The sequence below is a fragment of the Tursiops truncatus genome, chromosome 2 (genome assembly GCF_011762595.2).
Source record: "Tursiops truncatus isolate mTurTru1 chromosome 2, mTurTru1.mat.Y, whole genome shotgun sequence".
In the NCBI taxonomy this organism is placed as follows: domain Eukaryota; kingdom Metazoa; phylum Chordata; class Mammalia; order Artiodactyla; family Delphinidae; genus Tursiops; species Tursiops truncatus.
Window position 1 is genome coordinate 162,662,975 of NC_047035.1, and position 576,716 is coordinate 163,239,690.

Consider the following 576,716-nt stretch of genomic DNA (forward strand, 5'->3'; position numbering starts at 1 on the left):
TCTTACACTTCTAGATTTGCATTACTGTAGCCATCTCACTTCGCTTTTAGAATGTTTGAATATATTTGCTGATATATGCTTGCATTGTAGTATATCTATTATAATTCTTAAATAGATTTCTAGCAATTAATTTGCAATAGAAAAAGCAGCCATGCCACCAATTTTTTTTTTCTTTATGAGAACACTTGGAATGCTTTTAGAACTTAAACCATTATCTTTTGGTGACTGACTAGGAGAACTTGGGTTCCTTCATCTTTTAGCATTTTATATAACTGCATTTCCCAGATCCCCACATTATATTGCTAATTCCTGATAAACAGTCATTTTGTACCTGTAAGGTATTTATCGAAGTCATGAATTCGCCTTATAACTATGCTTGTCATTTAAACAATCTATCTATATTCCTATTTCATGCTAAACTTTTTTGGCCTAAAATCAATATTGGACTAAAAAGGATACATAGGGGGTAGGGCAACAGCGGAAGATTTCACAGCTCAAAACTGCTCAATATCCAGCTAATTATTCAGATAGGCCTGATCCATTTTCTATTTGTATGTGAGTGAGCTCCCATCTTCCTGCCACTTAAGTGGCCTTAATAAAAAATTGACAAATTTTCAAGAGTAAATTTGGAGTACAGAGCCAGATCAGAGAAATCCTCAATTGAAAGGACTCCACTGTCACATGGTGTTAGAGATCATTTGGTGCCTGACTAGAACTTGGGTTCCCTCAAACTGCGATTTCCTGATCCTCACATTATATTGCTAATTCCTGATTAACAACCGTTTGTACTCCTACACAGCAAGTTGCGGGTAGCATAGGTGTTCCCTCTTCGAATACAACCCAACCTAGGCTTTTGACCCTGTCTGTGATGCACTTTCAGTTGTCACTGGGCCCAGTGTGGTGTGTAAACGGGCAGCCGACTTGGTGGCACTTCCACTGGGTGAACTTTGGGTAGAGTCCAGGATGTGAACTTAATGGGTGTAAAGGCTTCGGCACTACAGTGAAGTTCGCGCGGCCAACTGCAGGAAGCCATGCTTCATTGCACCCTTCATGGAAGTTGGCCGACTTGCCCAACCCTTGTTACCCACGGGCCAGTTGTTGAGGAAAAGGCCTGCAGGTAGGTTCTCAGATGCCCGCTGGGAGTCCCCTCCACCTACTCAGACAAAACTCGTCCTCCCTGCCGGTCCTCGGAATCCTCCCTTCCCACCCTCCCTCCCGCCGAGGCCTCTTCGCGACGTGCACACACAGCCCGCGCGGCCGGCACTGCAGAAGACGGCCGCAACGTCCCCGCCCCCGCGTGCGCGCCCCCGCGCCCTCCAGTTGGCTTGTTCCGGCCTCGGCGCGCCACGGGCTCCCCTCGCCCCCTCCCCCTCAGCACACCTCGGCGGCTGCGAGCGGCGCGGGGGAGGGGAAGGGGCCGGGAGGCAGGCCCGGGCTGCGGGCCGGACGCGGCGACGCGCACGCAGGCCTCGCCTCTCCCGGGCCTTTTCCCTCACGCCGGTCGCCGGGCGGGCGCGCACGCCGAGTGACGCTCGGAGGAGGAAGCGCAACCCCCTTCCCCTCCCTCGCTGCCCCTGGCCCAGCGGGAGCCCCCCCAGTGCGCCTGTGCGGAGGCCTACTTGATTATGTGTGCCCTCTCCGGGCTCCAGCGTTAGCCGCCGGGTGGAGGTGGGGAGGGAAGAAGACGAGGAGGAGGAGGCGGAGGAGGCGGTGGAGGGGAGGTGGGGGGAGTCAGCAAGGACATGGCTCCTGACTCCTGTGCGGAACGTGAGTGACTGAGCGGCAAAGCCCGAGTGAGCGAGCGGCCGAGCGGCGGGCGGGGGCCGGGGCGCCGGGAAGGGAGCGGGGGCGCGGGGGACTGGGCGGGGGGAAGCACTCATTGGCTTGCATGTGTTTTTTAATGGTCCCCCCCAACTCCCTCTTAGATGGTCTCTAGCGACCGGCCCGTGTCACTGGAGGACGAGGTCTCCCATAGTATGAAGGAGATGATTGGAGGCTGTTGCGTTTGCTCAGACGAGAGAGGCTGGGCCGAGAACCCGCTGGTTTATTGCGACGGGCACGGCTGCAGCGTCGCGGTGCATCAAGGTAAACACCCAACCGCCCTCCGGGCCGAACCCGGCCTCTCCCAACCGTCACCACTTCCCCCACCTTGGCAGCAACTGCCAGTTCCCCTCCCGCCCCTCCCCCCGCCCCGCCCCCGCCCCCGCCCCCGCCCCGTTCTGCGGCCGGGGATTGACTCGGAGGGTCGGCGGCGGGGCGGAAGGGGTGTGGGCTGCGCATGTGGGAGAAAGTGTGTGTGGCCTGGACTGTCATGTGATGCTGCGTTCACTCTCAAGTGTCATTCGGCCGCCGCCTGCGCCCGGAGCCGCGGGTCTGCGGACTCTCGGAGGCGGGGGTCGGCGGCGAGGGGGTGTCGGGGCCCGGGCGCGCGCCCCTCGGCCGTGGCCCCGCGGCTGTGGGTTCGGGTTGGGGAGTGGGGAGCCCCCTCCCCCTCCCGCCGTGCCGTCTGCCGCAGTGTCTGGAGACTTCCTGTACCATGGAGTCGGGCTCGGGAGCGCGGCGCGCGGCGCCGGGGCGGATCCGGAGCTCGGGGGTCTGCCCTGCCGCTTTAGATTTGGGGGGGGGGAGGGCGCCGGCTGCCGCACCCCAAGCTTTCTGGCCGAGACCTTGCTGCCGCTCCTGCGGACTGGAGCTTCCCGCGGAGAAGAGGCGGAAGGCCGTCGCCGCAGTCGCGCCGCCGCGGGCGCGGCTGGGCTGAGCTGCTCGGGGTGGTGGATGAGGCTGTTGAGTGGCCTCATCGGGCCCCTTCCTCAGCTTCAGTGACTGGACAGAAGAGGAGGTGGTGGCGCCGCCAGTGACTCGGGGAGCATCTTAGTTTGTGTCTGGGTGTTTCCATTGGGTGAGTTTTGGGGATATACAGAAAAGCCGAGGACACTAGTTAAGGTAGTTTTCTGGCCGTTTGAAGGTTCTGACTTTTTCCATTTCACGTGGTAAGGAATTGAGGCTGAAAATTTGGGGGCCGAAAAACAGGTCACTTTTTTTGGTGGCTGTTGTACTCCCCTTGTTGTGCACCAACCCGGCCCCCCTTCCCGTTTCTAAATCTGGCGTTGAGTGAGGCAGAGATTCAGTAGTGTATCGGGCGCTACTAAACGAGAGAAAGCCTGAGCGTAAGGGACTAAACTGTATTCTTTATAGAACGGAATCTCAGAACTGGGAAGGCGGACTTAGGAGATAGTGAGTAACCGAACTTGAGCATGCATGTATCCCCAGTTCTTTTAAAGAAGGGCGGAGTTGCACACCTTACTCTTCTAAGGAGTGAAAACCATGTGTATTAAAACTAGGTACTGATTGTAAGGTCTCAGAACTGGTATAGTGTATTTCCGTTATAGTGTTCATTGGCACTTGTAGAGAGGTATTTCTTATGAATTGGATGATAAATGATGCTAAGTAGTCTCATCTCCCAATTTAGAAGGTGTTCATTTAACTGTTAAAATTTCTTTTTTAGAAGTATTTCTGAATTAAAATATAAGTTTTTGGGCTGTGATGCTGTATTTCTTGGCTGATAGAATATTTTTACTCCGATACATTTTAAAAGGGATTAGAAGTTTAGCTTTTGGAGTTTTAAAAATTTGTGCTGATTTTATATTCTTTAAGTGCTTTCCAATATTTGATATATTTTCAAGTTACCTCTGAGCAAGCTCATTCAAGAGAATGTCAGTTGGATATTAGTGTTTTAAGGTTTTTGGAAAATGTTAAGTTTTGAGTTAGGTAAATGTTAATATAAAAACAGTTTTGTACGCAACTAGACTGTGATTTGGATGTGTGATATACAGATCACTTGTTGGAACATTATATGTTAGAAATAAACGTGTAGTTTACTTTTTTTTTCTGACGGGTTTATTGAGATGTAACTCACATGCCATACAATTAACCCACTTAAAGTGTACAATTCACTGGTTTTTAGTATATTCACAGTTTTGGATTTGTTACTACAGTCAATTTTAGAACATTTTCATCACCCTAATAAGAAACCTTGAACCTGTTAACAGTTATTCTCCATTTCTTCCTAACTCCCCCAGTCCTAGACAACCAGTAATGTACCTTCTGTCTCTATAGACAGATAGACAAATGTCTATTCTGGACATTTCATTTAAATAGAAGCATTTTACTTTTAACATTACATTTCATTTTCTTTCCTGCAATGTCTTGTTTGTTTTGAAAGGTGATTTGGAAATAATTTTCACTTTCATGTATCTAAAATGCTTGCTATTTAAATTTCAGGATATAGGAATGAATTAATTAATTTGAGTTATTCTATGTAAAGAAAAATGTTAAATTTTATCTAATATTTTTTCTGTTATAAGAATAAAATTTGTGTTTATACTTTTTAATTGAAATAGAATAGAAAAAGATTATTTTTCTAGTATTTAGTTAAAATGTCACAATTTTAACTAGGTGATAAATTATAAACATAAATATATCATGTTTAAGTTCTTTACAAAGCAGGTGGTTTATGTGAATAGTTTCAGAGGTAATTACTTTAATAGGGCTTTGAAAGGGTATTTGATTTTACATAATTATTCAAATCTTAACTTACTTTAAAACATTTATTTCCCAACAGCTTGCTATGGCATTGTTCAAGTACCCACTGGACCATGGTTTTGCAGGAAATGTGAATCTCAGGAGAGAGCAGCCAGAGTGGTAAGGACTGTTTATCAAAAACATTAAAATACTTCAGTGAGTAGCTTAGGATGCTACACACTCATGTTTCAGTTTGAAGGGTTTTCAGTCTTTTGTTCAAATATTGAATTTGGGCCAAATATTGACTTACAGTTTTAAACTGGTTTTATAAGATCTGAAAAACAAATTGAATCACATAAGTATATACTGATGGATATTTAGAACAGGTAAAATATAAAGTTGTATTTGGGCTTTCTTAGCCGTGCCTACTGGTTTGAGGGTTAAATTGGCTAATCATAGTTGGAATATAATGGCAGTAGGACATAAGTAAGTTATATTGAGATAATTTTGCTAGGTTCTGTTTACTGAGTTAAAAAAAGTGTTTAATGATTCATATTTCTTTTTACTATGTCTATACAGGTAAAGTCTAACTTTGCTCAGTATTTTCAGACATTCAGTCCCTTTGGCAAAGCAACATAAAAATCTTCCTTTTTTTGACTTGGCTGGCTAACCTTCCTTCTGAACACTTCTGTAAACCTTCTGTAAGAATGAGGGAGGAATGTTTATTCTTTGTGGCCAAAATCATTTTTCCAGTTGAACTTCTGGAAATATGAGGGAGAAAAAGATTTAATCTTCATTAATCACATGAAAGTATTACCATTTGCAGTGTGATAGTTTCTTCCTTTTGTTGTTGACTAGAGTATGTGACAGAAGGTAGAAAACAAATATTTCAACTTCTTTACCTACATGGATAGTATGAACAGAAGCTTTTATTTTTGTCTGGGCAATTTTTGATCAGAAATAATGGCTGAGTAGCTTATATAGGATTGTGAAACTCAGAACAATATTCTGTTGATGTGTTTTCTTTGTGTGTGGGAATGCACTGTACCAGAGTTTCAGCTATTCTAGTGTTACAGAAATGGGAACTGGCAAGTGGAGGATGAAATTAATAATGAAAATTTTAGGACTTAATGTATGTATAGGTTTACTCTGTCTTTTTTCCTCTTTGTAGCATGTTATGGTTTGGGGTTGATGGGTCACCAAGCAAAAGAAGTTATGCTTTAATTTGTTAGTAAACACTGACAGTAAGGTGAGGCTCTTCCAGGGGATGTCACAGTAGATACATGGCCAGAGAAAGATTAGAAAATAGGAAAGTGGGTATCAAGAGAGGGAGGATAAAGAGTTGAATGGGGAGTGGTAAAATGGCAGCATTATTTGCCTCAAATGCCACTTGTTGCCTGTTTCTATTTCTTTTTCCTCTCTGAGGTCATGGTCAGGATATTTAGGTGAATAAAGTATTTATCTTAAAAGATATATAAAGATATATTGGAGGACCCATTTTATTTTAGCTTTATTTGGTAGGATGGTGGGGGTCGTTAATGAAAGAAGAGGCACAGAGTCTTCTAAATTCCTGTAGTGTACAATTATACAAGGTAGGATTGTTTGTAAAAAACAAAAACTCATTCCAAGCTTAAATAAGGAAAGAAAGGGCATTTTGTTATAAGGGTATAGTAGCCAAGAAACCTAACCTGAAAATGTACCCATGAATTAGAACGGGAATGGAATTAGTTTTAATATTATTTCTGCTTTTCTCTGTGTGTCTGCTTCATTCTTTTCTTTTCTGCAGATTTTCTCTGCTACTTACTCCAAAAATCAATAGTTAACTTTTTTGATTGTTTACCATTTGTCAGATACTGTGCTGAATGTTCTATACCAATTATTTTCTTTACCTATCAAATATATGAGGTAGATATTCTGTTACTTTCATTTCATAGATAAAGATATCGTACTTTTAAGAGAAATACATATCTAGTTGGAGTCTGGGCTGTGATGAAGCTCTCAACCAAGGTGTTGTATATTGCCTCCTGTGGTGAAAGATGGCCATACTTCAGCTCTTAATATTTTCTGTCTCCTGTCTCAAGAGGCTAAATCGCAGTGTGAATCTCATGTTCCTCTTGGGGGAAAAAAAACTGTCTTGGCTTGTCTAGTCTGGACCAGTTAGCTAGCCATGGCTAGACAATAGGGTTGAGTTGCTCAGACACAGGGAGATCTCTGTGGGTTTGGGATAGCTCACTTTTCAGAAGAGGGGGAATTATGAACTGGTGGTACCTTGACAGATACTGAGGAGTAAAAATCCAGAACAAATAAAGTATTTTTAGACAAGTTTGGTTGTATATAGAATGGCTTTGAAAGGGGAGGTTAGAAACTGAAAGTCTTAGGATGCTGTTACTATAAAAATGTGAGAGTAGAAAGGGAGGGAGTAGAAAGAAAGAGGGAGCGTTTTGAAGGAGGAAATGACAAATGGATGTGGGGTGAAGGAAAGGGAATAATCAGAGATGATTCTGAGATGTCAAGGTTGAGCACTCTGGAATGGTGATACCATTAACAGTAGCAAAGGAAGGAGAGCAAATTTGAAGAGTAAGGAAAGTTGTTTTGGGCATGTTGGTTTTGATGCCGCTAGGATTTTTCATTGGAAATTTAGGGTTAAAGTAATGAGGACAAGTTAGAGTTGGAGCTGCATAGAAGGAAGATTGGGAAACAAGTGACATTTTTTGTTAGAGAAAAGAAGAGTGAAGACAGAACTACGGTGAATGTTCACATTTAGGAGAGTAAGAACGAGTTTCCAAGGATGGATAATGAACTGTCAGGAAAGGAGAACCTGCAGGGTCCAGTAGCAACAAAGACAGTTTTTTTTGTTTTTTTTTTTTAATATTAACATTGTATACCCATTTTATTTTTTATTTTATTTTTATTTTTATTTTTTTTGCGGTACATGGGCCTCTCACTGTTGTGGCCTCTCCCGTTGCGGAGCACAGGCTCCGGACGCGCAGGCTCAGCAGCCATGGCTCACGGGCCCAGCCGCTCCGTGGCATGTGGGATCTTCCTGGACCGGGGCACGAACCCGCGTCCCCCGCATCGGCAGGCGGCCTCTCAACCACTGTGACACCAGGGAAGACCCCCATTTTATTTTTAATTTGTTTTTTAAATTAATTTATTTTTGACTGTGTTGAGTCTTCGTTGCTGCGCACGGGCTTTCTCTAGTTGTGGCGAGCAGGGGCTACTCTTTGTTGTGGTGCGGGGACTTCTCATTCTGGTGGCTTTTCTTGTTGCGGAGCACAGGCTCCAGGTGCGCGGGCTTCAGTAGTCATGGCGCGCAGGCTGTAGAGCGCAGGCTCAGCAGTTGTACACGGGCTTAGTTACTCCGTGGCACGTGGGATCTTCCCGGACCAGGGCTCGAACCTGTGTTGCCTGCATTGGCAGGTGGATTCTTAGCTGCTGCGCCACCAGGGAGGTCCACAATTATTTTTTTTAAGAAAGAGTTTTTGATAGTGACATTGCTGCCAAGGATGCTGAAGGACTAAGATAAGTACTTGAGACAGCAATTGTAGTTCTCTGGTTTGGGCAGAACCCTCATGATAGGGCATCGAAAAGAGTAAGGATTGCAGGGTTAGATTGAATGTTGAAAATAAGGAAAGAGGAAAATAAAAATAGATGGGGAATTGAGGGAAAGTTTGGTTGGTTTTTAAGGGAAGCTCTTTGTTAGGCATTCATTGTTCGGAAAAAACACTCGAATTGCTTTATTCACCTCAAGTGAATAAGAGTTTTTTTTTAAAATTAATTTATTTTTGGCTGCATTGGGTCTTGGTTCCTGTGCGCAGGCTTTCTCTAGTTGCAGCAAGTGGGGGCTACTGTTCGTTGTGGTGCAAAGGCTTCTCATTGGGTGGCTTCTCTTGTTGTGGAGCACGGGCTCTAGGGTGCGCAGGCTTCAGTAGTTGTGGCGCGTGGGCTCTAGAGCACAGGCTTAGTAGTTGTGGCACACGGGTTTAGTTGCTGCACGGCATGTGGGATCTTCCCGGACCAGGGATCGAACCCGTGTCCCCTGCATTGGAAGGTGGATTCCCAACCACTGTGCCACCAGGGAAGCCCAAGAATTTTTATTGAAATATTTTCATTAGACTTCATTGTTTACTAACTGCTGTCACAGTGTTTAGAGGTTTTGTTTTTAAAAATAAATTTATTTATTTTTGTCCGCATTGGGTCTTCGTTGCTGAGCGTGGGCTTTCCCCTAGTTGCGGTGAGCGGGGGCTGCTCTTCCTTGTGGTCCGCAGGCTTCTCATTGCGGTGGCTTCTCTTGTTGCGGAGCACGGGCTCTAGGCATGCGGGCTGCAGTAGTTGTGGCTCGTGGGCTCTAGAGCACAGGCTCAGTAGTTGTGGTGCACAGGATTAGTTGCTCTGCGGCATGTGGGATCTTCCTGGACCAGGGCTCGAACCCTCGTCCCCTGCATTGGCTGACGGATTCTTAACCACTGCAACACCAGGTCAGTCCCAAGGTTAGAGGTTAAAACACTCATTGATGACTGTTTTTTTTTTTTTCCTTTAATAAATTTATTTATTTATTTTTGGCTGCATTGGGTCTTTGTTGCTGTGCGTGGGTTTTCTCTAGTGCGGTTTTCTCTAGTTGCGGGCTTCATACTCTTTGTTGCTATGCGCAGGCTTCTTATTGCGGTGGCTTCTCTTGTTGGGGAGCGTGGATTCTAGGCGTGCAGGCTTCAGTAGTTGTGGTGCGCGGGCTCTGTAGTTGTGGCTCGCTGGCTCTAGAGCGCCGACTCAGTAGTTGTGGCGCATGGGCTTAGTTGTTCCGTGGCATGTGGGATCTTCCTGGGTCAGGGATCAAACCCATGTCCCCTGCATTGGCAGGTGGATTCTTAACCACTGTGCCACCAGGGAAGTTCTGATGACTGTTTTTGTATTTAATGTGTATGTGTTCTTTTTTTTTTAAATTAACATTTTTAAAAAGTAAATTTATTTTATTTATTTTTGGCTGTGATGGGTCTTCATTGATGCGCATGGGCTTTCTCTAGTTGCGGGGGGGGGCTACTCTTCATTGCGTCACGTGGGCGTCTCATTGCAGTGGATTCTCTTGTTACAGAGCACGGGCTCTAGGCACGCAGGCTTCAGTAGTTGTGGCACATGGGCGTAGTTGCTCCACGGCATGTGGGATCTTCCTGGATTAGGGATCAAACCCATGTCTCCTGCATTGGCAGGTGGATTCTTAACCACTGTGATACCAGGGAAATTCTGATGACTGTTTTTGTGTTTACTGTGTATCTGTTCGTAACTACCACAGGCTGAAGAGATTTATTAGAAATTTTACCTACTTATACAATTTTAATGAGATACAGAGAGAGGATATTTTATTTAATTAATTAATTAATTTATTTTTGCGGTACGTGGGCCTCTCACTGTTGCGGCCTCTCCCGCTGCGGATCACAGGCTCCAGATGCGCAGACTCAGCGGCCATGGCTCATGGGCCTAGCCGCTCCATGGCATGTGGGATATTCCTGGACCGGGGCGCGAACCCTTGTCCTCTGCATTGGCAGGCGGACTCTCAACCACTGCGCCACCAGGGAAGCCCGAGAGAGGATATTTTAGATATTTAATTATTCTGCTTGGAAAATGTGTTGACAGTGCATTGTGTAATAAATAAAATGGCCAAAAGCTCATTAAGTATTTGCATTGTTTAGGTCTTGCTCTTCTTGCTCTAAATGAAAGATGATTCCTTTGCTCCAGGAGGTGAGCTGTAACTTTCTTCTATTGCTCTGCCTCTCTTTATTTCAGTTCTTCCTGGCTTTTTACATTGTTCGGGAGGAACCACTGGATGGACTCAAAACCAGGGCTTTAGGGATTGATCTAGGGATGCACTATTTTATTTTTAAATTTTTTTCTTATTGAGATACATAATGCAAATAAATTACTATAAATCTGTAAAACCATATGAAATACACTTAATCACAGTAAGTATATTTAGATTTAATTCTACAAATTAAAATTATATTAATATGCATTTGATTATCACGAGTAGTTCTGAGCAGTATAAAGCATAAAATGACCATCTGTGTGTTCCCTACCCAGAATGAACAAATGTCCATTCTTCATATTTGCTTCAAATCTTCCCTTCTGCTTAAAAAGAACAATAAATTAAAAAATTAAGTTGAAGTACTATTTGTATTCTCCCCAGTCTGGGTCAGCCATTACCCTTTTAATGTCTGTGGGGCCAGTCTCTCTCTATGTTTTTCTTGCCAGTTTTATTGAGCTATAATTGATATGTAACACCAGAATGTTTAAGGTGTACAACGTAATGATTTGATATACGTATGTATTGCAAAATGATTACCACAGAGGGTTTAGTTAACATCCATCACCTCACCTAGTTGCAAATTGTTTTTTCTTTTGATGAGAACTTTTAAGATTTATTCTTAGCAGCTTTCAAATACACAATACAGTGTTGTTAACTACAGTCACCATGCTGTACATTACATCCCCAGTGCTCCCTTATCTTATAACCGGAAGTTTGTGCCTTTTGACCACGTTCACCCATTTCCCCCAACCCACTACCCACTGCATCTGGCAACCACCAATCTGTTCTCTGTTTCTGAGTTTGGCTTTTTTAGGTTCCATATATAAGTGAGATCATATAGTATTTGTTTTTTCTGTCTGACTTGTTTCATTTAGCATAATGCCTTCAGGGTCCATCTATGTTGTCACAGATGGCAGAATTTCCTTGTTTTTAAGACTGAGTAATAGTCCGTTGTATATATATATCACCATCTATGTTTTACTCCTTCTTATTACACGCATATATCCATACACACCACCAACTAGTGTATTATTTTACAGGAATGGTAAATTCTATATGTGTTCTGTGATTTGTGACATAGCTACTTGTGACATCACTACACTGATATATATTGATCTAGTTCGTTCTTTTTATCTGCTTTTTAGTATTCTGTCACAGAATGTACTGTAATTTATTTAATTCCTTTATTGATTGTCATTTAGGTTTCCAGTTTTTCATAACCACAAATAGTGCTGCAGTGAACATCCTTGTAAATATAGTGAAGCTTGGTTTTTTAAAAAAATGTAGTCTAAGAATCTGTATTAACATGGTCTACAGATTATTTGTTTACATTTATAGTAATGACTGATACATTTGGGCTTCTTAAATTTTTATTTTGTGTTATCTATTTTGTGTTACCTATTTTTGTGTTATCTATTTACCATGCTTATTTTTTTTCCTCTTTATTTTCTTCAGTTGGAGTGATTATTCTTTATTCTTCTTTTAAAAAATCTGGTCTGATTTGGAGGTTATATGTTCCATTTCTTTTCTTTTAGTGATTGCCCTTAATATTTTAATGTGCATACTTTATATTTTTTCTGTGAGTCTAAGATTAATCTTTTTCTTAAAAAATTAATTAATTAATTTTGGCTGCACTGGGTCTTTGTTTCTGTGCACGGGGCTTTCTTTAGTTGCAGTGAGCGGGGGCTACTCTTAGTTGCGTTGCGCGGGCTTCTCGTTGCAGTGACTTCTCTTGTTGCGTGCAGAGCACAGGCTCTAGGTGCACGGGCTTCAGTAGTTGTGGTGCACGGGCTTAGTTGCTCCGAGGCACATGAGATCTTCCTGGGTCAGGGCTCGAACCTGTGTCCCGTGCATTGGCAGGCGGATTCTTAACCACTGTGCCACCAGGGAAGCCCTAAGATTAATCTTTGTACTCCTTTTGAACAAAACCAAGGACCTTAGGACACCTTATGTTCACTCTCTTTATCTTGCAAAATCAGTGTTATTGTTGTTTACATTTTAATTCCACCTTATTTTTTTTTAAAGAATCAATTTTATTTAGTTATTTATTTTTGGTTGCTTTGGGTCTTTGTTGTTACACGTGGGTTTTCTGCAGTTGTGGCGAGCGGGGGCTACTCTTTGTTGCGATGCATGGGCCTCTCATTGTGGTGGCTTCTTGTTGCAGAGCATGGGTTCTAGGAGCACGGACTTCAGTAGTTGTGGCACGTGGGCTCAGTAGTTGTGGCTCATGGCCTCTAGAGTGCAGTCTCAGTAGTTATGGTGCACAAGCTTAGTTGCTCCACGGCATGTGGGATCTTCCCAGACCAGGGATCCAACGCATGTCCCCTGCATTGGCAGGTGTATTTTTAACCACTGCGCCACCAGGGAAGTCCCTATTATAGTCTTAAGGAGTATATTTATTTATTTGAATATTTAAAACATAACTTATTTTGGCCTCTTGCCTTCTGAGACAGCCCACGCTCTGTCTATGGAGTGGGTTTCTGCCTGAATAAAACCTTCTTTCACCTTAAAAAAAAAAAACTTTATTAAGAAAGAAGTATTCATTATTTATTTATTTTGGCTGTGCCAAGTCTTAGTTGTGGCATGCGGGATCTTCAGTGTGGCATGCGGGCTTCTTAGTCATGGCCAAAACGTACTTTTTATAAAAATAAATTTATTTATTTATTTATTTATGGCTGCGTTGGGTCTTCATTGCTGCGCGTGGACTCTCTCTAGTTGAGGCGAGTGGGGGCTTCTCTTTGCTGTGGTGCACGTGCTTCTCATTGCAGTGGCTTCTCTTGTTGCAGAGCATGGGCTCTAGGCATATGGGCTTCAGTAGTTGCGGCACGTGGGCTCAGTAGTTGTGGCTCGTGGGCTCCAGAGTGCAGGCTTAGTAGTTGCGGCGTCTGGGCTTAGTTCATCTGCAGCATGTGGGATCTTCCCGGACCAGGGCTCAAACCCGTGTCCCCTGCATTGGCAGGCAGATTCTTAACCACTGCACCACCAGGGAAGTCCCCAAAACATACTTACTTTAAAATTTCTCAGAGATTCTGGAATTCTTTCATGTTTTTTGTTTTTTAACTGTGGTGGTAGATGTCTTCACATACTTTGTAATTTTTGACTGTGAGCTAATCGTTGTTTTCTTTCTTGGGATTCCTGGTCCTCTAACCTGGGTTTGTGGAGGTGTCACTGAGGGAAGTTTTTGCATTTGCTCTGTAACTGTTAAGAATTGCTTTTGGCTGCTAGTAACAAAGACCAGATTACAGATTAATCTGGCTTCTACAGATTAGCAATTTACAAATTTACTGATTTCTTATTTGAAAGGAGTTGAGAAACTCCTTTGAAGCTTTTATGATAGCTCTGTGAGGTCTTTATTTATTTAGTCTGCACCACATGGCATGCGGGATCTTAGTTCCCTGACCAGGGATTGAACCTGTTCCCCCTGTAGTGGAAGCACGGAGTCCTAACCACTGGACCACCAGGGAAGTCCCTCTGTGAAATCTTTAGGGATCAGACTTTCTTTCTTTCTACTATACCAACCTTAGCAGATAGTTTTCATTTTCAGCATTGTTCTACAGTCACAGCATGACAGTCATTGTGACTGCAGAGAGGTGTTCCAGACAGAAAGAAGGGAGGGCAAGGTTGAAAGTGGTTCTCCTCCCAGCTGAGTTATCCTCTTGAATGAATTTTCTCTAGTCTTAGTGGTCCAGTCCATGTTTTTTCGAGATAGATTCCCCTTCGGTAGGATTGGCCTTTTCCATTTCCTGTCCTTACACAGCACATCTAGGGTCTGTGCTGGCGTCATAGTCAATCCCAGCCTCTAAGGTATATATTAGATCAGGTATCTTCATTGACTGCCTCAGCTTGAACTAATGTTGATTCTTTTAGCTTTTAAGTTCTTTTTTATTTGTACCACAAGAAGATTTACCTTTATCTACATAATTAAAAATTTGTTTTCCAATTTATTTATCTTATATACCTCTGACTTAAGAGTACAAGAAGCCAGGATGGGGCGTCTTCAGTGGCAGTCTAAAAAAGGTATTGTGGGGCTTCCCTGGTGGCACAGTGGTTGAGAGTCAGTCTGCTGATTCAGGGGACATGGGTTCATGCCCCGGTCCGGGAGGATCCCACATGCTGCGGAGTGGCTGGGCCCGTGGGCCATGGCCGCTGAGCCTGCGTGTCTGGAGCCTGTGCTCCGCGCAGGTATTGTAGGGGCTTCCTACAGGTATTGTAGGGGCTTCCCTCGTGGTGCAGTGGTTAACGTAGGGACATGGGTTTGAGTCCTGGCCCTGGAAGATCCCACATGCCGAGGAGCAACTAAGCCTGTGTACCACAACTACTGAGCCTGCACTCTAGAGCCTGCGAGCCACAAATACTGAGCCCGTGTGCCACAACTACTGAAGCCCGTGCGCCTAGAGCCCGTGCTCTGCAACAAGAGAAGCCACTGTGATGAGAAGCCTGCACACCACAGTGAAGAGTAGCCCCTGCTTGCTGCAACAAGAGAAAAGCCTGCGTGCAGCAACGAAGACCCAATACAGCCAAAAATTAAAAAAAAAAAATTATATATAACTTTTTTCGTTTTATTCCTGTACGAGCTTTTTAGCCTGTATGCTTTATTTATTTAAAATTTTGTTTTTGATGTGGACCACTTTTAAAGTCTTTATTGAATTTGTTACAGTATTGCTTCAGTTCTATGTTTTGGTTTTCTGGTCATGAGGCATGTGGGATCTTATCTCCCTGACCAGGAATCGAACCTGCACCCCCTTGCATTGTAAGGCGAAGTCTTAACCACTGGACTGCCAGGGAAGTCCCAGCCTATATACTTTAAATAGAATGCTTTCAAAGTTTAACATTTGCTAACGTTTTTTTCACTTACTGATGATTCATGTCTACTCTTTGCTTTTAAATTCAGTGTAGCATCCTGAGTTCCTATAGCTTTGAAAGAGGTGATTTTAAAAAGTTAACAGATTTAGTGCTTACCACCATACATAAAATAGCAAATAGCCAATTTCCGTTGTCTCACTTCTTGAATTCCTTTCTTTTACTGTGAGAAAAACTTAGCATAACAGCTGACATGAAGTAGGTGTTTAGTACTTGCTTGTATCCTTTTCTAACCTGCCTACATAACTAGTAAGAGAAATGAAAACATTGGGTACATTGATACATTGCCCATTGTACCTATTTATTCCATTTTTTGTTTAGATTTAACTTTTATGTTTATCAAAGTGAAAAATGCACAGTCAGTAGTACCAAAAGATTCTTTTGCACACACAGTAAAACAGTACCTTGCTGCTTGACTCTTGACCTTGCTGCTTGACTACTCTTGATGTAGAAGCAGCTATTCTTTTTTTTTTAAAATAAATTTATTTATTTATTTTTATTTATTTATTTTTGGTGGCACTGGGTCTTCATTGCTGTGCGTGGGCTTTCTCTAGTTGTGGCGAGCAGGGACCAATCTTTGTTGTGATGTGCGGGCTTCTCATCGCGGTGTCTTGTTGTGGAGCACAGGCTCTAGGCACGTGGGCTTCAGTAGTTACAGCACGCAGGCTTAGTAGTTGTGGTGCATGGGCTTAGTTGCTCTGTGGCATGTGGGATCTTCCGGGACCAGGGCTTGAACCCGTGTCCCCTGCATTGGCAGGTGGATTCTTAATCGCCGTGCCATGAGGGAAGCCTGAAGCAGCTATTTTTGACATATCAGTTTTAGATGTTGTCTTTCAGTATATCACAAATTTTGGTTAAGTCAGGAGTATTAAACAGAAAATTTTACGTTATTATGACTATTTAAGTATTTTGTTCATTTCTGAGCCAAAAGCATACTAAGATTGTTTTCTTTTTAAATTTTTTTTCCCTGGGATTAATAATTGTCTTGTATTTTCATTTTTCTTGTGTTCTTTATTTAAGGCTAAATCTTTGCATACTTTCTAGTCACTTCATGTAATTTTCCACTTGTTTAATGAATCAGGTAGTCTATAAATTCAATTTTCTATACATTATAAAATTCCAAAAAGGAAAAAAGTTTTACCATCTTACTTGATGGATAGTTTGCCTGAGTATGGAATTCTTTCTTGGTTGGAAATAAGTTTCCTTCAAAATTTTGAAGGTATTTCTCCATTACTTTTTAGCTGTCAGTGTTTCTTTTAAGAAGACCAGTGAAGTTCTGATTTCTAATCCTTTATATGTGATTGTTCTCTCTGGATTTGGTGTGTTTTCTGTGGCCAGTTTACCAGCTATTTCTCATGGTAGTTAGTGTACTGTCCCTCACTCATTGTACTGGGCATTGTACAGTGGCCCTTTCAATTTGGTAAATCGTGTTAGGGAACATGAGTTGAGTTAAGGGAGAATTTTTTGGAATTATTTTTGACAGTTCCTCAGTTCTATGATCATTGTTTGCTTTTTCTGTATTTTTCTTTATTTGGATGTTGGACCTTTTGAACTGATCTTGCATTTAAGTTAATCTATTTCTTTCTGTTTTGCTTTCTGAGGCAGTTTCTTACTTTATTTTCCATTCTTTCACTTAAATTTCTAAATTCTATTATACTTTTAATTTCCAGAGGCTCTTTTATGCTTTCTGAATGTTTATTTTTTATCCTCTGCTTTTGTTTCTTAAGTGCAATATTTTCTCTTAATTCTCTGAGGATGTTAACCAGATGGTTGTTTTTGTTTTGTTTCAGTGTTCTGAAGTTTTCTTCTGCTCCTGGGACTCTTTTCCTCAGAGTTCCTTTGTACCATTTGTTTTGGCCTGTCTTGTTACGGACTTTGCTTACAAATCTAGTGACTGGTAGCCGTACATTTGAATTTAAGACAAGCTCCTAATGAGGTGACTGGAAGTTCTGTGTGTGTGGCAGAAATTGTTGGCAGATTGGCTTCATTATAGGTGTCTAGCTGGGTTCTTTTATTGGGATGCCACCAACTGGTTAGTTTATTCAGAGAAAAATCCTCCAGTCAGCTGTTTGGGATTCACAACCTGGTTACCAGTATTCCTTGAGGCATTGGTTGCTGGAATTTCACGATCTAGAACTAGATTTTTCAGTATGCCTTTGCTCAGATGTCTCCAGGTCCAGATTTCCTTTTGCTTACCCTTTGTGCAGTTTTCTCGGCTGTGGGAGAGAGAGTTACCTGGTAGTGTGTAGAGAAGGGATTGTGTGGGGGGGGTGTTGATTATCTTTCCGGTTTTATCTTATCCCTCGTCGTGTTTTGAGCCCTACTTGAACCCGTCCCTCTCAGGGGCATGCACCACCACTGTGATGTGGCGCCTGAGGTCCCTCAGCTGGGGCGCCGTGTGGCCCGAGACGTGTTGCTTTTGGACTTGCCTTACTGCAGCAGCCTTTTCTCATCTGCTAAGTCATTTGCTACTCTTTTCCTTTTAGCTTCCAAAGTTTTAGAACTGTTGTCTTTCTTTATGTTTGCTTCCCTTTTGTGATTTGTGATTTTGCCCTTTTTATGTCATTCAGTGGAAGGAGAGGAGTTAGTTTTCAAGTGGAATTAACTGCCTGTTCTCATGATGTAGTCTTTTCCCACTTCTTCCAGGGTCTTGTTTTTCCTTTTAGTCTGTCCTTTTTACTTGATTTTTTCCCACGCAGCTCACAGTCGTTTTTCAATCTTCCCATGGATTTTACTTTCCCTTTACATTTTTCACCTTTTACTTGCAGGCTTCCTGGAAGAATAAAACCATTAGTTGTTATCTCTGCTTCTTCAACTGCCTACTGTGGTCTAGCCTTCCAGTTGTGCTTAATGATTAAGGTGTAACTTAATCGTATTGTTTTTTTTTTTTTTTGGTCGCACTGCGTGGCATGCAGGATCTTAGTTCCCTGACCAGGCATTGAACCCGTGCCCCCTGCAGTGGAAGCAAGGAGTCTTAACAACCACTGGGCTGCTAGAGAAGTTCCTTAATTGTCATTTTAAGCAGTAGCATATGAAATCAGCATTTGCTGTAACATTCTCATTATGGACACTGTCCGTTTTGTCTTTCAGTGACCCTTATATGAAAATCCATGTACAAGAGATTCTTTTAATAATTTAGCATAAGGAAAAGTGTCTCCCATTAGAATCTGGTATATTTCCTCCTTTTTGACAGCTCTATGATACGTATTCTGTTTTTCTTTTTGTTCTGGCTATCAGGCAGCCCAGAACCAAATCTGGTCTTTAGTTACATCAGCTATGTTAATCTGATTATTGATATATTTGTTTTCTCCTCCTCGTCCTGTGGGATTTAGGACTTCACCTCTTATCTCTGTTTCTCTGCGTGTTGATTTCATTCTCTCATACTACAGACTCTCTACTTCATGAGGCTGGAACCATGACTGCTGGCAGCTCTTGGCTCTCATCTTCCTAGCCCCTTCTACCAGAAGAAGGGGCTGTCTTGAAGAATCCTGGGAAGGACTCTGATTGGCCTGTCTTGGATCATGTACCCACCATCCCTGTGGCTGGAGTGGGGAGGGTGCTATGAATGACAACCCTCACTAGAACTACATAGTTGGAGTCAGGGGTAAGAGCAGTTTCCCTAAATCAGGGGATGTCCCTCATACTGGCTTTCACTGTTCATTTTTCTGTTTTTTTTATTGTTATAATACAGGTCCTTTATTTGTAGTCTGCCTCAAATCCTTTTCTGAAAAAAATTTTAGGTATAAATAAGTAAATAAAATATCACAAATTGCTGTTCATTCATTCTTCACATTGTTACATTTGACTCTTAAGTCTCCCACTCTATTGATTTTGCTATTAACTTCACATGGCCAAATTCAAAAATTTTTTTTCACTTTTCATTATACTCGATCTACTTTCAGCATTTAAAACTATGATCACTCATCTTTCTTGCAACTCTCTTTACTCATAACTTCTGATAAACTGTTTTCTACTTGTACCTCTTTAAACATTGCCTTTTGGATTCCTATTTGGCATTACTTATTTACTTGTTTAAAATTTATGTTAGATGATTACTTTTCTGGCCGTTTATTTGATTACCTCACACTAGGTAAACTTAGGCATGCTGATGGTTGCCTCGAGGCATCACTATCACCTGAACAATTTTCTAGTCTTTAGATCCATTGCAGTTGGCTTTTGGATATCTCTGTTTAGATATCCTAGGCATCTTAAATTTAATTTCTCTACTTCTGTAGTCACTGACATAATCTTGATTATTTTTTTGTCTAGATTATTTCAACAGCTTAAATTATGTAACTTTTGGTTAGATAATATATTGACATGGCTCAAAAAATATAAAAAGATACACAGTGAAAATTCTTCCTAAACCTGCCTCTTATTTGCCCAGTTTAGCTTTCCATCTTTCTCTGTTGTTACTAGTTTTTAATTCATTTTTCTAGTTTATTCATGTATGTATATATTTCTACATATATAGACTCTTGTTTTTCTTCCTTTTCTACAAAAAGGTAGCATATTACACACTTTTAGAGTGAACTTTTCTCCCTTGTCTTTTTACCTCTCTCCTTTCAGTACTGTCCCCCTCCCCAACATTTCAAGATTATCTCCTATAAAGCAAATATGATTGTTATTTCCCAATCTCCTATAGTGTTACTTAACTGTTGGTGCAGTGAAAATTCTTTTGTCAGGTCCACAGTATTTCCACTCTCACACATGTGCACAGGGTATGGCTGGGTAACCTCCCCCACCGCCCCCCCGGCCCCAACAATAAAAAATTTAGTTCTGTAGTTACATAGTAGGGTCAGAAATTTATGGTGGTATTGCTCTAGAGACAAGTAGAAATTATAGCTGCCCTAACATCATGTAAATTTTTCTTTTTCCATCTGTCTTGTCCCTACCCCTCCTATTTTCACTTTCTGCACTGTATCCTCCACATAGCCATGAATAGACAGATAACCCCAAGAGATTACTTCAGCATTTTATTTTCAGATGCTACAAGTGCTTTTCTGTTCTCTGACTCCCAAAGCGCAGAGTATTTGTTATCTTCTAAAAAAAATTTTGCTCTGATTTTAGTATAGTGCAGGCCTACTCATTTTTGATAATTAGGGAAAGAAAGAAAGATAACTGGGAAAAAAAAAATCCATAATCCAGGGCTTCCCTGGTGACGCAGTGGTTGAGAGTCTGCCTGCCGATGCAGGGGACGCGGGTTCGTGCCCCGGTCCGGGAGGATCCCAGGTTCCGCGGAGCGGCTGGGCCCGTGGGCCGTGGCCGCTGAGTCTGCGCGTCCCGAGCCTGTGCTCCGCGGCGGGAGAGGCCACAGCAGTGAGAGGCCCACGTACCGCAAAAAAAAAAAAAAAATCCATAATCTCATGCAGAGATATCCAAGTGGTATGGTAGTAGTGTTAAGATCATGGGCTTTGGAGTCAGACGGACTAGATTTATGCCTGTGCAGTTTTATCTCGTAAGCCTCAGTTTCCTCATGTGCAAAATGTCATGGAGCTCTAATAACGTGCCAAGTAGTGTCAGGTGCTTAATACAGAGAAATACATCACTTCACCCTCTCAACAGGACAATGAAATTAGAGGTACTATTTTAATCTCAATTTTTTTAATGAGGAGGCAACTTGAGGCAAAGAGGTTTAATGATTTGTTCAGGGTCACATAAAAATGGGTAAGCCAGGTTTTGAACCCTGGGCTCTCCAGAGATGATGTTATTTATTTATGGGCTCTCCAGAGATGATGTTATTTATTTATTTATTTAGCTGCATCGGGTCTTAGTTGCGGCATGCAGGATCTTCATTGCGGCATGTGGGATCTTTCGATGCGGTGTGTGGGCTTCTCTGGTTGTGGCATGTGGGCTTCTCTCTAGTTGTGACACGTGGGCTCCAGAGTGCACAGACTCAGTAGTTGTGGCGCACAGGCTTAGTTGCTCCGCGGCATGTGGAATCTTCCCGGATCAGGGCTTGAACCCCTGTCCCATGCATTGGCAGGCAGATTCTTAACCACTGTGCCACCAAGGAAGTCCTTGGTGTTATTTTAGGATAGGAGAAAGTGAAATAACATCAATATGGTAGGATTAGGAAGTATATTATCAATAATAAGGACACTATTCCCTCATGTTTGGATCATTTCTGAGGTTCATTAGTTTCTGCTATTGTATGTGTACGTTTTAACCCCCGTAGTTCCTAGCTGATTCCTTTTGTCTTTAAAATTAGGATAGCGTGGACTTCCCTGGTGGTCCAGTGGTTAAGACTCCACGCTTCCACTGCAAGGGGCACAGGGTTTGATTCCTGGTTGGGGAAGTTCCGCCGTGCTGTGTGGCCAAAAAAAAACAAATTAGGATGGGGTAGTTTAGATGAGCTGTATCTCTGTACATGAAAGTTTCATTTCACTTAAGACTTTCCAGGGCTTCCCTGGTGGTGCGGTGGTTAAGAATCTGCCTGCCAACGCAGGGGACACGGGTTCGAGCCCTGGTCCGGGAAGATCCCACATGCCATGGAGCAGCTAAGCCCGTGTGCCACAACTACTTGAGCCCATGTGCCACAATGACTGAAGCCCGCACATCTAGAGCCCGTGCTCCGCAAGATGAGAAGCCACCGCAGTGAGAAGCCCGCTCACCACAGTAAAGGGTAGCTCCAGCTCGCCGCAACTAGAGAAAGCTCGTGTGCAGCAACGAAGACCCAATGCAGGCAAAAATAAATAAATAAATTAAAAAAAAAATAAAAAGGACTTTCCAGAAGCTTTTTTTATCTTCACTTCTTTGGCAACATATGATTAATATTTATGGACGTTTGAGTGCTTTTGGCGACTGACTTTTGGGGGGAAGTGCTAGTTTTCTCAGCCAAACACACTCCATCCTTTGTGTTTCTTTGATATATGGATAATGTATGTCAAAATATATTTCTTTTGTCCTTTGCACAAATAGTTGTGCATTATAAACCGCAAGAGTATTGATATTTTACTCATATTCAAACAAAGACTCCTAATTTCTTTGGACCAACCCTGTGCATTTTAATTTACTTTTCTCACTTGTGTGTGTTTATGTGTAGAATTTTCATCACCTATTATTATTTTTAAAAGATTATTTTTGGCTGTGTTGGGTCTTCGTTGCTGTGCGCGGGCTTTCTCTAGTTGCGGCAAGCGGGGGCTACTCTTCGTTGCGGTGTACAGGCTTCTCATTGTGGTGGCTTCTCTTGTTGCGGAGCATGGGATCTAGGCGCATGGGCTTTATTAGTTGTGGCTCGCAGGCTGTAGAGCGCAGGCTCAGTAGTTGTGGCGTCCAGGCTTAGTTGCTCCATGGCATGTGGGATCTTCCCGGACCAGGACTCAAACCAGTGTCCCGTGCATTGCAGGTGGATTCTTAACCACTGTGCCACCAGGGAAGCCCCTCATCACTTATTTTATTTTATTTTTTTTACTTATTTTTAATTGTAAGATCTGTGATGCAAAGAAAAGAGGGTGTACCCAGTATATGGACACTTAAAATAATAAAGTCAGTATTCATATATTTAGCGACCAAGCTTAATAAAGAGAGCATTTTGCCCATACCTTTGACTCTTGTGTGCCTCCCTTTGAGCACATTCCTCTCTTCACCTGAAGGAGAAACTGCTGAATTTTGTGTTAATTGTTCTTCCTTTACTTCTAAACAGTATTTTATTTAGTTGTGGCTGTTTTGAACTTCATGTGAATGGAGTAATGCTGTATTGATTTTTTTGATTTACATTTTGTTTTTGAGATTCATCTATTTGATGCATATAGCTGTAGTTTATTAATTTCTTTTGTTCCATGATTTCAGCATTTGAATTACACCAGTGTCCATTCTCCTGTTGATGGCCATGTAGATTTTTGTCTGTGTTTTGCAATTTATGAACACTTTTGTGAATATTCTTGTACATTTGCAGGAATTCAGCTCACTACTAATCAAACTGCTGGGGTTGCTCCAAAAAGGGTCATAAAATCAATTTAGTGGGGAGCAACCAGCATTAAAAAATGAACTAGAGCAGAAAAAAATTGACAGTGCAGTTTTAGTATTCTGTGTAGTGGGGTTGCAGTATAAAACATATTTCTTAGAGTGGTTCGTGGTCAAAAAAGCTTGAGAAATGTTACTCTAGGATATGTACGAAGAGGTGGAGTTGCTGGGTTGCCAGGGAGGCCACTCCTTTTTTAGAAGTGGTTATTTCACTTTACTTTCCCACCAGTGAATGGCTTTTTTGCTCTACATCCTTACCCAGTGCTTAGTATGTCAGTCTTTTTAAGTTTAGTCATTTTGGTAGTCTCACTGTGGTTTTTACTTTGCAATTCCATGATTACTAATGATGGTGAAACCCTTTTTGTATATTTATAGTCCATTAAGATTTTCTTACTTGTGACTTGCAGATGGCTTCTCTGTGTCAGTGGTTCATTTTTTTATCCTTTTAATGCAAAGTTCTCAATTTCACTGTAGTCAAAATTTTCAGGTGGGTTTTTTTTGTTCTCAGGGTTTTTTTTTTTGGTGCTTAGTGTTTTTTGCAACCTGTTAAATCTTTTACTAACTTGAGGGCATGAAATGATTTTCCTATAAAAGAATTATTTTTTTTAACTGCTTTTTACATTTAGGTCTGTAACCAACTCATCTGGATTTGATTTTATGTATAGAATGAAATGGGGGAAAAACGTATTTATTTTACGTACATTATATATTTATATGTTTTATACATATTGTACACATAATATATATTACATATTATGTTAAAGAGGAACATCCAGTTACTTTAACACCATTCTTTCCACTTTTGCTGTACTGTGCCACTGTGTCATGAATTAGCAGTTCATATATGTGTATATTTGTTTCTGGACTTGCTGTTCTGTTCTTTATGCCGATACCAGTTTTAAAATTACTCTAGCTTCTACTTTTCTTTTTTACTCTAGCTTTTTAAAGTCTGGACATATGTCAGATAAAATTAGTATTTCCCTCTTGTCTTTTTCTTCTTTTTAATATTTCGCCTCTTGCTCTTTGCATTTGATAACCATTTAGAATCTTATTGTTCCATGAAAAATCCATTTAGTGTTTTGATTAGCTTTGCATTGATTCTGTAAATCAATTTGAGACATCTATTTACAGTTTTGAATCTTTCAATCTATGAACATAGTAATGTCTAGTTGTTAGGTTTTCTTTTTTAATTCTGATAAAATGTATACAACAAAAAATTTACCATTTTAACTATTTTTGAGTATGCAATTCAGTTCAGTGGCATTAAGTACATTCATAATGTTTTACAACCATCACCAGTATCTATTTCTGGAACTTTTTCATCATCCCAAACAGACACTCTGTACCCATTAAAGAAATCCCCCTACCACCCTCTCCCCAGCCCCTGGTAACTTCTAGTATTCTAGTTTCTATTTTATGAAATTTGTCTGCTATAGATGCCTCATTTAAGTGGGATCATGCAATATTTGTCCTTTATTTCACTTAGTTATTAAAGCATTTAATGTTCATCCATGTTGTAGATGCGTCAGAGTTTACTTTTTATGGCTGAATAATAGTCCATTTTATGTATGTACCACATTTTATTTATCCATTCATGCTTTGATGGACTTTGGATTGTTTCTACCTTTTGACTATTGTGAATAATGCTACTATGAACATTGGTGTACAGGTATCTACTTGAGTCCCTCTTTTCAGTTTTTTTGGGATATATACTAGGAGTGAAATTGCTGGATCATATGGTAATTCTATGTTCAACTTTCTGAGGAACTGCCAAAATGTTTTTCACCATGGCTGCACTGTTTTACGTTCCTATTGGCAATGCATGAGGGTTCCAATTTCTCCACATCCCCTCCAGCTCATTTTTTTGATAATAACCATGTTAATGGTATGAAGTGGTATTACCTCCTTATGGTTTTGATTTGTATCTCCCTAATGGTTAGTGATGCTGAATGTCTTTTCATGTGCTTTTTGGCCATTTGTAAGTCTTTGGAGAAATGCCTATTCAATTCTTTGCCCATTTTGTATTTGGGTTGTTTGTCTTTTTGTTGTTGAATTGTAAGAATTCTTTATCTAGTTTTGGATCTAGACCCTTATCAGATATACGATTTACAAATATTTTCTCCTATTCTGTGGGTTTTTTCATTCTTAGGCTGATGTTCTTTGATGCACAAAAGTTTTAATTTTAATGATGTTCAGTTTATCTATTTTTGTTTTTTGATGCCTGTGCTTTTGGTGTCATGTCCAAGAAATCATTGCCATATCCAGTGTCATGAAGATTTCCCTTACATTTTCTTTCTCTCTCTCTCTTTTTTTTTTTTTTTTAACATTTTCTCTTTTAAGTGTTTTTTAAGTTTTAGCCCTTAACATTTATTTAGGTCTTTGATCCGTTTTGGGTTAATTTTTGTATATGGTGTAAGGTAAGAGTCCAACTTTATTGTTTTGCATGTGAATATCCAGTTTTCCTAGCATCATTTATTGAAAAGGTGATTTTCCCCCATTGAATGGTTTGGCGTCCTTATCAAAAGTCATTTGACCGTAGTACATGCAAGGATTTATTTCTGGGCTCTCTATTCTCTTTGATATGTCTGCCTTTATGCCTGTACAGACCACTTTGGTTACTGTAGCTTTGCAGTAAGTTTTGAAATCAGGAAGTGTGAGTCCTCTGACTTTGTTCTTCATTTTCATGATTTTAGTGTCTATTCAGGGTTCCTTGAGATTCCAAACGAATTTTAGGAATAATTTTTCTATTTCTGCGTAAAATGTTCTTGGGATTTTGGTATCAATTGCATTGAATCTGTAGATCACTTTGGATAGTGATGACATATTAACATTCTTCCAGTCTGTGAACTTATATTTATTTGTGTCACTTTTAATTTTTTTCAGCAACATTATGTAGTTTTCAGTGTATAAGTTTTTTGCCTCTGGATAAGTTTATTCCCAAGATTTTCTTTCTTTCTTTTTTGATGGTCTTATAAATGCAGTTAATTGTTTTCTTAATTTTCTTTTCGGATTGTTCGTTTATAATTATATTTTATTTATTTATTTTATTTATTATTTTTTGGCTGCATTGGGTCCTAGTTGTGGTATGCGGGATCTTCGTTGAGGCGTGTGGGCTTCTCTCTAGTTGTGGTGTGTTTTCTCTTTCTAGTTGTGGTGCACGGGCTCCAGAGCGTGTGGGCTCTGTAGCGTGCAGTGTGCAGCCTCTCTAGTTGAGGTGTGAGGGCTTGGTAGTTGCGGTGTGCGGGCTTAGTTGTCCCGTGGCATGTGGGATCTTAGTTCCCTGACCAGGGATTGAACCCACGTCCCCTGCATTGGAAGGCGGATTCTTTAACACTGGACCAGCAGGGAAGTCCCTACAATTTTTTTTTTTTAATCAATATTTTTTTTAAAAAAACTTTTTATTTATTTATTTATTTTATTTTTGGCTGCATTGGGTCTTCGTTGCTGTGTGGGGTTTCTCTAGTTGTGGCGAGCGGGGGCTACTCTTTATTGCAGTGCGCAGGCTTCTCATTGTGGTGGCTTTTGTTACGGAGCATGGGCTCTAGGCGTGTGGGCTTCAGTAGTTGCAGCATGCAGGCTCAGTAGTTGTGGCTCATGGGCTCTAGAGTGCAGGCTCAGTAATTGTAGTGCATGGGCTTAGTTGCTCCGCGGCATGTGGGGTCTTCCTGGACCAGGGCTCGAACCCGTGTCCCCTGCATTGGCAGGCGGATTCTTAACCACTGTGCCAACAGGGAAGTCCCCTACAATTATTATTATTATATTTTTAAATAAATTTATTTATTTATTTATGGCTGCATTGGGTCTTCGTTGCTGCGTGTGCGTTTTCTCTGGTTGCGTCAAGCAGAGGCTACTCTTTGTTGTGCTTCACGGGCTTCTTATTGCAGTGGCTTATTTTGTTGCCGAGGATGGGCTCTAGGCATGCAGGCTTCAGTACTTGCAGCACGCACACTCAGTAGTTGTGGCTCACGGGCTCTAGAGCACAGGCTCAGTCGTTGTGGTGCACGGGCTTAGTTGCTCTGCAGCATGTGGGATCTTCCCGGACCAGGGCTTGAACCCGTGTCCCATGCATTGGCAGGTGGATTCTTAAGCACTGCGCCAGCAGGGACGTCCCTACAATTATTTTTAAATTAAACCTTTTGTGTCAAATGTAGAGTCACATACAGGTGTAAGAAATAATATAATTACTATATACCCAGTTTCCATTTATCCATTTTCCCCAATGCTAATAACATCTTGAAGAACTGTAGGATGGTATCCCCACCAGGATATTGAAATTGATGCAGTTAACAAACAGAATATATCCATTACCACAAGGATCCCTCATGGTACTCTTTTTACAGCTACACCTGTTTCCTTTCTGCCCCCAGGCTTAGTCCCTTGTAACTACTTATATATATATTTTTTTAATTATTGTTTTTTGTTGAGGTATAGTTGATATATAATATTATGTGAGTTACAGGTGTATAACATAGTGATTCACAGTTTTTAAAGGTTATACTTCATTTATAGTTATTATAAAATATTGGCTATATTTTCTGTGTTGTGCAATTATATCCTTGTAGCTTATTTATTTTATACATAGTAGTTTGTAGCTCTTAATTCCCTACCCCTGTCTTGCCCTTCCCCACTGGTAACCGCTAGTTTTTCCTCTGCATCTGAGTCTGTTCTGTTTTGTTATATTCATTAATTTGTTTTGTTTTTTAGGTTCCACATATAAGTGAAAGCATACAGTATTTGTCTTTCTCTCTCTGACTTGTTTCACATAGCACAATACCCTCCAGGTCCATCCATGTTGTTGCAAATGGCAAAATTTCATTCTTTTTTATGGCCAAGTAGTGTTGCATGGTATATATATATATATACATGTATATGTGTGTGTGTGTAATGTATGTGTCACATCTTCTTTATCCATTCATCTGTTGATAGACACTTAGGTTGTTTCTGTATCTTGGCAATTGTAAATAATGCTGCTGTGAACATTGGGGTGCAAATATCTTTTCAAATTAGTGTTCTTATTTTCTTCAGGTGTATATCTAGGAGTAGAATTGCTGGGTCATATGGTAGTTCTATTTTTAGTTTTTTTAAAAACCGCCATACTGTTTACCACAGTGGCTGCACCAATGTACCTTCCCACTAACGATGCATAAGGGTTCCATTTTCTCCACATCCTCACCAACATTTGTTGTTTGTGTTCTTTTCTTTTTCTTTTTTTTAAATTTTTAAATTTATTTTTGGCTGCGTTGAGGCATCGTTGCTGTGCGCAAGCTTCCTCTAGTTGTGGCGAGCGGGGGCTGTTCTTTTGTTGCTGTGTGCGGGTTTCTCATTGCAGTGGCTTCTCTTGTTGTGGAGCATGGGCTCTAGGCGTTTGGGCTTCAGTAGTTGCAGTGCGTGGGCTCAGTAGCTGCTGCTCATGGGCTCTAGGGTGTGTGGGCTTCAGTAGTTGTTGTGCTTGGGCTCTAGAGTGCAGGCTCAGTAGTTGTGGCGCACGGGCTTAGTTGCTACATGGCATGTGGGATCTTCCTGGACCAGGGATCGAAACCGTGTTCGATCCCTGCAGTGGCAGGCGGAATCTTAACCACTGCGCCACCAGGGAAGTCCTTATTTATTTTTAATTTTATTTTTGGCTGCGTTAGGTCCTCACTGCCACGCGTGGGCCCCCTCCAGCTGCGGTGAACGGGGGCCACTTCCCGCCGTGGTGCGCGGGCCTTTTACTGCGGTGGCCTCCCTGGCCACGGACCATGGGCTCCAGGCACGCAGGCCTCAGCAGCTGCAGCATGCGAGCCCAGTAGCCGTGGCACGCGGGCTCCAGAGTGCAGGCCCAGCAGCTGTGGCGCAGGGGCTCAGCCGCTCCGCAGCACGTGGCGTCCTCCTGGACCAGGGCCGAAACCTGTGTCTCCTGCATTGGCAGGCGGACCCCCAACCACTGCGCCACCAGGGAAGTCCGCATTGTTGGTTTTTACAAATACGTATAGGAACTTCCCTGGTGGCGCAGTGGTTAAAAATCCGCCTGCCAATGCAGGGGACATAGATTCGAGCCCTGGTCCAGGAAGATCCCACGTGCTGCGGAGCAACTAAGCCCGTGTGCCACAACTGTTGAGCCCGCTAGCCTGCGCGCCTAGAGCCCGTGCTCCGCAACAAGAGAAGCCACCGCAACAAAGAGTAGTCCCTGCTTGCTGCAACTAGAGGAGGCCTGCACGCAGCAATGAAGACCCAAAGCAGCCAAAAAAAAAAAAAAAAAAGTATATTTTAGAATAACCTGTCTTTATCTGTCCAAAAATCTTGCTAGAATTTTGATAGGATACCATTAAACTGAATATCAATTTGTGGAGAACTGACATCTTTACTCTGTTGAGTGTTCTAATCCATGAACGTTCTGTGTTTTTCCATTTATTTAGGTCTTCCTTGTTTTTTTTTTTTGGTTGTTGTTTTTCAGTTTGGCATAGTTTTCAGTCTATAAGTCCTGTGCATGTTTTGTGGATTTATAAGTATTTAATTTTGTGGGAAGCAATTGTATATAATGTTGTATGTTTAATTTTGGTGTCCACGCATTTATTGGTAGTGTTTCGAAATAACAACTGATTTTTATATGTACCTTGCATCCTATGACCTTGTTGAATTTACTTATTCTGGGAGTTTTATTTTCTGATTATTGTGTCATCTGCAAATAGGGTTATTTTTATTTCTTCCTTCTCAATTTATATGCCCTTTTATGCTTCCCTAATTGTTTTGACTAGAAATTTCAGCACCATGTTCATTAAGATTGTTGAGGGTGGACATACTTTTTTCTGACCTTAGGGGGAAGGCATTCACTCAGTGATGCAGATCACTAAGTAGGATGTCACTAAGTAGGTTTTTTTGTAGATGTTCTATATGCAGTTGAGGAAATTTACCTATTTTCCTATTATTCTCAGCTTTTTGAAAGTCATGTATGGGTGCTGAATTTTGTTAATTATTCTGCATCAATTGATGCATGTAATCTTTTTCCTTTAGCCTGTTAATATGGTAGATTACATTCACTGATTTTGCATTTTTTTTTCTTTTCTGCGATATGCGGGCCTCTCACTCTTGTGGCCTCTCCCGTAGCAGAGCACAGGCTCTGGTCACGCAGGCTCAGCAGCCATAGCTCACGGGCCCAGCCGCTCCACGCCATGTGGGATCTTCCCGGACTGGGGCATGAACCCGTGTCCCCTGCATCGGCAGGCGGACTCTCAACCACTGCGCCACCAGGGAAGCCCCCAGAGAGCTCTTTCTTACTGTACTTTTCAGTTCTAAAATTTCCATTTTGTTCTTCTGTATATCTTCAATTTTTTGCTAAAGTTTTCTAGTTTTCATTTTTATGTTCATAATTGTGTGTTGAATAATTTTTATCAGGGCTGCTTTAAAATCTTCATTAGATGATTCTAACATCCATGTCAGATGTTAAAATTACAAACATCTTGGAATCCCCTGGCAGTCCAGTGGTTAGGACTTTGTGCTTTCACTGCCAAGGGTGCGGGTTCAATCCCTGGTCGGGGAACTACGATCCCACAAGCCCCACTGCACAGCCAAAACCCAAAAAACACAAACAAAAAGATTACAAACATCTCAATGTTGATTTTTCATTGAAACTTGAACATTTTTGTATTATGGGACTTTGCATCTTTTATAAACCTGTTTTACCTGGCTTTCTTTCTCTGACATTTGTCTGACGGGAAGAGTGAGGACACCTTCTCCTTATAGCAGGTAGGGGTGAAGTTCAGGTTTCCTACTTGGCCTCTGTTGACATTTGAGGGAAACTGCTTATTAATGCCAAGCAGAGTTCGGAGTTATGGCTCCATACTTGATCTCCACAGTGGATGTGGCCTCATTTAACACTGTGTTTTGGTGAAAGGCCTGATTCTGTGCTTGACTTTTACTGATACCATACCAGTGAGGACAGGGTGGGTTCCCTCATTACTGCCAGATGGGGGTGGAAGTCCAGGCTTCCCGTGTTGTCTTCATCGATAGTATGGGGAAAGGTGCTCATTACCTGTTAGTGAGGATGAAAGTTCTGATTCCTTACTTGACCTGCTCTTACACTACTCCAGTGGGAGTCTTCAGCTGATTTATAGAATCACAAAGGTGGATGTCTAGGTTTGTTCCCCACTTGACCATTGCAGGAGTGGGTAGCGTCAGTTTTTCCTGTGATGAGCAGCTACTGTCTAACAGTTTTCTTTCTACCTATTATGCCCTCTTCCTGGTCCTTTGTCTAGAGAGAGAAGCCTTTCATTGGGACTTTTTTTTTGGGCTCTGCTTGGTGGTGCTTTTGGGTTGCTGAATTCTTCCATACCAAGAGTGAGATATATTAGGCAAAAAGAAAGTCCAGGGAGCTCACTGCCACGTTGTTTCTTGGGTCCTGTGGTCTCTAGTTAATTTGCCTTCTCACCACCTTTCAGAATATATTTATTTTATTTTTAGTGTTCACAGTTTTTGCTTGTACTTAGTAGGAGGAATAGGAAAAAGTACTTCTTTCTATTCCATCCTCCCAGAAATGGATGAAGTATAGCCTTTGATTTCATCGTTCACTGTATTGTTTTTTTGCGGCATGCGGGGTCTTACTTCCCTGACCAGGGATTGAACTACGCCCCCTGCAGTGGAATGGCAGAGTCAGGGAAGTCCTTTGTCTTTTCTGTTTTATATTACATTGATTTCTGTTCTGATCTTTATTCTTTGCTTATCTAGGTTTGTAAGGTGCAAGGTGAAGTTATTGATTTGAGTTGTTTCTTTTCTAGAAAACAGGCATTTAGTGCTATAAATTTCCCTCTCATTTATTGCTTTTAACTGCCTTCCACAAAGTTCAGTAAATTTTTTTTTTCATTTTCATTTATTTAAAAATACTGTATATTTTCTTTTTGGATTTCTTCTTTGACCCATTGGTTATTTAGAGGTATATTTGGATTCCAAATATTGAGATTTTTCCATCATTTATTTCTAAATTAATTACATTATGGTCAGAGAAAATTCTTTTTATGACTTAAAATCTTTTAAATATAAGAGATGTTTCATGGTCCGAATATGATTGGTCTTGGTAAATGTTCCCTATGTCCTTGAACAGAATATTGTGCTAGTTTGTATTAGTGTTCTATAAATGTCACTTAACATCAGTTTGGTTGATGCTATTTTTCTGGTTGATAGTATTGTTCAAGACTTCTGTATCGTTACTGATTTTATGTTTATTGGTTCTATCAATTATTGAGAGAAGTTTGTTGAAATCTCCAAATATAATTGTGGAACTTTTCTTCTTATAGTTCTGTTATTTTTACTTTATGTTTTTTGAAGCTGTTATTAGGTGAATAAATGTTTTGGATTTTTCATATCTTCTTAATGAGTTATACCCTTTATCTTTGAGAAATGATCCTCTTTTTTTGGTGATAATATTATTGATTTTAAATTTAAAAGTTTTATTTTGTTTAATTTTTGGCTGCATTGGGTCTTCATTGCTATGTGCAGGCTTTCTCTAGTTGCGGCGAGTGGGGGCTACTCTTTGTTGTGGTGCGCGGGCTTCTCATTGTGGTGGCTTCTCTTGTTGTGGAGTGCAGGCTCTAGGTACCCAGGCTTCAGTAGTTGTGGCACATGCTCAGTAGTTGTGGCTCGCAGGCTCTAGAGAGCAGGCTCAGTAGTTGTGGCGCACTGGCCCACTTGCTCCGCGGCATGTGGGATCTTCCTGGTCCAGGGCTCAAACCTGTGTCCTCTGCACAGGCAGGCGGATTCTTAACCACTGTGCCCCCAGGGAAGTCCCAATACTGTTGATTTTTATTAATTCTACTTTATATGAAATTAATATAACCATTTCAATTTTCTTTGATTCTGCAGTATGTAATGTAATATGTCCTTTTTCTCTGGCTGCTTTAAAGATCTTTATTTCTGGTTGTAGGCGATTTGATCATAATATGTTTTGGTTTACATTTCTTCATGTTTTTATTGCTTGGTGTTTATTTAAAGAGTGCTTTGTCTTAGCTGTTAAGTTTTCATCAAATTTGGAAAATGGTTGATGTTATTTCTTCAAGTATATTTTTCTGTATTATCTCCTTTGTGGCTTACGGGCCTAGCCGCTCCGCAGCCTGTGGGATCTTCCCGGACCGGGGCACGAACCCGTGTCCCCTGCATCGGCAGGCAGACTCTCAACCACTGCGCCACCAGGGAAGCCCCTCTATTCATTTTTTAAAAGTACTTTTTTCTGTTTCATTTTGGTTAGTAACTGTTACTTGGTTTCATGTGCTGTAAATCTCATACAGTATGTTTTTCCTCTTAGACCTTAATGATTTTCATCTTTAGAAGTTCACTTTTTTTAATTTGATGTTTCTACTTAACAAGTTTAATATTTCCTCTGTCTCCTTGAACATATGAACTGTATTCATAATAATTGTTTGAAAGGACTTGTATACTAATTCTTCTCTTTTCAAGATTGACATTTCAAGGTTTGAATGGTTTTTGTTTTATTATGGCGTATAATTTCCTGCTTCTGTATATGTCTTTTTTTTTTTTTTTTCTTTTAGTTGTTGTGAATTTTATCTTTTTTTTTTTCTTTTGGAGCAGAGAAAAATTTATTTCAGGGCCATGCAAAGAGAACAGGCAGCTCATGCTCAAAAGACCCAAAGTCCCCAATGGCTTTCAGGGGAGCAGTTTTAAAGGCAACATTTGGGGGTGAAGGCTGTAGGATTCATGACTTTCTTCTCATTGATATGTTGTGAAGTAACAGTGTGGTGTTTTAGGAATCTTAACCATCAACTTTGTGGTCCGAACAGTCTGGGGTCTAGTGCTTGTGCTCAGCAGGTAGTCGCCACCCTCCACCTGAGTGTGGGGGTCTCAGTTCCTGTAGAATGACTGGTTTCAGGACTTAATGAAGCTCAGGTTCTTGATGTCTCATCGCAGAAAGAATTCAGTGAGAGACAAAGTGATAGGTAAAAAGTGGATTTATTTAGAGAGAAACACACTTCACAGGCGGAGTGTGGGCCATCTCAGAAGGTGAGAAAGGCCGTGAATTTTATCTTGTTAGATTCTCTGTTTTATAAAGTATGCCTAAAAATATTTTTGGACTTTGTTCTATGACATGGTTAAGTTACTGGAAAACAGTTTGTTGCTTTTGGGTCTTGCTTTTATGTTTTGTTTGAATGGACCAGAGCTAGGTTTAGTCTAGGTTAATTTTTCCCCTCCTTCTGAGGCATTATGCTTCTTAGTACTCTAATGCAGTATGAATTAGTTGGTTTTCTATTCTGGCTCTCGAGAACAGCCATTATTTGTATCCTTGTGTGAGGTGTGGGTGCTGTCACTTCTAAATATTTGGTGGTTCTTTCCCTGGCCTTGAATAGTTCTCTCACACCCAAGTGCTGATTAGTTACTCAACATATTGTAGGGTGAGCCTCTGTAGATCTCTTCATTTTTCTCTCTCTCTCCAGCTTTCTACTCAGTGCTGGTCTCCCTTGTGAGCTCTAGCCACCTTGGCTTCCTTGGACTCCCAGCTCCATTTCCTCAACTTGGGGAGCCCACAGGTTCTGCCTGGGTTCCTTCCACGGCCTGGAGACTCTCAAGGCAGTAAGCTGGGCAAATGTATGCTTGTGTTATTTGTTTCTTGTCTCCCAGGGATCACTGTCTTTTGTTACATGTCTAAAATCCTCAGTATTATTGTTTCATACATTTTGTTAGGTTTTTATTATTTCATGCAGAAGGCTAAATCTGGTCTCTTTCATTCCATCTTGACTGGAAGTGGTATTATTGTGGTTTTATTTTGTGTTTTCATATTGACCAGTGATATTGAACACATTTTAATTTGCTTATTGACCATTCATGTGTTTCTCTTGGGAAGAGTTTGTTTAAAGCTTTAGCCTTTTTCCTTCTTTCTCTCCTTATTTTTTCTTTGTTTTTTCTTTCTTTTTTTTTTTTGCATTGCAGAAGGTCCTTATATGTCTTGGATACCAGTCCTCTGTTAGATAAGTGTTTTGTAAGTACTTTCTCCAAGTCTGTTTTTTCCTATTTATTTTCTTAACTGTGCCTTTTGATGAGCAGAGATGTCTAAGTCTGATGAAGTCTAATTTATCAGTTTTTTCTTTTATAGTTATTGCTTACTGTGAGCTAAGACACTTTTGCCTAACCCTGAAGTCATGAAGGTAATTTCCTTTGTTTCCTCTAAAACTTTTTGGTTTTGCTAATTTATATTTAGGTCTGTGATGCATCTCAAATTAAGTTTTATAGGTTTTTTGCATAATTGTTTCTGCACCATTTTATGAAAATGTAACTTAAAAAAATATTTTTTGGCTGCATTGGGTCTTCGTTGCTGCACGTGGGCTTTTCTCTAGTTGCGACGAGTGAGGGCTTCTCTTGTTGCAGAGCACGGGCTCTGGGTGCGCAGGCTTCAGTAGTTGTGGCATGTGGGCTCAGTAGTTGTGGCTCACGGGCTCTAGAGTGCAGGCTCAGTAGTTGTGGTGCATGGGCTTAGTTGCTCTGTGGCAACTAAGAGAAGATATGAACTGTATTCATAATAATTGTTTGAAAGGACTTGTATACTAATTCTTCTTGTCATTTCAAGATTGACCTTTCAAGGTTTGGTTTTTGTTTTATTATGGGGTATAATTTCCTGCTTCTGTATATGTCTTTTTTTCTTTTAGTTGTTGTGAATTTTATCTTTTTTTTTTTTAAAGGGATCCCACCAGTTGTGGTATCTTCCCGGACCAGGGCTTGAACCCATGACTCCTGCATTGGCAGGCAGATTCTTAACTACTGTGCCACTGGGGAAGCCCTGCACTATTTTATTGAGAAGAGTTTCCTTTCCTCACTGGGTTGCTTTGGTGAAACATTACATGGCTGCAGAAGTGGGTTCGATTTCAGAAATCTTTATTCTGTTACACTGATCTGTTTGTCCTTATATCATTACCAAACTTTTGATTATTTGTCACTTTATAGAAAGTCTTGAAATCAGATTTGCAAGTCTCAGTCTTTTTCATCTTTTTCAAGATTGCTTTGCTAAGTCCTTAGCACTTCCATAAAAAGTTTGATATTTGCTTTTGCATTTCTCTGAAAGGCTGATGGGATTATGATTGCAATTGCTTTGAATCTGTAGATCAATTTGAGGAGAATTGACATGTTGACAATGTTAGATATTCCTGTTCATTAGTATGGCATATCTCTCCATTTATTTAGGTCATCTTTGTGTTTTCCTGAGCAGTGTTTTGTAGTTTTCAGCCTTTGGTTTTGCATGTCTTTTGTTTTTAAAGTTATTTTTATTTAGAAATATTTCATGTTATTTGATATTATTGGACGGAGTATTTTAAAGAATTCAATTTTTAGTTATTCTTAGTATATGGAAATAGAATTGACTTATGTTTATTGATTTGTGTCTTAACAACCTTAACTCATGTTGGTTCTATGAGTTTTTTTGGTAGACAATTTAATTCGATTTTTCTAATAGTGATCACGTTATAAAGCTTTTTACCTCTTTCCAATTTGTATTTTTATTTTCTTCCCTTATCACATGCACTTACGTCTTGGTCCCATTCTTTGGGGGAAAGCATTCAGTTTTATGCCATTAATTATGTGAGCTGTAGACTTTTATTGATGATCATTATCAGGTTGTTTTAAAATACAGGTTTTATTATTGCTTAAGTATGGCAGGGAAGGCTAACAGATCAGGAGATGATTGCCATTGAAAAGATAATTTGTTACACTCACAGATTCCCCAGAGGAGGGCGGGTATACCACAGCCTAGGAAGACACATGGGGAAGCACCCTAATTAGGATGCAGCAGGTGTGAACGGGGTGGGGGTGGGGGGAAAGTAAAGGCAAGAGCCTTTATTTTGGTTTCTGTGGGAAGAAATAGTGAAGAACTTGTAATCAGGTTTAGGATTGTCTAGTTTGAATAATATCAAGGGCTTTGGGGTATGGGGCCTGCCCCTAGTTGTCTGGTACCTGGCCCTGGGGTGATTAGGGCAGGGGAATATAGTAGCCAGTGTAAAATAGATAGAGATGGTTGGGGGTATGAGCTTTGAGTTGGTTGGTTTGCATATGAAAGCAAGCTGGGGAGTTGTTTGCTATCTCCAGGAATTAGCTAGCCTTGGGAGGGACAGCCCTCCAGGGTCAGCAAGGCCTCCAAGTATCAAAAATACAGAATGAAAAGGTATGATTAACAGGTTGAGTAGGATGTCTTCTCTTCCTAGTTTTGTGACAGTTTATGACATGAGTGGATGTTGTTTTGTCAAATGCCTTTTCTGCATCTTTCGAGATGATTATGTGATGTTTTTGCAGAATTAATATTTTCATATGTTATATCAACCTTGTATTCCTGGGATAAACTCTGCTTGGTCATGGTGTATTATTCTTTTTTTGTATTGCAGTATTTACATTGCTAGTATTATTATTAAATATTTTTGCATCTGTGTACTTCAGAGATGTTAGTCTGTAATTTTTTTTGTAGTTTCTTTTTAGGTTTTGGTAGTATTGGTATATTCATTAGTATTTTTTGTGCTGAACTTAGAAAATGATTTCAGAAGTAGTCTATTTTCTAGAAGTGTTTGTGTGAGATTGATTCTGTTTTCTCCTTGGTGTTTGATGGAATTTACCAGTGAAAAAATCTGAGCCTAGAGTTGTATTTTGGGGAAGGATTTTTTTTTTTTTTTTTTTTTTGCGGTACACGGGCCTCTCACTGCCGCGGCCTCTCCCGTTGCCGAGCACAGGCTCCGGACGTGCAGGCCCAGCGGCCATGGCTCACAGGCCCAGTCGCTCTGTAGCATGTGGGATCCTCCCAGACCGGGGCATGAACCCGTGTCCCCTGCATCGGCAGGCGAACTCTCAACCACTGCGCCACCAGGGAAGCCCTTGAGGAAGGATTTTGATGATGGATTCAACTTAAGGGCTCTTCAAATTTTGTTTCATCTTGTCAATTTTGGTAAATTGTATTTTTCAAGGCATTTTTCCATTTCATCTAAGTTGTTGAATTGGTTAGTGTAAAGTTAATAATCTTTGGTTTTTTAGTATCTGTGGGTTCTATAGTGATAATTCCTCCTTTATTCCTGATATTGGTAATTTTTGTGTATGTTTTAAATTAGTTTAGCTAGAAGTTTATCAACTTTATTTTTCCAAAGGACAGTCTTTGATTTAAAATTTTCTTTAGTGTTTCTATCTCATCTTTTTCTGCTCTTTACTATTTACTTTCTTCTTCTCACTTTGGGTTTAGTTTGCACCTTTGTAGATTCTTTAGGTGAAATCTTAGGTTATTAATTAATTTTATAGCTTTTTCCCCTAGCATGGTCAGGGAACATACTTTGTAAGATTTCTTTCTTTCCTTATTTTTTTAATTTTATTTTTGGCTGCGTTGGTCTTGGCTGCTGCTCGTGGGCTTTGTTGAGGTGCACGGGCTTCTCATTGCAGTGGCTTCTCCTGTTGTGGAGCACAGGCTCTAGGCCCGTGGGTTTCAGTAGTTGCAGCATGCGAGCTCAGTATTTGTGGCTTGTCTCTAGAGCGCATGCTCAGTAGTTGTGGCGCACGGGCTCAGTTGCTGCATGGCATGTGGGATCTTCCCAGACTAGGGCTGGAACCCGTGGCCCCTGTGTTGCAGGCGGATTCTTAACCACTGCACCACCAGGGAAGTTGCCTTCGTATGATTTCATTCCTTTTAATTCATTGTGTCTTATTTTGTGGTGAATGTACCATAGTCACTTGAAAGGAATGGACATTTCATATAGATGGAGTCATACACTGTGTGGTGACTTTGTGTGAGCGGCTTTTTGCTTTTAGCAAAATGTTTTTAAGGTTCACTCGTGTTTTAGCATGTATTAGAACTTTATTCCTTTTTTTTGTTGAATAACATTCCATTGTCCGGATCTGGCACATTTTATTTGTTCACTCAGTTGATCGGCATTTAGATTTTATCTATATTTTAGCTATTCTGAATAAGGCTGTTTTGAACATTTCCATACATGTTTTTTGTGTAAATGTATGGTTTCATTTCTTTTGGGTGTGGAATTTTTGACCCATGTGGTAACTGTGTTTAACTTTTTGAGGAACTGCCGAAGCAGCCACACCATTTTAAACTCCCATCAGCGATATATGAGGGTTCTGATTTCTCCACAGTCTTGCTAACAGGATTTGTTTATCTTTTGATTTTAGCCATCCTCGTGGTATCTCATTGTGGTGTTGATTTGTATTTCCTTTTTTTCTTTTTTATAAATTTATTTATTTTAATTATTTCCTTTTGGCTGCATTGGGTCTTCGTTGCTGCGCATGGGCTTTCTCTAGTTGTGGCGAGTGGGGGCTACTCTTTGTTGCGGTGCACGGGCTTCTCATCACAGTGGCTTCTCTTGTTGTGGAGCACGGGCTCTAGGCACGCGGGCTTCAGTAGTTGTGGCATGTGGGCTCAGTAATTGTGGTGCATAGGCTCTAGAGTGCAGGCTCAGCAGTTGTGGCGCACGGGCCTAGTTGCTCTGCAGCATGTGGGATCTTCCTGGACCAGGGCTCGAACCTGTGTCTCCTGCATTGGCAGGAGGATTCTTAACCACTGCACCACCAGGGAAGCCTGATTTGTATTTCTTTAATGAATGTTAGACATCTTTTCACAGGCTTGTTTTGGTTATTTATGTGTTTTCTTTGGAGAAATGGCTATTCAGATCCTTGCCCCAGTTTTTAATTAGGATATTTATCTTTTTTTTTTTTTTAAGATTTTATTTATTTTTTTAGGCCATGCCTTGCAGCATGTGGGATCTTAGTTCCCCAACCAGGGATCAAACTCGAGCCCCCTGCAGTGGAAGCACGGGGTCTTAACCACTGAACCACCAGGGAAGTCCCTATATATCTTTTTATTATTGAGTTATAGAGCTCTTTATATTTTCTGGGTATAAGTCCCTTATCAGATATATATCTTGTAAGTATTTTATTCTATGGGGTTTTTTACTTGATGGTATCATTTGCAGAACAAAAGGTTTTAGGTTTGGAAAATTCCAATTTATCTATTATTTCTCTTGTTGCCTCTGTTTTTGGTGTTGTATCTAAGAAACCATTATCCAGCCCTGAGTCATGAAGAATTTACTCCAGTTTCATTCTAAGAGTTTTATAGTGTTAGCTCTTACATTTAAGTATATGATCCATTTTGAGTTACTTTTATATATCATATGCATAAGGGGTCCAACTTAATTTTTTGCATGTAGAGAATTTTTAATGTACCAGTTTTATAGAGCTATTTCTGTTTGCATTAGTTTCTTAGTGTTTCTCTAGCAATTTCAGTATATTTCCTTACCTTTTTTACAGTCTATTTAGCGTACCCACTTATAGTTAATATTGTATCACTTCTTGTAAAGTGTAGAAATCTTGTAACTGTAGAGATTCTTTTACATCACATCACCTCTGTCCATTGTTACTTATGCTATTGTCTATTGTCATATATATTAGAGCTACATATATTATAAACCCCAGAAGACAGTATTACAATTTTTGTTTTCAGTAATCATATGTATTTTTAAGAATTTAAGAACTAAAAGTCTTTTATATTGGGTTGGCCAAAAAGTTTGTTCGGATTTTTCCATAAGCTCTTACGAAAAAACCCAAACGAACTTTTTGGCCAACGCAATATTTACCCAGATATTTACCATTTATGGTGTTCTTCTTTGCCTCCTGAAGATTTGTGTTTTTCATCTAGTACCATTTCCCTTTATTCCGAAGAATTTCTTGTAGCCTTTATTGTAGTCTGTATCACCTGGTGATGAATTCTGTTTGCTCTTTCTTACCTAAAAACGTCTGTTTCACCTTCATTTTGAAGGATATATTAGATACAGAATTCTGGATTGACAGTTCTTTTTCTTCAAGCACTTTGGAGATGTTTGTTTTACTGTTTTGACTTCCATAGTTTATGATGAGAGATCAGCTATTAATTCAATCACTGTTTCCCTGTCTTTGGTGTGTCCTTTTCTTTTGGCTGCCTCTTGAAGACTTTTGTTTGCTTTTCATGAAGCGGTTTTGCTTGTTTGGGATTCACTGTGCTTCTGGAATCCATAAATTTGTCTTCAAATAGAGGAAATTTTCATCCATTGTTTTTTCAAAATTTTCTTTACTGCCATATTCTCATATTCATATTCTCTCCCTCACCTCCTCCTCCTCTTCCAGGCCTTCAATTATACATGGTGGCTTCTTGATACTGTTCAATAGGTCCCTGAAGCTCTGTTCATTTTTTTTACCATTTTCTCTTTTTCAGATAGATCCTATCTATTGATGTAGCTTCAAGCTCACTGACTCTTTCCTTTGTCATCTTGATTCTGTTGTTAAGCCCATCCAATGAATTTTTCACTTCATGTATTATATTTTTAAGTTTAAGAATTTTTATTTAGTTCTTTTTTGTTTTTAAAGATTTATTTTCTTTATTTTTGGCTGCATCGGGTCTTATTTGCAGCACGCAGGATCTTTGTTGAGGCATGTGGGATCTTTTGTTGCAGCGCGTGGGCTTCTCTCTAGTTGTGGCCTGTGGGTTTTCTCTTCTCTAGTTGTGTCACGCAGGCTCCAGGGCATGGGGGCTCTGTAGTTGTCATGAGTGGGTTCCAGAGCACATGGGCTCTGTAGTTTGCGGCACGCGGACTCTAGTTGAGGCGTGCGAGCTCAGTGATTGTGGTGCTCAGGCTAAGTTGCCCCGTGGCATGTGGGATCTTAGTTCCCCGACCAGGGATCGAACCCGCATCCGCTGTATTGGAAGGTGGATTCTTTAACACTGGACCATCAGGGAATTCCCTGTTTAGTTCTTTCCTTTTCTTTTTGTTTTAATATTTATTGACTGATTGATTGCTGCGTTGGGTCTTTGTTGCTGCGCATGGGCTTTCTCTAGTTGCGGCAAGCGGGGGCTGCTCTTCGTTGTGGTGCGCAGGCTTCTCATCACGGTGGCTTCTCTTGTTGCAGAGCACGGGCTCTAGGCGCATGGGCTTCAGTAGCTGTGGCACACAGGCTCGGTAGTTGTGGCTCATGGGCTCTAGAGCGCAGGCTCAGTAGTTGCGGCGCACTGGCCCAGTTGCTCCGCAGCATGTGGGATCTTCCCAGCCCAGGGCTCAAACCCATGTCCCCTGCATTGGCAGGTGGATTCTTAACCACTGTGCCACCAGGGTAGTCCACTCAGCAATTTTTGAAGTAGAAATTCATTTTATGATGGATTTAAAAATATTTGGTAGTTTTCAGTTTATTGCAGTTTTTATCTCTGTTAGCATTAGATGATTTCATCTTTGGCCATCAGGAGCCTCTTTAGGTTGGACCATAGGTCCTTTTCATATGACTAAAGCAGTCTTTTATAGCTTCCTTGCTATTTGATAGAATGAGGTATTCAGGGCATACTTGACCTAGACCTGGAATCATCCACTTCTTTCAGCAGTTCTGGTTCCTTTGGGAAATGCTGTTTGGAGGCCCCAGCCTGGGTGCTCTGGGTGCTTATTTCTACTCTGGTAGTCACGAGTCTTTCTAAAACACAAGAAAAAATAGGTTAATTAATATGTATTTTTATCTTTTGCCTAAAAGAAGAAGTAATGATGGTAAATGTTTTATCCTACACATACTTTTTTTTTTTTAAAGAAGATGTTGGGAGTAGGAGTTTATTAATTAATTAATTAATTTTTGCTGTGTTGGGTCTTCGTTTCTGTGAGAGGGCTTTCTCTAGTTGTGGCAAGCGGGGGCCACTCTTCATCCTGGTGCACGGGCCTCTCACTGTCGCGGCCTCTCTTGTTGCGGAGCACAAGCTCCAGACGTGCAGGCTCAGTAGTTGTGGCTCACGGGCCTAGTTGCTCCACGACATGTGGGATCCTTCCAGACCAGGGCTCGAACCCGTGTCCCCTGCATTAGCAGGCAGATTCTCAATCACTGCACCACCAGGGAAGCCCCTCCCTACACATACTTTTTTAATGCCACAATTACATCTTTTATATAATATGAGGAAGATCAAACTTAAAGCTTGAATTTATTCTTCTTATTTAGCCTATACTGTTTATAAAAAAATAATTATTATCTTGTTGCTTTCTGTAATACAATGGTGTTCGAAGTCTGAGTAAACCAGTATAGCTGAATGGCTTTTTTTTGTTGTTGTTGTTTGTTTTTTTGTTTTTTTTTGCGGTACGCAGGCTCAGCGGCCATGGCTCACGGGCCCAGCCGCTCCACGGCCTGTGGGATCTTCCCGGACCAGGGCACGAACCCGTGTCCCCTGCATCGGCAGGCGGACTCTCAACCACTGCGCCACCAGGGAAGCCCTGAATGGCTTGTTAATAGCCACAGCCTCCTAAAAGTCATTATTTTGGGTGAACTTGATTTAGTGAAGTATACTGAGTTTTATATTTTGGAAAATAATCTAAAGTAAAGTAGGAAAAGTATTTGGAAATTGATGCCTGTGTTATAAAGATGGAAAGTAGTTGCATGCTTTCTTAGTATACTACGTGATGTAAAAAAGAAGGAACCACCTTATATAACTTCCGCTTGTTTGGACCGTTTCAATTAAAACGTTTTTCCCCCCCTTTGTTAAAATGTGAGATCTTGGAATCCAAAAAATAAAACAAATGAATGTATATAACAAAACAGAGGGACTTTCCTGGTAGTCCAGTGGCTAAGACTCCGCACTCCCAGTGCACGGGGCCTGGTTTGATCCCTAGTCAGGGAATTAGAAGTCACATGCCACAACTAAAGATCCCGCATGCCTCAGTGAAGATCCTGCTACCTGATGCAGCCAAATAAATAGTAAAATAATATAGAAACAAACAAAACAGAAACAGACTCACAGATACCAAGAACAAGCAAGTGTTTACCAGTGGGGAAGGAAGGAGCAGGGGAGGGGCAAGGCAGGGGATTAAGAGATATAAACTACTATGTATAAAATAGAAAAAAAAAAAGTAAGATCTTCAATGTGTGTGTTTTTTTTTTTTTTTTTTGGTCTCCTTATAATCTGTGTACTCTCTTACAGGATTTACTTGTGCATTTAAACAGTACCTCTCACTTATTAAATAAGAATGCATCTGTGGAACTTTAATAGTAACATGTACAGCTGCAGCCTGCCCTGTGAAACTTTTCAGGTTGGATTAGTTTACTGTAGGGTCTGGAATCTCTATTGTCCAGAACCTGATACTTTTTTCCTGAGCTTAGGGTATAGCCTCTAATTATAACTTAACCTTCTTTGTCTGTAGTTATTTCTTTCTCTCAAGTCTTCTATATATCTATTTTTACCTTTAGTAGAAGACTAAAGGTAAAGACATAGTAATAGTATTTTACTTATTAGCATGTAGTTCTCTTTTAGAATTTTCTTCTCTGCATTTTATAACTCATTTAAAATATTTGTGAATATAGCATTAGTTCCCTCATTGTTATACAGTTGGACTTATAATAAAAACTTTATAGTCATAAACAGTGATATAAAATATTTCTGTACACATGTCTTTTCATATCTTGAAATTAAAGTGTGTAAGTGATATGAAGATGACACAGTACTTAATAATTGCCATTTCTATCATATTTCCTTTGGCTCTGTAGAAGTGAAGTAATTGAATCAGTATTTTTCTTTTTTTATAATGAATGATACTATTGTCTTTATTGTAAATTTCATATAGTACATTGATTCTCACAGAATGCTTTCATTGATTTAAAAAATATTTTTAAAAATTTATTTATTTGGCTGCATTGGGACTTAGTTGTGGCACGCGAGATCTTTGTTGCGGTGCGCGGGCTTCTCTCTAGTTGTGGCGTGCAGGCTTCTTTCTAGTTGTGGTGTGTAAGCTCCAGAGTGCGTGGGCTCAGTAGTTGTGGCGCATGGGCTTAGTTGCCCCGTGGCATGTGGGATCTTAGTTCCTTGACCAGGGATCGAACCCGTGTCCTCTGCATTGGACGGCGGATTCTTAACCACTGGACCATCAGGGAACTCCTATTTGTAGACTTTAATGATGGCCATTCTGACCAGTGTGAGGTGATACCTCATTGTAGTTTTGATTTGCATTTCTCTAATAATTAGCGATATTGAACATCTTTTCATGTGCCTGTTGGCCATCTGCATTTCCTCTTTGGAAAAATGTTCAGTTCTTCTGCCCCCCTTTTTTTAAAAAAAATTAATTCACTTATTTTTGGCTGCATTGGGTCTTTGTTGCTGTGCGTGAGCTTTTTCTAGTTGTGGCGAGCGGGAGCGACTCTTCATTGCGGTGTGCGGGCTTCTCAGTGTGGTGGCTTCTCTTGTTGCGGAACACAGGCTGTAGGCGTGTGGGCTTCAGTAGTTGTGGCATGCGGGCTTGGTAGTTGTGGTTCGTGGGCTCTAGAGCGCAGGCCCAGTAGTTGTGGCGCACGGGCTTAGTTGCTCCGCGGCATGTGGGGTCTTCCGGGACCAGGGCTCGAACCCGTGTCCGCTGCATTGGCAGGCAGATTCCTATCCACTGTGCCACCAGGGAGGTCCCCTTCTGCCCATTTTTCAATTGGGCGGTTTTTTGATGTTGAGTTGCATGAGCTGTTTATATATGTTGGGTATTAACCCCTTATCAGTCACATCTTTGCAAAAATTTCTCCCATTCATTCAACCTCCCATTCAGCAGGTTGTCTTTTGTTTTGTCTATGGTTTCCTTTGATGTGCAAAAGCTTTTAAGTTAATTAGGTCTTATTTGTTTATTTTTGCTTGTGTTTCCTTTGATTTAGGACACAGATTAAAAAAAAACTGGTGTGATTTATGTCAAAGAATGTTCTGCCTGTTTTACTCTAGGAATTTTATAGTATCTTGCCTTAAATTTAGGTCTTTAATCCATTTTGAGTTTATTTTTGTATATGGTGTTAGAGAATGTTCTAATTTTATTCTTTTATATGTAGCTGTCCCGCGTTACCACCACCTTTTGTTGAAGAGACTGTCTTTTCTCCATTGTGTATTCTTGCCTCCTTTGTCATAGATTGACTATAGGTATGTGGGTTTATTTCTGGGCTCTCTATTCTGTTCCATTGACCTATGTGTCTTTTTTTTTTTGCCAGTACCATACTGTTTTGTAGCTTTGTAGTACAGTCTGAAGTCAGGGAGTGGGATTCCTCCAGCTCTGTTCTTCTTTCTCAAGATTGTTTTGTCTATTCGGGGTCTTTTATGTTTCCATAGAAATTAAAAAATCGTCTGTTCTAGTTCTGTGAAAAATGCCGTTACTCATTTGGTAGGGATTTCATTGAGCCTGGAGATTGCCTTGGGTAGTATGGTCATTTTAACAATATTAATTCTTCAATCCAAGAACATCTTTCCATCTGATTGGATCATCTTCAGTTTCTTTCATCAGTGTCTTATAGTTTTCTGAGTACAGGTCTTTTACCTCCTAGGTATTTTATTCTTTTTGATGCAGTGGTAAATGGGATTGTTTCCTTAATTTCTCTTTTTGATAGTTTGTTGTTAGTGTATAGAAATGTAACAGATTTCTGTATATTAGTTTATTTTTGGCTGCATTGGGTCTTTATTGCTGTGCGTGGGCTTTCTCTAGTTAGGGCTAGTGGGGGCTACTCTTTGTTGTGGTGAGCAGGCTTCTCATTGCGGTGGCTTCTCTTGTTGCAGAGCACAGGCTCTAGGTGCGCAGGCTTCAGTAGTCGTGGCATGCGAGCTCAGTAGTTGTGTCACGGGCTCTAGGGCGCAGGCTCAGTAGTTGTGGCATACAGGCTCAGTAGTTGTGGCACATGGGCTTAGTTGCTCCGTGGCATGTGGGATCTTCCCGGACCGGGACTCGAACCCTTGTCGCCTGCATCGGCAAGTGGATTCTTAACCACTACGCCACCAGGGAAGTCCTGTATATTAGTTTTGTTCCCTGCAACTTTACTGAATTTCATTGATGGGCTCTAGTAGTTTTTTTTTTTTTTTTTCCTAGTAGTTTTCTGGTAACGTCTTCAGGATTTTCTATGTGGAGTATCATGCCATCTTCAAACAGTGGCATTTTTACTTTTTCTTTTCTAATTTGCATTCCTTTTCTTTCTTTTTTTTGTTTTTTTCTTTGATTGCTGTGGTTAGAACTTAGAAAACAATGTTGAATAATGAAATTGGGCATCCTTATTTTATTCCTGATCTTAGAGGAAATGTTTTCAGCTTTTAATCATTGAGTATGATGTTAGCTGTGGGTTTTTCATATATGGCCTTTATTATGTTGAGGTAGGTTTCCTCTCTGCTCATTTTCTGGGGAGCATAAATGGACGTTGAACTTTATCAAAAGCTTTTTCTCCATATATTGAGATGATTGTATGATTTTTATTCTTCAATTTGTTAATGTGTTATATGACACATTGATTAATTTGCAGACATTGAAAAACCCTTGCATCCCTTGGATAAATCCCACTTGATCATGGTGTATAATTCTTTTAATGTATTGTTGGATATGGTTTGCTACTATTTTGTTGAGGATTTTTGTATCTATGTTCATCAGTGATAATGGCCTGCAATTTTTTTTTTTTTGGTGATGTCTTTGTGTGGTTTTGGTATCAGGGTGATGGTGGCCTCATAGAATGACTTTGGAAGTGTTCCTTCCTCTGCTGTTTTTTGGAATAGTTTAAGAAGGATAGGTGTTAACTCTTCTTTAAATATTCGAATGTTTGGTAGAATTCATCTGTGAAGCCATCTGGTCCTAGACTTTTGTTTGTTGGGAGCTTTTATTTTTTATGTATTTTAACTTTTTTGTTTTGGCTGCACTGCATAGCTTGCGGGATCTTAGTTCCCTGACCAGAGATTGAACCCGGGCCCTCAGCAGTGAAAGTGCAGAGTCCTAACCACTGGACTGCCAGGGAATTTCCTGTTGGGAGTTTTTAAGTTACTGATTCAATTTCAGTACTTGATCTGTTCATATTTTCTACTTCTTCCTGCTTCAGTCTTGGGAGACTGTACCTTTCTAAGAATTTGTCCATCTCTTCTAGATTTTCCATTTTAGTTGTGTATAGTTGCTAGTAGTAGTAGTAGTTTATGATGCTTTGTATTTCTGTCCTGTCAGTTGTAACTTCTTTTTCATTTCTCATTTTATTGATTTGAGCCCTCTCCCTTTTTTCTTTTTAATTTTTTTTGGCCACACGCCACAGCATGTGGAAATTCCCTGAACAGGGATTGAACCTCTGCCCCCTGCAGTGGAGGTCTTAACCACTGGACCACCAGGGAAGTCCTCCCTTTTTTTCTTGATGAGTTTGGCTAAAGGTTTATCACTTGTTTATCTTTTCAAAGAACCAGCTTAGTTTTATTGATCTTTTCTGTTGTTTTTTCCATTTCTGTTTCATTTATTTTTGCTCTGATCCTTATGATTTCTTTCTTTCTACTAATGTTGGGTTTTGTTTGTTCTTCTTTCTCTAGTTGCTTTAGATGTAAAGTTAGGTTGTTTATTTGAGATTTTTTTGTTTCCTGAGGTACAAGCTTGTATTGCTGTAAACTTCCCTTTTTTTGCAACTGCTTTTGCTGCATCCCATACGTTTTGTATCATCCTGTGTTTTTTTTTTCTTTTTTGACCACATCACGTGGCTTGCGGGATCTCAGTTCCTTGTCCATGGATTGAACCTGGGCCATGACAATGAAAGCCCGGAATCCTAACCACTAGGCCACCAGGGAACTCGCTGGATCATCATGTTTTTGTTTTCATTTGTCTCTTGGTATTCTTTGATTTTCTCTTTTGATTTCGCTAGTGATCCATTGGTTGTTTAGTGGCGTATTGTTTAGCCTCCACGTGTTTGTGTTTTTCATAGTTTTTTTCTTGTAGCTGATTTCCAATTTCTTGTAGCTGATTTTTCTTGTAGCTGATTTCCAATCATAGTGTTGTAGAAGATGCTTGATATGATTTCAGTTTTCTTAAAATTTACTGAGGCTTGTTTTGTGGCCTAGTATGTACGCGATCTATCCTGGAGAATGTTGCATGTGCGCTTGAAAAGAATGTGTATTCTGCTTCTTTCGGATGGAGTGCTCATATATATAGATATACATATCTATATATATCAATTAAGTGCATCTGCTTTAATGTGTCATTTTAGGCCAGTGTTTACTTAGTGCTTTTCTGTCTGGATGATCTGGCCATTGATGTAAGTGGGGAATTACAGTCCCTTACCATTATTGTATTCCTGTCAATTTCTCATTTTATGTTCATTAGTATTTGCCTTGTATATTTAGGTGTTTGTATGTTGGGTACGTATACTTTTACAATTGTTATATCCTCTTTTTGGACTGATCCCATGGTCATTATGTAGTGTTCTTTGTCTCTCATAACAGTCTTTATTTTAAAGTCTGTTTTGTTTGATACCGGTATTGCTGCTCCAGCTTTCTTTTCATTTTTCCATTTGCATGGAATACCTTTTCTATCCCCTCACTTTGAGTATTTGTGTGTCTCTAGATCTGAAGTGAGTCTGTTGTAGGCAGCATATATGTGGGTCTTGTTTCTGTATCCATTCAGCCAGCCCATGTCTTTTGGTTGGAGCATTTAGTCCATTTACATTTAAGGTAATTATCGATATGTATGTTCTTATTGCCATTTTGTTGTTTTGGATTTGTTTTTGTAGGTCTTTTTTTCCCATTCTTCTTCTTCTGTTGTTTTCTTCTCATGATTTGATGACTATCTTTTGGGTTATGGTTGGATTTCTTTTCCTTTTTGATGTGTATATCTATCATAGATTTCTGGCTTGCAGTTACCATGAGGATTTGGTATAGCAGTCTATTTATATATACGGGATTGTTTTAAGTTGCTGATCTCTTAATTTCAAATGCATTCAAAAAACCCTGCATCTGTATTCTCCTCCCTTCATGATTACTGTTTTTTTTTTTTTTTAAATTAAATAATTGTTGGCTGCATTGGGTCTTCATTGCTGCACGCAGGCTTTCTCTCTAGTTGTGGCGAGTGGGGGCTACTCTTCGTTGCAGTGTGCGGGCTTCTCATTGCGGTGGCTCCTCTTGTTGCAGAGCATGGGCTCTAGGCATGCGGGCTTCAGTAGTTGTGGCTTGCAGGCTCTAGAGTGCAGGGTCAGTAGTTGTGGCACACGGGCTTAGTTGCTCTGCGGCATGTGGGATCTTCCCGGACCAGGGCTTGAACCCGTATCCCCTGCATTGGCGGATGGATGCTTATCCACTGCACCACCAGGGAAGCCCATGATTACTGTTTCTGATATCATAGTTTACATCTAATTGTTTTGTGTATCCCTTAACTGCTTATTGTGGATATAGATGATTTTTAGTACTTTTGTCTTTTAACCCCCCTACCAGCTTATTGCGTGCTTGTTCACTATTTTATTTTAATTTCTTGCTCATATTTTACTGTGTAACTCATTTATATTACTATATTATATGCTTCAAACCTCTTTGGAGAGTAAGATAGGGTACAAATAATAAGTATCATATATGATTTCTAGGAATGTAGTCTTCACAGTAAGGCAGTGCCACTGAAACTCTTTATTATTTTTACAATTATTTCAGTCCTCTTGTCAGTAGTGAAAAGAAATGGCAATACTGGCTTGGTGTTTATTTCTGGTTTTACATTGTGGGAGTGGTAGAGAGGGATCCATAATAATTCTGAGTATCATTGGGCTGTGAATAAAAAGAGTAACTAGAATAATTAGAGCAGTTCTTTTCTTCCAAAGGCAGGTAAGCACATGTGAGATCATGCCTTCCTACTTGAATCAAAATTCTGAATTTGAGTTTGGCTCTTTATTTCAGGAGAAACCAGATCCAACTGAGTATGTAATAATCCTGGTTGATTCTACTCAGAAAGCAAAGGAGTAGAGGCACAGGTTAAAAACTGTGCCCCAATCCTATGTTGAGAGAATCTTTTTATTTTTATTAATATAACATTAGAAAAAAAATTGTGGCAGGAATTTAAATGTTAAGTAAAATTACTTTTTAAAAGTTGTTGTCTGGTACTCTGAGGAAGACCAAATGTCAAGGAGAATTACTTTGTGAGGATCTTTCTGATACACTCTTGGTGGCAACTAGTACAAATGCCACTACCATATTTTTAATAGTTTTCAAGTTACAGGGAAGATGTTATACTTTGGTAATCTGAAAAATCTCTTTGTTTCCCCCCCCCTTTTAATAGAGATGTGAACTGTGTCCTCATAAGGATGGAGCTTTAAAAAGAACAGATAATGGCGGTAAGTGCAGAGAATTCTGAGAAAAATTTTCTTGAACACTGGAGTGCAGATGTATTTTAAAATATCTGGTAATTCATATTATATCAAACTGTTTGCTGCTCAAATATTTTTAACAGTACTGGATGTAATTTTTAATTTTTAAAAATTGAAACAGCTTTTCTACTTTCTGGACAAACTTAAGTTTTGTTTTGTTTTGGTGCAGAATGATCCAGATACTTCTAATTAAAATCTTGATTTTTTTTTTTTTAAATGGATACAGTTTCTTATATTACTGTTGGGAAAATAAGCCACTCTTTTTTTTTTCTTCGTTAGAGATAAAAATCTGTTTTATATTCTTTTCCTCCTGTTTTGCGTATTGCTAGACAGATGATGTTTCTAATGCATGTTAATTTTAACACCCTGTGGATCCTTGTTGCTTGAATATAAACAAATTCTGACTTTTCTTAAATTTTGGTGTGCTTTCATAAGACCCCTTTTGTATTTCTAATTTTTATTTCCATTTTTATTTTATTATTATTTTTTAAATTTATTTATTTATTTATTTATTTATTTATTTATTTATTTATTTATGGCTGTGTTGGGTCTTTGTTTCTGTGCGAGGGCTTTCTCTAGTGGCAAGCGGGGGCCACTCTTCATCGCGGTGCGCGGGCCTCTCACTGTCGCGGCCTCTCTTGTTGCGGAGCACAGGCTCCAGACGTGCAGGCTCAGTAGTTGTGGCTCACGGGCCCAGTTGCTCCGCGGCATGTGGGATCTTCCCAGACCAGGGCTTGAACCCGTGTCCCCTGCATTGGCAGGCAGATTCTCAAGCACTGCGCCACCAGGGAAGCCCCATTTCCGTTTTTAGTTACCTTTCTTAGAGAAATCCATGTTTCTTTATAGCTCAGTACCATTCTTAAATGTGTAGACTTCAATTTATTAAACTGTGGCATTTTATGAAAATTAAGTAACTGATGGAGAAACTCAAAATAGTAGAGATAAAACTAGTACTATTAGTATATACTTCCATTTTGGGAAGCCAGCTCTAAAGTATTTTTGGCATAGAATAGTTTCATGGCATGAGTAAATGGGGAAAATACAACGTTTTTGACTAGCACTATATACATATATATAAATATTTAAATCTGATGTTTAGACTATAAGTCACATTATCCAAAATTTTAAATATTAAAAATCCTCGCTCCTACCCCTGTACACCATTATCTGCACAGTTTCTCAGTACAGTTTCTGCCACCAACATAGTTGCTGTTACTACTTTTTTGGATACACAAATAAATATGAGGAAACAAAAATTTTCTGCAATTTTATACAAATGGATGAATATTATATATACTCTCTTGCATCTTAAGTTTTCCTGAACAGTTTATCTATTATTAGTATAGAGCTTTCTTTATTATCATATGTTATATAATCAGCTGCCTGTTTCTAATCTTTTGCTTTTATGACTAATGCTTGTATATATATATGTCATTTTGCTTCTGTGCAAAGACATCTGTAGGTTTTTATTAATTCCCAACAGTTGAACTGTTGGGTCAGAGAGATTTTACAATTAATTTTGGTAGATATTCCCAAATTATTCTCTTTAGTGGTGGTACCAATTTGTGTTCCCAGCAGCACACATCTTTTGTAATCCAGTAGATGAAAGTTGGTGTCTCAAACCATGCATTTTGCATTTCTCTTATTATGAGTGAATCTGAGCATCTTTTCATGTTTTTAAGAGCAATTCAACTGGTATTGTCCCATATGTGATCTGTTCTTTTTCTGTTTGGTTGTTGATTTTTTCCTTTTTGATTTGTTGGAGCTTTCATAGGAGTACTTCATATATTAGGCTTTTGTGATGAGTTGGACTAGTTTTGGCCCTGTTGTTGATCTTGCTCATGTGGCTTTTTCTCATGCAGAAAATTTTGATTTTTATTTAGTTGAATTTCTTAATCTTGTCTTTCTTGGTTTCTGTGTTTTGAACCATTAGTTAAGGCTTTCCCTACTTCAAAGTTATAAAGGAATTCTTTCATGTTTTTCCTTAAGCTTTTTTTTTTTCTTGGCCACAACGCATGGCATATTGGATTGTTCGCTGACCAGCGAGTGAACCTGTGCCCCCTGCAGTGGAAATGCAGAGTCGTAACCACTGGATCACCAGGGAACTCCCTCTTCTTATATATATATATATATATATATATATATATTTTTTTTTTTTTTTAGTAAATTTATTTTATTTATTTTTGGCTACGTTGGGTCTTTGTTGTGTGTGGGCTTTCTCTAGTTGTGGCGAGCAGGGGCTACTCTTCATTGCGGTGCGTGTGCTTCTCGTGGTGGCTTCTCTTGTTGTGGAGCAGGGACTCTAGGAGCGCGGGCTTCAGTAGTTGTGGCACAGAGGCTCAGTAGTTGTGGCTCGCAGGCTCTAGAGTGCAGCCTCAGTAGTTGTGGCGCACGGGCTTAGTTGCTCTGCGGCATGTGGGATCTTCTTGGACCAGGGCTCGAATCTGTGTCCCCCTGCATTGGCAGGCGGATTCTTAACCACTGCACCACCAGGGAAGCCCCTCCCTCCTTTAGTATTTTTATAGTTTCTTTCTTTCTTTTCTTTTTTTTTAACAGTTAATCTTTGATACATTTGGAATGTATGCAGCAAATACAATGTGAGGTATGGTTCCAACTTAATTTTTTCCTAGATGCTAAAATGCTACCATTTGTCCCATCACCATTTATTGAACAGTTCATTTTTTTCATATTGATTTGCAATGCCATCTTTGTTATAGTCTAAATTTGATGTGTATTTAAAAAATTCTGACTAAATTGTGTTCCAAAATTATTTTGGAGCCTGGAATGCATTTTATTTTAGAAATGCCAATTGTATTTCCAGACTGGTTAGCGAAACCTCACAATGTACCTGATGTATATAGTATCAGTGATGCTGTTCTTTAATATCTAATACCCATTTTTCATACCAGAAAATATGTTCCAAATTTTAGTTTTGTTTTTCTGGTGATCAGGATTAGGAATTTTTCAATTTAACTGTTACTTTTCTTCAGTGTTAATCACTCCATAGTTCTCAGTTGTTGAAGGTAAGTGTTTTAACATAGATCGGTGTGTGAAAAGTGGGTTATTATAGGCAAAGGGAGAAGTAAATGACAAAAGACACAGGTATATCAGGGATTTGCATTGTAGAGTTTGAATAGTAGGCCTTCTGAGAGGTGGAGCTGATGGTATAGGCAAGATTTTCTTTCTTTTCCCTTTCCCCTGCTCATCCTTTTCCTTCCTTCCTCCCCTCGCCTTGGCTTGCCTTCCCTCCCTCCTTCCCCACCTTCCCCCTCCCTCTTTCTTCCGGCCCCTGCTCCACCCTTTCATACTAAGGACTTGATCCTGTTGATTATGGGGAGCCACTGAAACTGAGGAATAACGTATGAGTTTTCTGTTTTAGAAAGATCACTCTGACAGCGTTGTGGTAAATGGACTGGAAGGACGTGAGACCAGACCAACTATAAAAAAGAAAGGCAGAGCTGGATCATAAGTGCATTTAACATGCTTAAAACCAGCTATATGGCCTAGCGGGTGGGGGGAGATAGAAAAAAAATAAATTATGGAGGTAATTCAGTCTGCCGTTTTACTCACTGAGCTCTAGGCAAACCTATATGGAAATCCCTTGTGAATTACTGTAAAGCTTTCCCAACCATCGCTGACAAAGACATGAAGTATACTATTATTGAGGGGGCCAGGCAAGAGGTGGTGTCGGCTTACTTATATTCTTGAAGAGGAAGTTTTAAAGTGAGTTGAGGATCGTTGATAGATACTATCTGACAGCGCAGTTAGAAGAACTTGAATAAAGCAGTGTTGTGTATTCAAAATGACGTACAGTGTCATGCACTTTCTCTATTGGGATTTTAAGGGGTTTTTCAAGGATAGTTTTGATTATACATACTGTTTTGGGTTTTGTACTCTGATGTTAGAATCTACGCTCCACAGAGGTAAGACTCTGCTTTATTGTATTAAGTCCAAGGGAGAGATACTGAGGAACTGTTTGAGTCAGAAGTAGGAGGAGGGATAAAAATGAGGGAATGGACATCAGAGATACTAAAGTGGTAAATTTTTACAGGTATATTAAAAAAAAATACTTTTATTATTGAAAAAATGCTTTTATTATTGAAAAATTTCAAAAATACTTTTATTATTGAAAAATTTCAAAATATTATTGAAAAATACAAATAGAGATAATCCCCACCTTGGTACCTAGCTTTAACAGTGACCAAGTCATGGCCAGCTGTTTCTTCTATACCCTTCCCTACCCCAGTCTTCTGATTATTTTGAATTCTGTGAGCATTTCTAGTTTACGTGTATATTTTAAAAATGCACAATATATTATCACACCTAAAATAATTGACAGGGATTTCTTAAACCCATCAAATATCTAGTCAGTGTTCAGAATTTCCTGACTGTCTCCTGTTTTCTTTTATAGTTGTTGAATCAGGATCCCGTAAGGTCCATAAGCTGGATCCAAATAAGGTGCATACATTGCAGTAGCTTGGTATGTCTCTTAGGTCTCTCTGTAATCTCCTTTGTCTTCTTTCCCCCATTTGTCAGTTTACTTATGGAAAAAATCTAGGTCATTTGTCCTGTAGAGTTTGTACACAGCAGACTTTGTTGATTAATCTTAGATGGGGTGTGTGTGTGTGTGTGTGTGTGTGTGTTAACATGTCACTTTGTTCCATGTATTTTCTGTACATTAGTAGTTAGATATATTCAGAGACTTGATCATAATCAGTTTATTGTGGGGACAGTCAAGAATACTTCATAGATAGTGTTGTATATTTCCTTCAGGAGGCATATGATATTTGTTTTGTGTGTGTGTGTGTGTGTGTGTGTGTGTGTGTGTGTTAACAACTGTTCATCAGTGTCTAGATGCATTTTCAGATTCAGCAACGTTGCAGTCTGTATTAGTACTTCATTCCTCTTTATGGCTGATTGATACCCCATTGTATATATACAGGCCACATTTTATCTGTCCTTTCATTCGTTGAAAGACATTTGGGTTGTATCCATCTCTTTGCTGTTGTGAATAGTGCTGCTGTGAACACTGGTATAGATGTTAGAACATTGGTATTTTGGGGGGTATATACTAGTGGCATTGATGGGTCATATGATGCTTCTGTATTTAACTTTTCAAGGAACCACCAAACTGGTTTTCATAGTGGCTACACCATTTTTACATTCCCACAAGCAGTGTATGAGGGATCCATTTCCTTCTCATTATCACCAACACTTAATATTTTCTGAATTTTTAGATTATAGCTATCTTAGTGGATATGAAGTGGTACCTCATTGTGTTTTTTTTTTTTTTTTTTTTTTTGTGGTACGCAGGCCGCTCACTGCCGTGGCCTCTCCCGTTGCGGAGCACAGGCTCCGGACGCACAGGCTCAGCGGCCATGGCTCACGGGCCCAGCTGCTCCGCGGCATGTGGGATCTTCCCGGACCGGGGCACGAACCCGTGTCCCCTGCATTGGCAGGGGGACTCTCAACCACTGTGCCACCAGGGAAGCCCTCATTGTGGTTTTGATTTGCATTTCTCTAATCATGAATGATGAGTGCTTGTTGGCCATTTGTAAATCTTCTTTGGAAAAATACCTGTTCGTATTCTTTTTTTTTGGCTGTGTCGGGCGTTCCCCGACCAGGGATCGAACCCATGCCCTCCTGCAGTGGAAGTGTGGAGTCTTAACCACTGGACTGCCAGGGAAGTCCCCCTGTTCATATTCTTCGTCCATTTTGTAATTGGGTTGTTTGTCTTTTTTTTTGTTGAGCTATAAGAGTTCCTTTACATCTTCTGGATTCTAGACACCTATCAGAGATGCATGATTTACAAATCTTTTCTCCCACTCTGTGGGTTGTTTTTTCATTTTCTTTATATTGTCCGTTGATTCACTATAGTTTTTAATTTGATGAAGTCCAATTTATCTAATTTTTCTTTTGTTGCTTATGCTTTTAGTGTCCTAAGAATCCATTACTACCCGAAGTTATAAAGATTTTACACCCATTTCCTTCCTTAGAGTTTTATGTTTTTAGCTCTTTTTAGGTTGTTGATCCATTAAAAAAATTTTTTTTTCTTTATTTTAACAGACAAGGAAGTTGACACACTTCATGGTTGAAGTCCTAATCCCCAGCTGCTCAGAATGTGACTACATTCAGAGATAGGATCTTTTTTTCTTTTTTCTTTTGGCTGTGCTGTGCAGCATGCAGGATCCTAGTTCCCCAACCAGAGATCGAACCTGTGTCCCCTGCAGTGGAAGCACAGAGTCCTAACCACTGGACTGCTAGGGAATTCCCCTGTTGATCTGCTTTGAGTTTTTGTTTTGTTTTGTTCTTTTGGCTGCTTTGGGTCTTTGTTGCTGCGTGCGGGCTTTCTCTAGTTGTGGTGAGCAGGGGCTACTCTTCGTTGCAGTGCACGGGCTTTTCTCATTGCAGTGGCTTCTCTTGTTGTGGAGCATGGGCTCTAGAGTGCAGGCTCAGCAGTTGTGGCGCATGGGCTTAGTTGTTCCATGACATGTAGGATCTTCCTGGACCAGGGATCGAACCTGTGTCCCCTGCATTGGCAGGCGGATTCTTAACCACTGTGCCACCAGTGAAGACCATTTTGAGTTAATTTTTGTATATGATGTGAGTTAGGGGTCCAACTTCATTTTTTTTTCTTGTGGGTATCCAGATGTCCCAGCACCATTTGTTGAAGAGACTGTTCTTTCCCCCATTGAATGGTCTTGGTATCCTTGTTAAAAATCAGTTGGCTATATATGCATGGGTTTATTCCTGGACTCTATTATATCCTATTGCTCTTTTTATGTATTCTTATGCCAGTGCACACTGTTGTGATGACTGTAGCTTTGGTAATAAGTTTTGAAATTGGGAAGTTTGTTCCAATTTTACTCTTTTTTTTTCAATATTGCTTTGGCTCCTTGTGTTCTATGGAAATTCCATATGAATTCAAGGATTGTGAAAAAGGCCATTGGAATTTTGATAAGGGGTTGCATTGCATCTGTAGATTGCTTTGGATAGTATTGCTGTCTTAACAATATTAAGTCTTCCATAATATGAACACAGGATGTCTTTCCATTTATTTATGTCTTTAAGTTCTTTCAGCAATGTTTTGTAGTTTTCAGTGTAAAAATCTTGAATGAGATCATCCTGGCCTGTTGTAGACACTCAATCCAATGACAGATGTCCTTGTGAAAGTATGTGGAGACACAGAGATGGGGAGATGGCCATGTGAAGACTAAGGTTAAAAAAACAAAAGAGTAAGGTGGACATTGGAGTAATGTAGCTATAAACCAAGAAATGTCAAGGATTGTGAGAGCCACGAGGAGGTAGGAGAGAAGCATGTTGATTTTGGACTTAGAGCTTCCAGAACTGTGAGAGAATGTATTTCTGTTTTCTTAAGCTACCAAATTTGTTGACATTTTTTATGGCTGTTCTAGGACACTGATACACTTGTTTTGAGAATATTTGCATTTATATTCATAAGGGGTATTGGGCTGTTATTTTGTTTTCTTATGTTTGTCTGACCTTGGGGGCATTTGCTATCATACTGGCCTCATAGAATGAGCTCGGAAGTGTTCCCTCTTCAAGATTTTTGGAAGAGTTTGAGAAGAATTTTTGTTAATATTTCTTTAAATGTTTGGTAGAATTCACTTATGAAGGCATCTGGTCCAGGGCTTTTCTTTGTGGGGAGGTTTTTGCTTGTTGGTTGATTCAATCTCTTGTTATAGGTCTGTTCAGATTTTCTCTTCCTTTTTTTTTGCGGTACGCGGGCCTCTCACTGCTGTGGCCTCTCCCGTTGCGGAGCACAGGCTCCGGACGCGTAGGCTCAGCGGCCATGGCTCACGGGCCCAGCCGCTCTGCGGCATGTGGGATCTTTCAGGACTGGGGCTTGAACCCGTGTCCCTTGCATCGGCAGGTGGACTCTCAACCACGGCGCCACCAGGGAAGCCCTGATTTTCTCTTTCTTGAGTCAGCTTTGTTAGTTTGTGTTTCTAGGAATTTGTCCATTTCCTATAGGTTATCTAATTTGTTGGTCTGTATTTGCTCATGGTGTTCTCTTATAATTCTCTTTCTTTTTGTTAAGGTCAGTAATAATGTTTGCACTCTTATTTCTGAATTTAGCAATTTGAGTCCTTTTTTTTCTTAGTCAATCTAAAAGCTTGTCAATTTTGTTGATCTTTTCAAAGAACTTTTGGTTTTGTTGATTGTCCCTGTTATTTTTCTATTCTCATTTTATCTCTGATTTTTACACCTTTCTTCCTTCTGCTGGCTTTGGGTTTAGTTTGCTCTTTTTCTAGCTCCTTAGCATAGGTATATAATTAGTTTATGAATTTGAGATCATCTTTTTTTTTTTTTTAATTAATTAATTAATTTTTGCTGTGTTGGGTCTTCGTTTCTATGCGAGGGCTTTCTCAAGTTGTGGTAAGCGGGGGCCACTCTTCATCACGGTGCGTGGGCCTCTCACTATCGTGGCCTCTCTTTTTGTGGAGCACAAGCTCCAGACGCGCAGGCTCAGTAGTTGTGGCTCACGGGCCTAGTTGCTCCGCGACATGTGGGATCCTCCCAGACCAGGGCTCGAACCTGTGTCCCCTGCATTAGCAGGCAGATTCTCAAACCACTGCACCACCAGGGAAGCCCCATTTTTGCTTTGTTTTAAACAGCTTTATTAGGAGATGGTTTATGTCATGTGTTTCACTCATTTGAAGTGTGCAACAGTTTTTTTTTTTTTAAGTATTTACAGTTATGTGCAGCACACCACAGTCAATTTTAGAACATTTTCATCACTTCAAAAAGAAACCCTGTTTGTTTGTTTGTTTTTGTATAGGACAGGGAACTGTATAAATATCTTGTAATAAACTATAATGGAAAAGAATCTGAAAAACAATATATATGTATATAAAACTGAATCATTTTGCTGTACACCAGACACTAAGACAAAATTGTAAATCAGCGATACTTCAATTAAAAAAACAAAAGAAACCCTGTATTTTTAAACTATCACTCCCTTATCTGTCCACCCTACCCCATTTCACCCCCTCAAGCATCTTCTTTCCAACATAGATATTTACAGGTATGAATTTAACTCTGAGTGCTGCTTCCTATGTATCACATGAGGTTTTGTATATTGTGTTTTTCATTTGTCTTAGGGTATTTTCTAGTTTCCATTGTGGTTTCTTCTTTGACTCATTGGTTATTTAAGAGAATATTGTTTAATTTCCATGTATTTGTGAATTTTCCAGTTTTCCTTCTGTTGTGGATTTGTATTTTCATTCCACTGTGGATTGATAAGATCTGATTTCAGATCTTTTCAAATTTATTGACACTAGTTTTGTGACCTGAATTAATTGTGATCTTGGAGAATGTTCATGGGTATTTGAGAAGAATGTGTATTTTGCTGTTTTTATTTCAGTGTTCTATATATATATATATTGGGCCTAGATGTATTGTAGTGTTATTCAATTCTTCGATTTATTTACTGATTTTCTGATAAGTTCTATCCATTATTGAAACTTGGGTACTGAAATTTCCAGCTATTACTAAAGAATGGTCTGTTTCTCCCTTCAGTTTTGTTCATTTTTGTTTCATGTATTTTGGAGCTCTGATGTTTGGTGCATATATGTTTATCATTGTTTTATCTTGGCGTTTTTAAAAAAATTTTTGACTGCTTTGGGTACTCATTGCTGTGCACGGGCTTTCTTTAGTTGCGGTGAGCGGGGGCTGCTCTTCGTTGTGGTGCATGGGCTTCTCATTGTGGTGGCTTCTCGTTGTGGAGCACAGGCACAATAGTTATGGCTCGCAGGCTCTAGAGTGCAGGCTCAGTAGTTGTGGCGCACGGGCTTAGTTGCTCCACGGCATGTGGGATCTTCCCCGACCAGGGCTCGAACCCATGTCCCCTGCATTGGCAGGAGGATTTTTAACCACTGCACCACTAGGGAAGCCCCTTGGTGTTTTTTAAAAAATAAATTTATTTATTTATTTTTGGCTGTGTTGGGTCTTCATTGCTGCACGTGGGCTTTCTCTAGTTGTGGCAAGTGGGGGCTACTCTTCTTTGCGGTGTGCGGGCTTCTCATTGCGGTGGCTTCTCTTGTTGCGGAGCACGGGCTCTAGGCGTGCAGGCTTCAGTAGTTGCAGCACGTGGGCTCAGTAGCTGTGGCCCACAGGCTTAGTTGCTCCGTGGCATGTGGGATCTTCCTGGACCAGGGATCGAACCTGTGTCCCCTGCATTGGCAGGTGGATTCTTAACCCTTGTGCCACCAGGGAAGTCCCTCTTCTTGGTGTTTTGACCTGTTTTTCAATATATAATGTTCTTCTCTGTTCCTTGTAACAGGTTTTAATTCTTATTTCATTTTCCATATATATATTTCTAGTAGCTATCCTGGGGATTGCAATTAACTTCTTAAACTTATAACACCCTGAGAAACACCCAGGTTAGGGGATACAAAGGCAAATGCCTTGAGTCAGTCCTTTGGGTTCTTTCTGTCCCCCTCCCACAGTTAGGTCAAAACTTAAAATCACAGTTCTTTGAGAACAAGCTCTGCTCAACCTCTTTTGGAACCAGGGACCAGAGTTTGGCACTAGGAACGTGGGGTGCTGTCTTCAAGACCATTGTCAAGCCAATGAGGGGTAGAGCCAGGGCAAGTAAAAATGACACAAAACTCTTACTGTTTTTAAGTTGCCTCTTTCTTTCTTTTTTTTTTTTGTTTGGTTTTGGCCACGCAGTGTGGCATGTGGGATCTTAGTTCCCCAACCAGGGATTGAAGCCATGCCCTCTGCAGTGGAAGTGCAGAGTCTGGACCACTAGGGAAGTCCCAGGTTGCCTCTTTCTTTATTTTTTACTTGGGTGCATAAACTTTTGACTATCTTCCAGAGTTCTGACAAAGTTGATTGTGACATTTTATTCTCCATTTTCTGGTGTTTCTGTGACAGCACAGGCTCTTGGAGATGCCATAGGTCCAAATGCTTCATTTTTAACTCTTCTTTACCAGTTTTCAAGAGACAGGTATATTATTTGGTTGCCAGTAACAGACATAGATTCTGGATAACTGAAGCAAAAATAATATATGAAAAGATATAACTCACAGACTTCAGGAAAAATTGAGTGCTCGAGTGTTTGCATTTTGGAGTGACTGGAACCAGAAATGAATAGAATCTCCTGAAGCGTGGTATTCTAACAAGAGGAGGAAATGGATACTGAATAAGCTTTTTTTTAAAAAAATTTATTTATTAAATTTATTTATTTTTGGCTGCGTTGGGTCTTCGTTGCTGCGCCCGGCTTTCTCTAGTTGCAGTGAGCGGGGGCTCCTCTTATTTGCGGTGTGCGGGCCTCTCATTGCGGTGGCCTCTCTTGTTACGGAGCACGGGCTCTAGGCACACGGGCTTCAGTAGTTGTGGTTCATGGGCTCTAGAGCGCAGGCTCAGTAGTTGTGGTGCACAGGCTTAGTTGCTCCGCGGCATGTGGGATCGTCCTGGACCAGGGCTCGAACCCATGTCCCCTGCATTGGCAGGCGGATTCTTAACCACTGTGCCACCACAGAAGCCCGTGAATAAGCTTAAATCATGGCTATCTACAGTAGTATCATATGACTTAATGGATGTGGGTTGAGATGAGGGAAGGGAGCTGCTCAGATTTCTCTGTGGACAGCTGAATGTTGATGGTCTTAACTGAGGTAGAGAGTGTTGGGCAGAGGGTTGTTTTGGGAGTAAAGATCAATGTTGAGATATACTTTTCATGTCTTGAGTTTAAGGTGATGGTGAGATTGCTGAAAAATGTATATGTCAGTAGGAAATTGGATATAATTACCAGCTTTTAGCTCTTACTGTTCCTGCTTCCTTACCATGTAGTTTCCTTCCTGGGGAGGTTACTGCATTCTTGATATCTGTCCGGAGCTATTTTCTGCATACATAAACATTTTTTACACAAATGTAGGATATAGTGTTTTATGAATTGCTTCTTCATTTAATAATATACCTTGGAGATCATTGCACATAAGTAATAAAAAACTCTCATATACATCTGCAAGATACTTAATTGTAAAAATGAACCGTAATTTATTTAACCATTCTCTTGATGAACATTTAGTTATTATTATTATTTTTAAACAGTACTGCAGTGAATAACCATGTACAATGTAATCATGGATAAGTGGGTGATTAGCTATAGGCAAAAATTCCTAGAAGTGGGATTGCTGGGTCAGAGGGTATGTGCATCTGAAATTTCAGTGGATTTTGCCTAATTCCCCGCTATTGAGATGTACTAATTCACAGTATATTCACAATACATGCAAAGAGCCTGTTTTCATCATATTTTCCTCAGCACAGTTGCATGACCACCCGAGTCAGTTTCAGTTCTGGATTGTTGATCAGACTCACAAGTCACAATCGGCTTTTCCAGCACCAAATATACTATAAAGGAAAAGCATACTCTGTTGAGATACAGAGGCCTCCAAACTCTGAGGCAGGTTTTGATGTTTCCAGCATTTTGATTGTAAGGTTGACAAGAAGCTAATGCGAGTGCAGGTCCCATTAGCAGAGGGAAGCCTCCAGGTTTGGGGACCCTCAGTTTAAATATGCCTACTTGCCATATAGCCTCTGTATCTGTAAGTGGCTATAGCTCTTTTATTTTAATGTAGTATAGACTATAAATTATAAGTTATACAATATACATTCCTGACAGCCAAGTACAGCAGGCTAAAGAGCATTCTTGGATACATTATTAGTACATGGCAGACACTATAGGACTCTCGTCTATCTTCAGGGTTGATCTTGCAAGAACTGTGAAGATATTTTCTTCAGGGGCCTGAAAGAGAGATTCAAAATACAGCTTTTAACTCTTTCCATCTGTCAGTATTAAGAATCTTTTTATATTTGCCATTCTGGTAGGTAAGAATTATGTAAAGCTAGCCTTAATCTGTATTTCTCTTATTATGAGAGAAGTTGAGCAACTTTTCATATGCTTAAAAGCTATTTGTATTTTCTTTATGTGAAGTATTCATTCATATTGTTAGCTCATTTTCCTCTTGGTACATTCCTCATGGCACTTTTTTTTTTTTTTAATATTTATTTATTTATTTTGGCTGTGCCAGGTCTTAGGTGCAATATGTGGGATCTTTTAGTTGCAGCATGTGGACTTCTTAGTTGTGGCACACGGACTCTTAGTTGCGGCATGTGGGCTTCTTAGTTGCGGCATGTGGGCTTCTTAGTTGTGGCATGCGGACTCTTAGTTGTGGCATGCATGTGGGATCTAGGTCCCCCACCAGGAATCGAACCTAGGCCCCCTGCCTTGGGACCGCAGAGTCTTACCCACTGGACCACCAGGGAAGTCCTGGCAGATTTGTTGATTGTTGTGTAAGAACTCTTAATGTATTATGGAAATTAGTCCTTTGTCTGGGGTATTGCAGAATTTTTTCCTCCTAGATGGTGGTTTGTGTTTGATTTTGCTTTTGGCCATACAGAAATTTAAGTTTATAATCATGCTTATTATTATTATTAACAAATATTTTCCTAATTTTGTAGCACACTAGAAGGACTGTTTTCTACACCAAGATTATTTTAAACTTTTTGTACATTTTTTTCTAGTAGGTGGTTAAAAAAAAAATTTAGATTGTTGATCCATCCAGAATTTATTGTAATGTAAGCTGTGAGGTATGGAGCTATTTATTTTTCACCTAGATGACTATCCATTTGTTCCAAATACCTATTTTGAATAATCTGTTTTCCCTTGTTGATTCCAAACGACACTTTTTTAAATACAAAGTTCACATGTGATTTAACTTTATTTCTGGACTTTCATTGTATTCAGTGATGTGTCTTTTTATGGGCCAGCACCACACTGTTTTAATTGTTTTAGTTTTATATCTTGCAGATATAGCCCTTCCTTATTACTGTCTTCCTCCTCCTCCCTTCTTTTTTCTTCTCTCCCACATTTTCTTGTCTTTAAAATTTTTTTTAATTTAAAAAAACTACTAATGGTGTTTTTGGCTCTACTCGTTTAATTTTCCTTTAGGAAACTTTTTAATCAGTTTGTTTAATTTGTTTTAATTAATTTTTTTGTTTTGGAATAATTAAAAAAATTAAAAAAACAGATTTAATTAATTAATTAATTAATATTTTGCCTGCGTTGGGTCTTTCGTTGCTGTGTGCGGGCTTTCTCTAGTTGTGGCGTGTGGGCTTCTCTCTAGTTGTGGTGCATGGGCTTCTCTCTAGTTGTGGCACTTGGGCTACAGAGCGTGTGGGCTCTGTAGTTGTGGCACGCGGGCTCCATAGTTGCGGTGCATGGGCTTAGTGGCCCTGCGGCAGGTGAGATCTTAGGTCCCCAACCAGGGATTGAACCTGCATCCCCTGCATTGGAAGGCGGATTCTTAACCGTTGGACTACCAGGGAAGTTCCAGTTCCTGTATACCCTTTACCCAGTTTCTCCCATTATTAACTTTTTACATTACTGTGGTATATCTGTGAAAACTAAGAAACTGACAATGATATATTACTATTAACTGAATGCTACACTTTAAAACAGTTTTCATCAATTTTTGTCATTAATGTCCTTTTGCATTTAGTTGCCATGTCTCCTGATCTCCTCTGGTCTATAGCAATTTCTCAGTCTTTTCTTGTTTTTCATGACCTTGACAGTCTTGAGGAATACTGGCAGGTACCTGTTGAATGTCCCCAATCTCCATTTGTCTGATGTTTTTCTCATGATTAGATTGGATTTATGGGTTTGGGGAAAGAATACCACAAAAGTTAAGTCCTTGTCTCATCATATCTTATCCAGGGTACAGATATCCATATGAAATCACTGATATGAAAAAAATACTCAACATTACCACAGTGAGATGACAGGACACCCATTAGAATGGCTACTATTTAAAAAAAAAAAAAAGCAAACCCAGTGTTAGTGAGGCTGTGGAGAAATTGGAACCCTTGTACACTCTTGGTGGAATTGTAAAATGTTGTAACCGCTGTGGAAAACAGTATGGAGTTCCTTCAAAAAATTTAAAAAGGACTACCATAAAAAAAAATGATCCAGCAATTCCACTTCCAAGTATATATCTGAAAGCAGAGTCTCTTAAGAGGTTTGTGTGCTCATGTTCATAGCAGCACTATTTGCAGTAGCCAAGAAGTATAAGCAACTCAAATGTCTATCAGTGGATTAATGGATAAGCAAAATGTGGTATATACATAAAATGGGATATTATTCAGTCTTAAAAAGGAGGGGAATTCTGCAGTGTGCCACAACATGGTTGAACCTTAAGATCATTATTGTTAAGTGAAATAAGCCAGTCACAAAGGACAAATACTGTATGATTCCACAATATAAGGTGCTTAGTTAAATTCATAGAGACAGAAAGTGTAATGGTGGTTACTAGGGTTTGGAGGGAGGGGTAGAAAGGGAATGGGTGTTTATTGGATATTGATTTGCAAGATAAAAAAGTTCTGGAGATCTGTCTCACAACAACGTGAATATACTTAACATTACTGAACTGTACACTTAAAGCATGAATTTGGTTATGTGCTTTAAAAAATTACAGTAAAAGTAAATCTTTACATCTTATTTATTTATTTTTTGCCTTAATACTTTGGCCAGGACTTACAACACAACATTGAATAGAAGTGGTGATAGCAAGCATTCTTTTTCTCCATTTCAAAGACATTGTGTTGAGCATTTCACCATTAATTATGCTGATATGTGTATATTTTATTAAAAATTTTTTTTGTTGTTGTTGTTTTTTGGCCACACCACGGAGCTTGCAGGATCTTAGTTCCCTGACCAGGGATTGGGCCATGGCAGTGAATGCGCTGAGTCCGAACTACTGGACCACTAGGGAATTCCCTGTTTTGGTTTTTTCTTGGCTTTTGTTTAGTTTTTGGGTAACTATTTCTACCCTGATACGAGTTTTTTTTTTTTTTTTTAATCAAGAATAGATACACACTACTATATATAAAACAGATAAACAAGGACCTATTGTATAACACAGGGAACTATATTCAATATCTTGTAATAACAGATGATGGAAAAGAATCTGAAAAAAGAATATTATATATATATATAAAATACGTCTGAATCACTTTGCTGTACACCTGAAACTAACACTAACATTGTAAATCAATTGTACTTCAATTAAAAAAAAAGAGAGGAGATATTTTTGTGTCTACTGAGATGATATAATTGTTCTACCTTATTCTGTTAGGAATTGATTCAGTTTTGAATGTTAAATATACCTTGTTTTCCTAGAGTAAGCTCAAATTGTTATTCTGGGATTCAGTTGGCTATTTATAATTTTGGCACCCGTGTTTACGAGGGACATTAGTATGTAATTTTTTTTTCTTATTATGGCCTTGTCAGATTTTGATTTCAACGTTACGAGGATGTCATAACAGGTTAGGAAGTATTCTCTCTTTTTTTATTTTCTGGAAGCATTTGTATAAGGTTGGCACATTTTATCCCTGGTGTTTGATAGGATTCTCTGGCGAACCTGTCTGTGTCTTGAGTTTTCCAAAATTATAATTATGTATTTATTTTCTTTAGTGATTAAAGAACTTTAAAATTTCTTTCTTTCTTTTTTTTTTTGCGGTACGCGGGCCTCTCACTGCCGTGGCCTCTCTATTTGCGGAGCACAGGCTCCGGATGCGCAGGCTCAGCGGCCATGGCTCACGGGCCCAGCCGCTCCGCGGCATGTGGGATCCTCTCGGACCGGGGCACGAACCCATGTCGCCTGCATCGGCAGGCGGACTCTCAACCACTGCACCACCAGGGAAGCCCCTAAAATTTCTATTTTTTATTGTGGTTAGTTTTGATAAGTTATACTTTTGGGGAATCCATCAGTTTCACATCTAAATTTTAAAATTACTGGCAAAAGTTCTTCATTACCTTCTTACTATCTGCAGAGTTAAAATGTCCTTGGTTATTAGTGCCATCTCTTTTTTCCTAAGTTAGTCTAGTGATGGGTTTACCCATATGTCTTTATTTACAAGAAGCTGTTAATACTTGCAAATATTTTTATTTTCTTCTACTTTTTTGGGGTTTATTTAGCTATTTTTAAAAATTTTAAGATGCAAATTTATTTAGCTCATTAATTTCCAGTCTTTCTAATACTGCTTTAAAAACCTTATTTCTAGGGAGAAATTTAGTTTAACCTGCAACTTAGATATTATTTTTATCATAAGTTAAAACTTTTATAATTTCCTTTCTAATTACTACTTTGACCTATTGATAATTAAGATGTTTATTTCTTAATTTCCAAATACATGAGTATTTTTATCTTTATTATCGATTTCTAGTTTAATTTCACCATTGTCAGAAAACATACTCTTTGATTTTAATCCTATGGAATGTTATCAGACTTGGTTTATGGATAGGATATGGTCAGTTTTTAAAGAAGTTCTCTGTGTGCTTTTAAAAAGTTCTGTGGTTTTGGAATGTAGTATTTTATATAAATCTGCATTTACATAAAATTTGATATTTGGCTTGTTGGATTTGATATTTGGGTTGTTAACAGTTTCCGTATCCTTTCTGATTTGTTGAATGTGTTCTATTTGAATGTGTTAGATTTGTCTCTTGTTAACAGCAAATAGTCGCCTTTTTCCCTAGTCAAACAGTTTTTGTATTTTAAGTAAATTTTAGTTTGTTTACGTTTAATGTATGCACGTGGGTTTTTGTGTGTTCGTGTGCATGTGTGTGTATTTGTATTTGAATTTACACTTTCCATTTTACTAAATGTTTTCTATTTGTTTTTCTTGTTTTATGTTCGTTTTCATTCTTGTCTTTTTTTGAATTACATGTTTAAAAAATAGACTTTATTTTTTAGAGGAGTTGAATGTTCCCAACAGTATTGAACAGAAGGTACAGAGATTTCCCATATGTCCTTTGTCCCCACAGATGCATAGCCTCTCTCATTATCAACATCCCCCACCAGATTGGGACATTTGTTACTATTGATGAACCTATAATGACACATAATTATCATCCAAAGTTTGTTATTTACAGTAGGGGTCTCTCTTGGTGGTGTACATTCTCTGGGTCTGGACAAATTTATAATGACATATGTCATTATAATATAATATAATATTATATTATTATAATATCACACAGAGTATTTTCATGGCCCTGAATAACCCTTTGTGCTCTGCCTATTCATCCCTCACTACCTCCTAAACCCTGAAAACCACTGATCTTTTTACGGTTTTCATAGTTTTGTGTTTTCTAGAATGTAATATACTTGTAATCATATAGTTATGTAGCCTTTACAGATTGACTTCTTTCACTTAGTAATATGCTTTTAAGTTTCCTCCATGTCTCTTCATGGCTTGACAGCTCACTTATTGTTAATGCGGATTTATTGTTTGTCTGGAGGTACCTCATTTTATCCATTCACCTGTGGAAGGACCTCTTGGTTGCCTGTTAAGTTTTGGAAATTATGAATAAAGCTGCTGTAAACATCCATGTGCAAGATTTTGTGTGTACATGAGTTTTCAACTATTTTTGTAAATACTAAGGAGCATAAGCTTGATTGTATGGGAAGGGTATGTTTCATTTTTTTAATAAATAGCCGAAGTGTTTTCCAAAGTATTGTACTCTTTTGCATTCTCACTATCAGGGAATGAGAGCTCCTGTTACCCTTCACCCTTGCCAATAGTTCGTGTTGTCAGTGTTCTGAATTTTGGCCATGTTAATAGGTGTGCAGACGTTCCTATTGGATTACTTCTTATTCTGTTCTACCCCTTCTGTTAGCTTGATAAAATTTAATATTTATATTTGCTTTTACGCTCTTTCTGAACCCTATGAATTTGAAATTCATTTATTAAACTCCTGACATAAATCTTATTGTTGTTATGTACTTTAATTCTCCATTTCTTCAAAAATTGTAATATTTTTGTCAGATTTTTTATGCAAGGGCTATAATAGTCCTTTGAAATGAAAAGGTTTGTGTAATAGGTGTTACTTTCTACTTGAATGGTTTGGCAGAATTTACCAGCTAAACCTTTTAGTGGTAGAGTGAAACTTTTCTCGGGAAGATTTTTTGATAAAAAAATTATTTTTGAAGAGTAAGTATATATAGTATTTTTTTATTAGCCTGTTAATGTTTGTTGGATCAGTAGTGTGTCAGTAGTCATAACCCTATTTTTATTCTTAATATTGGTAATTTGTGGTCTCAGCTTTTTGTTTTGCTTTATTTTGTTTTTGTTGTTTTCTTGGTTTGGGTTTTGGAGTTTGGTGTTTGGTTTTTCTTTAACCTGTGTACCTAGAATTTGTCAGTTTTGTTAACCTTTTTAAAGAAATAGTGTTTGGCTTTAATTTTTAAAGTCATCTGCCTGTTTTCTGTTTTACTGATTAATCTTTATGATTTCCTTCTTTCTACTTACTTTGTATGTATTTAGCTCTAATTTTTAAATTTCTTCATGGGGCACTTTAGGTCTTTGATTTCAGATCTTCTTTTCTAGTAAAAGTATTTAAAGCTGCAAGTTTCCCTCCTAACACTTTTGCTGCATTTCATAAGATTTGATATGTTGTGTATTTGTTGCCATTCATTTCAAAATGTTTTCCAAATTTGCCTTGTGATTTTTCTCTTTGATCCATAAATTATTTAGAAGTCTATTATTTATTTGCCATATATTAGTGGTTTTGCTAGATAGCTAATTGTTGTTGGTTGCTAATTTAATTTCATTGTGGTTAGTGATTACACTCTAGATGATTTTAGTCCTTTAAAATTCACTAAGACTTATTTTAGGGCCCAGCATATGGTCTGCGTTGGTGAATGTACCATATGTATTTGAAAAGGCATCTGTATTCTACTGTTTTTTAAAAAAATATTTGTTTATTTATTTATTTATTTTTGGCTGTGTTGGGTCTTCATTGCTGCACTAGGGCTTTCTCTAGTTGAGGCGAGCGGGGGCTACTGTTTGTTGTGGTGCTCGGGCTTCTCATTGCAGTGGATTCTCTTGTGGAGCACGGGCTCTAGGTGCGCAGGCTTCAGTAGTTGTGGCATGCAGGCTCAGTAGTTGTGGCTTGTGGTCTCTAGAGCGCAGGCTCAGTAGTTGTGGCACATCGCTTAGTTGCTCCACGGCATGTGGGAGCTTCCCAGACCAGGGCTCGAACCCCTGTCTTCTGCATTGGCAGGCGGATTCTTAACCACTGCGCCACCAGGGAAGTCCCTCTACTGTTGAATATAGTGTTCTAATTAGTTAGATCAAGATGCTTGTTATAGGTAAGCTCTTTTATGTATTTATTGATTTTTTTCATTCTTTTTTTTTTAAATAAATTTATTTATTTTTGGCTGTGTTGGGTCTTCGTTGCTGCGCGCAGGCTTTCTCTAGTTGCAGTGAGTGGAGGCTACTCTTGGTTGCAGTGCGCAGGCTTCTCATTGCAGTGGCTTCTCTTGTTGCGGAGCATAGACTCTAGGTGTGCGGGCTTCAATGGTTGTGGCTCGTGGGCTCTAGAGCACAGGCTCAGTAGTTGTGGCACATGGGCTTAGTTGCTCTGCAACATGTGGGATCTTCCCGGACCAGGGCTCAAACCTGTGTCCCCTGTGTTGGCAGGCAGGTTCTTAACTACTGGACCACCAGGGAAGCCCGATTTTTTTCTTTTTTTGGTCTAGTACACCTGTCATTTGCTGAAAATGGTGTGTTAAAAATCTGTTATGATTGGAACGTTGTCAGTTTCTTCCTTTAATCCTGTCAAGTGTTGCTTCATGTATTTTAAGGCTTTATTATTAGGTTCATACACTTTTCTAATTGTTATGTCTTTCTATTAAATTATTCCTTTATTGTTATGAAATGTCCCTTTCTATAGAGTGTTTTATAGTGTATATTTGATTTCAAAATAGTCACTCCAGGCTTTATATTCTTACTGTTAGCAGGGTATTTAATTTCCCATCCATTTGCTTTATTTTCTTTAAACTTATCAGAGTCTTTGTTTATTAAAAGTGTTTCTCTTATAGGCAGCATATCATTTGGTCATTAAAAAAAAAAATCTACTCTGTCCTTTTCAGTCTGTCTTTAATCTTACCTTGTCCCATCAACTGTTGTGTATAAATGATATAACATTTAATGTAAATTAAAATTTGGATTGAGATCTATTTTAAGATTTTTCTTTTAAAAACAGGTTTATTCAGATATGATTGACTTTCAGTATACGACATATATTTAAAGTGAACAATTTGAAAAGTTCTGACTAATGTATGTACATGAAACCATCCACCCAATCAAGTCAGTGAACATATCCATCATTCCTAAAACTTTACTCTGATTTCTTTTACTATATCTGAACCACCTGTTCCTCCTTTCAGCCTTGTCGCAGGTAACCAGTGTTCTGTTTTCTGTTACCATAGATTAATTTGCATTTTCTAGAGTTTCATATAAATGGAATCTACACGTGTGTTTGTGTGTCTAGACACACAAATATATAATAGACACATACTCTATGGGTAAATAGGAATGAAATGGCTAGTTTATAGTAAGTGCATGCTTAATTGTTTAAGGAACTGACAAACTCTTTTCTAAAGTGGTTGTAACATTTTACATTCCTATCAGGAGCATGTGAGAGTTCCACTTGCTCTGCATCCTGTTCAACACTCAGTATATAGTCAGGCTTTTTTTTTTTTTTAAAGTTGCCATTAAAGAAGTGTACAGTTGGTATCCTTGTGGGTTTTTTTTTCCAGGTATGTGTATATGTACATCTTTGAGATGATTTTCTGTCATCGGTTATTACAAGATATTAAATATAGCTTCCTGTGTTATACAGTAAATCATTTTTGCTTATCTGTTTTATGTAGTAGTGGGTATCAATCCCATACTTTCATTTATCTCCCCCCCTCCCCCTTTGGTAACCATAAGTTTGTTTTCTATGTCTGTGGTATCTTTGTAGTTTTAATTTGAATTTCCTTAATGAGTAAATAAGTTTGAGCTCCTTTTCATGTGCTTGCCATTCTCACATCTCTTTGGTGATGTGTATGTTCAAATCTTTTGCCCTTTTAAAAAAAATCAGTTCTCTATTGTTGATTTTTAAAATATAACAGCTTTATTCATCTATTATACAATCAACTGAACCATTTAAAGCATGTAATTCAATGTTTTTTTACAGTATTCAAAGACTTGTGCAACCATCATCACAATTAATACTTTCATCCAGCCAAAAATATACACTAATCATTAGCATTCACTTCTCACTTGCCTTCAACACCTCCAACCTAGGCAGCTATTAGCTCAGTCTCTGTCCATTTGCCTATTCTGGACATATCGTATAAATGGAATCTACAGTATGTGGTCCTTTGTGACTGGTTTCCTATTTTTGACTTTTATTCATGTTGTAGCATGTATCAGTACTTCATTTGTTTTAATTGCCGAGTGATATTCCAGTGTATGGCTATGCCAGATTTTGTTTATCCATTCAACAGTGGAGGGATATTTGGGGTTGTTTCCACTTTTTTTTTTTTGGTGTATGTGTAAATATGTTTTAATTTCCCTTCAGGTTATTCTTAGGAGTGGAATTCCTGGGTCATATGTTAAAACTCATACCCTTTTGAAAAATTGCCAGTCTATTTCCCAAAGTTGGTGTACCATTTTACATTCCTGCTACTGGTGTGTTAGATGTCCTATTTCTCCAGATCCTTGTCAACGCTTTTTAATGTTTGTCTTTTTTATTTTAGCCATCCTGATAGATGTGAAGTGGTATTTCATTTTTTGATTTGTATTTATTGAATGAGTGATGATGTTGAACATGTTTTCATGTGCTTATTGACCACTTATTTACGTGTGTTCTGACAATCTGTGCCTTTTAATTGGAGTGTTTAGTGCATTTACTTTTAGTGTGATTAATGATGTGGTTAGATTTAAATCTATCATCTAGATACTTGTTTTCATTTGCTCCAACTGTCTTTTGCTCTCTTGTATTCTTTTTTGGCTTTTGATTTTTATGATTCTATTTTATCTTCTTTGTTGTGTTACTAGCTATATATTTTGTTTTGTTGTGTTACTCATTGCCTTAGGGTTTAAAGTATAATAAATCTTTTCCTCAGTACAGTCTACCATCAAGTGATGTTATTATTCTATGTCACCTATAGTATAAGACCCTCAAAATAATACAGTTCCATTTCTCTTTTTTTGGCCTTTATGCAATTGTTGTCATGTATTTATCTTTGTTATAAACCCCACAATGAATTATTAATTTTGTTTAAATAATTATTTGTTAGACTCTTCCATGACTCTACTTAACTTTTTAAATATATGGAGTAAAGTTATAGTAACTGTTTTATTGCTTTTTCTGTTAATTTTATCATTTATATCAGTTCTTGATTGATTATTCTCATTGTGGGTTGTGTTTTCCTGCTTCTTTGCATGCATGGTAATCTTTGAATGGATTCCAGACATTGTGGATTATACTATTTTGGGTGCTGGCTTGGTGTGTGTATGCAATTTTAAAAACAGATAACATTAACATAACAAAATTAACTATTTTAAAGTGAACTATTCATTGGCATTTAGAACATTCATGACGTTGTACAACCACCACCTCTACGTAATTGTAAAATGTTTTTATCACCTCAAAAGGGAACCCTCTACCCTTTAAACATTTGCTTCCTATTACCCTCATTTCTTGTCTAACTCACTGGTTGTTTAAGACTGTGTTATTTAATTTCTAAATATTTCTAATTTTTTCATTTCCCTCTTTTAATGATTTCTAGCTTCATTCCACTGGAGTTGGAGAAGATACATTGTATGCTTTAATTCTTTTTAAATTTATTGAGATTTATGTTCTAACATAGAGTCTGTCTTGGAGAATGTTTCATGTGCAATTGAGAAGAATGTGTATTCTGCTGTTGTTGGGTTGATTGTTCTTTTAGGTTTAGCTGGTTTATAGTGTTGTTCACGTCTTCTGTTTCCTGGTTTATCTTCAGTCTAGATGTTATATCCATTATTGAAGGTGGGGTGTTGAAGTCTCTAAGTATTAGAACTGTCTATCAGTTCTGTCCATTTTTGCCTCGTAATTTGGGGCTCTGTTGTTTGGTGTGTGTGTTTTTAAACTTTTAACACTATAATTTTAACACTGATGAATTGACTTTTAAATTAACATATAATGTCCTTGTTAGTCTCCCTCCCTCCTCTCTTTCCCTCCCTCCCTTCCTCTCTCTCTCTCTCTCTCTCAACAGCTTTTGACTTAAGGTCTTTTTGTGTGGTATTACTGTAGCCATCAAGGTCTGGTTTGGTTACTATTTGCATGGAATATCTTTTTCCATCCCTTTACTTTTAATGTTTGTGCCTCTGTATCCAAATTAAGTTTCTTGTAGACAGTATTCAGGCAAAGCTTGGAGATACTTTGATTTTGGTTCCAATCACTGCAGTAAAGTGAATCACATGAATTTTTTGGTTTCCTTCTGCATATAAAAGTTACATCTATACTATACTTTATTAAGCGTACAATAGCATTATGGCTTAAAAAAAAACAATGTACATGTCTTAATTAAAAAATACTTTATTGCCAGAAAATGATAGCTATCATCTGAGGCTTTTTTTTTTTAACTTTGTAACACAGGCTTTTTTGAAACATAATACTAATACAGAAAAGTCTGCAAATTATAAATGTATAAGTCAATAAATGTTCACAGAGTGAGCACATTTATATAGTCAGCACTAGATCAAGAAACAGACCATTACCCCAGAAACCCTCATGCCCCCCTTTTAATCAAGGGTAACCAGTATCCTGACTTCTTACAGCATCATAGGTGAGTTCTGTGTATCTTTGAAATTTAGTAATTGGACTCATTTAGTAAATACTTTTTGTGTGTCTGGCTTCTTTTGCTCAGCATTATATTTGTGAGATGAATTCAGTGAAAGTATGTAATTTAAGTTTTTTTTGAATTTAATTAATTTTTTTATACAGCAGTATAGTCATCAATTTTATTAGTCTTCTTATTAGTCATCAATTTTATACACATCACTGTATACATGTCAGTCCCAATCTCCCAATTCATCACCCCCCCCCCCCCACCCCTCGCCGCTTTCCCCCCTTGGTGACCATATGTTTGTTCTCTACATCTGTGTCTCAATTTCTGTCCTGCAGACTGGTTCATCTGTACCATATTTCTAGGTTCCACATATATGCGTTAATATACGATATTTGTTTTTCTCTTTCTGACTTACTTCACTCTGTATGACAGTCTCTAGATCCATCCATGTCTCTACAAATGACCCAATTTCGTTCCTTTTTATGGCTGAGTAATATTCCACTGTATATATGTGCCACATCTTCTTTATCCATTCATCTGTCGATGGGCATTTAGGTTGCTTCCATGACCTGGCTATTGTAAATAGTGCTACAGTGAACATTGGGGTGCATGTGTCTTTTTGAATTATGGTTTTCTCTGGGTATATGCCCAGTAGTGGAATTGCTAGGTCATATGGTAATTCTATTTTTAGTTTTTTAAGGAACCTCCATGCTATTCTCCATAGCGGCTGTGTCAATTTACCTTCCCACCAGCAGTGCAAGAGGGTTCCCTTTTCTCCACACCCTCTCCAGCATTTGTTACTTGTAAATTTTCTGATGATGCCCATTCTAACTGGTGTGAGGTGATACCTCATTGTAGTTTTGATCTGCATTTCTCTAATACTTAGTGATATTGAGCAGCTTTTCATGTGCTTCTTGGCCATCTGTATATCTTGTTTGGAGAAGTGTCTGTTTAGGTCTTCTGCCCATTTTTGGATTGGGTTGTTTGTTTCTTTAATATCGAGCTGCATGAGCTGTTTGTATATTTTGGAGATTACTCCTTTGTCCGTTGATTCGTTTGCAAATATTTTCTCCCATTCTGAGGGTTGTCTTTTTGTCTTGATTATGGTTTCCTTTGCTGTGCAAAAGCTTTTAAATTGCATTAGGTCCCATTTGTTTATTTTTGTTTTTATTTCCATTACTCTAGGAGGTGGATCAAAAAAGATCTTGCTGTGATTTATGTCAAAGAGTGTTCTTCCTATGTTTTCCTCTAAGAGTTTTATAGTGTCTGGTCTTACATTTAGGTTTCTAATCCATTTTGAGTTTATTTTTGTGTATGGTGTTAGGGAGTGTTCTAATTTCATTCTTTCACATGTAGCTGTCCATTTTTCCCAGCACCACTTATTGAAGAGGCTGTCTTTTCTCCATTGTATATCCTTGCCTCCTTTGTCACAGATTAGTTGACCATAGGTGCGTGGGTTTATCTCTGGGCTTTCTATCTTGTTCCATTGATCTATGTTTCTGTTTTTGTGCCAGTACCATATTGTCTTGATTACTGTAGCTTTGTAGTATAGTCTGAAGTCAGGGAGTCTGATTCCTCCAGCTCTGTTTTTTTCCCTGAAGACTGCTTTGGCTATTTGGGGTCTTTTGTGTATCCATACAGATTTTGAGATTTTTTTTTTGTTCTTGTTCCGTAAAAAATGCCATTGGTAATTGGATACGGATTGCATTGAATCTGTAGATTGCTTTGGGTAGTATAGTCATTTTCACAATATTGATTCTTCCTATCCAAGAACATGGTATATCTCTCCTTCTGTTGGTATCATCTTTAGTTTCTTTCATCAGTGTCTTATAATTATCTTCATACAGGTCTTTTGTCCCCCTAGGTAGGTTTATTCCTAGGTATTTTATTCTTTTGTTGCAATGGTAAATGGGAGTGTTTTTAATTTCTCTTTCAGATTTTTCATCATTAGTGTATAGGAATGCAGGAGATTTCTGTGCATTAATTTTGTATCCTGCAACTTTACTGAATTCATTGATTAGCTCTAGTAGTTTCTGGTGGCATCTTTCGGATTCTCTATGTATAGTATCATGTCATCTGCAAAGGGTGACAGTTTTACTTCTTCTTTTCCAATTTGTATTCCTTTTATTTCTTTTTCTTCTCTGATTGCCATGGCTAGGACTTCCAAAACTATGTTGAATGATAGTGGTGAGAGTGGACATCCTTGTCTTGTTCCTGATCTTAGAGGAAATGCTTTCAGTTTTTCACCATTGAGAATGATGTTTGCTGTGGGTTTGTCATATATGGCCTTTCTTATGTTGAGGTGGGTTCCCTCTGTGCCCACTTTCTGGAGATTTTTTTATCATAAATGGGTGCTGAATTTTGTCAAAAGCTTTTTCTGCATCTATTGAGATGATCATGTGGTTTTTATTCTTAAATTTGTTAATATGATGTATCACATTGATTGATTTGCATATATTGAAGAATCCTTGCATCCCTGGGATAAATCCCACATGATCATGGTGTATGATCCTTTTAATGTGTTGTTGGATTCTGTTTGCTAGTATTTTGTTGAGGATTTTTGCATCTATATTCATCAGTGATATTTGTCTGTAATTTTCTTTTCTTGTAGTATCTTTGTCTGGTTTTGGTATCAGGGTGATGGTGGCCTCATAAAATGAGTTTGGGAGTGTTCCTTCCTCTGCAATTTTTTGGAAGAGTTTGAGAAGGATGGGTGTTAGCTCTTCTCTAAATGTTTGATAGAATTCACCTGTGAAGCCATCTGGTCCTGGACTTTTGTTTGTTGGAAGATTTTAAATCACAGTTTCAATTTCATTCCTTGTGATTGGTCTGTTCATATTTTCTATTTCTTCCTGTTTCAGTCATGGGAGGTTACACCTTTCTAAGAATTTGTCCATTTCTTCCAGGTTGTCCATTTTATTGGCATAGAGTTGCTTGTAGTTGTCTCTTAGGATGCTTTGTATTTCTGCGGTGTCTGTTGTAACTTCTTTTTCATTTCTAATTTTATTGATTTCAGTCCTCTCCCTCTTTTTCTTGATGAGTTTGGCTAATGTTTTATCAATTTTGTTTATCTTCTCAAAGAACCAGCTTTTGGTTTTATTGATCTTTGCTATTGTTTTCTTTGTTTCTGTTTCATTTATTTCTGCTCTGATCTTTATGATTTCTTTCCTTCTGCTAGCTTTGGGTTTTGTTTGTTCTTCTTTCTCTAGTTGCTTAGGTGTAAGGTTAGGTTGTTTATTTGAGATATTTCTTGTTTCTTGAGGTAGGATTTTATTGCTATAAACTTCTCTCTTAGAACTTCTTTTGCTGCATCCCATAGGTTTTGGATCGTCGTGTTTTCATTGTCATTTGTCTCTAGGTGTTTTTTGATTTCCTCTTTGATTTCTTCAGTGATCGCTTGGTTATTCAGTAACGTATTGTTTAGCTTCCATGTGTTTGTGTTTTTTACCTTTTTTCCCGTGTAATTGATTTCTAATCTCATAGCGTTGTGGTTAGAAAAGATGCTTGATATGATTTCAGTTTTCTTAAATTTACTGAGACTTGATTTGTGACCTAAGATGTGATCTATCCTGGAGAATGTTCCCATGCACAGTTGAGAAGAAAGTGTTATATGCTGTTTTTGGATGGAATGTCCTATAAATATCAATTAAATCTATCTTGTCTATTGTGTCATTTAAAGCTTGTGTTTCCTTATTAATTTTCTGTCTGGATGATCTGTCCATTGGTGTAAGTGAGGTGTTAAAGTCTCCCACTATTATTGTGTCACTGTCGGTTTCCTCTTTTATAGCTGTTAGCAGTTGCCTTATGTATTGAGGTGCTCCTATGTTGGGTGCATATATATTTATAATTGTTATATCTTCTTCTTGGGTTGATCCCTTGATCATTATGTAGTGTACTTCCTTGTCTCTTGTAGCATTCTTTGTGTTAAAGTCTATTTTATCTGATATGAGTGTTGCTACTCCAGCTTTCTTTTGATTTCCATGTGCATGGAATATCTTTTTCCATCACCTCACTTTCAGTCTGTGTGTTTTCCTAGGTCTGAAGTGGGTGTCTTGTAGACAGCATATATATGGGTCTTGTTTTTGTATCCATTCAGCAAGCCTGTGTCTTTTGGTTGGAGCATTTAATCCATTCACGCTTAAGGTAATTATCAATATGTATGTTCCTATGACCATTTTCTTAATCGTTTTGCGTTTATTTTTGTAGGTGCTTTTTTTCTCTTGTGTTTCCCACTTAGAGAAGTTCCTTTAGCATTTGTTGTAGAGCTCGTTTGGTGGTGCTGAATTCTCTTAGCTTTTGCTTGTCTGTAAGAAAGAGACAATCTGAATGAGATCTTGAATGAGATCCTCGACGGGTAGAGTAATCTTGGTTGTAGGTTCTTCCCTTTCATCACTGTAAGTGTATCATGCCACTCCCTTCTGGCTTATAGAGTTTCTGCTGTGAAATCAGATCCCGCAAGTCGTGCTGGCCGGGTGGGGGGGAAAAAGTAAGGATAACAATAACAAAGTGAAAAATAAAATTAGACTAGGGAACTAACACCTATGTTAAAAAAATACAAAAATAAAGATATAGGTGAAAGAACAACCAAAAGGTAAAAGAGAACCACGATAGTAAAAAAGAGGAGGGAAAAAAAAAAAGTAAGAAAGGTGGAAAAGGCCTTGGCTTTGGAGGGCGGGGCCGAAGCAGAGGTGAGGTTTGGGTGGTGGGCGGGGTGTATGCTTAGTACCCCCAGGGGTGGAAAAGGCCCGGGGTGTGTGTGTGTGTGGGGGGGCGGCTTAGGCTCAACAGAATAGAAGGGGCCCAGGCATGCCTCCTGCCTCTGGTCTCAGAGGCTGGGGGACCCCACCTGGGAGCCCAGAAGGCTTTCTGGCTTGAGTGGATGGGGTAGACGCCTTCCTCTCCTGCTCCTACAGTCATGGAGGGCCCCTTGCGCCTGCCTCTCCACATCTCCCCAGCCTTCCTCCTATGCCCCCAGGGCCAACCCAGCCCAGCGGGGACCTTTGAGAGCATAGGACCCGGCCTAGCCCGAGACGGGCAAACATCCCCGGCTAATTGGGCAGGGGAAATGCTGGGCCTGTTGCCCCCTGATCTGAGCCCCTGAGGGTCCCTCCAGGCGTGGATACCCTTCCCCCCCCAGCCACCCCTCAGGGGTGCCGGTCCTGTCCGGCCTCCACTTCTCCTCCCCCCTCAGTGCCCCCACATCCTACCGGTTTTCTTGGGGGTTCTTCCCGTCTCCTTGGGCATCAGGGTCCCCCACTGGTGTCTGGCAAGTGCCCCAGTTGTGGGGAGATGCGCGCTCTGCATCTTCCCACACTGTCATCTTGACTCCTCTCTCTAACCTTACAAAATTTACTTCTTAATTTTTAAAACTTTGAAATTATTGTTTGATCCATAGGCTGCAGAATGGAAAATATGTCAACAGGCCTGAAAGCAACATAAAACTCATTGTACATCTCCATTAGCGTTCTTGGGTGATGAGGTACATTGTCATTGAGCAGTATTATATTGGAAGGAATCTTTTTTCTGAGCAGTAGATCTCAGCTGTGGGCTTAAAATATTCAGTAACCCATGTTGTAAACAGATGTACAGTCGTCCAGGATTTGTTGTTCCATTTTTAGAGCATAGACAGAGTAGATTTAGCATAATTCTTAAGGATTCTAGGAGTTTTGAAGTACTAAATGAGCATTGGCTTCAACTTTAAGTCACCAGCTGCAGTAGTGCCTAGTAAGATAGTCGGGGGTGTTGTCAGGGCCCTTGAAACATTGAAGCCAGACATTGGCTTCTCTAGCTATGAAACTCCTAGATGTCATCTTCCAATTGAAGGCTGTTTCATCTACATTGAAAATCTGTTGTTTAGTGTAGCAACCTTCATTAATTATCTTCGCTAGCTCTTCTGGATAACTTGCTGTAGCTTCTGTATCAGCACTTGCTGCTTCACCTTGCACTTTGATGTTATGGAGGCAGCTTCATTCCTTAAACCTCATGAAACAAACTCTGCTAGCTTTATACATTTCTTCTGCAGCTTCCTCATCTCTCTCAGTCTTCTTAGAATTGAAGAGAATTAAGGCCTTGCTCTGCATTTGGCTTTGTTGTGGCTGGCTTGATCTTCTATCCAGACTCCTGAAACTTTCTCCATATCAACAATAAGGGTGTTTTGTTTTCTTATCATTTGTGTGTTCACAATAGTGTCACTTTTAATTTTCTTTAGGAATTTTTCCTTTGCATTCACAACATAGCTGGCTCTTTGGTACAAGAGGCCTAGCTTTCAGCCTCCCTTGGCTTTTGACATGCCTTCCTCACTGAGCTTAATCATTTTTAGCTTTTGATTTAAAGTGAGAGATGTGCAATTCTTCCTTTCGCTTAAACACTACTTGAATTGAACACAATTTCAGTATTGTTGTGTCTTGGAATAGGGAGGTCTGAGGAGAGGGAGAGAGATAGGGGAACAGCTGGTCAATGGAACAGTCAGAACATACAACATTTGTTGAATTAAATTTGCTGTTGTGCATGGGTGTGGCACCCCAAAACAATTAAATAGTAACGTCAAACATCACTGATCATGGATACTATGACAAATATAATAATGAAAAAGCTGAGATATTGCGAAAAGTACAAAATGTGACGAAGAGGCATGAAGCAAGCAAATGTTGGAAAAATGGTGCCAGTAGACTTGCTTGATGCAGAATTGCCACAGACCTTCAATTTATAAAAAATGCAACATCTGTGAAGAGCAGTAAAATGAGGTATGCCTGTATAGTTGGAGCATTGTGGTTTTTTTTTGTTTTTTTTTTGTGGTGCGCGGGCCTCTCACCGTTGTGGCCTCTCCCGTTGTGGCTTCTCCCGTTGTGGAGCACAGGCTCTGGACACGCAGGCTCAGCAGCCATGGCTCATGGGCCCAGCCGCTCCACGGCATGTGGGATCCTCCCGGACTGGGGCACGAACCCATGTCCCCTGCATCGGCAGGCGGACTCTCAACCACTGCGCCACCAGGGAAGCCCTGGAGCGTATTCTTAATTCACTTAGCCAATCTCTCTCTCTTGTTTTTGACGGGATAGTTTAACCCGTTTCCATTTAAAGTAGGTACTGATAATTTATGCCATTTTACTATTTTTCCTGTACGTTTTATGCCCCCCTTTGTTCTTCTATTTCTCCAATACTGCCTTTTTTCTTAAATTAATTTTTTTGGCTTTGTGCCCTTTTGATTGCCTTCCTTTTTTTTTTTCTTTTATTTTCATTTCTTTCTTTCTTTCTTTTTTTCGTTTCCTCCCCCAGCATGCGGGATCTTAGTTCCCTGACCAGGGATTGAACCCGTGCCCCCTGAAGTGGAAGTGTGGAGTCTTAACCACTGGACCACCAGGGAAGTCCTGCCTTCCTTTTTTTTTTTTTTTTTTATTTTAAGATTTATTTTAGGCTGCGTTGGGTCTTAGTTGTAGCATGTGGGATCTTTGTTGAGGCACATGGGATCTTTCGTTGCGGCGTGAGGGCTCTTTGTTGTGGTGCGCGGGCTTCTCTCTAGTTGTGGTGTGCGGGTTTTCTCTTCTCTAGTTGGGGCTCGCAGGCTCCAGGGCGTGTAGGCTCTGTCGTTGTGTTGTGCAGGTTCCAGAGCACATAGGCTCTGTAGTTTGTGGCACGTGGGCTGTAAGTTGAGACGTGCAAGCTCAGTAGCTGTGGCGTGTGGGCTTAGTTGCCCCACATTATGTGGGATCTTAGTTCCCTGACCAGGGATTGAACCCATGTCCCCTGCATTGCAAGGTGGATTCTTTACCACTGAACCACCAGGGAAGTCCCCCGCCTTCCTTTTCTTTTGTGTATATTTTTAAGGCACAGTTGACCTTTGAACAACATGGGAGATAGGGGCACTGGCCCACTGTGTAGTCAAAAATCCAAGTATAATGTATAGTTGGCCCTCTATATATATGTGATTCCTCCATATCCAAGGTTCCACGTCCACGGATTCAACAAACTCTGGATTGTGTAGTACTGTAGTATTTACTATGGACAAATTGCATGTAAGTGGACCTGCACAGTTCAAACCTGTGTTTTACAAGGGCCAACTTCATTTTCTTGCTGGTTTCTATGAGGATTACAATTAACATCCTGAATTTGTAATAACTTTGAATTTTTTTAAAAAAATTATTTTTGGCTGCGTTGGGTCTTCGTTGCTGTGCGTGGCCTTTCTCTAGTTGTGGTGATTGGGGGCTACTCTTCGTTGCATTGCACGGGCTTCTCATTGTGGTGGCTTCTCGTTGCGGAGCACGGGCTCTAGGCGTATAGGCTTCAGTAGTTGCAGCATGTGGGCTTCAGTAGTTGTGGCATGCAGGCCTTAGAGCGCATGGACTTCAGTAGTTGTGATGCATGGGCTCTAGGGCATGCAGGCTTCAATAGTTGTGGTGTGTGGGCTCACTAGTTGTGGGTTGTGGGCTCTAGAGCACAGGCTCAGTAGTTGTGGCGTACGGGCTTAGTTGCTCCGTGACACGCAGGATCTTCCCGGACCAGGGTTTGAACCCGTGCCCCCTGCATTGGCAGCTGGATTCTTAACCACTGCGCCACCAGGGAAGTCCCACTTTGAATTGATACCAACTTAGCTTCAGTAGCATACAAAAAATTCTGCTCACATTCCCCCACCTTTCTACTGTTTTTTCAAAATTTGTGTCTTTATACATATCATGTGCCCATTAACATAGACATATAGTTATTTTTTTCATGCATTTGTCTTTTAAACCATGCAGGAAATATAAAGAAGAGTTACAAATCAAAACTATCATAATGCTGGCTTTAATTTTTACCTATATTTAACTTTTACTGGCGTTAAAAATTTTTTTTTGGTACGGCTTTTAGTTACTGTCTAGTGTTCTTTCGTTTAGCCAGAAGGACCCCCTTTCCAATTTCTTGTAGGGCAGGTCTCTTAGCAACAGATTCCCTCACCTTCTGTTTCGTTGGGAATGTCTGTCTTTTTCCATATTTGAAGGATAGCTTTGCTTGATTTAGAATTCTTGGGTGACAGGTTTTTTTCTTTCAGAAATTTAAAAATGTCATTGTACACACCCTAATGGCCCCTGTTGAATTCGGTGAGAAATTTGTTGTTTAATCTTACTGAGCGTTCTTTGTATGTGACAAGTTGCTTTTCTGTTAATCTTTTAAAGATTCTCTTTTTTCTTGGCTTTTAGCAGTGATTATTATTTTATCTCAGTGCAGATCTCTTTGTGTTTATTCTTCTCGTGGTTTCTTGAGCCTCTTGAATGTGTAGATTCACGTAATTATCTAATTCGGAAGTTTTTGGCCAGTATTTCTTAAAATATTTTCTCTGTTCCTCTTTTTCCTTTTCTTCTGGGATTCCCATTGTTTGTATGTTAGTAGGCATGATTGTGTCCTACAGGTTTCGTAGGAACTCCTCTGCTCCCCTTTTTTAAATGATCCTGAAACTGGATAATTTCAATTGGTCTACCTTTAAGTTTACTGAGTTTTTTTCTTTACCTACTCACATCTGTTGTTGAGACCCTCTAGTGTAGTTTTCATTCTGGTTATTACAATTTTCAATGTCAGTGTCTCTGTTTGGTTCCTTTTTGAAATGACTGTTGATTCTCTGTTGAGACATCATTGTCCTGGTGTCCTTTAGCTCCTTGACCTTGCTCTCCTTTATCTTTGAGCAGATCTAAGACAGTTGATTTAAAGTCTGCACTAAATGTCTGTGCTTCTACAGAGACAGATTCTCTTCAGTTCTCCTGTGAATGGGCTGTACTTTCTTTTTCTTTGCATGCTTTGTAACTCTCTTGAAAACTGGATGTACTGAATATTATGATATGGTAACTCTGGAAAGTGGGTTCTTTACTCACGGTTTAATTATGTTGCTTGCTGTATGCTGCAGTTATTTGCCTTTTTAGTGGTCTTCTATGTAATTTTTAAAAAAGTGTACATTCTTTGTCACTTTGTTCTCTAAAGTCTGTTTCTGTAGTTTGTGTTCAACTAGTTTTTTGACAGAGTTTTGCTTGAATACCAGGTGCCAAAATAGCGAGAGAGAGAGGGAGAATCAAAAAGAAAAAAAAAAAAAAAGAAAAGGAAAAAAGCAACACGTCTTCCAGTCTTTGCAGATTGGCTCTGTGCTAGGACTGTTCCTTCAGTGGCTAGCCAGTCTTCTTACCACTCTCCCTTACTTAGCCTTCACTCCCTACTTGCCCTGTACCAGGAGATAGACCAGAGATGAAAGGTTAGTGTCTCATCAGGTCTTTTAGGAATATGCATCCTGCCCTGGGCATGTGGTGCTGTCTAAATTCCCTAGAATGAACAGACACTTTCCAGTGCCCCAATTTCCAAGAGAAACTTTGTCCCCAGCTTTTCCTCTTAGGCTCTTGGCACTAGGTTATTTGCTTGAACCATGATCTTTCGCCCCAGGGACCTGTGGGTATTTTGTCTGCCTTACAGTGATTTGAGGATACCCACCACTTTTCTGCCCTGAGTGAGTTCTGAGCTTGTCAAAAGAATAAGCATGTTGTGTCAGTTCTTCAGTAGCCAACAGACACTTTCGAGAAACACAATTCTTTGCAAATAAAGTCTGCTCTGCTCCTTCTGAAACCAGAAGCTGGGGTTCTTCACTGGGAATACAAGATGCTATCTATCTTCAAGACCTCTGCTGAATCCATGGGTCAAGGGAAAGTAAAAATTCCCAAAGCTTTCCTGCCTTTTTTTTTGGGGGGGGGGTGCGCTGCGTGGATTGCGGGATCTTAGTTCCCTGACCAAGGACTGAACTTGGGCCCATGGCAGTGAGAGCACTTGAGTCCTAACCGCTGGACCTCAAGGGAACTCCCCACTTTCCTGCCATTTTTTTTTTTTTTTTTGCTGTACGCGGGCCTCTCACTGTTGTGACCTCTCCCGTTGTGGAGCACAGGCTCCGGACGCGCAGCCTCAGCGGCCATGGCTCACGGGCCCAGCCGCTCCACAGCATGTGGGATCTTCCCAGACCGAGGCACGAACTCGTGTCCCCTGCATCGGCAGGCGGACTCTCAACCACTGCACCACCGGGGAAGCCCTTTCCTGCCATTTTTAAGTTGCTTTTTTCTGACTGAGCGTTTGCTTGGTTGCTGCAAACCTTTCACTTTCTTTCCCAGAGTCCTGACAAAATTGGTTCTGATAGTTTCTGCTTGACTTCTTGATGTTTCTGTGGTGGAATGTGCCCTTGGAGCTGCCTTCTCCCCCATTTTTGCTAACATAAATCTGGACATTTTTGCATCCCTGTAAGTCTCCTTGAGTTTTGTTCTGAAATACAGTTATGTTCCTTGGAAACAGTTTGATCTTTTCAGGTCCTGCTCTTATGATTTATTCAGTGGGTCCAGAGCAGTGCTCAGTCTAGGGGTACTTATTCCCACTACTGAGGCAAGACCTTTATGAGTCTTTTACCCAGTGAAAGCCCTGTGAGTTGGGAGTTTTTCCAGTCTGGCTCAGGGAACAGGCACTGTTCCTAGACCTTTGTGCCAGCTGGATACTGTTCGCTCTAATCTTTTTGGCTGGTTCTTTTTCCAGCCTCAGGTAATTTCTCTACTCACATGTTCTCTGTTTAATACTCATGTAGTGCTGTTTCTCTTTCTCTGTCTTTGAGTGTTCTCTCTCTGAAGGGCTTTCATTTCTGGTACTTGGCTTTGCCAATTTTAGCTTTCTTGGTCTCACCCATCTCCTATACTTTGAGGGTGTCCTGGGCTTGGCCTCAGTTTCTCTCCCTGAGTCTTGGCCTGGAAGAACTCTCAAGACATTAAGAGGGGGCAAACAGAGGGCTCACCTCATTTGTCTCTTACCTCTTTGAGATTGTTGTCTTTCTGTAGCTGATACACAGGTATCTTGAGAACCACTGTCTAAATTATTTTGTCCTTTTTTTTTTGACTGTGTGGGGTCTGCATTGTTTCATGCAGGAGGATAAATTTGGTCCTTGTTATTCCATCTCGACCAATCTCCTACTATTTCTCCTTAGCCTTGATTTTTTTCTCTTATTTTATTATTCTTCTGTTCCCTCTTTTCTTCCTTATTTGTGATTATAATGAATATTTTTAACATTGCATTTTAATCAGTTTAATAATGCGGTTATTTAATATTGCATTTAAATGTAATTGTAAATTAAATTACCTTTTGGGCCATATCGCTTTCTATATATACAAGTATTAATATCTGTGTAGTGGTTGCTCCAGGGATTACAAATTTCATACAAATAAGTTCAGTCTACTATGTGTACCACTTCACACAAAATGTAGAAACCTTGAAACTGTATAGATCTCTTTTACCTGCTCCTTCCCCAATCTTTGTTATAGTTTTACACACATTGAAAACTTTACAAGACAGCATTTTAACTTTTGATGTAAGCAGTCATATGTATTTTAAGTGAAAGGAGGTATTATGATTGTTTTATCAGCCAATAATCTATCAAAACTACCTGCATGTTTATCATGCTTCATTTTCCCCTTCATCTTGGAGCTTACTTCTTGGGTCATTGTTTTCTGCCCGAGGAAAATTGTTTGGTATTCCCTTTAATGGAAATTTGTTTAGAGATATTTTTTGGCTTTGTTATTTATCCAGTTCTTTTAGTGATAACTTCCCTTTGGGTTATATTAAGATTTTTATTTCTCTTTTTGGTTTTCTGTAGTTTTATTAATGTGCCTATGTGTGGATTTATATTTATTTACCCTGGGATTTATTGTGGTTCTTCAGTCTATGACTTGCCATCTTTCTTCTGTTTTAGAAAGTTTTCAGTTATTATCATTTTTTAAAAGATTTATTATTTATTTATCTATCTATATCTATTTATGTGTTTATTTTTGGCTGCATTGGGTCTTAGTTGTGGCATGCGGGATCTTCATTGAGGCATGCAGGATCTTTGTTGAAGCATGCGGGATCTTTCGTGGCGTTGCTTGGACTCTTTGTTGTGGCGTGTGGGCTTCTCTCTAGTTGTGGCACACAGGCTCCAGGGCGTGTGAGCTCTGTAGTTGTGATGCACGGGCTCCAGAGCGTGTGGGCTCTGTAGTTTGCAGCACACGGGCTTTCTAGTTGAGGCGCATGAACTCAGTAGTTGTGGCACGTGGGCTTAGTTGCCCCACGGCATGTGGGATCTTAGTTCCTTGACCAGGGATTGAACCCGCGTCCCCTGCACTGTAAGGCGGATTCTTTACCACTGGACCACCAGGGACGCCCCAGTTATTATCATTTTAAATATTGCTTTTGTACCATTTTTTTCCCTCTCATATTTCTCTGGGACTCTAATTACATGTGTGTTAGGCCTGCCCATCATGTTGTTTTCGTTTCCTGTCTTTTTGTATTTTTCATTTTTTTTTTTTTTTTTTTGTGGTACGCGGGCCTCTCACTGTTGTGGCCTCTCCCGTTGTGGAGCACAGGCTCCGGACGCGCAGGCTCAGCGGCCATGGCTCACGGGTCCAGCAGCTCCGTGGCATATGGGATCTTCCCAGACCGGGGCACGAACCCGCGTCCCCTGCATCGGCAGGCGGACTCTCAACCACTGTGCCACCAGGGAAGCCCTATTCTTCATACTTCTGTGCTAATGTTCTGAATATTTTCTTCTGACCTATTTTGTTGTTGTTCTAATTCTGTTTTCAGCTAATGGCTGTTTTCAGCCGTTGTTAATCCCATTTATTGATTTTATAATTTTTGTTTTTACTTCTGTAATTTTTTGATTTAGAGTTTTCAGTTCTTTGAAGAAATTTTAAATTTTGTGTTGTGTGTATTTGAACATAATAAACATACTTTTTATAAATGTCTGTATCTGAAACTCCAAAATACAAATATGTTTTGATCTTCATGTTTCTACTGGTTTTCATTCATGTTGTCTTGACTCTCATGTGTTTAGTATTTTTCATTGTGCTGAAAATGGTAATGAACTAGTATTAGAAATTATTTGTAGCCAAAATGACATTGTTTTTCTCTAAAGAGGATGTATATTAGCTTCTGTCTGGTGTCTGGGGGCACTTGTAATTTAGGGTTATGTGAGTCAAATTTCAGAGTTTGAGATGATCAAAGCCCAGCTGCAGTCTCTGGGTGGGCCTATGTACTTTTAGTTTATTGTCATTCCTGGCTTGCAGCCCCTCAGTGTTGCCACTGAAAGAGGGAAGGGATTTACTAGTGTTCTTCTTTTCCCTTAGTTGTCTATGGATGTAGATCCCTGTACTTTCAGCCTTCTGAGTTTGTCAGAAGTACCTTTCACTCTCTCAGCTGCTTTCTTTGAAATAGGCAAATGTCCCCTGGGTGACAAAATGGTCAAAAGTTGTACTGAACTCCCTTGACTTCCATCCTTTTCAAGTTTTGGCCCAGTAATTCCTTACTATGACATCAGCTCTTTGATACCTTTAGTCACAGTTTGAAAATTAAAAGAAACAGCATTTAATATTAATATTTAAATTGATAAATTGTTAATATATTTTAAGTGAAATCTTAAAATAGTAGAACAATGATCGTTAGTATAAGTGTTTAAAATGTCAACATTTGTATAACAGTTAAAAATTTAATACTGACATTTAAGATTTAAAGTATTAAAATTTTTATTATAGGTTTTCAGCTATAAAACTTCATACTTTTAAAATTAATTAATCAATTAATTAATTTTTGGATGAGTTGGATCTTTGTTGCTGTGCGCCGGCTTTCTCTAGTTGCAGCCAGCAGGGGCTACTCTTTGTTGCTGTGTGTGAGCTTCTCATTGCAGTGGCTTCTCTTGTTGCGGAGCAGGGGTCTACGCACCGGGCTTCAGTAGTTGTGGCACACGGGCTCAGTAGTTGTGGCACACAGGCTCAGTAGTTGTGGCTTGTGGGCTCTAGAGCACAGGCTCAGTAGTTGTGGCACGTGGGCTTAGTTGCTCCGCAGCATATGGGATCCTCCCTGACCAGGGCTCGAACCCATGTCCCCTGCATTGGCAGGTGGATTGTTAACCACTGCACCACCAGGGAAGTCCCAAAACTTCATACTTTTATAGTGGTTCTCAGAGGAATTATTGATCTGAATTATTCAGTTTACTCTTATAAAAAGTGTCAGTGCCAGCATCTGAATTAAAAATTTCCCTTGGGGGGCTTCCCTGGTGGCACAGTGATTGAGGTTCTACCTGCCATTGCAGGGGACATGGGTTCGAGCCCTGGTCTGGGAGGATCCCACATGCCGCGGAGCAGCTAGGCCCGTGAGCTACAACTACTGAGCCTGCACATCTGGAGCTTGTGCTCCGCAACAAGAGAGGCCGCGACAGTGAGTACCCGCTCACCGTGATGAAGAGTGGCCCCCTCTCGCCGCAACAAGAGAAAGCCCTCACACAGAAACGATGGCTCAACACAGCCAAAAAAGAAAAAAAAATTTTCCCTTGGGGAGTTCCCTGGTGGTCCAGTGGTTAGGATTCTGGGCTTTCACTGCTGTGGCCCGGGTTCGGTCCCTGGTCGGGGAACTGAGATCCATCCAGCAAGCCTTGTGGCACAGCCAAAAAAACCCCCAAAGTTTCTTTTTATTTGTGTTACTGTGTGTATTAACTGGAGAAATGACTAAGAGTCTTATCAGTAGTGGTTTGATGATCAGTCAGTAGTGATAATTTGTTAATGTTTTTGTTGTGCATTTCCTAAAATGGACATTTAAGGGACCTGTTCATAAAGTTAATAATTTAATTTATCTTTGAAAAAGCTTTATTGAAAAATGACATTATTTTTGTTTATTTTTAGGTTGGGCTCATGTGGTTTGTGCCCTGTATATTCCAGAGGTACAGTTTGCCAATGTTTCAACAATGGAACCAATTGTTTTACAGTCTGTGCCACATGATCGTTATAATAAGGTATAGTAGATATTATTTTATTGATGTTTGAATATAATTTTTTTGTTTTAAAACTGGGAAGTATAAAGGAATTTTTAAATTTTGTTTTATTACAGCCCTTCATTAAAAAATTTAAATTAAATGCCTCCGTTGATTTGGAAAAAGTGTAATTACTGTGGTAAACTACAAGTATTAAAATATGTTATTAAGGTCACAGGAGTACAAAACAAACACACACAAACAAAACTATATTACCTTTTACATTAACCTAAGTATTTAAGCTTCTAGCATTTTAATCTGTATAGATTTGTTCTTTTTTTTAAAAAAATATTTATTTATTATTTTGGCTGCACCAGGTCTTAGTTGTGGCACTTGGGATCTTCGTTGCAGCATGCAGGATCTTTAGTTACAGTATGTGGAATCTTATAGTTGCGGCATGTGGACTTCTTAGTTGCGGCATGCAGACTTCTTTGTTGTGGCATGTGAACTCTTAGTCGCAGCATGCATATATGCCTGGTTCCCTGACCAGGGATCGAACCCAAGCCCCCTGCATTGGGAGCGCAGAGTCTTACCCATTGGACCACCAGGGAAGTCCTTAGATTTGTTCTTTAAGAATTACTAACTTTTATGTTCTTTCAGACATTGAGGATCTGTTAAATTTGAATTAATCATTATTTGGTATAATATTTGTTATGATGCTACACATCCTGTCTTATCACAGAATATTATTTGCTCATCTCTCCTCTCCACATTATTTCGTTCCCCCGAGATAGGATTTTTATTGTTGCCTTTTTTTTTTTTTTTTTTTTTTGGCGGTACGTGGGCCTCTCACTGCTGTGGCCTCTCCCGTTGCGGAGCACAGGCTCCGGATGCGCAGGCTCAGCGGCCATGGTTCACGGGCCCAGCCGCTCCGCGGCACATGGGATCCTCCTGCATGCCCTGCATCGGCAGGCGGACTCTCAACCACTGCGCCACCAGGGAAGCCCTATTGTTGCCTTTTTTAAAAACCTTAGTTAATGTTCACTTTTTTCCTGTATCTTTTTATTAATTTAGTACATTTATATTATTGTTTCATTCTCTTGCATATTATTGGATGATTTTTTTCTATTAACCACTGTGTCTTTAAATATAGTGTTACCATTTTTAACTAAAGGTACCTGTTGATTTATTCCATTGGTGAAGAAAGTGTCACTGCAGCCAGTTCTAAGGTTTCAAAATACTAAACATTTTGTAATGTAGATCGTTAGTATTTATTAAAAAAAAATGGAAAATATGGATAAAAAAATAGGAAAATGCGAGACAGAAATCATCTAAAATCTTTTTTGTGTGCATTTTTACATATACTATATAACTGTAAAAAGTTTGGATCATAGTGCTCATACTGTTCTGTTTTTGAAACCTAATAACCCTGAACATCATTTTTTGTTAATAAATTATATTTTGCCATTATTTCTAGTGGATATTTAGCATCTAATACAAACTATTATTAGTTTTGATAAAATATAATTTATTAGGAACGCCTTAGGAACACCTTCTTGTTGAAGAGCCTCACTTGGTGTTTGGCATGTACATACCAGCCAAATCTCTGTGTAAACGAGTATGAACATTTTGGAGGCTTCAGTAAATATATTGTGTGAAGTTGTTCTAGAATGTAGTTTCTCATTTATTAATCACACTAGTTATATGTGAGAGTGCACATAATCTTATATCCTGTTAAGTGCACTGTATATTACCATTAAAACAGGCTTTGGTATTCTTTTTAGTGAAAAATATTAGTGTTTGAATGATTTTCTTTGAATATTGGTAAGGTTAGATATTTTAAAGTTTTTTAAAAAGGTTATTCATGTTTGTTAATTGATCTTGAATAGCTCTTCGTTCAGTTTAATATTGTAATGTTTTAATTTTTTCTTACAAAATGTTTTTTATATTGGAGATGTTATTTTTTATTCTTATATACTTGCTGTGGATGCTTTTGCCCATAACTTAACATTTTCTGTTTATTTTTCATTAAGTCTTGATGGTTTTTATTGTTGTCGGTATTCTAGCAGGTTAATTTCTTCTAGTTTGAAGTTTAAAATTTTTATGTAATTTACACAACTACTCTTTATTGTTTCTGCCTTTGTTGCCATGCAAAGAAAATCTTTCTCTACACTAATGTCTATTTTTTTAGTACTTTCAAAATTCATTTCTAAAAATACTTGTTTTTTTCCTTTCAATTTTGAAATAATTTCAAACTTAAATTAAGGTTGCATTAATAGTACAAAGACTTCTTCCTCTCCTAAACCATCTGAGAGTGATTTATCATATAACACCGACACCTCTGAATGCTTTAGTTTGTATTTCCTATAAAGAAGGACTTTCTTCTGCATGACCAGAATACAACCAAAATCAGGAAATTAACATTTATGCATTATTACTGTCTAATCCAGAGACCCCATCATTATTTGCCTAATTTTCATTCATGTTTTCTTTTTTCCCTTTCATAGCAAAAAGATCACAGATTGCTTTTTGTCTCTTAGGTCTCCTGAATAGTAACTCAGTCTTTCTCTGACTCTCATAACTTTGATACTTCTGAATGGTATAGGCCAGTTATTTGTAGAATGGATTTTTATAATGTTTCCACATGATTAAATTCAGATTATGTGTTTTTGGCAGGAATATCACAGACACGATGCTATGTTCTTCTCATTGCATCCTGTCAGGTGGTACATGATTTCAGCTTTTCCCATTACTGGTGATTTTACCTTGATCACTTGGTTAAGGCAGTGTCTACAAGATTTCTTCGCTGGGAGGTTAATCTTTATTCCCTTTATAATCAGTAAGCATTTTGTGGGGAAGTACTTTCTTTTTTTTTGTGGTACGCAGGCCTCTCACTGCTGTGGCCTCTCCCGTTGCGGAGCACAGGCTCCGGACGTGCAGGCTCAGCGGCCATGGCTCACGGGCCCAGCCCTCCGCGGCCTGTGGGACCTTCCTGGACCGGGGCACGAACCTGTGTCCCCTGCATCGGCAGGCGGACTCTCAACCACTGCGCCACCAGGGAAGCCCCGGGAAGTACTTTTTATGTAAATATCTTGTTCCTTGTGCCTTTTACTCACTAATTTTAGCATTCATTGTTGTTTCTTTGCTTAATTAGTCTATTAGATTGATGGCAAGTGGTGGTTTCCTAATTCCATCTTTTACATTCATCAGGTGGCATTCCATTTTAAGGAAAAGCTTTCTCCACTCTGCAATTATTTATATTAGTATGGACTAATATTGACTTACATGTTAATATTTTATTTTAATGGGTCATTCCCCATTACTGTCACTTATTGTGATGTTCATATTGTCTCAGGTTTGGCCAGTGGTACCTCTTCATGTGGGTTCCTGTGTCTTTTGACATGGTTCTGTCATTGTTTGAGCACTTCTTTACTTCTGACATGACAGTATGTTCTAGGCACATCTTCAACCATTCCTTGTCTTAGCCCTAGAATAACATTTCTCCAGGGAGCCTTGATTTGTTTTAGGTGAGAATGGTATTTAGAAACCAAAGTGGACACTAGGTGTGCTCATTGCTATTAGGATGTTGCTACTTCCAGACCCTCTCAGTGTGTATAGATGCAGAGATAAACGCACATTCACATCTATATCTTCTTTATATTTTGAAGTTGGTGAGGTCACATAGATACTTCTGATTTAGTATATGGATTTATGTATTAAACACAAACATATCTATATGTATTTCTGTATCTGTCTGTCTTTGTATCTATTTATTTATCGAACCATAAACTCCTAGGAATTTCCTAGTAATTTCCCTAAACCTAATCCAACAGCACAGGGTTCATTCTAATGTTTTTTTGTTTTTGTGTTATGACTCTCATGCCAGACAATGAGAAACGTGACTCCCATTATTCTCAATATATTTGATCATTCTCTCTTATATTGACAAATCTTCTGTTGCTGCCATCCCATAATACAGAGGCCAGCCTAACCATTTTCAGGCTCAGACCTCACTCTGGGTTGCTGCTGCTTCCCTGCATGTCTGTCTTTATTTTTTAAAACCATTTTGGGGGTTTGACACCCAGCTTCAGTCCAGAACTACCCCTTCTCCCCTCACTTTGCTCACTTTGCTCAGGTTCTTACAACTCACTTGGACACTACCTCCACCCCAGCCCCCAACACTCTCATGAGCGCCAACACTACTGGGGCTCTGATAGTTGAGTTGGCCTGCCCCTTCCTTCCCAGGATAGATGCTAGCATGCTTGGCCCCACCTCATGGCTTTAAGACTAAAGTACTCAAGAAGTAAGGGAGGGAGTATAGAGGCAGAATGAATTAATTTAGGTATAAATCTTCTATCCACTTAGAGTTAATTTTAGAATATGGTGAGATGTGTGTGTAATTTTTCCCCTCCCATGTGGTTTAGTCAACCTTTTCAACACTATTATTGAATAATCTATGTTTTGCACAGTGATTTGAAATACTGTTTGAATCATTATTAAATTCTTGGCTATTCTTGACATTTTTTCTGTTCCATTGATGTGTCTTTCTATTCTTAGTCTACTACCACACTGTTTTAAATTATTATGGCTTTAAATACATCTTGGTACATGGTAGAACAAATATTGTCATGTATTTCTTTTTTTAGATGAACCTTAAGAGTAACAATACAATTTTAATTTTACTGGTGCTACAGTGAAATACTATTTTGGGGAAAAATTGATCTTCTTGGAATATTGCATCTCCCCTTCCAGAAGCATGGTGTATCTCTCTGTCAAATTTTTTCCTTATATGTTTCTTGGATTCTTATGGTTGTTGGTCTGTATAGTTAACCTTAAAAAGAATAATATTCTGTTCGTGAATATTCAGTATGGTTAATAGGGGACATGGAATTCTGAAATGATAGGAACAATGGGAAAATGGATTGTTGCATTTTGGAAGACATCAATCTTTTTTTTCTCTTTGGGGGACGTGTGGGGGCGTTCCCTGACCAGGGATTGAACCTGGACCATGGCAGTGAAAACGCCAAGTCCTAACCACTGGACTGCCAGGGAGCTCCCCTGGAATACATCAGTCCTTAATGAGTGGTAGTAAAGGATAATGTGGAGATTATTAATAAATGTATTGGGCACTTAAAATGGACCTGCTTTGCATTGTGCTAGACGCTAAGAGTTCAGAGTTTCATAAAATACAGGGTTTATCTCCATGTGACACTTAGACAGTCAAGTAAATATATAACTACGATGTATGAAAATAATAAGAAATTATAAATAATAAAAAATCTGAATAGAGTATTATGGAACATAATGAAAGGAGGGATTATTTTTGTCTAAGGAATTGAATAAGGCACACAAAGATATTATATAACGGCTGTGCATGATAATAAGAAATTTGACCTGTGGAAGAAAGAATCAAATAATAATTCTAGACAGAGAAAGTAGCATAAATTAGGGTAATAGGTACAAAGGGGAGGTGCTAGGCAGTTCAGAGAATAATAAATCCTGTGTGGCTGGAACACTGTAAGATTTAGAAGAAAAAAAGGAAAATTTCTAGACTATTTGTATAGTATATCCAGTTGCAGAGAACTCACTGTGTTGACTTATTTTGTTAAAATTTCCACATCATTATATATATAGTGGCCAGTTTCTGTACCATTTGTCATCAGATTCTTGTTTTTATTTTTTGACCTCTCATATTTTCTTGTATCAATTCCTTATTTCACTAACATATACATTTTGTTAATAAATTTGAGTGGCATATGTTACCTTTAATTACGTTTCAATAATTTTTAAGAAATGGGAAGATTGGGGCAACATAGATATTTGGGAACTTTTTTGGGTGGTCTTGTGTTCTTTAGAGTCAAGGAAGCATTTAGTTTAGAAAGCTGCAATTTCCATAGAAAGTAGTTGGCAGATGATGGGTATATCCTGGATTTATCCTTTTGAATAGCTTTTATTTACTGAATGGCCATGAAGGAATGAGTGTTTATAAGTATAGGAAGGATCATAACAGACCAACCAAACAAACCAAAAATACTATAAAACATGGTGTCATTGAACTATAAGAGGATAATGGTAGAGGAAAACTTAGAAATTGCTAGCCCAACTTCCCTTTATCTTTTTTCTAAAGGAATAGATGTGGAAAGCTATTAAGAATTTTTTTTTCTTGACGTATAGTTGATTTACAAAGTTGTGTTGGTTTCAGGTGTATAGTAAAGTGATTCAGTTATATCTATGTCTGTATACACATACATACATATATATGCTTTTTCAGATTCTTCTCTGTTATAGGTTATTACAAGATATTGAATATAGTTCCCTGTGCTATACAGTAGGTCCTTGTTGTTTACCTATTTTATATATAGTAGTGTGTATATGTTAATCCCCAATTCCAAATTTATCCCCCACGTGGGGTGTGTGTGTGTCACATGTTCTTTATCCATTTATATGTCGATGGTGGACATTTATGTTGCTTCCATGTCTTGGCTATTGTAAATAGTGCTGCTTGGCTATTGTAAATACGAACAGTGGGGTGCATGTGTCTTTTTGAGTTATAGTTTTCTCTGGATATATGCCCAGGAGTGGGATTGCTGGATCATATGTTAACTCTATTTTTAGTTTTTTAAGGAACCTCCATACTGTCTTCCATAGTGGCTGCACCAGTTTACATTCGTACCAAAAGTAAATGCCTCATCTCTTGTATCTAGGCTGCTCTGTAACTTGTTTTGGCTAATAAAGTGCGGTGGAAGTAACATTGTGTGACCTCTCTCTGTGGCTTGATGATCTGTTTTCTGAGTCCATTGGGGTGGCCCTGCCCCTTCATCCTCCTCTAATGATACCTTATGTTTAGGTTGAGGGCTGGAATATTGGGTGATTTGGTGCCACAGAGGTTGGTTTCTTTCTGTGCTCTTCCTTTTACCACACTTTTGTCCCACCTGTTAGTGCTAGACTGCTGTCGTTTATTATTTGATGTTTTGGGCTTTTGATTTCTTGGTGGTTTTGGTCCAGCCTCAGTCCTTGGTGGGCTCTGTATATCTGGGCCTCAGGGTTTCACCAATTCATTGCCTCCTGCCTTTGGCAGACTTTACATCTGTGGAAGGACTTGGGAGGGAGACAGCTTCCTGTCTCTCCCCAAGTGTTAGAAGATCTCCGATAACAGATCCTGGGGTCAGGAATTTTTCCTGCCCCTTGTTTAGGGGAAAAAGATTTTCCCCTTTGTCCTCCTAGCCATCATGGGTCTTTACTTATGCCCTGGGTGTGACAGGATTTGCTGCCAATCCCCCAGACGCTCAAGGCTTTTGAGAGTAGTGTCTGGGCAAGAGATGGGATTTCATATCTTTGCCTCAGTGGCACCTGATCCTCTCCTTCATGCCTGCACCACCAAGGGAGATTCTTTCTGGTTGTTTTGTCTCCTTCCAGTCTTCCCCAAGAGCTCCTTGTAAATCTTCATGGAGTAGAGCCTGTGAGTGAGTGTGAACTCCTGTCTGTGGTTCCAGTGGTTCTGTACTACTGCAGTAGCCCACAATCAGCCTTGAGCAATTTGTTAAAATTTTAGCTGGTTTCTTATCTGCATGTCTTCCTCCACATTTTCTTCCCTTGCTCTGTCGTTAGTGGATAGTCTGAGTGTCTTGTGGTTTTTAGGCAGCTGAAGGAGAGTGTGTCTGCCCTTGGATTTCAAACTATTTGGTTGCCTTTGCAGGTGCAAATCTTTCATAGTTTCAAGAAAAGTTGTGGGTTTTATAGATTAAATGGCTTTTTCTTGATAGGTTTAGAGTCATGTTCTTTCAGCTCTCTACTTTTTAGGTAGAGGTGGAATTTGGCCCCTGAATCCTTTTGATATGAACACTGTTTCTTTTATTCAAAATATTAGGTCAAACTATGACTTTTTCCCCCCTTAAAATGAAAGTTTTCAGGCTATAAGTTTGCCTCTGAGTATAGCTTTATTCACATACTTGACATTTTATTTAGATGCGATTTTGTTGTTTGGGATCATTTTCTAAATAATCCTCAAGTTAGTTTATAATTTTTCTTCTCGATCCAATAGCTATTTAATTGCGAAATTTAAAATTTGCAAATCACTTTTTTCCTCCTTTGATTCATGTGTCTTGGAAGCTCTTGTTGGTTGCATGTATATATGCTTATAATTGTTATATCTGTTTTATTATTATAAAATCTCTCTCAACAGTCTATTTTTCTTTTTTTTAAAATAAATTTATTTATTTATAGTAGTGGACATGGGCTTAGTTGCTCCATAGCATGTGGGGTCTTCCTGGACCATAGATCGAACCGGTGTCCCCTGCATTGACAGGCAGATTCTTAACCCCTGCGCCACCAGGGGAGTCCCTCAACCGTCTATTTTTTTGTCTGATAATAAACCACTTGTATTTGCTTGCCTTTTGCATGGTATATCTATTTTCATCCTTTTACTTTGAACTTACTTGTGTCTTCAAATCTAAAGTATGCATTGCCTTGTGTTTGCTTGCCTTTTGCATGGTATATCTTTTTTCATCGTTTTACTTTTAACTTACTTGTGTCTTCAGATCTAAAGTATGCATCCTATAGATGGCATATGGAACTTTTTTTTTTTTTTTTTTGCGGTATGCGGGCCTCTCACTGTTGTGGGCTCTCCCGTTGCGGAGCACAGGCTCCAGACGAGCAGGCTCAGCAGCCATGGCTCACGGGCCCAGCCACTCCGCGGCATGTGGGATCTTCCCGGACCGGGGCACGAACCCGTGTCCCCTGCATCGGCAGGCGGACTCTCAACCACTGTGCCACCAGGGAAGCCTGGAACTTTTTTTTTTAATTCAGTTAATCAGTCTCTGCCTTTTGATTGGATTATTTTCATATTCAGTGCTATTAATGTGGTTGGGTTTACATCTGCCGTTTTACTTTGTTTTCTTTTTTACTTTTTTTTTATTAACAGCAATGTTTTGTTTTTTTGGCTGTGCTGGGTCTTCGTTGTTGTCTGTGGGCTTTCTATAGTTGAGGCCAGTAGGGGCTACTGTTTGTTATGGTGTGTGAGTTTCTCATTGCAGTGGCTTCTCGTTGCAGAGCGCAGGCTATAGGTGCATGAGCTTCAGTAGTTGTGGCTCACGGGCTTTAGAGTGCAGGCTCAGTAGTTGTGGCGCACAGGCTTAGTTGCTCTGTGACATGTGGGATCTTCCCAGACCAGGGATTGAACCTGTGTCCTCTGCATTGGCAGTCAGATTCTCAACCACTGCGCCACCAGGGAAGTCCCTTAATTTGTTTTCTTTGTCTTGTGACTACTTTGTTTTTTCTCTTTGTACACTACCTTCTTTAATGTTTATAAGTGGATGTTTTCTGGTGTACCGTTTTCATTCCTTTCATGATTTTTAAATTATATTTTCTTCGGTTATATTCTTAGTGGTTGCTCTAGGGCTTACAATATTCATCTTAACTTACCAGAATCTACTTAACTCCAGTAAGATATAAAAAATTTATAGCATTCATTTTATTTCTTTCCTCTCCACCTTTGTGCTATTAGTATTATAGATATCATGTCTCTATATATACTACAAGCCCCAAAGTAGTTAAAATTATTGCTTTATATAATCTTACATTTTTTTAAAGAAGCTAAGAGATGAAGACCACAGATATATTTATAGAGTGTGTGTTTTCCTGTTTACCATTTTTATTTCTCTTCATTTCTTCCTATGGGTTCCAGTTACCATCTCGTGTTATTTCCTTACTCCAAAATAACTTATTCCCACTCTCTTTCATTGTGTCGTCATTGTCACATATATTACATTTCTATATGTTATAGTCCCAACAATACAATTTATGGACATTGTTTTATGTGATTGTTTTTTAAATTAAGAGAATGAGAAAGAAATATCTCATCATACTATCTTTTATCATTTCGTATGTAATTACCTTTGTCAGAACTCTTTGTTTTTTAATTGGTCTATATATTTATTTATTTACTTATTTTTTTTTGCGGTACGCGGGCCTCTCACTGTTGTGGCCTCTCCCGTTGCGGAGCACAGGCTCTGGATGTGCAGGCTCAGTGGCCATGGCTCACGGGCCCAGCCGCTCCCCGGCACGTGGGATCTTCCCGGACTGGGGCATGAACTCGTGTCCCCTGCATCGGCAGGCGGACTCTCAACCACTGAGCCACCAGGGAAGCCCTATATATTTATTTTTTAAAATTTCAGCTTTATTGAGGAACTCTTTGTTTTTTTGTGTGGATTGCAATTACTGTCTAGTGTCACTTAATTTTAGCCTAAGGAATTTCTTTTTGTAGTTCTTGTTAGTGAGGTTTGGAGCAACAAAGTATCTCAGTTTTTTTGGGCCTGAGAATGTTATTTTGCCATTATTTCTGCAATATAGCTCTTCTGGATATAGGATTCTTGGCTGATAGTTTTGTTCTTTCAGCATTTTGAATGTTATTCCACTGCTTTCTGTCCCCTATTTTATTCCTAATGAAACCTCAGGTTTACTTGTATTTGATGATCCATTTCCCTCATTTCGCTTTCGAGATTTTCTCTTTATTTTGCCTTTCAGCATTTTGAGTGTCCATCTGTTTGTATTTATCCTGTATGGAGTTTGGTGAGCTTTTTGGATGTGTACGTTATTGTTTTTCATCACATTTGGGAAGTTTTCGACCATTATTTCTTCAGGTACAGTTTCTATCCTTTTCTTTCCTCTCCTGATTTTCTCATTACACATCTGTTAATGCAGTTAATGGCATACCACGTTTCTCTGAAACTGTTCTTTAGGTAATATAATCTAAAAAATCTGTTCCTTAGATTGTAAATTCTCTATTGATCTATTTTTAAAGTTGATTCTTTCCCTACTGCCAACTCAAATCTACCATTGAGCCCTTTTAGTGTGGGTTTTTTTTTTTTTTTTTTTTTTGCTGTACGCGGGCCTCTCACTGTTGTGGCCTCTCCTGTTGTGGAGCACAGGCTCCGGACGCGCAGGCTCAGCGGCCATGGCTCGCGGGCCCAGCCGCTCCGCGGCATGTGGGATCTTCCCGGACCAGGACGCGAACCCGTGTCCCCTGCATCGGCAGGCGGACTCTCAACCACTGCGCCACCAGGGAAGCCCCCCTTTTAGTGAATTTTAAAATCGAGAATTTCTGTTTGGTTGGTTTTGGTCTCCTAAGTCCAACATCTTGGTTCCCCGCAAAGACAGTTATCGATGCCTGCTTTTTTTTTTTTCTTATGAATGGGTCATACTTTTCTCTTTCTTTGCATGTCTTATAATTTTTTGTTGAAAATTAGACATTTTATTTTATTTATTTTTTTGGCTGCGTCGGGTCTTAGTTGTGGCACACGGGATCTTTGTGGAGGCACGTGGGATCTTTTTCATTAAGGCACGTGGTCTGCTCAGGTTTCTCACTAGTTGCGGCGCGCAGGCTTGTCTTTAATTGTGGCGTGCTGGTTTTATTTATTTTTTCTTTCTCTCTATCTAGTGATGCGTGTGCTCTGTAGTTTGCGGCACGTGGGCTCTCTCGTTGAGGCATGTGAGCTCAATAGCTGTGGCATGTGGGCTTAATTGCCCTGCAACGTGTGGGGTCTTAGTTCTTCTACCAGGGATCGAACCCACGTCCCCTGCATTGGAAGGCAGTTTCTTTACCACTGGACCACCAGAGAAGTCCCTAAAAATTAGACATTTTAGATAGTAGCCCCTCTAGAGAATGAGTCTTCCTTCTCCTTGCAGAGACAGAACCTCTGCACTAGTGCTCTGGAGCTGGGGATGGTGACAGCACTTTGCTTCTCCTGAAGAGGCACGTGTACTCTGACAGGGTGCTGGAAGGAGGGAAGGGTATAGTAGCCCAGCTTATCCCTCCTAGCATGGAACTTCCATTCTGCTAGCAAGCTGGGGAAGGAATGATAGGGCCCCAGGAAACTTGGCCTGTTTTTAGGGTGGGAGGCTATGAATGGGAGCTACCAGGATGAGTAGTAGTATGAGAGTCACTGGAGACCTGGCCCTCCTCGGGTAAAATTGTAGCCTTAGACTAGGATCTGTGGAGAGAGGGAGCCCTCATCTTCTTGACAGCGCCACCCAGAAAGGAACTTCCATCACAGGAAGCAGTATGTGGGGGTGGTGGTGGTGATGGGGGTAGATCATGGCTCAAATGCCACCGGCTCTCACTGTTCTTATTGAGATTTAGTAGATTGTCTTGGGTAAAATCTTCTGCTTTCTGCATGTCTTCAGGACAATTTTCAGAGACTTTATTATTTTTCTTTATTGAAGTGTAATTGATATACAGTACCATGTAAGTTACAGATTTTCAATATAGTAACTCATTTTTTTTGTAACTCATAATTCTTAAAGGTTATACTCCATTTATAGTTATTATAAAATATTGGCTATATTCCCTGTGTTGTACCATATATCCTTGTAGCTTATTCTATACAGAGACTTTAAATGGTTCTTTTTCACCTATGAAATGGTTAATTTACTGAGGAGAGGATCCGTGGACCTCTTCACTCTGGTATTTCAGAAGTCTGGAAGGCCTAACTTCTTTAAAAAAAAAAATATGTCATAATTTTAGTTTTATTGAGTGGTCAAATGATGGTGTCTTTTCACTGTCAGCTCTGTTGGAAGTTACTGAGATATTCTTTGAGGCCTATTTGCATATTTTCCCTGAATTTTGCCATTTAAAATGTTACTGTTTCGGGACTTCTGTGGGGGTGCAGTGGTTGGGAGTCTGCCTGCCAATGCAGGGGACACGGGTTCGAGCCCTGGTCCGGGAAGATCCCACATGCCGTGGAGCAGCTAAGCCCATGTGCCACAAGTGCTGAGCCTGCACTCTAGAGCCCATGAGCCACAACTGCTGAGCCTGTGTGCCACAACTGCTGAAGCCCATGCGCCTAGAGCCTGTGCTCCTCAACAAGAGAAGCAACTGCAATGAGAAGCCTGTGCACCACAATGAAGGGTAACCCCCGCTCACTGCAACTAGAGAAAATCTTCACGCAGCACCGAAGACCCAATGCAGCTAAAAATAAATAAATAAAATAAATTAATTAAAAAAAAGTTACTGTTTCAATCTGCTCTGTACTTTTCTTTTTAAAATTTTATTGATCATTTATAGGCTAAAAGATGTATGTTAAATGTTTCCATTGTAATTGTTTGATATTGCCTTCTGGTAATTTGAACAGTTAGAGATGCTCTTTTTAAAAATTAATTAATTAATGAATTAATTTGGCTGCATCAGGTCTAAGTTGTGGCATGTGGGATCTTTTGTTGCGGTGAGTGGGCTTCTCTCTAGCGTGGCACGTGGACTCTAGAGTGCATGGGCTCAGTAGTTGCAGCATGTGGGCTTAGTTTTGTTGCAGCGAGCGGGCTCTTCGTGGCGGTGTTTGGGCTTCTCTCTAGTTATGGTGCAGGCTGTAGAGCGTGCAGGCTCAGTAGCTGTGGCACGTGTGCTTCGTTGCCCCATGGCACATGGGATCTTAGTTCCCCAAGCAGGGATCGAACTCACGTCGCCTGCATTGGAAGGTAGATTCTCAGCCACTGGACCACCAGGGAGGTCTCTAGAGATGCTCTTATTCAGTGTGTCTAGGTTAGTTTTGTTGTAACTAAGGATTTTACTTTTTAGAGATATAAGATAATTTTTGTAATTCAGTTCAGTCTGAATCCATGTCTTTCAGCAGAGGAGTTGAAATTCATTTACCTGACTTTACTATATATTACTCTTTTTTTGAAACTGTGTTCTTATCAATATTGTTGAACGGTGTTATTTGGCACCACAGTGCATAGTGGGGGAAACTTCTCCAAATTTAAAAATACATGTGGTCCTGTTGAAGTTTGCTAGGTTATACCTTGTTACTGTTGAGAAATTGGTTTCTTTTTAGAATTGTATCATCTGAGTATATGTAGTTAGGCATTAATTTTTGTATACTCAACTTACAGTCAGTTGATAATTTTATTCATTATACACTTGTAGATTGCCATTTTTATAATTTAGTCTTTCATGAATATGTGGTGTGGTCTATCAGCTATTTTCAACTGGGAGAAGGACCAGATAGATGTCAAAGTTGCTGGGAGTGTTCATTGGCCAATACCTCTTGGGGACATCTCTGATCTCCTAAAGTGTCTTCCTCCCAGGCCTGTTTTGTCAGGTTGGCAGGGCTGAATGATAGGTCATGTGGGATTTTGTGGACAGTTGGAATGACCTAAACCTTGCGCACTCATTTAGGACTGTCCTTCACCTCTAAGTCCCAACTCCCTGTATCAACCTCCTTTATTTATGCTTACTTCCAGCAGAAAAGAAAGCAAACCTCTTTTTACACCTTTGTTACAGGAATCAGTTAAATATTGGTGAGAAGGAGTATATTAATACTGAGGTGGGGTAGGCTGTGTCCTGCCCCCTGGCCTCAGTTCCTGCGAAGATTCTTCTTATCTTGTGGGGTTTTTGAGTCTAAGGAAACACTGCCTTGTGAAATCGTACTAGGACCGTTTATGTCTGTATTGATGTTTTCATGTTTGGAAAAATTAGATTACAGTCAGAAAAAAAATGAATTCATGATTTGGAGTAGGTTAGATAGTAAACCTGATCTTGACTTCTGAAGATAACTATAAAATCCTTATTTGTGTGAAGCACTCGTAAAGTTTTTGTTTTCTTTTCAATTTGTTTTGTTTCTTTACCCTAAGACTTGCTACATTTGTGATGAACAAGGAAGAGAAAGCAAAGCAGCCACTGGTGCTTGCATGACATGTAATAAACATGGATGTCGACAGGCTTTCCATGTGACATGGTAAGTATGTTTCTGTCATTGTACAGAAGTGAAATTGGGAATACCTTGTAAGTTAAAAACTTAGGTACCCAAATATTATTAAAGTAAATTTTGTTAGGATAGTGTCTATGTTTATATTTACTGTAATAAAGATAATTCTAATAATTGAGTGTATTTACCAGAGTCCAGTAGGTGGACCCTGGTTCTAGTGCCTTATTCAGTTACATTTTGTTTAAAATACTTCTGTTGGTTACCTACCCTTGGATTTGTCATTAGGATTAAAAGAGCTGATGTAGATAAATTTAGTGCAGTACCTGAAATACTAGTAAGGATTTAATGAATGATAGCATTTTTTCACTGTGTTTCAAGAGGGGAAAAAAAAGCAATCGCCATGATTCTCAGTATTATAGTGGCTGTTCCTTAAAAAGTTACTTAAATGTTTTTTTAAATAACATTCTAGTTTTATTTTGTTCATGTTTCTTTTCAGTTTTTATCCATGTACCTATTTGTTGCATAATTTGTTAAAATCACAGTTTAAATGTAACATTGTTTTTTGATAATTTTTTCACCAAAAATTTTGGTAAGATGATATAGTCCACTAGCAACATGGAAATGGCTGCATTATATCCTATCAAATGTTAGTATTTTATTTAATGTTTCACCAATTTGAGACACATTGTTTCCAAATTGTTTTATAATATGTGGTGCTGTAAAGAACATTTTGTGCATTCAACAAACATAAATGTAATTTCCTTAGAATAGTAACTAATGATAATTAATAGCTATTATGTATTGAGTATTTACTATGAAGTGGGCACAGTTCCATGGAGTCGGATTTCAGGGCAAAAATTGTGAACATTATTATTGTTCTTAACACGTGTTACTAAATTTTTGGAGGCAGTGTAAATTGATACTAAAACTTGTACTTATAGGTTTTTTTGAGCATAAAATTTCAAAAGCACAAATTATCCTAAAACAAAACATTCAACATAATAGACAACAATTAAAACTAAAAGTTTGGCGAGACTTCCCTGGTAGTCCAGTGGTTAGGACTCCACGCTTCCACTGCAAGGGGCACGGATTCGATCCCTGGTTGGGGAATTAAGATCCCACATGCTGTGCGGCCAAAAAAGTATAAATAAAATAAAAAATAAAAGTTTGGGTGTAACTCATATAGTTATTAATTTTAAAAATCAGTCTATATTTATCAGCCAGTATAGGAACAGGCTTTATTTCCTGAGCTTTTAGTATGTGGATTTATGAAGTCCATTTTAGATTACTTTTGGGGAATGGAAAATATATATATTTTAATATTCTTTTGGCTGCGCTGTGTCTTAGTTGCGGTATGCGGGATCTTCATTGCAGCCTGCTGGATCTTTAGTTGCGGCATGCGGGATCTTTTAGTTGTGGTGTGTGGGATGTAAATCCCTGACCAGGGATTGAACCTGGGCCCCCTGCGGCATGGGCCCCCTGTGGCATGGAGTCTTAGCCACTGGACCACCAGAGAAGTCCCATGGAAAAGATTTTTGTTTCTTTTAAATTCTCTTAATTGAAAAATGGACAGAAGACCTAAAGAGACATTTCTTCAAAGAAGAAATACAGGTGGCCACTAAGTACATGAAAAGATGCTCAAATCACTAATTATTAGAGAAATGCAAATCAAAACTACAGTGAGGTACCACCTCACACCAGTCAGAATGGCCATCATTAAAAAGTCTACAAATAACAAATGCTGGAGGGGGTGTAGAGAAAAGGGAACCCTCCTACACTGTTGGTGGGAATGTAAGTTGGTACAGCCACTGTGGAAAACAGTATAGAGGTTCCTCAGAAAACTAAAACTAGAATTACCATATGATCCAGCATTCCCACTCCTGAGAATATATCCAGACAAAACTGTATAATTCAAAAATATACATGCACCCCTACGTTCATAGCAGCACTAGTCACAATAGCCAAGACATGGAAACACCCTAAATGTCCATCGACAGATGAATGGATAAAGAAGATGTGGTGTATACACACACACACACACACACACACACACACACAGAGTGGAATACTACTCAGCCATAAAAAAGAATGAAAGAATGCCATTTGTAGCAACATGGATGCAACTAGAGATTATCATACTAAGCAAAGTAATTCAAAAAGAAAAAGACAAATACCATATGATATCACTTATATGTAGAATCTAAAACATGACACAAATGAACCTATCAATGAAACAGAAACAGAATCAGGGACACAGATAATAGACTGGTGGTTTCCAAGGGGGAGGGGGATGGATTGGGAGTTTGGGATTAGCAGGTGCAAGCTGGTATATATGGAATGGATAAACAACAGGGTCTTACTGTATAGCACAGGGAACTATATTCAGTATCCTGTGATAAACCATAGTGGAAAAGAATGTACATATGTGTATAACTGAGTCACTTTGCTGTAGTACCTCAGTAATTAACACAACATTGTAATTCAGCTATACCTCAATAAAAAATAAAAAGAATTCTCTTAATATTGTATTTAAATTTCCAAAGATGAAAGACCTTTTTTGGGTATGAGATACATACTAGTACTTTAATTTTGGAATGTTAAAAGTGGGAGGTCAAATTGACAAGATAATGATTCTAAACTTTAGCACTTCGTGTTTTTTAAAAATATGAATATCATAGCTTTAGGTTTCAGTTCCATTTCTTCCATTGTTTTTAACTAGAAAAACACAGTTTACGTTTCTCTTACCTACTGTACTATGGTATGACTTGAAGCATTTTCCTTCTAACAGTATGTAATCTGCATCATATGTCATGTCAGCCCTTTAGACGCCTGGCCTTTCCAGTTGTACCTGTGATAGAGATTGAAAAAGTAAAATGAAGTGTTAAGTTTGGGGTGTGGAGATATCTTAAAAGAAATTTAATGTCTGCTTGGTGACATAAAACGTGAATAAATCTTCATCCTTGTTAGAGATGGATAAAAAGTTTATTTTAAACCATGTATATAACTTTAAAAATATATCAGTCATAGGATGGGATGAAATGTTCTTGGTCTCAGCTAGAGTAAAGCCTTTTATTTTCCCTTTTTCTCTTAGGAGATGTAAGGTTTTCTTATAAACCCTACATGCTTGGAAGTGAATTTTAAGTTTTATATATATCTCTATATATAATATATAGAGATATATATACACACACCATGGTTTGAAATTTTGTTGATATACTTGGCTTTCTTTTTCAGTGCTCAGTTTGCAGGACTACTTTGTGAAGAAGAAGGTAATGGTGCAGATAACGTCCAATACTGTGGCTACTGTAAATACCATTTCAGTAAGCTGGTAAGAGTTTGTCTTGAATTTAATTTTAAAATGATAATAATTAGTTTTGACAATAGAGTTGAGTCTTTTATAGAAAAGGCATAATAGCCATTACTTTTTTTGGTTGTTTATGCTTCAGATTAAGTTTGCTTAGCGTGTTCTTTGTTGGGAATTAAAAGCTCTAGTAATTTTAAAAGATTTTGCTTTGCTTGGGTTCATTTATGAAGGTGAATATTCTACTTTAGAATATATATTAATAGTTAATAGTAAATGTTGGTATACATTTAGTAGAAAATACAAATGTGTAAAGAACTCTTTGTAATTTACCACCGTTTTCAGTTAATTTAATTTTTGATGTTTGATTATGTATTTTGTGATTATCACTTGTTTCTCATCTTTTTGCTTTATTACTATTACCCATTTTATTATTTATTTTCATTTTTATTTACTTGGAGATAGTAAACCTGAAACAAGGCTCTTTTGTAACTTCTTGGTTAAAGATCTTGAGAAAAATATATTTAAATACAACTTTGGAAATATTTTAGATTTGATCACTCTTTACTGTCACATAGTAGCATGGATGAGTTAGTATTATTTGATTAACCATTACGTATTTTGTGTCCATGTTCCTTTGACAGATCAATATTTCCTTAATGCCCCATTGTCTATTTCTCAGTCTTTAGTGGTATCAGATTTGTATACTGAAAATATAAGGCTTCTTTGTTTTTCTTTAGTGTCTCATTGTTACTTTTTATTGTTACCTCTCCCCTGTGAATAGGGCTATTTCTTTCTTTTTTAAAAATAAATAATATCATTAGGGGCCCCTTTCTTAAGAAATGAGCAGCTCATGACTCCAGTATTCTGGTTTGTGCATATAAAATATTTAAGATTGTACATATATATTGTTTAATATTGAAGACTTTGATTTATTTTAATGACTGTCAAAGAACATTGAAGTGTTCTAAGAGAAATCTTGAGATAGTAAAATTGAAAATTTGCTTTAAAACCACATTGGAATGTTCATTTTCTAAATCAGAGATGATATAGATAAAATATAGAAATAATGAAAGTGGATTTTGACCTTTGCGTAAATAGAATTTTTTCATTGTTACTTATTAATATGCTGTTATCCCATTTGGTGGTTGGGGGAAAAAGTCTGTTTAATAATTTAATAAGATTGTATAAGATCTATGTTTGCATGGAATTTGATCATCTTTTATAGTCACTTTTATCTAGTTTAATTAGTTATGGTACCACCAAATTTTAACACCTCCAGTAACTCTGTCATACTTTATTATGAATCTGTGTAAGTATTTTAAATAGAAATGTGTAATAGTTTTAGTAATGCTTTGAAAAATGCATGGGTCTAATGCTGACATTTCCTTTCATTTTTTTTTTTTCTATATGAACTGCAGAGACAAATTTTTAGAAAATCGTATGCCTTAATACTGAACGTATGAGATTAAAAGGCTTCTTGCTTTTCCTAGTGGCATAAAGTAACTCTTCAGATATTTTCTTTTCTTTTCTTCTAGTGTTGGCATCCTTTTTCAATATGGCATTCTCTATTTTTGGTTGAAACATCTTTAGTTTTTTAAACCAGATGTTGAAAACTATAGTTGATCTCTTTAATGAGGTGGTTTTGTAATAAAATGACAAATAAGCTACTGCTTGTTTGAAAGTATAGTCTGTTTTCACACTTTTTAATAAACATACAAAAACATGGCATTAATCTTAGATTTAGGGTTAGATTTTCCTTTATAATGCAATATATAATATATGGATGGTGTCTGGAGTATATAGTTTGAAATAGACTTTTTTTTTCCTTCAGTAGACATTTTATAGTACTTCACACTTGAATTGGTTTAAACCTAACAAAAGATTTCAAATTTTATATACATATACCTATATGTATACATATTTTCTTTTTTAGAAAAAGAGCAAACGGGGATGTAATAGGTCATATGATCAAAGTTTAAGTGATTCTTCCTCTCACTCTCAGGATAAACATCATGAGAAAGAGAAAAAAGTAAGTGGATTTGTTGTTGCTAAATATGTAGCACATCTACTTAATAGATTTTTTTCCCGTTTTTAGATAAAATTAAGTTTCTTGATAGCTGAATGAAAACATTGAAATACTGAAAAATTTTGGCTAATACAGAGTATTAAGTCAAAGAGTAGGTTTAAAATAATACGCCATATTTGTGAATATGGTTGTACCCATTTCAACTGAAAATTTGAAATATTGAAAACTTTATTGAAGGCATGTGAGGGATTTCTTGCATGTGTTACTCTGGTCATCTTTTGAAATCTTTGGGTAACTTTAGCAATAATGGTTTGTTGCTAGATATTATTAACTGATTATTTCACATGTAAGTAAAAATCTCATCAGCCTTTTCCCTTTATAATATAGAACAATTTTGAAGTTCTGTATATTCTTGACTGTTATTTTTTCCCCAGTGGTACTAATGGATTATTATTTTTTTTAATGACCAAATGTCATACCATTTGTTTGAGAATATTCTGTCTTTTAATTAAAACACTAAAAGCTTGCCTAATACTAATCTGTCTTCTTCTGACTTACCTGTTTTCTGCTTACATTTTTACTTATTGTAAAGGATATGAGTAATTTTTAGTGAACTAATGATAAGTACTGTAGAGTCATTCATAGGACATATTGCCCACATAAGAAAAGGATACTGCTATGGATTGTTTTCAACAAAGTGAAGATACAGAGGACTTCTTCAATTAGGAAAGAATATTACTTTTAAACAGTTGGTATAAACTAGTTTGGAAGATATTTCTACAGATTGTGTGAAAAACTAAATCACTTAACATTTTCATGTTTGTAAATACTTAGGAATTTGGTTAGAATTTGTTTCTTTTTTCAAGGTAAACATTTTGAAAGCTTAAATTTTTTGTTTTGAGATTAATTTTCCAATTATTAGTGAATAATAATTATAACTTTATATTCTCCTTCCGAACATTTGTTAGGTTTATATATTTTTGGTAGATCTTAGGCAACAAGTACACATATTCATTTTGAGTTCTTTAACGAGGTGGTTTTGTGATAGTGACAATAGTAGGGTTTGATTTTGCTGTTTATTGTTGCTTGTGTTGCTCATGGAAAAATGGCAGATTTGGTTTAATTAGCAGTTTTTGTAACAAGCATTGTGAGATTCTATTTAAACTTTTTAATCATGATTGAGGAAGTCTTAGGTAGGGCTTATTATAAATTGTGAAAAGGGAAGTCATACCAATGATGTTCTTATATTCTGCCATTTCATGAGGATTATCTGTTTAAAGAAGTATTTGCTGTATGACCATATTTATCTTAATCTATGCCCTGTCATGTTATTTTTAATGGACAATTATTAAATGTAGTACAGTATTTAATAAATACGGTACTGGTGACTATTTATTTATTAATCTTTTTTTCCTTCTAGGAATGAATTAAAGTTTTCATTTTATGAGTTTTTGCAGTCGTTGAATACTGTATTAAAAAACAATGTATTAAGTTAGTCAAACTTGTTTAACTTTAAATTCTAGCTGTTGGTATTTTCATTAGTATATAAATACTATTTGAATTTTACTTTTAGCACGTATAAGTTTAGTACAACTTGATTTTGTTGTCAGACTTAAAATCAGTTTGTGCATTTTATTTTCTAATAATTAAGATTTTCTGATAATCTATAAAGGCTGTGAGATAAACATACTATAAATTTATTATTATTGTTAGACTTGTTTGCTTGCCTTAGGAATATTCGGGGAGGGACTTTTTTATTATGGTATGATGTTAAGTGATGACGTAGCTGTAAAGATAGGGTGTTACAGACTGTCTTTCTCTTCATCCCTCCTTACCTCTTTTAAGACTTTAACATCTAATAGGGTTGTCTTGAAAATATGCATATCGTGTTATAAAATGTTTTGACAAGTAGTACTTATAATCTATTTGGATTTTACTAATTTAAAATACTATATATTATGAACTAAAATTTGGTGATATTGTTCATAAGATATGTTAGAATCATGTTCCCTGTGAATTCTTTTATCCATGTTCATTCTGTCACATGTTTATTAAGTTATAAATAAGTGATGATAAAGAATATTTAATACTAAATATTGTATTATCCAACTCACTTATTTTTAAATCAAATCAATTTATAAGTTAACTTTTTATATATAACTATAAGAAAATTAAAAAAATATTGGGCTGGCCAAAAAGTTCGTTCGGGATTTCCATAAGCTACAAAAACCAGAACGAACTTTTTGGCCAACCCAATATTTAGCCTTCGCTTTTGAGAGAATTTCTGTGTGGCCTAAGATATATTATTACTGGTTAGATATTAACTGTGAAATGCCAGCAAGGAGAGAGGAAAAGCTAATGGTGAGATATACCTTTGAATTAGAGACAGTTTCTCTAAATATTGGCTTATATATTTTTAAAAGAATCAAAGTACATGTTTGAAATGAATGAAAAGCTATGCATATTATAGGAGGGTCTTAATTCAATCATGAAATAGTTTGGATCATGATCATTACTATTTAAGAAGAATATCTTCTAAGACTATTAATGTCAATTAATGCTCATTGTAAAATAGAATTTTTTTTTTAAGCCTAGTGTTTTTGTGTTTACAGAAGCACTGCCATAGAGTGAGATGTGGGCAAAAGTTAGGAAATGGAGATGCATATCAGACTTGGAGACATGCCATTGTTTTGCGAGGCTCCGAGCTTCAGAAAGGATATTTTTTCTAAAGGCTATGTTGGAGGTCATCATTTAGAAATCAGTGCTTATTTTTTGCATTGAGATAATCTGTACCAGTTCATTTGATCCTCACTTTATGCTCTTCCCACTCATCAATGTTAATTTATATTGTATCAGTAGTACAGTATTATGCTAGACTAGACTTACAATACTTTACAGCCACATTAACATTAGTGGCAGTGTATCTATGGAAATTTACTCAGTTCCAAATAGGTATGACAGAAATCCAGCTGTCCCCTACTACAATTAGAGGGATTTATCTCCCATCCTGTACTCCACCCCCTTACTTGCCCTTGGTTCCATTATGTTATTAATAACTGGCAACAAATGAAGGAGTTATTGCTAGTATAAATACTGTTAGGGTGCTTTGGGAGGTTGGGGGAGATAGGCTTTTTGGTTAGTGTTTTGTGAACCTCAGGGAATTGACTGGACTTCCCTTTTGTTTAGGACTGTTCATCTCTTCGAAGAGAACTGGGCTACTTCTTTGGTCCTTGGAGGAATAAAACTCAATCACAGAGCTGTCATTCTCTGTATTTTTGTTTTTTTTTTAAGTTTTCAGTTTGAGAGTCACCCTTTACACACACACACACACACACACACACACACGCACACACACACCCTTTTTGTACTTCCCTTTGGAAATCTTCCACTCAGGTTAAAGCTTTAAGCTTCTATGTGTGCAAAGAGTTAAGAGGGGGGAGAGGGCAGGGCTTTGCAGGAACAGTAATTTAGAATGTTTGGAGTGTGTGGTGGGGCCGAAGAGTGACAGGAGATGAGACTATTTAATTAAGAAGGTCATTTCCACAGAAGTAGAGAACAAACGTATGGACACCGCAGGGGGAAAGGGGGTGGGTGGGATGAACTGGGAGGTTGGGATTGACATATATACACTAATATGTATAAAATAGATAACTAACGAAAACCTGCTGTATAGCACAGGGAACTACACTTTGCTGTACAGTAGAAACTAACACAACACTGTAAAACAACTATACCCCAATTAAAAAGGTGTCATTTCATGAATAGTTTCAATAGTTTCAACATCCTGGGGTGTTGGGCAGCCAGCCAGAAGGATTAACATCTTTTTTTTTTTTTTAAACTTTTGATTTTGCAGTAATTTTAGACTTGTGGGAAAAGTTGCAAAAATACTACACATTATTTCTCTGCACCATTCACCCAGACTCCCAAGATGTTAGCATTTCATCCTGTTAGCTTTATCATGTCCTCCCTTCCTCTCCCGCCTTTGCCCTCTTTCGCTCACTTTTCTATGTATAATCTTTTTTCTGAACTTGAGACAGTAAATTATAATGCCCTGTTAGCCTAAGTCCTTTAATGTGTAGTTTTAATAAAAGGGGAAATTTCCTACATGATTACAGTACAATGATCAAAGGCAGTAAATTAACATTGTTGCAGAACTATTAGATCTATAGATCCTATTTGAATTCCACCCACTAATGTCCTCCATACTAACTAAAAGAGGGAGACTTTTTTAGTTCTGGTTCAGAATCCAATCCAGGATGACACGTTGCAGTCAGTTGTCCTGTCTCTTAGTTTTTCCCAGTCTGGAATATTTCCTCATTCTTTCTTTGTCTTTCCTGACCCTGACACCTGACATTGTTTCAGGTTCTCTGAGGCTCACTAAATCTTAACAGTGGATTTTACAGTCATACCCTTGCTTTGCTCTCATATAGTGGTTTTCTGACAGTAGCCTAGATTTTATGTTTTTCTGGAAGCTAGTCCTTACTTTAGCATTGTTTGCTGTCTGGAAAGACTGGCAACTTATAAAACCAGCAGGTCTTGGTTCCTTTTTTGTCAGTGGTTTTCCTAGTTTATCTCTATACTGCTTTTTACTATAAATAGCAAAAAGACTGCACTTTCAACATAGTACCTAGAAAATCTCCTTGTTAAATCATACAACACATTGAGTACACTTTCTCTTTTCTATGTTACCATGGGCATAATGTTGCTAAATGTTGTTACTACATAACAAGAACCCCCTTTCCTCTAATTTTCAAGTACATTTTGTTCTCTTTTAAGCCCTCCTTAGCAGCCTCCTGAAAGGCTAGGAATAGTCTCTTCCATGCTCGTTAGGCTTTCACGCATCATCTCCTAAAAATTCTTCCAGCTCCTGCCCACTGAGAAATAGGGTAATACCTGGAGGAATATGTAAGATTAAGGTATGGTAATGGACAAAGAAGAGTATTGTCTTGCCCTGTTTGGGGGGTGGTGGGAGGGGTGGAAGAAAAGAGGTGGCGTGTATGTGAGTAACTTCGCTACCTGAAAACTGGGTTCGCCTCTTGGTGGGTGTTGAGCCAAAAGACACAACCAAGCCAAAGACTGGGAAGGGGGAAAGATTTATTATTTACAGCAAGTAAGGAGAACACCAGGGATCTCTCCCAAAGTGGTATCTCTTCAAACAGCAGAAGTGGGGAAGTTTTAAGCCAAGGGTACATGCATATTCATGAAGGGGCTTGAGCAGAGGAGAATTCAGCATAGAATTGGGGCAGAAGTTGAGAGTCCAAGCTTTAGTTGATTAAAGTCAGGAGGGGTCAGAAAAGATCGACATCATCTGTTTCATCCTCCACCTTGGGTGGGGGGCCTTAATTCCTGCAGAACTCAAGACAGGTATCAGATTGTTACGTATATCCCTTGAGGAGGAACTAGGACCCTGTTTTATTGCTGAACTATTTGTTTCTTTTTTAAAAAATTAATTTATGGCTGTGTTGGGTCTTTGTTGCTGCACGTGGGCTTTCTCTAGTTGTGGTGAGCAGGGGCTACTCTTCCTTGTGGTGCGTGGGCTTCTCATTACGGTGGCTTCTCTTGTTGCAGAGCACAGGCTCTAGGCGCACAGGCTTCATAGTTGTGGCATATGGGCTCAGTCGTTGTGGCTCGCGGGCTCTAGAGCACAGGCTCAGTAGTTGTGGTACACGGGCTTAGTTGCTCCGCGGCATGTGGGATCTTCCCTGACCAGGGCTCGAACCCGTGTCCCCTGCATTGGCAGGCAGATTCTTAACCACTGCGCCACCAGGGAAGTCTTGAATTATTGGTTCTTGACTGCATTTCTGTTACCAAGTCCAAGCTCGCTCTACTTGCATCAAGACAGGCCAGTGAAGCGCAGACGAGGTGTTGAGGCAAGGAATACAACTTTACTCGGAAAGTTGGCAGACCAAGAAGGTGGCAGACTGGTGTCTCCGTAAAACCATATTATATATGGGGTTTGGATGCCAGTTTCTTTTATAGCACAGAGAGGGGGAGATGAGGAAGTAAAGTAAAAAGGCTGTAAGTTTTGCAAATATCCCCTGGAATGGCCAGCCTCTGTGAGGGAGTGTGTTAATTTCTTCTTTCTTGCAGCCATCCACAGGCGGGCAGGGTCAGATTGTCTCCCTGTGAGCTGAACAGAGGCACTTTAGTTTAACATTCAGGCAGAGGGGCAGGGTTCCCTGAGGCAGGCCATTATATATGATTAAAATAACAAAAGCAACAAAAAGCAAAGGTTAAAATCAAACAGATCGAACTTGCAGTCTGATTTAGCTCTTCCCTGTTAATTTTCCTTTGTTCCTGCATTTCCCTCATTTCCTGTAAGATCAATAATTATGGAGACCTGTTCCATTGCGGCCAGGCTTAGATCACAAAATGGCTTAGGCCAGAAATGGCTTCTCTTATGTCAAGAAAGCCATGCCTGGTTCTCTTTCTCCGAGACCCCCTACCCGATGTGCTTACAACTTCGGGTCACCTGGATAGTGGAGCAGAGAAAGTAGACGAGGGCAGAATCCTAGGGGAGATATTGCTAAGCAGGTTGGGTATTAGGATAAGGAGACAAGTTATTTTCAAAAGTGTTTAAAGTGAAACTAGGGAATGGGGCATATACCCCATTTGGAGGAAGTGTTGGAGCAAGGGCCTGGAAGAACTCAGTGAGGTCCCAAGAACAAGTTAAGAGAGTGAGTTAACTTCAAGGTTGTGAAGAAAGAATAGATCATAGTGGTTGAATATTTCATTGGTCTGTTTTGGCATCAGTTGTTGGGAGACAGTTCTCCATGGGACTCTGACATTTGTACACGTCTTGTGAGCAGAGACTTCAACTGCCTTTGTTTATCTTTTCGAAGTTTTTATATAATAAATAGCCTTGGAAAATGGAGGCACCATCCAGAGCAAGGGCAGAGTTGCATATAGTCTTGGGAGATACAGAGATAATACCTCTTTCTGGGGTAATTGGCAGGCATGCTTACTGTTCAGAATTGGGTTCCCTAAGCCCAAGATTGCTCTCCTTAAATGCAACCCCCTCTGTGTGCAAGTGTCATCTGGCCTCCTTCAGGTTATCCTATCAGAATTGGGGGTTGGGGAATGATGCAAATGCTGACAGTCTGGCTACTGCTATTGCTATGAGTAATAGAGCCCTCTGTGTCCAACCCAGGAGTCTTGTGTCTTCTTCCAGCACTCATGAAACTGGTGGGCTAATTGTTAGCTTGTAAGTACGGTAAGATCTTAGACCTTTCAAGTTTTGGGGCACAAGATGTGATTATAGGCATACCAAAGGAGAATCTTAAGTGAAAGCCATTGGAACTGAGAATGTTTGGGGACCCTGAGGGTTGTCCACATAGGATTGGCCTTACCTGTTTAACACACCCACTCTTGTGGTCCGGAGTATTGGGTTACTGTGGTTGAAGATCTTAGCAAGGTCACAAGGAGTAGGGAAGAGTTACCTAAAGAAAAATAATGGGCAGACAAAAACAGGAGATATCTGTTAATAAATGATGGAGCAAGGATTTAAGACCAGGCATGCCTGACTCCAAAGTCTGTGGATCTTTTTTTCACAAGTCTTTCTGCCTTTTACGTGGAGGTTTAATAATCACATTTCTTTAAAAGTTAGATAAATCAGATGTATTACAAGTTGAACTTTTTTTGGTCTTAGTACAAATGGTGCAGTTTTCACGTGTTCTAAAAAGAATTCTAATACAAAGAATCTCTCGTGAATCCTCTGCTTTGTTCCAGGAAGTTCTTACTTAGACTAGCGTTTGGGAGAAGAGATTTATAAAGAGCTTGTAACTTAGGAGGGAAAGATTCCTTGTCAAAAGAGGATTAACAGCCAAGTTACAAGTAGATGTGAACAGCCTTTTTGAAATTTTGCTTGAATTTAGATATTAAAGATAAACATTAATACAGTTTGCATCAATTAAATACCATGCCCATGAAATGGAATTTTGTGACTAATTGAATTGGCTGAGGGACTAATTTCTTTATTCAGTAGAGTTACTATCTTTTATAAAGTTGAGATTACACATAATGTGAAGACTTAATTCATTTAGGTGTTTAGAGTTGAATTCCAACTGTCTAAAATCTTAGAATTATGGTGACTGTAACAAATATTTTCCATTAATAGTAAAAATTTGTTAATATACTTATTTCCTATGTTACACTATCTAGTTTAATTTCCTTTTCCATAGATGAAGAATAGGGACATTAATGTTTAATTGAATTTAATAAATGTTTATGTAGCATCTACTTTATATAGTCCATATCCAAATATTTCCTGTTGTCCCAATAATGTTCTTTGTAGCTGCCTTAAGAGAAATTGATCCAGGATTCAGTTAAGTGTCAAACATTGCATTTAGTTACATCTCTTTAGTCCTCAAGCTTTTCTACCTTTTGCAATGTTGACATTTTTGAAGGTTCTATACTAGTTGTTTTGCAGCATGTCCCTCAACTGGGATTTGTCTTTTTCATTTCCTTTTGATTAGATTTATGTTAAGCATACTTGGTAGAAATACCACATAAGTGGTGTATTGTTCACAGTGCCTCATAACCTTTTTTTTTTTTTTTTTTTGCTATCATTGTATCATATTCTTTCAGTGGGGATGGTATTTAGAAACCATTTTTCTTTGGAGTAAGTCCCTGTCCTAGAATGGACCCTTACCTGGAAGGTTAATTGAGACCCTACTTCAGCCCTTCTTACATGAGGCTGCTTGCATTTATCTGGTATTGGCCATTGCAAAACCCTTTCTTGTTTCAGCTGCTGTCCTCAAATTAGCACTTAGTGCTTTGCAGTGGATACCGTTGGTGATTTTGTGGTTTTCTTGTGGTTTCCTTCTCCCCTCACAAATGCTGTTACCATGCAGATCTTGTAGTTCTTTGTTCCACTCTGTTTGTATTTTGGGGTTGATGGAAATACTTTGACACTTGGTTTTGTTGTAAAATGTTATTCCATGGATTTTTGGTTTTCCTAAATTGTCTGTTTTTATATGGGGATTCAGAGAGATTGAGAAACTACTCTGTTGCCACCATCTTTCCTTTGTTAATTTCTTTCTTGTTCTTTTATTATTTGTTTATTTTATTTATTTTATTTTTGGCTGAGTTGGGTCTTTGTTGCTGCACGTGGGCTTTTCTCTGGTTGTGGTGAGCTGGGGCTACTCATTGTTGCGGTGCGTGGGCTTCTCATTGTGGTGGCTTCTCGTTGCGGAGTATGGGCTCTAGGCTCATGGGCTTCAGTAGTTGTGGCACGTGGGCTCAGTAGTTGTGGCTCATGGGCTCTAGGGTTCAGACTCAGTAGTTGTGGCACATGGGCTTAGCTGCTCTGTGGCATCTGGGATCTTCCCGGATCAGGTCTCGAACCTGTGTCCCCTGCATTGGCAGGTGGATTCTTAACTACTGTGCCACCAGGGAAGCCTTTTCTTGTTACTTTAAAAGGGGGTTCACTATTCTTGTATCTTCTTTTATTGTCTGTTTATAAAGACTATTGACTTTCATATGTTAATCGTATATCAGTTATCTTATTGTCTGAGGTAGTAGTAGTACAAAGTACTTTTACAGTACTGTTGTACCAAATACTTTGTGACATAACAGTTGTATTTTAAAAGCAAGTGATTTTGTTTTGTTTGGTTTGTTTCTGCTATTCCCTATTTTTTTTAAAATAAATTTATTCATTTTATTTATTTATTTTTGGCTGCATTGGGTCTTTGTTGCTGTGCGCAGGCTTTCTCTAGTTGTGGCGAGCGGGGGCTACTCTCCCTTGTGTGGGCTTCTCATTGCCGTGGCTTCTCTTATTGCGGAGCACAGGCTCTAGGCGTGCAGGCTTCAGTAGTTGTGGCACGCGGGCTCAGTTGTGGCACACGAGCTTAGTTGCTCCGCGGCATGTGGGATCTTCCCGGACCAGGGCTCGAACCCGTGTCTCCTGCATTGGCAGGCGGATTCTTAACCACTGTGCCACCGGGGAAGCCCCTGCTATTCCCTATTTTTAAACTGAAAAAATAATCTCAGTTGTAGCATTTCAATTAAGTGGGGGAATGGATGAAGAAAAAGTAAACAGTGTATAGACAGAATGTATTATATAAACAGTTTGGGGCAGCTCTCCAACTGCTTAAACTTCTCTGTGTGAGCTTGTTTCAATTCTTTAATGATAGTGATAATGACAAGGGCCCTAGGTTTCTCTCTGTCTGTAGTAGTTATCACTCCTAATTTTTAAAGTTGTAGAATATACATAAGATCTACTGTTTAAACCATTTTAAAATGTGCAGTTCAGAGGCATTAAATACATTTATATTGCTGTGCACCCATCACCACCATCCATCTGCAAAACTCTTTTCATCTTGCAGAACGGAAACTCTGCAACCAGTAAGCAGTAACTCCCCCTCCCCCCAACTCCCCCCTCAAGCCCCTGGCAGCCACTATTCTACTTTGTGCTTTTAGTAATTTGACTACTCTAGATTCCTCTTATAAGTGGAATATTCTGTTATATGTACATGCCACATTTTGCTTATTCATTTATTTGTTGATGGAGACTTGGGTTGCTTCCACATTCTAGCTGTTGCGAATGAATAATGCTGCTGTGAACATGGGTGGGTATACAATAACTCTTCAAGCCTCTGCTTTCAACTCTTTTGGGTATATATCCAGAAGTGGAATTGCTGACCACATGGTGATTCTGTGTTTAATTTTTTGAGGAGCCGCTATACTATTTTCCATAGCAGCTGTACCATTTTACATTTCTACCAACAGGGTTTCCAGTTTCTCCACATCCTTGCCAACACTTATTTTTTGTTTTTGCTTTTCTCAGTGGTAGTTTTGTTCCTTCATTATGATAAGTTATTTGGTCTTCAGCTCTTTGTTTATTTTCTTGGGGCTGATTATTGTTAAATAAACTTTGTCTCATAGTTACATTAGAGGAAAAGTGAGAGGAGTACATTCAAATGTAAATTTTTATTGATATATTGTGAAGTTCTAGACTAGACCACAGTTAAGTAAGTTAAATAGCCACATGTGGCAAGTAGATACCATATTGGAAGCATGGCTTTAGAAGATAGTGAGAGCCTGGTTCATGTTTACGGTTTCTGGATAAATATTAGTGTTACTTTGTTTAAATTATGAAGTGTTTTTATTCAGTTTTTTGTTTTGTTTACTTCATCATGAAGTAAATGTGGGAATCACGTGGGCACTAAAAAGCTTTAGGTTCAACCACTAATAGGTAAGGAATTACTTTGTACTAAGTCTTCCAGGTAACCAGTAGACTGGAAAGTTTTTGTGATAAAAAAATAACGGGCATAATAATAATTTATTCTTTTTTAAAATATTTATTTATTTGGCTGTGTTGGATTTTAGTTGCGGCACATGGGCTCTAGAGGGCATGGACTCAGTAGTTGCATCGCCTGGGCTTAGCTGCCCTGGGGCATGTGGGATCTTAGTTCCCCGACCAGGGATCCAACCTGCATCCTCTGCATTGGAAGGCAGATTCTTAACCACTGGACCACCGAGGAAGTCCCCAATAATAATTTATTCTTAATTGATGAATTATTAGGTGACTCTGCTTGGAGGATAGTTACCTATTATGATTCTGTGTGGTAAAATCAATCACTCAATAACGTTTTTACTGAATAAATTGTTGTGTAGGCCTATTTTTTTTCAAACCTTAATTGTCATATGTAAACACAGCTGAATTTTTTTAAAAGAAATGTGAAGTGGTAGTGGTTTCTGAAATTGAGTACTGCTAGCTTAGGTTAGGCTGAATGGTTAAAATAAATATACACGTGAGTCAGAGTGAGATTGGTCCAGTGAGAAGAAAATAAAGTCCTTGTGGAAATTTGGCAGAAGTTTCCTGTGAGGCAGTAGGAAATGCTAAATGAAAGCAGTGTTATTTTAGAAACGTTTTGAATGTTGTCATTGATTTTTCTTAAGGAGATATGAGAGGACAGTGTTCTCAATTACATGAACAATATCTTCAGAGTACAAAAGCTAGAAACTTCATAGTATTTTGAACATGGAGAAGGTTCAGTTTGTTGAAAACATGGGGTAGGGGAATAAGAATGATAAGCGTGAAAATATAGGTTGGGGCCATTTATGACAATTTCAGTAAGAGGAGTTTGCATTTAATAGTGGTATGAGGAAGATTGTTCACCCAGTTTTGTATGAGGGGACAGAATTTGTGAACTACTATGATGACTGATAGTTCTGTTTATAACATTTATCTAAGTTTTATGTATTTGTCTTCCCCATTGAAACAATGGAATTTCACCATAAATTTTTGTCCTGTTTACATTTGTATTATCAGCATTTGTGTACTGAATAAATAAATAATTTTACTTAATAAGTAATTGAAATAAGGAGACCAGTTTGTAGAATGATGATGATGACAACTACAATGACAACCAAGCAGCGATAATTAACATTTACTGTATGTTAGACCTTGTTCTAGGTACTTTACATGTATTATTAACTCATAGAATCCCCAACAACAAACTTGTGCGATAAGTACAATTATTATTATTTTTTACAGATATGAAAACTATGCCATAGAAGTTTAACAGCGTGCACAAGCTAATAGTGAATAAGATAGAGCCAGATGTGAACCCACATAGTCAGGCTCCTGAGTCCATGCTCTTTAACCACTATATTATGTTGCTTAAGCACGTTATCCTGAATCAGATTAAAAGTAATGAAGTCTAAACTGAGTTTATATGAATGGAAAGATACAGGAAATGATATTCAAGGCACTGAAGCAATAAAATCTATAAGGCCCGGGATCTGATTGGTAGTAGTGGGGCAAGGGGAAGAGTGCATTGTAAGTGATAGATGGTTATAGGGGACATGCTACCACCATAAATACAAGTAGGGCCTTGAGGAAAAAATAAACATTGTAATTACTCATTATAATGAGTAAACATTATAAAAAGGAGGAACTGATAATTCTGATTTTAGTCACATTAGGTCTGGTGGAATGGGAAACATTTTAAAGGCAGTTAGAAGTGTGAGACTGGAGTTTGAGATGGGTTAGGCTAGATGTATATTTGATTCAAATAAGTGAAATTATTATTATTTTAAGAGTTGTAAATTATGATTAATATTGTAAAATAAGGAGATTGATTTGATAGTAAAAACGAAGCGTTGTCAGAAAGACTTAAGTGATGAGGCTTTGCTTGGACTGAGGTATTGGCACATTACACGTAACAGAAGGGAAAAACAATTTGTTTGAATCATATTCTACCCATTGCCTCCAAACAAGCTTTGGTTTTTTTTTTTTTTAAACATTATTCTATGTGCTCCAGTTATTCTTTTTTTGTCAAATAATGATGCTCTTCAGTTTTCATCTTCTTCTTTTCTTTCTTCCATCTCAGTTCAAGCCCAGCACTTAGTTCTGTCTTTCTCATGAAGCTAGACTTTGTCTTGTGTGACTCACGCTGTATCTCTTGCTTTGGATATCCTTTACACAATTTTCTTATGTTTTCATTTCACTTTTTTACTACTAGTTGTCATTAGTATATGTCTAACTGCCAGGCTATATTGTGTTTTGTTTTGTTTTTTGTTTTTGGCCGTGCTGTGTGGCATTTGGGGGATAGTTCCCTGACCAGGGATCAAGCCCATGCCCCTTGCAGTGGAAGCTCGGAGTCCTAACCACTGGACCACCAGGGAATTCCCTACATTGTGTTTCAAAACTGATCTGTATCTTTTGTACTTTACTGTTTTTTCCACAGTGCCTAAAAATATGGTTTCTTGAACACAGTGAAACCATGTGAAATGCTTGCTTTTTAAACAAACCCAGAGTTTTAAGTATAGGAGTAATGAAATAAAGGTAGTATTATTGACAACTTTTGAGTAATTAAGAACTGATTTGGGAGGATTTATAGTTTTAGTTGCATTGACTATACTGTAGTAGTTACATATACATTTATAGGAATATGAAACTGGAGCACAGGATGTTAATGGAGTAAGAGGGGTCTGCTTAGGTCATGAAAAGGGATAATCTCTGATGAGACGTTGAGAAGGGATGGACTTTTATCCATGGAAGAAGAAAATGATTTAGTATTTAATGTTGCAAAATGGATATACTTGTTAAGCAGGCAGAGAGAAGTTGAAGTGAGCATTAAATCATTTATTATTCATTCCTTTGTGTGATTACATAGTTTGTTTCCTTAACTTTTTCAGCCTCTAGAGTATGCCCACATCCCTTGCTTCATGGCCCACTTCGTCTCTTTAAAGCCAGCAACGTTGCAGCTCTCTGATCAGTCTTCTGTAGTCATATATCTTCCATTGACTCTCTTCTTTTGCCTCCTTTTTTCACTTTAAGGATCCCTGTGATTGCATTGGGCCTGCTGGATAATCCAGGATAAGTAAATATACTTATATATGCAAAGTGCCTTTTGCCATGTAAGGTAACATATTTACAGATTCTGAGGGTTAGGGTTTAGACGTCTTTCAGTACCATTATTTTACCTTCCACAGAAGTGTTGTCTGGTGCTGTGAGAATGGCTTGAATTCTGCCTCCTAGTGCAGTGATGACATGTATTTTTGGATCAGTTTAGCAGGTACTGAGGCTGAATAGCTGCTGCAACCCAGTGCATACCACATACCATTTGGTTTCGGTTTAGTTGAACTAGTCAGTGAACCAAGCTCAGTGTTGAAGGGAAGCTCTATGAATTGAGGTCCACATTAAGCCAACAGCTTTGCATCAGGTGACAGAACAGAGGTAGCTGTCACATTTTAAATACAAAGCTGAGATGCTGATGGGACCAGGGCAGTTGTGTTCTTGAATATACCATTTCCATTTGGCAAGTGAGGAATTTGGGGCCCTTGCCACATTGTTAGTCATTAAGTCTGACTTAATATTAGACATCATAGGCTGGAGAGTCACATTGTTCTGTGGGTCTAGTTTTGACAAGAGCCCACTGGCAAGCTAATAGCTACTTTTCAAAAAGGGGTGCCCCTGATAGCTGTGTCAGGGAGGCAACAAATCTAGAATCCCAATGGGAGCCTCTGGGTAGAGGCTTTTTGCCAGAGTCTCAAATGAGCAAAATCATCAGTCACAAAACTTGTAGCTCAAGTGCATAATGAGGATTGTGGGGTGCTGAAGGTAGAAAGTATTAGCTTCCTTCTTCCCACTGTGAATCTTTCCACTGATGCTGGTGCCTTTTTCTGCCATAGGTCCCGGTAAGATAGTAATCTGGGTAACTCTGTGTGACAGAACCATAAAAATTTGTGTCTCTGCTGTCTCCAAATTCTCCAGCATACTTGGATGGGCGCCTGTGGCCATTACTTGATTTCTCTTTGGGGACTGGGAAGTCTTATCCTCATCTCTAATCATTTTTCTTATTAAAGCAACTGTGATCACCTTAAAGGCTGAGGAGGTTGAGGAAGAGTGAGAGACTCGGGGGGTAGAGATGGCTCCACACTGTTAAATTCACCTTTGGGTTTAGTTTCAATTTCCAAGGGCATGACGGCTGCTGGTGGGTTAACCAAACAAATTTCCCGTGTTTTCAGCATTCACAGTGCTCCATATTGTGACATCCTCATGGGTGACACCATTTATTTCAGCCCAGGGGACCCCGTGATTCAGCAGCCACTTTGCACTCTCTGGTCAACTTGATTTTGGCTCACACAGTAGGAACCCGTTTTGGAGAGCTCTCCTCAGTCCAGGGTATCTGCCACCCAATACAAAGTTAAACTCTCAGGTTTTCACCTAGTTTCAATAAGGTGCTAGTTTCATAAAGACTGGGAGAGTTTTTCAGGGTGGCAGTGGTGATTGGAAGAATTTTTCTAGATTTCTCATTCTCCAGTGGGTCATCTTTATTATACTGTAAATGCTTTATTAATATTGTAAATCCAACCTGGGGCATCAAGAGCCTGAATACTACTCTTCTAAGTCTCAACTGTAATTTCTTATGGGTGTTGGTCTGCCTCTGGGAAATCTCCCTGAGATTTCCTGACCAAAGCTGCCTTATAGCAACCAGGATCCACTGCAAAAATATCTGAAGTCTTTTATTGTCATCTCTAATTGAATTTGAAGTTGGCTCGATAGATCGCAGGTGGTATTGAGCTGTGAGGCAACCCAGCTATTGCCATTCTTCCTTAACATACATTAAGGCCCCTCTACCTGCATTTTTCAAGTGAACCAGGGTTCCTATGATTCACCTTGTTTCTGCCCATAGTGATTGCTTGCCAGTTTCCCTCCTTTCATGCCCAGTATAGGTGAGTGGCTCTGTTACTGTTGTCTGAAAAGGGTTAGAACTTTCTGTTCATTAGTTACTATTACGGTAGGATGGAACTGAAGCCAACTGCCAGATTGGTGAGGAAATCATCCTACCTGAAGGTTTTTTTTTTTTTTCAATTGAAGTATAGTTGATGTACAAAATTATATATGTTGCAGGTGTACATATAGTGATTTACAGTTTTTAAAGTTTATACTCTATAGTTATAAAATATTGGCTATATTCACTGTGTTGTACAATATATCCTTGTAACCTGGAGGAGGTTTTAACAGCCACCTCCTCAGTTCTTCCTCATTATCAGGCAGTAAAATGAAGGACTATTTACTACTTGATTGACCATATGATTTGCTCAATGTTTGTTAGTCATTCCCACAGACTTCCCTCAAATCCCATTAATTGGCCCTTGAGGCCCTTATTCTTCCTCTTCCAGAAAGCCATGTCTCTAACAGCATCACATTCCTATTACCAAACTGTCAAGAACTTTGAAAGACGTCTGTGATTTTACTCTACTTATAAGGTAACTAGTTAGAAGACAAGAAAATTCTGAGTCAGAGATGAAGTATAGTTTATTACTTAAAGCAGTAGAAGTAGCCAGAGTATCAGTGTTTCTGCACTGCTCCCCCAAGATCCAGTTTCCATAGGGCAGTGCAAAGAGGACCAGATGACATCTGCTCATGCAGTCTTTTGCATTGCAGTAGAGGTGATCTTAGGGCACCTGAATCTTTTGTAATAGCCAGTAAGTGTGGCTGCCCTTTGCTCCTAAGGTACACATTCTGTTTTCTAAGTCTGATCATTATATGAACAACCTTGAAAAGATAGTTCAGAATGACGGGCAAGTCATTGCCTCATTCTGAAGACATACAGGAACAGTAGAGACTCATGTAAGAACTTTCTCCTAACACATGACAATCTTCAGATTATGAGGATTAATACAATGTTTATTTTTCATTCACAGCTAAGTCCAGAATGGATGTTGCAGACAGCTTTCTTTCTTATAAGGCATGAATCAGGAATTTAAGTTCCTTCCACCTTGTGACTCGGCCTTCCTTCTTTTCATTGTTCCTTCGTGGCTGCCGTGTTCACTTGCATTAATCTCTGGAAGAGGAAGGAGCATGGACACTCAATACTTGGGGCTATGAAGGACCAGGCCTAGAGGCAGCACACGTCGTTTTTCATTCAGATTGCGTTTGACTTCAACCCAGTTGAGTGACACATTGAACTGCAAAAGGAAACTGGGAAATATCTAGTTATACTCTGAATAAGAAAAGGAAATGGGTTCGGTGAATAGCTAGCTGTCTCTACCTCATTTTAGCCCATTCTTTTTGTTAAGCCATATGTAATTATTAAAAAAAATTCAGGGCTTCCCTGGTGGCGCAGTGGTTGAGAGTCCGCCTGTTGATGCAGGGGACACAGGTTCGTGCCCTGGTCTGGGAAGATCCCACATGCCGCGGAGCGGCTGGGCCCGTGAGCCATGGCCGCTGAGCCTGTGTGTCCGGAGCCTGTGCTCCGCAACAGGAGAGGCCACAACAGTGAGAGGCCCGCGTACAGCAAAAAAAAAAAAAAATTCAAACAAGACAAAGCATTTAAAAAAATGCAAGTTAATTAAAAAAAAAAAAAAAAGACCCACTCCAGAATCCACCATCCAGAAATAGCCATTATTACTACTAAGTAAATTTTTATATATAGATAGCTATATAATCCAGATTTTTATATATAGATGGAAAATAGATTTTAAAAAGGGTAGTTAGAGCAATAAAAAATATTAAAATGATATAATACCTTAATTTTTAAAATATTAGTTAGATTTATTTGGCTATATAGAAGAAAAAGAAAGTGAAGCAAAATAGATAATGTTGAACTTCATATAAAATTTCCTTACCACAAGGGATATTATTTCCTTAAATTTATACCTTGAAGCTTAATAATAGAGATTACAAAAACAAACAAAACATTGAGAGGTAAGATTGTCTTTCCAGTTCAGATGCTTTTAGCTGTAACAGAATATTGCTAAAGCAGTAGGAAATTTATTGTTTTGCATAAGATGTTCAGAGGCTTTTCTAAGATTAGTTAATTTAACAATAGCCAGTTCAACAGTAGCAGGGCATTGTTGTCTTTCTTTTGGTTCTCTTGGCTTTTCTAGGCATAGTTGTAAGGTCATTACAGTTGTTCCAAGGGTCATGGCCTAACACTTGAGCATCTGAAGGCAGGAAGGGAGTACGTTTTTAAGAGAGAGAACATTCCCAGCCATCTCACAGAAAATTTACCCTTCTGTTTTATTATCCTGACCTAAATCTATCCTGGACCTAAGGCAGTCAGTGGGTAGGGAGGGTAGATTTATCTAAATTGACTTAGATATACCATGTTCACCTCTGGGCTGGAGTTTGAGGATGTGAGAGGGTGATTAGCCAAAGAAAACCAGACTTTGTCTACAAGGAGAGGATTTATGTGTAATTACTATTTGGTGGCAAACTATTTTGTTTTAACTACATGCTTCAAAATCTGTATTGAGCTCCTGCCTTGAAAGGCTAACAGCATCCCCATACTCTTCTCATTTCCTGTGCCCTCCAGTTTGTTTGTTTTTCAAAGATCTTTATGTTATATTTTTCAGGTCTGGGGCATTCTCTTCTGTAAACACAATCCTCAGAGTTGTTTTAGGGATTTGTTCTGTATTTTTAAAAAATATTTATTTATTTATTTGGCTGTGGCGGGTCTTCTTTTTTTTTTTTTCCCTGCGTTGGGTCTTAGTTGCGGTGCGCAGCGTCATTAGTTGTGGCATGCGGGCTCAGTATTTGCAGTGTGTGGGCTTAGTTGCCCCATGGCATGTGGGATCTTAGTTCCCCGACCAGGGATTGAACTGGTGTACCCCACTTTGCAAGATGGATTCTTAACCACTGGACCGCCAGGGAAGTCTCGCTCTGACGGGTCTTAGTTGTAGCACATGGGCTTCTTAGTTGTGGCGCATGGGATCTTTTTTTTTTAGTTGTGGCATGTGGGCTCTTAGTTGTGGCATACAGACTCTTAGTTGTGGCATGCAAACTCTTAGTTGTGCATGTGTGTGGAATCTAGTTCCCCAACCAGGGATGGAACCCGGGCCCCTGCATTGGGAGCATGGAGTCTTACCCACTGGACCACCAGAGAAGTCCCATTTGTTCTGTATTTAATTTAAATTTGTAGGATGGTCACTACCAGTCCTTTCACCACAGCTTCTCCAGTGAGTTCTTTATATCATGTCTTAAATTGGCAGAACTTTATTGTTCAGTATCTTTTTTCAAGAATAAGTTCTGCAGACCTGTATTCTGAGTTTGTTCATAATGGAAAGTATTTCCTTATTGTCCTAATTTTTGAATTGTATCTTGGCTATATATAATATCATTAGGTCACACTTTCTTTCCTTTTAAGAATTCAAGCAGTGGACCTGGAGAGTATTGCTGTGGGGAGGACCAGGGACAGTCCCACCCCCCTGACCCCCTTGCAGTCAACTGAGTTTAACTACAGTAAGTCTTGCCGTTGAACATTCTGTAACTGAATTTTTCAGAATGCGTTTTTTCCAATTTTTATTTTGTGGGCTTTTATGTTTGAATACATCTTCTGTTCTCCATTCATTGGATTTTCTACTTTAGGGACACAGGTTATACTTATGTTTGATTATCTTGTTTTATGTAGCTCTTAGTTCCTCTCTAACCCCCCACCCCCCTTTTATTCTTGGCCACGCTCCTAGGCTTGTGGAATCTTAGTTCCCTGACCAGGAATCGAACCCGGGCCTCAGCAGTGAAAGTGCCCAGTCCTAACCATTGGACCCTCAGAGAATTCCTTTTAACCACTTTCTTTTTTTTTTAAAATTTTTATTGGAGTATGGTTGCTTTACAATGTTGTGTTAGCCTCCACTACACAACAACATGAATTAGCCATCCACATACAGATATCCCTTCCCTTTTGGACATAACCACTTTAATATCTGCTGATTTTTCACTTGCATTAATAGGATTGTTTCATGCCCCTTTTTAAGCAGTATTTTTATTCTCAAGAATGTATATTTTTTTCCTTGCTGATTCTATGTTATTTACTAATTCTGTTTTAGTTTTTAAATTACTTTGGTTGTATAATCCCTATCTTTGACCTTTTTTTGTTTCATTATCTCATTTTTGTGCTTTGTTCGAAGTTTTATTTAGCGTGAAGCAGTTTTGAGAAATATCTTCAAATTGCATTTTTTTAAAAAAATTGTATTTATTTATTTATGGCTGTGTTGGGTCTTTGTTGCTGCGCGCGGGCTTCCTCTAGTTGTGGCGAGCGGGGGCTACTCTTCGTTGCAGTGCATGGGCTTCTCATTGCGGTGCCTTCTCTTGTTGCGCAGCATGGGCTCTAGGCGCGCGGGCTTCAGTAGTTGCGGCTTGTGAGCTCTAGAGCGTAGGCTCAGTAGTTGTGGCACACGGGCTTAGTTGCTCTGCGGCATGTGGGATCTTCCCGGACCAGGGCTCGAACCCATGACCCCTGCATTGGCAGGCGGATTCTTAACCACTGCGCCGCCAGAGAATTCTGAGAAATATCTTTATGCTGAGTTATATTTATTTGTAGGGTAAGATTTTTGGTTCTCTTATGCACGTTGTGTTCTTTATATTGTTTCGTTTTTGGCTGTGATTTCTTTGCCATGCAACTTTTTTCCCTCTTGCTCATTTTTGTGAGGCTCTTGTAGATATTTGCTCCACTATAGTTTAGGTAATTTCTTGAATCTCTTCTCACCATTTTTGAGACTAGGGTTTGAGGGCTAAGTATTTTGCCTTTTTCTGACGCCAGCGGGAATGGCAAGGATGCAGTGTAGAAGCTCAGCTGGGGCAGTATAGTTTTTGGTAAAACCTCAGGCTCAGCTTTCTTTTCTAATTTTTGATTAAATGTCTTATACTAGACTTTAATCTCTTAACTGTGTGGGAGTATCTCATACAGTTAAGAATACCCTCTGATTTTATATAATTCACTCCTAGCCTAGATCCTTTACTTCCAAAGAGTAAGTACTCTCTCTTCCTCTAGTTTTTCCTGTTTCTGCCCTGAAGCTTGCACTACTCTTTAGGCAGAGAACAAATTAAGTAGGCAGGAAAACAAAACGAAAAGATTGCTTCTCTGCAGAATGAGGGGTTTTTGTGATATTCTCAGAATTTTAACTAATTTTGGAAGCAGGATTATTAATAGCTGAATTCTATAGTTCAGTCCAGGGCATTTTCTCCTCTATTTCTGAAGTCTTCTATTTCACTGCTTGCTTGCCAGTTTTTGTTTAATGCATTATTATCTGCCTCTGCCAATCCCCCAGTTTTGGTTGCTGTTTGGTTTGTTGTTTTCACTGGTTTTTGTTTGTTAGATTTTGAATCGTTAACATTGGAAAAATTTGATGTGATTTCAGATCACCATTTTTTAAGCGTTAGGAGTTATTAAATCTAGACACACTCTCCTTACTAGAAATTTAATTTCTAATATTGGGCTTCCTGATGAACTCTTCTTTGCACTTAGTGATGATGAAATTCTTTCCTACATATGAGCAAATCTTTGTTGATAATTTAGAATTTTTCTGGGGAAGTAATAACCTCAAGCCAAATATTGCATTCCTTTTAGAATTCACTTTCTGATTTACCCCCAATATTTCTACCAGTTGTTCAGTGATTGCACGTGTACTTTTCAAACTCTGAGATATCTGATTTCTCTGTGTCTGAAGACATGAACTTATTTCAGGTGTTATCTCTACTGTATTGTACTTTAGTTTTCCTTTAACAGTTAATTTCTTTACCCATTCCAGTTTGAACACTGGAAACATTGGATGTCTCTTAGTTGTTTATCTTGCTCTAAACTTAGGTTAAAAACTCCTGTATCGTCCCTAACTTCTACATGGAAAGTAGTTCATTCTGGAGCTAAAGCTACTTTAAAATGGAAACATTTTCTCTCCCTTCTTTTATATCTTTTCTTCTTTTCCCTACTCTTTCAAATTTCCTTTTTTTTTGTTTTTTGGCTGTGTTGGGTCTTCGTTGCTGCACGTGGGCTTTCTCTAGTTGCGGTGAGCAGGGGCTACTCTTCGTTGTGGTGCATGGGCTTCTCATTGTGGTGGCTTCTCTTGTTGCGGAACACGGGCTCTAGGTGCGCGGGCTTCATTAGTTGTGGTGTGTGGGCTCAGTAGTTGTGGCACATGGGCTTAGTTGCTCCACAGCATGTGGGATCTTCCCAGACCAGGGATTGAACCCGTGTCCCCTGCGTTGGCAGGTGGATTCTTAACCACTGCGCCACCAGGGAAGTCCAAATTTCCATTTTATAATTCGTCATCATGGGTAACTTACCTATATTTTTATTTAAATTAAAAAAAATATATATATTTTTAAAGGTTTCAGTTAACTTTCTTGGGAGGTGTAGGTTAAAGTCTATTTTGTGCTTGTTTAAGCCATTCCTTTGTGATCTGTAAAAACAGATCCTTACAGGGCTGTTTTAAAGATTAAATGAGATAATATATATATTTGTAAATTACAAATTGCTACAATTCTGATTATTTTTATTGTTAATTATACACACTAATATATTTAGGAGTGACACTGGTTGTCCTTACCTATGGTTTTACATAGAAATATTCAGTATTTGTTTATTTCCTTCTGGTTGGTACTCTCTTTTAGCATAAAATTTTATTCACTTATTTATTAAATTTATTTTTTATGGAAATAATACAGTTGATGTAAAGTATATTAGTTTTAGGTGTACTATGTAGTGACTTGATATTTACATACATTATGAAATGATCGCCATAGTAAGTCTAGTAACTATCTGTCCCTGTACAAATTTCTTAACAATGTTATTGACCATATTCTTTATGGTGTGTATTATAGCCCCTTTGCTCACTTATTTTATAGCTGGAAGTTTTCTCCCCCACCCCGCTCAGTTTGTTCTCTGCATCTGAGTCTGTTTTTGTTCGGTTTGTTTGTTTTGTTTTTTAGATTCCACATAAAAGGAAGGTCATATGGTACTTGTCTTTCTTAGTCTGACTTATTTAACTTAGTGTAATACTGTCTAAATCCATTCATGTAAAATGGCAAAATTTTATTTTTTTAATGGCTGAGTAATATGACACGCACACTGTCTTCTTTATCCATTTATCTACTGATGGCCGCTTAGATTGCTTCCATATCTTGGCTATTGCAAATAATGCTACAATGGACATTGTGCATATGTCTTTTTGAATTAGTGTTTTTGTTTTCTTTGGGTAAATACCCAGAAATGGAATTGCTGGATCATATGGCAGTTCTATTTTTAATTTTTTGAGGAATCTTCACATTGTTTTCCATAGTGGCTGCACTAATTTCCAATACCACCGACAGTTCACAAGGGTTCTCTTTTCTCTGCATCCTTGCCAACACTTATAATTTGTTGTCTTTTTGATGATAGCCATTGTGACAGGTGTGACGTGGTATCTCATCGTGGTTCTGATTTACATTTCCCTGATGATTAGTGATATTGAGCATCTTCTCATGTGTCTGTTGGCCATCTGTATGTCTTTTTTGGAAAAATGTCTATTCAGGTCCTCTGCTTATTTATTTTGTTTTATTTTGCGGTACGCGGGCCTCTCACTGTTGTGGCCTCTCCCGTTGCGGAGCACAGGCTCCGGACGCGCAGGCTCAGCGGCCATGGCTCACGGGCCCAGCCGCTCCGCAGCATGTGGGATCTTCCCGGACCGGGGCACGAACCCGTGTTCCCTGCATCAGCAGGTGGACTCTCAACCACTGCACCACCAGGGAAGCCCCCTCTGCTTATTTTTTAATTGGGTTGTTGGTTTTTGGATGTTGATTTGTATGAGTTCTTTGTGTATTTTGGATATTAATCCCTTATCAGATATGTTGTTTGCAAGTATCTTGTCCCATTCAGTAGGTGGCCTTTTCATTTTGTTGCTGGTTTCCTTCACTGTGCAAAAACTTTTCATTCTCAGTTTGATGTCCCTTTTGTTTATTTTTGCTTTTGCTTCCCTTGCCTCAGGAGACATATCTGGAAAGATTCTGCTAAGACCAGTTTCGAAAAGCATGCTGCCCATGTTTTCTTCTGGTTTTATGGTTTCAGGTCTTCTTTTTAAGTCATTTTGAGTTTATTTTTGTATATGGTGTAAGAAAGTAGTCTAGTTTTACTCTTTTGTATGTAGCTGTCCAGTTTTCACAACATCATTTATTGAAGAGGCTGTCTTTTCCTCATTGCATATTCTGGCCTCCTTTGTTACAGATTAACTGACCATGTAAGCATGGGTTTATTTCTGGACTCTCTGTTCTGTCCCGTTGATCTGTGTGTCTGTTTTTGTGCTAGTACCATAGTATTTTGATTACCATAGTTTTGCAGTATAGTTTGAAATCAGGGTCTGTGATACCTCCAGCTTTGTTCTTCTTTCTCAGATTTCTTTGGCTCCTTGCATAAAATTTTAAAGCAGAATTCATATCATATTAACCATTTCCCCAAATCTTTAAATATTCCTTTAGAACATGCTTTTTAAGTGGCCATTACATGGTTGTATAATAATTTTTCAACCACATCTGTGTCACTGGACATTCAGATTGTTTTCAGGTTTTTTATCATTGCAAATAGTAGCATAATAAACTGTATTTAATCCTTTGTTCACTTCCTAGAGGTGAAATTACTAGATCATATAAAGCATTCATGGTTTCTAACTCTTACCTTTAAAATGGTCCTTTGCATTTTTACATTCTCTCAAGTAATGTATGCAGGTACTCATTTCACTGTAACTTGGGCAACATTGGGTTTTATTATAAACAAAAACCCAACAATTTTGATCACTGGGTAATAGAAAAATATTACCATTAAGTTCTCTAGTAGTTGGGTTGCACATTCTTTGTTATTGTTGTTTAGTGACTCAGTTTCTTTTATAAATTGCCCTTTGTACATTGTTTTATGGCATATATATTTTTTCTTACTGATTTATAAAAAATTTAAACAGCACTGAAATACGGAACATATTAACTCACTTCTCAGTTTGTTTTTAGCTTTTTAATGGTTTTTAAATTGATGTAGAAGTATTTTGAATTTGAATAGCTAAAACTGCCTTTTCCATTTCTGATTTTGTTTTTAATCTTATTGGAGTATAGTTGCTTTACAATGTTGTGTTAGTTTCTGCTGTACAACAAAGTGAATCAGCTGTATGTATGCATATATCCCCATATCCCCTCCCTCTTGAGCCTCCCTCCCACCCTCTGTATCCCACCCCTCTAGGTGGTCACAAAGCGCTGAGCTGATCTCCCTGTGCTATGCAGCAGCTTCCCACTAGCTAGCTATTTTACATTTGGTAGTGTATATATGTCAACGCTACTCTCGCACTTCGCCAGCTTCCCCTTCCCCCGCTGCGTCCTCAAGTCTGTTCTCTATGTCTGTGTCTTTATTTCTGCTCCACCACTAGGTTCATCAGTACCATTTTTTTAGATTCCTTATATGTGAGTTAGCATACGGTATCCATTTCTGATTTTTTAGTGAGTTTTTTACTCTTAGAAAAAGTCTTTCTTTAAAGTTTTAAAAAATATTTTCTTAAATCTCTTAGATTATTTTAATTTTTATTTAACTATTTAAAGTAATCCATTTGGATTTTGTCTTACTTTGTATGATACTTTCCCCTAAATTATTAACCAGTTATTGTAGTACCATTACTAAATAATTTCAGTCTTTCCTTGCTGATTTGGAATCCCATCTTTGTCATATGCTAAATATTTATATTAATTGAATATTTTCCTGGAATTTCCTTTTGTTCTATTGTTCTATTAAAATCAGCCTATCTTTTTAGTGTGAAAGTCATTAGACTGTGTTGATTCATATCTTACCGGCCAATATTATGAATATAATCTATCGATAGCCTCTTCCACTGAGCATTTGAAATCCTCATCTCAGGATGTATTTCTTGGCGTATTACAAAGGACCAAAGTTCTGTGTTATTTCATGATGAGTTCCATACATTCACATTTTCATAGATTTACACATGCATACTTTACTTTTTACTCTCGTGTGTTTTCCAAGATTGTAGAGATTGTTTATCTTGTTCTTATTCAGACTCTTTACATGATGACTGGGATCTAAGGGGGCAAAGGTGAAAGACGTAGAAGACTTCTCAAGGCTCTTCTTAGCTCCAGAACTTGTACATGACATCCTATTACAAAGAATTGGAGGCATGAGTCCTTATGATCTGTCACAGTTAAAATATCTTCATAGTAAGAAAGTTTCCTAAAAAAATCTGAATAAAAACTATTATTGTGTTATTTTACATTTTCTTTTACTAAAGTATTAACATTGCAGTCAAGAGGTATCTAATGTACTTATTAAATCAGGAGTTAAAAGCAAAGAGTGGCAGTACTCTTGGGTATTACAGTAAAACATCTATCCTTAATTTTTATGCTTTTTGTTTTGCTGGTGTGTATTCTCTTTTAGGGCAGAGCCAGTGATATTACTCTTTCATGCCTTGAATAGATTAAGTTCTCCGAATGTTTAAATTTATGAACTATTGCAAATAAGTTGAATTAACTAAATAGTAGTAAACTTCACACCCAATACTGACTGACTCTTACCTACTGATTCAAACATCTGAGAGTGATTTCGTTAAAAGTTTTTGGTGTTAAATAAGGTTGGGCTCCTAATATTTAATTAATTTCTTATTAATTGAATTCCTTTGTTATATTTCAATTCATCAGTTTTAGCAGAGATAACTAATTCATCTATTTTTGGAGTAAACCTCAGAAAGAATTTTTTGCCTGAGTTTCTATGCTCTGTTTTGTAGTTTGTGGGCCATAGAATTTAATGCATGGTGTTGGAGAATCCGACATCATTATGATGTGATAGTGCATGTCAAAGTGCTATGTAAATTTTAAAGTGCTATTTATGAAATGTACGCAACAGTATTTGGTGTTTTTAACAGAAGAAAAAGTTTGTCAGATATAAAAGTAGCAAATAATTGTAGACTTTAGTTGTTTATATATTGTTCTACGTTGGTCAGGGATAAGGGAACTGAAGTCACCTTAAAATAAGTTATACTAGTATTACTATATATTTTAATATATAGTAATATATATAGTAATGCCATAAGTATATTACTAGTATTGTTTATATATAAAATAATATGATCATGGTTAGAAGTGATTGTTATTTTTGACAAATATTTGTTAACATTGTAAATTACTTAAACACAATTATATAGAAATCTCATCTTTATTATGTATATGTGGGTTATGATTTAAATTTAAATTGGATTTTACTTCTATTCACTTTTAGAAATATAAAGAAAAGGACAAACACAAACAAAAACACAAGAAGCAACCAGAACCATCACCTGCATTGGTTCCTTCCTTGACTGTTACTACAGAAAAAGTAAGTTTTAAGTGTCATATTTTGTTCTACATAATAACTAGTTATGTGCTGACTTTTACCGTTTAACTAGTTATGTGCTGAATTTTGAAAATACTTGAGGAAGTGTCCTGGTTCCTTCTAAGCATTTCCACCTCTCTAACCCTACATCAAGTGCTTTAGGTTTTCTATTCTTAGTCCTTTATTCTATCTTCTGTTTATTCTATGCTGATTTCTGAAGAATGTTAAGTGAGGATAACAAGTGGGGGGCATCATTGAGATGTAAACTTTGGGCTGTGCAGTGGGCTTTGTCCACCTGTGCTTTTGAATTTTGGCTTCATCACTTACAGACCAAGCTCTTAGGTTAATTAACCTCTTTGTAACTCAATTTCATCATTCGTTAAAGTGGGGGAGATAATTGTTGGAATTGAATGAGGTAATGCATATGAAGCAGTTAGAACAATGTCTAGTTCATAGTAAGTATTACTTAGTAAATGTTAAATATTATTAAGATTATAATCATGTGGGTAACAGGAAAACAAGTGGGGATGGTGCTGGGCAGCTGGGACAGAGTAAGAAAGGGAGGTGGGAGGGGTGCAGTAGAAGAGGCCAGGATGAGAGACCAATCACATAAGGCTGTATAAGCCAGTGGAAGGACGTAGTTTTTAGTCTGAGTGTAAAGATAGCCATTAGAGCAGCGGTCCCCAACCTTTTTGGCACCAGGGACTGTTTTTTTTTTTTTTAATTAAGTTATTTATTTATATTTTAATTTTTGGCTGTGTAGGGTCTTCATTTCTGTGGGAGGGCTTTCTCTAGTTGCGGCAAGTGGGGGCCACTCTTCATCGTGGTGTGTGGGCCTCTCACTGTCGCGGCCTCTCTTGTTGTGGAGCACAGGCTCCAGATGCGCAGGCTCAGTAGTTGTGGCTCACGGGCCTGGTTGCTCCGCGGCATGTGGGATCTTCCCAGACCAGGGCACAAACCCGTGTCCCCTGCATTGGCAGGCAGATTCTCAACCACTGCACCACCAGGGAAGCCCCAGGGACTGGTCTTGTGGAAGATAATTTTTCCACAGATGGGGGGTGGTGGGGTGATGGTTTCAGCATGATTGAAGCGCATTGTTTATTGTGCACTTTATTACTGTTATTATTACATTGTAATATATAGTGAAGTAATTATACAACTCACCATAATGCAGAATCAGTGCGAGCCCTGAGCTAGTTTTCACTTGCCACTGACTGATAGGGTTTTGATAGGAGTCTGCAAGCGATTGATTTATTATGGTCTCTGCAGTCAAACCTCTCTGATAATGATAATCTGTATTTGCAGCCCGCTCCCCAGTGCTAGCATCACCACCTCATCTCCCCCTCAGATCATCAGGCATTAGATTCTCATAAGGAGCACGCAAGCTAGATCCCTCGCGTGTGCAGTTCACCGTAGGGTTTGCGCTCCTATGAGAATCTAATGCCGCTGCTGATCACAGGAGGCGGAGCTCAGGCAGTAACGTGAGCAGTGGAGAGCGGCTGTAAATATAGATGAAGCATCGCTTGCTCGCCTGCCACTCACCTCCTGCTGTGCAGCCCGGTTCCTAACAGGCCACGGACTGGTACCAGCCCGGGGATTGGGGACCCCTCCGTTAAAGAGTTCTGATCTGAGATGTAACATGGTGTTACTTAAGTTTTGTAAGAACCTGTGGCTGCTTTGTTGTAAATGGACTATAGAGAGTCAAGAATGAAAGGAGGGAGGCCATTAGGAGGTTATTGCAATAATCCAGAAAGGGATGGTTGTGACATGGGGGGTGGTGAAAGGTGATCAGGTTATGAATACATTCAAAAGTAGAACCCACGTAACTTTCTTATAGATAAAAAGTATAAGAGAAAGAGGATCCAAAGATGATTCCAAAGATGTTAGCCCACATAACTAGAAGGAATGGAACTGCTGTTGACAAAGATGTGAAAGACTGTGGGTGTGGTAGGTTTAGGGGAAGAAGAGGAATTCAGTTTTGGGTATGGTATTTGTTCTTTTTAAAATTTTTTAAAATTGAAGTATAGTTGATTTACAGTGTTGTGTTAATTTTTTCTGTATAGCAGAGTGACACAGCCATACATATATACATATTTTTTTTCATATTCTTTTCCATTATGGCTTATCACAGGATACTGAATATAGTTCCTTGTGCTGTACAGTAGGACCTTGTTATTTATCCATCCTATATATAATGGGTTGTATCTACTAATCTCCAAACTTCCAATTCTTTCCTCCTCCACATCCCTGCCCCATGGCAACCACAAGTCTGTTCTCTATGTCTGTGAGTCTCTTTCTGTTTCATAGATATGTTCATTTGTGTCGTATTTTAGATTCCACATATAAGTGATATCATCTGATATTTGTCTTTCTCTTTCTGACTTTTTTCGCTTAGTATGATAATCTCTAGGTCCATCTATGCTGCTGCAAATGGCATTATTTCATTCTTTTTAATGGCTGGGCAATATTCCTGTGTGTGTGTGTGTGTGTGTGTGTGTGTGTGTGTGTGTGTGTGTGTGTGTGTGTGTGTGTGTTTGTGTTTAGGGTTGTCCAAAAAGTTCGTTGGGGTTTTCCTGTAAAATCTTACAGAAAAACCGGAACAAACTTTTTGGCCAACCCAGTATATACCACGTTTTTTTATCCATTTGTCTGTTGATGGACATTTAGGTTGCTTCCATGTCTTGGCTATTGTAAATAGTGCTGCTATAAACATAACGGTGCATGTAGCTTTTCGAATTATAGTTTTGTCTGGGTATATGCCCAGGAGTGGGATTGCTGGATCATACGGCAACTCTAGTTTTTGAGGAACCTCCATACTGTTTTCCATAGTGGCTGCACCAATTTACATTCCCACCAACAGTATAAGAGTGTTCCCTTTTCTCCACACCCTCTCCAGCATTTGTTGTTTGTAGACTTTTTAATGGTGGCCCCTCTGACTGGTGTGAAGTGGTACCTCATTGTAGTTTTGAGTTGCATTTCTCTAATAATTAGCGATGAGTATCTTGCAAAAGTGGTTCTAGAGGGAACATATCTTAACATAATAAAAGCTATTTACAACAGAGCCACAGCGAATGTAATACTCAGCGTTGAAAAGCTGAAAGCATTCCTGCCCAAAACAAGACAAGGATACCCACTCTCACCACTTCTCTTCAGCATACTATTGGAAGTTTTAGCCACAACAATGAGACAAGAAAAAGAAATAAAGGATTCAAACTGGTAGGGAAGAGGTAAAGTTGTCATATACACAAATGATATGATGCTATATGTAGAAAACCCTGAAGACTCCACACAAAAACTGATGAACGAATTTAGCAAGGTAACAGTATACAAGATTAACATACAGGAATCAGTTGCATTCCTTTACAGTAACAGTGAAATAACAGAACAGGAATGCAAGCAAACAATCCCTTTTAAAATTGCTTCAAAAAAAAAAAAGAAACTTAGGAGTGAACCTTACCAAGGAGGTAAAAGACTTATATGCTGAGAACTACAAAACCTTAATAAAGGAAACTGAAGATGATTCAAAGTAATGGAAAGATATCCCCTGCTCTTGGATTGGAAGAATTAATATTGTTAAAATGGCCGTACTACCCAAAGCTATCTATAGATTTAATGTGATCCCTATCAAATTACCCATGACATTTTTCACAGAAGTAGAACAAATAATCAGAAAATTTATATGGAAACTTTATAAAAGACCCAGAATTGCCAAAACAATCCTGAGGAAAGAGGACAAGGCAGGAGTTATGACTCTCCCAGACTTCAGACAATACTACAAAGCTACAGTAATCAAAACAGTATGGTATTGATACAAAAACAGACAGGTCAGTGGAACAGAATAAAGAGCCCAGAAATAAACCCACACACCTATCTATGGGCAGCCTTCGACAAAGGACGCAAGAATATACAATGGTAAAAGACAGTCCCTTCAGCAAGTGTGTTGGGAAAGTTGGACAGCTGTATGTCAGTCAGTGAAGTTAGAACACACCCTTACACCATACACAAAAGTAAACTCAAAATGCTTAAAGACTTAAATATAAGACAGGACACCATAAAACTCCTAGAAGAGGACACAGGCAAAACATTCTCTGAAATAAATCGTAGCAGTGTTTTTTTAGGTCAGTCTCCCCAGGCGATAAAAATAAAAGCAAAAATAAACAAATGGGACCTAAATAAACTTATAAGCTTTTGCACAGCAAAGGAGACCATAAACAAAACAAAAAGACAACCTACGGACTTGGAGAAAATACTTGCAAATGATGCGACCAACAAGGGCTTAATTTCCAAAATATACGAACAGCTCATACAATTCAACAGCAACAAAAAAAGCCTGGGATTTCCCTGTTGGTCCAGTGGTTAAGACTCCATGCTGCCAATGCAGGGGCCCTGGCTCTGATTCCTGGTCAGGGAACTGTATCCTGCATGCTGCAACTAAAGATCCCACACACTGCAATGAAGATTCCGCACTCGGCAGCAAAGATCCTGTGTGCCTCAAATAAGACCCAAGATACAACTAAGCTTATACTTTTCCAAATTCTGCTCTAAGAGATTGATAATAACTGTAACAGTGAGACCTAGTGAGTGATAAGGTCTGATGTTTTGAGGTTTTATACCTGGAGGGCTTTAGAGAGAGAGAGGGGTTTAGAATCAGCATGGAAGAGCAAGAGAACCCAGCCCACCTGCATAGCCAGTGAAACCAGAGTAGAGTAGCTGGAGTAGAGTATCCATTACTTGAAGTAGCTGTGAGGTAAACAGGGTGTTCAGGGTGACCCCTGATTTTCTTAGAGCAAGAATCTGCAGGGAATATTCTGAGAAAAGGTTGAGCTTATTTATTTTTTAATATTTATTTATTTATTTGGCTGTGCCATGTCTTAGTTGTGGCATGTGGGAATCTAGTTCTCTGACCAGGGATCGAACCTGGGCCCCCAGCATTGGGAGTGTGGAGTCTTAACCACTGGACCGCCATGGCAGTCCCAAGGTTGAGTTTAATATAGCAGCTTTTCTTGATCATTCTGAGTTCCAGAGAGAACAGTGGAAGGGTTTCAGCTGTTGAAGAGGGAGCAGCGGGGGTGTGTGGACAAAATGTTCATGGCTGAGTGGGAAAGACGGAGGAGAGGATTAAACTGGATTCTGGGCTTTCTGTTAGTGAGTGGCAAAGAGGCAGGTGAGGATTCACCTGGAGTCTGTCTTTTGGTAAAGTCGTAATCAGATTAACCCTTGGAGATTGAAGGAAAATAATCTGGTGAGGCCTTGAGTATGTATGTATGTATGTATGTATGTATGTATATATGGCTGTGTTCAGTCTTCGTTGCGGTGTGCGGGCTTCTCATTGTGGTGGCTTCTCTTGTTGCGGGGCACGGGCTCTAGGCACATGGGCTTCAGTAGTTGCAGCCCATGGGCTCAGTAGTTGTGGCTCACGGGCTTAGTTGCTCCGCGGCATGTGGAATCTTCCCGGACCAGGGATCGAACCCGTGTCCCCTGCATTGGCAGGCGGATTCTTAACCACTGCACCGCCAGGGAAGCCCAGGCCTTGAGTATTTGAAAGGGGCAGGTAGTGTGGGCTCCTTCTTGACCTGGTGGATGGATGGTAGAGGATTTGAGCCATAGATTCCTTTTAGGAGGAGAGTGTTCCTTTACTGTTGGTGCACCACACTTTTTATTACCTTCTATTGATGGAAACATAGGACTATATCAAGGAATGTAAGGCTGAGTTTTATTTTGATCTTCAAGGCTCCTTTTAGATCCCATGGTTAAAATTTGTAGAGCACATTTGGGCTTCCCTGGTGGCACAGAGGTTGAGAGTCCGCCTGCCGATGCAGGGGACGCGGGTTCGTGCCCCGGTCCGGGAAGATCCCACATGCCGTGGAGCCACTGGGCCCGTGAGCCATGGCCGCTGAGCCTGTGCGTCCGGAGCCTGTGCTCCGCAACCGGGGAGGCCACAACAGTGAGAGGCCCGCGTACCGCAAAAAAAAAAAAAAAATAAATAAAATTGTAGAGCATATTTAAATTGAGTCACTGGGAAGTTTAATTTACTATTGCAGTTTTTAAATACCTGTACTATATAGCCAGTTTTTTGTTTGTTTGTTTGTTTGTTTGTTTTTTGCGGTACGCGGGCCTCTCACTGTTGTGGCCTCTCCCGTTGCAGAGCACAGGCTCCGGATGCGCAGGCTCAGCGGCCATGGCTCACGGGCCCAGCCGCTCCGTGGCATGTGGGATCTTCCCAGACTGGGGCACGAACCCGCGTCCCCTGCATCGGCAGGCGGACTCTCAACCACTGCGCCACCAGGGAAGCCCTATAGCCAGTTTTGATTGTACATTTTTGAACCTTGCATTTGTCATTTCTTACACCTTAAGGCAAAATTCCATTTTGTTTATTTCTTTATTAACTTAGAATCGACTCTGCTGGTCTTAGAATTTTTAATTGTACTTTATGTATAATTTTTAACCCTTTTTTGACTCTAAACATTTTTCAGGCTAGGAATTAGCAGCAGGTAAATGCCTCGATGTCATGTCAGTGTGATGTCACTGTAATCCTTTAAATACTGCAACGTTAATTTATCAATATAATATTTTCACATAAATCCTTGATAACCATGGTAGTGTACTACTGGTGATACATAGATATATAAAAGTCACTAGGAATAGAGTAGGATTTTCATATTAATCATTAAGATTGTATATATAAGTGTCCTTCCTGGAAAACATAGCTTGTTGTTTCTGTCATTGGGAGGTTTAGGTTTTTAGGTATAAGGGGATTAGATGGAACAGATGGGATTAGATTCTGCAGAGACTTGAATTAAGGGAATCCTTTAATATAATACATCAAGTTGAGAAAGCAGAAAAGGAGGCTCACCTTGTGTTTGTAGGACAGCATGTTCGCTTCCCCTGATTTCCTCAGTTTGGTCTTTCTGAGCACTTCAAATCTGTTTCCTTCTTTCCATAGTGTTAGTAGAAGGGTGTATTGTCAAGGAAGGATAAGAGAAGAAAGTCTTAGCTCTTTACCTTGTGCCGATTTGTTTGGTGTCCGTGTTATTTTTCTGAAAAAAATATTTGAATGAGGGAAAGCCATAGTTAAGTTCTGTTTTCTTGTATCTCTTGGCCTTTCAGTAAGTATAACTTTTAAATAAAACTGTTACAGTTTATACTGTTTTTCTAAGATTTTTTGATAGTAGGACAAACATTTTTCTGTAAAGTAGGTTAATTGATTTCTTAATGTTTAAAAACTTCTAATATGCTTCTTTAAAGATTAACTTTTAAAGAAATCTGTAGAAGTTTTAACTTACTAAGAAATCCAGGTGTAGATTTATCCACTATGTTTTTAGTATATGTCAATCTCTGTTCTTTTCTTGTGTTATTCAGCAACACAACACCCTTGAATGCTAATCATGCTTAAACAAATTTCTTTGGAGACTTAATTTTTAAGGAAATACACACACATACACAATAATCTTATGATAATAAAAGTATTCAAAATTTTATTGTATCAAATACATTGGACCTTCTGTTAGCTTTCTTGAGGTAAAATTGACATACAATAAATTGCACATATTTGAAGTGGAAAATTCCATAAATTTGTGAATTGATTTGCTAAATGATTAGCAAAAGTTTCCTTGTGATTTAGTGTAATGCCCTTCTTGCCTTCACACGACTACCCTTGCCCTGGCAACTATTGTGTTTTCTGTCACTGTAAATTAGTTTGAATTTTCTAGAATTTTAAAAATGGAAACATATAGTATGTACACTTCTTTATCTGACTTCTTTCACTCAGCATAATTATTTTGAGACTCATCCATATTGTGTGTATGAAGAGTTCATTCCCTTTTATTCCTGACTAGTATTCTGTTGTATGGGCTTACCATAATTTGTTAATCCATTTAACAATTGATGGACATTCAGGTTGTTTCCAGTTTTGGGCTATTAAAAATAAAGCTGCTAGGAACATTGTACAATATTTGTATGGGCATGCACTTTAATTTTTCTTGCATAAATACCAAGGAGCAGAATAGCTGGGTCACATGGTAGGTATGTCCTTAATTATTTAAGATAGTGTCAGACTATCTTCCAAAGTGGTTATACCATTTAACAATTCTACCATCAGTGTACGAGAGTTCTTGTTCCTCTATGTTCTCTGCAACACTTGGTATAATCAGTTGTTTTAATTTTAGCCATTCTAGTTAGGTACGTATCAGTTTCTCATTGTGGTTTTGATTTGCATTTCCTTAATGACCTAAATTATGTTAAACATCTTTTCATGTGAATAGTTGCCATTTATTTATTTTTTCCTTTTTATTGGTTTGTTTGTTTTCTTATTACTGAGTTTTGTGAGACATTATATGTTCCGATGCAAATCCTTTATCAGATATGTTATATGTTTTCTTTTAGAAGTTTTATATTTTTATGTTTTACATTTAGGTCGATGATCCTTTTTGAGTTAATTTTTGCATATGATGTGAGTTACACATCAAAATCCACTTATTTGAATACTGATATTCAGTTTTTCCTGAGCCATTTGTGGAACAGACTGCCCTTTCTCCACTGAATTACCTTTACTCCCATTTGTATAAAAACAGTTGACCATATATGTATTGGTCTATTTCTGGACTCTGTTCTGTTCCATACCACACAATCTTGATTACTGTGGCTTTATAATGACTCTTGAGGTCAGATAGGGTCCACTTCCAACTTTGTTCTCTTTCAGTTGTTTGATCTGTTCTAGGTTCTCTGCATTTTTATATGAATTTTAGAATTGTCAATTTATAGAAATAAAACTACTGGTATTTTGACTTGAACTGTAATGAATCTTCAAATTGTTTTGGGGGATAATTGATCCCTCAATAACATTGAGTCTTCTAACCTGTGAACGTGTGTGTGTGTGTGTGTGTGTGTACCCAACATCTTCTTTATCCATTGATCTGCCAGTGCACATTTAGGTTGTTTCCATGTCTTGGCTATTGTAAACAGTGCTGCAGTGAACATTGGCGTGCATGTATACTTTCGAACCAAGTTTTTCTCCAGATATATGCCCCGAAGTGGGATTGCTGGATCATATGGTAGCTCTATTTTTAGTTTTTTAAGGAATCTCCGTACTGTTTTCGGTAGTGGTTGCACCAAGTTACATTCCCACTGACAGTGTAGGAGGGTTCCCTTTTCTCCACGCCCTCTCCAGCATTTATTATTTGTAGACTCTTTGATAGCCATTCTGACTGGTGTGAGGTGATACTTTGTTGTGGTTTTCATTTGCATTTCTCTAATAATTAGCAGTGTTGAGCATCTTTTCATGTGCCTTTGGGCCGTCTGTATGTCTTCTTTGGAGAAATGTCTGTTTAGGTCTTCTGCCCATTTTTTGATTATGTTGTTGTTTTTCTGACATTGAGTTGTATGAACTGTTTGTATATTTTGGAAATTAAGCCCTTGTTGGTTGCATCATTTGCAAACATTTTCTCCCAGTCTGTAGGTTTTTTTTGGTTTTGTTGATGGTTTCCTTCACTGTGCAAAAGCTTTTAAGTTTGATTAGGCCCCATTTGTTTATTTTTGCTTTTATTTCTTTTGCCTTGGGAGACTGATCTAAGAAAATATTGTTATGATTTATATCACAGAATGTTTTGCCTATGTTTTCTGGGAGTTTTATAGTGTTATGTCTTACATTTAGATCTTAAAGCCATTTTGAGTTTATTTTTGTATATGGTGTCAGAGTGTTCTGATTTCATTAATTGACATGAGGGTTTCCCAGCACCCCTTGCTGAAGAGACTGTTTATATATTTTTAATAGATATATTGATTGATTTTTTTCCTTTTTAATCTGTTAATATGATGAAGTACGTTGATTTTCCGAGGGTTGATTTTCCAGTGTTGAAAAACCTTGCATTCCTGGGGAAATCCCACTTGGTCTTGATGTATTACCATTTTTATGTACTGTTTGATTCTACTTTTAGAAATTTTACAGGAATTTTTGCCTCTGTATTCATGAGGGATATATATATATATTTGTTTGTTTGTTTGTTTTTGTTTTTGTTTTTGCGGTACATGGGCCTCTCACTGCTGTGGCCTCTCCCGTCGCGGAGCACAGGCTCTGGACGCGCATGCCCAGCGGCCACGGCCCACGGGCCCAGCCGCTCCGTGGCATTGTGGGATCCTCCCGGACCGGGGCACGAACCTGCGTCCCCCGCATCGGCAGGCGGACTCTCAACCTCTGCGCCACCAGGAAAGCCCCATGAGGGATATTGACCCATGTTTTCTTACAATGTCTTTGGTTTTTTTTTTTTTTTTGCGGTACGCGGGCCTCTCACTGTTGTGGCCTCTCCCATTGCGGAGCACAGGCTCCGGACGTGCAGGCACAGCGGCCGTGGCTCACGGGCCCAGCCGCTCCGTGGCATGTGGGATCTTCCCGGACCGGGGCACGAACCCACATCCCCTGCGTTGGCATGCAGACTCTCAACCACTGCGCCACCAGGGAAGCCCCAATGTCTTTGGTTTTGGTGTTAAAAGGAATGCTGGCCTTATAGAATGCATTGCAGGTATTCACTCTTGTTTTCTGGAAGAGTTTATGTAAATTTGGTAATATTTCTTAATGTTTAATATTATTCACTTTTTTTTTTTTTTTTCTTTTTGCTGCACTGCACAGCTTGTAGGATCTTAGTTCCCTGACAGGGACTGAACCTGGGTCCTTGGCAGTAAGAGTGCAGAGTCCTGACCACTGGACCACCAGGGAACTCCTGCTAGTATTCTCTTTTAAGGCCATCTGGGCCTAGAGTTTTCTGTAGGGGAACGTTTTCAACTGTAATTTCATTAAAAGAAAATAGATACAGGGCTATATTCAGGTTATCTATTTCTTCTTGAGTGAGCTTTGACAGTCTTTTCTCTTTTTTGTAACCAGGCTGGCTATGAATTTTTATGATCTTAAATTATTACCTTTGGGTTCCAGTGATTTTTCTCTGTTGTTATTATGTTTTATATTTTAGTGATTTCTGTTCTAATTTTATGTTTTCCTTTTAACTGCTTGCTTTGGGTTTCTTTTCCTCTTCATTTTCTAATTTATTAAGGTGTAATATGAATTTATTCAAGACCTTTCTTTTCTCTAAAATAGGCAGCTTAAAAAAAACTTTATTTTTTAGAGTGGTTTTAGATTCAGAGAAAAATTGGAAAGTAAAGAGATTTCCTATATAACTCCTGACACCTTCCCCCACTGTCAGCATCCCACACCAGAGTGATACATTTGTTACAATCTGTGAACTTCCACTGACGCATCATTAAGGCTTAAAATCCACAGTTGGCATTAGGGTTCAGTTTTTTTTTTTTTTAAACATCTTTATTGGGGTATAATTGCTTTACAATGGTGTGTTAGTTTCTGCTTTATAACAAAGTGAATCAGTTATACATATACATATGTTCCCATATCTCTTACCTCTTGCATCTCCTTCCCTCCCATTTCTCTAGGAGGTGGGTCAAAAAGGATCTTGCTGTGATTTATGTCATAGAGTGTTCTGCCTATGTTTTCCTCTAAGAGTTTGATAGTGTCTGGCCTTACATTTAGGTCTTTAATCCATTTTAAGCTTATTTTTGTGTATGGTATTAGGGAGTGACCTAATCTCATACTTTTACATGTACCTGTCCAGTTTTCTCAGCACCACTTATTGAAGAGGCTGTCCTTTCTCCACTGTACATTTCTGCCTCCTTTATCAAAGATAAGGTGACCGTATGTGGTGGGTTTATCTCTGGGCTTTCTATCCTGTTCCATTGATCTATCTCTCTGTTTTTGTGCCAGTACCATACTGTCTTGATTACTGTAGCTTTGTAGTATAGTCCGAAGTCAGGAAGCCTGATTCCTCCAGCTCCGTTTTTTGTTCTCAAGATTGCTTTGGCTATTCGGGGTGTTTTGTGTTTGCATACAAATTGTGAAATTTTTTGTCCTAGTTCTGTGAAAAATGCCATTGGTAGTTTGATAGGGATTGCATTGAATCTGTAGATTGCTTTGGGTAGTAGAGTCATTTTCACAATGTTGATTCTTCCAATCCAAGAACATGGTACATCTCTCCACCTATTTGTATCATCTTTAATTTCTTTCATCAGTGTCTTATAATTTTCTGCATACAGGTCTTTTGTCTCCTTAGGTAGGTTTATTCCTAGATATTTTATTCTTTTTGTTGAAATGGTAAACGGGAGTGTTTTCTTGATTTCACTTTCAGATTTTTTCATCATTAGTGTATAGGAATGCCAGAGATTTCTGTGCATTAATTTTGTATCCCACTACTTTACCAAATTCATTGATTAGCTCTAGTAGTTTTCTGGTAGCATCCTTAGGATTCTCTATGTATAGTATCATGTCATCTGCAAACAGTGACAGTTTTACTTCTTCTTTTCCGATTTGGATTCCTTTTATTTCCTTTTCTTCTCTGATTGCTGTGGCTAAAACTTCCAAAACTATGTTGAATAAGAGTGGTGAGAGTGGGCAACCTTGTCTTGTTCCTGATCTTAGTGGAAATGCTTTCAGTTTTTCACCATTGAGGATGATATTGGCTGTGGGTTTGTCATATGTGGCCTTTATTGTGTTGAGGAAAGTTCCCTCTATGCCTACTTTCTGCAGGGTTTTTATCATAAATGGGTGTTGAATTTTGTCGAAAGCTTTCTCTGCATCTATTGAGATGACCATATGGTTTTTCTCCTTCAATTTGTTAATGTGGTGTATCACATTGATTGATCTGCGTATATTGAAGAATCCTTGCATTCCTGGAATAAACCCCACTTGATCATGGTGTATGATCCTTTTAATGTGCTGTTGGATCTGTTTGCTAGTATTTTGTGGAGGATTTTTGCATCTATGTTCATCAGTGATATTGGCCTGTAGTTTTCTTTCTTTGTGACATCCTTGTCTGATTTTGGTATCAGGGTGATAGTGGCCTCGTAGAATGAGTTTGGGAGTGTTCCTCCCTCTGCTATATTTTGGAAGAGTTTGAGAAGGATAGGTGTTAGCTCTTCTCTAAATGTTTGAAAGAATTCACCTGTGAAGCCATCTGGTCCTGGGCTTTTGTTTGTTGGAGGATTTTTAATCACAGTTTCAATTTCAGTGCTTGTGATTGGTCTGTTCATATTTTCTATTTCTTCCTGATTCAGTCTTGGCAGGTTGTGTATTTCTAAGAATTTGTCCATTTCTTCCAGGTTGTCCATTTTATTAGCCTAGAGCTTTTGTAGTAATCTCTCATGATCCTTTGTATTTCTGCAGTGTCAGTTGTTACTTCTCCTTTTTCATTTCTAATTCTGTTGATTTGAGTCTTCTCCCTTCTTTTCTTGATGAGTCTGGCTAATGGTTTATCAATTTTGTTTATCTTCTCGAAGAACCAGCTTTTAGTTTTATTGATCTTTGCTACCATTTCCTTCACTTCCTTTTCATTTATTTCTGATCTGATCTTTATGATTTCTTTCCTTCTGCTAACTTTGGGTTTTTTTTTTGTTCTTCTTTCTTTAATTGCTTTAGGTGTAAGGTTAGGTTGTTTATTTGAGATGTTTCTTGTTTCCTGAGGTAGGATTTTATTGCTATAAACTTCCCTCTTAGAACTGCTTTTGCCACATCCCATAGGTTTTGGGTCGTTGTGTTTTCATTGTCATTTGTTTCTAGGTATTTTTTGATTTCCTCTTTGATTTCTTCAGTGATCTCCTGGTTATTTAGTAGTATATTGTTTAGCCTCCATGTGTTTTTATTTTTTACAGATTTTTTTTCTGTAATTGATATCTAGTCTCATAGCGTTGTGGTCGCAATAGATATTTGATACGATTTCAATTTTCTTAAATTTACCAAGGGTTGATTTGTGATCCAAGATATGATCTAGCCTGCAGAATGCTCCATGAGCTCTTGAGAAGAAACTGTATTCTGTTGTTTTTAGATGGAGTGTCCTATAAATATCGATTAAGTCCATCCTGTGTAACGTATCATTTAAAGCTTGTGTTTGTTTATTTTCATTTTGGATTATCTGTCCATTGGTGAAAGTGGGGTGTTAAATTCCCCTCTTTTTATCCTGTTACTGTCAATTTCCCCTTTTATGGCTGTTAGCATTTGCCTTATGTATTGAGGTGCTCCTATGTTGGGTGCATAAATATTTACAATTGTTACGTTTTCTTCTTGGATTGATCCCTTGATCATTATGTAGTGTCCTTCTTTTTCGCTTGTAGTAGTCTTTATTTTAGTCTATTTAGCCTGATACGAGAATCGCTACTCCAGCTTTCTTTTGATTTCCATTTGCACAGAATATCTTTTTCCACCCCCTCACTTTCAGTCTGTACGTGTCCCTAGGTCTGAAGTGGGTCTCATGTAGACAGCATATGTACAGGTCTTGTTTTTGTATCCATTCAGCCAGTCTGTGTCTTTTTGTTGGAGCATTTAATCCATTTACATTTAAGGTAGTTATGGGTATGTATGTTCCTATGACCATTTTCTTAATTGTTTTGGGTTTGTTTTTGTAGGTCTTTTCCTTCTCTTGTGTTTTCTGTCTAGAGAAGTTCCTTTTGCATTTGTTGTAAAGCTGGTTTTGTGGTGCTGAATTCTCTTAGCTTTTGCTTGTCTGTAAAGGTTTTAATTTCTCCGTCACATCTGAACGAGATCTTTGCTGGGTAGAGTAATCTTGGTTGTAGATTTTTCCCTTTCATCACTTTAAATATGTCTGCCACTCCCTTCTGGCTTGCAGAGTTTCTGCTGAAAGATCAGCTGTTAACCTTATGGGGATTCCCTTGTATGTTATTTTTTTCCCTTACTGCTTTTAATGTTTTTTCTTTGTATTTATTTTTGATAGTTTGATTAATATGTGTCTTGGAATGTTTTTCCTTGGATTTATCCTGTATAGGAGTCTCTGTGCTACCTGGACTTGATTGACTGTTAGCTTTCCCATATTAGGGAAATTTTCAACTATAATCTCTTCAAATATTTTCTCAGTCTCTTTCTTTTTCTCTTCTTCTGGGACCCCTGTAATTAGAATGTTGGTGTGTTTAATGTTGTCCCAGAGGTGTCTCAGACTGCCCTCAATTCTGTTCATTATTTTTTCTTTGTTCGGCTCTGTGGTAGTTATTTCCACTATTTTATCTTCCAGGTCACGTATCCGTTCTTCTACCTCAGTTATTCCGCTGTTGATTCCTTCTAGAGAATTTTTAATTTCATTTATGGTGTTGTTCATCATTGTTTTTTGCTCTTTTGTTCTTCTGGGTCCTTGTTAAAGTTTTCTTGTATTTTCTCCATTCTATTTCCAAGATTGGATGATCTTTACTTTCATTACTCTTAATTCTTTTTCAGGTAGACTGCCTATTTCCTCTTCATTTCTTTGGTCTGGTGGGTTTTACCTTGCTCCTTCATCTGCTGTGTGTTTCTCTTTTGGGTCTCCTTTTCACAGGCTGCAGGTTCGTAATTCCCGTTGTTTTTGGTGTCTGCCCCCAGTGTGTAAGGTTGGTTCAGTGGGTTATGTAGGCTTCCTCATGGAGGGGACTGGTGCCTGTGTTATGGTGGATGTGGCTGGATCTTGTCTTTGTGGTTGGCAGGACCGCATCAGGTGGTGTGTTTTGGGTTGTCTGTGACCTTATTATGATTTTAGGCAGCCTCTCTGCTAATGGGTGGGGCTATGTTCCTGTCTTGCTAGTTGTTTGGCATACGGTGTCTAGCACTGTAGCTTGCTGGTCGCTGAGTGGAGCTGGGTCTTAGCGTTGAGATGGAGGTCTCTGGGAGAGCTTTCACTGTTTGATATTATGTGGAGCTGGGAGGTCTTTGATGGAGCAATGTCCTGAACTTGGCTCTCCCACCTCAGAGGCATCGGCCTGACACCTGTCGAGATCATGAAGACCCTTTCAGCCACACGCTCAGAAGAAAAGGGAGGAAAAAAAAAGAAAGAAAAAAATAATAGTTATTAAAATAAAAAAATTATTAAAAATAAAAAAAATTAAAAAAAGAAAGAAGAGAGCAACCAAACCAATAAACAAATCCACCAATGATAACAAGCACTAAAAAGTATACTTAAAAAAAAAAGAAAAACAGACAGAACCCTAGGACAAATGGTAAAAGCAAAGCTATACAGACAGAATCACACAAAGAAGCATACACATACACTCTCACTAAAAGTGAAAAATGAAAAAAATATATATCTGTATATAAAAAAAAAGGAAGAGAGCAACCAAGTCAGTAAACAAATCTACCAGTGATAAGAAAGTCTGAATATTAAACTCTAAATATTAAACTAAGATAAACATAAAATCATAAAGGAATTAGATGCAGAAAGCAAAGTCCAAGTCTACAGTTGCTCCCAAAGTCCACCGCCTCCATTTGGGATGATTCTTTGTCTATTCAGGTATTCCACAGATGCAGGTACCTTAAGTTGATTGTGGAGATTTATTCAGCTGCTCCTGAGGCTGGTGGGAGAAATTTCCCTTTCTCTTCTTCGTAGCTCCCAGGGTTCAGCTTTGGACTTGGCCCCGCCTCTGCGTGTAGGTCGCCTGAGGGCATCTGTTCCCCATCCAGACAGGACAGGGTTAATGGAGCAGCTGATTAGGGGGCTCTGGCTCACTCAGGCTTGGGGGAGGGAGGGGTGCGGATGCGGGGAGAGCCTGAGGCGGCAGAGGCCAGCGTGACGTTGCACTAGCCTGAGGCGCGCCGTGCATTCTCCCGGGGAAGTTGTCCCTGGATCACGGGACCCTGGCAGTGGCGGGCTGCACAGGCTCCAGGAGGGGAGGTGTGGATAGTGACATGTGCTTGCACACAGGCTTCTTGGTGCCTGCACCAGCAGCCTTAGCATCTCACGCCCATCTCTGGTGTCCGTGCTGATAGCGGTGGCTTGCGCCCATCCCTGGAGCTTGTTTAGGCGGTGCTCTGAATCCCCTCTCCTCGCGCACCCCGAAACAATGGTCTCTTGCCTCTTAGGCAGATCCAGACTTTTCCCCGGACTCCCTCCCGTCTAGCCGTGGTGCACTAATCCCCTGCAGGCTGTGTTCACGCTGCCAACCCCAGTCCTCCCGCTCCCAGCGCTCCGACCGACCGAAGCCCAAGCCTCAACTCCCAGCCCCGCCCGCCCCGGCGGGTAAGCAGACAAGCCTCTCGGGCTGGTGAGTTCCGGTCCGCACCAATCCTCTGTGTGGCAGCCTCTCCACTTTGCCCTCTGCACCCCTGTTGCTGTGTTCTCGTCTTTGGCTCTGAAGCTTCGACCCCAGCAGCCCCTGTCACCACCAGTGAAGGACCTTCCTAGTGTGTGGAAACTTTTCCTCCTTCACAGCTCTGTCCCAGTGGTGCAGATCCCACCCCTATTCTTTTGTCTCTGTTTTTCGTTGTTTTCTTTTCCCTACCCTGGTACATGGGGCGTTTCTTGCCTTTTGGGAGGTCTGAGGTCTTCTGCCAGCGTTCAGTAGGTGTTCTGTAGTTGTTCCACGTGTAGACGTATTTCTGATGTATTTGTCGGGAGGAAGGTGATCTCCACATCTTACTCCTCCGCCATCTTGCAAGTCTCTATAATTCTTTTTATACATTTTTGGGTTTGATTTGCCAATACTTTGTAGAGAATTTTTGCATCTATTTCATGAGTGATATTATTCTGTGTTTTCTTTCTTATAATGTCTTTATCTGTTTTGATATAGTATTGCTGTCCTCATAGAGAGAGTTAGGAATTATTTCTTCTGCTTCTGTTTTCTGGAAGAGGTTGTAGAGAACTGGTATAATTTTTTTCCTTAAGAATTTTGTAGAATTTAACAGTGAACCCATCTGGTCCTGGTGCTTTGTGTGTTTTGGTGGGATGCTTAATTATTAATTAAATTTCTTTAATAGATATAGGTCTGTTCAGATTGTCTGTTTCTTTTTGTGTGTAAAATTCCTTGATTATCCCTTAATGTCCATGAGATCTGTAGTTAATGTTCCATCTTTCATTTCTGAACTACTGTGCCACCAGGGAAGTCCCTGCCTCATGTATTTAATGTTTTGTTTTTAGGCATATACACATGAAGGATTGTTGTGTCATCTTGTAGTCTTCATTCCTTTGTTGTTGTATAATGTCACTGTTTATCCCTGTTAACTTTCCTTGCTGTGAAGTCTACTCTGTCTGAAATACAGCTGTTCTTACCTTGTTTAGATTAGTGATAGCATGTTATACCTTTTTCCATCCATTGATTTTTTTTTAAATCATGATGTGTCTCTATATTTACTGTACCTGAGTCTTGCTTTTTGATCCACTCTGACAATTTCTGTTTTTTAATTGGCATATTTAGACCATTTGTGTTTAGGATGATTTTTGATACAGTTAGGTTAGTATCTACAAAACTTGTTACTGTTTTTTATTTGTTCTTGGTCTTTGTTCCTGTTTTTGTCTTCCACATGTTTTCTAACTTTTGTGGTTTTAACTGAGCATCTTATACGATTCCATTTTCTTTTCATTTCTTAATATATCAGTTATACTTGTTTTCCTTCATGGTTGCCCTCATGCTCGCAATATATCTTTACGGCATATCTAAGGCGTCTTTCAGTAACACTATACTGCTTCATGGTAGCACAAGTACCTTATAATAACAAAATATTCCTAATTTCTCCCTCCCATCTTTTCTGTCAATGCTGTCATTCATTTCACTTATACATGAACATACATAAGCATATGAATGCATAAAACTATATAATCAAATACATCATTGAGCAAGCTGTTAAGGTCAATTAAGAATTAAAAAAATCAAAGTTTAATTTTACCTTCACTGATTCATTCTCTAATGGTATTTTTTATGGAAATCCACGTTTCTGACCTGTTTCATTTTCCTTCTCTCCAAAGAACTTTTCACATTTCTTGCAAGGCAGTCCTACTGGCAACAAATTCCCTCAATTTTTGTTTGTCTGAGAAAGTCTTTGTCTTTCACTCTTACAGGATAATTTTGCAGTGTGCAGAATTCTAGGTTGTTTTTTTTCTCTCAACACTTTAAATATTTCACATCACTCCGTAGTTTGCATTGTTTCTGAAGAGAAGTCAGATGTAATTCTTATCTTTGCTCTTTTGTAGTTAAGGCTTTCCCCCCTTCTGGCTTCTTTGAGTGTTTTTTCTTTTATCTTTGATTTTCTGCATTTTGAATATGATATGCCTAGGTGTTGTTTTTGTTTGCTTGCTTGCTTTTTGGCATTTATCTTGCTTGGTATTCTCAGAGCTTCCTAGATCTGTCATTTGGTTTCTGACATTAATTTGGTTAAATTCTTAGTCATTATTGCTTCAGATATTGCCTCAGTTCCTTTGTTTTCCTTCTGGTATTCCCATTACACCTATGTTACACCTTTTGTAGTTGTCCTGTGGTTCTTGGATATTGTTCTCTGTTTCATAGTTTCTTTTTCTCTTTGCTTTCTATTTTTGGAAGTTTCTATTTTCATATCCTCACTCTCTGAGATGCTTTCCATAGCCATGCCCAGTCTACTAATGAGCGCATCAAAGGAATTCTTCATTTTTGTTATGGGTTTTTTTTTATCTCAAAGAGTCCTTTTAAATTTTTTTTAGAATTTCTTTCTGCTTACAATATCCATCTGTTGTTGCATGCTGTCTATTTTTTACATTAAAACCCTTAGCATACTAATCATAGTTTAAAAAATTTCTGGGTTGGTAATTCCCACAGTCGTGCCATCTCTGTCTTTGGTTCTGATGTTTGTTCGTTCTCTTCACACGGTCTATTTGCCTCTTAGTGCACCTTGTAGTTTTTTGTTAAAAGATGTATATGATTTACTGGATAAAAGGAAGTGTGGTAAATAGGCCTTTAATAATGTGATGGTAAGAGGGACAGGAAGCATTCTATAGTCCTATGGTTAGTTCTCAGTCTTTTGGTGAGCCTGTGCCCCTGGACTGTAAACCTCACAAGTGATTCTCACCCCCTACCCTGCTTTGCTGGGACAGGATACTGTTGGGGGTTGTAGTTGGGTATTTCCCTTCCTTCACATACTTGAGGCTCTGATACAACCTCAGCAGGTTATGCTCTGGTAAAATATATTCTCCTGATAACAGGCCTTATTAAGAAGAACAGAATACCTTGGCATATTAGAATAGTTCCTTTCTGCCTCCCCTGCTGGAAGCATGAGTGTATATTTTTCTTCTGGTATTCACTGTCAAGACTTGGTAGAGCTCCTGGAGGTAAAACTTGAAAAGTGTGAGGAGTTCTTTTTTTTGGGGTTTTTTTTTTTTTTTTTTAATGAGACCTATCTCTGCCTTACCTTTATCTTTTTTAAAAAATAAATTTATATATTTTATTTATTTATTTTTGGCTGTGTTGGGTCTGTTGCTGTGCACATGTTTTCTCTAGTTGTGGTCAGCGAGGGCTACTCTTCGTTGCGGTGCGTGAGTGTCTCATTGCAGTGGCTTCTCTTGTTGTGGAGCATGGGCTCTAGGCGCGCGGGCTTCAGTAGTTGTGGCACACAGGCTCAGTAGTTGTGACTCCCAGGCTCTAGAGCTCGGGCTCAGTAGTTGTGGCGCACAGGCTTAGTTGCTCCGCAGCATGGGGGATCTTCCCTGATCAGGGCTCGAACCCATGTCCCTTGCATTGGCAGGCAGATTCTTAACCTTTGCACCAACAGGGAAGCCCCTCCTGGAGTTTTTAATCTCTCAGACTTGTCCACACTGAGCCTTCAACAATTTGTCAATTATACTTGAGGTTTTCCTACCCTGATACTGGTTGCCATAGAGATTTCTGTTTGGGTACGCTCTGATTCTCTGTATCTGTCTGTCTGTCTCTCTAATTTTGGTGGCAGTGGTTTGCTCTGTGACCTCGCTTCTCTGATGGATCTAAGAAGAGTTATTGACTTTTCAGTTTGTTAGGCTTTTTACTTGTTAGGATGGAATGAAGACTTCAAAGTTCCTTATTACATGCTGACCAGAAAGTGCTAATATGGACATTTAATGCTAAAAACTTTGTTCTAAGCTCCACTTGCAAATTATATGTTGTATTTTCATTTTTACTTAGTTGAACAAATACCTTAAGGTTTCTTTTTGATTTCTTCTTTGACCATAGGTTACTTAGAAGCATTTTATTTACTTTTGAAATATTTAGGGGTTTTTCACATATCTTCTTGTTGATTTCTCATTTAATGTCTTTGTGTTATAATTTATTTTAAATTTTTTTGAGATTTTCTTAATGACACAGAACATGGATTATTTTGTTTTTCTGTGTGCTTTTCAAAAGGATGTGTATTCATTCTGCTCTTATTGTACGAAGTTTTTCTATAAATATCAGTTAGGTCAAGTTGACTTATATTGTTTAAGTTTCTTTATATCCTCATTTTTTTTGGTCTATTTGTTCAGTCAGTTATTGAGAAAAAGAATGAACCTCTCTTACTATAACTATACATTTTGCTGTTTCTTTGTTTTCTCTATTCAGTTTTTGCTTCATTTATTTTGAAGGTCTCATAATTTGCAGAAACATTTAGGATTTTTATATCCTCTTGATTAATAGACCTCTTTATCCTGGTAATATTTCTTGTTCTGAAGTGTACTTTGTCTGATATTAATGTTGTGAATTCAGCTTTCTTTGGATTAGTGTTAGATTGATATGTGTTCCCCATACTTTTAATATCTTTCTGTATTTATGTTTTAAATGGGTGTCTTGTAGACAACATAAAGTCTTGAGTTTCTTTTTTCACTGTTACAATCTCTGTCTTTCAGTGGGGATGTTTAGGTAATTTACATATAATGTGATTATTGATATGGTTGTATTTAAATCTATCCTTTGTTAGTCCTTTTTAATTTGCCCATTATTTCTCATCTTCCTATTTTCTTTTTTTTCTCATTGAATATTTTGTATGATTGCATTTTGGCTGATTAGTAATAATTGTATTTTTTTATTAGTTGCTTTAGGGTTTATATATCTTTAGCTTGTCACAGTCTGCCTTCAAGTGATATTATACCATTTCACATATTATATAAGAACCTTACAACTGTGTACTTCCATTGCTACCCTTTTGGCTTTGGGCCTATTTTTGTCATGTTTTAAAGTTTTTACATATTTTATAAACCTCACAATTCATTGTTATTATTTTTGCTCTAGATCATCAGTTACCTTATAAAGAGACTTAAATAATTAAAAAATCTTCTGTATTTATCCATGTAATTACTGTTTCTAGTGCTCTTAATTACTTTGTGTACATCCACATTTCCTTTGTTGTTTTCCTCCTGCCTGAAAGACAACCTTTAGCATTTACTATAGTGTTAACCGCTGGTGATTAGTTCTTTCAGCTTTTTTATCTGAAAAACAATTATTTTGCCTGTGTTTTTGAAAGGTATTTTAGCTCGGTATAGAATTCTAGGTTAATGATAGTTTGTTTCTTTTAGTACATTGAAGATTTTACTCTTCTCTTTTCTAGCTAGCATCTTTTTCATGAGAAATCTGTTTTCATCCTTATTTCTTAGCACATAGGCATATTTAACCGCCCCCCCAGCTGCTTTTATCATTTTCTGTTTATTGTTGGTTTTTAGCGAGAAGCCATATGATTATGATGTGCATTCATGGCATTTTCTTTATGTTTCTCATACTTGGGGTTAGTTGATCTGTAGGTTTATAGTTTTCATCAAATTTCATAGTTTTTCTATTATTTCTTTATTTTTTTTCTTTTTTCCCCCTGCTATTATTATTTTTAAGTCCCTCCCCCCTGCTTTTTTTTGGGTACTGCAATAGCATGTACATTAGGTTTCTTAATGTTGTCCCACAGCTTACTGGCACCCCTCCCCTCTTAAAAAGTTTTCATTCTTTTTGTGCTTCATGTTTGATAGTTTCTGTGCTGTATTCTAAGAATTGGGCTAGTGAAAAATGTGACTTTTATGGGAGACTTGAATAGTATATAATTAAAAAAAAATTTTTAACAAGCATTATTCTGTTTTACCATGTTGGTGAAAGGCAAAGCTATTGGTTGTTTTCCTTCCCTCTGCCTCCTTCTTCCAAACATGGATTACAGAGCCTTGTAGAATAAAACCTAAGGCAACCATACCTTTAAAATATAATAACTGCTATTTCTTTGGTTACCTCTGATAGCCTTTGATTAATTATGAGTCTAAAAATTTCTATTTGAAGTTAGAAATATTTTTTTGTTCCTAATTAATGCTATTTAGTAGGTATATAGGGTTTGCATCTCATCTGAGGACTAATAATTTTAGTTGGCCATGAAAGAAAAATCAAACACATTGTAGATGTCTATTTTGAAAGATTCATTAAGTTGCCTGTAAATCACAAAGTGTTTATGCACTTCTCTAAAGACTATCAATATAGCCAGATATCCAATATTCTCTCTAGTGGAAAATAAAAAAAAGGAAGGCTATATTTTACTTAGTTGAGTACCAATTGATGTAGTTAGTTTGTATTTTATGATCAATTTACATGAATATGTATTTTTAAGCACTATAGTGGCTCTCAGAGCAATGGCATGCTAATGCTATGAGAGTTACTTAGGTTGTGAAACTGACTGAGGAAACAGGTTTGTGATGTTGGGGGCATGTATAAAATTTTTTTTAACTGTTAGAATCTTCAGCTAAAGTTATTTTTGTTATGTTTTTTTTTTTCTTACTAAGAAACCTGTGGTATCTTTTTAAAAAAATTTATGTATATTTTATTTATTTACTTACGGCTGCGTTGGGTCTTTGTTGCTGCACGCGGGCTTTCTCTAGTTGCAGTGAGTGAGGGCTACTCTTCGCTGTGGTGTGTGGGCTTCTCATTGTGGTGGCTTCTCTTGTTGTGGAGCATGAGCTCTAGGCAGGCGAGCTTCAGTAGTTGTGGCGTGCGGGCTCTAGAGCGCAGGCTCAGTAGTTGTGGTACACAGGCTTAGTTGCTCTGTGGAATGTGGGATCTTCCGGGACCAGGGCTTGAACCCGTGTCCTCTGCATTGGCAGATGGATTCTTAACCACTTGTGGCACCAGGGAAGTCCCTGTAGTACTTTTTTTTTTTTTTTTTTTAAACTTACAAGGTGTTGAGGTTTGTAAAAAATAAAATGTTATGGTTTTATTTAATATGACTTTGGTCACTGAAATTTGTGTAATTTTCATTAAATGCTTTCTTTGTAATACCTTCTCTTCCAAATATCATGTTTTCATTGGATTTATGGACATATTTATACTTCAGGGGTAAGCCAGTATATTCTACTAAATGACTGGGAAAATTGACCAACCCTAATTTAGGTTGTTATGTGGAAACAGCATATTTCTGTTGTTGGTATTCTACCCAGTTTTCTCTCCTTTTCCTTATTTGACACATAGAGGACTTGAATGAAGAACACCGTTGTGGTTTTTTTAGATGACTTTTAAACTTTACTAGGGTCAAATGAGTGGGTTGGAAAATCTCAGGATCAACTTAAAATATTGGAAAAGTGAAGTGTCAGGTGATTTTGAAAGTGACCTGTCTGGCTGGGAAAGGTAGTCATCCATGAAGTTTAATCAGCTTAAATATGATTGTTTTGTTAAATGGGAGTGTGTTTCCTCCTGAAATTTAGTTTGAAAACCTTTTTCTTATTTGTGGATTATAGTTTATTACAATAGTGATTAGTTTTTTATGAGATCATAATGTCTCTTGTACTTGATGGTGAAAATCTGTTCTTGGCAGTGAGATGCTGTGGGGTGCAGCAGCAACACTGGGCAAGTAGCAGAAGAGTAGTAGTAAAGATTTGGTTTTCAAAACAGTTGAAGTTTCCTCTTACTCCTTTTTTCTGAACACTGATTTGCTAACAAACCTGATTTTTATTGTCACTTTTTCATTTTTAAAATTTTTCTGATGTTTTGTACTGAGTGGTTGTTAATATGTGGCAGATTTCAGTTTTGCATATTTTCAGATTTTTCTCTTGTGTTACATTGGAGATATCAGATAGAAGTATTAGAAAATTATTTATTTATTCAACAGAAATTTAGGGCTAGTTATAGTTCAGACACCAGTTTAACAATGGCAACAAAAATCCCTGACCCTTTGGACCATATAAATCTTTTTTTAAAAATTAATCAATTTATTTTTGGGTGTGTTGGGTCTTTGTTTCTGTGCGAGGGCTTTCTCTAGTTGCAGTGAGTGAGGGCTACTCTTCATTGTGGTGCATGGGCCTCTCACTGTCGCGGTCTCTCTTGTTGTGGAGCACAGGCTCTAGACACGCAGGCTCAGTAGTTGTGGCTCACGGGCCTAGTTGCTCCGCGGCATGTGGGATCTTCCCAGACCAGGGCTTGAACCCGTGTCCCCTGCATTCGCAGGCAGATTCTCAACCACTGCGCCACCAGGGAAGCCCCCATATAAATCTTTAATTTCAAAGCATGTTGATTAATTTACATCTGGCATCACACTTTAATAGTCATTTAATTTGTCATTATTTGCATGCACCTTATATTAAAATGATTATTAAAAACTGGAAACTGTTTAAGTTTGTCTTTATCTTGCTTTGTTTCCCTACCATAACTAATTATAGGGGGTGATTGTGAATCAATTTTATGGTATAATTGTACTTTTAATTTTTTTAGAAATCTTAACTGCAAAATGTAACTGTTTCCTCAACTTAATACTGGGAAGAAATCTTTTCTGTTTCAAGGTTTTAAATATTTCTCTTTTGAAAAGCAGCCTTCATCTGAATTTAAAAAATTCTTGCTCTGACCTATGCTAGATCTGTATAATATCAAGGATATAGTCCAGTAGTGAAATTGTAGTACCTTACTTCTCTCTAGTTGTTGCCTTTCAGTGATGAACACTAAAGCTGATTTTAATTTCATGTCTAAGAAGTAGATTGTTCTTGTTGAAAATTATGTTGCTTGAGAAACAAGTATCTTCTGTATTACTTACTGTGTGTCACTTAATAAAAACAACTAATATGTACTTTTACTAATCGCTGCAATTTGATGCTCAGTCATATTATAAATTATCTACATTTTTAAAAGAAATATTTGTACCAGACTCTAAATTGTTCTTACATGATTTTCTTAGAGTGACATGTTTTTATAACTGAAACTTTCATATGTTTATCTTTCAAGTCCAATAATTATTTATTATTAATGTGCCATCTTTTTTTCCCCCTGTAGCCAAATTGTAATCAGTTCTTTTTCCTTTTACTTCCTTTCTCAATCAAAATGTTAGACTTATACAAGCACTAGCAGCAACTCTATATCTGGATCATTGAAGCGCTTGGAAGATACTGCAGCACGATTTACAAATGCAAATTTCCAGGAAGTCTCTGCGCACACTACTAGTGCAAAAGATGTTTCAGAGGCTAGAGGGTCAGAGGGCAAAGGGAAGAAATCTTCAGCTCACAGCTCAGGTCAAAGGGGAAGAAAGCCTGGTGGAAGAAATCCAGGAACGACTGTATCAGCAGCTAGTCCTTTCCAGCAAGGTATTAATTATGATATTTTAGTTGAAATACTTGTTCTTGTGATGATCAATAGTAGTTAAGTTTTATAAAAGAATTTACCTTTTACTTATAACTATTGGATAATTAGAGATTATTTTATGATTAGTTGCTATAGTAAGATTACTTTAAAGACTAGTATTCCTTCTTCAAATGTTTCTGGGAACTTTGCTTTCTTTTTGTGTTATGACCTGTGCTGCTAAAGTTGAACTGTAATTTTTTTTAATGTTTAAATAGATGTGGAATAAAGTTTAAGTCTGAGGAGAAAAACAATAAAAGCTGGAGTTTTCCTTTCCTTTCTGCTCAACAGAAAAGTCATTCTAATTTATAAATTGTTATTATTTGTCTTTTCCCGTTGAACACTAAAACGGTTAAGGTATACATTTTCAATAAGTGAATAAGTACTCAGTAATTTTTAGGGGAGCTAAATAGTTCTCGGTAAATAATACTTGCTGATTATTAATGCATTTATTATAAAGCTTGAAGATGAAAGTAGAATTCTGCTCAGCCTACATATCTTTTGGTAATTATGGCTGCTGTATGTACAGGATGCCCAGCTAGTTTTGAGTTTTAGTTAAACAACAAATTATTTTTTTCAGTGTGTGTCCCATGCATTTATTTGGGACATACTTATACTGAAAAATAATTTGTTGTTTAACTGATATTCAGAATTAACTAGGCATTTTGTGTTTTATATGACAAGTCTGTTTTATGGAGAACAAAATAACTCAGCTAAACCTTAGAATACATTAGCCCAATGTTCTAGGTTTTTATTTTGAAATAAATATGTTGAGAAATGTAAGTGCTAAAACTGTTCGAGACAAATACATTTAGTAAAATAAAGGCCTCCTCTCCCTCGCCCCCACCCCAGCCCTTTGTCCCCTAGGAGTAAATGAGGGAAAAAGTTGTCCTTTTCTTTACCCTGTTAAAGCTTTTGCTGACAATAAAAATTATGCCCATAATCTACCAGGACATAATTTGAATATGTAGAGAGATGCTGTCTGCTGACCTCTTCATTAAAAAGTATATTCATATATTTTTAAACTAAGTTATTTTGTGCTTCAAGATTTTCAAGTCCTAGATTTTTTTTTTCTTTTTGCCTCATATAACAAAAAGACAAGTAGAAAAGAAATGAAATGCTAAATTTGCTGTTTTATGTTTAATAAATTTACTGTATATTATTTTTATGATACTTTGGAAAACAAATAGTAAAACTGTAGTTTTTGGTTTTTTTGTTTGTTTGTTTTTGCCACCTGGGTTTCGGGATCTTAGTTCCCTGACCAGGGATCAAACCTGGGCCACGGCAGTGAAAGTGCCAAGTCCTAACCACTGGACCACCAGGGAATTCCTGTAAAACAAAGTTTTAATGTAACTTCATTCACGTTTTGAATGTGATTAGCAGAATTCAGTCATCTCTTCTCTATAACTAAGACCTTATTTTGTACTTGTAAAATTGCATTGAGTTTTTAATGTTATCTTTGAAGTACTAATTCATTTAGAAAAGCGAGCTCTCATTTTCTTAAATTTCACAATATTGGAGAGTCTTTCCCTGCTTCTGTTAAGATATGGTAGAGAACGTGTTATGTTTTTATATCTGAAGTAATATCCTGAAAAGTTTTAAAAGTTGAAATTTAAAGGTAGGGCATTTAAGGTAATTTTTTTTTTTAAATTGCAGGTAGTATGTGAATTTTAGAAAATACACATTTAAAATATTGTGTATACTAAGTGTTTTAAAGTATTTGCTATGCTGTCGTGAGCTTTTAACACCAGCTGTAAAAACAAAAATGTGCAGAAAAAAAAACAGATGGTGACAGATCAGAATGGATAATAAAGAACTTCTTTATAGCTGTTAATTAAGTGGCAAATTGCAGTTATCCTTAAATGATTGATGTAATGTAAATGGCTTCTTAATATGTATATATTTTTTTTACACAGAAATGGCCTGAAAATGGTCACATCAGTACAAGTAATTTTGTAGATTAATAAGGCAGATATTCTCTTGAAGGAGTTAAATTTTAGAACTATTAATTTTTTTTAATGAGCCATTTTAGAAGAGCTTAAAATTTAAAAACCAAAACCTTGAGACTTTAGTTAAAAAAATTATTTCTTATGTGTAGGGAAAAAATATCTTTGTAAATATTTAGGCAGATTTATGTGTGATTACTTACGAATGTTCTCTACAGTAAAATTTAACACTTAGCTTGGAATTTCCTTTCCACTGCCAACAGAACACTTTATTTTGAGCTTTCGTTTCTTGAAGACATTAGGTAAAACATGACATAGTTTAGTTTTATGAAACACAATAGATGTTGGTCAAAACTGAGTCTAAACACTTGTTACTTCATTTGGCAAGCGTGGCGAGAGTGTTTGATGAAGTGGGATGGTGGATCGAATTTGTTTCAGCCCAGCCATTAGTTTTAACCTGGTAAATAAGAACCTTGAGGTTTTTATATCTCATAATGGCACGGTGGGCTTACTAATATTCTTTAAAGAGTGGGGAAAAAATAAGCAGTTGTGAGAGATTCATGAGAGGTGCCCCTCCTATGATTTTACTTTCATAAAAGCAATAGCAGAATATAAGTGGCTGGTTTCTTTTCTTTATGCATCTCCGTGGGAGGTGGACTGGGAGAATGTGAGTTATATAGATTAGGTTCCATATGATGATGATTATATCAGATCCGTGTTTTGGTGGGGTAGATATAACTGAAAGATAACATTCGCCAACATTATCTTGAAGTTAAAACTCAGAACTTACGACCTGAGCAACATCTTTTGGATCTTATTGTATGTTGGGAACATTTATAATCATACCTTCAATAATTGCAAGAAAGGAAGTTCCCAAAGCCATGCAGAGTTCAATCATAGTCATTTCAGAGTCTCCTTGAGACTTCGCTTTTCTTTGGTCCTTCCTCAAGCATACACAAGGCATTTGGGGGAGAGTAGAGGAATGCTGCCATGGTAAAAGGTAGGTTAAATACAGCACATCTTATATCTTGGTAATTGTACAAGTAATAGCATATAATTCAAGAGTTAATATTCAGTTTAATAACTATAAAAAGTATTTTTAAAACATAATTTTATAGATAAACTTGATTTCAGTAATAATCCTTAAAAAATCTAGCTTTGTTACATACTGATGTCCTAAGTTTTATAATTTTTTTCATCCTCTCTTTTTGATGATTGTGTCATTTCTACTGCTCATGGGAACTTTTGCATCCAATTTTTTCTTTTCCTACCCCATTTTTTTTTTTCCCCCACTACAGGCAGTTTTTCAGGAACTCCAGGCAGTGTAAAATCATCTTCGGGAAGTTCAGTACAGTCTCCCCAGGATTTCTTGAGCTTTACAGACTCAGATCTGCGTAATGACAGTTACACTCACTCCCAACAGTCATCATCAACCAAAGATGTACATAAAGGAGAGTCTGGAAGCCAGGAAGGGGGGGTAAATAGTTTTAGTTCCATAATTGGTCTCCCTTCAACCTCAGCTGTTATTCCGCAGCCTAAAAACTTTGAAAATTCACCTGGAGATTTGGGTAATTCCAGTCTTCCTACAGCAGGATATAAGCGGGCTCAAACTTCTGGCATAGAAGAAGAAACTGTAAAGGAAAAGAAAAGAAAAGGAAATAAACAAAGTAAGCATGGGCCTGGTAGACCCAAAGGAAACAAAAGTCAAGAGAATGTTTCTCATCTCTCAGTTTCTTCTGCTTCACCAACGTCATCTGTAGCGTCAGCTGCAGGAAGTGTAACCAGCTCTAGTCTCCAGAAATCCCCCACGCCGCTCAGGAATGGGAGTGTGCAGAGTCTTAGTGTGGGCTCCTCTCCACTTGGTTCAGGTAGGCTTGGCCCCTTGTTTTCTCCCTCCCTCCCTCTCTCCCTCCCTCCCTCTCACCCACCCACCCACCGCCACTGCCACTGCCACTGCCACCACCACCAAGCAAATTTATTTAATTTTATTTTTTTAAAATTTTATTTATTTTTGGCTGCATTGGGTCTGTTGCTGCGCACGGGCTTTCTCTAGTTTTGGCGAGCTGGGGCTACTCTTCGTTGCAGTGTGCAGGCTTCTCGTTGCAGTGGCTTCTCTTGTTGCGGAGCACGGGCTCTAGGCACGTGGGCTTCAACGGGGTTAGTTGCTCCACGGCATGTGGGATCTTCCTGGACCAGGGCTCGAGCCTGTGTCCCCTGCATTGGCAGGTGGATTCCTAACCACTGTACCACCAGGGAAGTCCCCACAAATTCATTTTAAACTATCATTATGATAATACTGTGAGTTGCTAAGTGACGTTTAATTATCTTAATGAAAAGTGTTACGATCTTAGGAGGACAGTTTGGTCTTTGGAAAAGACATTTGGCACTAATCCAGTTTTACTTAATATAGGCTAAATAGTTAAAAGATAAATTCTTAAAAGATTTTCCTAGCTGTTATTGATTTAGGGAAATTTTGTGTGTGGGAAATCATGTTTTTTACTGATTACTGATTACTTTGTGAGGGCAGTGTCTGTGGTACATCTGTGGCAGAAAAATATGAATTTGTATCCCTTTTACCTCACCAGTAGGTAGACAGAAATTTAGGGAGAAATTCCCATAAATATTATTTCACCAAAATAAATGACTTAAATTTAGACTTGTCAAGTTTTTTTTTTTTTTTTTTGTGGTACGCGGGCCTCTCACTGTTGTGGCCTCTCCCGTTGCGGAGCACAGGCTCCGGACGCGCAGGCTCAGCGGCCATGGCTCATGGGCCCAGCCGCTCCGCGGCATGTGGGATCTTCCCAAACCGGGGCACGAACCCGCGTCCCCTGCATCGGCAGGCAGACTCTCAACCACTGTGCCACCAGGGAAGCCCTAGGATTTTTTTTTTTTCTTAAACTTGAGTTTTAAAATCACTCTGAAGAGTGTATGTATCTTGTTAAAGCCATACTTAGGAAATAAGATTAGTTGTTGAAAACTATTTGAGGTAATATATTATTTAATCTTACACATTTTAATAAAAGTTTTATGACTAGATCAGAGCACTCTCTCACTGATAAGCTTAGTACTAAAAAGTCTATGCTTATCTAGAAGAAGCTGGCTAAATGCCATGAGTATTTAGGAATTACGCCTTCTTACCATAAGTTAAGAATTGCTAACTGCTGTTGAAACTTAGCATGTGCTGCACACTGTCTTAAGCACTTGACAAGCATCAAGTATTATCGCTCATTATATAGAAGAGGAAACAGACAGAATTCTCACAGCTCTAAGTGGTGGAGCTATGCATTTTCCTTGATTCCAGAGACACTTAATTATAAAATTCAAGGGATGTTTGCTGATGAGGGTGTAAAACCTTGCTAGTATACTGTCAGTCATGCTTTAAGCAATGGGATCAACAAGAGAGTTTGAGCCAATAATTTAACTTGCAACAATAGTACCTCCTACTAGTATCAAAATGTTAATTTTTCCTTTGGCCTAATTTTAGATTGAGAAAGCACTTAGTAATTGTAAGAGCAGAAAACTCGCTCCTGTATAAATAAGTCAGAAGGAGAAAATGTGTACCGTGTTATCAAGAATTGTTTTCCATGATGCCCTTTTAAAGATTCATGTGCAAGTAACAATGCAGGTGACCTTGTAAACACCTGTTAATTATAAGGTTAGACTGTAACAAGCACTATAATCCTAGCTCCAGGAGGTTAGGGGCTGTGTTTGTCATGTTCATTACTGTCTCCCCACTGCCAGCACAGTGCTTTGACCATAATAAATGCTAAACATTAAAAAACAAAAAAAAGAATGAATACTATTAGTAATCACTGAGAATGTTATCATGTGTTTGGTAGTATCCTGTGTGATTTTGTACTTGTCTTTCAAATGTTTTTGCCAGGTTGCAAGTGAAATTATTTATTGTAAAGCTTTTCACGTATCAATAGTATTACAGACCAGTTTTAGGATATATAATTAGTTGGAAAAGACCATGGACAAGATGAAATTTGAATTGTACTTTGGAGTAGGCAGAAAAAGAAGGCCAACATTATTATCAGAAAAGATAGTAAAGGTATATTTGAAGGGTAAACTTCATAGAAACAAGAAGCTTGTGTTTGTGGGATAGTTAGAAGTAATGTTGATTAAATAGAGCAGGATGAGTTTATGGAGAGTTGAATGCCAGGCTGAAGAAATCAGACTTTGAGGCTAGTGGTCTTTCTCCTAGAATTAGCATTCTGGACTTAATTCTGGCAACTTACTATTAAAAGAATTTTAGAGTAATCAGAATTCTCTCATGACATGTTCAAATTATAGTAGAGCATATGTAGCAAGATATTTATTCTAGGAGGCCTAGATCCAGTCAGAATAGAAACCCAGAAAACACCTCTAAACTTGTCTGATCAAGGGTTTGTATTGTAAGATTTTTATTAAATCACAGTACATCCTGATAAATGACCTACTGTTTTATACTGACTTGTACAAAATGTTTTAAATGGCTACTAAAGGTTGTAAGTTTTGGCTTACAAATTATATTAAACTTTTGATTGAATTCTTTCCTACGTATGTTCTTTTGAGCTCTTAATAGGTACCTGGTCTTTTGAAACATTGAAAATTAAGATGTTGAAAACATTGAATATTTTGGAAGAGTTGACGTGCTGTATTTGTCCTTTTCTGTTTTCCTTTTATTTATTTATTTATTTGTTTGTTTGTTTTTGGCTGCGTTGGGTCTTCGTTGCTATGCACGGCCTTTCTCTAGTTGCTGCAAGCGGGGGCTACTCTTCGTTGTGGTGTGCAGGCTCTAGGTGCACGGGCTTCTGTAGTTGTGGCTCTCTGTCTCTAGAGCGTAGACGCAGTAGTCGTGGCGCATGGGCTTAGTTGCTCCACGGCATGTGGGATCTTCCTGTACCAGGGCTCAAACCCGTGTCCCCTGCATTGGCGGGCGGATTCTTAACCACTGCACCACCAGGGAAGTCCTTGTTTTCCTTTTTATCTCAACCACATTAGGAGAGTTTATGATTTAGTAAAGTGAAGGTTAGCATTTTTCCTTCACAAAAATCATCATCTTATTTTCTCTGAGAAAAGTTTGGTATTCGTTAAATGATGGTGGTTTAACATTAATTTCTTTTCTTTGGGCACGCTCTGTCCTTTCAAAGTATAGGGTTCCCTGTTTTTTGTTTTTTAAACTCAGTCTCTAATTCTTTAATAGAATGCCTCTATACCTTTCTCAGTTAAGATACCTGAAATCTATTTCAGTGATAGAATTCTTTAGTGGTGATACATGCTATAAAAGGAGATTCTGGAAAGGCAGTCCTTTGGTTGTGAGACTATGTACTTAATCTTAAATTGTTCCTGATTTCACAAAGACAAGTTATTACTATGAGTAGATCGCCTCAATAGAAGTTTCTTCTGGCTTCTCCTGAAATATGAAGGTTATGAAAGTTTAACTTGAGCCTGTGTAACTATGAAAGGGAACTTGTTAAATGTATCCCTGTTTATGTCATATCTACTTCTGTTGGTAAAGTGAAACTGAGGAGTCTTTTTTTGATAAAATATTTTAATTAGAAATAGACTGATTCTGTAAACAGGTAAGGGAATCATATAGCTAAAATATTAATCTAATAAACTCATGAGAGTAGAGTTACTAACACAGTATTGTAGATGAAGGATTAGTTACAGTTAGTGAACATAATTCACATCTAAATGACTCAGGTTCATGATTTTATATACATTGATTATATTGGGTTATAAATGAAAATCATAAAGGATATTGGATGCTGCTAAGACCAGGATATACCTTGGAATTTGCTTTCTTAGAAAATCCCCTGATTTTGTTTTGGCTTTTGATGATCTGAAAATTTGCTGGCCCTATGTCATGGCTGTCTTTCTATAAAAGTACTAGATCAAAGGCCAGAATAGCCATATTCCAGTTTTTTGTCCCCACTGAGAAAATCCTTCTGCATGAGTGTCCTTTGATTATTTTTTAGGACCATTCCAAACAACTACCATTTCTCTATAATGTAACATGTCTATCTCTTTAATAACCTTTTAAAATCTCACTTGTATTGCATTTGTTACTGAAGCATTAAGGTGGCAAATTCTCCCACCATGACTCATTTTCGAGGGTCATCTGGAAAGGACTTACACTAAACTGGCCTAAGTGTTTGATTTTTTAACAGTATCTAATGTCAAGTTCTTTTAACATTACAGTGATTGCAAGTGAGTGCTGGCTTCCTCTACCTTGCTTTGTCTTTCTTCTTAATCTCAAGTTATTCAGAGTGGGCCAATGATTAGACTTGAGTTCTGAGGTAGATGTGTGAGTGATGGTTGCCTGGAAGGCTCTGCTGTGCACATGGTTCCTAGAAGTCATGTTTTTGGTTAAGTAATAGCCAGAGAATTCCTGCGGCTTCCTGCGGCGGCTTGCGGGATCTTAGTTCCCCAGCCAGGGATCGAACCCTTGCCTCCTGCAGTGGAAGTGCAGAATCTTAACCACTGGGCCGCCTGGGAGTTCCCAGGCCAGGAATTTTGAGTCAAAGCCTTAGCACTGGTTTTATCGATTACTTTTCCTTTGGAGTGTCATATGGAAATTTATTTCCCATTTCTGAGCAGATTTTGCTTTTAGCAGTGTTTTGTTGCTTCATGTCACCCTCTGCTCGTTCTCCTCATTTGGGTGGAGTAAAAGAATAAGAGTAATGGCTTTTCATTCATTATCATCATCAAAAATGAAAGGTAGAAGAAAGTAAGCAGACTGTAGTTTAATGAGTTTTTTATTGTTATGTAAGTCATAATGGATTTCTGCTCAGATATAAACTAAATAATTTTCATACTTAAATCGTAATTGCTAATTGAACATAGCATTCAAATGTGTTTGATACACTGTTCTCATCTAATGAATTACATAAAGCACATTAGTTTATCTCATTGCCTAACTCTACTTCCTCATAGAAGTGAATCCATTTATTCTTAAATGCTTGTTATACAGATTCATTTGTAAGCCCTTCTGTCTTTTCCTCATTCGTTGCACACATATACATGCACACACATTTCTACACTGTCCTGTTAAGATTTGTGAGAATGCCATCATGTTTGGTCCTCCTACCCCTTATGTCCCAATTACTGGCTCATAATTTCTGTTCTTGCATTTCTGTTTGCCCTGCTCAGCTAGACTTTTAGGTGAATGTTTTCCTGTTTTTCTGGCCTGTTTCTTTTCTGCCCTTAACTCACTGGCAACTTCTTTGCTGATTTCCTTTCTCCTCCCTCCCAACAGAAATTTCCATGCAGTATCGGCATGATGGAGCTTGTCCAACAACTAGTAAGTTGTATAACTGGGTTGGTAACCCAGACTTTTTGACTCCTACTCTAGTGCTTTTTCTAGTATATTATGCCACTTCTGAACCTTTAAATTTTAATTTTCTCAGATGCAGTTGGTTCTTAATTGAATAGATTTCTTTCTCCTACAAAGGTAGCTTAACTTGCTGCTTTGTCCTGTGTTCAGGATCCATATTAGAGTCAAATTGTGACCAAATTTTGTTGATTGCTGACCTTTTAATATGGTGCTTCCATTGTAGAATTGTGACTTCTGTTCCCCAATGAAGTAATATTTCCAATTTTTTTGTTTTTCACTAATCTTAATGTTAATATTTGTATATTGTCTTTAGATATCTTTTTTTGCTTAGGCCTCTGCATATCTTGAGCCTATTATACTAAAGTCTAGGAATTGAGAATGTTTGATCAGGTTAGATGATAAAATGAGGTTTTTCGTTATAATAAATACTATTAAGTGTGACCAAAGGTGGATTTACCTGTATAGAATTGCATCTTATAGATACTGACTTTCAGCCAGAAAGACATTACATAGTTAGACTACTAAATGTCTTTTTAAAAGTAGCTTTATTTATTACTAAGGAGATTTGTCATCATTATGACAGTATATCTGACATGTTATTTAAATTTAGTAGGTACTATATTGGCAAGTGAAATGCAGTATCTAGAAATTTATACCATGTGAAGACTGAGCCAAGCTTGTAGTTTTAATGATTTAAGCAATGATCCAAGGTAGATTTACTGAGATTTTATTATACTGATGCAGCCTATGCCTATGTATTTCTTTTGTGTGTTTGAGAATGATCTTAACCTGAAGTCCTTTTTTCCTTACTTAAAAGCTTTCTCAGAGTTGCTGAATGCAATACACAATGGTAAGTTTTATTAGAATCTTCTCTGGTGGTTCATTTATTACAAAGGTTGCCTTTTGTAGAGATTCCCAATTGAAAGCTTGCATGTTCCATTGATGAAGTGAAACCTAGCTCTGAATCAATTGTTCAGCACCTTAGTGAAAACTTTTTGTGGATTGCCTACAGGAGGATTATAGGTCAACTTAGTTCATCAGTTTGCCTTCTGTTGTCTCTTTGTAAGGCAAAATGGTGATAGTGTTGTTCTACCTTTATGAAAGTCATTTTTCTATTTTTGCAGATAGTTTTTTCTAGTTCTTATGAGCTCTGGCTTGCCAGTGCAGTTGGTGATTGGTACCTACATCAGGAATTTGCTGCTTCTTCCACAACTGGGAATGTGAATTTTATTTTTAGGATTAAAATAATAATAATAGTTTTATTATTCTATTTCTCTATTCCATTTAGTGAATAAACATAAGATAACCTTCTACATTATGTCTAATTTGAGGCCAGGTTTTTACAGGGACTTGCATCTTTTGCAGGATTGGGTTCTGAAATCAGAATATAAGGCAAATGCTATCATTTTTTTTAACTTTTAAGATATAATTATAATGGAGTTTATTTTTGCAAAAGTGGTAGGGAGTTTCTGCAGTTCCAAGAACCTTCCTTAATTATTTGCTGTTTAAAGAAAATTCTTGAATCTAGTATCATCTTTGTTGATTATCTTTTTTAGTCATTAGCTGACATACCTCTTATTTGTTCAAGACTGTTTAAATGATTCCAAGCAGTTTTCCCAACACATTTTCATTAACTTTCTGAAATTTTGCATATTTTGCTAATGTAATTTAATTTGCACGTCGTTTTGCATTGCATTTGGATTAAATTGTCAGGTGTTTACAAATCTATAGCCAGCAAGAGACTAATGGCACGATGAACAGGCATAGACACTGTGTTGATTTGAGGGCTAGTGTGGTTGGGATGGGAAACCCATAATGAGCATTTTATTAATGGGTACATTTTTAAAATAACTCTTGCTTCCCTGTGTAACCTGGAACTGCAGACTCTTAGAATAAATATTCCAGATAAAAAGGAACTCTTGAATATTGGGTATCTAGAGGAAAGGGATTAGAAGCATTCTTAAGAATAAACCAAATATGTTACCATTCTTTGATAGGAAAGTATAAAACATCATTTTCAGTTTGCATAGGTAAATTTAGACTTGCTCTTTAATTTTGGAATATTAGAATTTGGAGGCATGCTGAAAGTTTGAAAAGAGTATATTTGGGGTAAAAAAGGAAGTAGATACTGTTGGGAGCCACCTAAATCCTTTGTCGTTATTAACTGACATAGTACTGGGTTGTATTAATTTAACAGGCAAATTGTCATGTTTCTTTGCATTGGTGAATGAAGTTAATGTCATGAGATTAATATAATGAACACAGGTTTTCTTTAAAATCTTGGGTTATTTTGTAACTGGAAATTTGACCCCCATCACCCATTCCATCCCATCCATTGATGGACATTTAGGTTGTTTCCGTGTCTTGGCTATTGTAAATAGTGCTGTAGCGAACATGGGGGTACATAGATCTTTTTGAATTAGTGCTTTTGTCTTCTTCAAATAAATACCCAGAAGTGGATCCATATGGTAGGACATTTTTGTTTTTTAAAGGAACCTCCAAACAGTTTCCCAGTAGTGGCTGCACCAATTTACATTCTCACCAACAAGGGTTCCCTTTTCTCCACATTCTCACCAATACTTATTTCTTGTATTTTTGATAATAGCCATTCTAACAGATGTGAGGCGATATCTCGTGACTCTCATTTGCATTTCCCTGATGATTAGCGATGTTAAGCATCTTTTCATATGTCTGTTGGCCATCTGTGTGTCTTCTTTGAAAAAATGTCTCTTCAGATCCTCTGCTCAGTTTTTAATCGGATTTTGTTTCCCTCTTGAATTATAGGAGTTCTTTATATATTTTGGATATCAACCCCTTATCAGATACAATTGACCCTTCAACAGTTGAAACAACTAGGGGTTGGGGTGCTGACCCCTGAGCAGTTGAAAATCAAGTACTGCTATCTCTGCCTCAGAAACAAAGGAAATGACAAATGACTCACCCAAAGCAGGAAGCAGAAACAGTTTAGATAGAATCAAAACTTAAACCCTGGTTCATTTGATTCCACGTATTATGATTTAGAAGCACACACAAACTTTCCCCCACACTTAAAGATTTGTAAAATGAAAATACAGGTACTATGTTTTTTGTGTTTTTTTTTTGCGGTATGCGGGCCTCTCACTGTTGTGGCCTCTCCCGTTGCGGAGCACAGGCTCTGGACACGCAGGCTCAGCGGCCATGGCTCACGGGCCCAGCCGCTCCGCGGCATGTGGGATCCTCCTGGACCGGGGCGCGAACCCGTATCCCCTGCATCGGCAGGCGGACTCTCAACCACTGCGCCACCAGGGAAGCCCCAGGTACTATGTTTATTGAAAAAAAACAAAACATTAAGTGTACTTGCACAGTTCAAACCCATATTCAGGGGTCAGCTGTGTATGATTTGCAGATATTTTCTCCCTTTTGGTAGGTTGCCTTTTCATTTTGTTGATGGTTTCCTTGGCTTTGTGGTAGCTTTTTGCCACTTGTTTATTTTTGATGTATTACCACTTGTTTATTTTTGTTTTTGGTATCAAGTCCAAAAAATCATCACCAAGAGCAATGTCAAGGAGCTGACTGCCTATGTTTTCTTATAGGAGTTTTATGGTTTCAGGTCTTACATTCAAGTCTTTAATCCATTTTGTCTCTTTTGCCACAAATTGACCGTATACGCTTGGGTGTATTTCTGGGCTCCCTGTTCTGTTCCGTTGATCTATGTGTCTGCTTTTATGCCAGTACCATACTGTTCTGACTAGTGTAGCTTTGTAATATAGTTGAAATCAGGGAGCATGATGCCTCCAGGTTTGTTGTTTCTCACAATTGCTTTGTCTATTTGGGGCCTTTTGTGGTTCCATACAAATTTTGGGATTGTTTTTTCTATTTCTCGGAAAAGTGCCATTGGAATCTTCATATGGATTACACTGAATCTATGGCTTCCTTTGGGTAGTGTGGACATTTTAACAATATTAATTCTTCCATCCCATGACTACAGAATATCTTTCCATTGTTTGTGCCTTCAATTTCTTTCATTAATGTCATTTAGTTTTCAGTGTAGAGATCTTTCACCTCCTTGGTTAAATTAATTCCTATGTATTATTCTTTATGATGCAGTTGTTAGTGGGATTGTTTTATTAATTTCTCTTTCTGATAGTTTGTTATTAGTGTATAGAAATGCAACTGATTTTGTATATTGATTTTATATTCTGCAACTTTACTGAATTTGTTTATTTGTTTAACGTTTTCTTTTGTGGAGTCTGTAGGGTTTTCTATATATAGTATCATGTCATCTGCAAATAGTGACGGTTTTACGTCTTCGCTTCCAATTCGATGTCTTTTATTTTGTTTTCTTGCCTAATTGCTCTGGACTTATATTTTTAATTACAAAGACAAGTGTAGAATTGGCACCTAGTGAAGTAATATTTAGCCTGTGGAGGATTGAAGGAGAGTTGCTTGGACTTAGTTGGAAAAATCCATATGTTTGTGTTTTCTCCTTTTTCAAATGTATTCCATTTTTTTGGTTTTAATTGTGGTAAAATACACATAATATAAAATTTGTCATTTTAACCATTTTTAAGTGTACAGTTAAGTAGTGTTTAATATATTCACATTGTTGTACACCCAATCTCCAGAATTTTTTAATTTTACAAAAACTGAAACTATAGTCATTAAACAACAGCTCCCCATTTCCCCTTCCCCCCAGCCCCTGACAACCAGCATTTTACTTTGTTTGTATGAATTCAACTACTCTAGATACCTCATGTGAGTTAGAATCATGTAGTATTTGTCTTTTTGTGACTGACTTACTTCACTTAGCATAATGTCCTCAAGGTGCATCCATGTTATAGGATGTGTCAGAATTTCCTTCCTTTTTAAGTCTGAATAATACTAATACTGCATTGTATTATATACCACATCTTACCATTTATCTGTTAAGGGACACTTGGGTTGCATTCACCTTTTGGCTGTTGTAAATAAGCTGCTTTGAACATGGATGTTCAGATATCTTTTCGAATCTCCATTTTACCCAGAAGTGCAATTGCTGGATCATATGGTAGTTATATTTAAAAATTTTTTTAATTGAGGTATAGTTGATTTACAATATTATATTAGTTTCAGGTGTACAACATAGTGATTCAAAATGTTTATAGATTATACTCCATTTAAAGTTATTATACATTATTGGCTATTATACATCCCTGTGCTGTACAGTAGATCTTTGTCGCATATTTATTTTATACAGTTATATATATATACATACATATATATATATATATATATATATATTTTTTTTTTTTTTTTTTTGTGGTACGCGGGCCTCTCACTGTTGTGGCCTCTCCCGTTGCGGAGCACAGGCTACGGATGCGCAGGCTCAGCGGCCGTGGCTCACAGGCCCAGCTGCTCCGTGGCACGTGGGATCTTTTCCGGACCAGGGCACGAACCCGTGTCCCCTGCATCGGCAGGCGGACTCTCAACCACTGTGCCACCAGGGAAGCCCAATATACACTTATATTTTTAATTTTCAAAATCTGTTTCCAAAGTGACTGCACCATTTTAAAAATTCCCACCAACAGTGTACAAGGATTCCAATTTTTCAATATCCTTGCCAGGTGACTGCACCATTTTAAAAATTCCCACCAACAGTGTACAAGGATTCCAATTTTTCAATATCCTTGCCAACACTTAATTGTTTTTGCTTTTTTTTTTTTTTGATAGTAACCATCCTAATGGGTGTGAGGTGTCAAATGTTAGCTTAAAATTTTTTTTCTTCTTCATTATATTGAGTATCAAGCAATAAAAACTGTGAGACTTGTCTCTGGGGGGAGGAAAGAAAAAGAAGAATTTACATTCCATTTTATTCTTCTGTATTTGTTTTTTATGGTTGCTCTAACAACTTATCACAAACTTAAAGCAGAACAAATTTATTACAGTTCTGTAGAAGTCTGACATGGACCTCACTGGGTTAAAATTAAGGTGTTGGCAGGCTTTGAACCTTTTCAAAATTTCTAGAGGAGGATCTCTTTCCTTATATTTTCCAGTTTTGGGAGGCTGCCTGCTCTCCTTGCCTTGTGGCCCCCATCCTCCATCTTCAGAGCCATCAATTATGGGGAAGTCCCTCTAATGCTTCAGTCCGTCTGGTTCTCAGATACACTTTATGAGAACTCTTATGATTAGGTTGGGCCCACCCAGACAATTCAGGATAAGCTCTGCATCTCTGGGTCCTTAACTTAGATAAATTTGTGTAGTCCCTTTTGCTATTTAAGGTAACGTATTCACGGGTTCTGGACATTAAGGCATGGACACCTTGGGGACAGGTGGGGGGGCATTATTCTGTATACCATGTCTGCTCACAATTATTCTAACTGCCATACTTTAAGAAGATGTTACTAAAATCATTTCCAGGGTTAGGATTTATTAGTACATGTATTTTTTGAATAGTTTTGGTTTTAGCACCTTTTTTGTTAGCTTTTTTCCGATAAATTACTAGTGACCAGTTCTGGTTGCCAATTCCCGGAGACAGGTTTTTATCTTACTTGATTTCATTTCAGAGAAATTGTTGGCCATTCTCTTTTTTTTTTTTTGTGGTACGCGGGCCTCTCACTGTTGTGGCCTCTCCCTTTGCGGAGCACAGGCTCTGGATGCGCAGGCTCAGCGGCCATGGCTCCCGGGCCCAGCCGCTCCACGGCATGTGGGATCTTCCCAGACCGGGGCACGAACCCGCGTTCCCTGCATCGGCAGGTGGACTCTCAACCACTGTGCCACCAGGGAAGCCCGGCCATTCTCTTTTGAAGCTTTCTGTATTCCATTATAGCATTCTCCTCTATCTTTTTTATAAATTATAAAATACTTCAAATTTATAGAAAAGTACAGAGATTATGAATTTATTAGAAATATAACACCTGTTAATATTTTGCCATATTTTCATACATCCTTTTTCAGCTTTTATTCTGAAATGTTTGATACATTGAAAGCAATATGTATAAGTTATGTGGCCACACTAATAAAATGAGCACTCAGGAATCTACCACCAATTTAAGAAATAGAATGTTACCAGCACTGTTGAATATAGTGCATGCTTTTCACCATTGCATTCCCCAAGGTTAATGACTATCCTGAATTTTGTTTATCATTCCTTTGATTTAATTAATTGTTTTGCATGTACGTATAAAATTACACCCCTTATTTCTTTTTCTTTTTTCATACTTCTCTCATCCTTTTTCAGAGTAAATGGTTCTTGTTCTACTTCTCCAGTATCTTATCTTTTCCCCCCAAAATTTTTAATGAAGTAAAATTTATGTAATATAAAAGTTACAGTTTTAACCATTTAAAAGTATATAATTCAAAGGTTTTTGGTACACAGTTGGCCCTTGAATAACTCAGGGGTTAGGGGCCCTGACGCTCCTCACATGTAGAAAAATTTGGATAAAATTTATAGTTGGCTCTTTGTATACAGCTTCCATCCCTATTGTCAGTTTTGCATCCATGGATTCAACCAACCGAGGATCATGTAGTAATGCAGTACTTACTGTTGAAAAAAATTCACATGTAAGTGGACCCATGCAGTTCAAATCCATATTGGTAAATGGTCAACTGTATTCATAATGTGGTGCAACTGTAACCACTATCTAATGCCAGAACATTTTTTAAAAATTTTATTTTATTCATTTATTTAATTTTTGGCTGCATTGGGTCATCACTGCTGCACGGGGGTTTTCTCTAGTTGCTGAGAGCGGGGCTACTCTTTGTTGCAGTGTGTGGGCTTCTCTTGTTGTGGAGCACGGGCTCTAGGCGCATGGGCTTCAGTAGTTGTGGCACACGGGCTTCAGTAATTGTGGCTCGCGGGCTCTAGAGCGCAGGCTCAGTAGTTGTGGCACACGGACTTAGTTGCTCCGCGGTATGTGGGATCTTCCCAGAGCAGGGCTCGAACTCGTGTCCCCTGCATTGGCCGGCGGATTCTTAACCAGTGCGCCACCAGGGAAGCCTAATGCTAGAACATTTTTATCAATCCGGAAATAAATCACATACATCCCAATATATTCCCCTCCCCCTCTATACCCTGGCAATCAGTAATATACTTTCTGTCTCTGTGCATTTGCCTTTTGTTGAGTTGACACTATATGTAGAGGGAGTTCGTGTCTGGTTCCTTTTACTTGGCATAATGTTTTCCATATTTAAGCATAAGTTTTGTCTATGTTGTAGCACATATCAGCACTTCATTCTTTTTTCTATGGCTTGATGATACAAATTATATGAATATACGTCACATTTGGTTTATCCAGTCATCAGTTGATGGACATTTGGGTTGTTTCCACTTCTTGACTGGTATGAAACCGCTGTGAACTTTCACACAGGTTTTTGTGTGAACATATTTTTTAAATTTGTCTTGTGTATATACTTAGGATAGAATTGCTGGGTCATTATGGTAACTCCTGTTTAACTTTTTGAGGAACTGCCAAACTATTTCCCACAGCAGCTGTACTACTTTACTTTTCCATTAGTAGTATATGAGGGTTCTAACTTCACCACATCCTCACCAAGACTTGTTATTTTCTATTTTTTTCCCCTAGCCATCCAAGTGAGTGTGAAATGGTATCTTATTGTGGTTTCAATTTGCATTTACCTTATGACTAATGAATTAGCATCTTTTCATGTTCTTTTTGGCCATTTGTATATTTTCTTTTGAGAAAAATCTATTTATATCTTCTTGTATCAATTTTTTTAGTTTGGATGTTTCTAAGAATTTGCCCATTTCATCTAGATTTTTAAATTTGTTGGCATACAGTTATTCATAGTATTCTCTTCATAATCCTTTAAAAATTTTTTTGGTAATATGGGTAGTAATATCCCCTTTTATTCCTGATTATAGTATATTTGAGTCCTTTTTCCTTTTTCCTTTGTCATTTAAGCTGAAGTTTAGCAGTTTTGTTCTTTTCTTTTAATTGGAGTATAATTGCTTTATATGCCATTTTGTTCTTTTAAACCAACTTGTGATTTCATTCTTTTTTTAAAAATAGTTTTCCTGTTCTTTATTGTATTTCTGCTATTTATTTTTTTTCTTCCTTCTGCTTGCTCTGAGTTTTATTTGCTCTTCTTTTTCTGATTCCTTAAGATAGGAGGTTAGATTAATTATTTCAGATCTTTTTTTGAAAGTAGGTCTTTATAGCAATGTCTTCCTGAGAGTATTGACAGTATCTTTTACGATTTCTTTGTGTACCTCTTGTTTTATTCCCAGTATCCTCTCCTCTACTTATTCACTTCTCATTCTATGCCTATTCTGTTGGAAGATATCTTATTCATACCTACAGATTGAGCAGTCATCTATATTCGTTAGATTGCCAAATCTCTGCCTTCAGTGTAGAATTTTATCTTGATTTTCAGACTCATTCCCAACAACGTAATAAACCTCAGTTCTTCTTACATTCCCACTCTAAGCCTGCTTCTTCTCTGGTGTTCCTTATCTGTATATGATAGATTAAAAGAATTAGAAGTTCTAAACCAGAGTTATGCTAGGGACTTAAAGAAATGAGAGGGAAGAGTTTAGTTTGTCACCATTTGTTTTTTTAAAGGTTTTTCCTGTTATTCATCACTTTAACTTGTCTTTTCCTTTATGTTTCCACTGCTCCTGCTTTGGCAATTCTGCGTAATTTGTTATATGAACTCTTTCAGCAACCTCTTAACCTTTATTCTGTTATCCAGCTCATTCTCTAGGTGTTACCAGAATCTATTAGGGTCTATGTAAAGATGCAGATCAGGGACTTCCCTGGTGGTCCAGTGGGTAAGACTTCAGGCTCCCAATGCAGGGGGCCCAGGTTCCATCCCTGGTAAGGGAACTAGATCCCACGTGCATGCTGCAACTAAGAGGTCTGCATGCCACAACTAAAGATACCACATGCCGCAACTAAGACCTGGTGCAGCCAAAATAAATTAATGTATGAATAAATAAATATTAAAATTTTTTTTTAACAAATAAAGATGCAGATCAGACCATGTCACTGTCTTACTTAAATCCTTTAAGGATTTTCTGGTATTAATGGGATAAATTTATATTGTTTAGGAAGGCATAAGGAGTTTTTCTGGCACTGACCTGCCTCTCCAGTCTCATTTCTTCTCTCCCACTTCTTGCTGCATCAGTATAATCTACTCATAGTTTCCCGATAGACTGTTCTCTGCAAAATCTATGATATAGACTTTGGTTGTGTCTGCTGCTGGTATGGCCTTCCTCCTTTCCTTACTAATGAAAGTAGAATTTAAAACTAAGCATAGATTTATCTCCTACAGAGTTTTTTCCAAAGTCTTTTGATAGAATTATTAACTAAAAAACAAAAACAAAGAAAACACTTCTGGGTTCTTGTACATAGTGATCTAATATTTTCTTCATTCTATTTCTACTGCTCCTCCGGACAGTTGTTTTTGTTTCTGTGATCTATATCTTAGTCATATTTGTCGCACATTTGTGAAACTTAAAAAAAAAAAGACAAACCCATAAACTCTTCCGTTAGAAAGTTGAAATTCTGAAAAGTTGAAGACTGGATTACTTTCATTATTTACTCTCTAGTATCTGATACATCTCAAAATGTTTTATTATATAGAACTTTATAAAATTAAAATTTAGTATTTCACTGAGACTTGTTTTGGAAACTATAAGAACCAAGGAAATATTGTATGTTTAATAGTCATAGATGTTGAATTTTAAGCATCTATCTTGACTTGGTGTTTCTCATAGAGGATCTTAGGACTTAATGGTGGCGGGTTTTTTGAATGTGTGTAAAATATTCCATAAACTTTTTTTAATGCATATAAATTTTTCCCTTTATTGTGTGTATTTTTATTTTTTTTATTGGAGTATAGTTGCTTTACAATGTTGTGTTAGTTTCTGTTGTATAGCAACATGAATCAGCTGTATGTTGAAATTCGTGTTTCTCAATAAGGAAATAAGAATATCATCAATACAAAGCAAAATACTTTCAGGAAAACACTTCACCAGTATATTTGTAAAAAATAGGCCCAGTGGGTTGAATTTTATGTCATCAGAGAAATTTAGGAAACTTAAGAGTTGAAGAAATAAAATTATTGTACTAACAGAGGAAAAAGAAAACTGAACAGATAGGAGAAAGATATAATGTAAAAATCTTTTAGTAAATGTTTGAAACTTTTAAGGCAATTTGGAAAGGCAAAATAGTCATTTGACTATTTTAGAAAACAATGTATGGGGGCTGTAAACTTTGAATAGATGTCCATGAAGTGAAGTGCCTTGTATTTCATAACATTTTGCTTTATGGTGGTACCTTGGAACTAGCCAGCTTGAGTAAGAGAATTTAGATTTCACAATATTATTAAACTCTAAGTTTAATTTCTGTTTCATTTGGTAGGTGTATTTAAAATTCTTATAATAATGATGAAACAAGTACTATGTATATAGGGATTACAGTTTAGTTTCATAGTCCAGTTAAAAACTAGCACATCATCAGCCTGGTTTTCATCATCCTATTTCAGGTATGATTTTGCTCTAGTGCTTTCTAGGTGGTTTAATAATTTATTTATTTGTTCATAGTTTTTCTTCCTCGCTGGAGTATAAAGCTGTTTAGCATAGGAATTGAGTTTTTTCTTTATTTCATTGGTATTTAGTTCATCATCTAATAGACTCTCCATTAATGTTAAATGAATAAATTGTCGTCAGTTACTACACAGCCCTTGAATAGGTTTTATATATTCTTTGTAATGTGTTTATTTTCTTCAGGAATTAAACTTTGCCTTAGGCAGTCTTGTTTCTGTCAGAGTAGGAACTTGGTTCTTTGCTGCAGTAATGGAGTTGCTTCATTTGTTTGTCTTGGCAGTTCTCACTTTTAATATAACTTTGAAATAGAAGATAAAAGTAGCTAGAGAGCTTGGATCTGTTTTCACCACAGTAACATTGCTAATTGATTTCTGTGCCCGCTTCCTACGCTGCTGAATGCTCTTTAATTATGGCGCCCGGAATTTGTCACAGCCACGCTCATCAAACACATCTCACTTGATGGAGGCGGCAAAGTAATGCCAACCAGTTATTCATAGATTTCTCCTATAGGATTGAGAGTAATAGGGATGCTAATTGATTTTGGGGGTGAACATTCTCCCTCAAATATGGGATCCTATCCAGGTTTTTTCAGAATAGTTTGTAGGAAACTAGATTTTTATTCTTCATATGTGTCCCCTTTTCGTTTCAGGGAAGCATTGAGATGTAGGGATTTAAGAACAAAGATGAGTAGTTATCAGACAGAACAGTTCTGTAGTACATCTGTGAATCATTTGAGAGTCACTGTGTGGGGGCTTCCCTGGCGGTGCAGTGGTTAGGACTCCAAGCTTCCAGTGCTGGGGACGTGGGTTCCATCCCTAGTTGGGGAACTAAGATCTCACATGCTGCTCGGTGCTGCCAAAAAAAAAAAAAAAGATTCACTATGTGTAATGAGGCATTACTGATGGCAGAAGCTGTCTCTGTGAACAGTGTGGAGATTGAGAACAGTGGATCTAGATTATTCTAGATCTAATTTCTTTTTAATCACAATAGACTTGTTTTTCCTTCTTACCCAATTAGTTGGTGTGTTATTTTTATACAATAAATTGTTAACATCCCAGGATACAGCAAATGCTGCTGTTTGTTTCAATGTTTGTTCCTGTGTAGGAAGGAATTTGACTGATTACTGTATAGCCTTGCTAAGTAGTATAAGACATATACTATAGATAAGACAGTAAGACTTTTTCTATTTCAAAGCATCCAAGCTACTTTGTCTCTTGGATCTCTTTAAGTTCCTGAAAGGTAGCCTTCAGAGACTCTTAAGTGATAAACAGAGAAGGATATTAACATTTGGATGGTGAATCAGCCACTAGGGAGATAAAGTCATTTTCAGTATGCATGTACTTATAAAGTGAAATGAATTTATAAGCATCTCATTGAAACTCCAAGAGAAGAAGACCCTGAAAAGTTCTTATTGAGTGAAGGAATTAGTGTAAATGGAAATGAATTTATAAGAATTACTTTTTTTTAAAAGAACATTGCATTTATTAATTTGAAAAGTCGACCCAAATACTCACTGTCCATTTTTAAATGCCAAGGCTATTACATTTCCACTAAGATATATAAATTTGTTTGAAAAAATCACCTTTCAAATGTCAAAAATGTCTAATCAAATACCTTTTTTCAGGGTAGATTCCTTGGCTGTTGAAATGAGAAGCTATTAGCACACATGATTTGTGTTTAGTATATTATAGGTGTGTCCTTGATCATTTATATCCCCTCAGTACTCCGGCAGCTCCCCTTAAACTCTAGTTTCTGATCATGTCTGTCCATTTATCCTCTCATCCAAAACAAACCCAAATAAAATCTCAGTAGGCCAAATCCCTCTCCATACATGCAGCAGACACTATCCCCAACCCTTCTTCTACCCTGCTGGAAATGGTAAGAAGTTGCTCTTTTTTTTTTAACATCTTTATTGGAGTATAATTGTTTTACAATGGTGTGTTAGTTTCAGCTTAATAACAAAGTGAATCAGTTATACATATACATACGTTCCCATATCTCTTCCCTCTTGCGTCTCCCTCCCTCCCACCCTCCCTATCCCACCTCTCTAGGTGGTCACAAAGCACCGAGCTTTAAATTAATTAAATGGTACTGCCATTGATAATATCTTTATTTAGGGTGCTACCTTTTTATTTTAGTGAAAAATAAATTTATAATGATTGAAAATTCCCCTTCCCCCCTTTTTGACTTTAACCCTACTGAGTTTTCCTCCTCATAATGTCTTAAGTTCCTCAACTTGTCTATCATGGTAGTTTTTAGGAACTGGTTATTAAAAATTCAAAATTAAAGTGTGTCCTTTCTTTAGACAGAGATGACAATTCTACACTAACAAAGCAGGAACTTAAATTCATAGGTATATAGCAAACTCAAGCATGATTCTAAAGGTAATAGTGTTAAATTAATCCTAATGTACCTTGGAAGACTTCACATATAAAGCAGTATTAGAGATCTGTAGTCACAGAAATGATAGCTGAAAGGAATTCTCCATAATTTTGGATGGTTGGTGGGATGAAGAATTTTATGATGTTCTTATTGTTGTACTTGTTTGGATTTGTTATATTAAGACATGGTACGGTGGGTTTTAGGATTCCTTAAACTATTTACCTGTCAGGGTCTAGACACCTTAAGTCTTTGATTTTTTTTTTCCTTCCTTTCTTTTTTTTTTTTTTTTTTTGCTGTGCGCGGGCCTCTCACTGCTGTGGCCTCTCCCGCTGTGGAGCAGAGGCCCCGGACGCGCAGGCTCAGCAGCCATGGCCCACGAGCCCAGCCGCTCTGCGGCACGCGGGATCCTCCTGGACCGGGGCACGAACCCGCGTCCCCTGCATCGGCAGGCGGACTCTCAAACACTGCGCCACCAGGGAAGCCCCAAGTCTTTGATTTTTTAAGAACACTTTCTACAACTGTGACCCTTCTCTCTCACTGAGTGAAAGAAGAATCTGAACCATATTCTATGATTTATAATAATTATCTAATTCTGTAATGTGTCTCTAATACTTCTGGAATAGTTTGAGAGTGAGCGTGTGTATTCTGAATCCACTACTCTAACCAATTAATGTACGCATCTACTCCACCCCTTTCTCTCTCCTTAAACCCTTAGTTTCACATATTAATAAAAGGAATCTTGCAGGCTGTATCTGCAATACGATGCATTCCTTCTAAAGAGTGTCGAAACTATTTTTCATTTGACAAGTACGTATTAAGTTCTTTCTATATCTAAGATCCTGGTTAGTTGCTTTGGCAGAAATAAGTATATACTGTAAATGGATCCTGCCTTTAGGAAAGATAAAATCTAAAAGGAAAAGAAATGTGTATATAAATAATTTCAAGATACGTAGTTTTAACTTCTTTAATGATCTACAGTATAATAAGAGTTCAGGGTGAGAGGAAATTACTTTCAACTGAGGGAAGGAGATGTCCAGAGAATGTAACATTTTACCTGATGCTTAAAGAGCATGTAGAATTTAGCTATATGGAGAATAGGGATCGGGGCCAGACTCCTAATCTCAGGAATACAAACCAGCACAAGCAGTGGCACATAAATGAGAATACACAGGGGCTTCCCTGGTGGCACAGTGGTTGAGAGTCCGCCTGCCGATGCAGGGGACACGGGTTCGTGCCCCGGTCCGGGAAGATCCCACATGCCGCGGAGCGGCTGGGCCCGTGAGCCATGGCCGCTGAGCCTGCGCATCCGGAACCTGTGCTCCGCAACGGGAGAGGCCACGGCAGTGAGAGGTCCGCGTACCGCAAAAAAAAAAAAGAATAAGCAGGCTGTGTAAAGTGATGGTGATACTGCTACTTGATATGAATTAAGAAAAATAACACCCTTAGATACTAGGCCAAAGGGTTGAGAGTAGTTAGTGTTTGAGCTGGGAAAAAAAGATAAAACCTGTTGTTTAGGAAGGTTCATCTGGCTGTAGCATATAAAAAGATTAAAAGGAGCTAATGCTGGAACAGAGAAACCAATTAGATTTTTAATATAACGTAGCCAAATGTATTGAGTGCCTGAATGAGAATAATGAAGTCAGACTGATGGGACATATATTACCCAGGAAGAAACTGGTAGTAATTGTCAATGAACTGAATGGCAGGAGCTTGGGAAGGATGGGTATTCATTTACTAACAAGGTATTTAGGTAGAGACGTTTAGCATGCAAATGGATAGATGAGATTAGAGTTTGCGCATGAAGGAGTATTGATAGTAGTCCTCCACATAGGGGTAAATAACTAAAACTCCAAGATTGGTCAAGGCTGAGAAATATTGATAGAGAAGAAGAAGAAAGGTTGGATCAGGTTTATTTTAAGATAGGAAAGTCAGGGTGGAAAGGAAGACTCTAGAAAGATCAAGGATCAAGACATAAGAGAAGAATATTTGATGGACCAAAGAATGTGGACAGATGGGAAGAGATCAAGTGAACAAGTAGAAAACAAGTAGAAACATTCAATGTAAAAAACCCCACAGTATTCATAATTTTGGATTAATGCATGTTTAAATTAGTAGAAATTTTAAAAGTAGCCTTTTCCCTCCAAAAGAAATGATTGTTACTTTCAGGTATGTGTAGTAACTTGAATGTGTTTACTACAAAAGTGGTATCCTTTTAGTGTACTTCAGAATAATGTTTTAATGATTATATGAGTAACAAATAATGATACCTATATATGTAAAGATTATGGTTCTGAGCTACAGTATTTTCTTTTGTAATACTGTCTCCTGAGAAGTTACCTCCTCTCCTTTTGTCAAAAATGTGTCTGTCTGTCTCTCATTGTATTCTCTGCCTTCGCCTAACTGAATCAGTCACCAAGTGGTACCCTTCTAAATATTTTTTCTAATTAATTAACTTGAAGCTTCCTAGATATGACTTTTATATGTGATTTCTTTATTATTTTCAGACTCCATCTTCTTCTTCATGGCCATGGGTTGGTTCAGATCCTTACTTAACCTCTTTCACAGATTATTGTGATATACTAGACTCCTTTTGGTTTTGTCAGTATACCTAGAGTTGGTCAGGTGGGCTGACCCAAGACACTATCTCAGAAATGAAGGTAGGAAAGAATGTTATTTAATCATTAATGATAAAAGCATAAACTGTCAAGAATGCCAAATGTTGCTTGTCTTATTCTTCCTTAAAATAATCTTGGGAAACACATCATAATTGGGAAGTTACTTGCTTAGTGAATCTGCTACCAGAATAAGGAGTTAGTTTATGTTTAAAGACTGTCACCATCTTGATAACATTCTTTTTTCTCTCTTTATAATGCAGTTCATTGCTTTGCAGCTTCCTTTTACATTAATGTCAGGTCATGTGTTTTCTGAAGATCTGTCCCAATCACCTTGATTAAACCTGGAGTTATAGACCATGTCTTATGGTGAGCTGTTTCCATAGATGGCCGATATTACTTGTTTCACATTCATAGGGTCATTTTATTTCAGGATATCTAGATTTATGTATATACCTATTTCTGACAGAATAGTATATTTATGTAATAACAACTCAGTATTTGGAATCATGTTTCTCAGATTTCTCTCCAGGATGCTTGTAATATTAGGTGCAACTAATATTTTTATTCAAAAGTGTATTAGGAAACTTATATTGAAAGTTGTTCTGCGTGTGTCAAGATTTAGGAGACTAAAAATCTGATCTACCCAGAGCAGTCCTTAAAGCAACTTTGGAGAGGAAACAAATCAGTGTAATAAACATATAAAGCCGTAAGGGAAAATAATTTGAAACAAAGAAAATATTATAAACGGAAAGAAGTAGAAATTTTAGGTATGGAAGACTATTTTAATGGTTGAAGTAAAGAATGCAATATATGGGATAAATACAGCCAAGGAAGAAAATAATTAATGGAAAGTTCAGATTAAGGAAATCCCTAGAAAGGCAGAGAGGATCTGTATATAAAAAATGAAAACAATATCATATGGAGGATAGAAGTAGAATCCAGGTAACAGGAGCCCCAGAAAGATGGAGAGAGAAGGATGGAGAAGAGGAAAATAACCTGAAGAAATAATGGAGGTAAACTTCCTTAAAAAAAAAAAAAAAATGAGGTCTTAGATTGAAACAGCCCATGAAGTGTCAAAGAAAAGAGTGAAGGAGGGCTTCCCTGGTGGCACAGTGGTTAAGAAACCGCCTGCCAATGCAGGGGACACAGGTTCGAGCCCTTATCCGGGAAGATCCCACATGCCACGGAGCACCTAAGCCCAGTGTGCCACAACTACTGAGCCTGCGCTCTAGAGCCCGCGAGCCACAACTACTGAGTCCGTGTGCCACAACTACTGAGTCTGCGCGCCTAGAGCCTGTGCTCCGCAACAAGAGAAGCCACCTCAATGAGAAGCCTGAACACCGCAACTAGAGAAAGCCTGTGCACAGCAACGAAGACCCAATGCAGTCATAAACAAACAAACAATCTTCATCTGGACACATTATTGGGAAATTTAGACATATCAAAGAAATACATGGGGGCTTCCCTGGTGGCGCAGTGGTTGAGAGTCTGCCTGCCGATGCAGGGGACACAAGTTCGTGCCCCGGTCCGGGAAGATCCCACGTGCCGTGGAGCGGCTGAGCCCATGAGCCATGGCCGCTGAGCCTGCGCTTCTGGAGCCGTGCTCCGCAACGGGAGAGGCCACGGCAGTGAGAGGCCCGCGTACCGCAAAAAAAAAAAAAAAAAAAAAAGAAATACATGGACTATTGTGAAGTGCTTCTTGGGGAGATTTAAAAGGTCTAAATAGAAGTGATTACTATTCTAAGGAAATGGTACAACATATGAAAAAGCTAGACTTACAGGTAGATTTATCATGACAAAAAAAGTGGAAGGACTGGGAATGTGAAAATTATACTCCTATTTCTTGTAGTATCTCCTGGATTTGATTATCAAGTTTTATTTAGGAAGTTTACCTAAGTAACTTGAAAATATATCCAGGATATATTTTCCCAGACACCAAACCCAGGACAACAAATTGTATATTATTATGCATAAATAATAATTACATGGTAAAGGACTGTTGATTCCTTATAATATGATGCTTGTTTTCTTGGTGCTCAGATTCTAGTTGGAAGAGTCAGAAATGTAAATGAGTAATTACAGAATAAAATGTTAGACAAAATTATCATAGTGGATATGTTAAAGATTTATGTTATAGATTTGAGAGTAGTTTTTTCCTTGTCTTCATTTCCTAAAATTGAATATGGTCATTATATTCATTCATTCCATGCCGGGTCGTAGTTGCTGCATGTGGGGTCTTCATTGCAGCATGCGGACTTCTTAGTTGCGGCGTGTGGACTTTAGTTGCTGCACGCGAACTCTTTACTTGCAGCATGCATGCGGGATCTAGTTCCCCGACCAGAGATCGAATCCGGGCCCCCTGCATTTGGAGCACAGAGTCTTACCGATTGGACCACCAGGGAAGTCCTTATGTTTTCAATTAAATCACAAAACATTTTAATGAAGAATGGCAAATTGTTTTAATAGCTGCCACACCTAATAAGATTATGTTCTTCATTTTAATTGACAATTTTTCTTTTCCTATTAAACCTTCCTTTTAACTTCCTTAAGCTAAAGAAACAGAACAAAAAAATCACTGTGTAATGAACTTCATGTTTCTCATCTAGGATTATGATTGATACTAATTTATGTGTGTCTTATCTCTTCTTAGTGAAGTACTCTCTTCATTAAACTGACCATATATATATATATATATATATATATATATTTTTTTTTTTTAATGGATGACCACAAGAAAAGCAACAATGACAGCAATTAACAAACACGAAACACACTCATACTATGTCATAATATTGACATTCATTCCAGTAATCCTCCTCTGTAACAGCTCCTTTACTTTGCAGTGAGAATTGATTTGTATAGTTTTTGCCTCTGAATCCTTGTGGGATTTTTTTTTTATTCAAACAGAAAGTCAAAAAAATTATAATCATCCTCATCAGTTCACTCAGTCCCATGTAATTAATTTTTTTTCATCTTGATCTTTTGTTAGCACTTTTATGAATTCATCAGTTTTCCATTAGAGTTGTGAAAATGCTTATTCATTCAGTTCAGCATTATAGTCAGTTACCAGAAACCTGTACTTGTCAGTCTTTTCCGTGAATTCCTTGAAGATGAAACCCTTTTATAGGAACATATTTGCAAAAGCATCAGAGTACACCCATAACTGTCTGTAAATGACAAAAGACTTAAAGATGACCATGGTTAAAGATTTGATGAAAGTTCATAATAATGCAGTTGACAAGGAAATTTAGTTATTTCTGAGATATACATTTTAAAGTAATAGCTAGAATTATGACTTACAACATTATACCAGAACGTATAAGATTTTTAGAAATTTCATGTAATGTCTGAAACATTTATATTAACATATTTCCATACAAATACTTGAAAGAAAGTTTAATATTAGTTGTTTTTTTCTGTTTGTTTTTATATACTGCAGGTTCCTATTAGTTATCAGTTTTATACACATCAGTGTATACATGTCAATCCTAGTGGCCCTATTCATCACACCACCATCCCCACCCACCGTGGCTTTCCCCCCTTGGTGTCCATACATTTGTTCTCTACATCTGTGTCTCAATTTCTGCCCCACAAACCGGTTCATCTGTACCATTTTTCTAGGTTCCGTATATATGCATTAATATGCGATAGTTGTTTTTCTAACTTAATTTCACTCTGTATGACAGTCTCTAGATCCATCCACATCTCAACAAATGACTCAATTTCGTTTCTTTTTATGGCTGAGTAATATTCCATTGTATATATGTACCACTTCTTCTTTATCCATTCCTCTGTCGATGGGCATTTAGGTTGCTTCCATGACCTGGCTATTGTAAACAGTGCTGCAGTGAACATTGGGGTGCATGTATGTGTCTTTGAATTATGGTTTTCTCTGGGTATATGCCCAGTAGTGGGATTGCTGGATCATATGGTAATTCTATTTTTAGTTTTTTAAAGGAACCTCCATACTGTGCTCCATAGTGGCTGTATCAGTTTACATTCCCACCAACAGTGCAAGAGGGTTCCCTTTTCTCCACACCCTCTCCAGCATTTGTTGTTGGTAGATTTGCTGATGATGCCCATTCTAAGTGGTGTGAGGTGATACCTCATAGTTTTGATTTGCATTTCTCTAATAATTAGTGATGTTGAGCAGCTTTTCATGTGCTTCTTGGCCATCTGTATGTCTTCTTTGGAGAAATGTCTATTGAGGTCTTCTGCCTATTTTTTTTTTTCTGCCTATTTTTTGATTGGGTTGTTTGTTTCTTTAATATTGAGCTGCATGAGCTGTTTATATATTCTGGAGATTAATCCTTTGTCTGTTGATTCATTTGCAACTATTTTTTCCCATTCTGAGGGTTGTCTTTTCGTCTTGTCTGTGGTTTCCTTTGCTGTGCAAAAGCTTTTAAGTTTCATTAGATCCTATTTGTTTATTTTTGTTTTTATTTCCATTACTGTAGGAGGTGGATCAAAAAAGATCTTGCTGTGATTTATGTCAAAGAGTGTTCTTCCTATGTTTTCCTCTAAGAGTTTTATAGTGTCCAGTCTTACATTTAGGTCTCTAATCCATTTTGAGTTTATTTTTGTGTATGGTGTTAGGGAGTGTTCTAATTTCATTCTTTTACATGTAGCTGTCTAGTTTTCCCAGCACCACTTATTGAAGAGACAGTCTTTTCTCCACTGTATGTCTTTGCCTCCTTTGTCATAGATTAGTTGACCCTATGTGTATGGGTTTATCTCTGGGCTTTCTATCTTGTTCCATTGATCTATGTTTCTGTTTTTGTGCCAGTACCATATTGTCTTGATTACTGTAGCTTTGTAGTATAGTCTGAAGCCAGGGAGTCTGATTCCTCCAGCTCTGTTTTTTTCCCTCAAGACTGCTTTGGCTATTCGGGGACTTTTGTGTCTCCATACAAATTTTGAGATGATTTGTTCTAGTTCTGTAAAAAATGGCATTGGTAATTTGACAGGGATTGCATTGAATCTGTAGATTGCTTTGGGTAGTGTAGTCATTTTCACAATATTGATCTTCCTATCCAAGAACATGGTATATCTCTCCATCTGTTGGTATCATTTTTAATTTCTTTCATCAGTGTCTTATAGTTTTCTGCATACAGGTCTTTTGTCTCCCTAGGTAGGTTTATTCCTAGGTATTTTATTCTTTTTGTTGCAATGGTAAATGGGAGTGTTTCCATAAATTCTCTTCCAGATTTTTCATCATTAGTATATAGGAATGCAAGTGATTTCTGTGCATTAATGTTGTATCCTACAACTTTACCAAATACATTGATTAGCTCTAGTAGTTTTCTGGTGGCATTTTAGGATTCTCTATGTATACTATCATGGCAGCTGCAAACAGTGACAGTTTTATTTCTTCTTTTCCAATTTGTATTCCTTTTATTTCTTTTTCTTCTCTGATTGCTGCGGCTAGGACTTCCAAAACAATGTTGAATGATAGTGGTGAGAGTGGACATCCTTGTCTCATTCCTGATCTTAGAGGAAATGCTTTCAGTTTTTCACCATTGAGAATGATGTTTGCTGTTTGTCATATATGGCCTTTATTATGTTGAGGTAGGTTCCCTCTATGCCCACTTTCTGGAGAGTTTTTTTTTTTTGCAGTACACAGGCCTCTCACTGTTGTGGCCTCTCCCGTTGTGGAGCACAAGCTCCGGACGTGCAGGCTCAGCGGCCATGGCTCATGGGCCTAGCTGCTCCGCGGCATGTGGGATCTTCCCGGACCGGGGCAGGAACCCGTGTCCCCTGCATCGGCAGGCAGACTCTCAACCACTGCACCACCAGGGAAGCCCTCTGGAGAGTTTTTATCATAAATGGGTGTTGCATTTTGTCAGAAGCTTTTTCTGCATCTATTGAGATGGTCATATGGTTTTTCTTCTTCAATTAGTTATCATGGTGTATCACGATTGATTTGCATATATTGAAGAATCTTTGCATCCCTGGGATAAATCCCACTTGATCATGGTGTATGATCCTTTTAATGTGTCGTTGGATTCTGTTTGCTAGTATTTTGTTCAGGATTTTTGCATCTATATGCATCAGTGATATTGGCCTGTAATTTTTTTTTGTAGTATGTTTGTCTGGTTTTGGTATCAGGGTGATGGTGGCCTCATAGAATGAGTTTGAGAGTGTTCCTTCCTCTGCAATTTTTTGGAAGAGTTTGAGAAGGATGGGTGTTAGCTCTTCTCTGAATGTTTGACAGAATTCACCTGTGAAGCCATCTGGTCCTGGACTTTTGTTTGTTGGAAGACTTGTAATCACAGTTTCAATTTCATTACTTGTGATAGGTCTGTTCATATTTTCTGTTTCTTCCTGGTTCAGTCTTAGAAGGTTACACCTTTCTAAGAATTTGTCCATTTCTTCCAGGTTGTCCATTTTATTGGCATAGAGTTGCTTGTAGTAGTCTCTTAGGATGCTTTGTATTTCTGCAGTGTCTATTGTAACTTCTTCTTTGTCATTTCTAATTTTTTTGATTTGAGTCCTCTCCCTCTTTTTCTTGATGAGTCTGGCTAATGGTTTATGAATTTTGTTTATCTTCTCAAAGCACCAGCTTTTAGTATTATTGATATTTGCTATTGTTTTTTGTTTCTATTTCATTTATTTCTGCTCTGGTCTTTATGATTTCTTTCCTTCTGCTAACTTTGGGTTTTATTTGTTCTTCTTTCTCTAGTTCCTTTAGTTGTAAGGTTAGATTGTTTATTTGAGATGTTTCTTGAGGTAGACTTGTATAGCTATAAACTTCCCTCTTAGAACTGCTGTTGCTGCATCCCATAGGTTTTGAATCACTGTGTTTTCATTGTCATTTGTCTCTAGGTTGAGTGCTTCAGTGATCTCTTGGTTATTTAGTAACATATTGTTTAGCCTCCATGTGTTTGTGTTTTTTACTTTTTTTCCCCTGTAATTCATTTCTAATCTCATAGGGTTGTGGTCAGAAAAGATGCTTGATATGATTTCAGTTTTATTAAATTTACTGAGGCTTGATTTGTGACCCAAGATGTGATCTATTCTGGAGAATGTTCCATGCCCACTTGAGAAGAAAGTGTAATCTGCTGTTTTTGGATGGAATGTCCTATAATTATCAATTAAATCTATCTGGTCTGTTGTGTCATTTAAAGCTTGTGTTTCCTTATTTATTTTCATTTTGGATGATCTGTCCATTGGTGTAAGTGAGGTGTTAAAGTCCCCCACTATTATTGTGTTACTGTCGATTTCCTCTTTTATAGCTGTTAGCAGTTGCCTTATGTATTGACGTGCTCCTATGTTGGGTGCATATATATTTATCATTGTTATATCTTCTTCTTGGTTTGATCCCTTGATCATTATGTAGTGTCCTTCCTTGTCTCTTGTAACATTCTTTATTTTAAAGTCTATATTACCTGATTTGAGTATTGCTACTCCAGCTTTCTTTTGATTTCCATTTGCATGGAATATCTTTTTCCATCCCCTCACTTTCAGTCTGTATGTGTCCCTAGGTCTGAAGTGGGTCTCTTGTAGGCAGCATATATATGGGTCTTGTTTTTGTATCCATTCAGCAAGCCTGTGTCTTTTGGTTGGGGCATTTAATCCGTTCACATTTAAGGCAATTATCAATATGTATGTTCCTGTGACCATTTTCTTAATAGTTTTGGGTTTGTTTTTGTAGGTCCTTTTCTTCTCTGTGTTTCCCACTTAGAGAAGTTCCTTTAGCATTTGTTGTAGAGTTGGTTTGGTGGTGCTGCATTCTCTTAGCTTTTGCTTGTCTGTAAAGCTTTTGATTTCTCCATCGAATCTGAATGAGATCCTTGACGGGTAGAGTAATCTTGGTTGTAGGTTCTTCCTTTTCATCACTTTAAGTATATCATGCCACTGTCTTCTGGCTTGTAGCGTTTCTGCTGAGAAATCAGCTGTTAACCTTATGGGGGCTCCCTTGTATGTTATTTTCGTTTTTCCCTTGCATGTTATTTTTCGTTTTTCCCTTGCTGATTTCAATAATTTTTCTTTGTCTTTAGTTTTTGCCAATTTGATTACTATGTGTCTCAGCCTGTTTCTCCTTGGGTTTATCCTGTATGGGACTCGCTGTGCTTCCCGGTGGCTATTTCCTTTCCCATGTTAGGGAAGTTTTCGACTATAATCTCTTCATATATTTTCTTTGGTCCTTTCTCTCTCTATTCTTCTGGGACCTCTATAATGCTAATATTGTTGCATTTAATGTTGTCCCAGAGGTCTCTTAGGCTGTCTTCATTTCTTTTCATTCTTTTTTCTTTATTCTGTTCCACAGCAGTGAATTCCACCATTCTGTTTTCCAGATCACTTATCCGTTCTTCTGCCTCAGTTATTCTGCTATTGATTCCTTCTAGTGTAGTTTACATTTCAGTTATTCTATTGTTTATCTCTGTTTGTTCTTTAATTCTTCTAGGTCTTTGTTAAACATTTCTTGCATCTTCTCGATCTTTGCCTCCATTCTTTTTCCTAGGTCCTGGATCATCCTCACTATTATAATTCTGAATTCTTTTTCTGGAAGGTTGCGTATCTCCGCTTTATTTAGTTGTTTTTCTGAGGTTTTATCTTTTTCCTTCATCTGGTACATAGCCCTCTGCCTTTTAATCTTGTCTATGTTTCTGTGAGTGTGGTTTTTCTTCCACAGGCTGCAGAACTGTAGTTCTTTTTTCTGCTGTCTGCTCTCTGGTGGATGAGGCTATCTAAGAGGCTTGATGGGAGGGACTGGTGGCAGGTAGAGCTTACTGTTGCTCTGGTGGGCTGAGCTCAGTAAAACTTTAATCCAGTTGACTGTTGATGGGAGTGGCTGGGTTCCCTCCCTGTTGGTTGTTTGGCCTGAGTCCACCCAACACTGGAGCCTACCTGGGCTCTTTGGTGGGGCTAATGGTAGACTCTGGAAGGGCTCACGCCAATGAGTACTTCCCAGAACTTCTTCTGCTAGTGTCCTTGTCCCCACGGCGAGCCACAGCCCCACCTCCCGCCCAGTCCTGCCAAAGTCCTGCTATCAGTTCCCACTTGGCTTCAAAATCTGATTCTCTAGGAATTCCTCCTCCCGTTTCTGGACCCCCAGTTTTGGAAGCCTGACGTGAGGCTCAGAACCTTCACTCCACTGGGTTGACTTCTGTGGTATAAGTGTTCACCAGTCTGTGAGTCACCCACCCACCAGTTATGGGATTTGATTTTACTGTGATTGCACCCCTCCTACCATCTCATTGTGGCTTCTCCTATGTCTTTGGATGTCGGGTATCTTTTTTGGTGAGATCCAGTGTCTTCCTGTCGATGATTGTCCAGCAGCTAGTTGTGATTCTGTGTTCTCGCAAGAGGGAGTAAGAGCATGTCCTTCTACTCTGCCATCTTCGTCCCTCCTCCCATATATATATATATATATATATATATATATATATTTTTTTTTTTTTTTTTTGCCGAGCGTGCGCCTCTCACTGTTGTGGCCTCTCCCGTTGCGGAGCACAGGCTCCGGACGCAGAGGCTCAGTGGCCATGGCTTACGGACCCAGCCGCTCCGCGGCATGTGGGATCTTCCCAGACCAGGGCACAAACCTGTGTTCCCTGCATCGGCAGGCGGACTCTTAACCACTGTGCCACCAGGGAAGCCCTCCCACCTATATTTTTATACTTCGTCTTAGCTAAGTGTTTCTGTAGACAAAATCACACCATGTACGAATTCCTGCCATTGTAGATTCATGATATTACCCTTGAGTGATATTTAAATTGCTTCACAGTGTTAGTACACATCTCTAGGAAGCTCTTAATTTTTGCCATGATTGTTCTTTTTTTTTTTAACATCTTTATTGGAGTATAATTGCTTTACAATGGTTTGTTAGTTTCTACTTTACAACAGAATGAATCAGTTATATATATACATATGTTCCCATATCTCTTCCCTCTTGCGTCTCCCTCCCTGCCACCCTCCCTATCCCACCCCTCCAGGCGGTCACAGAGCACCGAGCTGATCTCCCTGTGCTATGCAGCTGCTTTGCACTAGCTGTCTACCTTACGTTTGGTAGTGTATATATGTCCATTCCTCTCTCTCGCTTTGTCACAGCTTACCCTTCCCCCTCCCCATATCCTCAAGTCCATTCTCTAGTAGGTCTGTGTCTTTATTCCTGTCTTACCCCTAGGTTTTTCATGAGTTTTTTTTTCTTAAATTCCATATATATGTGTTAGCATACGGTATTTGTCTCTCTCTTTCTGACTTACTTCACTCTGTATGACAGACATTAGGTCTATCCACCTCAATACAAATAGCTCAGTTTCGTTTCTTTTTATGGCTGAGTAATATTCCATTGTGTATATGTGCCACATCTTCTTTATCCATTCATCTGATGATGGACACTTAGGTTGTTTCCTTCTCCGGGCTATTGTAAATAGAGCTGCAATGAACATTTTGGTACATGACTATTTTTGTATTATGGTTTTCTCAGGGTATATGCCCAGTAGTGGGATTGCTGGGTTATATGGTAGTGCTATGTGTAGTTTTTTAAGGAACCTCCATACTGTTCTCCACAGCAGCTGTATCCATTTACATTCCCACCAGCAGTGCAAGAGGGTTCCCTTTTCTCCACATCCTCTCCAGCATTTATTGTTTGTAGATATTTTGATGATGGCCATTCTGACTGGTGTGAGATGATATCTCATGGTAGTTTTGATTTGCATTTCTCTAATGATGAGTAATGTTGAGCATTCTTTCATGTGTTTGTTGGCAGTCTGTATTTCTTCTTTGGAGAAATGTCTGCTTAGGTCTTCTGCCCATTTTTGGATTGGGCTGTTTGTTTTTTGTTACTAAGCTCCATGAGCTGCTTATAAATTTTGGAGATTAATCCTTTGTCAGTTGCTTCATTTGCAAATATTTTCTCCCATTCTGAGGGTTGTCTTTTGGTCTTGTTTATGGTTTCCTTTGCTGTGCAAAAGCTTTGAAGTTTCATTAGGTCCCATTTGTTTATTTTTGTTTTTATTTCCATTTCTCTAGGACGTGGGTAAAAAAGGATCTTGCTGTGATTTATATGTCATAGCGTGTCCCGCCTATGTTTTCCTCTAAGAGTTTGATAGTTTCTGGCCTTACATTTAGGTCTTTAATCCATTTTGAGCTTATATTTGTGTATGGCGTTAGGGAGTGATCTAATCTCATACTTTTACATGTACCTGTCCAGTTTTCCCAGCACCACTTATTGAAGAGGCTGTCCTTTCTCCACTGTACATTCCTGCCTCCTTTATCAAAGATAAGGTGACCATATGTGCATGGGTTTATCTCTGGGATTTTTATCCTGTTCCATTGATCTATATTTCTGTTTTTGTGCCAGTACCATACTGTCTTGCTCACTGTAGCTTTGTAGTATAGTCTGAAGTCAGGGAGCCTGATTCTTCCAGCTCCGTGTTTCATTCTCAAGATTTCTTTGGCTATTCGGGGTGTTTTGTGTTTGCATACAAATTGTGAAATTTTTTGTTCTAGTTCTGTGAAAAATGCCAGTGGTAGTTTGTTAGGGATTGCATTGAATCTGTAGATTGCTTTAGGTAGTAGACTCATTTTCACAATGTTGATTCTTCCAATCCAAGCACATGGTATATCTCTCCATCTATTTGTATCATCTTTAATTTGTTTCATCAGTGTCTTATAATTATCTGCATACAGGTCTTTTGTCTCCTTAGGTAGGTTTATTCCTAGATGTTTTATGCTTTCTGTTGCAGTGGTAAATGGGAGTGTTTTCTTGATTTCACTTTCAGATTTTTCATCATTAGTGTATAGGAATGCCAGAGATTTCTGTGCATTAATTTTGTATCCCGCTACTTTACCAAATTCATTGATTAGCTCTAGTAGTTTTCTGGTAGCATCTTTAGGATTCTCTATGTATAGTATCATGTCATCTGCAAACAGTGACAGCTTTACTTCTTCTTTTCCGATTTGGATTCCTTTTCTTCTCTGATTGCTGTGGCTAAAACTTCCAAAACTATGTTGAATAAGAGTGGTGAGAGTGGGCAACCTTGTCTTGTTCCTGATCTTAGTGGAAATGCTTTCAGCTTTTCACCATTGAGGACGATGTTGGCTGTGGGTTTGTCATATATGGCCTTTATTATGTTGAGGAAAGTTCCCTCTATTCCTACTTTCTGCAGAGTTTTTATCATAAATGGGTGTTGAATTTTGTCGAAAGCTTTCTCTGCATCTCTTGAGATGATCATATGGTTTTTCTCCTTCAATTTGTTAATATGGTGTATCACGTTGATTGATTTGCATATATTGAAGAATCCTTGCATTCCTGGAATAAACCCCACTTGATCATGGTGTATGTTCCGTTTAATGAACTGTTGGCTTCTGTTTGCTAGTATTTTGTTGAGGATTTTTGCATCTATGTTCATCAGTGATATTGGCCTGTAGTTTTCTTTCTTTGTGACATCCTTGTCTGGTTTTGGTATCAGGGTGATGGTGGCCTCGTAGAATGAGTTTGGGAGTGTTCCTCCCTCTGCTATATTTTGGAAGAGTTTGAGAAGGATAGGTGTTAGCTCTTCTCTAAATGTTTGATAGCATTTGCCTGTGAAGGCATCTGGTCCTGGGCTTCTGTTTGTTGGAAGATTTTTAATCACAGTTTTAATTTCAGTGCTTGTGATTGGTCTGTTCATATTTTCTATTTTTTCCTGATTCAGTCTTGGCAGGTTGTGCATTTCTAAGAATTTGTCCATTTCTTCCAGGTTGTCCATTTTATTGGCATAGAGTTGCTTGTAGTAATCTCTCATGATCTTTTGTATTTCTGCAGTGTCAGTTGTTACTTCTCCTTTTTCATTTCTAATTCTATTGATTTGAGTCTTCTCCCTTTTTTTCTTGATGAGTCTGGCTAATGGTTTATGAATTTTGTTTATCTTCTCAAAGAAGAAGCTTTTAGTTTTATTGATCTTTGCTATCGTTTCCTTCATTTCTTTTTCATTTATTTCTGATCTGATTTTTATGATTTGTTTCCTTCTGCTAACTTTGGGGGTTTTTTGTTTTTTGTTTTTTGTTTTGGTACGTGGGCCTCTCACTGTTGTGGCCTCTCCTGTTGCGGAGCACAGGCTCTGGATGCGCAGGCTCAGCGGCCATGGCTCACCGGCCCAGCTACTCTGCGGCATGTGGGATCTTCCCGGACCGGGGCACGAACCCGTGTCCGCTGCATCGGTGGGCGGACTCTCAACCACTGCGCCACCAGGGAAGCCCACTTTGGGGTTTTTTTGTTCTTCTTTCTCTAATTGCTTTAGGTGCAAGGTTAGTTGTTTATTCAAGATGTTTCCTGTTTCTTTTCTTAAGGTAGGATTGTATTGCTATAAACTTCCCTCTTAGACCTGCTTTTGCTGCATCCCGTAGATTTTGGGTTGTCGTGTCTTCATTGTCTTTTGCTTCTAGGTATTTTTTAATTTCCTCTTTGATTTCTTCAGTGATCACTTCGTTATTAATTAGTGTATGGTTTAGCCACCATGTGTTTGTGTTTTTTACAGATCTTTTCCCTTAATTGATATCTAGTCATAGCGTTGTGATCGGAAAAGATACTTGATAAAATTTCAGTTTTCTTAAATTTACCAAGGCTTGATTTGTGACCCAAGATATGATCTATCCTGGAGAATGTTCCATGAGCACTTGAGAAAAATGTGTATTCTGTTTTTTTTGGATGGAGTGTCCTATAAATATCAGTTAAGTCCATCTTGTTTAATGTATCATTTAAAGCTTGTGTTTCCTTATTTATTTTCATTTTGGGTGATGTGTCCATTGGTGATAGTGGGGTGTTAAAGTCCCCTACTATGAATGTGTTACCGTCGATTTCCCCTTTTATGCCTGTTAGTATTTGCCTTATGTATTGAGGTGCTCCTATGTTAGGTGCATTAATATTTACAATTGTTATATCTTCTTCTTGGATCGATCCCTTGATCATCATGTAGTGTCCTTCTTTGTCTCTTCTAATAGTCTTTATTTTAAAGTCTATTTTGTCTGATATGAGAATTGCTACTCCAGCTTTCTTTTGGTTTCCATTTGCATGAAATATCTTTTTCCATCCCCTTACTTTCAGTCTGTATGTGTCTCTAGGTCTGAAGTGGGTCTCTTGTAGACAGAAAATATATGGGTCTTGTTTTTGTACCCATTCAGCCAATCTGTGTCTTTTGGTGGGAGCATTTAGTCCATTTACATTTAAGGTAATTATCGATATGTATGTTCCTATTTCCATTTTCTTAATTGTTTTGGGTTCATTATTGTAGGTCTTTTCCTTCTCTTGTGTTTCTTGCCTAGAGAAGTTCCTTCAGCAGTTGTTGTAGAGCTGGTTTGGTGGTCCTGAACTATCTCAGCTTTTGCTTGTCTGTAAAGGTTTTAATTTCTCCATCAAATCTGAATGAGATCCTTGCTGGGTAGAGTAATCTTGGTTGCAGGTTTTTCTCCTTCATCACTTTAAATATGTCCTGCCACTCCCTTCTGGCTTGTAGAGTTTCTGCTGAAAGATCAGCTGTTAACCTTATGGGGATTCCCTTGTGTGTTGTTGTTTTTCCCTTGCTACTTTTAATATGTTTTCTTTGTCTTTAAGTTTTGACAGTTTGATTAATATGTCTCTTGGTGTATTTCTCCTTGGATTTATCCTGCATGGGGCTCTTTGTGCTTCCTGGAGTTGGTTAACTATTTCCTTTCCCATATTAGGGAAGTTTTCAACTATAATCTCTTCAAATATTTTCTCTGTCCCTTTCTTTTTCTCTTTTTCTTCTGGAACTCGTATAATTCGAATGTTGGTGCATTTAATGTTGTCCCAGAGGTCTCTGAGACTGTCCTCAGTTCTTTTCATTCTCTTTTCTTTATTCTGCTCTGCAGTAGTTATTTCCACCATTTTGTCTTCTAGGTCACTTATCCGTTCTTCTGCCTCAGTTATTTTGCTATTGATCCCATCTAGAGTATTTTTCATTTCATTTATGTGTTGTTCATCGTTGTTTTTTTCATCTTTAGTTCTTCTGGGTCCTTGTTAAATGTTTCTTGCATTTTCTCTATTCTATTTCCAAGATTTTGGATCATCTTTACTATCATTATTCTGAATTCTTTTTCAGGTAGACTGCCTATTTCCTCCTCATTTGTTAGGTCTGGCGGGTTTTTATCTTGCTCCTTCATCTGCTGTGTGTTTTTCTGTCTTCTCATGTTGCTTATCTTACTGTGTTTGGTGTCCACTTTTTGCAGGCTGCAGGTTCGTAGTTCCCATTGTTTTTGGTGTGTGTCCCCAGTGGCTAAGGTTGGTTCAGTGGGTTGTGTAGGCTTCCTGGTGGAGGGTACTAGTGCCTGTGTTCTGGTGGATGAGGCTGGATCTTGTCTCTCTGGTGGGCAGGTCCACGTCTGGTGGTGTGTTTTGGGGTGTCTGTGGACTTATTATGATTTTAGGCAGCCTCTCTGCTATTGGGTGGGCTTGTGTTCCTGTCTTGCTAGTTGTTTGGCATAGGATGTCCAGCACTGTAGCTTGCTGGTCGTTGAGTGAAGCTGGGTGCTGGTGTTGAGATGGAGATCTCTGGGCGATTTTCTCCGTTTGATATTATGTGGAGCTGGGAGGTCTCTTGTGGACCAGTGTCCGGAAGTTGGCTCTCCCACCTTAGAAGTACAGCACTGACTACTGGCTCCAGCACCAAGAGCCTTTCATCCACACAGCTCAGAATAAAAGGGAGAAAAAGTAGAAAGAAAGAATCAGAAGTAGAACGAAAGAAAGTAAGAACGGAGGGAGGGAGGACAGAAGGAAGGAGGGAAGGAGTGAAAAAAAGAAAGGAAATAAAGTAAAATAAAATCGAGTAAGATAAAATATAATAAAGTTATTAAAATAAAAAAATGATTATTAAGAGAAAAAAACCCGACGGATAGAACCCTAGGACAAATGGTGGAAGCAAAGCTATACAGACAAAATCTCACACAGAAGCATACACATACACACTCACAAAAAGAGGAAACGGGGAAAAAATCATAAATCTTTCTCTCAAAGTCCACCTCCTCAATTTGGGATGATTCGTTGTCTATTCAGGTATTCCACAGATGCAGGTACATCAAATTGATTGTGGAGCTTTAATCCGCTGCTCCTGAGGCTGCTGGGAGAGATTTCCCTTTCTCTTCTTTGTTCGCACAGCTCCCGGGGCTCAGCTTTGGATTTGGCCCCGCCTCTGCTCGTAGGTCGCTGGAGGGCGTCTGTTCTTCGCTCAGACAGGAAGGGGTTAAAGGAGCGGCTGATTCCGGGTCTCTGGCTCACTCAGGCCCTCAGGCCGGGGGGGGGGGGTGGGGGGAAGGAGGGGGGGTGGGGGGAAGGAGGGGGGTGGGGGGAAGGAGGGTGGGGCCTGTGGCTGCAGAGGCCAGCGTGACGTTGCACCAGCCTGAGGCGCGCTGTGCGTTCTCTCCCAGAGGAGTTGTCCCTGGATCCCCGGACCCTGTCAGTTGTGGGCTGCACAGGCTCCCCGGAAGTGGGGTGTGGATAGTGACCTGTGCTCGCACACAGGCTTCTTGGTGGCGGCAACAGCAGCCTTTGCATTTCATGCCGGTCTCTGGGGTCCGCGCTGTTAGCCACAGCTCGCGCCTGTCTCTGGAGCTCCTTTAAGCAGCGCTCTTAATCCCCTCTCTTCGCGCACTGGGAAACAAAGAGGGAAGAAAAAGTCTCTTGCCTCTTCGGCAGCTCCAGACTTTTTCCCGGACTCCCTCTCGGCTCGCTGTGGCGCACTAGCCCCCTTTAGGCTGTGTTCACGCCGCCAACCCCAGACTTCTCCCTGCGCTCTGACAGAAGCCCGAGCCTCAGCTCCCAGCCCCGCCCGCCCCGGCGGGTGAGCACACAAGCCTCTCGGGCTGGTGAGTGCCGATCGGCACTGATCCTCTGTTCGGGAATCTCGCCGCCTTGCCCTCCGCACCCCTGTGGGTGCGCTCTCCTCCGCGGCTCTGAAGCTTCTTCCCCCCTCCGCCACCCGCAGTCTCCGCCTGCGAAGGGGCTTCCTAGTGTGTGGAAACCTCTCCTCCTTCACAGCTCCCTCCCACTGGTGCAGGTCCCGTCCCCATCCTTTTGTGTCTGTTTATTCTTTTTTCTTTTGCCCTACCCAGGTACGTGGGGGGTTTCTTGCCTTTTGGGAGGTCTGAGGTCTTCTGCCATTGTTCAGTAGGTGTTCTGTAGGAGTTTTTCCACGTGTAGATGTATTTCTGGTGTATCTGTGGGGACGAAGGTGATCTCCGCGTCTTACTCTTCTGCAATCTTCCCGGAAGCCCCTGATTGTTCTTTTTTTTTAAAACTTTTCCTCCCCTTTCCCCATCCCCAGTGTATTAGATGTCTTTGCCTCTTACTCCCAGAAAAACCTTGATCTTCTCATAACTCAGTTCTGCAACCTACTTGATTTGTGTCCATCTTCTTTTCCTTCTCTCTAGTCCTGCCTACACTCAAAGGCTAATCATTACTTATGGTCTGGATCTCATCCATCCTTTTTTGCCCTCTCAGAGACCTTGCCATTTTAGTTTCCTTACTGTCTCTTTCACTATCACTTATCTTTGCCCATCTACATCTAAACATGCTCTAGTCTTTTCCTCTTGGAAAAAACACCAAAAAACCCAAACTGTCTTTTTTCTTTTTTTTTTTGCGGTACGCGGGCCTCTCACTACTGTGGCCTCTCCCGTTGCGGAGCACAGGCTCCAGACGCGCAGGCCCAGCGGCCATGGCTTACGGGCCCAGCCGCTCCGTGACACGTGGGATCCTCCTGGACCAGGGCACAAACCCGCGTCCCCTGCATCAGCAGGCAGACTCCCAACCACTGCGCCACCAGGGAAGCCCCCAAACTGTCTTTAATCCCACATTCCTATTTGTGTGCCTAAACCTCACATTGTTTTCCCCACACTCCCTTGTTTAAGATCTTCTTGTACTTCCTCATTGAGGGAATTCATGTCTGTTATCAATTCTGAACACAGTTGTAGCCATTATATCTTAAATTATTACTCTTCTTATTCTTTCTATTCTTGAGCAGTTTTTTTTAGATTTTCATCTGTGTTTCATGTCCCTTACCCTCTCGTTTATAATTTCCACTTCTTAATCTCTCTGTGCTGTATCTGTGTAATTTCTTTAACTCGTTTTTGTTCACTCATCATTTCTTTAGCTCTATTAATTAATTGTTTCTATTTAGTGAATGTGGTTTTAAATTTTAGGAATTCTTTGTTGTTGTTTTTTTTAATGGACCTGGTCTGGTTTTGTTTTTCTTTCTTGTTTTTTAAGAGTGTTTAGCTCTTTCCTCACATCTAAAAATATTTTTATTTTGAAACAGTGTCAGACTTATGGAAAAATTGCAAATATAGAGAACTTTATTTTCCTCAACCATTTGAGAGTAAGTTACACTCATAGTGCCCCATCAGCCCTTAATACCTAAGTATTTCTTACAAACAAGGATATTCTCCTCCAAAATCATGGTACAGCTATCAAGAACAGGAAATTAATATCGCCTTATTAGTAGCATCTAGTCTTTAGACACCATCTGAGTTTTGACAGCTGCCTAAATTTTTGAGGATTATAGGCCAGTTGTTTTGGATTTTTTTTAAGTTACTAGGTTCAGGCTATTTGTTTTATCTTATTTATTTTTTTTGTTGGCCGCACCACATGGCACGCAGGGATCTTAGTTCCCGACGAGGGATCCAACCCGTGCCCCCTGTGGTGGAAGTGTGGATTCTTAACCACTGGACCGCCAGGGAAGTCCCAGGGTTATATATTTTAGAAGTGATCTTTCCATTGCATTTTGTCACATGGCATATAATGAGACTTTTCCAATGAAAAGGTTTTCTTTCCCCCTTATAATTAGTATTTTGTGGAATAAACTGTGAGACTATGTAAATATTCCATTCCTCATCAAACTTTCAGTTTATTTCAGTATGGACTTACGGATTTGTATGGGTTATAATCCATTTGTTGTGATGCTTAGATTGTTCACAATTAGGCATTGGGAGCCCTGTAAGCTGACTCCATGTCCTTTTGATATGTCCCCTCTATTCTTTTAATGCTTCTTTACTTTCTGACACTGCAAGTATATTAGTTTTCTCTTGCTGCTCTACCAAATTACCACAAATATTAGCAGCTTAAAACCAGACAAATTTCTTAGTGTACAGTCAGAAGTCTGGGTTGGGTAAGTTGGTTTCTCTGCTTAGATTCTCACAAGGCTGATGTCACAGTGTTGGCCAGCTCTTATTGTCAGGAGGCTCTGGGAACAACCCACTTCCAAGCTCATTCAGGTTGTTGGTGGAATCTAGTTCTTTCCTTGGAGTGGTAGAACCAAGGTCACCATTTCCGGTCAGTTAAGGGCCTCCCTTAGCTCTTAGAGCCTTCTCTCCCAGCCTTGCACATGTGTCTCTATATCTTAGAGCCAGAAAAGGTGATGATTTGAATCCTTTTCATACCTAGAGTCTCTCTTGACATCCCCTTCTGCCACATTTCCCTTGCTTTTCTCTGCTGCATCTCCCACTGACTCTTCTGCCCTTCTTTGGTTTTTAAGGGCTCATTCAATTACACTGGGCCCACCCTCATATTCAGAATAATCCACCTATTTTAAGGTCAGCTGATGAGTACCTTAATTCAATCTGCCAAGTGCCTTCAGAGCAGTACCTAGATTAGTGTTTGATTGAATAACCAGGAGATGGGAAACTTGGGGAATTCTGCTTACCACAGAAGGATATCCCAGGTTCTTCTTTTTTATATAGAATGTTGTTCCTTTCTCATATTTTTGATTTCTTCTCTTAGGTTCTTAATCATTTAAAATCTTTATCTCATAATCTTTATTTGCTGTTTTCTGTTTTCTAAGGTTTTTAGAAGATAGTCAAATCTTAATGTCCGCTAACTTGTGATCAAGGGGATTGTTCTTTCCATGTTTTCTAATTTTGGATTGCAAACTCATTTTCTAGCCTGGGTTGAGGATATATCCCTTCAAAGAGGTTTTGCGTTTGCTTCTGCTAATATATTCAAGTGACGGTACTGCCTGACCCCTTATATTGATTCAGCATTTGGGATTTACCAGACCAGGCAGATGGTGTAAGTTCAGACCCAAAACCTATTTGAAGACAAGGCTGTGGCTGTAAATTCTCAAGGCAGATCTTCTGTCCTCTATCCAAAGCTCAGATCAAATTGGACAAACTTCCTTATTTTATTTTTCTCCCTGTGTATGCCGTGATTTGGGGGTTTTGTGTTTTGTGGGGGTCTTTGGGTGTGGAGTGGAGAAGGGATGGGTTAGTTTTCCCCTGAAACTGTAGCCATGGGAAAGTCTAAACTATATAATCAGGGTCTCATCAATTTCAGCTTTCCCTCCATCGGAGACCCAAGGTTTGATCTCTTTTCCTTGTGGTGGGCATTAAAGCCAAAGGTCCTAGGCTCCTGACATAGGCTGGCTGCTTTAGGGCAGCTGTTAAAGCCTTTCCTTTTTATTTGGACCCCTTAATTTTTTTTTGTGTGGGTTTAACTATTCACATTTAGGTACTTTTAATTAGGAAGGTTTTTAGGTTGTCGAGTCTGCCTTGTTGCCAGAAACAGAAATTCCCCCATTGATTGATTGACTGATTTTTTAAAACCACTTCATATTGGCTTCTGCAACTACTACTCCACTCGGGTCAGGAATAGCTTTCACACTGTCAAGTCCAAGTGAGTATTTTTCAGTTTTCTTCTTACATGATCATCTTACATCACTTCCCCTTCTCTTCTTTTTCCACTTTCCCTAACTTGGTTGTCCTACTGTTTTGACCATTTCTTTTTAGTTTTTTGTGACTTCTCCTTTATCCTGATTTGGTGTTGAAATTCCTTGGGACTCACTCCTGAGCCTCTGCTTTGGTCACTCCATAATTCTCACCAAATTTAAGTTACTTAAAATCTTTTGTGTAGGGCTTCCCCGGTGGTGCAGTGGTTGAGAATCTGCCTACCAATGCAGGGGACACGGGTTCGATCCCTGGCCTGGGAAGATCCCACATGCCGTGGAGCAACTAAGCTCATGTGCCACAAGTACTGAGCCTGTGCTCTAGAGCCCGTGAGCCACAGCTACTGAGCCCATGTGCCACAGCTACTGAAGCCCACGTGCCTAGAGCCCATGCTCCACAATGAGAGAAGCCACTGCAATGAGAAGCCCGCGCACTGCAACGAAGAGTAGCCCCCACTCGCTGCAACTAGAGAAAGCCTGTGTGCAGCAACGAAAACCCAACACAGCCAAAAATAAATAAATAAATAAATGAAACTTAAAAAATCTTTTGTGTAAAGTATTGCGGTAACGACCTAATTTATCTCCCTGATTCTACTCTTCTGTTTTCTTTTAAGGCATTGTTCACTTTGTATTCAAAGTGATCTCTTAAAAATACTATTATGATCATGTCACTCTTGGTTAAGACGCTTTAATGGCTTTCCATTACTACAAAATTGGGAAGTCCTTTATGGCCTGCAAGGTTTTACCTGAGCTGACTCCTGGGCTGGATTCTAGCTTCTTTTGTTTTTTTAGTTCTCCAAGCAGGGATCAAACCTACACCTCCTGCACTGGAAGCTTGGAATGGGTCCTAATCCCCCTTCAGCGGTCCTAACCACTGGACCACTGGGGGAAGTCCCTAGCTTCATTTTGAGTATCTTGTTTCTTTGTTTATTATACCACAGTGGCTGTGTCTGTTAGGGTCCATTGTATGTAAGCCACAGAAGTAGGTTCTGTCGAATGTAAGCAAAAAGTAATTTATTGGATATATACAGTTATTTTAGAGAATTAGTAGAAAGACCTTACTCTAAAACTTTTGGAGGAGAGAAATAAGGGTAGTTTAAAGGGCAAGGTGAACAAGAACTAATAGACTCCTAATATTATTACCATTAGACTAACTTAGGTCTGATCATTCTCTGCCCTTATGAGCATACATTCAAGGTGTAAGTTCCCAGCAGAGACGGTTCGCCTCAGATTGGATTACATGTTCATCCCTGGGCCAGGAGTGCATGAAGTGGAGGACGGGTACTTCCCTAATAGAAAATAGGGTGCTATTTGGAAAAGAAATGGGAAAGAGGTCTAGGCAAGTAAAATTAGAACTTCCCCTAAGGACTTCCTTTTAGTTTATGTGTCACTTTACAAAGGCCTACCCTTTACTGCGAATTTTTCTTTTCTTTTTTTGTTTTTTTGTTTTTGGTACTGCTAATCTTAAGTTACCCCTCGTATTCTGTCATAGCACATTCTACTTTTTCATCATAGCACTAATATTTGTGTGATTATTTAACGTATGACTCCTTTACTTTAAGCTCCACGAGTGCAAGGATGGTATCTGTTTTCTTCTTTGTAGCATCTTTAGCAGGAAGTATTGTATCTGGGCATATTAGGTGCATAAATATTTGTAGAATATTGTACAATCAGGTCAACTCTGCAGTATTCAATTGATATCAAAATGATATTCAAAACATTTAAAAATATTTTAAAATGAAATCAGAAAATATGTATGGTAAGTGTAAGAGGATTAAAAATTCTATGTCCAGTATATAGGCAACTATATAGAGCAAAACCGTAAACTCTGCACCAAAAAGTTTGAAAATATATAAAAATATTAACAGTCTTTGTGGTTGATTTTTTTTTCCTACTTTCCCATCTACTTAAAAATTTTAATAATGAGTATGTGTTGTCTTTATGGGTAAATTCAAAAGAAACAACACATAATGAACGAAATTGGGATTGATGCAAAATACTTTACACTGTCTACCAAGTATAGCTTATCAAGTTCAGGTGATTTTAACTTGTAGATGCACTTCAGACACATCTTTCTCCATGGTCAGTTCCACTACCATTTTTAGAGGATCATAATCTTTCATCTAGTTTATGTAATAGCCTCTTAAATGATCTTTCTGTTTCCACTCTTCCTCCTTTCTATTCATTTGCTACACAGCAGTTAGAGGGATGATATTTTAAAAATCCAGTTCTCACTATTCGTCTTTATTGTCTTCCCATTGATCTTTTTAAAAAATATTTATTTATTTATTTTTGGCTGCATTGGGTCTTTGTTGCTGCGCACAGGCTTTTCTGTAGTTGCAGAGAGCGGGGACTACTCTTCGTTGTGGTGTGTGGGCTTCTCATTGTGGTGGTTTCTCCTGTTGCGGAGCATGGGCTGTAGGCACGCAGGCTTCAGTAGTTGTGGCTTGTGGCTCTAGAGTGCAGGCTCAGTAGTTGTGGCACACAGGCTTAGTTGCTCTGCAGCATGTGGGATCTTCCTGGACCAGGGCTTGAACCCGTGTCCCCTGCATTGGCAGGTGGATTCTTAACCACTGTGCCACCAGAGAAGTCCCCTTCGTATTGATCTTAAATTCTAAACACCTCTACATGGCTTACAGGGTCCTGTGAGATCTACTTCCCCTCTCTAACCTTGTCTTCTACCACTCTCTCCACTATACTTTAGCCATATTACCTTTTTTTTTAACTTGTCTTTTTTTTTTTTTTTTTTTGCGGTATGTGGGCCTCTCACTGTTGCGGCCTCTCCCGCCGCGGAGCACAGGCTCTGGTCGCGCAGGCCTAGCGGCCATGGCTCACGGGCCCAGCCACTCTGCAGCATGTGGGATCTTTCCGGACTGGGGCACGAACCTGCATCCCCTGCATCGGCAGGCGGACTCTCAACCACTGCGCCACCAGGGAAGCCCTTAACTTGTTTTTTGAACGAGCTTTTCTGCTTCATTCTTTGTTCAGTTAACAACTACATACCTAACCTTTAGGTCTTATTATATCATTTCTTCAGACAGATCTTTTCTGCTTCTTAATTTTTCACCCTCATTATACCCTTTCTCTTCCATCATATAGTGTTTGCAACAATTTATAGTCGTGTTTGTTTTTTTTAATATTTTATTTTTTTACTTATTTATTTGGTTACTCTGGGTCTTAGCTGCTGCCAGCAGGCTCCTTAGTTGCAGCTCACGGGCTCCTTAGTTGTGGCATGCGAACTCTTAGTTGCAGCATGCATGTGGGATCTAGTTCCCGACCAGGGATCAAACCCGGGCCCCCTGCATTGGGAGCATGGAGTCTTGACCAGGGAAGTCCCATGTGTTTGTTTTGATGTTTGCCTCCCTAATTGTATATTCCTGGAGAACAGAGATCTTTTCTGTCTTGTTCCCTACTTTATTCTCTGCTCTTAGCACAGTGCCTGTCTTTTAGTACATATGAAGTAAATATTTCTTGGGTGGATGGATAAATGAATCAGTATGTTACTGCCACTCTCTGTATCATTCTGCATCTTTGTTTCTTTTTTGTTCGTTTTTCATTTCATCCTTTAAAAAATTTTTTTGTTGAAATATAGTTGATTTACAGTGTCTTTATTATAAAACATCCCATTGTCATGAGTAAAAAATGGGGACTGTTTGTGCTGATAACTCCAGTTCTTAAAAGTACCTGTGAAGGTGGCCTAGTTTGTTCACAGCATGATAAATTTGCTAGATCGTATGTGTGCACACACACACATTTGCACACACATGCACACTTGCCTCAAATGAGCAGCCTAGAAACAGAAAAGATAAATCAAGACTCCTAGTCTACACAGCTTATGAAACATAACAATAGCCTCTAAGTGTCTAGTGTGTGCTAGGCATTTAATCCTTACAACCCAATAAAGGACAAGGTGTTCTTACGAACCTCACTTCACCTCGTTTTTTTGTTTTTTAAAATAGATTTATGTATGTATGTATGTATGTATGTATGGCTGCATTGGGTCTTCGCTGCTGCATGTGGGCTTTCTCTACCGGCAGCAAGCAGGGGCTACTCTTCACTGTGCTGCGTGGGTCTCTCATTGCTGTGGCTCCTCTTGTTGCGGATCACGGGCTCTAGGCATGCGGGCTTCAGTAGTTGTGGCATGCAGGCTTAAATAGTTGTGGCACGCAGGCTTCAGTAATTGTGGCTTGCGGACTCTAGAGTGCAGGCTCAGTAGTTGTGACATACGGGCCTAGTTGCTCCCTGGCATGTGGGATCCTCCCAGACCAGGGCTCGAATCCGTGTCCCCTGCATTGGCAGGCAGATTCTTAACCACTGTGCCACCAGGGAAGCCCCCCACTTCACCTTTAAGGAAAGAAGCTTAGGGAAGTTAAGTTGCTTGTCCAAAGTCACGCAGCTGATCTGAGGTCCAAATGAGCCCCATCCTGCAAGTTTAATTACTAAGCTATACTGCCTTGCCAAATAGAATTTACTCATTCAGTACTGAATGATAATGATAAACATGTATTGCAAATCTAGTATGCCTGACACTGCTCTAAGTACAATACTGGGAATAAGGCAGTGAACAAAGCAGACTCCCATCCTCATGGAGAGTACATTCCAGAGGGACATGGGAAAGACAGTGAACAAAAGGAATAAGGAAAACATGCAGAATGATAAATGTGATAATGAGTATGGAGAAAAATAAAGCAGGGGAGTAGATGGAGGCAGTGAGGGGGTTGCAGTACTCAATAGGGTGGTCAAGGAAGTCCTCTCTGAGAAGGTGCCATTTGAGCTGAGACCTGAAGGGTGCAAAGACATCTGTGAGGAACCCAAGGAAACTTCGGACAGAGGAGGAGACGCAAGCACGGTCTGTCTGGCACGCGCTGACCCTAAGAACCTCAGAGGGGAGCCTTTTTTGGGACAGCTGCACGTTATACCTGCGCTGCTTCTCTCCCTCGGGCGCCCATGGGTGGGTGAGCAGGTCTCCGTCCTCACTGCCACTGTCACATGCGACGGCTGACCCGGGCTGGTCCTAAGTCCGGGCCTCCTCTCTCTCCAGTTCCATTCGCCAAAATTCATTCCACACGAGGAGCGCTCCTCCTGACAGTGCTCATTCCACACGTCCTCCCACGCCTGGTTACACACAGGTAAAAGTGTGGTAGTGCACCTTTGTTTGCCCATTGGATTAACAAAGATCTAAGGACTAGATAAAATTGAGTGTGAGGTGGAAAAGAGGCACTTGGTCTCTGTTGGTGGAAAGTGTAAACCGGTACAACTGCCCTGAACGGCAGGTGCACAGTATTGTATCCAGAACAGGTGAATTTGAGGGTATTTTCCTTGAGCTTGTGCATTGCAGGATTCAGTTCTATTTAATTAGATGAATGTCACCTTGATTTAGATTAAAATAGCATATAACTTGTAAAAGATGAAAATAGAGTGAAGTTAAATAGAAAGCAGGTCCAGAACAATCTAAGGAGGATTATTTGCCTTGTGAAAAAGGATCTAGAGGTCTTAGTGAACGGTTAATGCTGTACCATCGTACCCGGGGTATGAGGGAGTTGAGGTGAGCCAGTGATCTGCATTTTCAGAAAAAGATTTAGAATTCCATGCTTTCCTGACTTGATAGGAAAGGAAAATTTTGATTTGTTCTATTTTATTACAGTAACCTGAGTACCAGTTTCAAAGTGTGATTGCTGCGTTTTTAGCTGTGCAGTTTCCCATTTAAGATCAAGCTAATGCAGTTAGAAAACAGACTTAAGTTTAGAGATTGAAGATCCTCAAACACACCACAGTTTTGCTTCTCAGTATTATACTTTCATGATATATTATTGCATGTGGTAATGGTATTTGCAGTTTTCAAAGTGTAGTACGGACAGTAGAGGACCTGACAATTAAAATACTATACTTCCCTGACTTAAAGATAAATTTTTAACTAGAGCGCTAACTCTAAAATAGCTATAGCTACCATTTATGGCAACTTACTGTGTATTAGGCACTGTTAGAGCCTTTACATGAGTATTCCCAAAAACCTTTAAGGTAGCTATTATCTTGGTTCTTAGAAAAGAACAGTATGGAGGCTCACAAAGTTTAAGATCACAAGGTTGGGAGAGCCAGGACGTTTGTCTCAATCAAAAACTTGTCCTGTTGTGATTTCAGCCTACTGCCTCCAGCTCGCTTTTGTCTTTTGGTTTTGGGAATTGGAGATTCCGCGTATAGTATGCTTTTCGACATTAAAAAAAAATCAGCACTCTACCTTTTAAGGTACTTTGAAAAAGCTGAGTTCAAGTACTTCTCTCTGGAACTCTTCCACCCCAGTCTCTTCCTCTGAACTTAAGTCGTTTTTTGTATCATATGTCCTTATGGTATTTAGCATTTCCCTCCTGTATCATAGTAGCTTGGGAGTACTTATTAGCTGTGCTGTGAGACTATAAGTTCTTTGAAGGATGAATTCCTTTCTGTTCTTTGCCATCTTCATTGCCTTTTTAAAAATTATTATTAGAACCTCAATAAGTATTTGTTGAAAGAACTATGGGGTAAACAACTTAAAACAATTTTTTTCTTCACCCACGGGCCTGTCCTTTGGAATGTAGGTTTATAAATATTCACTGCATTTATGTGCTCTTTTCTGTCCTCCACAGCCAAACTTCTTAAAAGAGTTATCTTGCCAAAATTTCTTGTTACTTTTCATGACTTCTTTTTCTGGCCTTACCTTAAATGATCAATAGAATCATTTGACCTTTTCCTTTGAAATTCTCTTAGGTGGTTTCTAAGATTCTCTCTGTTTCCTTATTTTGTCCTTTGTGGTCCATCTTTCTTTCTTTCTTTTTTTTTTTTTTGCGGTATGCGGGCCTCTCACTGTTGTGGCCTCTCCCGTTGTGAGCACAGGTTCCGGACGCGCAGGCTCAGCGGCCATGGCTCACAGGCCCAGCTGCTCCACGGCATGTGGGATCTTCCCAGACCTGGGCACGAACCTGTGTCCCCTGCATCGGCAGGTGGACTGTCAACCACTGTGCCACCAGGAAGCCCTAACATTTTAACTTTTAATGTTCTTCTTGATTTGGTTCCTGCTTATTTTTTAGCCTCATTTCTTGCTTAAGCTACACGGATGGCACTTATAAGTTCTTAGAATCTACCTGGCTCTGTGGCGCATGTTTCTTCCTCAGAATGCCCTTCACCTCTGTCCTCCAGCTCCTTTAGAAATTAGCTTTAAAGGCACCCATCTCTTCCAGTTCGCTTTTTGACCTCATCCTTTCTCACTCCAGGTCTGGGTTAGATAACCCTCTTTATGCACTCACAGCCTCCTGAGGATATCTCTATCATAATACTCTTCACGGTCTTTTGTAATTGTCTCTTTTTTCCACTAAGCTTCTTGAAGGCGGAGACCACATATCTCGAATGGCTTTGTATCTCTAGGGCTTAGAATAATGTCTGGCAAACAGTGAGCTCTCAGATGTTTGTGGAATGAATGTATTTGTTAAGTGGACAAATTATCATTATTCTGGAGAAATTGTAGATATAAAAAGGATCTTAGGAGCCTCAATTATAGTTGTAAGGCCTTTAAAAATGTCCCAATTTTTGTATTCCCCTTGTTTGAAGATTATAGGTACTTCTATTTATTATCAATCAATAATATTTATATTCTTTAGAACAAAGTAAATTTTACTGTTGATATAACCACTGTGTTTTCTCAAAAAAATTTTTTTGACTATGGCATACTTAGGTTCTTTTTTTCTGCTTTCCTCTTGTTTATAGTGTCAAGTTCTTGAGGTCTTATTCCCTCCCACCCTCCCAAAAGCCCTGGTTTATTATAAGATTTCTCAGCCTCCATTGCTATTAACTCTATGGGCCAGATAATTCTTAGTTGTGAGGAGCTGGCTTGTGCATTGTACAATGTTTAGCAGCATCCCTGGCCATTACCTACTAGATGCCAGTAGTACCTCCTAGTTTTGACAACCAAAAATGTGTCCAGACATTGTCATATGTCTCCTGTGAAGCAGAATCACCCCTGGTTCAGAACCCCACTGGTTTATAGAGATTCCTGTCTCTTAACCTTTATCCTCAAAGAGCCTTTCCTTCTCTGTGGACTTTTTGTTATCAGCATAAGAGCATGATCACCCATCTTGGGGGGAAAAAAACCCCCCAAAAAACCCACAAAACACTTTTTAAAGTAACTCCTAGTTTCTTCTTAACTTTTGCTCATTTTCTCTTTCTGTCCTCTGTCCATCCACTTTTCTAGAGTGAATTGCTTCTACTCTTTCTTTCTGGCTTTTTAACCCTGTGGTGCTACTGAAAATACTTTCAAATCTCTTTCCTCTTTTCCTGTGTTCTCTGAAGTGAATGCTACCACCACCTAGCTTTCCACGTCACCATCATCTCTTAATGCTCTGTTCCCTGGCCACCCCGACTGCTACTTTAGATACCTCATTCGGTCAGTCATAAAGTCCTGTTTATTCTACCTCCTGAATATCTATAGAATCCACCTGTATTCTTTATTCTCACTGCTGTGTCCCACCAGTGGCATCAGGCTCTTTGTTGTTCTCGGAATATCAAGTCTAGTCCTGTTCCATTTTCTTTTCTGCTCTGTAATGTGGATGACCTTTCAAAAACAGAGTCTCTTCCCATTTCATACCTTCTCAATCATGAGTGCTGGGGCTCTAGTATCTGCATTTTTGAAAGGCTTACCAAGTGATTTTTATACAACTCTAATTTCTTCATTCTCCTATTTCAGAAACATGTCACTGCTCTTCGGAATTCCTAAAACCCTTATTATTATTCTTACAAAGCACTTCCTGATGTGATCTCTGTCTCTTAACAAATCATCTTTGACGTATAAAAAAAGTCTTAGTTTCTTTAAGACAAGTACTTTATGAAAAGTCAGTATTTATACATTTAGTTACTGGGTTTTTTTTGTTTTTTGTTTTGCGGTACGCGGGCCTCTCACCGTTGTAGCCTCTCCCGTCGCGGAGCACAGGCTCGGGACGCGCAGGCAGGCTCAGCTGCCATGGCTCACGGGCCCAGCCGCTCCGCGGCATGTGGGATCTTCCCGGACCGTGTTTTTTTTTTTTTGACATCAATAAAATTTATCATTGTGGGAGGGATCAGGAGGAAATGTGGGTATTCTAACATCGATTAATGTTGGTGTCTGTGACCAATTTGACTGCTAAATTATAAAATATTTAAATAAGATTTTTTTCTTGTAGGTATTTATAGCAGCAGTGATGTAGCAGTATCATTTCCAAATGTAGCATCTGGCTCAGGATCCAGTACTCCTGTCTCCAGTTCTCATTTACCTCAGCAACCTTCTGGGCATTTACAGCAAGTGGGAGCGCTCTCCCCGTCTGCTGGGTCGTCTGCACCCTCTGCTGTTGCTACAACTCAGGTAAATTATTACAGTGTTACAAAGTAACATGTACATCCATTTGTCTTTTTTTTTTTTCTAAACATCTTTATTGGAGTATAATTGCTTTACAGTGGTGTGTTAGTTTCTGCTGTATAACAAAGTGAATCAGCTATACATATTCATGTATCCCCATATCTCCTCCCTCTTGTGTCTCCCTCTCACCCTCCCTATCCCACCCCGCTAGGTGGTCACAGAGCTCGGAGCTGATCTCCCTGTGCTATGTGGCTGCTTCCCACTAGCTATCTGTTTACATTTTGTAGTGTATATATGTCCATGCCACTCTCACTTTGTCCCAGCTTACCCTTCCCCCTCCCCGTGTCCTCAAGTCCATTCTCTACGTCTTCGTCTTTATTCATCCTGCCCCTAGGTTCTTCAGAACCTTTTTTTTTTTTTTTAGAGTCCATATATATGTGCTAGCATATGGTATTTGTTTTTCTCTTTCTGACTTACTTCACTCTGTATGACAGACTCTATCTAGGTCCATCCACCTCACTACAAATAACTCAGTTTCGTTTCTTTTTATGGCTGAGTAATATTCCATTGTATATATGTGCCACATCTTCTTTATCCATTCATCTGTTGATGGACACTTAGGTAGCTTCCATGTCCTGGCTATTGTAAATAGAGCTGTGATGAACATTGTGGTACATGACTCTTTTTGTATTATGGTTTTCTCAGGGTATATGCCCAGTAGTGGAATTGCTGGGTCGTATGGTAGTTCTATTTTTAGTTTTTTAAGGAACCTCTATACTGTTCTCCATAGTGGCTGTATCAATTTACATTCCCACCAACAGTGCAAGAGGGTTCCCTTTTCTCCACACCCTCTCCGGCATTTATTGTTTGTAGATTTTTTTAATGATGGTCATTCTGACCGGTGTGAGGTGATACCTCATTGTAGTTTTGATTTGCATTTCTCTGATGATTAGTGATGTTGAGCATCCTTTCATGTGTTTGCTGGCAATCTGTGTCTTCTTTGGGGAAATGTCTATTTAGGTCTTCTGCCCATTTTTGGATTGGGTAGTTTGTTTTGTTGATATTGAGCTGCATGAGCTGCTTGTATATTTTGGAGATTAATCCTTTGTCAGTTTCTTCATTTGCAAATGAAAGTAAGTTAGATTATAGGGGAGATAAATGAAATAGGGCTTCCTATAGGAATTTATAAAATATCTCAATCTGTATTGACGCCGAGTGGAAATGATACACACGTTTACATGATATTCATGGGAGAGCACAAAAGAATATGTTGGCACCAACTGATTCTTTTCAATTTCTGAGTTCCTGATTTTGTCCTAATGATGTAAAATAGTAATTTGGGAGGAGCTCTTATTCCCTCTTTTAAAAGTAGGACTTACAAAGTATGAACCACTTTTGGACTTCTGTGGTTTTAAAAATTCCTTTCATAATTTTAAAATCGCAGAAATAATATATGAATATCTGTGGTGTAAATTTTTAAAAACCAGTGAAGGAGAGTATAGGATTAAGAGTGAATGATTGTTTTAAGTACTTATAGGGTGTTCTTTCTTGTGAGAAAGAAGGGATATTTATAATATTATAAATAATGGTGACTATGTTGGTGGTTTTGCATTTATTTATCCTTTTCCTTCATTTTAGATCTGGAACTTGATGGGTGACCTAGTCTACAGGAATGCTCTAAGAGCCAGAGTCAAACCAGAGAAATCATAATTATATAAATAGAATAGTAAATGGCCACAGCTGCGCACGTGCGTGCACACACACACACACACACACACACACACACATGCGCACACACACTCACACACAAGCACGCACACTCACTCCCCATCCCCAACCCCCATGTTTCCTCAAAGGTAATAATTTAAAATTCCTAAAGTATATATATTTTTTCTTTATTTGGAATTCTTTATAATTTTATTATTTTCATTTTACCCAATGCCTCTAATAGTCTCAGAGTTTTAAGAAAATTATGACAAAGACAAATGTCTAGTTATAAACAACTAGTTAAGTAGTTAGTTGTTTGTAAGTTGCTGTAAACTTCTGCTTTATGTATGTGTTCATAGTTTCTATTGTACGGGCCTTAGAATATATGTACACTTTTCCAGCATTTTCTGTAAGTTGTACATCAGAGCACAGCATTAAGTTATTTTTAAAGTATGTAGTGGTGCAGTGCAAACGATCACCATTATAATTAGATCAAGAATTAGAATAAACAACAGTTCAGCACAGAAAAACAATGGCATGGTTAGTGGTATTGTCTTTGAAAATGAAAGTTAACAATTTGGTGAACTTCTCAACCTGAAGAAGGGAAGTTTGACTAGTTTAGGAGAGTTTTTCTCTAGCTCATTTCACTAGCCTTGGTGAGGTATAGGCATAATGATAGGGGTTTGGGGTTAGAGAGGGTGAAAGGATAAATGAGAAAATGGCTCTTATTAATAGTTTTATCTCTTTTAATTAAGTGTAACCATATGCTGTTGATAGCTTTATATCCTTGGAAAGAGTCTCACATGAACATTTTCAATGTGCATTTTCCTTTCCTTTCTTTCTAAAAGTCTGTTTTAATTACCCTCTGGTTAATTCCAGGCTGAATTAAGCAAAAATCTCATTTCTTCCCATTCATTATGTTTGTGGTTTTGGGGGTTGACTTTAGGGAGGTGGGTGGGGGAAGTGGTAGTGAAGAGAAATTTATAGCTAGAGGGAAAATTCCACTTAACATATGACTCAGCTGAAGAACAAAGAAATCATAGTTTCAAGTAATCCAGGATTCAGTCCAATTAAAATCTTCACTGTTTATCCTCCTCCCTGTTTCAGTAAGGTGGGTCTCTTATAAATATGATCATCCAGTGAGACTCCCATGCTGCATGCCGAGACAGCTGCATCTGTGTTTCTGTCCAGCAGTAAACACTTTCTGCCTTGAAGCCGGAGCTTATTTAGCCTGGCTTATCTGGTGCTGCTGTAGCAACCATCAGTCTCCAGGCAACTGAGGCAGGTTGACCTCTGAGTTGAACTGAGTGCAGAACTACTTCAGTTTAGCTGCCTTAGACAATAGTATTGGTGTTGAATGTGCAAAGTGTGAATTTTCTAGGCAATGTGCAAAGGAAGGGATACAGAAATATTTAGAATAAATCGAATGTTTAGATAGAACTCCTAAAATTGTGATGCACTTGGTAATTTAATCTTCTTTCCAAATGACAGAAGTTTATTTCTGTTTAACTTTTGTATAGGCCTTGTATGTTTTCAGATCATGCAATTCACTGTGGTTAGATAATCACACCCTAGCCTTTTATTTAGAGTTTCTTTATAGGTAGTTGATTTAAAAATGAAGAGAGTAGTGCTATAAGTGTGTAAATTAAAACTATCAATGTTTAAAATATAATTATAGAAGCCTTGTTACAATTATTGAGAAAACCATCACACCAGCAAGCAAATGTTTTAAAAAATATAAATCAGAGAATAGAAGTGTTAAATTTGAACGATGTTTTGACTTTCCTCCTTTCCCTCCCAAAACCTTAATGAAAGCAGTAATTTTTAGTGATGGGCTTGGTGCCAGAAGGATAAAAATCCGTAGGTCATTCTTGATCTTTCTGGCCTTGGTTTTAAGTAAGATAGACAGGCCTCTTCTTTGGTTTATTTGCTGTCTTAAGGATTGTTCCCAGGCAAGTGGTCAGGGAAGTAAGATCAGGAAGAGCTAATAGAAATTAAAAACTGAAACTACATTTGTGCCTTTAATGGGGCAAAAAGGAGACACTTGTAAAAATGTGGGGAGACAAAGTCTGATGCTTAGCAGCCCTAATTTGAAAAAAACCTTTAAAAATGTTTGATAACCTAGTTTTATATTGTTTGATGTCAAATCCTTTTGTTTTATTTGATAAACTTGTTTTTAGGGTAATTATTCCTTCACAGATATCAGCAGTATAGTTACAATTATAGTTCCTTAACATTATTGGAAGATAGAACTGCTGTCCTTGTGATGTTTTAATGATGGGTGCTCTGCTCTTGTATCATGGGTAGAGGTATAAATTAGTTTCTATAGGTGTGCCATTAATATTTCATTTTGCCTTTCAAATTCCACTGTTTCTTAGTTCTGCATTCATTCTGTTTTGTCTTTGGAAGAATCCTGGTGCTTTTGTTTGAAGGATGATTGCTTTAATAGAGTTTAAGACAGAATGTAATGAAAATAATTGTATTCTAATATGTCTTGCATTCTGAGTTTTGCTTTTGGATACAGTCTTCATGTAGATAATCATGGTTCCTTGTTTACTCTGTGTTACTATTATAAAAATGATACGGGTTTAAAAGTAATTGAAGGAACTTCTAAGGTTTATTTATGTGATATTTACTAAATGCAGATAAATTTAAGTATTTTAAGGGTATAATTTAGTGACTAATGTTTTGCAGATTTCTGTGAGACTTTTACTTCAAGTATCTTAACTTTGGTGTGTGTGTTGGGGAGCTGTCTTAGATATAATCCTGATTTCCTTTCAGATGATGGCTGATAGGGCACTTTAATTCTGTTTGGGAAAATGGTTCAGTTTCCCAGGCCGATTCATCTATCTTTGGAGGAGCTCTGACTTGATTGGTCAGAACGAAAGTTTCATCTATTTTATTTTATTTTACTTTACTTTATTGTTGTATCCTGCTTTTTAATTAATTAATTTATTTATTTATTTTGGGGGTTGCATTGGGTCTTGCTGCACACAGGCTTTCTCTAGTTGCGGCGAGCGGGGGCTACTCTTCGTTGCGGTGCGCGGGCTTCTCATTGCGGTGGCTTCTCTCGTTGTGGAGCATGGGCTCTAGGCACGTGGGCTTCAATAGTTGTGGTACGCGGGCTCAGTAGTTGTGCCTTGCGGGCTCTAGAGCGCAGGCTCAGTAGTTGTGGCACAAGGGCTTAGTTGCTCTGCAGCATGTGAGATCTTCCCGGACCAGGGCTTGAACCTGTGTCCTCTGCATTGGCAGACAGATTCTTAACCTCTGCATCACCAGGGAAGTCCCTGTTTTAAATAATTGCATAATGACTTGTAATTTTAAGGAAGTCCACATTCTGAGCAGAATAAGTTTTTATAAGTGCTTTCTAATGTTACTTACTTTTGGATGATGAAGAGGTTAAGTGACATAGATTGTGAGCCTCTGTGTTAAGGGGTATCTCTTTGAAAAAGCATTCTTAGGAATTTTACTGTGTCTGTTTGTGTGGCACAATGCAAAATAGCAGAAACTGGGGTCCGAAATCCTAGATTCCTGGAGCGTTGCTGCTCACTAGTGTGTCTGTGGGTAGGTCTTTTACATTTGTGGATGTTGATTTTTTTTTCATATGTGAAATGGAATACTTTAAATACCTGTTCTACCTGCAGTACAGGTATATTCTGAAGTTCAAGCGAGAATAAGTACTTTGCAGACCATGAAGTACTTTGGAATTAATGGTTATTACACCCATTTAGTCATTTCACATACAGCTGTTGACTAAGGTCTTTTCATTCTTAAATTATTTCAATAGCCTCTTTAGTCCTAGGGACTTAATTTCCACCCCAAAAGGTAGGTGATATATTGATTAGATATTGGCCAATTAAGAAACCTGCTTAGAATTGGTGGTTCTTCTGCACAGTCCTGTTGCTCAATCATCAGTGTTCATTGATGGTTTTAACTACAATTTAATCCCTCCCACTACTTTATAAACTCAATTGTGGGGCATTTCAGCATTAGCCTAAACAATGGTTTTGAATACGTTAAGCTCCTAACAATTAGGGAGCAGTTTGGGGCATTGAATAAAGTGGAATGATGCAATTGAACCTGACAGCTTTAACAGTCAGCCTGCTCATGGGACCTGAAAGTTGTTCACACATGGTTTCTTCTCTCATCACATGCTGAGTATTAAAGCCCGATGGTGGTAGCTGACACAGAAATGGGTCTGTTATCAGGATACATTTTAGAGTACAAAGTTAGGATTGAGTTGGAGAATATATGAAACTTTCTACTGTTCTCCAGTTTTTCCTGGAAACTTTTCTAGTCAAACAAACTGTGCATAAATTATCATTAAAATATTTGAATCCTTACATTATATTTGCTGTATTGCTATGTTATTATAGAATATATAGATTAAGATATCATTGCATAATGAGACAGTACTATCTAATTTTTCTTAGGGAAATGTTTTACTCTGAAATATAGCCATGTTAATATCAGAATATAATGGGCAAATTATGTTCTCTAATGAAGTTAATGGAAAAGATGGAAACCATAATAGTTTATGAAAAGAAGTTTTAAATAACAAGGTAAAGTTTGAGTGCTTGCCATCTGCCACGCATTCTTCTCAGCCCTTACGTGCAGTAACTCAAGTCTCACAGTATTCTATGATGAAGGTACTATTTCTATCTCCATTTTTACAGATGGAAATTGAGGACAGAGAGCTTTAGTCCCTCACCCAAGGTGAGATAGTTTGTCTTATGGCCGATACAGTGATAACAAAGAGTTTTTTCTTGTAAGAGTATGGACGAAGTAGGAATTTTTAAAAATAATACTGTTTAGTGAGCTGACAGTATTTCAGAAGAACGCATTTTTAAATCATGTGTCAGTGTTGGAAAGTTTGAAGAAGAAGCTGCTGTGTTTTAGAGCTTGTTTGAATCATTTGACTTTAATGTTTATTGACAGGTTAATTGTGCATTTAAAAAATGCTTGCTATGACCTCTTCCTATATGATTGAAGCATGAAGTTTCATACTCACCTCTAGATGATGCATTGCTATGATACTTTCCAAAGGTGAAATTTTGATAGGTACTGTTCTTTCAAACCTAATTTTTCTTCTTCATACTTTATTTTTCTGCCTTTACCAACATTAGGGAGGAAAAAAAAAATCTACCAAAACAATACCCACTTTTAAGTCTGATACTCAGATAATTGAGTAGATTTAGCCTGATTTTTTCCCTCTCTACTACTAACTCCTTTAGAATGAGCCAAGTGCCTAGGAATTTGGTAGACTTACTTCACTCTACAACTAGAACTCTTTCAAAACTTCTCTGTGGTCCTAAGGGGACATTTGAAATGTAAGAGGTGAACTTCAAGCTGAAATATAATTTTAATCTTGTTAATATTTTAATAGGGTATGTCAGTCTACTTAGGAAGCACTAAATTTCTATGATTTATTTTGAGTTTCACTACTGCCTTGGTCTAGGGACTTGCATATCTTTCTAGATGCTTAACATAGTATGTTATTCTAAATTTGCTAAGGGTATTCTTTGACTCAGGTACTAAGCATATTTTGCTTCACCGTGACTTAGATTTACCTCAGTAATTATTCAGTTTATTTTTACTTTACTTGGCTCTGGGTCCATCTTGTAAAATAATTGTTACACTTAGTGAGACTTTTACTAAGGTATTAGAATAGATATAACATCTTGTGTGAAGTGGTTCCTTCAGTTATTAGTCTTGGGGAGGGAAAAAAGAACCTGTCTAAGGTATCATATATTTGGAAGTGAAAGCAGAAGTTTATTAAGGCAATATGAACTTAAAATTTCATAAAATATTTTTATCTTGATCTAAAACCGGTTTTTACATTTTGAGTAGATGACTTCATTTCATCAGGACACTATTAAGCCAAGTGACCAGTTTTTTGGCGGTCATATTCTTTTTTTTTTTTTAAACATCTTTATTGGAGTATAATTGCTTTACAGTGGTGTGTTAGTTTCTGCTGTATAACAAAGTGAATCAGCTATATGCATACATATACCCTATATCCCCTCCCTCTTGTGTCTCCCTCCCACCCTCCCTATCCCACCCCTCTAGGTGGTCACAAAGCACCGAGCTGATCTCCCTGTGCTATGCGGCTGCTTCCCACTAGCTGTCTATTTTTACATTTGGTAGTGTATATATGTCAATGCTACTCTTACTTCGTCCCAGCTTACCCTTCCCCCTCCCCGTGTCCTCAAGTCCATTCTCTACGTCTGTGTCTTTACACCTGTCCTGCCCCTAGGTTCATCAGAACCATTTTTTTTTTTAGATTCCATATATATGTGTGAGCATATGGTATTTGTTTTTCTCCTTCTGATCCACTTCACTCTGTATGACAGGTCCATCCACCTCACTACAAATAATTTCATTTCTTTTTATGGCTGAGTAATATTCCACTACATATATGTGCCACATCTTCTTTATCCATTCATCTGTCGATGGACACTTACATATTCTTTTTTGTTTTAGCTTCTTATTTTGAAATAATTTTGGGGTGTATAGAAAAGTTGCAAAACCAGTACAGAGTTTATGTGTCTTGTGGATACCTTCACTCAGCACCCCAGTGTTTAACAACTCATACTCTTTATAGTGCCAATAGGCCTGAGAACATATTTGCCCACAGTAGACACTCTCTTTCCCAGGGCAAGATAGAATTGAAATAAGGTATGTACTTCCTTCCAGACACAATTGCCAGTTTTTTGGTTTTTTTTCATTGAAGTCTAGTTGATTTACAATGTTGTGTTAATTTCAGGTGTACAGCAAAGTGATTCAGTTATACATACATATATTTCTTTTTTTTTTCAGATTCTTTTCCCTTATAGGTTATTACAAAATACTGAGTATAGTTCCCTGTGCCATACAGTATATCCTTGTTGGTTATCTATTTTATATATAGTTATGTGTATATGTTAATCCCAAACTCCTAAGTTATCCCTCTGCCCCTTCCCCTTTCCTCTTTGGTAACCATAAGCTTGTTTTCCATGTCTGTGGATATGTTTCTGTTTTGTGTATAAGTTCATCTGTATCTCTCTCTCTTTTTTTTTTTTTTTAAATTCCTTATGTGAGCTTTATGATATGATATTTGTCTTTGTCTGGCTTACTTCACTTAGTATGATAATCTCTAGGTGCATCCAGGTTGCTGCAAATGGCATTATTTCACTCTTTTTATGGCTGAGTAGTAGTCCATTGTATATATGTACCACATCTCCTTTATCCATTCATCTGTCAGTGGATATTTAGGTTGTTTCCATGTCTTGCCTGTTGTAAATAGTGCTGCTATGAACATTGCGGTGCATGTATCTTTTTGAATTATGGTTTTCTCTGGATATATGCCCAGGAGTGGGATTGCTGGATCATGTGGTAGCTCTGTTTTTAGTTTTTTAATGATCCTCCATACTGTTCTCCATAGTGGCTGCATCAATTTACATTCCCACCAGCAGTGTAGGAGGGCTCCTTTATCTCCACACCGTCTCCAGCAATGGCAACTGCCAGTTTTTATACCAGGTCTTCTGAAGCAGACCTGTGGTACATTACTAATTTGCTTTCGGTGCACTTTAAAAATCCATGTTCAAAGTGTGCTTTGGAGAACTGTGTATATATTGTTTCCCTTATTCCTTGTTCCAGATTCCTTTTATATAAAAGCTTTCAGTGCCCTTTATGCTTCATAACTAGCTTCTTTAGGTTCTCATGGACTTCCATGAATCTTAATGCTTTCACTTATTAATAACGAAGGTTTTTTTGAGTCTACAAAATGCCAGTCATTGTATGTGTAGTGTCCTCATAAGTTGTGTGTCTCTTCCCTGCTCACTCACTTATCCTTCTTTATTGCTACTAAGTTGAAGAATGTTTTTACTAAAATGTTGGGAGTTTCTTGGTCCTAAGGTGCCTACAGAGTTATCAAGAGTTTCCAGCAGTAACCGTTGTAAATACCATTTCAGAAGTGTTGGCCAAGCAGTGTCAGACATTTGTGGAATCTTTGGTAGCTCATGTTCCCTGCTTAAAATGATGGTAATGACTTGAATTTTAATGTGGAGTGCTTTAGATGTTTTCATATACCACAGAATCCTACATGGTAAAATTAGTCATTTATTTTGTCTCTCTTGGAAATTTCTTGTTTAGATAAGTACAATAATTTTTAAAAGACAAAACTACCAGATAATTTTTAAACATTCAGAAAATTTGGGAAATTTATCATTCAGGATAATGAAGAATGTATTTCTAATTTATTTTATTATTTTATTATTAATTTTTCCTTTTCCTGCCATCCTTATAAAATACATGTTTCCTGCTTTGGAATCATGCTAACGATGATTGATTCTCTTCCTGTTGATAGTCATTATGGAAATCAGTTATGGTGTGCTGCTTTGCGTTTTGATCTGTTAGTGTAGTGGGCGTAGTGTGTGATTCGGAAAGTAAGATGATTTGGAGACTACATCAAGAAATTTGAAGCTAACGAGGATAAATATAAAGCTCTTGACAGAAGGAACCCTTCCTGAAAGAGAATAGGATCTTTGATTCTTGTCAAGAGACTAAGGCAGCTCATAAAACTGATAATTGGAACTAGAAAAGCAGTTCAACTGGTATGATAATAGTTTTGATTCAGCCAGTGGATGAGTGCACAAACACGAGAGTCAAAGGATAGGGTGCAGGTGCAGAGGCCCCTCCTGTCCATGTACTCAGAGCACAGCCCCACCAGCAGTCGGGAATGCACTCATTCTTGCTGGTATTTTTCTCTCTCCTCTCTTGCTGTCAGCTGTTACTTCTTGCTGCCAACAAAATGTCTCAAGATATTACTTTTTCTTCGTCTTTCTAATGAATTTTCCACTTCTAATCTGTTATATGCTTAGTTGATCTTTTTAGAATTGTGTCTAGAGTAAGTAAGTTCGCTCTGCAAAGAGCATTTTTAAGTGTGAGGTGCCCAAGATTTTAAACTGGGTTACTGGTAACATCTGATCTTTCTGCGTGTCTCTTTGGATTTTTCTTGTTCTAAGTTATTTTATAAGTATCCAAGATTCCCAAGTAGTTAAATTCTGGAGAGGTTAAAAAAAAAAGTCTTCCTGTGTTTCCATTTTTGACTCATATTTTATATATTCTATACATGGTAAGTGTCTAGTGTGATCTTTAGGTTAAAGTGCCGACTTAGCTTTTGCCAAGGGCTAATTGATTGTTAAACAGTACTATATAATCCAAACTACTGACTTCGTATACGTATCTTTAATAAGAGGAAAAATGAAGCCCAGAAATTGACCAGTTGAACTTAGACATTACAGTATGAACTATGAAATATACCCTTTGAAACAATGGAAAGCAAGGACAGGATTCTACATCACGGGGACTATTACTATGAATTGTAAAGGCCAACTTTTATGCTTAGGAAGTTGGCTAGAGGCCGAATATTAATGTCAGGGTCTGAGTCTTTCCAGAAACACAGTTTATTCTCTTGTTTATATTTTGCTTGTTGTCACTATTATGTCGTCTTGTTCTCTTTTGTGCAGTTAAACATGTCAAAATGTCCCACATCTTTTGTTCTGCTGTTATTCAGCTGCTTTATATTAAAAATGCCTCAGTTCTTTTAAATTGTTTTCCAGAATTTTGTTTTGCAATAACTACACAATGATTTTGTTTTTATGAAAGGTTAAGTTTGATTTCATTCATGAAAAAGAAAAAGAAATCTACTTTGAGATTCGTGGTTCTGTTAAGTCTGAAAAGTATTTCAGGCTAGTAATAGCCTTCTTCTGTGAGTTAGCAGTGTTTTGTGTACAAGAGATTTGCTTCTAAAATGCCACATTTTTAAGGTTATAATATTCTTGGAAAGTGGGAGAAAGTATTCACATCAAAGAAGGCATTTTTATTACTTTGGATTACGCAAGACTTTGGCCAGCCTCCTTAGCTTCATCTGTTTAAGGGTTCATTTTCGCTTGTTTGGCACAAGTCCCAGTGGAGGCCTTCAGAATTGTGGTTAGCAACATGAATGAATCACAAACTGTGGACTAGCTCTTCAGTTCGTAGAGCTGGCTTACTGCCAAAAAGACAGTGCCTTATATGGGGTCAGGGCAAAGCTGTGATTCGTTGAGCCCTGCATTGTATAGAAAACATACTTGTGATGCCTGTTTGCTTTCTTTTAAAATAAAACAAAACAAAACAGAAAAAGCAGCAGGCTTCCAAGTCTATCAGAATAGGAAGTAACAAAATAGTGTGCAGGTTTTACTAATGACAGAGTTAAGCAATAGAAATATGGCTCTGTATAGTTAAAATACTAAAGGTAGAAGTTGGACCTTTTGACCTCCTCAGCCAGCCTGTGAGGTAAGAGATTGAAACATTTGTTAGACATCTGTTGTCTCCCTGCCCTTATTTTGTAAATGGTTTAATAAGATTAAATAACTAGTCATATGTTCACATGGTTACCATGCCACTGGTTTTGGTATCAAATAGGTACTTTGAAATTAAAGCATGAATAGTTAACTTTGTGCCAATCCTTTTTCTTTCTCTCTCTCACTTTTTTATTTTTTTAAATTTAGAGTTATGTAACTTTCCAGAAACTGGAATATTGGAACGGTGAAACAAGAATGAAATTTGCTCTTCAGAAAGTCAGAAATTTTTCTTATATTCTTAGGTTGGAGAAAGTAGTTGTTACTAGTTCTATTAGGAGGAAGAGTATTAAGATATTTTTAAGTATAATTCATTTGTCTTTGTAATTCTTTTCATTTAGGCAAATACTCTAGCTGGATCTTCTCTTAGTCAGGCATCATCTCATATATATGGCAATAGAATAAATCCAAATTCATCAATGGCAGCTCTTATAGCTCAGTCTGAAAATAATCAAACAGGTAAGATTTCAAGAATTTTTAAACTCTAAAATTCTGTTCCCTTCCCCCAATGTAATTTTTACCCCCTTCAGGTCATTTGATTTGAAAGATCTAAAGGTGTGGTTGATAAGTAAAATCTAAAGGGTGGGTGGGGGGTGCCCCTCCCTTTTTAAATCAAAAGAATCACAGTTGGAAGTAAATAGTATGCTGTGCTGCAAAATAGTGATGTGCTTTTTTACTGTCTGAAATGTAAATGTTTAAGCAGAGCCATCAGCAGGCAGGAATGCTAGTGTCTCCTGTGACTTTTGTGATTGATGTGTTCAGTGCTCAGTTCTGTGCAATGAAAGTAACATAACACTGGGCTTTTCTGTGAATAGCCTCAATCTTTATTTGCATAATTCATGAAATTGCATTACACAAACTTGGTAAAAAAAATCCTGTTAGAGAATTTCTACAGTGTTTAGTAATCCTGTGAATTTTTACCAGTTGACATTTTGTAGCGTTTGCCTCTTGTACTGTTTTAATGAGCCACTGGATTTGCTTTGTCTCATTCCATCCTTAAGGATTTGTTGACATGTCCAAGTAGTCATGCCTGTTTGGGGGAAGGGAATGGGTTTAGCAGTTCACCAAGAATGGATCAGTCATGTCTTTACACTTTAAGGGTCAGAGGTTACCTGACTCAGAGTAAGGGGAGGACAACCTTAAAGAGGCCAGATAGGATGATTTTATAAGGAACTAACTGTAGGGGAAATACAAGTTATTTTTCAAGCAGAGATATTCGGTGTTACCTAAGGAATATTTTGAAGAAATTAATTTCTTTTTCCTTTTAAATACAGAATTCTGTATTCCTACTTGTTATTGTCCATTTGGATATTTAGTGTTATGTGAAATGATCCATATAATAGATACACTTTTAGTGTGTAGCTCTAGGTAATACATATGTATTTTATGACTTGTCTTGGAATGCAAAGTGTTAAAATATACAAAGCATAAGGATTTGCTGTGATAAGCATACAGATTAGCTGTCCACAGCTGTGATTCATTACTTTAACCGTAGAAATTAAAAGTGGCTGAGGGGAGGGTACTGCAAATGGAAACCACGCTTCTGTGCTGTAAAATTGAAAGGAATGAAAGAACGAACATAATCCATGGCCTTCTCCACCCACAAAAAACGTGTAGGGACAACGCCTTACATGCCACAGTTCAGCAATTCTAAACTAGCAACATACTAGATCTTCTACTTTCATAGGAACTGCAAAGATAGTGGTAAAGGTTTTATGTATGTTTTAGAAAAAATCAGGGCCAGAGCTTAAAACCTGTTATCTAGTGAGAGTCACTTTATCAGCTGTGAAATATTTACACTGCAGATCAAGAACTCGGAGACAATAGCCGCAGCCTTGGTGGCAGAGGAAGCTCACCCAGAGGGAGTCTCTCACCAAGGTAAGCGTTATTTGCACTGCAAAGTATCGGCAAAGGAAACATTTTGCGATTTGGAAACTTCTTTAACTCATATCAGCAGAGCATACATTTGTGAGGCTATAAAAGCATTCTATAGATAAGAAGCATGTCTGGACAGTCAAGAAAAATGATTCTAAATTGACTTGAATATTAATTTAAACACATGGTTAGATTTGTAAGCTTTGTAAAAGATATACCTTTTCTTGGATTTCTAATGAATTTCAGCTCTCTTGTATATTTAGCTCCTGGTACTATTAATGTATTAATTTGGGTAATTCTTTTTGGTTAGAAAATAGTCTTAAAAGTCTCTTAGGGCTTCCCTGGTGGTGCAGTGGTTAAGAATCTGCCTGCCAATGCAGGGGGGACACGGGTTTGATCCTTGGCCCGGGAAGATCCCACATGCTGCGGAGCAACTGAGTCCGTGTGCCACAACTACTGAAACCCCTGCGCCTAGAGCCCATGCTCTGCAACAAGAGAAGCCACTGCAATGAGCAGCCCGTGCACCGCAAAGAAGAGTAGACCCCGCTCGCCACAACTAGAGAAAGCCCCCACGCAGCAACAAAGACCCGACACAGCCAAAAATAAAAACAAAACAAACAAAAACAAACAAAAAAAGTCTCTTAAAGCTGCAGACTCCAGGCTTTCAACTTTGGGTTCCAGTTTTAGCTCTGTTGTGGGCAATGCACTTAACCCTTTAGTCTCTAGTTCCTAATTCAGTAAATGAAGTTCTTGTGGCTCATCTCTGAAATCCCTCTAGTTCTTAAAATTGTCTGAAGCAAAGTATAGCAAATATGTTACATTGTTCTGTGAAATTATCTTAGATATTATATGAAAGAGTTCAGGTACCATTTATTAATATATAATATATAAGGTTATTCCTGCGAATAGCACATAGGCTATCGTTTTATTAACTTTATTCCACTCTCAACTCCTATACCTTTTTCTAGTTTGTTTTCTCTCTGTTCTCTAATTTTGTAAACTGCCTCAAGCATAGTATTAGATTGGGTGAGAATGGAGCAGAAGGAGGAAGAAGCCCATTCAAGAATCTTTTTCAACTGTGGAAATTTTAAAATTCTATTAAAAATAAAATTTTTTCTGCCATGGCTACCGTAAATATCACTGTTGTTATGTTGCTAATATATATGGGAATGTCTGTTAAGGAACATCTTTAACGTTAGAGAGATTAGTCCAATAACCTCTAATTTTGCTATTTTCTAGTGCTGCATCAGTAGTGCCTTTTTTCTAATCCCTGAGTGAACTAAAGGTAGTATTGTTTTTCCTAATTGAACTCTGCAGAAAATTAAATAGTATTCTTTTGAAACTAGGAGTTTGAAGTACAATTATAACATCATCTGACCAATTTATAATTTATGCTGTGTTACTTCTGTACTGTTTTATTCTTTTTTTTTCAAAGAAGAAAGTTAATGGATTTTTTTTGCTCATATGTTTAGTGGAGGAAGCGTCTCTGTGTTCTCCTTTTTCTTTTTTTAAATTTATTTTTGGCTGCATTGGGTCTTCGTTGCTGCGCTTGGGCTTTCTCTAGTTGTGGTAAGCGGGGGCTTCTCTTCTTTGCAGTGCATGGGCTTCTCATTGCGGCGGCTTCTCTTGTTGTGGAGCACGGGCTCTAGGCGCGCGGGATTCAGTAGTTGCAGCGCACGGGCTCAGTTGCTCTGTGGTATGTGGGATCTTCCCGGACCAGGGCTCAAACCCGTATCCCCTGCATTTGGCAGGCGAATTCTTAACCACTGCGCCACCAGAGAAGTCCCCGTGATCTCCTTTTTTTTTTTTTTTTTTTTTTGCCGTACGCGGGCCTCTAACTGTTGTGGCCTCTCCCGTTGCAGAGCACAGGCTCAGTAGTTGTGGCTCACGGGCCCACCCGCTTCACAGCATACGGGATCTTCCCGGACCGGGGCACGAACCCGCGTCCCCTGCATCGGCAGGTGGACTCTCAGCCACTGTGCCACCAGGGAAGCCCCCCTGTGTTCTCCTTTTAAACTTAAAATATCATGCAAGCTACCTAGAAATTATTCAGGATTCCTTACTGCAATTTTGCATTGTGCAGTTCTTCGTGTTTCATTAGCTAAATGGTATTTAACACAAAAAAATGGCACTAAATTACTTTAGCACATATTTCCAACTGTATATTATTCTTTAAAAATCAGCCTGAAATATAATGGCCTAAATTATCCTGGCAATAATATACTATTTGGAAAGGGATGGGCAGCTGTATGTAGCATGTGATGTTTACATGTGGAATAAAAAGCCTCATTTGTTTAACTTCTAATTTAAAGAGATTTTTGGAGAGATGCATATCAGGGATGCGGCAGAGCACTCTCAGGCTGTTGGAAGACCTGAGCTGTAGCCCAGCTCTGTCACTTACTAGCGGCGTATCTTTGGACAAGTCACTAAAGCCCCATCTTGTTTCCTCAGATAGAAATGGAGCCAGTAAGGCAGGTTTTGACTTCTCACTAGGTTGTTGTGAAGTTAACTGGGTGGAAACACTTCAGAAACTCTAAAGCCCTTTACTAATTTATTATATTTTTATGGAGGCTGGAGAACAGAAATGGCCACATTTACTTATTTAAAACAAAAAGTGGATGAGAGAACATAACATGTTCATCTTAATATAAGTGATACTTGTTTTGGAAGAGGTTTAAGTTGTTATCATTTGAAGTACAGATGTAAGACATTTTAGAAAAAATTTGTATAAAGGGCTCAAAAATTGCTTTGGTCTGGATAATGTTCCCTAATTCTAAAAATACTTGAAACTAAGTATTTTTGAATTTATAACAAAATACTCCTTCAAAATTGTTTAAAAATTCTTTTTACTGATATTTGAGATTTTGTGGTTATGAATTAAAATGCTCTCTACTTTATTATAATTGTACAGTGTCTTTCTAGTCCTGTCTTTCTCCCTTTTGTCTTATAAAGTTGCATCAAGTTCTTTTACAGCCTATTTCAGAGATTATTAGTGGTGTGTTTATATATTTTCTAGTGGTTTTTAATTATTGAGCATGGCCAGCTATTCCCTTGATTTTTACCATTTGGGGAGGAAGGATGGTAATTACTAAATTTTAGGGTAGATTATGGTTTTATTGTTCTAACATAGGCAGCCCGGTGTTAGAAAACTTGTACAGGAGAAGGCTCAGCGTAAGGTGAGAAATGTGAATGTGCTTCCTTCAAAGGGTCCTTCTTCTGTTTAACCTGAGGATTAATGTTTCCAACAGGTCCCCTGTAAGTAGCTTACAGATCCGCTACGATCAACCAGGCAACAGCAGTTTGGAAAACCTGCCCCCAGTAGCAGCCAGCATAGAGCAGCTTCTGGAGAGGCAGTGGAGTGAAGGACAGCAGTTTTTATTAGAACAGGGCACTCCTAGTGACAGTAAGTATTCTCTTCTTGTCTTTAAAGAAAGATCAATAGATGGATGGATGGATGGATGAACAGATAGGTGGATAGATGTTGAAGTCACACTTCATCAACAATAGCATTGAAATTATGATATGTCTTACATAATATGGTGAGAAAGTGTAATGTAGTGGCTCAGTAGAACAAATGCTACAGGTTTACTGCTTGGACTTGAATTTTGTTTTTACCTGTTACTAACAGTGTGATCTTAGGCAAGTTTCTTAATGTCATTGTGCTTTTAGATTTCCATTTGTAGGATGGGAATAATTACCTATATCATAGTATTGTTTTGAGGGTTAAATGACATAGAATATATAAAGAACGTTGCCTGGCTCATGGAATTCACTGGTTTTTGTTACTTTTTATAATTATTAAAATATTGGTACATTGTTTCTCCATTGTACTTTGTTCTAATCAATTTTTAAAAGTTTTACTAAAATATGAGTTATAGCTTCTTTTAGCTTAGTTGTTTGAATCAAACTTGCTCATCTTTGGAGAATTTGTTTTAAAAAATGTGTATAGTCAAGTATGGCCAACTCTCTTGATTTTACAATTTGGGTGAGAAAGGAGAATAATTACTAAATTATATATATAACTTATATATATTATCTATATCATTTACTTGCTAAATTATGTAATATATATTACATATACATATTTAGTATCTTTACAGTTTTAAGTATTAAGGAGAGCCATGGGTGAAAAATGCCAAACACAAAAACTGTTACTACAGATACTGTTAACTAGAGAAGTGGCCTAATGTTAAGGATATATATATATCTGGGGGAAGGAAATAATAGGTGTTTTGGTTTGGTTTTTAATCATTTTGGGGGTGGGAGGTATAAGCTTTTGCTGCTTTAATTTTTTAAAACAAAACAAAATATTTTGCTTATTGTTACACAGGTGCCACAAATTGGTATTTTTATGAATGGTGCTCTGACAAAAAATGATAATTGTGAGGAAATTCATGCCGGGATAATCCTTTGAACATGATAGCTGGAGGACAGGTTTAGCTTAGTCTTACTGCATCTCATTTGGGTATACTAAGGGTTTATTTGTGGGATCTTGAAGAGGAGGGATAAAAGTTAAATCCTTGGGAAATGACCGTATGTGTCTGTACCAGTAGAATTGTGTGTTTTCAAGGCCCTGAGGGCATGTTAAACAACTACAACTTTTTAATACATAGAACTTTTAAAGTGTCATTCACTGCAGCATCACACAGGCCTCTCTCTCTGCTGTGTCGAGAGGTCTGAGAGCTGTGGCAGGAACGGGAACGGTATTTGAGGTGGTAAGGCAGGACAGAAGCTGAGCCTGTATGCAGATGACGTGCCTTCCCATGGAGCCGGGAGAGGGACTGCGGTGCACACACACTGCTCTCTGCTGGGCGAGTGTGGATCCACAGGCCTAGCGGCTGGGCTTCCTAGTCCTGTGTCAGGTGGCTTGCTTAACTCAACCAAGCAACAAACAAATACTTGTGCTCTTTATTTGTGACAAAGGATATTGGTGTGATTCTTTGCCCTTTGAAATATGATTTTAATGAAAAATCATGGCGAGCACCTTGAATTTTTAATTAGGTTTTCATTTTGATGAAAATAAAGTGTTCTCATGATTTTTCTTTGAGAATGGAAATTACCTGAACTAGGTTGGGTTTTTTTGGTATGTGGCAACAAAGTTTCCACATGGTATATCTAGGAACAGTATCTCTCTATGCTTACATAGGTACAAATATATTATGGTATATTTATATCTACATATAAATTTAGGAATAGAACCTAGTCACTTAGAAATGCTTTATAGAATTTCTACTTTTCTATTTTAATTTATTTCTAAAGTTATTGACACTTAAGTCCATAAAATACCTAGTCCTGTGTATGAAATTCTTTATTAAAAACCATTCAAATGTCTGCTAGTTTTAGGAATGCTGAAGTCATTACACCAACTTCAAGTAGAAAATCGAAGATTAGAGGAACAGATTAAAAACTTGACTGCCAAAAAGGAACGCCTTCAATTATTGAATGCACAGCTCTCAGTGCCTTTTCCAACAATAACAACAAATCCCAGCCCATCTCATCAAATGCATGCATTTTCAGCACAGAATGGTAAGTATGAATTTATTGTGGATCTAAAGAAAGTAGGATGGACTTCCATTATCTTTTTCATAATAACTGAATAATAACTGGTCACCAGTTATATGCAGATGTAGAAAAGGAATGATAAATTATTTTCTATGAGCATAAAGAATCCTGTTCATGTAGAGAACAAACGTATGGACACCAAGGGGGAAAGTGGTGGTGGGGGGATGAATTGGGAGATTGGGATTGACGTATATACACTAATATGTATAAAATAGATAACTAATAAGAAACTGCTGTATAAAAAAATAAAATTCAAAAATTCAAAAAAAAAGAATCCTGTTCAGTGTTCAATTTGAATTTGCTCTAACTTCTTTAGTACAGAATTTAATGGTAAAATTTAAATATGTAATGATCTCTTTATTGATTTAAAGCCATGATATTCAGTATAGATAAAGATTTTTTTCATTCAAATTGGTCTTAAGAATAACAAGGCTTAATATTTAAGTGTTTTTAATGCGGGCTTCAGGGTAAGCTTTTTTAGACAAGCCTTTAATCTTACACATAATGTACTTTAACAGGTAAATAGGTTTCTTTTTCTTCGTCTTTTTTAATCTAGCTCCTACTACTGATTCCTTGAACAGCAGTAAGAGCCCTCATCTAGGAAACAGCTTTCTACCTGATAATTCTCTTCCTGTATTAAATCAGGTAATTTGGGTGTGGTTAGTTTCATTTGTGTGTTTCACTTATGAACAGTAGTATATCACATTAGATGGTTTAAAATTATTTTAAACAGTTTTGCTGTGTTGTTTACAACTTAGTTTCTATTCTTTCTTACGTTAGGACTTAACCTCCAGTGGACAAAGCACCAGCAGCTCATCGGCTCTTTCTACTCCACCTCCTGCTGGGCAGAGTCCAGCTCAGCAGGGCTCAGGCCTTAGTGGAGTTCAGCAGGTCAATGGTGTGACAGTGGGGGCACTGGCTAGTGGAATGCAGACTGTAACATCCACCATTCCTGCCGTGCCTGGAGTGGGTGGAATAATTGGAGCTTTGCCAGGTAACCAACTGGCAATTAATGGCATTGTAGGAGCTTTAAATGGGGTTATTCAGACCCCTGTCACAATATCCCAGAACCCTACCCCCCTCACCCACACAACTGTACCACCTAATGCAGCACATCCAATGCCAACTACACTGACTAACAGGTAAGAAACTTACTTAAATACCTTTTGGGTTTTTTAGTGCAACATGGTACCAGTGCTGTCCATACTTTAGATTGGGATTTTTAAATGTGCTCCTTGTTAGATGTACTCTAAGAAATTAAAACCCACCAAACTTAATATATTATACCAAGAGCCATTTATTTTTGACACTTAAGTAATTCAGGTTAAAACAAAATTAAATCACCTTTCGTAACAAAGCATTAGGTATATTCTATACTGAAAATTTCAGTTTTGATCTGTGATGTGTGTTTTAAATGCTAATTTTTCTTATCCCCGTGTATATTGCCTTCATGTGTCATAAATCCTGAAGAAAAGTAATATTATAATGAAGATCACATAGGAATGTTGGTTTCTTAAAATTCAGCTGTGTAATTTTGTTAGCTTTGTTGTCAAAGATTTTGATATAATATGAAGGTCAAATATTTATCTTGAATTTCCAGGGAGTGAGACTCACTGTTTCACTGTAGTGGAATTTCATTTGAATGGCAAAACCATGTTGTTATTGCACATACTTTTGAGGAATAAGTCATTTTAAATGGATTTGCAATGGATAGTAGTAAACTGTTTCTTCTGGCTCTCTTTTCATTGGTGCTTAATTTTACCGACCATTGGGAATGTAAAAAAAGTTTAGGTCAAATCAATTAGTAGTATGTTTGGATTCTTTCTTTGTTTTAAATATGTGTCACTTAGTGTGGGTTAAATTATCCTTGAATGATTAAAAATAAAGTATTACATGTTCATGTTATAAACACATGTAAATTTTTATTCCATAAAACAACTGAGTGCCTGCTTGGTTTACAGTATAAAGGGAAACAAAACATTTACTGACAATGTGAATTCTTGTTTACCTGTATATGTGCAGAGAGAGAGAGAAAGAGAGATAAAAGAAATTTGTGCATCATTGTTTTCAAAAAGTGTTATGGTTAGAAAGTTGTTAAGTTATTAAACGTCAAATTGAAACAATTGTTCATTTTACATTAAAAAAAAAAACATTAAAAGGTGTACGGTAGAAAGTAAGAATTTTCATCGTTTTTCAGTGCCTCAGGACTCGGATTACTTTCTGACCAGCAAAGACAAATATTTCTTCATCAACAGCAATTCCAGCAGTTGTTAAATTCTCAACAGCTCACACCAGTAAGTTCTTCCTTTTGATAATACTTGATCTTTATTAGGAGCAAGTGATCCAAGCTATAATAACTATTCAGCATAGGTATCGATTGCCCACTTTGTGAAATGACATTGTGCTGTAGTCTGTGATACCTGCAGTTACGTTATATTGATTCATCGACAAATACTAGAACGTGGTCTGTGCAGCTCTGGTAGACTCTGTATTTTCATGGAGCTTCATTCTGATAGGGGCGATGGACGATAAATACATACACACCTTTTGGTAGTGATGAGTACTGGGAAGGAAAATGCAGCAGGATAAGGTGGTAGATAACAGTCGGGTGAGAGCTATCTTAGATAGGATGGTCCAGCCTCTGAGTAGGTGACTTTTGAGCACACACCTGAATAAAAGTTGAAGGAGCATGACTTTCTGACATGGGGGTGTGTGGAAGAGAACATGCACTCAAGGTGGAGGGACCAGGGCCTGTGTGCTGTGTGACTGGGCTGGTGTGGAGGAGAGCAGTCAGACAGGTGAGCGTGGGCTGCAAGGTTGTGGGCTGCCTTGTTTGGCTCTCCATGGCATGGAATTTAGATTTACCTTAAGTGTGATGGAAAGCCATTGGTGATTTTTTTTTAAAAAACCTTTCTTTGTGGAAATAAACATTCAGGTGTATAAGAAGTAGAGAGTATGGTATACTGATTGCCTAGCTTTAATAATTATCCCAGTTAAAAAACTCTTTTTTCGTATATCCTCATTTTTCCTTTCAGAATTTTAAAGAATTAATTGTAGGGCTTTTGTTTGTTTGTTATTTTGGCCGCGTAGCATGGCATGCAGGATCTTAGTTCCCTGACCAGGGATCGAACCCGCGCCCCCCGCAGTGGAAGCTCGAAGTCTTAACCACTGGACTGCCAAGGAAGTCCTGTAATTGCAGGGCTTTGAACACAATAGTGACATGACATACAGTGACGTTTAGATTCGCGGGATTCTCTGAAGTCAGTAGGGAATGAAATCTAATGTCTCAGGACTGAGCCCTGGGCACCCTGGAGGAGAAGAGTAATCTAGTCAAGGGTCTAGGGAAAAAGTGGCCAGTGAGTTAGCACAGAGAGTGGTGGCCTAGTTCCGTGTGAAGAAACATTTCAAGAAAGGGAGGACTCAGCTGCGTAGAATGCTTCTGGTGAGACAAGTAAGAACTGCCCATTGGATTTGGGTGTCCGGAGCTTTTTGAGAACGTGGTTTTGCTGAGAAGTGAAAAGCTTCACTGAGTAGTTGGGAAGAAAATAGGAGAGGAAGCGAAGATGGGGTACAGGCAACTCAAGATATTTTACCGTAAAGAGCAGAGAAATGAATCGGCAGCTAGCATTAGAAAGACGTGGTCTAAGGGGGGTAGTTTCTAATCATTTTGAAAATGACAGCGTATGTGTATGTTGATGGGGAATTTTCTGGTGCAGAGAGAGGAGGGATAACGCCAGGGCAGCAGAGCTCTTCAGCAGAGAGCAGCTTCCCCTGTGATAAGAGGGAGGCAGAGAGGCTGTCGGTGGGTTTTATGACAGGAGGTTGAGGAAACCCACTTCTAATGTTTGTAGTTTTTAAATGGGAATTATAAGTAAAGTCATCAGCTGAGGGGGATAGGGATATTGTAGTTAGAGGAGAGAAGGAAGGTGTGGAACATATCTTGGAGGTGGGGAGAGAACTAAGGCAGATGTGGGAGGGTGTGTCTAGCACACCTCACTGCTAGGAGAACACCCATTTAATTAACTTTGGGGTTTCAGCCTTTGTTTGTAACTTCTTTCTAAAATACATCTACCTACTTTCTTGCTTTAGTCAAAAATGTATTGAAAATGTCTGTTTTACAATTCTGGATCATTGTCACTGTCACTGTTCTTAACAGTGGTATAAGGATAGAGTCTATATAAATTCTTAAACGCTTACACTAAAATGTAATCTTGTTTTCTTATCTCTTGCCTCATCTTAATATGAAGTTCTGGAATTCAGTGTATTTGGGGTTCTTCCTGTTAATCAAGATTTTACTCTAAGAACAGCACATACAGGTGTCTCGTTTCTGGAACGTGGTTGATCAAGGAATTTTTAGCACAAATTATTACCCAGAGACCAGGAAGACTGAGTGGATTAGACTTGACGTTTCCTTTGCAGCCAAGGTTGTGGCATGAGGTTTGTTAATTTACAAGCATCAAACTTCACATAGTCAGGAGTGGTGCTGTGAGGCACCTCCCTCCTCCCACCTTAAGGAAAACTCTTGCTCGACCTCCTCCTGACCCTCCTCCCCACCAGCTGCTGCCCCATGCTCAGCCCTGTCCATTTCTGCCTGGCCTCTTTCCTGACCTGGTAACGGCTTCTGCCCACTGGAAACATTTTCTTCCCTTAGCTCCCAAGATACCACATTATCTTGGTTTTCTTCCTACCTAACTGGTTCTTCCTTTTTAGCTTCCTTTTCTGGGTCCTCCTCTTCTCCTCAGCCCCACTCATTTCAGAGCATCCTAGAATTCAGGATCTCCTCCAGCCGCAAAGCTTTAAATACTGTCTGTGCTGATACCAACGTCTCCAGCCCGGGCCGCTCTCTGGAATTTCAAGCTCCCATATCCACTGCTTGCTTAGTTGCCACCACTTGGCTCTCTTAATAGATGGTGCAGGCATAATTAATGTGTCCACACAGAACTGCTGACCTTCCACATGGCTGCCCCACCTCAGCTGATGCACCTCCATCCTTCCAGCTGCTCAAGCAGTTATTCCTTCACCCCTCTCTTTTTCTGACACCTCACATTGAATCCATCAAGAATCCTGGGTCAGGTTGTGTCGCTCCTCTGTTCAAAACCTTCCTTTGCCTTCCCGCATTACTTTGAGAAAAACCAGAGCTCTCTCGGCCAACACTCCAGGCCCTCATCCTTCTCTGGCCTCCTTCCTGCTCACTGCACTCCGGCCCGGTCTCCTTGCTCCTCCTGGGTCATGCTGGGTGTGCCACAGGGCCCCTCGGCACTGGCTAGCACTCTCTCTGCCTGGAACCCACCCACCCCTGCCCCCCCATATCCACATAGAGAATTCCCTCATCTCCTCGTGTCTGTGTCCAAGTGAGAACCACCCTGACCCCCGCCCCTGCTGTCCTCTCTCTTACACTCCTGTTCCCCCCGACCCTGGGCAGTACTCATTTCCTAACATTTCTTCACCCCAGAACAGTGCCTGGCACATCATAGTACGCGCTCAGGGGTGCTCACTGGAAGGCATGGTCTCATAACCGCATCAAGAAAGCACTCTTTCTGTTGGCATGAATGAGAACTTTAAAAGTTATTTTAAGTACCCAGAATTATGGGAGGGATTTCACCATGCAGTGCATTTTAAAGCCAAATGCAGGTCACATGGCTGCTCTAAGTTGCCATTCTCCTTGATTATCATGGGCAACCGCATATGAATAGGGGTCTCCTACGTTTGTTTGCCCCATTTTGAAAATAAGGCCATTCCCTGATGATATTGACATTTTACAGTAGATGGTTATTATCTAGTGCAGTGTGTTCTTCCAGATGAGACTCTTGTTGTCTTTCTTAGTAGTATGACTTTGCTGTCATTTAAATACCTAACATCAGAGCAAAGAAGAGAGAAAGCAGGCTGTCCTGACGGCCGGGTCTGCACTGGGACTCACCCTCTCCTGCATGTTCTTACCTAAGGAGCAGCACCAGGCCCTTCTGTATCAGCTGGTGCAGCAGCACCACCAGCCTGATCTCCAGCAGCTGCAGATCCCGGCACCCACGCAGATGCCCATCAACAACCTGCTCGCAGGCACGCAGGCGCCTCCGCTTCATCCAGCCACCACCAACCCGTTCCTCACCATCCATGGCGATAATGCAAGTCAGAAGGTAACAGTAAGTGTCTGTGCTTTGTTACAGCTAGTGAAATTCCAAAACGAATTTTATTGATTAATCAGAGATGACTGTCCAGCCCCTCTCTTCCTCCCCACCCCCCTTAAAATATATTATCCCCCTGATAATTTCTTCTTAAAACCAGTTGTTTCAGCACCTGGATATTGTAAACACAAAGGACCTAAGCCAATTTATATATCCTCTAAGTATATCAGTTTGAATTTGCATGTAAGGTTGGAAGACTGTTTTATAATTTCAAAATGAAAATGTGTTTTAGTATGGTATGGTAAGTGGTATTGGACAGTCCAATCAGAAGATAGTAGTTGGTGTTTTGAGAATCTTTGTTTAACTAATTTGTTTAATTATAGAAATAGTCTAGATAATTTAGGAATATTTTTATTATTTTGCTCAGACATGCTAAAATTGAATTATATTTATAATAAAATTAATATATAAACTTTAGGGCAATCCAGTTATTCTACCTGATAGAAAGTAAATCATCACATTTGTAATGAAATTTAAATTCTTTATTAATCTCATGTAAGTGATAGCATCTTACCCTTTCAATGTACAAGTTAAGATAAATAAAAATGGGTGCAGGAACAGTATACTATACATATAGTAGCACACATTTTAAGGCTGTTTCTTTCTATTAATTCTCCCCTTCAATCAGGTCTACTTTACTGGAGTATAAATGTTTCCCCTAAATTCCAGTTCAGGGCAGAACCCTGTTAGAGGAAGGATATTGGGATATAGAATGGAGACTGGACATCAGGAAAAGGAAGAAGGGAAAGAATGAGGTGGGAGACTTGGCAAAAAATGGTGTTAAAAGTCACAATGTTTGCTCTTTCCCATTACTTTGAAAGTTTGCTCTTTACTGTGCTTTTAGTTTTCAGAAACTTTAGTTTGTATTTAGTAACAAGAATTGGCTCAAAATATAGAATTATTGGTTTTCATTAACTCTTCAATGCTTTTTGTTTGCCCCACTGTTCCTCTGACTTCCTGACTGTGAATACTGTCATTATCACAAACCTAGTTTTGCAGACATGGAAAATTTCATTGATTCTGTATTAATTTAGAATTTTTTTTAACCGTTTTTTCCTAAGTTTTTTCTTGTGTTAAAAAAATTATACAGTATGAAATGTATTTTTAATGGAAAATCACAATAGTAAATAAACACTATAAAATAAACAATATTAATTAATGTAGAAAAGCAAGGCTGGGAAATAATATTTATGAGTATCCTGCTATGTGGCAGGCATCTTTGTTAGATACAATAGTGTACGTGGTTCCAATCTTTAAAATATTAATAGGCTGTAACCCCATTTTTTAAATAGGGAGATTCAAAGAGGTTAAAGCTCAAAGGACACATAGCACATGTGGGATCAGAACCCAAGACTTTGTTAGTTGGTTTTCCACACTACTGTGTTACTGCTTCTGTGGAAAAGTCAGTCTGGGGGGATGGTTTCTACATTCATTCCTTATGAATCCTCCCTCAGAGGGGCACTTCTGTCTTTGTATACTGCTGAATTTAGTATAAAGCAACTGAATGTTTAGCAGTAAATTCATGTCTTTATGTTATGCTGAAAAGTAGCCATGCTGACTTTTAGAAAAAAAGGAATAACCGTATATATGACCTTTTATCTCAGTTAAAATTTCAAGTAAGAGGATATTATCTTAAGTGGGGGCCAAAAATTCATTTAGCTAATGCATCTTATTTTGTTTGTTTTAACTGCAGAGACTTAGTGATAAAACTGGGCCTGTTGCTCAAGAAAAAAGTTGACACTTGAGAAACATCTAGAAATGGACTATCCTGCTATTCTAGCACTTCATCTGGCTGCTGTTGCAGTCCGCTTACTACACCTATGAAGAAATGCAACAAGAAACCAGCTGCACGACAAAGGATTAATTGCCCCAAGAGCATTCTTGTAAGGCTTTGATTGATTTTCTTGTTGCTTTGTTGCACTGAAATGGAATTCCCATATCCCCCACCCCTCACCCACATTTTTTGAATTTTGAAAGAAAATTTAATAGCTAACTTTTGTCATTGAAGTAATTTACATGCAATGAATTTATCAGCCTAAGAGGAATTTAATATAGTTGGTGTACAACTAATTTTGTTATGAATTGGCGAGATGAATAGCAAAACTAAAGACTTGTTCCATTTTTAAACCATTTGATTTTAATGTAAAAGTTGGAACGTGAAATATGATCTTTTGTTTGGGTTACAGTATGCTTGCTCTGTGAGTCAAAACAAATTTCAAGGAACTGTCTAATTTCTTCTATTGGAGTTTTATTGGTTAAATATTACAAATAAATAGGTCATCCACTTGGAGTTGGCAATCTTTATTATGAAAATTTCCTTTCTAATGGGATTTGGCCAATTTTGGTAATCAAGTTAGAATGGTAAATGTCTGCTTCTGCTAAAGGTAATTTTCTTTTGCTAAATGCTTTTTCTTTAGTGTTAAGACCTACTCATATTTTAAAGAAAGCTTGAGTTCAGTGATTTCTAAGGCTGCTGAGGGAACCAGCTCCATTCAAAGTGAAAGAGGGGCCACTCTGAAACTGCTGGTAGGGTTTGGCCTGAATCAAGTGCCTGTTAGGACCTGCCTTGTGCTGAAGTGGCTCTGGACAGCTGAGCCTGCGCTTTCAGTCCTTGGGAGTAGTAGGGACAGTCGGCGTTGCACCAGCAGCCTTCCCCATGGTTCTGCCTTTATTAAGAACTTTCTATGCCACTGTAGCTAGCTCAGGCAAAACTATTACCTGGGTATTTATCCACTAATGAGTCACAAGAAAAATGAGTGGATTTGGTAAGAATTTTCTTTTTTTCTTAAGTTAGACAACTTCCCATTATTGACAATGATTTGAAACAAACAAAACAAGACAAAAAACCCACCACTGCAGTTCCTGAAGCAGGTGAAATCTGTATTACAGCCCTTCCATGTTGGGTATCCCCACTCCTGGTATGACAGTGTAGCAGAGTATAAATCAAACAATTGGGGATGTAATCATTGAACTATTCTTAAGTGTGTGAATTATTAGTGGAAAAGACCCAGCTGTAATTAGACCTCCACTGTGTACTTAGCTGGAAGAACATGTTAATTCTGCAATATGTCTCTTGGTTAATAAACATTGCACAGTTCTTACCTCATTTCTGTAAATAAGGTTTTGTGAATCTGTTTTGTATTGTGAAAAATTCATAAGATAACATTGATATTTTGATTTGTAATATTTCTAATTGGTAGATTTAATTGAAAAGTAAAATTAATTTATTTTTATATGTTCAGGGGAATTTTAAAGAAAGTCAAATCTTTTGTAGATAATTTAAAAAAATCGGTGTGGTTTATTTTACTTATTTAACCCACTGGTTGTTATTCTGTAACAATTTGTATAAATGGTAAATTTTGAACGTGTTGTTATTTTACTTAGATGTAAAATTCCACATGTATTAAAATGTACAAAGTTTTTGTTAATAAAATTTAATAATGTTTATAACTCTGCTTTTTTTCCAGTTTTATTAAGATATACTTGACATACAGCACAGTATAAGTTTAAGGTGGATAGCATAATAATTTGACTTACATATATTGTGAAATGATTACCACAATAAGTGTAGTTAACATCCATCATCTCATACAGATACTAAAAAAAGAGAATGACAAAAAGAGTGTTTTCCTTGTGATGAGAACTCTTAGAATTTACTCTCTTTAACCACTTTCCTGTATATCATGTACAGCAGACTTCACGACAGTAATCGTGTTGTACTTTTACAGTCCTAGTACTTACTTATAACTGGAAATCTGAACTGTTTGACCACCTTTGTCCAGTTCCCTCTCCCTCAACCCCCACCTCTTTTCTATGAGTTAAATTTTGTTCTTTTAATAAGATTCTACATATGAGATCATACAGTATTTGTCTTTCTCTGTTTGACTTAATTCACTTAGCACAGTGCCTTCAAGGTCCATCCATGTTGTCACAATAGCAGGGTTTCCTTCCTTTTTTATGGCTGAATAATATTCCATCATACATCATATGTATGTATGTATATGTGTGTGTGTATTGACACATACATATATATACACACACAAATACGTACAGACTCATATACCACAACTTCATCCATCAGTGGACATTTAGGTTATTTCCATATCTTGGCTATTGTGAGTAATGCTGCTATGAACATATAGGGGTATAGATATCTCTTCAACATAAGTGGTTTTGTTTCCTTTGGATATGTTCCCAGAAGTGAGGTTGCTGGATCAGATGGTAGTTTGATAATAGCCATTCTAACAGGCATGAGGTGATATCTCATTGTGGTTTTGATATGCATTTCCCTGATGATTAGTGATGTTGAACTTTTCAAGGGACTTTTCATGTATCTGTTGGCCATCTGTATGTCTTCTTTGGAAAATGTCTGTTGAGGTCCTTTGCCCATTTTAAAATTGGATTATTTGGTTTATTTTTTTCTGTTGAGTTGTCGGAGTTCTTTATGTATTTTGGATATTAATCCCTTATCAGATACATGATTTGCAAATATTTTTTCCCATTCTATAGGTTGTCTTTTTCAGTTTGTTGTTATATCTTCTTGATGGTTTGACCCCTTTATCATTATATAATGACCTTCTTTGTCTCTTTTTATCATTTTTAGTTTACAATCTATTTTGTCTGATATATGTAAGTATAGCTACCTCTCCCTGCTTCTTTTTGGTTAGTTTTGCTTGAGATGTCTTTTTCTGTCACTTCACTCTCAGTTAATTGGCTTAAAGGCTAAAGCAAGTCTCTTGTAGGCAGCAGCATGTTGTTGGATCTTGTGTTTTTATCCATTCCGTCATTCTTTTTATTTTTATTGGAGAATTTAATCTATTTTTGTTTAAAGCAATTATTGACAGGTATGGACTTGCTGTTGCCATTTTGTTCATTGTTTTCTGGCTGTTTTGTAGACCCATTGTTCCTTGTTCCTTATCCTGCTGTCTTTCTGTGTTTTGATGTCTTTGGGTACCAGTATGCTTTGACTTCTCTATCATGTTCTTTTTGTGTAATTACTACAGATTTTCCCCATGTGGTTACATGAGTCTTACATAAAATACCTTAAAATTATAACACACCCTATTTTAAAATGACAACAACTTAACTTAGATAGCTGTCCTAAGCTTCATACTTTTACTTCTCTTCCCCTCACATTTTATGTTACTGATATTACAGTTTACATATTTTTCATATTGTGTATCCAATAACAGATTTTTATAGTTATGATTCCTTTTACTGTTTGTTTTTTAACTTTTAGAGTTGTAAGTGAATTATGCACCACCATTACCATATTACAGAATCTAATTTTGAATGTATATTTACCATTATCATTGAATTTTATGGTACCTTCTTATATTGTATAATGTTAATTAGCATCCTTTTACTTCCACTCAACTCCCTTTAGGATTTCTTGTAAAGCAGGTCTCCTGGTGATGAGCTCCCTCAGCTTCTGCTTGTTCAGGAAAATCTTTATCCCTCCTTCATTTCTGAAGGACAGTTTTGCCTGATACAGGCTTCTTGGTTGACAGTTTTTTACTTTCAATATTTTGAATGTATCATCCCATCTCTCCTGGCCTGAAGTTTCTTTTGAGAAATCTGCTGATAGTCTTATGGGGTTTCCCTTGTATGTAACTTCTCTCTTGTCTCTTGTTGCTTTCAAAATTATTTGTCTTTGACTTTTGATATTTTTAATGTGTTTCAGTGTAGCCCTATTTAGGCTCAACCTGTTTGGGGTCTACTGGGCCTCATGGATCTGTTATTTTCTCTCCCCAAGTTTGGGAAGCTTTTCCACATTATTGCTTTGAACATACTTTCTGTCCCTTTCCCTTTCTCTTCTCCTGAAATTCCCATAATGCAGATATTGGTTCTTTTGATTGTGCCCCATAAGGCTTTCTTCACTTTTTTTTTCCTTTTGCTCCTCTGACTGGGTAATTTCACATGTCCTGTCTTCTAGGTCATTGATTGTTTCTCCTGCATGGTCGTCTGATTTTGAAGCTCTCTGTTGAATGCTTCAGTTCAGTCATTGTATTTTTCAGCTCTAGGATTTTTGTTTGCTTTTAATGGTTTCTGTTTCTTTGTTCAACTTCTCATTTTGTTCACATATTGTTTTCCTAATTTCGTTTAGCTGTGTGTCCTTGTAGTTCACTAAAGTTCAAGAGGATTATTCTGAATTCTTTGTCTGATAGTTCATAGATCTCCATTTCTTTAGCATCAGTTACTAGTCTACTTTGGTGGTGTCATGCTTACCTGAATTTTTGTGATCCTTGATTCCTTATGTTGGTATCTGAGCATTTGAGTAAGTGGGCTCCTCTTTCAGATTTTACAGGTTCATTTTGGCAGAGACAGTTTATCACCAGTCAGCCCTGTTGGGGTTTCTGGATGTGTCTGCTGGTAATGTTTGTGGGCTGGGGGGGGGGGGTGCTGCTATATCAGGGTCTACTTTGGGGCAAGGCCACTGCCCAGAACCCTGAGGTGGGGGGCAGGGGTGGTGGTGCTGCTGAGAGCACTTGGATAGGAAAGCTGGCTTGTTTCCCTGCCCTAGTAAGGCTGTAGGATGGGCTTTGCTGTTGCCTGGGGTCTCTGGTCAGGCTCATCAGACTGTCGGGACGGGGTACTCTACCCAGTATTAAGCAGGGCTCTGAGTTAGCTTCCCTCCCTGGCCGGGCAGCATTGTTCGGGGACCCTAATTAGGCTAAACTATGCGCTGAATTCCCTGGTCAGACAGGGCCGCCGGTGTTGCTCTGCGGACAGGGAAGCACAGGCTGTGCACTGTTTAAGTGCCACTGTAAGCACGGCTCTCGGATGGGCTACACAGCTTGCTGTGTGCTCTGGTCAGGCTTCCTGGGTGAGAGGGCGGGCAGCTGTATTCAGCAGTGGGTGGGGCTACAAATTAGTTCCCCTGCCCAGGTGGAGTGGGAGAACTGGCTCCAAGACAGGTAAGGCGCTTCGTGGTCTCGACTCAAGCCGACCGGTGTCTCAAGTTTCCTGGCTGAACAGGGCCGCTGGATCTGCTCGTCAGAGCTCTGCCCCTGCTGGGACTCGGCTCCAGGGCTCCAGCAGGGGTGGGCGGTGCGGCTCTGCCGGCGTTGCGGCCGCCTTCCTGGGCAGGGGGCCCGCAGAGCTCCACTCGGCGGTGGGCGGGGCTGTGAGAGCGGCCGTTCGGCGCCCTCGGCGCCCTCGTGCCCGCGTCCCAGCTGCCTCTCCGGTGGGCGGGGCTCCGAGTAAACTGCGGCCCGTGAGGGGGCAAAAGCCGGCTCCGGGCCCACAGGCCCACACCCTGCGCCCTGCCGGGCTACCTGGTCGGACGTGCTGCCGCAGCCGGGCAGAGCCGCTGGCAGGAACCGCCGCCTGGGCTTAGCAGGTAGGAGCTCGGTCGGCCGAGTGCCGGTTGTCGGAAGCCCCACGGTCTTCTCCACCACAGATGCCCAGGGGTCGAGCCGCGCAGCTCCCCCGGTGACGCGGCGGGGTGGCTGCAGTAGGGGCTCCCGTGAAGCAGCCCACAGTGCTGGGGCGAGGGCGCTAGATGTCCGTCGGAGGAGCGGTGGGCTCAGGGGCCCTGCTGGGCGGTGCTGGGCGGGCTTGGGGCGGCTCCTCTGACTCTGCCAGGTGAGGTGCGTCGTGGTCTCTGTGGTGCCGGCGGTGCTCCAGCCTCACGCCCGTAGTCTAGGATTTTCTGAGGGGTGTGTTGTCCATGAACAGTTGTTCGTTGTTCTTGTGAGGGCAGTGAGGTCAGGAAGGACCTGTATCTATCACCAGCTTGGTGACATCCGTTCTTGTTTGGAGAAGATGACGCTCCTGAGGCCGTTGGTGCCTCGCGACGATTCGCTCCAGGAGCCTCTGGGCGCTTTGTGCTTCGGCAGCAGGGTGGTTCCATCTTGAGGTGGTTTAAGCTCGCTCGGGAGTAGACGCTGCGCAGCGGCCGAACACACCACCTTGTGTCCGACTCTTAGACATCATTAGGTGAGACAGAGAGAGCCCTGCAAACTGCCGCAGCGGAAAGAGGAAGGAAATAATCGCAGTGAAGATGAAAGGAAGGTAAATTCCCGATGAGAATTACAGCACATCAGTAAAGCTGTATTCATACTTGGTAAAGAGTAAATTCTTGTTTTACACAGTTAGCTTTAACCAGACGCATTTAAATCAAAGAGAAACCCAGGTGGTTCCCGGCTCTCAGTGTGCATCAGGATCACCTGTGGGCCTTGCAAAGGTTCAGACTTAATTGAACCAGAATATACCTCATCTGTGTAACTGGGTCCTCTTAATTAAGAGCTGAATAAACAAGGAAAACTGGTTTAGGCTTTTAACTTTACTAAGGAGCGCATTTTAGGTTCCTGGGAAGACTTCCTTTTTGATACACGAATAGAAAAATGATGATCTGATTCTGCAGAGTCTTGTCTCCCGCAGGTCTGAGGACTCGCCCTCCTCCAGAGGGCCGGTGCCTCGTCCCTGTTAGCCGCCGCCCCAGTCTTCACTCTCCCAGCCCTCCACAGAACGTTAGCCGGCCGTGCGCCTTTTCAGTTCTTAACCACGTGACACTCGTCTGGGCTCTTGGCTTGTGCCTGTGTCTTGGTGTGGCTCCACAGGCTTAAGCCGCTGTTGGAACTCGCCCGAGGTGCTGGGCAGCCCCGTCCCCCCACCGCATGAAATGCACCTGGGCTGCTGCTTCCTGCTTCCCTGTTGGGTTTTGCTCAGAGACGTTTCTGAGCAGGTACTGCTCGTTGCCCAGCACAGAGCCTCGGGCAGGGGTGCTCAGCATGTGACTCGGGATGCCATGGGCTGGTTCCCGTCTGGACTTCTTTGCAGAAGTGCTGTGGGAGTGTGCTGGGTCATAGGGTCAAGAGCAGGTGCCGGGCGGGAGGGCTGAGAACGCAGGTCGCCAGGTGGCTTTCTTAAGCACTCCATCAACCAAGCAGAGGACAGAATGACCACTGCCCCTGGACACTCCCCAAGACAGACAGCAGAGGCCCTGGCATTGTAGGCAAAAGGTGCCTCACGACAGAATGTAGCTTTGCTTTTAAAAGTAGGGGATGGGGCTTCCCTGGTGGCGCAGTGGTTGAGAGTCCGCCTGCCGATGCAGGGGACACGGGTTCGTGCCCTGGTCTGGGAAGATCCCACATGCCGCCGAGCGGCTGGGCCCGTGAGCCATGGCCGCTGAGCCTGCGCGCTCGGAGCCTGCGCGTCCGGAGCCTGCGCGTCCGGAGCCTGTGCTCCGCAATGGGAGGGGCCACAACAGTGAGAGGCCTGCGTACCCCAAAAAAAAAAAAAAAAAAAAAAAAAAGGAAGGGGATGGACTTTTGTTTCGAATTTGACAACTCTCAGTGAGATACATACCATTAATCTTAAACTTCACTTACTGGAAACAAAACACACACTGATGAAAACCACTTTTGGTATACATCACAGTAGGCCTTTCCAAATGAAATAGTTGTGAACTTTTGTAAACATTGGGAAGGAAGCCTTTAGATTTTTTCAGATAATTTTACCTTGTGAAGAATTCACGCCAACTGTTGTTCCACTTACAGTCCCACCCCTCACCTTGGTATTGGCAACAAAGGAAATGTCTCTTTCATACCCATCACTGAATGTTTACAATCCCGTAAATTCAGTAAAGACTTCAGTGAACTGTGAGCTGCCTTTGGTCACAGTTCAGGCTTGGTGAGTCTGTCCTCAGGGGCAGAGCCCGGGTGGTGCTGTGACATCCTTGCAGCTGTGGCCACTCTGACCCCCAGACCTCTGGCTGCTTTGGGCACACATGCAGAAGTGGGGAACAGACAAACTGAACTGAACTGGTTTGAAGGTTCAGATGAGATCAAATGGAGGGTGGGGAAGACAGGCATGTTTGGGTCCCGTGGGGGAAGTGACCCCCAAGTAGGATCCGGAAACTGCAGCGGTGTTTCGACCAAGCTAAGGCCTTTAGGGGCAAGGAATGCACAGACTCCATTGCTGGCTTTGGGCTGGAGATGCGTTGTCTTGCTTCTCGGTTCTGTGGGAGGGCTTCTAACCTCTGCTTCCCAGGGAGGGGGCCCAGAGGGGCAGACTTCCCAGCCTTGCTGCGGTACTGGACGTGAGGGAGGCCCCAGGCTTCCTCAGCAGAGGGGATGATGGTTGGCTCGGGCACGGGGAGGCTGGTCCCCATCAGGCCAGTGCAGGCGGTACAGGCAACAGCCGCGAGGAGGGTATGCTGGAGGCTGGCCCTTGGGAACCCTGAGGTTTAGAAGGCAGGTGGGAGATAAAGCGCCTGTACAGGGATCTGAGGACGGGCTGGGAGGGCTCCCCGTTTTCTTGAATTACACGCACTTCATTCCCGAAAAACTTGAGGCTGCAGAAAGTTGAAAGGTGACACCGCCCGCTGAAAACGCCTCCTGGATCCAGTGCTTAGAAAGTGACGTGACCAGGAGCGGTTTGGGTGGCGTGAGCTGCAGGGGTCAGGGAGGATGGGCTGCACAGCCAGGCCAAGCGGGGACCTCGCGATTGGCGGCTGTGAGTGCACAGCGTTCCGGCTGTGCTGGTCCTTCTGAAGTTTGAAGCAAGACGTTCACTTTTTTGCTGATGGAGTTAATTTGGTTTCCCTCAGATTCTGATTGATGCATCTGCTGTTTTTCACTTGGCTCACTGAACAAGCAGACGGATTAATTAGGAGATTTTACATTTTTGGCATCGCCGCTGCTCCTGCCGCAGCGATCTCGCTGGTTCTCCCCCTCCTCCCGGAGCAAGGATGGACAGGTGTTTCCGCAGCTGAACCCTTCGTGTGCGGGCAGTCTGTGAACAAAATAAGGTGCAGAGTTTCTTTGCAAACTCTTGGCCTGGTGCAGTGGTTCTCCTCCCTCCAGCCGCCTGTGAAGGCGGAGTGTGGACTGGGGTCCTGCCCTGGGTGTCTGGGGGCTCCGGTGAGAAACTGCTGGGCCGTCAGGCTGCTTTCCCTGCCCTTCCCAGGCCCTCTGCCCCACCCCACTCCTGACGCCCCCCGTCCTTCCCAGGCTCTGGGCGAAGCCTCGCAGCTGCCCATCGTGGGCCTTGCGGCTATTTCAAGAACTGGCCTGTCCCAGCTGCGGATCAGGTGGCCTTGTTGTTCACCCCGATGTGAGCCTTTGACACTTCAACCGCAGGCGTCAGTGCTCGGTCTTGGGTTTTACTGGGGGCCCAGGGTAGCTCTGTGGCCTTCAGCATCGCAGTGGGCAGGCCCGTGACCTTGTAAACGTCGGCCCTCCCTGCCCGCAGCTCTCACAGCTTCGGGCTTCTCAGGTCCTTGGAAGCTTCTTTACTTTCTTCTGATTTACGACCCATGTTTAACTCCTCCCTCAGAACAGTCTTTCTCCATGACTGCAGCCCTCGTTCTGGTTTGGAGTTAATGTCCAAGCCAAGACCCGGAAGGAGGTACCAAGTGGCCCGGCCTCACCCCAGGCTTTGCTCCGGGAGGAAGTGGCCCCTCTGGCCACTCAGCTGGCTGCAAACAGCTGCTTTTGTTGCTGCCAGGAGCTGGTGCTGAGCGGCGGCGGGGGTGGGGGGTGGGGGGGGTTGGGGGGGGTGGGGGGTGGGGGGGGGAGAGGTATTTGGAGCCGACTGGTCCCAGGATTAAAGCAAGTTTGGGTTCAAGTTTGGGTTCGTCGTCACCCACCCCAGGCCAGAGTCGGCCTCTCTCCTGTTATGGAAACACAGCCCCAGGCAAAAACGTCCACATCCAATGCTTTGGTTCCAGTTTTAACATAACAGGATAGATCTTAGTTTAGCCAGAGGAGAGTTCCAAGGGAGTTTCCTATGCCAGGCCTCTTAAAAACAGGAGACCAGCTTGGGTCAGACGTCTGGAGGCATCTAGTTGTCACTGCAGGAACATTGTCCTTTGTGAGACAGATTGGAACCAAGATAATTTGGGATAAACAATTTGATATTTTATCTTAAATTTTACAAAATATTTCTTTTTGAGTTACAACAGAAAAGCAAGCATGGCAGAGATTGTTCGTGTTCCTTTGTAACTTAGGACATACAAAATTAAAAAACGACTCAGACTAGAAAACAAACTTCTGGTTACCAAAGGGGAAAGGGGGTGGGGAGGGATAAATTAGGAGTTTGGGATTAACAGTTACTAACGACTGTATATAAAGTAGATAACAAGGTCCTACTGTATAGGATAGGAACTGTATTCAATATCCTGTAATAAACCATAATGGAAAAAAATATGAAAAAGAATATATATATATGTGTGTATGTATAACTGAATCACTTTGCTGTGCTTCAGAAACTAACACAGCATTGTAAGTCAGGTATACATCATTAAAAAAGACGAATCCCTCATTGCCGCTCAAATCTTTGTCCATTTCATTTTGTAAAAGTAGGATTTCATTTTAAACTGTACTAACCAAAGATGGGCTTAATTGAGTTGAACTCCTGTAATAATCCAGGGGATACTGACCCTCAGGCTCCTGGCTTATGACAGGTGGTGAAGGCAAGAGGTGAACAGGCAACTTTCCCTACAGAAGAATCCGGTGTCTTTTTGTTCGTTCGTGTAGCAGTTCCTGAAGTGGGAGGGCACGGAGGGCGTGAGGAAGGGAGCTGGACCCGCGGGTCCCTGCTGAGGCTGGAGGGTCCCAGAGCAGCCAGGCCAGGTGCTCAGTGGGGGCAGCGGGAGGAGGGGCTGCCCTGCCCCCCCCCCCCCCCCACCAGGGCAGGTGGCGGCCCCGGGGCTGGCCCCTGGCTCTCTCTGGACACACTGGTAGCTTCCCCCTGGGGATACGATTGCGAACGTGGTTTCCCTTTTTCTGTCCTACATGAAGCCATTCTTTTTCTCCCCAGACCAGAGGGGAAAATAATTGCAGCCGTTCAGTTTTACAGCGTGTTAATTTAGCTCTCTGGTGAATCAAGTCGAAGGCTGAGGGCCAAGCAGTTTATTCAAACAGGAGGCTGGGACTCCTGCCAAGACAGTGGGGTGGCTTCCAGGCCAGCCCCGCCGTGATCCCAGCTACAGGTGGAGCGGCGGGGGCGGCGGGAGGGGAGGCTGTGCGGCAAACCGCTAAAGGGGGCCACGGCCCGGGCAGCTGCGGGAGCGCAGGGGGAGCCTGCCTGACGCTGGCAGGAGCCCCCCGGTCGGGATGGGCCCGACTCAGGCGGGTCCCTGTGCCCCTGGGGGCACCAGGGCTCAGGGTCAGCACAGTCGCTGCGTCCTTGTGCTTTCTCAGCCACAGGCGAGCAAAACGAACGCGGACGCCTCAGAGCCATCTGGGATGGGGGTGTGGTTCAGAGTCCGTCCCCCCCACCCCCCAGGGACCTCTGGGACCAGCCATCCTCCAGCAGCCCCTCACAGACGGGTGACCATGTAACGTGCAGTCCAGACTGAGTGCACGGAGACAGGTATAAACTGGGACTGTCCTGGGCCACTTGGGACCGTGGTCACCGTGTGTGTATAGAACATCACAACTTAAACTGTGCCGTTTAAGTGTTAGGAAAAAAACCTAACAACTACAACAACTACCCTACAGGTGGAAGTAAGGCTGAGGTAGTTGGTATTTTAAAGGGATGAGTTCTCTACTTTCAAAAGGGGTGGGTGGACTTGGTGTGAGGGCAGGGCTGGCACATAACCAAGAGGCAAGAGGCCTTTTTAAGGCATCCGGAACATGGACTGGGGAAAGCTGCTTATGATTTATTCTAAAACTGAGATAGGAACCCAGGAGAAGACTCGGCCCACGGGGGCAATATTCCAGTCAAAACGGATCCCGTCTTGTGGGGTGGAACGTCTGCCAAGCACACATGGGTCAATCAGGGAGATAAGAGCGCAAGACTTCTAGGTGGTTCCTAAGCAAATGTCACAGAAGCACCAGGTCGTCCACTGGGAACCTCAGTTCTTAGTAACAAAGCATCGTGAGGCACAGGCCTGCCAGCCCCACCGGGCCCTGGGCAGCGGGTGACAGCACCTGGCCTCGAAGCAGCGCTGGCTGCTGGCGGGAACCTGCTAGAACAGTCAGGGGCTGCGTGAGGACACAGGAGGGAACGTGTGAATGGGCTTAAAAGCTGGTGCCGTCGGTGGTGTGAAGAACTGAGCTGTAAGCTTTTGCCCCAGTGGAGAAAGTAAGTGTCAATTACTACAGGACAAAGGGCCCAGTTCTCCGGGGAGATGGGGGCAGACACCCCAAGCCGTGTGGGGCCAGGGGGCGCAGGTGGGCGGCGTGTGCTGGGGCCAGGCCAGCGCTTTCCAAGCCCCGCACGAAGAGACACCTCCTGCCGTTCCCTCTGCCAGGGTCTGAGTGGGGTGGCGACTCTGAGGTTGAATTCTGGGCCTCTTTGTCAGAGGCCAAGTCTGAGGATCGTCCTTGTACCACGTGGGCCCTTGGTGGGCTGCAGTCAGTGTAAACACTTGAGCAGAGGCCTGAGTTAACCTTTTTGGGTAAGGAACCTTTGGGGCAACTGGTGAAAGATGTGTACCCTCTCTCCAGAAAACCACACGTCCAAAAGAATAAAGACTTTGCATACCTTTGGCAGGGCTCCCAGACCACCGGGGCCTGTACAGTGCCCAGGACTCCTGGGGCCCAGGCTAGGGATTCCCGCCCGCGAGGGACCAAATGAGCGTGGCTGGTGGCCTGTCAGCCCTGCTACCTGCGTCTGCAGCTGCTGAAAATGATGGTAACAGGAAGCCTGGATGGTCAGATAGAAAAAGAACATTTATTGTGTTCAACAAGCCAGATTATCATCGTAACAACCTATGCAGCAGCCACCGTTATTCCCTATTTTTCCAGATAGGGAATCGAGACAAAGAGGTAAGACAAGGCACTGATGTCACACAGCTCGGAGCTGTGAACAGATAGATAAGGTCACAAGGCGGGGCTGAGGGGTGGGTTTAGAGAGCACTTCCCTGGGGCGTCAGGAAGGAGAGGGGGGCCTTGCCTGGTCCCCATGAGACCTGTGTCGGGAACCCCTTTTGGAGGTGCCATTGCTTTCCCGACCGTGACCTCACTCAAGCTGAACCCCACGGATCTCCTGTGTGCAGCTGAGCTCCTGAGCCCTGCCCCACCCGGCCCACTGGTCCTACTTCAACAAAACTCAGCAGCTCCAGGTCCCCCAAATAGGGGAGGCCGCGCAGAAAGGGGCTGGTGGCAGGGATAGTAGAAAACCATGCTAGAAGACTCCTCCTTAGTGAGTGTGCAAAAGATGAGGTTGGTAGGCAAATTAGGGCATTTCATCCTAAATTGTACCTCTTAAGGCATCTTTGGACCCCTGTGGGTCTCTCCCCACACTGGAAGCCCAGAAATCTGGTCATGGGATTTGGGGGTGCATGCAACAGAAACCCAATTCAAAGTACCATAAGTGAAAAGGGTGATTTCATGGAAGGATGCTCACAGAATGTCACAGGCTGGACAACCAAGCTGTGTGACAAGCCTGACCCTGGACTCGGAGACAGGATGGACCCAAGGCCTGGAAAGCAGCCAGAACAGTCCCTTCCTGATTCCCTCCACGCACCAGCTTCTTCCTCTGAGACGTCCCACACCAATGGGGAGTGGGCCTTGGCCCGAAGCGAATGCACAGTAATAACCTCATGGCCCCATTGGCTCCAGGAGAAAGTTCTGGGGCAGAAGCTGTTGGCTCTGGTGCCGCCTGTGACCGGCTCCTGTTTGTTCTTAGAAAGAGGCCTCCTGACATGCAGGCCAGGCAGCCTCTCCCTCCCCGGCTGCCTCCCCTTCCCGACCAGGATGAGGCTCAGGGGAGCTGCTGCCCGAGGACTCAGTTCATGAAAACAATGACTTGGAACAGTTTCTCCACTGCTCTTTTTGACGACGCAGAGGTGGCAGGTCGTCCACAGCATCAGAGGCGGGCCTACCTGGAGCCACGTGTGTCCTGCTCAGGCTGAAAGGTTACAGAGCCAGTGTGGCTGCTGCCACCCAAACCTTCTCCGGGAATCTAACCTCATTTCAATCCTTAGAGAAAAATGACGTCTTTATAGCATTTTATCAAATCACCTCCCTGAAATGTGTTCTGGTGATCTTTTTTTTTTAAAATTTATTTATTTTTGGCTGCGTTGGGTCTTCGTTGCTGCGCAGCAGGCTTTCTCTAGTTGCAGCGAGCGGGGTCTACTCTTCGTTGCGGTGTGCGGGCTTCTCATTGCAGTGGCTTCTCTTGTTGTGGAGCACGGGCTCTAGGTGCGCGGGCTTCAGTAGTTGTGGCTCGCAGGCTCAGTAGTTGTGGCTCATGGGCTTAATCGCTCTGCAGCACCTGATCTTCCCGGACGAGGGCTTGAACCCGTGCCCCCTGCATTGGCAGGCGGATTCTCAACCACTGCGGCACCAGGGAAGCACTGTTCTGGTGATCTTAATGGTTTTCAAGTTTAGGCAATCTGTACTTCAGCAAACCGCTCTCAGCCCTGAGCAAATGACAGATTTAAAAAGGAGCACTCAGCTGATGGTGATGGTTCAGTCAAAAGTAACAGCACAAAATAGTGATTTTTAACTCAGGTATTGAAAAGTGGGACCCAGTGTCATCAGATCCGAAAAACCTTGCCTACGTGTTGTCTGGAAATTCTATCCGTTGGGTATGCACTTCTACCAAACCATCCAAACTTAAGAGTTTATTATGTCCTTGTGCATTTAGACTTATTTTTTTCTACATACATGTAACATATGCATATACATACAGTTAAGATAACCCCACACTACTCCCAGCCAGCTAGCTCAATACAAAGCTGGTTTGTTCCCCCAAATGCTGGCATCCTGCTACTCATTAGCTGGTGTGATCTTTGGTCAAAGAAACACATTAAGTCTTCATTCTTACACATTAGTTCACTCATATGTTCCTTCAAAATCATCCATTTTCCTCACTGTTAGCACTATTCAGTTTGTTCCCCAGGAAATTAAACTTTGCAGTGATGAGAGAGAAAATAATCTATAAAATACCCAAATCTGATTTTTTCTCCTTTAACACAGTATTTGTTTAAACAATGTAGCACAACATTTATTTTACATTTTTAATTTTTTTTTACTAAGGCACATGACGTATAGAAATAGTGAGGTACAAAATGCAAATTTCTGCATAAGATTTTTAAAATAATCCTTTTGGAAAATAAGGTAAACATCATCTTCCAGAGGATTCAGCTTTTAGCTTGCTTTTTCTTTTGGACCAGTTCAACCAGCAGCTTGTATCTAGCGATACAGTCTTCCTGGAGAGAGAGAGAGAGAGACAGAGAGTTGACAGTTACAATCAGAGTGACCCTCGTGGGGTGAGCCTGCCGTGCCCAGCGCTGACCAAGGGCTGTCCTGTCCACCTGGAATTCCCTGGGTGCCCGGGCGGGAGATGTGATGTGCACCCTGGGGGAGGGGCTGGTGGCTGCTGTCTGTGGGATGGAGACTTTGGTTACTGTGATGGTGACTTTCGACTCACCAGTGGTACTTAACATTTTAACATTTCACCGTTTCATCACAACACATTACTTCAGAGAAACGAAAAGCCTTGAGGCCAGGCATCCACAACGTCATTCTCATTATGCTTTGCCTCTCCCTGGGGGCCCCTGGGACCTTCCTGCGGTAGGGCCACGTCGGCCCAGCCCCACAGGCTACTACGGGGAGTGTGCCCCGCTCTTCCTCCGGCTCGTACCAGCCCCGCCGAGGTCTCCCAGCCTTCCAGTCAGGCTACAGAACTAGTAGCTTCAGACGCCAGCTGCCTGTCGCTGTCACCCCTTGGGATGAGGACCCCTAATGAAGCAGGGGAAGGGCCTCATTGCTCTCTTGTTTATCACAAGGTACCTTCCAGAATCCATTTCTGTTTCTGTTCAAAAACACCCCAAAGGCACTGTAAGCCTTCACTAACTTACGGTCACACATGAACTGGTTTGTGCTCCACAGCAGACGACTTTATCAGAGGCCCTGGACAGAGAACGGGTGTTCGTTCTCTTCCTGGAGTTTTGGCCTAGTAGTGTTCTGAGAGAATCTTCTAATAAGTGCCTCTTCCGCACCCCCAAGGGCCACCTGCCTAAAGTGTCACCCTTTCCCTAACAGCCAAGCTGCCCGGCCGGCCCAGTGCTCTGTGGGGGGATGCGGGGACCCTGGGCTCTGAGCAGCAGGCCTGCCAGGGTGGGCGGCCCAGCCCAGCCCCGTGTGGGCCTCAGGCAGAGGCTCCTCCTTCAGGCCCAGGGCTCCCAGCGGCTTGCAGGCCACTTCCAGGGAGTCGCCCTGTAGCGGGCGAGCCAGCAGGCAACCTCCCCTGGACCTGGTTCTGACGTGGAGGCGTAAGGGGAACACCTGCAGGATAATAAACCATGCTGCTCATTCCTCCCTGAACCAGGAAGGTTTCCAGCCCCCAAGGCAATGAGTTTCTGAGTGTGCTGTCCGCAGGAATCCACGGTTCCAGCTCTTTCATTTTAAGCCAGTGTCAATTCATCACACATGTAAATGCCTGTGTCCCGACAGATGCTAAAGAAATTCAGGGAAAATAATTACTTCTGGCAAACCAGTTGGAGGGGCTGGGAGGATCTGTGTTTCTCAAATAGATCAACTGCTAATGGTTTATTTTTCTCCCCGGGAATTCTCAACTTCCTCATTTTAAAGTAGGTGATAGATAACTAGACTTGTACGCACGGGGACATCCATGGCCACGAGCTAGATTTTCCGACATCGAATTTCAATTAAAAAAAAAAAGGAATGTAAATGAACATCAGTGTGCCCACAGGCTACTGAGTGATGGGCAGAGAAGGCAAAGGAGACCGGCTCTTTTGATTTCTCGGTGTTCCTGGTGCCTCAGACGAAGGGTATGGCTACGAGGAAAGACGCCCAGGAGGCTGTATCAGGAAAGGCTTGGGTTGAAAACATCACACCGGAGGCTCTGCAGCTCCCAACTGTCGGAGCAGAAGACAGAGGCCGGACAGGGCCTGACTTCCCACAGGGGCTGCCCCCTTCCCTCCTATCTGAGTTGGCATTTGGGAACTCTCTGCAGATGTGTTTAAACAGACACTAAAAGCTGTACACTGGGAGGAAAGGGCTACAGAGGACAAGCTGGATCCTGATCCTGAGGGCAACCTCTCCCTGACCCCGCCCCCAACACCACTTCCAGCCTTTGGTCCACAGATGCCACCGCTGAGACTAGACAAGTTACACGGCAGAACTGGTGACCATGGCGACGCCGGCCGCCACACGTGTTCCCCGGGTTAAAGAGCTGTGAAGCGCTGGAGGGGCTCGTGATTCTGTGGGAAACCTTCTCCTTGCTGGCCGAAGGGAGCCTCCGCCTGCGAGGGAGGCCTGGCCCTGCGCGGCCCTCGCAGCGACAAGGATGCTGCCCGGCCGTCCCCGCCCCGCCCCCGCCGAGCGAACGCTCCAGAAGGTTGGCGGGATTGCTGTGGGGGCAGGTTATGATCTATGCGTGGGGTTTTCGCTGAGAAAACATAACTGGTCTGTATAACGATTCAGCTTGGAATCTTGACCTCATTTACACTAAGCAGTCGAGTGCAGATTCACAGGCTCTCGGGAGACATCTAGTGGAAGGTAACTGGCAGGTAAGAGATGAGGCAGATAGAAAGACGCGTAGGAGGAGGGAAAGCCGGTGGACCCGCTGCGGCCGCGTCCGTGTGATCTAGACCCGCTCGGAGGCCTTCCTTCCCGGCGTCACCCACCTTACTCTTGGACGGGACACACTTGGCGATTTTGTCCCAGCGGTCAGAGGATCCCTTTGGGTACTGCTGTAATGCTAACTCCAGAAGCTTCTGTTGGCTCTGAGTCCAGGGCTCCTCCGTGGCTCGCGCTCGCTCTCTCTTCTGGCTCTCATCGTCGCTGGACTCGTGCGGTTCCGACATGTCGAAGTCCTTCTGCCTCTTTCCCCGGACCTTCTCCTCCGGCTCGGGCGGCCGGGCTGGCCTCCGCCTCCGAGGCCAGCTCTCCTCCGCGGCCTCCGGATCGGCCTCCTCCTCGCCGTCCTCCTCCTCCAGCTCCCCAGCCTGCTTGGCCTCCTCCCGCTGAGTGATGATGTCGTCCGGCAAGGTGGTGGCAGCCTTGGGGGGCCGGGAGTTCTGGGCTGTGGATCTGAGTTCGGAGAGTCTGACCATCCCTGTGAGAAAGGACACACGGAGGGGAAGGGCAAGGTCAGTTCCGGTGACAAGAGTCAGGACAGCTGCCTTCACCACAGCAGACAGTGCGCTGGGCATTTTGCATGTATTGTATACTTAATGTTCACACTATTCTATAAAGACAGCCATCGTGACCCCAACTGCACAGAGGAGGGAAGTCAGTCTCAGAAGCAGCAGAGGTGGGATCTGAACCCACTTCTGTCTGATTCCAAGCCTTTGTCCTTCCACCGCTCTGAGGACTTCGGGGGCCTCCCAGGGCCAGGTTGCGATCAGAGGATGAGAAGGTCTCTTAGAGAGGGGATAAGCGGCTACTCTCGAGGTATGGAAAGATGTTCTTCAGAATCAAGGGTTGTTATTAGTTCCGCGAGCGCAAGTACAGTGAATCCGTCAGACCTCCCGCTGGGCTAACCCTGCACGGGGGACCGCCCCCCACCGCCCCCCCCAGCCAAGCTGCTTCCTGTGCCACCGCGATGCCTCGCTTGACAGAAAAGCACACTCCTCGTGCCACCCACGGGTGTGTTCAGCCACGCCTTTCCCGCCCTGCTCACACACTCCCGACCCCTCCTGTGCTCTAGGAAGATCTGTCTGTGCCCCACCGCCTTTTCAGGAGCAGGTTTCTGGAGACTGTGTCGGAGGGGAGCGTCTTTCACAGAAGCACGTTGCGCGCTTGGGCCTCCACACAGACCAACAGCCGCGCTGGTAGGAGAGCAGTCTGGAAATGCCCTCCTCGCTGGAGACCGCAGAACCGCACGCCCCGTCCTCTCCAGGGGAGACGTTTCCAGATCTCAGGGTTTGCTGGTCCCTAGTAGGTTACATCGAGTGCAGGGACCTGTATTTAAGTGGAGTTGGAAGGTTTAGGAGGTATTTTCTTCTTGGTTCCGAGCAAAAAGTATGGGGACTTGAACAAAATTCCACGTAGTCTTGGAGGAAATGGATTTTTTTTTAAAAAAAAATTATTTTTGGCTGCGTTGGGACTTCGTTGCTGCGCCGGCTTTCTCTAGTTGTGGAGAGGAGGGGCTGCTCTTCGTTGTGGTGCGCGGGCTTCTCACTGTGGTGGCTTCTCGTTGCGGAGAACGGGGCTTCAGTAGCTATGGTATGTGGGCTCAGTAGTTGTGGTGCACGGGCTTAGTTGCTCCGTGGCACGTGGGATCTTCCCACACCAGGGCTTGAACTCGTGTAACTGCTGCACCACCAGGGAAGTCCCTGGAGGAAATGGATTTTGAGAAACATAGATTCTTGGAGAAGCTGCTTGGCCTGTCCCAAAGGACGCTTTGTGTGTGTGGTGGCAATGGTGCACAGTGTGGGGAAATGGCGCAGACTGGCTTTCCCCTGCATGCCCCCCTCCCCCCAATACTAGAGAAGAACAAGGTTTTTACAGTTCTTCAAACTTATTAAGTACATCTTAGCACCACTGTGTGTGCAGGGCTGCATTGGCTTGTGGGTGCTTGTAATTCGATCCCTTTCACAGAGATGACCAGTAGAGTCCATTGGGCAAAACAAGTTATTATAAAAAGGGATTTATTTTGAAGGCACGGCTTTAGATTAATGGGATGGAGTGGGTGCTGACTCACCTGGGGAGCAGGTAACTGAATCCTTCAGTTGCTTGGCTTTGGTTGTCACCTGTTTCAAAATATAAAAGCAGAAAAAATCTGACTTTCCATACGTCTACTGTAGGTCAAGTGACCTCTTTCATAGAAGGTCCGTGTGAAGGAACAGAGTTTACTGAATCTTAGGCCTGGATGGACCCTCAGTCATCAGTTCAGTCCATTTTCTTAACCAACATGGAAACTGAAGCCCAGAGAGATTAAATGAATTACTCCAAAATATCCATCTAATCAAGTGGCAGAGTCAGAACAAGAATTCAGATCACCTGATTACAGCCCCATTATACAAGGCTGCCTGTGAAGATGTACTAGTTTCCAGAATCACTATACAAACACGTCGTGTTTTTTAGTTAGAATTTCCTGAAAGAGTATCTTTCTTCACTGGAGAATATTATACCATAGGGGTATTATGAACAATGGGGAAATTTACTCTTAAGCTAACGATGTTATAATACAAAAGTCTTTTCTTCGTATCCCAGAAAGAAACCCTAAGAGCACCAAGACTGACACTAGCAGAAGGACCTCTTGGTGGAGTAGTAGATGGACCCAAGACCCATGAGACATTTACATACACAAGTGTGGATCCACAGAAATAATGTTTTCTTTCTTCTGTATAAATGGTATTATATTGTACGTCTCACCCTTTAGCTTGCTTTTTTTAATTTAATGATGTATTGGAGGTCTAGATAGATTTCCCTTTTTAAAACTGAGATAAAATTTACATAGAGTGGAATGTACAGATTTTTAAATGTACATTTCAATGAGTTTTGACCAAAAAACCCCCATGCAACCTACATTCTAATCAAATTACAGAAAATTCCTGTTATCCTAGAAAGTTCCCTGTTCCCCTAAATCCATCTCTACCCTGCCATAGACAACCACTGTTCTGATTTCTATTATATATAAACAGGAGATCAAAATTAATTTAAAAAAATTAAAGTTGGATAGTTAACTGCCCCAATGCACTTATTAAACAAGCCATCCCTTCTCCATTTAAAAGGTTAACTTTATTAAAATTATATTAAAATTACATTTCATTGTATACATGGAATACATACTTTGTATTCTATCCCCTTAATCCGTGTAAATTCTTGAACAAACATTTTGCTGCTTTAATGAAATTTGAAAGGAAAACCTCAGAAAGCATGCTCTAACATCCTCAGAGCTCGGAGTTAGAGCTCATATTCAGTTTTGGTTCCACCTCTGATTAGCTGGGTAACCTTGAGCTATTTCCAATCCTCTCTCTCTCTCTCTCATGTATTACCCTCTGTAATATGTGGATAAAACTGCTAATACCTTTTGTCTGGTAGGGATGTTTTAAGTTTGAAATAAGCTCTTAGCATGATACCTAGCAAATGTTAAAGGCTTATAATTACCTATTATAATTGATGTGGATCATTTGTTTTCCATTCATGCAAAAGGGCAGAATTAGAGAAAATATTTAAAGCTGCTTAGAAACACTCTTCAATTTTATTCCCTCTCTGTAGATGACCTTGCTTTGTATTTTATGGGAAAAAACTTGAAGTTATCCAACATGAGCTTCCCTGACTTCCAACTTTCCCAACTCAAATTTCTGATTGCACCGCCATATATCTTTCCCACATTTTATATAACCTACACATATGCTCTTGTACATTTTGAATCACCTCTGCATTACTTACAATACCTGATACAATCTAAATGCTATGTAAATAGTTGCCACTGTGAGGCAAATACGTGTTTTGCTTTTTACAACTTTCTGGATTCCCCCCCACCCCCCAAATATTTTCCATCCGAGGTTGGTTGAATTTGCAGGTGTGGTGCCGACCATACCGTGGGGCTTCCCTCTGTAACTGCCGTTAAGTGTCTTATTTAGACGTCTCCTAGCTCCTGAAACTAAACAACTCCCAACCTAAACTCATCAACTTCTCTGCTTTCCCCCCTTCCTTTTCCTAACAGTACTATCATCCCAGTCACGTAGGGGCAAAACCAAAGAACCAATTTTTGGACTTTTTTCTCCCTCCCCAACCAGCTGCCACGTTTTTCACAATACTGACCCCATGTGTTCCCATCTCTCTCAGATCTCCACCACCTGTATTAGTCCTTCATTCTCTGACTGAATTAATATAACAGCCTTCTAACTGGTCTACAACTTATTTATTAGCAGTTCCCATGGAATAATATCCCCAAGGCAGAGTTCTGATCAGATACCTTTCATGGCTCATCACTGACCATACAACAAAGTGTTCAATTCTTAACCTGACACACAAGGAAATCCACAGTCTGATCTATTTTCTTTCCTGTGTGCATCCTTCCTTTCAGCGAACTAAACAATTAATGCTCTCCAGATGGTCAGAAATTCTCTGCTCTGTACTCTTGGCCATTGTTAACATTTGTCTTAAATGATTTTCTTTTCTTCATCAAACCTCTCCTTAAATATCTATCCGTCCGGAGCCAAGTCATCCTTCGAAATACTTGCAAGTGTGACTTTCTTCTTGAAGACTTCCCAGATGCCCACCACCAGGACTACCAAGTCTGGTGACAATACCTCTCCTCTCTCAATTTCTACTGTATTTTTAAAGATTCTATATTTTTACATCATAATACAATAAAATTACCTTTTCCTCTTCTGTTGCACAGTTCTATGAGTTTTAACACATTTATAGATTCATGTAACTATAGGATACACAACCTACATATAGGATATGGAATAATTCTTTTTTTTCTCCTGCATCTTGTTATTTAACAAAATATTTTGGAGATTATTCCAGAATAGTACACAAAGACCTCCCTTGTTCTGTTTCTTAAGAAACAGCTTAACTGAGATACAATTCATATACTATACAATTCATCCACTTAAAGTGTATAATTCAGTGGTTTTTACTAAATTCAGATATGTGCAGCCATCATTGTGGCCAACTTGAGAACATTTTCATCACTTTGAAAAGAACCCCCATATCCTTTAGCTATCATTCTCCATCCTCCTTATCCCACCCCATCCCTCATCAAGCAATAAGCAACTACAAATCCCTGTCTCTACAGATTTCTCTGTTCTGGACTTCCATATGAATGGAATCATACAATATGTGGATTTTTGTGGCTGGCTTCTTTCACTTAGGGTAACGTTTTCCAGGTTCATCCAAGTTGTAGCATATATCAGTACTTTATTCCTTTTTATTGCAGAACAGTATTCCATTGTATGGATATACCACATTTTGTTTATCCATTTATCAGGTGATAAACATTCGTATTGCTTCCATCTTTTGGCTATTATAAATAATGCTGCTATAAACATTCGTGTATAAGTTTTTGTGTGGGCATATGTTTTCGTTTCTCTTGGGTATATACCTAGGAGTGGAACTGAGGAGTTATATGGTAGCCGTGTTTAACTTTTTGAGGAACTGTCGTACTGTTTTCCAATATGGCTGCAACATTTTACATTCACATCAGCAGTATATGAGTCTTCTGATTTCTTTACATCTTTCCTAAAACTTGTTATTACCCAACTTTTTGTATTATCCCACATCCTAGTGGATGTGAAGTGGTATCTTGTGGTTTTAATTTGCATTTCCCAAATGACTAGTGATACTGAACATTTTTTTTCATGTTTATTGGCTATTTGTATATCTTCTTTGGATAAATGTGTATTCAGATCCTTTGCTCATTTTTTATTTGGGTGATTTGTCTTTACCATTGAGTTGTAAGGGCTCTTTATATATTCTGGATACAAGTCCTTCATCAAATAAATGATTTGCAAATATTTTCTCCCATTCTGTGGGTTGTCTTTTCCCGCTTAGTGGTGTCCTGTGAAGCACAAAAGTTTTAAATTTTGATGACATACACATTTTTTTTCTTTCTTTCTTTTTTTTTTTTTAGTTGCTTGGACTTTTGGTGTCCTATCTAAGAATCCTTTTGCCAAATTCAAGGTCATGAAGATTTACCCTTCTGTTTTCTTCTAAGAGTTTTATAGTTTTAGCTCTTACATTTAGGGGAATATTGCAATCTTAACAATGTTAAATCTTCTGATCCATGAACAGGAGATATTTTTCCACTTATTTTGATCTTCTTCAATTTCTTTCAACAATGTTTTGTAGTTTTTAAAGTTTGTATTTTTTGTTAAATTTATTCCCAAGTATTTTATTCTTTTTGATGCTATTGTGAGTGCAATTATTTTCTTTATTTCATTTTCAGGTTGTTCATTGTAGGTATATAAAACTAAAACATTTTTGTATATTTATGTTTACTGCAATCTTGATGTACTAATTCCAATAGTTTTTTAGTTAATTACTTAGTATTTTGTATACATAAAATCATGTCATTAGCAAATAGGGACAGTTTACTTCTTCCTTTTCAATCTTATTTCTTTTTCTCAGCTAACAGCCCTGGCTAGAACCTCATATAATGTTGAATAGAAGTGGTGAGAGCAGACATTATTGTCTTGTTCTTTATCTTAGCAGGAAAACATCCCCTCTTTCACCAATAAGCATGATATTAACTGTGGGATTTTAGTAGATGTTCTTTATCAGGTTGAGGCACTTCCCTCTTATTCCTAATTTGTTGAGTGTTTCTATCATGGAAGGATGTTGGATTTGTTAAAGGCTCCTATTGAGATGATCTTGTTTTTTAACTCTATTGATATGATTAATTTACATTAATTGATTTGCAGATATTGAATCAACTTTGCATTCTTGGGATAAAACCCACTTGATTAGGGTATATAATTATTTTTATAAGTTACTGGATTTGGTTCGCTGTATTTTGTTGAGAATTTTTGCATCCATATTCATATGAACTATTAGTATGTAGTTTTCTTCTCATGTCTTTGGTTTGGTATTAGAGTAATACTGGCTTCACAAAATGTGTTGGGAAGTATTCATCCTTTTCTATTTTGGGGAAGATTTGTGAAGTTTTGGTATTCATTCTTCTTTAAATGTTTGGTAGAGTTCAGCAATGAAGCCATCTGAGCCTGGGCTTTTCTTTTTCCTTTTTTTTTTTTTTTTTTTTGCAGTACACGGGCCTCTCACTGTTGTGGCCTCTCCCGTTGCGTAGCACAGGCTCCGGACGCGCAGGCTCAGCGGCCATGGCTCACGGGCCCAGCCGCTCCGCGGCATGTGGGATCTTCCCAGACCGGGGCACGAACCCGCATCCCCTGCATCGGCAGGTGAACTCTCAACTACTGCGCCACCAGGGAAGCCCTGGGCTTTTCTTTTTGAATAGTTTTTTTTTTTTTTAATTACTAGTTCGATCTCTTCACTTGTTATAGGCCTATTTCGATTGTCTATTTCTTCTAAACTTGATTCAGTTTTAGTAGTTTATGTCTTTCTAGGAATTTGTTCATTTCATTTATATCTATTAGAAAAACAGGTATCTAACTTCTTGGCATACATTTGTTCACAGTATTCCTTTACAGTCCTTTTTATTTCTGTAAGGCTGGTAGTGATCTCCTTTTTCATTTCTGACTGTATTGAGTCCTTTTTCTTTTTGGTCAGCCTAGTTAAATGTCTGTCAATTTTATTGATATTTTCAAAGAATCAGCTTTTGGATTCATTGACTTTTCTCTATTTCTTTTCTAGTCTTATTTCATTCATTTCTGCTCTACTTTTTTATTTCCTTTCTTCTCCTTCCTTTAAGTTTAGGTTGTCATTTTCCCATTGTCTTAATGTGGAAGATTGAATTATTGGTTTGAGGCCTTCTTTCTTAATAAAGGCATTTACAGCTATAAATTTCCCTCTACGAATTACATTAGCTGAATTTCTTAAATTTTGGTGTGTTGTGTCTTCATTTTTCATTTGTCTTTAAGAATTTTTATTCCCCTTGGAATTTCTTCTTTGATTCATTTGTTGTTTAGGAGTCTGCGGTTTAATTTAGACATATTTGTTGATTTTCCCAATTTCTTCCCTGACACTGATTTCTAATCTCATTCCTTTGGGATCAGAGAATATACTTGTATTATTTCTATCCTTTTAAACTTATTGAGGTTGTTTGATGGCCTAGCACATGGTCTATCTTGGAATATATTTCAGTTTACTTGAAGAATGTATATTCTGTTTTTGTTGGATGAGGTGTTATAGAGATGTCTGTTAGGTCTAGCTGGTTTATTATCATTCCATTTTTCCTTGTTAATCTTCTGTCTAGTTGTTTTATCCATTATTGAAAAGTGGAGGCATTGAGGTTTCCAACTCTTATTGTTGAATCATCTGTTTCTCTTTTCATCCATCTCAATTTTTGCTAAAAGTATTCTGGTGCTCTGTTATTAGATGCACATGATTTTCACTGTTATATTTTCCTGGACTGGCCTTTTAATTATTATAAAATGTTCCTCTTTATCTCTAGTAATTTTTTTGTTTTAAAGTCTACTTAATCTAATATTCGTATAGCCACTCCAGCTTTCTTACAATTGCTATTTGCATGATTATCTTTTTTCTATCCTTTTACTTTCATTTTATTTCTATTTGTGAATCTAAAGTGTGTCTCCCATAGACCACATAGAGATGAATCATGATTTTTTTTATCGTGTCGGATAATCTCTCTTTTGATTGGATTGTTTAATCCATTCACATTTAGTGTTGTTGATATAGTTGAATTTGATTTCTTTTAACTTTTAATGTCTTTTTTGTTCCTCTATTCCTCTATTATTGTTTTCTTTTGCATAAGTGAGTATTTTCTAATGTAGCATTTTAATTAATGATTTTGTTTTTTGTTTTTTTTTACTATATTGAGTTTTGTTTTTTTTAAGAGGTTGCTCTAGGGTTTACCATATACATGACAGTCAGCTTCAGATTTATACTACCTTAATTCCAGTGATATACAGAAATGTTACTTCAGTATAGCTCTATCCCTTGGCCCCCGACCCCAGCCCCAACCCCAACCATTTTTTGGCCATGCTGCGTGTCTTGTGGGATCTTAGGTCCCTGACCAGGGATTGAACCCAGGCCCTCGGAAGTGAAAGCATGGAGTCCTAACCACTGGACTGCCAGGGAATTCCCTAGCGCTATTCCCTTTACCCCCATACTGTAGTACGGCCATTATACATATTGTATCTATTCATGTTACAAACTCAGTAATATTCTTATAATTACTACTTTACCATCTGTAATGGTTTACTCAGCCCCATACAGCTTTGCTCCCACTCACCTCCTTTGTGCTGTTATTGGCAAATATATTAGACAAATACTACCTTTCTATATATTACAGGTCTGACAGTAACATATATCTATTATTTGATACAACTGCTTTCTAAATCAGTTAAGAAGAAAACATTTATTAATACTGTCTTTCATAATTACCTTATTATCTTCACTGGTGTTCTTTTTCATGTGGATTCAAATTACAATCTGGGGTCACTTGTTTTCAGATTGAAGAACTTCAGTTTTTGTTATCTTGAAAATGTTTTATTTTGCATTCATTTTGATAAATAGCTTTGCTGGATGTAGGATTTCTGGTTGGCAAGTTTTTCTTTGAGTACTCTGAATATGTTATTCCACTGTCCTGGCCTACGTGGTTTATGCTGAGAAGTAAGCTGTTAATCGTATTGGTGTGTGTGTGTGTGGGGGGGTTCCCTGTTAGTCACAAGTCACTTCTCGCTGCCTTCAAGGTTTTCTCCTTATTTTTTACTTTCAGCATTTTTATTATGATGCATCCTTTGTGGATATCTTTGAGCTTATCCGACTCAGAATTCAGCATGTTTCCTGATGTATATAGGTTAGCTTTTTTCAATGTATTTGGGAAATTTTCACCCACCATTCTTTGGATTTTTTTTCCCCTCCTTTCTCTCTCTCCTCTCCTAACTCCCATTATGTGTATGTTGGTGTGCTTAATGGTGTCTCATTTTTCTCTGAGGCTCTGTTCACTTCCTCTTTTGTTTTTCTCTCTGTTCTTCAGCTTGAATACTCTCTGTGGAGCATCTCTAGTGAATTTATTTATTTATCTCTGGCCGTGTTGGGTCTTTGTTGCTGTGTGCGGGCTTTCTCTGGCTGTGGTGAGCAGGGGCTACTCTTCATTGTGGTGTGCAGGCTTCTCTCGTTGCAGAGCACAGGCTCTAGGCACGCGGGCTTCAGTAGTTGTGGCACGCGGGATGTAGACCGCAGGCTCAGTAGTTGTGGCACACGGGCTTAGTTGCTCTGCGTCATGTGGGATCTTCCCGGACCAGGGCTTGAACCCTGCATTGTCCCCTGCATTGGCAGGCAGACTCTTAACCACTGTGCCACCAGGGAAGTCCTTTAGTGAATTTTTTTTTTTTTTTTTTTTTTTTTGCGGTAAGTGGGCCTCTCACTGTTGTGGCCTCTCCCGTTGTGGAGCACAGGCTCCGGACGCGCAGGCTCAGCGGCCATGGCTCACGGGCCCAGCCGCTCCACGGCATGTGGGATCTTCCCGGATCGGGGCACGAACCCGCGTCCCCTGCATCGGCAGGCGGAGTCTCAACCACTGCGCCACCAGGGAAGCCCGAATTTTTAAAATTTCAATTATTGTACTTTTTAACTCCAGAATTTCCACTTGGTTCTTTTCTTTCTTTTAAAATAATTTCTATCTCTTTATTGATATTATTTGTCTGATGCAACACTGTCATTATATCTTCCCTTGTTTCTTTCATCATCCTTTCCTTCAGTTCTGTGAACATATTTACAAGGGTTACTTTGAAGTCTTTTTCTGTGAAATCTGACATTTGGTCACTCTTATACGGCAGCTTCTGTTGCCTTCTGTTTTTCTAATGTACGGGTCATATTTTCCTGTTTCTTTTCATGGCTCATTATTTTTGTTCAAAACTGAACATTTAGATAATATATTGCAGCAATTCTGGTTAGTGATTTTTCTCTCGCCACACCCTTCCCCAAGTTAGGGTCTGTCATTGTTATTTGCATGCTTGTTTAATGGATGGCTGGATTTAGCGAAGCCTATGCCCCTCTGCCCCCTACAGCATTAAGCCTCTGATGTCGCTCCTCAGGTACTGCAGGTATGGGTATCCCCAGTCATCTTGGGATGCTAGTGGTATCTGTAGGACTCTCTTCCTCTCTTTACCTAACCACACCCATTAATAAACTACATTAACTGCTGGCTGACGCTTTATTGTTTACAAAATGCCCCAGGGTATAAACTGCTCTACAATCACATCAAATCAAATTGGGGCTTCTTTGAAGGAATGGTTTCTGAAGGCAATGTGTAATATTTATTCTGACTCCTGGAGGACTCCTCCTAGAGAAGGAGTTATTATCCATGAGTTGGTTTGAGAATCCATGGTTAGTTATTCCTTGTACTGACAGAGGATTCTGAATACAGTACATGTCTTCCTTAGCTTATGATGGAGTTACAGCCCAATAAAGTTTCAACAAGTTTCAGTGAGTTGAAAATGCTTACAATACACCTAGCCTACTGAACATCATAGCTTTTAGCCTAGCCTGCCTTAAACATGCTCAGAACACTTACATTAGCCTAAAACTTGACAAAGTCATATAACACAAAGCCTATTTTATAATAAAGTATTGAATATCTCACATAACTTACTGAATACTGTACAGAAAGTGGAAAAAAGGATGGTTGTAAGTGTGTCAGTTGTTCACCCTCATAATCGCTTGGCTGAGTGGGAGCTGCAGCTGCTGCCGCTGCCCAGCATCACGAGGAGTATGTACTGCATACGACTAACCCAGGAAAAGACCAAAATTCAGAATTCAAAGTATGGTTTCTACTGAAGGTGTATTGCTTTCGCACCATCATAAAGTTGAAAAATAGTTAAGTTGAACCACTGTAAGTAGGGGACCATCTGCATATGTCACAATCTGGCCTATCCATACCACACAAAACAAATAGCTGCTATAATCTGAGTCTTTCAGATTCTCAGTTCTAAATAATAAAACGAATGGGATGTCACTATAGTCACCTTTGAGCCAAACTTTTCTCTCACTTAAAAAGGCAACTTAGAACCTATAAGAAAGAAGCAAAAAGCACAACTGGTCAACTTTCCAATTCTATGTAGTCCAAGATTTATTTTAATGTTCTATCCTCTTTGCCAAGTCCATATCTCCTGGTGCCATGAGATGGTTGTATAACAATGATAACTCTAAGTGATCCTTTTTTTCTTGAGAATTTCTCTTCTTTTCATTAGTTTCCATCTCAGGAGAAGGCATGTATATGGCAAAATAGTTCTGTTTTGGGGGCAAATTTGGCATCCTCAGCAGATCATTTATTATTCTAGGCAGATTAAGAAGTTTCCAAATAAGTGACAGTCTAATAATAAAGCTCACTGTCCAGGGTGTCTCTGAGTATGGCAGTATGCCACTTCAGGAAAGGAAAGTCATCCTTCAGTGAGCATTGGTCACCACCAATTCTATTTCTTTCCTATAGATCTAGATAACTTCAATTACATGGGTGTCAGTTTGCTTTTTTTTTTTAAAGGTATAATTGACAAATAAGATTGTAAGATATTTAAAGCGAACAACATGATGATATATGTATACATTTAAAAGGATTCCCCCTATTAAGTTAATTAACATATCGATCACCTCATATATTCACTTTTGTTGTTGAGAACATTTCAGTTCTCTCTTAGCAAACTTCAATTCTATAATACAGTGTTGTCAACTGTAGTCACTATGTTATACATTAGATCCTCAAACCTTATTCAACTTATAACTGAAAGTTTGTACCTTTTTACCAACCTCTCCCTATCTCCCCCATCTCCTAGTCCTGGCAACCACTTTTCTACAATTTTTCTATGAAGCTTTACTTTTTTTTTGGCTGAATAATACTCCATTTTGTGTGTGTGTGTGTGTGTGTGTGTGTATAAACACATTTTCTGTATACATCCAGCAGTTGATGGACACTTAAGTTGTTTCCATACACTGGCTGTGGTGAATATTGTTGCTATGAAATTGGGAGTGCAGATATCTCTTGGAGATAATGATTTTGTTGCCTTTGGATATATACCCAGAAGTGGGATTACTGGATCATATAGTAGTACTATTTTTAATTTCTTGAGGAACCTTCATACTGTTTTCCATCGTGGCTGTACAAGTTTACGTTCCCACCAAAAGTCTACAAGGGTTTTCTTTTCTCCACATCCTCACCAGCATGTTATCTCGTCTTTTTCATAACAGATATCCTAACAGGTTTGAGGTGATATCTCATTGTGGTTTTGATTTGCATTTCCTTGATGATTACTGATGTTGAACATCTTTTCATATACTTGGCCATTTATAGGTCTTCTTTGGAAAAAACGTCTATTTAGCTCTTTTGCCCATTTTAAAATTGAATTTTTTTTTTTTGGTATTGTGTTGTGTGAGATCCTTATATATTTTGGATATTAACCCCTTATTGGATGTGTCCTTTGCAAGTGTTTTCTCCCATTCCATAGGTTTTCATTTTGTTGATGGTTCCCTCGCTGTGCGGAAGCTTTTTAGTTTGATGTAGTCCCACTTATTTTTGCTTTTGTTACCTTTGCTTTTGGTGTCAAATCCAAAAAAATCAACACCAAGACTAATGTCAAGGGGCTTACTCCCTATATTTTCTGCTAGTTTTATGGTTTCAGGTCTCAGGTTCAAGTCTTTAATCCATTTTGAGTTAGTTTTTGCGTACAGTACAAGATAGAAGCCTGGTTTTATTCTTTTACGTGTGGCTGTCCAGTTTTCCCAACACCATTTATTGAAGAGACTATCCTTTTCTCATTGTATATTCTTGGCTTTGTCAAAAATTAGTTGCCTGTACTAGTAAAATAAACCAGTGGATTTATTTCTGGTCTCTCTATTCTGTTTTTAATGCCAGTACCATACTGTTTTGATTACTATCACTTTAAAAGTTGAAATCAGAAATGTGATCCCTCCAGGTTGTTCTTCCTTCTCAAGATTGCTTTGGCTATTTGGGATCTTTTGTGGTTCCATACACATTTTCAGACTGTTTATTTCAGTGAAAAATGCCATTCGAATTTTGAGAGCGTTTACACTGGATCTGTAGATTGCTTTGGGTGGTATGGACATTCTAACAATATTAAATTCTTCCAGTCATGAACACAAAATATCTTTCCATTTATTTGTGTCTCATTCAATTTCTTTCGTGAGTGTCTTGAGAGTTTTCAGTGTATAGATCATTCATCCTCTTGGTTAAATGTAAAACTAGCACTTTATTCTTTCTGATGCTATTGTAAATGGAATTAATTTCTCTTTTTGACAGTTTGTTGTTGGTGTACAGAGTTACAACTGATTTCTGTATACTGATCTTGTAGCTTACGATTTTACTGAAATAGTTCATTAATTCTAACAGTTTCGGTGGAGTCTTTAGGGTTCTCTATATGTAATATCATGTCATCTGCAAATAGAGATGACATTGGAGGTGACATATTCATCACCAAATTTATTTCTCTCTGATAGATCTAGATGACTTGGATAACATGGGTGCCAATTTAGTCATGAATGTTTAGTATTACTTCTCACCTATTCTATAATGAATTTTTCAGTTACTCATTCTGCTTTTATATCATGTGCAATTGTAGAAGGTATGGGCTCTGTCTGGCTTAATGGAGATTTATGACTTTTTTCTAGCCTCCTTTTGGGAGAAGACCTATAGGTCCATATAGACAAGACTTCTCTTCTTCCTCAGTATGTGAACAAATAATATTGTGGGCTACTGGCTTAGGTGGGCTTTTGGATAACACTACCCACATGTGTATTAATAGTTACACGGATTGTAGAATTGTAGGGAAATTTGTTTCATCATGTTCTGATTCCAAGCAGAAAATACTTTTATAATTCTTCTTCTTAATGTAGTTATACCTAAAGCTATCTTTAAAATTCTTATGAAATGGGGGCTCTATGAGCAAATCTGGGATATATAGGTTAGGGTGGAGTGAATGAAAGAAACCTAAAATAGGTTTCATTCCTTCCAGTGAAAACACTGATGAAAGTAACAGAAAATTAATTAACAAAATGAAAACTGTATTCCATAGGGTGCAGTTAGGGTCGGTGGACAGTTACATAGTGGCACATTTCTACTCAACATACAGAAGAGTTTTCCATTTTTCTGAGCTATATAAAGTGTATACTCATATTCCTGGCATCCTCAGATAACTCAGAAAATAAATGTTGGCTATTAGTGATAACCTCAAGTCATATTTTTCAAATTCTGGCTGACTTAATGATATTTTAAGTATTCTAATAATAAAAATTATGTAACTGTGAAGTTCATTACAGTTGGACCCTGAGTAACACAGGTTTGAACTGAGCAGATCCACTTACGTGTTTTTTTTTTTCAATAAATATGTACTAAACTACTACACAATCCACTGCTGGTTGGATCTGAGGAGGCAGAACTATGGATACACAGTTGACTGTAAAGTTATATGTGGATTTTCAACTGTGCGGGGGACTGGTGCCCCTAACTGTCATGTTGTTCAGGGATCAACTGTATTTTCATTCAGTTGTATTTAATTTTGGCCAACTTTCTGTTGAATCTAGCACTCGTTATAACCAGGAGCTACTGTAGTTTTCAAATAAAAACGGCACTCTGTTACCTGAACATTAAATAAACCACCTGAAAAATGTTTCCAGCTGGTAGAGAGCAGTGCTGTTCATTCTTATTATTTCTCCAATGTCTTTAAATTTTTCTCTGGATCCTCTGTCTGGATAGAAAATACAAGAAATAATAATAGTGTACATCTTAATCATTGACAAAGAGGGCCTTCCATTAACTTCCTGATCACCTCTGTAAGTAATGTAGATGGCCAATTACTGGGAGAAAATACTTATGCCAACAGACAATAGTGTAGTTTTGCAGATATTTTTAGTCTATCAGCAAGATATTGCAACAAGCCAACATACATTCACCCACTTTCCTCTTTTTTAAATGGGTTACCCAAATTTTTAGCACAAGGAAGCAATTTTACATTGCATTAGCACATTAGCATCTGCTCAAGGGTCACCATCTATTGACTCGCTGCATCTCTAAGCTATACATAAGACAGAGTTAAGCAAATAATTCAGGGTAATAAAAGAAATCCCACCATAAAGTACGATGCTATCCCCAGACCACAGATTATACTGTGAGAAACCAGTTCCTTCATGAATAAAACATCCATGGTATTCAAAGTGAATATCACTGTAACTAGTAAATTAGATCTAGACTTTAAAGTGGATACTGTCCTCTTGGTAAGATACAGGGTTCTGATGAGTGAGTACAAATTACAAACTCAATATATTAGTAATATAGGACACTAAATAAGATCCAGGAGAAAACATATAAGAATGGTAAATGGGAGATATATATAGAAAAATTTTCATGCAATCTGCAAGTATGCTTTGCTTGAATGAATCACTGAGGAAATGAACAAGTGTTCAGTTAGAGCTTAACGAAATGCTGAATATTTCTGTGGTTCAAATATTCAAAGGAAAGCAACTGCTTTTGGAGCTCTCTGGAGTTCCAGCCCCATGGACTGGCCAGTGTCTTGGGACATGAAATACCTTGCTCTCAAATTTATCCTCCTTTGGCCCAGAACCTCAGAAAACCAAGAGATTTCACTTTGAAGATGATATTTGATCTAGGGCATGGCTGACAAAGAATAGTGCTGTCCTACACACAGGGTTAAGGTGTAAAAATCAAGTCTTTGCTGAACTAAGAGGACAGTGTGGCTTAAATAAGAGTCAAACAATCTGGGTTCTAGTTCCAGGCTGCCATTAACTAGCTCTGTGGCCTTGAACTTTTTTTTTTTTTTTTTTTTTTTGCGGTACGCGGGCCTCTCACTGTTGTGGCCTCTCCCGTTGCGGAGCACAGGCTCTGGATGCGCAGGCTCAGCGGCCATGGCTCACGGGCCCAGCCACTCCACGGCATGTGGGATCTTCCCGGACCGGGGCACGAATCCGTGTCCCCTGCATCAGCAGGTGGACTCTCAACCACTGCGCCACCAGGGAAGCCCATGGCCTTGAACTTCTATTTCTTTCTAGAACGCACATCTGTAATAAGTGATTATTATAGTGATTTACAGTTGTGTAATGGTTCATAATAACAAAGTATTTTCATGACGCTATCACATTTCACCTGCCAGATACCCCGTGAAATTCATATCACAGGCGAAGAAACTGAAGCTCAGAGTGACATGGGGACCTACAAAATCACACAGCCCATAAAATGGTAGCATAGGACACCAAAGCCAGGTTTTCTTTTAAATTCTGTTCTCTTTCCACTTTACTTCTTTATCCGTAAAACAAAAGATTGCATTAATGGTTTCTTTTTAAATCAAATATTCTGTGATTCACTAGATGTGACATTATTTTAGTATTATTATTTTTTTGGCTGCACCACGTGGCACGTGGAATCTTATTTCCCCAACCAGGGACTGAACCCGGGCCCTCTGCAGTGAGAGTGCGGAGTCCTAACCACTGGACTGCCAGGGAATTCCCTAGATGTGGTATTATTAATGAACTATCTTTCAATTTAGGTGAATTACCAAAGATTTATTAAGTATTGACTTAGCATATCACAATACTGAGAACAGTGGTGTATGTATAAGACCTAGTCTTATCCACCTCAAGGAGCTTCCAACGTGGTTATTCCCTTGCATACTCATTCAACAGATTTCCAATTAATTAGGACTGTGCTTATAAGAAAGAAAATCATTGTTTACTGCTTTAAAAGTTTTTTACTTCTAAATCAATGTTGGCTAAAGTAAGGAAAGAGCAATCCAAAACAGGCTTGTGTACTGACAGTTTGGGAGTCTGGCCTCACCTCTCATGAAGGCCAATTCTGTACTACTTTACCCGAGTTACTGCCAATCACCAACTAGGTGAATTCAGTAAAGATTCAAGCCCTTTGTACTTTGATTTCCCCAGTGTGTGTCACAGAGATCTGTTGGTGATACCTGTCACCCTATTGATGTATAAACAGGCTGGGTGGATATCTTGTTTCTCTCTCTCCACTATTCTGTTTGCCCCTCCTTAAGCTGTGTCCTCTGTGGAAGAAGACAACTGAACCAGATAAAAGAAGGACATTCTCTGGACAAGGGTCTGCAAGTAGTTGTTATTACTTTGCTAGAACATTCAAATTAGCCCTCAAGGCCCTTTGATGGGGGAATATAGACAAGCAAAAATATTAATAGATGGCTCTAGAATTCTACTAGTAAAGCTGTTTTCGGTGAGGGGATGGTCTGGCAAGTGTTTCAGTAGAGGCTGAATGTTCCTACTGCCCTCCCGGCCTAGCTGTCGGCTGTCAAGTACCTTACTGTTTTGATTACCATAGCTTAATAACATATTTTGAAAACAGGACATGTGATGCCTCCAAGCTTTGTTCTCTATCCAGATTGTTCTGGCTATTTGGGGGTCCATTGTGGTTCCATACAAATTTTAGGATTTTTTTTCTATTTCTGTAAATCAGTAAAGCTTTTATAATAAAAAAAAAATTAAAAAGAACGAGGTAGGCCTATATATACTGACATGGAAAGATACAAAATATTTTTTCTTTAGATTTTTAAAAGTAGTTTTAAAAATCAAGGTAATACATGCACACAGCTTTAAAAAAAAGAAAGTCAGTTTACAACCAGGGCTTCTGATGAAAAGCCATGTACCCTACACCCAGAACATGCATTTCTGTTCACAGTCTTTTTTTGAAATTTTAAAATATTTTTTCTGAGCATTGTTTTTTTAACCATTAAAAAAAATTGAAGTATAAATTTACAATGTTGTGTTGGTTTCGGGTGTACAGCAAAGTGACCTGGTTACACACACACACACACACACACACACACACTTTTCAGATTCTTTTCCATTATAGGTTATTACAGGATATTGAATATAGTTCCCTGTGCTATACAGTAGGTCCTTGTTGGTTATTTTATATATAGTAGTGTGTATATGTTAATCCCAAGCTCCTAATTTATCTCCCCCCTGCCATTTCCTTTGGTAACCATGAGTTTGTTATCTATGTCTGTGAGTCTGTTTCTGTTTTGTAAATAACTTCATTTATACAATTTTTTAAGATTCCACATATAAGTGATATATGATATTTGTCTTTCTCTGACTTACTTCACTAGTATGATAATCTTTAGGCTCATCCATGTTGCTGCAGATGGCATTATTTCATTCTTTTTCATGGCTGGTAACATTCCATTGTGTTCATATACCACATCTTTATCTATTCATCTGTCAATGGACACTTAGGTTGCTTCCATGTCTTGGCTATTGTAAACAGTGCTGCTATGAACACTGGGGTGCATGTATCTTTTCGAATTAGAGTTTTTGTCAGTTCTGGATATATGCCCAGGAGTGGGACTGCTGGATCGTATGGTAGCTCTATTTTTAGTTTTTTAAGGAACCTCCATACTGTTCTCCATAGTGGCTGCACCAATTTACATTCCCACCAGCAGTGTAGGAGGGTTCCCTTTTCTCCACACTCTCTCCAGCATTTTTATTATTTGTAGAGTTTTTAATGATGGCCATTCTGACCAGTGTGAGGTGATACCTCATTGTAGTTTTGATTTGCATTTCTCTAATAATTAGTGATACTGAGTGTCTTTTCATGTGCCTGTTGGCCATCTGTATGTTCACAGTTCTTCTGATGCTTACAAGTACACATAATTAACTAACAGGCTTTTGGTATATTATATCCTGAATTCAGCCTCTTTTTCCCACCTCTACCAATAAGCCCTGGTCCAAACCACCACTGTCTTTTGCAGGGACAACTGAAATAGCCTCTTACTTGGCCTGCCTTCCTGCTCCCACACTTGCCCTGCCACAGCATCTTCTCCACAGAGAAGTCAGAATGACCCTTTTAGATCTTGCACTCCTTTGCTCAAAATCTGGTGCTTTCCTGTCTCACTCAGAGTAAAATCCAAAATCTTTACCTTGACCAAGGAGGTCCTAGGTGTTCTGGTCCTCCACTATCTCTTGGCCTCATCTTCTGTAATCCCCCCTGCTCACTCCTCGTCAGCCGTATTGACCTCTTTGCTGGACTCTGCACACCCAAAGCAGGCTCTTGCCTCAAAGCCTTTGCAACTGCTGTTCTCTCCACCTGGAACGCTTTCTCAGACAACCTCGCTCCCTCAGTTGCTTTGTGCCTCTGCTCAAATGTTACCTCTTCGAGAGGACTTTCCTCAGAATCCCACTTGAAATTGCACTCCCTAGGTTAGGTCTCTAACCTCTTACTCTGCTTTATTTTTCTTCATGGAGCTTGTCACTGTTTACAATTTTTATTTTACTCCGTATGTTCGTGTTCTTTCCATTGTGCTTCCCTGCCATTCTTTAGGGCAACTGTCTTTGCCTGCATGGTCGCAGCTGAGCGGCAGGCAAATTGGTACTCCAGTTCAGTGGGAGGGAAGAGTGAGCAAGAGCTCCTAGAGACACACATTACTTCAGTTATGTCCCTCTGAGAAGAAATTAGTAACCTAGCCATAGCAGAGCTTGGAGGGCTTGGAAGTGCAGTGTTGCTGGGCAAATGTGTGCCTGCCTTCTCTATTACTAGAAAAGGGGATAACGTATTTTGATGGACAACTTGCCATAGTCTTCCACAATCTGTTGATTTTAAAAATTGAAAAACCATCTGAAAGTATATAAAATGTTTAAAATATAGCCATTATGTAAGATCTTACATAACTGTGATATGGTAAACATTACTCACTGTAGAGGTAAGTACTGCACTGTGATCGCACTTCTTGTGTCACTTAAAGGAGAATGTTCTCAGTGTCAGAATCTTTTGCTGTTTCTATCGTTCCACTTTTTTACTGCACAGGCAGATTGCAGTTTCTATAAGTTGAAGGTTTGTGGCAACTCTGTTGACAAAGTCTGTGGGCACCATTCTCCCAGTAGCATCTGCTCATTTTGTGTCTCTGTGTCACATTTTGGTAATTCTCACAATATTTCACACTTTTTCATTATTATTATATTTGTTATGGCGATCTGTGGTCTTTGATGTTACTACTGCAAAAAGATTATGACTCCCTGAAGGCTCAGATGATGGTTAGCATTTTTTTTAGCAATAAACTATCTTTAATTAAGGTATGTATATTTTTTGGACATAATGCTATTGCACACTTAACAGACTACAATATAGTGTAAACCAAAAAATTCATGTAGGTCACTTTATTGTGATATTTGCTTTATTTCGGTGGTCTGGAACTGAAACTGAGGTATGGCTGAACTTAAATTTGGACTATGCCTTTTTTGTATGGTTTTCTGTTGGTGGAGTTTCTAGTTGCCTTTTGTTCACGTGGTTGCTCTCTCACAGTCTTTTGTTCTCCTGCTCCAGCGTGGACTTTCTGCACTCTTCGCCTGCTGTATTGCCGTGGGGTCTCAGGATTTCCATTCACTGGGCTCAGTCCACTATTCCGAGGATTCTGTGTCTTCCTCTTTGGTGACTTATCCCTCATTTGCTGGAGTGTGCAGTCTCAGGAAACTGTCTTAAGAATGAGAGGTCAATACGTGAGGACCCCACGTATTGACCATCATAGCTGGTTGGTCTGTTCTAGATTCAGAACCCTTCTGCCTTGAACTGTGAGGGCAATGTTCTCTTGTCTCCCGGAATCTAGTGCTGCCAAGCAATCTGCTCTCACTCTGACCTGCCTTACTTTGGAGGCTTCTTCTCCTTAGAAGCTTTAAAGATCTTCTGTGTAGTCTCAGTGTTCATGCGTTGTTGGTCTCAGGTGTTTCTTCATCCTGGAAAACTTCATTGTATCATTTATTGAAAAATGCTCTCATGTCTGTTTTCTCTAACTGGAACTCCTTTTAATCAGATTTTGACCTTTTGGACTGATTCCCTGTATTTCTTGTCTTTTTGTTCTACTCTCTAGGAGATTTTCCAGATGATAATTTTCAACCATTCTACTTCATTTATTTGGATACTTATTTTTGTTCTGATTTTTTTCCATAGCACACTTTTTTGTTTTATGAATTCAGTATTTTCTTGACTCTCTAGATCAGGGGTCCCCAACCCCTGATTAGGACCAGCCACACTGCAGGAGGTGAGCAGCGGGCAAGTGAGTGAGGCATCTCACTTCTTCTGACGCTCCCCACCGCTCCCCATTGCTCACATTACTGCCTGAACCATCCCCCCAGCCCCATGTGTGGAAAAACTGTCTTCCACGAAACGGGTCCCTGGTGCCAAAAAGGTTGGGGACCGCTGCTCTAGATGTTAGAAGGTAGGTATAATGAACTAATTCTAGAAGGCTGGTATAACCCTACCTAAAGATATCCAATTAACAAAACACCAAGAATTCTAGAATATTTTTACTTTAAGATATATAAATGCAAGAATCCTAAATAAATTAACAAATCAAATCCAGCTGTTTATTGAAAGAATAATATTATATGACCAAGTAAACTTTATCTTAGAAATACAAAGGGGGACCTTAGTAATATATTCATCCTTATTAGGTCATATGATCATGTCAAGGGATGTTGAAGAAACCACTGTTAAAATTTCACATCTATAAATTAGAATTGGAAAAATTAAAGTGAAGAAAATTTCCCTAGCATAATAATGGATTTCTCATATCAATGACTAATATTAAAATTAATGACCAAACATTAGGTTTTCTTATTAAAATGTTGAGCAAAAAGTCTACATGAATCACTCTTACTATAATATATCTCTGGAATTGTTCGCTAATACACTCAATATAACAGAAGAAAATGGCAAAGTATTATTTGCAGAAGGTAGGACTTCCCTGGTGGCACAGTGGTTAAGAATATGCTTGCCAATGCAGGGGACATAGGTTCGAGCCCTGGTCCAGGAAGATCCCACATGCTGCAGAGCAGCTAAGCCCATGTGCTGCAACTACTGAGCCTGCGCTCTAGAGCCCATGAGCCACAACTACTGAAGCCTGTGCGCCTAGAGCCCATGCTCTGCAACGAGAGAAGCCACCTCACGGAGAAGCCCGTGCACTGCAACAAAGACCCAACAACACAGCCAAAAAAACAACAACAAAAAACGGTAGGACTATCTATCCTCGAATTATAATGAATTAACACAAACTCTATTCGAAATAAGACCAGTAAGTAAGGAGGCAAGTTATAAAAATCAGTGCCATTGCACGTTTCACTTACTTGGTGAGCAATGATGGAAAGAAAACAAACGTTCTGTGTTTATGAGACTATGAGGAAGTGTCCTCTCATACCACCAGGGGCACTGTATAATATTATCACCTCTCTGGAGGCCAATTTTAGAGTCACCAAAGGTTCTAAAAACATCCATAGTCTTGAATCAAGCTTCTCTACTCCTAGGCATACAAGCTAAGGAAACAGATATAAATGGAAAGATGAATGAAGAAAAAAAGGGAAGCAATTTAAGTGACAATCACCTGGGTGCTCCTTAATTATATCCAGACAACATGGAGTATTGTACAGGTGTTTAGAAAGATGACGTGGATCTTTGTTGTGGAAAGAAGCTTATAGCAAAGTGAAAAGGGCAGGATACAGATTAATACTGTTAAAATTATGTAGTCATATGCCTATATAAGAAGACTAAAGTCTGGAATGACATACAACAAAGTGTGTGTGCGTGAGAGAGAGATTTGATAACACATTATTATCATCTATTAATGTCAGATTGAAAACTGATTATTAGATTTTAGTGACTCATCTAGCAAGCAGAATGGTATAAAGGACCCCTTCCTTTTTAAAAATTTAAGTACCCTTGAAGGTCGTGGGGTTGAGCAGGTGGGGGAGCGAGAGGAGCGGAGATGAGGCTGCTCTGGAGAACCGCTGTGGCAGGGAGCCCGATGCAGGGGGTGGCGACAGTTCTTGTCCCCTTTACAGCCTGTGTAGGACTAGTCTGACTCTAAATAAAAGTAATAGCAATGATACATTTGCCCAAATATATACGAGTTAAATTGCTGAATTCTACTCTGGATAAACACAAGGAATGTTATTAGCTTTGTTAAAAAATGAATGCAAAGTCTATTTTAACTGAGATATACCTAAACTGTAACAACTACTTTACTACTGATGAAGTATTTTAAATGTTAATATATGCCTTTCAGCATTATATATACTATATGTTTAGTTCACTGACAAAAGTTTATTTTCTATTGAATAATCTGCTTACATTTTTTGAAACAACTGCCATAATAACATATAAATATTCCCCCAACAGGTATCTCCTCTCTAGTTGTGGCTATATAAAATAAAATTGGGAATTTTATTATTCTCCCTCCTTTTCACCTGCATATGAAATGCTTCTCTAACTACACATCTCACGGTGGCATTAAGCTAATTACAAAAGTCTGTTTGTTTAAATCTATCCACCTATTTTTTGTTTTGCTACCTACCTGGGCCTTTTCCAAGCAGGCAGAACATCTCCAATCAGTCTGTTATCACAACTAGGATGCAGGAGATTAGTGACTATGGAGAGGGGCAGAATCAGTTTACATCCTTACAGGCAAGAGAATGATATTACTGCACAAGCAAGAAATGTGAGGCTTCCTGACCTTAATTTAGAAAACCTGCAGTTAATAATCACACTAAAGTTGGTTTTACATGCCAGACAGGTTTTGTTTCCTGTTTTTAAAATTTGAGTGTTCTTTGTGGTTACCAAAATTATTTGCTAAAAGGCATATATTAACATTTAAAATATCGCATCTATAATAAAGTAAGTCTTACGGTTTAGGTATATCTGAGTTAAAATATACTTTGCTTTTGCATTGATTTTTTTTTACAAAGCTAATAACAAATTCTTTGTATTTATCCGGAGTAGTATTTAGCAATTTAACTAGTGAATTATGACAATTAATACACTGAAAACTCCTTTCTTAATTGAGGAACAAAATGGGTTTTTCACTGTAATCTGTCAACCCAAATAAGGAACATATAGATTCCACCACGGCACACTGTCACCCCTCCCAAAAAGGTCAATTGTTTCTCGAAGGAAAGAGAACTCAGCCTGAAGCTACACATTTAGCAAGGAAAACGGGTCAAAGAACAGATGGTGCAGAGCTGGGGTGAATTGGTACAGGTGATCCGGTCGGTATGTAGAGGTTCCAATAACAGCAAACTCAACTTGGTTTCTTTTTCATAGTGGAACACTTAATGAAAACAAATCTAATTAACACCATACGCCAAAAAAGAAGTATAAGTGATCTTCTAAAGTGTGGTTAGCTTTCACTTAACATTCTACTAAAGGAACTGTATTAGCCAAACCCATCTTAGCTGCTTCAGTGTAACTCACTGTGTGTTCGGTAAAATGAGTTTTGTCTTCAGACACTTGTTCTCTTTTAGAGAGAGAGTGCTTTACAGTTTGTGTTTGTGTGTATGGTACTGAAATGTAGTTACTGAAATGAAACGTACAGTCTAGCTATGGAGATGATGCTCACAGAATGAAAATACAGTGTGAGTCTATATATGTATATACTGATATAGAAGAAAAGTTACAGTGGCACTTTTGGTGCCCAAAATTTTAGGTTTACTAAGTATTTCCAAGGTACTTTTGGTATTATGAAAATAGAACTAATACTTGGAGGGGGAAAAAATATCTCAAAAAGTCATGTTTGGGGGCTTCCCTGGTGGTGCAGTGGTTGAGAGTCTGCCTGCCGATGCAGGGGACACAGGTTCATGCCCCGGTCCGGGAAGATCCCACATGCCGCGGAGCGGCTGGGCCCGTGAGCCATGGCCGCTGAGCCTGCGCGTCCGGAGCCTGTGCTCCGCAACGGGAGAGGCCACAACAGTGAGAGGCCCGCGTACCGCAAAAAAAAAAAAATCATGTTTGCTACTTCCATGATAAAAGGAAAAAATATCTATTACATGGAATCAGTCTTCCTTGGGTAAGTACAGAAGAAGAAGAAGAAAAAAACTATGGGATGAATTTGCAAAAGTGTGAAAAGATGCCTTTACCTACACCAAGGCTGCACTAAGACTGCTCTTGTAAGTTACGTCAATTTTCAAGATCTATGATACTAAACAGCCATCCCAAGGCTCTGTTGGTTACATCACGTATATTAGCATTTAAACTTTCATCTCGCTCCTCTTAAAAATATAGATTAAAAATTTAACCAGATTTTAATGACAACAACAAAGTAAAATATTGCTCTATTCAATTTCTTATCTGCCTTTGGAATTATTAACTATAATGTCTCATAGAAATATTATTTAAAAAGTTAAAGGCAGTGTTGGGACTTCCCTGGTGATGCAGTAGTTAAGAATCCGCCTGCCAATGCGGGGGACATGGGTTCGAGCCCTGGTCCGGGGAGATCTCGTATGCCGCGGAGCAACTGAGCCCGTGCACCACAACTACTGAAGCCTGCGCACCTAGAGCCCGTGCTCTGCAACAAGAGAAGCCACCGCAATGAGAAGCCCGCGCACCGCAACGAAGAGTACCCCCGCTTGCCGCAAACTAGAAAAAGCCTGCATGCAGCAACGAAGACTCAATGTAGCCATAAATAAATAAAAAGTTAAAGGCAGTGCTATCTTCAACAGAGACACTAAGTTAGTTAGTGAACTATTCTCTCTCATCAACCAACTGAACTACAAGTTTTGAGGCCCTTTTAAACCAATGCCTGTTTTGTAACTTTCTAAAAAGTATTTCAGTCATTTTTGTTAATCACTATATTAACAGTAATTATACATTTAGAGGATCATAGTACTTAAAACATCAGTAACCATGAAACATCTTTAACCTGGTCAGATATTTACTGATAAGGCATTATTAGATCTTTTACAACCTTGCAACAAGATAAAATGCACATCCCAGTAACATTCTTAGCAGAGGAAAAGGTATCCTTATGGTTTTCCTCCAGTAACCTAAGATAACGGGTCTCATCATGAAATAGCCAAAAAAACAGTTACAAGATACAAGGGCTAACTTTCCACATGATCAGACTAACCCTTAAGTCGAAATCATGTAAAACATCTTACAAAAATTTGTGTCTTTAAAATGTGATTTTAAAAAGTCCTACCATATGGTAGTAAAAACATTCCTATATAATTTAAAATTCTCAAAGCAGCTCCTATCTGAAACAGAAAAAAAAAAAAAAGAAAAAAAACCCAAGAAAAAAAATTGACAGTAATACGTATTATTTGTTTCTAAATTAAAAGGTTATTTTTTTGGTGGTTGTGCTTATTAATCATTTTGCAGGGTTTTTAAATTGTTCATTATCAAAAAAGGCCCAAAGTATACTAATACAATTGAAGAGAACATAAGAAATCTGAATCTTTGCTTTCAGTATCCTTAGATATTTTAGAGCTATAGGATTTATTTTAAAGTAAATTCAGTAAATATTTACTATCATTTATGAAAATGAGGATCATATTGATGAAAATAAAGACCTCCATTTCAAGTAAACATTTACTGAATATTTAGTATATATCAGGTGCTCTAGTAGGTGCTTTTATAAGATTCTCTGCCCTATATTTCTAAAGTGTTAAATCGAAAACTTTCCCGGTAAACACTGTCTTTTAAATGGTAGGTATTACTGGTCACATATAATCATATATAAATTAAATATATATTGTTTATAGTATATATATAAATCTATAGTTATACACTTCTAATGTACATTATATATAATTATAAAGCTATATGCATAGAACAATTTTTTGGTTAAACAACTTGTCAAAATGAATCGTAGGTATCATCCTTGAAATAAAAACATTATAGGACTATTGCTCATTTAATTAATGCAAACCACCTGTCAACTACCTATAGCAATCTGTACTTCAGTGTTAAAAAGATCCAGCTGAAATGTAACTTCTCTAATTCTGATCAGAGAACTATTTTTTTCCCCCACAGCTAAAGGGGTCACTCGAAACAAAAACTAGCATTGTTTTTCTGTGATTAGGTTACAGTAGCTTAAGTCTCTAAACACCAGAATGCCTCACACAGCTGTTAATTGTAGACCAGGGGACTAGCTGACATCTGCTTCTTGCTTATTTTGTTAACGGTTCACTTGCAGGTCCTTAAAAAGATTGTAGGCTTTCTCCAAAGATAATGTTGGACGCATCTATGTCTGCCTTCTACATAGTTGGCTTATTCTGGTTTGTCACTCTCCATACAGTGCAAATCTGAGTGAACTCACATCTGTCACCGATCGACCCAATTCGTGGGCAATCTTTTCCCATCGACCTGGGGTTCCTCCTGGGAACTTAACCATACTTCTTGTCAGCTGGCTGAGGTCCTCTTCTGTCCATTCAGGTGCCTGCAAAACATTAAAGAAAAAAAATAATTCAGAGAATGTTCGCTAAAACATTTAATAAACCTGTGAAACCAAGTATTGGCATTATGCTTTCTGCAAAAATAACAATGTTAAAACGTATCTACTAGTTTAGGTGAAGGTCTGAGTTGCATAGTTAACATTAGAATGCAAAGCTCCCGCAGCCTTTTAAATGCTCCAACGTACACCAAATAATAAAGAAGAAGTACTGTGAACCCAGGCTCTTAAAGACATTAAAAAAAGAAAGACAGTTGTTTTGAAGTGCATTGTGTCACTAATGCTCACAAATGCCTCATGTGAGCTTACCACAGAAGGTCTTGAAGTTTTTAAGAAAAATGATTAAAAAAGCAAAAAAACTTTATAAGTGTAAATGAAAATGTGAACAAGTAAATGGACTGATTCAGAATCAGAACCGAGACAAAGATATATTTTTTGTTCATTCTACGTAACGATATTTAATTCTAAAAAGCATGTATTTTCAAGAAGTTAATTTATCAAGTGCTAGCATTTTGTAAAACCTGAGAATAGAAATTAGAAAATCCTGCAGCCAAGACTTAAACCACCCAGTCCATGCAAAGCAACACTTCCTTTTTGAGAAGGTAAATAGCTTCTAAAAGTTGATCAGATTATTAAATTGAATAATAAAATACCTTAAAGATGATAAAAATCTGTTTTTGCAAAAGCCAAAATTCTCAGAGCAAGCATATTCTCTGCATTTTATTCAGCATTACCACTTGGTGAAACCCAAAGTTGAGCAAAGCAAAAGAAACCATCATCAAAGAACAGATAGCCACGTTACAATTATTTTACATTACAGCACTAAACCGTTTCCTACCAGAGGCAGTAGCCACAATGGTACAACACAAGACTCTAGGAGTCAGCAGAGAGATGGAGGAAGCCACCTTATTTTCCTTTAATTAAAAAGAAAGAAAAAAGAAAGAAGGAAGGAAACCTCTGAGACAAATACCTTTTCTAATCACTGTTTCCGATAATGAACAGGCATACATCAGGCCGTATGCATTACAGGACCATCAGCACAGACAACAGCCAGAGGTGAGTGACCCCAGGGACTATCTCCACAGCTACAGCAAAGCTTCTCCCTGACACTAATCCTCCCTGTCATTCTCCCACTGTGCTCTAACCACACTGACATCCGCCTGCCTCACCGCAAGCTTAAGGGGGCCCTTCCTGACTTTTTACTGTCTCCCCCAATCAATGGTTCAAGCGTGCTCTTTTCACCATGTCCAAATGGCAGCTTCACTCATAATCAAAGTGCACTGCCCCTGTTAAAGGGCTTTCCGAAAGGCTCTCCCATTTGCATTCATTTGCAAAGCAAACTACTTTTATTCACTTTGTTCTGCTATCAAGAATGTTCCCTGAAGCAGATAAATTGGCATAAATACAACCTGCCACTTAAGAGTCAGTAAATAATAGCCAATAGTAGGGAGGATTTTATCAATCATTCTATTTTGTATCCACTAAAAGCTGAAAGCCTCAAACATATTCATCAGTACAACCCTTACGAAACATGCATAAATTCCCTTCTATAAAAAGGTAGCCTACACTGAGTATGGTCGGAATTTCCTTGATATTTAATGAATATCAGAAATCTAGTTCTCCATATCAGATAAATTAAAAATTTACACCGAAGGTTTTTTACTTTTTGCTTGTTTGTTTTTACTTAGGGGAAAAAGCATTATTCAGATATTATTTAGACAGGCATAATTGGATTTTCTAGGAAATCACTTTTGCTAAAAAGCTGAAACTTGAATAACTATACCAATTGGCTTCAAAATGCAAAAGTTACGAAGCATTTAAATATATATAAGCTTATAGTACAAGGTCATACATAAACAGCATTAAGTTGACGCTGCACAGAGATAGAGTATTCCAACCATATAGTGTATCAATGCAATTTCACGCTAAATCAGATCTTATTTCTGCATTAATTATAACAAACACATTTTTGTAGGAAACAAAATTGTCTAAAATGTCAATAATATAAGCCATTCTTTCACAGAGTAAACTAATTCTTTAATCTATTTTTAATAGATTGGCCTTCCAAATATGCTGCATGTATCAACAATGGGCATTAAGAATCAATCTAATTTTAATTCCTTGTGAATGAGTCTAAAAGGATAGTGCCACTTTTTTTCTGGAAAGGAAAAGATTTAAATCAAATATTTGGATGAATATCCTGAAAAATCATCTACTTCCTTGAAAATCCTTCCTTTTAGTTTCACTGTTATTTCACAGCCATGATTTTATTATTAATATTAAAAAACTAGATCAATAATAACTAGGACCATAATCTGAAATCTTTGAAAGAATCCTTTTAGCAGTTCATTATTCTCTCTCTTCCAGCTGTACGGCACTTTGGTGAATGTGTAATTCCTCAGCAATAGTTGGTTGTGTCTTTAGAAGCAACAGAGCCTACTGTGATCCAGCTACTGCAGCAGCCATGAGGGTGGCCTTGGTGTGAATGTATTCTCCTTGTTCTAATCTGGAGCCAACTGTAGCTCTGAAAGTCAAATGAATGCATACGCATACCGCTTTGCCACTTAAAACCACGTGTGTCCAATACTACTGAGACACTGGGCCAAAAATTCATCTCTACTGTAAAGTAATGGAAGACACCCCATGGGGTGGGGACAGCTGTTCTGACTACACAAGCATTCCAATTTTGCATCAGAAAAGCCCCGCTCTGGGAATAAATCTCCATACTGAATAAAAAATAAAAAGTTTTCAAATTATTTAATATATTTATGTAATGACCCCAAAATATATCTGCTAAAGTAAGAGCTGATATAACATTTAAATTGTATTCTCTCTACCCCTTTGGGATAGATTTTTGTCATAAAACCAGCTAATGTTCAAAGATTCTGCCTTTGAAAATCCTTAATATTCTTGGGGGATAGGAGTTGGAGGCTGTAGGGGAAAAGCACACTGTACCTTTAAAGTAACCTATACATACCTTTCCCCTCACAGAGTTAGACGGTAAAATGTTAATTACAAACTGTCATGCAATTTATTTGGTACTGAAAACTTATGATCCAATTAAAAGAAAAATTTTAAATGTACTTATTTACTGCATTTTCATACTTTATTGAAACTGCCTAATGAAGAATATTTCTGTTGAAATGACTTAATGTAATTTATGTAATTACAGACCTTACAATTTTGGATTCAACAACTTTTAATAGATTCAGCTCAATTCATGCATTCTCAAATTTTACCTAAGAAATAATATCCTTACTTAGTATCACCCAGTTAAAATATCACATATGCATCTAATAATGTGGATGGTATATCTAATGATCGAATAACCTGCTACCCTCTCATTCTACATTCTGTACCGACATTTTGTTTTAGAATGTGCATTTGGCTTTCAGCTATACAATTTTCATTTCCAATTTGAAAATTGAGCAGTTAATTGACCTTGACTATATATGTGGATAAATGGTATATTAAAAAACGCAAACAACAAAATTAAAAACAAATCACCTCGGGGCTTCCCTGGTGGCTCAGTGGTTGAGAGTCCGCCTGCCGATGCAGGGGACACGGGTTTGTGCCCCGGTCCGGGAGGATCCCACATGCCGCAGAGCGGCTGGGCCCGTGAGCCATGGCCGCTGAGCCTGCGCGTCGGGAGCCTGTGCTCCGCAACGGGAGAGGCCACAACAGTGAGAGGCCCGCATACCGAAAACAAACAAACAAAACAAATCACCTCTAATGTCTTTTCACTCTTAGGAGGAGAAACTCTTCTTTGAAGAAAACTTGCAACTCATCCTAACCTATTATTATAGTGTTGTGATCCTTTAGCAGCAGTCGTTGTGACCAGAAAGGTCTTCCCATCTATGATTTAGCTGCCTTGCCAAAAGAGAGATCCCCTCTGGACCAGTGATCCTAAAGTGTGGTCTGGCGCGAACCGGCAAACGAGTTTGTTACCCACCTGTGACGAAGTTCCGACACTTACAGCAGTTGACCGCTGCCACCACAACCAAGAGCAATCAGCAGGCTCTTCCTTTAGAGACTAGAAGCCAGTTGGGTTAGTTGTCAAGCTAGCATGTGCGTTCCATGAAGTGCGAGCTGCAATCTCGTTCGGCACAGCAGGACTACAGCCTGGTCAGCAGTAGCCGGAAATAATTTTTAAAACCTGGTCCTTCACTATAGATCATTTGAGAAACACTGCTCAAGACAATGCAGATAGTTCAAATTCCTTCTTACCTCCTTTTTTTTTTTTTAGGAGCAACAGTAAATACTTGGAGCTCTTGAGAAATGGAAACAAAGATGTTTGATCCATTCCTTTGCAAAATATTTTATGCCACTAAGTGTTGGGGGGGCACTTGGCACGTAGTAGAAGATTACACCAGGTACAGGGAACAGCAAATTGCAGAGGCCTTGAAGTGGGAGCACGTCTAGGATGTCTGAGGAACAGCAAGATGGCCAGGGTGGCCAGAACAAAGCAAGCCGAGGTGGCAGGGGGAGGAGGTGAGGTCAGAGGGGCAAGGAGGTAAAATCACAGCAGGGCTCAGAGGCCACAAGGACTCTGACTCATTTACTCTGCCTGACACACAGCTATTGGAGACGTTCTTCTCCCTTCAGTTGGTGGAGAGCTTATTTACAAAAGGGGCTATTTACAAAGGTGTGAGTGGAGGGGAGCCACAGGAGCTCGTGCACTGACAGTCCTGACAGCTCAAACCCGCAAGAGAAGACACCCAGAGTCAGCCTGCTTACGAAGTGAGAGTGAAATCAGGTGCAGGGCAGCAACTGGCCTGAGATGACCACATCCAGAACCACGGCTAATTAGGTCTGTGATGAGTTACTGCACAGGCCCCACAGTTGATGAGAAGGAACAATATCAGGGTGTGATAAGAATCTCTGAGGTCTTTAATGACAGTACTAATCTCTGCCTTTTTTATTCCTTTACTCTCCTGTGGGGATTCAGAAAGGAGTAATCATAAATGTGATCAAGGGGATATATTTACCCAGAAGAATATGATTTTACCTGAAAGATTTGTGAAGTCTTATTTAAAACTATGATATACATTATTCAAATTCTAACCTAAAGAGTACGTACTAGAATCATCTATTCATGGTAATTTAATATTGAAATAAAGAGCTGACACCATCGAAGATGTTTGACTGCCGATAGCTTTGAAGCCTCCCCTCTCCCGTCCCCCTTGTGCCCCACATCTGGGTTAAAGCCTGAAGGAAGCCTGGGAGGCTGAAACCTCGCACGTCCCTCCGTCCCTCCATCCCTCCGTCCCTCCATCCCTCCGTCCCTCCGTGTGTGTGAGAACCCTCATCCCAGCCCCACCCCAACCAAAAAATCCCAAACCAGCCTCCTTTCCTTTCTCAGGTAATTTTTGGGCCAACATGGAAAGCCTGCCCTGTTTTCCCCAGAAAGCCTCGTTACATAACCTTTTTGTATTATCTTGGGGGGGGGGGAGGGGGGTTTTGTGTGTGTGTGTGTGTGTGTGTGTGTGTGTGTGTGACATTATCAGTCCTGACACTGGAACCAAATTTTGGGTATGGAGGTGGTAATGCTGTCCCTGCAAGGTGGCCACAGCAGTTGACACTAGGAGCAGGATGTCTAGAGGGGGGCGACCACCACCCGGGGTTATCTTCTCTTGCTTTGGTTTGCTGACTGGATCTGCTGCCTGGTGCTGCATTTGCTGAGTCCTACCAAGCCTCTGTCATAGATTTAACCCACCTAAGTTGGAAGCGTCAGTGATTGGTGTTCACAGAGAAGAGTATGGGATCAAGGAGCTCCTTTAAGTAGCCTTGGGTTGTGTGTCTCAGTCCAGACTCATCTGTGTCTTAGACTGAGTTGTGTGTCTTGATTGATGGACTCAGGAGAAAGACTCTTAACTTGTGAGATACTGCTTGTGTGTCTCAAGCAGGTGGTGTTGGCCCTGTTCTAAAGAGGGCTCAGGGGGAAAGAGCTTGGTTAGGCCCACTGGGTAGTCACCTGTATGGAGGAACAGCAGTCCCTATTTGAAGAGCAGTTGAATTACTGAGATTCATGCTCCTAAAGGCAGATGGCTCACTAGGACCCTATAAGATACGTTTGCTTCTGCTGCTTATGTCTCTGTTGCAAAAAAAGACCTTGATCCTCAGGGTTACAGAGAAGAACACCCCTGGCATCCCTGTGGCACAGCCAAGTTGTAAATTCAACTGCTGTCACGGCGAAGGATGCTAACCCTGACAATACTGATTGGAGGCTTTCTGGAGGAAGAAATTTATAATTATGAGCAGTGCAGAGAAGACCTCCCTGAAGGATACCCAGTAACTACCACCACCAAAAAACCCCAAACCAAAACAAAAAAAACCTACAGGGTGAGCACAGCGGTCTGCTAGGGCTGCCGCAACTGAGTTGCTTAAACAACAGAAGTCTATCTCTTCACAGTTCTGGAGATCAGAAGTAGGAGATCAAGGTGTCATCAGGGTTGATTTCTGATGAGACCTCTCTTTCTGGCTTGCACATGGCCTTTGCTCTGTGTGTGCCCACGCAAAGCGAGGGAAGATCCCTGGCCTCTCTTCCTCTTCTGATAAGGACCCCAGTCCTATCAGATTAGGGCCCTGCCCGTATGACCTCACTTAACCTTAATTAATCACCTCCTTAAAGGCCCCATCTCCAAGTACAGTCATGTGAGGGTTAGAACTTCCGCATATGAAGTTGGGACACAATTCAGTCAGTAACAAGGAGGAAACAAACAAAAACCGAAATGGAAGTCTGTAATTTGGCCCAATTGGTAACTGAAATTTTACTAAAAGAATTTCTACAACAAAAAGATTAAAAGGGCAGATTGGCTTTTGTACCTCTATAACACTAGTTCTGAATTAGTTTAACGTTTGCTGAAACACAGCAGTTGGATAACCTTCATGGCCTTAATCAGTAACGGGGCTCAAATTACAGTTACACTGGGCATCCCACTAAATTTAAATAAGGTACCCCCTATAATCATCGGGCAGTCACTAAAGGTGATAAAGAGGACAAACAGGTATGCCTTACCTTAACCACAGGAACTACTGTCTTGCCTAAATTTCTCGTGATCACAGTACCCATTGTCCTAAAATGTGCCAGTGCTCATGGACTCTCTGACTCAACGAGTAATAAATATTTGTCACAAATTATCTTGATAAAATGGAACCCCATGAACCTCTTCTTTCCCCATTAAAATAGTTAATGTGGCCCAGTGTAAATTAAAACAAAGTCTTTCATGGTTGAAACCCTTTAGACAAGATGTATTTAGAGAAGTGGTGAGTATCCCCACTGCTCTGCCATTTAAGAGCCCAGTTCACCCTGCTCTTAAACTTGGGAAGAATGAATGTGCCTCACAGTGGATTACCCATGAGCCTGGATTGCTGTGGGCCGCGTTAAGGTCCCTGTAGCCAGTACTACTGAATTGACCAAATTCATCCAATCAGCGAATGGTAAATATTTTTCTATTATAGAATTTGCTGCATATCTTTTGTTCGGTGCCTATTTCAACAGCCTCTTGACTGAAGTTTGCCTTCCCCTCCAAAGGGCTAGGACATACTTTACCCAGCTCCCAGGGCGGGTAGCTCACAGCCCTGTCATTGCACGCAGTCTCTGAGGGCAAGACCTTAACTACATCCTTCTTTCTCTAGGGACACAGGTATGACATTACCCTGATGATTTCCTCTTTGACACACTCGTTTGGGACATACAAATAATACAAGGTGCTCACAAAAAGAGGATGGGCCACTGCCTCACACACAGGGTAAGGCCCCCCTGCCACCTCGATGAGATTCCTGAAAATTATTGGGGAAACTGAAGGCTGCTCTCTCTGTGACACTGTCAAGAAACAGCTGTTGACTCTCAGCACCCACAACGTCTTTTAGGCTTTTTTGTGTGTTCCGAAGGAAACATATTTCTCATTTACAACTTGTACACAAGCCCATTTATGCTGTTACTTGCAAATTAGCTCACTTTGAATGGGGCCCCCTCTAACAAAGGGCTCTAGAATCTGTCCCAACTGCAAAATAACAGACACTCCTGTTAGTGCCCCCCAGAGACTCCTTCACTGTAGAGGTTTTGGCAACCTTCTCTCTGAGTTAGAATACCAGTTGTGTACAGCTAATTACTTTAAAATGTTAAAACCGTAAGTATTTGGACTGCTAAAATTAAATTTTTGGTCTTTTAAAGAAACTGCTTAAAAAATGAAAAAGAAAGCCACAAACCAGGAGCAAATATTCACAGCACATATCAGAAAACAAGATTTGTATCGCAATTTGTTCATCTATTCTCCTACTGATAAACACCTGGGTAGCTGCCGGCTCTGGGTTACAATGTATTATGAATACAGACGCTATGGATATTTGTGTATAACTCTCTTAGTGGTCATGTGTCTTAATTTCTCTTGGATAAATACCTACTGGTGGAATCGCTAGGTCATAGAGAAAGTACACATGTCACTTTACAAGAAACTAGGTAAGTATTTTTCCCAAGTATTGCTTTGCACTCTAACCAGCGATAACTGAGGGTTCTTGTTGCTCCAGATCCTCACCCACACTCGATATCACCAGTTATTTTATTTATTTATTTATTTTAAAAGAATAATCAGGAATTTAGTTATTAATTTAATTTTATTTAATTTTACTTTTTGGCCATGCCATGCAGCATGCGGGATCTTAGTTCCCCAACCAGGGATCGAACCGGTGCCCCCTGCATTGGAAGGACAGAGTCTTAACCACTGGGCCTCCAGGGAAGTCTCCAGTTATTTTGACTGTTCTGGTGGGAATGAAATGTATCTTATTGTGGTGACGATTTGCATTTCCCAGATAACAAATGATCTTGAGTATCTTTACATGTGTTTAAAGACCAACTGAATATCTACTTTTGTGAAGTATGTGTTCATTTGTTAACTGGGTTGTCTTTTATCAGTCAGTTGTAAGAATTCTTTATATTTTGTGGACACAAGATCTTTGTCAGATATATGTTTTGTGAATATTTTCTTCCAGTCTGTAACTTACATTTTCATTTAAAATTCTTCAACTTCTGAAGACCTACCTAATTCCCATATACTCTTTATCTAGCTAACTACAATGCTAATAGCTTATGTAATTACTGTGGTTACAGGCCTCCAAGATGGTCCTCAGTGATGTCTACCTCCTTGTTCAGTCCCCTTCCACAGTGCCTAGAGCTGACCTGTGTAACTAACAAGATATTGTAGAAATGGCAGTGTGTGACTTCCAAGGCTAGTTTATAAAAGACACTGCAGCTTCTGCCTTGCTGTCTTTGGGATCACTTGGCTCTGAAGGCCAACTGCCCAGTTGTGAGGGCATTCAAGCAGCCCAATAGACAGGCAGTGATAGGAAGAGACAGTGTCTCCCTCAAGATCAAGGGGCAAGCATTCTTACTGTCTGGTGTAGTGAAGATAATTGCCTCCCTCTGGAGAAAAGGACAGCCATGCTTATTGCCTGTTATAAAAGATTTGGGTTCCTTAAGCTCAGGATTCCTCTTCTGCACCACAACCCATTGGCTGCAGAGGGGGTCATCTGTCCCTCTGCATTGCTCTGGGGGAACTGGGCTCAGGGAACCAGCAGAAAAAATGCTGATACTCTAGCTACTGCTATTGCTGTGAGTGACAAACTGTCCTTTACCTCTGATCGACGAGTCTCATGTCTGCTACCAGCATCCATGAAACTGTGGCAGGCTAACTTATGTTCTTGCAAGTGGGGTAGAATCTCCAATGCCTTACAGTTTGGGTGACAAGGATAGGATTCTGACTGAGACACGACTTTCTGAAAGAGGAAGGATGAGAGCCTTGCAGAGACTTGAGGGAAGGCCTTGGGAATCTGCAGTAAACACGTTGACCAAATCATACAGTCAGTTATGGAAGCAAATGGCCCTTCCTTTCGCTGCCTATTACTGAGGGTGAACTGCGGAGGTGGCTGCAGGCTGAACACCAGGAAACAGGTGTCCTCACTGCTGCTAAATCTCTTCTGGGCTGGGGCACTTCCTTACCATCCTGTTAATCAGCCTCAGGTGTGTCCCACAGTAACAACCAGGAGATTCATTTCAGTACTGTTCCCTTTCAGGCAAAAGGTTCTGCTCTCTTTCAGACAATTACAGAGACACATATCTATAATGACCATGAAAGGAGAGAAATTCATGGGCATAAATCAGGCCAGTCCATTAGAACAATGTCTGGTTTACTTGGGAGTTGAGGGGGCGGGGTGTGTAATGGTCTTAAGGACAAATGGTATCAGCTGGGCTGTCTTTCCTACAGTCTGTCTTGTCCACCTCAAGTCTATTTGGAAATGACAGTAAAAGGTCTCAGAGGTTTTGGAAGTGGGTCATGGCTGCTTTTATCCTTTCAGGAGGTCTCCCAGAGACAGATAAACTCTTGTAGGAAACCAAGAATGAGGCCTTGCTTAGTATTCAGGTTCTTATTACCTCAGATTGGATTTAGAATGCTGATATAAGTGACCAACTAGAGAATGAGAAATTAACCCAGAGAAACTTAGGTAAATTTTTGTGGTCAGCCTACCACCCTGGAAAACTCCCCTAGCCCTTATGTAGAAACTGAGTGAGAATTAAGAGATGTTAGTGATGGGAGAGCAACTGCTCTGGATCAAGATGGACTCGGCAAAGAAGGTCACCACTGTGCAAGCCTGAGCCAGCCAGTGGCAACCCCATGACCTCAGCTAGAAAGCCCTGTGGCTACGGTACTGAGTCAGAGAGTTCTCAAAGCTGAAATAGATGGTATCCGCCATGAGGACCTCACCACCTGATCGCAGGTGGTGTGATCACGGGTCGCCCAAAACAGTGGAGTTGCACTTGGTTTGTGCAGCTCAGAATTAGAAGCACCTTATCCAAATCTCTGAGTACTGGAGATAGTATGTGTCTCATTTCAGCACTCTACCTGGTACTTTATACGGACTAAACTACTTATCACAGTACTTTGAAGGGACTCAGACCAGCAGGCTGCATTTGCACCTGTCCAGCAAGCTGCTGACATGCTGTCTGCTTTTGAAGTCCCACATCTTCATGACTCTTTTGGGAGGTAAGTCTCTATGACTAATGACCCTGTGACCTGGAGCCTATGACAAAGGAAAACAGCCTTGACCTGGAGGCATCTCTTGGGTTTTGGACTTGCTGCCTCCCTGACACAGCTATCAGGTAGGCACACCACCCCCTTTTTTGGGGGCCTCATTGCACAGCATGTGGGGTTTCAGTTCCCTGACCAGGGATCAAACCCGTGCCCCCTGCAGTGGAAGCGCAGAGTCCTAAACACTGGGCCACCAGGGAATTCTGAGGTGCACCCTTTTTGAAAAGCAACTACTAGCTTGCTGTTGAACTATTTTCAAAAGGAATGCCTGGTTTAAGGAAGCCTTGTGACTCTCCAGTCTGATATTCCCATTTTGGGGTGAGTCAATGCAGATTCAATGACTCATAAGTTGAGGGGGCCTAACAAGCCTTGCTTGTTAAATGGAAACGGTAAGTTCAAGAACACAGCTGGCCTCGGCCCACTGGCATCTGGTCTCTACATGAAAAAGTGGCAGCTTTCCCTTTGGGAGAAACTTTTACTCTATTCCACCATCTGAAGCAAAGCTGCTGGCTCAGTGGGGCCCTCAATTCACAAAGGTTCCATTAAATGCCTGGGCCTTGTTCACTGATGGTTGGGCTAATGAGAAACCTGACGGTATCCAACCTCAGTTAGCAGCTATGAAAAAACAAAACAGATGTCGCTGTGTAGAGAGAGTGGAGCTGGGGGTGGGAGGCGGAGCGCTTCCCCACCACCGACACTTTTCCAGGTTACTGAGCTGCCATTCCCATCCGATCAGCCACGTCATTATGGCTCTCGAAGGTGGTCTTTGCCATTTTTTCAGCTTTCCAGACCATTCACGGTCTGTCCGCAGTTACACCTTTTATTGCAAAAGCCACTCAACAGCCACTCAAGAGTTACCGTATCTGATGAAACTCAAAAATTGATTCAAAAATGTTTGACTCTATCTCCCTCACCTCCTCCAGGTCTTTACACCTTATAATAAAGCAGTTTGGTCACTAAATGTCACTTTCTCTAGGAAGGAATCTTATCTTCTTAGCTACTTCCTGGGTAATGAGTAATGATTAGGATGAAAGGAGATGCGGGTTATAGAGACGTATTTAGAAAATTTGGGATTCCCACCTGATTCTGGCATGATGCTTCTTTCCCTTATGACAATCCCAGCCCAGTCTGGCTGGTATACCTTCTGGGTGGCAGTCCAGCCAAAAGGGGGAATAGGCGTTTCAACCTCGATTCTGGTTCAGCTACCTGGATTCTCTTGTTAGAGTCACATGGTCCTAGGTCATGATCACTTAGGTGAATAGACTTGTCACCAATACAGTGCAAAGTGGGGGGATCTAATGGAACTCTATAAGATGTATAAAAATGACTTTTTCCTCTCGTACTTGACCCTTCTGGGGAAAAGATCTTGGTACAAGGTCAGGGGTGAATGGGGGAAAAAAAGGTGAAGCTACAGCTTCTGGAATGAGATACCCCAATTTTGTGGCAATGGAGGGAGAACAACAATCTCAAAATCTGGAAAGGGAACAGCTTAGATCCTGAGAGATATGGGGAAGGGAGGAGTGTTAATAATTTTGTCTTTCAGAATAGGCCCTGGAACCTTCCTCATGAAGGAAAACACCCTGGTGCTACTCTCTCAAACTGTTCCAAGTGCCCTAAATTTAGCTGGCTGTACCACAATTTGATTATTATTGCCTTAAATATTTCTGACAATGCCATTAAAAATAGCAGATGGCCCAGATCCTGTATATCCCATGCTAAACGTACATCAGCACCTTTGGGTGTCATCTCTATCCTCATCCCCATGGCCATCACACTCAATCATTCTGTGGGGAAGAAAAATGTGACTGGTGGCACTGACCAACATGACAGGTTGGGCTGACGACTTCAGGTAGTTGCTCAACAAAACAAGGACTAGACTCCATTATTAAAAGTGAACTGGCCCAGCTGACAGGTGTGTAGGAAGCAGGGTCGACTTGTTCCTCCCCCCGACTCATAAAAGTCTCATATGTAATATACTACCACTGCCCTAATAATTGTAAATAAACTCTCTTTACAGGGTCATCATGTGCCTGCACCCTAGGACTACACTTTGGTGCAGAAGCAAGCCATCTTTTTTTCCTTTATTCCTGAAAATACAATGACTTGCGCCCTGGGAGTAGTCGTAAGAGACATTCAAGTGTTTAAGGAAACACCACCAGCAGGTTATGTAGCCCTCAGATGACTGAGAAGATCCCTCCGAAATGAGGGATAACTGACTTGTAGTTCATGTGCTCATTGAGGAAGGTATCCCTACGATGGGAATCATCTAATTTTAAAAGGTGGTATGAAATTTGTTCCTGACTATTTGAATTGACCAATTACACTACCTACCATGGTGGTGGAAGACACTCAGATCAGCCTCAACTTTCTGGCCAGGGTTGTTACTGGTGACCCCACTGCCACAGATTCCTCCTGTGGGCCAGGGCGGAAGCTTGCTAAAGCATCCTGCTATACCAGAGGCTTGGGGAACTGGCTTAAAAATGCTGATATTCTGACTACTGCTGTTGCTGTAATAAACTGTCCTTTATCTCTGACCAGGAGTCTTATTCTTCTATCACCATTCATGAAACTGTGGCAGGCTAACTTGTTAGTCTGCAAACAGTGTGAAATTGTAGACCCTTCACAGTTGTTGACAGTATGTACCTTTTCATTTTCTTAATGGTACCTCTTGAATGACAGAAGTTTTTAATTTTCATGAAGTCCAATTTATCAGTGTTTTCTTTTATGGTTAGTGACTTGAGTGCCCTGTCTCTAAAGGCTTTATCAATCTCAAGGGTAAGGTAGGGGTCAAGGTTCATTTCCTATTTCACAGCTGCTCCAATACCATTTGTTGAAAAGACTACATTCTTTCTCCTTCTGAATTGCCTTGATATCACTGTCAAAAATCAGTTGATAGACTGTAGAGAACAAATGTATGGATACCAAGGGGGAAAGGGGTGGTGGGAGGGATTGGGAGACGGGGATTGCCACTATACATTATCGATACTATGTAGACAACTGATGGGAACATACTGTATAGCACAGGGAACTCTACCTAATGCACTGTGGTGACCTAAATGGGAGGGAAGTCCAAAAGGGAGGGGATATCTGTATGTGTATGGCTGATTTATTATGTTGTGCAGTGCAGGCAAACACAACAGTGTAAAGCAACCACACTCTAATAAAAATTAAAAAAAAAAAAGACAAAGAAGAGAAACAAAGAGAAGTCAAGAAGAAAAGGAATGTAATCACTAAAGGCAAATATAAACATTTTAAATTCTTAAAAAAAATCAACTGTCTGTCTGTATGTGTCTACTTCAGGGCTCTTTTAATGTTACATTGATCTATTTATCTATTGGATGCCATATAATTTCCATTATAAGATAAGAAAATTGTAGTGTTGTGCTGCTAATTTTTTTAAAGATGTAGCACATCACAACTTTTTTTTTTTGGGGGGGAATGAAAATTATTTTAAATTACAAATAAATATTCCATCTATTTAAATCTTTATCCCTGCTTGTGGAATAATGCTATATAGTCTGCAAAAGGACCTAAATCAGGACCTGGGGTCTTTGTTGTCTTTTTTAGCTACACCTTTCTAATGCTCTACAAAACTTATATCCTGTCTTACTCTTCCTGAAATAAGAACACTATCATCACCTATAAGGTTAGGGAATTGGCAAAAAGATGTAATAATTTTCTTAAGGCCACCTAGAAAGTCAATACAAGAAGCCAAAGATTCAAAGTTCTTAAAGAAAAAAAAAAGTATTCTGGATAAAATTATAAATGATTAAGACCCAACATTTACTATATTATTTACTAAGATTATATAAAAGATATGTGTGAGTGTGCATTTACTATATTATTCAAAAGAAAGACTCTTTGAAAATGAGCATTGGTAAATTTATGTTAGAAAATCTTTGTGCCGTCATTATTACTTGTTCTCTATTGTTTTTTTTTCAATGTTGAAAAGTAGGAAAAGCTTTATAAAGAATTACATTACTATTTACTGCCTAAAACTTTTTTTTGAGAAAAATGAATAGTAAAGCGTAGAAAACCAAAGTTAGATATATATACTGTTAGACTACCTAGGATAAAGTTATATCATATTTAAGATTAACATAATGTTAACAGAAAAACTTTAGAACATGACACTGGCTTTGATTTAAGACCTCATGAAAAAGCAGTACAAATTAGTTTTTTTTAGTTTTGGAGGACATGCATTAGCCCACCAGCTTGTCAGTCACGCTTTGAAATTCAAGCTTAAAAAATGTATTGGGGACTTCCCTGGTGGCACAGCAGTTAAGAATCTGCCTGCCAATGCAGGGGACATGGGTTCAATCTCTGGTCTGGGAGGATCCCACATGCCACGGAGCAACTAAGCCCGTGCGCCACAACTACTGAGCGTGCGCTCTACAGCCCGCGAGCCACAACTACAGAGCCCGTGCTCCGCAACAAGAGAAGCCACCACAAAGAGAAGCCTGCGCACCACAACAAAGAGTAGCCCCCACTCGCCGCAACTAGAGAAAGCCCGTGAGCAGCAACGAAGACCCAACGCAGCCAAAAATAAAATAAAATTAAATCTTTAGGGAAAAAAAGTATTGATTTACCACTGACATAATTAAAATTATATCCTCTTGTTGGATTGACCCCTTTATCGTTATGTAATACTCCTTCTCTGTCTCTTATGATAATCTTTGTTTTAAAGTTTACTTTGTCTGATATAAGTATAGTTACCCCAGCTTTCTTTTGGTTTCCATTTGTATAGAGTATCTTTTCCCATCCCTTCACTTTCAGTTTATGTGTGTCCTTATATCTGAAGTCAGTCTCTTGTAGTCAGTGTATTGATGGGCTAATGCATGTCCTCCAAAACTATAAAGAATTATAGTGGACCCTTGTACAACATGGGTTTGAACTGCATGGGTCCACTTACATGCAGATTTTTTTCAATAAATATGTACTATAGTACTACACGAAACACAGTTGGTTGAATCCACAGATGTGGAACTGGGGATACGGAGGCCTGACTATAAAGTTACATGCAAATTTTTCACTGTGTGAAGGGTTGGTGCCCCTAATCCCCATGTTGTTCAAGGGTCAACTGTAATACCAATCCTTCTCTAACTCTTCCAAAAAATAGAGAACACTTTCAAACTCATTTTACAAGGCCAGCATTACCCTGATACCAAAACCAGACAAGGAAGCCATAAGGAGAGAAAATTACAGGCCAAAATCCCAGGTGAACACAGATGCATTTTAAAATCCTCAAGAAAATATTAGCAAACCAAATTCATTAATACAGTAAAAGTATCATACACCACGGTCACGTGGAATTTATTCCAGGGATGCAACAATGGTTCAACATGTGCAAATCAATGTGATACACCAACATTAACAACATTGGTTTGTTAACAACATTAACAAAATGAAGGATAAAAATCATATAATCATCTCAGTAGATGCAGAAAAGGAATTTGACAGAATCCATAAATATCCATTTATGATAAAAACTCGCAAGAAAGTGAGTACAGAGGGAATGTACTTCAACATAATAAAGGTCATATATGACAAGCCCATAGCTAACATTATACTCAATGGTGGAAAGCTGAAAGCTTTTTCTTTAAGATCAAGAACAAGACAGGGATGCCAAGTCTTACCACTTTTATTCAACATAGTATGGAAAGTCCTAGCCAAAGCAAGTAGACAAGAAATAAAATGCATGCAAACTGGAAAATGCATGCAAACATGTAAAACTGTCACTTTTTGCAGATGATATATGATATAATATATAGAAAACCCTAAAGCCTCCACCAAAAGACTGTTAGCACTAGTAAATTCAGTAAAGTTTCAGGAAACAAAATCAATCAAAACAATCTGTTGTGTGGTTTTTTTTTTTTTTTTTTTTTGCAGTACGCGGGCCTCTCACTGTTGCAGCCTCTCCCGTTGCGGAGCACAGACTCCGGACGAGCAGGCTCAGCAGCCATGGCTCACGGGCCCAGCCGCTCTGCGGCATGTGGGATCTTCCCGGACAGGGGCACGAACCCGTGTCCCCTGCATCGGCAGGCAGACTCTCAACCACTGTGCCACCAGGGAAGCCCTGTTGTGTTTTTATGCACTAGTAATGAACTCTCACAAAAAGAAATTAAGAAAACAATCCCATTTACAAAAAAATAAAATACCTAGGAATAAATTTAACCAAGGAGGTGAAAGATCTGTATACTGAAAACCGTAAGACATTAATGAAAGAAACTGAAGAAGACACAAAAAAATGGAGAGACAGTCTGTGCTCATGGATTGGAAGAATATGTTAAAATGTCCATACTACCCAAAGCAATCTACAGATTCAATACAGTTCAATGGTATTTTTCACAGAAATAGAAAAACAATCCTAAAATTAGAGTGGAACCACTAAGGACCCCCAATAGCCAAAGCAATCTTGAGAAAGAAGTACAAAACTGGAGCAAAGTACAAAACTGCTCCCTGATTTCAAATTATATTACACACCTACAGTAATCAAAACAGTATAGTATGAGACAACCTACTGAATGGGAGAAAATATTTGCAAATGATATTACTGATAAGAGATTAATATCCAATACATATAAATAGCTCATAAAACTCAACATCAAGAAAACAACCCAAGGGCTTCCCTGGTGGCACAGTGGTTAAGAGTCTGCCTGCCGATGCAGGGGACATGGGTTCGTGCCCCGGTCCGGGAGGATCCCACATGCTGCGGAGCGGCTGAGCTCGTGAGCCATGGCCGCTGAGCCTGCACGTCCGGAGCCTGTGCTCCGCAACGGGAGAGGCCACAGCAGTGAGAGGCCCGTGTACCGCAAAAACAAAACCAAAAACAAACAACCCGATTAAAAAATGGGGCAGAAGAACTGAACAGACATTTTTCCAGAGGAAATGCAGATTTTTCATATGCAGGCCAAGAGGCATATGAAAAGATGATCAACATAACTAATCATCAGGGAAATGCAAATGAAAACCACAATGAGATATCACCTAACACCTGTCAGAATGGCTATCATCAAAAAGAACACAAATAACAAATGTTGGTGAGTGTGTGGAGAAAAGGGAACCCACATACAGTGCTGGTGGGAATGTAAACTGATGCAGCCACTGTGGAAAGCAGTATGGGGGGTTTTCAAAAAATTAAAAATAGAACTACCATATGACCCAGCAATTCCACTCCTGGGTACACATCTGAAAAAGACAAAAACACTAATTCGAAAGCTACATGCACCTCAATGTTCAGAGCAGCATTATTTACAATTGCCAAGATATGGAAACAAACTAAGTGCCCGTCAACAGATGAATAAAGATGTGGTATATCTATACCATCAAATACTACTCAGCTATAAAAAAAGAATGAAATTTTGCCATTTGCAGCAACATGGATGGATTTGAAGGATATTATGCTAAATGAACTAAGTCAAAGACAAATACTATATGATATCACTTATATGTGGAATCTAAAAGACACACCAAACTAGTGAATAAAACAAAAAAGAAGCAGACTCGCAGATATGGAGAATAAACTAGTGGTTACCAGTGGGGGAGTGGGCGGGCGGCAATAAAAGGGTGGGGGAGAGGGAGGCACACACTCCTGGGGGCAAGACAGGCTCGAGGATGTACTGCACAACGTAAGGAACCCAGCCAATATTGTGTAGTAACCGTAAATGGAAAAAACGAATGAAAAATTGTATGAAAAATAAAAAATAAATGGCCACCCCACCACCACCAAACAGTATGATACTGGCATAAAGTCAGATTATATGATCAATGGAAGAGAATAGAGATCACAGAAATAAACTCATTCATATACGGTCAATTGATTTATGACAAAGGAGCCAAGAATATACAATGGGGAAAGGACAGTCTCTTCAATAAATGGTGCTGAGAAAACTGGACAGGCATACGCAAAAGAATGAAACTGGACCACTATCTTACACCATACATAAAACTTAACCCAAAACAGATTAAAGACTTGAATGTAAGACCTGAAACCATAAAACTCCTGGAAGACAACATAGGCAGTAAGCTCCTTGACATCCCAGATTTGATCCACTGTTAAAAATCCACCAATTTTTCTCATTTCCTTTAGGAAGAAATCCAAGTTCCTATGCAAGGCATTTAAAGACTGGGTATCTGGCCCCTGCCTACCTCTCCACTTTTATTTCATCTTAATCTCTGCCTCCTATCCTAATGCTTCAGACATCTGAAACTACTGGCTGAACATGGAGGATGTTTCATATCACTGTGCCTTTTTGAATATTTTCCCTATGCTTAGAATACACTATTCTGCATTTTCTATCTAATAACTACTCCTACATTAAGAATAAGTTTCCTCTGTGAAGCCTTTCTAACTCCCAAGACACTGAAGTACTCCCTCTGCTATGCTTCCTCCATAACTATATACACTTTTATAAAAATTATTGCATTATATTGTGATGGCCTCTTTATATAACTGTTTCTTTGTATGGATTATAATCTCCTAAGGCTTAGGGACTATGCCTTTCCTGCATATATTCTCAATGCCTGGAGCACATTATTAAGTCAGTGAATAATTACTGAGTGAGTATTTTGGGAAAAAGTTGAAAAACCCAAAGGAAAAATAGAGGCGAAGCATACCAGGCCCCTTTGGAGGTAGGACAATAAATTCTATATGTATTATTAGAAGTGGATAACGCATACATGAGTGGAAAATGACAATAATTACGTATTTCTCTAGGATTGGTGATACTCAAAATGTAGATCTCTTGCTTAGTAAAGTTAGAATTCCACCAGAGACATTTTCATGTCTTAAGGGACATTTTAATTTATAGATTTATAGCTATTAACATTAAATGTGACCTCAAGGACCAACTGTTCTGTCTACAGGCAGAAATTTTTCTGCATTATCCTATTTGAGAAAAAATAACTGAAACAAAAGAAACCGAAGGGATTTTTAAAAAATCAGGACGTATGATAAAAGGATGTATTGGTAAATAGTACGGGGGAAGCTGGAAATTTGTAGTACTCTTTCCATGTTGTTCAACTATAATGCATCCAGTATTTGTCAAAGGTCATATTATTCAACAGAATGACACCTGATTCTTAGTTTAGCAACTGGAATCATGTATATACACTGGAATCTAACTAGCTTTCTTAAAGGGTAACACTTTTAGTAGTTACATTCCCTTAAAACAGCCTCATTTCAATGGTTTATCTATATGCTGTAATATTTAATAATATTTTAGAATTACAAGGGGTCACAGAGACAACCTAGCCCAACACCCTCTTTTTAAGATAGAAGAAACTGAAGCCTACAGAAGCCGAAAAGGCTTCTTCAGGTTCACTGGGCAATCAGCAATGGAGTTGGGATAAGATCTCAGGTTTCCCAATTTTAGCCCAGTAATCCATTCTGAGTTTTTAAAATTACAAATAAAAGTGTTAAGTTATCGCTGACAGTGAGCATATATATTGTATCATGCAATATCATAAAAACATATTTAGCCAAACTGCTGAAAGTGGGATACCTTTTAAATATTTCTACAAAATTAAGGTAGGATCATAATTTTAGACAGCATCACAGTCAGGACAATACTTGCAAATTCTTTTAATTAGTATAAATGTCATAATTTCCTTTCCAGTTTTATGTCATCTGATAGCAAAGTCCTAGTGTGAAAGGAAAATAAAAATAGAGTCAGTATGGCTCAGATAGCTCTCTTAAATGGAGCTGGGAGGCCATTAAGGAAGTATGACTTATGCAAGTCTCAGCCTGGATGGAATCTGACCTTTGGACCTGATGAAGTCATCCGGAACACCTGCCAGAAACTCAAGATACTTATAGGACCCTTACCCTAAAATAACTTGTGACAGTCTATCTACTTATCAGACCCCTACCCTAAAACAACTTGTGATCCCGGGACTTCCCTGGTGGTGCAGTGGTTAAGAATCTCCCTGTCAATGCAGGGGACCCGGGTTCGATCCCTGGTCCAGGAAGATCCCACATGCTGCAGAGCAACTAAGCCCATGCACCACAACTACTGAGCCCTCGTGCCACAACTACTGAAGCTCACACTCCTAGAGCCCATGCTCTGCAACAAGAGAAGCCACCGCAATGACAAGCCCATGCACTGCAAGTAAGAGTAGCCCCTGCTTGCCGCAACTAGAGAAAGCCCGGGCGCAGCAATGAAGACCCAACAACGCAGCCAAAAAAATAAAATAATATAAAAAAATAAATAAAAACAAACTTGTGATCTCTTAAGGACAAATACTGTCTGACTCAGGTCAGAGTCAATCATAATTCTCACCAGGCAACTTTCAACACCCTCTGGCTTTTTGTTTTAATAAGCCCCTGACTCTTTTCCTCGGAACATTCTTTCAGAGTTACCAGAATCTGTGTCTCTTGATTTGTGATCCTTAAGACCCCAAATAAACACTTTTCTTATTTGCAGCCTCCTGCATTATTTTTTGGTTGACACTAGACACATACTAAGTACTCAGAAAACACTTGTTAAATTGACTGAAAGAATACCATAGGATAGTCTCGAGTATTAACCACTAACAAGGGAAGGCCTACGTAATTTGCGGAAGAGGGATACAGACAAGAATACAGCTAGGAAAAATAGGAATAGTTTATAAAATCATAGTAAGTTTTAAAAATATGTGTTATTTAGGTCTTTACTCATCTCTGCAAATTCAAGGAGACTTGAACTGACATCTAGAAAACCACAAACAAACCTATTAGAGCTTTTTAAGTGAAAATAAGAACTTAGATGAAGTGTGCACTGAAGAGCTGCTTCTTTGTGAAGCCTTTAAATTTTCGTGTTTTATCCAGATTTCCTTATGACCAGTGGTATATGTCTGTAAGGTGGTTCCCAGGATAAGGGAAATGGATGTGAAAAGTATAAAAACCAATCTCACACCAGGATCAAGTCATAAATGATACCTTCATACCCATACGTGTGCCACCATATATTTAAGTGCACTTTTAGATGGGGTAGTTTTAATTAGAATTTTTTATTGAAGTATCATTGATCTACAATGTTGTGTTAGTTTCAGGTACAGAGCACAGTGATTCAGTTATATATATACACATACATATATATGCACGTATGTACATATATATTCTTTTTAGATTCTTTTCCCATTTTTTCTTAACAGTTGTGATTTTTCTCTCACTGATGTGTATTTTCCTTACTCTCAAGAGAAAGCTATTCAACTGTCATATTTTCTTCATTCCTTATTCAGTCTTAAAAATTTATGGCTTCTGATATGCTTTCCACTTACATATAGACAATACCAGTCAATAGTATTTTTAGTTTGAACAATAATAATACATCAAGTACTCTGTCCTTCCTTCATGTGTTTCCATACTTGAGAATAAAAATTAGACATAATAAATGTACCAGCAAATGAAAAGGTATGGAAAACTCCTTGATTACCTGAGCATACCTACCACTGTGCCTGACACATAGCAGGCTTATAATAATTATGTGGAATGAATGGCTGACTGACTAGCTGAGTGAATGGTGGAAATAAAGATTCCGGCCATTTTGACAGTGGCTGGAATTTGGCACTCAACAGTTCTTGCACGTAACCAAGCAGACTAGACTCGCTTTGCTAAGGGAGGGAAGAGTCAAGCTTCCGTTCAAAAGACAGGAATACTAAGAGCCGTTGGTACAGCCTTACACCAAAAACTAGGCTGGGGAGAAGAGAATGGGAGGAGCAACAGCTGGACAAGGGCTTTGGAGGCTTTCTTCTCACTGCTCGGTGCAGCTAAGTGTTCCAGTTCCACAGACATTATAGGTCCATAACACTACCTGAGTAAGAGATTATTCAAATCTTTCGGGAAAGATCTGGCACCACACGATGGTAAATCAGATAAAGTTACCATCATTTGAAGTGAGGCTGTAAGTTAAGGACATATATTAAGGCCAATAATATTTAATAAATGTTAGCCGTGGGTTACTGAATTTCCAAACAGCCCTCCAGAGGGAGGTGAGGGTGAGGGAAGTCTGCTGTCTGCTTCCTACCAGCCTGGGCCACCATGCTGCTCCCCTCCAGCTTCCGCTTCCCACCCAGCTCCCAGGAGTGTCACAAACCTGCCCTTACTCATGGTTTCTATTGTGGTAAAATATACATAACATACGTTATGTCCCTATGGATTTGCTTACTTTGGATATTTTATATAAATGGAATCATACAATATGTGACCTTTAGTTTCTGGCTCATTTACTTATAATGTTTCAGTATTCATCCACACTGTGACATGTGTCAGTCCTTTTTATGGCTGAGTAATATTCCATTGTACATTTAGACCACATTTGTTTATCCATTAATTGATGGACATTTGGGCTGTTTCCACCTTTTGGCTATTGTGAATGGTGCTGCTATGAACATGCACATGCATGTATTTATTTGAGCTCTTGGTTTCAACTCCCTTGAGTATATACCTATGAATGGAAGGGCCGGATCATACCGTAACTCTATGCTTAACTTTTTGAGGACCCACCAACCTGTTTTGCACAGCAGCTGAACCATTTTACATACTTTCCAGTAATTTATGAGGATTTCATTTTCTCCATATCCTTGCCAACATCTGTTATTTTCATTTTCCCCTCTTTTTCATACGGCCATGCTTACAGGGTGTGAGTGGTATCTCACTGTGATTTTGATTTGCATTTCCCTAATGATTAATGATGTTGAGCATCGTTTCACATGCTTATGGGCCATCAGTATATCTCCTCTGCCCATCTTTGAATTGGGCTGTTTTTTGTTGTTGCTGAGTTTTAGGAGTCCTTTATATATTCTGTGTATTAATCTCTTATCAGATATATGATTTGCAAATATTTTCTCCCATTCTGTTCCACCTTCACTCTTGATAGTGTCCTTTGATATACAGAAGTTTCTAATTTTGATAAGTCCAATTTATCTGTATTTTCTTTTGTTGTTGTGCTTTTGGTGTCACATCCAAGAAATCTTGCCAAATTCAATACCATAAAGCTTTCCCCATGTTTTCTTCTAAGAGTTTCATAGTTTTAGCTCTTGCATTTATGTCTTTGATCCATTTTGAGTTGGTTTTTCTATATGGTGTAAAACAAACGTCCAACTTCATTCTTTTCAATATGGATATCCAGTTTTCCCAACACCATTTGTGGAAAGACTGTCCTTTCTCCATTGGACAGTCCTGGCACTCTTGTTGAAAATCATTTGACATATATGCGAGGGATATTTTTTTACTCTATTCTATTCCATTGATATATATGTCTGTCTTTATGGCAGTCCCACACTGTTTTTTGTTTTTTTTTATGCTGTACGCGGGCCTCTCACTGTTGTGGCCTCCCCCGCTGTGGAGCACAGGCTCCGGACGCGCAGGCTCAGCGGCCATGGCTCACGGGCCCAGCCGCTCCGCGGCACGTGGGATCTTCCCGGACCGGGGCACAAACCCGTGTCCCCTGCATCGGCAGGCGGGCTCTCAACCACTGCGCCACCAGGGAAGCCCCCCACACTGTTTTGATTACTATAGTTTTGAAATCAGGAAATATGAGTCCTCCAATTTAGTTATTTTCGAGATTGTTACGGCTATTTGGAGTCCCTTGAGATTCCATTCTGATGGGGATGCACTGAACCTGTAGATTGCTTTGAGTAGTATTCACGTCTAACAGTAGCAAGCCTTCCAATCCATGAACACAAGATGCCTCTCAATTTATTTTTCTTTAGTTTCTTTCACCAATGATTTGTAGTTTTCAGTGTACTTCATTCATCTTTAAAATGAAGCTCAAAGCCACTTTGTCCAGTCAGTACCACTTGCTTACTGGAGGTCACAGTCTCCTCCCTCCCCCACCGTCTGCCTTGGGTTTACATAAATTGTAATGAGATATGCTTTTTCCCATTTGACACTAAGTTTTCAAGATTTACCCGTATTGATACATACAGTTCTAGTTCATTTGTTTAAACTGCTATGTAGTATTAGTTCCTAGGGCTGCCATAAAACATTACACTACAAGCTGGGTGGCTTAAACATTTATTCCCTCATAGTTCAGGAGGCTAGCAGTCCAAAGTCAAGGTGTTGGTAAGGTTGGTTCTTTCTGGAGGCTCTGTGGGAGAATCCGTTCCACACCTCTCTCCAGCTTCTGGTGGTCGCCAGTAATCTCGGTGTTCCTTGGCTCGTACCTGTATCACTCCAATCTCTCCTGTGTGTTTCTGTGTATCTTCACCTTTTATAAGGACAGCAGTTATTGGATTCAGGGCCTGTCTTAATCCAGTACGACCTCATATTAACTAAGACCCTCTTCCTGAATAAGATCATATCCTGAAGTTCTGGGTAGACATGAATAGTGCCCTTTTTGGGAGGGCACTATTCACTATACATTAAATGACTATAATATGTAATTCATTTATCTATTCATTCCCCTTGTTGATGGACATTTAGGTTGTTTCCAATTCTTCACTATTAGAATGCTGCAATGAATATCTTTTTTTCTTTCAAAATTGAGATTTTATTGGTTGCTTTGAGGATCAGTACACAGACATTTCAATTTGTACACAATTCTCAACATACGTACCAAAAATCTAAAAAATCATGTAGTTGTGATTCTTTTCTGAACAGTTATTCCAGTGACTTTCCAGCTTAAAATTTGGAGGCAAATTTTCCTTCACAGGATATCAAGTACCAATATCTTCAAATATTGATATGCTGTTACATCGTAAGTGCCACTAATTCGCAATTTAATATCATATACACTACATACTCAAATTGTCAATCGTTCACAGCGCATTAACAGTTACTAGAAGAACTGGACTACCACGACCAAAGATGTTAACAGAGTGCACAAAATTCTGCCCAGGAGAGCCAAGATCAAGGGGTGAGTGGTTTGCTTTAGGTAACAATTCTACCAAAAACAACGTGGGAAGAGTAGTAATTTAAAGTGTTTAAGACATTAAATGCACAACTGACTATGCTTTGTATTATAGGATATAAAAGCTACCCCACCATCTGTGGAATGTTAAGCTCACACCCAAGACAATCAAAGCCTCCCATATTCAATATCCCACTATTTTCTGGTTGTACCAAAAAATAAACAACCAGCAAGTGATATCACCTCTTAAAAAAAAGCATTTACACTTAAAAAATGGGATGAGGTGGGATTCCCTCCTTTTTAAAAATGTTTCTAGAACTACTAAAAAACTTGCATTTACAAAATAGTTGACAAAAATATTCCTCTGGATTGTACAAGAAGGGAGACAGGGACCAGTGATAGGACCAGGTGCGTGGTATTAATCAGACTTGGCTTCTTTCTCTCCTGCTTCATCAGAGGCTGGGCTCTCCTGGTTTTTAGTTTCTCCATTTTCTGCAGGTAAGTCTTCTTTAGTCTCTTGGTTAGCCACTTCAGCCTGTTTTCCCTTTGCTCCCCTTTTCCCTTTTATCTGCACTTTTTTGTCTGAAGATTTATCCTTTCCTGCCGCCTTTTTTGGCTTCGTTTCCACTTTTGCAGGAGTCGGTGTAGCTGACAACCTCACCCATCTCCTCTTGGGCTCCTCCTTCGCTGCCCCCTCCTTGGAGCTGACCTTCCTCTTGGGCATCGTGGCGGCGGGGCTGGCGCCTGCCGGGTACCTATGGGCCGCGGCACGCCAAGAGCCTTCGCAAAGCTGGGCTGCCTGGCCGCTGCTGCTCCTCCCGCCAATGAATATCCTTTAAATGACTCTTTACCTACTTGTGTGTTTACTGATTCCTGACAATAGGATGTGGGTATCTTCAAATTTGCAATTAGGTATCACTAAACTTTTCTCCAAAGTAATTGTATTAATTCACTTTCCCATCAAAAGCAATGGAGATTTGGGACTTCCCTGGTGGTCCAGTGGTAGAGAATCCACCTTCCAACGCAGGGGACACGGGTTCAATCCCCAGTCAGGGAACTAAGATCCCACATGCTGACGGGCAACTAAGCCCACGCGCCACAACTACTGAGCTCGCGCCCAACAACTAGAGAACCCACATGCCACAAACTACAGATCCCACGCGCCCTGGAACCTGCGCACCACAACTAGAGAGAGAAAACCCGCACGCCACAACTAGAGAGAAACCCCAGCGCCAAAATGAAGAGACCGTGCGCCACAACAAAAGATCCCGAATGCCTCAATGAAGATCCAATGTGCCGCAATTAAGACCCAACGCAGCCAAGAAGCAAATAAAAAAAATATTTTTTAAAAAGCAATGGAAATTTCCCATGTTTCCTCCACATAGTTGGCAACATCTAAATTTTTTTTTTTTTTTTTTTGCAGTACGCAGGCCTCTCACTGCTGTGGCCTCTCCCATTGCAGAGCACAGGCTCCGGACGTGCAGGCTCAGCAGCCATGGCTCACGGGCCCAGCCGCTCCGCGGCATGTGGGATCTTCCCAGACCGGGGCACGAACCCGTGTCCCCTTTATCAGCAGGCGGACTCTCATCCACTGTGCCACCAGGGAAGCCCAGCAACATCTAAATTTTAACTTTGCCAGATGTATTAGCTTGTTATTACAAAACAAACAACTGAAAATCTCAGTATATAAAACAACAGGCATTTATTTATCACATGAGTCTGTGGGACACTCAGAGATGGCTGATCTAGGCTGGGCTAGCCCCGGCGGATTGCCTATATTACATGTTTCCAAGTTGGTATTACTATCATACTCATTTAACAGAGCAGAAACTTTTAAAGCAAACCTCAGGGATTAGAAAATGACTTTTTAAAACTCAATACCTAACATTTTTAGGAAATTTTTGTATCTACGTTCATATGTAACAGTGATCTCTTCCTTTTCATAATACATATTTAATTTTGAAATTAAGATTTACATTAGCCTCATAAAAGAACTTGGAGAGATTTTCCTCTACAAATATTAGAATACCTATATAAGACAGAGGTTATCTGGTCCTTGAAGGTGTGGTATTTGTGCATTTTTTTGCCATGTAAATTTAGGTTATGTTGTTAGATGCATAAAGATTATAAGGGTCAGAGTTCTGAATTTTTCTTTCTCTTTACTTGCCATCTTTCAGTGACACTGTGTTTTAGATGTTTCTCTAATAACACGTGGCCACATTTTGTATTAGTTTTTCAATCTGAGAATACTACTTTCATGTATTGTGATTACTGAAATATTTGGATTTATTCTTTATCTTATGCTTTTGTATCTTCTTTTATGTATCTTTTATTCTCTCTTTTCCTATATTCTATTTTTCTTACTGTGTTTTTCTCCACCTATTGGTTTGAAAATTGTACATACTATAGTTTTACCCCTATATTTAAAAAATAATCATTGACAAAGTCTAATTAGTATCTCTATCCTCCTCCCACTCAATACAAGGACGCTAAGGATGCTAAAATGTTTCTGATTTCCTTCTCCCATCTTCTAAGTTTTGCTGTCATACTGTTTTTAAACCCCTCCAAATTAGTCATCATCATTACAATAACTTCTTTTACAGTCAGTGCTTAAGATTTATCAACATGCTTACTTTTTTCTGAGTTACAACTTTTTCTTGCTGCCCTCTCCTTCCTCCTGTATTCAATTTTCTTCTTGCTGAGGTATACCCTTTATTTGCCTTCAAAGTGAGGGTCTGTCAATGGCAAATTGATAAGTCTTAATTTTCCTGAAAATATCTTTATTTTATTCTCAACTAATACTTTAACAAGGTATAAAATGCTACATTGACAATTATTTTCTCTCAGCAATTTGAAGATATTTTTCTATCTTTTTCTGATACCTTTTGTTTCAGATGGGAAGGTAATTGTTAGTATAACTGGTGTTCTTTAATTTTTGCTCTACAATTGGTTTAAAATTATCTATTTGCTTTAATGCTGAACAGTTTCTCTATGGTTTGTTTAAATGTGGATTGTTTTTATTTATCCTGTTCAGGATACTGTGCACTTCTTAAATATGAGGACTTGCCTTTCTTGCCAATTCTGGAAAATCTCAACCATTATTTTATGGTAATATTGCATCTCCCATTCGCTTCTTCTAAACTGTCATTAGACAGATATATGCTGTACTTTCTCATTCTATCTCCCATGTCTCCTAAGCATTCTCATATTTTCTTTCCTTATCTCTTGGTTCTGTATTCTGGGTGATTTGACCAGATCATCTTCCAATTCACTAATTCTCATTTCAGTAGTTTAATCCAACCATTAAAGAAAAAAAAATCAATGAACATTTCATTTATAGTTCTTTTTTTTTCTCTTATCCTGTCATGTTCTTTCATTAAGGTTTTATTCCTTCTTTTCTCTCTTTAATTGTTTATTTTAAAATGATTATTTTTATGGCATCTTTCAGATTAGGTTTCTTATCTCCTGTTCTTAGAAGGACAATTTTCCTCTTTGTTGCATCTGTTGACTATCCTCACAGTTTATATTTATATTGTGAGCACATCTTCACTGAGGTTTTTGATTTTTTAAAAAATACTTCCTTAACAGGAGCTCCCAAAGCCCTAAGTTTTGTGGTAGAGAACAGTTTTTGCATTGGCTTCTGTCAGGGTCCTAAGGGTTTTAATAGCTCTGGACCACTGAATTTTTCTCATTCTTTCACAAAACAGTAGCCCTTTGAGACTAGGCTTTATGCAGGGGGCCCAATTCCAGCTGCCTGTGGACCCAAAGGCACAATTTTTGCTTCAAGTAAGTATTAAAACCCCAGGCACCAAGGCTTATATTCTGTGGTGTCATTTCCTGCTTTTGACTATGGTTTTGAGCTGTTGCTGGCCTTAAAACAAAACTGGATTTCCCTTTTATTCCTTTAATCAAGGCTATGATTATTTTTTTTGTTCGTAACACTTAATCTTATATTGGAAGGGCAGGGCTCATTCATACCAGCTCCATCTTTTATGCTGCTAGAAATCTGCCAAGGGAGCCTTACTGAGGGCTAATCTATATTTACTCTTAAGTTAATAACCTAATATTCACTTTATCCATGTCTATATAACATGTGTAGATACCACAGTTAGTCTATGATTTCTGAGTGCTCTGAGGAAATCTAGAATTCACTTGTAAGATATAACAACTAGAAAATAATTTGAAGTAGAGCAGCCAATTATAGAAGCAAAGAAAAACAAAGGTCTAAGGGAAAAACAATACGAAATAGCATGTATAAGCACAAAAGCTCATGTTCGCACAACCTAGATTTCATAAATGCTTTTTATGAAATCTGCCACGTGTGTTTTACCTCTCTGAAACATTCCACTCTCTCACTTCCGATTTTAATCCACCGTAATCTTCTGGCTCTCCTTACCCTGGGAATATTCCTTTGGTGGTCCTGATTTTTCCATATGTCCCCTAGATGTTTTTCCTCTACATGCTTCCCTGGATTTAGGTATCAAATGTACACCAAGGTCTCTAATAGTTACACCTCTAATTTTCACCTCTTAAATTCTACATTATTGGACTTCTCGGGTGATCCAGTGGTAAAGAATCCGCCTTACAATGCAGGGGACTTGGGTTCAATCCCTGGTCGGGAAACTAAGATCCCACGTGCTGCGGGGCAACTAAGCCCGCATGCGACAACTACTGAGCTTGCGCGCCTCAACGAGAGAGCCCGCGTGCCGCAAACTTCAGAGCCCACGCACTCTGGAGCCTGCATGCCACAACCAGAGAGAGAAAACTCGCACGCCACAACTAGAGAGAAACCCGCGAGCCACAACTAGAGAGGAGCCCGAGCGCCGCAACGAAGAGACCACGCGCCACAAAGAGGCCGCGCGCAGCAACGAAAAGGCCATGTGCCGCAACTAAGACCCAATGCAGCCAAAAAAAAACCCAACAATCTACATTATCGCTGAATGTTTCCTTCCACTGGCATCATAAACTTGGCATGTCTCAAACTGATTATATATCTTCCTTTCTCCCAAACTGTCATGTCCTAACTGTGCTCTTTGTTATCTCTGTTAATGGCATCTGCCTCTTCCAACCACCCACTAGGCATTTTTAGTCTCCCAGCACCACCCTTGCTGTATAGCCAATCAATCAGTTGATAAATCTTGAAGATTCAGGAAGATTCACACAGTCTCTCCTCCAGTCTCTACTTTCCCTGCTAGCTACCTAATTCAGGGCTTCATTATCTCTTACTTAGCCTACGGCAATAACTTTCCAGTTAGTCCTTCTCCTCTCTTTGACCTTTTGCATAATTACAGTCAAACATTTCTATGACACAGACTTTAAAATATCACTGCACTACTTACAAAATATGACTTAAACATCTTAATCTCACATTCAAGAACTATGACTTGGCTGCAACCCACTTTTATAAACTTATTTCCCTTTACCATTTCACGCATCCTTTGCAGTTAAACTACATTACTCACTGTGCCTGGTAATATGTTCTGAAGAGTCTCCTCGCAAGAGTGCTTTATATCACGCAAGTTCCTGTCTGTGGAATGTTTCTCCCTACCCCACTTCCAAATCCTTCATAATGCCTTTGTTTTTGTCCTAGGTGGAAGTAATCTTGCCATCTGCTGGACTGTAAAAGTTCTTTAACCTTCTCACAAAGCTGTTACAGTAAACCTCAAACTATGCTTATTTAGGTCTCTGTCTTACCTTTTCAACTGGATAATATAGTGGTAGTGGCTAACAGCATGGATTCTCAAGCTGGTGAAGTAGGTTTGAATCATGGTTTTGTCACTTATTAGCTAACTAATTTGGAAAAAGTTATTTTACCTCTCTGTACCTCAGTTTTCTCCTGTGTAAAATGAAGAAAATAGTGTAGACCACATGGTGTTGCTGTGAGGACTGAGTTATATATAAAGTTCATAGAACAGTATTAGACACATGGTAGCCACTTAATAAATGCTATCTAATATTAAGGACAAAATTGGGCACGTCTTATTTATCATTGTATCACCCATTCACATTATTTCCCACATAGCAGGCAGTCAGCAAGTTTTTTTTTTTAATTGGAAAAAATTATAACCAATAGAATACTAGGTAGTTCAAGGCACTATACACTCAAATATAAGATTAAGTGGTACAGAAATAGTGCTATAAGAACTCAGATAAGGGAAGTAAGATGAGTAAGAAAATACTCTAGGAAAGAGTGACTCCCCAGTGAAACTGTATTTTAAAAGTTCTAATCAGAGAGAAGCAAACAGGATGAACTGATAGGATAATAGTTAAGAAACTGTTAGCAGTCATGAGGCCATGAGATACTGGACTAGGATGGTTAGCACTGAGGGATTTCAAAGGGAGGGATAGAAACAGAGAGAGAAAACAAAGCCAGAATAAACTGGGTTTATAAAAGCAGGAAGAAGTAAAAACAAATAAAAAACCCAAAAAACTCAGTTGCATTTTTATACACTAATAATGAACAATCTGAAAAGGAAATTACGAAACAATCCTTTTATAATAGCATCAAAAAGGATAAAATACTTAGGAATTAACCAAAGAGGTGAAAGACATGTACAATAAAAGCTACAAAACATTGCTGAAAGGAATTAAAGACATAAATAAATAGAAAGACATCCCATGTTCATGGACTAAAAGACAATATCGTTAGATATGAGTTCTACCCAAAGCAATCTACAGATTCAAAAAAATCTCCACCAAGGGCTTTCCTGGTGGCTCAGTGGTTAAGAATCTACCTCCTGGGATTCCCTGGTGGCGCAGTGGTTGAGAGTCCGCCTGCCGATGCAGGGGACACGGGTTCGTGCCCCGGTCCGGGAGGATCCCACATGCCGTGGAGTGGCTGGGCCCGTGAGCCATGGCTGCTGAGCCTGCGCGTCCGGAGCCTGTGCTCCGCAACGGGAGAGGCCACAACAGTGAGAGGCCCGCATGCCGCAAAAAAAAAAAGAAAAAAAAAAAAAAAAAGAATCCACCTCCCAATGCAGGAGACACGGGTTCAAGCCCTGGTCCGGGAAGATCCCACATGCCATGGAGCAACTAAGCCCGTGCACCACAACTACTGAGCCTGCGCTCTGGAGCCCACAAGCCACAACTACTGAGCCCGCATGCCACAACTACTGAAGCCCATGTGCCTAGAGCCCGTGCTCTGCAACAGGACGAGAAACCACAATGAGAAGCCCGCACACCGCAATGAAAAGTAGCCCTCGCTGGCTGCAACTAGAGAGAGCCTGCGCGCAGCAACGAAGACCCAACACAGCCAAAAATAAAAATAAATAAAAAATAAATAAATTTAGAAAGAAAGAAAGAAAGATATATTCAAAATAGGTAAATCCACAAAATGGATTGGAGACAAAATGAAGATGACTGGTTGCTATAGGCTGGTGGGGACAGCGGTAGGGAATAGGGAGCAACTGCCTAATGGGTACAGAGTTTCCTTTTGGGGTGATGAAGTGTTTTGGTGCTAAACAGAGGTGGTTGTACAACAATGTGAATGTAAATGCTACTGAAGAGTTCACTTTTAAAAGGTTAACTTTATGTTATATGAATTTCTCCTCAATTAAAAAAAATTGTTTAAAAAACCCACATTGGTATACCACCCACTAGAAGAGCTAAAATGAAAAAAAGACATAAATACCAACTGTGGGCAGGGATATGGAACAACAGGAACTCTCATAAATTGGTGTGTATGCATACATTGGTTGTAATTACTTCAGAAAACTGGCAGTAATCTACTAGAGCTGAATCATATGCACACCCTAGCACAATGCCTAGTAGGTGCTCAATAAATGTTTATTGATTGAACTAATGAAGTTCCCACTGTTTTTTTAGGCACTGTGCTAAGACCCTGGGACATAAAAATGAAAAGTCATGGTTCTCTCTCCTAATAAACAGACATTTAAATAATTATAATAACAGTATACAGTTGGCTCTCTGTATCTGTGGGCTTCACATCTGCAGATTCAATCAACTCCGGATTGAAAATAATCAGAAAAAAAATTCTAGAAAGTTCCAAAAGGACAAAACTTGAATTTGCTGCATGCTAGCAACTGTTTACACAGCATTTACATTGTATTTACAACTATTTACATAGCAGTTACATTGTATTAGGTATTATAAGTAATCCAGAGATTAAAGTATACAGAAGGATGTACATAGGTTATATGCAAATACTACACAAATAAAGGGACTTGAGCATCTGTGGATTTGTGTGTCCTGGGGTTGGGAGCGGTGTCCTGGAACCAGTCCCCTCGGAATACTGAGGGGTGACCACATTTACACTGTAGGGGAGCACAGTAGGTGGTTTTAGAGTCAGACAGACCATTTAAGCCCTGGCTCCACTACTGACTAGTTAGCTATGATTACAGGCAAATCTGAACTTTATTTCCGTATCATTTCTGGAATTTCTTTTCTTTCTACTCTCACTCTACGGTTTCAGTCTACTGCTGCTAGAGTCGTCTTTCTAAAACAGAACACATTGGGAATTCCCTGGCAGTCCAGTGGTTAGGACTTGGAGCTTTCACTGCCGGGCCCTGGTTCAATCCCTGGTTGGGGAACTAAGATCCCACAGGCCGCATGGCATGCCAGAAAAAATAAAAAGAAAAATCAGAGCACATCACCACCTCACTCCTTCCAGCTCAAAATCCAAAGATTCCCTACTACCTAAAATATAAACTTCTTAGTCTGGCATTCAAAAACTTGTGTATTTTGTTACCTACCTGTCCTTCCAGCCTTAGGTCACAGTCTACTCCCACTGTGTTCTGGAAGCCAGACACAATGTTCTGCCATCTCATCTTGAACATGTTTTGAAATGTCTTACCTTTGTGTCTTTGCTCAACATGTCTTTCTTCCAAGAATTCACTCTCCTCTCTACTTTGAGTATCTCTGAGTCATGAGAAAGTGATTTTCATGGTATATTGATAAAGGGTCTTCTACATGTAATTTAGCTTAACCTACAGATTAAGCATGGGAGAGAATAAACTGATCACATTTATGGGAGCAGACTGATCCACACAACAGATGAATAAATTAGCCATCGGGAACACACTCTGGCCTTGTGGGCATTTTACTCAGGCAGAGGAAGTTATTATTTTCTCAATACTAACCATATTGTTGTATCAGAGTTATCTCTTCTTAAAAGAACGACACTGGAAAACTGCTCTTCTGGTCCAGAAAGTTGAATCTAATCCAGTATCAAAATAAATTGGCCCTATCCCTGTGACTCCTAGTGGCAAATATAGTGAGATACTCCCAGGAACTTTAATCTCATGGAAGTAAGGTTATCTTTTGAAAGATAAACACACAAAGGATAAGAACATGTAATGGTATTGAGTGATGGAGTGAAATAAATTAGTGGGATCAGTTTAATTCAACAAGTGAATTCAATTAATATTTACCCTATAGACACTACAGGGGATATAAAATTACAAGGGTATGAGCACAACCATCAGGTGGTTTATAGTGGAGGAGAGGAACAATATAAGTGCCCAGGTAATTATAATATAAGAATTATATCTCAGCTTATTCCTAAAAATACGTACTTATATTATTAATAAGACTGGATGCAAGGGAAACAATACAAAGCACAAAAACTAAATTCTATACTACAGTATACAGAAAAAACCCCTTACATTATAAAAGGAAGATGAGAAACAAATGTGGATTTTTAAAAACTCTCTCTCCATAGGTATACCTAATTATATTTTAATTATTATCAAAATTTTCCTTTTAGAAAGCATTTAGTATACTATGATTCACCTTCTCTATGATCTCCTTCCCTCTGCCAAAAAAAAAAAATCTAATTTAAGTGTTTTTTCTATAACATCATAATCCTAAGACAAAAGTGGTTTATTTAGAGATACAGGGAAAGAAAACCAGGAAATAGTATTCAGCTAATCAGTAATATGATGTCGGACTAAAACTAGTAGCATATTAGTTGTCAGGAAGTGGAAAGGATTCTCAGATTTCAAAGCAACATCGATGTGATAAGACTCAAGGCAGAAGAGAGCAGGTGGTGTGGTAGCAGTCATTAATTATAAGGTAGCTGGGCTTAACAAAAGACACACTTTAAAGACTTATCAATTATCTTAGCATTCTTCAAATTGACTGTAAACTGTTGCCACTGTAGAAAGTTTCTAAGAAGAAAACAAATTTATAAATAAAAGTTAAAGTCAAATAGCCATCACAAAATAAATGACCGTTTAAAAAAAAGTTTCTCAGCTATCTAGGAAAAAGTCTTAAGACATTATGAAACTAAAGACAGTGTTAGAGAATATTGGTAGAATAACACATGCTGGTAATCACCCACCTGAACCATAAAACCACTAATTCTTTTAGAAAATTATCTAATTAAGATTAATTTTATTGAAGGGCTATGATGTGTCTGCCACTTTTACATGTTTCATTTAATTCTCATAGTATTCTTTGTTGTCTACTCATGTATGTACTTGAATATATGCATGAATGTGATATACACAAACAGATATATAAATCTGGTGTACATATTTCAGTCCACACAAAAGTAGTTTCTTATGGTGTGCTTTCATTTTATCTTAGTCTGTAAAACTGAAGACTGTGCTATTCATTCTTTTTTCCCACTCAGAGAAAACTTCTATAACAAAATGAGTTACTAAGAATTTAATACAGCAGGATCTAAAAACCTGCTGTATTGTTTACTTTTTACTGCTTAAAAGAAACGTGTCCTAGTTCAGGACTATCCAGTGCATACCGAAGCCATTAGGCTCCAATTGTGTGTGAAGAGATGAGGGTGGAAAAGAAAATCTGAGTGCAAATGGAAGCGTTGAAGAAAAGGGCAAGACAACTGGGGGGACAGAAGAGTCCCTAAAATTGGTAACAGGATATGATGACATACTTGCACTTGGAGGCAAGCTTGAGAGCGGTGGCGAGGCCCCTGGTTAGCTTGGCATGAGGAGAGCAGTTGCCAGTGGGCCTCTTGCTGTATCAGAGACTACAGACACCACACTGGCCAAACCAGGAGGACAAGCAAAGGGGGCTCACTTCAGAAGAAATTAGAGGGCATTCTCAGATAATCAACAAAGCAGTAATCTCAGACCGAGTGACTTCTTTTTGGAGAGACAACTGGGAAAGGGGCCAGGGCCCAAAGAATGACTAACAGTGGGCTTCTCACAGACCCTGATGGGGGAGGGCTTAAAGTCAGAAATTTCTTTGGAAAAACTGAGAGATTTGACATCTTTTGTACTCTAGTGTTATCAAACAAGTTACCTCTAAAAGAATCTTATAAAATATAGGTGTTTAATATTTGTTGAAAGTGATTTTAGTAGACTTAAAACAGGATTTTAATAAAATAAGACTACCAGACACATAAATATCTCAGTTTTTCGTGCTCTCAAATATACTGGCCATTTTCTGTCTTGATGATCAAGAAAACCATGAAATGCACTTTTAACAGCACCATATAGTAAATCATTCATTGGGATGTCTTTTCTGCTATCCAGTCTATAATAGTCAGAGACAATGTTTAAAAAGAGTTTTCCTTTTCTTCCTGAAGCTTTACTTAAGTGAGAAACAGCTTTAATACAAAGGGCTAATTCAGCAAAATATAAGATTTTCTAACATGCAAAGTTCAAATTTATCTTTTGGAAAAGGCAGATATTCTAGATCTAATATGGCCATGGCCAAATTATTTTGAAAATATAATACACTTTAGAAAATGTATGTAAAACAATTTTATTAAAGGGTAAACTAATGAATGATGAAAATATTCAGTGGCAAGCTGCTATTATCAACGATGAACACAAACAGTTAACTGCTGGGTAACAGACTGGGACCTTTCACCGGAGACTTCAGCTGTTATCAAACTAATTACATTAAAAAGCTTTTAAAATGAAAACCTTGTTCTTACAAATAAAACAGATCTCTCTAGGCAGTTTTAGGTAGGTGACGGTCTAGCAACAAAAAAATCTCACCAATACTCCAATGTACTTAGGGATCGCTTCTTTTGGTTCTGTTGTTAAGACATGGGAAAGATAATAATTTTGAATGGTTTAAAGTCATCTTGCTAGGCAAGTAACAGGAAGGTAAGATATTAAATGACTTCAGGATAATATAGTAGGTGCCTTAATAATAGAGACAAACTGATAAAAAGAAGAAAGAAAACAGGCTGATATTTATATCCTCTATGTATCCCCTAAATACCAATAGTCAAATAATTTGCATAACTGTAGTGAATCTTGGAAACAGATGACGGATGGCTGAATCAAACATACAGTAAAAGGTAAAGAAATGGAGTTTTCCCAAGGACAGTGGTGTGCTGGAGCCCACTTACACCAGCTCATGAGAGCCAATTGCCAAAGTTTCAGGAACTGTGTGAGCCAGTTATTAAACGTACCCATTATTAAAAATTAGATTATATAAACTTTTAATTAAATTATACTAAAAAAGGTAATAGTCAAAATTCATTGCTTCCTCTTTTACATTTTATTATTATGTATCCTTTGAGGATATTCACATCTAGTGTATCTACATGATGGAAATATTACAGAATGGTAAACTACTGCTCCACATCTTTTCCCAACTCCACTTTCAGTGACTTCATGTTGATAATTTCAAATCAGCCATGATGAGAGTAAATTACCAGTAAAATTGGCAAATGCTACAAATTGAGGCTTCTTTTTTCCCTCCAAAGAATCAATTTTAAAAAATTCACCTACCTACCAGTACCATGGGGTATTCTAAAAATATGTATAAGGATGGCTGGTTTAAAAGCAGTAACACTGTGAAATACTTAAAAAACTACTTCCTGAAAAATCATTGATGACAAATAGGGAATATTCTCTTAAATGCTACTAAAATATAAATTAGATCAATCCTGGAATACTCCAGAATATAAATAAATGATTTTTTATTTTATAGAAAAATATGACTGCTATGACTTTGGGGGTTTAATTTTGGTTTGGAGTCATTCTAAACGGAAATGAAGAGGATGTGGCATAAGGGCAGAATAAGAAACCACCAAGAGTCATTGATGAATACTTCACAGGCCCATGCTCACAGCTCTAAGTGTTACCATCAACATTTTTAAATAGGAACAGCATTCTGGAAGTTGTTTTCCTGATGAAGATACATGCCCTTTTCCACTTAAATAACTTTCTCTTGTTTACATTCACACACCTACTCAAGTATCTCTTTTCTGACAATAATCTGATTTTGTTTCTGTTGTTTTTGTTTACTCACTTTTCTGTACTCACCATAACTCTTTCAAAGCATTAAGTTTTTGTGTATATGGAATAGTGTGAAACTGAGGAGGGCAGCCATGTTTCTTGGAACTTCAGGGTTTTTCCAAGATGCCTTGCCTCATGGGGTGAGGAAGAGGCCATACGGATGGGACCCTAGCCTCCCTCATTCTGACATTAACCAGAGAAGCTCAGCCATTTGTAGCTGTCTTTCATATATTGGGGTTATGTGTAAAATGTCACTAGGAAGGGAGGGAGGGAGGGAGGGAGGGAGGGAGGTGGAAAGAGAAAAGAAAAGAAAACCAGTGTGTTAGAGAACTTAGGTACGCCAATGTTTGAGTGTGTGTGTGCATATGCATGCATGTGTACCACCTGTAATTATGCAAGGTGTGTTTGTGTGTGTTTTGGGAGGAACAGGTATAGGTAGATTGGGTCTATTCATCGTTAAAACACAAGTGCATTTTTAACTGAATTATACGCATTATATTTTATATATACACCTACACAAAGATCTAACTGATTTAAATTACTGATATTCGAGGTTTTTTTAAATTAAAATTTAAAGTTACAGAGTATGTAGATAATCTAAGTTTTAAAGGGAACAAGAAAACAATTCTAAGTTTTGAATCTTCACATAATTACATTATATGTTTTAAAAAATAAGTTCATGTGTTGTATATTTTTTATAAAACAAGGGCAACACTATCTCTCAAAACAAACAGAAACAAAGAACACTTTACAGAGATAAATAAAATGAGAAGTCCCTGAGATAGTAAATTTTTAGACAATAAAACACATTGCTGGTTGGAATACTGTCTTTTCAAGAATATATCCAAACACCTTTCAAACTAAATAGTCTTTCAAGTTTGAAAAGGGAAAATAAATAAATTCATTGATTTAAATTACTAGAAATGCATTTACTTTAAAGACCTTTTCTTTTCTTTTTTCCTACAGCAAGTAAATCAATCAAAGAGTAAAGTGCAATAATGACTGCAAGACAAGGGTTCAAGGAAGATGAAATACTGGCTGTATGGAAGATGTGTGTTCCACAGACTTTGTTCTGAGGTCTTCCATCCCAATACTAATCAGGCCCCATCTAGCTTAGTTTATGAAATCTGACATGGGTACAGCCTATGGCAATAAGGATGCAGGATAGTGATTTTATTTCTTATTTTATTCATTGCAGCCCCAGGGAGAGAGATAACGAGAACAGGAATGAAATCCAAGTCTCCTACATAAAACACTGCAGAACATTACCACTAGGTCACAGGAGGGAAAAAGAAGAAACTATTTTATTTTAGAAGAGTTTATTTGTTATAGTATTTATGGTGGAAAATTATTTTGTTTGACTTACCAATGACTCATTAAAACCTCACTTTTATTAATCATATACATGGATTGTTTTCGCACAAAAAATGTTTGACATCTGCTCATTGGACTTAAAATACTTAACTACATTGTTTCAAAAATGAAAAAAAAAATTACTATCACCAACTTAACTTATAATGTTGGGCAATTATAATCAGAAATAACTTTTCGTATTTCACTTTTTATCTAATATTCCTACTATTTGGATATTTGCCATCTTTTACTTATTGCTTTAAAGTGCTACAGGCACTGCCACTAATGAAAGCTGTGGCAAATTCTGGGAGAAATCACCTGGGTTTGACCCTTTCAAGAGCTTAAGAAATTCCATAGATGGATTCATGCCTAATATACTTACACTGGTTGAGCCATGTAAAATTCCTGATATTTGAATGTTTTTACCCTAAATAACAACAATTGCATACGAATGAACTAAATATTGCACAGTGCCCCTGATAATCAAACACCCCTTGCAAAATGGAAAAAATGTTACCAGGGTTGTGAGAGTTAAATGAGCAACTCAATGTTCAGTAGGACATAGGACAATATCTGACACAAGATGTCAAGAATGATGATGATAATGATAAAAATTTGTATTTCCCCTATTTGACATGGAATTATCAGTAAAGTCAACAGCTAGCTTTCTGCTATGGTATTTTCCTTATGCAATTTGTCTATATGAGCTATACAGAGGTATAGCCTCTGTCTACGGTCATTTGCCACCATGTCATATGCCCAGGGTAACCATTCCTAGAAGTTCATCTCTCCATTACATCATTTTACAGCAATATTTTGTGAGAGCTTACAAACATGGTACTTAAAACCTTTCCAAATATATACTGGACAAAACAAAAACGAGTTAGGGAGATTATTGGAGAAGCTCTTGAACAAAGTCAACTTCTTAATACAAACAACAGAGAGGTCAACTGGGACATATATTTCTCTTCATTTGGTTTCTACTAATAAAAGGACAAAAGAAAAATTTTAATGTAGATGAAAACTTTGAAAATGACAGGAAGATCCCAAAGAAGTCTAGAATAAAAGGAACATTTTGGTTTAGGGTTTCTCAGTTTACAAAATGTTTTAACATATATACTTTTATCTCTAAGGTAGAAAGATCAGATAATTTCACACTCTTTGTATGGTGTTAAGTAATAAGAAAACAAAAACCCGGATCATATAGGTAATAAACAGTGATGCTAAAACTAGAACTTAGGTCTTCAAATCTTAAGAATCCAGTATTTTGTCTCCCACTCCCCCCATTATTATGGTCTCTCAGCAGAAGTCACCATGATAAATTACTCTGGACACTTGATCAATTTAACAAATATCTACTGAGAGTATAAGGTGTGCACATTTCTACGGTCAGTTCAACCAAAGAAACCATAGGCAAAAATTCTAATGAGAAAAGAATACAGGCTTTGAAACAAAGGAATCCAGGAAATGAAATGCTGTATCATCACACAGTTCTACACACAAAAAACTCCTGTATGACTTCATTTTAACTACTTACATATGCAATGACCTTATTTACAAATGTCACTTTCTCAGGTACTGGGAGTTAGGGCTTTAACATATAAATTTTAGGGGGACACAGCTCAACAAATAACACACAAAATACACCACAAAATAGATGAAGTAAAGGGTCAAAGGTCATTTTATTGTCTGGGGAGTAGCAACAGAAACTCATGCAAGACTATAATAAGAGGCATATTGAATACTACATATTATCCACAAAAGGAAGACTAAAAGAGTGTATAATGACATCAAGTTTATAGAAGGGAGAAATGGAAATTTAAAATTAATCCAAAAGAAAGCAAGAGAGGAAACAGATAAAGAGGGACAAATAGAAAGCAAATACTAAGATGATAAATTTGAACCCCAAAATATCACTAATTATACTAAATATAGATGAATTAAATGCTCATCCCAAAAACCTAAAATGGTAAACTTAAATAATAAAAAAACTATATGCAACAGAAGGCAGTAACAGAAAGATATCTGGAAATACCTATCTTTTAGGAAAATAAACATGAGTTGAAGAGGAAATCACAAGGAAAATTAGACTGTTTCAAACTGAATGAAAATGAATACATAATATCAAAATTTGTGGGATACAGCTAAAATACAAATGTATAAATATTAAAAATACCAAATATAAAGCTCTACATTTAAATAATTCAGTGTTCAGAAAAAACTTACAGCATTAATACTTAGAAAAGAAGGAAGTTCTCAAATCAATGACCTAAACATCCACCTTAAGAAACTAGAAAAAGAGCAAATTAAACCCCAAATAAGTAGGAGACAGGAAAAAATTAATAGCGTAAATCAATGAACACAAGACTAAAAAACAACAGAGGAAAATCAATGAAACCAAAAGCTGATTTCTAAAGAAAATCAGTAAAACGGATGTATTTCTAGAGACCCTGACCAAAAATAAAACAGAATCTGACACGGGGCTTGCCTGGTGGCACAGTGGTTGAGTCTGCCTGCCAATGCAAGGGACACGGGTTCGAGCCCTGGTCTGGGAAGATCCCACATGCCGCAGAGCAGCCAGGCCCGTGAGCCACAACTACTGAGCCTGCGCGCCTGGAGCTTGTGCTCTGCAACAAGAGGCCGCAACAGTGAGAGGCCCGCGCACCGCGATGAAGAGTGGCCCCCACTCGTCGCAACTAGAGAAAGCCCACGCACAAAAACAAAGACCCAAAAATAAATAAATAAATAAAAATTTTAAAAAACTGCAGTCCCCAACACCCTGTATTTCCTTCTTCCCCCTCCTCGTTCTCTTTAAAAAAAAAAAATGAAAAGAAGACACAAATTACCAATATCAGAAATGAAAGAGACATCACTACAGATATTAAAATGATAATAAGGGAATATTATAAACAACTTATTCCAGTATATTCAACAACCTGGATAAAACAGTCAAATCCCTTCAAAAAGAAAAACAGCCAAAGCTACCTTAAGAAAAAAATAGATGGAATTCCACACAAATGCTGGTAGAAAAGAGAAGAGGAAGGAACACTTCCAATGCATTCTATGAGGCCAGTATTACCTGATATGAAGAGGACACAAAAACATTGAAATATAACAAAATTGTAGACCTATCCTTCACGAAAGCTACTAGGACTAATAAGTGAGCATAGCAAAGTTACAGGATAAAAGGCTAATATACAAAAATTAATTGTATTTCAATATACTCATATCAGAAACTGAAATTAAAAATACAATTCAGAATAGTATAAAATATGAAATATTTAGATATAAATTTGACAAAATATGTTCCTAAGAGAAATTAAAGAAGACTTAAATAAAATAAGAGATATACATGTTAATGGATCAATACTGGGACAAAAAGACTCAATACTGGGACTTCCCTGGTGGCACAGTGGTTAAGAATCCGCCTGCCAATGCAGGGTACATGGGTTTGAGCCTTGGTCCAGGAATATCCCACATGCTGTGGAGCAACTAAGCCTGTGTGCCACAACTACTGAGCCTGCGCTCTGGAGCCTGTGTTCTGCAACAAGAGAAGCCACCTCAACGAGAAGCCCACGCACTGCAACAAAGAGTAGCCTCCGCTCGCCGCAACTAGAGAAAGCCCGTGTGCAGCAACAAAGACCCAAGACAGCCAAAAAAAAAAAAGACTCAGTATTGTTACGATGCGAAACCTCCCCAAATTTATCTACAGATCAATTCAACTGCAATAAAAATTCCAGCAGAATCTTTTGTACAAATTGACAACTTGATTTTAAATTTTATAAAGAAATGTAAAGAACTAGAATAGCCAATACAATTTTGAAAAGAAGATAACAGTTGGAGGATTTATACTATCTGATTTCAAGGCTTATTATCAAGACAAATTGTACTGGTGTAAATATAGACATACAGATTAAAAAAACAGAACAGAGAGCCCAGTAATAAACCAACACATATACAGTCAATTATTTTCAACAAAGGTCCCATGCCAACTGAATAGGAAAAGTATAACTTTTTTAACAAATGGGGCTATTGGATATCTAAATGTCAAGCAAACAAACAAAAAGCACCTCAATGCTTACCTCCCACTATATACAAAAATTAACTTGAAATCTCACAGACCTAAATTTAAGAGCTAAAATTGTAAAACTTCTAAATGGAAACATGGGAGAAACTCTCAGTAACTTTGGGTTTGGTAAAAACTTCTTAATTAGGACAGGAAAAGGACTTAGTATAAAAGAAAATATTTAATAAACTGAACATCTGAATTTAAAACTTTTGCTCTTCAAAAGACACTATTACTAAAATAAAAAGCAAGTTAGGGTGCTTCCCTGGTGGCGCAGTGGTTAAGAATCTGCCTGCCAATGCAGGGGACACAGGTTCGATCCCTGGTCCAGGAAGATCCCACATGCCATGGAGCAACTAAGCCCATGCGCCACAAATATTGAGCCCATGTGCCACAACTAGTGAAGCCCATGCACCTAGAGCCCATGCTCCGCAGAAAGAAAAGCCACCACAATGAGAAGCCCACGCACCGCAACGAAGAGTAGTACCCATTCGCCACAACTAGAGAAAGCCCACACGCAGCATCGAAGACCCAACGCAGCCAAAAATAAATAAATAAATAATTTATATATTTAAAAAAGCAAGTTATAAACAAGGAGAAGATATCTGCAAAACATACAGGTGACAAAAGTGTTCAAAATATGTAGAGAATTTAAAAAAAAATGTAGAGAATTTTAAACTCAATAATAAGACAAGCATGGGCCACAGATTTGAAGAGAGACTTCATAAAAAAGATACTCTAATGAAAAACAGATAAAAAGATGCTCAGCATTATTAATCATTAGAGAACTGCAAATGAGAATCACAATGAGATAGTCCTACACATCCACTAGAATGGTAAAAAGAGTGTTAACAGCAAAGGTTGGCCAAGATGTGGAGCAACTGCAACTCTTACACATTGCTGGTGGGAATGTAAAATTAATAGCCACTCTGGAAAACACTTTGGCAACTTTTAAAATATTTTAGATATACACACATCACACCTTCCAGTCATTTTACTGCATGGTATTTACCCAAGAGAAATGAAGGCATAAGTCCATACAAAGACATGTACAATGAATCTTCATAGAAGACTCATTTATAATGGCCAGAAACTAGAAACAAATCAAATGTCTATCAACTAATAAACTTAAAAAACTGTAGTGTATCCATACAATAGAATATTACTCAGCACTAAAAAGGGAAAACTATAGAAACATGAATAAATCTCACAACAGAGTATGCACTGTATGCTCCTATATACATAACATGTTAGATCATGCAAACTAACCCACTATGGATTATTATTCAGTGATAAAAAGAAACAAACTACTGATACACTCAAACACTTGGAGGTATCTTAAGGGCATAATGTGAGTAAAAAAAAAAAAGTGAATCTGAGCACCTAAATCTATAAAGCAAATATTAACAGAATAAAGGGAGAAATAGACAGCAATACAATAATAGTAGGAAACATTAATACTCCACTTGTATCAATGGGTAGATCATCCAGACAGAAAATCAATAAAGAAGACTAGCCTTAAATGACATGTTAGACCAGACTGAATTAATGACATATACAGGACATTCCATCCTAAAGCAACAGAATACACATTCTTCTCAAGTACACATGGATCTCCAGGATAGATCAGATGTTAATTAGCCCACAAAACAAGTCCTAAATTTAAGAAGATTGAAATCATATCAAGCACCTTTTCCTACCACAATGGTATTGACATTAGAAATCAATTACAACAAGAAAGCAAAACTCACAGATGTATGGTGATTAAGCATATGATCATCTGAATAGATGCATTTGACAAAACTGGGCAAAAACATTCATTTATGGTAAAAACTCTCAACAAAGTGTGTATAGAGGGAATGCACCACAACATAGTAAAGGCCGTATGTGACAAGCCCAAAGCTAACATCATACTGAACACATGAAAAGACGCTCAGCATCACTAATCAACAGGGAAATGCAAATCAAAACCAAAATGAGATATCATCTCACACTTGTTAGAATGGCAATTATCAAAAAGACAAGAAATAACAAGTGGTGGCGGGGATATGGAGAAAAGGGAACTCTTGTGCACTGTTGGTGGGAATGTATATTGGTCCAACCACTATGGAAATCAGTACAGAGATTCCTCAAAGTATTAAAAATAGAACTACCATATGATCTAGAAGTTCCACTTCTGGGTATTTATCCAAAGAAAGTGAAAACACTAATTTGAAAAGATATATGCACCCCAATGTTTGTTGCAGACTATTTACAATAGCCAAGGTATGTAAAGGACTTCAGTGTCCTTTGATGGATGAATTGATATAGAAAATGTGACACACAGATCCACAGACACACACAGGAATATTATTCAACCATAAAAAGAAGGAAATCTTACCATTTGTGACAACGTGGATGGACCTTGAGGGCATTATGCTAAGTAAAATAAATCAGGTAGAGAAAGACAAATACCAGATGATCTCACTTTTTTAGAGGAATCTTAACAAAAACAAACAAAAACCAAGAAAACTAAGCTCAAAAAAAAAGAGAACAGACTGTTTTTTTTTTCTTTTTTTTTATAACTTATTTATTTGTTTTTAGTTTTGGCTGTGTAGGGTCTTCGTTGCTGTGCGCAGGCTTTCTCTAGTTGCAGTGAGCAGGGGTTACTCTTTGTTGCGGTGCACGGGCTTCTCATTGCGGTGGCTTCTCTTGTTGCAGAGCACGGGGTCTAGGCGTGCGGGCTTCCATAGTTGTGGCTCATGGGCTCAGTAGTTGTGGCTCACGGGCTCTAGAGCACAGGCTCAGTAGTTGTGGCGCATGGGCTTAGTTGCTTCATGGCATGTGGGATCTTCCTGGACCAGGGCTGGAATCCGTGTACCCTGAATTGGCAGGTGGATTCCTAACCATTGCACCACCAGGGAAGGCCCAGACTGGTTTTTATAAGAGGTGTGGCTGTGGCAGTGAGGGATGGATGAAATGGGTGAAAGGGTACGAATAAATAAGTCATGGGGATGTCATGTACAGCATGGTGACTATACTTAATAACACTGTACTGCATATTTGAAAGGTGCTAGGAGAGTAGATCTTAAAAGTTCTCATCACAAAACAAATTTTTGTAACTATGTGTGGTGATGGGTGTTAACTATACTTACTGTGGTGATTCCTTTGCAATCCATACAAAGTTGAGGGACTTCCCTGGTGGCGCAGTGGTTAAGAATCCGCCTGCCAACTCAGGGGACATGGGTTCGAGCCCTGGTCCCACGTGCCGCAGAGCAACTAAGCCCATGTGCCACAACTACTGAGCCTGCACTCTAGAGCCTGCGTACCACAACTACTGAGCCCGTGTGCCACAACTACTGAAGCCCGCGTGCCTAGAGCCCATGCTCCGTTAACAAGAGAAGCCACTGCAATGAGAACCCTGCGTACTGCAACAAAGAGTAGCCCACTCTCCCCACAACTAGAGAAAGCCCGCGCACAGCAACAAGGACCCAACACAGCCAAAAATAAATAAATAAAAAATACAGACAAAGTCGAATCATTATGTTGTAAATATGAAACTATTATGTTATATGCCAATTACATCTCACTAAAAAAAAAGAAAGGAATAAAAATGAAAAGGCATTAAAAAATGTCTACCTCAAGAGGTCACACAATGAATGATTCCGTCTATATAACGTTCTCAAAATGACAAAACTCCTGAGAAAGAATAAATTAATGGTTGTCAGAGGTTAAGGATGGTGGGAAGGTGATGGGTGTGAATATAAAGAAGCATGAGTGACGTATTTGTGTTCTGTATCTTGACTAGTTCTATATCTTTATTGCAGTGGTTGTTACATTAATCTACACGTGTGATAAAATGGCATACAACTATACACAGCCATTGTACTTAATGTCAATTTCTTGGTTTTGAAATTGTATTGTAGTTATATAAGATATAACTATCAGGGAAAAACTGGGTTAAAGGTACACTAGAATTCTGTGTACTATCAAATCATATCAAATCAAATGGGTTTAAGAAAGCAAGGTGGTTTAATGTTAGAAAAACAATCTATATAATTCATCTCATTAACAAAATAAAGGTTAAAAAGCTATAATCATCATAACGGACACAAAAATATTTGATAACATTTTATAACATTCATTTTTAATAAATAAAAATTCTTAGCAAATCTAGGAAGAAATTTTGATTTTTAAAATTCACAGTGTGACGTTAACAAAAATGGCAGAGTAAGGAACTTACTCTCTGTATAAAAGCAACAACAAAAAAGGTCAGAATCTATCAGAATCAAGTTTTTCTAAACTCTGGAAATTAATCAAAGGCTTGCAGTACTATGGGTAACATGTACTAAAGAAAGACAGCTGATTCTTGATAAGAATAGCAACCTCTGGGCTACATTAACTTACCCCAGTCTTATTCCCTGTTCCACAGCTCAGCACTACCTATGAAAATAACAACCATATTCTTGATTGTAGAGGGAGCAGAATGAACTAATTTTCAAGGAACTGTAATCATTTGTTTTGATCTGTTTCGTGGCTCCTTGGAAGATCAAAAGGCTTGTCTTTATTTTGCTTAACTGAAAACTGGCCTAATGCTAAAAGCTCTTCCCTGGGGGCATTTTGGGAAAATGGTTACTGTCTAGTATCTTAGCCACTGCTTCCTGAAGCAACAGAAAAAAGCTGGGCAAACAACAGATTAACCAAAAAGCTTGAGAAGAAAGGCTGAGGAATAAGATGCTCTGAGAATCTAGGCCACGTGCATGCTCAAGGCTGTGAGCATGGTCAGAAAAGACCTGAGAAGGACTTAAGTTCTCACCTGCTGTTGCTCTTGAGGCTCTCTGGAAGCAGAAAGTAAAAGCTAAGGCAGAATTGTCAACTGCCTGACTGGGTGTGGAAGCTGAGCCCCAACACATACACAGAGCCCATGGCAAAGACTGGAAGAAATTTTGGCTACAGGCATTCAAGGAAATCTCTGTCCAATTATTAGCTGATCACTAAGTTAACTGAATAGAGACTTCAGTGGCTACACAAAACAAGCAGAGTTTGTAGAATTAGTACAGAAAAGTCTGTAAACAAACAAACAACAACTACAATAAGCCAAACATAACAATAAATCCTGGAAAGGGGAGAGAATCTGATTTTTTCAGAGTTGCAACTAATAACTGTCACAATACCCAGTCTTCAACAGGAACAACGATAACTGCCATACCTGCAAAGAAACAATATAGTATGGCCCAAACAAAGGAAAAAATAAATAGAAACTGTGCCTGAGGAAGACCAGACACTGGAATTTCTAGGCAAAGGCTTTAAATCAGCTATTTTAGGGCTTCCCTGGTGGCGCAGTGGTTGAGAGTCCGCCTGCTGGTGCAGGGGACATGGGTTCGTGCCCCGGTCCGGGAGGATCCCACATGCCGTGGAGTGGCTGGGCCCGTGAGCCATGGCCGCTGGGCCTGCGCGTCTGGAGCCTGTGCTCCGCAGCAGGAGAGGCCACAACAGTGAGAGGCTCGCGTACCGCAAAAAAAAAAAAAAAAAAAAAAAAAAAGAGTAAATCAGCTATTTTAAATATTCAACAAGCTAAAGGAAACCATGCCCAAAAAACTAAAGGGAAAGTATGAGAACAATGTGTCACCTAGTTGAGAATAAATCAATAAATATGTAGAAATTATTAAAAGGAATAAAACAGAAATTCTGAGGGTGAAAAGTGCAATAACAAATTAAGAATTCACTAGAGGGGCTCAACAGCAGGTTTGAACAGGCAGAAAAAGAATCAGCAAACTGACAAATAAGCCCACTGAGATTATCTGGTCTGAAGAACAGAAAGAAAAGAGAATTAAGAAAAATAAGCAAAGCCTCAGAGGCCTGTGGGATACCATTAAACATATCAACATATGCTTAATACGAGTAACAGAAAGGTGAAAGGAGGAAGGGGAAGGGGGGTGAGAGAGAAAGAGAGAATATTTGAAGAATAATGGTCAAAACTTCTAAAATTTGAAGCTCAATGAACTCCAAAAGGATAAACTCACAGGAATCCACATCTACATACATCACAATCAAACTGATCAAAAGCTAAAGACAAAGAAAGAATCTTCAAAACAGGAAAGGACAAGTAACTCATCATGTAAAAGCGATCATCAATAAGATTAACATCTGATTTCTAATCAGAAACCAGAAGGTAGAAGGTAGTGGGGTGATGTACTCAAAGTGCTGAAAGAAAAGAACAGTCAAACCAAAATTATTTATCTGGCAAAACTATCCGTCAAAAATGAAGGAAAAATTTTGACATTCCCAGATAAACAAAATGTGAGAGAGTTTGTTGCTAGCAGTCTGGCCCTACAAGTGCTTAAAGGGACTCCTTCAGAATGAAATGAAGGGACATTAGACAGTTACTCAATGGCATATGAAGAAATAAACACCAGGATAGGTGTTTTTGTATTTATACAGGTAAATATACAAAAGAGCATAAATGTAATTTTTGTTTGTAATTCATTTTTAATCTCACTAAAAGACAACTGCATAAAGCAATAGTTATAAATCTAAGTTGACAGGCACACAATATATACAGATTTAATCTGTGGCAATAACACATTATATGGCGGAAAGTTTAACACTACTGAAACTAAGTTGGCATTAATCCTAACTAGATTGTTATAAATTAAGATGTTAATGTAATCCCTAGAGAAACCACAAAATATATGTCTGAATAAAGACCTGTATGTGAATGTTCACAGCATTTTTATCATAGCCCCAAAGTGGAATCAAACTAAATATCCATTAGCTGAAGAATGGATAAACAGTATGTGATATATCCATGATGGAATATTATTTAGCCATAAGAAGAAATGAAGTACTGTTAAATAACACAACCCTGAATACTTTATGCCAAGCAAAACACAAAAGGCCACATACTGAAAAGAAAAAAAAGGCCACATACTGTATGATACCAATTATGTGAAATGTCTAGAACAGGCAAATCCATAGACAGAAAATAGATTAGCAGTTGCCAGGGAAGGGGAGAGAGGAGAATTGGAGCTAACTGCTAACAGGTAGAGGGTTATTTCTTTATTTTTTTGGTGTGATGAAAATCTTGAATTAGATAGTGGTGATGGTTGCACAACATAGTGAATAGACGACAACCACTGAACTGTGTGCACTTTTAAATGGTGAATTTTATGTTATGTGACGTGCGTCTCAGTAAAAAATGCTACAGAAAGCCTACAGCATATATCACATTTAACAGTTAAATAAAAGAATATATAATTTTAATAATGAAATAAAACTTTTAATAAAGAAAGCTTTTTTGAGATTGCAAATGAAACAAAGATACTTATTATATCACTTTTATTCTACATGTACTAGAGATCCTTAGCACAAAAGAAAAAAAAAGTGTAATACTCAGAAAAACTGTTAAAATTATAAAATAAATTTAGCAAGGTTGCAGGACACAAGGTTATTATACAAAAATCAATTGTATTTCTATATAGCAAATATAATTGGAAAGTGAAGTTTAAAAAAACAATATCATATATAATGTCATCTAAAAACACTAAATGACCAGGAATAAATATTTTTTTAAACGTGCAGTATATACACACAAAAACCTGTAACACATTAAAAATAATTTTTTAAAGACCTATATGAATGGATTTATTTATGGGTTGTAGAGTCAATACTGTCTGGATGCCAGTTCTTCCAAAATTAATCTATATATTCAATGTAATCCCAATTGAATATCTAAGCTGAATAATTTGTGGAAAATGGCAAATTACTTTAAAAATTTATATGTAAGGGCTTCCCTGGTGGCGCAGTGGTTAAGAATCCGCCTGCCAGGCGACGTGGGTTCGAGTCCTGGTCTGGGAAGATCCCACATGCCGCGGAACAACTAAGCACGTGTGCCACAACTACTGAGCCTGTGCTCTAGAGCTACGAGCCACAACTACTGAGCCCACGAGCCACAACTACTGAAGCCCGCGCGCCTAGAGCCTGTGCTCCGCAACAAGAGAAGCCGCTGCAATGAGAAGCCTGCGCACCACCAGGAAGAGTAGCCCCCACTCACCACAACTAGAGAAAGCCCACGTGTAGCAAGGAAGACCCAACGCAGCCAAATATAAAATAAAATAAAATAAAATAAAAATTTATATGTGAATGTAAAGTGGCAATCTTATAGGAGGAAAACTAAGTTGGAAAATTACTATACCAGATATCTAGTACATAGCTACAGTAATTCAGATCGTGTGGTATCAGCACAAGCATGGAGAAATAGATTAATGGAACAAAGCAGAAAGTCTAGAAACAGACCACATGGTTATGGACACTTGTTCTATAATAAAGGTGGCATTTGCAGAGCTGTAGGAAGCAGTCTTTTCTTTAACTGGTATTGGGTCAGTTGGTTTGGAAAACTTTTGAAAAAATATTAAACTTGATCATTACTTTACAATAAACACAAAGTCCAGGGGATTATGAATCTAAATGTAAAAAGTAGAATACTAAAGCTTCTAGAAAAATTTGGAAATATCTTTACGACTGCAAAGTGGGAAAAGATTTCTTAAACACAACACAAACATCAAATAAAGGAAAGGAAAAGACTGATGACTAAAATTAATAACCCTGGTCATCAAGACACCATTAAGAGAATGAAAAGGCAAGCCAAAGTGGGAGAAAATGTGCAAAGATTCACTTCTGAAATACACTAAAAACCTCTTTACAAATCAGTAAGAAAAAACAAAGGCAACCCAATAATAAAAAAAGACTTGAAAAGGCATTTCACATAGGAGAGTATCAGTGTCCAATAAACATAAGAAAAAGTGTTTAAACTTATTCATCAAAGGTTATACAAATTAAACCATAATTAAATATGACTACACACCTAACTCTAGGGTTAAAAACATAAAAGACTTGACCCAGTGTTGGCAAGGATGTAAAGTAATTGAAGTTTTCAGATCCTGTTGCTGAGCTATAAATTGATACAAACATTGAAAAAAAAATTCAGAATTATTTACTGAATTATTATTATTTTATTAATAAAATAATATATAATTATATATATTTATATATATAATATAATATATTATTTATAATTACATATAATATATAAAAATATATATTATATTATATATAATTATATATTATAATTATAATTATATATAATATATAAATATATATAATATATATTATAAATAATATATATTATTTATAATATATATAATAAAATATATGTAATATATTAATATATATTATATTATTAATATATATTAATATATTAATATAAATATAATAATATATAATTATATATTTATATATAATTATATATATAATTAATAATAATAATAATAATAATATTTTCTGAATTATTATTCAGAATTATTTACTAAAGCTGACCCTGCAACTTAACTCCAAAAATAGAAATTTACACATACGTGTACTGAAAGTACAATAGTGTGCAAAGGAAACTTACTCATTATAGTCAAAAACTGGAAACATCAATCTCCAACAAAAATAAATTGTGCTATATTTCTAAATGGATTATACAGCAATGAAAATGAACAAATTACCACTACACACAACAATGAATAACTATCACAAATACTATATGAATAGAGGAAAGCAGATGCAAAATAGTACATATGGAATGTGTTATGGACTGAATGTCTGTGTCCGTCCCCCCATCCATATGTTGCGATCCTAACCCCCAATGTGATGGCAGTAGCGGGTGGGGCCTTTGGGGGTTCCTTAGGTCATGAGGGTGGAGCCCTCATGAATGGGATTAGTGCCCTTATGAAAGAGACCCCAGAGAGCTCTCTCACCTCTTCCACCATGTGAGGACACAGCAAGAAGACTGCTGTCTATGAATAGGAAGAGGGCCCTCACCAGACACCGAATCTGCCGGCATCTTGATCTTGAACTTCCCAGTCTTCAGAACTGTGAGAAATAAATGTTTGTTGTTTAAACCACCCAGTCTATTATATTTTTGTTACAGCAGCCTGAATGGACTAAGACAGGACGATTCCAGTTATAAACTTCAAACAGCTGGAAAAACTAATCTATGGTTAGAAGTCAGGATGATCATTATCTTTGTAGAAGAAAAGAAAGGTAGTGACCAGGATGAAGCATGAGTGTGGCTTCTGGACACTGGCAATGTTCTATTTCTTGATCTTGGCAATGGTAACTTGATTTACCATGTGACAGTTTACTGAGCTGTACATCTATATTTTATGTACTTTTCAGTATGTATTTTACTCAAAACAAAATTTTAAAAATTTACCTGTTTTTTCTGTGCTCTGTTTCTATTTTCCAGCCAATCATCCATTTGTTCCTCAATTTCTTCTATAGAAGTTCCATGATCATAAGATTGAATATATGTACTTTCTAAAGGTGTATATACAGGAAATTCAGGTTTTGGTTTTTTTACTTTAACTTTCTTCTGCTCTAAAAAAAAAATGTTTAAAAGAACCAATCAATAACATAATAGCTTCTAACATTTTATTCATAGACCATTCTTGAAAGAACACATAAATATATATTGTTCTTTCATCAAAATAGAATTGCTTTGCTATAAATAGTTAGCTGTAAAGTTTTATTGTGCCCTATCCACTGCATTGTTTTAAAATAAAACTCACGGGTGCTAATGATAGAAGATTATGATATAACCATCATATCAATTTGTATACATCTTTAGTGTTCAAAGTACTGTTCATGAAACATTTCATTATGGCATAGTGAAAAGAGCCTGGTCATTAGTGTTTTAATCCTACCTTTACTATCTAATAGTTGCACAATACTGGGCAAGTAACTTAACCCTTAGAACAAGTGTCCATTTTCTCTTCTGTAAAAGGGAGCTACATCTAACCTCATAAAGTTGATGTGAGGAGAATTATATATCCCCTAACATACTACTTGGCAGAAAATTAGCTCTTAATGGTATACATTCATCTTTTCAATATTTTACAAATGCAAAATATAACCTGGCAACATCAAGGGTAGTTATCAATAGATACTTATCAATTTATCAATTGGCCTCTCCATTAAATCCCTTTCTGATTAGAAGTTAACACTGAGAAGCAACTTCACTCTTGATTACTACTGTCAAACTCATCCATCCTTATAACCATATCTTCTCCATCCTCTATGTATCTGTTATAATACTAACGTAATAAAATTAATATGATATTGGCATATGAAGAGACAAATTCCTAGAATAGAACAGAGAATTCATAAATGTTTCAGTTCAGTGGGAAAAGGATTTATTAAATGATGCTGTCACAAATGAATACCCATTTGAAAGAAAATTGGACACAACCTTACAATATATACCAAAATAAATCCCAGTTGGATAAGAGACTTGACTTTAAAAACCAAAACAATAAAAATCTTGCAAAAAGAAATCTAAAATACTACCTGTACTATTTAAAGGAAGACAAAATCTTAACTAAGACTGAAAACCCAAATGCTATATAAAAAAAAAAGATAAAAGACAGAATAAACAAATCAAGAGAGAAATAACAGATTTGGAAAGATCATCTACAATTCAGAGTACAAACAGAAGCCCTGATATACAGAATACATAAAGAGATCTTATAAACTGACAAAAGGATAGGCAGCCCAATAGAGAAAAATGGCCAAAAATAATGTGCATTAAGAATACAGGGTTGGGCTTCCCTGGTGGCGCAGTGGTTGAGAGTCCACCTGCCGGTGCATGGGACATGGGTTCGTGCCCCGGTCCGGGAGGATCCCACATGCCGCGGAGCAGCTGCGCCCGTGAGCCATGGCCGCTGAGCCTGCACGTCCGGAGCCTGTTGCTCCGCAGCGGGAGAGGCCACAGCAGTGAGAGGCCCGCGTACCGAAAAAAAAAAAAAAAAAAAAAAAAAAAAAAAAAAGAATACAGTGTTATGGGAACAGTTCTACTTAACAAGGCTGTTACCTTTCTAGAAATTACATGGTATCTAATACCATATTTTATCCTCTACTGCTTCAGTACCTTTATACATCCAGGCTTTTGAAATGGTGACTTTAAAAAAAAACAAAACACCCTAATACCAAAATAGGAAATTAGTAACTTAAATGATATATGAGTCTAATTTAAAAGTATAAAAACATAGTGTCACCAGAGTACAATATGAGCCCAAATAGGAGGCCAGGTTTTCTTGTTTTTCAAAATTGTTTTTCAGAAAAGAGGAAGAAACCGTATAAATGACTCCTTATGGGGACTTCCCTGGTGGCGCAGTGGTTAAGAATCCGCCTGCCAATGCAGGGGATACGGGTTTGAGCCCTGGTCCGCGAAGATCCCACATGCCGCGGAGCAACTAAGCCCGTGCGCCACAACTACTGAAGCCCGTGCACCTACAGCCCATGCTCCACAACAAGAGAAGCCACCACGATGGGAAGCCCGCGCTGCAATGAAGAACAGCCCTGCTCGCTGCAACCGGAGAAAGCCCACGTGCAGCAATGAAGACCCAATGCAGCCAAATTTAAAAAAAAAAAGATTCCTTATGAAGTTGGTCATATTACTCAATTTTTCACAATTTCTTTATTTTGAGCAACAAATTATTGCTAAGGGAAAATACACATAAACTAGAATGTAGTTTTGGTTGCTTATAGAGAATCAGTTATAAAAAGGAAGCAAATAAATTTGGTTTATTTCTGGGGTGTTGATCACAATTGCAAGTATCTGAATCTTTTAAAATATGCATTTAAAAAAATCACTTAAAAAAATAATACAAAACTTCCACTCCTGGAAAAATGAAGAAGTACTTTTTCATAGTCCTCTCACTAAGAAAAACTAAAAATTCTAAATGTTATATATGAAACAAACAGAAGAATAATCTGAATGTTGGAGAGAAGACAGACCAACTAGGAATGGTAGGACCCAATGAGCACCAAGGTGGTAACTTCCCTGGGTTTCTTACAGCCTCATATATCCCAGACTTGGTCCCAGGGAAGCTTGCAGCCTAAAAACACTGAAAGGCACAGAAATAATAATGGTAATATTAAAAAATTTAAAAAGCTTTCTCTTTCCAGCCAAAAGGACCAGAAAAGCAGCAGCATATCAAGATAAACTTTTAGATAATAACCGATCTACTTCAGGCAAACAACACAGAAAAAACTATGGCCACACCCCACCCCCATGCCAGCGAAGGCTAGTGGGAAGCCTAGACTTCCGCCATAGTGAGGCTGTAATGAGGCACCCCAACCTCAGGGTGATGTGGGAGAAGGCTGTGTAAGAAGCCAAGCTTTCATGTCTGCTGAGAGGTGATGTGGATCCCCCTTCCCATGTGGGAACAGCAGACACTAAGTTGGTAGTCTGGGTTTCCAAATCTACCCAGGGATAGTAGATTTGGAATAATGAGGTGTCCCTCCTCCTCCCTGCCAGGGTGGTTTCAGAGGAAGCCTAGAGGGCAATCAGGGCTTTCACAACTGTCCAGCTGAGGCACCCCTGCCCCCCACAATGTCAGAGGAGGCCAGGTGGCGAGCAGTAAGGCTGGGGTAAGTGGAGACCTACTGGCAAGCAAGAGCACCCACACCCACCCAACCCTGAAAGGATTCACAACCAGCCTCCCCCTCAGCTGTAATACATGTCATGAAGGGAACCTGGAATTCCACTCCTACCTGACTGTAACAGGGCAGCAGCCCTCCCCTTTCCACTGCTAGGCTTTGTTAGAGAACACCAGGTAAAATAGAGGATTTAAATAAGATCCAGAGTCTTGTAATACCTGAAATGTCCAAGTTTTAATAAAAAAAAAGTCACTCATCATACCAAGAACCAAGAATATCTCTATTTGAATGAAAAAGATAATCAATAGATGCCAACAGATGAAAGAGACATCCAAATTATCCGCCTAGGATTTTAACACAGCATATAAAAATGGTCTGACAAGCAATAGTACACATTCTTAAAACAGAGGAAGAAATAAAAAGTCAACAGCAAAGAAACAGAAGATATACAGAAGAACCAAATAGAAATACCAGAACTGAGAAGTATGCTAACAATTTGGCACATTTTTCAAGTGCAAAATGCAAACAACTGTCAACTCAAAATTCCATATTCAGTGAAAATATCCTTCAGGAATAAAGGGGAAGCCAAGACCTCTGCAGACGAAGGAAAACTAAGAGAATCTGTTACCAGCAGACCTATCTGATAATAATGGCTAGTTATCTGAACAGAAAGGAAATCATAAAAGAAAAAAATCTTAAAATAGCTGGAAGGAGAAAGAACAAGAGTAAAAATATGGGTAAATACAATAGATTTTCCTCCTCCTCTTGAGTTTTCTATGTTATATCTGACAGCTGAATGGAAATTATAACATTCAATATATGTAGAGAAAATATTTAAGACAGTTATAAGTGGGAGACATAAATGGATGTGAAGTGAGGTAATGTTTCTATATATCACTTGAAATGGTAAATTGTTTACACCAGTAGATTGTAATAAGTTATGTATATATAACATAATACCTAGAGCACCCACTAAAAACGCTATACAAAATAATATATTAAAAAAACACTATAGGGCTTCCCTGGTGGCGCAGTGGTTGAGAGTCCGCCTGCCGATGCAGGGGACACGGGTTCGTGCCCCGGTCTGGGAGGATCCCACATGCTGTGGAGTGGCTGCGCCGTGAGGCATGGCTGCTGAGCCTGCGCGTCCGGAGTCTGTGCTCCACAACGGGAGAGGCCACAACAGTGAGAGGCCCGCGTACCGCAAAAAAAAAACCAAAAAAACCCAACACTATAGATAAATTCAAATGGAATTCTAAAAAGAAAAACATTTGAGTAACCTACACAAGAAAGCAGAACGAAGAAAACAGAACAAATAGAAAACAAAAAATTAAATGGCACACTTAAGCCCTAATATATCAATAACTACATTACAGGCAAATGGTCTAAATACACCAATTAAAAGATAAAGATTGGTACAGTGGATGAAAAACCAGGACCTATGTATATGCTATCTACAAGAAACTTATTACAAATTAATCAAAACATTAATCAAAAGAAAGCAGGAGTAGCTAATTAATATCAGGTAAACAGAATTCAGAGCAAAGGAATTTACCCAAAAGATGCCCAAAGCAAGCAGAAGAAAGAAAATAATAAAAATAAGAACAAAATCAATGAAACTGAAAAGAAAAGCAATAGAGAAAAATCAATGAAACAAGGAACTGGATCTTTGAAAAGATCAATAAAACTGATATACATCTGGAAAAACTGGCCAAAAAAGTGAGAAAACAGAAGTTAGCAGTATTTTAGCACTGAAACTGGAGAAATCACCACAGGACATGCGGACGTCAAAAGGATAATAAAGTGAACAACGCTAAACACAGAAATTTGACAATTTGGGTGAAGCTGACCAACTGCTTGAAAAATACAAATTACCTTAATTCAATCATTAAATAGATATATGAAATAAGATATTTGAATAGCCTTGTATTTATAAAGGAAATTTAATTTATAATTTAAAAACTGCCAAAAAGAAATATCCAGGCTTAGATGGCTTCACTAGAGAATTCTACCAAATGTTTAAAGAATTAACACCAATTCTACACAGCTTCTTTCAGAAAATAGAAGAGAAGACTTCCCAATTCATTATATGGGGGTACCCTGATACTGAAATCATACAAAGACAGTACAAAAAGAGAAAACTATAGACCAGTATCTCTCATGAATATAGATGCAAAAATCCTTCACAAAATATGTGCGAAGAGAATTCAGCAATATATAAAAAGAATTATATACCATCATGGTATTTACTGCGGGGGGGTGCAAGTGTGGTTCCATATTCAAAATTCAATCAGTGTAATCCACAACATTAACAGGCCAAAGAGGAAATATCACAAGATCATATTAATAGATGAAAAAAATGTAACAAAAATTTAACAAAATTCAACACCCAGTCATGATTAAAAACTCAGAAAACTAGGAATAGAGGGAAACTTCCTTAACTTCATATAGGGCATCTATAAAAAACATACAGCTAGCACCTCAATACATAAGGCAAATACTAACAACCATAAAAGGGGAAATCAACAGTAACACATTCATAGTAGGGGACTTTAACACCCCAATTTCACCCATGGACAGATCATCCAAAATGAAAATAAATAAGGAAACACAAGCTTTAAATGATACATTAAACAAGATGGACTTAATTGATATTTATAGGACACTCCATCCAAAAACAACACAATACACATTTTTCTCAAGTGCTCATGGAACATTCTCCAGGATAGATCATATCTTAGGTCACAAATCAAGCCTTGGTAAATTTAAGAAAATTGAAATTGTATCAAGTATCTTTTCCAACCACAACGCCATGAGACTAGATATCAATTACAGGAAAAGATATGTAAAAAATACAAACATATAGAGGCTAAAAAATACACTACTTAATAATGAAGTGATCACTGAAGAAATCAAAGAGGAAATAAAAAAATACCTAGAAACAAATGACAATGAAAACACAACGACCCAAAACCTATGGGATGCAGCAAAAGCAGTTCTAAGGGGGAAGCTTATAGCAATACAAGCCCACCTTACGAAGCAGGAAACATCTCGAATAAACAACCTAACCTTGCACCTAAAGCAATTAGAGAAAGAAGAATAAAAAACCCCCAAAGCTAGCAGAAGGAAAGAAATCATAAAAATCAGATCAGAAATAAATGAAAAAGAAATGAAGGAAATGGTAGCAAAGATCAATAAAACTAAAAGCTGGTTCTTTGAGAAGATAAACAAAATAGATAAACCACTAGCCAGACTCATCAAGAAAAAAAGGGAGAAGACTCAAATCAATAGAATTAGAAATGAAAAAGGAGAAGTAACAACTGACACTGCAGAAATACAAAAGATCATGAGAGGTTACAAGCAACTCTATGCCAATAAAATGGACAATCTGGAAGAAATGGACAAATTCTTAGAAATGCACAACCTGCCAAGACTGAATCAGGAAGAAATAGAAAATATGAACAGACCAATCACAAGCACTGAAATTGAAACTGTGATTAAAAATCTTCCAACAAACAAAAGCCCAGGACCAGATGGCTTCACAGGCGCATTCTATCAAACATTTAGAGAAGAGCTAACACCTATCCTTCTCAAACTCTTCCAAAATATAGCAGGGGGAGGAACACTCCCAAATTCCTTCTACGAGGCCACCATCACCTTGATACCAAAACCAGACAAGGATGTCACAAAGAAAGAAAACTACAGGCCAATATCACTGATGAACATAGATGCAAAAATCCTCAACAAAATACTAGCAAACAGAATCCAACAGCACATTAAAAGGATCATACACCATGATCAAGTGGGGTTTATTCCAGGAATGCAAGGATTCTTCAATATACGCAAATCTATCAATGTGATACACCATATTAACAAATTGAAGGATAAAAACCATATGATCATCTCAATAGATGCAGAGAAAGCTTTTGACAAAATTCAACACCCATTTATGATAAAAACCCTGCAGAAAGTAGGCATAGAGGGAACTTTCCTCAACATAATAAAGGCCATATATGACAAGCCCACAGCCAACATCATCCTCAATGGTGAAAAACTGAAAGCATTTCCACTAAGATCAGGAACAAGACAAGGTTGCCCACTCTCACCACTCTTATTCAATATAGTTTTGGAAGTTTTACCACAGCAATCAGAGAAGAAAAGGAAATAAAAGGAATCCAAATCGGAAAAGAAGAAGTAAAGCTGTCACTGTTTGCAGATGACATGATACTATACATAGAGAATCCTAAAGATGCTACCAGAAAACTACTAGAGCTAATCAATGAATTTGGTAAAGTAGCAGGATACAAAATTAATGCACAGAAATCTCTGGCATTCCTATATACTCATGATGAAAAATCTTAAAGTGAAATCAAGAAAACACTCCCATTTACCACTGCAACAAAAAGAATAAAATATCTAGGAATAAACCTACCTAAGGAGACAAAAGACCTGTATGCAGATAATTATAAGACACTGATGAAAGAAATTAAAGATGATACAAATAGATGGAGAGATATACCATGTGCTTGGATTGGAAGAATCAACATTGTGAAAATGACTCTACTACCCAAAGCAATCTATAGATTCAATGCAATCCCTATCAAACTACCACTGGCATTTTTCACAGAACTAGAACAAAAAATTTCGCAATTTGTATGGAAACACTAAAGACCCCGAATAGTCAAAGCAATCTTGAGAATGGAGCTGGAGGAATCAGGCTCCCTGACTTCAGACTATACTACAAAGCTACAGTAATCAAGACAGTATGGTACTGGCACAAAAACAGCAAGATAGATCAATGGAACAGGATAGAAAGCCCAGAGATACACCCACGCACATATGGACACCTTATCTTTGATAAAGGTGGCAGGAATGTACAGTGGAGAAAGGACAGCCTCTTCAATAAGTGGTGCTGGGAAAACTGGACAGGTACATGTAAAAGTATGAGATTAGATCACTCCCTAACACCATACACAAAAATAAGCTCAAAATGGATTAAAGACCTAAATGTAAGGCCAGAAACTATCAAACTCTTAGAGGAAAACATAGGCAGAACACTCTATGACATAAATCACAGCAAGATCCTTTCTGACCCACCTCCTAGAGAAATGGAAATAAAAACAAAAATAAACAAATGGGACCTAATGAAACTTCAAAGCTTTTGCACAGCAAAGGAAACCATAAACAAGACCAAAAGACAACCCTCAGAATGGGAGAAAATATTTGCAAATGAAGCAACTGACAAAGGATTAATTTCCAAAATTTACAAGCAGCTCATGCAGCTCAATAACAAGAAAACAAACAACCCAATCCAAAAATGGGCAGAAGACCTAAATAGACATTTCTCCAAAGAAGATATACAGACTGCCAACAAACACATGAAAGAATGCTCAACATCATTAATCATTAGAGAAATGCAAATCAAAACTACAATGAGATATCATCTCACACCAGTCAGAATGGCCATCATCAAAAAATCTAGAAACAATAAATGCTGGAGAGGGTGGAGAAAACCAAAATTCAAAAAGAGTCATGTACCAAAATGTTCATTGCAGCTCTATTTACAATAGCCCGGAGATGGAAACAACCTAAGTGTCCATCATCGGATGAATGGATAAAGAAGATGTGGCACATATATACAATGGAATATTACTCAGCCATAAAAAGAAACGAAATTAAGCTATTTGTAATGCGGTGGATAGACCTAGAGTCTGTCACACAGAGTGAAGTAAGTCAGAAAGAAAAAGACAAATACCATATGCTAACACATATATATGGAATTTAAGAAAAAAAAAATGTCATGAAGAACCTAGGGGTAAGACAGGAATAAAGACACAGACCTACTGGAGAACAGACTTGAGGATATGGGGAGGGGGAAGGGTGAGCTGTGACAGAGTGAGAGGGAGTCATGGACATATATACACTAACAAACGTAAGGTAGATAGCTAGTGGGAAGCAGCCACATGGCACAGGGATATCGGCTCGATGCTTTGTTGACCGCCTGGAGGGGTGGGATAGGGAGGGTGGGAGGGAGGGAGACGCAAGAGCGAAGAGATATGGGAACATATGTATATGTATATCTGATTCACTTTGTTATAAAGCAGAAACTAACACACCATTGTAAAGCAATTATACCCCAATAAAGATGTTAAACAACAACAAAAAACCATACAGCTAACACCCTACTTAATGGTATAACACTAAATGCATCCCCCCTAAGGTTTAGAACAGAGGAAGGATGCCCTGTCTCCCCACTCATGTTCAACATAGTTCTGGAAGTTCTAGATAGCAAAATATGGCATGAAAAGGAAATAAAATGCATACAAATTAAAAAGGAAAAAAATAAAATTATCCCTATTGTCATACTGACATGACTATCTACATAGAAAATGCAAAGAATCTACATAAAAATTCCTAGAACTAATACGTAAATCCGAAAAGGTGCAGGATACAATATCTACATACAAAATTCAACTGAATTTCTTTACTTAAAGTAAACATTTGGAGACTGAAATTAAAAACCCAATACCATTTAATCACTCAAAATAAAAAAAAAGAAACAGATGTAAATCTAAGAAGATACATACATGATTTGTAAGCTAAAAACTACAAAACACTAAAGAAATTAATGAAGATATAAATAAATGAAGAGATATGTTCAACACAGTAAATAGGTCAATTCTCCCCAAATTGACATACAAGTTTAACGTAATTCGTATCAAAATTCCAGCAAGATTTTTTTTTGTAGATACACACAAGATTACCCTAAAACTTACATGGAAAGGCAAAGCAACTAGAATAACTAAAACATTTTGAAAAAGAAGAAGAAAGTGGGAAGAATCACTCTACCTAATTTTGAGATTATTGTAGAGCTGCAATAATCAAGATTTCATATTAGTAAACATATCTAAAAGAGGAATCATATCTAGAACGTATATATGAAGGACTCTTAAAACTCAATAGTGGAAAAAAAATCCAATTAGAAAACAAGCCAAAGGCATGAAGAAAGATTTTACTGAAGACGATATACACGTGGCAAATAAGCACGTGAAAAAATGTTTCAACATCCCTATCCATTAGGAAAATGCAAGTTAAGACCATGGTGAGATATCTCTACACACCTATCAGAATAGCTAAAATAAAAAATAGTGAGAATATCAAATTCTGGCGAGGCTGCAAAGAGCCTAAGTCTCTCATACAACGCTGGTAGGAGTATAACATGGTACGGGAACTCTGGAAAATAGTTTGGCAATTTCTTAAAACTCTAAACATAAACTTATCATATGACCCAGCAATTGCACTTCTGGGTTCACACAAAAATTTACATATGACTGTTCATAGCAGCCTTATTTGTAACAGTCAAAAACCATAAACCACCAAAATGTCCCACAATAGGTGAATGGTTAAACAAACGGTGGTACATCCATACTATGGAATATTATTCATTAATAAAAGGAAATGAATTACTGACACACGGAACAACTTGGATAAATCCCAAAGGCAATACAATGAGTGAAAAAAGCCAGTCTCAAAAGGTCACACACTGTATGGTTCTCGAATTCACATTCTCTAAATCACAGTCAAAATTACAATGTTAGACAGATGAAAAATAGATTAGTAATTGCCAGGTGTTAGGGATAATGGGGGGATGGGAGAAGGTGATGGTTGTGATGATAAAGCAGTAGGGGATAACTGGGGTGGTGGCTACATTAATATAAGCATGTGATAAAATGGCAGAGAACTATACATACATTTTCTATCAATTTCAGTTCCTAGTTTTGATATTATACTATACTTATATAAGATAACCAATGGGGGAAACTGAGAGGAGGGTACATGGGACCTCTCTGTACTATCTTTGCAACTTCCTATGAATCTATAATTATTTCAAAGTAAAAAGTTAAATAGAAAAGCAACAGTTCACGGGAGTTCCCTGGTGGTCTAGTGGTTAGTATTTGGCACTTTCACTACTGTGACCCGGGTTCAATCCCTGGTCAGGGAACTGAGATGCTACAAGCTGCACGGCACAGCCAAAATTAAAAAAAAAGAAAAATTAAAACAAAAATAGCAACAGTTAGGCAAATGGTGCTGGGAAAGATAGATACCATGTGAAAATAAAGAAGTTGGACCCTTACCCAACACCATATATAAAAACTAACTCAAAATGGATCAATTACCTAAGTCTAAGAACTAAAACTCTAAAGGTCTTCCAAGAAAATATAGGGCAAAAGCTTCATGACAATGGATTTGGCAATGATTTCTTTGATATGACACCAAAGGCACAGGCAATGAAAGAAAAAATAGACAAATTAGACTTCATTAAGATTAAAAAATTTTGTGCATCGAAAGAGAATATCAACAGAGTAAAAAGGCAACCCATATAATAGGAGAAAATATTTGCAAATCATGTATCTGATAAGGAATAATATACAGAATATATAGAAAACTTCTAAAACTCAACAACGAACAATCTGATTCAAAATTGGGTACAGGGCTTGAATAGTAATTTCTCCAAAGAAACACGCAATAGGATGGCTATAGGAAACACACACACACACACACACACACACACACACACACACACACACACACAAAATCCCCAGAAAATAAAAAGCATTGGCAAGGATATGGAGAAATTGGAACTCTGTGCACTGTTGGTGAGAATGTAAAATGGTACAGTGCTATGGAAAACATTATGGAGGTTCCTAAAAAAAAGTAAAAATAGAATTATCATATGATCCAGCAATTCCACTTCTGGATATATATCCAGAAGAGCTGAAACCAGGGACTCAAAGAGATATCTGTACACCCAAGTTCACAGTAGTAGTATGCACAACAGCTAAAAAGTGGAAGCAACCCAAGTGTTCATTGACAGATGAATGGATAAACAAAATGTGGTATATACATACAATGGAATATTATTCAGCCTTAAAAAGGAAGGAAATTCTGACATATGCCACAACATGGATGAATCTTGAGGACATTATGCAAAGTGAAATAAGCCAATCACAAAAAGATAAATACTGTATGATTAGACTTATGTGAGATACTTAGAGTAGCTGAAATCACAGAACAGTGGTTGCCACAGGGTGGGTGGAGGTGAGAATGGGGAGTTATTATTTAACGGGTACAGTTTCAGTTTTGCAAGATGAAAACAGCTATGGGAGATGGAGGGGGGTAATGGTTGTACATTATGAATATATTTAATACCACTGAACTCTGCTGTACTTAGAAATGGTTAAGATGGTAAATTTTGTTATGTATATTTTACCACAATGAAAATTATTGAGGGGATAAAGCAATACATTGGTTTTATTGTAACAATCATATATTTAAAAAAAAGGAAAAAATCCTAATATTAGATGAATTGTGACTTGGAATAAAATTTTCACTGTCAGTCTCATACATGGAATCAAAAAGATCATACCTCATTATATATGGAAATAAAGATGATTTACTCTGTGTTGATGACTCAAAAAGTAGTTTTACTGATGACAAGAATCCTCCTGTCAAAAATGTTACTGAAGAGTTTAAATAAATTGCTTTAAGAAGTATGAAGTAGAAAAGAGCAATACGGTATTTCTAAATTCATTAATTCATTCAATTAATAGTTACTGAGGAGCTACCACATGCCTGGCATTATTCTAGGTGCTGGGGTTATGACTATAGACAAGAGAGACGAAAATACCTGCCTGCATGGATCTTATAAAGTGATGTATCATTTTATATACAGTTACATTAAATAGGTACTCATTTCCAGATTAGTAAGTAAAATTTTAGTTGAAACTTGACCAGTTAATCTATAGCCATAATTGTTTATATATTAAATTGAATAAATGCTTTTCTGAATCATTTCAGTGAGAAAACTGAGATTGCATTATATTTAAGCATCACAGCATTATGATTATGAAATATCGAGGCAACTGTAATTTGTATTTGAGCTATATGATTTTAAAAATTCACATTCCATTGTTATTAGAACAAAGTACGTAGGAAATAATACTATTTTAAAGATATTCTTTGCCTACATATAAACTCTTGGGGCTAGGGCTCCTATCAGGTTTTACTATATAATAAGTTAAGGTACAGAGTTTCTGTTTGGTCATGTTTCCAAATGTACTGGAGCTAGCGATGTGTCATATGCCTTTTCATAAATTATCTCAGAGAGTAATCTCCCATCCATGAGCACCCTATATTACCAAAGGAAAAATGTTCGAACCCATTGGGATTACATCTGCCCTACCTCCTTTGTCCTCCTTCTCCATTAACCCCTGAATTAGCTTACAAATCAGCACTAGCAACTCCTTTCCTCATGAACCTAAGTTTTCTAGAAAACCAGTCTTCCATTACCTTAGGGAAGGTGAATGTTTTCCCATCCTGCCACCCTAAAGAGATATATTCTGTCTACCATGTTCTTACTGTCCCCTTGGCACCCCTACTTAGGCTATCACTGGGGCATGGAGTGGGGACCACACAACAAGAAGAAAAATATAATGTCTGGAATGATTATCTCTGTAGACAAAAAAGAAGTACTTGACAGTACGGTTTTGATTATTTGATTTTGCTTTTGTTCTTAACTCATATAAAGTACACAGTAAAAAAGGGAAATATTGTGTTTTCCTTCGACCCTTCCTCCCCTCTTTTCTCTATTCAAATTTTAACCTTTACAATCAATTTCTTCATAAAATAACTCATTTTTTTCCATTCACAATATGGGCTGTTTCATTATAGTACTTAGAACTCACATCTATTGACTTAGATTAAAACTCATACAATTAGAGAATGTATAAAAATATTATTAACACTGAAAAAGTCTTATATTTATAAATATTCAACTTGGATTTAAACCTAAAACATAAAATTGATTAAAAGTTTATAATAAAGAAAGAAATGCTCAAAAATTTCCAAATAAATCATCACATTTTTTTCCATAAAGACTTCCCAGGAGAACGATATTTATTTTTAAGAAATTACCCTTTTTTCAGATTTCCCCCCTAAAATACCATTTCAGCAAGTAACACCACCACACCCTACTCAGTGTAGTTCTAGTGTAGCTCTTAGAGGACTCTGCACAATCTCAGCAGTAAAGCAAATAGACTTGAGGGCAGATTAGCAATTAGGTCATGAAAAACAGGCAGCATAAAATAGCTATTGTTAATCTGCATGAGATGAATTTACTCAATTAAGCAGATGGAAATGTTATTATGAACTCAGTATTCCAATGATGGTCTTTAAAATTAAGAAGGATGGGGGCAAATGAAATGCACACTGGGGGATCTGGGGCCTTTATGTATTAGTTCTAAAGTATACAATGTAGAACACTGTAATGAAGTTAACAAAATTAATTAAAAGATTCTTTACATGTAACCATTAGAGACTACATTTAAAAATACATGACAGCTTTTGACGTTATTAAGAGTAATGTGACTGTTCTTTAACATTCTTAATGTTGATACCATCACCTTTTCTAAATATACTACTGATATCAAAACATGAGCGACAGAAGTCTTATTACTCAGAGCCTAGGATGAGTATTGTTTTTAATAAAGTTTCTGGCATTTAATTTCCTCATTTTCAGTTTCAAGAAACCATAAGCTAGTAATGAATTTTCCACCTTTTTAGAAGACTATCACACATTTTTGCTGGCATACAGAGTTTTCAGATATTTACCTATTTTTAAATTAATGTTTCTTTACACAATATTTTTATTAAATAATAACAAATTATTATAACGAATATCATATGATACCACTTATATGTGGAATCTAAAGAAAATGATACAAATGAACTTATTTACAAAACAGAAAGAGACTCCCAGACATAGAAAAACTTACAGTTAGCGGGGGGAAAGAGAGAGAGGGATAAATTTGGTCTTTGAGATGAACAGATATACACCTCTATATATAAAATAGATAAACAACAAGGACCTACTGTATAGCACAAGGAACTGTATTAAATACCTTATAATAACCTGTAATGGAAAAGAATCTTAAAAAGAATAGACATGTATGTATATGTGTAGCTGAATAACTTTGCTGTATAACTGAAACATTGTAAAACAACTCTACTTCAATTTAAAAATAAAAATTAAAAAAAATTTTTTTAAAAGAGCATTATCAAATCTGCTTGAGAATTATTATCAAATTCTTAGGCAGAATAAAAGTCTCAACAATTTTGGAAAAATAGTCATGAAAACATGACTATGAAAGCAATGAAATTAGTGTATTCATACTGCCTCTGGTAAATTTTGGTTTAGTTTGATATTTTTCTCTTTTCTTGTAAATGTCATTTCCCCCCCTCCTTTTTTTTTTTTTTTTTTTTTTTTTCGGTACGCGGGCCTCTCACTGTTGTGGCCTCTCCCGTTGCAGAGCACAGGCTCCGGACGCGCAGGCTCAGCGGCCATGGCTCACGGGCCCAGCCGCTCCGCGGCATGTGGAATCTTCCAGGACCAGGGCACGAACCTGTGTCCCCTGCATCGGCAGGCAGACTCTCAACCACTGCGCCACCAGGGAAGCCCCTTCCCCCTGCTCCTTTTGACTAGTCTTAAAAGGCTTAGACAATTTTTATGTAACAGTTTTACTTAAAAGTAACAATTATATAAAAATTACATTTAAAGTTTCATTTATTCATTGATTTATTCAATTTCATTAAAACTATTTCAACAATTGCTCTAACATCAACTTCTGTTTCAATCTTTGGTTTAATATAACAATAATAATCATTTGTCCACCCTTACCCTGCTCTGCAAAACACACATCAGTCAACCTTAATACGTAATTCTCTAACATCCTAAACTTTCCCTCTTAAACAGAAGTCTGCTTTAAACAATGATATAGTTTATCTGAATATTATTTTGTGTTTTAACTGTTGAAACTTTTATTTTTTTATTGGAGTATTGATTTAAAATGCTGTGTTAGTTTCTGCTGTACAGCAAAGTGAATCAGCTATACATATACATATATCCACTCTTCTTTAGATTCTTTTCCCATATAGGTCATTACAGAGTATTGAGAAGAGTTCCCTGTGCTAAACAGTAGGTCCTTATTATCTGTTTTATATAGAGCAGTGTGTATATGTCAATCCCAATCTCCCAATTTATCCCTCCCCACCCCTTTCCCTCCGGTAACCGTAAGTTGGTTTTCTTCTTCACTAATATTAACGCTCATTAATATTCATGGGATTATATTAATTCATATATTTAGTCATTCATCCATTTATTAAACATTTACTCTGTGCCAGGACACTATATTCAATGCTGCAGACACAAAGATGAAAAAGAAAGTCCCTGTTCTAAAGCTGCCCAGACACCTGAAGGTTGTATAAGGCAAAAAATGGTCCCCTAACCATGACCATGTTCTAATCCCCAGACCTGGGAATATTTTACTTTACATGGCAAAAGAGACTTTGTAGATATGATTAAGCTTGAGATAGGAGACTATCCTGAATTATCCAAGTTGGCCCAATATAATCACAAGTCCTTAAAAGCAGAGAACTTTTCCCAGTTATGATCAGCCAGAGATGTGACAACAGAAGAGTCAGAGAGATGAAACATTGCTGGATCTGAAGAAAGAGGAAGGGGGCCAAGATCCAAGGAGTGTGGAAGGCCTCTAGAAGCTGGAAAAGGAATGCAGCCTTGCTTGATAACCTTGATTTTAGCCCAGCGAGACTCATGTCAGACTCTGAGCCATACAACTATAAGATAATACATTTGTGTTTAAGCCACTAAATTTGTGGCCATTTGTTAGCGCAAAAATAGAAAACTAATACTGGGATCATCTAGTCCAACATGTTTTTCTGACAGATAAGGAAAGTAAAATCCTCAGAGTCACACATTTAGGTAGTAGCAGTGTACTCTTTGGGTTTGGAGAGAACATAATTCTCCTCTATTCTCAAACCACGGTCAGCGTCAGGGTAAAGACAGAAAGCTAGACTTTCAGTATATGAAGGGAAATGGCCATGACCATTTTTCTATATATACTGAAAGTGTGAACTGAATGCGTGGTATACTAATACCACAGTTGCTCTTTTCCAGTTTGATTTGGCTAAATGACTTCTATGCGCTGCAGAAAAGCTTTTACCGTATACCCTTAAAAGCACACAAGTTGTTTTCTAAACTACACATGCTGTGTATTTATATACATTTATAGGCGTGAAGTGACCAGGTATTAAGGGTGTTTACACTGTCTTCTGTGCCCAGATTGGTACCATGCACAGAATTCAGAAATGAAGTCTGAACCAAAAACATTCATATTGGAATTTTTAAAAAAATAGACTTCACCTCCATGAATTCAGTCAACAATTACCTACTGAGAACCTACTATGTGCCAGGGACTCTTTAAGGTCCTTGGATAGTCATAACAGTGAACAAAACAGATAAAGTCCTTACCCTCATGAAGCTTACATTCTATTGGGGGGACCAGAGAGTAAACAAAATGAATATATAAATTAAAGTTAAGTAGCGTTAAATGCTCTGGATAAAGATAAAGCAACGTAAAGGGACAGAACGTATACGTGTGGGAAAGATGTAGATATACAAACTTAGACAAAAAGACCAGGGCTGGTAAAATGTCTTCTTTAATAGTATGTTCAACTTTTCCTAAAATCAGCAAGAGCTGTCTTTAGTGTTCAATGGAAGATTTCAACACACTGACACTTTAGCCAAGGTTTTTCATGTTATATAACAATAATACAAATGAAACAAAGGCTTTCAAAACAAAAATCACTGACATTTTCAGGCTTCCTGTTTACTACTGTAATACAGCAAGTTGGGGAGCAACTGGATAGACTCAGCACTAAGTATCAATGACAACTGCAGCACTGGAGTATTTAAGGACTTTCTAGATTTTGGATGCCTCTCAGATTAAAGGAACTATATGACCCCATGTTAATTTTACCCCTCCTGATATTGAGCTGTGGGTGGTTCAGAAATTACTAATATAGTATTTTCCACATATAGTATATTAAGTATAAGTAACTCCATTTACAGAGTAGCAAAGAAAGCACAGAAAATTGAATTACTGTTGAATTTAAGGGAAAATCCAAATTTAAATAATCAGTTTTATATAATATAGTTAATACAGTAAGAAAATGTTTAAAACTCACTTTGAAGTGTTTCAAGTTCAGCTCTAGTCAATGCATCTTCCTTTTCCTTCAATCTTGTTTCTTTATATTTAGCATAAAACTGCCCAGCATCCTGAAAAAAGAAGTAACAAATAAATTAACATAAAAGTCAGTTTGCTTTGATGGTATTTTCCACATAACTTCAATTTAAAGCAGTGTATTCAGGGACGCGGGTTCAATGCCTGGCTGGGGAACTAAGATCCCACATGCTGCGGGGCAACTAAGCCTGCGCACCACAACTACTAAGCTTGCACACCTCAACGAGAGAGCCCACATGCCGCTAACTACAGAGCCCATTCTCCCTGGAGCCCGTGCACCACAACTAGAGAAGAGAAAATCTGCATGCCACAACTAGAGAGAAACCCGCGTGCTGCAAGGAAGCCATAATGGAAGATCCTGTATGCTGCAACTAAGACACGATGCAGCCAAAAAAAAATAAGGAAAATAAATAAATAAAATAAATATTAAAAAAACGATTTAAAGCAGTATATTCATTTAATAAGTAGTCTTCCTCTGCGTTTATGCTTTCAAATTTTATGATGAACAGAAGAAACTGAATAAGCAGTTATCTACGATTTCTCTATCTTAGAGAACTAATGAAAGCCAGAAACTACATGAGTATAAACATGTTTAAGTAAAGCCTTTACTCTCAGATAGGAAAGGGATGTATCCTCTTCCTGTTTTCTTCCATTGTATATTTTCTCAGTATTATGCATGGACAGAGAGCAGAAAAACACACTTGCTGAACTGAATTATTTGATAGCATAGTAAATTATATTATTGTGACTAACAAAGTACTAACACTATTTTCATATTAGTCCCTTAACTCCAAAAGATTTTCAAAATTACTATATGCAAATCTGATTGTGAAACTTCTATGACCATGTAGATACAAGTGAAAGTTGTCACTCCACTGAGAGTTGAGGACTGAGGACACACACTATACACAAATACTTAGGTGTCAAGATACAGTGGCTAAAGTCTCAAGGAGTGGCAAATAGGATAGGTAAGACTTTAGCAGAGTACCGAAAAAAGACCAGGCCTTTAATCACAGACATGGAGATAAACAAGTTGGTGCTCTAGGCATATGAAGATCACAAAATCTAAATGTTTGATAGAATTTGCCTGTGAAGCCATCAGGTCCTGGGCTTTTGTTTTTTGGAAGATTTTTAATCACAGTTTCAATTTCAGTGCTTGTGATTGGTCTGTTCATATTTTCTATTTTTTCCTGGTTCAGTCACGGAAAGTTGTGCATTTCTAAGAATTTGTCCATTTCTTCCAGGTTGTCCATTTTATTGGCATATAGTTGCTTGTAGTAATCTCTCATGATCCTTTGTATTTCTGCAGTGTCAGTTGTTACTTCTCCTTTTTCATTTCTAATTCTGTTGATCTGAGTCTTCTCCCTTTTTTTCTTGATGAGTCTGACTAATGGTTTCTCAATTTTGTTTACCTTCTCAAAGAACCAGCTTTTAGTTTTATTGATCTTTGCTATCATTTCCTTTTTTTCTTTTTCATTTATTTCTGATCTGATCTTTATGATTTCTTTCCTTCTGCTAACTTTGGGTTTTTTTTGTTCTTCTTTCTCTAATTGCTTTAGGTGTAAGGTTAGGTTGTTTATTTGAGATGTTTCTTGTTTCTTAAGGTAGGACTGTATTGCTATAAACTTCCCTCTTAGAACTGCTTTTGCTGCATCCCATAGGTTTTGGGTTGTCATGTTTTCATCGTCATTTGTTTCTAGGTATTTTTTGATTTCCTCTTTGATTTCTTCAGTGACCTCTTGGTTACCCATATTTACTTTAAATTTCAACAGAGTTTTGGTTAAGAATTTATGGTCCCTTAACACTCCCTGCACCCCCAAAATCTCAACCCTGGAAAAGTCTTATTTTATATTAAACCATATCAGTCATTTGTTCCTCAGTATGAATGAATGAATGGCTTATTAGCTTCTTTCCAGAGAGTAATTGCTAATAGTAGGGAAATGGTCAGGAAGGCATTGCCTCCTTAGGGAAGTAGGAAGGGTTGCACCATGTAAGAAGGGCACAGATAAGTTATTTATGAGGTGTGAAAGATGACGAGTTGAAATCAAACACCATAGTATAATAGAATGAGATAGAATATAGTGATGAAGAGGGCAGATTTTAGAGTCAAGCTGCCTGGATTAAGATCTCGGCTTTGCCATCTCACTAGCCATGTGACATTCAGCATTACTTCACTTTCCTATGGGCGAATTTTCTCAGCCATCAAACGGGGATAATACAAGTACCTAACTCATAAGGCTGTTGGAAAGATTAAATGTGTTAATATATGGGAAACCCTTAGAATAACATCTTGCACACAGTTAGGCCTTATATATGGTACCTATTTTTATCATTACTTCATCATTTTGCCAAGAACCTTATTCTCCACCACAAAGACAGGGTGAGTTTTTCTGCTTCATAGTAAACCAAAACTCCTGCAGAATCCTGCATCTTCTCACTTACATGACTTCTCTTTACCTGAACCCTCTTCAGCTCAGTGCAAAAACCTTTTGCTGGACAATCCCTTCCTAGTGGTTCTAACAAATCTGAACATTTCTCTGCTAATGTTTCTTCCTTCTGCTGCAGCACAGAATTCCACTAAAAATTCCTTTTGGAAATATGCATTAGATTCAACACCACACTTATCTGAGGATTGCAATGCACCCAATCACCTTAACCTACTCCATCTAATTCCAAGAGTTTTAACACATTCCCTTGTCTCACTCACTGTTTGTTCTAGGCAAAGAATCCTATCTCCCTTTTGCCCCATTTCTAAGCAATTATTTAAATGTTCCTCATGCTTTTTCTTTCCTTCATATCTTGTTTGTACTTGCAAATTATAATTACAATATGTCCACTCTAGGAAGCATTACTTCTTTAATAAACCTACGATCTCAAATAATTCTACTGTACTCAACAAACTCTTTGTTCCAACCATCCTTCTGTAGAGTTTGGTGTCCCATACTTTAAGATGCACTGACAAACTGGAAGACTTTAAAAGGAAAGTGATCAAATGGTGAGGGGCCTTGAAACTATATACATATACATACACTCAGATTACTTTCTATTATAGGTAATTATACGATATTGAATATAGTTCCCTGTGCTATACAGCAAATCCTTGTTGCATATCTACTTTATGTATAGTAGTTTATATCTGTTAATCTCATACTCCTAATTTATCCCTCCCCTCCTCCCTTTCCCCTTTGGTAACCGTAAGTTTGTCTTCTGTGTCTGTGAATCTGGGCTTGAAACTGTATTTAAAAGGGGATGGAAATGAGAAGATTAGGGATAAGTTTTGATTTTGGATAAATACAAAAAAAGAGCTTGCTGATAATTATAATCACCTGAAAATGAAACAGACTGGCTTTGCAGGTAATATTCAAGAAAAGACCAGGCCAGTGACAGGGGTGGGGGGTAGGGATTGGGGGTTGGGGTGTCATGTATTCAAAAGAGGTTGAATAAGAGCAGTTGTTTGCAACCTTCCCCCCCACCCCATTCTTCAAGAGAAGCTAATTCATGTGAATACCATTGTTAAGTAGGGAAAATAAACACAAAGTCTCATTTTGAGCCCAGAATAAGCCCCAGTTTACCTACACAGGAAAGGATAAATTTCTTGTGGATAAACTTCTCATCCATCTTTGGAGACACTGCCTGGCACATAATAGATGCTTAATAAGTATTTAATGAGTGAATGAATGCTTAATCAATCAGGGCTCTGGACTGCCTAGGTTTAGCTGCATAATACTGTATTAAAACTACAGAGTTTACACTGTTCCAAACATAGAGTTCTCATCTTCGAGGAGCATTATATAATCCTTATGGATGGAACATGAGGAAAAGCTTTTACTCTAGAATCAATTCTCTTAATACTTAAAATTTCTTGGAGGGCTCAAAGCTTGTCTGCATAGACACCAAGCAGAGGACTGATTTTACATTATAGAACTATGACTTAAAGAATTTATATATTATGAGTGGTTCTTTATCTAATTGTAGAGCATGGGCTCCTGCACAAGAAGGTCTTTAAAAAGTAATATTTATTTATACTTATTTACTGAACCACTATTATATGTGTTGTACTTTGTTAGGATATATGGGGGTTATATGATAAGACAAGCAGTTGCCCTTAAAGCATATGTAAAAATATCTATGAATATCAACCAAAATAAGGAATATAAACTACATGAGAACAGGAATTTTGGTCTTTTTTAGAAATTTTTTTGTATTTCCAGAGCCTAAAAGAATACTTAGCACATAGTAAGCACTCAGTAAATATTTGCTTTGTAAAGCAACCACACTCTGATAAAAACTAATTAAAAAATAGAGTAAAAAAAATATTTGCTGAATGAATTATTGAAAGAGAGAGTGGTGCTCTCCCGACATTCTATTTGTTTCCCCACATTCCCTTATTCTCTTGAAATTAGGTGGGGTTATGGGACTAGTTCTGGATGGGCTGCGGTTAGAAATATCATGTGTCATTTCAAACCCAACATCAAAAAACTTGTGCAGTCCTCCAGCTCTCTACTCTTGCCACAGGGAGCAAGGAAGCCACATGCTCCAGATGCGAACAGCTAGAAGATGGTGAAGACGTCATTATTCTGGGTCCCTAAATTAGAGCTGCTAGTTAGAGCAGAATGTCCCTTTTCCCACCAACCAGTGATAGATAAGTGGCATACACTGGAAAAAAATTTTAAGTCACTGAAATTTCAGGGTGATCTGCCCCATAGTCTATCCTGATTAATACAAATAGTAAGTGCTACTAAGTTAGTACAGAGAATATACAATGGGAAATTTTCAGTTGGCCTCATCAAGAAAGGTTTCATAATGATGACGACAATTTAGCTAAGCCTTGAAGATGTAGTATTCCCAAGGTTAGTTAGCTACAAGATGGAAGTCATCCCTTATAAATCTTTCTTTTTAACTCTATCGACATAGTTTATCTAAGTGATAAAGATAACATGCTGCGCTGGCACTGCTCGTCATGTTTTGGTTTTCTTTTACTTCTCCATATATGAACCTTAAAATATTAAACAATCCAAAAAAATCTTAGGAAAGAAAGGAATTTAGATTTGTACAAGCAGGGAAATAGTACCACCTGTCCTCATGGGAATAGGGAACATTTCTCTCTGACTGTGTGACAGCACAAATCTCTTGTTTGAAGCTTACATATAACCATCAACACAGGAGAATATCGTTAAGTGCACTTCTGAAAATCTGCCCATAAATTCAATTTCTCTATATCAAATTTTGTTCTCCAACTGACTTATAATCTCAGAATTAGATCTAATGTGTAATTACATATAATGTATAAAATTACAATGAAGAATACAGGAAAACTTTTAAATTTCATACTCTGAATAAGAGTAAATTTTCTTGTACAGAATGATAGTAACACTAAATTTACAAGAAGTAATAAAAATAAAGCAGAAATCAAGCTCAGCTTTCCTCTGCCTGAGTCAGTAGTATTCAGGCAGTACTGGGCTTTGGGAAGGCCCAAAGCAACTTTTTCCATTTGTGCTAAGAGACAGAAGACACCACAGAAGTCATCTATTCAGCCCCAGCTCAATACAAGAATCCTTCTACAACTTTTATAACAATTACAGTCTGCCTCAATATTCATATAGAGAATGTAAGATCAGACAGCTTATTCACTCACCATAACATATCTAGCTTGTTATCCAGCTGTTGAAAAAATTTATTCTTTCTTGGCTTTTATATTTCTTATATTTTAAATCTATTTTCGTCTGCTTTAAGTTTCATTTCTACCATTGACTAGTAGTGTCACTTTAGGCAAATTGTCTCACCAGTCTGAGTCTTAAACTTGTTTTTCATCTACAAAATATGGAATTGATGAGACTATGCATCTCTAACATCCTACCTAACATTTTGTGATTTTAAAATCTTTTCTACAAAACTCTATATTCTGCCTTTGGACCTCCAAATAAGTGCATTTTATGGCCTCCTTTCAGAGGGTAGAAGGAATGGAATCTTTGTTATGTTGTGAGGTCTTTCCAGTTTTCCTGTATCCCTTTGTCCTTCTGTAGCAGTAGAGTTTCAGCCTTATAAAAATTCAGACGAGTTTTTCCCAACCTTTTTTATTTGTTTACGTATTCCCTATGTAAAGTATGTTTGTATGCAAAATTTTCCAAAGAGTTATGGGAGTACTGAAAGTAAGCTTCCTCATCCCTTGGAAAATCTGTGTTTAACTCTGAGTAGAAGGGCAGGCAACTGAGCTTGCTACAAATGCCTCCTAGCCTTTTAGAAGCTTTTCTCCCTGCTAATTAGCTGTGAATGTTTTGTTTATTTGGTTTCTGTCCCAGCAAGCAGAAGCAAAGGGGCTAGAAATGAAGGGCCCTGACTGTAGAGAGGGTGACCTCCAGGCTTGTCCACAGTTGTAGTTTCCATGGAAGAAGCTTCTTGGGAGGGAGGATGCCTCCATTTATAAATAGTTGTATAAAGTACAGTATTCCGTTTACGCTCTTAGGCAAGATTTATTTTAATTTTTTTAAGGTAAAGGTCATAGCACTACAGAAAAGATTATTTTCTCAGCCACTGCTCCTCAGCAACCTATAAATCCTGATAGAGTGGAGATATACATGCTGGAAATTTCCTACAATAATTTCTAGTCTAACTGTGTTCATATTAGATCAGCTTGGTAGTGAGAGAAGATGGGACTGGGACTTAACAATGAGAGAAATTAACAACCTTAGGCAATACACACCTAAAGGAGTTATACATTTTATAAATTATGTTACTGAGAAATGTAACACAGCAGGTAGAGAGAAATTTAAATGGTGAGTTCCCAGAAAATCAAACAAACTATCGAGCAAATAAATTCTGAATACTGAAGACCTTTTTCATCTCAGAAAATGTAGAGAACTATGAACTATGATTTAGGTTGGTAATCACTTGGGATATTTGGTACTTACTGATTTTGTATGAGAAATCGGTGGTGTTAATGACCTAAATTATCATGGGCCTAAATAAATGAAGCTCCAACACAAACAGGCAGTGACAAAAATAAACTAAGTTATAAGAGTTAAAATGAAAATATGCACATAGCATTGGTTATATTTCATCAGTTGTTTGCTACCCTCATGGCTATGAATATATTTCAGAACATATATGGTCAATTAAAAAACATCCAAGAAGGGCATTTTGGAGGTTAGAAAAATTTCTTGGGGTTATAGGCTGAATATAGTCAACACGGAAGACTGGATTAGTCAGATTCCAAGAGATTGTGTACTCCCTTCAAACTATCGTGAAAAAAGAAACACTGGTAAGATATGAAAGTGTCACTAGGGCTATACTTTTTTTTTTTTTAGGGCTATACTTTTAATGTTAAAATTAAATTCTAGCCTCAAAGCACACTATGCCTCTCCTGATATAGACCAAGTTCCTTGTTATATTCTAATTCACATTCCATATATTTGGTTGATCATTCCACCTACCGTTTTCACTGTCTAAACACATTCTTCTCAAGTTTCCCAAGCTTCTCTGCACACGGTCATGCATTTTACTCCTCTCTAAAGTTCTCTCATCTCTCTATGGACACATCAATTTAAAAACACTCTCCACATTCTTCTTCTATGGTTTCTCATTTGACTTTTTTCTTCTCTGCCTATGTGGGTACATGAACGATATAGGGATATACACTTTGCTAAACAGAGTAATATCCATACATCTTTCCCTTCAATATTTTCCAATCTAGGAAATGTTTGTTATTAACTTAACATCGAATATTTTACATATATCAAGTATAATCGTTTTCAGTTACTGGCCTCATTCTTCTAATCTACCAAATCTTATAATTCTTTCAATATATTTTTCAGAACAAAGGAAAGGAACAAAACCCAGTGCTGGAGGTAATAAAGACCTTCTCAAAAAGCAAGGGGAGCTATCAAAGAAATACTTCTACCTCTGCCCTGCTTGATCACAGAACCACTTTGAGTATTTTCTGCCCACTATGTACTTTAACTTTCCCATTCCTAACAATGTATACATATCTTTGACAGACATGTGCGATGGAAACACTCTTCTGTCTCAATGTCCTTTAATAGATTTGTGAGATTTATCTATTAGGGTATAAATTCCTAAAAGGCTATATTCAGAGTCTGGAGACCTGGGATATAGTCTTAGATGATAGCAATGGGCTATGTGGAATTTTCTTTTCTTTTTTTTTTTTTTTAAAAAGCAGTTGTACAATGTTTTCCTCAGGTTTCTTCCAGTTCTAACACATATGATTATATGGGAGTTACTGTATCTATCAAATTATTTTTGTACACAAACTAGTACACAGAGTGGGTACTTCACTGTCAAGTGTCTATTCATCTTTCAAGACTCAATTCAAGTGGCTCCTCTTTTCAGTTTTCCTTGGTTATCCTAAATAGAGACAATCTTACTTCTCTGAACATCTACAGAAGTCATTGTTTATACTACATATATGAAGCTTACATACCATATTGTGTCCCAATTATTTTAATTCATGTGATATAACCTCTACCTGACTGTAAGGTCCAAGAAAGCATATTCATCTCTATAGCCTCTTGTTCTGATATTGTGTTTAATAAATTTTTATTGAACCCGCTAAACTGTTTTTCTAAAAATATAACCAGAAGAAGTTTTATACATCAAATAACTATGATATAACTATTCTCATCTGTAATTTTTGGGGGAGAGGGATAGAAAAGAATTTAGGTAAAATAAGTAGGCAACAAGGAATTTTCTTAGGGATCTTAGATACTAAGTAATAAACAGTGAACTCAGGAGCACAAGCTGAACCAGAACTGCCACTTTTTCAAATCTTACTAGATAACCAACCATATATGCATGTGGAGTGTAATAAAGGAATGGGTATTTAGAGGAGGAGTGGGAGGAAAACAGTTGAAGATGAAGAGCTGTTGATATGACAAGGACAAAATTTGGGTACCAGTTCTGCTAGTGTGAGGCCATTTGCTGGAAGTCTCTGAATCTCCCACTTTTAGCTTGGAAACTCCATCTTATCCAACAGCTGCCTGCTTACACAGAATATCTGCAGCTCAGTTTTAATGAACTTTCCATGAAATTCAAGGGATTCACACACGGAAGTAAAACTCCCTTAACTGATACCTATTTAACTAACTGTATGCTTATATGAGCTGGTTGTATTAGCTCTTAAACCTATTTGTGTCAGTGATACATGTTATTGTAATTATACGATTCAATTAAATATTATATTAAAAAGATGAAAACTGAGTAGAAAATGACAGTTGTTTCTATGAAAACCAAGTGGATGCTTTGGAAAGCTCAATGAAAGAGTTGCTAAAAATGCTGTTAACTAGATGTAAATAAGCCGATGATGAAAGACTGAGCGACGGATATCATACAAATCTCTAAGGCTTACACAACTACATTGCTTCACAGGAGTATGGTTTAACTCTTCTTTAGAGAAATCAACTGGAAATCTGTCCTTAAAGAAACCAAGATGATAGGTATGGTTTACGCAAGAAAAAGGACTCCTACTTAAAAATAAAACAATGGCCCTGTATCACAAGAGTGGTGAAGAAAATGTTGAAGGTCATGTGTATCATTTTTTTTATATTGAGTAGGGCTCTTCTATCACCACTGTGCCAGTTACTAATACAGACTGCTTCGGGTAAAAAGGGCTTCCTCTAAATTTCATAAATACCTTTCTTAAGAAGATCTCATAGAAGTGTCACATGAAAATTTCAGTGTTGTAGATAAGGCATATGTATTCATATTACACGATTTTATGAATGATAAATTAATACAAAGGTCAAAGCAGACAAAAAAAAGCAGACAATCTAATCTTAATAGCAACTATTCAGTATTGCTTTGCTGATGCTTATGAAAGTATAAGCTATATGTTTATCAATGTAAAATACTTTCACTATTACAGTTTGTATCAGAGTCTACTATATTACATTATTTTGTTAGTGAACATGAGTAAAACTTTAAACTTCAAACTGATTCAACAGTTTAAGAAAGTTTCTGAAGAGGCTAAAATGTTTTTATAAAATTCCTTATTTTTGTAGGCTTTCTAGAAATTTGTGATAAGGCAAAATAATAACTTGTAATTCTAAGCCATCTTAATATATTGATTCTGTTTTTGCAAATTACTCCACGCTAATCAAGAAATATGTTAATTTTACCAACTAAACTTTGTTTCAAATGACTTAGATTAAAATTACAAAGAAGTGTTTCAGACTGACATTTTATGTGATACTTTATCTATACTGCCTCATGACTATACTTTTAAATTCATCTACATTCTGGTTTGCCTACTGCACAGATTCTAAAGCCGGCAAAAAATAATCATTCTTTAAAAAATATAAGAAATCATGTCCTAAAATATTTTTCTGTCACATCTTCTCATAAATATACCAGCATGATAAATATACTTTCCCCTCTCTCTTATTAACTCTTACATACGTAGCATATGAGGATTGTGGATTTTTGTTCAAATAAACAACATAAAACTTAAAATAAACAACTTAAAAACAAAAGCTTTTAAATTACCAAAATACTTCAATTGTCTCTATTAACAAAATATATGATTCTGTAAGCAATAACTACTAAGATAAACAATTTTGACAAAAGAACTGGTAAATAATTTCTCAAAGGCTAGAAAGAAACACACTAGTAATTTTTAGTTCATTTTCCCTTCAAATATAAAATTTGCATTATTAGAGGAAAAAGAGGAATAAAGTACAGAAGTAGGAGTCATTCACTTCCTTAAACAATTAGGAAAAACAGCTGTTTCATGAAAAAAAGTGAGTAGAATTAAACAAATTATCTGTCTCTCTTGCTCTTTGTATTTTCTGAAATGAGACATTTCCTCCAAAATTACAACTTCAAAGAATCTCAAAATTTGTACACCAAAACAATTATATATTCTTTCAAATATTCTGTTTATGTGTTGGAAATTTTCTAACCAGATGCAACAATTAAAATTAGCAAAGAAATAATAGAATATGTGTTGGTATGCTAAATATAAAAAAATAAGAAATTGCCATATCAATATGATATGTACATCCCATTGTTTGAGGAAGACTGACTAGCAACAGAAACTTTGATTACCAGTTTAAGACAAAATATCTTGACTCCTCTTAAAGTTGCAAATAAAATGGAAAGCTATATATATTTTTGCTTAATTATACCAATGCTTACGTAAAGTGTTTTTTTTTCACACTGTGTACTTAAATGCTATTAAAATATGGTGACAAACTATTTGAGCTTTGTTCTTTTTTACTGGATATGCCTTAAATGATTAAATTTTTATTGCTTTTATATCTGTCCTAAAGATAGTATTGCTGCAGCCACGTAGCACAGGGAGATGAGCTCGGTGCTTTGTGACCACCTAGAGGGGTGGGATGGGGGGGTGGGAGGGAGACACAAGAGGGAGGAGATATGAGGATATGTGTATATGTATAGCTGATTCACTCTGTTATAAAGCAGAAACTAACACACCATTGGAAAGCAATTATACTCCAATAAAGATGTTAAAAAAAATGAAGTCGGGCTTCCCTGGTGGCGCAGTGGTTGAGAGTCCGCCTGCCGATGCAGGGGACACGGGCTCATGCCCCGGTCCGGGAAGATACCACATGCCACGGAGCGGCTAGGCCCGTGAGCCATGGCCACTGAGCCTGCGCGTCTGGAGCCTGTGCTCCGCAACGGGAGAGGCCACAACAGTGAGAGGCCCATGTACCGCAAAAGAAAAAAAGAAGTAAAAATTATAAAACTGAAAACCATAAAAAAAAAAATAATTTATCAGAAAGAAGATGTGACACATATATACAATGGAATATTACTCAGCCATAAAGAGAAATGAAATTGAGTTATTTGTAGTGAGGTGGATGGATCTAGAGTCTCTCATACAGAGTGAAGTAAGTCAGAAAGAGAAAAATAAATACCATATGCTAACACATATATATGGAATCTAAAAAAAAAAAAAGGTTCTGATGAACCTAGGGACAGGACAGGAATAAACATGCAGACATATAGAATGGACTTGAGGACACGGGGAGGCGGAAGGGTAAGCTGGGACGAAGTGAGAGAGTAGCATTGACATATATACACTATGAAATGTAAAATAGGTAACTAGTGGGAAGCAGCTGCATCCCACGGGGAGATCAGCTCGATGCTTTGTGACCACCTAGAGGGCTGTGATAGGGAGGGTGAGAGATGCAAGAGGGAGGAGATATGGGGATATATGTATACATATAGCTGATTCACTTTGTTATACAGCAGAAACTAACACAACATTGTAAAGCAATTATACTCCAATAAAGATGTTAAAAAAAAAAGATAGTATTGCTTTTTCCTTTTTTTTAGTGTCTTGGAATTCTAAGGTGTTATAAAAGCAGTGTAAGAGATAGTTATAGGGGAAAAAAAGAGATAGTTATAGGAATAGATACCTAAATAAATTTTAGAACTATTCTAAATTACGTTTATACTTATACTATTCATTCAATCATCATTAGGAAGCATCTACTGTATATTCAGCATTCAGATAGCAGGCATAAATTATTTCATGAATAATTAAAGTGAAAGCATCTAATATTATAAGAAAGAGGTACATTTTACCTGGATTAGATGAGGCAATGCTTTTAGTGTAAGGCAAAACCAAATTCCCAGCTTGCAGGGGAGCAAATCATGCCATTGTGGTTTCACCAGTAATCTAAAGGGAAAACAAAAAGCAAAAATAAAGAAGCAAAATATAGAAAGAAAGTTGACAGACAAAAATATTTTTATAATAATCATGAATTCTGTTTTGAATGGCTATTTCAACAAAGGAAGAAGTTTTTCAATGAAATATTTATGACAGTTATCACTTAATCTGAAGTATTCTATCATAAAATATATTAGTACAACAAATGCAATTATGTATAATAAGTAAGAGAATCTAGGTTAAGATTTTGGGGAAGGGGACTTGTAATCAAGTTATAAAGATAAAGAAACAAAAGCCCTGTTTCTAACTGGACTTTTCATCAGTTTGGCAAAATGAATTCTTAGACCTTATGATTACTTCAGCGGTAAAAGACTAAACATCATCAGAGTGTCCCCAAGTGCTGACAAGCAGATATGAAGACTGTAGCATAAACAAACCAATACATAAAAATTAATGTCATTTGCAGTTCACTGAAGCATTACTCACTGATGTCATCAGAACAGAAGACAGGCAGAATAGTCTCTGATCTCCATCTCACATTGATCCAGTTCCTGCCCTGCTGTGTGAACTATTTAAACCCTTTATTTCTTCCTATGAATCAATAGAAGAAATGGTAGTATCTCTTTGAGTGTGCTGCATATCACTGTCTCTCTACATACTGTCACTCCTGAGCTAAACACTACAGTGATAGACTCTTCTAGTAATACTTCGTTTCTAAAGTTCAGTATAAAATTTTCAAATAACAAGAATTCAGGGGTTTAATTATGTAAATATATATGAACACTTTACAAAGGGAAAAACCTGTAGAACTTTTGCTTAAGATTAGAATGTGTTTCATAAACTATGGCACAGTATTAGTCTTTTATAAACTGAATACAGATGTAAATGTTAGCATATCTGAAATGGATATACATATGAAGTTGAATCACATTAAAGACATATTTTAAAACAATTTTGAATTATAAAATGTTTTTATATGCTCCCACCTTTCATTTTTTTCTGAAGCACCAAGTTTTGATACATCCACAGTCTTGCCGCCTGTCTTTTTTTTCTTTTCTCTCTTTTTTCTACTAAGCAGTTCATCCTTAATGTGGAAAAAATTATGGTTACAGGTTATCATTAACATGTACTCTTCAAATGTTATCAAGAGTCTTCTGTGAAGGGTAAACATTATAGAAGAACATTTATGCAAATGTATGTAGGGTCCAACATGATTAAGTAAAATCATCAATCTTTAACAATAACTGTTGCCATGGTAACCAGTCCTTAAACACACATGAAGTTCAGCACTGTCAGTCATGTGTATCTCCATAGCAATCAAAGTTTTCTAAGAAGAGAAGGCATTCAACTTACTTTTTCTCATTCATCCAACTTTAATAATGTCACTTCAAAAAGAATGAGTAAACAGATGCTAATTCATGAATACTGATAAATATGTTTATCTTTAGCATATAAATAAAAGCCTATAGCAGAATAAACTATGTAGTAGTATATTAGGCTAAGAAAAATGTAATATTTTTTAACCAACTGATCTCTGAAATTATAAACTTATACTCATTTCAAGTTTTACTGAGTTAAAAGCTTTTAAAATAATCATTCTTTATGTAAGGGCCTGCGACACAAAAATTTCTAAAATCATTTTACATAAAAAATATGTATATCTGGAAGGTGACAATTAAGAAAACATAGCTCTACCTTCTAATTTTCAGCTAGATATTTGAGCCTTCACAAAATTTTGTAACAAACTCAAATGCCACATTTTGAAAAAGAAACATTTTCTTCTTATGTCATGGATTCTTGAAATAGAAACATATCAAATACTAAATGCTGAGTACAAAAAATATTAGAATAAGGAGCATATACAGAAAAGTTGAAATTTTTATCAGTTGAAAAAATAAACGTCTGAAATTCCATATAAAATTAAGGAGGCTAGATCATTTGATTTATTACCAGTACTTACCAGTTGTTTTTCCAGGTAGATTGACCAAACCACAGCATAATGACCCACTGTGAGAATTATGAACAAAAGTAATGCCAGCTCAGCATTGCTCATTTTTCTCACCCGCCTGTAGTAGAATACAGGCTGTCGCCAATCTGGAAGTCCATTGATCAGAATATCATCATACCTACAGCAGCAAATATAACAGTTTTTCATAGGGAGTTTAAAATAAAAACAAAAAACTTTATTTGTACTTATATGTAAAAAGAGGAAAGAGAAAAGAATTTCTCCAGAAGAGATAACATTTATATAGATTATCAGCATTACAATGGCCTATAAATCAAAACATTGTATCCAATCACAGACAGCCTTCAAAAAGGCACACAGTGATCTGCTGTGGATCCCAGACCCTGTGTGTTTAAACCCCAGTGATGTGACTCCTGTAATGGCAGCTAGGCTGAAGGAGCCAGAGTCCACCTCTCCACTGCAGGCTGCAGAGGGGCCCCGCCATGAAAGTCAGCAACAAGAGGAAGGCTCTCAATGGGAGAAAATCAAGATAAGAGCTCTATTTGCTACCATGAATTATATATTAATGGAATCAAAATCAGGATAAATTTTCTAGTCAGTACTTTTATTTCCACCCCTTTACAAGGGTTCAAGGTTGAAATATTTATCATTTTATCAAAGCTTCTTAATGACATAAAGAGCCTATAAAATGAGCACTTTTTAATTTTATGTTGGTCACATTCCTTTAGAGAATAAAAAATTCCCAAATTAGGAGATGTGGAAACAACCAATTTCTCGATAAAACTGTTTATTTGTAAACATTTAAGTGGCAATTTCCTCATTTTTTGGCTTTGCTGAAAGGGAAGAACATAACAAATAACAGCTTTCCTAGTGATGCATTTTAAATCTGCTTTCTTTAGAAGGAAATTTCAACTGAATTTAAATTTATCCGTCAGACGTTATTGAGGCATATATTTTTAAGGTTAAAAATCAGGAATAACATTTATGATTGTAAAACTCAAAATGGTCACACACAAACAAGGTTCAAAACACACAACCTGTTAATCTTAGTTCAACACATCTCATTAAATATTCTAATCACACTATTTCCAGAATTAAATCTTCACTGAAAGGCCTAATTTGGTGCAACACATTGACCAAAATATTTTAATTAAAAATATTCTGAGTTAGTCGCAGGCCTAATTACAGGAATAGAAATAGGGCCTATATTGTCAGGCAGGTCAGTAGAACTCAGTAGTAGGTTTTTCTCAAGTAAATTGACCGATCTAGGAATAATAGCGCAGCTGCTAAACTGCCAGTCTTGACATGTAAATCAATTTAAATGCAACAACTGCAGTAGCTACTTTGATAGTTATTAAATTGATACCTTGGAGATATGCTTAAAAAAATAAAGCAGAGGATTTATTACAGGCAACTTCTTTTTTCGGTACAAAAAATATTGGTTATAAATTCAAAATATATTTTATCAGGCTATCTAGAAAACGTGACTTTTAGGATCAACTTAGATTATTAATAATAATGGCAGATCAGAATAACCAATGTTCAAAGCAAAGGACATTAGTGGTACTAAACTCTTAAAGGCAGGCAAATTGTGTAGTATACAAGAATCTGCTAATTAAAATATGGTTGTGTAGTAGCTGGGCCAAAGTTTGATGTTAAATATTCCTTTTCGATATTTACATAGCAATTCTTAAACACTAATATCAAGACATAATAACACGATTTCATCAAAAGTTATCATTCCTGTCCAAAAAATTTATCTTTAAATCTATTTCTGTAAAAACTGACTCATTTTAGATTAGAAATGGATTGGCAAAAAGGTTTCAAGTGGTATAATGCAAGATTACAACATCTGAATGAAGTCCAGTGAATGAAGTCCTGAATTTATTCTGAATCTACATTCTACTTCAGATTTGTTGAGGAAAAAAGGCAGAATATGAAAATAATTATTTTCAGCTCGTCTCTCCCATGAAATAACTTCAAGTAAAAAGTCTGGCTATTAATAAAGAACATCTAAGAAAGTGGCGACAATTCCCTAAGAGCATTGCTAAGTGTTAAATTTGTTTTAGATCTAAACTGTACTGGAAGAAAAACCCAGCTGAGCTCATAGCTGCGAATCTCGTATCAAATATTTTATCACCATCATCTTTGAAATGCTATGTGTCTGTTAATAGCTACTATTTTCTACCCCACATATAAATTGTTAGTGCACAGCTAAATTCAAGATAGCAAAACCTTATGCACTGAACACATTAAACAAAACTAGATATTTACTAGGCTACGTCTGCCACTCTAAACAACAGTCTCCAAGGATTAAGCTTAGAATCAATGCTCTATTGATTTTACTATCAATGAACATTATGGCTCACACGACTGGCCATTTTAAGGGAAGATAGCTTCTATTATAGTTCACTTTTTAGAATATATGCTGTTAAAAGATAAATCACTGCTTTCCTGAAACACTGAAAAAATAAAGGTATTTCTTAAAATATACACAGACATTATATTCATAAGTTATTTAAGAAAAAAATGTTGTGTTGACAACATATAAAATTTAAAACATCACTGTTATGCCTTTTCTATATTTAACACATAACACTGTTAAAATAATTAAGCTCATACAAACTGCTCTTAACAATTTGTTAAAATCAGATTAAGAATGTACACATGTATGAATATTACAAGAAAATACAAAAGTAAATTTCTATGATAAAAATATCACTAATGTAAAAAATCATATGGAGCTATTAATTAGAAATGAAAACATTCATCAATTCTACCTATGGCCTAATACATGTTTACATCATTTGATTTTCTTAAAATGCCCATGATGAACATAATAATGGTTACATAATTATGTGAGTTCCATTCTATAGTCTGCAATTCATCAAATATATTTAGCCTAATACAAACACTGGAAAGTAAATCTAAAAATGTTTAAATTACCAGAAGAAAAAAAAGTATGTAAATTAAAAATATTATTAGCATGCTTTGAAGAATAAAATAGTAACTATGAAATTAAAATAGAAAACATGTATATTATGAAGATGAATATTGAAATAATTCTAGCATTTGCCTAAATTGTGAATCTCCCATTGTAAAAAGTTAGAATTTTTAGCTTAAAAGAGTAACAACATCTACTTAGGTCACATACTGAAACTTAAGAATAAAAATTAATTGTACAAAGATCATAAACAGGAAACAAGCTTAAATTAATTGATCTTATTCTCCTTTATAAAATGTACATATGTGCCAAAAATTGTGGTACACAGCACTTTATATATTGTATATAATATGTGTCTTATAATATCTCCTAATTAGGGAAGGTACTAAGATAGATTTCTTATTCTCAGGTTAATGTTTATTTTTATTCAAACACACCTGTAATCAAATTTACAATAAGGAGGTAATGGATTTGTAAAAGTTTCACAGATTAAAGCTGAGAAAACTATACTTTCCATTGGATTTGTATATAAAATGTGACTTTACTTAGTAAACTAAAAAAATACACTGAACTTTTACAAATATAGTACCATAAAATAGACAAAAAAATTTTAAGTTGCACAAGAGGATTAGCAAAAGAATACTGGTAAAATTTTAAAATAGATTTTAAACAAAAGTAAATATACTAATATTACTAAAGCACAATCTAGTGTATATATGTAGTGATTAGGATCTACTCAGTACTTCATTCCAGCTAACACTCAGGGCACTTGGATAGAAATTTATGTCAGAACATAGCTGAGCTGCTATTTCCTAAAATAAGCAAGTTACCTAAGGAGTTCAGAAGACTCCTATATTAATCTCCCTTACAAGAACCAGGAAAACTTTTTTTCATGCTATAGTCTATGCCTTTGGGAGGGAAAATAAGCTTAAAAGTTTATTCACAATTATACTTCTAGGAATCTACCCAAGAGAAATGAAAAATACCCATTCATACAGACTTGTGTGTGATAATTCACAGCAGCGTTGTTCATCATAGCCAAAAAGTGGAGACGACCTCAATGTCTATCAGTTGGTGAATGGATAAACAAAAGTGGAACGTGGAATACTATTCAGCAATAAAAAAGAATGAACTACTGGTATATGCTACAATATGGATGTACCTCAAAAACATTTTGATAATAGAAAGAAGTCAGATGCAAAAGACTACATATTAGATGATTTCATTAATATGAAGTGTCCAGAAAAAACCACATTTATAGACACATAAAGGAGATCAGTGATTGCCTGGGGCTGGGATCAGAATGGGAAATGCCTGCAAATGGACTTGAGGGAATGTTCTGAGGTGACAGAAATGGTCTAACACTGGTTGTGGATTGCATGACTCTGTAACTTTACTAAAAATCATGGAATTGTACACTTAAAATAGGTATTTTTACTAAAAATCATGGAATTGTACACTTAAAATAGGTAACTTTTATGGTATGCAAATTATACCTAAATAAGGCTGTTTAAAAAAATAAAATTTGCCTATTCCTTAAAAAAAAAAAAAAAGGTTACCCAGTTTGTTATTTTATCTATTTCAATGCTATTCTCTTTTCTACCAAAATTTTTTAAATGCACCTGATTTCAGTGAAAATACAATTATTTGTAAGGGAAATAAATAGATAAAAATGTCTATGACAATTTTCCAAATTACAAATTCCTGGAAGGTTACACATTACTTATTTAATGAATATTTATAATAAATAATTGTGATACCAAAGAGCATTTTTAAATATCAGTATAAGACAATCTTCTTTCAGAAGATAAAACTATGGTTTTTTTTTTTTCTAAAGGAATTATAAACATTAGATAATTGTCTGTAGAGGTGCATTTCTCCTATATGTTTAAATACTCATAGGTCACCCGGCCTCAGGCGCAAGCTTTAGAGGAATGATTCTCAGCTTGATTAGCTAAGACTTTTGCCTCAAGGAAAACCAGTTACCAAAGAGTTACTTGTGCCTCAAGGGGTATAAATACTACAGCTGTTTGTGTAACTGTCAGATCCATTTTTTTCTACTAACACTCTACAATAAATGCAAAGGAAACTAATCCTAAAAAGAAAATGTTAGGTGAGCCTATGTTAATGAAGAAACAATTTTTACATGAGAAGTGATTTGTTCTGAAAAGATATAAATAATTTCGGTAATTGGAAGAAATTGTTACAAAGTTTACTGACTTTTAAAATAACAACAAACAAAAAGGCAAAATCTGATGCCAAAGATGTAGAGAGACTAAATAAAGCTATCTTTACAGACACGTTCTTGATGTGTGAAACAAAACTAGGGGCTCAGTGAGAGAAACCAACTAGAAAATATGCACAGAATGACCAACACTGCTTTCAACACACTCGTAGGACTCTTTCAACACTATGGATTATCTCAAACCAGAGGAATGTCTGCTATGGTATCTGGACCAATGCCAGCCCCTTATTATAAAGCAAAGAACTCGTCAAGAGAATATACTGAGTCCTTGCTTTGCAATCTGACAAACTGAGGTATTCAAATTAAAGAGTTAAGATGAGAACCAAGAGTGGCAGCTGACATTGTAGGATACAGAATAATTCCAGGTAATACATCTGAAGAAAGATTCAGAAGGTCACACTGCATACTTTTTTCGATTGTCTTTAAGATATATTAGCCTCCATAGAGAGATACAGATATTTAGGCTGGCGTTAGCCTAAAATCTCAAATACCTACTTTTTTCTTTAAAGGTACTCTTACTGTAAAGCACTGTTTTCAAACTACAGATTGTAGCTCACTAATATCTCCTGAAACCAACTTAGTGGACCACAATCAGCATTGTTTTTAAAAAGAAAGAAGACTGGTCTAGACTAGCCTAGAATAGAAAACATCAGTCTGTTTCACACACAGTAAGTGTTTTGTCAAATTTTTGTTTCAGTTGTGTCTGTGTGTGTGTGTCTGTGTGTGTGTGTGTCCTGAGGCATGATGCAAAATGTATTTCTTACCGTGGGTCTGACTTAAAAAAAACTGAAACCGGCCACAGTAGTGTCTACCTTCCACACATTCGGAAGAGCAGAGTAAGGGGGTCTCTCTGCAATCTCCTCTTAAGTCACTAGCATATAAACCACTGTATAAATACATTACTACTCTGCTGAAAGAGGCCCAGAGAAGTCTCAAAGTGAGGTGGCTGCCTCTTCTCTGACGTTCGACCCTAAACACAGAATCACTGGAGCAGAGGAAGGGAAGGGATGGAGGCAAAAGAAATAGGAGAAAGAAGCAAATATTTTTCTTCTACTCCTATCTTCTTCAGATTTATACAAGTCTGTTCTCTCATTCACAAATGGGGTTTATTATTTTGAGGATGAGGAAACACCAAGAAATGGTAATAACTTGAATATCACTAATCGCCTAATTGCAAAACATTTAAGAAATAGAGGGGGGAAAAAGCCCCCCAAGCGCAGATAGGAGCAATTACTGATATATCAAAAATGAATAGGTATTTGTTTGAAGTCAAGTAGAATTTTATTTCCCAGAGCATAGATACTCACGTTAAAAATATTAGCTAATGAAGCCATGATCCTGAAGTCTATAAGTACTGAATCAACCTAGTGAATATTTTCAATAGAAATTAACTCTCCTATAAACATACATTTTAAAAACAATGCACATCTTGAAAGGGACGAAAATAAAATACTAACATAATAAAATGTTTAACGAGACAATTCTCTCCTTTATAAACTGAGACATCAAAGTATAACATCTTAATTCAAAAGCAGATGAACACTCACCTCTGCCTTCGTTCATCATCCTTTAAAACTTCATAAATGGCCACCAACTAAAACAAAAGCATTACTTTAAAAATAATCTCAACTAAGGGAAATCACTTAGGGAGACGAACACACTATAATTCACATGCAAAAACCCCATGCACTCATATATACAATGAACAGATAAAATCTTAATTATAAGTAACATTTTACGGTTTTGGTAGCACCTTAAGAGGTTAAAAAAGGCTTGATACCAAAATCTTTTTGAAAGACGCAAAACTAATAATTATCTTAACATGTGATTTTTAAAAGCAAAAACTGTAATTTAGACAAGAAAATTATGACAATTATGACCCCCCCCAAAATTTAGTGATTCTAATATAAAAAAATGTTGGTAAAAGCATATTTTGTAAAAAACTGAATAAATACGTATACATTATATTTCTAAACTACAATCGCATTTTAAATGGAAATATTCTACGTGTCGGTTACTGTTTCTACCATAAACATTTATTTATAAATTATCACAAAAATACATATACAATAACAGCATATTTCACTTACTTGTCTAAACTGAGTTTCTGCATTTTCATCTTTATTCTTGTCTGGATGCAAAGTTAGTGAAAGCTTACGATATGCTTTTCTAATGTCTGCAGATGAAGCATCCTGGGGGGGGGGAGGGGAAAAACACAAAGCAAACTTTGTCAGTAAAAGAAATTCCCAGAACCTTGTTAAGATCTGAGAAGACAGCCAACCAAGTGCAGGACCCCAGGCAATGTAATTTGAGCAATCAGTCTAACAACCAGGCTATGCAACTAGCCTGACCCACATGACTGAACAATTATTCAATCTAATTTGGCTCTCCTCTTAACTTTTCATTACCATACATTCATTTAAAGAAGACAGTATTTGGCAAAACTTTTCAAACACTTGCCTTCCTAAAATTAACCAATAAATCTTTTTCAGTAATTAAGAGATCAAAAAGAAACAAATTAAAAATTAATACATCCGTGTGCCTTCAAGGAAGGTCTTTATTTATCTGAGAATCCTAAAGCCAATGTCTGAAGCCCAGGCTTACCATATGTGGTTGCTTCATTGCTATTTATATTGAATTTACCATGAAGCAACAACCTATGGAATCTCAATTTCACATGTCAAAAAGTATGCCTATTTGAAGGCAGTTAACTTTGCATTTACCCAAAATAATTATAATTAGAAATAGTTATGTATATTGTCCTTAACTTTTTTTGTTAGTACTTTATAGGTTATTTTCAATGCTGTCCAGTTTCCATAGTCTGATTTGCAGAAATAAATTTGCCCACTATTTATGTATTACTAACATAGTTTAAATATATTTTAAAAGGTCACAATAGTTGAGGAAAAGTACTTTGGATTAAGTGGATATTAAAGTTGAATTTTATGTAATCCCGTGTGTACGTGTAAACTCAGAGAACATCATTTTACATGGCCAGTAAAAAATACACGACAATAACAAATAACACACTGTTAAGTTGGGTATAAAACTTGATCTCCACTAAATTTAAAAGTTATTGCAAAAACTAACATTCATAGTGGGGCAAAATGAGGATAAAGTTGCTTATTAAATTTTATCTTGTTTTTTAGCTGAGTATTTGTTCAATTAATTCCTAAAACTGATGTACTAAAAAGTTCAAATGACTAAAAAAAACAAAACATAACAAAAGTCTGTGTACCTGGGACTAAATAGCTGTTAAAGAAACAGAGGTGGAAAGAGGCAAAGTGAGACTACAATTAGTCTGTCAAGCTCTCTTTTATAAACCAATACTTTCATTACCAATTTTCTGGGGCTTATTGCTCCAGGCAATCACTCTACTTTAAAGTTTCAACTTAGGTGTGAATATTTTTCTGACTTGTGGAGGGCTAAGGAGCTATAAAATTAGCAGAGTAAGTTTCGCAGGTAATATGGTTATAATTTCCATTCTCATTTGCTCAATGGAATTGATGTGTTCCTTATACTTAAATGATAGGCAGCATGTAGCAGAAAAGGATGATTATTTACTGAAACTCTGTGATGGAGATTTTGTTGAGCAAAGAGGTCAAGTGTCAAATGAATTCTCATTCCCTAATTGGGACTTTAATTTTAGATTTTTTAAAATTGGGACTATATCACAGAGAAATTCCAAAAGTAGATTTCTTACAAAATAAGAGTGTATGTATTTGCTTATGTTACAAAATTAATACATGCTCATTATGGAACATCTATGACTTACGTAACAGTCACCTAAGACATTTCCCTCCTTCCAGTGTTGGCAAGCTGACCCCAATCCTCCACTTTTCTGCCGCAGTATATACCGTAAGGGTGAATGTGGCCAGATGGCTCTCCTATTTCAAACCCTTCAGTAATGCCCAAGAACCTTCATCATCTGTCTTTTCCAGTCTTTTTAGCTTTATATCCCACTATCTTGGTCCATCCTCCTTGTCCCCCAAACCATCACACGATACGATGCTGTTCTCCAACTTGATGTTTTTGTTTTGCATCCAGCTGTGGATACAGACAGTTCTCTCCTGACTTAGAAATGGGCCTCTCAGGCTACACAGAAATACTGCCTATTTTCCTCTTGAGAATCTGCCCAGTAGGTTTATTTTACTAATAAGTGGAAAGAACTTATTAGTTTCATGCTAAGTGGACAGAACTGAAAAACTCAAAGGTCTTCCTATCTAAAAGACATGCTCTAGACAAGATGCACCTCAAACTAGCTTATGTATGTATTAAATTTTAGTTAATTACTTAATGAATCTTAACTTATTTTATCCTCATAACAAAGCTATAAGATAAGTATAGTTGTTAGCAGGCCCATTTTACTGATGAGGTAAGTGAGGCAAAAAGAAGTAATCTTGCTCAAGTTCATACTACTGGCAAATAGAGGAAAACAGAATTCAAACCCAGAAAATATTGCATCAGAATCATAGCTCTCTATGTTGATTCTTTAGATTCAGTTAGTAGATTTCATCTGAGCCACTTCACAAGGGCTAAAGCTTTTGGGAAGGCAGTGAGAACAACTGCTACAATCCTACTGAGCTGATAAACTATGTGGAAAACATCCACGTAACTACAATGGAATATGGTCAACTGCAGTTTTAATGGTAAAGATCCTGATATATGTTGGCTTTTACGGCACATTTTACATCGTATTTCTACTAGAGACCTGAATGTTAGAACATTCATCTCACATACACAGTAAATTAGACGTTTTATCTCTCTGGCTTTCAGAGAAAAATTTTTGATAGGACTATGGGTGAACTGGCCATCTTTAACACTGTTGACATCAGGAGATCTACAGGGTTCAACTGCCAGAATTCTTTTCCTTCTAAATGTGATATGGTTTTTTGGCAAGCTGGACATGAATTATCATAATACTTGGATGACCTCTGTAAAGAAGAGATATATGGTCATTCTTTTGGGGGTTTTTTTTTTTGGTGGGGGGCTGTGCCACACAGCATGTGGGATCTTAGTTCCCTGGCCAGGGATCAAACCTACGCCCCCTGCATTGGAAGTGCAGAGGCTTAACCACTGGACCACCAGGGAAGTCCCTGGTCATTCTTTATTTAAAAAAAACTCAAAAAACCATAACAACAACCTATGAAAATAATATGTTTGTCAAAATTGAAAAAAATGTGATGAGACATCAATGAAAGTGGCAGAGTAGGGAACTCCAAGGGCCTGTCACTAAAGAGAAACAGCAAATAACCTGGCAAAACCTGTCAGAATCAACTTAATCTGAACTCTTCAAACTAGTCAAAGGATTCCAGCAATCAGTCAAACACTTAGTCAAGCAAAAGGTAGCTAATTTGCAGTAAGGGTCCTGAAGATGCCAATCTGAGTTACTGGTGTGGGTTCCTAGTGTTAGAGTAAGCAAAGTGGACTTTTCTGTCCTCCAAGAACTGTGGCTGCTTGTTCTGGCCTGTCTTTTGGTTCCCTGACAGACTGTGTAAAGGGCTTACCTTTATTTTACTAAGCTCAGATCTCTCCCAGTGCAGAGAGGCAACTGTTCAGGACATTTGTCAAAAACATTTAATGGCAAATTTATCAGCAGGTGCCAAATGAGGCAAGGGATGGCAGCTGGGGTAAACAATAGACACAACAAAAGGCTTAGGAGGAAAAACTGGGAAGTGAGATGCTTTGGGGAATATGGGATTTGAAATGCTCCCACCAGAAGACCCACACATGTGTGCGCCCAAGGCAGAGTAGCTGCTCAAAAACACCTGAGACGGCCCTAAATTCTCATTTCTGGCTGAGCTTTAGGCTGTATACAAGCAGCAGGTGAAGTCTAAGGGTGAGTTGTAAACTGCCTAGCTGAGTGTTGAAGGCATGCCCCAACATATACGCAGGACCCACTGCCAAAGATTTTGAGGTTTTTTTGTTTGTTTGTTTCTGGTCCCAAACCTTTAAGGAAATCTCTGCTGAATCATTAGCTGACCCCTAAGCTAATCAAACAGATGTCAGTGGCCACACATGGCAAAGAATATACACTTTACAAAATTAGTTCAGAAAAATCACTAGACAAACAACACCAACCACAGGCAGCAAAAAACAAACAAACAAAAAAACCCCTGATGAGGTAAAATAATCTAATTACTACATTATATATTCAAAATGTCCAGTACTCATTAAAAATTATGAAGTATGCAAAGAAACAAGGAAGTATGGCCCACACACACAGAAAAAAGGAATTAAGAGAAATTGTCCCTGATGAAGACCAGACACTGGATTTACTGGAGAAAGACTTTTGATCAACTGTTTTAAATATGCTCAAGAGCATGTACAAAGAACTAATAGAAAGAACAAGAATGATGTCTCACCAAATTGAGAATATCAACAGAGACATAAAATTTTTAAAGGAACTAAAGAAAAATTCTGGACTTGAAAAATACAATAACTGAAATTTAAAAAATCACTAGAGGGGCTCAAAAGCAGATTTGAGCAGGTAGAAGAAAAAAATCTATGAACTTGAAGATAGGTCAATTGAGATTTTCCAATAATAGGAGCAAAAAGAAGAAAAAAAATGAAGAAAAATGGACAGAGCCTAAGAGATCTGTGGGACACCACCAAGTATACCAACATACATTTAATAAGAGTCCAAGAAGGAGAATAGAGAAAAGGGCAAAAAAAAAAAAAAAAAAAAAACGACTGAAAACTTCTAAAATTTGATAAAAGACATGAATATACACATCCAAGAAATCTCAACAAATCCTAAGTAGGGTAAACACAAAGAAATCCATACCTAGAAACATTCCACTCAAACTGTTCAAAGACACAGAGAATCCTGAGAAGAGCAGAGTGATTCATTATGTACAAGGAATTCTCAAGAACATTAACAGCTAATTTCTCATCAGAAGCCATGGTGGCCAGAAGTTAATGCAATGACACATTCAAAGTGCTTAAAAAAATCTGTTAAGCAAGAATTCTATATCCAGCAAAGCTATTCCTCAAAAAAGAAAGAGAAATTAAGATATTCCAATTAAACAAAAGATAAGAATTCATTTCTAGTAGACTTGCTCTACAAAAAGTGCTGCAGAGAGTCCTTCAGGCTGAAAGAAAAAAATACCAGGCAGTCACTCAATTCATACAAAGAAATAAAGAACACTGATAAAGATAACTATATAGATAAATATAAAAGTCAATATTCATGTATTTCTAGTTAGTAACTCCAATTTTTTATATGATGTAAAAGACAACTATTAAAGCAATAATAACAAATGTCTTAAATAATGTCTATGTCTCAAATAAAATGATAATATAGATCTACGTCTATGTGCATACACGTATAAAGATGTAATCTGTGACAATAACTATATAAGGAAGGGGAACACAGCTATACAGGAGCCAAATTTTTTATACGATTGAAACTAACTTGCTATTAATTCAAACTAGATTACTATAAATTAACATTAGTTGTAATCTCCATGGCAAACACTAAGAAAATAAAGATCTACTGTAAAAGAAACAAAAAGCAAATCAAATAGTACACTAAGAATACTGTGAACAATTGTATGCCAATTAGGAAACCCAGATGAAATAGACAAATTTCTAGAAACACACAAACTGACTCATGAAGAAACAGAAAAAATGAAAAGACCTAAAACAAGTAAAGAGATTGATCAGTTAATAAAAACCAAAAAAATCCAACATCCTACACAGAAATGCCCGAAACCTCAAAACTAGATGACTTTCACTACTGAATTCTGTCAAACATTTGAAGAAATCACAGTCCTCTTTAAACTCTTCCAAAACATAGAGGAAGGATACCAAAACCAGAAAAACTCCTCAAGAAAGAAAACTATAGATCAATATTCCTTATGAATACAGATGCAAAAATTCCTCAGCAAACTTCTAGTAAACTGCATCCAGCTGCATATAAAAATTACATACCATGACCAAGTGAGATTTAACCCATGAATGCAAGGGTGTTTCAGTGCATGAAAACCAATCAATATATCATATTAATTAAATGAAGAACAAAAAACCACAGTCATCTCCATTGATGCAGAAAAAGCATATCCAACACCATTTAATAACAAAACACTCAACTAGGACTAGAAGGAAACTTTCTCAAGTTAATAAAGGGCATCTACGAAAAACCCACAGGTAACCTCCTACCTGAATGGTGAATGAAGTCTGAAACCTTTTCCCCAAGATCAGTAGTAAGAGGGATATCTGTTCTGGCCTGAGCAATTAGTCAAGAAAAAGAAATAAAAGGCATCCAAATTAGAATGGAAGAATTAATACTCTCTGTATTCACAGATGACATGATCCTATACGTGGTAAATCCTAAAGCATCACAGAACTAGTATTAGAGCTAAGAAGTAAATGTATTAAGTTGTAGGATACAAGATCAATATATAAAGATCAGCTGTATTTCTACATACTAGCAATTAAAAATCCAAAAATGAAACTAAGAAAACAAATCCTTGACAATAGCATCAAAATTAATAAAATACTTCGGAATAAGTTTAACGAAAGTGTAACATTTGTACACTATGAACTATAAAACACTGCTGAAAGAAATGAAAGAAGGTCTTAATAAATGGAGAGGCATCTATGTTCATGGACTGGAAGACAATATTAAAATGGCAATAATTTGCAAGTTGATCCACAGATTCAATGCAATCCCTACCAAAATCCCACCTGGCATTTTGCAGAAATTTACATGCTTATTCTAAAATTCATAGGGAAATGCCAGGGACCCAGAATAGCTACAATACCCTGAAAACAAAGTTGGAAGATTCATATGTCCTGATTTCAAAACTTACTGCAAAGCTATAGTCATCAAGACAGTGTGGTCATGACATATGGACAGACATACAGCTCAATATAAGAATTCAGAATCCAAAAATAAACCTATTCATCTATGGTCAAATTGATTTTCAACAAGGTGCCAACATCATTCAATAGAGAAAGAACAATCTTTTCAACAAATGATGTTGAGATAACTGGATATCCACATGCAAAAAAAAAGAAAGAAAGAACGAAAGAAGTTGGACCCTTATCTCACATGATATAAAAAAACTAACTTGAAATGAATCAAAGTCCCAAATATAAGAGCTAAAACTATAAGACTCTTAGAAGAAAACACAGAGGTAAATCTATACAACCTTGGATTTTTACAATGGATTCTTAGCTATGATATTAAAAGAACAGGCAACAAAAGAAAAAGAAAAAATATACAAATTGTACTTAATCAGAATTTAAAACTTTGCAGCCACTGTGCAAGTTTGGTGGTTCCTTAAAAAAATAAACGTAGAGTTACCATATAACCTTTTAATTATATTCCGAGGTATTTACTGAAAAGAATGAAAACTGGTGTCCAAACAAAAGCTTGTACACAAATGTCCACAGCAATACTATTCACAATAGCCCAAAAGTAGAAACAACCCAACGTCCGCTAACTGATGAATGGATAAACAAAATGTGGTATAGGTATATCAATACAATGAATATTACTCAGACATAAAAGGAATGAAGTACTGATATATGCTACAACATGAATGAATCTTGAAAACCCGATGCTAAATGAGAAAAGCAGACACAGAAAGCCATGTATTTCATGATTCCACTTTAACTGTCCATTTGTCCTTTGTGGACAAATCTATTGATACTGAAAGCAAATCAGTAGTTCCCAGGGGCTAGGGAGAGAGGGGAATGAGGAGTGACTGCTTAATACACACAGAGCTTCTTTTCGGGGTGCTGAAAATGTCCTGGAATTAGATGATGGCTGAACAACACTGTGAATACACTAGAGATCATGGAATTGTACACTTAAAATGGTGAATTTTACGTTTCATGAATATCTCAATTTTTAAAAATTGAAACAATGCAGAATTATCTTTATTGCACGCTATGTGCTAGGCACCATTCTAGACACAATATGTGTTAATTCCCTTGATTGTTACAACCCTTGGTGATAGGTATAATTATTATCTTTATTTTAATGAGGAAACTGGGGCTTAAACTAAGGCTTAGTAATCTGCCAAAATGTTACATAGATACTACATAGCAGAAATTTCCTGACAGAAATTTAGTCTCACCTCCCATGCTACCTCTTCTAGAATTAAGGACTATTTTCTGCATATCCTATGGCCACTCCTTGATTATCCTCTAATGTAAATTAAGCTATATACATCAAAATGGAGCCAGCAATCTCTGGGAGTCTGAAAAGCAGGATTAGTAGTAACCTGATATAGCTCAACCCAGAGATGTTTTAAATGTATGGATTGGGCTTCCCTGGTGGCCGTGGTTGAGAGTCCGCCTGCCGATGCAGGGGACGTGGGTTCGTGCCCGGGTCCGGGAAGATCCCACATGCCGCGGAGCGGCTGGGCCCGTGAGCCATGGCCGCTGAGCCTGCGCTCCGCAACGGGAGAGGCCACAACAGTGAGAGGCCCGCGTACCGCGAAAAAAAAAAAAAAAAAAGTGTGGATTGTTCCCAGTGAACACTCCTCTAGAGGTAGATACATTAATCTAAATGAACAAATTCTTATCTAATTTACTTTTGAACAGATCTGATAAGGATGTTAGATGTGGGACAAATCTCAGAGAAATTTACTCGTATTCTAGATTATATTAGAGTTAGCCCGCTTCCACTTACTATGATGCTTAGGATGAAGATGGGCTTGAAAATAACTAAGCCACTTACTAGCTATGTGATTTTGGACGATTTACCTACTCTAAGTTTCAAGTTCTCATCTATAAAATGGAAATAATAATGTTACAACACCTAAATATATATACATGTATGTAAATATACATACACTCATACATATATGTACATAATGTGCTTATTATAGCATCTGGCACATAGTAGTGTTGAGTAAATGAAAACTGTTATAATATGTAGGCTAGAAAGTCACTATTTCTCTTTCATTTTAACACTTACCAAACCTGACTTGCAGTTTATTTGGATTTGTGCTTCAGACCGTGAGTACTAAGGAATTGAGGAGTAAAATGAATTTGGATGGTTTTTATTTATTGATTTGACAATATTTATTGAGTACCTACTACGCACCACCATTGAGGACACAGTAGTGAACAAAATAAACCCAATCTATCCTCATAAAAGCTTTGCAAGGTAAGAACACTGAAAATTCTGTCTTAGGTGATCCAAGAGGGGTTTCTTATTTTACTTTATATCAGGGATTGGCAAACATTTTCTGTAAAGGGCCAGATAGTAAATACTGGAGGCTTTGCAGGCAAAAAAGTCTCTGCTGCAATTATTCAGCTCGGCCACTGTAGTGAGAAAGCAGCCACAGACGACACATAAACAAATGGGTGTGGTGGTGATCCAGTGAAATTTTATTTTCAACAACAGTTAGTGCCTGGTTTTGGCCCATGGAGTGTCGTTTGTTGACCCCTGATTTATATCAGTGGATTACCAATAATCTAAAACTCATTCTATTTACAGTGTCTTTGCAAATTTGAGACCCACGTATTTTTAGGTCTGCCAGGAGGTTAACAAAACAAAAATGAGAAGACCTTATACAGACTCTGACAAAAGTAAACTTTTTTTTTTGAATTTATTTTTTTAAACAGCAGGTTCTTATTATTCACCCATTTTACACACATCAGTGTATACATGTCAATCCCAATCGCCCAATTCAGCACACCACCACCCGCACCCCCCACTGTTTTCCCCCCTTAGTGTCCATACATTTGTTCTCTACATCTGTGTCTCAATTTCTGCCTTGCAAACCGGTTCATCTGTACCATTTTTCTAGATTCCACATATATGCATTAATACATGATATTTGTTTTTCTCTTTCTGACTTACTTCACTCTGTATGACAGTCTCTACATCCATCCACGTCTCAACAAATGACCCAATTTCGTTCCTTTTTATGGCTGAGTAATATTCCATTGTATATATGTACCACAACTTCTTTATCCATTCGTCTGTCGATGGGCATTTAGGTTGCTTCCATGACCTGGCTACTGTAAATAGTGCTGCAATGAACATTGGGCTGCATGTATCTTTCTGAACTATGGTATTCTCTGGGTATATTCCCAGTAGTGGGATTGCTGGGTCATATGGTAATTCTATTTTTAGGTTTTTTTTTTTGTTTTTTTTCGGTATGTGGGCCTCTCACTGTAGTGGCCTCTCCCGTTGCGGAGCACAGGCTCCGGACGCGCAGCCTCAGTGGCCATGGCTCACGGGCGCAGCCGCTCCACGGCATGTGGGATCTTCCTGGACCAGGGCACGAACCCGTGTCCCCTCCATCGGCAGGCAGACTCGCAACCACTCCGCCACCAGGGAAGCCCTATTTTTAGTTTTTTAAGGAACCTCAATACTGTTCCCCACAGTGCCTGTATCAATTTACATTCCCACTAATGGTGCAAGAGGGTTCCCTTTTCTCCACACCCTCTCCAGCATTTGTTGCTTGTAGATTTTCTGATGATGCCCATTCTAACAGGTGTGAGGTGATACCTCATTGTAGTTTTAATTTGCATTTCTCTAATAATTAGTGAGGTCGAGCAGCTTTTCATGTCCTTCTTGGCCATCTGTAAGTCTTCTTTGGAGAAATGTCTGTTTAGGTCTTCTGCCCAATTTTGGATTGGGTTGTTTGTTTAATATTGAGCTGCATGAGCTGTTTATATATTTTGAAGATTACTCCTTTGTCCGTTGATTCATTTGCAAATATTTTCTCCCATTCTGAGGGTTGTCATTTCGTCCTGTTTATGGTTTCCTTTGCTGTGCAAAAGCTTTTAAGTTTCATTAGGTCCCATTTGTTTATTTTTGGTTTGATTTCCATTACTGTAGGAGGTGGATCAAAAAAGATCTTGCTGTGATTTATGTCATAGAGTGTTCTGCCTATGTTTTCCTCTAAGAGATTTATAGGGTTCGGTCTTACATTTAGAATCCATTTTGAGTTTATTTTTTGTATGGTGTTAAGGAGTGTTCTAATTTCATTCTTTTACATGTAAATGTCCAGTTTTCCCAGCACCACTTATTGAAGAGACTGTCTTTTCTCCATTGTATATCCTTGCCTCCTTTGTCATAGATTAGTTGACCATAGGTGCGTGGGTTTATCTCTAGGCTTTCTATTCTGTTCCACTGATCTACAGTTCTGTTTTCGTGCCAGTACCGTAACTGTCTTGATTACTGTAGCTTATAGTCTGAAGACCAGAAGCCTGATTCCTCCAGCTTTGTTTTTCTTTCTCAAGATTGCTTTGGCTATTTGGGGTCTTTTGTGTTTCCATACAGATTGTGAAATTCTTTGCTCTAGTTATGTGAAAAATGTCAGTGGTAGTTTGATAGGGATTGCATTGAATCTGTAGATTGCTTTGGGTAGTAGAGTCATTTTCACAACGTTGACTCTTCCAATCCAAGAACATGGTATATCTCTCCACCTATCTGTATCATCTTTAATTTCTTTCATCAGTGTCTTATAGTTTTCTGCATACAGGTCTTTTGTCCCCCTAGGTAGGTTTATTCCTAGGTATTTTATTCTTTTTGTTGCAATTGTAAATGGGAGTGTTTTCTTAATTTCACTTTCAGATTTTTCATCATTAGTGTATAGGAATGCCAGAGATTTCTGTGCATTAATTTTGTATCCTGCAACTTTACCAAATTCACTGATTAGCTCTAGTAGTTTTCTGGTGGCATCTTTCGGATCCTCTATGTATAGTATCATGTCATCTGCAAACAGTGACACTTTTACTTCTTCTTTTCCAATTTGTATTCCTTTTATTTCTTTTTCTTCTCTGATTGCCGAGGCTAGGACTTCCCAAACTACGTTGAATAGTGGTGAGGGTGGACATCCTTGTCTTGTTCCTGATCTTAGAGTAAATGCTTTCAGTTTTTCACCATTGAGAATGATGTCTGCTGTGCGTTTGTCATATATGGCCTTTATTATGTTGAGGTAGGTTCCCTCTATGTCCACTTTCTGGAGAGCTTTTATCATAAATGGGTGCTGAATTTTGCCAAAAGCTTTTTCTGCATCTATTGAGATGATCATATGGTTTTTCTCCTTCAATTTGTTAATATGGTGTATCACACTGATTGATTTGCGTACACCGAAGAATCCTTGCATCCCTGGGACAAATCCCACTTGATCATGGTGTATGACCCTTTTAATGTGTTGTTGGATTCTGTTTGCTAGTATTTTGTTGAGGATTTTTGCATCTATATTCATCAGTGATACTGGTCTGTAATTTTCTTTTTTGTAGTATCTCTGTCTAGTTTTGGTATCAGGATGATGGTGGATTCATAGAATGAGTTTGGGAGTGTTCCTTCCTCTGTAACTTTTTGGAAAGGTTTGAGAAGGATGGGTGTTAGCTCTTCTCTGAATGTTTGACAGAATTCACCTGTGAAGCCATCTGGTCCTGGACTTTCATTTGTTGGAAGATTTGTAATCACAGTTTCAATTTCATTACTTGTGATAGGTCTGTTCATATTTTCTATTTCTTCCTGGTTCAGTCTTGGAAGGTTATACCTTTGTAAGAATTTGTCCATTGCTTCCAGGTTGTCCATTCTATTGGCATAGAGTTGCTTGTAGTAGTCTCTTAGGATGCTTTGTATTTCTGTGGTGTCTGTTGTAACTTCTCCTTTTTCAGTTCTAATTTTATTGATTTGAGTCCTCTCCCTCTTTTTCTTGATGAGTCTGGCTAACGGTTTATGAATTTTGTTTATCTTCTCAAAGATCCAGCTTTTAGTTTTATTGATCTTTGCTACTGTTTTCTTTGTTTCTACCTCATTTATTTCTGCTCTGATCTGTAAGATTTCTTTCCTTCTGCTAACTTTGGGTTTTGTTTGTTCTTCTTTCTCTAGTTCCTTTAGGTGTAAGGTTAGATTGTTTATTTGAGATGTTTCTTGTTTCTTGAGGTAGGCTTGTATAGCTATAAACTTCCCTCTTAGAACTGCTTTTGCTGCATCCCGTAGGTTTTGGATCGTCATGTTTTCATTGTCATTTGTCTCTAGGTATCTTTCTATTTCCTCTTTGATTTCTTCAGTAATCTCTTGGTTATTTAGTAACGTATTGTTTAGCCTCCATGTGTTTGTATTTTTTATGTTTTTTTCCCTGTAATTCATTTCTAATCTCCTAGTGTTGTGGTCAGAAAAGATGCTTGATATTATTTCAATATTCTTAAATTTACTGAGGCTTGATTTGTGACTCAAGGTGTGATCTATCTTGGAGAATGTTCCGTGCCCACTTGAGAAGAAAGTGTAATCCACTGTTTTTGGATGGAATGTCCTATAAATATCAATTACGTCTATCTGGTCTATTATGTCATTTAAAGCTTCTGTTTCCTTATTAATTTTCTGCTTGGATGATCTGTCCACTGGTGTAAGTGAGGTGTTAAAAGTCCCCCACTAGGGTTTCCCTGGTGGTGCAGTGGTTGAGAGTCCACCTGCCAATGCAGGGGACACAGGTTCGTGCCCCAGTTCAGGAAGATCCCACATGCAGCGGAGTGGCTGGGCTGGGGAGCCATGGCTGCTGAGCCTGCGCGTCTGGAGCCTGTGCTCCGCAACGGGAGAGGCCACAACAGTGAGAGGCCCATGTACCGCAAAAAAAAAAAAAAAAGTCCCCCACTATTAGTGTGTCACTGTCGATTTCCTCTTTTATAGCTGTTAGCAGTTGCCTTCTACATTGAGGTGCTCCTATGTTGGGTGCATATATATTTATAATTGTTATATCTTCTTCTTAGATTGATCCCTTGATCATTATGTAGTGTCCTTCCTTGTCTCTTGTAACATTCTTTATTTTAAAGTCTATTTTATATGATATGAGTATTGCTACTCCAGCTTTCTTTTGATTTCCATTTGAATGGAATACCTTTTTCCAACCCCTCACTTTCAGTCTGTATGTGTCCCTAGGTCTGAAGTGGATGGCATATATATGGGTCTTGCTTTTGTATCCATTCAGCAAGCCTGTGTCTTTTGGTTGGAGCATTTAATCCATTCACATTTAAGGTAATTATCAATATGTATAGTCCTATTACCATTTTCTTAATCGTTTTGGGTTTGTTTTCGTAGGTCCTTTTCTTCTCTTGTGTTTCCCACTTAGAAAAGTTCCTTTAGCATTTGTTGTAGAGCTGTTTTGGTGGTGCTGAATTCTCTTAGCTTTTGCTTGTCTGTAAAGCTTATGATTTCTCCATTGAATCTGAATGAGATCCTTGCTGGGTAGAGTAATCTTGGTTGTAGGTTTTTCCCTTTCATCACTTTAAGTATATCATGCCACTCCCTTCTGGCTTGTAGAGTTTCTGCTGAGAAATCAGCTGTTAACCTCATGGGAGTTCCCTTGTACATTATTGGTCATTTTTTCCTTGCTTTCAAGAATTTTTCTTTGTCTTTAATTTTTGCCAATTTGATTACTATGTGTCTCGGCGTGTTTCTCCTTGGGTTTATTCTGCCTGGGACTCTCTGCACTTCCTGGACTTGGGTGGCTATTTCCTTTCCCATGTTAGGGAAGTTTTCGACTATAATCTCTTCAAATATTTTCTCAGGTCCTTTCTCTCTCCCTTCTCCTTCTGGGACCCCTATAATGTGTATGTTGCTGCGTTTAATGTTGTCCCAGAGGTCTCTTAGGCTGTCTTCATTTCTTTTCATTCTTTTTTCTTTATTCTCTCCACAGCAGTGAATTCCACCATTCTGTCTTCCAGGTCACTTATCCATTCTTCTGCCTCAGTTTTTCTGCTATTGATTCCTTCTAGTGTATTTTTCAGTTCAATTATTGTATTATTGTTCATCTTTGTTTGTTTGTTCTTTAATTCTTCTAGGTCTTTGTTAAACATTTCCTGCATCTTCTCGATCTTTGCCTCCATTCTTTTTCCGAGGTCCTGGATCATCTTCACTCTCATTATTCTGAATTCTTTTTCTGGAAGGTTGCCTATCTCCACACTTCATTTAGTTGTTTTTCTGGGGTTTTATCTTGTTCCTTCATCTGGTACATAGCCCTCTGCCTTTTCATCTTGTCTATCTTTCTACGAATGTGGTTTTTGTTCTATAGGCTGCAGGATTGTAGTTCTTCTTGCTTCTGCCGTCTGCCCTCTGGTGGATGAGGCTATTTAAGAGGCTTGTGCAAGTTTCCTGACGGGAAGGACTGATGGTGGGTAGAGCTGGCTGTTGCTCTGGTGGGCAGAGCTCAGTACAACTTTAATCCACTTGCCTGCTGATGGGTGGGGCTGTGTCCCACCTCTGTTGGTTGTTTGGCCTGAGGTGACCCAACACTGGAGCCTACCTGGGCTCTTCGGTGGGGCTAATGGCGGACTCTGGGAGGGCTCACGCCAAGGAGTTCTTCCCAGAACTTCTGCTGCCAGTGTCCTTGTCCTCACGGTGAGACACAGCCACCCCCTGCCTCTGCAGGAGACCCCCCAACACTACCAGGTAGGTCTGGTTCAGTCTCTATGGGGTCACTGCTCCTTCCCCTCGGTCCCCATGCACACACTACTTTGTGTGTGCCCTCCAAGAGTGGAGACTCTGTTTCCCCCAGTCCTGTCGAAGTCCTGCAATCAAATCCCGCTAGCCTTCAAAGTCTGATTCTCTAGGAATTCCTCCTCCCGTTGCCGGACCCACAGGTTCTGAAGCCTGATGTGGGGCTCAGAACCTTCACTCCAGTGGGTGGACTTCTGTGCTTTAAGTGTTCTCCAGTTTGTGGGTCACCCACCCAGCAGTTATAGGATTTGATTTTATTGCTATTGCGCCCCTCCTACCATCTCATTGTGGCTTCTCCTTTGTCTTTGGATGTGGGGTATCTTTCTTGATGAGCTCCAGTGTCTTCCTCTCAATGACTGTTCAGCAGTTAGTTGTGATTCCAGTGCTCTCGCAAGAGGGAATGAGAGCACGTCCTTCTACTCCATCATCTTGAACCAATCTTCAGTAAACTGTTCTTAATAAAACTTCCTATTGCCTTGAAAAAACTCAAGAGTATTAAATCCAAGAGAAGAACATATATCAGATTCAGTAAAAAGGGAAGACTATAGTTATCCAAACTATATATTTAGGCACATAGTTGAAGAACTTCAAACTCTGGTTGACATCTGGGTATCTTAATTTCTGTAATGTTATTACCCAAGGTCAACTGCCTCAAACTTAGTAATTCCATGCAATCTTTCTAAGTCCTTGGGTCATTTTCTCATCTGATATTACTGAGTAAAAAGCTCAAGCTGAACTCTTGATAATGACATTGTCCTCTTTACTCAGGCCTTTGCACTTAAATTTATAGTCCACTCCCACCCTCCACCCCCCAAAAAAGCCAACAACAACAAAAACTAAACAAAAAACTATGTGCCTGGATACAAGTGCATTTACCACTAGAAGAACTAAATAACAGAGGCATTTAAGGAGGCATTTAAGGACCAGGAGGATAAGACAGGAAACTTGTGCTCACCATAACTTCAGGACTATGGGATTTTTTCCAGGTTCACAGAAAATTCAAAATAAATTGGAAAAAAAAATCAAAATAAACTGAAAAAGGAAAATGTTTTTCAAATGATTTTTCATGGCAATAATAAATAAATAATAAAGTCATTTACTTCATAATAAATTTTAAGTCTGGGCTTCTATGGTTGACCTGCTACAAAAGAAGCAGGGAGAAAGCTTTGGGTTCTTCCACTGGAGATCACTGTTAAAAGTCAATTGCCTTTGGAGAAAACTACTAAAATTTATGTAAGATGACAGCTTTAGTTCACTTTTCTTAGCCTTAAACTATATATAGGAACCAATAAAGGGCTAGTTTATATCAAAATCCTGGTTATTGATGCTCATATAGAACATACATCTTATTATTTTTTGAGAGTCAAGGTTGGTAAGAATAATTTGTTGACAAATCAGATAATTTCCAGTACAGTAAAAGAGGAATGCATTCTATCCTCTTATTTTTAACTTGCATCGAAATAAATTTGGATTAATAACATGTTTATTTAAGTTGAACACACCTCTGCCCTCCCCATAAGATTAAAAATGCAAGCCTTCTCCAAAATGTAGATAAACAAAATACTGCAGCCTCAAGAGACAGCTGCTTCTGATATCTAATTACTGGGGGACTGAGCTGGCAGGAACATCAAATCAACTATTCACAAAACAAAATCATCATTTCTGGTAACCAGATTAGTTATCTTAGACTATATTTTGTAACTAATTTATCTTGAAAGGGAAGTCAATGGCAGGGGCACAAAGCAGGATGGACAGTTCTATATTAAAGAGATTTGAGAGACAGAACCAAATGTATATTTTTAAAAAAATTTAGCAAGGCAGAAATAAAAGTTGAAATTACATATTACCTAGAAATTAATGAAAAGGAAAATATTTGGTATCAAAACCTATGACAGCTAAAGCTCTACTGAGAGGATAATACTTGTAGCTTTAAATACTCTTTTAACAAGACAATCCGAAAATGAATGAAGTGCCCAGCCTAAGAAAGTAGAAAAAGAACAACAAAATACACAAAAGAAAATAGGAAGAACAAAAATACATAAAAGGTGAAAGTAATGAAACCGAAAAGGAAAAAAAGCTGGTTCTTTGGGAAAGTGAATAAAACGTACCAGACACAGAGTGCCTTGATGGTCACTTAAAACCTCAGTTTCTGTATCTTGAATATTCTCACATATCAACTTTCCTTTCCTTTCCGCTGACCCCGCCTCCTGCACTGTCCAATAGCAGAGCCAAACGATCTCATCTGAAAGCTCAGCCAAGACAAGTTCTAGACATGGTACTGGGAACTTTCAAAATCTGTCCTTCACCTAATCAGTTTTGCATTTACTCCCTTTCAGAGACAGATTTTTTTTTTTTGCGGTACGCGGGCCTCTCACTGCTGTGGCCTCTCCTGTTGCGGAGCACAGGCTCCGGACGCGCAGGCTCAGCGGCCATGGCTCACGGGCCCAGCCGCTCCGCGGCATGTGGGATCTTCCCGGACCACGGCACGAACCCGTGTCCCCTGCATCGGCAGGCGGACTCCCAACCACTGCACCACCAGGGAAGCCCGACAGATTGGTTCTTAATACCAGAGCACCAGTTCCCCTTGCAGGGCTTTTTTCTGCTGTGTTTCTTGCAGACTATGTCTTGTCCCTGGTAGTCTTCTTCCCAATGACAGAAGCCCCAACTCCTGAATGTCAGCCCAGGGAATAGTCCCCAAGGCTCACAGCTGGACCTCTTAGAGAACAGTCAACTGACTGCTACTGCTAAATGGTTTGTCCATTTTCCCACTGGTATGCTTCCACTCTGACATGGTAAGTGAGAAGGTGGCTACAGTCAATGGAAGTGATTTCATGATTTCAAATCCATGCCACACCAAAGGAAAAACAGATAGGCGTCCATGCCTACTAACAGAAATGTAAAAGCAGCAGAAGCACAGCCTCCATCTGATTTCCACCTTCCAAAATTTACCAAAGTATGTCTGATTGGTCAAAGCTATATTATATCCAGAACACTTAACTGCAAGTGAGTCTGAGAAACATAGTTATTAACTTTCCACGCTTTGTACAGTAAAGCACACCAGAAGGAAGGAATAAATGTTGAAACCAATCCACTGTATTTACTACATAGAAGGTTTGTTTTCTCACATCATCCTCTAATTTTAATATATAAATTCTTACAGCATTTAAGAAAGCTGATAAATTTGTAAAATAAATGTGCAAACCAGGAAATGCTTTTTGAATGCTTTTCTTTGGATCTCTGAAATTAACTCACTTCTTTAGGGTGAAACCTTTATCTCCAAATAAAGACGTGTAATAGTCCACTACATTTTTCCTTTTCTTCAAGGACTGTCAGGGTAAATTTCTAAATTATTCATAGTATGGATTGTAAATCCCCGAAGACAGAGACCAATTCTTTCAATTTATGTTTTTATAAGTTCCCACTAGAAAGCATAAATAATACAGTTCTCCCAATAATAATACAGTTCTTCCTCCTTTCCCAGTTTTTCCTTTTAGGTAAATGGCACCGCTATCTACTCAGTAGCCACAGCCAAAAATCTAACGGTAAACCTCAATTATTTTCGTTCCTTCAGCTTCCTTATGTAATTTGTCAGGTGTCCACACACTCCCCTGATCCTAGTCCAAGCAACCTATTCTTGGCCCTTCTATGGGACTCTGTTCAAAGTATATGTTGCTTCAAATATCATGGCTCCTCTGGTATATAAAGTGGATAGTCAGTCCACCTTCTTTCTAATCCAGCATTGTCTAAAAAGAATTTTGCACAATGAGAGAAATGTTCCAGACCTGCACATGTAGCCACAGAGCACTTGAGATGTGGGAAGCATGACTAAAGAACTGAATTTAAATTTCATTTAATTTTAATTCAGTTAAATTTAAATAGCCACATGTGGTTAGTGGCTACTATGTTCAACAATGAATTTCTAGAGCATCTTCCCATACTAAAGAAGTTAGACGCACTCTGATCTAGTATGCAAAACTGAGGCAAAGACCACTTCTGCTGCCAAACAAGGTCACAGGTTTTTCTGTGATAGTATAAGAAGTCCTGTTTCAACCACTAGCTTCATGGCTGCCAGACACTCCTTTGGGTGGAACAGGTATAGTGCAGCAGTTGCAGTGGCTAACTGATCATGACAGTTCCCTGATCACGATAGCTTCCTAACTGTAGCAATCATAGTACAGTCCAATTAAGAGATATTGGAAAAGTCTAGGATAATCACAGGGGAGACAGAATTCAGTATTGTAGAAAAGTAGCAATGAGTTTATCTTAGGTAATCTTTGGGGAGAGAGAATAAAAAGTCTTTAAGAAATGTTATTAAGAGAACTTCTGTTGATAATTTAGATTGGGGGAGGGATGTAAATGACAGGTGACTTGTAGTGTCAGACTTGCACAAGTAAGGATACTGGTGCCATTGGTGGAGATAGGGAATACTGTAAGAGTAAGATTAGAAGGGCAGAGAAGATCATGAGTTTACCAAGCAGGAGATGCCTTTGAAGTAGTCAAGTGGAACTGTCGATTAAGCACCTGAATATACAGGTTTGAAGCTCAAAGAAGTAGTTTGTGCTAGACATACAGATTTAGGGGCTATTGGTACATGAAGAAAAATCGAACACAGGCACAAATAAGATTGCTTAAAGAAAAAAGTATGGAGTGGTAAGACATGAAGGCCTAAATGAGTCTGAAGAATCTAAATAAATAACAGAGAACCAAAGTTAGGTAGAAAATCAGAAGGGTTTTCTTTTATTCCAAGAATAAAAGAATGGTCAGCAGTATCAATACTGCTACTGTTAGGTAAAATAAACACTGAAACATACTGACTGGATTTGCTATTTTGAAGATCACCAACGACCTTGGGAAGAGCTGTTTTGATAGAGTAATGGGTACAGATGCCAAACTAGAGAGCAGTAAGGAATGGGTGGGAAGTGAGGAAATGAGGACAGATTTTCAAGAGATCTGACTGCTAAAAGGAGATGTGGGATTGAGAAAGGTTTTCTTTCCTTTTTGACACTGATAAGAAGGATTCAGCTGACAGGAGAATTTAAATATAAGTGATACACAGGATTACTGACAGACTGTTTCAGAGCAGGTGGGGATAGAATCCAAATTGTGAGAGAAAAACTGGCCTTCAGGAAGAAGGAGAGGATAGACGTAAGAGTAAGTCTGTAGGGTGATTGTGGGAAGCTGCAAGTATCTGGCTGTAAATGTTATAAATCCTGATGATGCATAAATATCATTGCTAATAAAAGTTGAGGGGGATTCTTTGAATTAACAGGAATGAGAATGCAAGCTGACGGTGAGAGAGTTCTTTTAGGCTGAACTCTTCATTAGAGGTAGTAGGAAGGTCATACTAAGGAAAAAAGTGGACATGTAGACAGAGAGACAGAACTAGTAATTCAGTCTGTACAACTTTGCCTAGCTATTCGTTAACAGAAGATCTGATGTACATAGTGGCTATTTCCACATTTACCTTAACCCTTTCTCCTACTTTACTGTTTCATCTTATTTCCAATTTTATGCAAAATAACTGTTTACTTAGTAATTTGAGAAGTGACAGGTGAAAAATCAAAATTATACTAGACAGGGCTTCCCTGGTGGCACAGTGGTTGAGAGTCCACCTGCCGATGCAGGGGACACGGGTTTGTGCCCCGGTCTGGGAAGATCCCACATGCCGCGGAGCGGCTAGGCCTGTGAGCCATGGCCGCTGAGCCTGCGCGTCCAGAGCCTGTGCTCCGCAACGGGAGAGGCCACAGCAGTGAGAGGCCCGCGTACCACACACACACACACACACACACAAAAATTATACTAGACAATCACTAGAAATGATATACTAGAAATGATCAGTAAGTTCAAATTCTCAGCTTTTCTCTCTGTGTAGCAGTATTACATAGAAATAGATAATACTTTAAAATCTGTATTTCATATCCAAATGGCCAACAAACAAATGAAAAAGTATTCAACTTCATTAATCATTGGGGAAAAGCAAATTAAAGCCCCAATGATACCACTACATACCTAACAAAATGGCCAAAATAAAGAAGGTAATTTTTTTATTTTTGTAAAATGAAAATTTGTAAAAGATTTTCTCTTTATAAAAAAGATAATTAACAAGCGAGTGTTGACAGGATATGGAGCAACTACACCATCAATGCACTGCTAGAGGGACTATAAACTAGTACAACCATCTGAAAACTGTTTGGCAGTATCTGCTAAGGCTGAATAGACACATACCCTGCGATCCAGCAAGTTCGTTCCTACGTATGAACCCAACAGAAATGCATAGATATGCTCATCAAAAAACATGTACAAGAATGTTCACAGAAGCACTGTTCATAACAGCTCCAAACGGGAAACAACCTAAATATCCATCATCAATAGGATGGGTAAATACATTGGGATACATCCATACAATGGAATACACAGACAGCAATGAACACAAGTGAACTTTTGTTTGACACAATATGGATGACTTTCATGAGCATAATGTTGAGCAAAAGAAGCCAAGCAAAAAAAAAAAAAAAAAAAGAGCATATACCGTATGATTATGTGAATGTAAATTTTTTTAAAAGGTAAAACTAATTTATGATGTTAGAAGGCAGGATAACAGTTGTCCTTGGAGGGGAGAGTAATTGAGAAAGAGCACAAGAGGGGATTTTGGAGTGCTGGTAACATTTTATTTCTTGTCCTTGGTGATTACATGGATGGATTCAGTTGTGGAAATTCATTTCACTATATACTTACGATTTTTGCATCTTTCTGAATGTACGAATGTGCATTTCAATAAAAACTTTACTTCAGAAAACTGTGTATCTCTTAAACTACTTTGGTAGATTTGACTCTTCAAATGAGCTCCTTACAGAAATAGCAACAATCCAATGGAAAATAAAATATATAACCTAAACATGTAAGCAACCTCTCTTCCAAAAGAAAAAGAAACATTACATGGGGTCTATATGGGAAAAGAATCTAAAGAAGTGGATATATATATTTGTATAACTGATTCACTTTGCTGTACACCTGAAACTAACACAACACTGCAAATCAACTATACTCCAATAAAAACTTAAAATAAAAATAGTTATTACAAGAAAAAAATTACACGGAAATTAAACAAAAACTACCTGCCAACCACCTTCATTCCAAGGAGCATGTGGACTTCCTCCCTTTCCTTATCTTGAAGAAACAAAAAAAGTAAAGACATCTCATTTGTAGCCTTCCAAAAGATAAAACTATATGAAATGATAGAGGCCTGAGTTATTCTTCTGCTTAGCTCTGTAGTTAGTAGTTAGGGCTGTAACCAGAGAGAAGATTTGCAATAATTTCTCTCCCTTTTTGAAGGGTAGTCTAATTTCTATGAAGCAAATTTCTAAGAAGCAAATCAACACTTAATAAAAGGAAATCTATGTCAGAGCATATACTTTGATACTATGTATCTTTTCTATGCATTTTAGCAGCTCCTGATGCCGAGAATTTAAGAAGACTCTGATTTCCTCAGGGGCATTTTATTATGCAATAGCTGCTTACAGATTATTTTATGATCATTACACTCTAGGAAGCTATTGATAGTTCTTCCTCTGAAAAAAAAATATTTTGCTTTAGCATATTTGTCACATTTGACCTGTTGGCCAAAATTTTTGTCAAATTATTTATAATAATTTGTAAGCCCACCTTTGCACAGATCACAAAAGAAAGAAACAAGGCAAATATAGCTTACTAAAATCTAAATTCTATCTCACCTACGTTTCAATAAATTAGTACATGGCCTGAATGGGTTGGGGAGATTATGGCAATAGCTGAAGTAGAAAGTGACTATGAAAGGCAAGGAGGGAGTGCCTCAGTGGTATGCAGACAGAGAAGAGTTTACCTGGGAGTCTGATGTGATCTGGGGAGCAAGGTAAAAAACAACTAGATGCTAGAAATGTCTACAAGATTAAAGAATTTAGTAATAGGAGAACAAGGTAAGAAAAAAGACTACTGCAGTGAACAATGCCTGAGTCACTATATCAGACCTTACAAAGGTAACATAATGAAATGGTCACTAAACAATTTTGAGCATGAATTACCAAAATATGCTTATTTATTTATAAATAATATATTAGTATGACAGTACTATCTCTTGGAAGGCTACAAAGGAGGTTAGAAAGCAATCACTTATTGAAACATGGGGTCTTCAAAAGAGAATAGGACATAATCCTTGTGAATCCAGAAATGATTTTAAATCATTTATTAAATCAGTTAAAGGTAGAGGGAAAAAAAACCCTATCCTTAAATTAATCCAGAAATTATTGCAGTAATTTATTCCTGGTTCTCATACATGGGTAACATAAGGGAAATTTTTTGAAACTTCATTCTTAAACTGGTTAGGGATATTTCACTTCTCTTTCTGGAACCTTACTTATTTTTGTTTTTTGTTTGTTTCATTTTTAAGCAGTAGACAGAAAAGATAGAAAAGGAAAACCCAAATATACTGTATCCAAATTTTAAAACTTTTATCTACTGAAGGTGAGTAAAAGATTTAAAAATATATTCCCTCCAGTGTAACTGGTGGAGTCTGACCTCTCAGTAAGACAGACACAATTTCTTTGAGCTACTCTTCTGAATTAATTAAATGTGTTTTAGTAACATTGCTTTCCTAGAAAGTCTCCAATTGGGAGGAAGTGGAGAATGAAGCTGAAATAAGTGACATTTTTTGTGTGTGTGTGGGGTACACGGGCCTCTCACTGTTGTGGCCTCTCCCATTGCAGAGCACAGGCCCCGGACGCGCAGGCTCAGCGGCCATGGCTCACGGGCCCAGCCGCTCCGCGGCATGTGGTATCTTCCCAGACCGGGGCATGAACCCGGGTCCCCTGCATCGGCAGGCGGACTCTCAACCACTGCGCCACCAGGGAAGCCCCAAGTGACAAGTATTTTAAAGGAGAGGTGCTTGCTCTTAACTTGTCCTAAGCCTCTTTTGACCTTTCATCCTAATGTACTCTACAGGTCACCAAATACAATCTGCCTGGAATTATTCAATTCCCATACTGATTCTAGCAGCAATGATTTGGAGACTGTTGTGATATTACATCTAAGTGCTCCTTGGATTCAATATTTTGTCATTTATTTTGTTCCCAAAATTACTTTGTGCAATGGTTTCTGACATTTTTAAAGGCAGTAAATATGCAGAATTTCAGATGACTCATAGACTTGAATATTAAGACTACAAGTTGGTAAGGAAATAAGGAATGGTTAGTACTAATACTTTTATTATATCCAATTTCTTTGAATAATGACATTAGAAATATCTGAGAAATCAAACTAGTCTTCAATAGCTAAACACACTTCCACCCCAATCCAGAATAGATCTAACCCCAATTAAACTTAAAAGCTTTTGCACAAAGGAAACCATAAACAAGACGAAAAGACAACACTCAGAATGGAAGAAAATATTAGCAAATGAAGCAACTGATAAGGGATTAATCTCTAAAATATACAAGAACTTATGCAGCTCAATATCAACAAAACAAACTACCCAATCCAAAAATGGGCAGAAGACCTAAATAGACATTTCTCCAAAGAAGACATACAGATGGCCAAGAGGCACATGAAAAGATGCTCAACATCACTAATTATTAGAGAAACGCAAATCAAAACTACAATGAGGTATCACCTCACACCGGTCAAAATGGCCATCATCAAAAAAATCTACAAACAATAAATGCTGGAGAGGATGTGGAGAAAAGGGAACACTCTTACACTGTTGGTGGGAATGTAAACTGATACAGCCATTATGGTGAACAGTATGGAGGTTCCTTAAAAAACTAAAAATAGAACTACCATACGACCCAGCAATCCCACTCCTGGGCATATATCCAGAGAAAACCATAATTCAAAAAGACACATGCACCCCAATGTTCACTGCAGCACTATTTACAATAGCCAGGACATGGAAGCAACCTAAACGTCCATCAACAGAGGAATGGATAAAGAAGATGTGGTACATATATACAGTGGAATATTAGCCATAAAAAGGAACAAAACTGTGCCATCTGCAGAGACATGCATGGACCTAGAGACTGTCATCAGAGTGAAGTAAGAAAGAGAAAAACAAATTATCATATAACGTTGCTTATATGTGGTATCTAGAAAAATGATACAGATGAACTTATTTGCAAAGCAGAAATAGACACACAGATGGATACCAAGGAGGGAAGGTGGGTGGGATGAACTGGGAGTTTGGGATTGACATATATACACTACTATGTATAAAATAGATAACTAATGAGAACCTACTGTACAGCACAAGGAACTCAGTGCTCTGTGGTGACCTAAATGGGAAGGAAATCCAAAAAAGAGGGGATATATGTATACGTATAGTTGATTCACTTTGCTGTACAGCAGAAACTAACACACACTGTAAAGCAATGATACTCCAATAAAAATTAATTAAAAAAAATAAATTGGAAAAACTTTTCTGAAAAAAAATTGTACTTAAAATTAAAACAAAACAAACCTTTGGATGTTATTATTGATTAAAATCACAATTATGTGGAAAACAATTTAATTGATAAGCTAACAAAACTATGAATGATGATAATTAATCATACTTACAGTTCCTTATCAGAATAATTTAGGCTTACTTTGCTAATGGTAACAAACACAGTTCTGTGAGGCTACGTGATTTTGCAGGGAACTCTACTAAAGATAATTTGATAAAAAATTTTTAAGTCAAACCAAATTAATTTTTAAAAGACAACTTACATCGAGAACAAAACACTCTCCTTTAAAAACCTCGACAATCATATACTTTTGTAATGATCATTTGTATGTAATGAATCAGAAAGAGGAACTAGTATACACAGAGAAAAGTACCTGTGATCAAGAAGTCAGGAATTCAGATGAGAAAGTTTCTTTAATCCTCTGCTCTTAAATCTTTTAACAGTCATGATTACTTTAAATGCAAAAAAGCATACCAAGCAAGATTTAAGTTTCACTTTGCACTTAAATTCTTATTATTCTGCAACCTCATCAGTTTATGTATTGTTATGAAGTATTTAATAACTATAACTGATTAAGTACTTAAGTATTCTTAATTTATAAACTTTGACATGTTACGGTTTTTTGGTCTAAAAGGGTTTAAGTTATAGCTTTTCATATCAAAACATCATACCCATTAAGATAAAATGTATTTAGTTTTAAATGCAGTATTTATGCTAGCCTATAAGAAAATAAACTTTATGAAATAAGCCTAAAAGTTATTTTATTAGTTTCTTTATGTACACATAATAAATGCCCATTCAATTTTCTTTTCGCGGGTCATCCTCAGTTACATAAATTTACTGAGCTATTAATTATTACTTTTATACTACAGTTCAATTAATGTTAGCAAGAGGACTAAGTCGACACAGATTAATTTAAGGTCTTATCAAAATATTAAAATAATAAACTATCTAGCTGACATTTATAGAACAGATGAACAGAAACTTGATAATTTTCTACACAGTTCCTGATGTTTACACTATTACTTCTTATTGATAACTAATTATTTCATTATCCTCAATGTGTCATAAGTTATATGACATACATATTATAATTATATTCATACAGTATATAATCCACTCTACATACTTTATACACTCTTTGCCTCACATGGCATGACTTTTTTAGTTAACCTTCATTAATAAGCTAATTCATTCTGAAGTTTCTTTTACAGATATCAGCTAAATTTTTTTTGCATATCAATGAATTTGAGATACAAATACAACTGCCATTCTGCACATCATCAAACATGTATTTGGATGCATATAAATTTGTTTCATAAATCAGGGATATTTCACTTAAAAGAGTATTAACATAAAATTTATATTTAAAAGTGAAATAATGCCTTTACTAAAAATTATACCTATATTAATTAATATGGCCTTTCATTTAGTGTTAATTACCTTCATAAAAATTTAAAGGATAGAGAAGACTAAATTCAGAGTGTTTATTCATTGACATATTTTGCTTTTTAGTTTAAAAAGCCATGGTGCTGTTACAGAAGTAATCATATATATTTTCTGCTTAATTATGAAAAATTTAAGGAAAGCGGATGGATCCAGGTTTGGGGACAACCGCAAGACATGATTTGTGTAGTACAACTTCATAAAAAAAATTTTTTTTCAAAAGAAAGTGAGCTTTGAAAAGTATTTCAATAGCTATTTAGGTAGCCTGATGATATAAAAATAAAGTGAAACTTAGATTATTTTACTACATATACTTTATTTTCAAAAGCAAAATAAAGCAGGAAATCTTTAATGCTAAATATATGAAAAGAATAAAATTTTTATTGAAACAAAATAACAACTAGAGAGCCAAACTGTTTTTCTAGTTGCTGTACGACCATATTTTAGATAGTACTGAAAGCTATGCAATAATAATGTAAAATCGAAACTTCAACACAGAGTGAGAAGACAGTATTAGAACACATATATAGTTAATGGGATATAGAGCTGTCCAGACACATTCTAAGAATTGACAAATGTGATCTGCATTGTTTAAAGTCTGTATTAACAGCAGGGGCTGTGTCAGTGGGTTTTTTTTTTTTTTTGGTTTATTAATAGAATGCTTTGACAAATCAAAAGATTTTTATTAGCCACTATAATAACTACTACAGATTTCCTTGTGCTTATTATACTTTCAACATACAGTTTAATAAAAACCTGTTAAGTAGACTACATTTCAGGAAAATTTATTTTAAAAAAAAACTAGTTTACAAAAAGAAATGGGAAGTTTGTCCTTTTCTACTTAATTTATTTTTGTCTTATCGACAAAAGTTACTGTTAATGATGTTTATAGTACTAATACTGAAAGTGAGTATAATACTCTTAACAGTAAGTACTGGGCGATAGGAATGCTTCACTGCAGGTTTCGGCGCTACTACCAGCATGATAAAAAGGTAAGCTAAGTAAACTTTAAATGTTAGAGATGATACTACCTAACACCAACATACTGGTTAAAAGGAGAAAAAGCAACTCAGCAACCTCAATGTAAAACAGAGGAATTTTTCCTCCACCAAATTAAAGACAGTTTTAAACTTAAACTGTAGCAAGTAACAACTGCATCCTTTATCCTTTTCCCTTTTAAAAGAGGTTTGACATGTAAAATTAACTTGATATACGTATAACTGATTTATTCATAGGGCAAGTGCTTCAGAGAAATGGAGAATGTTTCAGTTTCCCTTTGTCAAGAGAGATTCCTCAAGTTAAAACTTAAGTTGAAACTTAACCATAACTACTTAAAATGAATTTATTTCATTAGTAACTACTATTATAAGGTTACCATTTATAGATATTTGTAGTAGCATAACAATTTTTTGATTTGGAGTTTGACTATCAATGATAAACAGACTATATCTTTTCAAGTTCATGTCATTACACAACCAAAAGCTAATTTAATGCAATTATATTGGCTTCGGAGGTATTAATAACAAAAGGAAATGCTTGGAAAATTACAAGATGCTTTTGAAATATGTTTCTTTCTTACTAGAGTCCCAAAACTTAATAAGATAAGAAACAAATAAAGCGACACACGGCTTTCTAGGAGATTGTTACTACTGAGGTGATTCACAAGCAAACTATGCTGCAAATTTAGCTGACTTTATACACAGCCTGAAATGAATTTATACAATATTTGCTTAGCCGAAAAGAAAATCAACTGTTGTTAACACTATCATTAAGCGTTAATTATAAAGAATTATTGGCGGGCTTCCCTGGTGGTGCAGTGGTTGAGAGTCTGCCTGCCGATGCAGGGGACAAGGGTACGTGCCCCGGTCCGGTAAGATCCCACATGCCGCGGAGCGGCTGGGCCCGTGAGCCATGGCTGCTGAGCCTGCGCATCCGAAGCCTGTGCTCCGCAATGGGAGAGGCCACAACAGTGAGAGGCCCGCGTACCGCAAAAAAAAAAAAAAAAAAAGAGTTATTGGCAATGACTGTTTCAATGAGCTTTTTGTCTCAACAGAGAATAAGAATTTAAGAAACTGAAGAAAAGTTAAAAAACCACTGTATATCATTTTTCACGCTTCTAATATGATTTTCCAGTTATACATTCTCCTTCAACAAAAAACAATTATCTCATGTAAATATCAAACCAAATATTACTCATGGTTTGCTGCTAATACTTTGAGGATTAAAAATACCAATTGTAAACCAATGGCACATACCTACTGAAATGCTTTATAAGACATCAAAATTAATCCAGGTAATGGTATATGAGTAGGAAGGTAAGAAAACTTACTATTCTTTTTTCCAGTTTTCTTGATATTCTAAAAGAAGTAGACACTAAAATCAACAGTGTACAGAGAACATTAACATCCATATTTTTTTCCCTATTTCCACCACACTTCTACATATAGTGACAATGGACTCTTTATTTGACTATGAAAGAAAACCATTTCTGATGGGTAAGAATATTTACCACTTAAAGAGCATGTGTGTTCCTAAAAAGAATATTTTACAAAAAAATTCCTAAATTTGGATTAATTTAAATTGATTTAATTTTTTAAAAATCAGGGAACTGAATTGGAAAAATACGTTCTCTTGAGAACTCAAATGTTGAACGATAGATAGTAAGCATAACAATAATATAGATGGTCATGTTTAATTATGGTGCAATACTGATTTTAAGCACCTGATTTCCTACTAATAAAATGTCTTTTACTAACTTGTTAGATATGCAAGCTCATTCTAATACTAGTTAGGAACCTTTGACTAACAATTTTAACATACTTTTTTCAACAAATAATAACAGTGAAACAGATACTTAAATAGCCATTTTTTCAAATTATTTGTGGACTTGCTGAATCAGCTTCCCTAGTTAAAACTGACATATATTCATCCTTAAATATTATTTTTTAAAAATCCATTCTGCCTTCAATATCTTATGTAAAACAATATAAAGCATATATTTGGAAAGATACAGCAAACATTCTCCCTTAGAAAGTACTGAAGCTCCATCTAGAGGCTTTTCGCCCTATTACTGTCACTTGCAATATAAGTAATATCACCTAGAAATGTGAATAATATTAAAATGTCAGAGATTTCTTTTGTATATACCCTTTTGTTATTCATGATGAGTTCTTGACCTAACCTTCTCAGGGTAGCTCTAGCTCCATCACTGCCATCAAGTGGTAAAAAGCTAAAACTGAACTTTGAAAGAAAAAAAAAGGAAGAAAGGAAAAAAGAAAAAAAAAAAAACAGAAAAAAAATGATATACCTATACCACTTACATACCCTCTTTTTTTGGTTCAAAAAATAAGTTTCTTTTTTTTTCCTGTGTCATTTACTATCTTAGTGATTATGGAGAAAATTGATTTGCCATCTGTTTCTAGAAAATAGTCATTTCCTATAAATCGGAAACTTTTCTGGATATTTTTACATTTACAAGGTACATAAAAATACTTTGAATTAAGTCATTATGTAGTTTAGTGATATATTTAATGTAACTACAGTTCATAAATTACTTCACTGATAGGGGTAGCAGTGAGAAACACAAAGAATTACTTAAGATTGATGAATTTTATAGTGCATTACAACAGTTATTTAAAAAAATGATGTGGCTAAAATAAGGATTTGCTATTGCCTCTACAAATAATCTAGATTTTAATAAACTGAACACTCTCATTGTACTCTCAGGATGTGATAGCAAAATATCCCCAAAAGGTCTTCCACAGCCTATGAATGGAGAAGGATCAGAATAATGATTTAACACTGTGGAAAGAAAAAGTAAAAAATTTAACCATGAGGAAACAAGTCAAAAGTGAATTCAAATTTATTTAATATCTTTCCTTTTGTTTTTTTAAATGAACATACACTTCCTGAATTATGTTACAGGAGTTAGGACTGTCAAAGAAACAAAACTACAACTACAGAACCTAGGGGAAAAGACCCATGAAATAATGTCTCAGTTCAAGGAACGCTGCTATGTGAGATGCATCACTCATGACATAATTTTAAAATATTTTTAAAAATGATCTGTATACAAAATAGTATGTAGGAATGTAGTTAACTTCATCTCATAATCATGTTTAGAAATTTTCCAACATTGCTAAAATAGATATTAATGGACCACTCTTTCTGTTTATATACTTGTAACATGAAAATTTCAGAGTACTCTGATTTTATTCTTTTGATTGGATTTAAATTTTTACTGAGACACTTGTTTACAAATCACAGAGAACATGAAAATTTTGTAGCTTTGATTATAGGTATGAATTACCATGTTAATTAACAATAGCAGCCAACATTCATGGAGTTCCTAATATGTGCCAAGCATTTTTCTAGATGTTTCACATGTATTAAATATTCTCTCAACAAAGCTATAAGATAGGTACTATTAATATTATATAGATAAGGAAACTGAGGCACAGAGAGGTTAAATAACCACCCACAGTCACACACTAAGTGTAGGGATGAGATATGAACCTAAGTAGTCTGCCTGGGTATAAGGCAGGTTTTCTCAATCTTGGCACTATTGACATTTTGACCAGATAATTCTTTACCTGGGCGGGGGGGGAGGGTGCTCTTTGGTGTATTACAAGATGTTTGGCAGCATCCCTGGCATCTACCACCAGATGCCATTAACATGACCTCACCCCCCTACCCCCAGTTATGTTTTATCTTACATACTAATGTAGGAAATACAACAAATTCATAATAAAATTCATGATAAAATAATCGTGCTTACTTAGACAAAAAATATTAACTAGACAGTTAACCATGGGTTTGAAAACTAGTAAACTGAATAACAAATTAAAAGACTACTAGAGGTGTATTTTTCAAGAGTGCTGCTTAAAGATGTGTATAAAAGTGGGTATACAATTTTCAAACAATTCTTATTTTTTCTAGAACTCTGTGCAATAACTTTAACCATGTACATTTTGCCAATCCCCAATCATAGCAAGTTTTCTTTCCAGTTACTTTGATTATTCAGAAATCCTTTAAAGAAAACACAGAGTAATAAGTACTCTTCTATTCATTTAACTTTAAATTCTCTCACTGTCATCTTTATTTCTTTTCCTTCGTTTTCCTACTTGTTTTTACTACTGTAAACTAAATTGTACATACTACATTGTATCCTTTTCTTTTAGTCAGTATACATATCAATTTTCCATTTTGTTTCATAAATTTAATAAAGTAATATTTATAATGTTTATGTTCAAGTAATGGTCGTAGTTCCACTTAATTTAGTATAATCTACTTATCTATTCTGTTGATCTCTGCAATGATTTTTTACTATATCAACTTGGCAACTAAATATTTTTCACATTTTACCTTCTTCTCTATCCTCACTGCCTTTATTTAGGCTCTGATCTTTTTTTTCCTTTTCTTTTCAGTTGTTTAGTCTCATTATACTTTTGCTAGCTACTAGCTATACAAGTAATAGATGAATAAATACACACATCTTATTATAAAAATTTAAATAACACAGAGTAAAACATCCCCCTTAGCTACCCCCCTGGCAAAGCCCACTCCTCCAACATAAGTTATTATGGTTATCAGTTTGGTGCATATACACACTTCTAGATCTTTTTTCTTTTTTTAATTAATTTACTTTCACATATGTGTACATGTAGAAATCTTCCACTTTATATTATACCATCAATAAGCAAAGCACTTTGCTTGTATTAAAAAAAGAACTCATAATTAATGTCTGCTTTTGTCCATTCACACATTGCTTTGCTGGGCTTTGATGTTAATATTCATTTGCATATAAGATATGCTACGTAACACTAGTTTTACCAAGGATTTGGCTTATTATTGGAAATATTTAATTGAAAATACCATGGTGTAAAACATACACTATTTTAACATAAAATATATATGTAGGGACCTGAAACTAAAACTATAATTGGATTTAAAAGTTTAACAAAAATATTCTCTTTAGGGCTTCCCTGGTGGCGCAGTGATTTAAGAATCCGCCTGCCAATGCAGGGGACACGGGTTCGAGCCCTGGTCCAGGAAGATCCCACATGCCATGAAGCAACTAAGCCCATGCACCACAACTACTGAGCCTGCGCTCTAGAGCCCGTGAGCCACAACTACCGAGCCTGCGTGCCACAACTACTGAAGCCCGCGCGCCTAAAGCCCTGTGGGCCACAACCAGAGAAGCCACCGCAATGAGAAGCCCGCGCACCGCAACGAAGAGTAGCCCCCGCTCACCGCAACTAGAGAAAGCCCACGTGTAGCAACGAAAACCCAACACAGACAAATATAAAAATAAATAAAATAAATTTATCGAAAAACAAAACAGAAATCCAACATAAGAACATATCGTTTCCTTGAGATGTTTTAGTTTCTCCTAAATGTGGAATATACTTTTTAAAAATTGATGAGAAATCCATTTAATACAGGTCTCTAAACCTTTGGGATTCTATCCCCAAGTGGAATTCTATCTCCAAATAGAAATCCATCCTCCAAAAAATTCTGGCATCACTCTTACTCCTTTCTCTCACAGTCCACATCCAATTCATTAGCGACTCTTGATGGTTCTATTATCCGATTATATTCAGGATCTGAACACTAATGCCTTCACCATTACCACAATGGTCCAAAGCCACCATCCTTTTTTGCTTGGATCGTAACAAAAACTTCTAACACAACTCCTGACTTCAGCCCTTGCCAGGCCCCTTCCTTCAACAGTCTGTTTTCAGCACAGCAGCCAGACTAAAACAAAAAACAGATCCAGTCAAAAACCTCCAACAGCTTTCCCTTTTACTCAGATCAAAAGTCCAAGTCCTTAGTGATTACAATTAACACCTTAAACTTACAACAATCTAGTTTAACTTTTAACAACCTATGTAACAACTAAGAAATAACTTTAAAAAAAATTTGTAAAGAAGTAAGGGAATAAAATGGTGCGCTACCAAAATTCAACTAAATACAAAACCTGGCAGTAATGGAGAAACTGAGGGACAAAAACCCGTAAGCTATAGAAATCAAATAACATCAATGGACACTGTCAAAAGACTGAAAAGACAACCACAAAAGAGGGAAAATGTTTGCAAATCATATACCTGATAAGGGGTAAATATCCAGAATACATATAAAACGCCTGCAACTCAACAACAAGAAGACAAACAATCCTGTTAAAAATTGGGCAAACGACTTGAATAGACATTTCTCCAAAGATATACAAATGGCCAAAAGTACATGAAAAGATGCTCAACATCACTAATAATTAGGGAACTGCTAATCAAAACCATAATGGAGGGACTTCCCAGGTGGTACAGTGGTTAAGACTCTACCCTCCCAAAGCAGGGGGCCTGGGTTTGATCCCTGGTCGGGGAGCTAGATCCCTCACGCATGCCGCAATTGAGAAGTCCACATGCCACAACTAAAAGATCCCGCCTGCCACAACGAAGACCCGGTGCAGCCAAAATGAATGAATGAATGAATGAATGAATAAATAAATATTTAAAAAAAGAAAAAAAACACAATGGATACCACTTCAGAACTACTAGGATGGCTGTAATTTTTAAAAATGGAAAATGTTAAGTGTAGACGAGGATATAGAGAAATTGGAACCCTTACACATTGCTGGTGAGAAAGTAAAATGGTGGTTACTATGGAAAATAGTTTGTATGACAGTTCCTTACAAAGTCAAACATCGTATTAGAATACGATCAAGAATTCCACTTCTCAGTACATACCCTAAAAAACTGACAACAGGGATACCAATGTCCACAGCAACATTATTCACAATAGTGGAAATAACCCAAGTTCATCAACACATGAATGCATATACTACAAAATGTAGTATATACATATGATGGAAAATTATTCAACCATAAAAACAATGAAGTACTGATATATGCTATAGCATGGATGAACCTTGAAAACTGTGCTAAGCCAGCTACAAAAGGGCAAATATTGTATGATTCCACTTATGTGAGCACCTGCAATAGGCAAACTCACAGAGACAAAAAATAATAGACTAGAGGTTACCAGGGGCTGGGGGAGGAAGGACGGGAAGTCACTGCTTAATATGTACAGAGTCTCAGTTTGGGGTGATGAAAAAACTTTGGAAACAGATGGTGGTTAGGGATGTACAACACTGTGAATGCACTTAATGTCACTGAATTGTATACTTAAAAATTAAAATAGCAACCTTTTTGTTTTACATATTTTAACCACTCTTCCTTCCTTCCTTCCTTCTTTTATATTTTTTTAAATTTATTTTTTTGGCTGTGCTGCGCAGCTTGCAGGATCTTAGTTCCCCGACCAGGGATTGATCCCATGCCCCCTGCAGTGGAAGCACAGAGAACTAACCGCTGGACCACCAGGGAATTCCCTAACCACTTCTGTTAAAAGCCAAAGGTTTTACAATCACATTAAAACCTCCAAAATCCTTTAAAGGGCCTACAGAGTCACCAGGACCTGATGTCTCATAATCTCTCGGATCTCATCTCCAACCACTTTCCCTCTGGCTTTTTCCACACTCACACCTCCTTGATGTTCCTTGAACACACACGGGCACAGTCAGAACCTTTACATCTGCTGATCCCGATCCGTCTGTCTGAAATGGACTTCCCCCTCACCTTTAGGTCTTTGCTCAAATATCACCCTTTCAGTAAGGGCTCCCCTGACTATCCTGTTCAAAACTCAGCCCCTCCCCCAACATGTCCTATCCCTCTTCTCCACTTTATTTTCCTCCACTGCACTTTATCTGATGTGTGTGTGTGTGTGTGTATATATAAATCACAAATTTATTGTCATTCTCTTCCTTTAGAATGTAAACACCATAATGGCAGGAATTTTGTCTATTTTGTTCAATGCTGTGTCCCTAAAAGAGTGCCAGGCACATAGTAAGCAGTCAATAAATCACTGTTGAGTGAACAAAGAGTGAACTATTCTGATCACTAATATAAGACTATTGATCGGGCTTCCCTGGTTGGCGCAGTGGTTGAGAGTCCGCCTGCCGATGCAGGGGACACGGGTTCGTGCCCCGGTCCGGGAAGATCCCACATGCCGCGCAGCGGCTGGGCCCGTGAGCCATGGCCACTGAGCCTGCGCGTCCAGAGCCTGTGCTCCGCACGGGAGAGGCCACAACAGTGAGAGGCCCGCGTACCGCAAAAAAAAAAACAAAAAAAAAACCTATTGATCAACTACTAAGACATGCCACTTCTTAAACCTTCCTCAAAATTGGAGAGGGCTCTAATTTTACTCTAAACTCTGTTCTACAATTAAAGGCCTGCTACTATTACTGACTTTTTTCTTTTGCTATGTTTAATTTAGCTTTTGCCACTCCATCATTTTTTTAATAGTATCTCTCAAATATTTTTAACAGCATTACTGAAATTATCATTTACAAACAATTCACCCATCTTAAGTGTAGAACTCAATGACTTTTAATAAATTTATCCAGTTATGCAACTTTCACCACAATCCAGTTTTAGAGTATTTCTATCAGCCCAAACATTCCCTCAAATCCATTTGCAGTCAATCCCCACTCCAACTTCCAACCCAAGGCAAACACGAATTTATCTCTTTAGTTTTATCTTTTCTAGAAATTTCATACAAATGGAATAATTCAACATTAGTCGTACGTATCTGGCTTCATTCATTGAGCACATTTTTGAGGTTCACCCATGTCATTACATGTATCAGTTATTCATTTATTAAAAAAAATTACTGAGCAGCATTCCAACCTTATCATATTTTAAGCACTGCCTTATTCTCTTGCAGCACAGTGTTGGAGATTCATCTTCTATCTTTCATGACCCAGCCCTGGAATCAACCATTTCTCCATGTAGCCCTGGTTCTTTTAATTTAATCAGTGAGTTTTTATTTCTTTTTTTTTCATTTATACAAGTACTAATCGGTCCTTTTAAAAATCTGTTTGGCTATTCTTTAAAGGGCATTAGTTAGGATACAGGCTAAGCTGCTGTAACAAAGAGATTCTAAAATAGAGTGGCTTAAATAAGATAGAAGGTTATTTCCTTCTCATGTAATAGTCTAGAAATAAGCCGTGTATAGCTGGACGGGCAGCTCCATACACACTACAATCTCTGTGTCCAGATTCTGCTGATTCGAGTTTTCGTCAGCTATCAGTACACAAGAGGGACATAGGCAGGGGGTCATGCACAGGCATTCCTTCTTAAGGCAAGACATAGAAGGGCCACACATGACTTCTGTTCATAATCAATTGCCAAAACTTAGCCTTAGCCATATCAACCTTCAAGGGAAGTTAGTGAATAGTTTCCAGCTTGGCAGCTATAAGCCATATATTCATCTATAAACTAGGAAATCGTTGTGGATAACTAGCACAAGAGGCCCTGTGCCAATTAGAACCACTTCAAATTAAATTCCCCACTTGAGGTTTTGTTCTACATAAGTAACATAACTTAGGACCACCAACTTATGAGGACTCACTCCTGGTTACAAAATCTCAGGGGAGATGTTTTTGCCTCTCTACCAAGCAACCAGGTTGAGATAGGCAAGTTTTGACCCTCTAAGGCATGCGAACTCAGGCTAGCTAAGCAATGCATTTAATTTTTTTCCCATTTCATTCAGGATTTCAATTGTTTCAATTGACAGGATCATTCCACCACATTAAAAACAATATTTACCGCCTACTCTTTTAAACTGTACAAGATGGTAATAATTCATTGAACGATCACAGATCAAAAACCAAAACAAAGGTTACAAAATAGCTTTAAGCTTTTATCCTTATAATGGTTACAAAATGTAGCATTTCAAAATCTACAACTTAAAATCATTAATTAGCTTCTAAAACAACAGAAATAACTTAGTGTCAAGTTTCCAAAATGACCCATTATATACAATACCATCCTTTAATTATAAACGCATATTTGAATAGTTTTATATTGTACCAACACTTGTTTCATTAGAAATTTTTTCCAGAATTTTCACTCAGTATCTAAATTTATCAGTATCTTTTCTTCTCCACAAGTCATTACTTCCTTCAAAGTAAAAGCATACGTTAAGTAAAAGAATATACAAGGAGCTCAATAAAATTATATTCTCGAAAAAACTAAGATAAAGTATTAGCTAACATTTATTAAGCAGTGTGTTCTACATGTATCATAATACTGAAACCTCACAACCACCTGATAAGGTAAGGGCTGCTTATCTCACAGATGAGAAAACTAAGATTTAGAGACTTTATGCTACTTACCCGAGATCATACAATTAGTTAAGTATTAGAGCAACCCAACTCTGAGCTCTTAGCCACTATGCTTTAAAATAAATGTTTCCCCCACACTTGAAACTCTAAATTCAGGGTGAATCTTAAAATTGTTGGTATATTACAGTTGCTGTTGTAGCAATTCTAAGTGACAATAATGTGGCAACTGTCACTCCCTGTGCGCATGCAAACCTCCAAAGTACTAGTACCAAGACTTGCAGAATTTGAGTTGGAAGAAAATCCTAGAAATGATCTTGGAACACTCCTTTTAATTCCTAAGAAGCAAGCAACTGTGAGGAGAGGGCGGGGTGGGGAAAATCGGACACACTTAGCAGCGCTCCCAAAGTGGATATCAAAAGTAGGTTCACTCCACGTAAGTGCAAAGCTGGCTTAAGATCTCAGCACCAAGGGTTCCTGATTCTTTGTCAGAAATGCTGCACAGAGGAAGACTTCGTGTGAAAAAACTGAACATCAGTGACTGAGTCAAAAAGTGATTCTGAATGTAAAGAACTTTAAAAATCCCTTAACCAACTTATTTCACATGTATTTTCCATTTTCAGGTATGTGTAAGAATTATAAACAATAAAATCTATGTCTTACTAATTCTGACAGAGTTCTTTTGATAAACATGAAAATTCTAAATGGTAAAAAGCTTTGACAGTATGCTTTCCTTGTAAGTAGTATATAAAATAATGGTACAACATGCTATGATAGCAAAACCAGTGCTTGCTATATAATTCACGATAGGACATCTTAATATTGAGCTTCATATATAACACCAATAAAATCATGCCCCCTTCCACCCAACCTCATCTTTTGACCAGGAGCTTATGCATTATGGAGGATAAAAATCTGATGTTAAACCCAGATCATATATCATTGGCACTTTCCCAGTTTTTTCTGATTCATAAAGTATAATGTTCTCTGATGAGTTTTGAATTTACACAATTCCTGGTTTTCTTTATGTTAACCTATATATAACTTGCAAGGCTGGGGAAACAACTAAAAATATTTTAAGCATTTAAGTTACTTTCTTAAATTATCCTTGTTATCATGAAAATTTTTAACAATCTCATTGATTTCTATTAGCTTTTTTTTTTCTAGTCAGCATTTTGATGTTTCTAAGTTTTCTTTTTTTTGTTGTTGTGGTACGCGGGCCTCTCACTGTTGTGGCCTCTCCCGTTGCGGAGCACAGGCTTCGGACGCGCAGGCTCAGCGGCCATGGCTCACGGGCCCAGCCGCTGCGCGGCATGTGGGATCTTCCCGGACCGGGACACGAACCCGTGTCCCCTGCATCGGCAGGCGGACTCTCAACCACTGCGCCACCAGGGAAGCCCCTCTAAGTTTTCTTGATCGGGCAGATTTATTACAAAGTAAAAAACAATGCAATTCAAAGTTATATTAATGTGATTTTGTACTGTGAAATAAAAACGGAATGAACACTATGAATAGGTAAATTCTCTTTTTTGTGGCCTTCCACTTTTTATTCTGAAAGAGAAGTTATCTAATAAATTAATAGTCTCTTTTTCCTTTTATACTAAGTTGTTTAAAGGAGGTTAGGAGAAAACAAAAAATTGCATGTTTCTCTATAGGTATTAAAATATTTTTTTTTAAAAAACGGAAAAAATGCAGAAACAGGACTAGAAACAGGAAGCAAATAGGAGCAGGAAATTCTCAGTTATAAGATAAACTAATAAACATTTTTAAATGAAGGATTTGAAATTTATCAAGAGGGGAGAAAGTACTTGCAATCCTATTCAAATATTTGTTCCTGTCCTTCCATATGGAATGTTTTCCTTTGTAAATCTTGACAAACTCCTTCCTGTGTCAGCATCTCTATCTAAAGTTGACAGACCAAAGATGTATTTTTAAACATGGACCACAACAGAATTTGGAGTTGATTTGATTTCTGCTGTGCTACCTCTACAAAAAAATATCCTAAAGTTATTTGCTCAGGGATAGTTAGTATGGTCACTGATTATGGTAGGAATAAAAGACAAAATTATCAGCCTAGGAGTTTGGAATCTTATCCTAAATATTTTGAGATTTTTTTCTGCTCACACCCTGATTTTTTTCTATAGTGTTAATCTCTCATATATATTTTACATCACAATAAAGTTCTGAAATATAGCTTCTAAACTTTTATTCCAAACTAATTAGAGTAAGTATTTTAGTTTATCCTGATATGACTCTGGCCACAGAAGTATATATAATAGCTGTCTAAACATACATGTGGCATAATGCATTTAATTTTATAATTTGTTTAGAGATATTTAGAAAAAAATGACTGCTAATGAATGTTTTCCTTTAAACATTCGATTTGGCTCAACAACTCAATAATAACTAGGAATGAAATAATTTATTTGGGTATCTTTTATTTATGTCAAACAATGAATTGTTTATCTTAACGTATTTCATCTTTAAAAGCTAAAATCATTTTGAAGAGTCATATCTTGTCTTTCTCTTTGCTATATATTTATAAGGACTAATTTAAGAGAAATTTTTAAGGCTTACGAGAATTCAAAAGAAAAGGACATCTGGAAACAGAATGTGAACTTTTAAATAGGAAATACTGGCTTAGAAAAAACTGATATTAGAGAAACATAACACAGTCATTTTTAAAGCTTCTTGCTTTGAGAAACATAAGATATGCTGTACTTTTTAAAAGACTTGTCATAATTGATTTCTGTTCTTATCAGAAACTCCTCTAAAACGTATTTGGAAAATATTTGGAACTGAGAGTTTGACATTATTCAAATTACATTTATTGAAAGTAAACATTAAAACTAAAGAGCAAATGGCACAAATATAAATATATAGCATTAAAAAAACTCAATAATTTACAGAACTTTAGAATATTAGAGCAACCTGGAGGGTATTATAAGCTGCATAGAGTAACTGGAGCATACTGAAAGACGAGACAGCATGACTAAATATATCATGTAAACAGATTTCAAATACAAAATCAAATGTTCTTAGAAAAATTTTCAGGAGTTGAATACTATAATTTAAGCTCATCATCTCCCCCTTTTTCCTTTATCTTCCTTATTTAATATATTAATACAGCTGTATAAAATTAAGAACTCCACTCTACTGTAGTTGTTTACTGATATGGAATGTGACCTAATCTTTATTTTGCTTTCAAGGAGACTTTTTAAAATGTAATATAAATTAATTACTGGAAAAACAAGTTTTAAGACAAGGATATATAAAATATAACCACAAATTTTGTTATTATTAGATTCAACAGGCACAAAATTTCTGTCAAATTGCTATAAAAATGTCTAAATGCTTACTCTCAATGTCTGTGTTTATCTCATTGCAAACAAGTAACAATTTACAAACCAGCACCAGTCCACAGACCACACCTTGAGTAGCACTATCTCAGAAACAAGAAAGAAGGTAACAATAAGAAATTAATTCGGAATTAGTGACTAAAGCTTTAAGTTCTAAGTATTCCATAAATTTGCTGTTTAACAGTACACATTTAAATCTAAAAGAAATGCATTGAATACAATTTTCTTAAAAATTAAGCAGCAGCTTTATCACATTTGAAGCCAAGTGCTGAGTTTGAATGATGTTTGAGCATGCAATTAATTTAAATGAGGAAAAATATTAAGTCTTGAAAATAAATGAAACTATAAATTAATCTAATCTGTTTCTCTCAAGAGTAACACTGGGTTGTCCAAGCAGTCCTATAAACAATTCCCACTTGTCCAGTATAAAACTCTAAACGCTCTAAATGAGCGCTCAGGAGGCTACTGCCATGGGCAGCATCAAATGGACTGATGATCACCGACTGGTTTTAATCCAGAACTACTTCTACCCTGACTCTACTACTTGAGAATAGTTGCTGGTATATTTCATGCTCTACACCAAGAAAACAGAAGTAGGGCAATTTCAGGTTAAAAACAGAACCAGATCACCTAAATAGCATGATACACTCTAGTAAAAAGTCTTTATTAAAAAAAAAAGAAGAAAAGAAAAAGAAAGAAAGCTGAAAGGCTCTTCAAAATATAACCCCATTTTTCAAATCAGCTTCCAACTTTGTTTACAGCTTTACAAACCACATACTTAAGTGAAGTAATACTAAAAACTGGCAATTTATGGAATAAGCCTTAGGAAGTAATAAACCCAGAAGTGATACTAGTGTGTGTTGTTGCTGCTTGTGTTATTGGCTGTGTGTTGCCGTTTCTCAATTCTCTAAAAATTGAGTCGTGTTATTGGTCGTGTGTTCTGGTCTCTCAACTCTCTAAAGATCGAAACTCCCATAACAAAGAATTATGTTGCTTCCAATACTGAGCTGTCCTAATGAAAGAAGTACAGTCTTTCCTATGTGACTCTTGAAGGCACCAATGAATAAAACCAACAGGTATCAGGTTAAAATTTTTTTTTTTTTTTTTTTTTTTTTTGCGGTACACGGGCCTCTTACTGTTGTGGCCTCTCCCGTTGCAGAGCACAGGCTCCGGACGCGCAGGCTCAGTGGCCATGGCTCACGGGCCCAGCCGCTCCGCGGCACGTGGGATCTTCCCGGACCGGGGCACGAACCCGCGTCCCCTGCATCGGCAGGCGGACTCTCAACCACTGCGCCACCAGGGAAGCCCCAGATTAAAATTTAATAACCAACACTAACAACAAAAAAGACTGTCTAGAAAGAAAGTGACAATATCTTTATTACCCGAGAAAATCAAACAGAAGGTAGATAAGTAATAACAAACTAAAATTATTTTCTAATGTTCTGCTCAATACTAAGATCATTATCAGTCCACAGTGGTCCTCACAAAGTGACGAAATACATCCTAGCACTTGGCTAGAACTCTTCTTCTACAACAGAAGGAATAGGCATGATAGACAGAATTTTGCTGAAATGAATCTAAATCCACACCCTGAGGGATATCAGTATTCCTCAAATATGCTGTTTTACCCGAAGTTACTCACATTGGGTAAGAGAACTGTGTTTCAAAACAAATTTGAGATAAACCTGAATGTAACACAATGTGGCATGGTTAACAAAATTATATTTAGTAGCAATTACTTACTAAGGTCATATAGTTTTACGTTCACTACTTTAAAAAGTGCTGGCAAAGATTGTGGAGATGAAGGTTTCTCTAGTTTGAAATATGATCTGCAAGAATAGCAATTTACCAACTAGATGGGTCCGAACACTTTTATTTTTAGTGATAAGGAAGTTATGCTCAACTTCACTACTTAAAATGAAAATAAGATGGAATTTTTCACCCTTAAGAATATAGAAAATGTAAAAATCTGACTAGACTATCAAATACCGATTTGGGTCTAGGGAGTGTAAATTAATGTAGACAGTAAGGAAAGTAATTTGGCTGTATCTAACAAAATTCAAAATATTACATAGCCCACGATCCAGTTAATCCACTTCTGGGTATATAATCCAAAACAGACTGAGATACACCATACAAAATATATATTTGAGACCTGCAGTAGGGAATACATTTTATATAATTGTGTTCTGAGTTGTGATACATGTCTCATGAAAAAATAAGTGCCCTTTACACTGACACTTTCTATTACATTCTATTCTTTTTCAAAATGCAGATTCCAACCTACTAAACTGATTTCACTACCTGCTGTTTGGAAAACACTGCCCTAAAAAACTGTAGTAATATGTGCAAGACATCATCTGTAAAAGTGTCCACTGTGGATTGTTTAAAATAGAGAAAAAACTGGACACAACTTATATATCCATCGTGTCACACAACCACATAATTTAAATACAAAATACAATGTAATATTATGAAAAAGTTGTTTAAATTAGATCTGTCTATGTAATATGTATATATCTTTAAAATATAATGTAGGGACTTCCCTGGTGGCGCAGTGGTTAAGAATTCACCTGCCAATGCAGGGGACACCGGTTCCAGCCCTGGTCTGGGAAGATCCCACATGCCTCGGAGCAACTAAGCCCATGCGCCACCACTACTGAGCCTGTGCTCTAGAGCCAGCGAGCCACAACTATTGAGCCCACATGCCATAACTACTGAAGCCCGTGCTCCTAGAGCCCGTGTTCCACAACAAGAGAAGCCACTTCAATGAGAAGTCCGTGCACCGCAACGAAGAGTAGCCCCCGCTCGCCACAACTAGAGAAAGACCGTGCGCAGCAACGAAGACCCAACACAGCCAAAAATAAATAAATAAATGAAAAATACATATATATATAATGTAGAGGGAAAAAAAAGCAACAAGCAGAACAATATTTCCAGAATTTTATCATTTCTGCAGATTTCCAGCAATCATATTATGATTATGAATAGGTATACATACAAATATAAAATTACTAAAATGGCTTAGAAGTATATATATACTAATATATTAACTCACAGCCGGGTGGGGGGTTCTCAGACAGTAAAGTGTCTGGCTAGAGAGGCCTTTAGCTATATATATAATGTTTAAATTCTTTAAGAATATTTAAATGTTATCTGAAAAAAGACAGAAAAGTTGCAGCAGGTTTTGAGATAGCAATTGGAGTAGAATGAATGAATGGGAGTTGGGGTGAGAAAGAATGAGGTACAGATGAGCAGAACCAGGTGTACATACACCCATACAGTTAAATCAATGAATGAGAGAGAAAAGCTGGAAAAAAAATAATAAAACCCACGAAAAGCATAAGGACTGAGGAAAGAGTAGAGAGGCATGTAGCAACAGCTTGGGGGGAGGGGAGGGAAGCATGAAGTGGGCAGAAAAGGCAGGAAGAAAAGGCCTAACAACTGGTAAACTGATCCATTCCTTATTGGTGGTTCAACTGCATAAATAAAAGGGGGGCAGCTTAGTGAGAAAGTACTTAGCAGCTCTGTTTACACAGACAACAGAAAGTGCCACTAGAGTGGCAAATTGAACTGTGCAAGGCCAATTAACCCTTTCACCTTAGCGTTTTATACTAGCTACCTTACTGTGCCTCTGTTAGATCTACACTGATATGTGTTAGGACCAAATGCAATTATAAATCATTGTTACGTGTATTGATGAATTCTTCAAATTCCATGAAGCACATCCATTTTATTTATTTAGTATTCTGAATACCTTCCTCGCTACTCTCATCTGGATTTAATCAACGAACACTTTCAAAGGAAGAGTGGTTATCCAGAAATTCAAACTACACATGTCCTTTATTAAACTATGAATTGACTACTACTCAAGTTTTTCAGCCTAAATGATTTTTTGTTTTTTTTTTTTAGGTTAGGTTCACTTCAAATTTCTTCTAGACAAATTAGGGGGAAATTAGGAAAAGAGTAACATATTCAAGTGGGCAAAAATGTAATCCTAATATGCACTGAAGAGGTTTGTAAATCAACCAGCTGCTGCATAAGCAATTGTATCTAATTATAATTTACTACTATAAAGGAAACTTTGTATCTTGAAGGGCTATATAAGATTTTTTTAAAGATAATAATAGGTTTATCACTGGAAACTGTATTCATCTTCCTGATTCCAAAATACAGCCATGCATCGTCTTTAAGTTATATTTGAGAGCAAGGATCGTACCTTCCACACAGTCTATAAAACCTAGAAAAGTATCATATACTAGGCATGCAAATATTTGGTAATGACCAATGTTGTAAAATGTTTGGCATATGTGAAAGGCGTTGCTCCTATGAGCTAAGAGGGCCAATAATAAAAGAATATAGTTGTTCAATAGTAAGTTAAGACAGTCTACATAAATATTTATTCGTTAATCCTAACACTCTCTTTTCCCTACTACCCATACCTCCCTCCTGAAGGTACCAATATCATCCCACTATCAGCTAAAATTCCATGCCAAATCTTCCCCCTAGCCATGTTATTTATCAGAGTCTTAATAGCAGTAATTTTTAAAATGCTAATTGAATACTGGGAAAATGCCAACAGACAGTTTTGAAGTGGGGTTTAAAGGAATACACACTGTATTTCTTAACCCAACGAAGATCAATACCTGTCTGAAAAGGTTACACTTGCTTTGGGGAGCAAGGGACTTTTTCTAGTGGCTTTTCTCAGTTCTTCTCAATGGGTAACAAAAGGCAAAGGAGCTGGCGAATTCAACCCTCATCTAGCTACAGAGGTTGTTTACTGACTTCTATGGCTATGTTAAAAATCAGTGGAGGAAGAGAAGGCTAGCAGCCTTTGCCTTTCTCTAAGTCTTTTCTTGAATGCAGGCCACCCACCAAGTTCCCCTACTTCTCTTTTCTTCCATAACAGCACCAACACAGCCACTGCAAAAGCAATGCATCAAGACAAGCAGCATCAGTGAGGAGGAAATGGGGCCAATGGTAAGGGACAGAAAAAAGGAGCAGTGATGACTCCAAATCTGGTCTCATGAATGAGTCGGGCACATGATGCTTCTTTGTAGGTAGGAACAGAATATGGTGAACACTCACACAGCTGGCCTCCAGCTCCCTTGACATATTCTCACACTCATAGTACTTAGTACTTCAATGCCAGACAAGATTCAAGATTTTATCTTAGTGATTTTTTTAAAAAGAAAACTACCAAATGTAAAAAATGAATAATAGACTATGCCAAGTAAACATTATTTAGCTTAAAGCTGCAGTAAAGTCTAATTAATTAATTTACAAAGCTCGGTTTCTCTAAAGCAACTATTACCAGGTTTTCTTCAGGAATTCACTTCCTTGTTTTATAAACACAAACTATAATATGAATTAAAATAAAATTCAGAATGAGAAATGGTTTCCAAAGGTAGTAATTATTAATTTAATCCAAGCAATTATTTGTGTGATTTGAAGAAGTACAGATATCTCTTCCTATTTCTCTTCTGAACACTAGTCTCTGGAGCCAATTTGAGACTTGAGTTTAGAATTGATCCCCAGTGCAGGGGACCAAAATACACATACCCAGGAGACGACAGTCAGCTACCATGATTTTTTCACATTAAATAAAGCAAATACATCTTAATACATCCAAAAGAACATTTAAGTCAAGCTTTTGTTCTAGTGCTGACCCTACATGCGATCCTTGTATCACTCTGGATCTCCACTTCCCCACCTGGATAATAAGGGTTGATAATCAGTCTTTTCTCTATTTTGGAAAGCTGACAAGATTGTCTAATATAAAAATTCTTTGAAAAGTCAACAGGAAAGTAATAAATAAATGAAGAAAATACTTTTTAAAGTGACAGGGGAATAAAATCCATGCCCAAGTTATTTTTCTACATTCTGTACATCAAGCCAACATTTAGATAATATATAACTACAAAAGCCCTTTTTTTTAAAATGAGGGTGTCTAGTTTCTAAATAGGAACATTTAGATTATTTTGTAAGTTAGATAAGCTTCAATAGTTTTCTTTCTAAAGCTCTTCTACTTCAAGTCTTTCCACACCTTTCTCTTTCCTCCTCAACCAAATATATAGAGATTTTTCTTGATTAACTCTTTAACAGGTAATACAATAGTCAAGAAGACTAAAGAATACAAAATATAAAAGGCCACTGGCCACCTAGAAGCATATCTCCACTAAGAGAGGGCAATTTTAACAGGGAGGGAGGGAAGAAGAAAGGGAGAGAAATACAACAGGCAAACTCTACAAGAGTTTCCGTTACTTTTTTTTTTTTTTTTTTTTGTCTGCACCATGCAGCACGTGGGATCTTAGTTCCCTGACCAGGGATTGAACCCACAACCCTTGCCGTGGAAGCATGGAGTCTTAACCACTGGACCGCCAGGGAAGTCCCTCCATTACTTCTTGAAACAAGATTTCGTAGTACTCACATATTGATATAGTAATTTATAGAATTCAGGAAGTCTCTCAGTAAAGTGGCAAAGTCAATTAGCAAGTGAAAGCATTGGCTCAGAACCTGGTCAGACTGCGGTCAGCAACTTCTTAAGCTTGAAATGTGTTCAGCAAAACTAGGCAATGCCAGAGCACAGGCAGGCCTACTGTTTACAGGCATCACAGAGCAGTCCATCAGCTGATTATATTTTGTCTTGCAATGAAACCAAATTACCTCCTGTCTATAAACGGCAGGAATTATATTATATTCTTTCAAAGATTCCATAAAACCTAGCACAGTGCCAGGGACTAACAGAATAGATGGAGGAATAGAAAGAGGCATAGAAAAAAAGGGAAAAGAATTTAAAAGACTGTGGAAACACACACAAAACCACTACCCAAAAGCACCTCTCCAAAATCCAAGAATCCAGAGACTAAAGTACTACATACATCACACAAGCCCATCTTCTATTCAAAGACTAGAAGATATGCTTGTACAATGTTATCAGAAACATCTAAGGCTATAAGAAAAGGCAAATAGCAACTCTGGTTAAACACTGTCATTGAAGTGCACACATATTAGCAATCAATTACTCAGTTTATTGCAGGTTAGTTAATTTCTGCTATGACATGTGCTTCTTTAACTTGAACTACCTTATTATGTGATTAGTAAATAGTGGTATGATGTCCTTATAATGCAGAAGTTGTGTTAGCCCAATTTGATCTTTTCCCAGCTCATTCATTTTTTTTTAATGATTGGAGACAAGCTTTCTTGCAATTAAAGACAAAGCCTTAGCTCTTTCTGAAGAGCTTAAAAAAATAAAAAAATTTTAAAAAGCTAAAAATTCACAGAAATGCCTTCCTTTAATGTAAGTAGTGCCTGGTTTAGTGGCTCTGAGAACATCTATGGTTTCTACTATGTAAAGCTATCTGATGAAACTGTGAGTATAGTTGAAGAAGTATATTTCCTCCATTTTTAAACTTGTGTATCAGTAAAAAGTGTTCTGCTCTGGATCATATTTTGAATTTTTATTCAAATGACCTAAAAAATCTATATCTCAAATAAAGGAGCATGAACAGAAGAGTTTGAAGGGTTCTAAGAACTGACTGACTATGAGGCTAGGTACAAATGCCAGTGGGAGATTGTTTCTTAAGTATTTTTTGCTTTTGTTAGTGTTTATAAAGTTCCATAGATTTTGAGGGCTCTACTCAATCCTATTTCTCCTAAAAATCTGTTATTTTCACGGTGTGATTTTGCAGAACAAGGAGTCAAATACGGTACTGTAGCAGAAATAACTGTTATTGGATCTGGTCCACCTGGATAAAGTAGAAAATAATGGAAAGCAAATAAAAGGACAGAATTCCAGTGAAGGGGATATCCTCATTTGCTTCTCTGAGGATGTCTCCATGGCTTACTGATAGAACCTTCTCAAGACAGCCAGACTAAGGCATAATGGATAAAAAGACTATCAATCTTCTCTTGCTTACCTACTACTCTGAGCAAAGTTTGTCCTAGGCCTCCAGCTCCTTCACTGTTTTTGATAATAATCAAAACTTCCTTCTCCCACAGCTTTTTATTTTTGTTATTCTGAATTTATATTTTGTCTAATTCCCCAGTTTACCTTTCTCAGAATCAAAACACAACAGATTTATGGGATTAGAAAGTCCTTAGGTTACATAGTCTAACCTCACTAAGTGAGGAATCCTTTCTATATTGTTGGTTACGAATACCTATTGACCATAGTGCTAAACACTGTGCTAATTGTTGAAGAAATGGCAGTAAACAACAACAAAAAGACACAAAATCCAGACACTGAGCAAACCATATGCATACATGTATTTCCTAGTTCTGTCCATCGAGAAATACTAGACGCAAGGGCACCACAAAAGCAACAAGCACACTTAGTGTCCATATTTTCGTTTCTAAATATTATTCTTCAATGAAAAGAACCTGAGCTCCTTGGGAAAATGACCGATTCCAGCGCTGGGGCAGTGAAAGTGAAAGATAAGTCTGGAACATCTTACAGTGCCAGAAAATAAGTGCCCTGAAAAACAACAGGAGTAAGATAAAAGGCACAGGATCCAATGTGAAGGAGTTCTTAATGGCCAAATGTAGTATAATATGAGCAAAAAAATAATGATAGTAATGGAGCATAACCCATAGATTAAAATAAATATTCATACTGATATAAGTAACTGACCAAACAGTGAGAAGGGCTATCTCTTCCTTACAGTACAGAAAGAAAAATGGAAATAGAAAAATCACCATTTGTAAGTACCATGGTAATGTTGGCTACAGGCAAGAATCATCGACAGATGCTAAAATTACTGGGCAAAAGAATGATGAGAAATAAACGGGCTCCCCTGGTGGTGCAGCGGTTAAAAATCCGCCTGCCAATGCAGGGGACATGGGTTCAATCCCTGGTCCGGGAAGATCCCACATGCGGTGGAGCAACTAAGCCCGTGCGCCCCAACTACTGAGCCCGCGTGCCACAACTCCTGAAGCCTGTGAGCCTAGAGCCCGTGCTCCGCAACAAGAGAAGCCACCGCAATGAGAAGTCCCCGCTCACTGCAACTAGAGAAAACCCGTGCGCAGCAACAAAGACCCAGTGCAGCCAAAAATAAATAAAATAAATAAATTTATTTTAAAAAAAGAAATAAGATATTTGCATAATCTTAAAGTATTTTCCCACATGAAAAATGACAAACGGAAAACAGTAGCTTTACAATGAAAAAATTTGGCATACACTTAACCAAGTAATCAAAGTTAAGCTCAGCGGCAATGTGATACATCAATATCATGTGCCTGGTGACATGATACACTGAAAAGGGCACAGCATCAAGTCTATAGTATTCATGCAAAACATGTATAACCTGAATTTAATTATGAGAAAACATGAGACAAACCCAAATTGAGGGACATTCTAAAATATAACTATCTAATACTCTTGAAAAGTGTCAAGGTCAAGAATGACAAAGACTAAGGAACTGTCCCAGAGTAGAGGACATCAATGAGATAAGAACTAAATGTATGATTCAGGACTAGAAAAAAGATGCTAGTAGGACAGCTGATAAAATTTGAATAAGATCTGTAGGTCAGTTAATAGTACTGTATCAATCTTAATTTCCTGATTTTGATCATTTTATTAAGGTTATGTAAGACATTTGGGAAAACTAGGAGAAGAGTATAAAGGAACTCTTTGCATTACTTTTGCCACTTTTTTATTAAATCTGAAATTATTCCAAAATGAAAGATAAGTAAAAAGTTAAAAAATATATTTCTTAATTCTGATATTCAAAGTCAGTGATCATACACCCCCTTAGCCTTTCTTTTTCACATTTAATATGTTCTGCATTGGACAAGATTCCCAGAACCCCTACTATACTGACAGCTCCCCTTTTAAAACACTCCATTTGTTACCAGGAATGTACATAATCAGTTACAGATTGCATTATATTTCTCACTTCATACAATCAGGTCACTATATGTATGTTAATGCAACCTAGAGCTGGTTTTTAAAAGCAGATGCATCATACAGTTGGCATAATTCAGTTTGTGATCAACTAAAACTTGAGCGTTTACTAAGGTCAAATTAGATCTTCCCATTTTATACTTGTGCAAGTGATTTTTTTCAGCAAAATGTGGAATTACCTTTTTCTGTGATTATTTCCACCCTTCTGGTTTCTGCTCATATTTTACACTGGTAAGGGTACCAGTTAGATTATTCTGAATTACAATTCTATCACTCACTTGCCGTGTATTGAATACATACCATTTGCAGTGTACTACGAATTAAGAGTATATAAAAAATTTGCCATGGAGTGGTCATATCTGATTGGAAGGGTAGGGAAAATCTTAATAAAGAGATTAAATTTAGGCTAGAACTTTAAGAATAGGCAGCGTTTGAATAGTAAGAAATAATACAGAATAATGGTTATGATCTTTGAACCTAACAAACAAGAGTGTAAATCCTAACTCCGCCAATTATTAGTTTTGGGGAAGTCTTTGGAATTCCATTTCCTCACTGATAAAATACCTAACTTGATAGAACTGTTTTAGAGATTAAATAATATATACTCAAGCAGTTAGCCTTTTCATCAAATGGTGCCAGAAAAATTGTATGCAAAAGAATGAAACTGGACCCTTATATTACACCATATACAAAAATTAACTCAAAATGGGATCAAAGGCTTAAAGGTAAGAGCTAAAGTTATAAAACTGTTTGAAGAAACATAGGGGAAAAACTTCATGACATGGGATTTGGCAATTACTTCTTGGACATGACACCAAAAACACAGGGAACAAATGAAACAAAAGAGATAAGTTAGGACTTCATCAAAACTAAAAACTTTTGTGCATCAAAGGACACTATCAAGAGAGTATAAAGGCAATCCATGTTTGCAAATCATACACCTGACAAGGGATTAATATCCACGATATATCAAAGACTCCCATAACTCAACAACAAAAAAAACAAACAATCCCCCCGAAATGGGCAAATGATTTGAATACACATTTGTGCAAGGAACACATACAGACGGTCAACAAGCATATGAAAAGGCGTTCAACGTCACCAATCCTTTAGAGAAATGCAAATCAAAACCACAATAGGATACCACTTCTTATCCATTATGAAGACTATTATCAAAACAAAAACAAACAAAAGAACGCTGGTGACACTGTGGAGAAAATTAGAACCCTTGTTCATTGCTTGTGGGCATGTAAAATGATGCAGCCACTGTGGAAAAGATCATCACCATATATATCATCTAGAATTCTACTTCTAGGTATATCCCCAAAAGCATTGAAGGCAGGGGCTCCAGCAAATACTTGTTAACCGGGCTAAAGCAACTTTACAGCTGACCCTTAAACGATGTTGGTGGGGATGGGAGGGGGCGTGTTTAGGGGCACGGACCCTCCGTGCAGTTGAAAATCTAGATACAACTTAAACTCAGTCCCCTCATCTGCAGATTCAGCCAATCACCTATCATGCAACACTGTAGTATTTACTACTGAAAAAAATCCGCGCATAAGTGGACCTGTGCAGTTTAGACCCATGTTGTTCAAGAGTCAACTGTATTTACAATAGCCAGAGGTGGACCCCAGTTTATCAACAGATGAATGTATATATTCCACAAAATGTGGTGTATACATACGATGGAATACTATTCAGTCATAAAAAGGAATATATTTTGGAGACATTCCACAACATGGATTAACCTTGAAGACTTAAGTGAAATAAGCCAGACACAAAAGGATAAATATTGTATGATTCCATTTATATGAGGTGCCTGGAATAGGCAAGGTCTTATGAGACAGAAAATGGATTAGAGGTTATCAGGGCCTGGGGGAGGAGGGAATAGTGAGCAATTTTTTTTAATGGATACAGAGTTTCTTTTTGAGATGATGAAAAATTTCTAGGAATGGATAGTGATGATGGTTGCACAACACTGTTAATATACACAATGAATTGTATACTTTAAAAATGGTTAAAATGGTAAATTTTATGCTATGTGTATTTTACCACAATTTTAAAAAGAGCAGTTAGCATGCTGTACTCACATAAAAGTACTCACATAGATTATTTTTGGAGGTGGAAGAAACTTCAGGCACAGTTAACAGTATGAGCAGAGTTACTAGGTAAAAAAACATATATGAGGGAAAAAACCCTGAAATGATATAGGTAAAAATGCCAAAAGTGGTTTTCTTTGGATTTTTAAAATTTTGTTTTTCTTTGCTTTTACATAAAAAATTTAATAAAAAATATTTAAAGAACAACCCCTCATACAGGTAAGAACAGTGTATTAAAAATAGGCTGCTTGTAATAGAAACTCAATATACCAAATGGCTTTTTAAATGATAGAGAAGTACAGAAGTGGGCATCCAGGGCAGTTACGGTGGCTCCATAGTCACCAGGACCCAGGCCCCTACTATCTCTCTGCTCCTGGTTTCTCAAGGTCACCTCTACTTGCAAGATGTTTGCTGCAGCAGCTACTAACATCTCATCTATTGATACATTCCAGTGAGCAGAAAGGAGGGAGAAACAAGGACAAAATGATGCACTGCCCTTTAAGGGCTTCCTTCACTAGAAGCCCAACCCTATGTCTTCTGTTCACTGGCCACCATTACCTGTAAAGAAGACAGGAAAATGCTGTTTGTTTTGTTTTGTTTTGTTTTTAACTCCAGTATCTAATAATACAGGGGTTGTGCTACTAAAGAAAAGAAAAATAGATAGATGGTTAGTAGCCTGCCTCAGATACTTAAAAGCATTTTTCATATAACTAAAATTTCAGCTTTCATCTTTACTATTTGGAGTCACCTCTAAAAACTATAAAATCTAATAAAAAGATACACATTAACAAGTCTTTAGGACATTTTACACTAAAAAAAAATTACATTTTAATGAATGTCAAAGCCAGAACATAGTGAGATCAAATTCTTTTTATTTATTTATTTATTTAATTTTTGGCTGCATTGTGTCTTTGTTGCTACGAGCGGGCTTTCTCTAGTTGCTGCAAGAGGGGGCTACTCTTCGTTGTGGTATGTGGGCTTCATTGTGGTGGCTTCTCTTGCTGCCGAGCATGGACTCTAGGCCCGCAGGCTTCAGTGGTTGCGGCTCGCAGGCTCTAGAGCGCAGGCTCAGTAGTTGTGGCTCACTGACTTAGCTGCTCCGCAGCATGTGGGATCTTCCCAGACCAGGGCTCCAACCCATGCCCCCTGAATTGGCAGGCAGATTCTTAACCACTGCGCCACCAGGGAAGTCCCTGACAGCAAAGATGCAATGGTAGAAACAAGTCTGTATATTCAGTTAACATAGGTATGTGTATGTGTGTGCGCATCTGTACGGAAGAGGACAAATCATAAGAACTTTTAAATGCTCAGACATGTCGGAAGTCACAATTTAGGTTCCTTACAGAGTAATCTGTCAAACAAGACTCTCAATTCAGAGAACCCTCACGTTTCCCATAAAATAACATATCTTTTTTCTAACGGTTTTGTTGAGGTATAATTTACATATCATGAAATTCACACACTGTAAGTACACAATTCAGTGATTTTAATAAATTTACAAAGATATGCAATCATCACTAAAATCCTGTCTTAGAACATTTCTATCACCCTAAAAAAGATCCCTCATGCCATTTTCAGTCAACCCTCATTCCCAGACTATGACAACTACTACTCTTACTTGCTGTCACTACATACTTACCTTTTCTGGACATTTCATATAAATGATATCATGTAACATGGAGTCTTTTTGAGTCAGACTTCTTTTACTTAGCATAATGTTCTTAAGGTTCATCCATGTTGTAGTTTATATCAGAAGTTCTTCCTTTTTGTACTAAATATTAAATAGTATTCCATTACATGGATATATCACATTTTGTTTATCCATTTGTAGGCTGCTGGGCACTTGGATTGTTTCCAATTTTGGCTCTTATGAATAATACCGTATGACATTCATCTACAAATCTGTATGGACATACACTTTCACTTTTGTCTTAAGACACTATAGACATCTAGGAGGAACTGCTGGGGCATATCCTAAGTTTACTTGAACTTTAAAAACAAAACAAAAAAACTGCCACACTGTCTTCCAAAGTTGCTGTACCATTTTACATTACCACCAGTTTATCCTCACCAATGATTTTTCCTGTCCACTATTTTGATTATAGGCATCCTAGTGGGTAAAATGTTTTATCTCCTTATGGCTTTAATTTGCATTTCTTTAATGACAAATACCATTGAGTACTTTTTCATGCACTTACTAGCCATTTGTATATCTTCTTGGGGGAAATGTCTACACAGATAGCTTTTTAGATTCTCTTTATTAGGTTGATGAAATTACCTTCTATTCCTGGTTTGCTGAGAGTTTTTATTATGAATAGGTATTAGAGTCTTTCAATTTTTTTTTTTCTGTGTCTGAGATAATCATGCAGTTTTTGTCTTTGATTCTATTAACACAGTGTATTATATTAATTGATTTTCAGATGTGAAAACAACCTTGCATTCCTGGGATAAATCCCATTTGATCATTAAGTTTAATCCATTTTATATGTTGCTGGATACAGCTGGCTAGCATTTTTGCTGGAAATTTTACATCTCTATTCATGAGGGTTATTGGTCTGTAGTTTTCTTTTCTTGTGACATCTTTGTCTGGCTTTAGTTATCAGGGTAATACTTACCTCACAGAATGAGTTAGGAAATATTCGCTCCCCTCCTCTTCTATTTTCTGTAAGTTTTTGAAAATTTGTGATTATTTCTTCTTTAAATATTTGATAGAATTCACCAATGAAGCCATCTGGCTTTTCTTTGTGGGAAGACTTTAAAATACTAATTCAATTTACTTACTAGTTATAATTCTATTCAGATTTTTTACTGAGAGTAGTTTTGGTCAGTGGACTTTGTTCATTTCATCTAAGCTGTCGCATTTGCAGGCAAAGGTCTTTGTAGTGCTCTCATAATCCTTTTAATTTCTGTAGAGTTGGCAGTGATACAACCTCTTTCATTCCTGAGGTTGGTGTTTATGTCTTCTTTCTTTTTTTTTCTTGATCAGTATAGCTAACAGTTTATCAATTTTGTTGCTCTTTTCAAAGGGCAAATTTTGGTTTCACTGATTTTTCTATTAACTGTTTTATATTTCATTGGTTTCTGCTCTTATCTTTACTGTTCCTTCCTTTTTCTTGCTTTGTGTTTAGTTTGCACTTTTTCCCCTCCTAGTGTTGCAAGGCAAAAGTGTAAGGTTATTGATTTTAAATCTGTCTTCTTTGTGTGACTTTCCTGGTGGCACAGTGGTTAACAATCCGCCTACCAATGCAGGGGACACGGGTTTGAGCCCTGGTCCGGGAAGATCCCACATGCTGCGCAGCAACTAAGCCCGTGAGCCACAATTACTGAGCCCACATGCCACAACTGCTGAAGCCCACGTGCCTACAGTCCACGCTCCACAACAAAAGACGCTACTGCAATGAGAATCCCATGCACCGCAACAAAGAGTATCCCCCGCTCACCGCAACTAGAGAAAGCCCGTGCGCAGCAACAAAGACCCAATGCAGCCAAAATAAATAAACAATAAAAAATAAAATAAAATAAAATGTCTTCTTTGCTATTATAGGTATTTGAAGCTATAAATTCCACCTAAGTACTACTTTAATTGAATCACATAAATGGTGATACGTTCTGTTTTCATTTTCATTCAGTTCAAAACATTTCCTAATTTCCCTGATGATTTTCTTCTTTGACTGATGGGTTATTTAGAAATGTGTTAAGTTCCAAAAATTGGGAGCTTTTTCCATCCTTTTACATTCAACCTATTTGTGTCTTTGAATCTAAAGTATGTCTCTTGTAGAAAGCATATCATTGAATCTTTTATCTTTTTTTTTTTAAATCCAGCCTAACATTCTCTGCCTTTTTATTGGAATGTTTCATCCAGTCATATTTAATTTAGTTACTGATATGGTCAGATTTACCATATCATTTACCATATGCCATTGTGCTATGTTTTCTATATACCTCATGTCTTTTTCCCCCCTCCTCCTTTACTGCCTTCTTTTTAGTTGCATAGATATGTCCTAGTGATCTATGTTACCTCCTTTGTTAGAATTTTTACTATATAAATTTTTTAGTTATGTTCTTGGTGGTTGCTCTAAGGATTACAATATGTATCTTACCAAGATCTATTTCAGGGACTTCCCTGGTGGTCCAATGGTTAAGAATCCGCCTGCCAATGCAGGGGACGTGGGTTCAATCCCTGGTTGGGGAATTAAGATCCCACATGCCGCGGGGCAACTAAGCCCATTCGCCACAACTACTGAGCCCATGCGCCACAACTAGAGAGAAGCCCGCGTGCCGCAATGAAGAGCCTGTGCACTGCAATGAAGATCCGTGTGCTGCAACTAGGACCTGACACAGCCAAATAAATTAAAAAAAAAAAAAAAGATTTATTTCAGATAAATACTAACTTTATTCTGGAAAAATATAAAAACATTGCTCCATTACAGCTCCATCTCTTGCCCCTTTCTTTGTGCTATCATTTTCATGTATAGTAATCGTTATGTGTCATAAGCTCAACAACAGAGTTTTATAGTCTTTTCTGGAAGATTAGACTTACGATGAAACAGTTTGATTCACTGAAATAATTATTAGAAATTATTTGGTAATATTTTTAAATAACAAAATAAATACATGGGATTTTTAGTCTAAAATTATTTGATTTACTTAATTTCCCACTCATAATTTTAAATACCTTATAGGTTAAAAGCAACTTTAAAATACCCATATACTTTATCTCATAAATATGAGATATGTTGCTAATTTAGTTTATCCAATTGTGGTTTAATTATATAACATTCTTTTTTCCAAAGTAATAGAATTTACATGGGCATATATTAGTAATGTTATCAGGACTCTAAATGAAATATCCACCCCTAAATAAAATGATTCTACCAATCCCACAATTTAAACTGTTCTCATTAGCCCATGTTACTGTCTCACCCTTGTGAATATATATGATTCCTACAAAATTATAATCAAATGTGAATAAAACTTGCTATTTAGCTTTTTCCACTTATACATATTTTTCCATGTTGCTATGTACTTTTCACTTATATTGTTATTAATGATTACATATCACACCAAGAACATATCATAGTTCACTCAAATATTCTACTATTAGAATCTGATTGTTTCCATTCTCTACTATTATTAGTGTGCTGTAGAAAGAACAAATGAATTAATAAATATGAAAAACAGGCTTTATCAGAATTTCATAACATAACCTACATAGCTGTGCATATTCTATTTTGTCACAAAAACAAAGGTTAGAAACACTATTGCAGAGAACTGCTGCAGAAACAGAGTATTGTTATCCATGTTAAAGAAAAGCAACAATGACAGTCTGTAAGTGAAATGTCTTTTAAGAAGATCATTATACCACGGTTTTCATCCATGGTAGTATCTTTAAAGATTTCCCTTAGATTAACAACTCAGTATTAAAGGTATACAATAATAAGATAAACATGTCCTTCAAATTGTATGTAAACCGATTATATTTAAATCCTATGGATCTAATATGAAAAGACCCTTTATCTTTTCTTGTAAGTCTGAATTGTATACTTCTTTCCTTAAAATAATTTAAAGTACATTCCAAATGTGCACTCTACAAACTGCTTGAAGCTTTGATTAAAGATCACTCAATTCCATGAAGCTAATATCCACTGAAACGCTATGATTTTAGTATTGTCCATCAAGTTGACTATTGAAAATGTTTTTCAGTGAGGTTAACCCTCATTGTCTTATTTTTTGTTTTGTGAATTTTGAAGACTATATGTAAGAGAACTATATGTAAGAGAAGATTATATGTAAGAGACTATATGTAAGAGAATTTTGAAGACTATATGTAAGACTTTTTCTCTTAAAAGTCTTTTTATGAGGTTTGTGATTGGTATATATTTACAAAACATCAACATGAAATTATCTGCATATATCTTAATTTCAGGACCATTCATTTCCTCCAGCAATGGTTTTTCTGACATGTACCTGAGTTTCAGTAACTATTTCTCCACCTGGCATGGTTTTCTAACTAGATTCAAGACAGAGTTCAGGACTCTCCTCTGTACACCTCCAATAACAGGGCCACATACATCACTCTGAGGTTAATGGATCTACTTATTACAATATTCAAAACCTGTGGGATCTGATTATTTTAGAAATGTTACTTGCCTGTTTTAGCACCCAGACTTGGATCAAGTCTAGGAATAGTGGACTGATAGCGACAGGGACTGACGGTTTACTGTTCCTTTCAATGCCTAAGTAACAGCCTCTTATATTGCTGTGAGTAATAGGCCTGACTATATTTCTGGATGTTAAGTAGTAAAAGGTTCTTAGATTATAGAAAAATGGCATTAAAAATAATAATTTAAAAAGTGCAGCTTTAAAAAATACTCTGGAGTCAAAGTAGCACTGCTCCTCCTAAACCCTACTCCAAATATGTACCAATGATAAAATTTAAAGAGAGAAAATCATAAACATATAGCCACGGCCAAAACCAGTTAAGTATCTCTGTAGACAAAAACTAAAGGAAACGTGTAGCCACCAACAGAGCTTAAGCTAAAAGCCTGGACTCCACACCTGTAGTAGGCAGGAGAAATGAGAAGTCTGACTCCCACAGAGTAATGAGGACTGAAAGTACTCTACAAAAGGCCTGGGATCAGAGCCAGACTCTGATGGAAACTCACGCTGGAAACCAAGGGTTGCAGTGGGACTCCACCGCCTGCGAAAAAAAAGTGAGAAGTCCGCTGCCTGAGGCTACAAGCTTATAAAATATTATGTATCTGAGATGCTAAGAGGCCATAGTTTCAGCCCAACAGCTGAAACCAGGCCAAACAATCTGCAGGCTTGGTATCTGGATCTGCAATGGCCTCAATATAACCTCAGGAGGGAGCCCTAAGCTGCCTATATCAGACCGACTGCTTGTCTAGGTGTCTCGGGGAAAGGAGTGAAAGCCACTATAAAGCGAGGACCGGTGAATAAAAAGGAGAGAGAAACAGCCACTCAAGATGGACCTGAAAACTAAAATTCTACCTACAGAAACATAACATTTTAATTATGAAAGAGAAATTATCTCCTTCACAGTTTAATTACCTATGTGCAATTCTTCATAAAAACCTCAGTCTAAAACATCTTTGTATCACGATAGTTTTGAAGCAGACACACAACCTGCACAACTGTACACACGGGTCTTGCTTTAAGAGTCTGTAACAACTTTGGGGTACAGTTTTAATTGAATCAACCCTGTGGTCCATATTATCAAAGCCAACATACCCCAAATCATCTTATGCTTTCAACGTTCAGAAATTTCCTGTTGCTGACTTTGATGAGCCCAGGGAATTATTTATAGTAACTTCAAATCATGCTTGGTGTACTTCCAAGACAACTGTAACTACGGTGGCTTGGGTCTTCTCTAGGGTGGACTTAATACATATCTAAAGACCATGAAACCAAGTAGGCTTCTCAGCTTGCCTGTATTTTTTTTTTAAACAACTTTATTGAGTTATAACTGCTATACAAAGAACTGTGGTTTGTTTGTTTTTAAATAACTCTACTGTTGTGGAGAGAATCAACAAGTAATTATTTCTCTTGTACATTTTATTTTAGGGCATTTCAGAAAAATAATTTAGAGGGAATATATACTCAGAGGTACTCCAAAAGAAGACTGCAAATAAAGTTGAAAGTAAGTATAAGAATTATGATTTTTGGCTTTACATAAAATTCCCATTGAGTACTTTATCAAAAACTTAACAGGTTGTTTCATAATCCCCCATTGTTAGACATAAATCAAACAGACTGGATGACCATCTTCGGGGAGAGCTACAGAAGAGACTCCTACATGAAGAAACAGGTTAGATATTGGTGAGGTCTCTTCTAACTTCAGGATTCTATATCCATTCTCCAATTTTCGTTGTTGTTTTTTTTTCCCTTAGCATAGAGTTTTTAACATCTCTGACCCCACTGCAATTCTTCCCTATAACGGGACTATTTAAAACAATAATAGCCAGGTATAAGAACGATCAATATTAAGACTTACTTCTTTTCCTTAACTTATGAAATTACAGAAGACAAAAGCAAAAAGATCAGCAATTAATCAGTCCAAAATAAAGCAGTACTTTTAGGAGCTGTGTGGAGATGGCAAAGGTGGCTAGTGGAAAAGGATGCCTCTGGAATCCCTAATTGATATTATAATGAGCCAAAAGACTCGCACACAAATAGAACTGCACCTGGAAATCCCTTTTTAAAATTACTTAATTAAAGATGTTATAATAATCAAAATAGATGACAGTAGAGAATATAGTGAATATTTCATAACTAATAATATATTTGATGGATGAGTTTCAGAATAACTAGGGAGAACAGGCAACCTCAAAGTTAAAATTGCAAAGTAGGAACACTGGTGATTTCTTGGTCAAAGCATCATTAAAGACCTAATATATTAACTTAATAACACTTTAAGAATTATAAAATATAACAGGCTAGTCAGCAAAAGTAAACGACCAAATTGGATTAAGCTGATTACTGAAAACACCCTCAGCAGACAGACCTCTATGCATGGACGTTCAGAACCCATCGTCCCTAGAAGAGCAGCATGTACTATACTAACAGCCTTTACAGGCCAAAGAAAAGAATGGACAAAACGGACAGAAAACTAACTAGGAAGATGATATATAGCATAACTGGAACAATCCTAAAAAAAAGCAAAACAGTAAAAACCACAATGAGTTAAGACACAAAAACAAAACCTACAAACAATGTCCCTGACAAAATGGAAACAGCAATCAGTGATTTTTATCCAAAAATATTTAGATATATCTATACAACACAGAAATGTTCATTCTCTAAGGTTGTGCTATCCAATGTGGTAGCCATTAGCCATATCTGAGCACTTGAGATGTGTTAGTGCAACACAGAAATCAAATTTTTTATTTAATTTGAGTCATTTATATTTAAATTTTTTTAATGATACTTGATTCAGTTACTAGAAAGCTTTTTAAGTATGTTTGGAAGAACCTGAATACATGACTCTACTTGTTAGCTTGGAAGAATTTGATTACATGAATCTACTTGTTAGCTGCACATTCTATGAAATCTCAACACAGATTAAGTATTTTCAATCAAAATTGAGTATTCAAATTGAAGTGTGCTAAGAAGTATAAATTAAAAATATATACCAGATTTTGATGACTTAGTAAAAAAGCTAAAATGTGAAACGTCACAATAACTTTAAAAAATGTGATTACATGTTGAAATAATATTTTTGATACATGGGATTAAATAAAATATATTTTAAAATTAATTTTACCTGTTTCCTTTTTACTTTTTAAAATGTGGCTTTAAAAAAATTTTTAATTACGTATGTGGCTTGTATTATGTATCTATTACACAGTGCCGCTCTAAGGGATCAATGGCTTTAAAAAGAAAGTCATCTGTCAAAAATCTGAAATATATGTCAGTAAGGTGGTATTTTACTTACAAATCCTGATCTCCTACTGTCACAAAGTATTACTATAGGCTACTCAGAATTGGTATACTTATACATTCCAAAGACATTTGTATCCTCTTCACACAGATTGTTACCAACCATTAAAGTATTCCTCTGAGTTACTGCAAACTATGGGTATGCAGTACCCATAGTTACTTAATGGTCACTCCACCATCCAGAATAAGTAATCAAGTAGTAACTGAAGGACACTAATTCATCAGATTCCTTGATTCCTTTTATATCCAGATTCACTCACCAATATGTTAACTAATGCTCTTGGTTCTATGAGAGCTAAATGAAGATCTTTAGTATAGCAAAGATTTTGATAAGAGTAATTACATAGGACAATTTTATTTTTATATGTATACACATATATAACACAGGCTTATAAAATTTTCCCTGGAAGAAAAACATTATAACTGCATGCCTTCACAGTGCTCTTCCAACTTTTTCCATACCGTGGCATTTCACAGAAAATTACATTTGTAAGACATACTGGAGTTAAGTCCTTTCCAGGGAGGGCAGCACCGTCCCAGCACACTAACTTACTGCACACCAACTGGGAAGCTCAGGCTCAAAGGTCATTGCAAAAAAATCTCTGAACCATATTTTATTTTCATTTGACTTATATTTTATTCTTACTTATGCCTACAGTTGTGAAAATACAACCCCTCAACATTTCTAACAACAATCTACAAAGAAGGCCACAAGATGGAAATACTACTCCATTACAGTATTTGTATTGATGTATTTTTTTTTTCTGTGTACATGTCCCTCTTTCTGTGTATTTCCTACTTTCTCCTTCAGTGGTATTCTCAGCTACTGTCTCTATCCCTAACGTTTATATTGGTTCCTCCACCACTCTGTTTTAACTAGCATTATTAGAGAAATATTATAAATACTTTTATGATCCTTTTTAATTTTAAAAGCAGGCAAATAATTAAAATATTTACTTCTAGCTCAATATTTTCCCGCCTCTCTAAAATTAATGATGATTTTTATTTACATATTTTTCTCTGATAGGTAAAAATTCTTTAAAAAATTTGCTACCCGCAAAGTAATAAGTACTCCAAAAGCCATTTACTGGAATACATTCTGTTGCTTTGTAAGGTTACAGATTTACTTCATGTTGATACCCTTCCAAACTTCCCTGGAATTCTTCTTTGACAACAGTCCTCAAAGCAGTTTATGAGCCTTACTTGAAATTTATTTTCAGATCTCTTTATCAATCCAAAGCGTACTTACCCAAGTTTGCTAACCCAATTTAGTCATCAAATTTAGCTCCAAATGACTATAAGCTATAGGCAAAAATCAAATCCATCTTAAAAGTTTACTATTAATGAGTAAATCTGCCAAACATGTTGCAGGCTTTTAAAGCAACGCAAAAGAAGAAGTTTCAACAATGTTTTGAGAGGTGGCAGCATTGCTGAAAACCTGCAAAGCTTTCCACAAAACTAATTTCAAGATCTAATTTACTCTAAGTTAAACATATACTTGCAAATGTGTGATACAAAAAGTCACACTAATTCTGTATAACTACTATAGAACTGCATAGCATGGCAATCATTTGAACTTTATATGATATACTTAAGTACAAGGAACAACAAGTTCCAGTCACCCTACATTATACATACATATATTAACTTCCTTAAATCAAATTTAATCACCAATATTAATACAAAACACTACTTAAAGTCAGAGAAGAACCTAAATACTAATCTTTTATATGTTAACTAAAAGTGTGGTAATTGAAAATAACTGCTAATAAGATCTGCTTTTTTTTTTTTAATTCCAAAAATGTCAGAGGCTTCTTGGTAATTGGCCATGAGATAGCTTCCTTAACCTGATCCATTTTAATGGTATAAAGTCCTTAAGTATTGGCTAGAAATATGAAGCCTCTACTTTCCTTAGCAGGCACATATATGGACCCTAGGATTTCTCTATGGTCTGTTCAGACTTTCCCAATAAATGACAACAACAATTTTTCTGGTCTTAACTCATTTTGACTACTGCTTACTACACATGTCACAGCGGGGTCTCATGTAGCTTTTAAAAATTCTTGTACCTTCTATAATCAGGAGTTGTATGTATTCCAGAATTTGTTTAATTAATTACTTCCTTTTAGAATTTAGTGTTTGCACTCAGTGGCATTTTAATACTGCTTTTTTTCCATTTTAATACTGCTGCTTAATACACTACCAAACGTAAAGTAGACAGCTAGTGGGAAGCAGCCGCACAGCACAGGGAGATCAGCTCGGTGCTTTGTGACCACCTAGAGGGGTGGGATAGGGAGGGTGGGACGGAGGGAGACGCAAGAGGGAAGAGAGATGGGAACATATGTATAACTGATTCACTTTGTTATAAAGCAGAAACTAGCACACCATTGTAAAGCAATTATACTCCAATAAAGATGTAAAAAAAAAAAATACTGCTGCTTATACCATGACACGTGTCTTTTTATTTAATTCTTGATCTTAAACTCTTACCTTTAATATTTAATTCAAATTCTATTAGCTGACCATGTAGCTGCACATAGCTTTATGTCCACTGCTTCACTGGCACTAAAATGGGCATTTTGTCTAATAATGAAGCATACTGTTTTATGCACATATTATAACCAGAAATGTAGACAGCGGCATGCCTTGCTTTTGCAACATGCCTGATTACACGTAAGATTCCAGTTGCTGGATGATGGTAATCAGAAACACTTTCTGAGTAAGTGCATGAGTCCTAACCTTACTTAATGTAGTACTAAGGAGGATGAGAATGAGACACAAATCCTAGATTAAGTTTCTAATTAAGTGCTAATAACACTCTTAGACAAAAATTTCAGTAAATATAAGTAAAAAAAAAAATTTAGCTCTTCAAATGGAATACCATGATGTTACGTAAAACATAATCATATTTTTACATTCATTAGTATAGGACCCACCTTTCAAAAGTAGGTGTTTTGATGAAAATAAAGAAAGGTTTTTGAAAATACATATGACTATAGCTTCATTATCAATTGGTCTAGGGTCCTGCTTCACCCAATCAGAAGTCTCTCTTTTCACTGCCACTCCTTTCCTTCCATCTCTGCACACTTCTATACAAGAAAGGCTTTGAGGGCTTCCCTGGTGGTGCAGTGGTTGAGAGTCCGCCTGCCGATGCAGGGGACACGGGTTCGTGCCCCGGTCCGGGAAGATCCCATATGCCGTGGAGCGGCTGGGCCCGAGAGCCATGGCCGCTGAGCCTGCGCGTCCGGAGCCTGTGCTCCGCAAACGGGAGAGGCCACAACAGTGAGAGGCCCGCCTACCGCAAAAAAAAAAAAAAAAAGAAAGGCTTTGGATTTGTTTTTAATTCTGGGTAAAATTAATTGACGTCATTACTGTCCAAATAGACCCAATAATGCCTGACTTAGAAAAAGATTCCCAAGACCATATAGTCTTGGAATAAGTCAGAACATGTTTAATATAGATACCAAGCATTTTATCAACTGGTGTTACTTATAACTGCCACGGAGGTTCTTCTCTCAGCAATCAACAAGCCAAGTACCTACCCTCACCTCCATCCTACCTGTATCATTCCCAACACTGAATAAAACATATGATGTTGAAATTCACCACATTACACCAATCATTGGGTAAAATGGTGACTTTTATTAAAAAGATTTTAGAATGTATCCCTAAGAATAATTGTAATAACAAAGGACAATTCCATTTCCCAGTTCAGCTTAGGGTGTATCTATGAATAATAAAAGACAAACTATTCTAGGATTGTTCTCATAATTAGTGTAAAAAAATAGTATAAAAAGAAAACAGAAACTTACAACTAGAAGAGGATTTCTGTTCCATCAGCTCTAGATTATGTGGCAAGTTTCCCAATAAACTTGCTTTTTCCCGTAAAATATGTCCAGGCAACCTCCACTAAACAGCGTATACATAAGAAAAGTAAATCAATTTTACAATAATCCAAGCTGATGCAAATATGTATACAACTAAACAAGTATTTATTCGGCTCTAACTCTATACATGATATGCTTTCCATCAGAAATATAAATGACTGGAACGTTACCTACCATTCCAGATTTTGTACATCTCCCTCTCTCCAAATCAACAAATAATTTCGGATTTTACAATGAAAATGGGGGAGTGATTATTACATGACATAGATTTACAAGGGAATAGACTCACTAGAGAAAGACTGCACTATATTCAACTAACACCACAAATTCAGTGGAATCTACAAGAATCACTGGAGAGAACTGATACTCACAGTACAGATTCACCAGTCACTTATGAAAGAGATCTTCCTCTTTATTTCTCAAACCCCTATGCCGGGGTTTGAGAAGGCCCCATTAATGACTTTCTGCTTTTCCCACCCAAAAAAACTGAACACAGAAGTCAGGCAAATAGAGATCAAATAGCACCTTTATTGCTGAAAAGCTACTGGAGAATTGAGATTACGTATAGGAGCCAAGTGGGCTTGCTAGAAATTCTGGCCCTCCCATCCCCAGCCTAGACTTTTTTTTTTTTTTACATCTTTATTAGAGTATAATTGCTTTAAAATGGTGTGTTAGTTTCTGCTTTATAACAAAGTGAATCAGTTATACATATACATATGTTCCCATATCTCTTCCCTCTTGCGTCTCCCTCCCTCCCACCCTCCCTATCCCACCCCGCTAGGTGGTCACAAACCACCTAGCTGATCTCCCTGTGCTATACGGCTGCTTCCCACTAGCTATCTATGTTACATTTGGTAGTGTATATATGTCCATGCCTCTCTCTCACTTTGTCACAGCTTACCCTTCCCCCTCCCCATATCCTCAAGTCCATGCTCCAGTAGGTCTGTGTCTTTATTCCTGTCTTACCCCTAGGTTCTTCATGACGTTTTTTTTTTCTTAAATTCCATATATATGTGTTAGCATACGGTATTTGTCTTTCTCTTTCTGACTTACTTCACCCTGTATGACAGACTCTAGGTCTATCCACCTCATTACAAATAGCTCAATTGTTTCTTTTTATGGCTGAGTAATATTCCATTGTATATATATGCCACATCTTCTTTATCCATTCATCCGATGATGGACACTTAGGTTGTTTCCATCTCTGGGCTATTGTAAATAGATCTGCAATGAACATTTTGGTACATGACTCTTTTTGAATTATGGTTTTCTCAGGGTATATGCCCAGTAGTGGGATTGCTGGGTCATATGGTAGTTCTATCTGTAGTTTTTTAAGGAACCTCCATACTGTTCTCCACAGTGGCTGTACCAATTCACACTCCCACCAGCAGTGCAAGAGTGTTCCCTTTTCTCCACACCCTCTCCAGCATTTATTGTTTCTAGAGTTTTTGATGATCCAGCCTAGACTTTGAGACAGTACACTCAAGAGAAAGTCTGGCCAGGATAACAACTGCCTTACTGGTCTGTTAAGAATGAGCCTCATTACTTCTAGCTTTTTAGTTAGTTAGCTCTCCCCAATCAAGCAAAGCAGACCAAAGGTGATCACCCTCCAACAAGGTAACTCATCCATGGAAAGATGTAAGAGATGAGTCAAGAGATCAGCAGTTGTTTCTTTAAGGGAGTCCTTCCCCTTGGGTATATGTAGGATGAGTGTGCCGTAACTGTCCCTTCCTTATACAGGCTGCTACTCTGTACATTCTGTGCATCTGAAATACAGACTGAAAGAGCTTAAAAGATTTATTAATTCTGATTAAAAAGTTAAAATCCAACATTTTGTAAGCACATGTCACTTAACAATAGTTTTCTTCTTTTAACCAGGTTTTAGCATTCATTTGAATGTAAGGATGCAGTTATTAAAAATTTTCTAAGAGAAAGAGGCACATTTTCTAGCTCTATGAATAGGAATCTGTAATGACTGGCACCAAGAAAATTACTCTGATTTCATCAGAAAGTAAATGCTGCAAAATTTAAGCTAACTTAGCTTGTTACAATTTCAACTGACAGATTTTTAAATGACTATGAAGTATTTATTGTTGGCTAGAACACTGTACAAAGTATAAAGAAAGTCATGGACCCAAAAGACAATGAAAAAAATTGATCCCACAAGAAATACAGGTATCCAAGGAGCAGGGGCTGTTAGAATAAATATAAATACTGTTTGGGGACCTAGAATTTAAGTTACTAATGAGAGGTATTTCAATAACACTACTTTTCTCCTACATTCTTCTAATCTTCTACCTTGTATTCTCTGAAAAAGATGCAATATCCAAATTGGAATGCCCTGTGAACAATCAAAGCCATTCTAAAAATAGAGTGAGCCTCTGGTATGTCACCTGTACACACACGTCCACTAAAATCTTCTGGAATCCCTCTGAAAGCTTTTAGAACCAATTTGAAACTTGGGACTACAAGGAGAGGGATTCCTTTGCTGGATAAGAGCAATAAAAGACCAATATAAATATAACCTATTGAATAAAAACAGTCAAGCAATTACTCATTCGGTGAATTACTGTTTAGTTTTAGTTACCATGTTCATATTTTTTCATTTAATAAATATTTAAGTGTCTCCTATGAAGTAAATAAAGAAAGAAAATACCATTTGTCCTAAAAATGAAGTAATAACTTGACAAGGTCATAAGTCAGTAAGTGGCCTGGTTCAAGTTCTAAAAGTCTAATTCAAGCCTAGTTCAAGTTCGAAAAGTCTAATAATCTAATTGATTATTCCAATTATAGAGTTTAGGGAGTGACTGAGCAAACTACTTTAGACCTGGTGGAAAAAGGGATAAAATGGATGCCACATTAAGTCACTAATCATCCCTGGAGTCTAGTTTGGGGTATGGAGATCTCAAAAAAAAGTTTTTTTCTATTAATTGTCTCCAATTCCGCCCCCTTCCTTCTCTCCTGAACCCAATGTAACCAATCTATTGATCTCACCACTCCACTGAAACAGCTCTTGTTAAAGTAGCCAATGACCTCCACACTGTTGAATTCAACAGTCAATGCTCAGAACGCATCTTATTTGAATTATCATCAGCATTTAGCCCAGCTGATTGCTTCCTCCTCTTTAAAATACTTTCCTCACCTGACTTGAAAGAGACCATCTTTTGCTGATTTGCCTGCTACTTCGCTGGCTGTTCCTTCCTCTTCTCCTTGGCTGGTTCCTCCCATGGTCCAGCTCCCAGACCCCTCTTTTCTCTTTTACATTCACTCCCCTGGTGAACTTACCTGGTTTTGTGGCTTCAAATTACCTACGGAGTGCCAGGGACTCCCTCATTTATTATGCACAGCCCAAACCCTCTCCTTACAACTCCAGGCTTAGATAACCAACTTGAAAGTTTATTAGACGCCTCACATTTGGCATGACCAAAACCAAATTACTGATTTTCCCCCAACCATACCTGCCTCTATTCCAGGCTTCTCCATCTCAGTAACTGGCAAGTGCAATTAGACAAGTATTTATTCACTTTCTGAGGTTTAGAAAAAGCTTTCAAATTATCCTCAACTTTTCTTCCCCACTCCCCGCCTCCACATCCCACATTCAAACAATCAGCAAAATGCTGTCAGCTCTATGTTCCAATTATATCCAGAATCTGACCACTTTGCACCACCCAGGTCCATTCTACACTGTACACCACAATTATCCAATAATTGATAACATACATATCATTGATCTCCAATTCAATAATTGTTTTGAAATTTAAGTCAAATTATGTACCTCTTCTGTTCAAAACCCCCCTTGATCCCCAACTTACTTATAATAGCCAAAGTCCTCATGACTTACGTTGAAGCCCTACAAGATCTTCCCCGGCCCCCAATGACTCTGATCTCATCTACTACTGTCCTCCCCATACACCCTGCTCCAGCCACATTGGCTGCCTTGCCATTCCTCAAATACGAAGCTCCAAGGCCTTTGCGCTTAACCGTTTGCCTTCCTTGAATGCACTTATCAACATGGCTCACTCGCTTACTTCTTTCTGAGGACTTCTCTGACCATCTGACATTTATATTTACTTGTTTGGTTGTTTACTGTTTCCCCCTACTAAAATGAGTCTAGGGGTTTTGTGTTACATACTGGCCAATTCCCAGTGTTTAATATTTGGTAGGTATGAACCAAATCTCTGTTGAATGGACAACAAAACTGATTAAGTGTGTAAAGCCAGGTCACCACTCTTAAGTAACCTACCTACTTTGCTCTGGTTCCTCGTGTCTGGCTAGTCAAGAAGAGATTCGTTGGCTTTAGCCTGAAAATTACACATTAAGGACATAAGACAGGCTGCATTTGTCTCTACCAAATTTCTGGTCTCCTGAAAGTCTCCTAAGAAAGTTAAGATTCAATGTAATGTAAAGAACTTGTTCCAATCAGTTTCTCTGCTTAGGTAGAATAAAGTTTCTTCTGCATTCTTTCCAATTTAACACAACTGGGTAGAGAAACACAGATGAAAACAATTTTCTGGATTCTTCTATTAAAATGTTACCTCCACACAGAATCTTCTCAATTACCTATGCTTCTTTATTTTCCCATCTTTGCCCATATAGTTAAATGCTCTGGTTGTTCACACTGCCTAATTAACTCTGCAAATTTAATTGCATGAATTTATAAATGAAAATTCTATGAGAGTTCACATGCAAGCTAGATTACATAATCTAAAATTTAAACCACTGCTACTAAGTTTCTGTATTCTCTGAAAGGGGCTTAATTTTCCTTGAATAACTGGAAAATATCTTCAAAATCTTTGGATAGGTTATGTAAAAGGCTCTAGCTACAGAATTTAATCAACTATGGTAAGTTCTAACAAATATTCTCAATATTAAAGGCATTCTTAAAAGTCTTCAGATATATATTTCACTAGTGATTTTTACACATATTGAGACACCATTTACTTTGAAATGAGGTATACTTTATCTCTACAAGCAGGAAGTGGCACCAGGTGAAGACAATGACTAAAGACAATTGCCACATAATCGTTTGCACAAAAGAATTTGAAGTGTGAAATTCTTAAACTACTTTACAACTTACAAAATTGAAATTCGTTAAAATCATGGTGCCATGGCAACTGCTATTTTATATTCAATTATATATATTTAATTGAAAAGTAAATTTCCATTTAATGTTAAGCTCAACAGTTCACACAATTTATGATAACCTGTAGGAGTGAAATGTACACTTCACATCTGGTCACGGGAAGTGTGCCTTGAATGACAATTGTTGGTAAACATTTTTTTCCCCCATAACTATTCAAAGCATTTTATGAAGGGCTCAATCAGATCGTGTGAAATTCTAAGTCTTTAACCCCATAATTCTTAAACCAGTAAAATGGCGTCGGAGACGGGATATCTACCCTCATTCACCACTCCCAGGGTGTAAGTAAATAGCAACAAACGGGCATTACAAGTTAAAGTCTCAAGCTAGAAAAGGAAAGAAAACGAAACGAAAGGAAAAGAAAAAGACAACGATCCTGCGTTACTGGTTGGACTTCTCTTCCTGGAGCTCCCCAAGTGCCTCTACTGCCCCGAACACTTGATGGCTCCTTCTATGACTTCCAGGACCAACACTGTAGCGGCTTCAAGTTCCTCCAGATTTCTAAACTATGATACGAACGCCTAATCCAACAGGCTACATAGATTCCAAAGTACAATGCAAGAAAAATTTCTGCAACCCAGAGGCCAACCAAAATGTATTCCTGTCTTCCCGGAAAGGCAGAGGAAAGGAGGCTGCTAAAATATAGATAAGTATAATTGGGAAGGTGAAAATTTGGAGGCAGATACGACGACTACTTCCCACATTCACGGGGCAGGCAAGGAAAGGGTAAAAGATCTACCCACACCACTCTTCCTTCTTCCTCCTGCACAGCTGGGTGCAAGGATCTCCCCCAGAATGGCAGAGGAAAGAGAAGGGATCGCCACCCCAGGCTGGTGGCACCGTCCAGGCTGTCACTGAGACTGCTGTCACTGAGACTGGAACTCGAGAAAGGGAGCCAGGCGGTGAGGAATTGGGGAAGGCGGGTCATTCCCTCTGAGACTGGTTACGAGGAGATCCTGGTGGATCGGGCTGAGGAAGGCAGACGAGCCCAGTATGACCAAGTCTTGCCCCGCGTGCCCGGCTCCCTCGGAGGAAACTGGGTCAGAGTCCGCCCCACCCCCTCCTTTCCGCCCGTACCCGCACTTTTCTGCCCCGGAGGCGCAGCCCTCGGGCGGGCTGGCTGCCGGCCGGCCGGCCCCGCTTACCTGCTGCACCCCGAGGAACTGGTAGAAGTTGAGCTGCACCTCCTCCACCAAGTCAAACAACTCCAGGTCTCCGCTCTCCCAGCCGCGCGCCGGCCCCGCGGCCGCCAGCAGCAGCAACAGCAGCGGCGGCGGGAACGGCACGAGCCGGAGCCGGCGGCGCGGAGGAAGCCGGGCCAGCCGGGAGCAGGGCGCCGTCATCGCGCGGGGCTCGGAGAGGTCACCCGCCGCGCAGCGCCGTCGGCCGAGACCAGGGACGCGGCGGGCAGCGCGGGCTATGGGAACAGTGCTTGTCAGTCGGAAGCACCGGCAGCCGCCCCGGAGTCGCCCGCCCCACGGCCGGTCCTAGCCTGAGGGACAGGCTGGGCCGCGGGCGGTTCTACCCTCCGCGGACCCCCGCCCCTCACCCAGGCCTACAAACAGCTGGCGAACCAGCGCCGGGCGCTGAGGTTGCACCGGGTGGGAGAGGTTTCCCCTCGCCTTAGCCTATCCCAGGCCTTGCTTCCGGTGACATCACGTCTCCTAGCAACCGCGGGAGAGGGGGCGGGGCCGGAAGTAGAGAAACCTGCGCCCCAGAGCTGGGCCTCCGCGAAATGCCTCTCAGTCGCTGGCGCGCTCTGCGAAGCTGTGCGTGTATTGACACAGATTAAGAGACGTGGACGGTTATAGACATCGCGCATCCACCTGGAACATCCCAAATATCCCTGAAACAGCTACCTTCTTACCCTCCCCCAAATATTGAAAACTAAGAGTATATTTGAAAACTGATTTATTGATTACGGCGTCTGTTCCACACATTTCATTATTCCATCCCCAAAGATATAGGAGGAATTGAACCTAGGACTTGAAAGGGGCAAATCTAGTGAGTAATCTAAAGTATCCTTTTGAGAGAGGTGAAGAAGAAATGAAATTTGAACCAAGACAAAAAGCATACTTCTAATAATGAATTAAGATTTATAGGCGTAATACCATAAAGTAGGCAACCTGGCAGAAATTAATAAGCGTGACTCAATCATAGTCTTAGGGGAAGTGTAGTTTATCTGCTTTAGCCGATTTCCAATTGGTGTTCCCTTCCCAACTGAGGTCTATTTTTAATGACATTTAGGCTAAAAACCTCCTCTCTTTCCCATCAGTGTCTCACCTCCTACTCCATCCTCCTCCTCACCGCTATTGCCTTCTCTTGTGTGAACCGTATTTTCTTCTTAGCTTTTGCTTGACCAGTTTTGAGAGTTTGATCTCATGCTTTTCCCATCTTGGATCCAGACAGCTGAATTAAGCTCAACAGGATAATGATAAAGCTCTCATAGTAAAAATATATTATGTTTGTCAAAGGTTAGAAAAACAATACCTGGATCCAGGAAGTAAATCTTACTGAAGAAATCATTCCATTACTGCAGAGTTAAAAATATATATATTTTTTAAAATAGTTAAATGAATGCAAGTATATTTTGCTTAAAAATAATATATATGCTTGAATTAATCCCATTTTAAATTCATCATGAGGCTTAACTTTCAAAGATACAAGAGCAGGGATGTCTCAGTCAGCAAAGGCTGCTGTAACAAAATACCATAGACTGGGTGGCTTAAACAACAGACATTTATTTCTCACAATTCTGGAGGCTGGGAAGTCTGTAATGGGGAAAGGTCAGCATGGTCGAGTTCTGGTGAGAGCCCTCTTCCAGGTTGCAGAGGGCTGCTTTCTTGCTGTACCTTCACATGGTGGGAGTGTGGGGGAGGGGGAGAGAGATCTAGCATTTCCTCTTACAAGGGCACTAATCCCACAAGGTGGGCTCCACCATCATGAACTCATTTAAACCTAATTATCTCCCAAAGGCTGCACCTCCAAACACCATCACATTGGGAATGAGGGCTTCAAAATATGAATTTGGGGAGGACACAAACATTCAGTCCATAGCAAAGGGTATCACCTTTTCTGTGTATTCCCAGTTCCAAGCACAATGCATAGCACATGCTAGCATTCAGTTAGTTGAATGGAATCCTGTGAACACCTCCCCATCTCCATGCCTCCCCCTATAGTTTTTTAGTTTGATTTTTTGATATATCAGTTTTCTTAAAGTGAGAGGCATTTTTACCACATCTACGTTAGCTTACTGTTTATTCAATGATTAAAACATCAAAATAAAATGAGAGCAATAATCTTAAGAACTACTTTTACATGATATCCCAACATTCATCTTTTCTCCTAATTTGACCATTAAATTAAGTGCAGTATAACATTTGAAACTGGTGCCATATTGCCACTGATATTTTAGTGATCTGGTATTTCCCTCTTGAGCTCTATTCTTATGTTGTCCAAGAACCCCAAGGACTTCCTCCATCTAAAGGGAATAGTTCTCTTCCCAAGGTCAAGCTGAAAAGCAGAACTGAAATCTATTCAATACAGCACTGCTATTGCTTCTCACTGCTATAAGGTATTGCTCTGGAGGCTTCTTCCTACCAGTTCCAATAACACTAGTCCACTCTGAAGTGATGTCCTTGCTTGTTCTGGTCTAGGTCTCTGCAAAGACCACAATGCTATTTACATTTAGACTTCTAATTTGGCATCTTCACGTGTTCAGTCTCATCCCCCAGAGGACAATGCAGTTGAATAAATCTTCTTTTGCTGAAGCCAGGACTAAGTGAGCTCACAATGAACAGCTGTTTTCTTTATCTGGTGACATTTAATGATTCTGGGCATGGACTGATGACGCTTAGCCTGGGCAGAGGCAATGTACACAGGAAGAGAGAAGCCAGTGAAATGTTTAACAGTCTTGTGAGTTGTGTAATGGATTGGAAATGTAGAGAGGAGGCCCAGACTTACAGCCAGCTTTCCCACAGAATATTTGCTGAATTCTGGGGTCATGCAGGAGGCCGAAAGACTGAAGGATAGGAAGAGTAAAATCTCCCCACATTCTACCAGTGCATACAAAATGAACTCTACCGAAAAAGAGGAGCCTGCTTAAATACACAGGCAGTCTTCTCCCTCAAGACATTTGCAATATTTCTGAAGTTATATGAATAGGAGGATAAAGATTTAAGTTTAAAACCTCTGAAAAGCAGAAGTGAATCTGCTGGGTTGAGGAGATAGAAACCTTGCAGGCTCTCTATCAAAAGCCCAGAGGAATCACACCTAAGAAACAGAGAAACCAGAAGTTGAATGAATCTTACTAAAACTCCAACCCAATCCCTACCCAGCTCAATCCCTGATCCTCACCCTATTTGTCTATTTTCATCTATAGGGGAAAATAACATCAATCCTATTGTCTATTGTTTTTAATATAAAACTCTGGTACATAATAAAAAAAATTATGAGATGTGAGAAAAACAGGAAAATTTTACCAATAATCAAGAGAAAAAAATAGATAACAGAAGACCCACAGATAAGCCAGCTATTGGAGTCCAGACAAGAACTTTAAAATAACTATTATAAAGTAGAGTAATAGTTTATAAAATGAAAGAAAAGAAAAAGTGGACAAAATGGATTAGAAGATGCAGAATTTCAACAGAGAATTGAATCAATGGAAAATTTCAAATTTAAAAATGTAATATCTGAAATCAAGAACTCAGTGGATGAGTTTAACAGCAGACTGGACACAGCAGAAGAGAGGATTAGTAAATTTGAGGATAGGTCAAGAAAAAATACCCAAACTGAAGCAGAGAGAAAAAAGAATGGTAAGAGAACAGAGCTTTAAATGCATGTGGTAGCACAGGGAGATCAGCTCGGTGCTTTGTGACCACCTAGAGGGGTGAGATGGGGGGGTGGGAGGGAGATGCAAGAGGGAGGAGATATGGGGATATATGTATACGTATAGCTGATTCACTTTGTTATAAAGCAGAAACTAACACACCACTGTAAAGCAATTATACTCCAATAAAGATGTTTAAAAAAATGCATGTGGGACACAGTGAATAAATCTAGCACATATATAACTGGGGTCCTAGAAAAAGAGGAGAGAGAGAGAATGAAGCAGAAGCAATAATTATAGAAACAATGGCCAAGAATTTTACAAAACCAATGAAAGACATGAAACCAAAGATGCAAAAAAAATTAACTCAAAATAGGTGATAGACCTAAAGGTAAAAGCTAAAACTATAAAACTCTTATTTAAAAAAATAAGAGTAAATTTTAGTGGCCTTGGGTTAGCCAGTGGTCCCTTAGATATGACACCAAAAGCATGTGACAGAGGGAAAAAATAAATAAATTGAACTACACAGAAATTTAAAACTTTTGTGTCACAAACAATACCATCAAGAAAGTGAAAACACAACCAAGATAACAGGAGAAAAATATTTGGAAATCATATACTTGATAAGAGACTTACATCTAGAATATGTAAAGAATTCTTGCAACTCAACATTTTTTTGGAATGGGCAATGGATTTCTCCAAAGAAGATATATACAAAAGGCCAATAAGTATATGAAAGCTTCTCAACATCATTAGTCATTAGGAAAATGTAAATCAAAACTACGGAGAGATACCACTTTACACCCGTTCCAATGGCAGTAATTTAAAAGACAGACAAAAAAGAGGTTAGTAAAGATATGGAGAAAGTGGAACCCTCATTTATTGCTGGTGGGAATGTGAAATGATGCAGCGCCTTGGGAAAACCGTCTGGCAGTTCCTCAAAAAACGAAAGATAAAAAAACAAAAAAAAACAATAAAACAAAACGAAAGATAGAGTTACTATATGACCCAGGAATTCCACTCTTAGGTATATACACAAGAAAAGTAAAAACATAAAACTTGTATACAAGTGATCATAGCAACATTATTCATACTAACCAGAGTTGGAAACAACCTAAATGCCTACCAGCTGATGAATGAATAAACAAAATGTGGTATATCCATACAATGGAATATTATTCTGAAATTTTCTCTTTTGCCCCTTTTTGGCTGTTTCTCAAATATATGGACTTAAAGTTCTAAGATATCATTGTTCTCTAATGGAACATTATCTTGTAATTTATTTATGCAAACATCATTCACAAACATTGAGTTGACAAAGGTTAGAAAAATATTGTTTTGGGGAAGCACCTTCTTGAAAAATAATCCCTTTTTTATTGCAGTACTGAATTTTAATCTTTTAAAGGGCCTCATAAATAAATGCAGATGTTCTTCATGTTATAAATAATAAATACACTTCTATCATGTTGACACTATGGCTTTTACTTCTCTGGATAATGTACTGTTTACTCAATTAATCTCATAGTGCAAAAGAATACAGATTCTAGAGCCAGATGATTCAGTATGAATTCTGGCTCTATTACTTACTAGCTGGGTGATCCCTGTGTTTCAGTTACCTCATCTATAAAATTTGGATAATAATACTACCAAGACCATAAAATACTACCAAAATTGTTGTAGGAGCTAAGTGAGATAATTAGAGCCTGGTATATAGTAATTGCTATTTAAATGTTACCATTATGTTATGGAAGGTCTCTATCTACTTTGTATTAAGGGCTCCATAAATAAAGCTTATCTATTCTTAAATGTTTAGATTTTGTGTTTAAAGTCATTTGTTATTAAACTTAGGCTGCAAATGCCCACTTCACCGGAAATTTGTCCAATCACTTGTCTGCCCAAGATGGTGGCAGACAAGACCACCTTTACAAAATAATGACTGGTTCTCAAAGTCAGTTTACTTTTTTTTGTTCCAACTCCATAAAACATATTATTCATGATTTTCCTGCCAAATTCGGCTTTAATAAATACCTAATTAAAAGCACGTGACACACATGAACAAGAGGAAAGGAAAATACATTCACCATTAAGTCATTAAAGACTCATTGGTGATTGTCTTACCCTGAAGTAGCTCTGTCTTTTCAGATAATGTCTTCTGCTTTACATAGACTTTAACGTGCCTCAGTAGAATCCATGTAAAAATTTCTTTCTCCTAACATCTTACACAATCCCAAGATTATCCCTCATTTTTCAAAGGTTTCCATCAACTCACTGACTTTTTAAATTTGAAAATTAGCTTTTCCCCTTTTACCTTTAACCAACCAACAAGGATAGTCTCTCCCGACTCCTCCATTCAGACTGAGTACAGCAATCGTTGTACTTCCCTCATACACAAAAGCTCCAATTAGTCTGCAAAAGAAAATTTGAACAGGCCTCTTCATATTCTTCCAGGCTCAACAGGCTGGCTTTGGCATTGTGCCCTTGAGCTCTAATGTTGTTTGTGATGCCAAACTGAAACACAAAGGAAACAGTGCAAAGTTGCTGATCACCTCGGTCAACACGCCGCACAGCTAAGGCATTAGATTATGCATAGAAATTCCATGCCTCATAAATGCTTACTATTAAATTTATTAAAAGGAGGTGGCGTTTTGAAATAATACTGAATTAGCAATCAACAATTCTAAATGGTAAGATAGGAGAAATTTAAATTCCTTTACCACACCTATGGCCTAGCTTCATTTCTCCCACTTCAATATATAATCCTCTCTTATTTTTTGCAACCATGGAAGGATTTTTAGTGCCAAGACTCCATAATGGAAGTCTTTTAACTTTTAAAAAATTAAATAATAATATTTTCACCACCAGGGGGCAAAGAACATTTTTACAGGCAAAGATTATTTTTGACATTCTAAAGGAGTTACCTCGTGTGAACACAGTTTTTGTTGTTAGAATTTCAATAGCTTCAAATTAAGAGATACAGATCCTAACCGAAACCTTTAAATTTAAGGAAGAATCGTGTTTATAAAATAGTACAAGTTACCATTAACCAGGTGCCCTTTCATTCACTATCATTTTAGATGCTTAAAAAGAAATTTTCCACCTCCCTTTTCCCTTTCCTTTTGTATGTTTGCACAAGAGGAGGAAAAACATAATTTGAACTTTTGAAATATTAATTTAGCCTTTGTCTATGCTGGTCTTTAAATGGCTTTTAGCTCATGGTATTTTTTGACAAATGGTTTCCTAAGCATGTACTTCAGCTCTGCTTTTTTGTTAACTTAATGTGATTAAGTGATGTACTCAGGTCTTCACCTCCTTCTAAAATTGGGTTCATTGACTCAATTAATGCTTTGTCATTTGTTAATTTTATAATTGAGAAATGATATAAATAACTGATAAGCACATCAATTCACCAGTTACCTCTTTTGAGACCTGGATATCGTTGAATTTACTAAGAAAGTACCAGAGTCATGAATAGACAATAAACAGAATTATCTGTATAGTAAATTACTGTTCAGAGGTGAAAAATTTGGTCTAACACGTGTTAAGTCCCGTATCCTGAAGTTTCAGGAGATTTGATTATTTCTGACTTGTACGTTGATGAATGTTCCAGTAACGGAAGTGAAACTGAGAGTTTTTAAATCAAGGTATCTGTGGTGTAGGCAAACAACCACATTTTATTCCTTGGCTTATTTTCTTTCCCCTCTTCCTGCTTCTAAGTAGCTGCTGAAACCGCATTTCCCTGAATCGATTATAAGGATACCGCTATTTCAAATCAGGCCTGAAGTAGAATGGACACACAGTGATCTGGTAACTTCTGCTACTGTTCTTTCCTTCTACTGCTCCCCGGGGCCTGGTCAGCATCTCCATTGTCAGCCACAGCCCCCCATGCCGCCACCGCCCCTCCTCCTCTCCCTCCCCCTGGCACCAGGGCTGTCTCCAGGGGGTGCAGAATTGGGCCAGATACCACCGTATGTATGTTCACCTACAGAACATTTTTGTCCAGATGAAATCATGTTGAAACAAATATGGACTACAAACTTAAGGAGAAAGAGAAGTTGCAAAAGGTCAGCATTAAGGATTTATTTAGAGGCACACACTAAAGAACATTCTATGACCCACCACTTACACATTAGTGATAAAGGGAAACGGAGAGACAAAGGGCGGGTTTTTTTCTGTTGTCAATTTGCTTTTTTTTCTATTTGTTGTAGTGTGAATTGACGGAATCCTTCTTTCTAGTGTGTCCTCAAGCTGTTGCCCAGCCACTGGCAGCAGGCCGGAGAAGGCTAACCTTTCCATTCTGAACCTTGACAGCCTGTGTTAGATAACTTGGTGCATCCTTTCAAGTCTGCTCTGCCTCATGTGTAAACTAACCTCGGGCCAGTGACCATTCCCACGCTGCTTCCGCCAGCCTCCTACAGGTGCACCCAGAAAGCTCCTTGCCTTGGGCCACGTTTTCTGAGCTCCTTTTGGTAATGGCAAATGGTTGTCAGTAGCACGCTATCTACGATTTTCTAAAAAGCTTTAAACCACATAGAATCTCTTAAAGGTAAAGACAATATTCTAAAAATGACTGAGAAAGAATCTCATACTATAGAGAAAGTAGGGAAATGGGTGTTTGGAAATTCATCATTAGGTGAATATGATTTTTTTCTTTTGCCAAAAATGATATGTGTCACTAATAAAAATTCTCCTACCTGGACTCTTAAGAACTTGTTTTAAATCTTCCAAATGTAGCTTTTCAGTGGATTTAAAGTCCCTTTGTTAAGAATATAAAAACCCTTCATTTTCAGTTCGTTTTCAAGAATAATTATTTGACATAAGGGAGGATGGAAAATTACTAAGCTAAATTTTAGCAAAACCTTCGCACAATTGCTGAATGGAAATGCAAAAAGAGCCTATGACTTAGTAGCAGAGCCAAGCATACACTTCTTGCATTTAGATCTATGTCTCTTTGTGAGGAATCTTTCTCACCTATGACACCCATTCAAACTAAGCATCTATATAAATTGATATTAAAATTGGACCTTTAATTTATCACAAAACGTTCAACCAGATTTCTAAATTAACACATCATTTTAAACCAGCTTTCTCTCAATAAAAATAGATGGTGATAATATTCTTCATTTTTGGAGAAAATCTTGGTTTAATCAATACTTCATGATACAATGATTAGGTCAATTTTAAGGTTAACTTTAAAAATATTTTTCTCCATTGCTTAATTTTCTTTCAAAGCATTTACTTTTTCCTCATTGTTAAAACACTACCTTTACTTTGAAGGATTATATTGTGTGTTTATTTAATTTTTTTAATTGAAAAATCCCATGGCTTCCCATCACACTTAGAATAAATCCCCGTTCTTTTAAATCCTCCATAATCTGGCCTCTGTCTACCTGCAGCCTCACCTTGTACCATCCTCTCTCTCAGCACACTGGTTCTCCTTCAGAGCACACCAGGCTCATCCCGTTTTAGGGACTTCACCCTCCTTCTGCTCCAATACGCTTCCAGATCTTTGTCTGACTGGCGTCTTCCCTCCGTTGGACCTGCATTGAAATTCTACCACCTCTGGTAGGCTTATCTTAATCCCCGAACCTAAAAGGGCACCCAGATGCTCTCTTTCACATCACGCCCCTATTCAATCCGCTGCCTAGCATTTACCATTCTCAGTTATCTTCCTTGTTCATTCATTATTTGTTTATTGTGTGATTCCACTCACTAGAATGCAAGCTCAATGAGAGCAGGACTATGTCTCTCTTGCTCGTTCCTCCACATGGTGCCTAGCCCATATTAGGCTTTCAATAAATATTGTTGAATTGAAAAAGAAAAACACCTTTCTTTCTCCGAGGGTAATAATCTATTGTATTATGCATCAGACTTCTAAAACAATCAAGTAAACTGGAGAATTGCCCGAGTTCAAGCCATAGGAGAATAGCCAGCTCTCAAGGTAATCTGCTACATGCATGACAAGTTCCATGTTTTACCTAGTAGAACCATGTGGTTCATGGTAGAGGATGTGATGAATTGACCTACATGCTGCATTGATACAAATCATCGGTTGCACTATGTGGTTGGGTAACAAGTCTGAAGTAACACTGACTCCCCAGGGACACTGTAGGTATTCTTAGTCATTTTGATCAGTATATATTAAACTAGTCATGACTTTTAAAAACAAATCAGATTCTAATGTGGTGCCAAAATGAAGACTAGGTCCAAAAGTTCTTCAGTCACATAGAAGTTCTCACTGACATCTTGAATAAATAAAGCTGACAGGTACAATTTATACTTATATTCTCCCGAGTGGCAATAGGACATGCCACAGATAATTCTAATTTTTCTCAAGATTTGTCCTGTAAGTTCTAAGTCATGTCTTCAACATGCAGAGCAATAGTATTTCTGAGAAGACTTAGATATGCAAATATGATCATTTTACACACTCACTATAAAAGGTTTTAAAGCCCAACCAATTCTTTCATTTAGTACAGGATTGCATTTTACGGAAACATAACTGTTTTCATTTATATTCCAAAGCAATGTGTGTTGATATTTCAGTTAATGTTATCTTTCATTAGCTTTTTCATCACATGCCTTTTCCATGTAAGGTCATAGTTGTGGTTAAAGCTTGTTTCATAATGATGTCTCAAGCTGTATTCTTTTGACACAAGAACACTTTAAGCACATAAGAATAGTCTCATTTCAACAGAGAATAATGCTTGCTCACAATTTTTTTTTTAAACTTAAAGCCTTTGTGGTAGGGTTGTCGTATTTAATAAACAAAAATACAGGACACCTAATTAAATTTGAATGTCAGATAAACAACAAATATCACATGGGACATACTTATACTAACAAAAATTAATTGTTGTTTACCTGACATTCAAATTTGACTGGGTATGTTATCTGGCAACCCTGGTCTGTCTTTGTTTTTTCCACTTTTGATAGAGACATAGGTTGAAATACATTCAAATGGTCTTCCAGGAAGTGGTGATGTCTTCATTACTTTCTTGTTAGCTATTTTTAAGTGTTGTCAGATGTTTTAAAATCAAAATGGGGGAAAAAACTACTTGAAATAAATGAAACATCAATTCTGAAGACTTTGGAAACCAGGCAATAAAGGATTTCATTATGTCAAACAATTGAAAAGCAAATATTGACTGAGCATTTACCATGTATAAGGTATTGTATTACAATATGCCACAAGCACAAAAGAAGGGAAAAAGAAAAAAAGACAAACTCTCAGCCTCTGGAGAATTTATATATTTTGTGGGGAAGATAACACAGATACACATAAAAAGATAATAGTACAAGGCAGTAGATGGTAAGTGCCAAAGGAGTAATAAAGACAAGAGGGTTCAGGAGATCAATCCCATCTGTGTCTTTGGAGAAAGGGAGTCGGAGAAAGGGGGTGTTTTACGAAGTGCTTTATGCTCATCGTCCTGTTTAAGCCTCCTGCTATGGTCTGAATGTCTGTGTCCCTCTCCCTCCCACCCCTGCAAATTCACACGTTGGAATAATAATGCCCAGTGTGATAGTGTTGGGGGGGGGGCGCTTTGGGAGGTGATTAAGTCTTGAGGGTGGAGTCCTTATGAATGGGTTAGTGCTCTTAAAAAAGAGATCTTTAGTCTCTTCTACCACGTGAAGACGCAGAAAGGAGGTATCAGCTATGAACCAGGAGGAGTGTTCTCACCAGAATGTGACCACGCTGGTGCCTTCATCTTGGACTTCCCAGCCTCCAGAACTGTGAGCAATACATTCCTGTTGTTTGGAAGCCACTCAATCTGCAGTATTTTGTTACAGCAGCCCAAATGGGTTTATACCTCCCAACAACCCTTTGAGGTAGTTATTATTATTATCATCACCAGTTTCCAGGGAGGGTCTACATTACATGCCTATGGTCACACAGCTAGTAAGCTGCATGTCTGCTTCCACCTTAGGTCTTCCTGAGCCCATAGCCTCGGTGTTGCTTCTGAGACGATGGGAGAGAAGGCTGGAGCCTCTACTGTTATATGGAACTCCTAGCGATTTGAGTGGGAGAGAGAGATAAAAGGACTATTTTATAAACTAATTTCTTCACACATTGCCCTAGATATCATGGATAGAAATATTCATTCAATCACACTGGATTATAATGATACTAAAGAAAGTGTCAAAGATTAGAAACACTGTGAAATCAAAACAAACTGAACTGAATTGGTGGCTATTTGCATGTAGAGGAATGAGAGAGCAAGAGAGAAGAGGAAGTATCAAAGATACGTGCAAACCTGAGAATCTACAACAAAACAACAACAACAAAAACCTGGTAGAACTAATAGATGAATTCAGGAAAGTCACAGGATTTTAAACCATCACACAAAAATCAGTTGTGTTTTTATACACCTAACCATCTGAAAAGGAAATTTAGAAAACAATTCCACTTTCAATAGCATCAAAAAGAAAAAATATTTAGGATTAAGCTTAACCAAGCAGGTGAAAGATACACTGAAAAAAACAAAACATTGCTGAAAGAAATGAAAGACACTAATAAATGGAAAGACATCCTGTCTTCATGAATTGAAAAATTTAATATTGTTAAGATGTCAATACTACCTAAAGTACTGCATTGCTCTACAGATTCAATGCAATCCCTATCAAAATCCCAATGACTTTTTTCTTGCAGAAATAGACAAATCCATCCTAAAATTCATATGCAATCTCAAGGGACTCCAAATAGCCAAAACAATCTTGAAAAAGAAGAACAAAGTTAGAGATCTCATGTTTCCTGATTTCAAAACTTACTACAAAGTTACAGCAATTAAAACAGTGTGGTACTGGCATAAAGACAGACATATAGATGAACAGAGTAGAATACAGAGACCAGAAATGGACCTTCACATATATGGTCAAATGATTTTTGACAAGGATGACTAGACCAAAGGACAGTCTTTTCACAAATAGGGTTGCAAAAACTGAATATCCACATGCAAAAGAGAGTTGGGAAATGCAGGAAAGACAAGATGGCAGGTAGAGGGACTCGAACCTCACCTCCTCTCATGAGCACACCCCAAATCATAACTAACTGCTAAACAACCATCGATTTAAAAAAAAGAAAGAAGTTGGACCCTTATCTTACAACATATAAAACATTAATTCTGGGCTTCCCTGGTGGCGCAGTGGTTAAGAGTCTGCCTGCTGATGCAGGGGATGCGGGTTCGTGCCCTGGTCTGGGAGGATCCCACATGCCGTGGAGCGGCTGGGCCCGTGAGCCATGGCCGCTGAGCCTGCGCGTCCAGAGCCTGTGCTCCGCAACGGGAGAGGCCACAACAGTGAGAGGCCCACATACCGTAAAAAAAAAACCAAAAAAACCCATTAATTCAAAATGGATTAAAGACCTAAACATAATATCTGAAACCATAAAACTCCTAGAAGAAAACATAGGGGAAAATCTTCATGACAGTGGATTTGGCAATGATTTCTTGGATATGGCGCAAAAAGTACAGGCAAAAAGGGAAAACCAGTTAAATTAGATTTCATCAAAACTTAAAAACTTTTGTGTATCAAAGGATGCTATTAACAGAGTGAAAAGGCAATCCACATTTTGGGAGAAAATATATACCTGATATATATTTTCTGGGAAAAAAATCATACATCTGATAAGGGATTAATAACCAGAATATATAAAGAACTCTTACAGCTTAAAAACAAAAAACAACCCCTCAAAATGAGGAGAAGATTTGAATAGACATTTCTCCCAAAAGATATACAGATGGCCAACAAGTACGTGAAAAGATGCTCGATATCAATAGTAATTAGGGAAATGCAAATCAAAACCTCAGTGAGATACCCCTTCACACCCATTACAATGGCTATTACCAACAAAATAAAACAAAACAGAAAATAACTGTCTGTGAGGATGTGAAGACACTGGAACCCTTGTGCATTGCTAATGGGACAGTAAAATGGTGCAGCTGCTGTGGGAAACAGTATGGTGCTTCTTCAAAAAATTCAAGCTAGAATCACCATATGACCCAGAAACTCCACTTCTGGGTATATACCACAAAGAACTGAAAGCAGGGACTCAAATGGATATTCGTATACCCATGTTCACTGCAGCATGATTCACTGTACCCAAAAGCCGGAGAAAAAACCAAATATTCATTGACAGATGAGGGGATAAACAAAACGTGCTATGTGCATATAACGAAATGGAATATCAGTCAGCCTTAAAAAGGATTGAAATTCTGATAAATACTGCAATACGGGTGAAGCTTATCCATTATGCTTATCCATTATGAAGGCATTATGTTAAGGGAAAGAAGTCAGTCACAAAAGTACAGATAACGTATGATTCTGCTTCTGAGGTACCTAGAGTAGTCAAATTCAGAAAGACAGAAATTAGAATGATGGTTTCCCAGGGCTGCGGGGAGGGGGACAAGGAGAGTTATTGCTTAATGGGTACAGTGGGGGAAGACGAAAAAGTTCTGAAGCTGGATGGGGGTGATGGTAGCACAGCAATGGGATTTATTTACATTTATTTATTTTGGGCCACACCACGTGGCATGCGGGATCTTAGTTCCCTGACCAGGGATCGATCATATGCCCCCCGCAATGGAGGCACAGTCTTAACCACTGGACCACCAGGGAAGTCCCAGTAGCACAACAATGTGAATGTACTTCTAATGCCACCTACATGGTGCATTTTAAAGTGGCTGAAATGGTCAGTTTCATGATACCAGGTTGGCCAAAAAGTTCGTTCGGGTTTTCTGTCAGCTGCTACCAGAAGCCCGAACGAACTTTTTGGCCATTCCAATATGTATGCTTCACCACAATAAAGCTTTTTTTTTTTTTAAAGATAATGTAATCCATAAGCCGACACAACTGTGCACAAATAAACTACAGCATACCTCTGATTGTGGAGCATCCCTCAGCACACCCTGTGTGGCACATGTGACATTTATTTGTCTGCTATGGCAACCAAGTGAGGGCACCAGTATAAAAATGGGTTTTACCTATTAGTAAAGATTAATTTCTTCCTTACTTGTTTTAGAGGAAAAAAAAAATAAGTGAAAATAGAAGCTCTAATATTGTCTTCTCAGACTGCCAAAGGGCAGAGGGAAGCAGCAGTAGTTCGCTGGGTCCAGTACTGGGTGAGTAAGATGAAGACAGAGACGTGATGCTGGACTTGGCAACACAAAGGCCCTGGGAGACCTTGACAAGAGCAGTCTGGGTGGAGTGGTGTGGACGGAAACTGCATAGAGTGTGTTGAGGAGAGACTGTGGAAACACTAGTGATTATAATCACTGCCTTCAAAATATTTTGCTTTGAAGGGGAGCAGAGAAATGAGAGGGGAATTTGAAAGGTGTTATGGGGTCATTTGAGGTGTTTTGATTTTATTTTTTCATAGGACAGATTACAGCATGTTTGGATGCTGGCAGGAAAAGTCTAGAAGAGTTGGGGGAATGGTAGGAGCCCGTCCTTGAGAACAAGAAAGGGGTGGGATCTGGAGCCCACGAGGAGGAGTTGGCAGGGAGCGTGGTAGGGTGAGGCATGTGTAGGTGTTGCTTTTTTTTTTTTTATAAGTTTCTTTCTTTTTCTTTTCTTTTTTTTTTTTTTTTTGCTACATGGGGTCTTCGTTGCTGTGCACGGGCTTTCTCTAGTTGCAGCAAGCGGGGGCTACTCTTCATCGCGATGCGCGGATTTCTCATTGTCGTGGCTTCTCTCGTTGCGGAGCATGGGCTCTAGGTGCATAGGCTTCATTAGTTGCGGCATGTGGGCTTCATTAGTTGTGGCTCGTGGGCTCTAGAGCGCAGGCTCAGTAGTTGTGGCGCACAGGCTTAGTTGCTCCGCAGCATGTGGGATCTTCCTGGACCAGGGCTCGAACCCGTGTCCCCTGCACTGGCAGGCAGGTTCTTAACCACTGCGCCACCAGGGAGAACATGCTTGTGGGAGGAAGTGAGGTGGGGGAGGGGGTGTGCATAGGGAATTTGATGGGAAAGAAGGTATAAAATAGTAATTTTGGAGCTGAGAAACCAAACACACCAGGGATGTAAAATAGGACCCTGGGCAGTGCTGAGTATCCTTTTGTGATTTGTGGTCACAGATTTGCAGCGAGACTATTTTTTCAGCGGGGCCATGCGTTTTCTCTCCAGCACCGCTCTGCTGCTCAGGGACAGGCACAGATCAGGCTGAGGGTTGGTTTTAACCAGGCTGGGGCTTTGCCAGAGAACAACAGACGGAGAGAGAGGACCAGGAAGTTCATGGGGTTTGCAAGGTGTGGATTGGGTTTGGTCGTGGCTGATGACAAGACCATCATCGTGATAGTGGGCATCTGAAGTGGGTTGAGGAAGTGATCACTAGAGGTGGGAGGGCAAGGAACTAAGAGACCGCAGCATAAACATGTGGCAGCGGGGCTGTGTCAGTGCAGTGCAGGGGTTAGGAAAGTCTAATCTGATGCTCTTTTGTCCCATCTTGGTCAGGAGGTGTGATTTTTCCCTCTGTGGCTCTAACCGCACAGAAGATGACCAAGTTCCTCACCTTCTGCTCAAGGGTGCAGTACAAGCCCGGGAGCAGCAGGACGTCCCCAGTGGGTGGGAGCTTCCTTCCCAAGTACGGATAGCTCAGTACCAAGTCCTGTCCACTCCACTTCCTGGTTCACTCAACTAAGGGTCCTTCTCTCCCTTCCCATTTCAAGAACTCTGCTCCTCCAAGGCTTTCCTCTTCCCTGTGAACCATCCTCCTACCTGCTCTTTCCTTTCCCTGGAGCCCCGGCATACTCAGCAGCCCAGGTCTGGATCTTTCTCTCTGACAGCTGCAGCAGAGGCCCCTCTGAGTCTGTTTCTTCTTCACTGTGTGCTTCGGGAAAGAAAAACAGCCTTCAGGGTTCTAAAGAGAGCAAAAGAGGGAAGAAATTCACAGAAAGCACACAGGAAATTAGAGATACACCCTGTCTCGGATGGATTTTATCCATGAGCCTGTTGAATGAAGTCGTCAAAAAATAAAAACAGGAGTAGAGGTGGAAGAGAAGAGAGTGAGCCGGGTGTTAAAGTCATCAGTGACTAAGGTGGAACGATCAGTACAGCAAGATGTTTGATGATATGAACTTTGAAGGAGGGTGGGAGATACAACGCCTGAGATGGCATTTGGGGGGCAAAAAGGACTCTCCCCTCCTTCTGGTCCCAGGTACATGAGGCTTGAGAGGGAAAACCAGTCTCCACTCTAGAGGTGAAATGCTGCCCCCAAAGGGCAGAGAACTTTCCATTGGAGATGAAAGGTCTGTAAGGGCCAGTATCCTCCATCTGCCACGTTCCCCTTCACATCTCCATCACCTTGTACAAAGCAATGAGTACAGGGAGTGTGCTCAACAAAGGTATATTGAATAAATGGATGGGCAGTTAATTGAACCCAGTGTTTATATTTAAATCAAGTGCCACAACCCTACCACTCTTCTAGAATAAGTGGCAGTCTCAGCTTCCTGCTTCAGGACATGTGACTGCCACGGGGAGCAAAGGATGCTCAAGGGGGTCAGCTGCCTGTCAGGAAGACCTGCTCCCACTGAATGAGAAAGAGATGCTGGAATCAGATAGACTGAAATAGAATCATCAGCTTTTTTCCTGCTAGGCTTAAAGATCAGGATCTGAGCTGTGGCCATTATCTGGATCCCTAGTAGATCTCTTTCTTCATCCAGCCCTGGAAAGTTTAGGGAAAGATGAGTAGGGAGTAAGTCTCTTAATATCAAGCTGCATCAAAGGAAAAAAAAAGCCCAGAAGAGGCTGGACCATACATCCTCCACCCCTTCAAGTATAAGTTACTTCTCAACTTTGGGAAGAAGTGAATGAGGGGGCAGAAAAAACCTAGAAATTTCCTCTCGTATTTTTCTTTCTTACTGAGTGAGCATTTTCTCCCTTCTTTGAAAGGTAAAGGGGGAGGGTAAAGGGCTCCCCCTAACACACCCCAGCTTTTTATTCTCCTGATACACTTGACTATATAGTCAGCTGAGGATGTGATGTTTTCCTGGGGAAGGTGATCAGCTGCCTGTCAGAAAGATCTGCTCCTACCATCATGAGACTTCCCCACCCCCACCACCAAATGCCAACTACTGTTTCTTCACATAACTTCCTGGGAACACTGATTTAAATTTTGCTCCCTGAAAGCTCTAAAATTGTAAGAACAAAAACTTTATTAAATGAATTGTGCTTCTACTAACTGACCTACCTTCCCACCCCTTTCTGTCTTTCCAAACTCTTCCACTGTGACCTCTGGACCTTATGGTATAGCAAACCAGCAAATTCCCCTATATTCTGGCTGGTCAAAATGTGATTCATGGTACATTTTAAAACCAACACAGAACTAGCAGTGAAATGTCTCAGTCATTTAATAATTCTATGTTTAAATTTTTGAGGAAGTGACAAACTGTTTTCCAAAGTGCTTGTATCACTCTACCTTCCTACCAGTAATATACAAGGATTTCAATTTCTCTATATCCACACCAACACTTATTGTTTTCTGTTCTTTAAAGGTATAGCCATCCTAGTGGGGGTGAAGTGGCATCTCTTTGTGGTTTTGGGTGCATTTCCCCAATGACTGATGATGTTGAGCATCTTTTCATGTGTTTCACTGGCTATTTGCATATCTTCTTTGGAAAAATGTATATTCAAATTTTTTGCCCATTTTTAATAGAGTTAATTGTCTTTTTTTTTTTTTTTTTTTTGTGGTACGCGGGCCTCTCACTGTTGTGGCCTCTCCTGTTGCGGAGCACAGGCTCTGGATGCGCAGGCTCAGCGGCCATGGCTCATGGGCCCAGCCGCTCTGCGGCATGTGGGATCTTCCTGGACCGGGGCACGAACCCGTGTCCCCTGCATTGGCAGGCGGACTCTCAACCACTGTGCCACCAGGGAAGCCCTGTCTTTTTTTTATTGAGTTGTAAAAGTTCTTTCATAATTCTGGATCCTTTATATGTTTCCTTATCTGATATATGATTTACAAATATTTTCTTCATTCTCTGGGTTGTCTTTTCACTTTCTTGATGGTGCCCTTTGAAGCACAAAAGTTTTTAGTTATGACAAAATATAATTTATCTTTTCTTTTCCTCTGTTGCTCTGCTTCTGGTGTCATACCTGAGAAACAATTGCTTAATCCAAGGTCATTCACATTTATGCCTATGTTTTCTTCTAAGAGTTTTATTGTTTTACTCCTCCCCCACCCTTTTTGGTAACAGCTTTAATGAAATATAATTCACATACCATACAATTCATCCATTTAAAGCATACAATTCAGTAATATTTAGTACATTCACAGAGTTGTGCAACCATTGTCACAATCAATTTTAGGACATTTCCATCACTCTCTGAAAAAAAATCCTCTTTCATATAGCTATCATGCCCTATTTTTCCCAACCCTGCCGCCGTAGGCAACCACTAATCTACTTTTGATCTCTATACATCTGACTATTCTAAAAATTTCATATAAATGAAATCATACAATATGTGGTCCTTTGTGAGTGGCTCTTTCACTTAGGATATTCTCAAAATTCATCCATGCTGCAGCATACCAAGCATATTCCTTTTGATGCTTGAGTAATATTCCATCGTATGAATATGCCACTTTTTGTTTATTCATTCATCATTTGATACATTTGGATTATTTCTACTTGTAGGTATTATGAATAATGCTCCTGTGAACACTCTCTCAATGTGTAAGTACCTGAGAATATCTTCATTGCTCTTTTGTTTTTGAAGGTCAGTGTTGCTGGATAAAGAATTCTTGGTTGACAGTGTTTTCTTTCAGATATACTTAATGGTGTCCCACAGGTCTTTGTGTTTTTCTTCTTTCTTCTTTCTGTTCCTCAAACTAGATCAAATGAATTGATTTGTCTTCAAGCCCACAGAATCTCTGTCAGCCTAAATCTTCTGTTGAGCCCCTGAAGTGAATTTTCATTTCAGTTATTATACTCTTCAACTCTAGAATCTTCCTTTGGTTCTTGTTTATAATTTGTTTCTTTATTGATATTCTTTATGTAGTGAGCCATCATTCTCACACTTTCCTTATGTTTTTTAGACATAATTTCCCTTAGTTCTTTGAGTATGTTTAAAAATAGATGATTTAAAGGCTTTTTCTAGTTAGTCAAGCACCTGAGTTTCCTCAGGGCCAGTTTCTACTGACTGCTAATTTTATCCCATGTATGGGCCATACTTTCTTGTTTCTTTGCATATCTCATAATTTTTTGCTGAAAATGGGAAGTTTTAAATCATATAATGTAACAAATCTGGAAATCAAATTTCCCTCCACTCCCCAGGGGTTGGTTGTTGTCGCTGTGTGTTTTGCTAGTGCTATTTGTTTTTCAGTGAATTTCCTGAATTAGTTCTGTAAAGTCTGTATTCTTTTTCATGTATGGACACTGAAGTCTCTATTTGGTTTTCTTACTGGGTGGTTAACAATTGTATATACATTTCCTTAAGTTCTTGGAACAAATAAGCCTGCCAGCCTTTGCATGCACGTTGGGACATGCCTTCAACACTCCGGTAGGCTGTTTACAACTCTGCCTTAGCCTTCACTTCCTGCTTGCACAGAGCCTCATGGTTAACCAGAGGTGAGAGTTTAGAGCCTTCTCAGGTCTTTCCTGGGCATGCACACAGCCCTACACATGAGTGTGGCTTTCTAGATTCCCAGGAATATGTCAGAGCTTCTCAAAGCCTATTATTGACATCTTATGCCCCAGCTTTCCCTTTTAAGTTTGTTGGTGAACTTGTTTGTTGTTGCAACTGTTACTACCACCTCAGGCAGCAGTGATGTTAAACAATTGTTATTGGTTGTTTTCTACAAATACCCCTGGGGGAAATGCTGTTCATAATGTGTGAGCTCTGAGTCAGGTCAGATAAAGACAAGCCTTGTGAGTGGGATTTTCCAGGGAACTGCCAGACAGGTCACATAAAGACAGCTATTTGGCAATGGGGCTTTGGGGAAGCTCCAACATTCTATCCCTTCCAGTGGCTGCTATTGGTTTTCACCACGACTGCAGGTTTGTTTGTTTTTGTTTGTTTGTTTTTAATTAATTAATTTATTTATTTTTGGCTGTGTTGGGTCTTTGTTGCTGTGCGCGGGCTCTCTCTAGTTGTGGAGAGAGGCAGTTACTCTTCATTGCAGTGCATGGGCTTCTCATTGTGGTGGCTTCTCTTGTTGCAGAGCATGGGCTCTATGCACATGGGTTTCAGTAGTTGTGGCACACAGGCTCAGTAGTTGTGGCTCACAGGCTCTAGAGCACAGGCTCAGTAGTTGTGGTGCACGGGCCTAGTTGCTCCGCGGCATGCGGGATCCTCCCGGACCAGGGCTCGAACCCGTGTCCCCTGCATTGGCATGTGGACTCCCGACCACTACACCACCAGGGAAGCCCAGTTTGTTTGTTTTTAAGGCTACCCTGGAGCTGGGGAGAGGAGGATGAGAACAGGGCAGGTTAAAATGCCACAAAGCTCACTGTTTTTACCGTGACTCAGTGCTTTTCTTGAATAAACACTCCTCAAATTGTTACAAGCATTTGGTTAATTTCCAGAGTTCTGCAAAAGTTGATTTTGACCATTTTTGCTAGTGTTCTTTTTGCTTTTATAGAGGAGTGAATTTTCAGAGGTCCTTACTCTGCCATTCTTGAAAGGTATGTTCCTATTTTTATTATTTTTGAATTTTATTTTGAGATCATTTTGGAGTCACATACGGTTGTAGGGAATAATACAAAGATCCTGTATACCTTTCATGCAGTTTCTCCCAAAGATAACACCTTGCATTACTAGAGTACAATATCCTATGCAAGAAAATGATACTGCTACAATTCACTGATCTTCTTCAGATTTTACCATTTATATGTACTCGTGTGTGTATGTGTGTGTGTGTATTTACTTCTATACAATTTTGTCACATGTGTAGATTTGTGTGACCAACACCACAGTCATGATACCTAACAGTTCCATCACAAGGATGCCTCATGCTATCCTTTCATAGCCACAGTCATGACATCCCCTGCCCTCACAACTGCCAGTCCTAACACCTGGCAACCACTAATGTATTCTTCATGTCTATAATTTTTGTCATTTAAAAAGTATCATAGGATATATCATACAATGAAATATCATTCAGTAAGGAAAAGAAAGTATTGACACCACAACATGGATGTACCTTGAAGACATGCCAACCACAAAGGATCACATTCTGGATGATTCCATTTACAGGAAATGTCCAGAATAGACAAATATATAGAGACAGAAAGTAGATTAGTGGTTGTCTAGGGCTGGGTGGGATGGGGGAGAATGGTTGGTGATGGCCAAAAGGTACAGGGTTTCTTTTTGGGGTAATGAAAATGTTCTAAGAATGAACATGGTGGTGGTTGTGCAACTCTGTATATACTAGGAACCAGTGAATTGTACATTTTAAGTAAGTGAATTGTATGGCATGTGAATTATATATCAATAATGCTGTCAAAAAAGAGAATGCTATATAAATAGAATCATATAGTATCAATCCCCACCCTCCCCCTGCACCAAGACTGGTCCTATTTCTTTATTTTAATATTTATTTATTTATCTTGGCTGCACCGGGTCTTAGTTGCAGTATGCAGGCATGTTGTAGCATCTCTAGGTGTGGCATGGGGGATCTTCAGTTATGGCATGAGGACTTCTTAGTTGCGGCATACATGTGGGATCTAGTTCCCCAACCAGGGATCGAACCCAGGCCCCCCTGCATTGGGAGCGTGGAGTCTTACCCACTGGGCCACCAGGGAAGTCCCAGTCCTGTTATTTTTAAACAAAAGTTTGGTCCCAAAGAAATTACCTGTTACCAGAAGTAGTAAATATAGATAATACCTACAGTACAGAGAAATTTATATGTAAGATATAGTTGAGCATGACAGGAGGCAACTGGGCATGACCAAACAGGAGAGAATCCATTCTCGCTCTCTGAGGAGTGTGTAGCATTACCATTCACATACAAACGCAATTCAGGTGGGTCTCTTTTCAAGTCTACTCCAAGGATGGGATTTCACAACTCTCTCCGAGCCAAAAATGACATGGATGAAAACAAGCTGTTTTCAGCTCAATTCAGATAAGATAGATTTCTATTGGAAGAGAAAGCCAGCAGCAGTGAGAGCAACACACAAACATGCTGAGCTTCACAACATCAGCTGCTTCTAGATTCGCAGATAAAAACTGTGACTGAGAGCTTTTCTGTTCTTGGCACAGAGATGGAACACTCTCCTTCATATGGAGCTCTTATCTTGTTTTCTGTATTATTTCCCTCCCCACCAGATCATTACAAAGCGTTCTGCTGGGAGAGCCATATTTGTAGACCTCACATACTTCTTTTCTGGTGGAAATAAAGTGACTGTTGGTCTATAGAATACTGCCCCTTGATCAATGTTATCATGATTATTCACCCATGGCATTCAGTAGAAGGAAACTTGATTGGGTCTATATCCCAGTGTGTGATATAGTTTCAAAGCTAGAAATTTGGGAACTTAAAAATTTCAAAAGGAAGTCCTAAAGGTAAATTCTCTAATAATTTTAAAAAAACAGGTATTCTCAATGTCCTGAAAGGTACAGATTATTTAAGTGGTATTTAACCGTTATTTGAGAAAGAGAGGAGAGAGAGAAGAGAGAGAGAGGGAAAGAGAGGGAGCCGTCAAGGTTATTGCCATTGTTCTGACTCTGGGTTCACTTCCACTGTGTATTGCGCTTTCAATGTAGAACAAAACTACATGAGTAATTAATCTTTAACTGGCTGAACAAACTCTCTTCCACAGAGGGGTACCCTCTCTGACACTAGAGAAATTAACTACAATAGAAATGTTTCACAAGTCTGGCATTTCATAAACGTTAGGACAGAGATCCCGCTCTAAACCAGAGGTTGGTGAACTTCTTCTATAAGGGGACAGAGTGTAAATATTTTAGGCTTTGTGGGCCAAATGGTCTCTGTTGCAACTATTCAACTCTGTCACTGTAGCCTGAAAATAGCCATAGACACTAGGTAAGTGGATGGGCATGACTCTGTTCCAACAAAACTGTATTTATGGACACTGCACTTGAATTTCATATAACTTTCAACAGTCATGAAATATTTTTCTTTTGATTTTTTTTTTTCAAAAAGAGTCTTAGCTTACGAGCTGGACAAAAACAGGTGAAGGGCCAGATTTGGCCTGTGGGGATTAGTTTGTCTGCCCTACTCTAACGGACGGAAGAGTAGGAACACTGAAGTCTGTGTAACAGAGTGGGTGGGAACCCACGTTTGGAGTAGGCAGAGGTGGGTTTGAATTTTGACTCTGCCACTCACTAGTTGTGTGACCTTGGACAAGTTATGCAACCCACTTAAAACTATGTCCTCATCCATAAAACGAGGATGGTAATAGACATTCCATAGGATTGTTTGAGAGTAAAATGAAGTAAGACGTGTATGTTTAGCACATGCAAGGTCACAGTGAGTCTAGTTACCACTATAATGAACATCTAGAGAAGTACCACAAAGCCTTCACTTCCCCCAAGTCTCTACCCACAAAGTGGAATTTAGCAGGTTTTTTAAAATCAAGACGGCATCTATCGGGCCAAATCATAGAGTAGGTCCTGAGTCTTTATTCTCTCACCTCACACATTCATCAGCAGATCATATCTGCTCTACCCTCAGAATATATCCAGGATCTGACCACTTCTCCATAACTATCACCCTGCTCCACGCCACCATCAACTTTCACCTACTCTTTCTGCTCCCACCTGGCCCCTCTATCTTCCACAAGGATGCTTTTAAAATATAACTCAGGGTGGGCTTCCCTGGTGGCGCAGTGGTTGAGAGTCCGCCTGCCGATGCAGGGAACACGGGTTCGTGCCCCGGTCCGGGAAGATCCCACATGCCGTGGAGCGGCTGGGCCCGTGAGCCATGGCCGCTGGGCCTGCGCGTCCGGAACCTGTGCTCCGCAACGGGAGAGGCCACAACAGTGAGAGGCCCGCGTAACGCAAAATATAATACTACTACTACTAATAATAATAACTCAGATCACTTCATTCCTCCTGCTCAAAAGCCTCTAATCATTCCATTCAGGAGAAAATCTAGGTCCTTACCATCTAAACTCTTGGATCTCCTACATTCTTCCCCTTGCTTCTTCAGCTCCAACCATAAAGCCTTGCTATTCTTCAAACATGTCAACCTTGTTCCCACTTCTCTCTTAACATTTGTTGGTATTTCTTTCTGGAATGTTCTTTTCCCAGATAACCAAGTGTTTTAAATTTTACTACTTCTTTCAGATCTGTGCTCAAATATAATCTTGTTAGGAAAGCATTCCCTGACACTCCTTAACTCTCTTATACTGCTTGGTGGTCACACTACCACCTCCTGCCATATTTCGTGTCTATCTGTTGATTGAATGCCTCCCGCCACTAGAATGTAAGCTCATGAAAGCAGAATTTGCATATCCCATTCACAGTTGTATCATCAGTGTCTAGAACAGTGCCTGGCACACAGTAGTTTCAAATTTGTTGAGCAAATTATCTTATTATCTATGAATCTTTTAGAGTTTAAATAAATAAAAGTGTAGTTATTAAACTTTCACTGCTCTAAAAGATTCTGAAAAATGAGAGCTTTTTTTCTTTAATAAATTTATTTATTTATTTATTTTTGGCTGCGTTGGGTCTTCATTGCGGTGCACAGGTTTTCTCTAGTTGCGGTGAGCGGGGGCTACTCATTGCAGTGGCTTCTCTTGTTGCAGAGCACCGGCTCTAGGTGCACGGGCTTCAGTAGCTGTGGCACGTAGGCTCAGTAGTTGTGGCGCACAGGCTTGGTTGATCCGCGGCATGTGGGATCTTCCTGAACCAGGGCTTGAACCCATGTCCCCTGCAGTGGCAGGCGATCCTTAACCACTGCACCACGAAGGAAGTCTCAAAAGGAGAGCTTTTTGAGTATTTTTCTTGTATTGATTTAGAATACATATTTGGCTGCATATAAATAACAGCAGCTTAACGAGAGAGAAATTAATTTCTTTATTACCTAAGAGTCTGGAGGTAGGTGGTTCGGGGCAATGCTCTGTGAACTTGTCCAGATAACCAGGCTTCCTCTACTTTGTTGCTCATGGTTCCTAAAGTGTACTGCCCTTGTCTGAATGGTCCAACAGGAGGAAGGAAGGGGTAGGAAGACTCTACTTAAGGACATAGACTACATAGACTACATAGACTCTATTTAAGGACACTTTCTATAAATTGTACAAAACATTTTCACTCACTTCTCATTATAAAACTAATCCCATTATTGCAGCCAATGCAGGAAGGGGTGAAATGTGAAGTGGGTGGTCATTTGCAGACTTAAAATTCAGCAGTTCTACTTCTGTAAGGGGAAAAAGGGCAAATAAGTATTGGGGGAGGGATTAGTCTTTGTCGCAGTTCTCTGTCTTTTTCCATTGTAAAGAGCTCTCCCTCTCATCTTCCACAATTGTCTCCCCACTCTCATCCATTGCTTTTCTTTCTCAGTGTGGATTCAAGAAAGTGATAAATTCCCCCAGTAGAGCTTAGCCTAAGGTCATCTCTCATGGACCTTGGAACACCCCAGCAGTCACTAAAGTCTCATGCCTTTTGACTGTCAGAGATTCTGCATGAATAGTCCCAGGACTTGTAGCCACATATACCAAATCTGTGCTTCTCTCCTGGGGCGTTAGGAGGTGGGGAGTAATGTAACCCTAATATTGAATGTTCAGGAGATACACGAATAAAATTAACAGGTTAGTAAGAGGATCATGTATCTTTGGGAAAAGTGTTCTGGGTTGTGGTTGTTGCTTTTAAAGATATTTGGCATGTTAAACAATTATGTTGCTCACAAAAGGCTGTTTCCAAACAAATGAGGATTTTATTCTGTTTTCATTTTTTTTCTTCTAGGTGATTTTGAGAGTTACCTGTCCGGACTCTGGTGGTTGCTGCTAACTACTCAGCAGCCATTAGTCTGCAACACACATCTAAAATAGGAGTTGAAGAAAATGTGAAAAAAAAAAAAAAAAATATATATATATATATATATATATATATATTTTTTTTTTTTTTTTCTTTCGGTACGCGGGCTTCTCACTGTTGTGGCCTCTCCCGTTGCGGAGCACAGGCTCCGGATGCGCAGACTCAGCGGCCATGGCTCACGAGCCCACCCGCTCCGCGGCATGTGGGATCTTCCCAGACCGGGGCACATACCCGTGTCCCCTGCATCGGCAAACAGACTCTCAACCACTGCGCCACCAGGGAAGCCCGTGAATATAGTTTGATTTAAGCGAATGCTGTGGAGAGCGACTCAGTCACCCCTCAGGTCTCCTCCCACTCCCCAGCTCTCAGCTAAATCCTCCCTGAGAACTGCCCTCAGCTAAAAAGAGCCACTCGACCTTCCTTCCGGGAACAGTTCACAGCTGAGGACTGGACCACGTGGAGCTATCCTGCCTGGCTCCCTTGCCTCATGATGGGCCTTCCCAGCTCCAGAGCTGCCTGAAGGACCGCGCCACACTGCAGCTTCTCCCTCAGTCAATCCTATTTCCTCCACCCTCCCCACAGGGATTGAGCCCCATAAGACTCGCCAACAGTTACTACACACAAATCTCCATCTCAGAGTCTCTTTCCCAGGGAAACTGACCTCAGTCAGCTTCTGAAGACCCAGATTTGAAGAACAGTCCTATTCATATTTTAGTCTGTTTTTATACGTCAGTCGGAGGACTATTTTATTTACCTGATTACAGGAAGAGATAATTTTTGGTGGATTTTTTTGTTTGTTTCACATCACAATAGAAAAAGTATTTTTGGAAAGTGTGAAAATAAATAAAACTCAGAACTCATAGTTTTAAAATCTGTGGTCAAGGTAATCTAATATTAGAAAATAAAAATAAATGTTCTTTCTGTATTCTTTCTTTCTCTTTTAGTAACTTTTAAAAACAAAGCAACGAACATTAAAATAATGATTTGTGAAAAAAAGAGACAGAATTTGAAATAAAGTAGAAGAACTGGTAGCAGTTATCTAAACTTTACCACTCTTCAGGTTCAAGTATGGAAAATACTTTCAATTAATATGTATACAAATATAGATATAATTTATATAATATATACAAATTCTAAGATTATACTGTGCTCTACAATTTAACCACAAGTTGAGAAAGTAACTAATGAAATACTGAGTACTTAAGGGCCTCCCACTTTACACAAATATATTTAATTTTGCCACCATATCCGAGGTAAGCATTGTAGTCCCAATTTTATAAACATGAACTTCCAAGTTTCAGAAAAATTAAGTCATTCTTCTAGATCACCGAACAGTATGTGGTAGGGACAGAGTTCATCTCAGATCTGCCTGCTTTTAGGGTTAATCAATTCACATGTTTTTCTTTTTCGGCCACACTGCACGAGTTGCAGGATCTCAGTTCCCCGACCAGGGATCGAACCCGGGCCACGGCAGTGAAAGCCCAGAATCCTAATCACTAGGCCACCAGGAAACTCTGCCTGCTTTTACGGTTGACGTCATGATCTAACTTCATACTGTGTGTGGTTTCTGGTTTCTAAATGAAAGAATGGGCTGGACCAGACCACAGAGTCTGCTTCTGGAATGACAATGGATGAGAATTATGACTTTTCCCAGCTCACAGAAGCTTTCATTTTGGTCTACCCCACTAAGAAACAAGGTATAGAAGATATTCTTGAGATCAGCATTCCAACGGGGGGACACAGCAACCAGTGACTCCCTTGTGTTTCGTGGAGATGCATTGGGGGGGCTGGTGGGCTACGAGCTGTATGTGAGACAGCTGCCTGGCTGGAGGAGCACAGATGTGTGTGCTCGCTGCCTTTATACCACCAGCCACGTCAGCATTCCAAGTAAGCAAAAGCAACGTACACAACTGTTTATGGCAATAATTCTGATACTGATGAAACCAGGTTGAGGTCCTGAAATTCTCTGTCGGTACTGGGCATCGTAACCTCATCCCACTCAGGATCTCAGTGCGTAGAAGTTTCCTTCTGTCACCTCAGAAACCAGAATTCAAAGAATTCCTATGCCAAATGTAGCATTTGTATACATAATTTAAATTACCTGCAACAACTTTTTATGGTGAAATTTCATTACCTAAAGAGAATTTACCCATAATATAACTAGAATACATTAACCAGTCACAATGGCCCAGTTTTTAGGTGATAAATTCACAGAAGCTGAAAATTTTTAAATTTTAAATGATAACACCATATGACTCAAGCTGCAGAAAAAAAAATTGTGAATAACTTTAGATTCCTTGATCTAGAACTTAGTCAAAATGAAGTGGAGCTCTGAGGCAAACAAGGACACACAAAAAAGTGGTGTCTTTGTTTTGTCTTTCATACATAATTGTCTTTTATACATACATAATTCTACCTCCTACCTTTAGAAATAGGAAAGTAAAATATTAGAACAGTTTGGATTGTTTAGCTAGAAGAAAAGAACATATAGATAATATTCTAGTTTTACTGAGGTATAATTTGTACACAAAGAACTGCACATACTTAATGGGTGCAATTTGAAGAGTTTGGATGTATGCAAACCCCTGTGATCCCATCACCACAACAAGGTAATAGTCATACCCATCACCTCCTAATTTCCTTGTGTTCTTTTGTTTTTGTTTTGTATTTTTGTTGTTGCTTTGTTTGGGAGTCATTGTTCAAAGTTTCAGTTATGTTAGATGAATAAATTCTAGAGATCTGCCATACAATATAGTGCCTATAATAACAACACAGTATTGTACACTTCAAAATATTCTGTTCTTAATTCACTATGTCAAGAAGAATAGAATAATATGTATCTTCAAAGCCTATCTTTTTTCGTCCTATTCTTCAAAAGGAATTAGGCTTAAACCACAGTGAGAGAGACTTATGTGATTAATAAAAGGACAAAAATGATATTTATTCAAAAAATATTTTTCCTAATTGTGAAAGTAATGCATACCATGTAGAAAGTTAGGAAAAACAATGAAGAACATAAAAAGAGAATAAAGGTTGCTCAGATTCTAATCACCAAAAGACAATTACTTTAATGTTTTGCTGTAGTTCTTCCTTCCTTCTTTCTAGTTTTGAGTAGGTAATATATTCACATGGTTCAAGCATCAAAAGGAAAAAAGCACAGACCCAAGTCACCTGGGCATGGAGTTCTCCCACCTAGATGCAACTAATATACATTTCTTATGTATCTTTCCAAATCCTCCCAGAATGAATTTGTGCATATAAAAACAAATGCATGCATTCCCCCCACTTTTTTCTGTTTTCAGAAATGATAGCATACTATGTACATTGTTATGCAACTTGTTTTTTTCACTTAACAATAGATCTTGGAGATCTTTCATGTCAATCCACAATGAGCTTTCTCATTTTCTTTTTTACTTCTGCTTATCCAATTGTATGGATATACAGTACCATGATTTATTTGAGAAGTTTCTTTTTCATGGATATTTATATTTTTAAAAATCTTCAGCGGTTACAAATAATACTGCAGCAAAGTACCCTACTCCTATGCCATTGTATACCTGTGTAAGTATAGCTTTTGGATAAATTCCTATTGTAAAATTATTAGGTCAAAAAATTTTGATAGATATTGGGCAAAGTGCCCTCCAGAAAAAGTTCTGAACTCTTTTTTTGACCCATATTTTCTTTTTTTTAAAATAAATTTATTTATTTATTTTATTTTTGGCTGCACTGTGTCTTTGCTGCTGCACACGGGCTTTCTCTAGTCGCGGTGAGTGGGGGCTACTCTTTGCTGTGGTGCATGGGCTTCTCATTGCAGTGGCTTGTCTTGTTGCGGAGCACGGGCTCTAGGCGCGTGGGCTTCAGTAGTTGCAGCTCACGGGCTCCAGAGCGCAGGCTCAGCAGCTGTGGCGCACAGGCCCAGCTGCTCTGTGGGATGTGGAATCTTCCCGGACCAGGGCTCGAACGCACGTCCCCTGCACTGGCAGGCAGGCTCTCAACCACTGCGCCACCAGGGAAGCCCTTGTCCCATATTTTCTTCTAGAGTTTGTGATAGTAAATTTTCTCTCTCAATTTGACTGGATTGGGGAATATCAGACCACAAGACTTCATAGCCTCCATAATTGTGTAAGCCTCATAATAAACCTCCTTTTTTATCCCATTGGTTCTGTTTCTTTGGAGAGCTCTGACTTACACAGAGTTTACTAAAATAAAATTACACACATATGTAATTTATTTACTCATCTCCAGAGAAAAATGGCAGGACAACAGAGTCTCCCTCTCTCTCCCATTAAAATCTTAAATAAATTAATAAGACATAGAAACAGCATACACACGCATTATTAAACTACAGGGGGGCAAAAATTTTCTCCATGTTATTTGAGAAGCATTATTCAGAAACAGAAGTCGTGGGAATCCTTAAGCAGATTTTGCAGATGCAAGAGTTAAGAGAGGAAAAAAAAGCAAGAGGAAGGTACTGAGACAAAATTCTAATCCATGACTAATACATCTACTTTGGAATTGGGCAGAATTGATGGCGACAGGCACGTGATATCTGCTCATAAGGAAAGACACAGGAAGTCGCTCTAGAAGGGAAGTCCTCTTCCTCACCACAGAAATGCGGTGAATCAGTGAAAGCCAGACGTAATGCCCAACACGCTGGTCTATTTTTCTCTTGCTGGGAACAAGGTAGGAGAGAAATTGTGGTATAATAAGGGAAAACTATCTCCAAATTTAAAAAGTCTTGACAAATTGAAATGAAAAAAAGAAAACAAATTAAAAACTACTGCACAGGGAACGATATTCAATATCTTGTAATAACCTAAATGAAAAAGAATCTGAAAAAAATATGTATATGTATAACTGAATCACTTTGATGTACACCTGAATCAACAGTAAATCAACTATACTTCAATAAAAAAATTTTAACTAAAAAAATTAAAAACCATCAGAGACATATATGGTACGTGGGAAGCTCCATGTGAAACAGTCCTCTGTTGTATACACAAATAGTGTCTTAGCTTGAACTGGAAGAAACCCTGCATGTTGCCCTCTCTTTTTAGTCAGAAGAAGGCTTGAGCTGTGGCTGGTGGATAGAGTGGACAGCAGAATACTCCTTCAGAGCTAACAGTTTCTGACAGTATAAAGTCTTGGTACCACCTAAATTAGAGGCATTATCAGGATAACAGGCTTCCTCACCCCACCAGCGCCCCTGCCCCAACTATGAGAACAGATAGAAGTACGCCTGATTAGGAGGAATAAACTCTGGTGCAGTTCTTTAAACACAACCATAGATGCGAATGCAAAGACGAAAGTCTACCAACCCTATCAACTGATACTGTGCCCAGGTCTGGGAACTTCTAATTGAGGCAATAAAAATGCAGAACACAGAATACAAAAATATCGAAGCCCAGCCATTAGGCTGGTTAATAAAAATGAGACAAGACAATCAATCTCTTTCTTAAACAAGAAATCTAGTAGAGTCGTGGTCATTTACTCTTTTTATCATGCAGGGGAGAGAAAAAAAAATGCTAGTAATCTTCTACTGATTTCACAGAACAATCTTACAAGTATTGATACTGTATAGAAATATGGAAACGTCAAACATGACATCAGGAGAGCATCAGATTATTAAGACAATTTATCATAATTATAGAGCATTTTGGAGATGAAGAACACAGCAATGATTTCCAGAGTCTTTGTCTGTATTACCCTTCCAAGAATAAATGTATAATAACAAAAAACAGAACAAGTTAATATATTTATAAACATTCATGCAAGTCTCAATACCACATCAGATCAGATTCTCCGAACATGTTTTATGACATAAGGATGGTCACTCTTATGCAGCTGCAGTGGAGAAACCACCTCTCCTAAATGTCTCTTAGGCTCCTTTTGTTAATTACGAAGACTTGCATTTTTAAGAGCCAACTCTGGAATTTCATTCATTACTTAAAGCAACAACCAGGGCTGTGGGATTCAATTTTACTCGAAGAAGAGGAGAAAGAGATGAACATGATTTTACTAAAGAACAGTGAAATAAGCTGAAGCTTATAGAAAGAAGATGCAAACTGGTGCTTGATAAGGAAAGAAGAGAATCCAAGAGAATCCACCTGTACTATAATTAGAAAACTAGAAGGCTCAGATAAAAAGCCAAATTGCTTTTAAACTAAGTAGCCTTTAAGACAAACTGCATTATTCAGGATAAACAGGGGTAACTTATAATTATGAAAGGTTCATTTCAACTGGTAGGTTTAGCAACTTTAAGTTTCTATATACCTAATCATTTAGCCTTAAAAACTGATAGAACTGTTAAGAGAAATAGACAAATCCACATTCATAATATGGTATTTTAACATAACCACTCAGTAATTGATAGAAAAATGGAAAAACAATTCTTATATATATAATTTAAACATTATAATTAATAAATTTGACCTAATATATATTGAATACTGCATATAATCAGCACATTCAAAATATTTACAAAAATTGACCATATACTCAATATTAAAGCAACCTAAACAAATGTTTTAGGATTGAAATAATAACATAAGCATTTTTTCCCTAACATAATACAATGAGTTAGAAACCAACAACAACAAAAGAGACCTCAAGAAAATCTTTGTATGTTTGGAAATTAATTAGATACATATCTAAGGGACTCATGGATCAAAGAAGAAATTATTGTTGAATTTAAAACAATAATTTGAGACTGAGAAGTAATTAAAATAGTACATATCAAAACTTACGAGATTCAGCTAAAGCAATGCTTGGAAAAATTATGGTCTAAGATGTTCATACTAGCAAAAAGCTAAGAATTAATAAACTAAGAATAAAATTCAAGAAAATAGAAAAAGCAAAGCAAAATAAACCCAAAGAAAGTAGAAGAAAGAACATGATAGAAATAAGAATAGGAGCCAATAAAATTAAAAGAACAAACACACAATATAGAGGATCTGTAAAGCCAAAGATTGATTTTTCAAAAAACCTAATAAATTTAACAAACATCTGATGAGGCCAATAAAAAAAAATGACAGCACGAATAACCAATATCAGAAAAAGAGGACATTACTATAAAAGCTAGAAATACTGAATACAGAATAAAAAGTCATTATGGACAATTTTATGCCAATGAATTTGAAAATGTTGATTAAATGAACAAATTTTATTAAAGTACAATTTACATCAACTGTCTTAAGAAGAAATAGAAAAACTGAGTGGTTTTAAAACCCAAATGATCTTTCAATGCAGCTGAAGGAATTGAAGCAAGGAAACTATGGGGACTAGATGGCTCCCCATTGAATTCTAACAGTGAAGGAATAAATAATTCTGATATTCTGAAAATTTTATTCTGATATTATACACAAACTCCTTCAAGAATAGAAAAAGAGAGAACACTACTAATCTCAGTTTACAAGGCTAGTGTCAACTTGGTAATGAGAAAGAAAAATTATAGTCCAATGTAGATACGAAAGTTCTCGTAAAATATTAGCAAACTGAATCCAGCAATATTCAGAGAGTATAAAACATGATGACTGTGCCAAATTCCAGGATCCCCAGTGGTCCCCACCTTCAGGTAGTTCCCACTGTAGCAGGGTCGGTGTATGTGACCAACAGAATACAGTAGGTGCGATGGTGTGTCACTTCTGAGATTTGGTTATTAAAGATGTGATGGGGCTTCCCTGGTGGCGCAGTGGTTGAGAGTCCGCCTGCCGATGCAGGGGACACAGGTTCGTGCCCCGGTCCGGGAAGATCCCACATGCCGCGGAGCGGCTGGGCCCGTGAGCCATGGCCGCTGAGCCTGCGCGTCCGGAGCCTGTGCTCCGCAACGGGAGGGGCCACAACAGTGAGAGGCCCGCGTACCGCAAAAAAACAAACAAACAAAAAAAGATGTGGTGGCTTCTAACTATTGATCTTCCTCGCAGATCATTCACTTTGGGTGAAGCCAGCAGCCATGTCATGAGCATCAGAGGGAGAGGCCCACGTAGTGAGGAGCTAAGCCTGCCCAGGGCCATGTGAGCGAGCTTGGAAGTGGTCGCTCCAGACCAATCAAGCCTCCAAGTAACCTTGGCCAACACCTTGAGTGATATCTTGTAAGACACCCTGAGTTCGAATCACTCAGCTAAGCCATTCCTGGCTTCCAGACGCACAGAAACTGTACGAGATAATAAATATTTGTTATTGAAGCTGCTATGTTTTGGGGTAACTTGTTATGGAGCAAAAGATAAGTAATACATACAGTGACCAACATGGGATAATTCCGGAAATGCAAAGCCAGTTTGACATTAGAAAAATCAATTAATGGATTCCACACTAAAGGAAAAAATTAAATTTTATCTCAATAGATATAGGAAAAGCAAATCAATTACAAAAAAAAAAATCTATGCCATTTCTATACACTAGCAACAAATGGAACCTCAGAACCAAAAAAAAGGTACTTATGAATAAATATTAAAAACAGATGTGCAATAACTTTATAGCCTAAATAAATTTAAGAATAGAAAAATGCAGTAATATAAATATGTCAATTCTCTCCAAATTAATGAAATGCAATGAAATACTCATAACTTTTTGCAGACTTGATAAGATGGCTGTAAAATTTATATGAAAGAAAAGGGCCCCAAATAGCCAGAAGAAAAGGGGAGCAGAGATCATGTTCTCCCAGATACCAAGATTCATTTTAAAGCTCTAATAATTATGACATGCCAGTGTATGACTGATTATGACAGAGGCAGCATTGTAGATCAGTGGGTAAAGGATGGACTGTTTAAAGAACGGTGATGGAATGCTTGGTTTTCCGTTTGTAAAATGTAATATTGAATCTTTACCTCCCATACATACATAAAAATTATTTCAGGGGTGAGGGGGGATTATATTTGTCAGAGTTGTCCAGAGAAACAGAATCAATAGAAGATACAGATGGATGGATAGGTAAATAGACAAACAGATAGATTAAATAGCAGGATAGCTAGCTAGATGGATGGTTAGACAGATAGTTGATAGATGATAGATAGATAGATAGGTAGGTAGATAGATAGATGGGTGAAAGATAGATAGATAGATAGATAATAATAAGGAATGGGCTCACACAATTATGGAGACTGGTGAGCCCCAAATCTTCAGGGTGGGCCAGTTGTGTGAGAGACCCAGGGAAAGCTGATGTTCAGCTTTCAAAGGCCAGAAGGCAGGTAGAGTCAATGTTGCAGATGAAACGTGAAGGCAGTCAGCTGGAGAATTCTCTCTTACTCAGGAAAGGGTCAGCTTTTTTGTTCTACTCAGGCCTTCAACTGATTGGATGAGGCCCACCCACATTAGGGAAGGCAATCTGCTTTACTCAAGTCCACCGATTTAAATATTAATCTCATCAAAAACATCCTCACAGAAACATCCAAAATAATGTTTGACCAACTATCTGGGCACCTGTGGCCCAGCCAAGTGAACATATAAAAATTAACCATCACAAGAGTTAAAGATATAAGTGGGAGCAAGAGAGCTTCTACATGTAGAAGAATATGTTTACAACCTTGGGATAAAGAGAGATTTTGAAAATAAGATACCAAAAATACAAACTGTGAAGAAAAAGATTGATAAGTGTGACCACATAAAAATGTAAAACATTAAAACCTCTATCTAGCAAACGAGTCCATGTTTTAAAAAAGAATGAAAAGACAGGCCACAGACAAGCCACAAGCCACTCAGGGTCAGTGTCTGCTTCTAGAGAGTCCAACCTGTGATATACTGTTTATGCAGTTTTAAAGCATACAGAACAATATACTGTATTATTTATAGTAAACATTTATAGTCTATAATTCAGAATAGTGGTAGTGTGTGGGAGTAGAATATACATTTCAGAAGAAGTAGTTTGGGAACTTCAAAAGTTACCTGTGACATTTTATTTCTTAAGCTAGTGGTAGGCATCAGTATGTACTTTATCATTCTTTGTACCTTTGGTATTTAAAACAAATAAAAGACTAGGAGAAATTAAACTGTCAAGTTTATGAGATCATTCAAAGAAAAAGTGAAAGCCATCATTTTGTATTTTAACATACAAGTATTAGATTTCTAAATAAAACATCAATATCTGTAAGTTGAATTTATTGGCTTGAATAAACTGAGTATTAAATAAACCACAAGTAACTGAATATTTCATTCCAGCCACAGCCTCTTTTAGACATTTAAAACTCACTGAAAAGGTTTTCCCCTCTTTACAAATGAAATATGCCTCCATTTTCTCTAAAGCATGAGAACCCACAGGTCTACTTATTGCAAAGCCATTAAGATTAGCTGAATTAAGAATTAATTTCCAAAAGTGAAAGATTTATTATGTTATAGATTAATCAAGCTTTTAAAATTAGACTTACATATATATTTTATCACTCAACAAATATTAAATGTCCACTCTGTAACAGGCACTATTTTCAGATGACATGGATCCCCGTGAACAGAAAACACTCTTAAATCATTAGCATGATTTGTTTTGAGTACTTTGTTACATCACCAAAGTATCTAATTGCTAATGTCTGACTTGGGCAAAATGTTTCTATTTGAAAAGTCAAGCGATTAGATGAAAATCCCCCCAAAGATTGCACAGAAAATTAAGGAGTTAATTCCATTTCTGTTCAACGTGGTAATGGAATTTCTTCTTCCAGACTGTTCACACATGTCTACTTCACTGAAAACACCAAGGATTATAAATTTAGAATCAAATGTTTTTGACCATAAAAGTTAACTATCCAAATTTTTAAACACATTTAAACCTGTAAGAGGTCCAGGCAAGGAAAAACTCGCAAACAGCAATATTTATTGAAGTAGAAACATAAATTATGAGAAACCACCTGAAAATAGAGCACAATACTCTTAGTTTTCTTAAATTGTTGCTATCCTGCCTACCATACTTACCATCAGTAACACTTTCCATTTTAATTTTTTGGTAGTATTTTCTTTATTTTTAAAAAAGCTGTAAAACTCAATCAAAGCTGAAATTGAAAAGCACTTTAATATTTCAAAATATTTTTAACTTTGGAGGGTAAAAAGGATGTCATGGGAGTTTGAGGTTGACATACATAGTTTGACAATTTAATATTCATGGATGGCATGAAAAACTAACCATTTTAGTAAAACAACACTTTGAATGATTTACTATTTCCCAATAAACAAATAAATAAAAGCCCAAGTTGAGTTTTATTTTTTCTCTTAATTGTTAAAGTAGTTGGGTTTATGGCATAATAGTAATTTTATATCTATACATTTCAATCCATATAATATAAATGTACCTATATTTATTTTGGGCTATTTTCATGTTATTCATACAACATAGACTTATTGGGTGCCACTGTGCATGAGGTACCCTTCTAGGCCTGGAGTGAGCAAAAAGACTTGATTCCTCTCCTCATTGAACTGCTAGTCAAGTAGAGGAGAGAGACATTCATCAAATAATCTCCAAACCAATAAAGCAGCAAGACTGTGACAAGTGCTAGGAAGAAGAGTTACACAGCACTAATCACACGCCTTAAGAGGGATCTAGTCAGGGAAGGAGATCAGAGCAGGCTTCTTGGAGGAAGTGGCCCTTGAGTTGAGACCTGAAAGGGGCTTGGAGTTAATAAGGTAAAGAGGGGAGGGGAGAGGATTCTGGAAAGAGGGTCCTAAATGCATGTGCAGGGCTCTGTGGCTGGAGGCCAATATGAGGTTCTGAAAGAATGAGCAGTAGCTTGTGCAAGATGAGAGCGGGAAGCAGGTAAGGGCCAAATCATAAGGGCCCTGTAGGTCGCGGTAAAGAGTTTGTCTTTCTTTTCGCCTCTATGCATTTGCAAACATGCCTTCTGTCTGTCTGGTGGAGAACAGATGGGAGACGGACCAGGGCAGAAGGGAGCAGGAGACCAATTAGAAGGCCATGCCAATAGTCTGAGTGAGGGACGATGGGGTAGGGGTAGTGGTCGAAATAAAGATACTTGGCGGTTGGAATTCGCAGAACTCTGTGATGGATTGATAACGAGAAATCTCATTGGATTTGTGGTCAAAAGTGTTAATAATGAAATATAATTAACTATACAATGAAAGCAGACCATGATATCATATTAAGTCTAATTAATACACATGATCTTAGTAGTAGGAAGCTCAATAACTACATGAGATGTATTCCAGTAAAAATGACTTTGGCCTCATAGTATAGTTTGAGTTCACAGCTCTTTTATTAAAGAAAATTCACCTTTACCACACTGGCTGGCTTAGGTTCCTCTTCTCTAAATGTTTTATTTAAGACTAAAATCAATATCCTGACATTTGTTTCTTGTCAGTGACAGATTTTGAAAACATCAAGAACCTTAGGATTGTACTTTTCCTATTTAGCTTTGTGTGAATTTTTACCTTTTAAAATATAAACTCCTGGTTTAAATATAAACTTCTACTATAATCCAAATTTCACTAATTGAACACAACTCCCACCAGATGAAGGCAAAGGTATTCACTTTGACTTAACTTGATATCAGTATACATAAAACCATAGAAACTTCACAACTGGTCTTGTCTTTTAAACTCAAAAAATTCCAAATGCACGTGCAATAGCACCTGTATCTTTCGTAATGTAACATAATGTAATCTAGTCTTTCTTTCCTGTTTGGGACTGAGTCAATCTGCATGGAAATTACACGTACGCTAGGGAGAGCAAGCTGATTTAATGAGAGAGCCAGCAACAGCAATGCCAGGGCTTCACAGATTCTGGTCTCTGTTAATTTTCAATAAGATGGGGTGGCAGGTAAGCTTTTCTCCTTCCAGCATCCCCCTTTTCACTCCCCACCCTCCATCCTGGGAGGGATCTTTTTTAAGTGGAAAAGAGAAGCAGAGCAAAACCACCCTTGGCATTTATGTTATAAAGGTGATCAATATCAGCAAGAGAAGGAAAAAAAGTTGATCTGCTGGAGGTCTTCTCTTCTCAGAAGGACCTACAATCCCCTCCCTCATGCTGCATGGTCAGCTTCACTGAGAAGAAAATCAAAGTGATCAATTAACTGGGATTGGGTTGGAGGAGACAGCCTGAGTGAGGGGTAAAAAACATTGAGGGAACAAAGACAGACAGAAGAGATTACCAAGTACCTCTCTGATGTGGCCTCTAAGTATGAGAGGGGACTTGATGCAAAAAGCAAACTTGTCAGGGGCTTCCCTGGTGGTGCAGTGGTTAAGAATCCGCCTGCCAATGCAGGGGACACGGGTTCGAGCCCTGGTCTGGGAAGATCCCACATGCCGCGGAGCAACTAAGCCTGTGCACCACAACTACTGAAGCCCGTGTACCCTAGGGCCCATGTGCCACAACTACTGAGCCAGCGTGCTGCAACTACTGAAGACCGTGCGCCTAGAGCTCGTGCTCTGCAACAAGAGAAGCTACCGCAATGAGAAGCCCGCGCACTGCAACAAAGAGTAGTCCCTGCTCGCCACAACTAGAGAAAGCCCGTGCACAGCAACGAAGACCCAACATAGCCAAAAATAAATAAATTAAATAAATAAATTTATTTTTTAAAAAAAGCAAACTTGTCTCTTTTGTGACTTAATTTGGTCTCTGTGCATTTGTGATATGATTATGTAAAAATAAGATTTTTCTCTCTGATAAGGAATAGTACCTTCACACCTTTCCAGATGTTAATAGGCTTAAGAAAGGGTTTACACTTACTATTAATGCTGTAAATTACTTTACTTTTCCCCAAAACCTAGATTTAGAATGGGACACTCTGTTTCATGGTAGCTGGGCTGATCTTTCTATTTTGATACCTTGTTTTATTACCATATTTACCACCAGAGTTATCCTAAAGATTTATTCCCCTTGGAATGTTGTAACATATGATACCCGTTCCATTCAACACTTAATAACTCAAAGCTTAGCACCCTGGGTAGTTCCTACTATAAAAATATGAAATAATACCATAGCCATTGGATGAAAGCCAGCTATAGAAGTGAACTAGACAGACCGTGAAACTCTAGGCAGCTGACGTACTTATAGGCTCCTTGGGACAAAGCAGCCCTGACTGGTGGTTATACATAAGTTGCCAAGCTTCACGTCATGTGATCCTGGGGCCTTGACCACAACTGATTAGAGCTTGGAAATTTGCAAAATGCCAGCCGATAAAAGGCCTTTCATACTGGACTGACACTAACCAGCTCAGTCAGGTTCTCTCACTGGGAACTTGTGCTCTAGATGTAGGTGTGGAGAGGAAGCTGTGGACAGAAGCTGTGTCGTGAGTATGGCGGAGCCACCAGAACGGACGTCACTGAAGCCCACTTGGTGCCCAGTCTCCAGAACTCCAGTCTCCTGAACACCAGGAGTTACCACTGGGATAGGATGGGGCTTCATGCCCCCCACCCCACAGCTTTATGAGGTATAACATTGTGTAAGTTTAAGGTGTACAACATGATGAGTTGATACGTGTATATATGGGGAAATGAACACCACAATAAGGTTAGCTAACACATCCTTCCCCTCACATAATTATAATTTTTTGTTGTTACAATGAGAACATTTAAGATCTACTCTCTTAGCAACTTTCAAGAATACAAGACAGTATTGTCGACTAAGGCCACCATGCGGTACCTTAGACTCCCAGAACTTATTCCTCTTATAACTGGAGGTTTGTACCCTATGACAAATAGCTTCCCATTTCCCCAACCCCCCCAGACCCTGGCAACTACCATTCCACTCTCTATTTCTATGAGTTCAGCCTTTTAGATTCCAGGTATAAGTGAGATCGTACAGTATTTGTCTTTCTCTGTCTGACTAATTTCACTTAGCATAATGCCTTCAAGGTTCATCCAATGCTTTAATAAATAGCAGAATTCCTTCTTTTTTATGGCTGAATAATATTCCTCGGTGTGTGTATGTGTGTGTGTGTGTGTGTGTGTGTGTTTTCACATCTTCTTTATCTATTCATCCATTAATGGACACTTAGGTTGTTTCCATGTCTTGGCTACGGTGAACAATGCTTCACTGAACCATATAAGTGTTGAATATGTCTACGATATAGTTGTTTCATTTCCTTCTGATAAATACCCAGAAATGGGATTGCTGGATCATCTGGTAGTTTTATTTTTAATTTTCTTAGGAACCGCCATACTGTTTCCATAGTGGCTGTACCAATTTACATTCCCAACAGTGCATAAGGGTTCTCCTTTCTCCGTGTTCTCGCCAGCACTTTTTATCTTTTGTCTTTTTTTTTTTTTTTTTTTTGCGGTACGCGGGCCTCTCACTGTTGTGGCCTCTCCTGTTGCGGAGCACAGGCTCCGGACGTGCAGGCTCCAGACGCGCAGGCTCAGCGGCCATGGCTCACGGGCCCAGCCGCTCCGCGGCATGTGGGATCTTCCCGGACCGGGGCACGAACCCGTGTCCCTTGCATTGGCAGGTGGACTCTAAACCATTGCGCCATCAGGGAAGCCCTATCTTTTGTCTTTTTGATGGTAGCCATTTTAACAGGTGTGAAGTGACACCTCATTGTGGTTTTGATTTGCATTTCCCTGATGATTAGTGATGTTACGCATCTTTTCACATACTTTTGACCATTTGTATGTCTTCTTTGGAAAAAGCTCTATTCAAGTTAGATTATTTGCCTTTTTTTTTTTGCTACTGAGTTGTATATATTAATCTCTTATCTTTATATACATTTATTTCTTTATATATATATATTAATCTCTTACCAAATATATGATTTGTAAATATTTTCTCCCATTCTGTAGGTTGCCTTTTCATTTTGTTGATGATTTCTTTTACTGTGCAGACTTTTTTTGGTTGATGTAGTCCTACTCATTGATTTTTGCTTTTGTTGTTTGTGCTTTTGGTGTCATATCCAAAATAATCATGGCCAAGACTGATGTCAAGGAGTTTTTCCCTTGATTTCTCCTAGGAGTTTTATGGCTTCAGGTCTAACATTTAAGTCCTTAATCCATTTTGAGTTAATTTTTGTGAATGGTGTAAAATAATGGTCTGGTTTCATTCTTTTGCATGTGTCCAGTTTTCCCAACACCATTTACTGAAGAGACTATCAATTCCGCACTGAGTATTCTTAGCTCCCTTGTCAAATATTAGTTGACCTTATATGCATAGGTTTATTTGGGGGCTCTCAGTTCTGTTCAATTGGTCTATGTGTCTGCTTTTATGGCAGTACCATGTTGTTTTGATTACTGTAGCTTCGTCTAATTCTTCAGTGAGACTAGACTGTGCTGACATGGTTTCTAGGTCTTTCTCAGTTCCCCCATCATCTGAGATAAACTCTGTTGCTCTCTCTTCCTTCCAACCTGAAAGGGTCTTATTAATGTAAGTGTACAGAAGAGCATGAATACTTGGCCTATAGACTCACAGTCTTAGAATGATAGGACTAAAAAGAATCTGAGAGGCCAAACCTCACCTCAGAAGAAAGCGTAAGATCCAATCATTATGTTGTACACCTGAACTAATATAATGTTATATGTCAATTATATCTAAAAAACAAAAAAAGAGAGAAAGAAAGTGGAAGTGGAAACCCAACATATAAACAAAGTTGAAGCAGAACTGCTGTGGGTGAAGAAGGAGTGGGCAGATAGGAACCCAGCTGGTCAATATTCCCTTTCTCCTATCCTGAGGGCACTTACTGGAAAACACCTTGAAAACTACAACTGTAGTCCAACCCTGGCATTTTATTTTATTTTATTATTTTTTTATTGAACTATAGTTGATTTACAATGTTGTGTTACTTCCAGGTGTACAGCAAAGTGACTCAGTTATATATTCAGATTCTTTTCCATTATAGGTTATTACAAGATAATGAATACAGTTCCCTGTGCTATATAGTAAATCCTTTTGGTTTACCTATTTTATATATAGTAGTGTGTATATGTTAATCCCAAACTCCTGATTTATCCCTCCCCCCCTTTCCCCTTTGGTAACCGTAAGTTTGCTTTCTACATCTGTGAGTCTATTTCTGTTGTGCAAATAAGTTAATTTGTATTATTTTTTAGATTCAACATGTAAGTGATATCATATAATATTTGTGTCTCCTTCTCTGACTTACTTCACTTAGCATGATAATCTCTAGGTCCATCCACATTGCTGCAAATGGCAGCATTTCATTCCTTTTTATGGCTGAGTTGTGTTCCATTGTGTATACATACCACATCTTCTTTATCCATTCATCTGTTGATGGACAGTTAAGTTGCTTCCATGTCTTGGCTATTGTAAATAGTTCTGCTATGAACACTGGGGTGCATGTATCTTTTTGAATTAGATTTTTCGCCTTTTCCAGATACATGCGCAGGAGTGGGATTGCTGGATCATATGGTAGCTCTGTTTTTAGTTTTTTAAGGAACCTCATACTGTTTTTCACAGTGGTTGCACCAATTTACATTTCCACCAACAGTGTAGGAGCATCCCTGGTATTTTATAAATGAGGCACCCATAATGTTAAATAACTTGTCCATGTTCCTTAAAATAAATAAAGTACAATAAATAAATAAACAAATAAATAAATAAAACTTCTCCAAATCCCTACAGTTAGTTAGTGTCCAGCAGCAAGGACCAGAACCCACTTACCTAATCCCTCCCCTCAATGTGCTTTCTACCAGATTCCATTCACCTGAACAACTGAAGTGGCTCCGCCATCATAGTGGGGAGGAGAACTTAGAAGGCATTACCAAGTATTTTCCTTCAGAAACAATAAATTGCTCTCCCCAATCAGGCTTTGCCTAGTAAAGTCTACTATGCGATCGTGTCTGATTCTAACTTTGGTGCCTAGAGAGTTGTGCCATTATGCCCTGTAAGAAACTATTGTATCATATGGAGACCTGAAGTTATTCTTCTACTCAAGCCCCTGTTGGCTAGAATGTGAGTCCTCCGAAGGCAGGGACTCTGCCTCATTCACCTTTAATCTCCAGAATCTAGGTCATTAATAATAGATGAATGTTCCTGTCACACATAGGAAGTGGCAAGGGCCAAAGAGGAATGGCAAGTATGTTTGGGAGACAATTCTGTGGGCAAATCATAGAAAAAAAAAAAAAAAACAAGGAACTGTGTCTGAAATATAAAAATACAAGTTATTTTACGGGGCTTCCCTGGTGGCTCAGTGGTTGGGAGTCCACCTGCTGATGCAGGGGGCGCGGGTTCGTGCCCTGGTCCGGGAAGATCCCACATGCCGCGGAGCGGCTGGGCCCGTGAGCCATGGCCGCTGAGCCTGCGCGTCCGGAGCCTGTGCTCCGCGACGGGAGAGGCCACAGCAGTGAGAGGCCCGCGTACCGCAAAAAAAAAAAAAAAGTTATTTTAAAATTTAGTGATAGATAATTGAAATTAATGAGCCATCGTTGATCACAGAATAGTACACCTCATTGGTGGTACTCAGTGAGTATTTTTAAATTAATGAATGAGAGAATATTAGATACAAGATAATCTGAAAGTCCTCTTGGAATTGTTCAAGAAAGTCAGATGGGTGTCTGAGAGTACTTTTGTTTGTTTGGTATGAGATGTGGGTCTTTAAACCACATAATTTAGGGACTTCCCTGGCTGTCCAGTGGTTAAGACTCTGTACTTCCACTGCAGGGGCCAAAAAAAAAAAAAATAATAATAAATAATAAAGCACATAATTTAGAAGATATGAATTATGGACCTAGAGATTATCATACTAAGTTAAGTAACTCAGACAGAGAAAGACAAATATCATATGATAACACTTATATGTGGAATCTTAAAAAATGATACAAATGAACTTATTTACAAAACAGAAACAGAGTTACAGATGTAGAAAACAAACTTATGGTTACCAGGGGGGAGAGTGGGGGGAGGGATAAATCGGGAGATTGGGATTGACATATACACACTACTATACACAAAATAGATAACTAATAAGGACCTACTGTATATCACAGGGAATTCTACCCAATACGCTGTAGTGACCTATATGGGAAAAGAATCTAAAAAAGAGTGGATATATGTATATGTATAACTGATTCACTTTGCTATACAGCAGAAACTAACACAACATTGTAAATCAACTATACTCCGATAAAATTTTTTTCTTAAAAAGAAGATATGAATTAAGAAACCAAAGTACTGCCAAGTCAGAAAATAATCCTGTGAGCATAGTTTAGCCTTCTTAGACCACTGCGTAGGGAAACAGGGCCGGGCTTGAGATCTGTTGTCTCACCCGTTAGTGCTTCTAATGGATGGAACCCATTGTTGCGATCCCCTAGGAAGCTTCTTTTGAGCTGCCTTCCCTTTGCTTTCCTCCTTGATGCTCCCATTATGCCTTACAAAATTCTATCATCGATTCTTCTTTTCCAAATGAAAATAGCATATTGATTTTTTAAAAACAAAATCCTCATTATAAACACGCAAACAATTCAGAATAGCATTAAGAAGAAATCACAAATCCCCTGACATCCCATTGGAAGTCATTATTAACAACATTTCTTTATGTACCTCTTTTCCACAACAGACTGGAGTTCTCTGAAAGCAATGACTATGTCTTCTTAACTTTGTATCCATGATACTTAGTAACATAATAGGTGCTCAATCAGTGTTTAGTGGTGGGATAAATGAATGATCAACTTTGTTACACTCTGGATATGCAGTTGCTGTCCTCAAGGAGCTTGAGGTCAGAGGGAAAGAAAACAGTGAAATAGGTGAAATTCTGGCAATAGGAACAGAGTGCTATGGGGTCAGCTAAGAGATAGTGATCATTTCTGCCTGGCAGGGTAAAAAAGACACATTAAAGCTGGGCCTCTATGAAGAATTGCATTTTGCTAAATTAAAAACAATCAAGATATTTCAGAGAGTGGATATGAAAAACAGACACAGAACTGTTATGAGCACAGCATGTTCTCATAACCTGGTGTGTGGAGAACATAGGGCTCTTGGGAAAGAGAGTTGGAAAGTAAGGAAATTAGCACTTGTGAAGCACTTATGTGTCACGTACTTGGTACTTTGTGTCATTAACTTTCCTACAAGAATGTCGTGAGGTAGTAATGAGACGCATTACTACGCATTAATGGATATAGATGAGGAGGTGCTAGAGGGGGTGAGCCCATTTTGCAAAGGGCCTTGAAGGTCACCCAGTCAGGGTTATGTAAAAACTTTAGGCAGAGGAATGACATAATCAGAGCCGTGTAATTTTTTTAGTTTATAACTACCTTAACAAGACATACTTTTTCTTATCACCATTAGCGATTGAGTTCACCATTCTCCTCCCATAAATTGAGTCACCAGTATCTTAAATGTGGCTTAATGTTATTTCATGTATTCTTTTTTACAGATGGAAGATATCTTTGATATGCCTATTCAGATGTGTTCCAGACCTGTTTCTACGACACTCTACAAATAGTAATATTTAAATTTTGTTTTTAAAGCATCTGCTCACTTTTTTAGCTCTTCTCCTTTTGAGCTCCCCTCATTTTATCGGGGACCTGTTATTTGTGTCTCCACTGAATGGGTCCAAATGCTTTTTCTTTTCAATTAGTTTCTTTCATCGTATCATGAATCTTGCTCAAAGCCTTAAACTTCCACATTTCTCATTAGAATGCAGCTTGGATTCTACTTTTCCGTTGTTTCTTTGTGTCTGCAGCCAATCATCACGTGTCATCTATAGCTTTTCATCACAGGCTTTGCTTAATTCTAACTGTGTCTGTGAACTCATGTACTGTTACCTTTCATAATAATAAGTTTCTCTGCTTTACTGTTTTCTTCCCTCCCTCCCTCCCTCCCTCCCACCCTTCCTTCCTTCCTCTCTCTCTCTTCTATGTTGTTACTCCAACCTGAAGAAGATCTGCTTATCTGTATAAGGCATCTGTCTGTACTGCTCATTTCTTCTGTTTACTTACTGACTTATTATCTAACTCTTAGGAACAAACTGATTCTAAGGGAATCACATCCTTGCTTCTTTGTAGGTGGCCACTAAGTGGACTGTGAGATCACATTTTTCTTACAATTATCAAATGAATAGACAAAAGGATGTAAAACATCTGGACTCTGGGGTAAGCATTTGGTAGCATATGCATTAGAGAAATGGAGATGAATTCCTTTGGTTATTGATACTACGAAATGTATCTTAGATAAGACTGTAAACAATGAATACTTTAAAGTGAAGCAGCATGTGAGTGAGCGATTTTGGTTTAGATTAGCAGACCTGGTAGGGTTTAAGGTCAAACCCTGCTTTGTTTAACATCTTCATAAATAATCTAGAAGACTGATTTAAAAGAACCCGTTATTACATGTTTAAGTGACTTCAAGGTGGGAGGTGTTAAACATGATATGAGGAAAAACACTAGAAAAGGTAGATGGATAGAATGAGAAATGCCCCCCCCCCCAGTTAATCAGGAAAAGTATAAAATGATAGCTTTTATGCCACCCCAAGTTAATCAGGAAAAGTATAAAATGATAGCTTTTATGCCCCCCCAAGTTAATCAGGAAAAGTATAAAATGATAGCTTTTATGCCCCCCCAGTTAATCAGGAAAAGTATAAAATGATAGCTTTTATGGGAACAATTTCAAGTCAAATTACTCAAAGGAAAAAAACACAAGTAAAGGAAGAACAATGTTGGAAGAGGCCACAGAAAGCAATCTGTAACATGGTACAGAAGCTAAAATGATCATTATTATGTAGAGTTCTTGTAAAATGACTCTGTTTTCTATCAAGGGTACATGTAATTTGCTGACCTAAATGCCAACATGAAACAGAACCATTAAGATTTTCATGTTAGTCATAAAATCATATACCCCAAATCATGCATTTTGTACTCAATTTTTGTTTTATTAAAAAGTTACCATTTAGAAAGACTGACGTGGGGGGGTTCACAGTGGAAAGGAACCTTAACATATGTCTGGGTTCATGGACCCCTCACCACACTCAGGTGACAGAGGGCTTCCATCTTTCCCAAACACGGCTTTTTGCAGCTTGCCTCCTACCCCAGACCTCCGGCAGCCACTTATTTTCTCTGCTACTATAGTTTTGCCTATTGAGAGTGTCATGTACATGAAACCATTTATTATATAAATTTCCATGTAAATAAAATCATTTATTATACAACTTTGAGGTGGATTTTTTCAATTGTGGTAAAAAAATGCATCTTAATCACTTTCAAGTGTACACTCCAAGTGTTATCCATATGTACGCTGTTGCACTACACTCCTCTAGAACTTTTTTGTCTTGCAAAACTGAAAGTCTACATCCATTGAACAATTCCCCTTTCCCCATCCCCGAAGGCCCCGGAAACCACCATTCTACTTTCTGTTTCTAAGAGTTTGACTATTTTAGATTCCTCATACAAGGGGGACCATGTAGAATTTGTCCTTCTATGACTGGTTTATCTCACTTAGCGTAATGTCCTCAAGATTCATCCCTGTTGTAGCATGTAACAGGATTTCCTTCCTCCTTTAAGGTTGAATAATATTCCATTGCATGGATATTCCACATTTCCTTTATCCATTTATCTCTTCATAGACATTTAACTTGCTTCCACCTTTTGGCTATTGTGAATAATGCTGCAATGAACATGGGTGTGCAACTATTTCTACAAGATCCTGTTTTCAATTCTTTTGGATATATATACTCAGAGGTGAGAATGCTGTATGATATGGTATTTCTATTTTTAACTTTTTGGAAAACTTCCATACTGTTTTCCATAGTGGCTGCACCCTTTTATATTCCCATGAACAGTGCACAAGGGTTCCAATTTCTCCACATTCTCACTTTTTAAAAGACTTACTTTTTGTTTGGAGCAGTTTAAGGTTCACACAAAGCTAAGAGGAAGGTAAAGAGACTTCCCATATAACCCTTACCCCCCCACACACACATGCATAGCTTCCCCCATTATCAGCGTCACTCACCAGAAAGGTGCATCACGTTCCGTAATTATTCATGTTACCAAGAATAAACCTATATCAACACTCAAATCACTCAAAGTCTCTAGTCTACCTTAGGGTTCACTCTTGCGTACATTCTATGGGCTTAGACTAATGTATAATGACATATATCTGTAATTATAATATCAAACAGAGTATTCTCACTGCCCTAAAAATTCGCTGTGCTCTGTCTGTTCATCCGTCTCCCCTCTGACAACCACTGATATTTTTATTGTCTCCATAGTTTTGCCTTTTCCAGAATGTCATGTCATTGGAATCATACAGTATGCAACCTTTTCAGATTGGCTTCTCGGACTTAGTAATATGCATTTAAGACTCCTCCATGTCTCTTCATGGCTTGACAGCTCATTTCTTTTTAGTGCTGAATAGTATTCCATTGTCTTGGTGTATCACAGTCTATCTATCCTTTCACCTACTGAAGGACATGGTGGTTGCTTCCAGGTTTTGGCAAATATGAATAAAGCCACTATACACCTCCATGTGCAGGTATTTTTGTGGACCTAAGTTTTCAACTCCTTTGGATAAATACCAAAGGTATTTAGTACTTATCACATGCCAAATCATACGATAAGAGCATGTTTCGTTTTGTAAGAAACTGCCGAGCTTCCTTCCAAATTAGCAGCATTCTTCTGCATTCTTACCAGCAATGAGTGAGGCTTCCTGTGGCTCCACATCCTCGTCAGCAGTTGGTGTTGTCAGTGTTCTGGATTTGGGTCATTCTAATAGGTGTGCAATAGTATATCATCGTTTTAATTTGCAGTTCCCTGATGATACAGGCTGTGGAGAATCTTTCATATGCTTATTTGCCATCTGTAAATCTTCTTTGGTGAGGTGTCTGTTAAGGTCTTTGGCCCATTTATTGAATTGGGTTGTATGTTTTCTTAATGTCAACAGTTCTTTGTATATTTTGGATAACAATCCTTTATCAGATGTGTCTTCTGCAAATATTTTTTCTCCCTGTCTGTGGCTTATTTTCTTGAAAAACAAAGTAAAAGTTTTGAATTTTAATGAAGTCCAACTTATCAATTATTTCTTTCATGTACAGTTGGTGCTTGAACAACATGGGTTTGAACTGCACAGGTCCACTTACTAATGGATTTTTTTCACTAAATACATACTACAGCACTACCTGATCCATGGTTGGTTGAATCTGTGGATGCAGAATGGCAGATACAGAGGGCTGACTGTTAAGTTATATGCAGATTTTTGACTGCACGGAGGTTCGGCACCTCTAAAACTCACATTGTTCAAGGGTTAGCTATATATGCCTTTGGTGTAGAATCTAAAAAGGCATCACCACTCCCAAAGTCATCATGATTTTCTTCTATGTTATCTTCTAGGATTTTTATACTTTTGCATTATACACTTAGGTGTATAATCCATTTTGAGTTCATTTTTTGACGAGTGTAAGTTCTGTGTCTAGATTCACTTGTTGAGTGCATACTATATGCCAGACACTGCTTTAGGCTCTGGAGATACAGCCATATACAATATAGTGGGTGAGTTAGACAAAAACCAAGCAAACAAAATGGGAAGAAAAATAAGCTTATAGGAAGTCTATGTGATAGGAAGTGACAGAGCTGCTTGGCCCATTGTACTTCCCATTGTATAGATTTTGCTGATTGCAGGCTCCATGGTGTTGTTTAACATGTTTGTCCTCATTCCCCAGAGTTCCTGTAAACTGGTAGTTAAAGATAGAGGCCTCACACTCAGGTTTGATTTTTTTGACAAGAACATTCCATCAGGAGATACATAATGTCTGGTATTCTCCTATCTTGTGACATTACCAGCCACTGCTTAACGGTATTAATCCATTGTAGATTACAAAAAGGTTATATTTAATTCTATCATTCCTTCTTTGTTTATTAATTCAAATTTCCCTATAAAGAAATACTTGTCTTCAACAACTGTTTGGTTGCCTTAAGTGTTAAGGACTGAATTGCTTCCCCCAAAATTCATATATTGAAGTCCTAACCCCCAGCACCTCAGAATATGACTGTATGGAGATAGGGTCCCTAAAGAGGTGATTAAATTAAAAGGACACCATTAAGGTGGGTTCTAATCCAGTCTGACTGGTGGACACACAGAGACACAGCAGGGATGTGCACATAGCGGAAAGGCCACGTGAGGACACAGCAAGAAGGTGGCTGCCTGCAAGATAAGGAGAGAGGCCTCAAGAGAGGACAACTTAATTTTGCACTTCTAGCCACCAGAACTGTGAGAGATTTCTGCTCTCTAAGCCACCCAGTCTGGGGTACTTTGTTCTGGCAGTCGTAGCAAACTAATACATGAAGGTAAGTTTGTACAGGAAAGGCAGGATAAATGCTTGATATTACCAGTTTGCCTTTATGTGTCTTGAGATAGTCTTTGATTTCAACTTTTTTTTTTTTTCAGTTCTTCTTGGGTAGCTTCCTCAGAAAGAGAACATGATTGTATATTTCTCTGAGCTCTTCGTGCATGGAAAATGCCCTTTCTTTTGCCATTACTTGGCTGTGGAGTGGATTCTTGGGTCTCTCACTTCCTCTAAATGTGATTTTACTATTTTCTAACTCCCAGTGTTAAAGATGAAAAGACTGCTATACTTGTTTCCCTTATAAAGTGACCATTCTCTTTGACTGAAAGATTGTAAGACTTCATCCTTGGTATATAAAAATTTTGCCATGATATGACTAACTTTTTTCATTACTCTGGGCTTTAACTTGATGATCTCGACAGGAAGAAATAAAAAGTACGAGTACATTTGCAGCAACATAGATGGACCTAGAGATTGCCATACTGAGTGAAGTAAGTCAGACAGAGAAAGACAAATATCATATGAGATCACTTATAGGTGGAATCTTAAAAAATGATACAAATGAACTTATTTACAAAAGAGAAATAGAATTACAGATGTAGCAAACAAACTTATGGTTACCAGGGGGGAAAGCAGGGGGAGGGATAAATTGGGAGATTGGGATTGACATATACACACTACTATATATAAAATAGATTACTAATAAGGACCTATTGTATAGCACAAGGAATTCTACTCAATACTCTGTAGTGACCTACACAGGAAAAGAATCTAAAAAATAGTGGATATACGCATAACTGATTCACTTTGCTATACAGCAGAAACTAACACAACATTGTAAATCAACTATACTCCAATATAAAATAAAAAGAGTACAATAGGAGGGGCATTGAACTTTGTGATACGCTAGTTAACTCTAAATAGACAATGATAACGTATCTAAGGGCTATTAAGAGGGTGCATCTCACGCACGTTTCCACCCCAATCGCCCTGCCCACTCCTTCTGTAATGCTTCACGTAAAGCATGCAAAACATCTAAAACCCTTCAATTAAGTCTGCCTTCTTGGGTGCCAACTGCTTTGATTATTTCGTAGCCTGCCTCCTTGAAGCGATTACTGGTCTTTTTTGGCTAATTCATATCTTTAGGTATAAAATCCTTCAGTAGGTGAAGAAATGAGTTTTATTGGCCAATGTTAGAAGAGCGGCATCTGCTCAAGGCAGCTGGTACCTCCTCACCCTAAGCCCAATGGGATCTATTGTCTTTATCTCTGACCCACTGCAGAAACAGCCTCATAACTCTTGAGCTCTAACTTTGTATACAGTGATGTTCTGAACCTGTAACTTCTGCCCCAGAACTCAGATGTATTTGGGTGCTCCTCTAGGCTTCAGCAATAAAGGACAGTTGTCTGAGTGGCCTTGGAATCAAAAGGGAAGGGAGTCGGGAATCTGAGCTCAAAATACGCTTCAATTTGTCTCGATTTGATTTTTAAGTCTGTAACTTTTAGATCATCACCCCAGAGCACAAGAATGAAATGTTGGCACATTAAATATACATACTGTGTTGTAATGTAAGGTTATATCACACATGATTGTTGGTATAGCTGTTAAGCATACATAATTAATTGAGGTGTATAATTAGTTGGAGTCATAATGAGAGCAAATTATATTTTAAAATACATTGGGAGGGAGGGAGACGCAAGAGGGAAGAGATATGGGAACATATGTATATGTATAACTGATTCACTTTGTTATAAAGTAGAAACTAACACACCATTGTAAAGCAATTATACCTCAATAAAGATGTTAAAAAATAAAATAAAATAAAATACATTGAATCCTAAGTATATTTTTTTTGTTTCAAGGAAGAACTTTGCCATGAAATACCACATATATGTTAAATTTCCCATTAGGGATTAGAAAGTATGATTACAATTCAGGTTAGAGTTTGTAGTTCAAAGTTACTGCATGAGAGAACTTGTGTGTTGGTTTCCAAATGATTTTTACTTAAATTTAGCTAACTCCATCAATAAGCTAACACTGAGGGTGGACGTTTAATAGAACAGATGTTTGAACGCCAGTAGACATTTAGACACATTAGAAAACTGCAGAGATGCTGAGTTACCCATCTTAAACTCTGCTCGTTCAAAAGGTTTTAATCACCCCAGTTCAATTAATGTCTCTAAATAAATTATAAGTTAACATAATGTTTGTCAGGCCAAACTCTGATCCAGGCTTGTCTTGGTGTGATGCAAACAGTGGCCACAGGCCAAGGACGCGTCGTGCTTTCACGCTGAAATATGAGCTGGACTCCGGGGAGACCAGAGAAGCCTAAACAAACATCTGGACCCTTCTAGATGCTTACTATTTTCAGTTTTTACAAGTCGTTTCTGGATTTCCATATAAAAACATCATATACATATACTTCTCCTTAGAAGAGAGAAGAAAATACTGAGATTGTAGCACCGATTTGGTTTCGATCAGTACTGACACTTCTCTTTTTCTTAACAAATTATCCTTTGCCTCTGATGTCTTTTTCTCTTCCATTACCTCTCTTCCTTTCTGTTTTATTTTTTCTTTCTGCATTCTGATTTTTCATCAGATTACTAAGAGGCACTTAATTAATACCAAGTGATGACAAATCTACAAATAGGAAAATCCATCTGTCACAAGAGTAGATGATATGCTTTGATAACCAACAATTTAAGATAATAAACAGATTCACCATCTAGAACTAGAGCCTGGCCCTCTAACAACGATGGTTGACCCGTGGCCTGCAGATGGGCTTGGTTTGGCCAACTCAGTGTTCGTTTTAAAAATTGAACATGGGGCTTCCTTGGTGGCGCAGTGGTTAAGGATCCGCCTGCCAATGCAGGGCACATGGGTTCAAGCCCTGGTCCAGGAAGATCCCACATGCCGCAGAGCAACTAAGCCTGTGCGCCACAGCTACTGGGCCTGCGCTCCAGAGCCCGTGAGCCACAACTCCTGAAGCCCGGGCACCTGGAGCCCGTGCTACACAACGAGAGAAGCCACCGCAATGAGAAGCCCGCACACTGCAAGGAAGAGTAGCCCCCGCTCACCGAAACTAGAGAAAACCTGCTAGAGAAAGCCCGTGCACAGCAACAAAGACCCAATGCAGCCACAAATAAATAAGTAATAATAAAATTCTTTAAAAAAGAAATAGAAAAAATATTTTTAAAATAAATAAATAAGGAAAACACCATGTACATGTATACATATGTGGAAGTGATAATGTTATCAAATTTGAAAGCACTTTTCTTTCCTAGCTCCCCCAAAGGTGAGCTAGTTTAATTTCCTAAAAAACTTATTTAATGGAAACAAATTTTTAATCATAGAGTTTTTTTAAAGCAAAATTCTTTCAACTTCATAATAAAGGTTGCTGAATTAAGTTGAATTGTTACCCTTAATCCAATTACTCTAAAAAAATTATTGACTTGATAGGTGCTAACTATGTGAACAAAGTCTATCATTAAATCTACATTAGACAATGTCTTTGCCCTATAAAAACACTTCTTACTACCGTAATTATTCTGAAAATTCAGGATGATTTTCTTTAAAATTGGTCCAGATATATATTTTTTAACTTGGAAAAGTAGGCAACATTTCTCTAAAGGTTTTTTCTCCTTTTTCTTTGAAGAAAGTTTTTTTCCTCTGATTTTTAAGTTACACATAGCATCATACCATATAGAAAGGTAGAAAAAGCAAAATATTATCTATAATTTCACCCATCTAGAGAGATATACTTTTAAAGTATAACATAATATGAAAGGTGATAAAAATCATAACATAAATATATAAAATAAAAGTCTACTTTATAAAATTAAAGAAATATTTGTGTACCACAAAAAGCCACAGTTAAACAAAATGCAAATTTCACAGAACTGCATAAAATAAAAAGTAAAATTCTCCTTTCCCAAGTCAATCCTGATAGTGGCTCTTCTTTTTTTTTTTTTTTAAAAAAAAGTAACTTAGGGCTTCCCTGGTGGCGCAGTGGTTGGGAGTCCGCCTGCCGATGCAGGGGACACGGGTTCGTGCCCAGGTCCGGGAAGATCCCACATGCCGCGGAGCGGCTGGGCCCGTGAGCCATGGCCGCTGAGCCTGCGCGTCTGGAGCCTGTGCTCCGCAACGGGAGAGGCCACAACAGTGAGAGGCCCGTGTACCACAAAAAAAAAAAAAAAAAAATGTAACTTAAGAAAAAGTAACATTATACCCTTAGATAATATACTTAGTATGTTAATTCTTTTTTTTCCATTTAATTTAGGTATAACTTGCGTTCAGTAAGTTGCATACAAATCTTAAGTTGACTCAAAGAAATTGTATGTATGTCTACAACCATGTTACTGCTGTTACCCGAATCAAGCCACAGAACATTTCAGCTCCTATGAGGCTCCCTCTTACCCCTTCCCAGTCAGTACTGTTCCCTCCAAGACAAACACTTTTCTCCTTTATCAACATAGATGAGTTCTGCAAGTCCTTGAACATTGTGTAAATGGAATCACATAGTATATACTCTTTTCAATCAGATTTCTTTCATTCAACATAATGTATGTGAGATTCATTCACGGTTTACATTTCATTGCTGTGTAGTATTCCATTATACAACTATATCACAATTTACTTATCTGTTATATTGTTGATGGACATTTGGGTGGTTTCCAGTTTTTGTTTATTATGAATAATAGTGCTATGACCATTCTTGAATGTCCTTTTGTGGGCATAAGAACTCATATCTCTTGGATATATAAAAAGGAGTTCAATTTATTAATCTTTTTTTGTCCTTACAAGAAATCTTTATTTGCCCAAAAGTCATAAAAATAGTCTCTTGCTGTGTCACCTTTCATAGTTGGGTTTAAGATTTATCTAGAATTAATTTTTGTGTAAAGTATGAACTAGAGGTCAAAATTCTTTTTTCTTTCAAGTATATGTCTACTTGACCTAGCATTCTCGTTTATTAAAAAGACTATCCCTTCTCCCACTGAGTTATAGTTAATGTCACCTCTGTCACCTCTGTCTGGATCTCAATTGCATTCCATGTATCTATTTGATTATTTGTACATCCTTACCACACTCTTAATCATTATAAACTTATAAGTATTGATATCTGGTAGTTAAAGCCTTCCATCTTTGTTCTTTATCAAGATTCCCTTGACTATTATAGGTCCTCTGCATGTCTATATAAATTTTAAAATCACCTTGTCAATTTTTACAAATAACCTGCTAGAATTTTGGCTGGAATTGAATTGAATTTACAGATCATTTTGGGCAGAAGAACATCTTAATAATCTGTGAACATGATATTATCGTTCTGCTAAAAATATTGTCTTTAATTTCTCTCAGCAATGATTTTGCACTTTCAGTGTGAAGATTTTGTTAGTTATGTTCCTTGGTTTTTGATGGGTATTGTGCTATTTTATATTGTATTTCTAAAATTTTTATGTTCTATTTTTTTTCTAGTATTTAGAAGTAAAATTGATTTTTCTGTAATTGACCCTGTATCCTGAAACCTTGCTAAATTCTCTTATTTATTCGAATAATTTGTTTGTAGAGTCTTTTGGACTTTCTCTGTACATGTCATGTCACCTACAAATGACAGCCTCATGTCAACAACTGTGAAGGGGATAGCCACATGTAAAAGAATGAAATTAGAACATTTTCTCACACCATATACAAAAAATAAACTCAAAATGGATTAAAGACCTAAATGTAAGCCTGGAAACCATAAAACTCCTAGAAGAAACTCCGAGAAGAAACTTTGCCATAAGTCTCAGCAATTGGAGCTGTCTCCTCAGGCAAAGGAAGTAAAAGGAAAAATGAAAAAATGGGGCCTAATTAAATGTAAAGCTTCTGTACAGCGAAGGAAACCATCAACAAAATGAAATGAAAACCTACTGAATGGGAGAAGATAATTGCAAATAATATGACCGACAAGGGGTTAATATCCAAAATACATAAAAGCTCATACAACTTAACATCAAAAAAAACCAAACGGGGCTTCCCTGGTGGCGCAGTGGTTGGGAGTCTGCCTGCCGATGCAGGGGACATGGGTTCATGCCCCGGTTCGGGAAGATCCCACCTGCCACGGAGTGGCTGGGCCCGTGAGCCATGGCCGCTGAGCCTGCGCGTCCGGAGCCTGTGTTCCGCGACGGGAGAGGCCACAACAGTGAGAGGCCTGCGTACCGCAAAAAAAAAATATATATATATATTTTTTTATATATATATATATATATATATATATATATAAAATCGCTAGGTACACTTGAAACTAATATAACATTGTAAATCAACCATACTTCAATTAAAAAAAAAGAACTATGAAACGTCTGAGGTTTTACTCTACTTGCAAAAGGTAACAAGTTAGCTTGCCATTTCTTGCATGCTGTCGGAGACACAAGACTCTTGGATCAAAATGAAAGACTTTTTAAACTCACAACAAAAGCAGTATCCTGAGAGTGTCAGCATGTTTGTGTCAGTTCCAAGCCCCAGTTTGCACAGGGCGATGCAGAGGGGCCTCAGTGAACATCTGCACACACAGTGGGTCGAGTTACAGGAGTAGAACACTGAGCTTGGGGAACCTTCTGTTTTATAGCAACCAGTAAGCAAGACTTCTCCTTATCCCAGAAGCAGACATGATCTCACCCCTCAAGGTTGCTTGCTGCAAGTACAACCCTGAAGAGTGGCCAGGGCCTTGCATTCTTGGCATACTCAGCAAGCTGTGTAGGAACAAAGAGCCTTGTGAAGGAGTGTCTTCCGACACTACCCACCCCTCAGGTTCACATCATCTGGGCTTCTGGACTGACCAGGGCCCCATGGACACGGGCAGGCTGTGTTCCCTGGCAGGCTTTACTTTGGGTTTGCATGTTTGTATCAGCAAGGAGGCAGGCTGCCCCATCTCAACCCCAGATGCCAAAAAGACAGCTGTTAATTGGTCACAGGAGGACTTGACTGGACGTCTATGTAGGACAAAGCCACCTGGCCCCTTTGTCCCTTCTATTATTCCTTGTGAGGGTCCAGAGTGATTGCAAACTGCTTTGCCTTTTTGAGGCCCCTCCCATTCTAGAAGCCCCAACAGGCAAATAAGTGTCTTTAGAGGCTCCTGTCCAGCCAAGCCTGGATGCTCTTGGAAGGAGAAAGAGCAGAGCAAGGGGCAGGGCTCTCACCCTCCCAGCTGTTCTAAATATAGTTCATCAATTAACCACCGGCCTTAGCTGCCAGCTCCCTCCCACTCTTTTATTTGTTGTGGGGTCAGGTGCTGGGGGTGTCTTGGGAACGGCTGCTTCCGGCCGTGTTTTTCTCTGCTCTCTTTAAGCTTCCTATCCTGCTCTTTCCTCGTTAGGGATTTCCTCAAACTTCCTGTCCTAAGGTGACTTCCCTTCTTGTTTTCTGTTATGTTTTCATTTCTTTAAAAAAAAAAAAAAAAAATTCCTGCCATTTCAGTGGGACCTTGGGAGACAGGAGAAGTAAATGGGAACTCTCACTTCGCCGTCTTGAAACGGAAGCCTATACTTTTTCAAGGACTCAGCATCATGAAAAAAGCGCCACGGGATCCCTTTTCCTCCCCCATTCTTCTCCTCCCCTTCACCTTCCCTCTCCCAGCCCCTCCTACTTCCACGGGCAAACTTCAGGTCAACAAATGCCATTAAAATAAAAGGAAAACAGAATAGCCGTTATTTTCATGACGTTTGCTCTCTCACTCTTTCATTGATTGAAAAAACATTTGCTGAGTGTCTCCTCAGCGAAGGCACCAGGAATACAAGAACCTCTAAGTCCCTAACTTCCTAGAGGTCTGAAGACAGGAGGAGAGACACAGGCAAACAAACAATAGGCCATGTGGTTAAGGGTAAAATTCACATTGCAGGGGAGGCCTGGGGGTGGACAGAGGACTCTGACTGAGGAGGGTTGGTGGGAAGAGGATCCACTGAGGAGGTGGGGAGTGGTGAAGGCTTCTCCACGGGGTCATGGACCAGCTCAGTCTCATCCCAGACAGACAGAGGGGAAGGACACTTTACATAGCATAACATGTACAAAGGCAGAGCCATGCGATGGCATGACAAGTTTGGGCAGGTTCTGTATTTCCAGAGCTCAAATGTGCCAGGGGAAAACTGAGAGGGAGAACTCCTGAAAGAAATCCTCACTCCCTAAAGGGTGAGAACTTGGCCAGTGCTTCCCAAAGTACAGTACGAAGATTATTTTAGTTCATATGTGGGTTTTTAAAAAAACAGTTTTGGGCTTCCCTGGCGGCGCAGTGGTTAAGAATCTGCCTTGCCAATGCAGGGGACAGAGGTTTGAGCCCTGGTCCAGGAAGATTCCACGTGGCGCAGAAAACTAAGCCCATGCACCACAACTACTGAGCCTGCGCTCTAGAGCCCACACACCACAACGAAGAACCAACGCAGCCAAAAATAAATAAATAAATTTTAAAAATCGGTTTGAGTTTATGATGTATGTTAGAAACATGAACCAACACATCAAATCCATGCTTTTGCAAATGACACTTAGGGCAAGGCTAGTAAGTTGCGATCCGCCTTAGGTAGGTCAATGTACAGCTAAGTGCTCAGACGTAAATGTTCCAAGCCTTCAGCCACCACCAGACTTAGAGAAACTAGAACAAAGAAAACATCAGTGAGATTAAGGAGCTTGAAATAAGAGAAGAGAAATAAAAGTAGAATGCGTAATCTCACTTTCTACTCCTGAATTCCTTGTCCCACTTACTGCGTATCTGTCAGGGTTCGAGGGATTTGGGGCTGATCAAAGGGAAAGGATGCGACTGCAAGAGGCAGGAGCACACAACAAGCTTTGCTGAGTGATGCTTGGACAGTGATGCATGTGGAGAAGCCCCTCACAGAAGGCGTCTGTCCAAAGGCTCCAGCGTGGGGGACCACTACCCAGAAGGCAAGGAGGGCAAGAAAACTCCCCGTGCAGAGGGAGGCCAGAGTGGCTGATGCATCTAGGTGACGCGGCTCAGCAGCATGGCAGGAGTCTCAGGTCAGAGAGCTCCACAGGCCCAGCTGTAGCAGCCTGGGGCCTTATAACCACAGGCTCTGTATTACCAATGACAGTAGATGTGGGGTGAGGGTATGCAAAGGGCGTGGGCCCTGGAATCCGCTTATTACTTTGAAAATAACAGGATGCATAAAACTTTGAATCTGGCACTGAGCTAAGAAGTCTCGGCCTGCGGTGAAGAAATAAACAACAACGCACATTTATATAACAGCATTTGTTCCACAGAGTTCCTGAATCTTGCAGATATGACTTACAGCAATGTATGCAAGCGAACCAGCTCACATTACAACAAAACAATTGAGCTCTCCTTTCAAGTTGTATTTCTTTTCATTTAGTATAATTCAAATTAACCCAAACAATTTAATTACATTTGACTTCAGAACAATTTGCATTAAGTTTAAACTAAGGAGCCAATTTGGCAGTTAAGAGCACAGACTGGAGTCAAAAAGACCTGAATCCAATGTCTAGCTTTACAACCAAGGTGGCTTCTAACCGCGTCTGCGTCACTGTACGTCACACGAGGATAAGGGTATCTATTTCATTACGACTGTAGGATTAAACAAGGTCATGCCAGTGGAACAGGTTAGGAGACTGTTCTGGCCTTGATGTCAACCAAGGGGACTACACAGTGGAAATCAGAATACCAATGTGAGCAAGACACAAGGCATCGCCACCAAGTGCAGAATTCACCGTGGGGACACGGGTTATTTGCCAATGACTCTCAAACTCCCTCACCCACTCAGAGAACAAGGGCTAAAGTGTGGGAGAGAATTTTGCCAGGAGATTGTTGAAGAAATTTCTTTGGAGAGGGCAGCTGCAGAACTTTGAGTTCCCAATCCACTTCTTTGCTTGGAGGGGTCAAGGTGTTACTTTCTAAGGCCAAGTTTAGTGGGGGTTGAGCATGAAAGGAGAGCTCAACTGTTTTGTTGTAATGTGAGCTTGTTCACTTGCATACACTGCTGTAAGTTATATCTGCAAGATTCAGGAACTCTGTGGAACAAATGCTGTTATATAAATGAGCCAAAGATGCCCTCTGTGCGTTGTTGTGGGGGTTAAGAGCAGGTTCGATGGGATCCCACGGAGAACCCTGAACTGTTTCCTGCGGTTGTGAAACAGACAACCGGGCCAGACCTTTGCCTAAAGTGGGCTGAGGTAGGACTCAGCTGTGAAGCCCAGAGAGAGGCGGACCGGGCTGTCGCTTTCACGGTGTTTCTCACCTTGTAGATGAGAAACAGAATGAACCCTGATTAATATATTGCAGCAGGCTTTCATATACTTGTGCGTGTTCAAATATCTGATTTTAGAAATTTACAAAAAGCCAATGTGTACTTTATGGCTAGCACGTAGTTTTATTCATATGAAGCTTTGAAGTTCATTGTTAACTCAGGCATCCTACACTGGGGGCAAGTCTTTCTCCGTCTTTGTGGTTCTTTCCCACTGCACGTCCATGTCTGTGGGTCACAAGGGAGGCTGCCCGGGATGGGTCCATCTCAGGGTGGAATTCAGAGTAAAAGATGACCATCCCTATCGCTACGCAGCTTATCGAAGCTCCACCGAACAAGATGCCACAGGTGGAAGTCAGGGTAGCCTTGCTTCGAGGTGATGTTAATGTCTCAGAAAGCGATACGGATTCTGGTCCTATGGCAGGGGGGTGGATAATGGCCAGACTCAGGACAACTCTGATGGGCAAGTCCCTCCCCAGCGCTGTCCTGAGGCTGGTCCAGGCTTTTTCAGCTTGCATTAAACTTCTTCTACCCAACGCTTCTTCCCTTTCTTCTCCTCCACAGACGTTACCCGCTAAGAAATATCTTGCACTCCAAATCCAGTCTCAGCGTCTGCTCCTGGAACATGTGACCTCTGACTTGCTGCTGCAGCCTGAGATAGCATCTTAGCCCTACCCCGTTCCCACATCCCATTGTCCTCCAGCACAGAAAGGGAACAGCAGGCTGGGGACAGATGCCACCAACTGTCGCCCCTCAATACACATCCTGGGAGTAGGATGTGCTGGCTGTTGGGCTGTGCGTGTCCCTGCACTCAGACCACTCCTGGTTTGGGGACAGAAGAGGTCGTCTGGAAGCACTTCCAGGTACCCTCTGGGTAGCTGGCCATGCTACTTTTTCCTGCTCTTCACTTGGGGCAAAGGCCTGCTCCAGGTGTCCAAACCTGGAGCTTTCATGATGTCGGCATTTCCTTCACGGCCCCTGGTCCCCGACAGGATGACTCAGCCAAGCCCTGAGGTGAAGCCCACAAATCCCACCTCAAATCCCCCACCTCTGCCCACCTCCCAACAACATCCTTGAAGCTGGAGAACCTGCTCACCTCCGACGGCCAGCTTACCAGAAGAGGGCTGAGACCCCCAGTCGTGTGTTTGCCCTGGGTCGCCCCCTCTTCCTTTCCCTGTCCCCCCAAGCAGCATGCACTTGAACATGTTCCCTGAAGCTTCCCCAGGACAGCAATGCCTAACGAATGCGTTTGGGAGAGAGCCAAGGAAATGTTTCAAGCCTGTCTTATATTACAGATTTGGGAGTGGTGGCCAGAGGAGGTCCAGACCCTGAAAAATAACGTTGTCCACTACTCTCCACCCTCGGGCGTCAGATTGGCTGCCGTTATCCTCCCAGCCCTCTGATGCAATAGTTACCTATTCATTAGCACGTTGACAAGCATAATATTTATTTTAAAACACAGAACTTGGCCATGAAAGAACTGGGGAAATGGCGCTATTTCCTGTCCGACCAGATCATTTGCTCGTGGCTATTTATTTCCTTATTGGGAAAGTGAAGGGACTCATCTGTCTCGCAATAACAAAAAGGGAGATGTACTCAGTTATACCCTTAAGGGGGGAGAACAGGGCAGAGGGCAGGAGCTGCAGCTGGAGCCTGCGAGCTAGAGGTTTGCGAGGTCCAGGGACCTTCCTTGCCCCTGAAAAAGGGGCTGGGGACCTAGGAGCACAGGCTGCTGGTGAGGGCCTCACTGCGCATGAAATGCAAACATCTTTGTTGTTTTTCCACACTGGCTAATGAAGATAATTTCTGTTTGAAGTTACAGCTCCTGGCTCCACTTTAGGAGGCCTGCTCTTATTTCTTGAATCTGTGCCCACAATGTGTAGGTTTTCTACATGGCCCGTCTGGCTGGGTGACTCTGGACAATGTTTTCAGGAGCTGTCAGGCGTGTGCAGCCGTGAAAGAGGCAACTGTGTACGTGCAGAAATTGCACAAAAGTGGCAGCATCTCACAGATTGGAGACAATATGATTTTTCCAAAGACCCTAAATGGAAATCTTACACTGGGGAACCTGGGGACTTTCTGGGTAGACAAGGCTTAAGTGTCGCATACGGGTAGCTGAGCGTTGATGAGACCACTTCCCGGAATCCCTGTGACCTTTCTGCTTTATGCTGATTCTAAGGGTGGGTGTTGGAACTAAATCATCAGGGTTGGTCTGGCCACAGCCCTGCTCAAAGCCAAACACTGCACAGGCATTAGGAAGAGGTGCCGTTACAGTGGAAGGGGATGATCATTTCTTCTTGTCCTGAAAGTTCTTTCAGACCAAGGTGATCTCTCCTGGGTTTAGGGTGCAGAAGTCAGCATTTTCAACCAGGTACCAGTGAACAACAGCTGAGCAGAGTCAAAGAAGCTTCCCAAACTTGTGCAGCCACTATGGAAACCAGTACAGACTTTCTTCAAAAAATTAAAAATAGAACTACCGTATGATCCAGCAATCCCATTCCTGGGTATATATCCAAAGGAGATGAAATCCCTATCTCAGGGAGCTATCTGCACCCCCATGTTTATTGCAGCATTATTCACAACAGCCAAGAAATGGAAACAATCTAAGTGTTTCTCAATGGATGAATGGATAAAGATGTGGTATACATACACAATGGAATATTATTCAGCCACAAGAAAGAAGGAAAGCTTGCCATTTGTGACAACATCGTTGGACCTTGAGGGCATTATGCTAAGTGAAATAAGTCAGAGAAAGACAGTGCATGGTATCACTTATACGTGAAATTAAAAAAAACAAAAGCCAAATTCCTAGAAAAGTGGTTGCCAGGGGCTGGAGGGGTGGGGAGAGTAGGGAGAGGTTGACAGAAGGGTACAAGCTTTCAGCTCTAAGATGAATAAGGTCTAAGGATCTAAGGTAAAACCTGGTGACAATAGTTGATGACACCATATTGTATAACTGAAAATTAAAACGAAAAAACAAACAATCAAAGATGCTTCCCAGGATGAGTGCTGGCAGGACTACCCCCAGGCTCATTACCTGAAGTAGCAGTTATCAACCTTGCCATTTACCTAGCTGGTCTCTAAACAACCCATGGCCGTCCTTCCAGGTAACCCCAGGTACTCCCTGTACCCAGGTTCCTCACTGTAAAACAGTGATGGTAATAATATTGGGTTGGCCAAAAAGTTCATCCGGGATACGATCTTACGGGAAAACCCGAATGAACTTTTTTGGCCACCCAATGAAACTGACCTCTTGGGTGGGTGGGGGGGGGGGGGGTGGGGGCTGCGGTGAGGAGCAGGTGAGATGACACATGGAGACCATTTAGAATTGCATCAGGCACAGCTGACTATTTATAGTACTTATCATCCTTGCTCTGTTATCCAGCATTTGTAAAGACAGTGTTCGCAAAGCTTGTGCTCTCTAAACCTGGCCCAAAGCCTCATTACTAATATTTGAGAGGTATATGGTAATCGATCATGCCTTGGTTCTCTAGTTCTAATCTTTTATTTAGATAACCGGATAACCACATACCTGGACAAATTATTTTGACTGCCTGTATTTAATTATTTCTACTCTACCTTATTCTAACAAGGATTTGAAGCCACACATGTATAATGAAATATAAGTTTTAAAAATTAATATCCAGAGGAAACGTATATATATATGCATATAATGTATATAATAAAAATGTATGCATATTATGTATAATATAAATTACATAATTTATTGAAATTATAAATAAAAGTGAGTGTGAAAATAAATACTAGGCAGAAACGTTGGACCTAAAGAAAAGGCTGGGTTGCAAATTTGCATCTAAGTTTCCTGGAAACCAAAGAAAACCAAGAAATATGATTAGCTACACATCTACATTGTCCAAGAGAAGAACGCATAACCAGCTTTTCAGAGAAACAAACAAATACATGAAGAGCTTTTCCTGATAGTTGGGTATTTAAAAAAAATGTTCTGCCTGCTTTTTTGCACAGGAATGCTGAGAATTGCTGTGGCTGATGTCCCCACCACACCTGGACAATGAATGCGGGAGCCGATTCACTGTGAGATTAATATAAGGTCCTTCTGTGCATTCCAGGTGAATACGGCCAAGCACGGTGAAGGCAACTGCGGAGGCTCCAGACAAAGGTGTTCCAGTGTGAGAGCTCTCTCTTTTTCATCTCGTTTCATGTAGAGGAAAATAATACACTATGAAGATAAGGGTGAGGTTTCCTGCATGTCCTTTAAACTCTCTTCCATTTTATATACTTTTTCTCAACTGTTTTGACTTTAAAAAGGCCCCCAAAGATAGCAGCAGACAGTTTAAGATTACATTTGGGGAGAAGGGGCTAACCTGGATTATAGATTGATATTTAAAACTTTGTCCTTTATTGGGATTTGGTATTAGATAATTTATGATAAAATTGCTGCATCTTTTAAAAACTGCTTTAAAAGACTTTCATAGTTAGATCCACATGATACATTTTTTAAAACTCCGTGCTAGGAAGAAATTGATAAATTGGTATGGTTTCAGCCATTAGATAACTAGCGTTCGGTGCCAGAAACTCGGAGGTAAATTTTAGATTTAACACCTGTATTTCTCCTTCGTGTAGTTTTTCTAGAATAACTATCTCTCCCCTTAATTCAACCATATTCTGTTACCATGGTTTGAAAGGTTCTGTACTACTGCTGCCAATTATTATAAGCTACCTCAGAACGTTTTCTGAAAGAAGATGAGGCACGAGTTAACAATTAAATGCACAACAGCATTTTATGATGCAAAGGGGAGCATTTAAAATTTATTCACTAAATGTATTCATCAATGTTGTTTTGGGCCGGAAGTAATACAGAACTTGACACAAATGAGGTTTAAAGTCTTTATCTTAACACATCAAGAAGTATAGAGAAATACAGTCTAGGGCTGATATTGATGCTTGATGATATAACCAAGGATTCAAAATCTTTCCATCCTTCATCTCCACCTCACAGGCAAAGGTAGCTGCTGTACCACTTACCCTCAGCGTATCATGTATGCATACCAGACAGGAAGAAGAGGGAAGGGACAAAAGGCCACAAGTAACATGCCAGCTGAGTCTGTTCCTTTTAAAAGCTTTCTCAGAAGCCCCTGCTCCCACTACCAGCAACCCCTCCGTAGGTGTCACTGCCTAGAACTGCATTGCATCATCACCCCTAGCTGCAACGGGCTGTATGAATGTGAATATTTTCGTTGAAAAGAAACTAAATTTCTCCTTAAACAAATTCCTGGTTCTGTTAGTAATGAAGAAGGTAAGAGTAGGTACAAGGAGGCATTTAAGAGTGTCAGACACAATAAGTACTAGGGATGTACCGTACAACATGATAAATTTAACTAACGCTGTTGTGTGTTATATATGGAAGCTGTTAAGAGAGGAAATCTTAAGAGTTCTCATCACAAGAAAAAGTTTTTTTCTATTTCTTTAATTTTGTATCTATATGAGATGATGATGTTCACTAAACTTATGTGATGATCATTTCATGTTGTATGTAAGTCAATCATGCACACCTTAAACTTACACAGTGCTATATGTCAATTATATCTCAATAAAACTGGAAGGAAAATAAAGAAATCACAAAAAATGAGTGTCAGCCACAATAAATGTTCGTAATATAACATCAACAGAAAAAACAGAAAACAAATTGTCTCTTGTGTATGACCTCGACTGTATAAACCAATAGACACAACATGAGAAAAAAAATCACTAAAATACTAAGAGTAATTGTCTGTGGGTGGTAGGATTATCAGTGATATTTATTTTCTTATATGTACTTTTCTACATTTTCTTTCTTTTATTAAAATAAATGTCTGCCAGTTTGTAATGAGGAAAATAAATTCATATTTGTAAAATAAAATGTATTTTCTTTTTCTGTTTATTACTAGATTTTTCCAATTAATCTGTTTATCTCATTGCTGGACTTCTCCAGTTAATGACATAGGATAATCCTGAACTTGATACAATAACATCATGAATCTTTTTTTTTTTTTTTTTTTTTTTTTTTGTGGTACGCGGGCCTCTCACTGTTGTGGCCTCTCCTGTTGTGGAGCACAGGCTCCGGACGCGCAGGCTCAGCGGCCACGGCTCACAGACCCAGCCGCTCTGCAGCATGTGGGATCCTCCTGGACCGGGGCACGAACCCGTGTCCCCTGCATCGGCAGGCAGACTCTCAACCACTGCGCCACCAGGGAAGCCCTATCATGAACCATTTTTTATGGACAATAATAGGTTGCATTGAGTCTTTCTCATCTAGTTTTTTTAAAAAAATATGGTCCCTGCCTCTAAGAGCTTAAATATGGTGTATTGTAGATTACATAATATGACAATTAGAAAAATGGCAAGATGGCAGGGTTTGGTTTAGCTGAAAGAACAGGAGGCAGAGATAAAGTTACATTGGTGTAACTCAGTATCTGTGATCTTGGGTAGGATAATTAACTTCTTTAAGACCCAATGGCCTCACCTACAAAATGAGGACTTGAACTATGTGATTCCTAAAAGTACTTTCTGACCTCAGCATTATGCTTATTCTAGCCACATGTCAACTTTGGTTATTTATCCTCACACTGAAACTGTCCTCTCATGAGTGATGCTACCCTATCCTGTTTCTCCTTCTACTTTTTTGAATATTTATCTCTTCTTTAGTGATTTACTTGCCTCCTTCAGGCTCGGAAGTGTGGACAATGCTCAAGAATCAGCCTTGTTCTCGTCTACCTCTTCTCTGTGGTCCCCTGAGCAGTTTCGTCTGCTTTGATGGCCTCTTTATGGACCAGTCCCAAACCTATGCCTCTGGCTCTGACATGGCCAAGCTTCAGATTCACACCTCCACTTGCCTGAGATCCCTAAGTCATCTGGATAAATGTTGTCACCTGAAATTCAACCTGTTTAAAACCAAACCCATCCCTTTTCTTAGGTCAACATCTTTTCCCATGCCTTGATTTCCTGTTATTCCTCTGATCAGCACCATTCTTTTCTTAGCTTCTTGGGCTTGAAACCTTAAAGGATGTCTTTGACTCCTTCCTCCAGCTAACCCCTCTTATAAAATCAAGAGGAAATCTTCTCGGTTCTGGTTCAAGATGGCAACAGAGGAAGATCCTGAACTCATGGACACACCAAATCTACAGCAACATACAGAACAATTTCCTCCAAAAAACCTAAAAACTAGTGGAGCAACTCCTACATATCAGGCAAATGAAGAAAAAAAAAAAAAAAACCTCACATCAAAGTGGGTAGGAGAGGTTGAGATACATCTTGCCATAAACCCTACCCTGGCATGGTGACCCACAACTGAGACGGAACTCAAATCCCAGAGCTTCTCCCTGAGCAGCAAAGGGTTTGAACCCCACATCAGGCACTCCAACTTTTAAGACCTGCACCTGAGGGATGAGTCCCCAAATCAGCTAGCTTGAAAATCAGCAGGGCTCACGTCCACAAGACCCACAAGCTATAGTGAAATGAGAAAGGCTCTTAAAGGGCTCTTGCACTCAGACTCACCTGTCCCAGGAACCAGTGCCTAGACTTTATGTGAAAGGGGCTTATTTGCTTGTCTTAAAGCATCGGCCTCAGTGCCAGGCATCTAACCTAACACACATCTAGGGAGGAACCTGCTGGAGAACTCTCTGGGGACAGAGGTTGGCAGTCACCATCTTTGCACTCTCCCTCTGCCTCACTCCAGTTCACTGGTATCTCCTGGAGAGGAGCTTGTACCCTCCTCTGGTGCCCTGATTTTTTGCAGCTGTTGTCAGGAAACATCTCTAATTTGCTTGGCTATGGTGGCCAGCAGGGTTTATGCTTGAAGTCTCACAGGACTGTATGTATATTTACGTACTTCAAAAGCTGTTTTCTGAGGGTCTGACTTCCAATCAGCCTGAATCTAGGTGCTGACTGAGATCATGCCCTTTGGGACACTGACAGGTCTTGGCACATCCTTAATTATTGGGAGCCACTAAGAATAAAATAGGCTGCTTGGACAATCACAAAGGGGACACAACCAACAGCTAGAACAATGTTGAAGGATAAGGCTCACTTCCTGCATGAGACCACTCCTTAAAGACTGGGAGAGGTGGCTCTTTCATCTAATGCATGGAAAGCCAATGCAGAGAGTCAAGGAAAATGAAGAGATAGAGGAATAAGTTCCAAATGAAAGAACAAGATAAAACTTCAGAAAAAGTCCTTAATGAAATGGAGATAAGTGATCTACCTGGTAAAGAGTTCAAAGTGATGGTTACAAAAATGCTCAGCAAATTCATGAGAAGAATGTACGACCACAGCAAGAACTTAAACAAAGAAATAGAAAAGTACAAGAAAGCACCAAATAGAAATCACAGAACTGAAGAATGCACTGACTGCACTGAAGAATATACTAGATGCATTCAACAGCATATTAGATGAAGCAGAAGAAAGAAAGGGCAGTGGAACTCACCCAATTAGAGCAGCAAAAAGGAAAAAAAGGAAAAAAAATTTAAGATAGCTTAAGGGACTTATGGGACAACATCAAGCAGATCAACATTTGTATTATTGGATTCCCAGAAGGAGAAGAGAGAAAGGAGCAGAAAACTTATTTGAAGAAATAATGACTGAAAACTTGCCTAATCTGGGGAAGGAAATGCAGAGAGTTCCAAATAAGATGAACCCAAAGAGACCCACACCAAGGCACATAATTAAAATATCAAAAGTTAAAGACAAGGAGAGAATCTTAAAAGCAGCACAAGAAAAACAACTTCTTATGTACAAAGAAACCTCGTAAGACTATCAGCAGATTTCTCAGCAGAAACTTTATAAGCCAGAAGGACGTGGCATGATATATTCAAAGTGCTAAAGAAAAAAAAAAACTTCCAACCATGAATATTCTACCCAGCAAAGTTGTCATTCAGTATTGAAAAAGAGAGTTCCAGGCAAGTAAAAGCTAATGGGGTTCTTCACCACTAGACCAGCCTTACAAGAAATGATAAAGGGACTTCTTTAAGCTGAAAAGAAAGGGTACTCATTAGTAATAGGAAAACATATGAAAAGTATAGACCTCACTGGAAAAGGTAAGTATATAGTAAAATTTAGAAAGATCTAATGTTGTAAAGGTGGTAGATGAATCACTTATAAAGCTAGTATGAAGGTTAAAAGACAAAAGTAGTAAAATAATTATGACAAAAATAATTAGTTAAGGGGTACATTAGATAAAAAGATATAAAATGTGACATCAGAAACATAAAAATGGGAGTAGGGGAGTAAAAATATAGAGTTTTAGAATGCATTCAAACTGAAGCTGTTATTAATTTAAAATAGACTCTGTTACAAATATAAGTTGTTCTATGTAAGCCTCGTGGTAACCACAAAGCAAAAACTTACAGCTGATATGCAAAAGAGAAAGGAATCTAAGCATACCACTAAAGAAAGTCATCAAACCACAAAGGAATAGTGCAAGAGAAGAAGAAAGGAACAGAGAGGAGCTACAAAACAACCAGAAAACAATGAACAAATGACAATAAGTATGTATCTATCAATAATTACTTTAAATGCAAGTGGACTAAATTCTCCAGAGTGGCTGAATGGGTTAAAAAAATAAGACCCATCTATATGCTGCCTACAGAGACTCACTTCAGATGTAAGAACACATACAGACTGAAAGGTAAGGGGTGGGAAAAAATATTCCATGCAAATGGAAACCAGAAGAAAGCTGGGATGGCTATACTTAGACAAAATAGACATTAAAATAAAGACTAAAAAGAGACAAAGAAGGACATACGTAATCTTAAGGGGTCAATCCAACAAGAAGGTATAACATGTGTAAACTATTTATGCATCCAACTATAGGATCACTTAGATATATAAAGCAAATATTGACAGATCTAAAAGGAGAAATAGACAGCAATACAACAATAATAGGGGACTTTAATACTCCATTTTGATCAGTAGATAGATCATCCAGACATAAAATCAATAAGGAAACGTCAGCCTTAAACAACACATTTGATACAATGAACTTAACAGATAGATACAGAACTTTCCATCCAAAAGCAGCAGAATACATATTCTTCTCGAGGGCACATGTAACATTCTCCAAGACAGATCATATGTTAGGCCACAATACAAGTCTTAATAAATTTAAGAAGATTAAAATCATATCAAGCATCTTTTCCGACCACAATGGTTGATACTAGAAATCAATTATAAGAATAAAACCGGAAATTCACATATATGTGGAGCTTAAACAATATGCTACTATACAACCAACAGGTCAACAAGAAATCAAGAGAAATTAAGCAATACCTTGAGACAAATGAAAATGGAAATACAACTTACCAAAATTTGGGGGATGCAGCAAAAGCAGGTTTGAGAGGGGAGTTCATAATGATGAACACCTATATTAAGACACAAGAAAAATCTCAAATAAGCAACCTAAATTTACATGTCAAGCAACTAAAAAAGGAAGAACAAACCAAGCCCAAAGTTAGTAGAAGGAAGGAAATAACAAAGATCAAAGTGGAAATAAATGAAATAGAGACTGAAAAAAACAACAGAAAAGATCAATGAAAGAGGTGGTTCTTTGAAAAGATAAATAAAATTGACAAACCTTTAAGTAGACTAACCAAAAAAAAAAAAGAGAGAGAGAGAGAGAGAGAGGACTCAAATAAATAAAATAAAAAAATGAAAGAGGAGACCTCACAACTGATACCACAGAAATACAAAAGATCGTAAGAGACTACTATGAACAATTATATCCCAACAAATTAGACAACCTAGAAGAAATGAATAAATTCCTATAAACATACAGCCTACCAAGACTAAATCATGAAGAAATAGAAAACATGGATAGATCAGTTACTAGTAAGGAGATTGAATCAGTAATCAAAAGCCTCCCAACAAACAAAAATCCAGAATCAGATGGCTTCACTGGTGAATTTTATCAAACATTCAAAGAAGAATTAATACCAATCCTTTTCGAACTCTTCCAAAAAAAACAGAAGAGGAGGGAACACTTCCGCATTCGTTTCACAAGGCCGACATCACTCAGATATCAAAACCAGACAAAGATGTCACAGAAAAAAAGAAATTTTCAAGCCAATATCCACGATGAACAGAGATGAAAAAATCCTCAGCAAAATATTAGCAAACAGAATTCAACAATACATTAAAAGGATCATACATTATGATCAAGTGGGATTTATTCCAGGGATGCAATGATGGTTCAACATTCAGACATCAATCAACGTGATACACCACATTAACAGAACAAATAATAAAAATCATATGATCATCTCAATAGATGTAGAAAAAGTATTTGACAAAATTCAGCATTCATTTATGAGAAAAAAAAAAAACTCTCAACAAAGTGAGTATAGAGGGAACATACCTCAATGTAACAAAGGCCATATATGACAAACCCACAGTTAACATCATACTCAGTGGTGAAAACAGAAAGCATTTCCTCTAAGATCAGGAACACAAGGATGCCACTCTTGCCACTTTTATTCAACATAGTATTGGAAGTTCTAGCCAGAGCAGTCAGACAAGAAAAAGAAGTAAAAGGCATCCAAATTAAACAGGAAAAAGTAAAACTGTCACTATTTCCAGAAGACATGATACTGCATATAAAAAACCCCGAAGACCCCGCCAAAACACTGTTGGAACCAATAAATGAATTCAGTAAATTTGCAGGCTATAAAATCAATACACAAAAATCTGTTGCATTTCTATATACTAATAATGAACTACCAGAAAGAGAAATTAAAATAATAATCCCACTTACAATTACATAAAAAATACCTAGGAATAAATTTAACAAGATAGTAAAAGACCTGTACACTGAAAACTCTAAGACGTTAATGAAAGAAACTGAAGAAGACACAAATAAATCCCCATGCTCAGAGATTGAAAGAATTAATATTGTTAAAATGTCCATACTATCCAAAGCAATCCACAGATTCAATGCCATCCCTATCAAAATTCCAATGGCTTTTTTCATAGAACTAGAACAAACAATCCTAAAATTTGTATGGAACCACAAAAGAACCTGAATAGCCAAAGCAAACTTGAGAAAAAACAAAGCTGGAGCCATCATGTGCCTAGATTTCAAACTATATTACAAAGCTATAATAATCAAAACAGTGTGGTATTGGCATAAAAACAGACACATAGATCAATGGAACAGAACCGACAGCCTAGAAACAAAAACACACATATATGATCAATTAATTTACAACAAAGGAGCCAAGAATATACAATGGGGAAAGAACAGTCTCTTCAATAAATGGTGTTGGGAAAATTGGACAGCCACATGCAAAAGAATGAAACCAGACCACTATCTTACACCATACACAAAAATCAACTCAAAATGGATTAAAGACTACAATGTAAGCCCTGAAACCACAAAACTTCTAGAGGAAAACCTAGGTGGTAAGCTCCTTGACATGGGTCTTGGTGATGATTTTTTGGATCTAACACCAAAAGCAAAGGCAAAAAAGTAAAAATAAACCAGTGGAACCACATCAAACTAAAAAGCTTCTGCATAACAAAGGAAACCATCAATAAAATAAAAAGAAAATCTACCAGATGAGAGAATATATTTGCAAATCATGTGTCTGATAAGCAGTTAATATCCAAAATACATAAAGAATGCATACAACTCAATACCAAAAACCCCCAAACAATCCAATTAAAAAAGGGCAAAGAATCTGAATACACATTTTTCCAAAGAAGCCACACAGATGGCCAACAGGTACATGAAAAGGGGCTCAACATCACTAATCATCAGGGAAATGCAAATCAAAACCATAATGAGATATCACCTCACACCTGTCAGAATGGCTGAAAGGCAGAAATAACAAGTGCTGGTGAGAATGTGGAGAAAAGGGAATGCTGTGCACTGTGGGAATGTAAATTGGTACAGCCACTATGGAAAACAGTATGAAGGTTCCTCAATAAATTAAAAATAAACTATCATATGATTCAGTAATTCCATTTCTGGATATTTATCCAAAGAAAACAAAATAACTAACTTGAAGAGATATAGGCACCCCCATGTTCATTGCAGCATTATTTACAAAAGCCAGGATATCACAAGAAAAAAAATTTTGTGATTATGTAAGGTGACGAATGTTAACTAGATTTACTGTGATGGTGATTTTGCAATATGTACAAATATCAAATCATTATGCTGTACATCTGAAACTAATTTAATGTTATATGTCAATTATACCTCAAAAATTGTATATAGTCAAATCTGTTAGTCTTTTATGATTTGAAACAGTATTTATATCATACTCTAAGATTATAACAATAGCCATATTAGTTTTCTTTCAGCAATTTTTCATTTTACTTTTTAAGTTTACATTCTAGTTCCAATCTAACATGGAATTCCTGACATAAACTCTAGGATAGCACATCTAATTGCCTGCCTAACACCTCCACTTTGGTTTCTGATAGCCATCCCACAGCTCCCATGGCCACATCAGGACACGACTCTTTGTGTCCCCCTCTACAGAGGGGGGAGTCCCCCCCTCCGCTCTTTCTCGAATCTTCCTGGCCTTAACAGATGGCACTGCCATCTCCCCAGTTGCTCAAGCCAAAAAACCCTCCATCTTCGCACAGTCCTCTCCCTCACCTCCGACTCATCAGCAAAGTCTGTCAACTCTACCTCCAAACCACACCCCAGATCCATCCATTGTCCCCACTGTACTGAGACTCTCTAAGCCTAAGCCAGAAGCATCGTTTTCCTGGACTGCTGTGACAGGCTGGTCACTGAGATCATTGCTTCCACTCCCTCTGCCCACACATACGTAATTCATTCTCTGCATAGCAGCCAAGGAGATATTTCAAAACTGTACACCAGAGTATAACCACCCCCACCTCCCCCACCCCCATTTCAAACTCTACCATCATGATGATAGAAGATCACATAGACTTCAAGGCTCCACCACTGCCTGACAGACCCCAGTCCTTCTTCCTTCCCCGAGGCTCCAATGTTCTCCAAGGAGCTGCTTTCGGTGTTTTTGCTATTCCTTCTGCCTGGACTTCTCTCAGATCTGCACAAGGCTGGCCACTTCTTTTCACTCGGATCTCTGTGAAAACGTCACCTTTCTTAGCGAGGCTCTTCCTGACCCTATAAGAGTAGCCCCAGTCATTTTCTCCCTCTATCGTGTTTTATTCCATCGTAGCATTTACCATTACCTGATGTTTTCTTTACTTGAATATTGCCAGAGTGCAAACCAAATGAAAAGACTCCACTAAGCAGTGGGTCCCAGTTGGAGAGCTTTAAATACAGGCTACCAGACTCACTCAGGCTGTGAAAGGGGAAGGTAGACCCAAGTGGGCTGAAAGCGAAGGCAGGGGGACCCAGTGGGAGGCGAGGAGGTTAGTGGCAAGCATGCAGCTCTCAAGGCCAAGCTCTACGCCTTATAGATAAGTCAGGTCAGGTACTACCCATCCAGGTCTAATTTAACCCATTAGAAAAGTGCTCAGAAGGATCCAACCTCTTGGTCCCTTGGAACTGTGACAGGTGGGAAAGGTGGAAAGGTAAGAGCGGAGCAAGAAAGACCCATTGGAGAGGAAGCCCTGCGTTTCCTCTGTGGTGTTTTTTTAAAGCCTCAAACTTAGAAGGAAAAATCTGATAAATATATTCTTGTCTGAATTTCCCGCCTGTCCTTAGCCAGCTCTCAGCAAGGGAAGCCAAGTTCTCCTAACCTCTGTGAGGAAGGCCAATGGGCTGACAGCTGGATATCAATATTTACATTCTATTATCATGTCTGTTGAGGAACCCCAGGCCTAAGTAGCTAAACTGAATTATTCTAGTTTTATCTCCCAACTGCTGTGTTCTGAAGAGCACACTTCCTGTTTTTTGAAAGCATGGGTTTTCTTAAGACCAATATATGTGTGTGTGTGTGTGTGTGTATTTACATATATATATATATACACATGTATATGTATTATTTTTTCCTTCTCTAAAATATCATAAAGACTTCTCATCCCAAGAGTTAACTCTTCTCTAGCTCAATTGGCACTCAGGATATCTGAAGTGCAAACAGATTGACATGACTTGTTATAAGCCAACATTAAAACAATCTGCCATCTGCAAGACACATCTCCAACGCTTTGGTAAATAACAAGGAAAACAGACTTTAAGTGACCACCGACATGAGTCAGCTGTGAGCAGCCGCAAAGAGAAAACACATGAAAGGTCCGGGAGGCCTTACTGGGACTTAGATTTTGTTAAAAAGCAACTGCCAAGTGAAACTTTAGGAGAGCCGGCTGACCACCCATTGCAGAGACGGTGCCCTAGATGCATTCCACAAATCGTGGGAAGGTTGCCAGATACGCACTTTCATTGAAAAAAAAAAAAAATCTCTGACAGATACCCTTGGCAAGATATCACCCACGGTATCAAATGCCAGACAGCTTAAACAGTTTACCTTTCTCCCGAGTCATACAGTCATACTTTTTCTTTTCTTTATTTTCCCTTTCTTCTCCCATTTAAATCTTTATGAGATAGGCACAGACGCAGTTTGGAACACTCCAGATTTATTTAGCGTGTCCTCATTTTCTGCATTGTACGTGGGTTGGTTCACAGGTGGGCAACGCTTAGCTGGTCACTCTGCTGAAGGATTTCTTTCTCTTGCAAATCACGCAAACATCCACATACATGTCTGTTCTACAGAACGTGAAGATGGAAGGAAACATCTATGGTCTTTTAGTTTGGCTTTTTAATGAGCTTCTCCTTTGCCGTAAGAACCGAGTGGAACTTGCTCAGAGGCTGATTTGCAGGGTGTGTGGCGGAGGGGACGCCCTCCCTCGTGGCAACAGCCAGCAAGGGGGCACAGCTGTTCGTGGCCCTGGATCCACAGAGTCACTCACAGAAGGAAGTGGCGAGAAAAAAAAAAGCTCAAGTGTCACTTGTTGGCCTGAAGGCGCACGGCTTCTTGAACACCAGTGCAGAATTAACGAAAAGTCTTGTCCTTTCGGACTGTAGATTGGGGTTTTTCTTCACTGGCAATCGCAGAATTTGAACACAGTTTGATGGGAACTTCTGCCATATTGTGAGTTTGGCAGCAATTAACTGATCAACCGCAGGCTGCATCTTAAGCCTTGGGGTCTCATGACATTTTGGGGAGGTGGTTTTTGTGTTTTTTGTTTTTTATAGCCCAGCATCCGAATCCCTCTGGGCGAGGAATTCCCTACCTTGTGAGCATCGTGGGGAAAACATGGCTGAAAAGTCTGGATCCCCATGTTCTCAGTCTCCTTTGCAGTTGGACGCAGATCAATGGAGCTGCTCCAGACATGAATCAAGTGCAATGCAGCCCATTCAGCACCGGGGGACAGCAGCCTGGGCCCGGCAGTGTTGGCGGCCGGGCGCTGAGGGCACAGAGGGGGCGCTGCAGGGACACCCACCGCCCCGAAGGCTGGTTCCCTGGTAGTATCCAGAGCGGTCCCTGCCTCTTCCCAGCGTCATCCCTGGTTCCCACTAATTCCCCAATTATCCCCAATTCCCACTATCCCAGCATCCCCAGCAATCATAAGGGCTTTGCAGTATCATTTCAACACTTTGAAAAAATCACCCAGGGTCTGTTTCTTTGGCGCGTCACAGGTCAGGGAAGAGAAAGAGCATGCTGCACCAGGCAGTGGTCCAAATCTGGCGTCTTCCTAGACAGTATGTCTTGGCATAAACACTAGGTGGACTTCATGGTCCTGCCTCAGCCCAGGTCTCCGCTTTACTGCCAGAACTGTGCTCATGTCTTCAAAGGCAGCTTGGTTCCTACCTCAGTTCTTTTTGATGGCAAACCAACTGAGAAACACCACTCAAAAGAAAGAACACAAAACGAAACACCAGTGTTCATAGTTCATTCTGATTTTCTCCACGAGGATGAGAGCAGATTTGCAGGAGGATTTAATAGACGCAGTCTTGGGGCTTCCCTGGTGGCGCAGTGGCCGAGAGTCCGCCTGCCGATGCAGGGGACACGGGTTCATGCCCCAGTCCGGGAAGATCCCATATGCCACGGAGCGGCTGGGCCCGTGAGCCATGGCCGCTGAGCCTGCGCGTCCGGAGCCTGTGCTCCGCAACGGGAGAGGCCACAACAGTGAGAGGCCCGCGTACCGCAAAAAAAAAAAAAAAAAAGATGCAGTCTTAATGCTCAAACTGTATGATTCCATCTCTCCTCACTCCCTCACCAATACAGCTTTTGCACTATCTTATAAATAACATGTGTGTGTGTGTGTGTGTGTGTGTTATATACATAGTCTTCACTGGGTTTTTTTTAGAGTGACTCTGCAAGCTGCTACCTCTTTTCTCAATAGCTCATTTAATTATAATACAGATTTTTGAAGCAGCGCTCTGAGCACTAAATATTTATTTTTAAATGTACTATTCACAATACAAAGCTGAGAACAAGGTTGCCGCAGTGCTCATACATCTAGTAAGTGGAGCTGCCGGGGGGGCCGGGAAGGATTTGATGATGGCTTTCTACCTGCCCCTGGACTCGTGAATGGATTCTGTACTGGGCGCGTCTCCTGGCTCTTTCTGAAGTGTGAAGAAGGCCTTTGTAACCAGGCAGTCTCAGCCGCTGTCGGTGTGAATTACGCCCTTGAGTTGTCTGTAGAGGTGAACAAGCCATCTACTTTGGTTGGTTTTCCGGCTCGAGCTTCTGTAAATATGACCTTTATTTTCAGGGGTGTTTTACTCTGCTTTGCAGAATAATAATTGTTTGGGCGGGAAATGTATTAGGGTAACAAGACAATACACCCTCTAGTAAATCTCCTGAGAAGATTTCTGGGAGCAATTAGGGGTGTTTCCCCAGAGCTTATAGCCTCGTCCGGGCATCTATCTCGTGACTTCTGTCATTTCTCTCTGTAGACCACACACACACACACACACACACACACACACCCCCGCCACCCCCGTCTCCCACTCCAGCCCGCGTCCACTGGGCGGCGCCCGTCCGCCCGTCCTGCCCCTAGTTGAGGCCCAGCAACACTGGCCTGCCTTTCTCCTCAGTTTTCTAGATTCTTCACCTATAAAATATTCCACTGAGAATTTTTTTTATTGAAGCGTAGTTGACTTACAATCTTATATTAGTTTCAGGTGTACAGCATAGTGACCCACTGCTTTTACACATGACAAAATGATCACCCCTGCAGGTCTAGTTACTATTGTCACCATATACAGTTCTTACAATATTATTGACTCTATTCCCTACACTGTGCATTACAGCCCCCTGACCTGTTGATTTTATAACTGGAAGTTCCTATGTCTTAGTCTCCCTCACCTGTTTCACTCATCACTTCCACCCCTCTGGCAACCACCAGTTCGAGTGGTTGAGTCTGCTTCTGTTTTATTGTTTGTTCATTTGTTTTGTTTCACACATAAATGAAATCATACAGTATTTGTCTTCCTCTGTCTGACTAATCTCACTCAGCCTAATAGTCTCTAGGTCCATCCATGTTGTGGAAAATGGCAAGATCTCATTCCTTTTTATGGCTGAGGTGTATTCCATTGCATATATTTTATATGTACCACAACTCTTTATCCATTCATCTGTTGATGGACACTTAGGTTGCTGCCATATCTTGGCTATTGCAAGTAATGTTGCAATGAACCTAGAAGTGCATACATCTTTCTGAATTCGTGTTGTTGTTTTCTTCAGAAAAATACCCAGAAGTGGAATTGCTGGATCACATGGTAGTTCTATTTTTAATTTTTTGAGGAAACTCCACACTTTTTAATAGTTGCTGCACCAATTTACATTCTATTGGTAATATTTTTAAACGACAACAATAAAAGCTAGATGAAAATTTCAATTTATACCATCTAGATTATATTAAAACACATTTATGGGGGGTTTTTGTTTTTTGTTTTTGTGGTACGCGGGCCTCTCACTGTTGTGGCCTCTCCCGTTGCGGAGCACAGGCTCCGGACACGCAGGCTCAGCAGCCATGGCTCATGGGCCCATCCGCTCCGCGGCATGTGGGATCTTCCCGGACCAGGGAACGAACCCGTGTCCCCTGCATCGGCAGGCGGACTCTCAACCACTGCGCCACCAGGGAAGCCCTATGTTTTTTAACTCAAGTATTTGGAACTGCTCTGACTCTCAGAAATAGTGACCCTTTCTGGTCCAGTGAATGAATTCCATCCACTTTGAAAAAGTTTTTCTTTTCTCTCTGGATGGCACTAGATTTTTAAATTTTATTTTATTTATTTAGTTTTTAATATATTTATTTATTTTTGGCTGTGTTGGGTCTTGGTTGCTGCGCATGGGCGCTCTATAGTTGCGGCGAGTGGGGGCTACTCTTTGTTGCGGTGCGTGGGCTTCTGATTGCGGTGGCCTCTCCTATTGCGGAGCACGGGCTCTAGGCACGCGAGCTGCAGTAGTTGTGGCTCATGGGCTCTAGAGCACAGGCTCAGTAGTTGTGGTGCACGGGCTGGGTTGCTCCACAGCATGTGGGATCTTCCCGGACCAGGGCTCGAACCCGTGTCCCCTGCACTGGCAGGCAGATTCTTAACCACTGTGCCACCAGAGAAGTCCCAAGTCAGCATACTTGTCCAGAATCTGTTACGAAGTTTGTGAATAAGTATCAATCAATCAGCTCACAAAGGCAAGCAGAGTGGACACTTTATTACAGACTTTATGTTTTCCTATCATGTAATGAGTTCCTTATGTATTGATATTAGGCTACTCATTCTTTGCCATATTATCATAAATTCTTTTTCCTAATATGTTTAATTTTTAGCATTTTAACATTTTTATTTTTTAGCACTTATGCTAAGTTAATCATTTGTATGAATTATTCTTCAGTGTTTGTTTGATACAACATTTTACTATCTGCACGCCTACCTTCCAAACATAGCCACAGCCATCTTGCCCCTGCGCTACGTCGACAGCACCTCACGGGGCCCCCTGGCTTCCCCTCTTGGCCCTTACAGTCCACTCTCTTCACAGCAGACAGAAGGAGCCTGTTAGGACAAAAGTGTGGTCATGACACTCCCTTCCTCAAAAACCTTATGTAAAGCTTCCTTCATATCACTTTCTTCTCACCAAGTGTACAAGGCTCTAAACAATCAATTGATTGATTAGTCAGTGGAGTTCCTGGCTCCCTCCCTGATCTCAGTTGACTTCCCTGACCTTTACCATTTCTTCACATAGTGTACCTCTGCTATATTGAACTGACACCTTCTACCTTGTTGTTTGCTTCACATATCCTCTGAACCAAAGCTGAACATAAGAAATTAAAACTCGGACTTCCCTGGTGGCACAGTGGTTAAGAATCCGCCCACCAATGCAGGGGACACGGGTTCAAGCCCTGGTCTGGGAAGATCCCACGTGCCGCCCAACTAAGCCTGTGCACCACAACTACTAAGCCTGCACTCTAGAGCTTGTGAATCACTGAGCCCGTGCGCCGCAACTACTGAAGCCCGCACACCTAGAGCCCGTGCTCCACAACAAGAGAAGCCACCGCAACGAGAAGACCGCACACCACAACGAAGACCCAACACAGCCAATAAATAAATAAAAGAAAATATTTTTTAGAAAATGAAAACTCATTCACTTTTACAAAGTTATTCCACCCCATCTTACAGCACTTTATGCACAGAGAATGTATTCCTAAAACGCATATCCACAAAAGTGTAGGCTTGTTCCTAAAGAATATCAGCTCACGATGATGATGATAACAATGCTGGGAAAGGTGATGGCCATCTTTTTTAAATATTTGTTTATTTATTTATTTTCTTTATTTTTTTGGCTGCGTTGGGTCTTAGCTGAGGCACGCGGGGTCTTCGTTGAGGCATTCGGGATCTTTTGCTACAGCGCGGGCTCTTTGTTGTGGTGTGCAGGCTTCTCTCTAGTTGTGGCCTGCAGGCCTGTGGTGTGCAGGCTTCTCTCTAGTTGTGGCGCAGGGGCTCAGAGTGCGTGGTCTCCGTCGTTTGCAGCACGTGGGCACTCTCATTGAGGCGTGCGAGCTCAGTAGTTGTGGCATGCAGGCTTAGTTACCCCGTGGCATGTGGGATCTTAGTTCCCCAACCAGGGATCGAACCCTCGTCCCCTGCATTGGAAGGTGGAGTCTTTACCACTGGACCACCAGGGAAGTTCCAATGGCAATGTTTATTGAGCATTGCATTGCAAGTGCAATCAAGTCCCTGCCTAACTCATACACATTTGAATCAGCAATTCCTCAAGCAAAAAGTCATTGTCCCTAACTGGGATGCTCCCAGTGGGGACATCCACCCCTTGCATACATCAGCTCTTGTGTCGGCTCTTTCGGTCTTGATTGAGCAAACTGGGGGCCTCAAAGCCTAGAACTTCAGTCTAACTATTAAGCTTGGTTGTACAATACACATGGCTGAAGTGACACACTTAAAAACAACCATGACAACAATAAGAATGAAAGACCATCAGAAAGAGATTTCAATGACAGTTGTAGAAAACTGGAGACACTTGGAATATAGGAAATAGAAGGTTTTTTTTTCAAAGCTACTAACAATGACATCTAAAATACTTTAAAATTATTATATATCCTTACTAAAGAAAAGTTAAAATAAAATAGGGTGGTTTGAAAGTGAGGCAGACTCCTGCTAAATATTCAACCGGCCTACAGAGGAATACCTCATTTTCTTTCCACATATTTTTTAGAGGGACACTCAGGGTCTGGGGTAAATTCAGCTCAAGAGTCTTGGGTATAAACACAAGCTACGAGTGTAGTGGGATCTCTCCAGCAGGCTAGTCTGCAATGGGCAGAGATTGTCTACAGAAAAGTTACCTAGGAATAGGATTGACCCCCGGTGGACAGAGTCCAATGTGTGTAGTAACCCCAGGACTAATCTGTGGCTTGCGCTGGTGGCCAAACTCAGTAGACAGAGAATGGCAATGGTACCATGGTTACTAGTGGGATATCTAGTTAAGAACAAAACCTCAGCCAGTTCCTGGGGGACGTAATCTCTGAGAACAGTGATGGTAAAGGCTAGGAAGAGTACCTTGGTCAACTGCTACGAGATTCAGGGAAACCTCAGGTCCTTGTGCAAATAAGAAACTCAAGAGGGGAGCAAGAACACAGCAAGAATAGGCTTGTGTGTGTCCAGAGCGCCCATATATACGTGACCTTGTAGAAGACTAATTCTATATCTTAGCAGCAGATGGGTAAATCCACTAAATATGTCTGACTTACAGGGATTAACTAGAGAATTCAGTAAGAGCTCTCTTAGCCTCATTGCCTACAGTTGAGTGGGACCAAGTCATTCTGGCTATAATGAGGCTTTACCTTCTCAGGCCTGAAAAAGTGTTGGGACATGACAGGAATCCCACTATAATGAGTGCAGAACATGCAGTTGAGGTACTACAGGTAATCCAAAGAAAAACAAAGCTGCATTACTGCAGCCCACAGCATGGTGTATTCAGCACACTAGAACTGAATAGAGTACCACACTGTCTGTATCAGGACCATACTATTTCATATGATCATCAATGACCTAGTAAAGGACACTCTGGCATCCCTTCTAAGGGTCTGAGACGTGGGCCATTCGATTAACTTCTTGGAGTCGCCTTCCCATAAAACAGGGATCTTATTTGCCTTCTGTTAACTACATCAATGTGTTATGAATATAAAGAAGATACTATTAGAAAAATGTGCTGCACACAAATACTTATATAGCCAGGTAGTGGAAGAAAGTGAAAGATCTCTGAAGGTCTGTTCACTGGAATTTCACAACACAACTAGAGATAATCTCTCTAGCCCTGTCCTGTTTCCTCAGCATCAGAATCACATCCTCCCTTGGGTAACTTTATGTATAGCCAAACAAAAACCCATGACATTTCCTCATAAATGCTCTGCTTTTTCCTATCTTACATCACCCCATCTTTCTCTTCACTCAGATTGACCATTTTTCTCTCTGTTAACTTACGTTAATGACCACTGCATTAGAAAATTTCAATCAAAATTCAGTTTCTTCATGAAGCTAGTTGGTCCTACTTATGTTCTCCCATATACCATCACTCTTCAACATGTATTTTAGTCCACTTAAATAAATACAAACTAGAAATATGGGGAAGTGAGGGATGGCTTCTTAGAGAAGGTGGAATTTGAATTGACCTAGAATGAGCAAAAGTTTTAATAAGTAGATGCCGGAGAAGGGCATTCCATTCATCATCATGACCATCATCATCGCCATGAACATCAGAGCTAATACTTATGGCATGCTTACTATGAGCCAAGCACCGTTTTAAGCAGTTTATATGCAATATTCCACTTCATTCTCATGGCAACACTAGGAAATAAATATTATTATTAGCTCCATTTTATTGATACATACATTGAGGCACTGATAGATTAAGAAATCTGTCCAAGATTGCTCAGCTACTAAGCAGTAGAGCCAAGTCTGAAACACAGAGGCTGTGCTTGTAACCACTGTGCTACACAGCATAAAGAACTGATTAAGCAGACGATAGCAGACAAGGGGAAACATGCAGGGTCTGAAGAAAAGCCACAGATGAATACGACTAGACATAAGAGTGTTTAGTCTCTGAACAGTTAGAATCAGGCCGAATTAGGGAAGCAAATTTCACCAAATTTGCTTTTATAGGAGTTATTCTGTGGGTAGTGGAGAGCTATCAATGGTTTCTAAGTAGATGAATGGTCTGAAATCTGGTTTTGGATAACCGAAATTCAGCAGAGATCGCCAATTCTCTTCTTTCCTTTATAATGCATTTACCGAGTGAAGAACTTAGCATTCAGTCTAATTTAAATCAAATACAGAGTCTGAAACACTGTAACCCATGACACCTCCAACAAACATGAAGAAAAAGGAATTCAATTTGTTGTGGGCCAATAAGTATAGAATAATAGTGACTCTCACTAACTTTATGAAATTACTATTATCCAAATTCCCTTCTTCCAGGGCATACATACAGTTTCCCCTAACTACTGGATGTGTTTATCAGCTCCATGTTTATTAAACAAAGAAAAAATACTGAATATATTTATTCTGCATAAGTCTTTCCCCTCCACTCCAAGCAAGCCGCAAATTAGCAGCCAAAGCAATGCTGAAAGGGGCTCAGAAAGAACAATCAAAGCTGTGTGAATTATGTGTATAACTGAGTTTAATTAAGTCCCTTTGCTGAGAGAAATGGAAGCGCTAACAGTTATGCACACTTTTCAGCTGCTCCTATTAAGCTCCCAGTGGAACCCTTGGAAGGAAACTGCAAAGGATGGAAATTCTGCTCTGGACAGCCCAGCTGAACTCTGTAACAGCTCAGACCACTGACTGTGCCTAGTTCCCAATGCTTGTTTGTGGTATAGCTATGTCACTAAAACTTGACTGTGGGTAATTAGCCTAACCCATTCAATTACTGACTTGCTTTAATAAGACACAGTTTGGTTAATATTTTGGCAGCAAATCAAAAAGGAGACCCTAGATATCTACTTTTCCCCCACATATCTATTATCTTGATTTCTCATCTCTCCCTTTAAAATAAAATGTATCTTACCACAAAATCTCCAACTATCCCAAAAATGAATTTTACTTCAGAACGCTAAACTCCCCATTTGCTTGATTCAGGAAGTCACTGTGTTTGTTACCTGGGGGGGGGTACATTTTTCAGCTAATGTAGCCCAGCGTTCATACCAAGAGCTTATGCTGCTTAGACTCTGGCCTTTCCCTGGGTATGACTGACCTTTTGTTACAACTCTATAAGCAGATAATGCATTGTTTTCTAGGCCAAAATCACTTGGTTCACGCACCATGGTGTACAAGCGGGTCGTCCCAATCAAGCACCTGCCAGTGCTGCTTTTTTTTTTTTTTTTTGCGGTACGTGGGCCTCTCACTGTTGTGGCCTCTCCCGTTGCGGAGCACAGGCTCCGGACGCGCAGGCTCAGCGGCCATGGCTCACGGGCGCAGCCGCTCCGCGGCATGTGGGATCTTCCTGGACCGGGGCATGAACCCGTGTGCCCTGCATCGGCAGGCGTACTCTCGACCACTGCGCCACCAGGGAAGCCCTGACAGTGCTTCTTGAAGAGGATTTTGGCCTTGCTCACAGGTTTCTCTGTCTACCAGCTCAAGCCAAGGTGGGCATCCTCCATCTGAGCGACCAGCTGCTTAAAACCCTCACCTTTCATAACAGAAATGCAGATGTGACATCCACAAGTGTTACTGATATAACGAATATGTCTTAAATCAGCAGCCACTGCTTTAAAGCTCTTGCCAGAGAGTAGAGCCTTGAATCACCTATCCAGATACACTTTTGTGAATGCTTCTTCCCTACTCCTCGCGCTTCCTTCCTAGGGGAAGAATCCAAGTAACAAAACATCTTGGCTTCTCTCTGCCCTTGCGAGCTAATCTGACTGGGGAGTCTGGAAGTCAAAAGTGGGTATGTACTGGCTTAGCTCCTCTACTTTCACTTGGGAAAAGAGCACATGTTCTTCTCAGCGCCTCCCAATCCCTTTGTGAGGGCCTTCCCTGGTCCAGGGCTGCCCGACACCCCGTAGGTTCATCAGTCTGTTTCTGGGGTTCAGTAGTGAGGAGTCTCCTTGCCTACACCTAGAAGCCACATCTTCCAAAATCAGCCTTATGAGTAATGAAGGTGATGTTTGTGACCTCCATCTGCTTACAGATATATTTTATTTTTCAGTTAATTCAGAGTGTGGTTGTAAAAAGTGGTGTCTTTATTGGGTCCCAGCTAACACAAGTACTAAAGCCCCAGTGAGAAAAGTTATATTTAATAAAGACCGATTCCCACGCCACCCATTCTTTCCTTAAGGTTGTAAACGTTCCAGCCTAGAGTCACCTTATATCAATATTCATCAGGAGCATATTAAAATAGACCCTCTCAGAACTGCCTTAATGGAGTCAAACATTAATGTTGGTCTTTAATGGAAGTCACTATGAAAAAGGGCAATATAAAGTAACATATGTATCTGCCAAAGATGGATGAAAACATTTTCTGTTTCTGTTACATGTCTATTGCTCAATGTTCCACTTGTTTATTCCATGTGGTAGATTTACTTTAGAATTTTGAAGCAGGAGGATATTGTCTTGACTCAAAAATTGGTATGCTCACTTGGCAAGGAAAGATAACTCTGTAACCCATAAGATTTCTCTCTTTTGATTTCACTATCAGGAAATTCTTGGTTCAGTGTAACACTCAGGCACAATAACTATAACAACTAATATGAACAGCATTCTTGCTTCATTCTTTTCATAGCTTTAATATCTCATTTCCATTTAAATAACATGCACACAATCCGTTTTGTAGGTCATTCCCAAACTCTTTAAAATAAGGCACAGTGAAAAATCAAAAAACACAGAAAAAAGAATGCAAAGAACTTCCAGTTTCCAGTCCAGCGTGTAAGGAGCTTGAAAGTGATCGCTCCTGTCTTCACAAAAAGAGAAAAGCTGAACAAACAAAATCAACAACCCTTCTTAGATCCACCAGAGAAATGAGGTCACAGGGCAAACCACTGCTCCCCAAAATTGGAGAGACAGATGGGCAGATACGGAGAATACAACTTACAGAAGCAGAAGCCCAGGAGCAGAAGCTTCCACAAGAACTAGTACCAGGATAGGAAAACCTAATCAGTAACTGATGAAGTACTGGAGGCTCAGTGTGGACAAGTTCAAGAGTTAAAAATTCCATGGGGATCCAGTATTAGGGGGGCCTCAACACTTTTGTGAGTTCTACCTCCCAAAGTCTTACCAGGCTCTCTCAGGGAAGTTGGAGAAAAGTCTCCTCCTACTTCTGGCAAAAAGGAGCCATTTGAAAAAAGCCCAGAAAATTCTGTTCTTCTTCTAACAAGGCCTGCCCTCAAGAGAAACTATTTCACCAAAGCTTAACTAACTGGGGTTTTACCAGAGTCTAACCAATGGGGGGAAAGAGAAATACCCAACTCCAGTCAACTGTAGCCTTCCGAACTCCACAAACCAAAGCAAAACAAAACAAAACTGAGAAGCACTTGTACAGATCACAGCCCAGGGTCACAGGCTCACTAAAAGACTGAGATCTACAAAGCATAAAATTTTAACATTCCCTTAAATATGTTTTAATATTGGAGAAAGAAAGGAACTCCTCACTAGTCTTTTTCAGGTGTTTTGGTAATTCTTTTTGTAATTTTTTTCATGGTTATTTTCAGCCATTTTTTTCTTTCATACAAACTTGAAACTAAATTTACTAGTTACAAAAGCAAATCATATATCACTCCATGTATGACTGGAATTTTATTACATTCATAATTTAGGAAGAAGTGACATTTTTATGACTTTGAGTTATCTCCAGAATATAACTGTCTTTACATTAACTCAGATCCTATTTTATTAGGATATTTCATAGTTTTCTGTATTTCAATAAAAAAGTACAGTTTTCTTCACATAGGTCCTTTTGCCTTCTGTTATATTTATTCCTAAGTATGTATATTTTTCTAATTTTATTTTAATTAGATTTTGTTAATTATTAAATCTTTTATGAATTCCAATCATTTCATGTTGATTTTTTTATATTTAGAGGTCATAACATATACTTTCAAATATAGATAATACTTCTTCTCAAAAGAATTAAAAAAATAAAAGACTGAGACTTAATCACAGGACTATAGAATGCTTCCCTTCCCCCAACACATTACCACCTCATCAATAGGTCTCTTGTATAATAATGGGGGGATACAATGGAAAGAACTGTGTGTCTCAGATCTTATTTAAGAAGAAGTCTGTAGGGAAACCCAAGGAATGCAGCAGAGATAAAAACAAGGACACCAGGGGCAATTTTTGCCTTTGACACCTACAACTACAGCAAGCGGTAAACACAGCCTAACCCCTAGCCTGATAAACATAAAACCTCACGTGAAAGGCCCATTTACCTCAGTTCCTTTTATTCAGTACATCATGTCTGGCTTTAAAAAAAGAGAGAGAGCATGTATCAGAACGAAACTTAGATATGGCAGAGATGCTGGAATGACAAGAGTGAGAATTTAAAACAACTATGATTAATATGCTAAGGACTCTAATGAAAAAAAATGGACATGATGCAGGAAGATGGTTAATGTAAGCACAGAGATGGAAACTCAAAGAATGAATCAAAAGGAAATGCTAGAAATCAAAAACACTATAACAGAAATGAAGAATGCTTTTGATGGACTCACAATAGACTGGACATAGCTGAGGAAAGAATCAGTGAGCTCGAAGAAATGTTAGTAGAAATTTCCAAGACTGAAATATAATATGAAAACCAATTTTTAAAAAAAAGAGCAGAATATCCAAGAACTGTGGGACAATTACAAAAGGTGTAATGTATGCATAATGGTAATAAGAAGGAGAAGAAAGAAAGAAGAGAACAGAAATATTTGAAGCAAAAATGACTGAGTGTCCAAAATTAATGATAGACAACAAACCACAGATCCAGGAAGCTCAGATAACACCAAGTAAGATAAATACCAAAAAATCTACACTTTGGCATATATTCAAACTGGAGAAAATCAAAGACAAAATTTTGAAAGATGCCAAAGAGGAGAAAAAACGTACAATGAAAGACCAAAGATAAGAATTACATTCAACTTCTTTTCAGAAACCATGCATACAAGAAGTGTGGAGTAAGATACTTAAAGTATTTAAAGAAAAATATCACCAATCTAGAATTCTGTAACCAGTGAAATTATGCTGGAAAATTTGACATATGATTCCAGTCTCGTCAGGTTTTCCATGTCCTGGCAGTCCAGCAGCCTTCGTACACTTCAGGAATTCTGTCATAGAAAATGGCTGTACTGATGACTCCCTTCTCTGAGCCTTCCACCCAAGGAGATTTCTTAGCTTTTAAAAATAACTTCTTTGCTGAACTGAGAGGAAGAGTTGTCTGTTTCTAGATGTAACTTTTTAGAGAATTCAGTATCAACCAAGCTTCAGTCCACTTTCACTTCTACCCAGGCTAACTAAATAAAAAAGAGAGAAGACACAAATTACTAATGTCAGAAATGAAAGAAAAGCCATCACTACTGATCCTATGGGCATAAAATGAATAATAAATGACTCTTAGGAAAAAATCTATGCCCACAAATTTGATAACAGAGATTAAAGGGACCAAAATCTTGAATGATGCAATCCACCAAAACTCTCATAAGGAGAAATAGATAATCTGAATAGGCATATATCTATTAGAGAAATTGAATAAATAACTAATAATCTGCCACCAAAACAGGAAGTATCAGGCTCAGATGAGTTCACTGGTGAATGCTACCAAACATTTAAGGAAGAAATTATACCAATTCTTTACAATCTCTTCCAGAAAATAGAAGCAGAGGGATATTCCCTAACTTATTTTATGAGTCCAGCATTACCCTAACACCAAAACCAGATAAAAACATTACAGAATAGGAAGACCACAAACCAATATCTCTCATGAATATAGATACAAAAATCCTCAACAAATTTTTAGCAAATTGATACCAACCATGTATGAAAGGAATTATGCACCATGACCAAGTGAGATTCATGACATCTATGCAAAGCTGGTTCAACATTTGAAAATCAATGAATGGAAGCCATCACATCAACAGGCTAAAAAGAAAATTTATATGATCATATCAATAGATGCAGAAAAAGCATTTGACAAAATCCAACATCCATTCATAAACTAAGACTAGAGGGGAACTTCCTCAACTTGATAAAGAAGAGCCACAAAAACCCCCCACAAAACCCCAAAAAACTAACAACATTATACTTAATGGTGAGGAAGTAGAAAGTTTCCCACTAAGAACAAGAACAAGGCAAGAATATTTCCTCTCACCACTCCTTTTCAAAATTGTACTAGAAGTCCTACTAATGTAATAAGGCAAGAAAATGAAACAAAAGGTATTCAGATTGGGAAGCAGACATCAAACTGTCTTTGTTTGCAGATGATATGTTTGCCTACCTAGAAAATCTGAAAGACTCAACCAAAAATCTCTTGGAACTAGTTAGCCATTATAGTAAGGTTGCAGGATACAAGGATACAATACAGATGTCAATTGCTTTCTATACACCAGCAATGAACAACTGGAACTTGACATTAAAAACATAATACCATTTACATTCACGACCAAAAAATAAAATGCTTAGGTATAAATCTAACAAAATATGCACAAGACCCACATGAGGAAAACTACAAAACGCTGATGAAAGAAATCAAAGAAGATCTAAATACATGGAGATATATTCAATGTTCATGAATAGGAAAACTCAATATTCTCAGAATATCAGTTCTTCCCAACCTGATTTATAGATTCAGTGCAATCCTAATAAAAATTCTAGCAAGTTATTTTGCAAATATCAACAAACTGGTTCTAAAGTTTTTACAGAGAAACATGTGGACAAAACTAAGTAAACATTGAATGTGTACAACCATAATATAGTGCTTACATTTTTGTGAGGAAAATATGCTAGAATTGAAATATAGGTCAACAATAGATTATGATATGAGAGCTGGAAATCACATTTAAAGCATCTTAAGGTCCTTGTATTGTTTGGGAACAAGGTAAAGATGTTGATTAACTTCAGATTTTATTGAGTTAAATGAAGGTAAAAATACCTGAGGTAACCACTAAAAGAGTATACACACAGCATATAATTTTCAAACAAGTAGAGGGAAAAACAGAATGAGACAGAAGGAACATAAGCAAAGTTAATCAATTCAGAAGAAGACAGGAAAGGAGGAAGAAAACAAAACAAAACAATAATCCAGCAAAAAACCAGAAGTAGGACAAATCAATAGTATTACAAAAATGAGTCCTAATATGAACAACCACAGCAAACATAAAAAGTCTAAACTCTGTAATTGAAAGAGCAAGATTACAAGACTACAGTTTTTTAAAACTTAGCTATATGATGTTTACAAGATACATATATCTAAACATAAGGCCACAGAAAGATCAAAAGTCAAAGACTGACAATGAGCGCCCAGATCAAGCTCTGTTCCTAGTACCACTCTCCAACTGGAGAACTAGAGATCCTTGGACCAATGCCTCATTCTAGGGCCGGGTAAGGGGACATGCAAGATGAGCCTGGAGGGCTTCCCTGGTGGCGCAGTGGTTGAGAGTCCGCCTGCCGATGCGGGGGATGCGGGTTCGTTCCCTGCTCCGGGAAGATCCCACATGCCGCGGAGCGGCTAGGCCCGTGAGCCATGGCCGCTGAGCCTGCGCGTCCGGAGCCTGTGCTTCGCAACGGGAGAGACCACAACAGTGAGAGGCCCGCGTGCCGCAAAAAAAAAAAAAAAAAAAAAAAAAACAAACAAAAGATGAGCCTGGAGCATCTTGTAGTGCCAGAAAATAACAAAGTGCTACACACACACACACACACACACACACACACACACACACACCAAACTACAGAAACTAAATTGATGGGGTATGTCAAAAAGACACAGGAGCCAACCGAAAGAGCTCCCAAGGGTCAAGGCTGGAATAATCTGAGCAATAAAATAAATAAATAAATTAGTATTAGGTTATAACCTGAAATATAAAATAAACACTTGGGCTTCCCTGGTGGCGCAGTGGTTGAGAGTACGCCTGCCGATGCGGGGGACGCGGGTTCGTGCCCCGGTCCGGGAAGATCCCACATGCCGCGGAGCGGCTGGGCCCGTGAGCCATGGCCGCTGAGCCTGCGCGTCCGGAGCCTGTGCTTCGCAACGGCAGAGGCCACCACAGTGAGAGGTCCGCGTACCGCAAAATAAATAAATAAGTAATAAAATAAACACTCATCAGTCCCACTGATACAGATGATTGTATAAGTAAATAAATGGGGAGAAAAAGACAAATCTCCCATGCAGAGGAATTCCAAATAATTTATGTGGACACTTTTTTCAAGAATGTGAAACATAACACTGAAGTGTGGGCTGCACATAGTGATCAGTTATCAAAATGTAGTCTAAAGCGATTCTAATAAAAACAGTGTGATACTGGAAAGAATTTTAAATGGAAAAAAAGTGTTCAGGAACAGATGCACATATATAAGTGAATATTGTAATATAAAGAAAGCATTTCAAATCAGTGAGAAAAAATGACCAATAAATGGGGTTGGAACAACGGGCTACTCACAGAAAAATGAAATCGCCTGAATTAAAGAGTTAAAAGCAAAAGAAAAATGAAATCACAAAAGAATTTGGAAAAGACTTGAATACTCTTTACATGATCTGGGAGGTAGCAGAAGGGAAAAGCTATTGCAAAATAAAAGCAAAGGAGGAAACCATGAATAAACAGACGTAACTGACTACAAACAAATTCAATGTATGTAGACACACAGAAATCAGTTTTTTTTTCTCTCTCTATATGGGATTAAGGTGACTTTTTTCTTCTTCATATTCTTTAACTTGTTCAGTTTTTTTAAAAATAAAAAGTATTACTTGTACAGTCATAAAACTGCTATTAAATTAAAAAACTTATATAGAGTTTAACTAGGCAGCTTGCCTGAATGAAAGGTTACCCTGCCTCACCTCCGAGTTGGCCAAGGGTCTACCTACAGCAGTCTCTCACAATGCCTTTTCACAATTATAATTTATTACTTGTGTATGTATTTATTTAATATTTATCTCCTCCTCTCCTACCCAAGTCCCTGTCCTTCTAAACCCGAGTTCAGAGGGAGAATTAGTTCCAAATACCCTAAGACCTCCGTTGTGCGTCTTAAGGTATGAAGTAACTTCTCTTGTAAGCATCTAGAATGGTACCAGTTAAATACCAGCCTTGGAAGAGTAGAGAATGTGCTATATAGTTCAGAGGAGAAATGGTGCTTGAAAAAGGCATAGAGAAGACCCTAAACTCTGCTTAAGCCTGAGGGCAGGAAATAGATCTGGTTTCTTCTGGGCTTGTGCTTGGTGCCTGGTATCATGTATAATATACAGGAGGTGCTGAGTCAATTGATAATCTGCTCAGGGCTCTACGGCAGGGGTACCTGGTAGGAACCAGGCTGCAGAGCAGGAGGTGAGAGGCTGGTGAGCAGGCCAGCGAGTGAAGCTTCATCTGCCGCTCCCCATTAGCTCCCCATCGCTCGCATTACCGCCGAACCATCCCCCTCCACCCCGGCCGTGGAAGAACTGTCTGCCACGAAACCAGACCCTGGTGCCAAAAAGGTTGGGGACCGCTGCCCTTTGGGATCCACAGTCTGCTCAAAGAGACTCTTTCCATTGGAAACAAACTGGAACTCACATTGGAACAAGGCAGAGGAACTCTTACTTTGTGCATTCTTTTATTTTGAGGTAAAAATATTCTGAAGAAGTTAGAAAAAACTGGGCATTTGGACCTCATAGGCAGTCAATTCAGCTAACTGGAATCCAAGGGGAAAATATGGATCTGTACCACTGAAAAAAGGAAACAATAATATCTATCAGTGCTCAAGTTTTGAGAACATTGTATCAGCCAAATAGATACTAAAAATACCATGTGGTTGCTTCCTAGCCTAGGTATGGTGAACAATAACACAAGTAGAAAGGTATGAGCCATAATTTTAGGTATGGTGAACAATAACACAAGTAGAAAGGTATGAGCCATAATTTTGAGCAGTTTACCTTATTTTCTAAGTACTGGATGTAATTAGTTAATTAGTGCAAACAAACAAAAAACTCCACCTAATTACAACTGGGAATTAGGTAAAACACCTCACATGAGTTGTTGACATGCTTTATGTTTGTAACATTATTTCTCCTATGAAGCTGGAGATATAGTTCAATAAATTATTTACATAAATCTTATTTATTCCTCAGTGGTCACTGTGAAGAGCTAAGGACTTGATAACCTAATATCCTGACCTTTGTGCTTCACACTCTGGACATTAACAGAGACCTTTTCTTCCCTTTGTCATAATAGCAACTTCGTCATTCATCACCACTTGATGCCCAGTTATTCACTCTTTCTTTCTGTTTAAGTCTGTTGCTAATAATCAGTCAATCGACAAGTTTCCAGTATCATGTTCTACATTCTTCTCCATTAAATCCAAAAAGGAAATAATTATCTGAAGACAAACCCCTGTGATGTCCAGCAGATGTACTTTCAGTTCTATTGATATTCTGGGTATCTGGGCACACGTCCTATGGGGTTTCTTAAAGCCATACTAATTAGTCTCTGTTTTTAACTTTGCATTTCTATATAGTATAGAATTATAGGAGGAAAGTGTGTGTGTGTGTGTGTGTGTGTGTGTGTGTGTGTGTGTGTGTGTATTCTCATCTGTAGTGCAATATACCAGCAGAATAAAACAACCAAGTATAAATCTATACGTATTCCTCTAGAGAACATCAGACTGCATTTCAGCCCCCATCAACTGAAGACCAAAAGACAGTTCTTTTTACAGGATACAAATATAGCCTTTATGCTGAAATTACCATTTTAAAAACTGCCATTTGCAACAAGGTCGTCATTTAGAAAAAAAAATTCTCTTTCAAGCCTAAGCAATTTACATAGTGCTGCCCTTAATTATATCTCCTTTTGGTTCAGATCTTGAAACCTGAACCAACTGGAATATGCCCAGCCATGAGACAGCTGAGTGATGAACAAACCTACAGAGGGCTGGGTAAAGAAAACAAACAAGCAAACCAAAACAGAGCTCAAGGCTGAAGATGAACCAGTACACTCTTAGGTCATTATTGTCTCTTCACAGATTTAGGTCCCAGTATCTACTTTACTTCACTGAGCACCACTTCTCAGCCATCTTGCAGACAAACAATTGGGAGGCCACATGAGCAGTTTAGGGTGAAGTGTCAGAGTTAGACACACCTAGGTCTGGATCCCAGACAGTCCATTTACTAGCTGGGTAATCTAAAAAAAACCTCTTAACCTCCAGCAGTCTCAGATTCGTCATATGTAAAATGCTGGAGGGCTTCCCTGGTGGCGCAGTCGTTGAGAATCTGCCTGCTAATGCAGGGGACACGGGTTCGAGCCCTGGTCTGGGAAGATCCCACATGCCGCGGAGCAACTAGGCCCGTGAGCCACAACTACTGAGCCCGCGTCTGGAGCCTGTGCTCCCGCAACAAGAGAAGCCGCGATAGTGAGAGGCCCGTGCACCGCGATGAAGAGCGGCCCACGCTTGCCACAACTAGAGAAAGCCCTCGCACAGAAACGAAGACCCAACACAGCAAAAATAAATTAATTAATTAATAAACTCCTACCCCCAACATCTTCTTTAAAAAACACAAACAAAAACTGCATACACCCTTTTTTTAAAAAAAAAATGCTGGATAACAATAATATCTACTTTTCTATGACCTACAGTGGGAGGCGGCAGGGGAACAGGTTGATGAAGAGCAGACATTAGATGTAGGTTATGGTCCTAGATTTTGTTTCAGGTGGTGGGCTCATAGGTGCTTAGGACCTTATTAAAAATCAATAATTAAATAACTAAATAAACAAACACAGGTCCTGAATGAGCCAAGGATTATTTTAATACAATTCTGTGCACCGAGATCTTGATAATAATTATAATAGTAATAACAGTAATAACAATTGTAATATTTATTTTGCAGGGCTGTTGTCGGCTTTAAATAACATGTGGAGTGTTTAGCATATTGGAACATTTTAACTACTCTTTTATAAAAATAGTTGCAATTAATTATGATGGAGGTGAGTGGCAGTAATGGGTGAGGAGAGGGAACAGAACTTAAAAAGTATGCTGAACGGGACTTCCCTGGTGGCGCAGTGGTTGAGGGTCCGCCTGCCGATGCAGGAGGCACAGGTTCGTGCCCCGGTCCGGGAGGATCCCACGTGCCGCAAGGCGGCTGGGCCCGTGAGCCATGGCCACTGAACCTGCGCGTCCGGAGCCTGTGCTCCACAGCAGGAGAGGCTGCAGCGGTGAGAAGCCCGCGTACCGCAAAAAAAAATAAAATAAAATAAAGTACTCTGAAGAAATGACGATGTCTCATAAAGAATGGTCCTTTTCTATTTACTAACCTCAAATTTAGGACTTTGAAATTGTATCTAAATGACTAGACTCCCTCTCACAACCTAGATAATTAACATATTTATTTATTTTAAAGTCGAATCCTATGGGACATATAATTTAGAGTTACTGTACTATTTAAATAGCTGCTTGTTTGTTTTCTATTAAAGCATGATCTTGCCTTCAAGAAGCCCTACATTATTCAGGGTAGAGGGGGAAACAGTACTACAACATGAAACATTTACAAAACTAGAATGTACCAGAATGTGATATGAATGACAATTCTTGAAAGGAGTCCAGACAAAAGAGAAGGCCTCCTAGAATAAGAAGCTAGCTTCAAGAAGGACAGGATTTGAAGACGCAGTGAAAACTGGGTGAAGCACAATTTCACTTTTAAGCAAGAGAGTTTTTTTTCTATTCTTTCCAGAACCTGGGAGTCACGTCTGCCCCTTACAGCCACTACTTTTCCATTACCGACAAAAGCAATATGCCTAAGGAGAAAATAAGAACAAGGTAGTGGGTTTGACCCCAGATGTGTATTAAACAATCTCACTTTCTTGCTTCTTAAATACTAATCTAATTTTAAAATAGATTCTAAAATATTGCTTACAGGTAAGGTTGTCAGGGACAGGCACAGAGACAGAAAAGAAATGCCAGGTATTGGATCAAGTGCAATGCCTGGTTGTATCTGAGGCTCAAATCACATAAGAATATGAGCAATTCTGGGAGACTGAATAAAGAGAGACACTGATATAAGGAAGAAAAGGAACATCAAAGATAGTAAGAGACAAAGTTAAAATAGCAAGTAATTTTGTCTTTATAGGTTATTAAAATATGGCATAAAATACATAATTTTGATGAGAGAGTATTCATTTCAATTAGCCAAACTAAATAATTTTACTTACTTTAATGAATAATCACCCTAGGAAATACACATTACACTAAAACATAATTAGTGTACATATACAGAAAAGAATAGAAACTATTCTAACATCTGAAATACCAGTGTAAGAAAAAAGTAAGGATTTGATTGAAACATATAAAATTGTAAAGGATATAGTGTAAACTGATCTAGATAACCAGGTTTCTAATCCCAACACAACCAAGGGCAAAAAGTTTTGATGAAATTTAAAAGTAGTAACTTCAACAGAGGAAAAAGTACAGAAAAACTACGCAGGATATGAGAATTGCCTCTGAAATCTCCTAGCATGAAAAATCATATAAACAAATTTATTTAAGTAAAATTAGTGTGCTATTTTGAAGAGCAGGTGACATTTAACAAATGTTAACCAATACATATTCATCAAATATTTATTAAGCTCTTGTGGTGAACAAAACAGTCTCTGCTTTTACTGAGCTTATATTCAACTGAGAGAGACAAAGAACAAACAAGTAAAGGATCAAAAAAAATCATGTAATTTCAGATTGTGATAAGTGCTATGAAGAAAACAAACCAGGAAACAAGATAGAGAGTGACTGGGGATGTGGTGAGATGGGTGCAGTTTTAGACACTGTGGTCAGAGAAAATTTCTCTGAGGTAATATCTGAGCATAGATCTGAGTGACGAGGAGAAACCAGCCACAAAAACATCTAGGGGTGTAATTTTCCAGGCTACTTAACAGGTATAAATGTCCCATAGTAAGATAGATAGAAAGATGGGGGGGGTGGATGGGTAGATGGAGAGATTGGATGAATAGATAGATAACTATCCAGAACCCTCCACGTATATAAAAAACAGAACGCTCTACCCAAAAGCAGCAGAACACACATTTTTCTCAAGTGGACACGGAACGCTCCAGGACAGACTATATGTTAGGCCGTAACAAGTCTTAGTAAATTCAAAAAGATTGAAAGCATACAAAGTATCTTTTCTGATAATAATGAAATGAAACTAGAAATCAATAACAAAAGGAAAATTGGAAAATTCACAAATATGTGGAAATTAAACAACACACTCTTGAGCAACCAATGGTTAAAGAAGAAATCACAAGGGAAATTAGAAAATACTTTGAGCTAAATGAAAACAAAACTCCATATACCAAAACTTATGGGATGCAGTGAGAGCAGTGCTGAGAGAAATTTATAGCTGTAAACGCATACATTAAAAAAGAAGAAAGATTTCAAATCAGTAACTTAACTTTATACCTTATGGAATTAGAAAAGGAAGGGCAAGCTAAACCCAAACCCAGCAGATAAAAAGAAACAATAAAGATTAGGGGAGAGATAAATGAAATACAGCATAGAAAAACAATAGCAAAAATCAATGAAACCAAAAGTCGATTCTTTGAAAAGATCAATAAAGTTGACAAATCTTTAGCTAGACTAAGAAAAAAAGAGAGAAGACTCAAATTACTAAAAATATAGAAAGAATTATAAGAAAATAAAAAGAATTACAAGAAAATATTATGATTATTTACTAACTCATCAGTTAACCTAGATGAAATGGAAAAATTCCTAGAGACACACAATCTACAAAAACTGAATCATAAATAAACAGAAAATCTGAATACATCTATAACTAATAAGGAGATTGAATTGGTAATCAAAAACCACCCAACAAAAAAAGGCCTTGGACCAGGTGGTTTCACTGGTAAATTCTACCAAACATTTAAAGAAGAATTAATACCTATCCTTTTCAAACTCTTCCAGAAAACTGGAGAGAAGACTTTCTAACACACTCATTAGGACAGCATAGCTCTGATACCAAAGCAAGACGAAGACACTACAAGGAAAACTGCACACCAATATCCTGAGATATTGCAAAAATCCTCAACAAAATTCTAGCAAATTGAATTCAGCTGCATTTTAAGAGGATTAAACACCATGAGCAGGTGGGATTTATTCCTGGAATGCAATGATAGTTGAACATATGAAAAAGCAACCAATATAATTAATATGCCACATTAATAGAATGAAGGGGGAAAAACTCATATGAGCATCCCAAATGAGGCAGAAAAAGCATTTGATAAAATTCATAACTCTTTAGGACAAAAACACCCAATAACCTAGCAATAGAAGGAAACTTCCTCAACATGATAAAGGGCATTTTTAATGCTTGCATTTACAGATATACATTTCTCTCTTAGCACTGCTCTCACTGCATCCCATAAGTTTTGGTATGCAGAGTTTTGTTTTCATTTGGCTCAAAGTATGATCTGATTTCCCTTGTGATTTCTTCTTTGACCCATAGGTTGCTCAAGTGAGTCTTGTTTAATTTCCACATATTTGTGAATTTTCCAGTTTTCCTTTTGTTATTGATTTCTAGTTTCATTTCATTATTATCAGAAAAGATATTTTATATGCTTTCAATCTTTTAAAATTTATGAAGACTTCTTTTATGGCCTAACATATGGGTTATCCTGGAGACTGTTCCACGTCCACTTGAGAAAAATGTGTATTCTGCTGTTGTCATCTATTCTTTTTTTAAATTTATTTTATTGACATTTTGTTGGTTTACAGGGTTGTGTTAGTTTCTGCTGTAAAGTAAGTGATTCAGTTATACATATATATACATATATATATATTCTTTTTCATATATTTTCCATTATGGTTTATCATAGGATATTGAATATAGTTCCCTGTGCTATACAGTAGGCCCTTGTTTTTTATCTATTCTATATAAAGTAGTTCACATCTGTTAATCCCAATCATCTATTCTTAATTTATTCTCTATTTTCATAATTATGCTGGATGCTGAAGTATGTCAAATTTTTTTTCTGCATATATTAAAGTCACTATATATGTTTTCCCCTTTGAGCTATTAGTAAGATATAATATATTCATAGTTTTCCTAATATTGACCACCCTTGCTGTCCAGGGAGGAACTCATTTGGTAATGGCATATTTTCTTAAGTACTGCTGAACTACAATTGCCATTGTTTTATTAGCATTTTTACTTAAATATTGATAAGTGAGTTGGTCCTGTCTTGTCAGGTTTTGAAGACTTTCTTCATAAGTATAATTTGAAGGATTCCCTTTTTTTGGCAACAGTAAATTCTATCCAACTTACCTGTTTCTTAAAAAAATTTGAAGAATTAACAGTGAAACCATGTTTTCATGGTTTCATGACCTGGAGATTTTAAAGAGGAAGTTCTTTTATAACTTTTTCAATTGTTTCTATTGTTACTCGTCTGTTTAGATTTGTTTGTTTGGGCTGCTATTTAGTATTTTTCACTTATATTTTCAATTTTTTTTCAGGATTTTTAATTTCCTCTATAACAATAGTTACTTTCTCTTTTTCATTTCTAATTTTTTAGAAAGGTACTTGTCCTTTTTTTCTTTTTCTTTTATTTTTACTACTACACTAGCCAGTGGTTTATCTGGTTTTGCTTTGTCTTTCTGTTATGCTTCCCTCAAAGAATCTCCCCTTTTTGCAATTGAACTGTATTTCATTCTTCTAAATGTATGGTTTGATTTTGTGAGTTTTTTCTTTTGTCTAGTCCATAACTTCGTCTAATGGGTGAACTTATTTTCATGTATATGTATTGGTATAAGAAATATATTTAGTATTTATTATTTCATTTTAAGTTTTCTGTTATGTACTACCAATTGCTAAATGTATTGTCTATTCTTTATTCAGTTTTATAGATGTCTGTATGTTTCTTGCGATAATTGTGAAGGTTTATTATCTGCTTTGAGGGTTTTCTTATTGTTGTTATTGTTTTGCAATTATTATAACTTTATTTACTATTATTAACTCTCCATTTCTTGATTAGCAACTTCAGACTGCATCTGTTGAGTCCCAGTTATAGAGGACTATGAAAGAAATGATCACAAGTAAATCTCTTCCCACGTCCCTCCCTTCCCCTCCATGCTTGATTTCTATTGTTGTATTACCATTTCCTTTACCTTGTCAAGATTTATAACAGTTACATTTCTGTGACCACATTTTCCATAATTGCTTTCTTAATTCTATTTTAAATTAATTGGGTTTTATCACCAGTCTTTTTATTGTGGTTTCTCTCTTTACTTTTTGATTATTTGGCTTTGATTTTTCTTGTCTTTTCAAAAAGGTCATGTGGGTCCTGGCTTGTTTATGATTGAGATTGTCTACTTGCCTATTTCTTCCCTTTATCTTTGAATGTCAGCTTGACTGAGAAAAACAGGCTTGGAGCTCACCTTCCTTTCCTTAGCACTTTTCAGACAATGGGTAATTCTTAGAGAAGTCTGAAGCTATCCTGATTTTTTTTCCTGGTAAATAGTTAGTATTTGTCTGGATATGTAAAGAATTTTCTCTTAATCAGTGAAATGCAAAAATCATTAGGATATATCTCAGTTTAGCTGCTCCTATAACAGGTTTTTTTTCTAGGAACAACATATTCTAGATTAATTCCTTCCTCTAATCAGGAAAATTCTCTTCTACTGGTTTTTAAGTACAATTTCTGATCTATTTATGTTAGTTTCTCCAACTCTAGGACCTCAATTACCTTTATTCTAATTAGCCTTTGTACTTCAAATATCTTACTTACTCTTTAAATTGCTTTAATTTGTCTTTTTAAAAAATCTGCAGACTCTGTGATTGTCAAGCCTTTCCCCCATTAGTAATTGGTTTTATATTGTATCTGTTCTGTTCTCTGCTGTTTCTAATTTTTTTAATGGCTTTGTAGTGGAGTTGTTCTGGCTTCCAATGTGTTCCTAAACTATGTGTCATAGTTTGCATTCCCCAGAAGCAGATCCAAGAATATGAGTGCAAATAATTTATTTGAGAGGTAATTCCAGGAAACACTAATAAAGGGGTGGAGAAGTAAGATATGAAAGGGAAAGAATCCAATAATACTAGCAAGCAAGTAACTGCTGTGGGCAGCTGGAGCTAAAACTTACTAGAGGAAACTCTTTGAGACACTGTAGAACACGTCTCAGAGTTATCCCAACTGGCAGGCAAAGAAGCTGGGGTATTTATTCAACAGCTTTTGTCTGTCACTCGTTATAGGCCGTTCTAGGGAGCATTAAGGTTCGACACTTCTCGCTTGCCCTGAATGTGGGCTGGGCATACTGCTTTGATCAGAAAAATGACCTGGGGCAGAATATCACAGGTAATCACAGGAATCACAGGTTTATAGAGAAGAGATACATTGAGGGCACGACTGCAGGGATATGGGTAGGATACTAACAGTCAACTCTCTTTTCATCTTTGTGTTGGTGCTTCACCTCATTTTTTATCTTTCCTATGTTTTTTTAATTTCATAGTGTCATTAAGTATTTCTGCAGCCTCACTGTCCAACACGAGTGACCACTGTTTACAAGTAAGTGACCAATGAAAAATTGAAACATGACTAATCTTTTTTTTTAAACATCTTTATTGGAGTATAATTGCTTTACAATGGTGTGTTAGTTTCTGCTTTATACCAAAGTGAATCAGCTATACATATACATATATACCCATATCTCCTCCCTCTTGCGTCTCCCCCACTCTCCCTATCCCACGCCTCTAGGTGGTCACAAAGCACCCGAGCTGATCTCCCTGTGCTATGCGGCTGCTTCCCACTAGCTTTCTATTTTACATTTGGTAGTGTATATATGTCCATGCCACTCTCTCAGTTCGTCCCAGATTACCCTTCCCCCTCCCCGTATCCTCAAGTCCATTGAAACACAACTAATCTTAATTGAGATGTGCTCTAGTGTAAAATGCATGCCCAATTCAAAGTCTTAGTAGATATAAATGTAAAATATCTCCTTAATAATTTTTATATTGATTATATGTTGAAATAATATTTTGGTTATATTGGGTTAATTAAAAGATATTAAAGCTAATTTCATATGCTGTTAAAAAATATTTTAAATTTGGCTACCAATTTTTTTTTAATTACATATATTCTCCAAGAATAGATGTTTCATCTCTATCTTGCATGCTAAGTTTCTTGTTTTCTTTTTACTTGGGAGGGTGGGGGATTTAGTAGGTTCAGTCAAATACCATACTATCTTTTTGTTTTTTCACCTGACTTATACTTAAGTTGCGCATATCTACCCAGAAATTCTATTTCTGCTCTGTAATGTGGGTACATTCTTTTACCATTTGGTGGGCTTGTTGATTACATGTTTATTTAATATTTTATTTATTTACACTTACGGAAAAGGAAATTTTTACTTCCAGCCAAGACGGATTCACAGGGACCAGATTTACCCTCCTCCGGAGGTTCTTTCTGATGCCAACTGGGTCCTGCAATTCAATTCAATTCAGAGACTAACTACTTGGAGTTAGCAGCAGACTCCACATGTCTAAGGGCTTTAGTCCTACAGGACTGCCCCCACTCCAGATGTCAGTCACAAATACTTCTGACCAACAAGCTATAAACCAGGGACTCCCATGATCCCCTCCTCAGGCTCCATAATTTGCTAGAATGGCCCACAAAACTCAGGAAAACACTTTACTTGCGTTTCCTGGTTTATTATAAAGGTTACAACTCAGTAAGAATACTAACACATTATTAATTTTATATTAAATATCACTCACCTTATGCCTATATAAGGATAAACTAGTACCTACATATATTTTATGCATTCATGACGTACCTAACTTTTTCTTATTTATTTATTTGATATTTCTAGGCTACAAGGTTCATCTGTGAGTTTTTTTCAAATTGTTGCAAGTGTCAAAAAATTTTTCCAACATAATTTTTGGAAAAAAAATCTTCATATAAGTGGACCTGTGCAGTTCAAACCCATGTTGTTCAAAGATCAACTGTAATTATTTATGAATGGGGGGACGGGTGTTGTGAATAACAAAAGACACTCCTATACTCCTGTCTCTCAGGAAATACCAAAGATGTTAGAAGCTCTGTGCCAAGAACCAGGGGAAAAGACCAAATATAGTTCTTATCATAGTACACATTCTGACTGAAAAAACTCCAAAGCCAGACAAAATATATGAAACAATAGTCTTCAAGACACTGGGTGTCAGGGGTGGAAGAAAAGGATGGTAATTCCTGAGAGACAGGAAACACATGAAGTGAGTTACAATTATTCCATTACTGTCTGTGGAGAGTTTCCAGGCCCCACTGCAGGGAAGCAGAACTCAGATGGAGCTCAATAATCTCCCTAAGTTGAGGAGACAAAGCTAGGAATGTGGGGAGTCCAAGGCAGCTAGATTCTCAGGGCAGACTAATAGAGAGGAGATAGCTTCAGAGAGAAGACCCTGGAGATCTACAGAGAGACCCCTTGAGTGTTCAGCTTGAGTAGTGATCAGTGCACGCATGGAGGACACTACCAAAGGCCAGGAAAAGAACCACCCCAGAGTATTAGAGGGGAAAACTCCCAGAACTCATGCAGGACCAGAAATAGTTCCAGTTCCCACAATCCAGAGAGGGTATCCTCATAATCTGTGGGCCAAAATTAGCCCTAGACTAAACACTGCTCTGGTCCTGCCTAGCAAACCTTAAAAATACAGCCCAAAAGGATCAACCTGCTTTCAAGAAACTTAACCTTGTCCCAGAAAAAAGATCAAGAGTATTTATAGAGATACAAAAATATCTAGCATACAACAAGATAAAATTCACAATGTTTGGCATCCAACAAAAAATTACTGGGAATGCAAAGAACCACATAAATATGACCCAGAATGAAGAGAAAATTCAATCAATTAAAAAAGACCCATATATGACACAAAGGATAGAATTAGTCAGTAAGAAACTGTTATCATAACTGTACTATGTATGTTCAGAAGTTAGAAGATGATTGAATATGTTAAATGGAGACATGGAAGATATTTTAAAAGACCCAAATCACACTTCTGGAGATGAAAACTACAATGTCTGAGATGAAAAATTCACTGGATGGTATTAATGGCAAATTAGACATTGCAGAAGATGATTAGTGAACTTGAATTTTTAGCAATTGAAATTATCCAGAAAGAAACAGAGAGAAAGACAAAAAAAAATTGAACTGAACATCAGTGAGATATGGTAAAATTTCAGGTGGCCTAATATATGTGTAATTAGAGTCTGCAAGAATGGGGGAAATAGTTAAGAAAAAAAATGGCTCCAAATTCCCCAAATCTGATCAAATAAACCACAGAGCAAAGAAACTCAATGAACTCCAAACACAAGAAAAACAAAGAGAATTATACCAAGGTTTATCATAATCAAATTTCCCAAGACTGTTTACAAAGAGCAATTACTAAAAGCATCCAGAGAAGAAGACATATTATGCAGAGAAGAACAAATAATAAGGATGACAACAAATTTCTCATAGGAAACAATGCAAGTCAGAAGCAGTTGAGCAGTATATTTAAAGACCACCCCTCCGAATTATCAAACTAGAACTTTGTAGACAATAAATACATCTTTCAAAATTGAAAGCAAAAGAAAGACTTTTTAAGAAAGAAAGAATTAATCACTAGCAGGACTGCACTACAAGAAATACTAAAGGAAGTTTTTCAGGCAGAGGGAAAATGACATTAGATGGAAAACTACACTAAGGAAGAAACAGCACCAGAAAGGGTAATTATATGGGTAAATAAAACAGACTCTTTTCCTTATAACGAATTGTCTAGAGCAAAAATAACAACAATGTATTGTGACACTGATACAACATGTGCAAAGTAAAATGTATAACAACAATAGCACAAAGGTCTGAGGGGGTAAATGGAAACATAGTGCTGTAAAGTTCTTTATACTAAACATGAAGTAGCATAATATCACTTAACAGTAGACTCATAAGTTAAAAATGGATACTATGAACTGTAAAGCAGCACCTAAAATAATACAAGGGACTTCCCTGGTGGTCTAGTGGTTAAGACTCCATGCTCCCAGTGCAGCCTACCCAGGTTCAATCCCTGGTCAGGGAACTGGATCCCACATGCATGCCGCAACTAAGAGCCCCATATGCCGCAACTAAAGAGTCCACATGCCACAACTAAGAGCCCTCATGCCACAACTAAAAGAGCCCACATGCTGCAACTAAAAAAAAAGTCCTTCATGCTGCAACTAAAGATCCCACATGCTGCAACGAAGACACTGTGTGCCACAACTAAAACCCGGCACAGCCAAATAAATAAATAATTTTTTTAAAATATAATAATTTATAGCTAACAAGCCAACAAAGGAGATAAAACAGAATTTTATCCAAACATTTAAGGAAACATAACACCAATTATATACAAACACCCAAATAATTTTAAATAAAGCAGAATAAGAGAAAAAGGAGAGCAAAGAACAGATGGACAAAAAGAAAAAAATAGCAAGATGGACCAAATCATATAAATAAATGTAATGGTCTAACCACCCAAAGTAAAAGGCAAAGATTGTTAGGTGTGATTTAGAAAGCAAGACCTAACTATGTACTACCTGCAAGAAACCCACTTTAAACACGAAGACACAAGTAGGTTAAAAGTGAAGGGATGGAAGAAGACATAACATGCTAACATTAATTAAAACTGGCTATATTAAGATCAGGTAGAGGAAATTTTAAAGCAAAGAATATTGCCAGGAATGAAGAAGGTTTTATCCTAACAATAAGGGGATCAATTCAATAAGAGGACAAAAAACCCTAAATGTTCATGCACCTAATAGAAAAATACAAAATACATGAAACAAAAAAAAACCCAATAGAATTACAAGAAGAAATAAACAAACCCAAAATTAAAATTGGAGCTTTAAATACCCCTCTCTCTATAACTGGTAGAACAAGCAAACAGAAAATCAGGAACGATACAGAAGACTTGAACAATACAACCAACCAAACTGACTTAACTGACATTTATAAAACGCTCCATCTAAGCGGAGAAGAAAAGAAATTCTTATTGAGTATACATAGAACACTTACTAAGATACTTCATATTCTGGGTCATAAAGCAAGTCTTGAAAAGTTTAAAAGCTTACAAGTCATGCGAAATATGACTTCTGGCCACAATCTAAGTAATTTAAAAAATAAAAACAGTATAATCATAAAATACAATAATATCTGTCAGTTTAAAAAATGAAATACTGATACACTCTACACCATGGATGAATTTCAAAAACATGATGCTATGTGAAAAAAGCCTGTCACAAAAGACCAGGTATTATATGATTCCATTTATATGAAATGCCCCAAATAAGCAAATCTTCAGAGAAAGAAAGTAGATTAGTGGTTGTCTGAGGTTAGAGAGGCAGAAAGGGGTAGAAGAAGAAATGAAGTGACTGTTAATGGGTACAAGGTCTCTTTGGGGAGTGATGAAAATGTTCTAAAATTAGATTGTGTGGGTGGTTACACAACTCTGTGAGTATATCAAGGCCACTTAATTTTACATTTTAAATGGGTAAAATTTATGGTTTTAAAATTATATATCAACAAAGCTGATAAAAATAATAATATAGAACTATATCTGAGAAATGCACAAATATTTTTAAATTAAATAACACACTTATAAATAATCCACGGATCAAAAAAATCAAAGGGGAAAGTAGAAAGCACTTTGAATTGGATGAAAATGAAAACACAACATACAACTAGTGCCGTATGAAGAGGAAATTTATTGCACTAAAACACCTATACTACAAAAGAAGAAAAGTCCAAAATGACCTACCTTCCACGCTAAGAAACTAGAGGAAGAAGAGTCAAGGAATCCTAAAGCAAGCAGAAGAAAGGAAATAAAATTCAGAGAAGAAATCAACAAACCAGAAAACAGAAAAAAAAAAAAAAAGGAGAGAAAAATCCACAAAACCAAAGTTCGATATTTTCTATAGATCTTTGAGAATATCTATAAAATTGATAAAATTCTAATCATACTGATCAGGGGAAAAACAGAGAGAAAACACAAATTTCCAATCAAGAATGAGGGAGTGACATCATTATAGATTCTACAGATGTGAAAAGGATTGCTAGGGAATATCATGAACAAATTCATGCCAGTAAGAATATAGATGAGATGGACACATTTCTTGGAAGACACAAATAACCAAAACTTGCTAAAGAAGAAGTAGCTAACATGAACAGCCTTATCTCTTTTAAACAGCCCTATATCTATTTACACTAGCTAAAAAACCCTTCCCAGAAAAAAATCACAAGCCCAGATGGCTTCATTGGTGAATTCTACCAAATATACAAGGACAAAAATACTATTCTAGAAAAGTTCTTCCAAAAAACTGAATAGAAGGGAATACTTCCCAACTCATTGTATGAAGTCAGAATTACTGTGTAGTCATAACCAAAGATATTACAAGAAAATAAAATTATAGACATATTTCCTCATAAACATAAATGCAAAATGCTCAAAAAAATTTAAATCAAATCTAGCAATATATAAAAAGGAAAACACATCATGACCAAGTGGGACTTACTACAGGATGGTAAGATTGATTTAAAATTCAAAAATCAAACAATGTAATTCACCAAATTAATACACTAAAAAGAAAACCCTATATGATCATCTCAAATGATACAGAAAAAGCATTTGATAAAATCCAGCACTGATACTTTGATAAAAATTCTCAGCAAACTAGGAATAAAAGGGAATTTCTTTAAACTGGTAAAAGGCATTTATGAAAAACTAGAGTTAACATCATAATTAATAGTAAAGGACTGAGTGTTTTCCTCTTAAGATCAGGAAGAAGACAATGATGCCCACTAACACCACTTCCATTCAACTTTGCCTGGACTTCTATGTTCTACCCATTGCCAAAAATATTAATCATCCAGATTGAAAACTGATTGAAAATTTTAAAAGCAGAATAGCATCAAAAATATGAAAGGTTTAGAGACAAATCTAACAAAAAGATGTGTAAGACCTGTTCATTGAAAACTACAAAACACTGCTGAGAGAAATTTTATAAAACCCAAGTAAGTGGGGAGATGAAATTTTGTGGTCCAGAGAAGTCAATATGTTAAGCTGTCAATCATTCCCCAATTAATTCAGTCACACTCAAAATCCCAGAAGGCTTTTTTTTTTTTCTTTTTGGAAAAATTGACAAGCTGGTTCATGGAGATGCCAAGGATCTAGAATAGCCAAAATGCCATTGAAAAAGGATGACAAAGTTGGAGGATTTATACCGCTTGACTTCAAAACTCGTTATAAGGCTACAGTAATGGAGACACTGTGTTATTGGCATCAAGATAGGCAAGCAGATCAATAGAGCAGGAGAGAGTCACCAGAAGTGAATCCATACACGTTGACTTTTGACAAATATGCCAAGGCACTGGGCTTGAAAAATAAAAAAGGTAATCTTTTCAATAAATGATGCTGGAACGTTTGCCTATCTTTGTCCAAAACAAAAACAAACAAAAAACTTTGATCTGTACCTTACACCTTTACAAAGATTAACTCAAAATGGATCGTAGACCTAAATGTAAAACATAAAACTAAAAAATTTCTAGAAGAAAATTTCTGTGACCTTAGGTTAGGCAGAGATTTCTTAGACGTAACACCAAAAACATAATTCATAAAAGAAAAACTTAATAAATTGGACATCATCAAAACTAAGAACTTTTGCTCCTCAAAAAATTCTGTTAAGACAACCCACAGAGTGGGAGAAAGTGTCTGCAAATTACATGTCTGTTGAACAACTTGCATCCAGTATATATAAAGAATTTTCAAAATGCAGTAGTAATAAAACAGATACCCTAATTAAAAATGGAAACAATTTAAACAGACACCTCACCAAAGAAGATATGTGGATGACAAACAACTACATAATCAGGTACTCAACATTACTAGTCAATACGGGTATGCAAAATAAAATCCCCAGGACGGAACACTATGCACCTCCAAACTGCTAAAATTAAAAAGACTAATCATATCAAGTGTTGCCAAGGATATGGAGGAAATGAAACTCACATACACTACTGGTGGGAAAGTGAACTGTTATAATCACTTTTGGAAACAGTTTGAAAGTCTCCCCAAAAGTTAAACATATGTCTACCATATGATTCCACAACACTTCTCCTAGGTAATTACCCAAGATCAATGGAAGAATATGGTCATACAAAGACTTGCACATGAATGTTCATAGCAGTTTTATATGTCATAATCTAAAATTGGAAACAATCCAAATGTCCGTCAACAGATAAGTAGATAAACTATTAGTCTATCCACACAATGGAGTACTACCTAGCATACAAAGAAATGAACTATTAATATAGTCAACAACAAGGATGAATCTTGAAATAATTATGCTGAGTGAAAGGAGCCAAAGAAAAGTACATGCTGTATGGTTCTATTTATATAAAATTCTAGAAAACGCAAAAGTAATGCATGCCAAAAAGCAGATCAAATTTCCTAGGAATGGAGGGAATGAAGGAGAGAATAAATCAGAAAGAGACATAACAAAACTTTTGGAGATAATTATCTTGATTGTGGTGATAGTTTCCTACGTATTGAACTGTACACTTTAAATATCTATAATTTATTATGTCACTTATACCTCAATAAAGCTGTTAAAATGTATTAAAATGAACTGTAAATGATAAATGCCTTCATTACAAATAATGCACAGTTTAAGTAATAGAGGGTTGGACTTGCCTGGTGGCACAGTGGTTAAGAATCCACCTGCCAATGCAGGGGACATGGGTTCAACCCCTGGTCCGGGAAGATCCCACATGCTGCGGAGCAACTAAGCCCATGTGCCACAACTACTGAGCCCGTGCACCACAACCACTGAAGCCTACGCACCTAGAGCCCGTGCTCCGCAACAAGAGAAGCCACCACAATAAGAAGCCCGCGCACTGCAATGAAGAGGAGCCTCCACTCACCGCAACTAGAGAAAGCCCACGTGCAGCAACGAAGACCCAGTGCAACCAAAAATTAAATAAATAAATAAATTTATAAAAAAAAAAAAGAAGAAGAAATAGAGGGTTGAGGCAGTATGTAGTAAAAACAAAAAAAATCATTTGTAATTTCAAAGGTTCTACTTAAGGCTTAACATAAACCTAGATTTTTTCAAAATTAATTTTTGGTTTGATGAAATGCTACCCCAAGATAAGGCCAAGATTCATTAACCTCAGATGGTCATTTTTCCCCCTCAGGAAAATACACTGCATCGGTGGATTTATAAGCATTTATAGCCATCATAGAGGACTTTAAAAATGCTATACACTGTGACATGTGGAGAAACAAAGTATATCACTAAGTCTGAAGATGAAGATATAACTTTAAAAGTGTGTTTAAAAAGAGCATTTAAGGGTGTCAGTAGAGGAAATTAAAAAGAAGAATTAATATGGAGGCTATGAGATGAGGTGCTTGTTAAAGGCATTTAATACTTCCAGTTTGGCAGAAACATGAGAATCAGTTTGAGCCCAATTATTAGGATAATAATTATAAGATAATGGGGAGGAGATTTATCCTCTTTGACTACAGCCCCCCCATAACAGAAATAAAGAATTCCAAAAAGGAAGTTTTCTCCAACTAAGAGTTGAGGATCGGGCATCCCTGATGGCGCAGTGGTTAACAATCCACCTGTCAATGCAGGGGACACGGGTTCAAGCCCTGGTCCAGGAAGATCCCACATGCTGTGGAGCAACTAAGCCCATGTGCCACAACTACTGAGCCTGCGCTCTAGAGCCCGTGAGCCACAACTACTGAGCCCATGTGCCACAACTACTGAACCCCACACGCCTAGAGCCCGTGTTCTGCAATGAGAGAAGCCACCACAATGAGAAGCCGGCACACCGCAACGAAGAGTAGCCCCCGCACACCACAACTAGAGAAAGCCCGTGCGCAGCAACGAAGACCCAATGCAGCCAAA

At 38.5% G+C, this 576,716-nt stretch overlaps 2 protein-coding genes, 1 long non-coding RNA gene, 1 other non-coding gene and 1 pseudogene across 24 annotated transcripts; 2 read left to right on the forward strand and 3 right to left on the reverse strand.

Annotated features, from left to right (window-relative positions):
• The first annotated feature begins 1,369 nt into the window (after positions 1-1,369).
• On the forward strand, positions 1,370-250,519 carry MLLT10 (MLLT10 histone lysine methyltransferase DOT1L cofactor). 19 transcript variants are annotated; one of them, XR_004525403.2, is made up of 24 exons: positions 1,372-1,793; positions 1,926-2,085; positions 4,622-4,701; positions 51,124-51,178; positions 91,581-91,690; positions 106,271-106,374; positions 109,579-109,672; positions 111,582-111,677; positions 139,142-139,237; positions 165,273-165,525; positions 168,804-169,373; positions 174,752-174,796; positions 175,647-175,679; positions 221,187-221,365; positions 233,790-233,907; positions 235,254-235,326; positions 238,572-238,726; positions 240,661-240,849; positions 241,442-241,530; positions 241,666-242,027; positions 243,083-243,179; positions 246,828-247,022; positions 247,693-247,819; positions 248,758-250,519. XR_004525403.2 is itself a non-coding variant. In XM_033852423.2 (23 exons), exons 2-23 carry the CDS (start codon positions 1,926-1,928, stop codon positions 248,800-248,802), a joined length of 3,198 nt encoding a protein of 1,065 aa, XP_033708314.1. In that variant the 5' UTR covers positions 1,373-1,793; the 3' UTR covers positions 248,803-250,519. The 19 variants fall into 19 exon arrangements, 16 of the variants coding, with proteins under 16 accessions (XP_073657743.1, XP_033708314.1, XP_033708315.1 ...); XR_004525404.2 differs by having other exon boundaries at positions 246,828-247,016; XR_012330414.1 differs by lacking the exons at positions 247,693-247,819; positions 248,758-250,519 and adding an exon at positions 245,133-245,322 and having other exon boundaries at positions 1,370-1,793; positions 246,828-246,962.
• LOC141278106 (uncharacterized) lies at positions 32,486-38,046 on the forward strand. The gene is made up of 3 exons (XR_012330415.1): positions 32,486-34,708; positions 35,051-35,099; positions 35,214-38,046. It is a non-coding gene; the product is annotated as an uncharacterized lncRNA (long non-coding RNA).
• On the reverse strand, positions 166,813-166,884 carry TRNAE-UUC (transfer RNA glutamic acid (anticodon UUC)). The gene has a single exon. It is a non-coding gene; the product is annotated as a tRNA-Glu (tRNA).
• An 11,153-nt stretch (positions 250,520-261,672) lies between the features above and the next one.
• DNAJC1 (DnaJ heat shock protein family (Hsp40) member C1) lies at positions 261,673-463,694 on the reverse strand. 3 transcript variants are annotated; one of them, XM_033852435.2, is made up of 13 exons: positions 463,216-463,685; positions 389,794-389,895; positions 389,251-389,297; positions 382,509-382,674; positions 381,535-381,632; positions 380,464-380,557; positions 367,844-367,934; positions 349,515-349,678; positions 323,299-323,400; positions 294,619-294,738; positions 268,641-268,689; positions 266,620-267,050; positions 261,673-264,177 (listed from the first exon to the last, which is right to left on the reverse strand). In XM_033852435.2, exons 1-13 carry the CDS (start codon positions 463,411-463,413, stop codon positions 264,109-264,111), a joined length of 1,731 nt encoding a protein of 576 aa, XP_033708326.1. In that variant the 5' UTR covers positions 463,414-463,685; the 3' UTR covers positions 261,673-264,108. The 3 variants fall into 3 exon arrangements, with proteins under 3 accessions (XP_033708326.1, XP_033708327.1, XP_073657747.1); XM_033852436.2 differs by lacking the exon at positions 323,299-323,400 and having other exon boundaries at positions 463,216-463,682; XM_073801646.1 differs by lacking the exons at positions 261,673-264,177; positions 266,620-267,050; positions 268,641-268,689 and adding an exon at positions 283,403-283,579 and having other exon boundaries at positions 463,216-463,694.
• LOC109549673 (non-histone chromosomal protein HMG-14 pseudogene) lies at positions 314,553-323,292 on the reverse strand (annotated as a pseudogene).
• Positions 463,695-576,716: the final 113,022 nt, after the last annotated feature.

Bases quoted from the DNA above. Each gene is read 5' to 3' on its own strand.
- DNAJC1 (XM_033852435.2), bottom strand. From the start codon at position 463,413: ATGACGGCGCCCTGCTCCCGGCTGGCCCGGCTTCCTCCGCGCCGCCGG. The intron at 389,298-389,793 runs GTAAGTGAAATA...CTTTTGTTTTAG, and splicing joins CAGAAACTCAGTTTAGACAA to TTGGTGGCCATTTATGAAGT. The intron at 367,935-380,463 runs GTAAAATGTACC...TTCTTTTTTCAG, and splicing joins CATTGCCTCATCTAATCCAG to GATGCTGGGCAGTTTTATGC.
- MLLT10 (XM_033852423.2), top strand. From the start codon at position 1,926: ATGGTCTCTAGCGACCGGCCCGTGTCACTGGAGGACGAGGTCTCCCAT. The intron at 175,680-221,186 runs GTAAGTTTTATT...TTTTTCTTGTAG, and splicing joins GCTGAATGCAATACACAATG to GTATTTATAGCAGCAGTGAT. The intron at 238,727-240,660 runs GTAAGTATTCTC...AATGTCTGCTAG, and splicing joins ACAGGGCACTCCTAGTGACA to TTTTAGGAATGCTGAAGTCA.